Below are 576,716 nucleotides of genomic sequence, written 5' to 3' on the forward strand. Positions count from 1 at the left end.
AAAGTGTGTAATCGTATGGCAACCACAGGTATCAAGATATAGAGCATTTTCATCACTCCAAAATGGGTTCTGGTGCCCCTTTTGCCCTCCCTTCCCCCACCGCTATGCTCTGATAAGCACTGATTTGATTTTTTTGTCCCTGCAGCTTTGGCATTTCCAGAATGTGAGGTGAATGGAATTGCACTGCACATATCCCTGTGTGCCTGGCTTCCTGTTCCTGCCTCAGCGTCTGACCCCCTTCCAGAACCCTAGACTTTGCTTCCTGGACCTAGTGTAGGCCTAGAACAGGCAGGACCGGTTTTTGAAGGTGTCTTAGTCGCTTCGGGCTGCTATAACAAAAAAATACCACAGACTGGCTGGCTTATAAACAACAGCAATTTATTTATCCTAGTTCTGGGGTCAGGGAAATCCAGGTCAAGGCTCCAGCATGGTTGCCTACTGCTCAGGGCCCTTATCCTGGTTCACAGCCAGCACCTTCTCCCTGTGTCCTCACCGGATTGAAGAGGCAAGGGAATCTCTCTGGGTCTCTTTTATTAGGACACCAGTGTCACTCATGAGGGCTCCACCCTCATGATCTAAGCACCTCCCAAAGGCCCCACCTCCTAATACCATCACATTGGGCATTAGGAATTTGGGTGGGCGGGTGGGGGGGGGGACACACAAACGTTCTGACCATAGCAAAGGAGATAACAGGTTGACTAAAGAACCAAGGGCAGGAGTTCAGAACAAGAGGTTAGGATTTGAGTGTTAGACCCTCCCTCTGAGACCTAGGGTCCCCAGGGGCTGCCTCCTTGCTACAAAAGCCAATTTCTCTCCCTCTCTTTTTTTTTTAGAATGGGGGGAAAGGAGGAAAGAGAATCCCAAGCAGCCTCCATGCCCAGCACGGAGCCCAACCCAGGGCTTAAGCTCACAACCCCGAGATCATGACCTGAGCCGAAATCAAGAGTCTGATGCTTAACCTCTTGAGCCACGCAGGCGCCCCTGCAAAATCCTATCTCAGAGGAGAAAAGTTGTCCAGACCTAGGCACCCAGGCCACACATTGCCAGAACGTAACACTTTGGGGTCCAGAGAGTTAGCGGATGGGTAAACATGCTTCAGAGTTTGTTTCTTTGCGTTGTCTCCTTTTGTCCCTGTTTGTTTTTGTAGGTGTCTGCCTTTCATGGTAGAAGCTTCCCTCAAATGTCTGGTACCAGAAAGCCAGGTGCATGGCTGGGGCTTCACCGAGCTCCCCTCAAGGGTGAGGTTGCGGTTCCCAAAGTGTCCTATGCTGATGTCCACTTCATTCCTCCCAGTAGGCAGGCTCTCCTCTGTGCTTGGGTCCCCAGGGCACCAAGGTCTCAGCTTCTCTACTGAGTTATGAGTCGTGATCAGCTGTTCATGGTGCAAACACTGGGGGCCTTGTCTCTGCTTGGTCTCTTCTTTCACCCTCTTTGTCCTTGTGGGTTCACAACGTTTTTATTCTTTTGTGATCCTTTTAGAGGAGTTTGGGGAGGAAAGCATTTTAAAGCTGGCAGCCCAGGGGCGCCTGGGTGGCTCAGTCGTTAAGCGTCTGCCTTCGGCTCAGGTCATGATCCCAGGGTCCTGGGGTCGAGCCCCTCATCGGGCTCTCTGCTCCGCGGGAAGCCTGCTTCTCCCTCTCCCACTCCCCCCTGCTTGTGTTCCCTCTCTCGCTGTGTCTCTCTCTGTCAAATAAATAAATAAAATCTTAAAAAAAAAAAAAGTGAAGGATTGAGAGTAGAGGAGACACCCCCCTTCTATTGGCCCTGGGAATATCCTGTATGCGGAATAGATAATCCCCAGAAAAAAGAACAGCCAGCCACTTCTCGACCCATGAAACAACTTTCAGGACACATTTTCACACTTTGCTCTCCGGTGAGAAGCAGCGTTAGGACTCACCCCTAAAATGTCATTCCCTGGATGTTTGGAGTGGGGGATGAGTAGGCAACCACCGGAAGTCAGTCAGTCGCACCTGTTTTTCTCAGTGTCTCCCAAACACTGAGATCTGGGCTGCCCTAATTTGACTCCAGGCACACCTGAAGCAGAGATCTGAGTCACTTCGGAGGCAGAGGCAGGGACTGTGGGTCCCAAGGCAGTGGTGGGGGAGAAGCAAGAGCAGAACTCCACTCCTTCATTTTGTGTTTCCAGTCCCAAACAGCTCTTCCCTCCCCAGGACCCCAAGAGATTTTTCACACCTTTCACTCTCTCGGGGAGAAGCTGGCAGCTGTGTTTGACGTGACCCAGCATCGTATTCAGCATCCCAAATTACAAGTGTCTGTTTACTTGCCTGTTTCCACTCAGTGACTGAGCGTATTTGTCTGAGTAGCCCAAGCACTTGGCACATGGTAAGAAAGACCAATTTTCTTTTAAGATTGTATTTATTTATTTGAAAGAGAGAGAGGGAGAGGGAGAAGCACACTCCCCTTTGAGCAAGGAGCCCGACATGGGACTCGATCCCATGATGCTGAAATCATGACCTGAGCCCAAGGCAGATGCTTAACTGACTGAGCCACCCAGGTGTCCCTATTTCTATAAATATGAGGCTTTAGAGTAAGTCTTAGAACAACAGTCTCATTTCCTCAGACGTTTTTGGGCCCAGATTCACACGGAGCTGTTTGGCCCCACCTTTCCAGAATGGAAAGAATGATAGTTATCTGTTTCCGGGCATCCCCAAATCATGCGCCACGGAAAGTTTGGGTCTCTACCTCCTCCCCTTACATTCTGTGGTTTGGGCCACCTGAGAGAGCCTGCTCTCTCAGATGTCCTATTTACTTTGTGGTATGTCTTTAGGCACAAGCCCTTAATTTCATGAAAATTTTCTATGTTAAAAAAAAATTTCTATGGGGCGCCTGGGTGGCTCAGTTGGTTAAGCGACTGCCTTCGGCTCAGGTCATGATCCTGGAGTCCCGGGATCGAGTCCCGCATTGGGCTCCCTGCTCAGCGGGGAGTCTGCTTCTCCCTCTGATCCTCCTCCCTCTCATGCTCTCTGTCTCTCATTCTCTCTCTCTCTCAAATAAATAAATAAATAAAATCTTAAAAAAAAAAAATTTCTATGTAAGAAGACCTCTTTGAGGCCATGCTTGCCTCAAAGGAGCTTGGAGTCTCGCTGTGCTGTTCTGGCCTGAAATACAAGTGGGGAGGACAGAGTTGAAAGCAAAGCGAGTGAATCATTTTGGGCACCAGCAGTCAGTCTGCAGGCCCGCAGCCCCTTAGAGGAAATCATCAGCACGTTACCAGAAGCCAGAGCAGCCTCAATTTGCGTTAAAGAGTAGACAGCAGACGTGTTAGCAGCTCCAGGAAGGCTGAGGCCCAGACACACTACGGGGCACACCCTGCAGAATCTTCCAGCCCCCATTTGTGCCCCTTCAACCTCTGGCTTATCTCTGGAGGTCTCTGTTTTTCCAAGCTCCTCTAGTCATGCCCTTGGATGGCTCCATGCCCCCTCCCTTCTCAAGGTCATGGCTGGTGCGGGGACTGGAGCCATATTGTTCCACTAAACCTTGCCAAGCTGCTTCCAGGAAAAGCTCAGGGGAGGCGGGGGAGGGGTAGGTTTACCTAAAAGGCCACGAGAACTTCTGAATTAAAGCATGGGCTGCTAAAGAGATCAGGCTTCCTCAGCTTCGAAAGGAATTTACGTTCAGGTCTGATGCTGGGAAAAGCCACTTTCACGGGTGTGGGTGGTGCTGAGGGGCTGCTTCCCAGGAAGTCAAGGGGAAGCTGGAGGTGCTGGAGGCTGCCAGCTGATCTGCAAGGTGAGAGGTGGTGAACTTGGTCTGCTGGGCATGGTGGGGAGATGGCGTTCTCCTTCTCCTCCCCAGGGATTTGCACATTCCCTTTGCTGAATGCTTCGGCCAGTTTCTTCCGCTCTGAGCAGAGCCACTTGGTCCCAGAGCTTACCCACACCCACCCTCTTCCAGCAGGAAGTTCACACCCATCCCTACAGCAGGCTGATGCATGCCTGGCTCTGCTAAGCTTGCCTTTTCTTCAGGCTCCTTTGGATGCCACCTCTTGACATGGAGCCTAGATCCTTGTTCTAGTGCCAGGAGCAGGAGGGAAGGGTGCAGCTCTGGGACCACTCAAGGAGCTGCTAAATAACACCTGATTATACAAATAATCCGTTGGTGTGCATGGAAAACCATGTGGAAAGGTGGGATTGTGTGTTTAGGATGCTGGCAAATGGCCTTAAATGCCTCATAATTATGGGGAAATTCCTGAAATTCTAAAATGCAACCACTAAACCAAATTGCAATATATGCAGCAAAGAGTAAATATCCTTAACATGCAATGAGCTCTTGGGGCGCCTGGGTGACTCAGTCATTGAGCATCTGCCTTTGGCTTGGGTTGTGGCCCCAGGGTCCTGGGATCGAGCCCCGCATCGGGCTCCCTGCTCAGCAGGAGGCCTGCTTCTCCCTCTCCCACTCCCCCTACTTGTGTTCCCTCTCTCACTGTGTCTCTCTCTGTCAAATGAAGACAGTCTTTAAAAAAAACAAACATACAATGAGCTCTTACAAACCAATAAGACAGCAGAACAAAAATTTTTTTAATTGAGGATATGAGGGGCGCCTGGGTGCCTCAGTCAGTTGAACGTCCGACTCTTCATTTTGGCTCAGGTCATGATCTCGGGGTCGTGGGATCGACCCCTGCATTGGGCTCCTCACTCAGCAGGGAGTCTGCTGGAGATTCTCTCTCTCCTTTCCCCTTTGACTCTTCCCCCCACCCCCTCCAGCTCTCTCTCTAAAATAAATAAATAAATAAAATAAATCTTTTTTAAAAATTGAGGATATGAACAGAGTTCACAGAAGGAAAAAAAAAGGCGCCAAATCTTACTCATGAAATAAATGTGAATTTATTTATTTGAATAGATAATATCTGCCCATGGTGAAAATTTAAGCAGTTCAAAAGATATTACACAGTGAAAAGGATGTATCCCTTCTCAATTCCCTTCTTAGAACCAACCATCGTCAGCAATTTCTTCTGTATCCTTCTAGAATTATATTATGTGTATACAGAATCATTAAAGTATAAAAGTCCCCACCGTAAGAGACTCTTAATCTCAGGAAACAAACTGAGGGTTGCTGGAGTGGAGGGGGGCAGGAGGGGTGGGGGGCTGGGTGATGGACAGTGGGGAGGGTATGTACTATGGTGAGCGCTGTGAATCGTGTTAAGACTGATGAATCACAGACCTGTGCCCCTGAAACAAATAATACATTATATGTTAATAACAAAATTTTTTTAAAATCCCCTTGTTCAGATAAGTGGGAACACATTTACTCACTTCTATTCACATTTAGTTTTTGTGGTTTTTTTTTTTTTTTAAGATTTTTTATTTATTTGACAGAGGCAGACACAGCGAGCAGGAGAACACGAGCAGGGAGAGTGGGGGCAGGGAGCCCAATGCGGGACTCGATCCCAGGACCCTGGGACCATGACCTGAGCCAAAGCAGACGCTTAACCACTGAGCCACCCAGGCGCCCCTAGTTTGTTTTTAGTGTATTGCTATTATTAACAATACAGCAGGACCATCTGTGTTCATGCTTTTTTGTCTACATTTGTGAGAATATCAATTAGATTCCTAGAAGTGGAATTGCATTTAAAGTGTATGTGCTTTTAAAATGTTCATAGCTAGGGGCGCCTGGGTGGCTCAGTCAGCTAAGCGTTGGACTCTTGATTTCTGGCTCAGGTCATTATCTCAGGGTCTGGAGATTGAGCCCGGAATTGGGCTCCACCCTCAGCATGGAGTCTGCTTGAGATTCTCTCTCTCCCTCTCCCTCTGCTCCTCCCCCCACCGTTGGAGCTCAATCTTTCTCTAAAAAAAATCTGTTATCGGGGCGCCTGGGTGGCTCAGTTGGTTAAGCGACTGCCTTCGGCTCAGGTCATGATCTCAGGGTCCTGGGATCGAGCCCTGCATCGGGCTCCCTGCTCAGCGGGGAGTCTGCTTCTCCCTCTGCCTGCAGCTTCCCCTGCTTGTGCTCTCGATTTCTCTGTCAAATAAATAAATAAAATCTTAAAAATAAATAAATAAAAAAAAATAAAAAAATAATAATAAAAAAATAAAAAAATCTGTTATCAATAGTTACTTCTAGTTGGTGGGAATTCAGGTAATTCAAGTCATTTTACTTTCTTCTTTTTGCCATTCTAGATTATCTATTTTTTTTTAATGATGAACATGTGTTGTTCCCTTAATAAGATAACAAATGTGGGCGCCTGGGTGGCTCAGTCGTTAAGCGTCTGCCTTCGGCTCAGGTCATGATCTCAGGGTCCTGGGACCGAGCCCCACATCGGGCTCCCTGCTCAGCGGGAAGCCTGCTTCTCCCTCTCCCACTCCCCCTGCTTGTGTTCCTGCTCTGGCTATCTCTCTCTCTGTCAAATAAATAAATAAAATCTTTTTAAAAAATTAAAAAAATGTGTGTCATAAATGGTTATTAAAAGCCTTACACATTCACTTATTTTTTTGGCCCAGAAGTCATAAAGAAAAAGATTGCCAGATTTGTTTTCTTTTTTCTTTTTAAGATTTATTTATTATTTTAGAGAGAGAGAGAGCACAGGGGGAGGGGCAAAGGAAGAAGGAGAGAGAGAATCTGGAGATTCCCTGCTGAGCACAGAGCTTGAGGCAGGGCCCCATCCACATGACCCTGAGATCATGACCTGAGCTAAAATCACAAGTGGGATGCTCAACCAACTGAGCCACCCAGGCACCCCACCAGATTCCTTTTCTCTTTTTTTCTTTTTTTTTTTTTATTTATTTGACAGAGAGAGACACAGCAAGAGAGGGAACACAAGCAGGGGGAGTGGGAGAGGGAGAAGCAGGCTCCCTGCAGAGCAGGGAGCCCGATGCGGGACTCGATCCCAGGACCCTGGGATCATGACCTGAGCTGAAGGCAGACGCTTAACGACTGAGCCACCCAGGCGCCCATCCTTTTCTTTTTTTTTAAATTTAATTTAATTTTTATTTATTTGAGAGAGAGAATGAGATAGAGAGATCATGAGGGTCAGAAGGAGAAGCAGACTCCCTGCTGAGCAGGGAGCCCGATGCGGGACTCGATCCAGGGACTCCAGGATCATGACCTGAGCCGAAGGCAGTTACTTAACCGAGCCACCCAGGCGCCCCCAGATTCCTTTTCAAATTCAAAACTTCTGGGGGCACCTGGCTGGCTTGGTCAGTGGAGAATGCGACTCTTGATCTCAGGGTTCTGAGTTCAAACCCCATGTTGTGTGTAGAGATTTCTTAAAAAAAAAAAAAAAAGAAAGGTGAGGGGATGGGATAGATGGGTGAAGGATTTTTTTTTTTTTATTCCAAATTACTTTTTTTTTAAATTTTTTTATTCTTATGTTAATCCCCTTACATTACAACATTAGTTTTAGATGAAGTGTTCCATGATTCATTGTTTGTGCACAACACCCAGTGCTCCATGCAGAATGTGCCCTCCTAAATACCCACCACCAGGCTAACCCATCCTCCCACCCCCCTCCCCTCTAGAACCCTGTTTGTTTTTCAGAGTCCATCGTCTCTCATGGTTCGTCTACCCCTCCGATTTCCCCCGCTTCATTCTTCCCCTCCCGCTACCTTCTTCTTCTTCTTCTTTTTTTTTTTCTTAACATATATTGCATTATTTGTTTCAGAGGTACAGATCTGAGATTCAACAGTCTTGCACAATTCACAGCGCTTACCAGAGCACATACACTCCCCAGTGTCTATCACCCAGTCCCCCCATCCCTCCCACCCCACCCCCCACTCCAACAACACTCAGTTTGTTTCCTGCGATTAAGAATTCCTCATATCAGTGAGATCATATGATACATGTCTTTCTCTGTTTGACTTATTTCACTCAACATAATACCCTCCAGTTCCATCCACGTCGTTGCAAATGGCAAGATCTCATTCCTTTTGATGGCTGCATAATATTCCATTGTATATATATACACCACATCTTCTTTATCCATTCATCTGTCGATGGACATGGGTGAAGGATTTTAAGGAGGGCACTTTTTGTGATGAGCACTGGGTGTTGTATGTAAGTGATGAATCAATGAATTCTACTCTAGAAACCGATATCGCACTGTATGTTACCTGAGTAAAATTTAAATTAAAATAAAAAAGCTTAAAAAATCCAAAACTCGGGCGCTTGGGTGGCTCAGTTGGTTAAGCGACTGCCTTCGGCTCAGGTCATGAGGAGTCCCTGGATCGAGTCCCGCATCGGGCTCCCTGCTTGGCAGGGGGTCTGCTTCTCCCTCTGACCCTCCCCCCTCTCATGTGCTCTCTCTCATTCTCTCTCTCTCTCAAATAAATAAAATCTTTAAAAAAAAAAAAAAATCCACACCTTGTTTTTACAAAACACCATAAGCAAAGGGTGAAATAATAGTATGAAAGACCCTGTTTACCACAATTATAATAGTTAGATTATTACTTTTTAAAATATCTAAAGAGGTCCTACAAATTAATGGTAAGAATGGGCAAAGATGTGAACAGATAATTCACAGTAAAAATTAATGTCAAAAAAACATATAAAATGTGTCTACAGTAGTCTCCCCCTTATCTGTGGGGAATACATCCCAAGATCCCCAAGTGGATGTCCGAAACTGGAGGTAATACTGAACCCTACATATACCATGTTTTTTCCTAAATGTATATACCTATGATAAAGTTTAATTTATAAATTAGGCACAGTAAGAGCTTAACAATAATAAAATAGGACAATTATAACAATATACTGTAATAAAAATTAGGTGAATGAGGGGTACCTGGGTGGCTCAGTTGGTTAAGCGTCTGCCTTCGACTCAGGTTATGATCCTGTGATCCTGGGATCGAGCCCCGTGGCGGGCTCCCTGCTCAGCAGGGGGTCTGCTTCTCTCTCCCTCTGCGGCTTTCTCGCTCTTTCTCTATCTTAAATAAATAAAGAAAATCTTTAAAGAAAATTAATACTGGAATCAAGCACCATCAGCAGTGCTAGTCAGAGAGGCAGGGGAGAGGTCGTGGCTTGAACATTGTTTCTATTGGAAAACACTGGGTTAAACATCAAACCAGTTCTTCAAAACAAGACTTCTTAGAGCTTTTAACCTGGTAGTGCACATTGTAAGTCTCCACGAGGGAGACAACAACCTCCCGAGCTCTTGTGACCACAGCATCCTTTTCACAGTGGTTGTGGTTTGGAGGACAAAGCTTGGGAAACACTAAAACCAGAATTTTCTGAAGGTAAAAATATTCCTTAAGAGGAGTCCTGGTAGGTGTTTGGTGGTCAGAAGAGTAGATGCTAGAATCAATTATAGGGGTTGGGTGAGACCTACTGGCTGGAGAGCGAAATTTACCACTCAACTTCTGAGGGCCCCCCATCCCCCAAGATTAAAATACATTCCCCTTTACACTCCTGAAGCAGCCAATGTTAAACAGGAGTCCACCTTTCCGCATGTTTATGCACACATACACATTATTCTCTAGAGCATTTTTCACTTACTTGAATGTTATTCCATGTCAGTTCCTACCTCCTGCATTCTTTATTGCATTATTATAATGTAACCACTCTCCTTTCATGGGCAATTAGGTCATTTCCAATTTTGTTTGTGCAATAAATAGCATTATAAGCACTAGGCAAGTGTTTGCATTGTTTTAAGCACTTTAACATGTAATCCTCCTAACTATTCTGAGATGGGTGTAATTAACACTATTTTTATAGATGAGGATAGATTAGTTGCCCAAGGTTACAAGCCAGTAGGTGGTGGAGCGATTTGAACTCAAGTAGTCTTGTCTCCAGAGCCACACTCTGAATCAGTCCACTGTAACATCTTTATACACACCGAGGGCATATAATCTTTTAAATTATGCAAAATTCACTGTGCTGTTCTTTTATTTCATTTCACCAAGAACTGGCAAAAACTATCTTGGAGTGGAATCGGGATAGACTGGCACCTGCGACCTACTGCCTTCAGTATCTGAAGCAAGTTTTTAGCACCTTTTATTTAAATTGTAAGTAATCTCTACACCCAACATGAGGCTCAAACTTAAAACTCCCAAGATCAAGAGTCACTCACATGCTCTACTGACTGAACCAGCCAGGGGCCCCTCTTTTAGCACACGTTTGCACACAGGTACGAGCACTCTTTCAGGAAGAATGTATTAACAGAAACCCTTCTTTTATTGGATCCCTAAGTAGAAGGGAAACATTTCCTTAAAAGGCAGGTGGGGTACTTGCACCCACAGACTGTAGCAGAATATAGGTCTCTTGCTTCCCATGGACTTTTTGGCATCTAGACTAACACTGCAAGTGAGAACTGTATCTCTAGCAGTTAGATGAGGAACTAACTCTAGGTGGACAAAGAACATTAAGTTGAATAGGTGATAAAAATGAGTTATCTTGGATGCAGATACATGAACAGATCTTTATCACCTCTCCCATCCCTTCCTAGAACATCCCAAAAGCAAAACTCCACTCCCAGTCACATTTCCCCCCGCATCGCTGGTACCTAACCGGTAGTCAAGAGAAGTGAACAGGAGCCACAAACTACAATTGGCCTCAGTTTTGTTCAGTGTAGAGCAAGGTTTGAGGCCACGAGTGATGAACTCATTTCCCGAACTCAACTGATAGCAAGGTTGTTGAAGACCAACACACAGAGAGCATTTTCCTTGGTCAAATTTCAATTTGTATGCAGCGAGCATTTGCTAAACCCATGAATTCGTAGGGAACCCCTATAGAAGAGATCCTGAGAAAACTAAACAATATAAGCTGAAATCTTTGAGATTCACAAGACTACATAGAGCTGCGAGCCTGTCAAGACAGCGCAGATTTGGGAGAAATAATACAACTGTGCAAGTCCTATTGCACAAACCACTAGATTTTTATTCAGTGAAAAAAAATTTTTTAAAGATTTGACAGAGAGAGCAGAGAGGGAACACAGCAAGGGGCAGTGGGAGAGGGAGAAGCAGGCTTCCTGCTGAGCAGGGAGCCCGATGTGGGGGGCTCGATCCCAGGACCCTGGGACCATGACCTGAGCCAAAGGCAGACACTTAACAACTGAGCCATCCAGGCGCCCCTCAGTGAAATTATTCTCGAGGTTTTCAAATCAAGGGTTTTATTAAGTGTAAAGCAAAATGTGGGAAAGACCAAGACTGATCTTTGAAACCCAGCTTCACTTGTAGCAAAAGGCCTGTTCTTATTCTGCTGAATATTCAGCAAATAGCCTGCTTGAAAGCACTAGTTTGAGGACATGCTGAAAAGGAATCTAATAAAACATAGTGATCTTGAGGTATCTAACCCATAGTTGGCAGGACACTTGGATTTGAGTTCCTGGCTTAACTAGAGTTAGGCAAGTCAACTGTAAAACATCAGGAATGGAAAAGGACGTCACTTTCCAATAGTGAAATCCTTCCCATCTAAAAGTAAATGTTCCCTTGTATCTAAGGAAGGATTTTTCATCACCACCTCCAAAGGTTTAATATAGCTGTTTTTGCCCTTTCTGGCCCAAGCATTTTATTACCACTCTAAGGTGTTGAGACAGTCACTGAAACAGTCCATTAAATAGTATTTCCGGGGGCGCCTGGGTGGCTCAGTTGGTTAAGCGACTGCCTTCGGCTCAGGTCATGATCCTGGAGTCCCGGGATCGAGTCCCGCATCGGGCTCCCTGCTCGGCAGGGAGCCTGCTTCTCCCTCTGACCCTTCCCCCTCTCATGTGCTCTCTGTCTCTCTCATTCTCTCTGTCTCAAATAAATAAATAAAATCTTTAAAAAAAAAAAAAAATAGTATTTCCGGGCGCCTGGGTGGCTCAGTTGTTAAGCATCTGCCTTCAGCTCAGGTCATGATCCCAGGGTCCTGGGATCGAGTCCCGCATCGGGCTCCCTGCTTGGCAGGAAGCCTGCTTCTCCCTCTCCCACTCCCCCTGCTTGTGTTTCTGCTCTCGCTGTTAAATAAATAAATAAAATCTTAAAAAAAAAAAAAAAAGTATTTCCAGTGTCTAACTTAAAAAGAAACCCTTAGTTCAGTACTCCAACTTAGTATTTTACATTCAAGTTTAGGTGTATTTCTAGGGCAGAAATAAGCTACCACTAAGGCAGAGTTCCCAAAATTATGCAGGAAACCAGTCATGTATACCTGGACTATCTACACATAATGTACAGCGGCTTATGACACACCTCTGGGTGATTTAAGATGTTCTTACTCCCATGGGTGCCTGGGTGGCTCAGTCAGTTAAGCATCTGCCTTTGGCTGGGGTCATGATCCCAGAGCCCTGGGATCGAGTCCCACGTCAGGCTTCCGGCTTCTCCCTCTGCCTCTCCCCCTGCTATGCTCTTATCAATCTTAAAAAAGAATGTTCTAACAGCATACTTGAAATCTCAAGTTTTTATTTTCCTACTAGGGTTAACTTGGGAAAACCCAAGAGGGCTTCCAACTTCTCCCCCTTACATTGCACTCACTGCAACTCCCAATTTTGTCCAAAGTTGAAAATCCCATTTGCTATTTACAGAAGTTACAGTCCAGGAATTGTGAAGGGCTAAGAGGTAAAAAGACATCGTTAATAAAGGGTACCCTCCCATCCAAGTGGATTCTTACTCCTTCAAACTTTAGTATTGGAAACATACACCTAGAATTTATTGGTATGGAAGTTTAAGAACGGCTTGCTGTCTGGCTCACACAAAAATAGATTTTTATCAAGTCTCAGATATCTCGTGCTGTTTTATCATTCTCCTTAACAAAAATGTAAAGCTAAATCAGTAGGACCAATGGGGGGGGCGGGGCAGAGAAGTACCTAGCATACTGTTTAGTGTAATGTGCAACTTGATCTCAACAGTCTTGAGTTCAAGCCCCAAGTTGGGCAGAGCTTACTTTCAGGAACCACCTTCATTTGCTGCCTTAAGACCAAAGTCAGCAAGTTGCCTTGGATCAGGATACTCTCAAACCTTTGAGTTCCTTCAAACCTGTTGACTAGGACTCCACTTCATTCTTGGCTCAGAGTTCACGTACTGGAGAAAAATATTTGGGTCTCACAACCCATGGTCAGAACTTGAGTGTAATACACTAGACAGCAAGATAGCAGTCAACCAATAATCACAGCACTTGGCAGCCCAACCCAGCAGCCTCAACCAAAATTTCCTTTCTATGTTTACCTTAGTTTACCACTATTTGAGGGGAAGGTATGGAAGTTTGCTTTACCTCAGTTAAGCCTCCGTATTCAGTAATTTTTAATTGTGCAATACCTCTGAAATGGTTTCCTATTACATCAGAATCATTAACTCATAAATGACCTTGAATGAAGGGCAAATTTTCCAGAATTTGACATACCTTTTTCTTAACCAAAATAACTTATGTTGATGAAACGGACATTCTGAATGTTAAGTCCCTTCCTTGAACACCGGTTTTAACCAGTAAGAGTCCCCATGCCACTACATTAATTTCACGACAGACACCAAATATGCTACCATGCAACGAAACTTTTATTAACATTTTGAACAGCTATTGAGAAAACCAGTGATTCAGCGGTTACTGAAACTGGTAATTTCTAAACTTAAATTGGGGCAAATGGCTATAGTGCAGAGCAATGCCATCACTGGGCACTATGAATTCAAGACTGAAGAATTAACAGCCACCCCTCAGACGGAGAACCAGGTGGAGAGTTGACTCTTTCTGGATGTTGTAATCAGAAAGAGTGCGGCCATCTTCCAGCTGCTTGCCTGCAAAGATGAGCCTCTGCTGGTCAGGGGGGATGCCCTCTTTATCTTGGATCTTGGCCTTCACGTTTTCGATGGTGTCACTGGGCTCCACCTCCAGAGTGATGGTCTTGCCGGTCAGGGTCTTCACGAAGATCTGCATGCCACCCCTCAGGCGCAGGACCAGATGCAGGGTCGACTCTTTCTGGATGTTGTAATCAGAAAGAGTGCGGCCATCTTCCAGCTGCTTGCCTGCAAAGATGAGCCTCTGCTGGTCAGGGGGGATGCCCTCTTTATCTTGGATCTTGGCCTTCACGTTTTCGATGGTGTCACTGGGCTCCACCTCCAGAGTGATGGTCTTGCCGGTCAGGGTCTTCACGAAGATCTGCATGCCACCCCTCAGGCGCAGGACCAGGTGCAGGGTCGACTCTTTCTGGATGTTGTAATCAGAAAGAGTGCGGCCATCTTCCAGCTGCTTGCCTGCAAAAATGAGCCTCTGCTGGTCAGGGGGGATGCCCTCTTTATCTTGGATCTTGGCCTTCACATTTTCGATGGTGTCACTGGGCTCCACCTCCAGGGTGATGGTCTTGCCGGTCAGGGTCTTCACGAAGATCTGCATGCCACCCCTCAGGCGCAGGACCAGGTGCAGGGTCGACTCTTTCTGGATGTTGTAATCAGAAAGAGTGCGGCCATCTTCCAGCTGCTTGCCTGCAAAGATGAGCCTCTGCTGGTCAGGGGGGATGCCCTCTTTATCTTGGATCTTGGCCTTCACATTTTCGATGGTGTCACTGGGCTCCACCTCCAGGGTGATGGTCTTGCCGGTCAAGGTCTTCACGAAGATCTGCATTTTGACCTAGATTTTTCAAAAGACAATGTTAGTATACCATCTCAAGATCTTTATATTACCAGGGTGCCTGGGTGGCTCAGTGGGTTAAGCCTATGACTCTTGATGTCTGCTCAGGTCATGATCTCAGAGTCGTGGGATGGACACCCCGAGTCAGGCTCTGCGCAGAGCATGGAGCCTGCTTGGGATTCTCGCTCTCCCTCTCCCCCCCCCACTTCTAAAATAAATGAATTCTTGGGGCGCCTGGGTGGCTCAGGTCGTGATCCTGGAGTCCCGGGATCGAGTCCCGCGTCGGGCTCCCTGCTTCTCCCTCTGACCCTCTTCCCTCTCGTGCTCTCATTCTCTCTCTCTCTCAAATAAAATCTTTAAAAAAATAAAATAAAATAAATGAATCCTTAAAAAAATACCTACAGATATAACCAATTCTCCGAAGCTAACAATTTCATCTTCCAAGTGCTTTAACCACATTAACGTCGTTCACAACCCCCCCTTCTTAAATTAGCCTCTCAATACAATTTTTAGTCAAGGCTTCAACTTAAAAACGGGGAGGCCCAAAAGGGAGAAGAAACCTCAAAAGTTAATATCCAGAGCCCTAACTACTCTAGACCCTTCGCTAAATCGTCTCCCCCCCCACCCCCGGAATCTTCCCGGAACCTGAGGAAGATACGTTAAGATTAAGGGGGGGAAAAAAAAAAAAGCCCACGAAACTCCGTGATGAAAATTGCCGTTTGAACAAAAATGAGGTGGGACGCTTTCACCGCGTTGGGATTCAAAAATCCCGACAGTTTTAGGAATCACACTAGACTACCTCCTTTCCGCCTTCCCCCGCTGAGGCAGATGCGATGGACTCTCCATTGGTTAAGCGTCGGTTAGTGTCCGTCGGCGCGCGCGCCAACCGCCCCCGCTCCCTCCACGTAAACAAGGCCCACTCTTCCGGAAAGGCCCGGCGCCGCAGCGCAGCGTCACCTCGCCCTCCCCTCCCCCAACCCCTTTCCCTGAGGCGCCCCTGCCGACCCCCGAATCCGCCCGCCTGGGCTCACTTAGAGCCCCGCTCCACTCCTCCTCCGCCTCGAAAGCTGCCAGCCGGTACCTGTTAGCGAATGCAAGGACACCAGACGCAATCACGCCGAGTCACCCGGACGCCAAGACGCCGACACCCGACAATGCCAGCCGCTCCTGAACGCTCGCGGCTCCGCGGGGCTGAAATTTATGCGGCGTCTGTTGCGTCACTCATCACTGCCTACGTAGCCGCCGTGTCCGTACGCTGCTGAAAGTAGTTCCCTCGGCCCCACCTCCCGCGGCCCAGTTCGGCCCTGCCACTGAGCCCCAAGTTCCTCAGAGCCGAAGAAAGAACCCTAAAAAATCAGCTCCCCTCTCTTCCAGGCGACTCGTCTCCTCCCTTAGGAAAAAGTAGGAAAATTATCTGGCGGATGGATTTGAGTTAAGGGGTCCTCCCTCGAAAGCTCTCGAAACTTCCTTGCGGCGCCGGCGCTGATTGGTGAAGCGTGTGAAGGCGAGGCCGGCGCTGATTGGTGGGAGACGCGGCCCCTCCGTTGTTGCTGGGCTCCCAGCTGGGGTGGTTTAGCGCCGACGTTGCTAAGTAACTCAGTGCGCGTGCGCCACAGAGGCGCGCGTTTGCTGAAGAGGGGTGCTTCCGGCCGGAGGGGGAGGAGGGGTACTTTGCTCCCGCCTTCGAAGTCCCAACCACCCCTTAAGTGTTAGGTTTTTCCGACGTCCGGTGAGGAAAAACGGTCCTCCGCGGCGACTTTCCCGGGAAGGCCGTCCCGGTTCCGGTTCGGAGGGCGCGGCGCGGCCCGCTGCCGTTTTTTGTCAATGTCTGCAGTGGAAGCATAACCTCCCCCCACCCCCATCTTAATGCGAACCGTACTGGCTGGTTTTATTTGTGCACTAGCTTATAGCAGGGTGAAGAGCTTTAATGACACTTTTTTAAAGAGTCAGAGTGCTTTTGTCCTTCTCGATTCCCACAAGGGCTCCGAGGAGTCCGTAAGCTAGACGCTGGTGGCGGGACCGTGTGTGTGGGGGGGGCGGGGGTGCTCGGCCTTCCCCGGCGGAGGCCCAGAGAGGCGAGGCTCGGGCTCCCGGTGACAACGGTGGCGGGCTGAGGTCTGGCTCCGGCGAAACCTGCAGTCTCTTTCCCGCCTTGCGGTTTCACCGAACTCTGGTTGGGGAAAAAGAGAGCTGCGGATGGGGCAGCCGAAAACCTGCTTCGGGGGACGAGGAATTCGTGTACCAGAAAATAGTGTTTCTCCCATACACGTGTTTGTCGCTCGAGCGACAGTAGAGGAGGAGCTTCCCAGCTGCGACCCCTCTGGCTGGTTTCCCTACGCCCTGGGTGTGGCCCCGTGTCCCGCAAGGAGATAACCGGAGGAACGTGAGTAAGGCAGGGGCGTTGGGATCTCGGTGACACGTGGCCGGAGTCTGAGTCACTGAGCCGGGGGTGTAAACAAACATGCAGAGGGCTGTTGGTGGCGGGATACCAACCTTCCTAAGTATGGAGTAGTCTGAGGATGTGCACGTTAATGCCAATCGGCTACACGCCACTTAGAAAAAAGGTCGTTAGGGCGCCTGGGTGGCTCAGTTGGTTAAGCGACTGCCTTCGGCTCAGGTCATGATCCTGGAGTCACGGGATCGAGTCCCGCATCGGGCTCCCTGCTCGGCGGGGAGTCTGCTTCTCCCTCTGACCCTCCCCCCTCTCATGTGCTTTCTCTCTCTCAAATAAATAAATAAAATCTTAAAAAAAAAAAAAAAGAAAAAGAAAGAAAAAAGGTCGTTAGTCCTTAAAATACAGCATTTCTAAGCATCATATGCCAGAACGATGTCAGTGACTTTACAGTATAGATAGGTCTGTGATGCGTTAACAACAGCTTAAGTTAAATGAGCTAAAACTTGGTAAGATCGATTTACTTGAATAACAGAGGGATAAAAATAAGTTTCTTTAAGATCATTTTGGATTCTCCCTCTCCCACTCCCTCTGCTTGTGTTCCCTCTCTCGCTGTCTCTCTCTCTGTCAAATAAATAAAATCTTAAAAAAAAAAAAAAAGATCATTTTGGACTTGGAGGTCGCTGACGGAAGGTTTCTTTTTCACAAAGTACGAATTTTCATTTTTGTTAAACTAACAATGAGTCTGAGTTTGTGTGTCACCAGTTAGCTGCTTCTCCTGAGTCATAGAGGTTGAGTGGTAGAATAATCTAGAATGGAGATCTCCTGACGGACAGGATGACTTCACTCGGGGCTTCTAGCAATTGCCAGAACCAAGTTAGTCATACAGCTTCCTGGTTTAATGGTTTCCCAAAGTGGGACGTTTGGTAAGCTCAACAAAGCGAAATGTTTTCAGGAGGAAGACAAGCGCTGTCCTTGTAAAATAAGGTCAATTTTTTATGGTCTGTTTATCAAGTGAACATTTTAGTAATAAGGTCATTTCTGGTAGCAAATTGTAAAAGATAATTTGTAAACAAATTAGAGAATAGGATGACAAAATCCTTCTCCAAAGACCGGGGAATTTGATAATTTAGCACAATACTTGGCATTGTGTTCAATATTTGTTTGTTCAGTGAATGAATTGCAATTTTACCTTTTGTTCAATTGGGGGGAAAAAAACCACCCCAATTTCGTGACAGCGTCAGGCACCAAAATACAGAGCAAAAAGCCAGCATTTATTCTCCATAGGCAAATGTTTTTTGCCTAGGCAGTTCTTTGAAAAAGGAAAAAACAAAGAAGCTAAGTAATTTCACTTGGCTAGATGTCTTTTAATAAAAATCTGTGAGAAAACTGTGCTTCCAATGATAAATTCACAGTTGTTTTCTGGACATTATCATCTGATATGTAAAATACTGAGTTAATCAGTGGTTTGTCATTTATCTCGATAGAATTATGAGACTCCTGATTCATTACCAGCAAGTTAGAAACTTTGATATTGGATGTCCAAATGAGCACAGGGAAAAATTTCTGTATTGTCTTTACACTGGGCCTTAAAATTATGAAATCTGTCCAATAAAACATAGCTACTTTAAAATGTTTATTATGGGGGCGCCTGGGTGGCTCAGTCGTTAAGCGTCTGCCTTCGGCTCAGGTCATGATCCCAGGGTCCTGGGATCGAGTCCCACATCGGACTCCCTGCTCAGCGGGAGGCCTGCTTCTCCCTCTCCCGCTCCCCCTGCTTGTGTTCCTGCTCTAGCTATCTCTCTCTCTGTCAAATTAAAAAAATAAATAAATAAATAAAATGTTTATTATGGAATATTACATAAATGAAAATTGGAGATAATACAACCAGCACCATATAACCAGCACCCAACTTTATTAAATCGAACATTTTGTTATTTTGCTTCAGCTTTAAAAAAAAATACTATAAAATTTATCATCTTTCCATTTTTAAGTGTACAGTTAAGTGGTATTAATTATATTTCACATTATTATGTTATAGAGCTCTAGAATTTTTTCATCTTTTTCTTTTTTTTTTGAAAGATTTCATTCATTTATTTGACAGAGGGAAAGAGAGAGAGCACAAGCAGGGGGAGCAGCAGAGGGAGAAGGAGAAGCAGGCTGAAGGGAGCTCGAAATGAGGCTCGATCCCAGGACCCTGGGATCATGACCCGAGCCAAAGGCAGACGCTCAACTGACTGAGCCACCCAGGCGCCCCTAGAATTTTTTCATCTTGTAAAACTGAAACCCTATACCCACTTAACTACCACTGCCCATTTCTACCCACCCCCAGGCCCTGGGACCCACTATTCTTCCTTCTGTTTCTATGATTCTGACTACTTTAGATACCTCATAAAAGTGGATTCATACAGTGTTTGTTTTTATTTGGTGACTGGCTTATTTCATTTAGTATAATGTCTTCAGGCTTCATCCATACATGTGACAAATTTCTTTGTTTTTTAAGGTTAATAGTCCATTGTATGAATATACCATATTGTATTTATCTGTCTATGGATATTTGGGTCTCTTCCACCTCTTGGCTATTGTGAATAATGTTGCAGTGAATATGGGTGTGCAAATATCTCTCTGAGATCCTGTTTTCAGTTCCTTTGAATATGTCCTCAGAAGGGGGATTGCTGGATTATATGGTAATTCTGTTTTTAATTTTTTGAGGAACCTCCATACTGTTTTCCATAATGGCTACACAATTTTACATAGCCATCAGCCATGTACAAGAGTTCTAGTTTCTCTATATCCTACCAATACTTGGTACTAATGGGTGTGAGGTGATATGTTACTGTGGTTTTGATTTGCACTTCCCTAACATTTTTTATTTTTAAATAAATATAGATTCACAAGTTGCCAAAATAGTACAGAGAAGTCTTTTTTTTTTAAAGATTTTATTTATTTATTTGATAGAGACACAGAGAGAGAGGGAACACAAGCAGGGGGAATGGGAGAGGGAGAAGCAGGCTTCCTGCAAAGCAGGGAGCCCGATGCGGGGCTCGATCCCAGGACCCTGGGATCATGACCTGAGCTGAAGGCAGATGCTTAACGACTGAGCCACCCAGGCGCCCCCAGAGAAGTCTTATTATACCCTTCATCCAATTTTCCCCAATGCTGATGATGTGGAAATGTTGGGGTTCGGAGCACACGTCAAGAAAGAATTCTTGAGACATCTTCAGTGCAAAAAGGTGGTTTTATTAAAGCACAGGGACAGGACCCAGGGGCAGAAAGAGCTGAGCTGCACTGGGGTTCTGACAGGTGACTGATTATATACTTTCAAGTTGGGAGGGGGTTAGGGAAGCTTAAGTCTCTGAGGAATTTTGGAAGCAAGGTTTCCAGGACCTTGAGGGGGCTAGCTGTTGTTAGGAAAAGGTCATTTATTACCGTTTAATGCAACCTTAGTCAAGAGACACTTCCGGTGTATATCAGTGGGCCATATGCTTGGGGGATGATTGCTAACATGTGTCTCCAGGGGTAGAGATCAGGGAAGTTTCCAAAGGAATTTCTGTATGTTTAAAGTAGACTTATAGGACCCTGGGGGGTCTGGCTAAGATTGCCTTTTGCCCTTAGCAAAGGGTCAACATCAAGGCAGCTGAGCTCCCGGAGGAAGCTCACTTTACCTGTTTCAAGGACTTGTCAAGGGGCTGCAAGTAGTAAGGAAATTTAATTTTTTTTTGGCTTTGTTTCCCGTATCAGCACCTTACATAACTATAGTACAGTACCAAAAGCAGGAAAATAACAGCGGTACAATCTGCAGACCTTATTCAGATTTCAGCAGTTTTACATTCACTTTAGTGTCTGTGCAGTTTTATCACTTGGATAGATTCATGTAACCATCACCAGGATCAAGACACAGAACTGTTTCATCACAAGGATCCCTCCTGCTACTTCTTTACGGTCACAAGCTTCTTCCACCCCTTACCACCAAGCCCAGGCAACCACTAATCTGTTCTGCATCTTTACTTTCCTTCCCATATGTTCCTCTGTTTTGTTTCTTAAATTCCACATACGAGTGAAATCATATGGTATTTCTTTCTCTATTTCACTTAGCATAATATTCTCTAGCTCCAACCACGTCATTGCAAATGGCAAGATTTCATACTTTTTGGTGGCTGATTAGTATTCCTTGTACGTGTATATACCACATCTTTGTCCGTTCATCAGTTATAGACATTTGGGTTCTTTCGGTAGTTTGGCTGTTGTTGATAATGTTCAGCATCTTTGTAATGTTGTTACTTTGAGAATGATGGAATCACTCAGTATGTAACTTTTTTTTTTAGATTTTTTAAGATTTTATTTATTTGAGAGAGCAGGAGCAGGGAGAGGGGCAGAGGAGAGGGAGAGGGAGAAGCAGGCTCCCCGCTGAGCAGGGAGCCCGATGTGGGGCTCAGTCCCAGGACCCTGAGATTGTGACCTGAGCCAAAGGCAGACACTTAACCAAATGAGCCACCCAGGTGCCCCTATAACTTTTTAAAAATTTTTTTATTTATTTTTCTTTTTTTTCTTCTTTTTTTTTAGGTTATACATTTTATTTTATTTTATTTTTTAAAGATTTATTTATTTATTTTAGAGAAGTGGGGAGGGGCAGGAGGAGAGGCAGAAAGAGTCTTTTTTTTTTTTTTAAGGTTTTATTTATTTATTTGAGAAAGAGAATGAGATAGAGCATGAGAGGGGGGAGGGTCAGAGGGAGAAGCAGACTCCCTGCTGAGCAGGGAGCCCGATGCGGAACTTGATCCCGGGACTCCAGGATCATGACCTGAGCCAAAGGCAGTCGCTTAACCAACTGAGCCACCCAGGCGCCCTATTTTATTTTATTTTAGATTTTATTTATTTATTTGACAGAGACACAATGAGAGAGGGAACACAAGCAGGGGAAGTGGGAGAGGGAGAAGCAGGCTTCCCGTGGAGCAGGGAGCCCAATGCGGGGCTTGATCCCAGGACCCTGGGATCATGACCTGAGCCGAAGGCAGATGCTTAATGACTGAGCCACCCAGGTGCCCCATAACTTTTTTTTTTTTAAGATTTATTTATTTTATTTGAGAGAGAGAGAGTGGGGAGAGGGGCAGAGGAGGAGGAAGAGAAAGTCTTAAGCAGACTCGGTACTCAGCTAGGATAGGAGCCCAGTGTGGGGCTGGACCTTACAATCCTGAGATCACAACCTGAGTTGGATGTTAACTGACTGCACCACCCAGGTGCCCCCCCCCCGACACCTTTTGAAGATAATACTGTACATTTATGTTTCCATATATATTACATGCTGCTATAAACTGAATGTGTCCCTCCAACATTCATATATTGAATCTTAATCCCCAGCATGATGGTATTTGGAAGTGGGGCCTTTGGAAGGTAATTAGGTCATGAGAGCAGAACCCTGTAGAATGGGATTAGTGCTCTTATGAAAGAGACTCCAACAAGCCACTGGGCTGGTGCAGTTGGTAGAGCATGTGACTCTTTTTTTTTTTTTTAAAGATTTTATTTATTTGACAGAGAGAGACACAGCGAGAGCAGGAACACAAGCAGTGGGAGTGGGAGAGGGAGAAGAAGGCTCAGTCTATTGTATTCTTCTATAGCAGCCTGAACAGACTAAGACATGTTTTTAGATTTTATGTAAATATCATACTCTACATATCATCATGCAACTTCCTTTTTTTTCTCTTTTAATAATTGTTTTTGAGATTTAGCTGTGTTGGTAAATGTAGGCAGTAGATCTAATTTAACTACTTTGGCTGCTCTGTAGTATTCTGCTATATGAAGATACCACAATTTAACTTTAGGGTGTTTGTTCCTAGTTTTTCACTGTTACAAAGCTGCTAAAAGCATTTTTTTTAGATTTTTTTTATTTGAGAGAGAGAGACAGAGATAGTGAGAGAGCACAAGTGGGGAGGAGAGGGAGAAGCAGGCTCCCCACAGAGAAGGGAGCCCGATGCGGGACTCAATCCCAGGATCCTGGGATCATGACCTGAGCCGAAGGCAGACGCTTAACCGACTGAGCCACCCAGGCACCCTGCTAAAAGCATTTTTAAGTACACAGTTCAGTGGCATTAAGTACATATATTCACACGGTTGTGTGAACATCACCACCACTCATCTCCAGAACGCTTTTCGTCTTGCAAAACTGAAACTCTATACCCATTAAACAGTAACTCCTCATTCTTCCCTCAGGCCCTGGCAACCACCATTCTACCTTTGTTCCCATGAATTTGACTTAGGTACCTCCTATAAGTGGAATCATATTGTATTTGTCTTTTGGTGACTGGCTTGTTTCATTTGGCATAATGTCCTCAAGTTGCATAGGGGCACGTGGGTGGCTCAGTCGTTAAGCTTCTGCCTTCAGCTCAGGTCATGATCCCAGGGTCCTGGGATCGAGCCCCGCATCGGGCTCCCTGCTTGGCGGGAAGCCTGCTTCTCCCTCTCCCACTCCCCCTGCTTGTATTCCCTCTCTCGCTGTGTCTCTCTGTCAAATAAATAAATAATCTTATAAAAATAAAAAAAAAAAAACACAAAAGTTGCATAATATTCCACTGTGTGTATTCATAACATATTGTTTATCCATTCATCTGTCCATGGGCACTTGGATTATTTCTAATCTTTGGCTATTGTGAGTAGTGCTACCATGAACATGGGTATACGAATATCTGAGTTCTGGCTTTCAAATCTTTTGGGCATATATCCAGAAGTGTAATTGCTTGATCATATGGTAGTTCTATTTTTAGTTTTTTGAGGAACCACCATACTGTTTTCCATAACAGCTGTACCATTTTATATTCCTACCAACAATAAAAGCATTTGTATGTATATATTATATCCTTGTATTCATGGGTGAGGATGTCTCTAGGCAGTCAGTATACACAGGAATAAAATGGTGGGATGTGATCTTAAACTTTACTAAGTTTTGCCAAATTGCTCTCCAAAGTGATCATACAAACTTACAATCTTATCAGCAGTGTAGGAGTTCTATATACTTAGCAGCACTTAGTATTCAGACTTTTCAAGTGGGATTTGACTATAGGGAAAGAGTTTCTGAGGCAGGTTTGACAGTTTGGTAGATTTGGTCATCACAAGTCCATTGGCTTAAGGTTCTAAAGAGCTACATGGGAAGAACCGTAAGAGGCAGTGAAGTGACTTGTAAGTCATTGGAGGGATGTGAGGGTATCAGTGAATATTGGGTTAGCTTGTACAAATTGCCTTTACAATTTTTGGTAATTTGTTTCTAATTTTAGAATTTGGCAATTAGGGTGCCTGAGTGGCTCAGTCGGTTAAGCGTCTGCCTTTAGCTCAGGTCATGATCTCAGAGTCCTGGAATCAAGCCCCTTGGCACACTCCCCCTCTCCTTCTGCCCCTCCCCCTCCCCCAGTTCATGCTCTCTCTCAAATAAAATCTTAAAAAAAAAGAATTTGACAATTATGTCAAAAAAGAATTATCAATTATTATCAACACAACTCTTTTAGGAACATAAGGCAGTGTACTGAAGCAAACAGAGCATGAGATTTGGAATCAAACACAACCCTGTCGTATTCCCAACTTGGTTTTACACCAGTCCTATGACTGTGTATTTTACTTAACATTTTTAACCTTCAGTTTCCCTACCTGTAAAGAAAACATGTGGACCAGGTGTCCTCCTACCTTGTCAAATCGAGTCTTAAGTCTAGGTAGATCACTTGGCACTTAATAGATGCTGAGCAAATGCCACTTACATCCCTTTTTCCTTGTCTTTTGTTTAATTTCCTTTGCTCTTTACAGAAGTGGCCTTGAAAGACTGGTATTTTCTTTTTTCCAGTGCCTTTCTAGGGCGATTCTCAAACCTTGACAATAGACCAAGAAATGGTAGCTTGCTGTATCAGTTTCCCAACCTGTTAGAAAACTGTACTAGGAGGGCGCATGGGTGGCTCAATCAACGGTTAAGCATCTGACTTCTCTGACTTCCACTCAGGTTATGATCGCAGGGTCCTGGGATGGAGCCCTGCTCAGCAGGGAGTCTGCTTCCCCTCTCCCTCTCCTGGGGTGTGCGCTCTCACTCAAATGAAAAAATCTGTGTGTGTGTGTGTGTGGTTTTATACCTTTATTTGACAATCAGTGATTAGTTCTCATCCACATTAACTGTCCGTAGATTTCTGAAAGTGGTGACAGGTACATAGGTAACCAATGTGTAGAACTTATTTGGTGACTCTTCATCCTCGTTATGTTTTCTGGACAACCACACACGGATACGGTATGGAACATTCTTTATTCCTTTGTCCCAGACAGCTTTGTTGAGCATGGGGTCAACGCACACATCTGGAGTTCCCATCTCCTTCATGGCAAATTTCTGGATCTCTTTGAGTATCCAAGGGCACGCTTCTTGAAACTCATTCCATGGATGTGCTTGTGAGTGATGATGGTGTATTCTCTGGTCACTACCTCGTTGATGGCAGAAGGGCCCTTCTTCTTCCCACCACTCTTCTTCGCGGGAGCCATTCTGCCGGGCCCTGGTTAGAAAGGACTCAAATGAAAAAAATCTTAAAAAAAAAAAAAAGAGAGAGAGAGAGAAAACTATATTAGGTATCTAAAATCGACTAGGCAATAGTAGCTATTGTTTGCTTGGATAAATAAATAAATTTTGTACCATTCCCTTAGACTTTTTTTTTTTTAAGATTTTATTTATTTATTTGACAGAGAGAGACACAGCAAGAGAGGGAACACAAGCAGGGGGAGTGGGAGAGGGAGAAGCAGGCTTCCCGCGGAGCAGGGAGCCCAACGCAGGGTTCGATCCCAGGACCCTGGGATCATGACCTGAGCCGAAGGCAGACGCTTAACAACTGAGCCACCCAGGCATCCCAATGCTAGCTATTAAAAAAACAAAAACAAAAACAAAAACGGGGGACGTACATACAGACTTCTGTGGAGGCACAGAGAGGAAGGAGCAATTTAGTGTCTGGAGGAGGGTAGGAGAGGAACCCAAAGGTTTCAATGGAGGTATTATTTAGAAACCCAATCACTAGGAGTAGGATGATCGGGAAGGAGCAGGTGAAAAATGAGAAGGCCTGGCGTGTTGAGGAAATAGTGGGGTAGCTGTGCCTGTCTGGGATTTAGGGTGCCTACATGTGGGTCTGTGGTTTGGGAAATGAGGCTGGAGAAGCAGGCAGAGCTCAACTGTCCAGCAACCTCTATACCTTCCGCCATACTGGCCATCCAAACTTTTTCCCACTTCTGGACCTTTGTACTTGATGTTTCCCTTGCCTAGAACCTTTCCTGTGGCCATTTCTTTGTCATAATTTAAGCAGTATGAATGTCTCCCCCTCAGAAGGGCCACCTCTGCCATCCACCCCTGCTCCCAGAACTCAATCACAGCACCCTGGTTACTTAATAACAATTTCATATTTATTACCCAATTCATAATTATATTATTGCTCACATGTTTTTTTTTTTTTTTTAACTCTGTTTGTCTCCCTCCCAGCATATAAATTCCATGAGGGTACAGGCCACATCTCTCCAGTTTGTCACCATACCTCCACACATAGCCAGCTAGCATAGAGCCTGATACATAATCAGTGCGCAGGAAATATTTGTTGAAAGAATGAGTGACTAATGACTTGCCTTATTATGCCAAGGACTTTAGATCCTTTGGGTAGGTGTTTTGTATGGGAATGACATGATCAGATTTCTGCTGTAGAATGATAGCCTGGTGACATCATAGCAGGTGAATAGAAGGAAGATGAGCTCAGAGACCAGACTCCAGAGATGGTAGCAGCTGTCCAAGCAGGAAATGATGAGCATCCATATGTAGACCAAGTCAACAAAATCCAGCATCCCTAAAGGAAACAGGAGGAAAGAACTGATAAAATCAAATAAAAACTGAGCATTGTTTAGTTGCACTTGATCCTTGTTTCAGAAAAGGTCCAAGGTGACTGACTTAAATGTACATAACAAAAGTAAAAGATGAGAGAATGTGGGAACTTCCAACAAAAAGAGAAGAAAGAAGAGAAAATGAAGTTAGGAATAAGATGAGTGTAGAACATGCCGGCGTTAAAGTCTGTTCTTTTGCTAGAGGTAGGCCATAGGTTTAGTGTTTTGTTGTTGGTTTTTTTTCCCCCAGACAGTATGGAGAGAGACAATCACATAAGTTCATGCAATTAGAAAAATTGTAGTATATCCATACAATGGAATACTACTCAGAAATAAAAAGAAATGAACCACTGAGATACATAACAAGATAATTCTAGAAAATGCAAACTAATCTATCAAGAGAGAAGGCAGGGCGCCTGGGTGGCTCAGTCGGTTAAGCCACTGCCTTCGGCTCAGGTCATGATCCCAGGGTCCTGGGATCGAGCCCCACATCAGGTTCCCTGGGGAGCCTGCTTCTCCCTCTCCCACTCTCCCTGCTTGTGTTCCCTCTCTCACTGTGTCTCTCTCTGTCAAATAAATAAATAAAATCTTTAAAAAAAATAAAATAAAATACGATGTGTGTATCTTTAAAATTAAAAAAAGAGAGAAAGCAGATCAATGGTCACTTGGGGATGGAGGCAGGAAGAAGGAATGAGGTGGGATGGGTTATCAAAGGCAGGAGAAACTCGGGGGGGCGGGGCGGGTGAGGGAAATGTTTACTATCTTGATTTTGGTGCTTGTCTCATGGTTATAAAGCATATATCCAAACTTACCGATTTATATAGTTTAAATATGTGCAATTTATCGTGCATCATTTATACCTCAGTAAAGCTATAAAAAAGTTAAATTAAGCAAACATCTGGCAAAGCAATCCCTGAGATAGCTCAGGTAAATCCTTGATGAGCATGAAGATGTCTCAGGAAGTGAAAGACTTGAGTCCAGCAATAAAAATGTTAAAAAATGATTCTTGAAAGATAAATGTTAGAGTCTCCTTTTATAAAATATAAAGATGTATTTACCCAGTTTAAGACTTATTAAATGATGTTAATGTACCAGACATTAGTGTCACCCTAATAGATCCTCTCTGTTTGAATTTATTTGACCCCAAAAGGAAGCTAAAGAACCGGTTCCTTAATTACGTTGGAATTAAGAACTGCCCTTTGAACCAAACAGGTCTGTTGTCAGAGGACATACCAGAAGACGTGAATAGTGACGAACGTATGATGACCAAGGGTCACCCTAAGTAATGAATGCCTGACGCAGGACGTGCTCCTTTACTATGTTTTCTTAATCCCGTGAGACGTGTAAGATATGCTCTCTTGCTATGCTGTGTGCGTGCTGAGAGGGAGAACCTCCTGTATGCAGATTTAATTATCACTGTGGTACTTTCTGGAGACTCTTATCTATACCACCTCTAGAAAAGGGTATATATAGCAGATTAAAAAAAAATAGCTAATCAAAATCAAAGTAATTTACACATTTCTGAGGTGGAAGACGTGTGTGTGTGTTTCTGCATCTTAGAGCACACGGAACTGCTTACCGTAAAATGAAAATGATTACAATTTTGTTGATTGTTGTGCCAGCCCCAGTGCTTAGCATCGTATCGTATCCCTTAATCTTACCGACAAAATAACTTTCCAAAGTAAATGGCTGTGATTATGCCCTTTTTTAAATACTCGGGGGAAAAAATAGGTAAGTGGCCTCTAGTCACATGGCTAAGAAGTGGCAGAAGTGAGATTTCAACCCAGGTTTGCCTGACTCCAGAGCCCTCTTAATCTCTGTGCTGTCTCCAGTCCTCCTTTATGGTTATTAGACATAGGCTACAAATTCAGGGCTAAGCTACCTACGCGGCCAAAGCAAAGAGGAAAACACGATTAGGCATGTATCACACTGTCCAGACAAATTGATTTGTTCAAGAGAAACAGAACTTGTTCTGAGACAAATGTCTCGTATAGGTTCTTAGAAAGAATATACTCTGGGACGAATGGATAAAGCTCTCTGTTGCATCCCTCCAGTGGAGAGAATCCAGAATTTTGCTACACTAAGATGGTTAAGTTCTGGGGTTCTATCTAATGTCGAGCATGTTGAGTAGAGTTAACAATACTCTATTGCACCCTTGAGAGTTGCTGAGAGTAGTAATCATTGTAAGTCATCACATTGTACACCTTAAATTTATGCAGTGTTACTTGTCGATTATATCTCAGCTGGAAAGAAAAAAAGAATTTTACTACAGTGATTACCTATGCTGGCCCTTGATAGAGACTTGTGCCCCACTGATCTGTGAGGGTCCAACCCAGTTGGGGCAAAGTCTCAGATGGTGTGGCTTGGAACAAATGAAACATTATATCTGGACGGAGCTGGGCCACATATGCCCTGTGGTCAATCCACCATCAATGCTGTGTCAGAAGCAGTCTTTGTAAGGATGGGACAGCAAAGAATCGCCCCAGGAATCATCCAGATTTCCTCGTATTTAAGGTTGTCTTCGATCATACTCCCCACAGATATTCACCCAACCAGTCATCTGTGACCCCGGCATACAGCACAGTTAAACGACTTGGTGTCTGTCCTCAAGTAGCTCACCATCCAGTTAAATAGAAAACATGTAGATGACTCCAATATCATATGAGAAACACTGTAATAGAGGAGCTTATAAGAAACAGGGGTGACATAAAGGATGTACCAGCCACAGCTGGTAGGAATGGGGGAAGTTCTCCTTGGGCAGCCCCTTGAGTGGGATTCACCAGGATGTCAAGGTCAAGTTCGAACCTCCTAGCTGAGGCACACAGCCCCAGTGCAGGCTGATATCCATATAGGTAGCCACAGGCTTTGAGGTCTTATTGTTTATTGGGAGGCGTCTCTGATCTCACCATTGTTGGACTCCCTGGCCATACTGGAGATGGTTTTTCTGATGCCTCTTCTGCATTCAGGCCTCCCAGCTCCAAGGCGAGCACAGTAAAATCAGAGTGGTCATGGTCCTTTGTTGGAGAATCCAGGAATTCCAATTCCATCACTCATGGCCTGTCACTCCTCTGCTACCTATTATACCATCATGGCCTACAGGCCCCTTACAATGATTACTACTCTCAGCAACTCTCAAGGGTGCAATAGAGTATTGTTAACTCTAGTCAACATGCTCGACATTAGATAGAACCCCAGAACTTAACCATCTTAGTGTAGCAAAATTCTGGATTCTCTCCACTGGAGGGATGCAACAGAGAGCTTTATCCATTCGTCCCAAAGTATATTCTTTCTAAGAACCTATACGAGACATTTGTCTCAGAACAAGTTCTGTTTCTCTTGAGCAAGTATACGACCAGTAAACTCGGGATCCCTCATCATGGCCTACAGGCCCCTCACGGTCAATGCTGCATACCTCCCTCTCCACTTCAACTGCTTCCACATCCCCTTCAGTCACATCAACCCTGCCATGACAACCTTCCTTCCATCTGGCGGACCCGCCAAGTTCATGCTCATTGCTATTCCTTGTGTTGGACTGCGCTTCCCTTTTTCTCACCTACTTGGAGAGGAAGAAATTTTCCTCCCTCCAAGCCTCTAGCTGGACTAAGAATTAAATTTACCCGACACAGATTAACAGGGGAAAATCAAATTTAGTTTTGTGCATACAGGGAATCCACACAGACATGAAATTCCCAAGACTGTCAGGCAAAATGAGGTACATCCGTCCATCATCCTGAGCTCAGGAGTGGAGTGGGAGTCTGGGGGTGCAGAGAAGAGGAAGGCCATTAGCAGGAAGGTGAGAGGAGAAGTTTTGGAAGACAAAGTTGGCCCTACGCAGATAAGTCTCTTAGGTAAAAAGCAATCTGTTTAATAGCTCTTTCCCTGGTACAGGCCCTTTATCTAAATTCTTTTCAGGCATTTGTGGGTGGGGTGGGGGGAGGTCAAAGTTTCTTCCTGAGACTTTTGGGCCTTGATTGTTTTCAACTCAAAATAATGGACATGCCATTGTGACCATCTTGGGAGTTGCCTGCCCTTGGCCCACAGCACTCTGTCCACAGTACTGGGGACATAAAAATCCTTGGTTCCTGATTGAATGAATTAATGTGGAGTCCATAGGACTCTGAGGGAAGCCTCAAGGAATATAAAAAGGGCCGGTCATTAAGGGGACCAGTGGGGGTTCAGGCCCCAGAATGCCCCCAAGAAACCACAAGACTAAGAGGCGAGAAGGTGATTCCAGAAGAAAAGGGAACTGACCTTTTTTTCTTCAATAATAAAACCAAATTTAAATTTTAGACATGTACTGAAGTGAGAACTGAAAACAGGAATGGTTAAGGCCCAGTAAACCATACTCATTAGCCCCTAAACAAGCTGGAATAAGAATAAAGAAAGAAAAATCTATTAATTTGCCCAAATGTTTACGAACTGAAGTATTCAATGTTGTTAAGATGACAGTTCTCCCCAAATTTATCTATAGATCCAATGAAATCCCAGCAGGCTTTTAAAAGTTAGGAATTGATAAGTTGATTCTAAAGTTTATATGGAAACTGAAAGGACCTAGAATAGCCAAAAATGAACAGAATTGGAGTACTTACCTGACTCGAAACTTACTATAAACACACAGTTAATCAAGACTGTGTTGTTGGCATAAGGGTAGACATAATAGATTAATGTAACAGAATGAAGTCCAGAAATAGATCTTTCCATTTAAAAAAAAAATAGTTTATTACTTTTTTTTTTTTTAGTAGTCCCTACACCCAATATGGGGCTTGAACTCATGACCCCAAGATCAAGAGTTGCAAGCTCTTCAGACTGAGCCAGCCAGGCACCCCGAATCTTTGCATTTATTAACAACTGATTTTCACCAAAAGCACCAAGGAAATTTAATGGAGAAAGCGTGAGGCACCCTGATCCAGCAGAGGTTGGTGGTGCAGGCCCTGAAAGAATTCCCTCATGGTAGAACAAAGGAGGTCAAGTTTACTGAATACTCAGCAAGGGAGCAGTGGGCCAGGCAGCAGAGAGACTCTGCCACGAGGTGGTAGTGAGGGGCTATAGTTATAGGGTGGAGTGAGGGAATATGGGACTGTCTAGAATTTTCCCATTATTGGTAACTGGGCCTGGTTCTAAGTAGCCCACTGGTCAGTTAGGGCCTATGACTTCATGAACCTGTTTGCATTCAGCTTGGCAGTCACTGTGGGCCCTTCTTCCCTCGCTTATGTTTCCATTGCTCAAGACTGTTGCCCAAAAGCAGCCTCTACAGAAACGATTGTTGGGATCCCTAGGTGGCTCAGTGGGTTAAGCATCTGACTTCGGTCAGGTCGAGCCCTGTGTCGATCCCTGCATCGGACTCCCCCACTCAGTAGGGAATCGGCTTGTCCTTCTGCCCCTCCCCCAGCTCATGCTCTCTCTCAAATAAATAAATAAAATCTTTTTTTTTTTTTTAAAGATTTTATTTATTTATTTATTTGTCAGAGAGAGTGAGAGAAACTGAGTGCACAAGCAAGGGGAGCTGCAGGCAGAGGGAGAAGCAGGCCTGATGCTGGACTGGATCCCAGGATCTTGGGATCATGACCTGAGCCAAAGGCAGACGCCTAACCGACTGAGCCACCCAGGCATCACATAAATAAAATGTTCAAAAAAAAAAAAAAAAGGATTGTTTTAAATGAATAGTGTTGGAGCAATTGGATATCCATAAGGAAACAGACCTTGGCCTCACACCAGAATTAACTCAAGACAGATCATAGACCTAAATGTAACAAAAAACTTTAAATCTTCTGGAAGAAAACAAAAAAGTTTTGTGACCCTGGGTTAAGTAAATTTCTTATAATACCACAAATGTAATCCATAAGGTATTGATGAATCGGAATTAATTAAATCAATCTGGCCATCCAAATATGGATAACATATTTGGACTCTAAAATCATTGGGTGGGGCACCTGGGTGGCTCAGTGGGTTAAGTGTCTGCCTTCGGCTCAGGTCATGATCTCAGAGCCTGGGATCGAGCCCCACATTGGGCTCCCTGCTCAGCAAGGAGTCTGCTTCTCCCTCTCCCTCTGCCACCCCCCAACTCATGTTCACTCTCAAATAAAATAAATAAAATATTTAAAAAATGAAATAAAAAAAGAAAGAAGAAAAATTTAAAAAAATAAAATCATTTGGTGTTTAAATACTATTCTTCTTGGGAAGTCTTTAGGGATTAGGACAACTTGGATAGAGTTTTTATTAAAATGGATAAGCACTAGCCAAATACTTCTAACGCTTTATTTTTATTCTTTTTTTTTTTTTTAATATTTTATTTATTTGAGAGAGAGAGCACAAGATGGGGGAGAGGCAGAAGGAGAAGCAGACTCCCTACTGAGCAGGGAGCCTGACACAAAGCTTGATCCCAGGACCCTGAGATTGTGACCTGAGCTGAAAGCAGGTCATGAGCTGAGCTGAAGGCAGACACTTAACCGACTGAGCCACCCAGGTGCCCCTGTTTTCTTTTATTTAATTAAAGATTTTATAGGGGTGCCTGGGTGGCTCAGTCGTTAAGTGTCTGCCTTCGGCTCGGGTCATGATCCCAGGGTCCTGGGATCGAGCCCCGCATCGGGCTCCCTGCTCAGCGGGGAGCCTGCTTCTCCCTCTCCCACTCCCCCTGCTTGTGTTCCCTCTCTCTCTGTGTCTCTCTCTGTCAAATAAATGCAATCTTTAAAAAAAAAATTTTTTTATATTTAAAGAATGTGTTGGGGGGAGGGGCAGAGGGAGAGAGAATCTTAAGCAGACTCTGCTCTAAGCTCAGAGCCCTACACGGGGCTTGATTTCAGGACCCTGAGACCATGACCCCAGTGGAAACCAAGAGTCAGACACTTACCCAACTGAGTCACTCAGGTGCCCCATCATTTTATTTTTATTTATTTACTTAAGAGAGAGATCACGAGCAGGGGGGAAGGGCAGAGGGAGAAGCAGACCCCGCTGAGCAGGGAGCCTGATGGGGGACTCCAATCCAGGACCCTGGGATCATAACCTGAGCTGAAGGCAGATGCTTAACCAACTGAGCCACCCAGCCCCCTTTTAAAAAAAATTTTTATTTAAATTCAAGTTGGTTAACATATATTGTAGTATTGGTTTCAGGAGTAGAATTTAGTGATTCATCACTAAATATAACACCCAGTGCTCATCCCTCTTTAATACCCATCAGCCATTTAGTTCATCCCCCCCACCCACCTCCCCGCCAGCAACCTTCAGTTTGTTCCCTATAGTTAAGAGTCTCTTATTACTCATTTATTTTTTAAATCATGTTTTAAAGATTTTTAAAAAAGATTTTTCATCTATTTATTTGACAAAGCGCAGAGAGAGAGCATGAGCAGGGAGAGGGGCAGAGAGAGGGAGAAGCAGGCTCCCCACTGAGCAGGGAGCCAGACGTGGGGCTCAGTCCCAGGACTCTGGGATCATGACCTGAGCCGAAGGCAGAAGCCTAACTGACTGAGCCACCCAGGCGCCCCATGCCCACTTTTTGATTGAACTCTCCTGGTAGTAAGAACACGTGCAGTATGCACCTCTAATATGTGTGTGTTTATTGATAAATTATATATGAACTACTGAACTGATATATTACATTATAAAACACTGGGATTTTTAAGTCATTTGGGTTCCCACTTCTGATAAAAAGAAAACCAAGGTCCCAAATGGGGACACTAATGCTAGGCCATGTCACCAAACTGGATCTTAATACCCAACCCAACTAGTCTCAACCTCCTCCAGCAACGTAGTCTTAACTAGAAGTCAGGAATTTTATGGTTAGTACCAATGAGGTAATCTTGTCACATGTCAGTCTTTCCACCCCCGCCCACCCCAGCAAAGGAAGATGAAGGTAATCCACCTAATAAGACCCCTGCCTTTCCCCCTAAGGGAAGGTGAACCTGCCTGAAATAATCCTTTCTTTTCTTTGACTAATAGTCTCTTCCATTTTGTATAGCTCCTGGGAGCTCCCCTCCACTTGCTAGATGGGATGCTGCCAAATTCATAAATCGATTAATAAAGCCAGTTAGGTCTTTAAAATGTATTGGGTTGAATTTTTGTTATTTAACACTTCAATTATTACAGAAGAAAAACTGTCTTAAACCTGGCATGTGGGGTGATGTTAATTCACAACCCCCTCTGGGGAGGCAGTAGCATTGCTGATAAAATATTTAAGCAATTTTATGATAGATTATAATGAAATTAAGATTTCTTCTGAGAAACTAAATACCCATCTACTAAGTTGACTGTCAGCCATCAGTCAAGAGTCTAAAGATAACTGATTGATTGACTGATTGATTGATTTAAAAGTAGGTTCCATGCCCAACGTGGGGCTTGAACTCACTGAGATCAAGAGTCACATGTTCTATGACTGAGCCAGCCAGGCGCCCCCAAGAGTCTAAAGATCTTTAATGAGGGGCGCCTGGGTGGCTCAGTCGTTGAGAGTCTGCCTTCGGCTCAGGTCATGATCCCAGGGTCCTGGGATCGAGCCCCCACATCGGGGGGAAGCCTGCCTCTCCCTCTCCCACTTCCCCTGCTTGTGTTCCCTCTCTCGCTGTGTCTCTCTCTGTCAAATAAATAAATTATTTAAAAAAAAAAGGTCTTTAATGAGACATTTCTTTTGTATACAATCTAATGATGATTACTATGATGTGATTTATCACAAGAAATTGGTCTTAGTCCCCATTCCTATCACAGAGCTCCTAAAACCCTTGGAATATTCTAAGTGGTTAGAGTGATAAAGATGTCTTTTGTTATTCATAACAAGCTTCTTTCAACCAACTCAGTTTATGTTAATGAGGTTGATGTAGGAAAGGACGTTAGGGTTCGAAGCCAACGGCCAAGAATTCTTAAGACGTCATTGGTGCAAAAAGGTGGTTTTATTAAAGCACAGGGACAGGACCTGTGGGCAGAAAGAGTCGCACGGGGGTCATGAGGAGTGGCCCATGATATACACCTTCAAGTTGGGAGGGGGTTAGGGATAGCGTAAATCTCTAAAGAATTTTGGAAGCAAGGTTTCCAGGACCTTGAGGGGGCTAGCTGTTGTTGGGAAAAGGTCCTTTATTACGGACTAATAAAACCTTAGTCATGAGACCCTTCAGATGTATATCGGTGGGCCATATGCTTGGGGGATGATTGCCAACATGTATCTTGGGGGGTTACAGATAAAGGAAATTTCTAGGGGAAGTTTTATACGTTAGAGTAGACTTACAGGATCCTGGTTGGGGGGGTGGGGGTTGGGCTAGGATTTTGCCTTTTGCCCTTAGCAAAGTATTAACAGCGAGACAGTTGAGTCCCTAGAGGAATGCCACTCTGCCTGTTTCAAGGACTTGTCAGTGGACTCTAGGTGCTAAGGAAATGTAATAGTTTTTCTTTTGCCTTTGTTTCCCACATCAAGGTGACTTTTGGAAAACCCCTAAATTGGGGGGCTGATTGCACGGAAACCAACCATGTTGGAAAGTTGCAAATTTTAGCCCTACTTCCCCATCCCCGGGGGAGGGGAGAGGGACAGGAGGTTGAATTAATCATCAATGGCCAATGATTTCATCGATCATACCTATGGAATGAAGGTTCTATAAAAATCCCAAAAGTCATGGGGTTTGGAGACCTTCCAGTTGGTGAACACGCGGAGGTGGGAGAGTGGTGTACCCACAGGGAGCATGGATCTCTGCACCTTTATCTACCTTGCCCAATGCGTCTCTTCCATTTGGCTGTTCCTAAGTTAGGTCCTTTATAACAAACTGGTAATCTAGTAAGTATACTTTTTTTTTTTTAAAGTATACTGTTTTTCTGAGTTCTGAGAGCCTATCTAAGAAGTTAACCAAACCCCAGGAGGGGCTAGTGGGAACTTCTGATTATAGCCAGCAGATCAATACAGGTGACAACCGGGACTTGCAGTTGGCACCTGACATGGGAGTGGGGAGGGGACTGTCTTGTGGGCTGAGCTCTATTTTTTCTTAAGATTTTATTTATTTATTTGACAGAGAGAGCGAGAGAGCACAGCAGGGGGAGGAGTAGAAGGAGAGGGAGAAGCAGGCTCCCCACCAAGCAGGCAGGGAGCTCGATGCGGGGCCCCATTCCAGGACCCCAGGGCCATGACCCGAGCCAAAGGCAGATGCCCAGCCATCCGAGCCACCCAGGTGCCCCATCTTTTTTTTTTTTTTTTAATATTTTATTTATTGGGCGCCTGGGTGGCTCAGTTGGTTAAGCGACTGCCTTCGGCTCAGGTCATGATCCTGGAGTCCCGGGATCGAGTCCCACATCAGGCTCCCTGCTCAGCAGGGAGTCTGCTTCTCCCTCTGACCCTTCTCCCTCTCATGCTCTCTGTCTCTCTCTCATTGTCTCTCTCGCAAACAAATAAAATCTTTAAAAAAATTTTTTTAAATATATTTTATTTATTTATTTGACACAGAGAGCACAAATAAGGGGAGCAGCAGACAGAGGGAGAGGGAGAAACTGGACCCCTGTGGAGCAGGGAGCCCACTGTGGGGCTCAATACCAGGACCCTAAGATCATGACCTGAGCTGAAGGCAGCTGCTTAACAGACTGAGCCACCCAGGCGCCCTGTTGTGGCCTGAGCTCTTAACCTGTGGGATAACCCCAGATAGATGGTATCGGAATTGAATTAAATTGTAGGACACCCAGCTGGTGTCAGAGAATTTCTTGGTATGGGAACCCCCGCCCCATCTGGTGTCACAAGTACCCAAGTATCGAAAGTAAAGGAGAAACACAGAGAAATGTTTTCCTTTAAATTACCTAGTGTTTTTTCTCCCTTTAGGTGTTTCTACCAAGAGAGAAATCTTTGACTTGGTCTGTCAGAAGCCTTTCTTATTACAGTAAGATTATAATGAAACCTTGGAGCGTGTTCATAATTAAATGGTCTGAGGAGATTTGTAAACGCTTTATATCCTAGAGAAGCCTTTGTGCATGTGCATAAGGAGATATGAACCAGAATGTTTATATCAGCATTGTTTATAGTAGCAAAAACTAAACATATATATCTACCAAAAATGAAATGGACACTGTGGGGGCGCCTGGGTGGCTCAGTCGTTAAGTGGCTGCCTTCGGCTCAGGTCATGATCCCAGAGATCAAGCCCTGCGTTGGGCTCCCTGTTCAGCCGGGAGTTGGCTTGCCCCTCTCCTTCTGCCTTGCTCATGCTCTCTCTCTTAGTCTGTCTCCCAAATAAATAAATAAATAAAATCTAAAAAAAAAAAAAAAAAAAGGACATCATGAAATATTCATACAATGGGATACTATGCAACAATGAACACATCAGTTCTAACTATACGCATCAACATGGACGAATCACAGAACAATAGTCTCAGAAGAATGCATATTGTGGGGCGCCTGGGTGGCTCAGTTGGTTAAGCTACTGCCTTCGGCTCAGGTCATGATCCTGGAGTCCCGGGATCGAGTCCCGCATTGGGCTCCCTGCTCAGCAGGGAGTCTGCTTCTCCCTCTGACCCTCCCCCCTCTCATGTGCTCTCTCTCTCTCAAATAAATAAATAAAATCTTTAAAAAAAATGCATATTGTATCATTTCATTTTCTTTTCTATAGAGTTCAAAACTAGGCAAGACTAAATATCATATATATTTTTAATTTTTAATTTTTTTTCTTTTTTGGAGAGAGAGCGAAGGTGAGCAGGGAGAGGGGCAGAGGGGGAGCGGATTAAGCAGGCTTCTCACTGGCCTGTCGTGGGGCTCGATCTTGTGACCCTGAGATCATGACCTGAGCCGAAATCAAGAGTTGGACACGTAACTGATTGAGCCACCCAGGTGCCCCAAGACTAAATATCATATTATTTAGATATACATATATGTGTTAAAGATTAGCGAGTTTGAGCCTCATGTTGGGTGTAGAGATTAAAAAAAAAATTAGCACAAAAGTTGGGAGGGTAGTTACCTCTTAGGGGGCCAGGAGGGGACAGCAGAGAAATTGATAAAGCTCCATTCCTTAAGCTAGTTGGACATTCTTTTTTTTTTTTTTTTTTTTTTTAGAGAGCGAGTGACAGAGAAACAGCATGAGAGGGGAGAGGGTCAGAGGGAGAAGCAGGCTCCCCGCTGAGCCGGGAGCCCGATGTGGGACTCGATCCCAGGACTCCGGGATCATGACCTGAGCCGAAGGCAGACGCTTAACCATCTGAGCCACCCAGGCGCCCTGGACATTCTTTTTATTACTATTATCCAAACACTACATATACATTATGTACATTCATTAGCATAACAGTAAAGAGTTTTAAAAATCACTCTTACTACAGTGAGGGGGTAGAGCGGGAGGAGGGGGAAGCGGAGAGTTCCTTTGGGAGGCTTTTGCAATGGCTGGGACTTCAGGGAGTGCAATGGGCTTGGGAAGAAGTTTAGGGCAACCAAGGCCATTGCCCTTCCCTTTGGCGTGAGCTCTACCTGCTGGTTTGTGCTGCTTGCCCTCACACTCAGTTTATCAGAAAAACGTGGACAATGGTAGTGCCTGCCTTGTTGTGAGGATTATTAGACAAGGTTAGACCAGATGTGCAAAGCGCCTCTCAGTGAAGCCGGGGTGCAGGGGTGCAGGAGTATCTGGCTCCGGGGGTCCCAAAGAGACCAGGTTCCCCCACTCTCTGCTCACAAAATCCAAAGGCAGAGAGTCGAGTGGTGGGGAAACGAGAAAGGGACTTATTTCAGTGAGGTCAACACCTCCAAGGCAGCGGACTAGCCCCTCAAACACCGTCTCCAAAGTGCTGAAAATACTTTCAGGTTTATATGGGAAAATGTGGGGTGCAGGTGGGCAGTGAAAGTCAAATCCTGGATCACTGTCTTGGAGTCAATGGTGGTAGGGGTCTTGCTGGCTCAGGAAAGTCCTTATGATAGTTTTCGGTTCCCATGGGGGGGGCGGTGAGGGGATGCTTTGCCCCCAGGGTCTTCCTCCTGAGCCAAGAGCCAAGCTGGAAAGAAGCACCCAACTAGCAAGTCAGAGGTCAAAATGGAGGCAGCTGAAATCCCTGTTCATGAGCACAGTGCCTGGTATTCAGTAAGCACTCAGGACCACGACATAGGGCTACTCAGGAAGCAGGGATCTTTTCCTTTTAAAGATTTATTTGTCAGGGCGCCTGGGTGGCTCAGTCGGTTAAGCGACTGCCTTCAGCTCAGGTCATGATCCCAGGGTCCTGGGATCGAGTCCCGCATGGGGCTCCCTGCTCAGCAGGAAGCCTGCTTCTCCCTCTCCCACTCCCCCTGCTTGTGTTCCCTCTCTCGCTGTGTCTCTCTCTGTCAAATAAATAAATAAAATCTTTAAAAAAAAAAAAAAAGATTTTATTTGTCAGAGAGAGAGAACACAAGTTGGGGGGTGGCAGGCACAGGGAGAAGCAGGCTCCCCGCTGACCAGGGAGCCCGATGTGGGACTCGATTCCAGGCCCCTGGGATCATGACCTGAGCCGAAGGCAGACACTTAACCAACTGAGCCACCCAGGCGCCCCGAGGGGATCTTTTTCTAACTCACTGAGAACCATCAGTCAGTCAGTTTACCAAATCCTTGTGTCTGCCCAGAAGAGACTTCTTTTTCTAGTCGGCACAAAGTTAGCGGTCCCCCCGGGAAATGCTCAGGAATCGGAATTTACCACCAGCAGGTTGGTAGGAGGGGTGTAGGTATTGAGATAAATATCAGCAGGGAAAGAAAGGTCTGTCACACGAACTGAGAAATTTGGGCCCTCCTCCTAGGGGTTGAGAGAGGACAGAATGGGCAGTCCACCTTAATCTCTGCCAAATGCTTTTCCTACTTGCGGGGAGCTGGCATTTCTGCTGGCCTCTGAAGCCTGGGGGTACAAGATGATGCCCTCAAGAGCATTCACCCCGGGAGGCCGGGTGGCTCAGTCAGTTGAGCGTCTGCCTTCGGCTCAGGTCATGATCCCGGGGTCCTGGGATCGAGCCCCGCATCGGGCTCCCTGCTCTGCGCGAAGCCTGCTTCTCCCTCTCCCACTCCCCCTGCTTGTAGTCCCTCTCTCGCTGTGTCTCTCTCGATCAAATAAATAAATAAAATCTTAAAAAAAAAAAAAAAAGCATTCACCCCTTGTGGCAAGCTCCTACCTGATCAGTACCACACAGGGACTCCTGCTCCCTGGTGGCCAGTAGGGATTCTGTACCCTCCCAGGAGCTAAAGGATACATAACTCCGCGGGCTGGGGAGAGTACCAGGCGCTGCTCAAAGCACAAGCAGATCATATCTGAAAAGCACACTTGCATACGAGGGGCGCCATTATTTACTTTCTTACGCTTCTATATACTTCTAGCAATTCTCTCCCAAATCATGGGAACTCATGCTTCAGAAAAAAGCGAATCAAACACATGATACTATTTTCAGATTCCGTTTATTTATTTATTTATTTTTATTTTTAAAAGATTTTTATTTATTTATTAATGAGAGAGAGAGCAGGAGGAGGGGAGGGGCAGAGGGAGAGGGAGAAGCAGACTCCCTGCTGAGCAGGGAGCCTGACACGGGGCTCGATCCCAGGACCCCGAGATCATGACCTGAGCCAAAGGCAGACGCTTAACTGACTGAGCCACCCAGGCGCCTCCAGATTTTGTTGTTGTTGTTGTTTTTAAATGCTGTACAAATTTGCCCGGGTTATTTGTGTTTTCCCCTTGGAGCCGAGTGTTGTATGTGTCCTTCTGTGGAGGACACATAACATACTAACATACTGGATCTATTTCTCCACATCCTGAGTCACCAGAGACTTCATCATGTTTGTTTTAGAGGGCCTAAGCTAGAACCCCAAATGAGCACTTAACACAACTTTTAAAAGTTCTGGTAAAATGGTGCCTGGGTGGCTCAGTCGGTTAAGCATCTGCCTTCAGCTCAGGTCATGATCCCAGGGTCCTGGGATCGTGTCCTGCATCGGGCTCCTTGCTCAGCGGGGAGCCTGCATCTCCCTCTGCCTGCCTCTCCAACTCTCTCTCTGACAAATAAATAAATAAAATCTTAAAAAAAAAAAAAACATGGCAAAATTATCATTTTAGGGCACCTACCTGAGTGGCTCAGTCGGTTAAGCGGCTGCCTTCAGCTCAGGTCATGATCCCAGGGTCCTGGGATCGAGCCCCGCATCAGGCTCTCTGTTCAGCGGGGAGCCTGCTTGTCCCTCTCTCTCTGCCCCTGCTTGTGTTCCTGCTCTCGCTGTCTCTGTCGAATAAATAAAATCTTTAAAAAAAAAAAAAAAAAGAAAGAAAAAAAATTATCATTTTAACTATTTTTGAGTGTCCAGTTCAGTGACATTAAGTACACTGACATTGTTGCTAAGCCATCACCACCATCTGACTCCAGAGCCCCTTCCATCTTCCCCAGCCGAAAGTCTGAACTCATTAAACTCCTCATTTCCTAGCAACCACCATTCTGCCTTCTGACTCTATGGTCAAGAGTTGCATGTTCTATCCACTGAGCCAACCAGCCTCCCTACCTTCTGACTCTATGAATTGGACTAGTCTAGGCACAAAAATGCCCACTTCTGAGTTTCACACATGTGCTTTTGTATTGTGAATCTGTTCTCATATTATGTATCCACCATGGGAAAATTCTGAGTTCTTCACTTTATATTTTTACTTGTGCTTTAAAACTCAAGGACGGTTTATTTTTTTATTGCGCTAAAATATACATAAGATTTACCATTTTAACTTTTTTTTTTAAGATTTTATTTATTTACTTTTGCAAGAGAGAGTACGAGTCGGGGTGAGGAGGGAGGGGCAGAGAGAGAAGCAGACTCCCCGCTGAACAGGGAGCCCCATGCGGGGCTCGATCCCAGGACCCTGAGGTCATGACCTGAGCCGAAGGCAGATGCTTAACAGACTGAGCCACCCAGGCGCCCCCATTTTAACTCTTTTCAAGTGCCTAATTCCGCAGCAGAAGTACAGTGTTGTGTAACTGTCTGCACTGTTCATTACCAGAAGTTTTCCATCATCCAGAGCACAACATTCTGTCCCCATTACACAGTAAGTCCCCATCTCGCATACCCCCCAGCCCCTGGTAACCTCTATTCTACCTTCTGTTTCTATGAATTTGAATCCAGGAAGAACTTTAAGGTCATTTCTGTTCTGTTCTTACTTTAAGTAAGCTCTACGCTCAACGTGGGGCTTGAACTCACAACCCTGAGATCCAGAGTCACGTGCTCTACCTACCGACTGAGCCAGCCAGGTGCCCCAATGTCATTTCTCGGAGGGAAAGTTGCTCATGTTAGGTTGGCCATAGGAGTGGATAGGTTTCCCATTGTCTACATATGACAATGGGAATCAATATTAAATAAAAGTTATGATTTAGCAAGTTTTTTTCATTTGGCAAATCTTAAAACCTGCACAACCTCACAGACGCTACTAAAGGGTTCAGTCGCCAGAGCTGATGAAAATACTTTCCAATTAAGAGCCTAAGTGGGGTGCCTGACTGGCTCAGTGGGTAGAGCATGTGACATGATTTCCGCGTCGTGAGTTCAAACCCTGCATTGGGCCTCGAGCGTACTTAAAAAAAAAAAAGAGAGAGCCTAAGAGAGCATATAAAATCCTGTGATAAGTCTTTCAGTTAATTGTTTCTGTGGTTGTACTTCATTTCTAATGTATAAATGTGTACTTCGTTGTTTTTTTTTTCTTTATCAGGCTTGATAAACCTTGATTGTGTTTATCTTATTGACACCCAGACAATAATAATAATAATAATAACAATAATAATAATAATAATAATAAAGATACACATGGTTCACACATCTTGGCAAAATTCCTGAACTTCATGGGTAAGAGGAGAAGTATAAAAGTTTTCGCACTGAAGGAAGAGGCTATTTTTAAAGATTTTATGTATTCATTTGACAGAGAGAGACACAGTGAGAGAGGGAACACAAGCAGGGGGAGTGGGAGAGGGAGAAGCAGGCTTCCTGCCAAGCAGGGAGCCTGATGTGGGGCTCGATCCCAGGACCCTGGGATCATGACCTGAGCCGAAGGCAGACACTTAACAACTGAGCCACCCAGGCGCCCACAGGAAGAGGCTATTTTTAAAAAGGAAAGCAGGGGCGCCTGGGGGCTCAGTTCGCTAAGCACCAGACTCTTGATTTGGGCTCAGATCATGATCTCAGGGTCGTGATCTCAGGGTCCTGAGATAGAGCCTCGGGTGGGGATCCAAGCTGGGCGTGGTGCCTGCTTAGGATTCTCTCTCTCTCTCTCTCTCTCAGGGTGCCTGGTTGGTTCAGTCAGTTGAGTGTCTGACTTTGGCTCAGGTCATGATCTCGGGGTCCTGGGATTGAGCCCCGCATTGGGCTCCCCACTCAGCGGGGAGTCTGCTTCTCCCTCTCCCTCTGCCTCCCCGCCTCTCGTTCTCTCTCTTTCTCAAAAAAAAAAGGAAAGCAAATAAAACTAGCATGAGAAGTCTCATTTGCTGCACAGGACATAATAACTACAAACGGAAGAGAAACTGCAACTCAGAGCCAAGAATCCTATTCCCATACAAAATGTCATTCATCTTTTGGGACAAAAGAAAGACAATCTTAGATACTCAAGGGATCAATATATTGCCCATGGACACTAGCTGAGAAAATACTCAAAGTTCTCTAACCAATTGATAATTATATTAGAAAAGAGATCTCAATATTGGGCAGATGAAGAGTATAGTACTTATGAATAATTAATTTTGTAATAAATATCGTTATCTTCCCTTTTTGATTTATATTTTTCTTTATTTTTTCCTTTAAAACATTTATTATTATTATTTCTTTAATGGATAATTTATTCATCCAACAAACATTTTGAGTGCCAGACTTGGTAGCAACTCTTAGTGCTGATGCTGTGGTTATGATATTAAAGAGATAAGGAAAAATGGTATAAATGTTAGGTAAGGATTTTTCACATAGATGATACACTTAAGGGGAGTTGAGCATGAGAGTCGATGTGAAAGTGAGGAAGTAAAATTGCAATTTCTTTTTTTTTTTTTAAAGATTTTATTTATTTATTTGAGAGAGAGAGAATGAGAGACAGAGAGCACGAGAGGGAAGAGGGTCAGAGGGAGAAGCAGACCCCCGCTGAGCAGGGAGCCCGATGCGGGACTCGATCCCGGGACTCCAGGATCATGACCTGAGCCGAAAGCAGTCGCTTAACCAACTGAGCCACCCAGGCGCCCCTAAAATTGCAATTTCTAAACTTTTTTTTTTTTTAAGATTTTATTTATTTGACAGAGAGAGACACAGCGAGAGCAGGAACACAAGCAGGGGGAGTGGGAGAGGGAGAAGCAGGCTTCCCGCTGAGCAGAGAGCCCGATGTGGGGCTCGATCCTAGGACCCTGGGATCATGACCTGAGCCAAAGGCAGACGCTCAACAACTGAGCCACCCAGGCGCCCCGACAATTTCTAAACTTTTAAAAAAGATTTGTTTATTAAAGTAATTCCTACATGCAATGTGGGGCTCAAATTCACTACCTGGAGAGATCAAGAGTTGCATGCTCTACCGACTGAGCCAGCCAAGGGCCCCTAAACTCTTAACCTAGATGAAGAGGTAGGGGTATGAGTGGGTAAAATGTTTTGGGAGCTATGTTCATTAATAAATTTGAAATATTACTAGAGGAATACAGGTTTCATCATAATTACTACGTAAGGAGAGGGAAACACCAGCATTATTCAGACAAACATTAGGACTGTCAGATTAAGAGGAGGGCAAACAGGGAAAGAAAAGAAACTTTTCCAAGCCAATACAAATAAAAAGAATCAAGACAAGGTAAGATAAGGTTTAAAATGAATGTAAATTAATGGATAGAATAAAGCACAAAGATTCCAGCTTAGTAAGTGTAAATAAGCTCAATTCTCCTATTTAAAAAACCAAAGACAACAGATTGAGTTGTTACAAACCCACCTGTTAATGATTTGCATTTAAAAGTGTTAAAAAGGGGACGCCTGGATGGCTCAGTCGATTAAACATTGCCTTCGGCTCAGGTCAGGATCGCAGGGTTAAGGGATCGAGCATCGAGCATTGGGCATTGGGCTCCCTGCTTAGTGGAGAGCCTACTTCTCCCTCTCCCTCTCTTGCTCTCCCTGCTTGTTCTCTCTCTTTGAAAACAAAGGCATGGACAGATATAGATCATAAAAATACAAATAAGAAGAGGTACCTGGGTGGCTCAGTTGGTTAAGCAACTGACTTTGGCTCAGGTCCTGATCTCAGGGTCCTTGGATGGAGCCCCGTCTTAGGCTCTCTGTACTCAGTGGGGAGTCTGCTTGTCCCTCTGCCCCTCCCCTGCTTGTGCGCATTCTCTCAAATAAATAAAATCTTTAAAAAAACTACAAACAGGGCGCCTGGGTGGCTCAGTCGTTAAGCGTCTGCCTTCGGCTCAGGTCATGATCCCAGGGTCCTGGGATCGAGTCCCACATCGGGCTCCCTGCTCAGCGGGAAGCCTGCGTCTCCCCCTCCCACTCCCCCTGCTTGTGTTCCTGCTCTCGCTATCTCTCTCTCTGTCAAATAAATAAATAAAATCTTAAAAAAAAAAAAAAACTACAAACAAAAAGAAAGCAGGAATGAGATACTGTCATCAGATAAAATTTAAATTAAGACCAGATACATTAAAAAGTGCAAAAAGGCTATTAATAAAAACACATGATACTGTACATGTATGTGTAATGTAACAAAATATACATTTTCCATACTTGTAAGTAAAATTAATAATGATACATAATCTGTAAAGACAACCTAAGAGTCATAGATGTTTATGCACCAGACACGGATAAATGAATAAATAATATTCATTTTCACAATTTAACTGAATTTCATTTAATTTGGCAAAAAAAGCAAATCATGGAGGAATTGTTTGTAAGCTTGATTTAACACAAAGAGCACTTTCTAATCTACAGAGAATATACACTCTTTATGTCCATAGATATCAATTATGTACCTGGCCATAAAGAAAATGATGATAAATTTTAAAAACCCAGGAGATTCTATAAATTCAGAAAACTTTAATTATAGCCCAATATAAATAGAAATCAACCACAGAATGGTTTTCTAAAATTTTGCTTGGGAATTAAGAAACAATTTCTCAGGTCTAAGAGGAAATCAAAATTATTAAGACAAATACATGAATTTAGCAAAGTCCGTGGATACAAGGTCAGTATACCCAAAACCCAATTGTTTCTATATATTAGCAACAAACAACTGGAGAATGAAATTTTCAAAGACCATTTATAATAGTATCAAAATAGGAATAAATTTAGCAAAAGATTATTAAATTTACTACAAAACATTGTTGACAGGAATTAAATAAGTATCTTTACTCTCATAAATGGAGAGATATATTTATGGATTGGAAGACATTATTGTTAAGAAGTCAGTTCTTGGGGCGCCTGGGTGGCTCAGTCGTTAAGCGTCTGCCTTCGGCTCAGGTCCTGATCCCAGGACCCTGGGATCGAGCCCCACATCGGGCTCCCTGCTCCGCGGGGAAGCCTGCTTCTCCCTCTCCTACTCCCCCTGCTTGTGTTCCCTCTCTCGCTGTCTCTCTCTGTCAAATAAATAAATAAAATCTTAAAAAAAAAAAAAAAGAAGTCAGTTCTTTCCATGTTGGTCTATAGATTCAATGCAACTTCAACCCCAAATCCTAGCAGGCTTTTCTTTACTTTTTTTTTTAAGATTTTAGTTTATGTATTTCTCTCTCTTTTTAAGATTTTTATTTATTTGAGAGAGAGAGCACAAGCAGGAAGGAGGGGCAGAGGGAGAGGGAGAAGCAGACTCCCTGCTGAGCAGGAAGCCCAATGTGGGTCTCGATCCCAGGACCCTGGGACCATGATCTTAGCAGAAGGCAGACGCTTAACCAACTGAGCCACCCAGGTGCCCCTTTTCTTTTTTTGATATAAAAATACATATATGTGTGTGTATATATATACACACACACATACGTACAATACCCTGGTAGTTCTACCTTGTACACTAGCTCTCTCACTTTTGGAGCTCTGGGCTGCCAAGAATAAAAAATCTGAATTCTCTGAGGCTACCATATTATGAGGAAGTCCATGCCATATGGAGAGGCAATGTGCTCGAGGTGATAGCCCAATTGGTCTTCCAGCCATCAGCCAGCATGAACTGCCAGCCATGTGAGTGACGCTATCTTTGATGTCCATTCTGGTTGAGCCATCAGACTTGACCCCAGTGGACATCTCAGTGGGATTGCATGAGAGACCCTGAGCCAGAACTATCTGGCCAAGTCCTTCCACAACTCCTGTATCATGAGATCTTGAGAAAAAATAGAATGGTTGTTTAAGAAAAATTATAGCGGGGTGCCTGACTGGCTCAGTTGGAAGAGCGTCTGACTTGAGCTCAGGGTTGTGAGTGTGAGCCCCACATTGGGTGTAGAGATTATCAAAAAAATTTTTAAAAAATCACAGTAGCCTTATTATAATACCCCCAAACTGGAAACACTCTAAATGTCCTTCAACAACAGAAAGAATAAATAAAAGATTGTATATTCATAGACTGGAATATTATACCCCAAAGAAAATGAATGAACCATGGGTACATGGATGAAACTCACAGATATAACACTGAGTAAAAGAAGTCATACACATGAGTACATATTGTTGTGAATTCATTTACATGAAGTTCAAAATCATGGGGATGAAGTAAGAGTAGTAAGTAAGAGTAGTGATTTTCCTTAGGGAGGATTGACTGAGAAGGAGGACAGAGAACTGTTTTAAGATGCTGGGAATATTTCATATTTGGATCTGGGTGGCAGTTACAAGCTGCGCATGTATGTAAAAACACTTCAGGAGATGTAAGACTTAGCTCAATTTAAAAATAAAAAACATGAATAGGACTTTGTTTGTTTGTTTATTTTTAAAGTAAACTCTGTGCCCAAGATGGGGCTTGAACTCATGACCCTATGATCAAGAATCACATGCTCTACCAACTAAGCCAGGCAGGCGCCCCAGGATTTTATTTTAAAGACATCATAATTGGGGCACCTGGGTGGCTCAGTCATTGAGCATCTGCCTTTGGCTCAGGTCATGATCCCAGGGTCCTGGGATCGAGCCTCGCATCGGGGTCCCTGCTCAGCGGGAAGCCTGCTTCTCCCTCTCCCACTCTCCCTGCTTGTGTTCCCTCTCTCGCTGTGTCTCTCTCTGTCAAATAAATAAAATCTTAAAAAAAAAATTAAAGGAACGAAGTTAGGAATATTTGAGGAACTGGGAGATTTTCATAGGAGTATGGTTGATAGCATAGAGTATCAAGCAGACTTTTTTGTAAAAATTAACAGCTGATTCTTTTTTTTAAAGATTTTATTTATTTATTTATTTGAGAGAGTGAGAGAGAACACGAACCTGGGTGAGAGGCAGAGGGAGAAGCAGACTGCCCGCTGAGCAGGGAGCCTGATGCGGGGCTCCATCTCCCGACTCTGGGCTCATGACCAGAGCTGGAGGCAGATGCTCAACTGACTGAGCCACCCAGCCGCCCCAACAGCTGATTCTATACTGTATATAGAAATGCACAGGACTTAGAAAGGCTAAGACAATCTCAAAGAAGAGCAAATCTGGAGGGCTTACTCTGATTTCAAGAAGAGTGGTCTTGGTGTAAGGTAAGGTAAATAGATCAACAACTGGATATCTATATGGAAATAAGATGAATCTGGCCTCTGCCTCACACTATATACAAAAATTAATTCAAGATGGGTCATACACTTAAGTATAAAAGCTTCTAAATGAAAGGATAGGAGAAAATCTTCATGACTTTTGGGGTAGGAGTTTTTTTTTTTAAACGTGACACGAAAAACACTAACCATAAAATAAAAACATCTCCACTCACCAAAAGATATTAAAGTGAAAAGGAAAGCCACAACTGGGAGTGTATATTCTAAATATATATATATATATGTATGGCAAAGAACTCCTATCCAGACATAAAGAACTCCTATATATCAAACAGCCCAGGTTATAAAATGGGCTAATTCTCAGAGGAGTGTCTGTCAACAGGCACTTTACAAAAGAAGATATCCAAATGGTCAAAAAGCACATGATAAGGTCCTTCACATCTCCACAGGTCAAGACCATGCAAAGAATACCACAAGGAGATATCACTGTACACATAGCAGAAGGGCTACCTTAAAAACACTGACAAGGGGTGCCTAGGTGGCTCAGTCGGCTAAGCGTCTGCCTTCGGCTCTGGTCATGGTCCCAGGGTCCTGGGATCGAGCCCCACATCGAGCCCCTGCTCCCCGGGAAGCCGGCTTCTCCCTCTCCCACTCCTCCTGCTTGTGTTCCCTCTCTCACTGTGTCTCTCTCTGTCAAATAAATAAAATCTTAAAAAAAAAAATTTTTTTTTTAAATTTATTCATGAGAGGCGGAGGGAGAAGCAGGCTCCTCCTGGAGCAGAGAGCCCGAGGAGGGGCTTGATCCCAGGGCCCCGGGATCATGACTTGAGCCAAAGGCAGACACTTAACCGACTGAGCCACCCAGGCGCCCCCAAACAAGCTGTTTTTAAATGACATTCAATAATAGGTAAAACTAACCTATGTGATAGAAGTGAGGATAGTGATCCCCTGTTTTCTCTGGAGCACTGAGAATGCTCTATCTTTGAACTGGTAGTGGTTACATAAGCGTTGCTTTCAAAATATGTGCATTTTGGGACGCCTGGGTGGCTCAGGTCCTGATCTCTGGGTCCTGGGATAGAGCCCGGAGTTGGGCTCCCGGCTCAGCAGGGAGTCTGCTTCTGCCTCTGCCCCTCCGCCCTGCTGTGCGCTCTTTCTCTCAAATAAATTTTTTAAAATGTGCATTTTGCTTTACGTAAACTATCTACACCTTCAATAAAGAAAACAGGAAAAACAAACTACATATTGTCTGGAAATTTTTAAGAAAAAGCACTTCATAGAGACACTAATGGACATAGCTTTAGCCACACTCAGAGGAAGATCTATAGTCATCAATACTGTGATTACCAAAAAATACTAAAAACAAAGAAACTACTAAATTCAATATTGAACTAATAAGATAAAAATAGTGTTAATAAAGAGGAAAGTTGAAATTACGGAAGTAGAAAGTAAAACGGTAGAAAAGTAAGTAAAAGAAAATGTCATTTCTTTGAAGGTACAAATAAAATAGAGCAACGAATAGGTTTAGAAAATACCTGGGTTCCATCAGTAGTTGTTGTGATTTTTGTCTTGCAACTTCGGTGCTGTGTTCCCATAACAATGGAACTTGGTGCGGTTCATTCATTTATTGCATTTTAAAGAATCTGTTGGACATCGGAATCCTCAAGACACGGTTTTACGATCCGGTAAGAGAGACCCAGAGGTACAGCAGGTTTCAGCCGCTATTTGCCCGGCTGACAGCAGGTGCCTGGCCATTTAGGCACGTTAGTTCATTTCAGTGCACGATGGCTCCCGCAAGGTAGGCACTGCCCTCATCTTGGAGACGAAGTTACCCCAGCCTGGCCGCCCGGGTGCGGGTGTGAAATCAGGGCTGACCCTGGACTCCCCAGGTCAGGAAGGTCGGAAGAAGCCCTCGGATTCAGAGGCGACGGAGGCGCCTCCGCAGGTGCCAATGGGCTCCGGGTGTCGGGAGCGGAGGCCTGTGGGACGGAGCGGGCAGGTGCAGGCCCCGAGGCGCGCGGGCGAGCTGGGTCTGTGATGTGCAGCCCGGCGGCGGCCAGGTGCAGCGGGCCGGGTCGCGGCCGCGGGTGCAGCGCCCCCTGGGCGGGCGGCGGGGCTGGCGGGCGGGGGCGCGCGCGGGGCGGCGCGGGGGCGCGCGCGGGCGGCGGGGACGCGCGGGCGCTGAGGCCTGCGCGCCCGGCTGCGGGAGCCATGCGGCGGGCGAGGAGCGGCGCGGCCGCCAAGCCACGCGGGCAGAAGGGGCCCGGAGCCTCCGTGGCCCCCGCGGCCGCCCCCTCGGCCCCCAGCGCCAGCCGCGCCCGGCGCTCCACCGGTCAGGCCGGGGGCGACAGCCCGGCGGCGGCCAGGCAGCCGTCGGCGAAGCGGCGGCCGAGGCAGCCGTCGCCGCGGGCCCGGGAGGTGGGCCCGGGGCAGCCGCCGCCGGAGCTGCCGCCGCCGCCGCCGCCGCCGCCCCCCCGCCACCCCGGCTGCCACTCTGCCCGACCTGGGCGACCAGCGGGAGCGCTGGGAGACGTTCCAGAAGCGACAGAGGCTCACCTTCGAGGGCGCCGCCAAGCTGCTGCTGGACACCTTGTGAGTGCGGCCGGGCCGGGCGCGGGAGTCGGCGCCACGCGGACCCCCTCGGGGCGGGAGCGGCTGTCGCGCGGGCCGCGGCGGCTTTTCCGCCCTCCGTCTTTCCAGCACCGTGACCGACGCGTGGCCCCGTGGTGGCCCCGGGCGCGTCCCTCATTCGCACGGCCGCTTGCCTTGGCTGGGTGCGGGCTTGCGGCCCTGGACCGGACGGGGCGCTGCGCCCCGGGAGCGTGTGGAGAGCCGCGCCGCGTCCTGGGACACAAAGGGTCTTTCCCGGGGACAGCCATCGTGCTCGGGACGCTGTGTCTCGTCTTGGCGCGCCGAGGGCGCGGGGGCCTTTCCCAGCGAGAAGAAGATAAACCCCACGACTTCGCGCCTACCTGACTCGCTTTTTATATTTGCGCACGTGTTTTTTGGGAGCGTGGGTGCGAGAGAGAGGTGGCGAGGGGGGAGAAAAGCTTGGATAGTTTTGAACCCACCGGGAGGCGAGATCCCGTTATTGTTCCAGGCGCTCCCTGGGAGCGAGCGGAGTGCGGGGGAGGGGGTATTGATCCCCGGGAGAAGCGCGCGCAAAGAGATGCTCGGTATTCTGAACAGCGGCGCGGGTACCCAAGGCGGGGGGCGGGGGGCGGGGGGAGAGGGAGGCCTTGCGCTCTCCGCCGACTTGATGCTCCTGCGTGGCTCGCTCTCCTTCGCGCTCCCCCAGCTTCGCTCCTGCAGGAGAAGAACCTCCATCCAGGTCCTTAGATGGCCAGGGGAGGATTTCAGAGTGTCCGGGATGTTCGAAATGAGCTATTAACTCTGGCAAGGACTGCCTTGTTGTCTCCAAATGTGACAGCATCTAGATCTCTGTCCTGTACAACAGTTGTGCTACAGAGAAATATTTTTAGTACCCCGATAATCTATCTCTGCGTCCATTATTTTGTGAATTACAAAGAGCGATCGAAAGCACAGAAGAAAACAAGGATAACCTAACACTTGCATAACAACCTGAGGGTTACTCCTTTTCTTGAACAAGAATGTTCTTTTGTCCTTAATCCTGAAGCAATTCTCTTAGTTAGGGTGAGTCTTCTCAGAGATAAAATACTTGGTTTTCTGTGCGCCTCACTTTCTGACTTATCATCTTGGATTATGGGCTGAACATTTTTTTATATTCATCATTAAACATTTTTGAGCCCCTGTGGTGAGCCACCAGTTGCTAAGGGGATATAAAGATTCTCAGAAATGTAAAACTCAAATTTGAAGTAAATTTTTACTTTAAAACAAACTCGATAAATGGTCAAGAAAAAAGATTTTTAAACGTTGATAGAAGACACGATTTTTTTTTTCCCATTAGATTGGTGTGAGTACGTACGTTTATTTAAATAACCCAAACTCACTCACTTAACTTACATGCAAAAAGAATGCATAACTCTGCACTGTTTTTGTTAAAATGTTACCATATAGAAAGTCTGGCGAACCATGAGAGATGATGGACTCTGAAAAACAAACTGAGGGTTCTAGAGGGGAGGGGGGTGGGAGGATGGGTTAGCCTGGTAATGGGTATTGAGGAGGGCACATTCTGCATGGAGCACCGGGTGTTATGCACAAACAATGAATCATGGAACACTACACCTAAAACTAATGATGTAATGTACGGGATTAACATAAGAATAAAAAAAAAAAGAAAAGTCTGGAGGAGTATATAGCAAATAGTTAACTGTGGATCCCTCCAGGTGTTAAGATTACCAGAGGCGTTCGTTTTTAACATTATCAAGTGTAGTGTTTTAATTTTTTTTTTTACAATGAGCATTATTTGTGTATGCAGAAAAGATTTTAAATACATCAAGTTAACCGATTCAACTTGGAAAGAAACAGGGAAAAGCATTCGGTCTTATGAATCAAAAAAATGCAAATTAAAACTGCCGCAAGCTATTTTTCCGGTAATCATTGCTTGAGCGGGTGGGGTGAAATATTTTCTCATTACTGAGAAGCATTCAGCCCTTTTGGAGCGCAATTTGACATTTTCCAAACTTAATAATGTTCAACCAAGGGCCTGGCTTATATACGTTTTGAGAGGACTAAAATAGTATGTAATGTGTAAGCAGAGCTCTGTAAAGAGTCCTGCCTATGCAAAATCCTGGAGGGGAATATAGCAAAATTCCAAGAGCCTTTCTCAGAAGAAGGCTTTTCCAAACCACCAGCCTCAGGTCTCCTCGTCGGACTTCTTCATAGCTGCCTGCTTTTATCACAGCCCCTTAAATATTGTTTGGGTAATTTGTTTGATGACTGCATGTGGTTGGTAGGCCTGGAACACGTCCGCTGTATCTTGTTTACTGCTCGCTCTCTCCCCTGTGCCTAGCTCACAAAAAATCTTAGTAGGTATCTGACATATAAATAATGTTTGAGTGTGGGATTAGGATCCTCCACCCAACTGCCATTTCCCATATTTTCGGAATGTTTTATTTTGCAGCTTCACGGAATGTAAGAAATAGAAAAAAGAGAGGTCAGAGGAAAGAAGGCACTGAATCTTTTCTTTTCTTTCTTTCTTTTATTTATTTAATTGCCAGTATGTCCTCCTCAAAAGCAGAGATACATGGGGCTGTCGTGTAGAGAAGACTTTTGTCCCATCTTGCTTCCTTCTTCCAACAACGAGGGAGAGAAAAAGCGGGAGCTAGGGCGCCGAGGTCCTGCCCGACTATTCAGAAATCCTTATCTTTCTGATTTTTTGTGCTTTCATTCAGTGAATACCAGGGCCTGGTGAAGCACACGGGCGGTTGCCATTGTGGAGCAGTTCGCTTCGAAGTCTGGGCCTCAGCCGATTTGCACATCTTCGACTGCAAGTGAGTGTTTTCTCTTCCCAAGTTGCTTGGAAGGACCTAAGAGTTCAAACGCAGCACTTCGAGCAGCATGTGGGGAGTCAGGCTGCCTATGAAACAGCCCCAGCCGGGAGCTGATAATTGTTGGCCTCACCTGACGGCGTGACGGCGGCTTACGAGTTCGTTCTATTTTTTTTTTTTCCTTTTATATGTGCTAGGTGTTTTCAATAATAAGATTTTTTTTTTTTTTAAACATGGGGGGGCGCTAAAAATAACTGGGCCTGCTCTGTGCATGTGTGTGTGTGTGTGTGAGAGAGAGAGAGAGAGCTCACTCCTACAGCAGAGCCCCAGGGGACACAGAGTAGGGTCCTCCAGCTTCTGCCCCTCAGTGTCACCCCTCAGACCGTACCATTGGTGGGGTGATGGGGAGTGGTGATCTCTGGACATAGGTCAGCCCGGGGGACTGAATGAAAAGCCTTGGTTGGGCAGAGTCCTCATAGGAGTCCAGAGCTGGGCACAGGTGGAGGGGAAATGAGCAGAGGGTGTATACCCCGGGAAGCTTACCATGTTCCAGGCCTTCTGGCTCTGTTCTAGATGAGGCAGATGGTTCTGCCAGGATCTGAGGACGGTCGCCTTTTAGCACCTTCCCAGGCGTTGTGATAGAACAAGGACAGTGACATCTGAACCAATAGCACATACCTCCTTGTTCGACAGGATCCAGTCCTGTTAGAGAATTCTGCATGAAATCAGGAATTTTTGTCAAGACGGACTGAAAAGGGGATTTAGATTTCATCCGGAAGGTGATAATTCGGAGGACCCATTTGACTCAGAGCTAGGCTTTCTGTGATGGACAGAGGAGGGAAGCGGGAAACGGAGGCCTCCTTGTCCGTTTTTGGTGTCGGGGTATCCCAGAGAAGTAGATTGGAGCTACGCCTGATATTTGTTTTGCAAACGTCTCTAGAATCCAACATTTCCCTTCACTGTAATAATCGGGGTGGGGGGAGGATGGGCAGCAGGGATGTGGTTGTGATGGGCCTGGCTTTCCGAGGGGTACGTGGCTTTGACTGCCGAGCAGAGGCCTGTCCATCTGCCTGGGCTCCCCCTTCCCTGAATGGCGCCGAAAGGGGCTTCCCTTCTGGGGTCAGCCGGCTCTTAGGACATGCTGGGTTGGGCCCCGTTGGGCCCCCAGAGGGTACAGATGCTTGTTTATAACCTGAGAATTCCTCTGTGTTTTTGTAGCTGCAGCATCTGCAAGAAGAAGCAGAATAGACACTTCATTGTCCCGGCTTCTCGCTTCAAGCTCCTGAAGGTTAGTGCTAAGAGCAGGCGTGAGGAGCCCCTGGCTTACAGCAGGTGCCCCGGGGAGGGTCAGGTGGAAGGGAGCAGAGCAGGACCTCTTCTGGGAGCTCCATTGTCCTTGTCATCCTGGGTTTCACGTGTATTTCTGAAAGGTTATGTTATTTTTCCCCTTTATATTTTGGATGCATACTTGATATTACTGTGAAAACATTAAAAATAGAACCAAAAAGTAAACGATCACTCAAATCCTATCAACCAAAAGTAACCACTGATATATATAGGTGTATATCCTTGTGCATTATTTTCTACCTGGGTAAATACAGCTAAATAATATTAACAATGACATTGTATATGTCGTTATCAAAATAGGATTTTACCTTTTGTTCTGGTCTATGATCGACTTTTATCATTTCCCAATGAAGAATATATATCTTCAACAAATTTTTTTAATGGTGAATTCAAAATTTTATTTTATTTTTTTTTTAAAGATTTTATTTATTTATTTGAGAGAGAGAGAATGAGAGAGAGAACACATGAGAGGGGATAGGGTCAGAGGACGAAGCAGACTCCCTGCCGAGCAGGGAGCCCGATGCGGGACTCGATCCCAGGACTCCAGGATCATGACCTGAGCCGAAGGCAGTCGCTTAACCAGCTGAGCCACCCGGGCGCCCCAATTCAAAATTTTATTGAGGTACAGCTGACATGTAACATTATTAGTCTTAGGGGTATGTCAGAATGACTCATTATTTGTATATATTGCAAAATGATCAGCACAATTAAGTAATTAATGTCTGACAACATACGTAATTAAAAAATAATTTTTTTCTTCTGATGAGGACTTTTAAGATTTCTTCTCTTAGCAGCTTTCAAATATGCAACAACTGTGTTCTTAACTATAGTCACCATGCCCATTTTATTTTATTTTTTATTTTTTAAAGATTTTATTTATTTATTTGACAGAGTTAGCGAGAGCAGGAACACAAGCCGGGGGAGTGGGAGAGGGAGAAGCAGGCTTCCCACTGAGCAGAGAGCCCCATGTGGAGCTCGATCCCAGGACCCCGGGATCACGACCTGAGCCAAAGGCAGACGCCCAACAACTGAGCCATCCAGGCGCCCCCGTTTTATTTTATTTTTAAAGATTTTATTTATTTATTTGAGAGAGAGAGCACAAGTAGGGGGGAGGGGCAGAGGGAGAGGGAGAAGCAGGCTCCCCACTGAGCAAGGAGCCCGATGCAGGACTCTATCCCAGGACCCTGGGATCATGACCTGAGCCGAAGGCAGACACTCAACTGACTGAGCCACCTAGGCGCCCCTCCATGCCCATTTTAGAACTGAAAGTTTGTACCTTTTGACCTCCTTCACCCATTTTGCCCACCTCTTCCCTGGCTCTGACATTAAAATGGTGAATTTAATGACATGTGAATTATACCCCAATTTTAAAAATCAAGTGCATGTCTAATACTAATAATGAATACTAAGAAACTGAAATTAAAACCATCATACCATTTCAAGTAATGGAAAGAAAATTAAATAGGTAGGTGTTCAACTAGCAAAACATGTCCCTGATCTATGTACTGAATATTACAGGAAGCCGATGAAGTTACTAAAGAAGAACTTAATAAGTGGATAGACATCATATGTCTTTGCGCTGGGAACCTCAACATAGTATTGATGTTCATTCTCCCCACAGTGTTTATAGATTTAATGTGATGTCTATCAAGATCCCAGGAAGGCTTTTGCAGACATATACAAGATTGCTATACATTTTTTTTAAAGATTTGTTTATTTATTTGAGAGAAAGAGAGAGAGCATGAGCAGGGAAGGGGCAGAGGGAGAGGGAGAGAGAATCTCAAGCAGACTCTCTGCTGAGCATGGAGACCAAAGAGGGGCTCGATCCCACAACCCCGAGATCATGACCTGAGCTGAAACCAAGAGTCAGTTGCTTAACTGACTGAGCCGCCCAGGTACCCCAAGATTACTGTAAAATTCACATGGAAATACACAGGCCCTAAAATAGCTAAAATAATGTCCACAGGGAACAATGAAGTGGGAAAAAGTAACTCCACTCAATATGAAAGCTTCTTCTATGCACACAGTCATCGAGGGAGTGTTAACATGGTCAGATAGAGATGTAGATCCATAGAATCTCTTCTATCAAGAGGCCCAGAAGTGGACTCACTCCAGTTTGCTCAAATTATTAAAGTTTCAAAGCCACTGTTTCCTTGTTGATTTTCTGTCTGGGTGATCTACCCATCGATGGAATTGGGAGTTAGGGCCCCCTACTGTTACCTATTACTGTCCATTTCCTTAGGTCTGTTAATAGTTGCCTGATGGATCTAGGTGCTCCCATGTTGGGTGCATTGATATTTACAACCGTTATGTCGTCCTGTTGGATTGTTCCCTCTGTCATTACGTAGTGTCCTTTGTCTCTTGTTAGGGTCTTTGTTTTCAGATCTCTTTGGTCTGATGACAGTGTTGCTACCCCCGCTTTCTTTTTGCCTCCATTTGCATGGTCAGTGTTTTCCCATTCCTTTACTTTCCATCTACATTTATCTTGAGGTCTGAAGTGAGTTTCTTGTAGGCAGTATATTGATGGGTCTTGCTGATTTAAAAAATTGTAACTTTATTATTTCGGGGAGTTTTCTTGTGCTTGGTACACATTTTTGAAAGGTACAAAAGTAAGTCTTCCCTCCATTGCCCCTCGGTCCCTGAATCTCTTCCTCCCCCACAATCCTTTCCTAATTTACTTATGCTGTTATTCCTGTACTTGCAACACTTTTTTTTCCCACAGGATATTTTGTTATGTGAATGTACCAGAAGCAGTTTCCTATGTTTAAACTTCTAGGTCGGGTGCCATTTTTTTTTTTTTTTCCCCAATTATAAACAACACTGTGGTGAACCTCCCTGTGCATAAATCTCTGGTAATTTAGAAGTTGTTTCTTTCGGATCAATTTTCTTAGAAATAAAATCGCTGGTCAAAGAATGCAAGCTTTTGGGGCACCTGGGGAACTCGGTCAGTGAAGCATCTGCCTTCGGCGTGGGTCATGATCCCAGGGTCCTGAGCCCCGTGTCCAGCTCCCTGCTCAGCGGGGAGCCTGCTTCTCCCTCTCCCTCTGGTGCTCCCCCTGCTTGTGCTCTCTAGCCACTCTCTCTCTGTCAAATAAATAAATAAAATCTTTAAAAAAAAAAAAAGAATACAAGCTTTTTAGTAAGGCTTTTGGCAAGATGGCTGGGTGGCTCAGTCGGTTAAGTGTCTGCCTTCAGCTTGGGTCGTGATCCTGGAGTCCTGGGATCAAGTTCCTCGTCCGGCTTCCTGCTTGGCGGGGAGCCTGCTTCTCCCTCTCCCTCTGCTGCTCCCCCTGCTTGTGCTTTCTCATTCTCTCTCTCTGACAAATAAATAAAATCTAAAAAAAAAAAAGAAAGAAAAGACTTTTGGCCTAGTGTCGCTAATATGGGGTGGGCTAGGGCTTTCATTCCATCCTTGGTTCCCCTCGCCCCCCACTGTGGTCTGACAGACTTCACTGTTCTTTGGTGTAATGGTGTGTTTCCACGTCTGTCTCCTCTGTAAAATCGTTGGGGTCTCCGAGCGTCATCTTTAGTCACATCTGACCAGCTCCTGGCCTTGCAGGCTTGGCGTTGAATAGGCACTCCGTGTCTGGGAGGAACCACTAACTGAGTGAAGGAATGCGTGAGTCCTGGCCTTTCCTAGTGAGTGAGATTTAATCCCGGACACTTGGGGCCACTTTGTCTCCTTTTCTTGATCCTTCGTGTGGGTGCCTGGTGGACGAGGGGGACCCTTGGGTAGCACACTGCTCCCTGTTTTCCCCGTACACCCAGAGAATGCCAGTTGTTCTCCTCGGAAGCGTGCTGGAGGCTATGGCCCCAGTTCAGCTTCGCCCCTGAGCGTCCGTGATGGATGGTTCCTGAAGGCGCCACCAGGTACAGCCATAAGGCCTTGGGTCTCGGAATTGGTACTTTCCCCCCTTTATTTCCTCCTTGGGCCTGCTTATCAGTGCATTTCCTGGTGCCCTAGAGCACCATACTTGGCCCCAGCCTGTTGAAGGAGTGATTTGATGTTTTGTTGGTTTTTGTTTTGTTTTTTTAAATTTTATTTATTTATTAGAGAGAGAGCAGAATGAAAAAGAGAGCACGGGGGGGCGGGGTAGGGGTAGAGGGAGAAGCAGCCTCCCCAGAAGCGGACCTGAGCTGGAGGCTTAACTCAGCCCCCCAGGCGCCCTGACACAGCTTTTATCCTTTGTGCAGCATGCAGCCCGCAGAGGGTTTGGAGCAAGCAGGGTAGCGACAGGCCTGCTTCAGTGCTTTCAGAGCTGGCTTTGGCCGCCGGGTGGGGAGCGGACTGTGTGGGGAGGCAGCCGCTGTGACGGGGAGGCAGCCAGGAGGTTGCAGGGGTGGCGAGGCGGGAGGCGATGGGAACGCGGGCTCGGGTGGCGGTCACGGAGATGGAAACAAAGCAGATATTTGAGATTCATTTCGGAGTAGTGGCTCTCAGACTTCAGCGAGTGCGTGATCACGTGGAGGGCACGTTCGGGAGCTGGCTGGGCCCCACTCCGATTCTCTGGGTCTGGGAGCGGGACCCAAGGATCGACCTTTCCCACGAGGTCGCCGGTGACGGTGATGCTTCTGGTCCCGGGGCCACGCGCTGAGAACCCCCGTTTCAGAGGCGGGGTGAGCATCGGGGGCTCTTTCTCGGAAAAGCTGAGGTGTCGTCAGCAGTCACAGGGACAGAGATGGGCCGGGGGCCGCTGGGTGCGTACGTCTGGCGCTGAGAGCGGGCCGATCCGCTGCTTCTGCTCCCGGAGTGGCGGCTCCTGGGCGCGGAGAGCTGAGGCTGCGCGCGGCCGGTGACGGGAGGGGGCCGAGGCCAGAGCCCTGGGGCTCGCCGACGTTCACAGGGGGTTGAACAGAGAGAGGGGCCTGCGAAGGAGGAACGTCGGTCGAGCGTGCTGTCCTCAGAGACCCCTGTTTCCAAATGGAAGGACTGGTACCGAGAGGTCAGGTTAAGAGGAACCAGTTCCCAATCTAGTGGTCAAGAAAAGCAACCATTAGACCGGCCAGCAGGGCGGTCATTGGCGGTTTCCGCTGGGGCAAGAAAATAGAAGTCGCCAGAAAGGTAGAGTATATGGCAGTGTGATGGTGACAGGCCGTGGGTGGCGGAGTCAGGTTGGCAGGTGCCTGGAATACTGTGCGGATGAGGGTCTGAATGTCGCCGAGTGACCTCCAGTAACGAACAAGGTGAAGTGTGAGGCAGCCCCTCCCTGCCCACTGCCCCCCATCATTTCTTGGGGGAAAGTGTCCGATCGGATGACTCTGGGTGGTTTAGGACCACTTAGCAATTGTTCTTTGCTGCTTCTCTGGGTGGTGGCATGACGACTCAGAGCTGTTTTTACGGGAGGCACAGAGCTCGGAGGGTCTTTCTGTCCTGCGGTGCTGGGTGGCAGGCTGCGCGGAAAGGATGGGAAGGTCTAACTCTGGTGAGAACCTCCACCCCTGACCCTCCGGCCACACAGTTTCTCTCCTTGGAAACCACTGTTTCTTGGCTATTTCTTTATAAATATATGTGTAAAGAAACATATACATATGAATGTGTGTGTGTGTGTGTGAGTGTGTGTATATATATATATATATGTACAGACCAAGGTACATCCATCTTTAAAAAATAGAAATGGTAAAAAAAAAAATAGAAATGATAATATACTGTACAAATTATTTTATACCTTGCTTTTTCACTTAACGTTTAACCTTGGAGGTTGTTCCATATTAGTATTTGGAAGTAGAACTGTCTTTTCTTTTTTTTTTTAAGATTTTATTTAGGGCGCCTGGGTCGCTCAGTCTGTTGGGCGTCTGCCTCCCGCTCATGTCATGATCTCAGGGTCCTGGGATCGAGGCCTCCGTCGGGCTGCCTGCTCAGCAGGGAGCCTGCTTCTCCCCCTGCTTGTGCTCTCTCTCTCTCTCTCTCTGACAAATAAATAAATAAGTAAATAAAATCTTAAAAAAAAAGATTTTATTTATTTTTAGAGAGAGCAAGTTGGGGGAGGGCAGAGGCAGAGGAAGAGAGAGAGAGAATCTTGAGCAGACTCCGCACTGAGAGTGGAGCCCGACACGGGGCTTGATCTCATGACCCTGAGTCATGACCTGAGCTGAAACCAAGAGTTGGGCGCTCAACCGACTGAGCCACCCAGGTGCCCCTTTAGCCTTGTTTTAAACAGTGCTAGAATATCTGTGTACGTGTCATTGGACACATATGGAATTTTGATTGTAGGATAAACTCCTAGAAGTGGAATTGCTGTGTTAAAGGATGTGTACATTTTTAAACGTTGGTAGATGTTGCCAGATTTTACCAATTTCTATTCCCGTGACTGATATGTGAGTGCGTGCGTTTGTCCACATACTCGGTACCAAGTTAACCAACTTTTTTTTATTCATACCCACCTGACAGTGAAAAAAAAACAAACCTCATTGCCATTTCTGAGTGTGCATATCATTTCATAGGTGAAGGAGTGATTTATTTTCCTTCTTCTCTGTCATTTTGCCCAGTTTCCCATTTATATTCTCCATTAAGGAAATTAGCCCTGTGACTATGACGTCTGGCAAATATTCTTTTCCTGGTTTGTCCTTTGTACGTGAATTCAAATACAGTCAACAGTTGTCTCCAGATCTCGAGCAGTGCTGTTCGGGGACATGGAGAGCCTGTCGCTAAGGTGACCTGTCTCCCCTCTGAGGCCTAGGAGGCAGGTGTTTTCATTTTCACTCCCTGACGTGGACAGGACGCGCTGTGTTGTGGTGGAGCTGGGACAGCTCAAGGCTGAGTCATCCTGTGTGCACTTGACTAAGAGAAGCTGCGAGCCGCCCGGCTCCGGCCTGACGTGGCTCTGGGCAGTGTAGGCGGGTCCCTGTCCTTCAGACGCCTCTATCTCTGTGGGAGGTTGGACATGTCCTCATAACCCTGAGAGCTCTACAGAAGGGGATCCCCTCCCCATGGAGCCTTTTAAAAGATGTAATTTTTTTGATGACCGGAAAAAAAACCAAAAAACACTCTTTGTAAAAGGAGAACATCTCTTTCGCCCGTTCCCCCCGTAGGGAGCCGAGAGCATAACCACATACACGTTCAACACGCACAAAGCTCAGCACACCTTCTGTAAGAGGTGCGGCGTCCAGAGTTTCTATACTCCGCGCTCCAACCCCGGAGGCTTCGGTGAGTGAAGGGGGCCGGCTGCCCGTGCAGGGGGGACACGGGGACACCTGCGGCTGCCCCGGGTTCATACGCCGATTGCTAGGCCGGGCGCTGGCCTCTCTGGCTTGCCTCTTGCTTGGCAGGGCCTGTGCACGTGGAGGTCTTAGAAGAACTGGGCTGTTCAGCAACGTTCTTTCCCAGTGATGGGAGAGAAGATTGCCTCTGGTCACCCATCCAGATCCTGCCTTCATTTGCTGGTTGCTGGGGGCTGACGCTGAGGGATAGAGGGAGGAGAGGAGATGGGCCTTGGGGGGGCTGGCGGGGTGGTAAGGGAGGGAATTTTCACCCCGAGGATGGTTCAGGGAGTGAAGGAGGCAAGAGTGAGGAGTGTTGATAATGCCGTTAGGAAAGATTCTGTTTGAAAAAAAGGTTTTTCAGTTTGTTTAAAATATAAACAATGAAAGTCCCCAAGCCCCTCCTCTTCAGGTCCAACCTGGATCTGAGGGGGGAATGACACCAATTGCGGTGTGGAAAGTAGCAGTCAAGGAATCTTGTTTCCTTTTTTTTTTTTTTTTTTAAGATTTTATTTATTTGTCAGAGAGAGAGCACAAGCAGGGGGAGCAGAAGACAGAGGGAGAAGCAGGGAACCCGATGCGGGGCTCGATCCCAGGACCCTGGGATCATGACCTGAGCCGAAGGCAGACGCTTAACCGACTGAGCCACCCAGGCATCTCTAAAAAAAAATTTTTTTAAAGCAATCTCTACAACCAATGTGGGGCTCGAACTCACAACCCTGAGATCAAGAGTCGTGTGGTCCATGGACTGAGCCAGCCGTGCGCCCCCTCCCCACCCCACTTCTTTAGCAGCTACTGTGTGTTCTTCATGTACCACTTGGAGAGGCCTGCCTGCCTGCCTGCCTTAAGAATCAAGAAAGGCTTTTGGAAAGTAGAAAATCCTATAAAGGTGGGCAGGTGTTTAATACTTAGAAAGTTCTATTAAAACCCTGGACAAGGCCGGTGAATTCTTCAGGCTGCCAGTCAGAGGTTGTTCTAGGCTTGGATCTTGGTACTTTGTGCTCTCAGCTTGGTACTGAGTGCTATCCAGCCCTGGCATCCCTGGCTTAGGAAGTCTGACCCCCACCCGCCGGGAAGGAAAGGGAGCCGGGAAGCTGACGTTGTGGGGTCGTAAGCTTTAACAGTGGATCGCCACCGCTGCTTGCAGGTGTGGGTTTGTCCGCCAGCCAGCCCAGGCCCCGCTCTCGTTCACACCTGGGACCTTCCTTTTTCTGTGTCACCTCCCCCCAGGAATCGCCCCACATTGCCTGGATGAGGGCACCGTGCGGAGCGTGGTCATTGAGGAGTTCAATGGGACCGATTGGGAAAAGGCCATGAAGGAGCACAAGACCATCAAGAACATGTCTAAGGAGTGAGCTCCTGCTTCTCGCTTCCCGAAAAGGAGGAACGATGGGAGCCAGCAGCCATGCAGGGCCCACCGCGCGCTGGCGGGGCCCGTGAGTGTGCTGACCCAGGCCGCTGGTCCCGTTGGCCCGCGGCCACCCCGATCTCCGCAGTTGGCTCAGCCACCAGCTTCTTTAGGCAGCTCTTTGTCCTTTCAGCCCAGATTTTGATGTAGGCTAGTCGACATCCTTTCTCTTCTCAACTTTTGTGTGATCTTTTAGAAAAATAAATATTTTTAACATGAAAGCAGTCACTGTGGTTTGTCATTTTCTCTGCACTTTGATTTTGGTTCTGAGGCCAGGCATTTAATCGCAGGTATTTATCGACCGCTGTTAAAATGTGTGCGACCAAACTGGCGGGGAGAGATGAGAAGACAAATGAATAGTCATGAAACACTTGTAAGACTGGGCAAGATCGAAAGCCACATGAGTTGTAAACATAAGAGCCCTAGGAGTTCAGAGGAGAGAGAGGGCTGGTTAGGAAAGAACTGGGAGACTATCACTGGAGTCTTTTTTTTTTGAAGGTGAATCAGCTTCTGATTTTTTTTTTTTAATTGGGGTCAAATACCCATAGCATGAAATTGACCATCTTAACCGTCTTTTTTTTTTTTTTTTAAGATTTTTATTTATTTATTTGACAGAGAGAGAGGACATGAGCTGGTGGAGGGGCAAAGGGAGAGGGAGAAGCAGACTCCCCACTGTGCAAGGAGCCTGACGCAGGCCTCGATCCCAGGACCCTGAGTTCATGACCTGAGCCGGAGGCAGTCGCCCAACCGACTGAGCCACCCAGGCGCCCCCTGTCTTAATCATCTTTAAGTGTCCAGTTAAGCAGTGTTGAGTACAACCAACTTGAGTGTTGTGCAACCAACTTCCAGAACTCTCCATCTTGCAAAACTGAATCTCTATACCCACTGAACAACAACTTGGAGTCTCTATTTTTAAATGAAGCGAGGGCGCCTGGGTGGCTCAGTTGGTTGAGCGACTGCCTTCGGCTCAGGTCATGATCCTGGAGTCCCTGGATTGAGTCCCGCATCGGGCTCCCTGCTCGGCAGGGAGTCTCCTTCTCCCTCTGACCCTCCCCCCTCCCATGTGCTCTCTCTCTCGCTCTCTCAAATAAACAAAGAAATCTTTAAAAAATAAAAAAATAAAATAAAAAAAATAAATGAAGCGAGACTTAGGAAGGTCGAATGGAAAAGTGTGTGAACAGAGGTCGGGGCCCCGAGTAAAGCCAGACTGGACGGGAAGCTTCCGATGGGAGGAAGTAATAGAAGAGATCAGAAAAATGTGTCAGAAGCCGGACTGTGGACGGTCTTGGATATTAAGCTCAGGAATTTGGCCTTTATTTTCCAGGCATTAGGGAAGCTCTGAACAACTTTGAACAGGAGAGGAACACTTGGCCCGCTACGGAGTCTTTTGACTGGTTCCCCTGCCCCCCCACCCACCTTGCTTCCCATTGCTGCTTATTTTAATCAGGTCAACTTTCCCAAAGCATTCCTTTCTCTACCAAACACTGAGTATATACATAACGGCACATGCTTAATAAACATTCGCTCTTTGTTTAGGGAGACTGATGAATCATGCACTGACTTTGTGACGTAGACTAGCCAAGGAGAAGGAACAGGGAGAGAGATAACAGATGGACTGGGTTCTGTGTGATCATCACCTCTTCCAAGTCGGCTGACAGCATGTTTACTTTAAGGCTAGAAAGAGCCGGTGAGAAATTATACAGGGAAAACACGAGTACCCGATCTACCTTTCCTATTGCGAGATTGCTTGAAAACATACTTTTGTGTATCTTTCAGAAACCTCAGTGGAGTCATCCTGTGCCTTTTCTGCAGCTTGCATTTTTTTAAAGTTTTTTTTTAAGATTTTGTTTATTTATTTGACAGAAAGAGACACAGCGAGAGCAGGAACACAAGCAGGGGGAGCGGGAGAGGGAGAAGCAGGCTCCCCGCTGAGCAGGGAACCCGACGCGGGGCTCGATCCCAGGACCCCGGGATCATGACCTGAGCCGAAGGCAGACGCTTAATGGCTGAGCCACCCAGGAGCCCTACAACTGTATATTTAACAGAAAAGCAGGAAGCACTAAAATTTGGTTAAAATACAAACAAGATTTGCACTCTGTCGTATTTACTTTGCATTTACTAGGCTAGCATGTCAGACGAGCATCACCAGGTTCACAGAGCGATGGCAAGTGTATTGTAGAGTATCCGTAGAATGAACTAGAACACTTTAATGTGTTTATGGAACATTCTAAATCCTTTATTGTCATTTTAACCGTCTTCACAGCATCTTCACCAGGAATAGATTCCATCAAGAAACCACGTTCTTGGCTCATCCTTAAGAAGCAGCCCCTGATCCGTTAAAGTTTTATGAGATTGCAGCCATTCGGTCCCATGGTCAGGCTCCACTTCTGCTTCTAGTTCTCTTGCTGTTTCCACCACATCTCCAGTGACTTCCTCCACTGAAGTCTGGAACCCCTCAAAGTCATCCATACGGTTGGAATCAACTTCTTCCAAACTCCCGTTCATGTTGATTCCCAGGAATCACAAATATTCCTAATGGCACCTAGAATGATGAATCCTTTCCAGAAGGTCTTCAATTTACTTTGTCCAGATCCATCAGATGAATCACTATCTATGGCAGCTACAGTCTTATGAAGTGTATTTCTTAAATAAAAAGACTTGAATGTTGAAATGACTCCTTGATCCATGGGCTGCAGAGTGGATGTTGTGTTAGCAGGACTGAACATGACATAAATCTCACCGTCCATCTCCATCGGAGCTCTTGGGTGACCAGGTGCATTGTCAACAAGCAGTAATATTTTGAAATCTTTTTTTTTCTGAGCAGGAGGTATGAACATTTGGCTTAAAATACTCAGTAAATCATGTTGTAAACAGATGTGTTGTCATCTAGGCTTTGTTCCATTTGTAGAGCACGGGCAGAGTAGATTTAGCATAATTCCTAAGGGTCCTAGGATTCTCAGAATGGTCAATGAGCATTGGCTTCAACATAAAGTCACCAGCTGCATGAGCCCCTAGCAAGAGAGTCAGCCTGACCTTTGAAGGTTTGAAGCAAGGCGTTGACTTCTGTCCAGCTACAGAAGTTCTAGATGGTGTCTTCATCCAATAGAAAGCTGTTTCATCAGCACTGAAGATCTGTTGTTGAGTGTAGCTTCCTTCATTAGTTATGTTAGCTCGATCTTCTGGAGAACTTGCTGCAGCTTCTACATCAACACTTGCTGCTTCCCTTGCCCTTTGATGGTAGGAAGACGGCTTCCTTCCTCAGTCCTCCTGAACCAACCTCTGCTTGCTTCAGACTCTTCTGCAGCTTCCTCACCTCTCAGCCTTCACAGAATTGAAGGGAGTCAGGGCCTTGCTCTGCGTTAGGCTTTGGCTTAAGGGAATGTTGGGGCTGGTTTGACCTTCTCTCCAGACCACTAAACCTTTCTCCACATCAAAGCCTGCTTTGTTATCATTCATGTGTTCACTGGAGTGGCACTTTTCCTTTCCTTCAAGAACTTTTCCTTTGCATTCACAACTTGGCTCACTGGGCCAAGAGGCCTCGCTTTCAGCCCTGTCTCAGCTTCTGAGAGGTCTTCCTCACTAAGCTCAATCATTTCTAGCTTTTGATTTCAAGTGAGAGACATAGGACTCTTCTTTTCTCTTGAACATTCACAGGCCGCTGTAGGGTTATTACTTGGCCTAATTTTAATATTGTTGTGTGTTAGGGACTAGAAAGGCCCAAAGGGAGGGTGAGAGATGGAGGAATGGCCAGTCAGTAAGCAGTCAGAACATAGAAACCGATATTAAGTTCACCATCTTATAGGGCGCAGTTTGTGGTTGTCCCCAAATAATTACAGTGGTAACATCAGAGATCACTGATTACACATCACCATAACAGATATCACAGAAATGAATCTTTAAAAAAATCTATTATAGTGGTGCCAGGGTGACTCAGTTGGTTAAAGCGTCTGATTCTTGGTTTCGGCTCAGGTCATGATCTCAGGGTCGTGGGATTGAGCCCCGTGTAGGTCTCCATGCTCAGCACGGAGTCGGCTTGAGATTTCTTTCCTCCTGCCCCTCCCCCCCCCACTCTCTCTCAAATAAAGAAATAAATCTTTTTTAAAAATCTGTTATAATTACCTGTCTAATTTTTCTGTGGTTATTGGGTCTGTTCTCTTTTACTTTTTCAATACATTTTAGTCATATAAAATTCCATGAATAAGGTGCCCTACCATTGGACATAATCCAACTGTTGTCCCCTGCCTAAATCCCTATTCTCAACCATGGGCCAGCCAACGTGTACTGCAGGGTGAGTTTGGAAGGGGATTTGGAGGTGACCGCCTCTTAGGGACTTGCTCAGTTGGAGAGCATTTTTTACTTCGCAAGGGACAAGCGTGAGGCTTTCCAGTGGAAGGAAACAGCCACCATCAGTCTGTCCTGGGGTCCAAACCCTACACAGAGCCTGGCTCATCTCCCTTCCCTCCCACCCCTGCCTTGCAGTTGGCTCTGAGCCTCCTGCTGAGTGGGTGCCCCTCCCTCCCTCCTAGGAACCCGGATGATGTGGTGCTGCGTGGCCTGATGCTGAGTCCCTGGAAGATTAAAAAGTACTGGTTTTCATTAATCTTGCAGTGATGCAACCCTGCATTTTATGGAATTGAAATGCTTGGACCCTATCTATGACATTATGGTAGAGTTCAGCGGTAGTCCAAAATTTATGAGGAAGTCATCCATTTCCTGCAGATTTTCAATTTTGTTGCATGGACTTGCATTAACATCTCTTATAATTTTTTCCATCTTTTCCATTTTTTGTGAATACAGTAGCCATTCTGTTCCTAATAATAGCACTTGCATTTTCCCTTTTTCTGGATTGGCTTTGCCAGGTGTTGGCTTATTTGGTTTTTCAAAGAAAACTTACTTACCTTTCCACTAGCTTTTTATTTATTTTTCTCTTTCATCTGTATTAAATCCCTCCTGCTACTTTTGCTTGGTTTATATTACTGATTTCCTTAAATTGAATCACGTAGTTCGCTAATTTCAATCTTCTTAAAAAACAAAAGAGTACTACTTACCTGAATATAGGTCCCATACAAAGTGTAATTTTTATTACCTTCTAGATAATTTGTAATTTTCTCTTTGATCTGGAGGTCATTTTGGAGGATGTTTCTTGGTTTCTAAGTAGAGTTTTTGGGTCATTTTACAAACTTAAAAAAAAAAGATTTTATTTATTTCAGCGGCAGAGAGCAAGCATGAATGGGGGGTGGGGGGGATGGAGAAGCAGACTCCCTGTTGAGCAGAGCCTGATGTCGGGCTGGATCCCAGGTCGCTGAGATCATGACCTGAGCCCAAGGCAGTCGCTTAACTGACTGAGCCACCCAGGCACCCCTCATTTTATAAACTTATTGAAATCTATTTGATTATGATAAAAAATGTGCAAAATCTACTTGGGGAAATTTATTAGAGATTTCTCAGGGGCCGATCAATAATTGAATTTTGTAAATGTTTTATACCTAAGAAGTGAATGCTGACTTTAAGTTCCTTATATTATCCACATGCTGTGGCTTTACTTTTTGCCAACTTGATTTGTCAACATTCTGAAAAAATATTAAAGCCTTCCATTATGGGGCGTCTGGGTGGCTCAGTTGGTTAAGCGACTGCCTTCGGCTCAGGTCATGATCCTGGAGTCCCTGGATCGAGTCCCACATCGGGCTCCCTGCTCGGCGGGGAGTCTGCTTCTCCCTCTGACCCTCCCCCTCTCTCATTCTCTCTCTCAAATAAATAAATAAAATCTTTAAAAAAAAAATAAAGCCTTCCATTATTATTGTGTTTTGTTTTGTTTTTTAAATAAAGAACCTGGGGGCGCCTGGGTGGCTCAGTCGTTAAGTGTCTGCCTTTGGCTCAGGTCATGATCCCAGGATCCTGGGATCGAGCCCCGCATCTGGCTCCCTGCTCTGCGGGAAGCTTGCTTCTCCCTCTCCCACTCCCCCTGCTTGTGTTCCCTCTCTTGCTGTGTCTCTCACTGTCAAATAAATAAATAAAAATCTTTAAAAAAAGAAAGAAAGAAAGAACCTGTGGGGGGAGGCACCTGGGTGGCTCAGTCAGTTAAGCGTCTGCCTTTGGCTCAGGTCATGATCTCAGGGGTCCTGGGATTGAGACCCGTGGAGGACTCCCTGCTGGGCGGAGAGCCTGGTTCTCCCTCTCCCTCTGCCCCTTACCTCCCCACTTTTGTTCTCTCTCTCAAATAAAGAAATAAAGTCTTATTTTATTTTTTAAAAGATCTTATTTATTTAACTGAGAGAGAGCAAGCACAAGCAGGGGGAACGGCAGGCAGAGGGAGAAGCAGGCTCCCCGCTGAGCAAGGAGCCGAATATGGGACTTGATCCCAGGACCCCGGGATCATGACCTGAGTGGAAGGCAGACGCTTAACTGACTGAGCCATCCAGGCACCCTAAATAAAATCAAGTAAAGAACTTGGATTTCTGAGAGTTTGTTGCAAGTATCTGGCTGCTATGATATTTGGTGCATCTCTTCTCACGGAGTGACTCTGGTACCCATCTAAAATATCCCCCATTGTTCAAGGTTTAATGCTTTTAGATGCTTGGATGTGTGTTGTCACTCTCTCGTGTGCCTTTGCTTGGTATATGGTAAGTGACTCATCCTTTTATTTTTAGCCACTTTGTCACTTCTAGATGCCAGATTTTGTTTTCTAACTCAGTTTTGGTACAGAAATTAGCCCATTCAATTTTTTTTTTTTGAAGGAACTGATACCTGATTTGATTCTTTTTATATCATTTCCATTGTATTTGTTACACTTTATGCTTTGTTTCCTGTCTTCCTTTTTTTTTTCCTCCTTACTTTTGCAGGCTTCTAAGTTTCTCTTCCTCTTTTCTCCTTAGTTAATTGGGATTCTGCATTGTTCAGCGCTGCAGGTGGTGACCTTTCCCGTCCTGCAAACCCAGACGGAGTCCCCGGACTTGTCTATGTCAAGATGCTTCTCCGAGCTTTCCCTTGAACCCAGGGGAGACCTTTGCAATATTTTTATCCCCTCCCCGCACTTGAAATCTAGGATTTTACAGCACACGTGAGCATCTTTTTATTTTAATTTATTTTTTAAGGTTTTATTTATTTATTTGAGAGAGAGAGAGAGCACCTGCGGAGATGGGGGTGTGGGGTGGGGGAGAGGGGCAGAGGCAGAGGGAGAACAGGGAGCCTGGCGGGGCTCCCTCCCAGGACCCTGAGATCAATGGACTGAGCCACCCAGGCGCCCCCGTGTGTTTCTTTTTAAAAAAGTCACAGCTGGCTAGAATATGGTGAGCCCTTCTGATGCACTGACTCAAGTCTCAGATTATGTAAATTCTCCTTTATTATCCCCCATCTGTAACTATTTCTCCTTCTGCAACTCCCATTATTCACATGTTAGGTCTCCTGGATTTTCTTTCTTTTTTTTTTTTTTCTTCAAGATTTCATTTCTTTATTTGACAGAGAGAGAGAGAACAAGTAGGGGGAGCAGCAGAGGGAGAGGGAGAAGCAGGCTCCCCACTGAGCCGGTAGCTCCATGCAGGGCTCGATCCCAGGACCCCAGGATCGTGACCTGAGCCAAAGGGAGACGCTTAACCGACTGAGCCACCCAGGTGCCCCGGATTTTCTTTTTTTTTTTCTTTTTTTCCCCTTAGATGTATTTTTCAAGTTCCTTTTCCATCATGATTTCCATTTCCGAGCTAAATGCACTCTGGGTTCTGAGATATGTCTTCTACCTGATGTTCCAGATTACTAATTTGGCCACTCCTGAGAAAAAGAATTTTTTGTCTGGACCAGGACCTGAGCTTTCATTGTTGTTTTTGATGAAGTCTCCCATTAACCGCTCCTGTGGAGAGGGCTGCCCACTGTGCAGGTGGGACTTCCTTTCCCTGGGAGCCCTCTTGGGAGAGGGTTCCCCTTTCGGACTGGGTCTGCTCACCCTTGGTCTGGAGCAGTGAGCGGTGGGAGACCAGGCGGTTTCTGTTCTTCTGGGCCAGGGCGGAGAACTGGCAAACCATGGGCCCTCTCTTCAGCCCCCGTGAGAGGCCCGCAGGTCTCTCTGACACGGGGTGACCCTCCCCCAGCCGCAGGGAACAGGAGCAGCTCGCCCACCCCGAGCCAGCCGGCCTCCCAGGACTCTGGACGAGTAGAGACAGCCGCTTGTGTGTGTTTGTGTGTGTGTGTGTGTGTGTGTGTGTGTCTGGACAGGTAGAGACAGCCGCTTCCCAGGGAATTCTTAGTTGAGATCGTGTGTGTGTGTGTGTGTGTGTGTGTGTGTGTGTGTGTGTGTGTGTGTGGCGCGCGCGGTTGGCCCCTTCCTTCCCTCCCCTTTGCCTGCCTCCCTCCCTTTCCCCCCTCCCCCCGCTTCCTTCCTCCTTTTCTTGCCTTGCTCCTTGAAGAAACCACCAACATCTGATCTTTGCTCTAGGCTTCAGGGCTGTGGTACAGTTTGGCAGGTTGTTAACTATACAAGTGTGTGGCTCAGGGGGCGGAGTTGGCAGTCCGAGCTCTTCTCACCAGGCTGTGCTCTGGTGCGGGCATATGTCTGCCTGGGGGAAGGGCAGCTTTCTGACAATTTGCACAGAGGCGTTCTTGCCAAGTGTCCCCAGGGCTATGCTGCCCACGGAGGGCACCTTTCCCTAACCTGAGCGAAGTTTTGAGGGGCATCCTTCCTTCCCGTGCTGCTGTCCAGTGCTCTTTCCAGGCACCACGGAGAACCTAGCTCTGTTCCCATTGGGAACCCTGAGGGGAGCCTGCAGCTTCAGGAGCCCCAGGCTCTGCAAGGCCCCCGAGGGTGTTGGGATGGAGAGAGCCAGGGAGGGGGAGCTTGCCCTCCAGCAACGGGGACCCGAAATCCAGCCCCGGGCACCAGGAAATAAAAATGTTAGTTTGTTTTCATTTCCACCTAGATTTTTACTAATTTATTTACAAAGACATAGCCGGCCTGTGCAGTAAAACAAAAAGCAGAAAATAACTCCAATCCCACCACTCAGAAGTAACGACTATTGATGATTCTACAGAGCTTTCTAACCTCTAAGATTTGAAAGTATTTATGAATAGGGAATATATGTGCATGGTATAAAATTCAAAAGGGACCAAAAAAGGTCTCCTTTCCCCTGCTCCCACCCAATTTCCCTTTTCAGACAAGCAGTTACCAGAAATATCCCATTTATTTACACGAAATTGGATGTGTAGACATATATATTTTTCCCCACAAATGGTCGCATTTCCTTTTTTTTTTTTTTAAAGATTTTATTTATTTACTTAACAGAGAGAGAGCACAAGCAGGGGGAGTGGCAGGCAGAGGGAGAGGGAGAAGCAGGCTCCCCGAGGAGCAGGGGGAGCCCAGAGCAGGGGGGGCCTGATGTGGGACTCTATCCCAGGACCCTGAGATCATGACCTGAGCTGAAGTCAGATGCTTAACTGACTGAGCCACCCCTACGCCCTTGGCTGTACACATTTTTTTTTTAAAGATTTTATTTATTTATTTGAGACAGAGAGAATGAGAGACAGAGAGCATGAGAGGGAGGAGGGTCAGAGGGAGAAGCAGACTCCCTGCTGAGCAGGGAGCCCGATGCGGGACTCGATCCAGGGACTCCGGGATCATGACCTGAGCCGAAGGCTGTCGCTTAACCAACTGAGCCACCCAGGCGCCCTGTACACATTTTTTTTTAGCTTTACATTATATCAAAAGTGTTTAGGGGCACCTGGGTGGCTCAGTCGTTAAGCATCTGCCTTCAGTCAGGTCATGGTCCCAGAGGTGCTGGGATCGAGCCCCGCATTGGGCTCCCTGCTCGGTGGGAAGCCTGCTTCTCTCTCTCCCGCTCCCCCTGCTTGTGTTCCCTCTCTCGCTGTCTCTCTCTCTGTCAAATAAATAAATATCTTTTTTTTAAAAAGTACTTAATCACATCAAAACTATTCATAAACAACAATAAAATCCTTTAAAATTATAAATGTTCACTTTAGAAAGATGACCTTACTAATTAGTAATTACCTCTTTAAAAAAAATAATAAAAGCAAGCTCTACACCCAATGTGGGGCTTGAACTCAAGATACCCCAAGATCAAGAGTCCCATGCTCTACCAACCGAGCTAGCCAGACACCCCAGTAATTACCTTTTGGATATATATCTCTGTATATCTATTGCTCTCTCTATACACTTTTATGTGTGTGTAGACACACACAAATTTATTTGTGTGTGTATGTTTAACTAAAATGAGATTGTACCATTCCTAACCTGCTTTCTAAAATTTAATATATCATAAACACTCTTCCTTGTTACTAAATATGATTGCATCCCTGGATTTTTCGAATTGTGTTATTATAAATAATACTGTGATAATGTCTGTATATATAATTATAATTTTAATTTTTAAAGTATTTCCTTAGGTCACAGGGTTTGGGTATTTTATAAGCTCTTAATACAGATTGCGACTTGCAGTCTGGAGAGGCTGGTCCAGTGCCTGTCTTCTCAGGAACAGGACGGGAGGCAGCTTGTCCCCGCCCCCCCCCCCGCCCCCCCGCCCCAGCAGCAGCGGCAGGTTTTTTCTCACAGTTTCTATAGAAGCCATTAGGAGCTATTGACAGATTTTCAGTAGACAGATAACATAACCAGACTTGCATTTCGACTCTAGCTTCAGGGCCTGATAGCTCGGTCAGTCCCATTTGGCCCCTAGGAGGCATTCGAGAGAGCAGGTCTCTAACCTGTTGCTATAGAGTCCCACGGCGGGCTCCTTGCTCAGCGGGGAGTCCGATTCTCCCTCTCCCCCGCTTGTGTCCCCTCTCTCGCTGTGTCTCTCTCTGTCGAATAAATAAATAAAATCTTAAAAAAAAACAATAACCTGTTGCTATAGAGACAGCAATGCAGGCCTTCCTCCAGCGGGCGGAGAGGATACTCCCTGGACAACACATACCAGGGTCCCTTTTGTGTCGGGACTTCAACTTCTGAGAGTCCCTCTGCGTTAGGCCTGCGTATTCCGTAGATCTCAGAACACCAGTAGCTCATCCTTCCTGAGCCCTGACTGTGCGCCAGGCCCTTCACTGGGCGCCCACCAGGCTTCATCTCCTCTCAGGTTGGTACCATGGCTATGCTCCATTTTGCGCACGAGAAAATTGAGTCAGAGAAAGTTTAAACACCTGGTCCGCGCTACGTGGCTGGTAAATCTGGCCTCATACCAGTATGCGAAGCCTGTGCCTTGACCATTGAGCTTGCCTGCCTCAGGCCACTTCCCTGGGCTGTTAGCTGGACCATGGGAGTAGCTTCCAAGCCAGACCCCTCAGACTGCTTTTGTCTGTAGCACAATTTTAAGACATCAGTTTTTTGAGTGTTAAAAGAAAACAAAAACAAACCCCAAAACCCCCCACACAAGACTTCCAGATTTCCCTTCCTATTTCCTGCTTCCCTCAAAGGACTGGGAGCTGAGACATTTGATTGTAAGCTCCTTCGGGGCAGGGCCCACATCATAATAGTCTCAGTAGGAAATGCTGGGCATCGTGGTCGGACTTTGGGAGCCCCAGTCAACTTAACGACTAGTGAGGTTAAATAGAGAAGCCTCCCCTGGATTCAAATCTGATACAGAGGCCACAGTGTGAATCAAAGGAATCATGGCTGAACTCATTCAGTATATAGACCATTCGTGCGTGCGCGTGGTGAGCCAGCTTTGGAAACAACGTAAAAATACAGCATCGTGGCACCTGTGGAGTGATCTCAGAGCACTTGTAGGAGCATTTATAATCAGAGCAGGCTCTGTGCTAGGTGTCGGACATACACTGTGCCATTATGGAGCCCGTTTTTCCGCCCTTGAGAACCTGGCAGGGAAGCTGTTATTGTCCTGGGGTTGGTTTGGGTTGGGCTGCTGTGGGGTGTCTTTCCCCGGAGGAAGAAGCCGACGTTGGGACAACCCAGTGGCCCGCACGGCCGCGGATCCGCAGAGCTCGGGAAGGAAGGCCTCCCGCGCACACCGGGCTCTCCTTTGGTTCAGGCTGCTCAGCCGGCTCAAGGCCGGGCCCCAGATTCCCGGGCTTGGCTTCTCCCTGGGGATTCCTTGGCCCGGAAGACTCGTGCAGGCTTCAGAGGAAGTGCAGGGAGTTGATTCTCATGTACCTGGAGCAGAGCACGTAGAGGCGGCGGAACCAGAGCAGCTGGCTTCGGTGGCAGGACATGGCTCTCTAGGAGAAGCAGACAGGGCCAGTCACCGAGCCGCTGCGCTTCTTTCCTCCCTGAACTTCTGCCTCCCGCGAGCACAGATGCCGCACCTCCTCCCGCGTCTCCCTGTGACGCCAGAACCTCTGCGGAAGGGCCTCCCAGCCCTGCCTCCCCTGGCCCGTCTCCGGCCCCCAGCCCGGTGACAGAATCATGGGACGCTAACGCCGACCCCGACCCGCGGTCAGTCTCCGGGCACGACGCCGATTTAGACCGCACAGCTGGCGCCTGAAGCCGGAGCCGCGCGAACGGCCCCGAGCGCACGTTCCCGATCCCTTCGCTTCGCTCCGGCGCGCAGATCTGCGCCCCGCTTTTCCATGGCTTTGCGGCGGAATGCCCGGCACGACACGTAATTGTAAATACTCGGCAGCGCAAAACGTGCGGGGCCGGTTTATGGGACGCGAGCTACGAGCTACGATACTGCGCTCTGAATTAGGTAAGCTGGGAGGAAGAGGAAGAGGAGGAGAAGAAAGAAGAAGACCTAGAGACCCGTTCACACCAAAGAGTACGCATGGGTGTGGGGTTCTCCTTGCCAAGATGTTTACTGTCTTGTTATCCAGACCTAGCGCAGTTCAGTTTTTTGTTTTTGTTTTTTTTTTTTAAAGATTTTATTTATTTATTTGAGACAGAGAGAATGAGAGAGCACATGAGAGGGGGGAGGGTCAGAGGGAGAAGCAGGCTCCCCGCCGAGCAGGGAGCCCGATGCGGGACTCGATCCCGGGACTCCAGGATCATGACCTGAGCCGAAGGCAGTCGCTTAACCAACTGAGCCACCCAGGCGCTCCGCAGTTCAGTTTTTAAACCATCGATCGGAGCGACTGATGTAACTGGATGTAACATCTATAAATGGTTCCTGCCCGACTTTCTCTAAGTACCAAAAGTAAACTGCGTCTCTGAGCTATTATCATTGGAGACCTTTATGTAAAGAACTCATTTTATTTTAAGATTTTATTCATTTATTTGTCAGAGAGAGCGAACACACAAGCAGGGGGATTGGCGGAGGGAGAGGGAGAAGCAGGCTCCATGCTGAGCAAGGCAGCTTGACGCGGGACTCGATCCCAGGACCCGGGGATCACCATACAAGCCAAAGTCAGACGCCCAATCCACCGAGCCACCCAGGCGTCCCCAAAATGTTTATTGTAGAAAAACATTGAGAGAAGGGATGCACTTTGTAGTCCAGACACACTTGACTTGTCTATTTAACAGCTACCAAGTCACATGAGTTTCCCACATCATCCTGCCCCAACTGGCCTAATTTTTATGTCCCCTAACGTTTCAATGGCTTTTCAGCACCCATTCAATAAAATAGGCACTTACCGTCAATTTGGTTTTTTACAAACTGTTTTTCTATTACCTTTCCGAGGGAATACAAAATACCAAAATTGTTTCTATCCCTTCCCCCCTTTTTGGAGCATTTCCACTACATTTTCTTCAAAGATATGATTTTGTGGGTTATCCAGTACTGTATCATTCATCTGCTGAATATTAGTTCCTTTTTTGACTATCAAAAATTATACTAATGAACATTCTTGCTCATAAATCTCTGAACACAGGATCAGGATGCCTGGGTGGCTCAGTCGTTAAGGGTTTGCCTTCGGCTCAGTCATGATCTCAGTGTCCTGGGATCAAGTCCCGCATCGGGCTCCCTGCTCAGTGGGGATGGGGAGTCTGTTTCCTCCCTCTCCCTCTGTCCCTCCCCCCACTCGTGCTCTCTCTCTCAAATAAAAATAAAATCCTTTAAAAAAATAAAAAAATGAAAATGACAACAAAAGGTTAAAAATAAAGGTATTAAAAAGCCCCATATTGGCTGTGGAGCCGACTTAAAGAAAAAAAAAAAAATAGCAAAGGTATTTAAAAAAGATAAGCCGGGGTGCCTGGGTGGCTCAGTCGTTCAGCGTCTGCCTTCGGCTCAGGTCATGATCCCAGGGTCCTGGGATCGAGCCCCGTGTTGGGCTCCCTGCTCAGCGGGAAGCCTGCTTCTCCCTCTCCCACTCCCCCTGCTTGTGTTCCCTCTCTCGCTGTGTCTCTCTCTGTCAAATAAATAAATAAAATCTTAATAAAAAAAAAAGATGAGCCAAGCAGATCCAATCCAAAGAAAGCTGTTACAGCAATGTTAAGATTAAAATAGAATTTAAGACAAAACCATTAATAATGAGAGACATAGGATAATAAAAGGAATAGTCTACTAAGAAGATATAACAACCTTGATCTTTTGTGCACCCAACACAAATAAAGCAAACACAAAGAAATGGACAAATGCAGACTCACAGTAGGAGACCTCAACATACTTGCATCATAAAGTAATAGATCAAAAAGTTTAAAAAGTAGTTAGAATACACAAGTTGTGACTGAAATATGTACTAAGCTCAATCTGCTGGCTATATCTAGAATCTGAAATGCAACCCATAGAGTACACACATTCTTTTTAGATAAACATGTTAACATTTACAAAAACCGATTATAAAGTAGGTCATTCCCTAAGGAATTCTCAATAAGTTTTTAAAAACCAGTATTCCACAAGCCACATGTAATGACCAGAAAGCAATTCAATTCTAAATCAACAATAAAAAGGCTATAGGATGACTCTTGTTCTGGTAGCTACGTTCTATAAAGTACTGCAAACACCTGAATTAGTCAATACTACATCATTGTTCCTAGGGGAAATAAAGGTTTTGGTTCCTGAGAGCCTCTGGTCACAACATTTTCATCAACCGATCAGTACATAACCTTGTTTTATGTGTGTTTCTGTTTAAAGACACCTTATTTAATATTATGTTATCAATTCATTCACCGAATTCACAGCCACCAGGGCTATAACTCATGCATGACTGAAGCTTATCTAACACACACACTTTCTCTGTAAGCGGTATCACAGCTTTCATGCCCTTAGAATCACTAGACAGCACTTGAATGGCATACTTAGAGGACATTTTAAACAGTAAAATCACAACAAAAAGCACAGAAATGAGAACAATGTGGCACCAGGACCATGGTCATGGAGTTGCCAGATGACTCTGGTTTGGGCGGCACCATACTGTGGAGAGGATACTTGTTTGCAGTATGAGAGCTGAAACAAGAAGGCAGAGGGTCACCTTGTTCAACCGCAGTTGGGAACCTGTATCTGTGCATTGGTGGCAATTTAAAACTTTTCACTGCCCTGCAAATACAATGTCCACGAGTGACTGCAAAAGCACCGTATTAGGGGCGCCTGGGTGGCTCAGTTGGTTAAGCGACTGCCTTCGGCTCAGGTCATGATCCTGGAGTCCCGGGATCGAGTCCCACATCGGGCTCCCTGCTCGGCAGGGAGTCTGCTTCTCCCCCTGACCCTCTTCCCTCTCATGCTCTCTCTATCTCATTCTCTCTCTCTTTCAAATAAATAAATAAAAAATCTTTAAAAAAAAAAAAAAGGCACCGTATTAATTTTGGGGTTACAAGTAAATTTTAGCACGTAGGCGCATTTGCAAATATGGAACCTGTGGATAATGAGGATTGACCCTATATATGCACACATACGCATTTGTAAACTCTAAAATACACCCTTAAAAGCCTCATGTATTAAAGAGGAACTCACCATGGAAACTATAGATTACTTCTAACTGAGTGACAGAAGTATGTATCAGAACTCATCAGATGCAGCTAAAGGAATACTTCAAGGGAAATTAATAGTATTAAAGTGTATTCTTTAAAAATGGTTGAAAACGGAAAAAAAGCTGACCTTGTCAGTCCAAGAAATTAAAAAAAAAATAATGGTGTAAAACCTGAATAAAGTAAAAGGACAAAAATAAAGAACAGAAATTAACGAACTATCAAATAAAACAAAGGAGAATTCATGTTTCTGGTCAGTGTTGCATTCTCAGCATCTAGCAAAGTGCCTCTTAGTGAGTATATATGTTTACTGCAGACAGTTCAGAAAATAAAGCTAAGCAAAATAGTAATAATAATAATAATAATAATAATAATAATAATAATTATCCTGAGTTCTCTTAGTTTTACTCATTGCTACTCTTCTCTCCCTGATAGACTTAAGTCAACTGGGGGTCACACCTGGAGACAGATTGGAGCAATTCTCCTTAATTGCCTGCTCCCTAACTCCATAGTTTTCGGAATCTCCTGCCCTACTGACAGCTAAGAGTTTTCACTATGAGGGCTTCACTGGGCCTGACATTTCTTCAATAGGCAAATGAGCCTCTGGTGGTCTTTTTGGCTCTTTATAGAGGTTCCTGGCAGGTCTGAGTTCCTCTATGTACATCCATGCAGGGGAATGCAGGCACCAATTACAATTCTAATGCATAATGACATAGAAGAAAATGGTCATAATGTTGTCAGAACAGGTTTTAAATGGTAGGCACTGTGGGATCCCATTAAAAATATATATATATTAACCATGATTATCTCTGAGTGGTGGCATTTGGGGTAGTTTTTATTGATTATCTTTATTTTCTTCTTGATGCTTTTACATAAAGTATTTCTAGATGTTCTACAATGAGCATATATTTTTACATTTAAAAAAGCACGTGTTATGTTTATGATCAGAAAAAAGGGAGAAAGTCCTTGATAATCTATGACTGCCAAGGTCTAGCTGGATAGTCCTAACACTCAGATGCTGAGCCACTGTGGAAGGTCTTCGCTTAGGGGTCGGGAGGAACCAGGGACACAGATGGGAGGGAAGGTGTCTGGGATTTCACAGTCCTCACTCACCTTGGCCCGTGCCACTTCTTTGCTGGTGAGCACGAAGAGGACATCCCGGGTATGAAGCAGAGAAAAGGGCAGGTCCAGAAGGGAGATGTACTTGCGCAACACATTCACTGACTGAAGCGTGAGCACAGAACACCCTGGTTGGGAGGAGCGGAGATGGGAGGAGTGAAGAGTCTTGTTGCTTCCAGGCAGATTTTCCCTGAGCACCCTACCCCTCCCTCGGGGCTCAGGGCAGGGCAAGACCATAGCCACGGAGTTGCCAGATGACTCAGTAGCACCAAAGGTGCTCTTTGCCCATCATGCTCACAGATAGGAAGAGTGAAAGGACCCCAGAACACCTGGCCGGCTGCCCTCTATGCAAGCCCTAGCAAGACAAGGTTGGTTGCTAGAGGTTGGAAACTGGCTACTTCAAGGGCAAGGGAAAGGTGATTAAGACCAGAAATTTCTGGATTGGGAGGCAAGAGACCTAGTTCCTGCTCTGACGCTCGAGACCTGACAGACTTCAGCTCTCTGAGACTCCGTTTTCTCATCTGCAAAGTGGTGTTGATGGTGTGGGAGCCTGTCTCACAGGGTTGGTACCAGCCCACTCAGGAAGAGTACACTCCACTGTGTTTTCATTTGCTTCACCTTCATATCACTCCGGAGGGATGTCTGTTATTCCCATTGACAGACCAGAAACTGGCCTAGAGAGGTTAAGCATCAGTGTCATGCAGTAAATGGCCAAGGCGGGGGGGGGGGGGGGGGGGGCGGCAAACACCTTTCTAACTCAAGCAGGTTAACCCATCAAGCACCCATCAGCTGTTTATAGCCTGGTTAAGTAATGAGGGGCTGGGGCGTGAGTTTATATGGACAGACTGAAAGAACACTGGAGGTGAAAAAGACTCACCTAGGGAGAAAGCCAGACAGATGAGTGGGCAAGGCCTGGTGTCATGGTTAATTTCATGTGTCAACTTGACTGTGTCACAGGGTACCCAGATGATTATTTCTGGGTGTGCCTGGGAGGGTATTTTTGGATGAGACTAGCATTTAAATCAGTGAACTCAGGAAAGTAGATTGCCCTCCCCAGTATGGGTGGGCATGGTCCAATCAATTGAGGGCCTGAATAGAAGACTAGGTGGAAGAAGGGAGAATTTGTTCTTTTCTGCTTGACTCTTGAGCTGAGACGCTGGTCATCTCCTGTCCTTGGACTGGGATTTACACCACTGGCTCTCCTGCTTCTCAGGCCTTTGGACCCAGACTGACTTACACCACTAGCTTTCCTGGGTCCCTACTTTGCAGATGGCAGATTGTGGGACTTCTCATCTTCTGTACTTGTGTGAGCCAAGTTTATAAGTCTCTTTTAAATATGTATCTCCTATTGGTTCTGTGTTCCTAACACATCTGGCCTCCCCTCACACCCAGAGGCTGCCTGGCTGACAGGGCACTTCCCAATGGATACAACCTGGTATTAGGCCTGAGGACCCACAAGGACAGACACAGTGAGCTGGGTCAGGAAGAGTGTGGCCCAGCCTTCCCAGCCCCCCACCTAGGGAGGCTTGACCTAGGGCAGTTCTCCATATATTTACAAATTTCACCCAATAAGTTTCTTAGAGGGATAGTAATTTGCAGACTTTTGCAAAACAGACAACTTACCTTTAGGTAATTTCCCTTCTGAGTGCAGGGTCCTGGAGGAGGAAAGGACAGGATTGAGAGGGAGCAAGAATTCCTTTGCAGATAACAGGAAGAGCCTTCAGAGTATAGGGGTCAAGGGCAGGCCTCTCCAAGATGGGCCACAATGGCATGTAGATTACCTTGAGTTAAAAGCAATCAAAACCCAGCAAATTCAGGAAAACTACTTTACATCCCCCGCCCCTGGCCACCTAAACTTACATTGGAAAGGGGGCCTGTACCAGGAAGAGAACTAGTCATAGAGATTCCTTTTTACCTAAGAAACTTATCTGCACAACAGGGCCACCTTTGTTTTCCAAACATCTCTCACCTTCCTGCTAATGGTACTCCTCTCCTTGTACGCCAGACTCCCGTCCCTCTCCTGAGCTCAGGATGCCATATAAGCCTCATGTTGCCTGACAGTCGTTGGAATTTCATGTTTGTATGGGCTCATGTTTGTATGGATTTTGTAGGACAAAATTAAATTTGATTTTCTGCTGTTAATCTCTCCTGGAAATTTAATTCTTAGTCTAGCTAGAAGAACCTTGGACAGAGGAAAATTTCTTCCTCCCCAACAGTAGTAAGGACTGCCACACCCTATGATCCCTCTGTAGGTTTCTAGGTAGTTTCTTTTGCATCAATCACCATATAGGTTTCTGGGATTCCATACCTCTGGCTACAGCTGAAGGGACAAGTGTGGGCACCTTCCCCAAGGTCAGCCAATCTGGGGGATGACCAATAGTTATGAAGTGCCTGGTCCAAGCTTTGCCCATTAGAGATGAAGGTAACTATGATGGACTCTTCAGAGTTTCTCTCTTTTGAAATTGTAATATGAGTGTGACAGGAAACTATTTTATTTTTTTTTAATTTATTTTATTTTTATTATTATTATTTTTTTAAAGATTTTATTTATTTATTTGACAGAGAGAGACACAGCGAGACAGGGAACACAAGCAGGGGGAGTGGGAGAGGGAGAGGCAGGCTTCCCGAGGAGCCGGGAGCCTGACGTGGGGCCCGATCCCAGGACTCTGGGATTATGACCTGAGCTGAAGGCAGACACTTAACGACTGAGCCACCCAGGCACCCCTAGGAGACTATTTTAAAATATTAATTGATATTTCTTCCCTGATAGTTCTTTCTTTTTGACCTCCCCTGCTCCCACCTTCTCACAGTGAAGGCCATTCTGTACTCCCTGCCTTAAAGGAAGGTGAGGCCAATCCAACAAAGAACTCCAAATCTCTTGCCTGTTTTTGTTTGGAAGCGCAGAGATGGGGAAAGATGGGATAAGTGGTCCAACCCCACCACCAACACACAGACAACATACTCATATGAAATGGATTCCAGTTCTACTTCCGCCATTGTTCAGCCCAGCAGTACTGGGAAAACCACTTCACTTCCTCAGTTAAATGAGGTGGTTGGACTTAATGATAGGTGAGATCATTTCCAACTTTATATATTTCACTGCTCTAGTCTGAGAATGTTGGGCATGTTTAGAAGAAAGTCAGAAAGCAAGTCCTTTACTTCAGGTTGCCCCTTCCCTTCCCCTAGGCCAGGTCCACCACTCCTTCATTCATGGCACCCAGAAGAAGTACTTCTCTAGAGGGCAGGAAGCATGGTATATATTTGTACGATCCTGAGTAAGTCCCTCAATATATTTGAGGAGCATTTTTTTGTGTTTTTTACCAAAAAATACAGATGCCTATCGGTAAAATAGGGTGGCTATGAAGAACAAAAGTTATCCTATTACATATGTATATCTTCCTTCTCCAAAGAAAGATTTGATATAGTGTACAAAATGTACAATGGAAGATAACATAAGAAATTAGAATAAAAGGAGGAAAGGGATGCCTGGGTGGCTCAGTTGGTTAAGTGTCTGCCTTCGGCTTAGGTCATGATCCCAGGGTCCTCGGGTCAAGTCCTGTGTTGGGCTCCATGCTCAGCGGGGAGCCTGCTTCTCCTGCCTGCCGTTCCCCCTGCTTGTGCTCTCTCTCTCTCTTTCTCTCTCTGACAAATACATAAATAAAATCTTCTTTAAAAAGGAGGAAAAGGAAGATGAAGCCAAGAGGCACACTGATTCACCAGAACTCAGTCCTTCAAATCTCCCACATGTGCTACATGGGGTTGCGAATTTGGCCCGAAAGCTCTCTGTGGCCAAAGCAAAGAGAAATAAAATGTTACCCCATTTTTCCATGTGGAAGAAGCCCTCAGGAGTTGAGGAGACAAAACAGTAATATTAAGACGACTGAGGAGGGATTTCTCACACGGAGGGCCTGGTGAGATGTAGTGAGCAATGTGGCCAACACTGGCTCCCTGTACCTCAGTGGTCAGTTCCACGAGGCTCAGACAGTGAGGGGGGAAGTGCTTTAGAAACCACCCACCCTGAGCAAACGAACAGACCCTCTCCCCCCTCCAACACGCAGAGGGTCCTACCTCACGGCCGCATACAGAGCAACGTGATTGCAGTGACCACTGACTCCCCCTGCATCGAAAGTCACCACCTGAAGAGAAACAGGGTGGTCACTCATGACTGAATGCTTTCTCTGCCTCAATTTCAAAGTAGCCGTCCCCGTTCCCCTGGCCAGAAATGTCTCCAATTCTGTGTACATCTGAACTCACTTCGGAGTGTATCAGTGGGATATAACCATTGAGTTGGCCAGGTGTGTGGAGACTGTGTGGGTTTTACTGTTTACTCTTGTTCGGGGCCCCGTGAAGCACAATGGAATTCTGCCATGATAGAAACCTGGGTTTAGGGTATCTTTGTTTCTTATCTGCCTGGCCATTTATTAGCACACTTCATTTTCCTGGCTGGCTGTGGTGTGAACTCTGTTCTTGTAGATGCTGCCTGATTTATTTGACCTCTTTTCCTTGTGCTGTACTGAGGGCACAAAGACTTTGAGAGGCAATGTCCACCATGCCCTGGGGTTAAAATCACAGAAGTCTATTTACTCACGGACTGCCTCTGTATCATCTACTTATTAATGATAAGCTTAGTCTAGGTTCCAACATTTCATTTCTGCACAGATGGATTAAGAAAAAGACCAAATAAGTTTGAATAATAATCCTGTTAGCTTAAATAATAAAAGAAGTATAACAAAGAGAACAGGGACTCAGAAAAAGGAACAGGAGTGGTTGGTTAGGGGTAATGGAAAGAGGCAAGCTGTCCCCAAGGAAAGTGGGCGGCCGTGCCGCATGGACTAAAGGGACCAGGACTGGGATTGGTATAGGCTGAGAAGGGCTTCCCTATTGGTCTTTCTATTTTAAATCATAAAATGCTGACTTCACATATAGAGAACTCTCTCTTACAGTGAGAGCAGCAAACCTCTATTGGGCACAGGGTGGGGGGGTGGGGGCTGTAGATTAGAAGAAAATTTAAAGTCCTGTCAATGGATAAGCACCTAAAAATAAGCACAAAATAAAAACATATTTATGACACGAGACTAATGGAAATATAAAACACCGATATTAAGGAATTGTGAATGTTTTGGTGTGACAATGGCATTATAGTTATGTTAATAAAGGACTTGTTGTCAACTAGAAATGCATGCTAGAATATTTAAATATGAAATATGATGCCAAAGATTTGCTTCGAAATAATACAGGAGGTGGGGGAGATGAACAGCTGTTTAAATGAAACTAATATTGACTGTGAGTTAATAATTACAGGAGCCGAGTGATAAGAATATGGAAGTTCATTAAACTTCTCTCTACAGTTGCAGGCTTGAAATTCTCCCTAATGGAAAATTAACAAAACAAACAAAAAGAGTTAAAGGCTTAAAAAAAGCAAATCACGGACATGCGTCATTATACATTTGTCAAAGCCCATAGAATGAACAGCACCAAAAGTGGACCCTCATGTAAAGTATGGACTCGGGGGTGGTGATGTGTCAGTGTTGGTTTATCGACTGTAAAAAATTATGGGGGACAGGGAGTTTCTGTGTACTTTCCGCTCAACTTTGCTATGAACCTAAAACTGCTCTAAAGAATACAGTCTACCGGGGTGCCTGGGTGGCTCAGTCGTTAAGCGTCTGCCTTCGGCTCAGGTCATGATCCCGGGGTCCTGGGATCGAGCCCCGCGTCGGGCTCCCTGCTCAGCGGGAAGCCTGCTCCTCCCTCTTCCACTCCCCCTGCTTGTGTTCCCTCTCTCGCTATGTCTCTCTCTGTCAAATAAATAAATAAAAATCTTTAAAAAAAAAAAAAAGAATATAGTCTACCAAAAAACGTAAACCATGGGGCTCCTGGCTGGCTCAGTCGGTAGAGCATGTGACTTAATTTCAGGGTCGTGAGTTCAAGCCCCACGTTGGGCATGGAGCCTACTTAAAAAAACAAAACAAAACAAAACCAAAACGTAAAAACCGTGCACTCAAGTACCCTGTTCTGATCCCAATGTTCCATGCAACACAGTGTTGACTCAAGTCTACTCTTATCTCAGACCCTACTTAACCCCAGCCGTTGGGCAAGTCACAGAACTTGACCGCTAGAAGTTATTTCAAGGTTCAATGTGTGGGTCGTCTCATTTGCGAGATCAGCAAAGTAATACCTGCTCTGCTTTCCTCACCGGGTTGAGGTGAAGACACAAGAACGCCATGGGGAAATGCTTATGAATGTGTACCTACAACAGGAAGGGCTAGTGCATCTCAACTCCAAGCCTGCTCTCATTAGGAGAGCGTGACAGCAGGGCTAATCATTACCCCGGGTGTGCTGGAGAGCATTTCCTAGGTTAGGGGGGATTTGGGGCCCGGTGGAGTTTTGTTCAATTGCTTTTGAAATTCTCCTAGGTCTCCATTTCTTCCTCATCCTGCATCTTCCTAGAGGCTCCCTCTTTCTTTCCGTCGCAAGGAGGGCTGAGCGGAATTGTATCCAGCTCCCCGGACTTTTGCAGATTTGTACGTGACAACAGTGACCCCTGTAGCTCTTTACAGAACTCCCGCCACCTCCCCCCCGCCCCCCGCTCCGCCATGCCCCAAAGTCGTGGAAATCCTTGTTCAAATGAAATCTTACCCAGACCCCAGGAGGTAATGGGTGGGGCTGCTCTGGTTTTTCTAAGATGGTGGTTCTCAACTGGAGGCAATGTTGCCCCAGGGACATCTGGCCATGTCTGGAGATAGATTTGTTGGGATGACTGAGGGGTGTTGCCACTGGGTAGAGAGGGGGGCTGTCAGTGGGGAGATGCCCTGGATGCTGCTAAGCATCGTACAAGGCACAGGACCGTCCCCCACAGCAAACAATGATGGGGGCCCTAATGTCATGGTGCCCTAAGGGAGCAAGGACTCTGTGTTTGGTTCAGGGCTATATCACCAGTTCACAGCAAGTAGTGAATATCACATAGCAGGTGCTCAATAAATATTTGCTGAATGAAAAGTCGAGATAGGGGTCAGGCCCTGGACCCAGACTGCTTGCCACCGAAAGGCACAACCAAACCCCTAGGCTGCTTTCTGTAGAGGGCAGCATCATAATGCTTTTCAAAGCCATGTCCTGGCAACTCAGCAAACATGGAGGGGCTGGGACCAGAGAGCATTCTGTTTCCTTCCATCGCACGGTGCTAACGACTACAGAGCCAGATTTCAGCTGGGGCAGAGGAGAGCTTTTGGTATCATCCCAGCACAGCCCAGGTGAGAATCTCTCTCCCCATGTCTTAGCTTGGTGCTCCTCCCTTCCGTCTCTGCTTCCCTATTGGTCTTCTCTCATTGCGCAGCCAATACTTCCGGTCTGGAGGGGGCACCTGGGCCCTCAGATCCTGCCACCGGGTGACTTCTTCCCTGCCTACTACTCAGCCCTCGCCCCTGACCCGGCAGAGCCTGTGGGATTATGCAAAAGGGCATTTCACTGCATCGTGGGGGCCGAGCATGATTATGGCCACTTACGTCCATATTGGCAATGGTGTTGGTGTGGCCCTTATACTCCGACTGTTGCATTAAGTGCAGGCTGGGGAAATTATTCCTCACTGCACCGTGATAGCTTGAGAGTTTCCTTATTAAGAGCAAGGTGAGTTAAAGAGCTGTTTTAAAATGGTTTCCTTGGGCGCCTGGGTGGCTCAGTTAGTTAAGCGACTGCCTTCGGCTCAGGTCATGATCCTGGAGTCCCGGGATCGAGTCCCGCGTCGGGCCCCCTGCTCGGCGGGGAGTCTGCTTCTCCCTCTGACCCTCCCCCCCCTCATGTGCTCTCTCTCTCTCAAATAAATAAATAAAATCTTTTAAAAAAATTAAAAAAAAAAAAATAAAATGGTTTCCTTGTGTATGGGAAATTAAATCAATTCAGGATCATCCTGATGATAAAGGGCCCTCACTAATTGGAATGAACGTGAGCGCCTCAGACAAGAGGAAAGAGCTCCAGGCAGCCAGGTGGCAGCTAACCGTCTGGGCAGTCTGGGGACAAGCATGGTCTGGGGCCTGTTCTCATTCTTGGGGATATAAAAATGTCATGGCAGTCCTTGCCTTCATGGACCCTCCAGTCTAGTTCATAAGACATGGTCTGTACTTCAAAGAATAAGCAGCAACTCTTGGGATACACACCAAATTCTGTAGGATTCCCAAAGAGGGCTGAAGAAATCACAGAAGGCTTCTTGGAGAAGGAGGTCTTGAGATGGGGCTTGGATCACAAATCGCTTTTCTGAGGCAGAAACTTGGGAGACTCTTCTGAGAGCAAGAATGGCACGCAGAGCTGTCTGTGCCCTGAGACCCCTCTCTGGATGCTCAGAGCTGTGGTCAGCTGTAACATGGTCTAAAATATTGAAACCTGGCCCCTTGGCAAGGACCAATCCTGTTCACCAGTGTGCCGTACTTAAGGGCCAGACTGAAAGGGGCCAAGTTCAGAAAGACAGGAGTTTATCTCACAAGTGAAGTGACTGGGATAACCAGCAGTTGTATGCACTGAAGTAGGGGAGGAGAGAGAGTATCTGAGGGCCGGTCCTGGGGAAGCTACTCCTACGGGAAAACGGGGTCCCCAGGGGTGTGACAGCACACTTCATGGACATTACTGTGTTATTTCAGCCCAGCCCCCGAGACCAGCTGTCTCCCCATCTGGGCTGTGGAGCCCTGATGAGTTCTGCCTGTGTGGGCTGGGGTGGGATGGACAAGAGAAGCAGGCAAACCCAGTCAGCAGGGCTGGGCCTTTGACTCCAAAGCCCATGGACCCTTCCCTCTGGCTTTCACACTCAGATCCTCTTGGAAGGTAAAGCCAGGAGGTATGAGGCTGCAAGCTGTTGGTGGCCATTTTTTCCAGTCAGGAAAAAGAATGAAGCCAGAGCCCAGAGCAAGATGGAGAACAGCCCCACCAGGAGCGGGGCCCACCTGCATCTCCACCTTTATGTGAATCCGAGGGAGACCCTTAGGTGTCCCTTTTGGCCTGTGTGGGCTAAGTTTCAGTTGTGTTTCTGCCTTCGGCTCAGGTCACGATCCCAAGGTCCTGGGGGCTTGAGCCCCCTCATCTGGCTCCCCGCTCAGCAGGGAGCCTGGTTCTCCCTCTCCCTCTCCCACTCTCTCTGCTTGTGTTCCCTCTCCCGCTGTCTCTCTCTGTGAAATAAATAAAATCTTTAAAAATAAATAAATAAATAAAAATATGTGAACACCAAAAAAAGAAAAGAAAAGAAAGGAAGGAAGGAAGGAAGGAAACAGCTACATGAAATACGCCAAAAAAAAAAAAAGAAAAAATCCAGGAACAGTCTGACCAATATGTCACCGAAAATCTGCTGTTAGGAAAGGTCTAATAGGGGCAACCGGGCTGGCTCAGTCGGTAAGCATGTGACTCTTGATCTCAGAGATGTAATTTCAAGCTCCACATTGGCTGTAGAGATTACTTAAAAAAAAAAAAAATAAAATCTTTAAAAAAAAAGGTCTAATAAATCATTTCACTCAGTGAATTTAGCACTGTTTCTGTGCCAGCAGAATTCATCAAAACATAAACCAAAAGCTTAGGGCTTTAAGTGGTAGAATTTTAGGCATTAACCCATGAAGGAGTATTATTATCATTTTAGAGGTGGACAGTAAGCCTTCTCAGCTGCCTTAATATTGACCACTGGCAAGGCCCGGTCCAGAGGGTCCCAGTAGAGCTGAGATGGGGGCTCCCACCCTGGCTCACCTCTGCAAGTAAATATGAATCTCCGCCATTGCTCTATCTGTGACTAAAATGTTCTCCCAGCAGTGCATGTGAATATATCCTTGTGTTTTCTGGAGTGAGAAATTGAGGCTTAAAATCCTAGCTTCACCCCTTGCTGACCTCGGGCAAGCTTCTCAGCTTCTGGAAACCCGAGTTTCCTCAATGTCAAATGAAAATTATAGTAACATCTGCCTCTTAAATTTGAAATGGTCCCCTAAATATGAAAATGCTTGGTAAAAGGTGAAGTTCTGTATAAATAGGAGTATAGTTCGGGCTCCTGGGGCCCTGAGTTTTTAGATGGCAGGACAGAGGCTGGGGTTGGGGATGGTTAAAGAGGACAGTTTGGGAAAAAAACCCTGCCTCCACCTGAGCCTGACAGTTTGGTTACACAGTCTCACAAAAGGTGTGTTTGGTCCTCTGTGGGTTTATTTTTAAATTTTATCTATCTTCTATCTCTCTCTCTCTCTCTCTCTCTCTCTCTATCTACCTATGTATGTATCTATCTATCAGAGAGGGAGAGAGAGAGTGCACACAAGCAAGGGAAGCAGCAGAGGGAGGGGGAGAAGCAGGCTCCCCATTGAGCAAGGAGCCCAATGTGGGACTCAAACCCAGGACCCTGGGATCATGACCTGAGCCAAAGGTGGATGCTTAACCGGTTGAACCACCCAGGTGTCCCTTTTTTATTTTTATTTTTTAAAAGATTTTATTTATTTATTTGAGAGTGAGTGAGTGACAGAGAGCATGAGTTGGGTGGAGGGGCAGAAGGAGAGGGAGAAGCAGGCTCCCTGCCTAGTAGGGAGCCCAACGTGGGACTTGATCCCAGGACTCTGGGATCATGACCTGAGCTGAAGGCAGACGCTTAACCGACTGAGCCACCCAGGCACCCCCCTCTGTAGGTTTAAAAGAGAGTCTAGGGGAGGGCAGCCACAGGTAAAGGTGTGACCAGGATCCCCAGCTTTGCATTCAGGGAGGGTGTCTGCTTACCAGGTTGATGCCATTCGCATCTATGTGCTGGAGAAGGATGCTAGCCACACGCTCTGTGTCCCACTGCACATCTGGGTCATCTGGGAAGTCCCTGGAAGGAAGAAACACCTTTTCTAATCAGGTGTGAACTTCTCCCTAAGCTCTGGTAGGTGTGTGTCAGACCCATGATAGGAATTGTATGGGGTGGGGGGCACCCTTAAGGTCCAGATTTCAGTTAAAGAGGTAAGACTTAGAACCGTGACACAACTAGAAACCAGTGCACACCTCCACACAACACACTTTTGGGGCTTTGTGCTCGCTCCTGAGGGGAGGAGACCGACACCAAAGAGACAAGGCTTTGATCTGAAGCTGGGGAGACGTATGGGTTAGGGACAAATGTGGACACACCGCAGGATGATATGTATCTTTACAAGAATAATAGCAATAGCGATTTAATAAAAAGTACAAAGCTGTGTTGCTTCATTTAACCTCATGAACATTTGGTGAAGGAGCCTCTACAGACGATGTTAGGTAGCCTGCTTGCAAGGCTATTGGAGGTGGATTTGAACCCGGGCTTTCTGACTGCAGAGTCAAGATGTTCTAGGCCTAGGGAGCCAGCAACATCCTCCCTCCAACGGGGCTGCAGCACAGTGGGGCTGGTCTCAGGAGCAGAGATCTGCACCTTATCTGTGTCTCCACTTGGCCACGCCTTAGACCTATCTAGACCTCTTACGTCTCTTCTTTGTGCATTGATCTATGGCAGCACCTAATATGCGGCCAAAGCCTCAATTTGACCTCAATTTGAGGATATTATTGATAGTCTTTTTATTTGTTTATTTATTTATTGAATTTTTAAAATGTAATCTCTGACCCCCAAAGTGGGGCTCAAACCCATGACCCCGAGATCAAGAGTTGCACGCTCCACTGACTGAGCCAGCCAGGCGCCCCTATTCATAGTCTTAAAAATAGATACCCACCTCTCTCTCTCTCTCTTTTTAAAAGATTTTATTTATTTATTTGACAGAGAATGAGAGAGAGAGAGAGAGAGAGAGCACGAGCAGGGTGAGGGGCAGAGGGAGAAGCAGGCTCCCGCTGAGCAGGGGGCTCGACACAGGGCTTGATCCCAGGACCTTGGGATCATGACCTGAGCCAAAGGCAGATGCTTAACCAACTGAGACACCCAGGCGTCCCTACAGTTATAGTTTTTTACAGGGAAAGGATACAGATTAAATCAGCCAAAGGAAGAGAAGCATAGGGCAGAGTCTGAGAGGGTTCTGAATGTGAACGGTCTATTGTCCTCTCCCTGGGGAGTCAGGACGTGTTATTCTGCCAGCAGTGATGTGTGACAACATGCAGGGAGTACTGCCAACCAACTGGGGAATCTCACTGCAGCTTTGGTGTGCAGAGTTTTTATTGAGGCTCCATTGCTTAGGCATGATTGATTGACTGTCCATGTGGTTGACCTCAGCCTCCAGGTGGGCTGACCCTGTATGGCCCAAAGCCCTGGCCCGAAAACCCCAAAGATACTGCTCTTAGGTTTGACACAGATTACTTCGCAGAAGCCAAGGGCAAAAGCCAGATCTCTCTTTGGGCAAAGCCAAATTCTTTACTATCAACCTTCCTTACATTTAGGAATCGTACTGAACTTTTCTTTTCTTTTTTTTTTAAATGTTTTATTTATTTATTCATGAAAGTCAGAGAGAGAGAGAGAGAGAGGCAGAGGCAGAGGGAGAAGCAGGCTCCCCGCCTAGCAGGGAGCCTGATGTGGGACTCGATCCCAGAACCCTGGGATCATGACCTGAGCCGAAGGCAGACGCCTAACCATCTGAGCCACCCAGGCGCCCCCGTACTGAACTTTTCTATCAACTGTGGCCTGGACCACCCCTCTTAGCATCTGATTAGATACAGCATTTCTATTATTTTCTATTGCTTTGTGTGTCTCCCTGACCTAATGTCAAAATATGAGAAGAGACCTGTGTCTCGCTCTTCTATTTCTCATGTGGGACTGGGTACAATCCAAATCAAAGAACAATTTATTTAAATAAACAATAAGTAAATGAGCTTCGGCCATGGGCAAGGAACTGGTTGACAGAAGTAGCCTCTGTTTGGCTGAGCCAAAGGCGGCGATACCAGCCTTGGGGGTTGGAACACACGAGTGAGAGGTTTGGAAGATAGCAACTTTACAAAACAGATTAGGCACCAAAAAATGTATGAATTGTGTATAGGAGCAAGGCATCCCGGTAGGATCACCTCCCCTCCAGACAGGGACATATACAATTGGACCCTGGGAACCTTCAAACAGATGGAAAAATGACTCTTTCAGACCAACTATCCGAGTTGTTCTTTGCCCAAAATTCAACCCTCATCAACTCAAGTCTCGAGTCCAACTAATAACATTCGCAGTTCCTTTCTTCTCTGATAGATGAACAATTCCCTTAGATAAACACGCTGGCAGAATGTAAACAGAAGTAAGTCAGCCGTTAGACCCTTCCTTGAAGAGACAGTTGGTGAACGACCTTTGCTCCATTTTTCTTTGTCCCGTCCGTTATTATTGTGGGATTAAGAGTCTCAGGCTCTACCGACTGAGCCAGGCAGGTGCCCCTATACATACCCAATATTCCCTTCGGATAAAATTATAGAAATGTAATTTCTGAGTCAAAGGTGAAGTGAACATGAATAGATTTCTCTCTCTTAAGAACCTGCTATGGGGGCGCCTGGGTGGCTCAGTCGTTAAGCGTCTGCCTTCAGCTCAGGTCATGATCCCAGGGTCCTGGGATCGAGCCCCGCATCGGGCTCCCTGCTCCGCGGGAAACCTGCTTCTCCCTCTCCCACTCCCCCTGCTTGTGTTCCCTCTCTCGCTGTGTCTCTGTCAAGTACATAAATAAAAAATCTTTAAAAAAAAAAAAAAAGAACCTGCTATGAAGAGTACGTGGTTAACTCACAAGAAGTCCAGTGTTAAGGGAGTGTTTTGTTTTGTTTTTAAGTAATCTTTACAGCCAACATGGCACTTGAACTCATGACCCTGAAATCAAGAGTCTCATGCTCCACTGACTGAGTCAGCCAGGAGCCCCAGCGGAGGGTTTTTAAAAAGGAGAGGGAGAGATCTGTGCATTTTATAGGCAGAAAGGAAAGACTCATAACTATAACTCATAGCAAGAACTCCATTCTTCCTAAAAATCTCAGGTGCTTTTATACCTACTTTCTTATCCCTGTGAACCCCCTAAAAGTTGGGTTCATTTACTTCCTTTTACGGTTGGAAGGAGTGGGTCAGGAGAGAACCATCGAGTTCCACATGCAGATATATAAGTGCTCAGGGGACTGGCTGACCGGGAATGTCACAGAATACATCTATCATCAAGACTTTCACCTTGAAAATCCGGTTATGTAATTCAAGGCCAATATGAAAACAGAAGTCAAGCCTCAAACAAGAGTCAATCTTTACGCTGGGGATTGCTCTTCCTAACTGTCGCAAATGTGAACCTGTGACAGATTGCTTGGCAAAACACAGGTATTCTATTTTTTTTTTTCTTCCAAAGATTCTACTTACTTATTTGTCAGAGAGAGAGCTAGAGAGCAGCCGGCAGAAGGAGAAGCAGGCTCTTGCCTGATGCAGGACTCATGACCTGAGCGGAAGGCAGATATTTAACTGATGGAGCCACCCAGGTGCCCAAAACACAGCTATTCTAAATAGCAGCTTCTTTGCTGCTTCTTCCTTCCCCCAAATCCAGACCTGTCCAGCTCCACCAGGAATGGTAATAAAGTTATGGTGCTTAGAACTCCCAGGAACTTCCTTTAATTATTAGCAAAATCCTTTGGGGTTTCTCCTGAGAACTTAATGAGTCTGGAAATCTCTCAGAGGCTGGCGCGCTTGGGGAAGTTTGCTGAGACGTGAAGCTGAGTAACTCTGGCAGAAACAGAGGGATATGGTGAACTGACACCAAGTTTCTGGCCAGGGTTCGCCCGAGGACAGCCGAGATGACAACTCTGAGGAACGGATGAGGAGGAAAACCAGGATTGCCCTTCGTTGGGATGCCTCTCTCCCCCTTCGGGAGAACTGCAGTCTGTCAAGCCCTCTCAGCTCAGAAGTGGTAAAGCTGAGGAACCGAACTGGCCCTCAAGTCGCATTTTGGTCCCTAGACTTTCTAATTTAGGGACCACTCTTTCCATCTACATCTCACACCAGTCAGGTGGTGCTTCCCCCACTAAGAAGCCAGCAATGAGGATCTGGGAATAAAGATGGAACTTTCAGGGTTGTTCATAGAGAAGTCTGAGGACTGCATAAAACATGAAAAAGGTCTGATTGTTGGAAGAAAACAGGCACTTTGAAAGCCAGACATGTAAGCTGCCAACATATATTCTTCTGATTTTTCAGAAAGAATCCAAGAGGGGCACCTGGGTGGCTCAGTCGTTAAGCTTTTGCCTTCGGCTCAGGTCGTGATCTCAGAGTCCTGGGATGGAGACCCGTTGGGCTCCCTGCTCGTTGGGAAACCTGCTTCTCCCTCTCCCACTCCCCCTGCTTGTGTTCCCTCTCTTGCTGTCTCTCTCTCTCTCTGTCAAATAAATAAATAAAATCTTTAAGAAAACCAAAAAAAAGAAAGAATCCAAGAAATGTGAAATGAAAGCAGGACCTCTGGGTGCAGGACAGCAGTTCCTGTATTCTGTGACATTCCCGGTCAGTCCTGTACCGGGACGCTGTTCTATCCTGTTCAACCCTGTTGGCAAGAGTTTCAGTTGCTGCATCTCAGTGAGAAGGCAGTTTGGCCACACGTGATTACCTATGCCCTTTGACCTTATCTTTCTAGATATTCTTCCAAGGAAATAATTGAAGAAGCCTAAAAGATCACTTTCACTGCAATTATGGGGGAAAGAGTCTGCAGTTCTGTGGTTCTGCCACCAGGGAGCAGTTTCTCCAACTTCCTGAAGTGTGGCTCATGAAAAATGCTAAAGATAACACAGAGTTTTGGGGCAGGTTCAAAGCAAAAGCAGAGAAAGCGTAGATACACCCAAGGTAAGGAATGTTAATGCGAAACAGAAAAAAAAAACCAAAAACCAACCCTCAAGTTATTAAACTTTAATTTTGCTCCTGACTTCTCAGTCTGAAAGAATGAGACTCCTATGAAAGAGGAAAAGAAATGTATTTAGAGGAACTGAGTTTTGAAAATACAACGTATCGGTGAGGAACTCTATATAAAGGGCTCTGAAAGTGTTCGGGTCTCCAGATATCCAGCCTAGGTCCCCAGGAAGCAGAGCCTAGGACGAAGGCCTAAGCAGGGACTTGACTGGGGATTGTGTGATTCCCGGGAGTAGGAGTGAGTGACAGACGGAGGGAGGCAGCGACAGTGGGACAGCCAACACAAGGATGGCCTTACGTATGGACCTTGGCCGTGGGTTCCCGCAGGGCTGTCTGAAAAGTTGTATGAAAAGCATCTTAGCACTGTCCGTCCAGGAGGAAAAAGGCAGAAGTATTTATCTCCATAGGCGCTAACTCTCCAGTACTTTAGGGCTGAGCCTAGTGGGGGTGAGGTTTGGGCTGCTGTGGGATGACAAGGGATTTGCAGGGGGAAGGCAAGGGCAGGGCAGGGCAGGAGGGCAGGAAGCCGGCCTGGGTAGCTTGCTCAGGGCACGGCCATCTGTCAAGGATTGCTGGAGCACATGAAGCACCCCATGGAGATGAAGAGCCTCTGTGGGGCTCAGAAGGCCCCGGAGGAGAACGAGATCTGTGTTTGGGATGCTATCACACGCAACAGAGAAAGCCAGTCTTTTGCCAATCTTTCGGCCTCACAACCCCTTCCTTGGAGTGTGTTTAGCAAACACAGCGTTATGACCGCTGGAAAATGCCACAAACTTAGCCCTGCCCTAGACCTCAGTGTTCAGTAAACAAGCCGGGCCTCTCAGCCTATGCGGGTTCAGAAAAATAATGTTTGTTTTCCTCCTGGCCGAATAGCCTCAAACTCTGACCTTTCCTACACATTCTAATGACTCACCCTGGCTGGCACTCCTTACAGCCATGTCAAGAGAGTCATGGAAAGGCTCTGAGAATCTGTGGGCTGTCAGTTCCTGCAGTCAGAAGGCTCTGGCAAGGAGAGCCTCAGCCTTCCCTCCTGGCTCCAGGCTGGGAAAACCCGAGGGCCCAGGTCTTCCCTCCCCCGCAAGACCCAGCCTTGCTACCCAGAGTCCCTGCTGCTGGAACTCCACCAGGGTTGGGTAATAGCTTATCTCTCTGAAAACCGAGCCCCACTTTTGCACACTGCACTCTGAACTTGAACACAGATGGAGGTGCTTCACACACCCTTATTTGGTCTTGCGGCTGGTATGGGGCCGGGAGCTGGAAGGATCAGCCCGCCCCTCCCCCCCCCCACCCCCGCCACCTCCGGCACATTTCTAAACTCAATTACTTCCTTTGTCATGCAAACTGAGCAAAGGTCATTCAAGTTCAATGGCTCGCGCTGAGGCCCAGGAAGAGCCTGGAAGATTACCTGGGGCCCGTGCTGTCCCAGGAGGCCTCGGGCTGCAAATATCGCCCCCAATGGGCTGTTCTGGGAGGTCTCCTGTCCTGAGGCCAAGCTGGAGGGGGGCTGCTGGGAGGCAAGAAGAGGCCGCGGGAGTGCAAAGGAATTGCAACTATGCTGAAGGGAGGTTGGAGGGGTGACATTCTTTTTTTTTTTAAGATTTTATTTATTTATTTATTTGAGAGACAGAGGATGAGAGACAGAGAGCATGAGAGGGAGGAGGGTCAGAGGGAGAAGCAGACTCTCCGCTGAGCAGGGAGCCTGATGCGGGACTCGATCCTGGAACTCCAGGATCATGACCTGAGCCCAAGGCAGTCGCTTAACCAACTGAGCGACCCAGGCGCCCCGGAGGGGTGACATTCTAAAAGCTGGGCCAGGCAGCTTCTGGGGTGTCTCAGGATCACCAATGACTAGCCTAAGATAAACAGAGGAAAACAAACACAGGGGGAAATGAGACCAAGGAGACAGGAAAAGTCTGAGAAAAAGAGACTGAAAAAAGGGGTAAAAAAAAAAAAAATCAGTCCATTTTTATTAAGTGTGAGCTGACAAGGGCCCCCATCCTTAAGCAGTTGGAGCCCTGACAAAGACCAAATGTCCCCAAAGACCTTAGTCCACAAAAGGCTTAAAGCCCCAGACCAACCCATCACATGCAGTTTTCCTTTCTCAGAGGACACAAAAGGGATTCCCAGATCATGACTGTTAGGTATTGTACTGAAAGTGGTTACACTACCCCTGGGCTCACATGCCCCTCATATTACCGCCACAAATAAAGTAAGCAAATCTTGTAAAGCTCTTGTGAGACATGTCTGTCGAGAAATTGCCCATTTGTTGTCTAATGTGGCTACGGAAAGCCAGAGAAGAACCTGCTCACTGAACTCACTTCAGAGGGGTCACAGAGTTCGGCTTGCCCCTTCCAGCCCCCAAAGAAGTGGTTTAAGAGGCAAATACCAGTATCCAAACCCCTCCTTTCCTCTTCCCCAACCCCTGCCAAAGAAGAGAGTGGTGGTGGGAATTGGGTTTGTAAGTATTCTTGGATATATGAAGGCAGAGGACTCTCCTAAGCAGAAGGCTGTGTGGTATTATTTTGAATAGAGAAGAAAGAGGAAGTAGGAAAGAGGAAATTTCTGCCTCATTGCTGTTTTTAAAAGAATCAAAATTAGAGTCACCTCAGAGAAAGGGTTCATCTGTGATTTTGGCCAGCTTCTCGAACACTGTCATAGGCCAGGAAACAAGACAAGACAGAAAAAGCCAGAGGGCAGGGCCTTGGATCCCTCTGGGCCACCCAGGCCCTTGCTTGTAATAAGGACCCACTGGAATCCCAAAGAGGGCAACTGGGGAGCCCTGGGAAAACTTTGAAGGCAGAAATGGTACATTATCATTTAGGTTCCACTGAGCCTTCAGGCACGGTACATAAAGGATGACAGAAGGAGGCAAGTGGGCAGATCAGATAAGCATTCAAATAATGAAATCCAAGACGTAAAAAGCACTATAAGAAAAGTCAAACAGTATCCCTGAAACAAATAATACATTATATGTTAATTAAAAAAAAAAAAGCAAACAAATTGCTGTGGGGGCTCAGAGAGGGAAAATAAAAGGTTCTATGGTAAGGATCAAAAATAGTTTCATGAAGGGGCATCTGGTTGGCTCGGTTGTTGAGTGGCTGATTCTTGGTTTCAGCTCAGGTCACGATCTCAGGGTCCTGGGATGGAGCCAAATCCCAGACAGAGAAAAAACGTGTGAGCTGAGGTGTGCAGGATAAATGCAGGGCTCAGATTTGAGAATAGGAAGTTTCGTTTAGCAGGGGGAATCCTAGGGTCCCTGTCACCTTACGGAAGACTGGCGTATAGGGAGAAGTTACGGAGAAGTTTCGGTAGCAAGTGGCCAGATCTGGTATGCGTTAGGAAATTCACCAGGAAACACTGAGGAATAACTTGGGGGAGCGGAGGATGGCTAGGTGACTACAATCTCAGTCCAGTCCAAAGGAAGTGGTCATGGGAATGAAAAAGAGCAAAGAGCCAACGGCTTTTACCGAATAAGACTTTGCCAGATTTAGCAGCTAATTAGATGGTACGAACAAAGAAGAAAGTCACATCAAAGATGACTCCGGTTTCAAACCATGAGGTACTCCAGTTTTAGAAACACTGCATTACAGTCAAATGCTGTCATTTCATTTAGCGATCACCTGGTGTAACCATCCAAAGTGCCCGAATGGGCTTTGAGATTGGTGGTGCTCGGTTATAAAACTCACCCAAGGGATGCTTACTTGTTTGGCTTGTTTTAAGATCAACGAAATTCAGAGAGCACATTAAAAAAGAAAATTCTCATAAAGAAGTTGTGACCAGGGAGAAACTATCCTGGGTTTTGCAACAGCCCTTGCTTAAAAAACTCTTGGGTAGGGGCGCCTGGGTGGCTCAGTTGGTTGGGCGACTGCCTTCGGCTCAGGTCATGATCCTGGAGTCCCGGGATCGAGTCCCACGTCGGGCTCCCTGCTCAGCAGGGAGTCTGCCTCTCTCTCTGACCCTCCCCCCTCTCATGCTCTCTATCTCATTCTCTCTCTCAAATAAATAAATAAAAATCTTAAACAAACAAACAAACAAAAAAAACTCTTGGGTAGGGATGGGGTGGGAAGGACAGGGTGTGTAAGATGAAGACAGTTCAGTAAAAGAGAAGTTAGGAGAGAGATTTAGTGAGGGAGCAGAGCAGCTAACTGGACCAGAGCTGCCAAGAACTCGAGCAAGATGAGTCTGAAGAAAAGGCCATTGGATTTTACCCCTTGAGAAATCATTAGTGGGTTTCTGAAAGCAGCGCTAGTGAAGTGTGTGTGTGTGTGGGGGGCAGACGCTAAACTACAAGGGCAGAGGACAGAGGGTGGTGGGAAAGTAGGACCAGAAACTTCTTTCATGAAGTTTGAGAGTGATAAGACAGTGAGTGAGAGAAAGGAAGCCTAGGAGAAAGGCAGTCTGGAGAAGGGTGTTTTACGATCTCGAGGATGTTTGAAGTTGGAGGCAAAGAAATCACCAGGGCTGGTAGAGGGGCAAAATGACAGAGAAAGGACAAAAGGAGGTATGAGTAAGAGAACGGGGCAGTTTATGGCTGCAGAAGAGGGATCGATCAAACAGGGAGCAAAAGTTATTGGTTTTAACTGGGTTAGGCAGTTGTCACCTCATCCGGTGGCTGTGAGGGTTAAATGAGATATTTGAAAACACTTAGAACAGAGTTTGGCACGCAGTAAGTGTTCAATAAGTATTTGTGATTCAGCTGATTTTTTTTTAAGTTTATTTATTTTTAGTAAACTCTGTACCCAATGCGGGGCTCGAACCCACAACCCCAAGGCTAAGAGTCTCGTGCTCTTCTGACTGAGCCAGCCAGGAGCCCCTGAGCTGATTCTTGACTGGAAGATAATGCAGTGCTGTGGAATGAGATGAGCATTGGGGTAGGAGACGTCACGAAGTGGTCAGTCAAGAGAAGACCGCTCTGCGTGATTAGATCACAGAACACAGATGAGAGCAAAGCCAGGCCACAGTGGGTGTTGAATACTCTGCTAAAGTAATCAGACTCTTGGTGAACACAGCAGGGGCCTTTAAAAGTTTTTGGGAGATTCGAACTATGTTTTAAGAAGGCGTACTCTGGGTCAGGCTAAATGAGGGAAAAGTCACTACAGAAGTCCAAAAAGGAGATGACAAGGGCCTGAACTAAGATGGTGGGAATAAAAAGATGGAGAGAAATAGGAGATGAGAGGCAGAGTTGGGGGCTACATGACTAGAGGGTGGAGGGAGGAAGGCACCCACCATGGTGACTTCTTTGGGGAGGCCGGTGGTGCCAGCAGATGAGAGCACTCTGAAGAAGATCCACAAAGAAGGTGCTAGCAAGGAGAGGAGCCAGCAGAGGAGATGGAGAAGGAGCAGCCGGGGGTTGCCTGTCTGATTTGCTCTGGATAGTTCATAAACATGTACCAAGCACCACCAGCACGCCGAGGACAAGGCTAGGCGCTGGTGACTGAGCACAGGACAGTTTCTAAAAGCAGTTTTCACGAGCAATGTCCTGGTGGCCATCCAGGCTCATGATGAGGCACGTAAAGGGTGTTTTTCCCTTCTCTGTGAGAATTTTAGCAGTTTTGAGGAGCATACTCTGCTACAGCCTGTAGTGAGTTAAATGGCTGACCAAGAGCAACTGAACCATGGAGGGTCTCTGAAGTAAGGACTCCACAGCCGTGACTGACCTGCGGGGTGTCCTAAGGCCCACCGGACAGCCTAGGAGGTGACCTCTGACATAAGGCTTGAAGCTTCATCAGTGGATTCTGATGGCACTGATGTGGATTCCTACTCTAATTCAACAGTACTAATAATAATCGTTATCTTCATAATGGTTCTCTAAGAGCTTCAGTATCATCAGTGATTTTTTTTTTTAAAGATTTTTTTTATTTATTTATCTCAGAGAGAATGGGAGACAGACAGCATGAGAGGGGGAGGATCAGAGGGAGAAGCAGACTCCCCGCCGAGCAGGGAGCCCGATGCGGGACTCGATCCCGGGACTCCAGGATCATGACCTGAGCCAAAGGCAGTTGCTTAACCAACTGAGCCACCCAGGCGCCCTCATCAGTGATTTATAATTTTTACAAAATCTCATCGTTCCATTGTTTAAGATAGAGTAATAATATCTCTTCTAAGAATGGTTAAGTCTTGAGTGAAAGATCTTGCTCCTCACACATAGTTTCCAAGGTAGGCATTATGTACTATTCAACGTTGGTGGGCCCATAATGGGGCTGAGTCCCAGGACCAACGTGGGCAACTTGCTCAGCTTCCTGCTAAGGGTAAACATCAGGATATCTGCAGAAGCTGCAATTTGCATTGACCCTTTGAACAACTAAATGAGCACTCTGGATTCCCTAAGATTGCTCTTAGTAAGAGTGGTAGTTTGAGGAAGAATACCTTCCTCCCAAATGGTATTACTGATCCATTAACCAGAGAATGGAAGAATTAGGGACTTGGGTAGCCGTGTGAACAGTCCTGTTAGCCTTAGAAAGAGTTAGTCTAGGGGCACCTGGGTGGTGCAGTCAGTTAAGTGTCTGATCTTGGTTTTGGCTTGTGATCCCAGGGTCGTAAGATCGAACCCTGAGTTGGGCTCCACGCTCAGTGCAGTCTGCTTGAGATTCCCTCTCCCTCTCCTGCTCGTGCTCTCTCTCTATAAAATAAATAAATCTTAAAAAAAAAGTCAGTCTAGGGCCTTTTTTGAAACTAACACTGACTCAGTATGTTTGGGAGGTAAAATGGTTCTGTTTTCAAGCTGTCTAGGTAAGGGTATTTAGGCTACATAGAAATAGATATTTTCCATAATAGTTTCAACTGTCAGGTGAAACAAAACCCAGGCCAATTATCTTCTCTAATTCAGCATTCTACTCTGCCAACTCCTTCCTAAACTTGGGCTTTTCTAGAGTTGTAAAGAATAACAATATGGATTCTATCTCTTTCCTGCACTCTCTGAGAGCCTGGTGATTGGGGGCTCAGAGGAATCCAAGCCAAGGGACCCTTTGCAGTTCCCCTCACACCCAGAACAAGGGAGGCTTTTCAGGGGACTGTGGGCAGGCAAGGCTGAGGAGAATTTGAGGTATGTGACATTTCCCAGGAAGACCCTATTGGCTATTGGTCAGATGGCTTCTCAAGGGAAAATTCTCCTAGAAAAGAAGTGGTGTCCAGATCAGGGCAGTCCACCACTACAGTACAGTCTTGGCCCACTGGTCGACCCCATCTTATCGGTGCTCTGTGGACACCTGTTCCTTCCTCCTTCTGATCATTATCAGCATTTCTGAGAATGAGTGTCTAAAGGTTTTCAGGGCTCTAGTTCACCTGTGGTTTGCTCACTTCTTATCACACAGAAGGTGTAACAATGGGCATCACCATTGGTGTACCTGAACACCAGCTGTTTCTTCTGAACTTGACCTAGGCTTTATCTCCCTCTTGCCACTGAAAATTCTGTTATGGATCCCCTTTTTCCTCTCCCTTCTCCTTTGGCCAATCTTATAAAAATTCGCCAATATCAGCATCCAAATCCTTTGAAAGTTAGTATTTCTTAGCCGCTGGGCAAAGAACTAAACATTAAATATTGCAGTAGGAAATATACACAGCTACTAGGCTGAGGATTTATAAGGAAAGCATGCAAGAAAGAATCCAAATCACTTCAAGATTATTCCCATTTGGGTTGATTCTATTTGCTGTAGTAACTTGGAAGTATATATAAGGACACACTTGCTATGCTGGCCTGGAGATAGTCTTATTATGAATGTTCTATTTGGCTTTGTAGATAGCAATATACACATTCTCAGGGATGGATGGCATTCATTTTTAATAACCGCTGGTACCCAGTCTCTGAAATATAAAAGCAGTTGATATGCTTTCAGAGCAATTAAAAAATACTCAGACTTTTCTTGGGCAAGGTGGAATGCTCCTAGAATTAGCATCTATGACATGTCAAAATTTAGCTTGCAAAGTGAGTTCAAAATAACCAGGGTTCTGCAGCAATGTTTTCCAGCTGAGGTCTACAAATCCCTGGGAGTCTGTGGCTAAATTCTCAGGGGTCCATGAGTTCTTACAAAAATGTATTTTTGCTTAGATAACAATCTAAACAATTTTTGTGCTTATTTCATTGACAACAAAGCAGATGTGTTCATGTGATTTTAGCACATGTGTTTACACGTGTGAGAATTCTCAAAGCTTTTTTTCTTTTAAAGAGGACTCAAGAGGCACCTGGGTGATTCAGTTGATTAGGCATCTGACTCTTGGTTTCAGCTTGAGTTGTGATCTTGGGGTCATGGGATTGAGCCCCGTGTCCAGTCCCGCACTTGGCACAGTCTGCTTGGGTTTCTCTCTCCTTCTCCCTCTGCCCCTCCCCCTTGTGTGCTCTCTCTCTCTCTCTCTCTCAAATAAATAAATAAATAAATCTTAAAAAAAAAAAAGAGGACCCAATACTGTACATAAGGTAAACATGAACAGAAAATTAGGAGGAAAAAAAAAAAAGACCCATACATCACTCAAAGGTTAACAAACTCTGCTCCCAAGTATTGGGGATTGAAAACCAGCCCATGTTCTCTAGGCGATCATGGTTAATCTATCTGTACCAACCTCTCCCTCCCCAGCCTCAAAGGACCCTTGGTCCCTCTCACGTGCGGCATTAATATGGACTCAGGTGGGCACCATTCGGTAGGGCCAATTCCAGGAGAAAGTAGGAACTAGAATTACCGATGTCAAGGCATATTTTGGACTTGTTTTCCAAGGTGAATCTTAAGCATCTGTGTGCACATCAAGCACCAGTCTTTCCCTCAATGATGTCCATGTGCTGGGCTCTGCCTTGATTTGCCTGAATGTTTCTCTACTGAGAGCAGAGCCAGCCCTCTTGGTCAGGACCCCATGAGGGTCTGGTGAGAGCACATGTGAAAGCCTAGCGACTTGCCCCAGCCTCCTGTCCTAGATGCAGGCTGTGGTCTAGCTCCAAATAAGAAGGTTGACTCACGGGGCGCCTGGGTGGCTTAGACGGTTAAGCATCTGCCTTCGGCTCAGGTCATGATCTCAGGGTCCTGGGATCGAGGCCCGCATCGGGCTCCCTGCTCCAGCAGGGAGTCTGCTTCTCCCTCTCTCTCTGCTGTTCCCCCTGCTTGTGCTCTCTCTCTCTGTCAAAAATAAATAAAATCTTAAAAAAAAAAAAAAAAAAAAGAAGTTCGACTCAGAATCACCCCAAGGCTACCTGCCTGACTTTGAGCATCCCTGTTAGCTAGAAACTCTTGCTGCAGTGTCTTACCCACTAGATTGGGTCTCCTTGGAAATAGACACTAGTCTGGTTCAAGCCTGCATTCACCCTATCCTCCGGCTACTATAATCTGATGACTGACCCATTGGCTTGTGCTATTGAAGTCTCCACCTGTGGTAGACATATCTGTCTGACATAACAATCTGGAGGGGAGAAAGTTGGAATGGGACTGAACTTACGCAGACGAGGAATAAGTTTATAAAATGTACAGAAAATCCTCTATTGGGAAGTGTAGTAAAATAAAACAGAAATGTAACTGAAAATTTAAAGGTTAGGGGATCTATATGAATGTGTTAAAGGATGCTGAGCGGGCGCCTGGGTGGCTCAGTTGGTTGTTTAAAAACCAGGGTTTGCTGCTCAGGACCCCTGAGAATTTAGCCACAGACTCCCAGGGATTTGTAGACCTCAGCTGGAAAACATTGCTGCAGAACCCTTTTTTTAAAAAGATTTTATTTATTTATTTGAGAGAGAGAGAATGAGAGAGAGAGCACACCTGAGAGGGGGGAGGGTCAGAGGGAGAAGCAGACTCCCCGCTGAGCAGGGAGCCCGATGTGGGACTCGATCCCGGGACTCCAGGATCATGACCCGAGCCGAAGGCAGTCGCTTAACCAACTGAGCCACCCAGGCGCCCAAATAAATAAAATCTTTAAAAAAAAAAAAAGGATGCTGAGCCTGAGACCACCCTAAGTGGGTCTCATTGGTCTCTTGGGCAAAAGATCTCTTTATTATATATGCATAAATCTAGTCCTTTGATGCCAGCAAGTCTAATCTTATGTCTTACAGAGAGGTCCTAAACACTGGCAGAATTGGCGTGTGAAACGTGTCAAAATTTAGCTTCTAAACATGCGTTTAGAACATGAACAGCTGTCCTGCAGCCGGGTTTTCCAGCTGAGGCCTGCAAGAGAACTCTTCGCCTTCCTCATTTCTTGGCCCCACATCTGAACTGCTTGTTCTGACCAATTTCTTACACTATGTTCCAACCTCCTCACTTCTGGCCTCGCTCCTGATTTCCTATTTCTGGCCTTGTCCTTACTTTCAGACCTGACACCTGACACTGTTTTTCTGGTGAGAACACTGGTTCCCAACTCACGGAGGAGCCCTCATCATGGCTCTGACACCCCTGCCCCCACGAGTTTCCAACGGCTCCGTCTTGTGCCAGGACAAAGGGAAAATTCAGGCCTTCAAAAAATGTTCCTTTTGGGCGCCTGGGTGGCTCAGATGGTTAAGTGTCTGCCTTCGGCTCAGGTCATGGTCCCAGGATCCTGGGATTGAGTCCCACATTGGGCTCCCAGCTCAGCGGGGAGCCTGCTTCTCCCTCTGACCCTCTCCCCTCTCATGCTGTTTCTCTCTCGCTCGCTCTCTAAAAAATAAATAAAAAATTAAAAAAAAAAATGTTCCTTTCCCCCCCTCTTTAGGCAGAGTGACATTTTTGGGGTCCGGTCTAATGGGGATGGTAGAAAGATGAGTCATTTAGCGAAGGTGATTCATGTGCTCAGTCACCTAAGTCCACACATCTGGGAGCCTCTCTAGCCTCCCCTCTCCCTTATTCTTTGGCAGCCAACTGGTCTCCAAATTCTTTCTTTCTTTTTTTTTTTTTAAAGAATTGGTCTCCAAATTCTAGAAACACTACCTCTACCACAGCACTAAAAACCATCTCCTCCTCTCTGTCTCCTCTGCTGGTGCTTTATTTCTGACTCATGTTTCTCACCCAGTTATGCCAACTGGTCCCACTGCACCAAGTCTGGATTCCCCACCCCCAAGCCATCTCTGAAATGTTGTCAGCGAGTTTTCTAAAATGCAAATCAGGGGCCCCTGGCTGATGTGGTTGGTGGAGCAGGTTGTGGGTTTGAGCCCCATGTTGGGTTGAGTGTAGGGATTACTTAAGAATAAAATCTTTAGGGCACCTGGGTGGCTCAGTTGGTTAAGCGACTGCCTTCAGCTCAGGTCATGATCCTGGAGTCCTGGGATCGAGTCCCACATCGGGCTCCCTGCTCAGCAGGGAGTCTGCTTCTCCCTCTGACCCTCCCCGCTCTCATGCTCTCTCTATCTCATTGTCTCTCTCAAAAAAAAAAAAAAAAAAAGAACAAAATCTTAAAAAAAATTTTTTTTTTAAAGTGCAAATCAGGGGCACCTGGGTGGCTCAGTTGGTTAAGCATCTGCCTTCGGCTTAGGTCATGATCTTGAGGTCCTGGGATCGAGCCCTGTGTCAGGCTCCCCGCTCAGCAGGGAGTCTGCTTCTCCGTCTCCCTCTGCCCCTCCACACCGTTTGTGCTCTCTCTCTCTTTCTCTCTCAAATAAATAAATAAAATCTTAAAAAAAAAAATGAAGTGCAAATCAGATCAAGTCATTGCCCATTTTAGTACTTTTTGAAGCTCCTTGTAGTTTTCGTCGCTGAAATTCCTTAATCTTGACCAAATCCGAGATCTCTGATGATCTGCATCTGCCCAGATGTCACTTCAGTTTTCATCCCACCCCCAGGCATGGTGTAAGCTAGCTACCTGGAAGACCATACTCTGTATGGAGTCCATGCGGCTGATACCCCCATCCCTTCAAGACGCGGATCATAGGTAACCAGTCTAGGCATCTTTCCTGACTCCTGCTTTGGAGTCCACAACCCTTGTGGGCTGCCCTCCTGTCATTAGTAAGTTTGTCCACCTTCTCCACTAGCCTGTAAACTGCCTGAGGGCAAGGACTTGACTGTTCATTTTCAATTCCTGAGTCCTAGTATTTGAGAGATACCGTATGATCAAAAAAGGATTCTTAAATGAACAAATTAAATAAACACATTTCAAAGATCAATCAAGAAACAAGCAAACTGAAACCCGGGTGCCTCTCATGAGCTCTCCAAACCTGTTCTGTCCTGACTTTCATGTGAACTTGGCTCCATGGGGCACCCGTGGTCTATAAATAACCTCACTCGAAAGTGCAGAATGTGTATCAAACACTGAGAACGTAGGCTTCGGGAGAGTGCAGAAAATATGAAACCTCTGGCATTTAGGGACCAGGCAGATGAAACAGAGTGGCTGGGGGTGACTGATACAAAGTGGCCAAGGAAGTAAAGAGGTAGGAGGACAGTTAGGAACCAGTGCTGTTAGAGAAGCTGGAAAGTTTCCAGACGTGGGGAGGGCAGTCAGCATTGACTGGAGCTGCGAGGAGGTCCAGTTATCTTAGGACTGAAAAGTATCCCAGTGGTTTCACAATTAGGCAGTTACCAGGGACCCAGACCAAGAGCAGTTTCAATGACAGAGCGAGGGGGAGGAGGTTGGTGAACCATATTGTCCTGCACTGGGAAATGAGCAAGAGATGATGATGAGTATAGATAATACTGGATTATGAAGGAAGAGAGAGAAGTAGGGCAGCAGTAATGGGACAGGGGAGAATTAAGCGGAGGTGTTTTGGTTGTTTGAATGAGGAGAGAATTTTTTTTTTTTAAAGATTTTATTTATTCATTTGAGACACAGAGATACAGAGAGAGAGAGAGAGAGAGAGCATGAGCAGGGAGAGAGGCAGAGGGAGAGGGAGAAGCAGGCTCCCTGCTGAGCCAGGAGCCCGATGTGGGGCTCGATCCCAGGACCCTGGGATCATGATCTGAGCCGAAGGCAGACACCCAACCATCTGAGCCACCCAGGCGCCCCGAGGAGAGAATCTTGACCCGAGACAATGAAATAAGAACAAGTAAGAGGCAAAAGAAAATTTCCCCTAAAGCACACTATGGGTATAGTAACTCATGTGGCAGACAGGGGTCAGGATTACTGGTGAAATGTCAACCATGGGATGGTACAGAGCAGATGCCCACGTGGAGTCCTGGCAGCCAGACCTAGGAAACGGATCATTGGCAACTGTCCTTTCCAAATTCTGGTAATTGATTTCGCAGGTGAGGCAATGGAGTAACCAGCAATTTGATATTCCGAACTTGTTTCAGGCAAAGGGCTAGAGACAGGAGGGGACAAGCAGGCTCACAGGAGGGAAGCAGTGAAATCACAAATGGGATGAAATGGAATGGTGTTGGGTGGTCAATATCAGATGCCGGCTAAGATTTGAACTTCAGACAAACGATGAATGATCTTGCAATGTAATTATGTCCCATGTGGTATTTGGGACATGCCTACATTAAAACATTATAGTTTATCTACAATTCAAATTTCACTGGGCTTCCTGTACTATGTCTGCCACCCTGTTTAGGGCATACACCATTTTGCGGGGCAATTATTCTGTTTACTGAATCACAAAATGTTGGTTGTGAAAAAAGATTTTATTAAGAGAAGAACAAGGATCAGAGCACGGATATGCCTGCCCATGGTCACCTTGCTAGTCAGGAAGCAGAGCGGGGGGCCACATCATACGGTCCCCTGGGGCTGTCACAGAAAAGAAATTCCCAATTCTCTTTCTGAGACATCATGAAATTCTCTAAGGTATCTTATAATCCAATTTATTTTATTTTATTTATTTTTTTTAAATTTTTTTAAAAGATTTTATTTATTTATTTGAGACAGAATGAGAGAGAGAGAGCACATGAGAGGGGGAGGGTCAGAGGGAGAAGCAGGCTCCCCGCCGAGCAGGGGGCCCGATGCGGGACTCGATCCCGGGACTCCGGGATCATGACCTGAGCCGAAGGCAGTCGCTTAACCGACTGAGCCACCCAGGCGCCCCTATTTTACTATTTTTTAAGATTTTATTTATTTATTTGACAGAGAGAGCAAGAGAGCACAAGCAGGGGGAGTGGGAGAGGGAGAAGCAGGCTCCCCGCCAAGCAGGGAGCCCGATGAGGGGCTCAATCCCAGGACCCTGGGATCATGACCTGAGCCGAAGGCAGACGCTTAACCATCTGAGCCACCCAGGTGCCCCATAATCCAATTAATTTTAATATACTTTATTTAAAAGAAGGAATATGACATCTATTCTATGACTTTAGGAGCTATTGAGGAAAAAGTTGCATTGTTACCTTGAGCAATCATGTGTAACATATCCCAGTTAACAAAGAGGTTGAGAAATAATAGTTTACACTGGATGTGAGTCCAAGGGAGAGGTTATGTCTGTTTAAGTTTTCAAGGGTAGTAGCTAGCTTGGTTTAGGTAGGTGACCGATAATCATCCAATGCAAAAAATGCCACATAAATTCATCTCAGGTTCTAGCTAATCTAGCTAAATTTGAAATTGTGGGATCACAGAGGATCAGTCCAAGAAACCACCTGCAAAATAAGAACATGGGCAGGATGATGACAACTAGTGTAGGAATTAAATATGCTGTATGGGGGTGGGGGCGGTGCCTGGGTGGCTCAGTCAGCTGAGTGTCCAACTCTTGATCTCAGCTCAGGTCTTGATCTCAGGGTTATGAGTCCAAGCCTGGAATTGGGCTCCATGCTGGGCGTGGAGACTACTTAAAAAAAAAAAAAAAAAAAAGGTGAAAAAAAATACGCTGCATTGGGGAAGATGGAGACTGATGGCGGGGCTGGCGTCTGTTTATAGTCTTTTTTCCCACATGCTTCTATTCCTTTATTTTTTTGTGTGTATTATTATTTTTTTAATTGAGGTATAATTGACACATATGATTATAATCTTTTTTTTTAAAGATTTTATTTATTTATTTGAGAGAGAGAATGAGAGAGAGAGAGAGCGCGAGAGGGGGGAGGGTCAGAGAGAGCAGCAGACTCCCTGCTGAGCAGGGGGCCCGATGCGGGACTCGATCCTGGGACTCCAGGATCATGACCTGAGCCGAAGGCAGTCGCTTAACCAACTGAGCCACCCAGGCGCCCCATATGATTGTAATCTTAAGAGTACAGATTAGTGCTGAGGACAACTCTATTAGGACATGGATTCAGCTCTGTAATTTTGTAAAGGCTGATGAAATGCAGGATTACGAAGATAATCTTGGTTGAGTTCTTGAGAGATGCGGTACTCATCCTTTGAAACAAATCCTTGTTTAACCCCAGTCTAACCAAGATAGCTCCGGGGCCTGGAAGAGCAAACTAAGAGCTTTGGCCCTACTCAGAACACCCCATCCCCTGCACTCTGACCTGAAATCATTTCCCTAGATCCTATCTCCTGGCTCCTCCCCTCCTATCCCTTCCTGACTCCCTGGAGCACTGGGAGCTCGGAGTCCTGCATGTTTCTGGCTCCGTGAGTGCCTCTGGCCCTGGCATCTGACAGTCTCTGCCCTGACTTCTGCTTCTAAGGAATGCCATTCCAGCCCCACCTGGAGGCTGAGGGATTAAAAATGCCCACGTTTTCACCTATGTTGTTCACGCTCCCTACAGTAGCTCCACCACGCATGCTTTTTCAAGGGGGCTTAATAGGAGTCGAGAGACACCTTTTGAATCTTCTTCAGCTCAGCCAGGACCAATGAAAGACGTGCCTCTATGCCTTACCTTATAGATACAAGCCTTTCCTCTGAAAAATAGTGATTTCCAAAGCGAAGGAAGACTTTGTGAAAATACAGGAACTGCATTCTCTGTTAGGCAGAGGGAAGTCGAGATGCGGTGAGGGTCCCTATCCAAGGAGCTGCACCCAAGGACCGAGAACGAACTGTTGGTTGCTTCTGTGTCTTGTAAGAAGTAACTGAGGTCTGGGGCACCTGGGTGGCTCAGTCGTTAAGCGTCTGCCTTCGGCTCGGGTCATGATCCCAGGGTCCTGGGATCGAGTCCCATATCAGGCTCCTTGCTCGGCGGGAAGCCTGCTTCTCCCTCTCCCACTCCCCCTGCTTGTGTTCCCTCTCTCGCTGTCTCTCTCTCTGTCAAAAAATAAATTAAATCTTAAAAAAAAAAAAAAAAAGAAAAAGAAGTAACTGAGGTCAGAGCTAAGGCTCTATGATCTTGTGCACTGGGGAAGGGGATGGCATACTTTGGGCTACACACAGACGTGTCCCCCCAGAAATGCCTACTGACTAGAGACTCCAGTAATTTCTTCCTTGCTCTCACTGTCCTTTCTGCTCTCGTATTCTTATCAGAAAGCTTACTCCTTTGCCAGCACGCTGAGCAAAAAAGACCAAATAATCCCACTCTCCAGACTACTCCCCCCGAGGTTGTTCACTCCAATTGAATTGGAGTTGCAACTCAGAGAGGGGCCCAGAGGTTCTCAAACAGTACTGTGCCTTAGGATCGACCACCTGGAGAGTTTGTAAAAAAAAAAAAAATACAGATTCTTGATCTACCGCATGAGATCTAAGAGAATTACATTGGAGTCCAAATACGTGTGTTTTAACAAATGCCCAGGTAATTCTGCTGCACCTAGCTGGCAGATCCCTCCCGATGTTTTACAAAATACCACTCTAGTTAGTCTGTTTGGGTGGAGAGTGGCCATAGGCGAAGGCTTAAGCGGAAAGGAGAGATCCGGTGGCCCTGTGCATACCTTGGGAAGGTGAATTAACCTCTCAGTTTCTTCATCTATAAAATGGGAATAATAACTACCTCCCTCAGGGGCGCCTGGGTGGCTCAGTTGGTTAAGCGACTGTCTTTGGCTCAGGTCATGATCTCAGGGTCCTGGGATCGAGCCCCGCATTGGGGTCCCTGCTCGGTGGGAAGCATGCTTCTCCCTCTCCCACTCCCCCTGCTTGTGTTCCCTCTCTCGCTGTCTCTCTCTCTGTCAAATAAATAAATAAAATCTTAAAAAAAAAAAAAAAAACAACTACCTCCCTCAGAGGATTGAGAATTAAACAGGTGAATAAATTTCAAGCATAGAATAGTGTCGGACACAGATTGGGAATATGCCAGCTATTATTATTCCAGCTGCTGATAAAGTTTCACTAAAAGGGAAAAAGGAAGTGGTGAGAGAGAGGAAATGCCTTACTCTGTGCCTGGGCTACCATTCCTCCAGCAATCACGCCATGCAGGGTCGGGCCTTCGATACTCTGGGGTTTTCTATCTGTGATGCTCTCCCGCTGCTTCTTCACCAGCCTGCCTTGTACTCACTCGCGACTCGGCTCAGGTCGTGGAGAACAGCCATCATCTTCAGGAAGACTTGCCCCGAATCTCAGTGAGGCCAAGGGTCTCTGTTGAGCTCTTCCCGTACACTCCCCTTTGTGCTCTCTCTCTCTGCTCTTACTGTGGCATGATGAAAATTTATGTCCTCATCTCCTCACTAGCCTGGGAACAGAAGGGCTGAGTCTGTCGTGCTCACCAGGCTTGCCCCTGCTCTCTGCACAGGCCTGGTGTAGAGTAGCACCTGCCTCCACCGGGAGAGACTGGGACACTCTCTTCATCATGGCTGGTCTTACACAAGCCTTCTAGTGCCCCCAGTTGCACCCCCGGGGCTGGCTCTCAGTGAAGGTGCTGACTCTGAACTTAGTGGTCAAAGACTAATAGCCAAACTGGAAACCACAAATTCAGGTTCATTCCTAAGACCTAAGACCTAAGCCAAAGAATTCCGGTAATATGACAAGTTCCAAAAATAACTCAAAGATCTAAGAGATTCATGAACTTGGTTTCTACAACCTCCTTAAAAAAACACTTGCCAGGGATGGCTGGATGGCTCAGTCGGTTAAGTGTCTGCCATTGGCTCAGGTCATGATACCAGGTCTTGGGATCAAGTCCCGCGTCCAGCTCCTGAGTGGGGAGCCTGCTTCTCCCTCTGCCACTCCCCCTGCTGTGCTCTCTCGCTCTCTCTCTCAAATAAATGAAACAAAACAAAACAAAAACCACTTGCCAGTCTCCATACTAGGCCCTTCAGTTTCCCAATTTCGCCAACAAAAGCGCCCTGTGAGGTGAGTACCACCACGATTTGTAGCTACAAAGCCATGATTTCTGTCAGTTGCCCATCAGCACATAGCAGGAGAAATGAAGTAATGGAAGATCTTGGGTCTCATCATGGAGATGAACAGGGTCATGGAGGACGGCCCTGAGAGCTTCTCTAGAAAGAGATGCTCAGCCAGACTCTAACAAAATCATCTGTGCTCTCTTCATCTTGGTGTATTTTCCAAATATGCCTAATCCCTTTTCTTCAGGATAAGAAGGGAATCCCATTCCCATTCCTCAGGGTGAGTAGCAAGGAGAAGCTGTTCAGGGTCGGGATGATTCCCAACAGGATAGTCAGAACTTTTACTCTTCCTGAAGTATAGGGTCTGTGATGTTCTTCATGGCCTGGGGCAAAATCTTGGGGGCCCAAGCCCAGAAAATCTTTACTTGCTGGGCTAATTAAGCCCAGCTGTTCCTAAGAATACTTTCTTTTTTTTTTTTTAAGTTTTTATTTAAGTAATCTCTACACCCAATGTGGGGCTCAAGCTCACGACCCCAAGAGCAAGGGTTGCACACTGCTCTGACCTAGCCAGCCAGGCACCCCAAGAATACTTTCTTTATTCTTGATCCTATTTAGCTTATAGGGACTAGACGACCACTGTGGGCAGTCTAGAAGTCATCTTGTTGACATCTGAGGGAGCTTCCAGCCCTAAGTCATCTGTCCCAATCACCTGGTGATCAGGATTTGCTCACTACACACTCTTTTGCATCACCCAGCCCATTTATGAATATGACCCAAGGAGCACCCCTAAGGTAACCCGTAGTTACCTTACCACACAGTAGTACTCCCTAAGTGTCACTCCTATGTTAGCACTGTTCTCTTTATTCCTGGGTGTTCTTCTCCAAATTCCCTCTGTTACCTCATAATGATACAGCGTCCCTTCCCCCCTCATGCAGGAAAAAAATAAAGACCACCACAACTGTGCAGTGGGTTGGCTAATTCCTCAGGAAGGCCTTTGTCTTCCTAAAAGGACTGTCTCAGAAGTACTGTATCAAATGACCCAAAACAATATAAAACTACGTTTGTCTGTTCACATCGTCACATGAAAATAGTGAGACAGATTTTCATCAATTTTGGAAAGTATGTTTGGGGTGACTGGTGTGACTTCAAATGGAGGTTAGGTGGCATCTAGGTGGGATTCCTTCTGAGAGCATTCCAGGAGAGACATCTCAAAGAGATGGGCAGTTAACTTTCAGAGAAGCTGATCTGTCTCACGTATTATATTAAGACACTGTGGGCAGAAAAATGAAGAGTGGTTTTAAGTAGGAGTCTCAAATGAACATCCCAAGAAGCAGAAGCTCATACTGCAAGCACTAATATATAACTGGATAGCTTCTGACTCTACGTATTACTCCAGAGTGAGCAGCAGTAGGGATTTATTTATTTCACGATGGTTAATGATTCTTCTAGCAAGGCCAGGGGATATTTTTACTAGTTAAAGAAAGTATGATACAGGAATAGTATGCAATATTAAAAAACAATGTTTGTGTTTGTATGTAAATATATATTCGTAGAGTATTGAAGGTGTGGAAATTTACACATCAAAGAGTGAATCATAGTTTTCGCTGAGGAGAGAAGTGGATGGAGGGGGGGAAATGGAAGGGGACATTCATTTTTTCATCTGATACGTTTTTGTACCATTTGTTTTTATAATGAGCATGTGTTACTATTATTTTAATAATAGCTATATTGAGGGGCGCCTGGGTGGCTCAGTCGGTTAAGGGTCCTACTCTTGATTTCGGCTCAGGTCATGATCTCAGGGTGGTGAGATGGAGCCCCATGCTAGGCTCCAGCGTGGAGTCTGCTTGAGATTCTCTCTCTCTCTCTCCCTCTGCCCTTCCCCTCCCCCCAGCCCCACTCGCACTCGCTCTCTCTCTGTAAAAAAAATAATAAAATTTAAGAAAAATAAAAATTATAGCTTTATCAAAATATAAGTCATATACTATATAATTCACTCATTTAAAGTATTCATTTTTTAGTATATTTTGAGTTGTGCAGCCATCACAGAAATAAACATTTTCTTCAGCTCAGAAATAAACCCCATTATGAGTCTCCTTCCAGCCCCGCTAGTGACCACTGATCTACTTTCTGTCTCTGTGGATTTGCCAATTCTAGACATTTAAAACAAATGGAATCATACAATTATGTGGCTTTTTGTATCTGGCTTTTTTTCCTCACTAAGCATGTTTTTTAGGTTCATTCAGGCTGTAGCATGAATAAATACTCCATTCTTTTTTGTGGCTGAATAATATTCCATTGTATGGCGACACCACATTTTGTTTATTCATTCACCAGTGGATGGATATTGGGTTGTTTCTACCTTTGGGCTATTGTGAATCATGCTGCTATAAACATTCATGTATACTTTTTTTTTTCATGTATAAGTTGTTTTTTTTTAAAAGATTTTATTTATTTATTTGACAGAGAGAGATATAGCGAGAGAGGGAACACAAGCAGGGGGAGTGGGAGAGGGAGAAGCAGGCCTCCCGTGGAGCAGGGAGCCCGATGCGGGGCTCGATCCCAGGACCCTGAGATCATGACCTGAGCCGAAGGCAGACGCTCAATGACTGAGCCACCCAGGCACTCCTCGTGTATAAGTTTTTGCTTGAATATCTGTTTTCAATTCTTCTAGGCATTTTTGTAGGAGTAGAATTGCTGAGTAATGGTAATTCTATGCTTTATTTTTTGAGGAACTGCCAAACTATTTTTGGTAGTGGTTACGCCATTTCACATTCCCACCAGCCCTGTATGAGGGTTCCAATTTCTCTGCGTCCTTGTCAACAACTGGTATTTCTCTTTTTATTTTAAAAAATTATGGTCAATCCAGTGGGTATGCAGTGGTATCCCACAGTGGTTTTGATCTCTATTCCTGTAATGACTAATGATGTTGAGCATCTTTTCCCATGCTTTTGGCCATTTGCATATCTTCAGAGAATTGTCTATTAAGTCTTTAGCCCACTGTAATTTAATTAAATTTAATTAATTTATTTTTTAAAGTAGGTCCCATGCCCAACATGGGGCTTGAACTCACGACCCTGAGATTGAGAGTCATATGCTCTTCCAACTGAGACAGCCAGGAGGCCCCTCTTTTGCCCATTTTAAATTGGGCTATTCATTTATTGTTGTTGAGCTGTAGGAGTTCTTTATATATTATGTATTATATATGTTATAAATATATGTTATACATTATATAGTATTGACATATGTCATACAGCTGTGCCTATCTACGCGTCTATAGGTGGGTATTAATTCCTCATCAGATATATGATTTACAAATATTTTCTCCCATTCTGTAAGCTGTCTTTTTACTCTGTTGATAGTGAATTATTTATCTATTTATTTTTTGTAAGTAATTTCTACACCCAACATGGGGCTTGAACTCAAAAATTCTGAGATCAAGGGTCGCATGCTCTTCTGAAAAAGCCAGCCAGGCACCCCATGATAGTGTTCTCTAATGCACAAAAGGTTTTAATTTTGATGAGTTCAATTTGTCTATTTTTTCATTTGCTGCTTGTGTTTTTGGTGTCATATCAAAGACAGCTTTGCCTAACCAAAGCTCATTAAGATTTATTCCTGTAAATATATATATATATTTTTTTAATTTTTTAAAAAGATTTTATTTATTTATTTATTTGAGACAGAGAGAATGAGAGAGAGAGAGCACATGAGAGGGGGGAGGGTCAGAGGCAGAAGCAGGCTCCCTGCCGAGCGGGGAGCCCGATGCGGGACTCGATCCAGGGACTCCAGGATCATGACCTGAGCCTAAGGCAGTCGCTCAACCAACTGAGCCACCCAGGCGCCCTACATATTTTTTTTTTAAAGATTTTATTTATTTATTTGACATAGAGAACACAAGCAGGGGGAGTGGCAGGCAGGGGGAGAGGGAGAAGCAGGCTTCCCGCTGAGCAAGTAGCCCAAGGCAGAGCTCAATCCCAGGACCCTGGGATCATGACCTGAGCTGAAGGTAGATGCTTAACCAACTGAGCCACGCAGGTGCCCCTCCTATATTTTAAGAGTTTTATAGTTTTAGCTCTTATGTCTTTTTTTTTTTTTTTAAAGATTTTATTTATTTATTTGACAGAGAGAGAAATAGCGAGAGCAGGAACACAAGCAGGGGGAATGGGAGAGGGAGAAGCAGGCTTCCTGCCGAGCAGGGAGCCTGATGTGGGACTCGATCCCAGGACCCTGGGATCATGACCTGAGCCGAAGGCAGACGCTTAAAGACTGAGCCACCCAGGCGCCCTGTCTTTTTTTTTTTTTTTTAAGGTTTATTTATTTATTTTAGAGAGAGAGAGCATGAGCGGGAAGGGCAGAGGGAGAAGGAGGGAGAATCTCAAGCAGACAACGTGCTGAGCATGGAGTCTGACGCGGGGCTCGGTCTCAGGAACATAAGATCATGACCTGAGCCAAAACCAAGAATTGGGAGTTCAATTGACTGCACCACCCAGGTGTCCCAGCTCTTATGTCTTTTTTTTTTTTTTTTTTAAAGATTTTATTTGTTTGTCAGAGAGAGAGAGACAGAGCACAAGCAGGGGGAGCGGCAAGCAGAGGGAGAAGCAGGCTTCCTACTGAGCAGGGAGCCCGATGCGGGGCTCGATCCTACCACCCTGGGATCATGACCTGAGCCGAAGGCAGACGCTTAACCCACTGAGCCACCCAGGCATCCCTCTTATGTCTTTTTGAGATAATTTTTGTGTAAGGTATGAGGAAGGAGTCCACCTTTGTTTTTTCGCATGTGGATATCCAGTTGTCCAAGCACCATTTGTTAAAAGGAGTATTCTTTCTCTGCTTAATTGTCTTGGCTCTATTGTTGAGAATCAATTGACTATATATGTGAAGGCAGCATATATTATTAAAAGAAAGAAAGAGGGGTGCCTGGGTGGCTCAAAAGTGTCTGCCTTTGGCTCGGGTCATGATCCCACAGTCTTGGGATCAAGCCCCACGTAGGGCTTCCTGCTCAGTGGGGAGTCTGCTTCTCCCTCTCCCTCTGCCCCTATTCCCTTACCCCCCTGCCCTAACTCATGCTCTCTCTCTCTCCCTGGAAGGAAGGAAGAAGAAAGAAAGAAAGAAAGAAAAGAAAGAAAGGAAAGAAAGAAAAGAAAGGAAAGAAAGAAAAGAAAGAAAAGAAAGAAAAGAAAGAAAAGAAAGAAAGAAAGAAAGAAAGAGAAAAAGAGAATCCGAAAAGAGTAAAGTCCACAAATCCTTCAACTACAGAAATGGCCAGTTAAGCTGTATCTCAGCCTTAGTAGGTCTAACTAGCTATGACAGTTTTACAAAACTAGAAGACGTAGCACCACATCATCTTAGATTGCAACACATACAGGCAGCTGCAATTTTTCTTACCCCAAGCGTTCTCGAGAACATCCCACAAATGACTAAGAATTATTTCTTGGAACTTGGTGCTATGAGGAAATAATCTGAAAGACTGACCTAATAACCTTTCTTCTGGTCATTAACATTATTTGTCCATAAGACTTTCATTTTAGATAATTAATTGCCTCATATTTAAAATTTTTGGTTCCTAGTACCATTTTTGTAGAGGCTATAGACTGAGTACTTGTGTTCCCTCATATGTTGAAACTGATTCCCCCAATGTGATGGTGTTTGGAGATGGGGCCTTTGGGAGGTGATTAGGTCATGAGGGTGGAGCCCCCATGAATGGGATTGGTGCCCTTATAAAAGAGACCCCAGGGCGCCTGGGTGGCTCAGTCATTAAGCGTCTGCCTTCGGCTCAGGTCATGATCCCAGGGTCCTGGGATCGAGTCCCACATTGGGCTCCCTGCTCGGCAGGAAGCCTGCTTCTCCCTCTCCCACTCCCCCTGCTTGTGTTCCTGCTCTCGCTGTCTCTCTCTCTGTCAAATAAATAAATAAAAAAAAAAATCTAAAAAAAAAAAAAAAAAAAGAGACCCCAAAGAGCCCCTTTGCCCCTTCTGTCATGACAAGAGAGCATCTATGAGCCAGGAAGTGGGTCCTCACCAGACACCAAATCTGCTGGTGCCTTGATCTTGGACTCTGTAGCCTCCAGAAATGTAAGAAATAATTTTCTGTTGTTTATAAACCACCCAATTTATGGTATTTTTATTATGTCAACCCAAATGGACTATGACAGTAGAGGTAAGGGTGAGCAGGCTAAAGTTATTTTGGTTAATCAAGGAAGGTCTCTCTCTTTTTTTTTTTTTTTTACAAAGTTTACTGAGTGATAGTAAAGTTTATTGAGTGATAGTACAAAGCTCCCATAGAGAGAGGGGACCCAAGAGGGTTGCCCAAGGAAGGTCTACTTTTGAGTTTCTTCATATCCTTGTTCATCTTTCCAATGAGAGGCCTCTAGCTTGTCACAATGGACATATTCTGCTGGAGATATGTCATTAAATGTAAAAGTGCTTAGTAAAATTTTGGAAAGCACTTAAAAATATCTGGCATATTACTGAGTTATGCACATGAAACTCCATTTATAGAATATTGTTCTTCTATAATATCTAAACATATCTTGCTCTGCTCCTGGGGAAAATCTAGGAACCCTAGCCTCAGGAGCTTTTGGTAAAATGACCATCTCATTCATTTTACATATAACAAATGAAAAGCTCAGAGAGAGGAAATTATTTGCAAAGGACACAGCTGGTTTGCCCCAGAACTATAACCTGAACCCACATTTCAAGACTCCTGGAACAGAACTCTTTCCATAATACTATACTTTCCTCATTTTCTTCTTTCTGGTCTTGATTTCCTCCTATTCATCTTTCCTTCCACTGTCAGTGGTAATCTGTCTAAAATGGAAATGTGGACTTGTAGTTATGGTGCTGATGACATTCTCACTTCACTCTCCTCTGAAATTCAACTGTTTTTTTTAACTGTTTTGAAAGGAACAACAAAAATAAAAGTTACATAGCACCAACTTTGATGAAACAAGAAAACCACTGTATCAGAAAACCACACACCAGGAAGAATGAAGGGGGGGAAATCGGAGGGGGAGACGAACCATGAGAGATGATGGACTCTGAAAAACAAACTGAGGGTTCTAGAGGGGAGGGGGGTGGGAGGATGGGTTAGCCTGGTGATGGGTATTGAGGAGGGCACGTTCTGCATGGAGCACTGGGTGTTATGCACAAACAATGAATCATGGAACACTACATCTAAAACTAATGATGTAATGTATGGGGATTAACATAAGAATAAAAAAATAAAAAAGAAAAAAAAAAGAAAAAGAAAACCACACACCATGAAACATGACCTGCCTGATACTGTGAAATCTGTCCCAGAAAGAGGGGGCATGTAGCAGGCCAGCATATGCTGTGTGTTGGACTTTCAATGGGACTTGAAAATCCCCCAGAATCAAGCCTCACCATCCTTAGAGGCATCCAGTGATCTCTGATTAGCACCATGAAAACTAGAGAAAATAATGGTCATGGAGAAACAGACTTTGAAGGAGAATCATGTTGATAAATTATTTCTAGTGCTTACATCAAACCTCTTTGCCCTAGAAGAGTACCAAGAGGTGAATAAGAGAATACATAAAAACAAGAAAACAAATAAACAAACAAACAAAACCCAAAAAAACCCAACCCAGGGGTTGGCCTCCATAGTAAGGGAAAGACAAGGTTTGAAGAGTTAGTGTGGACAATAAGATTCAGCAGAAGCTTCAGATGGCCCCAGTTTGATACCTGAATCCTCCTCTGCCTCTCCAAAACTATTCTCCTGTAGGTATTGGCCCTACTCAAACATAGGAAAAAAACCCAAAACAACCAATGGGGGATATCCTCTATGCATGGCAACTTTAAAAACAATAGAAAGAAAGAAGGAGAGAAGAATGTAAGCAAAAAAGCAGCTGAAAAAACTATATAATTCCAAAATATCTTTCAGGGTCTCAACGAATTCCTAGCAGCATGATATTAGGGAAAAAAAAAAAGGGAAGAGGGGCTTAAAGAAGAAATTTAAGGGTTTCAAGAAGAGGTTTCTACATAACAGAAATGGAAGTTACTGTAGCTTGGCAAATAAGCAAGGAAAAAAATAAATACACAGCTATTCAAAATAAAGTGAGAGACATAATGGAAATGTTGAAGAGATCTCAAAACTGAAAGGGATATTGACATATAGATCACAGAGATGATAGTTATGGAAAACAAAGAAGATCCAACATACACAAATTAGTGTTTCTGAAGAAAAAGACAAAGCAAATGGAACAGACAGCTAACATGGAATCTACAGATTGAAAATCCTACCATACTCTAGGAAAATTTAACTTAGAACAATCAATACCAAAACATAACATGGTGTGGGGCGCCTGAGTGGCTCAGTCTGTTAAGCATCTGACTCTTGGTTTTGGCTCAGGTCATAATCTCAGGGTTGTGAGATTGAGCCCCGCCTCAGGTTCCATGCTCAGCACAGAGTTTGCTTGGGATTCTCTTCTTCTGCCCCTTCCCCCACTCACTTGCGTGCACGCTCTCCCTCTAAAATGAATAAATAAAAAATCTTTAAAAATTAAAAAAAAACAGGCGCCTGGGTGGCTCAATCGTTAAGTGTCTGCCTTCGGCTCAGGTCATGATCCCAGGGTCCTGGGATTGAGCCCCGCATCAGACTCCCTGCTTGGTGGGGAGTCTGCTTCTCCCTCTTCCACTCCCCGTGCTTGTGTTCCCTCTCCCGCTGTGTCTCTCTCTGTCAAATAAATAAAGGCTTTAAAAAAAAATTTAAAAAACATAACATGATGAAGTTCTGGAACTATAAGGATAAAGAATATCACTTGGTATTCAGGTAGAAGAAAATGGTCTACAAGGGGAAAAAAATCAGGTTGGTAGTAGACATCTCCAAAATACTCACTTCCAGAAAACAGTGAAACAGTATCTACAGGGCAAAAGGAAGTACAACCTGATAATTTTGTAGCCACCCAAGGTGTCCTTTAAGTATAAAGACAACAGATAGGTAGTCTTAAATATACAAAAAGATAGCATCTATGAACTGCTCTTCTAAAACATATTGGTGGATGAATCCCTGTCAAGTCAGACAAACCATGGTAAAACAGACTGATTGGACTAACACAGGATTAAGATGAAACAACTACAGGAATAGTGGTTTTTGAAAAGAATGTGTCATAAAACTTGATAAGGTGAAAGTAATAATATAATGGGAATTTGGGGAGAAGGATTTCTGGGGAAAAGTCCAAATATGCTCACTTCCTCCAGGCAGTTAGTAGAAGAAGTAGATACTTTGAAACATAGGTTAAAAACGCCACCACTGATAAAACCTCAAAATATTGCACTATCTTTTCTTCTTAATTTTGGACAGATATTTTTAGGAATTAATCCACTGTAATTGAATTAAATGGAACATTTATCTCAAGTTCACCTCAAGTTAAAGTTTTTCAATTTTACTTCCATTTTATTTCAAGTGACATTCAATTTCATGGCATCCATGGAATTATTTCCATTTTTCTAAAATTATAATACGTACTCATCTATCTTTCTGTCTGTAAATATGCATAGAAAGAAGGCTAGCTCTGAGTATACTGACAATGGCCATTTCCAAGTTAAGAGCATCTGGATGATTTTTACTTTCTTTTTATTTTTTACAAGTATGTATTATTAAAAATACATATGTACACAAATCTGACCATCTTATTCCTTTGTTCAATGTCTTTTAAAAAAATACTTATTTTTAATTTTTTAAAAAGATTTTATTTATTTGAGAGAGAGAGACAGAGAGAGTATGAACGGGAGGGTAGGGTGGGGGGAAGGACAGAGGGAGAGGGAGAAGCAGACTCCCCACTGAGCAGGAAACCCAATGCGGAGCTCAATCCCAGGGCCCTGGGATTATGACCTGAGCCAAAGGCAGATGCTTAACTGACTGAGCCACCCAGGTGCCCCTAATTTTCATTTTTTATTTTTTTTATTTTTATTATTATTATTTTTATTTTTTATTTTTTTTAAAGATTTTATTTATTTATTTGAGAGAGAATGAGATAGAGAAAGAGAGCATGAGAGGGGGGAGGGTGAGAGGGAGAAGCAGACTCCCCGCCGAGCAGGGAGCCCGATGCAGGACTCGATCTCCGGACTCCAGGATCATGACCTGAGCCGAAGGCAGTCGCTTAACCAACTGAGCCACCCAGTCGCCCTATTTTTATTATTATTTTTAAAAATTTTATTTATTTATTTGACAGAGAGAGACACAGTGAGAGAGGGAACACAAGCAGGGGGAGTGGGAGAGGGAGAAGCGGGCTTCCCGCGGACCAGGGAGTCCGATGTGGGGCTCGATCCCAGGACCCTGAGATCATGACCTGAGCCAAAGGCAGATCCTTAATGACTGAGCCACCCAGGAGCCCCTAATTTTCATTTTTTAAAGATTTATTTATTTATCTTAGAGAGCAAGCAAGCAGGGGTGGGGTCGGGAGGGCAGAGGGAGAGGGAGAGAGAAGCCCAAGCAGACTCCATGCTGATCATAGATCCCAACATGGGGTTCGATCCCAGGACTCTGAGGTCATGACTCCAGCCAAAACCAAGAGTCGGATGCTCAACCGCCTGCACCACCCTGGCACCCCTTAAATATTTTTTTTTAAGCAATCTCTATGCCCAGGGTGGGGCTTGAACCCACAACCCTAAGATCAAAAGTCACATGCTCCACCAACTGAGCCAGCCAGGTGCCTCTGTTTATGGTAGTTTTATTCATAATTGCCAAAACTTGGAAGCAACCAAGATGTCCCTCAGTAGGTGGATAGATAAACTATGGTACATTTAGACAACAGAATATTACTCAGCACTAAAAAGAAATGAAATGAATTATCAAGACATGAAAAGACAAGAAAGAACCTTAAATGCGTATCACTAAGTGAAAGAAGCCAGTGAAAAGGCTACATATGGTATGATTCCAACTATATAACATTCTGGAAAAGGCAAAACTATGGAGACAGTAAAAAGATCAGTGGTTGCCAGAGGTCGGGTGGTAAGGATGAATAGGCAGAACACAGAAGATTTTTAGGGCAGTGAAAATAATCTGTATTATAATGATAGGTACATGTCATTGTACATTTGTCCAAACATATCGAATGTAAACACCAAAAGTGAACCCTAGTGTAAACTGTGGACTTTGGGTGATTATGACTTGTCAATGTAGGTTCATCCATTGTAACAAATGTATCACTTTGGTGAGTGATTATATTGATAATGAAGGAGGCTGTGTATGTGTGGGGTCAGGGGGTGTATGGGAAATTTTTGTACCTTCTTCTCAGTACTGTTGTGAGCCTAAAACTGCTCTACAAAAATAAAATCTTAAAAAAAGTTTATTTTAAATATAAAGGCTGAAAAAGATACACTTGGAAATAATATATTTTAAAATAAATCTAATGAGGGCGCCTGGGTGGCTCAGTTGGTTAAGCGACTGCCTTTGGCTCAGGTCATGATCCTGGAGTCCCAGGATCGAGTCCCGCATCGGGCTCCCTGCTCGGCAGGGAGTCTGCTTCTCCCTCTGACCCTCCCCCCTCTCATCCTCTCTCTATCTCATTCTCTCTCAGATGAATAAATAAAAATTTAAAAAAAAGATAAAAAAAATAAATCTAATGAAACTTTTGGGTTATAACTAATGTATGCTCATTATCAAAACTATGGAAAAATACAGGAAAGTGTAAACAAAGTATACACTGCTTTTTTTTTTTTTTTTTAAAGATTGTATTTATTTGTCAGAGTGAGAGAGAGTGCACACAAGCAGGGGGAGTGGCAGGTAGAAGGAAAAGCAGGCTCCCCTCTGAGCAAGGAGCCTGATGTGGGATTCAATCCCAGGCCCCTGGGATCATGAGCTGAGCCAATGGCAGACGCTTAACGACTGAGCCACCCAGATGTCCCTATACACTGCTTTTTAAAACTGGATATTGTATTATGAACATCTTCTTGGGTTACTAAATATGCATTAGAAAATTATGGTTTAATGCTCTGAACCATGGCTATGTAACTGATCATACACTGCTACATTGAGATTGCTACCAATTTTTTAAAAAAGATTTTACTTATTTATTTGAGAGAGAGAGCAAGAGAGTGAGCGAGTGAGGGGTGGGGCAGAGGGAGAAGCCTGATTCTCCCAGGACCCTGAGATCACGACCTGAGCCAAAGGCAGACGCTTAATCGACGGAGCCACCCAGGCACTCCAGTTGCTACCAATTTATTGCTATTATAAATAGCGTTGTAATAAATATCCCAATATAGATTAACCTTGAATCCTATTTTAAAAAAAAGTTTCTTTATTTAAGTAATCTCCATACCCAACGTGGGGCTCGAACACATGACCTCATGTTCCTCCAACTGAGCCAGCCAGGCGCCCCACCTTGAATCCTATTTTTCTTAAAGATTTTATTTATTTATTTGAGAGAGAGAGAATGAGAACGAGCGGGGAGGGAGGGGCAGAGGGAGCAGGAGAAGTGGACTCCCTGCTGAGCAGGGAGCCTGATGCAGGGCTCTATCCCAGGGATCCCAGGACCCCGGGATCATGACCTAAGCCGAAGGCAGACACTTAACCAACTGAGCCACCCAGGTGCCCCTTGAATCCTGTTTTTATGGTATATTTGTAACCTCTAGACACAAAGGCAGGCTTTGTGAAGGCCGCCCCTCGCTGGTCCCACTTTACTTCTGTTGCATTGCTTCCCCCAGTCACATTACTTGAAGGCCCAGCCTCCCTTCAGTTCCTAGAATAATCTGCCTTTGAAGCAGGACTGAAACAGCTTTCGGTTTTCACATAATAGCTCCATATCGGCTAAGTCTACTTCAGTCTCCATCCTTGGTTTCTTTTCTAGGAAACATTGTTGTCCTTTGCGCCTTCTGGGAGGATGGGAGCCCCGACTTGCTCTTGCCAACTGGGCCTGGAACTGTGCCCTTGAGCCTCAGCCCGGTCACTTCTTTGTGTATCTGGAGAAAAGGACTGCAGGAGGCTTTATTTTAATCTCTTACAGTGAGAGGATGCTTGGTCAGATCTACTTTGGCAGCCAAGCATACGGCCTTTTTTTGCTTTTGTTTTTTTGTAGGGGAAAGACTCTTACTGGGTCTCAAGAGGAGAGGGGGTTTAATTACCAACATGACCCCAACAGTCCCAGACTTTGCTTTGTGGCTTCTCTTTCACTGTGTGATTTGTATGGATTTATTGGAAAACACAAAGACTTCCAGGAACTGCTAGTAAGCCAGACTCATTTATGTTTCCTAGTAGGTACTGGATTCTATTTCCCAGCTCAGCTAAAATTAGTCTGTAAAAAGTCTTGGGCTTGTTAATGCCAAACTGATGTGAAGACAAGCACTGGGAGAGATGAGATTTTTATTGTGCTGCAATCTTAGGACAAATGGAGCCAAATCTACAGGATGGCAAAATAAAGAGCTGTAGAAAAACCCTTCCAAACCAAAGTACTCATTTAGAACTTTCTAGAAAGTTAAAAATAACTACGCAAGGGGGCACCTGGGTGGCTCAGTTGTTAAGTGTCCGCCTTCGGCCCAGGTCATGATACCAGGGTCCTGGGATCGAGCCCTGCATTGGGCTCCCTGCTCCGCGGGAAGCCTGCTTCTCCCTCTCCCACTCCCCCTGCTTGTGTTCCCTCTCTCGCTGTGTCTCTCTCTGTCAAATAAATAAAATCTTAAAAAAAAAAAAAAAGAAAAAAAATAACTACGCAAGTCAGGGATCCAGACTGTTTTATTTAATTAAAGGAAGTGAAAACAATTTCCGTTAAGTCTCAGAGTCCCCATTGCTGGGTAAATGAAGAGAAAGTGAGGAGAGGGGGTCAGGATGTCCAGGCGTCACTCAGGTTCTTTTTTTTTTTTTTTTAAGATTTTATTTATTTATTTTAGAGACAGAGCACAAGAGGGGGGAGCGGGAGAGGGAGAAGCAGACTCCCCTGCAGGGAGCCCGACGCGGGACTCGATCCCGGGACTCCAGGATCATGACCTGAGCCGAAGGCAGTCGCCCAACCAACTGAGCCACCCAGGTGCCCCAATCACTCAGGTTCTTTGAAAGCACACATTTACATGCTGGCTACAGGAAGAAAGTTTATGGTAGGGGTGGAGTCATTCATTTATTCGACAAACATGTATTGAGCAACTACTATGTATTGACTTTTTTTTTTTTTCTTTTAAAGATTTATTTATTTATTTATTTGACAGAGAGAGAGAGAGAGAGAGATAGCGAGGGCAGGAACACCAGCAGAGGGAGTAGGAGAGGGAGAAGAAGGCTTCCCACTGAGCAGGGAGCCCGATGTGGGGCTCAATCCCAGGACCCTAGGATCATGACCTGAGCCGAAGGCAGACGCTCAACAACTGAGACACCCAGGTGCCCCTGTACTGAGGGTTTTGATAGAGGTTGGGGATACAGAGGGGCTTATGGTATAGAGTAAAAAATTAGGGTGTATGCTAGGATATAATAGGACAATGAGACTGTAACAAAAGTGCCCACGAAAATCTAGGCAAATCAGGGATGGTGCTACAGAGTCTAAAATAACCCTTGAGCTAAGGTTTGAAGGCAAAATAGGAGTTTGCTAGAGGGACCAGGCAAGGGGTTAGGGAGTAAGGCTGCTAGAGGGAAGGGCTAGCATATGCAAAGGTGTGGATGCACAAGAAGGCACGGTACATTTGAGACCCTGCCTAAATATGGCACTGGACATAGATGGGGGTACTGGGCAGTCCTACCTACTTTTGTCATGGGAATAGATGTGATGTGGGTATGAGCAGGTGGTGGCTGATAAGGCCGAGCGGGGAGATCAGGATCAGACCATGGAAAGCTTTGAGACCTTGCAAGTCTTGCTAAACAAGAGGTCCTTGGGCCCCAAAGCACTTTGACAGGCATGGGTTGTAATTGGGGGGATCTGCTTTGTTTTATTCCATCACGATCAGGCCTATCTTGAATCCCCACCCTTTCAGGTCAGAGCACTTTGGAGCCATGTAGCTGACCTTCCTCTCAGTCACCCTCCAGAATGAGGCCCATGAGAACACCACAGTGTTTATAAAAAGGTTTAAAAGCATCGTTATAGGGCGCCTGGGTGGCTCAGTTGGTTAAGCGACTGCCTTCGGCTCAGGTCATGATCCCGGAGTCCCGGGATCGAGTCCCGCATCGGGCTCCCTGCTCGGCAGGGAGCCTGCTTCTCCCTCTGACCCTCCTCCCTCTCATGCTCTCTGTCTCTCATTCTCTCTCTCTCAAATAAATAAAATCTTAAAAAAAAAAAAAATTAGGGCGCCTGGGTGGCTCAGTTGGTTAAGCGACTGCCTTCAGCTCAGGTCATGATCCTGGAGTCCGGGGATCGAGTCCCACACCGTGCTCCCTGCTCGGCGGGGAGTCTGCTTCTCCCTCTGACCCTCCCCGCTCCCATGTGCTCTCTCTCTCCTCTCATCCTCTCTCTCAAAAAAAAAAAAAAAAAAAAAATCTTTAAATAAAAAAAAAAGCATCGTTATATTTTCAAGGAACTCTAATCTATGCTTTTAATTTATCAAATCAAATCTTATCACAACGTACACAGAATCATTTCTAATTTAGCATTCACTTGTATGGATGGAAGCTGAGTAGAGAGGGAAGAATATTTTATTGGATATGTGGGGTAGTCTTTTTAAAAATATATATATAATTTAGAAATATAGGCTTTCTAAAAAAAAAAATCAAACTGTACAGAATTCTGTAGAATTAAAAAGTGAAAGTATCCCTCTTCCCTGCCCCTATTAAGTAGCAGCTATTATTAACAAGTCTGGTATATATCTTTTTTTTTTTTAAGATTTTATTTATTATTTATTTGACAGAGAGAGAGCACAAGCAGGAGGATTGGCAAGTGGAGGGAGAGGGAGAAGCAGGCCTCCCGCTGAGCAAGGAGCCCGATGTGGGGCTCGATCCCAGGACCCCGGGATCATGACCCGAGCCGAAGGCAGGTGCCCAACGACTGAGCCACCCAGGCGCCCCTATCTTTTTTTTATTTTAAAGATTTATTCATTTATTTTAGAGAGAGAGAGCATGAGAGTCAGGGGCAGAGGGAGAGGGAGAGAGAATCTCAAACAGACTCCATGCTGAGAATGGAGCCAGAAAGGCATGGATCTCAGGACCCTGCGATCACGACCTGAGCAGAAACCAAGAGTTGGAAGCTTAACCCACCTTGCCACCCAGGTGCCCCTAGTATGCATATTTTTAGAAATTATCTATGCATACAGAAATGTGTGTGTGTTTAGAGAGAGACAGACAGCACGAGCAATGGGAGAGGGGCAGAGAGAGAGGGAGAGAGAGAACCCTAAGCAGGTTCCACACCCAGTGCGGACCCTGACCCAGGGCTCAATCCCACAACCCTGTGATCATGACCTAAGCCGAAATCAAGAGTTGGTCGTTTAACCAACTGGGCCACCCAGGCGCCCCTGCATATATTTCTTGTTGTTTTGAAATATAAGACAAAATAATTCTATGGACTCTTCCAACATATTAAGAAGCACAAAAGCAACAAAAGACTAAATCTGTAGGTTGCATTTTCCAATTACATACAATTCCCCAGTACCCCAGAGAGGGTCTCTAATCTCCACTGTGGGCCTGAACTTCAGCATATGCACAGTGAGACAGCTTTGCACAAAAGCAGCAATGATCAATGTCATGCCAACACCTGCTAGTTAGCTCCGAAACCTTGAACTGTTCTTCTCTTTCTTCAACATCTACTAAGGTGTGTTGCCCGTTCCAGGCGTTTAATATGTATCTGTTAACAATATACAATTTAATATCATATGACTCAATAAATTAGCAGAATACCTATGGAGGTATTAAGAACTGGGTAAAGTCGCCAAAAGTATCCATTTAGTTGTCTAATGACTGAGATTATGCCTTCTTTTCTTGACAACTGAATATTTTTGCCTCTGTAAGTGATTAGGTGAGTGGTTTACTGGGGTGAGCTCTTCTGGCCAAATGTTTCCCTGAAACCAAGCAAGGAGGCTCAGAACAAGGGAAAAAAGAACTGAGCACACACAATGCCAATCAAATGTACTCTCCAAAACACACTGGTCACAAACAGGTGACCTACTTTCCTGCAAAAAGGCAGGAATCAATTCTGTCTTCCTTGCTGGTTTTGGGTTCTACCACTGCCATTTATTAAATGTGTTGACCTCGGAGAATTCTCTTAATCTCTCTTAGCTTCAGTTTCTTTGTGTGAAACAAATAAAGGATAATAAAACCCATCCTGTACAGTTAGCCAAAGCCTCAAATGAGATGGCCTTTGTGAAAGTATGTGTCAGGCATGGGGCAGATATAAGATAGGGTGGTTGAGACAGAGGCTCTGGATGCAGACTGCCTCAGTTTAAATACCAGCTCTAGCACTCACTAGCTGGATGACCTCAGGCAAATTATTCAACCTTTCACCAAACCACGGCTTCTTATCCACAGCATAGGAAAAATAATTGGATTATTTTGAGGAGTAAGTGAGATCATGTACTTAGCATGGTTTTGGGCACTGACAATAACGCTTACTACATATTGACCATTATCATGAGTGTAGGTCTTCCATACAACTTTCCTTTTCTCCTCCTCCCCCAATTCTTCTCTTCGACTCCTCTGAATAACCTAAAGTAGGATTCCAAAACTCTGCTTTTTCTGGGTTATGAAATGCGAGGCTGAAAGAATGAATAAAGATTGCAATTGCTAGGGACTGAATTGTATCCTCCCAAAATTCATGTGTCGAAGCCTTATCCTCTAATGTGACTGTATTTGGAGATTGGGTTTTTAGGAAGTAATTAAGGTTAAGTGAGGTCATAATCGTGGAGCCCTAATCCTGTAAGACTGGTAGCCTTGTAAGTAGAGAATGAGAGAGAAATTTCTTTCTCTCCTCTCCATGTAGGCATACAAAAGCAGTTAGCCATCTGCAAGCCAAGAAGGAAACCCTCTCCAGAAACTGATGCTGTTGGACCTTAATCTGGGACTTCCAGCCTCCAGAACTGTGAGATAATGAATTTCTATTGGTTAAGCCATGCAGGCTACGGTATTTGGTTATGGCAGCCTGAGCTAAGACACATGGTTTCCTTGAGTCTTCAAACTGGCTTCTCAAAGCGTTTACTTTTTTTTTTTTTTAAGATTTTATTTATTTATTTGACAGAGAGAGACACAGCGAGAGAGGGAACACAAGCAGGGGGAGTGGGAGAGGGAGAAGCAGGCCTCCCGCCGAGCAGGGAGCCTGCTGCGGGGCTCGATCCCAGGACCCTGGGATCATGACCTGAGCCGAAGGCAGACGCTTAACGACGGAGCCACCCAGGCGCCCCTCGAAGTGTTTACTTTTGACAAGTTGACTACCTCTCTACTGTAGCATTTCACAAGTAGGGGATGTTGCTGAAGCTGCGTGATTTCAGAATACATACAAAAATTAATAAATTAAGATAGATGGTGAGAATGATGACCTTAATAACCAAGCTAAGATCTTTGGTTTGAGGGCAGTCTTCACCACTCAGACCTGGCCCTGAAGAAACATCCTGCGTTGCTGGGCAAAGCAGACACTGCACAGGAGGATGTCCACGTGTGCAAACACGGTGCCAGGGCACAAGCCCATTCATATTATTACTAATCTTAATAATGAGAAAAGAAATCGCAACATATACCAACGGAGTAAAAGGGAAGTACGTCATCTTTGAAACAAACAAACAAACAAACAAACAAGTGATTTCTTTCACAGATTTACTCAAAATCACGTATCTTTCAAGGTTTACCGAGGAGGAAGTTTACAAACAGAGAGTAAGTAACTTCTGTAGATGATGGTTAATAACCTGATAAAGCTGGGGCAGTTAGGGTAGTCTGGCTCTAGATCTGTGCTCTTGAAAGCATTACAGAACCAATTGGCATAGACAGAGAAAAAATTCTCCCATGATGACCCCAGTAGTTTACCCTGAGCCAAATAAAATAGAGAATAAACTGAAACTTTTTTCTTTTTTTTAAGTTGATTTATTTTTTTAGTAATCTTCACACCCAATGTGGGGCTGGAACTCATAACTCTGAGATCAAGGGTTGCATGCTCTTCTGACTGAGCCAGCCAGGCACCCCTGAAATTTTTTTCTTATCTCTTTGTAGGGCACTGAAATGACAGGAGCCCCCAAATCTAACACAATGAAGGTGAGTTCCCAACAAAAATGCCTAACACAATGAAGAATATATATTTTTTAAGATTTTTATTTATTTATTTTAGAGGGAGAGAGAGAAAGAGCAGGGGGAAGGGCAGAGGGGAGGAGAGAGAAGAGAATCTCAAGCAGACTCTGTGCTGATCATGGAGTCCTACATGGGGCTCTGATCTCACCACCCTGAGATCAAGACCTAAGCCAAAACCAAGAGTCCGATGCTTAACCAACTGAGCCACCAGGCACCCCAAGAATATCTTTCATAACCGGCAGTCAACACAGTTAATACTAAAAATAGATGTGTTCTCAATCAAATCATTAATGCAGATCAAATTACCTGCTCTTACTAAAATTGTTTAACACAGTTTAAGAAATTCCACCCAAACTAATAAGAAGTGGTACATAAATAAGAGGCATTAATGGAAAAATGGAAGACTATATTAGTATTATTTGCAGATGATTTACCCATAACACTAAGAGAATCAAGTGAAATGTTGTTAGGTTCTTTAAAGAAGTTTCGTAAGTGTATGGATATAAAAGAAATATACATAAAAATCAGTAAATCCTCTCCACATCAGCAGTGAAGTCTTAAAAAATATATCAGAAAAAGTCTTATTCATAATAACAAAAAAATAAGATGAGCCACAATAACTTTAGTAAGAATGCTTTTGGTACCCAGATAAAAGAAACTACAAGAAGTCCTATCCTTTGTCTCAGTAATTCATCATCTAGGGATCTACCTAAGGAAAGGGTCAGAACTTCAAAGATTTATTATCAAATTTTAAAATACTTTAATATCGGGAACACTTAAATATTCAATAGCAGGAGAATGTTAATCAGGTTATAATACATCCTTGTGATCAAATCTTTAAGACCATTCTAAGGACTATTTAATGACTTGGGGAAATGCTAAAAATATTCTCTCATGAAAAAAAGAAGGATACAGAATTTTTTATAGCATCTGATGCTAATTTTGCTTAATATTGGGGTTCTTCTCTGAGTAGGGACTTCTCATTTGCTTCACAATTTTCTGAACTATCCCTATGCCCACTCCTCAGGTTATATGACACCAAATGCGTAATTCTCTTCCTCGTCATTTGTGGTTTTCTCTTCTTGCCTTGCCTGATCTCCATACTCTCTTATCGCCCCATTGATCCAAGGGCAACTGCATCCACTCCAATGGTTTTAATTTTTCTATATGCTAAGGATGTCTAATCTGTTCTTTCCCGTAACCCAATTCTCGCCTGTAAACTATGCCAGCTAATCTTTATCCACTTACATCTCTATGCCTGTAATTTCCATTATCCCAGATTTCTTCTGTTCTTGAAATCCTGCCACTTAAACCTCTTCAATAAGACTCGAATTCATCCCCTCATCTCCATCTTACCTGCTGCACTCTAAATTGAGACATTCTCCTTTTGCCAGGATAAATGCACGAGACTGATTGGCCTGTGTCCTAAACTCTTCAATCCATTCTATCATCAGAATCATCGGGGTGGGGGCGCCTGGGTGGCTCAGTCGTTAAGTGTCTGCCTTCGGCTCAGGTCATGATCCCGGGGTGCTGGGATCGAGCCCCACATCGGGCTCCCTGCTCGGCGGGAAGCCTGCTTCTCCCTCTCCTACTCCCCCTGCTTGTGTTCCCTCTCACTGTGTCTCTCTCTGTCAAATAAATAAAATCTTAAAAAAAAAAATCATCGGGGTGATCATTCTAAAACTTCATTTATTAATTATTTATTTATGGCAAAAGTGGTAGGGGGTAGAGAGGCAGAGGGAGAGTGAATCCTAAGCAGGCTCCATGCCCAGCGCAGAGCCCAACATAGGGCTTGATCTCATGACCCTGAGATCACGACCTGAACTGAAATCGAGTCCCTCAGTCAACTGACTGAGCCACCCAGGCGCCCCTAAAGTGATAATTCTAAAGCAAACAACTGATCATCTGTCTCCACTCTTGTTTCTGATTCTGTTGTGATGTCATGAAGGTTCAAACAGTAAGAGATACATGTCTGCCAGTGCTAATTTATTTACTGCTCATCTAAACTCTACTCCCCTCCACCCTTTTCTACTGTGGGAGGAAGCAGCTAATTAAAGCAGGTACTGAAATGAAAAAGGAAACCCAGGGAGAGTGACTCAGCTCATGGACAATGCGTGGAGACAATCTAAGCCTAACAATCCGTTGGATTTTTCTCAACAAAGTGGTCTTAATCAACTTAGAGCCATTTATAGTTTCTGCTCTTCCCCAGGCTCCACTGTGGATCTTCTAGAGGTGCTAGTAGTTTTCCAGGTATTACCCACAGAACCTGCTCTGTCTTTTTAGCCTGTTTTCCTTTTGTTTACGTCATCTGCTTAATATATCTTTTGTTCCTTGGTTTAGATTGGACACTTGAAATACATCTCCTTGCTCTGCGTCCTAAGCAGTCCTATAGCTAGGCCCCAGCCTAGGCCAGTCCCCTAGACCTTCACTAACCTAACCCAACAAAAACACAAGGCTAGGTGGGTTGTAAAGCATACAGGCTTTGTAAGACAGTGAGGCAAGGGCGCCTGGGTGGCTCAGATGGTTAAGCGTCTGCCTTCGGATCAGGTCATGATCCCAGAGTCCTGGGATCGAGTCCCACATCGGGCTCCCGGCTCAGTGGGGAGCCTGCTTCTCCCTCTGACCCTCTCCCCTCTCATGCTGTTTCTCTCTCGCTTGCTCTCTAAAAAATAAATAAAATCTTTAAAAAAAAAAAAAAAGACAGTGAGGCAAAATGAGCATTTTTTCCTATCTATAGCCATTCCCAGCATTCTTCTGCTGAAATAGAGCACTCTTAAACAAATAAATAAATAAATAAATAAATAAATAAATAAATAAAGCTGGTATCTAACAGCTACCATGGTTGGGATGTTGGTAGAGGGGGTGGTGGTGGTGATGATCCACGCAGGGCAGGAGACCTCAGAGAGTCTGTTGGCAACTCCTGGTTTTTCTCCACAATATAAAGAATATAGAGATGTGCCGAAGGAAAATACCCCCGTTCCTGGCAGGACACAGTTGTGTCTGCAGGGGACGCCTGCAACTGCTAATGCGGTCACCTTCTAACCATGAGGGGAGAGATGTTGACATGATGGAAACAGCTGCACAGAGATATGGAAAGGACTTGGGTTTTTTTTTTTTTTTTAAAGATTTTATTTATTTATTTGAGACAGAGAGAATGAGAGACAGAGAGCATGAGAGGGAGGAGGGTCAGAGGGAGAAGCAGACTCCCTGCCGAGCAGGGAGACCGATGCGGGACTCGATCCCGGGACTCCAGGATCATGACCTGAGCCGAAGGCAGTCGCTTAACCAACTGAGCCACCCAGGCGCCCAGGACTTGGGTTTTTGATGATGCTGTCGAGCCAACCTGGCGCCATCTTGCTTTCCGGGGGCTTCATATGCAGGAGGACACATTTACTGTTGAAGCTGCCTAAACGGATCCTAGCAGATTCAGACTCATTTGTAACTCATTAGATTCACCAAGCCTGCCTGGACTAGTAACTTCCTTCATCTAATAGTGTACTTGTTCTTTTTTTTTTTTTTTAAGATTTTATTTATTTATTTGGCACAGAGAGACACAGCGAGAGAGGGAACACAAGCAGGGGGAGTGGGAGAGGGAGAAGCAGGCTTCCCGCTGAGCAGGGAGCCTGACGCGGGACTCGATCCCAGCGTCCTGGGATCGTGACCTGAGCCGAAGGCAGACGCTCAACGACGGAGCCACCCAGGTGCTCCTAATAGTGTACTTGTTCTAATCTTGTAAGGGTAAACAACAAAATCCGACTGGGACTTTGTTGAAATAATGTAGAAAGTAGGAATAAACAAATGGTGGGTGAAGGCAGCTTCTACTGCACTTCTTTCCTGTCCTTAACTGTGTATCTAGAATCTAGATAACAGAAACCACATACCAGATAAGCAAGCTTCATCTTTCTTATAAATTTCCCTTGTTATGTCCCAGAATTAAGGTCAACTGTTAAGTAAAGTTACCAGTTCATCTTAGAAATTGGTTAGTGTTTACCTACTTAATGGTAAACTATCCAAATGGGACTCATTTCCTGGACAAACAGAATCTGAAAATTATGATATAACTAGATACGGGTTATAGTAAAGATATAACTTATAACTTCTTCTCTAGTACTCCTGGCCTGTAAAAATAGCAGAGCAAATTTTGTTTTGTAGGAATGAGTTGAAAACATCAGCAAAATTACTACTTTGGCCTTTTATACATTTTGGGGGTGATTGTTTATTTCTTCTTTGCTTATACTTCAAGGAACTTGTGTCTTCATCATGTTATAAGTTGTGTTATCCCCTTCTTGCACATTACCCAATAACAGAAACGGAAAACCTTAAAAAAAGGAAGTAAGCACAGTTTATTTTATAATAAATCCCAAAAGCAATGTTGCTGGTAAGGAACAGATATTTAAGCCCAAAAGATAGTAATACAAACTCCAGTTGCTGTTATGTAGACCTCTGATTTTTTTTTTTTTAAGATTTTATTTATTTATTTTACAGAGAGAGAGAGCACAAGCAGGGGGATTGGGAGAGGGAGAAGCAGGCTCCCCGCTGAGCAGGAATTCCTATGCGGGCTCGATCCCAGAACCCTGGGATCATGACCTAAGCCAAAGGCAGATGCTTAACCCACTGAGCCACCCAGGTGCCCCTGAGTTTTCTTTTTTTTTTTTTTAATTGAAGAGGCAGGTCAGTAACAATACATTAACATATATTTATATATGCCAGAAAATAATCAGAGAAAAGGTATGTGGTATGGTACTCAGAATTTTTTCTATTATAAAAATTTACAAACAAACAAAAAAGTTAAGAGAATAGTATAATCAACACTCATGTATCTTTCATCAATGTTCAAATTGTTAATATTTTACTATTTGGGCTTAATCTATATAGGTATGCATTTTTTTTTTTCTGAATCATTCTAAAGTAAATTACAGACATCATGATCAGTCATATTATATTTAGCCTTGGTTTCAATATCTGCTTTTCTTTTTTTAAAGATTTTATTTATTTATTTGACAGAGAGAGAGACAGTGAGAGCAGGAACACAAGCAGGGGCAGTGGGAGAGGGAGAAGCAGGCTTCCCGCTGAGCAGGGAGCCCGATGTGGGACTCGATCCCAGGACCCTGGGATCATGACCTGAGCTGAAGGCAGACGCTTAACGACTGAGCCACCCAGGTGCCCTCAATATCTGCTTTTCAAGCATTTTTTTCATTCATGTTTTATAAAATCCTTAAACAAGATTTAAAAAGAGAATAATTATGTTCATGTTGTTAGAAAGCAAGACTTACGGTGTAAGAGAAAAGAGATTTGATGTAAAAGCAAATGTATTAAACAAAACCCTTGAAATATTAACTCTACATTGTAAGCATTAGTATTCCTGATATCTTTTTCCTTAAAAAAATACATATTTACTAGCTCTGTCCACTATGAAGGTCAAGTAACAATAGGAAATAATAACACTGTAGCAATACACACTCCTAGTAACTCTAATTATGGTCTCTAAACACCACACCCTACCAAGAGAAACCAAAGCTCGTTAGAGGGATGGCTGATGCCAGGACTGGGGCAAGAAAGCATACAAGAAGGCACTGGGAAATCTCGTTGTCCTTGACAGCAAGCAAATCTTACACAACTAAAGAGACCATGCCAAAAGGACATAGGAGCTAACATTAAGAGGCTCAATAGCCAAAGACGAGACAATTGGAGAATCAAAGAATACGACCGAAACGGAAACCCTGAATACATAAAAACACATAGGTACCCGATGAAATAAAAAAGTGCCCTCCCCATCCAAGCCACAAACAATGGATTACTGCTGGAGGTATGTAGGGCATTGACTCCTTATTCTGAAAATGGCAATTAAAGAATTAAGCATTTAGGGGCGCCTGGGTGGCTCAGTTAAGCATCTGCCTTGGGCTCTGGTAATGACCCTGGTGGCCTGGGATCCAGCCCTGAGTCAGCCTCCCTGCTCAGCGGAGAGTCTGCTTCTCCCTCTGCCCCTCCCCCTGAGCATGCTCCCTCTCCTTCTCCCTCTTTCTCGAATAAATAAATAAAATCTTAAAAAAAGAAAGAATTAAGCATTTATCCAGTCTATTCAGATCAAATTATATACTAGGGTAACTAAATAGCCCCAGCTGATAAAATTTTGCTTTGCAGAAGAATTACAGCTAATACATTTAGAATGCAGGAGACATTTAGAAACTCAGCATTTGGCTATTTCTAGTTAAAACCAATGATTCAGGCAATCATGAAAGCATTACATGAAAGGTGGGTGTGGGTCTTTAAAATGAAAGGAGCAGCCGTTGCCGTGTGAATTCACTATCAATGGTAGAATCATTAGAAAGCAAGGCAATCGGATAGCATGTGGTCCCCTGAAATGATTCAATATGAAGTACACAGTACAATTTATAGCGGTATTCGCACCCCTGAAAGTTACAGCTAAGTTCTAGTTTGCAAGAAATATGAATGATAGAAGAACAACTTAATACCATGAGGAGGTAGGCAAGACAAATCCAGAATGCATGACATTCTATACAACAACTAAGTTTTTTCAACAAAGACAACGTGGGGGAGGGAGGGAGGAGCAATGAAGTGCAGGATGTGAACCAACTATAGGGTGTGGACTCGTTTAGGCCCCGACTTGAACAAACCAACTATAAAAACAGTTTTGAGCTACCTGGAGAAATGTCAGTATGGACTGGGTGTTGGAGGACACCAACATTAATTAATTACTAATTAAGTATTAACTTTGTTGGATGCGATGATAATGGCATTGTGACCATAGGAAAGAATGTCTATCTTCTTAAGAGACGTCTATCTAACCATGCAGGGGTGAAACAACCTGATGACTAGATTTTCTTTAGAAGTGCTTTGCACACACAAAATATGGGAAGTGGGGGTAGATGAAGCAAATATAAAAAAGGCTTGATAATTACTGGGCTTCGGTAACAGGCATCTGGGGGTTCATGACACAGTTCTTTATACTATTGTGTATTTTTTGAAATTTTTGTAACAGTGTTTTTAAAGATTAAAAGAGAAGTAGCTATCTTCAGAGACAGAATCTGAACAGAAGTTGAAAACATTTATTTGCATTACACTGTCATTTAAAAACAAATGTGGAACTATTTTAAGTAGACTTCTCAAATAAGATGGTCTTACCCACCCACATTAGTTTTTGGTGTCTTTTGAGTGTACCACTGTGGATTTATTGCCAAAGAAGTTCTACATTTTTGAAGGAAAAATTACCTGTTGTCAATAATCATTATACTGGAGGATGGAATCCCCAAAACATCACAGCTCTGCAAAAGTTCTTTCTTACGCACCTCCCCTTGATTGTAGTAATTTCCTGAAGATAACAAATACACAGTGGTAGATTTCTTTAATAGTGGAAATCTATCAGTTTACTCATTCTTTTTTTTTTTTTAAAGATTTTATTTATTTATTTATTTATTTATTTATTTATTTATTTATTTATTTATTTATTTGACAGAGAGAGACACAGCAAGAGAGGGAGCACAAGCAGGGGTAAGTGGGAGAGGGAGAAGCAGACTCCCCGCCAAGCACGGAGCCCGATGCGGGGCTCGATCCCAGCACCCTGGGATCACGACCTGAGCCGAAGGCAGACCCTTAATGGGGTGAGCCACCCAGGCGCCCCCAGTTTACTCATTATTATCTCATCTTGTTCCCTAAGGGACTTAAGCCACCTGAAAAATTTGTGGTTATGATGAAAGGCTGAAGGAAATATTACTCACTCCTGTGAGATGACTGACATCAGCCCAGTCTTTAGAATCATCACCATTTAAGCCTCCCCATCTCTGTATCTATCTGTCTGTCCCTCTGTCTGTCTGTCTGCATTTCCGTAGCATGCTACAAGCAGTACTGCATATTGCCAAGACCACTGGCTTTGGAGGTAAGCAGATTTAAGATTGCCTCTTCTATAACTGCCCAGACAGAATAAGTCAGGTACCTGGGCACACTATTAATTTGGGCTCTTTTAATTGATAGTCCTCAAAAATCTGTTGAACGTTTATTTAAAGAGGCTCTTACTCCTGAGTATTACAGGAAAATGTGTCCCTGGGGGATCTTGACCACATCGGTGCCCCAAATAGCTTATATATCCTTTCTTTTCCCAACACATATATTCTGTTTCCTAAGAACGGTTCTGCTAAGTACAGCTTCTCTGTATCCTTACAAATAATATACGGTGAAGATTTAGTACCACTTAAACTGCACTTATGAGCAACTGTCTAGCTAATGCACCCCTTAATTCAACTCTCCAGCAGATAATTGCATGTGTAATGTGTGCTAGTTACTTAACTTTCCCGAGCCACAGGTCTTCCACCTGTAAAGTGAAGATGATGACCATCTCCTACGGCTTTCCTGAGGATTACATGAAGCAATACATATCCACCCAGTTCAGTACACAGTGTTTTCTCTTTCCTCGACTTCTTTAACTTTACCTTCCCCCTCCTCTGCTTCATTTCTTCCTGAATTACAATCCATTTTCATTGTCTTGACCAAATGGCATCCCCTCTGGGAAGTCTCCCATTTCTTCTGGCAAGGAATCATTTCCAGTATTCTGCTCAGATGTATGAATGTTTCTCCATGATCAGATTATGAATTCCTAAATGTCATTGACCTTAAAAGTCACAGTCTCCTTCAACTTTGTATCATCCTGGTGTCCAGCACACTTCACCCACTCATGAAGTACTGAACCAAGAGGGGCTTCCTTTACTGGCCAGATAACCCAGACAAAAACCGTTCTGCAAGACCTTTCAACTTTGGTGGGAGTTACTCTAGTGCTAGTGGTGAACTGTTTGAGCCCAGAAAGGAGACAAGTCATTACATTGTATCCAACAAAGGGACTAACCCTAAAAAAGACTCCACAGATAATAGCTTAGTTTCGTATTGTTCTCATCACAATATTTTACTTTTTTTTTTTTTAAGTCAGATGGAAACTATAGTCAGTTTTATGATGGCTATTATATTTTAGGTTCCTCTCAAATCCATACACATACCCTCTCCTATTTCACCTCAAGGTTATTTGATCTTTGGTGAAAAAGAGTCTAATGGGGGGAGCCTGGGTGGCTCAGTCTAAGCGTCTGCCTTCGGCTCAGGTCATGATCCTGGGGTTCTGGGATCGAGCCCCACATCGGGCTCCCTGCTCCGCGGGAAGCCTGCTTCTCCCTCTCCCACTCCCCCTGCTTGTGTTCCCTCTCTTGCTGTGTCTCTCTCTGTCAAATAAATAAATAAAATCTTAAAAAAAAAAAAGTCTAATGAACACTTCCTAAGTCCAGAGGCTGTGCACATCAGACTCTGATTATGATTCTGAGGAACTACTTAGAATGGAGGCTAGTGAGTTTATGGAGCTGGTTTTATGACTTTGTGTTTGAATTAAGGAACTTAAAATAGTTTAGGGAGTTGAAGTCAGAGACCATTTTAAAAATTTTCCCTAAGCTTGGTGAACATGTAAGCACTTCAGCAGAATGTGTCTGAGATCCTTCAGCAGCCCTTAATGACATACTCTAGAACTGTGTCCAACTAGGGTAGGTGTACTCTGGGATGCACAAGATTATCTGTTGGGGTGAGAAAAAGCTTTAGAACTTTTCCTCTTAATTTGTATACCGTGTCCTTTATATGTCAACGTTTGTTAATGTTTTATAATGTTCACACCAGTTCAATGGGCCATGTACTTAATACAATTATAAATAAGTATATATATATATATATATATGTATATATACACACACACACACACACATATAATGGGAGTATATTTTCGAAAGTTTTTACCAATAGGAGGGGTGCCTGCATGGCTCAGTCTGACTCTTGATTTCAGCTCAGGTTGTGATCTCAGGGTTGTGAGATCAAGCCCTGCCACGGGCTTCATGCTGGGTGTGAAGCGTGCTTTTGGGATTCTCTCTCTACCCTCTCCCTCTGACCCAACCCCCTTAAAAAAAAAAACAAAACAAAACAGGGACCAGTGAAGTGGCCCAGAGATTAGTGACAGCAAGAGGTAACTACCAACCCTAGGATGGACAGATAAAAGGAGTAGGCAGTGTTACTAGAAGCCAAAGGCCTCAGTCCCCCAATGGAAGTTGAAACCAAAAGACCTAGACTCTCTTCCATTAGTATGAACCCAGTTGGAGAAATCATGATTTAAAAACGAAACTAGAATTAAAAATTGGTCAAATGACGGGACGCCTGGGTGGCTCAGTCGGTTAAGTGGCTGCCTTCGGCTCAGGTCATGATCCCAAGGTCCTGGGATTGAGCCCCGCATCGGGCTCTCTGATCAGCAGGGAGCCTGCTTCTCCCTCTCCCTCTGCCTGCTCTGCCTACTTGTGTTCTCTCTCTCAAATAAATAAAAAAATAAAAATTTAAAAAAATTGCTCAAATTACTTGAACAGACATTTCTCCAAAGACAGATGGGTAATAAGCACTTGAAAAGATGCTCAATATCATTAGCCATTAGGGAAATCAAGGCAAAACCACAACGAGGTAACATTTTACACCCACTAGGACGGCTACAGCAAAAACAAAAACAAAAAAAACAGGGGCACCTGCTTGGCTCAGTCAGTGGAGCGTGCGACTCTTGATCTCGGCGTTGTGAGTTCAAGCCCCCTGCCGGGTGTAGAGATTACTTAAAAATAAAATCTAGGGGCGCCTGGGTGGCTCAGTTGGTTGGGTCATGGTCCCAGGGTCCTGGGATTGAGCCCCGCATCGGGCTCCCTGCTCGGCGGGAAGCCTGCTTCTCCCTCTCCCACTCCCCCTGCTTGTGTTCCCTCTCTCGCTGTCTCTGTCAATTAAATAAATAAAATCTTTAAAAAAATAAATAAAATCTAAAAACAAAACAAAAAGCCATCACCATGACATGGGCTTTAACGATATAAAAAAAATCACACAAAAAATTACAGGTGTAGGTGAGGATGTGGGGAAATTGGAACCCTTGTGCATTGTTGGTGGGAACATAAAATGGTAAAGCTGCTGTGGAAAACAGTTTGGTTTGAGATGCCTCAAAAATTTAAACATAGAATTAACATATAACTCAGCAATTCTACTCCTATATATATACTCAAAAAACCCCTGAAAACAGGGACTCAAACAGATACTTGTATACCTGCGTTCCTAGCAGCATTATTCACAATAGCCAAAAAAGGGAAACAACCCAGGTATCCAGATAAGCAAAATGTCATATATATATAATGGGGTATTATTCAGTCTTAAAAAGGAATGAAATTTTGATATATGCTATAACATGGATGAACTTTGAAAACATTATGCTAATTAAAGTAAGGCAGACATAAGGGGCACCTGGGTGGCTCAGTTGGTTAAGCGTCTGCCTTTGGCTCAGGTCATGGTTCTGGAGTCCCAGGATCGAGCCCCATGTTGGGCTCCCTGCTCAGCAGAGATTCTGCCCCTCCCCTCACCCAGTTCGTGCTCTCTCTCTTGTTCACTCTCTCTCAAATAAATGAATAAAATCTTAAAAAAAAAGTAAGCCAGACATAAAAGGACAATTATTGCATGATTCTACTTATATGAAGTACCTAGGATAATCAAATTATTCTAGAGACACAGAGTACGACAGTGGCAGCCAGGGGCTGGGGAGAGGAAGAAATGGGGAGTTATTGCTTAATATGTGGAATTCTGCTTGGGAAGATGAAAAAGTTCTGGAAACAGATAGTGGTGATGGTTACACAATATTGTGAATGTACTTAATGCCACTCACTGAATACTTAAAAATGGCTAAAATGGTAAATTTTGTTATGTATATTTTTCCACAATAAAAAATTAGATTTGCACTGAATAAAAATCTTTCAATTATTAGCTATCACTGTAAAACAGAAATTACTTTTTTTAAAGATTTACTTATTTATTTTATTTTATTTTTAAATTTTATTTATTTATTTGAGAGAGAGAGCATGAGACGGGGGAGGGTCAGAGGGAGAAGCAGACTCCCTGCCGAGCAGGGAGCCCAACGTGGGACTCGATCCTGGGACTCCAGGATCATGACCTGAGCCGAAGGCAGTCGCTTAACCAACTGAGCCACCCAGGCGCCCCTACTTATTTATTTTAGAGAGGAAGAGCAAGAGCAGGAGGGGCAGAGGGAGAGGGAGAGGAAATCCCAAGCTGACTCTGCGCTGAACTCGGAGCCCGTCACGGAGTCCAATCTCGCAAGCCTGAGATCATGACCCTGAGATTAGGACCTGAGCTGAAGCCAAGAGCTGGAGTCTTAACCGACTGTGCCACCCAGGTGCCCCAGAAATTATGTCTTTAAAACTGGTAGAGGGGAGCCTGGGCTGGCTCAGGCTGTGGAGCAAGCAAGTCTTGATCTCGGGGTTGTGAGTTCAAGCCCCATGTTCAGTGTGGATTACTTAAAAATAAAATCTTAAAAAAACAAAACAAAATTGGTAGAACAAGTTTTTAAAAGCTCATTTAAAAAAAAACTGAGCATGTATCTATGCAGGCAAGATCAAGGAACACTGCCATTTGCTATTATCAACCAATATACTCATGCTTGTAAGTAGTGTATTTTTTTTTTAATTGAAATATAGCTGATACACGATGTTACTTAGTTTCAGGCAAAGTAAGTACTGTATTTCCTTATCATTCCTAGAAGGAGTGCATTAATAATGACTTTTTTACTAAGGGAAATATTACTTTTTGTTAGTTTTTCTGATCTGTGATTTACAGAGATTGTTATTAACAGGGCAAACATATGGGGAACTGTCTTTTTCTGAATATTCGGGCATATTTGTATCAGATGGAACGATAACTATGTACTGCCTGAGAACAGTGTCTAATTCACTGCAGGGAGCAGTTGTAACAAGTATTTCCAATACTAAGCTCTTCAGAATGTATTGTTTTGTTGATTATTCCCATTCTATAGTTCTGAGTTCTACTGCATTTTCCTTCTCTTTCACACTTGCGTCTTTCCTTTTCACTATTCATAGCAATCTTTGTCACTGTGGGACTTCTCTTTGGTCTCTGACTTGATCTTCTTCCCTGATGTTTACTAGCATTTCTTTTATGATTTCTCATAGTTTAAGCAAGTCCTTTATTTTTAGACTTAAAATTCTAACTTATTAAGTAAATAAAAGCTCTGAAAAGTGTGTAGCATTCTTTAGTTGGGTAAATACTCAGCAAGACATAAACATTTTTACAGACACTTATACACTGCTAGGTTCAGAATAGGGGTTGTATAGAAAGTTGCCTGGCATATAAATTCTAAGCTTAATTATAAAAAAGAAGGTAAGTAAATATATATTAAGAAATATATAAATGGGCGCCTGGCTGGCTCAGTTGGTTAAGCGACTGCCTTTGGCTCAGGTCATGATCCTGGAGTACCAGGATTGAGTCCCACATCGGGCTCCCCGCTCAGTGGGGAGTCTGCTTCTCCCTCTGACCCTCTCCCCTCTCATGCTCTCTCTCACTCTCTCTCTCAAATAAATAAAATCTTTAAAAAAAAAAAGAAATATATAAAATGCTCATAAACAGCTAACCTATCAGTTCACCCATCAGTATCAACAGTTATGAATAAGTATTGTTTTCAGTTAGTCCTTGGATGCCTATGTATTCTTTGGTTGACATAATCATATGGAAGTCCTATCAAACTAAACCTTAGGGAAAAGCACTTATTTTATTTATATATATGTATATTATGCATACAAATATGAAATTTTAATTTATTTTTATAAATTAGGACCGGAAATATATGTAACCTTTGTGTCATGTTCTGAAGTTTCCGTAACTCCCTTAAAGAAATAGAATTCAAGTTTTATTTTATTTTTTAAATTATTTTTTGTTTGATTTATTTTTATTATTATTATTTTTAAAGATTTTATTTATTTATTTGACAGAGAGAGACACAGTGAGAGAGGGAACACAAGCAGGGGGAGTGGGAGAGGGAGAAGCAGGCTTCCTGCTGAGCAGGGAGCCCGATGCAGGACTTGATCCCAGGACCCTGGGATCATGACCTGAGCCAAAGGCAGACACTTAACGCCTGAGCCACCCAGGCCCTCCCTTTTTGATTTTTATTGAGATGTAATCGATGTGTAACAGTTTCAGGTATACACAGAATTCATATTTTTATTTATTTTTTGTTTTTTATATTTTTAAAAGATTTCATTTATTTGAGAGAGAGTGAGAGAGAGCACGAGAGTGGGGTGAGGGGCAGAGAGAGAAGCAGACTCCCCACCGAGCAGGGAGTCTGATGCAGGGCTCGATCCCAGCACTCTGAGACCGTGACCTGAGCCGAAGGCAGATGCTCAACCGACTGAGCCACCCAGGTGCCCCAGAATTCATATTTTTAAATATTACAAATTTATTCTATTCTCAACAGCATACAGTTAATATTTAAGATCATACTTTTTTAGAAGTCCCAAATGTATCGGATCAGAAAGAAAAAAGTTAAATGAGACTAACTTCTTGAGGCTGGATTGAAATATAGCTCAATGAGGAAAATGGTGAAGAATTATTCATGGTTAAAAAGCAATATTAAAAATATCCCGCTAAGTTCTGTTTTAGGAAGTAAGGTGGATCAGATGTCTGGAGAGACCTTCTTAGCATAGAATATCTGAACATGTGAAATAAAAGGCAAACATGTTTTAGAATGCATGGCTGGGGGGCACCTGGGTGGCTCAGTTGGTTAAGCATCAGTCTTTGGCTCAGGTCATGATCCCAGAGTCCTGGGATCCACCCCCGCGTCAGGCTTCCTGCGCAACAGAGAGTCTGCTTCTCTCTCTCTCTCTCTCCCTCTGCCTCTCCCCACCGCTTGTTCTCTCTCTCAAATAAATAAATAAAATGTTAAAAAAAAAGAGAAGAATGTATGGCTGAATTAGCAGGAAAGTAAGGGCTCTCTTTGGAGGTCTTAAATAGGTAGCACAAATCCAGACAGGTAGAGGGCACCTGAAGCCAGGGCACCTGTGCCTGGTGGCCTAAAGTTGGGGGAGGAGCAGATAAAGGTTGGGCACAAATAAGGAGACCTCTACACGAAGATAGGACCTTCAAGAGGCACTATCTACAGCAGGGGAACAAGGAGAAAACCCACTCTAAACAGAGATGGTGGGGCTACATCTCTGTCTCAGGTTCCAGAGGGAGGGAAAATGAGGAAAATATCACCCCCTAAGAATTGTTAAGTACGCGCTTGTCTTCACTTGGTGTGGCACACTGTGTTTTCCAAAAACAGCTATAGCAATATTTCTAGTCCCACATGTACTTGGAGAACCTTGCTGCTCCCTATCAACAGGCGGAGTCTTTGTCTCTCCTTGAATCTGGATGTGACTTGGGACTGCCTTGCAGTCAAAGTGATCCTGCCTGATTTCCAAGGCTAGACCAAAAAAGGTAATGCGGCTACCCCTTAGTGCAGGCTCCCTCTCAGAATTCTTGCCCAGGAACCCAGCCACCAGCTTGTGAGGAAGCCACCAAGCTACAGGGACTTACCCCATGTGGATGTTCTGGCCAGCATCTTTAGCTAATTCAGGTGATTCTAGGTCCCAGCCTTTGGGGCTGCCAGCTGAGGTACTGAGCATTGTGGGGTAGAGACTACTGTGCTATTTGAAACCATGAGAGATAAGGAATCATTATTGCCTTAAGCCACTAAGTTTCGAGATAATTTGTCACCCCGCATTAGACAGCTAATGCCCTTGGGTTTGGGCCCTGAGCTTAAGCTAGCTCTATGGCCCGAAAAATCTCAGTCTAAAATTTTGAGTGATCTAAGGTGGGTCGTGCCCTTTGCTGCCTGGCTGAAGCAAATATAAGTCATTAAATTATTAGAAATATGGTTCCAAGAAGCATGGGCTTATGATAAAAAAAAAAAACCTGACCCGCAAAATACACTTGGAAACAAGTCACTTGGAAGGAGTTATTCAAAGAGCAGAATCAGACACAAAGACTACAAAAACTAGAATTATTAGAAGTAGATATAAGTATTTAATATATTTAAAGAAATTAGTATCAAACTATGAGAATGTAACGAGACTATACTATTTGCAAAGAGAACCTCTGAATATGAGAAACAGATTAAAGGAAAAATTACTAATCATCTCAATACATATGTAAGACTGTTATAAAACTATTTTATAGACATTAAAGCGGGCCAGTGTAAATGAGCAGACTATAAAATCATAGACGGGAAGACTATATTGAAAAAATCAACTTTCAAAAAAAAAGAAAAAAAGAAAATACATCAACTTCCCCTAAATTGATCAACAGAGTCAGTGAAAGTCCAATAAAAATGCCAGAAAAGTTTTTCCTTGAACACAACCAACCTTATTCTAAAATGTATTTGAGAGAAAAAAGGTCAAAAACAGCAAATACACCCTGAAGAACAACAGATCAGAGGGCTTATCATACCAGATAATAGTGTATAAAAGCTACAGTAATTATGGGGTGTTTGGCTGGGGCGTCTGGGTCGTTCAGTTGGTTAAGTGTCTAACTTTGGCTCAGGTCATGATCTCAGGGTCCTGGGATCCAGTCCCGTGTCGGGCTCCCCTCTTAGTGGGAGCCCCTCTCCCTCTGTCCTTCTCTCCACTTGTTCTCCCTCTCTCTCTCAAATAAAATCTTTTTTTAAATTTTAAATTTAAATTAAATTTATTTATTTGAGAGAGAAAGAGCACGGAGCGGAGGGGCAGAGGAAGAGGGAAAGAGTCTTAAGCAGACTCCATCCTGATCGCAGAGCCTGAGGCAGGGCTCTATCTCATGACCCTGAGATCATGACCTGAGCCAAAAGCAAGAGTCCGATGCTTAACTGACTGAGCCACCCAGGAGCCCCAATAAAATCTTAAAAAAAAAAAACAACCAAAAATGGGTGCTTGGCTGGTTCAGTCTTTGGAAAGTGTGACTCTTGATTTCAGGGTTATGAGTTTGAGCCTCACGCTGGTTGTACAGGTTACTTAAAAAAAAAAAAAAAATATATATATATATATTTTTTTTTTTAAGATTTCATTTATTTATTTGAGAGAGAGAGAGAACATAAGCAGGGGGAGCAGCAGAGGGAGAGGTCATGACTTGAGCTGAAGGCAGACACTTACCAACTGAGCCACCCAGGTGCCCCAAAAATAAAATCTTAAAAAGACCAAACAAAACCAAACCCAAAACAAAACCCTACAGTAATTAAGACAGCATGATATTGGCAGAGGGATGTCCAACTGACAAAGAGAATAGCATATGGATCACAGATACAGGGAAATCTCAGGTATGAGAGGTGGAGTACAGTCTCAGGGGAAAGGAGGGGCTGAATTGGTTTTCCCAACTCCAGTTTTTCCCTCTAAGCCATTCTCCACGTTGCCACCAGAATGAGCTTTCTAAAACACAGAACTGGTTGTGTTAATTCTCCACCGAATGTATTCAGTAACAGCCTATTATCTACTACAGCTTTCTCCCATGTGTACATTAATAGATACTTTGGTGGTTACATAAATTGGAAATTTGTTGGACGAAACAAAGTTAAATGGGCTATTTTACAAGACTTCTCAAAGATGCTGATATTCTAAGGGCTGTGAACCTCTAAATGGGGGATAGCACATCTGGCTAATATCCCCCACATTTAATTTAATAGCAGCTTGAGGAACTAGTGCGTCTTGGAACATATACTGGGAATGGAAATAGTTATTTCCTCAACTGACATAGTATACTAGACAATGCAACAGGCAGATTGGGTGTAATGGTTTAGAACAGGGTCCGGGAGTCTCTACATTATAGCTGGTCACTTTGGTCAAGTTATTTAACCTCCTTGTGATTCAGTTTCCGTATTTGTAAAACAGGCACACACACACAGTGTTGTATATATTTAATAATGACTATGATGGGATTGCTGAGAGGATTAAATGAGGAACTAATAACAAAACAGTACATTTCTTTCCCTGCCCCTTAAAACTGGCAATGTAGTTAGAATGAATTATTGATTTAAGTCCAAGACTTACTGATGCTTGTAACAATGTGGCCCATTGCCGATATACCTAGTCCTATTTTTAAAGGCCAGCTCGAAAGAAAACCTCTTTGGAGAAGTTTCCTTAATCTAAAACCCTGAGATGAGAATTCATGCTTTTCTCCACTTTGTGTCCATAGTATCTTCTCTATCAATGCCATTACAGTTTCTTGTTTTAAAGATTTTATGTATTTATTTGACAGAGAGAGACACAGTGAGAGAGGGCACACAAGCTGGGTGAGTGGGAGAGGGAGAAGCAGGGTTCCCACGGAGCAGGGAGCCTGATGCGGGGCTCGATCTCGGGACCCTGGGATCATGACCTGAGCCGAAGGTAGATGCTTAACGACTGAGCCACCCAGACACCCCGCCCTCATTGTATCACAAGCTATTAGCTTCCTGTTTTTCATGTTAAAATAAATTAGGAGTGTAGGTAATGTTTAATCTGTACTTTTTGAATGAGTTGGGGATTTGAAAAATAATTTAAAAAATAAAAGGAATTTAAAAATTACAAGACGGGGCCTGGGTGGCTTGGTTGGTTAAGCATCCAACTCTTGATTTCGGCTCAGGTCATGATCTCAGGGTCTTGAGGTGGAACCCCGCCATGGGCTCCGTGCTGGGCTTGGTGCCTGCTTAAGATTCTCTCTCTCCCTCTCACTGCACACCCCACCCCACGCTCTCCCTTATAAATCAATATCTAAAAAAGTTACAAGAGAGAACAATTTAAATGGCAAGTTCAATTTAGAGGAAACACTTGCAGGACAAAGATACTGTGTGTTTAATATGTACCAGGGGCATGCTTTATATTTTTTCATTTGAAAATATTTGAATTTCTGGTTTGAACCTGCTGAAAAACAAGGAGAAATTTACTGAAGTCACTGCACCTGTAATACTTGGTGAATAATATCCAGGTTTCTCTCCTAGATCTTGAAACAAATTTGTTAAAATTTGTCTCCCGCAGTTGTAATATAAAACACAAATACCATTAAAAGGAAACAGTGAGGCCATTACCTGTATCTATTTACAGTTAAAATCCTTAATAGCACAAACTGAGAAGAATAGTGCTTAGACCCATATTCTCAATAAATGAAAAATGGGTTAACCTCACTGGCAACAAAAGATTTTGAGGGGAAAAAGTGTTATACCAAGAAGTAATATAAAAAAAAAAAAATACTAGTCAGTGCTAGAGAGGGTGCTATATTGAGGGAGATACTCTCACTACCTGTCAGTGAGAATATAAATTGGTAGGTTTTGGGGAATTTGATTTGCTTGCAAAGCCTTAAAAACAGCCAGATTTAGAAATCAGTCCTAATGAAATAATATGAAATACATAAAGATGTTCACTGTTACCTGTAATAGTGATAAACTGGAAAAAAAAAAAAACCCTCTAAATATACATACAATAAAGGGATGACTAAATTAAGGTTTATCTCTACGAAACCATTTAAAAGGCTATTATCCTGAAACCAATGTTACACTATATGTTAATTAACCAGAATTTAAATAAAAACTTGAAACAAACAAAGGCTATTATTATCTAGTTCTTATTAACATGAGTAAATGCTTACCTTATGTTTCACAAGGACGTGATCCTAATCTAGCTTGTTTTCACTGTTTTATTCCTACGGTATAGTATAAGGACTAGCATATAATTTTTTAAATTACAAAGTGGTTTTTTTTTAATTAAAATTATGCTTTTTAGAGCAGTTTTAGGTTCACAGCAAAATTGAGTGGAAGATATGGAGATTTCACTTATACCCCTTGTCCCTACACATGCATAGCCTTTCTCATTATCAACATCCCCCATGAGAGTGGTACATGTTATAATGGATGAACCTACACTGACACAGTATAACCACCCAAAGTCCATAGTTTACATTAGGGTTCACTCTTGGTGGTGTACAGTTTGAGGGTTTGGACAAATGTACAAAGACATGTATCCCTTATTATAATATCATAGAGCATTTTCACTGCTGAAGAATCCTCTGTGCTCCTTCAATTCATCCTTCTTTCCCCCCAACCCCTGGCAACCACTGATCTTTTTACTGTCTTTATAGTTTTGCCTTTTCTAGAATGTCATATGGTTGGACTCATACAGTATGCAGCCTTTTCAGACTGGCTTCTTTCACTTAGTGATGTGCATTTAAGGTTCCTCCATGTTTTTTCATGGCTTGATAGTTCATCTCTTTTTAGCGTTGAATAATATTCTATCATCTGGATGTACCAACTTATTTATCTATTTACCAACTAAAGGGTGTTTTGGTTGCTCTCAAGTTTTGGCAATTATGAGTAAGGCTGCTATAAACATCTGGGGACAGGTTTTTGCATGGACATGTTTTCAACTCCTTTGGGTAAATACCAGGGAGGGTGATTGCTGGATGGTTTGGTAAGAGCATGTTTTGTTTTTATAAGAAACTGACAAACTAACAGTCTCCCAAAGTGGCTGAAGCATTTTGCATTCCCACCATCAGTGAGGAAGAGTTCTTGTTCCTTCACATCCTCACCAGCATTTGGTGTTGTCAATGCTGTGGATTTTGGTCATTCCAGTAATGTGCAGTGCACATAATTTTTTTTTTCTTTAAAAAGTGGCTTTTTATGGGGCGCCTGGGTGGCTCAGTTGGTTAAGCGACTTCCTTCGGCTCAGGTCATGATCCTGGAGTCCCGGGATCGAGTCCCGCATCGGGCTCCCTGCTCAGCAGGGAGTCTGCTTCTCCCTCTGACCTTCCTCCTTCTCATGCTCTCTGTCTCTCATTCTCTCTGTCTCAAATAAATAAATAAAATCTTAAAAAAAAGTGGCTTTTAATTAATTTTTAACCTATAATTTCTTTTATTTATTTATTTAAATTCAACTAATTAACATATGTACATAAATTTTTAATAAATATTTGGTAGGGGCGCCTGGGTGGTTCAATCGGTAAGAGTCTGCCTTCCGCGCGGTCATGATCTTGGGGTCCTGGGATAGAGTCCCTTGTAGGGCTCTCTGCTTAGAGGGGAGTCTGCTTCTCCCTCTCCCTCTGCCCCTCCCCACCGCTCGTTCTCTCTCTCAAATGAAATCTTTTTAAAAAATAAAAAACAAAAAAATATTTGGAAAATGACTGAAAACTAATGTTCAGTGAAAAATGTAAAATTATATAAAACGGGATTTCTGCAGAAAATCAGTGTAGAAAAAAAACTGTAATGACACACAACCAAGTGGGAAAAGAGTCATGGGCATTTGTTAAAAATAGCTTTATTGAGGTATAATTTTACATACCCACTGTCTATGTACAGTTCAATGATTTTTTTTTTTTTAAGATTTTTATTTATTTATTTATTTATTTGAGACAGAGAGCATGAGAGGGAGGAGGGTCAGAGGGAGAAGCAGACTCCCCGCCGAGCAGGGGGAGCCCGATGCGGGACTCGATCCCGGGACTCCAGGATCATGACCTGAGCCGAAGGCAGTCGCCCAACCGACTGAGCCACCCAGGCGCCCCAGTTCAATGACATTTACACAGTTGAGCAAATATCACCATAATCCAGTATCATGGTCAATTTTTGTTTTCTCAGCCCATCTTTTCTGTATGGTAAAGGAGGATTTACTCTTTGAAAGGCCTCTTCACGGAAGGTTGGTGGAACTGAATTCTAGAATTACCCATAAAATTATTTTCTCGTCTAATGACCTGAGCCTCTCCCTTCAATTTGACGTATGCAACTTCCTAGCAGAAAGTGGATTTTAAAAGCAGCAGGAAGGTCCTGTGCGACCTTCCGTAGTAAAATGTTAAGGGTTGAGCAGGTACGATGCAGCCTAGCTTGTTTGGACGTCCCCAACCCACCTGGGAAGTTAGCCGCTACAGCCCACAGGCTGGGGCCACCATCCTCCGTGAAGTGCCCAGAGAAGGGACCTTCGTTGCACTCACTCAGCTCCCTAAACTTGGCTTCCCTTCGGGAAGAAGCCGACTGAGACAGGTTAGCACCTGAATACCCATCACAGCCCCGGCTCCCAGCGCCCCGCCTCCAGCCTCCTACCTGCAGAGAAGCAGAGCAAGGACAGCCGGTGCCTCAGGCGGGCCAAGCCTAGCACAGTGGGAGCAAAGAACATGGCTTCATCGTCGGGGTGCGCGATCACCAGGAGGGTCCTGCTTCCATCTCCCGGGACGCCAGCCGGCTCCAGACTCTTCATTCTTGCCCAGGAGTCCCAAACCCACAGGAAGCCCCATGCTAGGATCGCCGCTGCCAGACACAGAAAACCCACGGCTTCCATCCGCTCTAAGTGGCACTGCGCTTGCGCAGGAGGAAGGCTGCCGCACACCCAGCCTCCGGCGGGAAAACTGCACTCGCGGAAACTGCGTTCCGAGTTTAAGTCCGTTTTGCCGACGAGAGGCTCTAAACGTTGGGTTCCTGTTGTGGTTTTACAAGGACGCCTCCCAACCGTTCTTTATCTAGTTCTCTCTACTTTATGCAATCTCTACGACGTCTTTTTGCCTTCTCGATTTCAGAGACGAACCCCTTGCCGTCCGGCTTTCTGCCCCTGTCCTTACAGTGCCATGGGTTTAAAAAGAAGCGTTTGGAAATACCTGCCCTCCCTCTCTTGAATTCCCTCCTCTCTTCAGTTCACCACTTTGTAACTCATTTATTAAAACCCTAGGCTTCCTCGTAATTATTTGTTAGCCCCTTATCCGGATGAACCGACTCTGTTTTTCCTTCTTCATGTTGGCTTGTGGAGCGGCGGCTCCTCTGAAGGAAAAGCACGCGGTTACGGGGAACCGTCCAGTGATTCCTCTAGAAGGGTAAGGCTGAGCGAGCGCACTTCGTAGTCGCCGAGAGCCACGGGCTGCTCCGACGGGTGACTTTAGATTAAGGAACGACATCACGGACAAATCAGCAGCGCCTGACATGTCAGTGAAGTCCCGCTGCGAATTACAGCCGCAGCCCTGCAAACTATCTTGGGTAGGTCGACGTGCAGCCCTCTGGCTCCCAGCGCTGGGGACCTGCCTTCGCTCCCCGCAGCCCGGGCCGGAGGAGGCGGCGGGCCCGGTGCCGCCGCGCCGCGGAGGGGTCGCAGGGCCCGAGGCCAGGCCCCGGGTCCTTCCCTTTCCCACGCCCCGGGGAAGGCCCCGAGCGCGCGGGAGCCGGCAGGCTCGCGGCGGGCGCCCCGGCCCGAGTGCGCGATGGCAGCGCGCTGGGTCCGGCCCGCCCCGGCTTGGCCCCGGCGCGTCTCCGCTCGAGGGGACCGCCGCCCGCCAGGCTGAGGGGAGAGCCGAGGGCACCAGGCGCGGGGCGACCCAGGAAGCTCGGCCGAGGTAGGCGCCGCGCTCGGCCAGCGGAGGGAGTCGATCTCCCAGCCCTCCGGAAGGAGGAGGAGCCGGCGCCGGAGCCGCCTTAGCGGCGGCCGCCGGAGCCGAGGGGGAGGGAGAGGGGTTGAGTCAAGATGGCGGCCAAGGTGGCGAAACAGCAGCAGCGGCGGCGGCGGCGGCGGCTGGAGTGAGCTCCCAGCTTGCCGCGCCGAGCGAGGGCCCGGGGTAGGGACGCGCGGCGGGGCCGCGTCCTGCTCCTCAGGCCCGGGGGCGCGCCGGCTACCAGCTCCGCCAGCTCCTGGTGAGTAGGCCCCGGCGCCCGCAGCCCCGGCCTCCGGGCCCCCCGCTCCCTCCGGGGCTTCCGAGGGCTCCCAGCGCCGGCCGCGGGAGCGGCCTCTCGGCCCGGCGAGGGGCGTCGCGGGCCCGGTAGGTCCGGTTCCGCCGCAGACGCCCGGCCTCTTCCCCTCGGCCGCCCGGGGCGGCTCGGGCGCGGCGGGGAGCTGGGGCTGGGCGAGGGGAAGAGGCTTATGGAGTTTGGAGGAAGAATGGGCTGCGGCCGGCCGGGTGTCCTGTGGGGAGGGGGCGTGCGGAGTCCGGCGGGCCGACCGAGGGAGACCGGGGGGGCCGGGGCAGCCCAGGTGGGGCCGGCACAGGTGGCGGGCCTGGGCTCACTCTGAGGCGGAGTTGGTGGCCGTCTTGGGAGCGTGGAAGGGCTTAGGGAGGGTGACAGCGATGGACAAGTGCGTGAAGAGCAAACTAGTTCACCTTCTAAGCAAACCACTTCGGGGTGTAATGGCGAAGGGTGGGTAGTGGCGGAGATGGCAAAGATCGGAACCCTCTACCTCCTGCCTTTTATTACGGGTGTTTTACTGGGTGAAGTCGGTGAATTCTCTTTTATAGAGGAAGGAGGATTCGAGAAACTGTAATTGAGAAACCGGCCTTAATGGAGAGCAGACTGAATTCTTCGATTGGACTGGATTAGGTGTAGTTATTAGAGGTGGACGTGGGAATAAGTGATTTTTGTGAAAAGTGTTTGCTCAGGAAGCGTCAGTTTTCTTTTACTGATGTTGCACGCCATGGCGCCACTTCAGCAGAGTTAACCTTGGAGAGCAGTGATATAGGTAATTCTAATCTTTGGGATTAGTGTATTCACCTGCATCAGATTTGCTTCCCTGATCATATCCTAATTAATATTGAAATCTGCGTTCCTTGTGTGCATCCTGGCGAGGCAATGATGAGAGACAGAACACTGAGCCAAGAGCAACAGGCCCGGGATTTTAAAATGCCTACAAATATTCATTCGTTCGTTCAACATATCTTGATCAATAACTGCTGCTAATAGGTCACATGGGATTGACCTTTCCATAACTGAAGAGCCGTTGGCATTATTTAATTTTTAATAGTTTAAAAAAACGTCTTAATGTACCCTTTCATAAAAATATTTATTGGAGGAACCAAGTGGCCTGGGCTCGGGAGCAGATAGAACAATTTTAGAATCTTATTTAGAAATGGGTAAAAATTACCAAAGAAATAAACACAAGTTGTTGGAGGAAGAAATAGTGTTTGTATTCGCTTATTCTGTTAGATCCGGTGGGAGCTTATTTATTTATTTTAGTATTTATAGTACACAGTTGCCTTGCCTTGCTTTAAGCACACCTGTCAACAGAAATCAAGGTTAACACACGTATGTATAAATCATATGCACATACTTACATACATACATAAGGATGGGATTACTTGCAATACCAAAATACTCTTTCCTTTTGCAAAAGGCTTACCATATGTTGAACTACTCCCCCAGAGAAAATACAATACAAAGAGTCCTGATTCTTCCTTTTACTAAGTGACATTTTGGAACATGATCAGCCTTTCTGTGCTTCCCTTTCCTCATCTATGATAGTAGGAAAATATCCATTCTCTTAGGGTTGGCTGCTGTGATCCTAAGAGAGTTAATAGTTATGAAATTGCTTTAAACAGATAGAAAGGGTTATGTTTCTGTGAGGTAGTAACAACTTCCTTTGCACTCCTGAAGTGCTTATCTGCACATCTCCCGTGGCATTCACACTTTCTACCTTGTATTTAGGTATTTAGGAACCAGTTTTATCTCCTCTTGAGATCAGGATAGGCCCTTCTCAGATTTTATCTTTACGTTTAAGGCACCAGGTATGATTTTATTTTCTGTGTAGGGTATTGACACTGCAAATGTTTGTTGAATGAATAAACATTGTATTCTAATTAGAAAAATGTATTCACATTACGACTTAACCTGAATAGGCCTGTTACGTACTATAGCTGTGATTCCCTCCATCGCCTCTGAGAAAGATATATTTTTAACTGAATGCCTTTTTGGATTTAATCAGACAGTAAAACTTAAGTATTCAGTGTGCTCACATAATTTTTTAAAAGAAAATGCTTGAAAATAACTTATGTTTCTTTGAATTTAATTGAGTAAAAGTTGGTTCCAAAGCTAGGTAAATATAGTCAAGTTTTTGTAAGCTTTTTTTTTTTTTTTTTTTTCTTTTTAATTTGGGAAGTGGTGAGATTTTCTTGCCATTACTGCAGTAGGAAGCAAAGCCTTTTGAATAGGCCAGGGATTGATGTAGGTAAATGTCAGGCTATTTGTTACTTAGTTTTTTTAGTGTGTTTTGTTACTCAGTTTTAATTGTATTTTGTGATTTGTCTTAATTGCAATTTCAGATTCTTACTGATGCCTGGGAACCATGGAGGTCTAGCCTATTTAGTTACTTCAGTTTCTTCTCTTCAGATGTTGCATTTTGCTAGAGTACCTTGCAAAGAAGTGGTAAAGCTTGATCAGAATTTTTTTTTCTTTTTTCTTTTTTTTTAAGATTTTATTTATTTATTTGCCAGAGAGAGAGACAGCGAGAGAGGGAACACAAGCAGGGGGAGTGGGAGAGGGAGAAGCAGGTTTCCTGCGGAGCAGGGAGCCCGATGCGGAGCTCGATCCCAGGACTCTGGGATCATGACCTGAGCCGAAGGCAGACGCTTAATGGCGGAGCCACCCAGGCGCCCCCACAATTTATTTTCTATGGACTTACTTGTTGATTAGAGATTCATATGTAGTTCATTCACTTGTTCAACTGGTGTGACATGCCTTTTATGTTCAGGGTACATTACTAAATGCTTGCAAAGGTGTAAAGTTGAGCAGATCAATTATGTGCACAAATAAGTCTCTAGGTTGCCTGATATTTTGTCTTTTTCAGGTTTGAGGATGCAAGAAGTACATTTAGATTGATGGTTAAGGAAACATTTCGGTTTTTTTTTCTGTCAGGACTTCTTAGTATTGAAAAGCTATGAAAAGCTTCTGTCATGTAGCAATAACTGTATGTAGGACATCTGTTTTTTATTTGGTATTCTTGTGGTGGTGGTTTTCCTTGAACATTTTTACTGTTCTTCTACTATTTTTTCTACCCCAGAAGCTTGTGTGGTCAAAATATTACTTGGATAGTCTTCAGATACAACATACTTTTTTGTTTGTTTGTTCTCTTTGCATTTGAGAGTGAGACCATAGAAAGCCATGTTAATGTTCCTGTGGAGTTCTTCAGTTCGATTCCTCCGTGGGCGCTACTGTTACTTTTACTTAAAAGTGATCGCAAAAAACAAAACAAAAAACAAAAACTAAATTGGTTAAAATAGAATGCTAATAATTTATAGAATTATAGGATCTAGAGTCATAGATGATCTAATCTTACTTTACTCGTGAATAAACTGAGGGTCACGGAAGTGAAGTGATTTGCCTAAATTGTTGCAATTGGCCAGTGGTAGAATCCATTCTTATGACATCCAGTGTGGGACTCATTCCATTACACCATCTCATCCATCAGATGATTCAGCGTGATGATTGACAATTAGAACAAAAATCGGGGTGGATGGGGAATGAGAGATTACTTATTCAGCTTAGGTATTGGGTTTATCTTAACTTTAAATTTCTGCAATGAAACTATAGTTTGAAAAAAATTAGTATTGATCTACATCAATAATATGATCACTGGGAATTATTTGGTTTGCTTAATTTTTAATCTGTGATGAATATCTTCTTTTTTTTAAACATATTGTTTAAAAGATTTTATTTATTTATTTGAGAGAGCGAGAATGAGAGAGAGAGAGAGAGAGAGCACATGAGAGGGGGGAGGGTCAAAGGGAGAAGCAGACTCCCTGCTGAGCAGGGAGCCCGATGCAGGACTCAATCCCGGGACTCCAGGATCATGACCTGAGCAAAAGACAGTCGCTTAACCAACTGAGCCACCCAGGCGCCCCTGTGATGAATATCTTCTTAAACAAAAATGTCTTTGAGGTTGTCTGGACCTAGTGATAGTTCATGGAATTTAAGTATTACAGTAATAGAAATTGTATTATGTCGACGGTTAGGAACTTCTGAGACCCAAACAGGTTAAATTACTTTATATATTAGCTGTTGCTTGCTTTTCCTTCTTCCTTCCTTCCTTTTTTTTTTTTTTTTAAGATTTTATTTATTTGGGATAGAGAGAGAGCGAGTACAAGCAGGAGGGTGGAGGGGCAGAGGGAGAGGGAGAAGCATGCTCCCCACCCAGCAGGGGGTCCGATGCAGGGGCTGGATCCCAGGACCCAGAGATCATGACCTGAGCTGAAGGCAGACGCTTAACCGACTGAGCCACCCAGACACCCCTTGCTTCATCTACTTTCAAACTTCTGGATCTTTTTTTTTTTTTTTTTTTTTAAAGTATGAGGGACTTCAGTTGTTAAATAAAAGCTTAGATAAATAGCATGAATGTGGACTGTATTCTTAATGCTATGTTGAAAAGCACACATGTAGTATTAGTTTTCTATGGTACTTATGCCATAAAATTTATTTTTATTTTTTTATTTTTAAAGATTTTATTTATTTATTTGATAGAGTGAGAGAGCACAAGCAGGGGGAACAGTAGAGGGAGAGGGAGAAGCAGGCTCCCCGCTGTGGGGCTCCATCCCGGGACCTGGGGATCATGACCTGAGCCAAAGGCAGATGCTTAACCATCTGAGCCACCCAGGCGCCCCTCCATAAAATTTATTTTAAAGAAAGAAGCATATTGTTCTTTTTCAACTGAAATCCTCACATGAGTACTGAAGCATGTCATATTTATTCCATTTGGGCTGTTAAATAATATGCCTGTTTAGCCTAATGTGCCTTACTTCTGAAATCTACCACATTTAAATTCTGCCTATTTTCTGAGGGTTTAATCATATATTACTTCAGCCAGGAAGTCTCCCTCCTACTCCCTCTTCTCCAAAGATGTGTATTTCTGATTTTGGAAGTTCTTAATGCTTTACTTATGCCTCTATTATAATATCATAGTTATTTATGTACATGTCCATTTAGTCCCTGCTAGACCATAAGCCTATTGTGGGCATGTCTGTATCTCATGTCTACCTCAACTCCCAGAATAACACCGTACCCAGAAAGTGTGTACTAGAAATTTGTTAAATGTATAAAAAACCTAACTGCTAGAGTTACTTGGTACCATTGTTGAAGAAGCTGATTGATACACGTGTGGGAACTTGATGAATAGTTTATGTAAATTTAAAAACAGGTAGAAATTTACCAGTGTCAGCGAGAGACAAAGTATAATCCGTGAATTATCAAAACATTAAAAAAATTTTTTTTTGTCAGTTTACTGGGATTTTAGGGAGAAAGAAAGGAAGGAAGGGATTGGTTCATCTGACTGTATTTTCAGATAATGTTAGAACAAGAATATGTTAATATATATATACAGGGAATTTTGGAGTAGTTTCAGTGGTTAGAAAAAATTGTGAATTAAGAATATGGAATAGTTTGTTTATAGGATTGTTTTTTTTATTTTTTAAAAAGATTTTATTTACTTATTTGAGAGAGAGAGCACAAGAAGGAGTAGGGTCAGAGGGAGAAGCAGACTCCCTGCCGAGCAGGGAGCCCGATGCAGGACTCTATCCCAGGACTCCGGGATCATGACCTGAGCCAAAGGCAGTCGCTTAACCAACTGAGCCACCCAGGTGCCCTTTTATAGGATTATTGAAGAATACCTTTGACAGGTTCCCTTTGAAAGAATAGTACTGTTTAGTTTTAATATCAAAAATTAAATCTTTAAGTATACTAGTCAAGAGCAAATGAAAAGTCAAGGTGACCAAAGTATTTTGATTCCTCCCACCCCGTGTCTATTTGAGGAATAAAACTTGGGCTGGGTTTTTTTGTTTTTGTTTGGTTATATATGAATAAACTGATACTAAGCCAGAATAAGTTGAGGTTATATTTTTCTAGGAAAATTTGACACTTAGTTTTGCTTTGAGGGTCACCTTTCTGGTTACAATTCGCCTCCCCCCCCCCCACTTTTATTTAACTGACAGACTCTTCTTGACTTTTTTGTTGTCCTGGACAGTTCAGAGTCAGAGTAATTTGTTTTAGGCAGTTCATTTCTTTGGCGATAGCATATAGATTTGTATAACTTGGAAATATTTGTTTTAAATTGTAATCATCATGTCTTTGAACTCCTGTTCAAAGACGTTTAACTTTGTGTTACTTTTGATTAGGTTCTTTTAATTCAGTTTTGAATTACAATAACTTTTATGTATTTGGAATGAAACCAAAACTTGTGCTTTCTAGGAGTTACAGCCTAAAATATACACAGTATAAATATACCAGATGTAGGGAGTATATAGTCCATTAACTCTATGTGTGTGTGGGTGTTTATGTGTTGAGGGGAAGAGGGAGGAAGGATGGGGAGGAGGGAACTGAACAGAGCAGGAGGGGAGGAGTGGAAGGAGGAGTTGCTGTATAGTCACACAAAACCATTTTAATGAGTGAAGGGGGATGTGTTTATTTTGGAATCTTTGTCTTTCATCTATTATAAGTAATATGTTGTTTTACAGAGGACAATATAGAAGTATATAAAGAAGTTGACAGTACCATTTCCTAGATATAATCTTCTAAGTGTTTGTTGCATATTCTTTCAGATTTTTTTTTTTTTGGTGTGTGTAATTTCCTGTATTACAGGATCATAATATATTGTTCTTTTATGTGCTACTGTTTCATGTTGGTATATTTAGAGCTATTTCTGTCATTAATGGCCACATAGTATTCTGTTTATGAAAATACCATGATTTGTTTAACCAGTTTATGGCTACTAGTGTTGTTTTTTTTTTTTTTTTTTGTCTTTTTGTTTTTTCAGAAAAACAGAGCTGAGGTGAATTATTTTTGTGTATTTTGTGTACTTGCGTAAGCAGTTTTATAGGATAGATTCCTGAACAGTGGAGGTTTGGAAAGATATTGATACAAGTGTATCAGTATGCCCCAAACCCTGGCCAGTACTGGATGTTACAAATTAAAACATTTTGACAATTTAAGAAGGCGGGGGGTGGGGGGGTGGAAGTGATTCTAATTGGCTTTTATCAATTACTACTGAGGTTGGAATTTTTTTATGAGGGGAGTTGTATTTCTTTAATAAATTGCCTGCTTTAGGTTATTTTTTGATGGAGTTTTTGGTCTTTTTCAGATTGATATGCTCTTTATATATTAAGGTATTCACTTTTTTCAGACATATGCACACTCCCCACCCCCAGCTATTCTTTTTTTTTTTTTTAAGATTTTATTTATTCATTTGAGACACAGAGAGAGAGAGAGAGAGCATGAGCAGGGAGAGAGGCAGAGGGGGAGGGAGAAGCAGACTCCTTGCTGAGCCAGGAGCCCGATGTGGGGCTCGATCCCAGGACCCTGGGATCATCACCTGAGCCAAAGGCAGACGCTTAACCATCTGAGCCACCCAGGTGCCCCACCCCCAGCTATTGTTTTGTGTGTTTGCTTTTGAGAGAGAAAGAGACAGAGACAGAGGTAGGGGGAGGGGCAGAGGGAGAGAGAATCTTAAGCAGGCTCCACGCTCAGCACACGGAGGCTCAGGCTTGATCTCATGATCCTGAGATCATGACCTGAGCCAAAATCAAGAGTCGGACACTTAACTGACTGAGCCACCCAGGCGCCCCTCTTTTGTGTTATTATGTAGTCAGATATACCCAGTCCTGCTCTGTGTTCTCTGTGTGACCTTGGGCACATTACCTAACCTCTCTAAGCCTTACTTTCCTTATTTTTTAAATTACTATTATTTTTTAAAAAAGATTTTATTTATTTGTCAGACAGAGAGCACAAGCAGGGGGAGCCACAGGCAGAGGGAGAAGCAGGCTCCCCGCTGAGCAAGGAGCCCAATGCAGGACTCAATCCCAGGACACTGGGATCATGACCTGAGCAGAAGGCAGATGTTTAACCGACTGAGCCACCCAGGCGCCCCAAGTTTGCTTATTTTTAGATTGGAGATAATGTAAAATAACATTTAGCACAGTGGCTGACACATAGTAAGTAAATAATAAATGTTAGCTGTCTTCATTAGTAGTCCGTATATGGCTGCTGGGTTTCATGCTCTACTTAGAAAGACTTCTTCACTCTAAAATTTAAAATATTCACCCATCTATTAAACTAAAAAAGTAACATGAGGAATATTATTGTATAGCATGCTACTGCTTGTTTTAAAGAGGAAAAATAATGTATACTTATTTGCTTGTATGTTATAGGATGTTTCTGAAATGAAACCCAAGAAACTGGTAATGTTGGTTGTTGTAAGAACTGAGTGACTGAGGCGTATAAATGAGAGGAAGACTTTTGACCATATGCCTTTTTGTATTTTTTAGACAAAGAACTCCCCAGATTTTAATTGAACTTTCATTTTTTTTCTTTTCTTTCCTATTTTTTCACTTCTAATTTTTTGGATCCATCTGGAATTTATTTCCAGTATAAGAAGTGAGGTAGAGATATATTTTGGGGGAATATATGTGTACATGTTTCTCCTCCAGATAGTTAGCCAGTTGTGTGAGCACCATTTAGTGAATAATTCATCTTTTGCCCCACTGATTAGATTTGCAACTTTTGTCATTTACTAAATATGTTTGGAACTGTTTCTAATTTATTATGTTCTTGATCTCATATCCCTTAAATTGCTGTTGTTTTATAATTTTATTATTTATTTACTTATTTTTTAAAAAAGATTTACTTATTTATTTCAGTGAGAGAGAGTGTGGAGGGTGCATGTGGGGGAGGGGCAGGCAGAGGAAGAGGGAGAGAGAACTCCGAGCGGACTCCCCGCTGAAAGTGGGGCCCGACATGGGGCTTGATCTCACATGACCTGAGGTGAAACCAAGTTGGATGCTTAACTGACTGTGTCATCCAGGCGCCCCTGTTTTATAATTTTAATGCTGATAGGGGTTGTCCCCTGTTCATTACTCTGTTTTTTTTTTTTTTCTTCAGACTTTGATAATTCTGGTCCATGTGTTGTCCCAGATGAACTTTAGAATTATTCTGTGGGGCTCAATAAGACATCTTGCTGAGATTTTTTTTTTTTTTTAGAAATTTTTTATTTATGTATTTGACAGAGAGAGACACAGCGAGAGAGGGAACACAAGCAGGGGGAGTGGGAGAGGGAGAAACAGGCCTCCCGCCGAGCAGGGAGCCTGATGCGGGGCTCGATCCCAGGACCCTGGGATCATGACCCGAGCCGAAGGCAGATGCCCAACGACTGAGCCACCCAGGCGCCCCTCTTGCTGAGATTTTTATGGGGAATACTGAATATTGATTAGAAATACCAAATTTATAGATTAATTTTGGAAGATTGACTTTATGTACTTCCTCTCCTTTAGTTCAAATAGACTTTTTTACGTTCTTCAGTAGGTTTTCAGACTTTTCAAATAAGGCCTATCCATTTCTTCCTTTCTTTTTAAGATTTTATTTATTTGACAGAGAGAGCACAAGCAGGGGGAGCAGTAGAGGGAGAGGGAGAAACAGGCTCTCCGCTGAGCAGGGAGCCCGATGCGGGGCTCTATTGCAGGACCCTGGGATCATGACCTGAGCCGAAGGCACATGCTTAACCGACTGAGTCACCCAGGCGCCCCTCTTACTCCTTTTGTTCAAAAAATATGGTAGGGAATCAAACAGATTTTATATTCTAGTGGGGGAGGACAGAGTATAATGAAGTAAAACAAATAAATCCATTTCAGGTTGAGATTAATTTATAAAGGAGAAAAAAAAAAGCTTATGTGGTTGAGAGTAACTGATGGGAACCCACGTTATAGGTGGTTGGGAAAGGCCTTTCTGAGGAGATGACATTTGACCTGAAATGCTAAGTTTGATGAGGAGTCAGCCACTTAAATGAGCCAGGAAGAGCATTCCAGGCAGAGAGTAAAGAAGGACAAAGGCCTGAGGCAAGGCAGGTCCTGGCGCAGGATGAAGGGACTGAAAGGAAGCTCATGTTGCTGGGGCCTACTGAGCAATCTGGAGAGGAAGCAGGCCAGATCAGGTGGGGGCCTTGTGGGCCATAGTGAGTAGTTGGGATTTTATTTGAAGTGCATGGTAGCCCCCTGGGGAGTCTTAAGGAGAAGAGTGACACGTTCTGATTTATGGTTTAAAAAGATCATACAGCTTTTTGAGTAGAGAGAAGTACTGACGTGGGAAGTCCAGTTAGGAGGTTTTTTGTAGCAAGAGGTGAGGGTGGGGGTAGTGGAAATGGAGAAGCATGGGAGGCTTGGGGTGGGTATGTGGAAGGAAGAACAGAACGTGCTATTGGAATGGGTGTTATTGAGAGCTAAGCACTGTTAGGTGCTGGGGAGGCCATGTGAGCAAAACAGAGATGGTCCCTGCCCTCACATGCATCTGGTGGCTTTGTTTTTTGTATATAATTCAGTAAATTTTAAGTCAGTTGCTTTTTTTCTACCTTATTGTGGTGTATGCCTTAGAAATAGTCTGTTCAGTAGCCTTGTTTTGTTTTGCTTCATAACCTTTAGCAGTCTCTGTTAGTGGGTCAAAGGGGAGACAGCACCATATGATCTTTAAGAGATCTGTCTGAGTTTAAAAAAATTACCTTGGGGAAGTTACTCAGGCTCTCAAAAGCCTTAATTAGGGATAATAATGGAACTAATGTTTTAGGTGAGCTCCTTGCAGGCCAAGCTCTTAGTATACTGCCTAGTGCATAACAAAGGCTCACTAAATGGTAACTTTAAAAATTATTCTTTGTAGTTATTGGCCTATCGATTAATTCTGCAGTATATTCATTTCTTATAGTTGCTGGAGTGAATATTGCTCAGAGAATTAGTTCAGTATTGTGCAGCTGTACCAGAGTTCTCAGTTGCGTTGTCTACTCTTGCTGTCTTGGGAAACTTCTCCTTTCTCACTTTATGTAGGGTGAAAGCAGCATTTCCCCCCCCCCCCAAGTTCAAGAGTTATTTATTGAATGCTTGTATTCTTAGATTAATCAAATAATTATGCCCTTATTAATGTGTTTCTTTCAGTGTCAGACTTGATTGAGGGTGAGATAGTTGAACCTGAAAGGCCTTTTTTCTTTAGCTCCCATTCATCTGTCTTCTAAGTGAGATGTTCAAAAGAGCCTGAAGTAAAATAAATACTTTGTTAATGGCATTCCCCCAGAGTAGCTCCTTTGTTTGTTGTTTGTTTGTTTGTTTGTTTAAGGGAAGAATGCTTTAGTTTTACAGGAGAAATTTTAGTCCTGAGTTCAACACCTCTCTGACCTCATACAAATTACAGAATCCACTTAGGTGATTTCTAGGGTCTCTGCTCGAGGCTGGCCTCTGAGATGGGCTCAGGAGGCCTGCCTTCTTTTTCCTTTTTTTTTTTAAAAAGATTTTATTTAATTGAGAGAGCGGGAGAGAAAGAACATGAATGGGGGCTGGGGGCAAAGGGAGAGGGAGAAACAGGCTCCCCGCTTGAGCAGGGAGCCTGACGTGGGGCTCCATCCCAGGACCCTGGGATCATGACCTGAACCGAAGGCAGACGCTTAACTGACAAAGCCACCCAGGTGCCCCAAGAGGTCCACTTTAAGTCATGGCCATTCTGGAGAGTCTTCGGTAGCTGGGATAACCCAGGGGGGTAGTCCTTAACCTCTCCTTGCTTAAAATACTTCAGGATTTGGACGAGAGCTGGGCTGCTTTATGAGAATTGGTGTGACCTGATCTGTCTCAGGTTAGTAACTAGTATTTTGTCATCTGCAGTATCACAGAAGACATTCTCCTATCCCATACTTTTAAAAGGTTTTATTCTTTGATCATTTAAAAGAAAATTGAATTGTGTATTTTGTAGGGTCCTTTTTCTGCTTTGGTAAAATATGGCCTTCTCCTCTGTTGTGACCCTGGGTGGATTCATTCTTGCTTATCTGAAGAGGTATTTGCAGTCCTGCCACAGTGAAGTATATTTTTAGCTATTTTTTTCCAAGATAGCTTAGGCCACCTTGAAAACCTGTCCAAGTACATTTTGATTATGCAAAGATTATAGGCCAAAAGCCAGGAGTTCCTGGTGAGAGGGAATTGGATTCTTTTTTTGGGGGGGGGATTATTTGAAATTTTGTTGCAAGAGAAGTTTCCTGTTGAGTAAATTGATGTGTATCTTTTTTACTTTAATATGGGAAGATTCAAAAAGGAATTTAAGTAGACCAATTTCATTTTACTATATTTTATTGCCTGTTTACAAAACATAGGAAGCTAGTTTGGGGGTTATTCATAAAATTCCGATGAAATGTGGGGCGCCTGGGTGGCTTACTCAGTTAGGCGTATGACTCCTGATTTCGGCTCACGGCATGATCTTGGTTGTGCGTTTGAGCGCTGCATCAGACCCTGAGCTGAACATGGAACCTGCTTAAGATTCTCTCTCTCCCTCTCCCTCTCCCCCCTCCCTCTTAAAAAAAAATTTTTCAGTTGAAATGTGCGCTTCTCACTTATAATAATGGCATCTAGTTTTAGTATATTCTCATACTGCATTACTGTTATATATGTTTATGTTATGAGGGGGTTGTGCATAAAATTTTGACTGTAAAAATTCATGAGTCAGGAATGTAACTAACCCTAAGGTAATGAGTTTGGTGCTAAGGACTGAACTTAAAATTTGAAACTGCCACTTGAGGGCTTTTCCTCTTCAGCCTTAACTTTATTTCATTGTATTTTATTTTTTAAATTTGATTATGTTATGTTAGTCACCATACATCACATCATTGGTTTTTGACGTGGTGATCCATGATCCATTGTTTTCGTATAACACCCAGTGCTCCATGCAGTACGTGCCCTCCTTAATACCCATCACTGGGCTAACCCATCCCCACTCCCCCCTCCCCTCTAAAAGCCTGTTTGTTTCTCAGAGTCCGTAGTCTCTCATGGTTCATCTCTCCCTCCAATTCCGCCCGCCCCATTTTCCCCTTCCTTCTCCTAATGTCCTCCATGTTATTCCTTATGTTCCACAAATAAGTGAAACCTCTGCTTGGCTTATTTCACTTAGCATAATCTCCTCCAGTCCCATCCATGTTGATGTAAAAGTTGGGTATTCATCCTTTCTTTTCTTTTTTTTTTTTTTAAAGATTATTTATTTGAGAGAGAGAATGAGATAGAGAGAGAGCATGAGATGGGGGAGGGTCAGAGGGAGAAGCAGACTCCCTGCTGAGCAGGGAGCCCGATGCGGGACTCGATCCTGGGACTCCAGGATCATGACCTGAGCCGAAGGCAGTCGCTTAACCAACTGAGCCACCCAGGCGCCCGGTATTCATCCTTTCTGATGGCTGAGTAATATTCCATTGTATATATGGACCACATCTTCTTTATCCATTCATCTGTTGAAGGGCATCTCGGCTCTTTCCACAGTGTCAGCCTTAACTTTAAACTGGATTCTTGTGAATGAGGTATTTTGGTGAGCTCTGACTGGAGTGAGGGTGGAAGGCAGGACTTGATGGGGGGCGGGGTGGTGGGAGGACTGAAAAGGTAGCTTGTGAAGGTCCCCATTCCCACTGAATGGGAGTATTTCTCCTCTGTGGATTTTAATACATTTGGCTTCCATGTAAGATGTTTAAGGAAAGAGTTTGGTTAAAAAACAAAAACAACTATTGCTCTCAACTATTGCTTTGTGTCTCATGAGTAAGTTTGGAGGAAGGAAGTCATAGTGGTCTCCAAGCTGCCCCTCTTGTGGCCAGTAGGGCCTGCTTTGACCCATAAATCTGTGTGCCAGTGAGGGCTAATCTCTGATTTTGCTGATGTTTTCTTGCCACCTGTGTTGGGCTGATAGTACCTGACTCTATTTTATTTTTGAGATAGTCAAATTAAACTTCACTAAAATCACATCACAAAATTAGGATATGAAGAATTCCTGACAAAAGAGGAACATGGATAAATCATATTTGAGTGGCATTGAATACAGGTATTGAACTCAGGATTCATCATTGCTGAAAACTAAAAAAAACACAAACATAAACAACACCAATATTACATGGATGTCTCATCATGTAGACCACTGTTGGAAAAAATTTGGATGACCTTGACCTAAGATCTTTCCTTATGCCTTTCCATTCCATTTATAGCTTTATTTACTTAAGATGTCTGAATTGGGAGGAGAACTCAGAGATAGATCATGTAAGCATTTGTTTTTCTTGAGATTTTATTTTTTTATTTTTATTTTTTAAAGATTTTATTTATTTGACAGAAAGAGAGAGTGAGAGCAGGAACACAAGCAGGGGGAGTGGGAGAAGGAGAAGCAGGCCTCCCACCAAGCAGGGAGCCCTATGTGGAGCTCGATCCCAGGACCCTGGGATCATGACCTCAGCCGAAGGTAGACGCTTAACGACTGAGCCACCCAGGTGCCCCGAGATTTTATTTTTAAGTAATCTCTACACGCAGAGTGGGGCTCGAACTTAGAATCCTGAGATATTAAGGGTTGCAAGTTCCACTGACCGAGCCAGCCAGGCGCCCCATATCATGTAGACATTTCTTAGGGGTGCAGAGCATAATTACTTGGAAAACATTTATAAAATATTTCTGAACACTCATTGTGAAATACTCTACAGCAATAGAAAGAATGAAAAGCTCTTTATAGCCTCATGAGAATGATTGCTATATTGAGAAAGATATATTAAGTAATAAAAGCAGGCTATAGAACAGTATATCTCTACTGTGCTACCATTTATGTAGGGAGAGAAGTGTGTGTGTGAGTGTGTGTAGGATATTTCTAAAGGATACTTTAGTAACTTTGGTTGCCTTCTGGAAGGACAACTGGGTAGGAACTGGGGGACCAGGGTGAGAAGATTTTTCTCTTTGTCTTCTGTGGGTACTCTTACAAACTCTAAAATCATACATATAATACCTATTTCCAAAAACAAAACAAATACCACCACCACCAAGAACCTCATATGTTAGAGCACGGGCAGGTGTATAGGAGGGGAATGCTGACCGGGTAGTTTTAATGTGTGGCCTGTTGCATTGCTGCAATCAATACTTCTGTATGTAAGTATGGTATGTGAGTTTCTTTAGAGTATGTACCAAAATTGCTGGGTTGTAATAGGATGGCATTTCAGATCACCGGGGAAAGATAGACGTGTTCAATGAGGGTTTTGTTGGAATAATTAGCTATCAGTAAAGAAAATACAACTAGATTCCCTACCTTACCATTTTTTAGAAAAAAAATATTTAGGTGATTAAGGAGCTAAATATATATGTATATACCTTGAAGGAGTATAAGAGGGGAATGTAGAGAGTATTTTTTTTTTTTTACTTTGGGGTAGAAAAGGTCTTCAGAAATGTGAAATTATGAATTCTGGATGAAAGTATTTGTAACATAAAGGTAGAAAAGGGATTAATATTCAGAATACAGAGGGAGATATTTCAGTTTCAAGACATGTACCAGCAAAACCACACGCTGATCTCCCCCTGCCCATCATCTCTAAGGGCTTCTGTGTTTCCTCTTCAAGGATTGCTCTTGTCTCTTCAAGGGTAGCTAGCTCTTCCTTCTCATCTTTCAAGCTTTGGCTCAAAAGTCATCTTAGAATATAATTTGTTATCCAAACTGGGACAGTTTTGAGAAGGAAATGGAGCATAATTAATAACTGCACCGGGACGATAGCTGTAAATTGGGTCTGTTTCAGGAAATCAGGGCATAGGGTCATCTTAGCTGAGATTGGCTTTCTATGATTACCCCATCAGACATGTCTTCCTTATTCCTTCTCTCCCATCCTGTTTTATTTATGGCACTTCAAGTCATCATATTATCTCGTGATTATTTATTGTCTGTGTCACTTCACAACAGGATGGCATATCTCAGTCACCATTCTATGCCAGCGTTTAGAACCATGTTGGTACGTAGTAGCGTACTCCTCAGTAGATATTTGTTGGATATATGACACTTCTGCCTTTGGTCTTAAAATCTTGTGAAGATATGATAGACACACTTGAAAACTTGGATAGAAATGTGATACACAAATCATACTTTTATAAAACAAAGTGTTCTCACATGTAGACTTTTTGTGGCATACTCTACATAAAATTTCCCATTAGCTAAACTTTTTAAAGAACAATTTTCTAAGCTGATGTATTGGATGTTTAGGACAGTTCCTTGAGGAACATTCTCAGGCATTCATCTGGGTATCTCTGTATTGAATAATCAAATGAATCCTAGAAGTGGAATCGCTGTGGTAGAGGATATGTGTATTTTCACGGCTCATGGTGTATATTGCCATCCTTCTTTAGAGAGCGATTCATACCCATTTTACATAGACACCAATAGTCTGTAAATGAGTGCTTTTTTTCCTCCAAACCTTCACCGTTACTAGGTATTATTTTTAATGTTTTGCCAATTTGTCTGGGAAAATGATTTTGTTTTATTTTTCTGTGATTATTGATGAAGTTGATGTCATTAATTTTATTTCCTTTGCTAATCCCATATTTCTGTCATATTTTATATTTCTGTTGTGATCATTTTTTCCTTATTGATTTGTAAGAAATAAATATATTTGTTATATCAAAATTTTGCTATTTTACTTTTTCTAGTTTTTTTTTTTTTTAAGATTTTATTTATTTTTCAACAGAGAGACAGTGAGAGAGGGAACACAAGCAGGGGGAGTGGGAGAGGGAGAAGCAGGCTTCCCGCTGAGCAGGGAACCCGATGTGGGGCTCGATCCCAGGACCCTAGGATCATGACCTGAGCTGAAGGCAGACGCTTAATGACTGAGCCACCCAGGTGCCCTCTTTTTTTTTTTTTTTTTTTTAAAGTAAGCTCTACATCCGATGTGGGGCTTGAACTCATGACCCTGATGAGATCAAGAGTCACATGCTATATTGACTGAGCCACCCAGGCCCCCCTACTTTTTCTAGTTTGTAGTTTGCTGTTTTGAGGTGTCTTTGCTGTATAGAAACAATATGTAAATTATTATTTATATGTATTTATATATATTTATTTTATAAGTTCAAGATATGAGTCTTATTGTGTGTGTTTTTGGGGTTGTGCTTAGGATGTCCTTCTCTGTTCTTAGTTTATATATGTATTTCTTTTTTTTTTCTTTTTAAGATTTTATTTATTTGTCGAGAGAGAGCGAGAGCGCACACAAACAGGGGGGAATGGCAGGCAGAGGGAGAAGCAGGCTCCCCACTGAGCAAGGAGCCTCATGTGGGACTCGATTCCAGGACCCTGAGATCATGACCTGAGCCGAAGGCAGACGCTTAACCAACTGAGCCACCAGGCGTCCCTATATATGTATTTCTTTTAGGCTTTTTGAAACTATTGTAAATGTTACCTGTTCTTTTAAAGGACCTCAGATGGGAAATCACTTTGAGAATATTAGTATCCTTACTTTTTTTTTTTTTTTTTGCTTTATCCTGAGAGTCCAGGAACAAATTTAAAGGGAAAAAAAGCAAATAGTAATTTCTGTAATGTGAGCTCTCCAGGGGAAAATTTAGGCAGAAACCAAAGACTTATTGGATGTAGTCTCTAATACTGTATCTCAGCAAAAAGATGTCTTTGCTTATAAGATAATGTTATTTACGTCTAAGATTAAAGAAAAAGTGGGGCACCTGGGTGGCTCAGTCGGTTAAGTGTCTGCCTTCAGCTCAGGTCATGATCCCAAGGTCCTGGGATCGTGCCCCGCGTCGGGCTCCCTGCTGGGTGGGAAGCCTGCTTCTCCCTCTCCCTCTGCCTGCCACTGCCTCTGCTTGTGCTCTCTCTGTCACTCTCTCTCTCTCTGTGTGTCAAATAAATAAAGTCTTTAAAAAAAAAAAAGAAAAGAAAAAGTGCTGCTAATTAGACCATAAAATGCCATTGATTGTAGGATACATATTGACTTTAGAGTTTTTAAGATATGGACACATGTAGGTATTAGAATCCATGAAATGTGGCATATGTTAACTTGGACTGCTGCACGATCATTTTTATTTTTATTTTATTTTTTATTTTTTAAAGATTTTATTTATTTATTTATTTGAGAGAGAGAGAGTGCCGTGCATGAGCAGGGGGAGGGACAGACGGAGAGGGAGAAGCAGACTCCCCAGTGAGCAGAGAGCCCAGCACAGGGTTTGATCCCAGGACCCTGGGGTCATGACCTGAGCCGAAGGCAGATGCTTAACTGACTGAGCCACCCAGGTGCCCCTCATTTTAAAAAAAATTTAAGTTTTTTTAAGTTAAAAAAAATTTTTTTTTTTTTAGTAATCTCCATACCCAATGTGGGGCTCAAACTCAAAACCCTGAGATGAAGAGTCACATGCTCTTCTGACTGAGCCAGCCAGGCGCCCCTGCACAGTCATTTTAAATCTTGTGGTTGCTTTGTATAGTTTGTTTTTGGGTTGGCAATTTTTTAAAAACAGCTTTATTAAGATGTAATTCATGTACCATGCAATTCATCCATTTAAAGTATATGATTCAGGGGCGCCTGGGTGGCTCAGTCGTTGAGCGTCTGCCTTCGGCTCAGGTCATGATCCCAGGGTCCTAGGATTGAGCCCCGCATCGGGCTCTGCTCCACGGGAAGGCTGCTTCTCCCTCTCCCACTCCCCCTGCTTTTGTTCTCTCTCTCACTGTGTCTTTCTCTGTCAAACAAATAAAATCTTAAAAAAAAAAAAATATGATTCGGTGGTTTTTAGTATATTTAGAGATAAGTTCAAACATCACTACAGTCAATTTTAGAACATTTTTATCACCTCAAAAAGAAATTCCAATACAATGGGATATTATTATTCAGTCCTAAAAAGGTGGGTAATTTTGATATATGCTACCACATGGATAAAGCTTGGAGATGCTGTGCTAAGTGAAATGATCCAATCAGAGAAGGACAGATACTGTTTGATCCCACTTCTGTGAGGTCCTCAGAGTCGTCTAATTCATGGAGACAGAAGCTAGAATGGTGGTTCCCGGGGACTGAGGGGAGGAGGAGTGGGAGTGTTTGATGGATATGGAATTTTAGTTGGAAGATGAACAAGTTCTGAAGATGAATGGTGGTGATAGTTGTACCACAATGTGAATATACGTGATGCTACACAATTACACACTTAAAAATGGCTAAAATGGTAAATTTCATGTATATTCTACTGCAGTAGTCCGCATCCTACCGTCCCTAAGCAGCCATTAATCTACTTTCTGTCGTGTAGATTTGCCTCTTCTGTACTTGCAGATGAAAGGAATCACACAAAGTGTGGACTTTTATGATTGGCTTCTTGTACTTTTGCGTAACGTTTTCAGGGTTTGTCCAAGTTATAGTGTGTATCAGTACTTCATTCTTTTTTGGTGGAATAATGTTCCTTGTATGGATATACCTGATTTCATTTATCTATTTATTACTTGATGGACATGACATTTGGGTTTTTTCCAAGTTTATATGGTTATTTTAGGATTTAACTTGAACTCTGACGATTCTAAGAAATAAAAACCTACTCCATCTATCTTAAGTAAAGGAGGACTTACTGTAAGACTATGTAGGTAGTTTAACAAGTATCCAAGGTCAAGGAAAGGAGTTCAGCAGCTTCTCTTGGGACTGACGCTGGAGGAAAGACTCAGGAGCCAAGGCAGTTGCTGCTTTGTCTCCCGGGCCTGCAAGGTCTCTTGGCTCCCCTTGTCTCTGCATGTCTACTCTATTCTGTGTCTGGACTGGCATTCTCTGCTCCCTCTGTAACCTCTCTGGCACATGCTTTGGCTCACCTTGACTCCTACTCTGGCTACTTTGCAACTCAGTTCCCTGTAACTGAGGTTCTCAATTCCACATTCCTGGCAAGGGATCTAAGTGGTACATCCCTTGTGCACTAGGGGAGTTTACTTGATATAAACATGGTGTCAAAGCTTCACCTTAACTAGGGGCAGATTCTCCAGAAGGAGTGTGTGCGTGGAGCTGGGTGTGACTGGCCTTTCTGGGTCACTAATGCTAGTCAACCTAAAGATGACTTAATTCTCTAGGCCAGTGGTCATCAAACTTTTTGGTCTCAAGAATCCTTTATACTCTTAAAGTTATTTAGGACTCCAAAGAGCATTTGCTTATGTGGGTTCTGTATGTTGAAATTTACCATATTAGATATTACAGTGGACATTTTAAAGATACTAATTCATGTAAGAATAATATAAATGTACCATATGCTAATATAAATAACATTTTTTTATGATAAGTAACTGTTTTCCGGAATAAAACAAAACTTGATGAGAAGAGTGGCATTGTTTTACATTTTTGCAAACCTCTTCAATATCTGGCTTAAAGAAAGATAGCTTTAGTCTCAAATCTGTTTCTGCATTCAGTCTTGCAATATACTGTTTTGATTGAAGTTTATGAAGAAAAGCTAATCTCATACAGATATATGTATTTGGAAAAGAGAGGGGTATTTTAATAGCCTTTTTAGATAATTGTAGATATTCTTTGATACCACACCCAATCCGGACAAGTGGCAGTTTTTTAAAGGTTAATTGCTGTGTAAGATCTGAAACCATATCAATGAACTTTTCATATTCTATCACATTAAACATTTATTGGGTTGTCTTGTACTTTATTTGTAGTAAAATGTCTTCTACTTTAAATAAATATTACACTCATGAATAATTTTGTAACATTCTGTATTGGTCATTTGGAAAATATTGATTCATTGAATTATACAGATATTTCAAATGTTGACATATTTCATCATGTAATATCAAAAACTCACACTTGTTAATATCACGACCAGTCTTGCCAGAAAAGTCTTTAAATGTGGGGAAGCTGTCAGGCTCATGGAAGCAGATAAAAGTTTTTCCAAAATTCTAATTTTCACAAATACTGGCAGTTGTTTTCCTTGAAGTGATAAGCTCACTTTGTTCTTCTTGAACGCTTTCTCATCCTGAATGTCTTCTTAGGCTGTTATTTTGGGGGCAGAATTATTTAATGAAGATAATATTTCCTCTGCACAAATGCTTACCTTATAGATACTCTTGAATCTTTTTAACAATTGACTTTTTACAACCCCCAAACTTACAACTATAGATTATTTCTTTCTGCAATAGATCACATTTGATTCTCAGACATTTATCCACAAAAAGGACATTTGTTGAGCATTTGCCGTGTGCCAGGTCCCATGCTGAGATTGTCTATACACCTTTTTACTTTCTGTAGCTACTGCTACTATTGTTTGTGATATATTAAAGAACGTTTTTTAAGTCTACAAGAAAAGACCTGTTAATGTTTTTCAAACTCCAATTACTTGTATTAAGTAAATACATGAGAGAAAGCTTTTACTGGTAATTGTGGTTTTATTTATGTAGCTGTAGTTATAATTTATTAGAAGTACACCTGGTGCTTTAGTTCTTATCAATTCTATTTTTCCCATCCTGTTTAGGTGGTTTCCTAGAAACATGATTGTTTGTTGGACTTGATCTCACAGCCTGGTGAGGACTTCTTTACTGATAATGTCAAGTTCAGGTTATCCTCCCAACCAAGGAGCATTCAGCACAGAACAAAGTCGTTATCCTCCCCACTCTGTTCAGTACACCTTTCCCAGCACGCGTCACCAGCAGGTAAGGAACAAATACTATGCAGTTGCATAAGTTGTGTTTGTGTGTGTTTTACTTTTCCTATTTAATACATTTGTTGGTCAGAAACCAAATGTAATTGTTACATCTATACATTTTAAATGTCAAGAGCCATTCTCAAAGATGGGGAGCCAAAGGTGGGGGATTAATTATCTTTGTCTTAGTATGGCATTATGCCAGATTTCAAAAACATGTCTGTTTTTGTTTGTAGGAGTTGTTGATAGGAAAATACCAGTTGTCTAGGGTTTCCTGTTAAGGTTAAGACCTATGTTTATTGCTCCCAAGTTCTGGTTGAGTATTAAGCTGGCCAGATAACTTGGCCTCTCTTGAGTGATGGCCAGGATAGGGCCTATACCTTCTTGAGAGGTTGATGGCAGGAAGATGAAAGAGTTTGTTTGCTGATTTACCTTGTGAAAAAACATGAAGTGAAATTATTAGCTCAGCGAGCTAGGGACAGGAGTGTAAGAGGTTTGAAGAAAAAAGGGAAGAGGAGGATAAAATGGTCATCTCAGAGAAAAAGAAAGCAAATTCACCAGCAAAATATTATTCAGTACTACCAAAGACTCCTTTGAGTGTGGTCATGATTATGGAGTGAGAATGGACATTGTTACCTTGTTCCTATTTTGGGAAGCATTCACTTTTCAATATTAAGTGTGTTAGTTGAATGTTTTTGTAGCTGCCCTTTTTCGGTTAAAGAAGTTGCTTTCTATTGCTAGATTGAGAATTTTTATCATAATTGGGTGTTGGATTTTGGTTGCGTTGTCCTCTCTCTACCCATGTTCTTTGTCTGAATATTAATTTTCTAGATTATTGTTGCGTCTTTGTTTTTCCTTTTTTTAAATTTACTTTTTTAGTTTATATATAATAAAATTTTATTATATGTGTACATTCTGACAGTTCATACACTCATAAAACCACCACCAAAATGAAGATGTAGAGTATTTCTAGCACCCCATCCCTTGTACTCCGTCCAGGTCAGTCCTCCTCCCCTACTTTCCACAAACCTCAGCTCCCAGGAAACCACTGTCCTGCTTTTTGTCTTACCATATTGTACTTGCTTTGAGTTTTATATGAACTCTTTTATTTGTGGCTTCTTTTGCTTCCGATAATATCTTTGAGATTTATTCATGTTCTGGTGCATCTTAGTAATTAATTTCTTTTTATTGCTGGGTATGGATATACCACAACTTATCTAGTTACCTATTCCAGTTTTTGGCTATTATAAATAAAAATTATTTAGAAAGCATGTACCTATGTGTTTGTTTTATCTAATTATATAAAGAAGTATTGCCTTATTTTCTTAATTGTATTGTTGGAGAGCATCTGTTTTTAATTTTTATCAAGTCCAGTTTATTAATGTTTGTCTTTTATATTTCTTGCTTTTTGTGCATATTTAAGAAGTTTTTGCCAAACTCCAGGTCACTAAGACTTTCTTCTATGTTTTCTTCTCTAAGTTTTATAATTCTAGGTTTTACATTTATATCTATCACCTATTTTGAATTAAATTTTGTTTGTGATGTGAGGTAATGATTGAGGTTATTGCTTTGCATACAGTTTTCCAATAGTTCTAGAAACCATTTGTTAAAAAGATTCTTCTTTCCCCACTGAATTGCTTTGGCAATTTTTCACTGAAAATCAGTTGACCATATATGTGCAAGTCTGTTTCTCTATACTGTTCTATTGATGTATTTCGTGTATCTTCACCTCCCATCTATGTGGTTTTCCGTGTAAACAAACATGTAGTTTTTAGTAAAGAACTTCACCCTGTCTTGATTATTACAGCTTTATAATAAGTTGAAATTGAGTAGTGTGCTTCTTTTCTGAATTGCTGTTTTGATATTCTAGTTGTTAACATTTGTATATACATTTTAGAATCAGCTTGTCAATTTCTACAAAAAAGCTTGCCTTTTTTGTTTTTTTAAGATTTATTTATTTGGGGCGGGGGAAAGGGGCAGAGGGAGATGGAGAGAGAGTCATAAGCAGACTCTATGCTCAGCGCAGAGCCGGATACAGGGCTCAATCTCATGACCCTGAGATTACAACCTGAGCTGAAACCAAGAGTCAGATGCTTAATTGACTGCGCCACCCAGGTGCCCCTTGCTGGGATTTTGATTGGATTTGTATTGAGTCTAGAGATAAATTTGGGAGAGAATTGACGTCTTAACATAACAACTTTAATTTTTCTGGTCCATGAACATGGTATAACTCCATTTATTTTGGTGTTCATTGATTTTTCTCAATAATGTTTTGTAGTTTTTAGTGCACAGGTCATGTACATATTTTGTCACATTTGTTCCTAAACATTTCATATATTTTTAAAAGATTTTATTTATTTGAGAGCAAGCGGGGAGGAGGGCCAGAGGGAGAGAGAGAAGCAGACTTCCTCCTGAGCAGGGAGCCCGACGCAGGGCTCTATCCCAGGACCCCGAGATCATGACCTGAGCCGAAGGCAGACACTTAACTGACTGAGCCACCCAGGTGCCCCAATATTTCATATTTTTGATGCAATTGTAAATGTATTGCTTTTCGAATTTCAGTTTTCAGTTCATTGCTACTAAGTCTATTCATCTTGTATCCTGCAACCTTACTTGTTACTTTTGGTTGCTTTTTTATAGATTCCACAAGATTTTCTATTTAGATGATCCTGTAATCTGAGAATAAAGATAGTTTTGCCTGTACCTTTCCAAACTGGATATCTTTTCTCTTTTCTTCCTTATTGTAATGGCTTTAATTGTTAGTAAAATGTTGAGGAGGTGAGAGTAGGTAGACACCCTTGACTTATTTCTCTCTTTTTTTTTTTTTTTAAAGATTTTATTTCTTTATTTGACACAGAGAGACACAGCGAGAGAGGGAACACAAGCAGCGGGGGACACAAGCAGGGGGAGTGGGAGAAGGAGAAGCAGGCTTCCCGCCGAGCAGGGAGCCCAGTGCGGGGCTTGATCCCAGGACCCTGGGATCATGACCTGAGGTGAAGGCAGATGCTTAACGACTGAGCCACCCAGGCGCCCTGACTTATTTCTCTCCTTAAGAGGAGGGCATTCAGTCTTTGACCGTTAGGAATGTTGTTAGCAGCTGATGACTCACTTGTCATAGGAAGCACTGAGTAATGTCTAGATTTGTCAAATCAATATGTTGTACACTTGAAACTAATGTAACATTGTATACTGATTATGCTTCAATTAAAAAAAAAGAATGTTGTTAGCTTGAGAGGTGTTCCTTCCTCCTGTATTTTCTTAAAGAGTTTGTGTAGGATTAGTGTTTTTTCTTCCTTAGAAGTTTGATAGAATTTTTCAGTGAAGTCATCAGGGCCTAGAATTTTCTTTGTGTGAAGAATTTAAATTATGAATTCAATTTCTTTATAATTCAGATTCTTCATTTTTTTCTTGAGTCACTTTGGGTAAGTTTTGTTCACTATATTATATAAGTTGTCATACTATTCCCTTTATCTTCTCAGTGTCTTTGAGATCTGTTGTGATATCATTCCTCAGGTTGATAATAAGTGTTTTCCCTTCCTTTTTTTCTTTATTAGTCTAGCCGAGAAGTTTATCAATTTAATTGATTCTTTTCTGAGAATAACTAACTTTGGTTTCATCCATTTTCACTATTTTTTTCTATTTTATTGATTTCTGCTCCTTATTATTTTGTTCCTTCTCTAATTGCCCACATATATAACATTTCTGGAATCTTTCACTGCTTTGTGTATATTCAGGCTTCCTTTTGATACTATTTTCTTTTTGCCTGAAGAACATCGTTTCTCTTAGTGCAGGTCTTTTGGCAGTATACTTTCAGCTTTTATTTATCTGAAAAAGTTTATTTCAGCTTGATTTTTTTTTTTTAAAGATTTATTTGAGAGAGAGAGAATGAGAGACAGAGAGCATGAGAGGGAGGAGGGTCAGAGGGAGAAGCAGACTCCCCGCTGAGCAGGGAGCCTGATGCAGAACTCGATCCCAGGACTCCAGGATCATGACCTGAGCTGAAGGCAGTCGCTTAACCAACTGAGCCACCCAGGCGCCCCTTGATTTTTTTTTTAAAAGATTTTATTTCTTTATTTGAGAGAGAATGAGAGAGAGAGCATGAGAGCAGGGGAGGGTCAGAGGGAGAAGCAGACTCACTGCTGAGCAGGGAGCCTGATGCAGGACTCGATCCCGGGACACCAGGATCATGACCTGAGCTGAAGGCAGACGCTTAATGACTGAGCCACCCAGGCGTTCCTCACCTTGATTTCCCCCCCCCCTCAGCTTGATTATTAAAGAATAATTTTACTTGATACAAAATTCTAAGCTTACAGTTATTTTCTTTCAGCACTTTAAAAGCTGCTGTTTGTTGTATTCTGGCTTGTATGGTTTCTGACCAGAAGACTTTTTTTTTTTTTTAAAGATTTTATTTATTTGACAGAGAGAGAGAGAGAGACAGCTAGAGAGGGAACACAGGCAGGGGGAGTGGGAGAGGGAGAAGCAGGCTTCCCGCTGAGCAGGGAGCCCGATGCGGGGCTTGATCCCAGGACCCTGGAATCATGACCTGAGCCGAAGGCAGGCGCTTAGCCGACTGAGCCACCCAGGCGCCCCAGAAGACTTTTTTTTTTTTTTAAGATTTTTTTTTTAAATCTATTTGACAGAGATACAGTGAGAGAGGGAACACAGGCAGGGGGAGTGGGAGAGGGAGAAGCAGGCTTCCCGCTGAGCAGGGAGCCCGATGGAGACTAGATCCCGGGACCCTGGGATCATGACCTGAGCCAAAGGTGGACGCTTAACGACTGAGCCACCCAGGCGCCCCTGACCAGAAGTCTTTGATCATTCTTATCTCTATTTATATATAAGTATCTTTTCCCCTCTTTGGTTACTTTTAAGTTTTCTTTCTTTATGACTGGTTTTCAGCAATCTGATTATGATGTGCCTTTGCCGTACTTTTGGAATGTATGTATTATTGTCTTAGGCATTCACTGAACTTCATGCTTCTGTGGGTTTATAATTTCAGCCATTATTTCTTCAGGTATGTTTTTCTGTCTACTCTCCCCCTAGGTTTTTTTGGGGGTTTTTTTTGTTTGTTTTGTTTTGTTTTTCTGAAACATCAGTTACTCATTTCGTATTCTGCTGGTCACTGGACCTCTATTCATTTTATTTTTTCTGTTTTTTTTCTTCTGCAGTTTCCAACCTATTGTTAATTTTATCCAGTGGAAAAAAAAATTTTTTTTAAAGATTTTATTTATTTATTTGACAGAGACAGAGACAGTGAGAGCAGGAACACAAGCAGGGGGAGTGGGAGAGGGAGAAGCAGGCTTCCCTCTGAGCAGGGAGCCCGATGCGGAGCTGGATCCCAGGCCCCTGGGATCATGACCTGAGCCGAAGGCAGACGCTTAACGACTGAGCCACCCAGGCGCCCTCCAGTGAAATTTTTATTACAGGGCACCTGGGTGGCTCAGTTGGCTAAGTGTCTGCCTTCAGCTCAGGTCATGATCCCAGGGTCCTAGGATTGAGCCCCGCATCGGGCTCCCTGCTCAGCAGGGAGTCTGCTTCTCCTTATGCCCCTCCCCCCCTCCGCTCGTGATCTCTGTTTCTCTCCCTATAATAAATAAATACTTTTTTAAAAAATCTTAAAAAAATTTTTTATTACAGACATTGGATTTTTTTTTTTTGAGTGGAATATGAACACTGAATTTTACACATTTTAGTACTGCCTTTTGTTGTATTCCTTTAAAGAAAGTTGGATTCCTTCTGGTAGGCAGTTAAATTACTTCTGAGGTTTATTTTTAAACTCTTGAAGGGCAAATCTAGAGTAGTCTTTATTCTAAGTCTTATTTGTCCACCACTTCTAAACTTGTCTCTTCTGGGGTATTTAGTGATTATTTCATGTATTCATTGAGGTTTCTTCACACTGGCTGGAGGAAATTTGAATGAGTTCTGACCCTGTGTAAGCTCTGGGAATTGTTTGTTTTATAGTTCCTCCAAACTGTTCTTTCTAAGAACAACCGGAGATATTTAGGACTGGGCTGTACTCTCCCCTGTGCATTTGCAGATCGGAATTGAGCCAAAGACCTAGGAGAACCCAAATTCACATTTCAGGAAATCTTTCTCTATGTAATTCCCTCTTCTCAGAAAGTCTCCAGAAATGCTATCCATATGGCTTTATCAGACTAGTATGATTGCTTCTTCAGTGAACAAGATTACAGGGCACTGTTTGGATTCCCTTCCCAGGGATGCAATGTGGAAATTGCCTCCAGGCAGAAAGCCTGCAGTACAGTAGGACTCACCCAGTTTGTGTGATTTTTCTCAGAGATTGAGTCCTGTGCGGCCCATTTTCCAGTGTCTGAAGATAGTTATAGTTAACTATATTTTGCCCAATTATTTGGCCATCTACTGTGGGAATGTAATTTTGGACAGTTATGTGCTCACAGCTGGAACCTGCAGTGCACTATTGGTTTTATTTCACTCCTGACTCTTAATTTGTCTTGCTGGATACATCCATCCTTTAGAGAGTTTTTCAGAGAGTCTGTGGTTGGTAAATTTTCTGAGTTCTTGAATTCAGAAAAGTTTGTAGTCCTAAAATTTGAGATGGTTTGGTTATTGAATTTGTGGGTTCAAAGTTGTTTTTCTCTGAACTTAGAATATGTGATTTGTCTCTTTCCTTTTTTTTTTTTTTTAAAGAGTTTATTTATTTATTTGACAGAGCGAGACACCAAGAGAGGGAACACAAGCAGGGGGAGTGGGAGAGGGAGAAGCAGGCTTCCCGCTGAGCAAGGAGCCCGATGTGGGGCTCAATCCCAGGACCCTGGGATCATGACCTGAGCCGAAGGCAGACGCTTAACGACTGAGCCACCCAGGCGCCCCTGTCTGTTTCCTTCTGTATAGTGTTGCTGATGAGAAGACTTTTTATTATGATCCTTATTACTTTGTAATGGAAACCTATTTTCTATTTTTTATGACACCTAGTCAAGTTTTCTCTTTATCCTTGCTTGTCTGAAATTTTTGTTGTGTCCATCCAGTATGATGGATTAATTTTTAAACTATGCCCAGCTTTTCTCTTAGGCCCTTTTAAGTCCAAGGACTTTATCTTTTTTAACTTCTGATAAATGCTGTTTTTCTATTATTTCTTAGAATATTGCCTCTTATCTCTGGGTATTGGAGGTTGGGACTTTTTACTCTAGCTGCCATTTTTAACTTTTCTTCTCTAATTTCTAGAGCTGTGTACTTTGCTGTGTCCCAAGAGAACGCCTCTGTTCTGTCTTTGCTTTTGTTTGCTCTTCACCTGTTCTGTTCTATTGCTTAATTTCACCAATCAACTTTTTAATTTCTTTGATTGCTATTTGGTCCCTTTTTTGAGGATATCATTTATACTTTTGTGTCTTTTTTACTTTTGCTTAGTCCTTTATCTATTTCTTTGGATGTAAATTATATTTTGAGTGAGTTGTGGTGCTTTTTTTAAAGTGGCTCTGACTTCGGGCACCTGGGTGGCTCAGTTGGTTAAGTGTCTGCCTTCGGCTCAGGTCATGATCCCAGAATCCTGGGATCAAGCCCCATGTGTTGGGTTCCCTGCTTAGTGGGGAGCCTTGCTTCTCCCTCTGTGCCACCCCCTGACCCCGCTCATGCTCTCTCTCTCAAATAAATAAATAAAATCTTAAGAAAAAGGTGGCTCTGACTTTTCTTTAGTGTTTCTTGATTATGTTTCCAACTTTGTATCTTTTTTCTTAGACTATGTAAAAATTGTGTTTTACTATTATCTGCTTATAGCAGAGGGCTCTGGACCTCTTATCTATTCCATGTTTCAGTCTGTACTGCTCAGTTTTATGTTTATGATTAAAAAAATTTTTTTGTTGACATGTAATTCATATAGAACTCACCATTTTAAAGTGTATAATGTAATAGCTTTTATTTTTTATTTTTTAAAGATTTTATTTATTTATTTGACAGAGAGAGAGACAGCGAGAGAGGGAACACAAGCAGGGGGAGTGGGAGAGGGAGAAGCAGGCTTCCCATAGAGCAGGGACCCGGATTTGGGGCTCGATCCCAGGACTCTGGGATCATGACCTGAGCCGAAGGCAGACGCTTAACGACTGAGCCACCCAGGCACCCCAATATAATAGCTTTTAGTATGTTCACAGTGTTGGGCATCCATTACCATTATCTAATTCCAGAACTTTTTTTTTTTTTAAGATTTTATTTACTTGAGAGACAGAGTGAGCGAGAGAGAGAGAGCACACAAGCAGGTGCCGAGGGAGAGGGAGAAGGAGACTCCCCTGTTGAGCAGGGAGCCCAACGAAGGGGCTTGATCCCAGGACCCTGGGATCATGTCCTGAGCTAAAGGCAGACGCTTAACTGAGCCACCCAGGCACCCCTTCCAGAACTTTTCTGTCACCCAAAATGAAACTCATACCTCATACTAGTTAATCCCAATTCCCCTCTTCCCTCCATCCCCTGGCAACCACTAATCTGCTTTCTGTCTCTGTTGATTTGTTACTTATAGACATTTTATATAACTGGAATCATCAAATATATGGCCTTTTATGTCTATTTTTAGTTAGCATTATGTTTTCTAGGTTCATCTGGGTTGTACTATATTTCATTCCTTGATATGGTTGAATAACATCCCACTGTATAGATACACCACATTTTATTTATCCATCATGAGTCACTGGGCATTTGGATTCTTTCTACTTTTTGGCTATTGTGAATACACTGCTTTGAAAATTTGTGTACCAAGTTTTGTGTGTGGACATACGCTTTTAATTACCTTGTGTATACATGTAGGAGAAGAATTCCTATGTTATTTGGCAGTTTTAGGTATAAGTATCTGTTTATGATTGTTAGCATTAATAGGTCTCTTTTGAAAAGAAGCTTTTGTCTTTTCAACAAAAAGTCAAAAGTAGGAAAACAAACATTAAAAACATCCACCTGGGGATGCCTGGGTGGCTCAGTCGGTTAAGCCTCTGCCTTCAGCTCAGGTCATGATCTCAGGGTCCTGGGATTGAGTCCCACATCGGGCTCCTTGCTTAGCAGGGAACCTCCTTCTCCCTCTGCTTGCAACTCTCCCTGCTTGTGCGCTCTCTCTCTGTCTGACAAAAAAACAAAAACAAAAACAAAAACAAAACACCCCTCCTGGAATGATGGAGAAACTATTACTTTTAACTAGCAGGTTGAGTCTCTGGGCTTCTGTCTTTTCATTTGTAAATGTACATGGATTTAACTCAGTGGCTTCTGTGGCCCTTCCAGCTCACCCATTTTGGAATTTAAGTTTGGACTGCTTTTTAGGATTTCATATTGAACACAAGAGTTTGAGATCTTCTTACTGCTTGAAAGTATAGATCGGGAGTTACTGTAATGCGTGTTATTAGGAGAATGAGTCAATGATAGACTGAACACCAAATTTCATTTTGAATTCTTTTGAACGATACGGAGTTAAAATGTTGATTATTTTAGGTTGATGGGGAAGAATCAGATCAGTGAAGGATGGAAATCATCATTGCTGTTTCCTTCCATACTTGGTGGCCCATCACTGCCTCTGTGCATTTATACTTGGTTTACTTTCATGGCACTTTTCACTTTTTGGCTAATAAGTAATTTATGATTCTTTTAATACTAGGAATTTGCAGTCCCTGATTATCGTTCTTCTCATCTCGAAGTCAGCCAGGCATCACAGCTCCTGCAGCAGCAGCAGCTTCGCAGACGGCCCTCCCTGCTTTCAGAATTTCACCCGGGTTCGGACAGGTAATGGCGCTCTTTTGTGTTCCCGTCTCGGACGGAATCTCTCAAGTGTGTGTGTACTTCACAAGTGTGCCAATGGGTTTAATGTGGTTTTTTAAAGAATTTTATAACCAAGCCATGATGGGTCATTTATCGTTTATATGTTGATCTTTTGGAGTAGTTCTCATAATAGTTAAAAAACCCTTTTAGAACTTGTTTCCAGAGTTCACAGTTGGTGCTGTGTGGTGGGAAGGGAGGTAGAGCTAGGCTGCGGTCCTGGTCAGCTTGTAGCCCTGGTCGCGTGTATAAGCCGCTCTTCTTAATTTAGGCTGCATATTAGAACCACCTTGGTTTTTAAAGATTTTTTTTTTTTTTTTTTTTTTATTTGAGAGAGAGCGAGAGAGCACATGAGACGGGGGGAGGGTCAGAGGGAGAAGCAGACTCCCTGCTGAGCAGGGAGCCCGATGCATGACTCGATCCCGGGACTCCAGGATCATGACCTGAGCCGAAGGCAGTCGCTTAACCAACTGAGCCACCCAGGCGCCCTAGAACCACCTTGGTTTTTAAACTTGATGCCCAAGCCCCGTCTCAGAAGAATTAAAGCAGTTCCTGGGATTGGGCCCAGGCATTCGTGTATGTCTAGAGTTTCCCAGGTCATTTTCATTTGCAGCTAGAGTTGGAAATTACTGATTCAGATTCTTTAAACTTTAGTTTTCTCACTTGTAATAATGAGAGTAGTAATGGCAGCGTCCTCAAAGGAGAGTATTTGTTGGCCCTGTTCATGGTAGACATTCATTTTCCCCGGTGTCCTTACCATCTCTGCTCTCTCCGTACCCCATCCTTGCTCTTAATCTAAAGTATGTTGAGCTGCTTTTATTAAATCTCCTTTCTGGCTTTCTTGTTTCAGCAATTTTATAAAGAACCTGATTTTCTATTTTAAAAATATGTTTACTATTTAGGTTTGAAGATGATAAAAGGATTGAGATTATTTGGCTGTGTTTAAAATTATTATAAAATACATTTCTTGGTGAAGGTTGTGGAGAGAATTCAGATCACCCTCCTCCACAATATCTAGCAAATATACAAAAATAGCTCTTCAGAAAGGCTAAAAATCACCCTGTATAAAGAAGGAAAGGTTGGGGTGCCTGAGTGGCTCAGTCGGTTAAGCGTCTGCCTTCGGCTCAGGTCATGATCCCTGGGTCCTGGGATCGAGCCCCGCATCTAGCTCTCTGCTCCGCGGGAAGCCTGCTTCTCCCTCTCCCACTCCCCGCCCCCGCTTGTGTTCCCTCTCTTGCTGTCGAATAAATAAATAAAAAATAAAATCTTTAAAAAAAAAAAAAAAAAGAAGGAGAGGCATATAGCCACTGCCATAAACTTGGAAAAGTGGCACTCAAGAGAGGACTTAGAAGAATCTTGCATGACTTGGCCTCCTAGTTCCTACTTCTACTCTCAAAGAAGCAGTGTTGAAGAAAGAAAGAGGGTCAGTAAAATCCTAGGGTTTCTCATAAATACTCCCGAATTTGAGAAAAACGTACATGGTGAAGGTTTAGTGGTGGTGAATTGTTTGCTTGGGAATTCCCATTGTGCCATCTTGCAGGAAAGGGCAGGCATGGTGTGTTTTTTTCCAAAGTGATGAGCCAAAGCCCTCAGGACTGTTTACATGTCTGGCTTGTAGAGGAAACCAGGATCCTCAACAAAGGCTATCATAGCCCCAGCCAAGTTTTCCCCTCCTTTGCCCCATTTCCCTGTTCCCTCGGGCTGTAGAAAAATATAGAAAGCCAAACCCAGTCCTCTATCTGTAGACAAATGCCAGGCAAAGGACCCCCCCCACCCCCACCCCGCCCCACCATTCTGTACCAGAGAAAATCTGGGTAGGGCTGCACATGTGTGGTACCTGAGCAGTAGGGTAATAATGCCACGAACATGGCAGAGATATGCCTGGAAAAGAAAATTAAAGAAAGCAATACAGAGTGTCAAAAACAAAGCCCCCTATGGGTAAGAAGATGAAAACTGAAGAACTTGCCCCCTAAGTGCTATGCGCTACAGGAGAACTTAAAATTAATAATAAAGTCTTTAAAAGGTACAAGGCAACCCAATTAGATAAAATGAAAGATTGGATGTTCCAGTGCTCCCAAGCTCACCATTATAAATTCGATATATAAAATAAGTAAGAACAAGGACTAAAACAGGTGTGGCTAAGGTTAGACCTTTGTCGTGCAAGAAAGTCCAGAGATAATCAGAGTGGATGCAGAAGAAAAGGATAGAAATTAAAGCAATTAGAAGTTGGTAAATATGGAAGGTAAATTAAAATCATCCAACATATCATAAGAACGTATGCTTCTAGGTGGAGAACCTGTAAAGGAAAGGAAATAATATTCATAATTTAAAAAGAATGCTTTTTTCCTGGTAAAGTGAAGGAAGAACTCTGTAGACGGATAGGGCATACCTTGCTCCGGGGATCACTTACACAGAATGATCAACACTAAGACAGATCCTGGTTCAGTTCTTGAAGTTCAAGGATAACTAAAATAATCAGGAATCCAGGAAGCAAAGGAAATCCTTGACAGGGAGGAAAGAGTCTGGCTTCAAGCTACTACAGTGTTAGAAGATAGTGTAGCAGTAGCTATAAAACGACACTGACATCTAAGAATATTATATGCTGCTTAATTTTAAGAATAAAAGCAACAGGCAGACAGTTTTAGACGTGGAAGCACTGGTCATCTAAAACTTCTTGAAGAATTTCTAGGTGATGGAATCCTGCCAAAGAATGGAAGCCGTGGTGAAAGGACTGTAGTAAAGCCACACACCCCTGTATGTAAAAAGTCTATGTGAGACACCTAGATGAACTATGGTTCCATCACTGAACGTCAATAGCAAATCTTGAGAAAGTAGAAAGTGATGTAACTACAGGATCTAGAGGTAATGTGGGTATTGGGAGACTGGTTAAAGATGCACTTGAAGAGTACGCCTGGAGTATGCCTCTAAAATGGAATTGTTAGGTTAATAAAAAAATTCCCATCTAATGCTTTTCATAGTTTTCCCCTTACCCTTTAGCAGTAATTTTTTAGGAACAGATTTCTTGTGGTAAAGGAGCATTTGCCTGAAGTACAGCAATTCCTTCTTTTTTTTAAAGATTTATTTGACAGAGAGAGAGCACAAGCAGGGGGAGCGGGAGAGGGAGAAGCAGGCTTCCCGCTGAGCAGGGAGCCCGATGTAGGACTGGATCCCAGGACCCTGGGACCATGACCTGAGCCGAAGGCAGATGCTTAACTGACTGAGCCACCCAGGCACTCCAGCAATTCCTTCTTTTAAGCTTTACTTCATTTTATTTTTTCTCTTAATAGCTGAATAAAAACAAACCAAATAATCTTCACTTAAAAAAATATTGTATGTGATTCTTTTGTTGCTTTATTTTTGCCTATATATCCATTCATCTGTATATAAGAATACAAATGATGACTGGGAATGGGATTCATCTAATTTTGGCATTGTTTCTGTGTGGTGGATTTGGGGTGATTTGCTACTTAGTTTTGTTCTGTATTCCTGGCATTTTTTGGTTAGCAAATCTATATCATTTTATAAACTGTGCTCTTAAAATATGAGTCATTTCTGGGTGAATATCATCAATCACATTTTCTAGATTCAGAAAAATTAGTCCACATAATTAGAATATTTGGATATTTAGATGAACAGATGCAGAACAGTTGAGGTAGTTTCAGATATTATAAAAGATTCACTGAAATTCAGATAATTGGCTTTCCTTTGAGCAGCAAGAGAAGCCAAATCATGCTTGTAAATTTGAAAATTTAGATGAAATAAATTTTGTTTCAGAGAATAGCCTTCCATAGCTAGGCATAACTAAAATCAGTTGATGTAATTCTAGATGATTTTTGTGGACCACTGTTTTGAAGAACTATGGACCTTATGACATATTCCCCTTAAATGAGGGTTATCTTTTCTTTAAAATTAAAATGAGGGTGCCTGGGTGGCTCAGTTGGTTAAGCGACTGCCTTCGGCTCAGGTCATGATCCTGGAGTCCCGGGATCGAGTCCCACATCGGGCTCCCTGCTCAGCAGGGAGTCTGCTTCTCCCTCTGACCCTCCTCCCTCTCGTGCTCTCTCTCATTCTCTCTCTCGCAAAAAACAAAAATTTAAAATTAAAATGAGGGGCGCCTGGGTGGCTCAGTCGTTAAGCGTCTGCCTTCGTCTCAGGTCATGATCCCAGGGTCCTGGGATTGAGCCTCACATCAGGCTCCCTGCTCTGTGGGAAGCCTGCTTCTCCCTCTCCCACTCCCCCTGCTTGTGTTCCCTCTCTCACTGTCTCTCTCTCTGTCAAATAAAATCTTTAAAAAAAAAAAATTAAATTAAAATGATAGGGTATAGGTATATTATAGTAAAAACCCAATTAATAACTTTAATTTGTTTTAAAGATATTTAAAGATGATATTAAGAGGTCATGGAAGTCAGTAAAATGTAAGAACTTCTAAGTTTAAAAGTCTATAGAGATTTTTTAGTATGAAAAGCTGATTTTTTTATACCTCATTTATCCATTCATCAATTGATAGATACTTGAGTTTTCACTTTTTTTTTTTTTTGAAGATTTTATTTATTTATTCTGACAGAGAGACAGTGAGCGAGGGAACACAAGTGGGGGGGTGGGGTGGGAAAGGGAGAAGCAGGCTTCCCGCCGAGCAGGGAGCCCTATGTGGGCTCGATCCCAGGACCTTGGGATCATGACCTGAGCTGAAGGCAGACGCTTAACGACTGAACCACCCAGGCCCCCCAAGTTTTCACTTTTTGACTGTTATGAATAATGCTGCTAGGAACATTCATGCACACATTTTTATGTGACCATAGATTTTCCTTTCTCTTGAGAATATGCCTACGAGTAGAATTGCTTTATCATATGATAGTTCTCTGTTTGTTTGCCATTGGAGAAATGACTAGACTGTTTCCAGAGTAGCAGTACCTTTCCACTAGTTTTAGTTTTTAAAAGGCAATATGTTCATTTAAAATGCAGTTTTCATGCTTAACTCCCCCAGGACTTCAATATAAAATTATATTTGTTTTTGAAATTTTAAATGGTTAAATTATACATTTATTTATCCATGAGTAGCTTTGTTCTTGTAAAAAGGATATGCAAGCTGAAATGGGAAATAGCCTGATTTTTTTCTTTTCTTTCTTTTTTTTAAAAGATTTTATTTATTTGAAAGAGAGAGAGTGCGTACATGAGTGGGGGATGGGGCAGAGGGACAGGGAGAAGCAGACTCCTTGCTGAGTGGGGAGCCTGACATGGGCTTGATGCCAGGACCCCGAGACCATGACCTGAACCGAAGGCAGACACTTAACTGACTGCCACAGGCGCCCTTAGCCTGATTTCTTGATGGAAAGAGAGCTTTCTATACTCAGTGTTTGTCTTAATTGTCCTGTGTCCTGGTAGCCTTGTGTTCTTCTCTAGCACTGGGTGTATTCTACCTTCTGGCTTCGGTAAATCTCATAGGCAGATTCACTAGAGGTAAAATATAATACTTGGAAGTTAACTTTTGTAGGTTGAGGGGAAAACTGAGGGCTGAAATCCTGCTTGGGCAGTTGGCCAGGCCCTGTGTACCAGTGCGTTGCATTTGCTTATAGACATTTCACACATAATTTTCTTGCAGGCCAGCATTGGCCCTGATTCTGAGTGTTGTGTTGAGGGGCTGGGGCTTTAGCCTAATGCTGGATGCTTGTTTCTGATAGATGACCTCTGGCTGCTCTGTGGGGGATGAATTTGAGATGGATAGACTAGAAGTGGAGAGAACATGTGAGAGACCTGAAAGAGAGAGAGAGCAGGCTTAAGGTAGGGCAGTGAAATGGAGTTTGAGACAAGACAGGTTGGAGTCAGGAGGTGAGGCCACCAAGTCATAGCAGTTGGCAAAGGCGAGGGAGGAGACCTGGATGAATCTTAGGTTTCTAGCTTGTCGGATGGCTGTTGGTTCGATTGCCGTGACACCGGGATAGAGATCAAGAAAAGAGCAACAAGGGAAAGACAGCTTGAGTTTGGTATGAGTTAAGTTTGAGGTTCCTGTGAAACATCCAGGTGGAGATGTATCTAACATGCTCAGGGGAGGATCCAGATCGGTACATGTGATCCAGGGAGGGCGGAAAATGAGAAGGGCTAGAGTTTAAAGATGAACCCAGAGGGTCCCCAACATCTAAAGATACCATGAGACGGAAGCCTCTGAAGAAGAGAGAGAGAAAGGAAAATGATTTTGAAATAGTGGTCTTCAAACAGGTTACTTGCATATTTCTCAAAAGAATTTTGAAAAGCTGTATTGTACATTTTTAAGTTGACATCTAAAGTTTTTTATATGTCTTAAAAGATGAATATAATTTGTCATATTGAAAATATTGGCATTTTAAAGCAAAACTGCTGTGATACATTTTTAAACGTATCTGGTAGAATCTAAATACCACAGTGATTTGATACCCTCATCCACTTAAAATGATACCATATATGAACAAACTTGTCTCTAATAGAACTTCTTATTTTGTTCCTTTTTCCCTTGGAACTCATATGTTCATTCTTCTTTTTTCACAAAATGTATCCTAATGTGATTCGTTTTGGTTATTCAGAGTCATTTATTGATCAACCTATCTTACAACAACAACAATATGTAAAAGTATCTGTTTCTAAAAGATGATCTATTAAAGAAACTTCTGGATTGAAATATTATTTCAAGATCAAAACAGCAGTCATTTAAGAAAACAAGAAACAAATTTATCAAATATAAGTAAAATTTCATGGAAATGCATCCATGCATTTTAATGAGATAGATGGGGCTGTTTTCAACATATTACCCATTGATAGAATAAAGGCAGCATATACTCTGTTCTGATTTTTTATTTTGATAAAGGTACCACGAAACCTTATCCACAAAAATAATGTCTTATGAGGTATATATCCTAAATCACATATTTATCTGAGACGAAAATGTTAGTAAACAAGTTAAGTTCTTCAATTTTGTTGATGGCAGACGTTTGGGAACTGTTGGCTTGCAAAAGGATTTGTTTCTTTGCAGCCCTGGAGGTACGTACACTTGGGGGCCAGTGCTTCCATGAAAGGTCCAAGAAGGGTGAGCCGGAAGCTTTCTATGTGTGCGCATCGAGAGAAGCGCAGTTGTGGGAGAAGCAGAGAGCTCCAGGTTTGTTATTCAGTAGTCAGTGTAGGTGAAGAGTGGATAAGGAAGCTCAAGATCTCTGGAAGTTGACGGTTTTAAAATGATCTGTGCTCGTGTTCCCTGTGGAGAACTGTCGCGTGTGCCAGCAGAAGACTGTTAGGTTAGACCACGACAAGCAGGGTGTTCCAGTGTCCTGGAACCCGAGAGGCAGGAGAGTTTCAGGAAGGAAGGAGTAAGTAAAGGACAGGTCAGCATATGTCTAAAAATATTCTTTTGCTTTCAGTTTCAGGAGGTCATTGCTGACTTTAGTGAGTGGTGACCTCTTGTAATAACCATGAAACAAGCGATGGGGACTTAAGTCAGAGTCCAGCGAGTTGAGTGAATGGAAAAGAGTAACTGGTGAAAAAGTATAAATCATCCTTTCAAGTAGTAGTAACCTTCTAATATAAAATTTTTGTGTTAGCCTTTCGGATCTCTCTTTAGTTCCTAGGCTAGTCTTTCTTAGTCATGATTCTAAGAATTAATTTGTGTGTGAACTTTTTATTGTGGGAAAATATATGTAACATAAATTTGCCATTTTACCCATTTTTAAATGTTCCAGTTTAGTGGCATTAAGTGCATCCATGTTGTGCAACCATCACCACTATTTCCAGAACTTTTTCATTACCCCAGAGAGAAACTCTGTTCCCATTAGGCAGTAATTCCCCGCCCCCCTCAGTCCCTGGTAACTTCTAATCTACTTTCTTTCTCAATGAATTATTTCATACAAATGGAGTCATACAATAATTGTCCTTTTGTGTCTGGGTTATTTCACTTAGCATAATGTTTTTAAGGTTTATCCATATTGTAGCATGTGTCAGAACTTTATTCCTTTTTGTGGCAGAATAATTGTCCGCTGGATGATCTATATACCACATTTTGTTTATCCCTTTGTCGGTGGACAAGGGTTGTTTCCTTTCGGCTACTGTGAATAATGCTGCTTCGAATTTTGTTGTACAAGTGTCTGTTTGAGTCCGTTTTCAGTATCTTTGTATCAGAGTCCCTGTTTTCAGTACTTTTTGATATATACCTCATACATCCAGGTGGAATTGCTGTGTCGTACGGTAATTCTTTGTATAGCTTTTTGAAGAACTGTAGAATTTTGTGGCTATATAGTTTTACATTCCCAGTGGTAGTGCATGAGGTTCCAATTTTTCCACGTCTTTGTAAACACTTGTAATCCCCCCCCTTTCTTAAAACAAGTTAAGCCTCTCTACTGGGTATTAAATGGTACCTCATTGTGGTTTTTGATTTGTGTTCCCATAATGATGAATGACGTTGACCATCTTTTCATGAGTTTGTTGGCCATTTGCATTTGTTTATCTTTGGAGAAATGTCTATCAAATCCTTTGCCCATTTTTCTTTTTCTTTTTTTTGGGGGGGGTTGTCTTTTTATTGTTCAGTGTGGGAAGGAGTTCTATATATTCTGAATATGAAAAGCTTTTCAAGGGGACACCTGGGTGGCTCAATCAGTTAAGTGTCTGCCTTGAGCTTAGGTCATGATCCTGGGATCTTGGCATCCAAGCCCTGAGTCAGGCTTCCCTGCTCAGTGGGGAGTCTCCCTCTCCCTCTGTTCCTCCCCCTGCTTGTGCTCTCTCTCTCTCAAATAAATGAATAAAATCTTTATAAAAAGCTTATCAAATACATGATTTGCAAATAACTTCTCCCATTTTCCAGGTTTTCTTTTCACTCTCTAGATAGTGTCCCTTGATGTACTAAAGTTTGAAATTTTGATGAACTCCAATTTATCCGTTTTTTTTTTTTTCTTTTGTTTCCTGGACTTTTGGTTTGATATCCAGGAATTCATTGCAAAATCCAAGGTCAGGAAGATTTCTCTCTGTTTTTTTTCAAGGAGTTGTAGAATTTTTGGTCTTACCTTTGAAATCTGTAATCTATTTTGAGTTAATTTTTGCAGGTGGTCTATCATAAGGGTCCATCCTCTTTCTTTTGCACGAGGATATGTAGTTTCCCCAGTACCATATCTTGAAGAGATGGTTCTTTCCCCCATTGAATCGTCTTGGCACACTTGTTAAAAGTCAACTAATGATAGATGTGGGAGTTTATTTCTTGGCTTTAAATTCTATTGCCTTGGTCTATATGTCTACCCTTACGTCAGTACCACACTCTTGATTACTGTAGCTTTGTAGTAAGTTGTGAAATTGCAAAGTAGGAGTTCTAACTTTATTTCTTTTCCAGGATTGTTTTGGCTATTGGGGGTCCTTTGAGATTCCATATGAATTTTATGGTGGGGTTTTCTATTTGTCAAAAAAAACACCACAGGGATTTTGATAGAGATTTCATTGAATATGTAGATAGCTTTGTGTAGTATTGTCATCTTAACAATACTAAGGCTTTTAGTACATGAGCATGAGATGTCTTAGTATTAATTTCAGTTTTCCTTAATTCAGCAATGTTTTGTGGTTTTCAGTGTATAAGTTTTGGGCCTTCTTGGTCAAATTTATTCCTAACTTTTGTTCTTTTGGATGCTATTATAAATGGAATTGTTTTCTTTTCTTTCTTTCTTTCTTTCTTTCTTTCTTTCTTTCTTTCTTTCTTTCTTTCTTTCTTTCTTTCTTTCTTTCTTTCTTTCTTTCCTTTCTTTCTTTCTTTCTTTTTGTTAAAGAGTTTATTTATTTATTTGCCAGAGAGAGACACAGCGAGAAAGGGAACACAAGCAGGGGGTAGTGGGAGAGGGAGAAGCAGGCTTCCCACGGAGCAGGGAGCCCGATGCCGGGCCCCCCATCCCGGGACCCTGGGATCACGACCTGAGCTGAAGGCAGATGCTTAATCATGACTGAGCCACCCAGGCATCCCTGGAATTGTTTTCTTAATTTCATTTTCGGATTGTTCATTGCTGGTATATAGAAATACAACTGATTTTTGCACGTTGAATTTATATCCTGTAGTTTTGCTTTATTCATTTATGAGCTCTAACTTTTTTTTGGTGGATTCTTGATATTTTTCTACATATGAGATCATGTCATCTCAATAGAAATACTTTATGTCTTCCTTTCAGATTTGGAGGCCTTTTATTTCTTTTTCTTGCTGAATGTTCTGACAAGAACTCCCAGTACTATATTGAATACAAGTGGCAAAAGCAGGTGGCGCCTGGGTGGCTTAGTCGTTAAGCATCTGCCTTCGGCTCAGGTCATGATCCCCGGGGTCATGGGATCGAGCCCCGTGTCGGGCTCCCTACTCAGCGGGAAGCCTGCTTCTCCTTCTCCCACTCCCCCTGCTTGTGTTCCTCTCTCGCTGTCTCTCTCTCTGGCAAATAAATAAATAAAATCTTAAAAAAAAAAAAAAAGTGGCCAAAGCAGCCATCCTTGTCTTCTTCCTAAGGCTTTCTACTGCACTATATTTTGTGACATCATTGTGAATTTTAAGAAGATAGTGGGATTTATGTCTTGAATGAGATTTCAGATTTTTTAAAAAATATTTATTTATTTGAGAGAGAGAGAGAGCACAAGCGGGGGTCGGCAGAGGGAGAGGGGGAAGCTGACTCCCTGCTGAGCAGGGATCCCGATGCTGAGCTTGATACCAGGACTGTGGGATCATGACCTGAGCTGAAGGCAGACGCTTAACTGACTCAGCCAACCAGGCACTCGCAGATTTTTGAAATATAATAATTTTATAGACCTCAGGGTTTGTTTCATCATCTCTTCTAAAAAGGAAACCTAGTGGTGGGATGCCTGGGTGTCTCAATCTGTTGGGCACCTGACTCTAGATTTCGTTCCAGGTCATGGTCTTAGGGTTGTGGGATTCAGTCCTACATTGGGCTCCATGCTGGGTGTGGAGCCTGCTTGGGATTCTCTCTCCCACTCTCTCTGTCCACCCTCCTTCTGTCCCCCTCTCTTAAAAAAAAAAAAGTTAAAGAAAATAGGAAACCCAGTGATAATCCTTTTCATTGAGAAATGTTTTGTGAGACATTTGTTTAAAGCTTGGCCACAAAGTAAAATGTTGCTTCTGTAAATACTTTGGTAGGAAAGGGAAAGTGAAATTAATGAATATCCGCACACAGTACTCACGTAAAGGAATCAGACAGATTCCTGACACTTAAGATGCTTAGGTACTTGCAGAAGCTAGGCAGAATGCGTATTTTGGGGGTCAAAATTTCGAAGCAATGTTACATTTCCACTCAAGAGACTCATCTTTAAGTCTTAGTACCTCACAACTCAAGTCATTTGTGTTTCCATGTACAGTTGCTGGGAGATTTGTTTTTTCCTGCTTGTTTTTATTATTGGTTCAAAATGGTGGCTCTTCTAGTCTAGATCATACTAAATTCAATTATTACGGCATAGGCTTAAAAATAGTGTTTTAGGGATATTTCTCAGCAACTCTAAAGTTTCTGCAAATTGAAATCTTTTGTTATGTCTTTCACTTTACTACTGCCACTCCCATCTCCCCTGAAGAAACTTTTTTTTTATTAGAATTAGAAGTTTAATAGCACTTTATGTACATTCTTCTTCTGGGCGGGGAGGAGGTTCACTTTAATAGTAAGCATAATTTTCCCATTTATTTCAAAGTCCAGCCAGGGATGTTAGCAGGAAGTTGTATATCATTTTATAATTTTCAAGTGTTTCTTTTCTTTTTATGTATTAGGCCTCAAGAAAGGAGAACCGGATATGAACAGTTTCACCCAGGGCCATCCCCCGTGGATCATGATTCCCTGGAATCCAAGCGACCACGTCTGGAGCAGGTTTCTGATCCCCATTTCCAGCGCATCAATGCTGCGGTCTTACCTGTAGTGCACACGCTGCCAGAAGGGTTGAGGTCTTCTGCAGATGCTAAGAAGGTAAATATTTGTTCTCTTCCCCTGCGGAGTTGTCGGTTGGTCTAATGTTTATTTAGCCATATCCAGGCACAGCGCCTAAAAGAAAGTCCGATTATGCCAGTCTCTAAAGGTTAGTGCTATGGGAAAGTAAGAATTTTGTTAAACAAAACTGAAAACCACACACTTAGTGCTCCAGACTTTTAAAGTCAGTACTTTTGACTTTCTGGTAAATGAAAACAATCTGAGGACTGCTGTAAAGGAAAATTGCTATTGAATAACTCTCAAGCATTTTGTACTGGCTCCCTGGGCTGTAAAATGTGGTCAGTTGTTCTCAAGACAACCACAGTTTTGTTCAATTTAAATTAAATTTAAAATAATCCCCTTAAATTCAGTTGCAATTATCGTGCTTATACTTTTTATAAAGAAAATAAATTTTTTTCTAATTTATGTAAAAAAGTTTCTTTAGAAAATTTGAAAATACAGAGGAAAAACATCTGTAGTTCTTTTTTTTTTAATTTAAATTTTAGTTAACATAAGGTGCGATATTGGTTTCTGCAGTAGAATTTACTGATGCATCACTTACATGCAACACTCGGTGCTCATCACAAGTGCCTTCCTTAATCCCCATCACCCATCTAGCCCATCCCCCACCCACCTTCCTTATCGACCCTCAGTTTGTTCCCTATCCTTAAGAATCCCTTACTGCTTGTTTCCCTCTCTCCTCTTTTTCTTTTCCCCCTTCCCATATGTTCATCTGTTTTCTTTCTTAGATTCCACATAGGAGTACAATCATATGGTATTTGTCTTTCTCTGACTGACTTTTTTCACTTAGCATAATGCCCTCTAGCTCCATCCACATTGTTGAAAATGGCAAGATTTCATTTTTTTTTTTGATGGCTGAGTAATATTCCATTGTATATACGTGCCACATTTTTTTTTTTTGAGATTTTTTTTTTTCTTAATTTATTCATTAGAGAGAGAGCACCAGCCAGAGCAGAGCAGGGGGGAGGGTCAGAGGGAGAGTGAGGAGCAGACTCCCTGCTGGGCAGAGAGCCTGACTCGGGGCTCGATCCCAGGACCCCAGGATCATGACCTGAGCCCACGGCAGATGCTTAACCGACTGAGCCACTGAGGCACACCCTGTGCCACATCTTTTTATCCATTCATCAGTTGATGCACATTCGGTTTCTCTCCATAGTTTGACCTGTAATTCTATTATGTTAGAGAGAACTACTTTTATTATGTAACTGTATTTTGTAACATTTCAAACAGTGTATATTGTGAATTTATGAGAAGGTTCTACTAAAATCAAACCTCTTGTGTTTGTTACTTGCCTTTTGTGAAATGCATGTTTGTGCATTATGCCCTTATTTTGTTACTGAGTTTATCTTTTTTTTTAACTGTGTATTTTGCTTATCATTAAATCTTCAGATTCGGAAGTTCCTGGCACTTAGTAGGTACTAAATAAATATTTGTTTTAGAAATAATAAACTAATTCTCTGATGCTCTTTTAACAGTATAGTGTTAACCCTTTTGCTATCCCTGCCCCCCCTCCCTTTTTGTTAGCAAATCTTTCTCCCATAATGTTTATTTACCTTCACAGCTAATGGCCCTTTTCAACCTGAGATCAGATAAACAAGTACCTACACATTTTCTTTGAGTTTTTAGGCAGTGATTTAAAAGATGATTTAAAAAGTGATTTAAAAGATAATGAATATGGGGGCACCTGAGTGGCTCAGTTGGTTGAGCATCCAACTCTTGATTTTGGCTCAAATCATGATCTCAGGGTTGTGAGATCAAGCCCCAAGTTGGGCTCCACACTGACTGTGGAGCCTGCTGAAGATTCTCTCTCTCCCTCTCCCTCTGCCCCCCTCCCTCTCTCTAAAAATAAACAAAGATAGTGAATATGGGGGTGCTTGGATGGCTCAGTTGGTTAAGTGTCAGACTCTTGATCTTAGCTCAGGTCTTGATCTCAGGGTTGGGAGTTCATGCTTCACATTGGGCTCTACACTGGATGTGGAGCCTACCTAAAAAAAGAGATAGTGAATATGTCTTCAGTTTATTTCCAAATAGTTCTGCCAAAAAAAAAAAAAAAAAAAAAGCTGGTGTGTGCATATGGAGAGAATGCAAAAATAGCAAAATGTTAACCAGTGAAGGATAAAGGGTAAATGCTTTTCCATTATACTGTTCTTTCAACTTTTACATAAATTTGAAAATTTGCAAAATAATAGGTTAGGTGGAGAAAAGCTCTTTTGTGATCAGCTAGAAATGAGCTCAACTTCTGGGATTTTTGAGGCCTGCCTTACTGTGTGAAATGTATATATTATAGTCTGTGGGGTTATAAGAAATGTTTTGCAGCATTAAAAAAAAAAGAAAAGAAAAGATACAGTGAATAAAAGTCTTCTTCCATGGCTGAATGAATTACTACAGATGTTATTTATAGCTGTAGGATTTTTTTTTAGCAGAAAGGGATCTTAAAGTCTCATTCATTAAAATGTGACATGTTGGATCATAGTACATCCTATTTCCATTTGATAGTAGACAAAACAGATGTGAAGAAAAATTAAGTGCTGTAGGTGATGCCTGCTGAGTTGGAATGAAAACCCACGATTCCTGCCTCCTGGTCCTACTTTTCTCCCCCACTAAGTTGTAAACCATGGCTTTTTTTTTTTTTTTTAAGAGGGATTTTGAAATAGGGATTTAGCATTTGTTGGTTTTTAATTTTTTTTAAATGTTGTTAAGCCCAGGTGTATCTTTTATAGAAATAGATAAGCCTGAAGGAGAAAGTAATTTACAGCCTCACCAGTTAGAGGTAGTTGTTAACTTTCTGATACTTTGTCTCTGGGTGGGTATCTTAATGTGCCCACTTTGTACATTGTATGTAACTTTATTTTTGCTAAAGTATGTCATGAGTTTCTTTTTGTGTCAGTTAAGTTTGCAACTGTATATTTGGGGGTTACTTAGTATTCCATATATGGATACAAAGTAATTTGTCATACATGTAGGTTAACTATTTGTTCATTAGAGCATGTTCTTCAGGCTGATTTTTTTGGTGTTCATTCTTATTTTTTTCCTTAAGAATTCTTATTAGTAGAATCAATTTCAGATCAGAGTCAACATATTTTGCAGGCTTTCATGGTTGTTTCCAGATTGCCCTGCCAGAGAGTAGGACCAATTTGTATTCCTGACAGCAGAGCATAGGGTGCCCAATTCTTGTGGAGCTTTGCTAATGCGACATAGTTGTTGCTTAAAAAAATAATTGTTAACTTGATAAATTTTTAACTGCATTTATTTGCTTTACAGTAAAATTTACATTTTTCATTTGTTTATTGGTTATTCATTTTTCCTGTTTTGTGAATTGTTTTTTCATATCTCTTCATTTTTCTGGCGGTATGCTTTTGATTTTATATTGAGTTGTAGAGTTCACATTTTGGAAATGATTTTTCTCATTTGCCTTTTAAACTTTTTTTTTAAAGATTTTATTTATTTATTTGACAGAGAGAGAGTTAGCGAGAGCAGGAACAGAAGCAGGGGGAGTGGGAGAGGGAGAAGCAGGCTTCCCGCTGAGCAGGGAGCCCGATGTGGGGCTCGATCCCAGGACCCTGGGGTCATGACCTGAGCCAAAGGCAGACGCTTAACGGCTGAGCCACCCAGGTGCCCCTGCCTTTTAAACTTCTTATTACTATCTTGGTAAATAGAAGATTGTGTTTATTTTATTTTATTTTGAAGACTGTGTTTATTTTAATCCATTAGTCTCTCTCTCTTTTTTTATATATCTTTTGCTGTTGGCTTTTTTGAGCCCAAGATAACACGAATACCCTTTTTTGTTTGAGGTTCCCTGAGATTTGCTAATAATTCTCATGTAAATGTTTGCTATAATTTGGCTTTTATTGTGATAATAAGATATGAGGTAGGAATCTAACCCTTTTCCCAAAATAGCTATCAGTATGTTCCAACACAAGATTATAAACTCTGAGGGTGAGCATCATGTCTATTTTGTTCAACCTTCTACTAGGTGCCTGTCACATAGTAGGCACTCAAAGAATTGTTTTTTTATTAAATATTTAACTAGAACAGAAGTCAGTGGAAAATACTGCTTTGTAATAGTAGTTCTTAGGGCATGCATCAGATCACCTGAGGAGCATTTCCAAAATCTGCAGAATCAAAATATAATCTGTTTTGCTATTATACATGTTCTATAATACAAATGAACTCATATGCATATGGTAGGAGAATGTTTTAATATAACATGGAAGTCTTGGTGGTTCATAAATGATTTTTTTTTCTGCACGTTAATGTTTCAAAGCTCTCAGGATCAAACAGTCTCATAATTAAAAGAAGTAGTCTTCATGATGTCTGAAGACCTTAAGAAGATTTGAAAATTAGTACATTCAAGAACTGTTCTGCTTTTCACTGTTAAGCTAACGAGTGGAGATTCAAGTGTCAAAAAGAAACCGTAAAGATATTAATCTCCTGTGTTTTTTGTTTTTAAAGTTGATAAAGATGGTTATACCCTGAATTGGATTTTTTATTTTGATGAAACATACTGTTTTCTATTGGAAGCAAATGACCTCAAGGATTTACACCTTAACAACAGAAGCATGGACCACTCAGTGTAAAGCCAGCAAAGGTTGACTATAGGCTGATTGCAAATGGTACTGGAGCTTCAAGTACATTATTACCTCCATTAGAATAGTTACTGTTTTTGTTAGTGCTCTGCTGACAAAGTTGTACAGGTTTTAAGTAATAGCCATAATCCCATTTTCCCCAGAAGTCTTATATTTAGCGTATACTATTACAGAGTATGAGATTTTTCAGGAATACACATATTTTAGCTGAAATCTCTGTTCCAAGGTGTTTTGGAACAACTATCCAGGTATAGTTATGTGCATTCTTGATTAGAACTACTGATTTCTCAGTTACTTAATCATTATTTAATACATTTAGAGCTCGATAGTCCTATGAACTGTGCTCATCCTAGGCTTCTTATAGCCTGAAGAAAATTAGAACCTTAATCTAAAATTCATGTGCTTTACAGTATTGGTTATAGCTTCACCTTAGACTGGAAATTAATAGACTGTGCGTGTGTGTGTGTGGACAGGGTGGTAGATTTTGGGTGGAGGGGTTTTCCTTCTGCTGTAGTTCTCTGCTGATTTGGAGGTGGAATGGATGACATATTTGGCTTAAGAGATCTTACGTGCCCCATAGTGTGGGCAGGCTTAGTTGCCCTTTATAAGGGTAGGCCTAGGTGTTAGTAGCAACAAAATTCCTCGGTCATTTCTGTATCTGATTATTGGCCCTTGGAAAGTCTGAAAACTTTTTGTTAGAACTCTTGGCCATATCATAGCTGCTAAGTTAGGTGGGCATGCAGATTTTACATGGAGTTTGTAGTTTTCCCAGCCTACAAGTTCAGACCTTTTGAAGAACCATTGTAAGGAAATGGTTAAGAAATTGGTATCTTCCTTTGTCATGATTGCATTATTATTTCCCCAGATATTGTCTACAGTCTCACTGTTGTTACACTAAAGGCTGTTTGGCCTCTTAGCCACCTCCTTCTACATAGGTTTTAGGATATTCAAAATAGTGAATGATACGTCTACACTATGAAAGTGTTATAGACGTCAATAGGGTGTGTTGTGTGTGTGCGTGTATGAAAATTGCTACTTTCGGATACCAGATAGAGAAATAGCACACATGGCTCTGCTGTGTTTTAAAATGGACTTTTTCAGTTAAGAGCATCTTCACACTAATATTGGCTATTAATGAGGAATAAATTATTGATTTTCTCCTCTAAAGGATCCAGCATTTGGAGGCAAACATGAAGCTCCATCCTCTCCAATCTCTGGGCAGCCATGTGGAGATGATCAAAATGCTTCACCTTCAAAACTTTCAAAGGAAGAGTTAATACAGAGTATGGATCGTGTAGATCGAGAAATTGCAAAAGTAGAACAGCAGATCCTTAAACTGAAAAAGAAACAAGTAAGTGTTTGATTTTACTGGTCTTTTATTGATATTCTAAGAATATCTGTTTGTCTTTCTAAAGAAGATAATGTTGAGTTTTCCATATTTTTCAACTTTAGGTACATGGAATCATGTCTTGTATATTCTTTGACTTAACTTTTTTTTTTTTTTAAAGATTTTATTTATTTATTTGAGAGAGAATGAGAGCGAGAGAGAGCACATGAGATGGGGGAGGGTCAGAGAGAGAAGCAGATTCCCCGCTGAGCAGGGAGCCCGATGCGGGACTCAATCCCGGGACTCCAGGATCATGACCTGAGCCGAAGGCAGTCGCTTAACCAACTGAGCCACCCAGGCGCCCCGTCTTACTTTTTTTTTTTTGCTATTAGTTTCCTTAGTTGCATCTACTCATTTCCCCTGCTACGTTGTCTGATTATAAATAGCAAATCTTGTTTGTCCATTCTGTTTTTGATCTTACTGGATGGGTTGTTCCTGGTTTGTTGCTATTTCATACAGTGGTGCTGTGTTTCTGGTTCATGTGTAAACCGATTTTCTAGGGCACATGCACAGGAATGGCATTGCTTGACTTGAGAGTATGCACATCTTCGAGTATATTAAATGATACCAGACTTGCTAAAATGGCAGTTCAGTTCCACATTCCCACTGCGGCCTTCCAAGTTCGTTTGTGCATATGCTTGTCTTCACCTGATCATTTGTTTCAACCGGATGTGAAATAGCTGTCACTGAAGTTTTATGTGGCGTTTCCTTTTTTAGGAGTGAGAGCTTATTTTCGTTTGTTTATGGGTTATGGTGTTCCTTACGTCATTGTTACTTTGTCATGTTCTTATTTTTTATTTCCTAGAGTCTCGTGTCAGTTACGTGTATGGCAGCTATCTCCTCATTTGTGGCTTGTCATTTTGCTTTCTGGGGATGGGAGGAGGGGGGTTGTTTTTTTTTTTTTTTGATGTTGAAATAAATTCACATACATAATGTTCATCCTTTTAAAGTATACAATTTTAGTGGCTTTTTTTTTTTTAAAGATTTTATTTATTTGAGAGAGAGAGAGTGAGAGACAGAGAGCATGAGAGGGAGGAGGGTCAGAGGGAGAAGCACACTCCCCGCCGAGCAGGGAGCCCGATGTGGGACTCGATCCCGGGACTCCAGGATCATGACCTGAGCCGAAGGCAGTCGCTTAACCGACTGAGCCACCCAGGTGCCCCAATTTTAGTGGCTTTTAACATAATATTCATAAAGTTGTGCCACTATCACCACTATATAATTCCAGAACATTTTAATCACTTCAAAAAGAAACCAAAAAATAAAAAAGAGAAACCACCTACCTGTTAGCAGTTACTCTCTAGTCCCCCTCTCCCTGGCCACTGCCAACCACTAATCTATTCTGTGTCTATATAGATTTTTATCTGGATATTTCAGGTAAATAGAATAATATGTGACCTTTTGTGTCTTCTTTCATTTAGCATGTTTTCAGGATTCACCCATGTTATATTTTGTATCAGTATTTCATTCCTTTTTATGGAATAAAATTATGAATAAAATTTCGCTTCATGGATATACTGTGTATTGTTCATTCATTCATCAGGTGATAGACATTTGGGTTGTGTTCACTTTTTGGCTGTTTTTGGCTGTTATGAATCATGCTGCTATGACATTCAAGTACTAGTTTTTGTGTGACCATATTTTTTTCAGTTCTCTTGGATACATACCCAGGAGTGAAATTGCTGGGTCGTATGGTAAATCTGTGTTTAAATTTTTGAGGAACCATGAGAATGTTTACGACAGCGACTGTACCATTTTATACTCCCACCAGCAGTGTATGAGGGGGGTTCCATTTTCTCTACTTCTTTGTCAACATGTTTGTTTGTTTGTTTTTTGATAGCCATCCTAGTAAATATAAAGTGGAATCTCATTGTGGTTTTGATTTTAATTTCCTTAATGATTAAGGTGAATGGCTTTTCATGTGCTTGTTGGCCTTTTGTATATTTTCTTTAGTGAAATATCCAGATTCTGGCCCCATTTTTTAGTTGGGTTATTTGTCTTTTAATGGTTGTGTTGTAAGAGTTCTTTATATATTCTGGACACTCAGACATGTGATTTGCAGATATTTTCGCTTATTCTGTGAGTTGTCTTTTCACTTTCCTGATAGTATCCATTGGTGTACAAAAGGGTTTCCCCCCCCCCTTACTTGATTCATGTAAGTATTTATTGAGCAGGTAGGGAGATACAAAGGTGAATAAAACATGGTCCAAGAGGTGAGTCAAATGCAAAGTAACAGAGAGCAAAGTATAAGGTTCCCTGGATCACAGCAGTCAGATGAAAGTGCTTTGGGAAGTCAGGATGGAGATTGCTTCCAGCCTGGAAGGGGGTGTGGGTGGGTGGCAAACCAGGAACGGGGATTGAAATTAAAATAGAAGACTTTCGTCTAGATTGTTGATTTTCAGTATGGACTATATTTGTCTCTCTTTTTCCTCTCCCCATCTTTGGGCTTAATTTACCAGGATCGTTCAGCGTGCTTTTTCTAGACTTGCTTGCATTTTTGCTTTAATGTCTTCTACAGAAATAGATCCTTTTGCTGTTTTAGGACGTTTTTCTTCTTCTTTTTTTAAAGGATTCGTGACCTTTTGATCTTAGAGTTAATGGTTTTGAGTCTTTTCCATTCTGGTTTGATTTTTTTTTTTAATGCCTCTTTGACTGGAATATTGAGTATAGATTTCTTCACTGGAGCTTTTTCCTCTGCTTCCTCATCCTCATCATTATCAGCCAGTTTCACTTTTTTTTTTCCTGTGGAACCTTGCTGTCTCTTACAGGGGCAGATCATTTTCCAGATATGCTGTGGAGTTTCACACCTTCATCTTCTGACTCTTCATCTTCCTCCACAGCTGCTAGGTGCTGTCCACACGTACAGGGCCTGAAGCATATTTAGATCACAGGTGGTGTTATTTCAAAGCCCCCTAGGGAAACCATTGGCTGTACAGATGTTCTCAGAGTTGCCAATGTTCGTTTAATTGGACTGCCTTTATAATTTATTGCCTCTGCTTTAACAATGTGCAACATCTTTTGCATCAGCCCCAAAACTGACCATTCTTAAAGGTAACTGGTGCTCATTTTCATCATTATCCACTTTAAAGTGATATCTTTGGCCCTTGTTGGCCTCATAACTGAAAAGATATTTCTGGGGCCACACGGGGCTTATGTCATTGTCCACTGAATCTTCTGTGGTGTGGGAATCTTGTGTGGGAGAGAGGGCAGCCGGAGATAAAAGACTCCCGTTATAGAGAACAGCCGTGTAGGACTGAATCACACCAGGGCCAAAAGTTTTTACTTGTGATGAAGCCTGGTTTATTTTTTCTTTCGTTACTTGAGATTTTGGTGTCATTTACAAGAAACCGTTGTATAATCTAAGGCCACAAGGATTTATTCCTGTGTTTTCTTCTGTAAATTTTATTGTTTCAACTCGTAGATTTAGGTCTTTGAGCCTAATTGTGTTTTTTTGATGAACAGAATTTGTTTAGGTCTTACATGAGACTACCCTGGAATCATTAAAACAATTGACTATATTGTCCTTTTAAAAGCTTCATAGTGGGATGCCTGGGTGGCTCAGTCGGTTAACCATCTGCCTTCAGCTCAGGTCATGATCTCAGGGTCCTGGGATTGAGTCCTGCATCAGGCTCTCTGCTCAGCAGGGAGTGAGCCTGCTTCTCCCTCTGCCTGCCGCTCCCCCTGCTTGTGTGTGCGTGTGCTCGCTCTCTCTCTCTCTCTGACAAATATATAAATAACATCTTATACAAAAAAATAAATAAAAGCTTCATAATTTTGGGATGCCTGGGTGGCTCAGTCGGCTGGGCATCCGACTCTTGATTTTGGCTCAGGTCATGATCTCAGGGTCATGGGATTGAGCCCCTCATCAGGCTCCGTGCTAAGCCTGGAGTCGGCTTGAGATTTTCCCTCTCCCTGCTTGTGCACATTCTGTCTAAATAAATAAATAAAATCTTAAAAAAAAGCTTCATAGTTTTGTTTCTTACATTATTCTTAATCCGCCAGAAATTGGCTTTTTTGTGTCTCTGCCTCAAGGTAGGGGTCACATTCATTTATTTTATCTATGGATAATTAATTGCAAAGTTCATCCTTTTCCAACTGTTCTACAATTTTAGCTCTAATATAATTCAAGTTTGCGTCTATATATCTGTTGATTTCTGGGCTTTGTGTTCTTATTTATTGCCCTCTTTGTGATGTTCATGCAGAAATACAATAATACTCTCCTAATTACTAGAGCTTTATAATACTTTTTTTCCAGTAAGGTAAGCCCCACTTCTGCAGGCATGTTTTAGCTATTTAAAACTTTTTACCATCTCATGTAACTTCTAGAATCACATTTTTTGTTTCTCTAAAACATCTTTCTGGAATTTTCATTGGAATCATATAGAATATAGATATCAATTTGGAAAGGATGAAATCCTTACGACATTGAGTCTTCTAATCTATGACTATGGTATATCTGTCCATTTATTTATGAGGTCTTTCATGTTTTTTTCTTTCTGTTCATAAATAATCTATATTCCTTGCATTTAATTAAACTGTAGCCACTTTATATTTTTGATGCTCTTGTTAATATCTTTTTAAAAATTACATTTTTCTGTTGCATTTGACTTTTTTATAGACCAGCAGTCTCCCTGAATTATCCTTTTAATGCTAATTTCTTATTTGTAGGTTGTTTTGGGCTTTTTGTGTAGGTAATGGTCATATCAGTAGTCTAAGAAAAAAGAGAGTTTTGTTTCTTTCTTTACAGTCCTTAAACCTTTTCCTTATTTTTCTGTTGCTTTATTGCTCTTGTTAGGACTGCAATAAAATGTTGAAAGTGGTTATTCTTGTTCTTTTCTGCTTTTAAAGGAATACCTTTACTTTTTACCACTAATTATGATGTCTGTTTTTGTAGACGTCCTTTATCAGTTTGGGAAATAACTCTTCCGAATGTGTGCTAAGAGTTTTTTTTTTTTTTTTTTTTTTTAAGATTTTTATTTATTTATTTGACAGAGAGCGACACAGCGAGAGAGGGAACACAAGCAGGGGGAGTGGGAGAGGGAGAAGCAGGCTTCCCGCGGAGCAGGGAGCCCAATGTGGGGCTCGATCCCAGGACCCTGGGACCATGACCTGAGCCAAAGGCAGACGCTTAACGACTGAGCCACCCAGGTGCCCCTGTGTGCCAAGAGTTTTAATCATGAATTTTATCAATGTTTTTCTGCCTAAGTTTGCTGATCATATAATTTTTGTTCTTTAATATGTTAATATAATAAATGACATTAATTATTTTTCTAGTGTTAAATCACCTGTGGATTTCCAGATTTAACCTTAGGGATGATGTATTACCTATTTTTTTTTTTTAAATAAATTGCTAGATTTGCTTTGTCAATATTTACTTTGGGATTTTTGTATCTTTTTATTTGTGAGAGAGATCAACCTGTAATTTTCTTTTCTTGTGCTGTTCTTGTCTGGTTTGGTAATACATCAAGCTAATGTCATAACATTTCTAAACTCTGTAATAGTTTGAGGAAGACTGTAATAATTTGTTCTGAGTATTTGTAGAACTTGGTAAAACCAGCTAGGTCTGGTGGGTAATTTGTGTGTGTGAAGATTTTTAAAATTCAACTTAAAAAAAATTAAGTTCTATTTCTTCTGGATATAATTTTTTCCTTCATTTTTGGAATAGGTTGTATGTTCCGTGTCACAAGTTCTTCTCATTTCCTTTCTTTGGTTTTATTCTGCTCTTTTATAACTTTTTAACATTAATTTATTTAGCCTTTTTCCCTTTTTTTCCTCTCTCCATGTACTAGTTTTAATAAGTTTTGATTTGTAATACTTTTTATTATCCGTTATGGTTTCTTTTGTGACCCCTGTATTAATTAAAAGTATTTTCAAATTTTTAGGTATATAATTTTTTCTTGATTACTTTTGGTTTTTGATTTCTTACTTTATTGTAGCCAGAGAGTGTGGTCTTTAGTACCTAGTCTTTTGAACTTTTTGGTAACTTGAATTTTGGCCCGGTATCATGATCAGTTTTTCTTCTTCTTTTTTTTTTTTTAAAGATTTTATTTATTTATTTGGCAGAGAGAGACACAGTGAGAGAGGGAACACAAGCAGGAGGAGTGGGAGAGGGAGAAGCAGGCTTCCCGCGGAGCAGGGAGCCTGATGCCAGGCTCGATCCCAAGATCCTGGGATCATGACCTGAGCCGAAGGCAGACGCTTAACGACTGAGCCACCCAGGTGCCCCATGATCAGTTTTTATAAAAATACTTTGGTCATACTTGAGAAGAATGTAAATTCTATACTTTAAAAAAATTATCTATGTTTTACCTCATTTTTGTCTGTAACTTCTCAAATTACCATGATGATTTTGGATTTGTTCCTAGTAGTTCCGAGTTTTTAAAACATTGAGGTAAAATTGACATACAGTATTATATTTTTTCAGGTATACAACATAATGATTTGATATTGGTATGTTTTGCAAAATGATCACCACACTAGTGTGTAGTTAACATCTGTCACGGTACATAATTAACAGAATTTTGTTTCCTTGTGCAAGATGAGAACTTTTAAGATCTACTCTGTTAGCAACACTCAAATATGCAGTACAGTATTATTTATAGTCTCCATGCTGTACATTATATCCCCGTGACTTTTTAATTTTGTAATTGGAAGTTTGTATCTTATGACTCTCTTTACCCATTCCCCCCCGCCCCCCCACTTCTAGTCTGTGGCAACCACCAATCTGTTCTATCTGTGAGCTTGGTTTTCTTTTAGATTATACATATAAATGAGACCATACAGTATTTGCCTTTCTCTGTCTGACTTATTTCACCTAGTGTAAGTGAAATACCTTAGGATTTATCCATGTTGTTACAAATGATAAGATTTCATTTTTTTTTCTTTATGGCTGAATAAGATTGTGTGTGTGTGTGTCTGTGTACACACATTTTCTTCATTCATCTCTTGATAGACACTTAGGTTGTTTCCATATCTTGGCTATTGTAAATAATGCTGCAGTGAACATGGGGGTGGGGGTTAGTATATCTTTTTGAGTTAGTATTTTTGTTTCTTCAGATAAATATCCAGAAGTGCGATTGCTGCATCATGGGCTGGTTCTGTTTTTAAGTTTTTTGAGGAACCACCATACTGTTTTCCATATTAGCTGCATCAACTTACATTCCTATCAACAGTGCACAAGGGTTTCCTTTTTCCCACATTCTCACCAGCACTTGTTAACTCTTGTCTTTTTGATACTAGCCATATTGACAGGTATGAGGCGATACCTCATTGCTATTTTGATTTGCATTTCCCTGATGATTGGTGACGTTGAGCGTCTTTTCATGTGTCTGTTGGCCATCTGGTTGTCTTCTTTGGAAAAATGTCTCTGCAGATTCTCTTCCCATTTTTTAAATCAGAGTGTTTTTTGCTGTTGGATTGTGTGAGTTCTTTGTATATTTTGGGTATTCATACCTTATCAGATACATGATTTGCAAATATTTTCTTCCAGTTCTCAATTTTTTTTTTTTTTAAGATTTTATTTATTTATTTGACAGAGAGAGACAGAGCAAGAGCAGAAACACAAGCAGGGGGAATGGGAGAGGGAGAAGCAGGCTTCCCACTGAGCAGGGAGCCTGATGCGGGGCTCGATCCCAGGACCCCGGGATCATGACCTGAGCCGAAGGCAGATGCTTAACAACTGAGCCACCCAGGCACCCCAGTTCTCAGTTTTTATCTTGGGTATTTTTAGGCTCTTATTTTAGGTGTTTACCAGTTTATAGTTGTCATTTTCCTGGTTAGTGAAACCTTCTATTATAAGGTAATGACATTCTCTCTCTTGTAATGCTTTTTACCATAAAATTTGTTCTGCACGATATTGATGTAATTACATCATCATTCTTTTGGTTGCTATTGATTAGTATATCTTTTTTCTTCCTCTTTTTCTCTCTCTTTCTTCTCCCTTTCTCTCTCCTTCCTTCCTTTCTCCCTCCCTCCCTCCCTCTTCCTCCCTCCCTTCCCCTTCCTTCTTTCCTTCCTTCCTTCCTTCCTTCTTTTTTTGAGAGGGATGCAGGGCAGAGGGAGAAAGAGAATCTCCCAAGCAGGCTCCACATGCAGCATGGATTCCAACGCGGGGCTTGATATCATGACCCTGAGATCGTGACCTGAGGTGAAATCAAGAGTTGGATGGTTAACTGACTGAACCACCCAGGCACCCCAAAATGTTGGGATTTTTTTTTTTTTTTTTTAAAGTAGCCTCCATGCCCAGCATGGAGCCCAGTGAAGGGCTTGAACTCAACCCTGAGATCAAGAGTCAGATGCTTAACTAACTGAGCCACCCGGGCCCCCCCTTTCCCTTTACTTTTTGTGCTTTTATATTTAAGGTATATCTCTTATATAGGTATATAGCTGGATTTTGTTTTTTATCCAATCTGACAGTCTGTCTTTCCACAGGATAATTCAGTTCTTTTAACCTGATTATGATGATTGGTGATATCTCAATTATTTTTAACTGTTTTATACTATTTGTCCTATCTTTTTTATGCTGAACTTGGTATTCTTGTTTGTTTTTTCTAGTCCTTATCTTGGATTGATTATTTGTTTTACTACATTTTCTTCTACCCCACTACTTTGGATTTTATCCCCAGTTTTTTTTTGTTTATTGTGCCCCCCCCTGCCAATTTATCAGCCTATTTAACTTGAAGCCAAAAACTAATTAATATCTTAACCATCTTCTTGAGAAGTATGAGGGCATGGAACTTCTTGATTTCTTTCTCTTTTCTCCCAACTTTTATGCTACTTTTGTCATACATTTTAGTTCTTCCTTGTTTTATTTCAACCACCAAAGACATTATTTTATACAGTCAGTGTTCATTTAGGTGTATGCACATATTTGTCATTCGCATTTGCTCATCATTCCTTCTTGCAACACAGATCTTCCATTTGGGGGTACATGCTTCTGCTTGAAGAACATCCTTCAGAATTTCCTTTAGTGAGGATCTGTTCATTGGCAGATTAAATATTTGTGTAGTTGTTGTGACTTAAATGTCTTTTATTTATGCCTGTTTATTGAGAGATACTTTTGTTATGTGCTTCTTTTTGTCCCAGCACACTGTCTTGGCTTCCACTGTTAAGACATCAGCCCTTAGTCTAGTTTGTATTGTTCTATGGATGGTCTGAATTTTCTCTCTGGCGGACTTCAATATCTTTGTGTGCTGTTGTTTTTAGTATGAGTTATTAGGGATGTGTTTTTGTTTTTAAATATGTCCAGCTTAAGACTCATTGGGCTTTTTTTTTAATTTAAATTCAGTTAATTAACATATAATGTATTATTTGTTTCAGGGGTACAGGTCTGTGATTCATCAGTCTTATATAATACCCAGTGCTCATTACAACACATTGGGCTTCTTGAATGTGTTAGAGTTTTTAATCAGTTCTGGAAAATTCTAATTTTTTTCCCCCCCACAACATCTTTTTCTATAGTTTCTTTTTATCTCCTGAAATTCTTATAAGATGTAGCATCTTACACTCTTGTCTTCCTGTCTCTTCATTGTTTTTTCTTTCCCAGTTGTTGCTTCTTGGGGCTTCATTTGGTCAGTTTCTTCATTTCTGTTTTTCAGTTTGCATTTCTCTTTTCAGTTATATCTAATCTGTCAAATATATCTTCAATTTCGGGGCGCCTGGGTGGCTCAATCATTAAGCGTCTGCCTTCGGCTCAGGTCATGATCCCAGGGTCCTGGGATGAGCCCCGCATCCGGCTCCCTGCTCGGCGGGAGGCCTGCTTCTCTCTCTCCCACTCCCCCTGGTTGTGTTCCCTTTCTCGCTGTGTCTCTCTCTGTCAAATAAATAAATAAAAATCTTAAAAAAAAAAATATATATATATATATATATATCTTCAATTTCAGTTGTTTTTATTGCTTTAATTTCTGTTAGGCCAATTTTTAAATCTCATCATGTAAAAAATATTACCTTGCTTTAAAAAAATGTTCAGCCATCTTTTATTTATTGAGTCATATTAAATTTATAATAATATGCCTGACAATTCTTTTAAGTATCAGTGGGTCTGATTCTGCTGAGTTGGTCAGGTCTGGTCTGTCTTCTTTAGATTCTTCACTTGTGAAATAGCAGGACTACTGCTAATAATACCCGCTAAATTAAATGGTGGTTGTATGATATGTGGCACATAGTAAATGCTCAGTAATGTGTAATCCATTATAATAATTAAAAATAATGAAATATGTTGTATGACCATTATGAGGTTTATAGGAGCTACAAATTTTATTGAGGACTATAAAGGACAACTTGAGGAAATAAAGAACTATACCACAGATGCATAGAAACACAGTATTAATAATTTTAATAATGTGAACATCATTAATATATATATAATTGTATGTGTTTTATACAGTTTCAATAAAAATTCTAAATCTTTTTAAATTTGCAAAATTATTGTAAAGTTCATGTAAAAGAACAAATAAGTGAGGAAAGTTTGTATCTTTTTTTTTTATTTTCATCTTTCTGTTACAATGGTTTTGTCTGGTACTAAGAACAAAATGTGATTTCTGGAAACTTGTTTATTCCTTTCTCCATACCTACTTAACAGGGATCCTAAAAGAAGGCCCTCTGAGCAAAGGAAAGAAAGGGAATGGTTGAAGAACTCAGTTCCATAAAAATGACTTCACAACTCCAAATATCTGTCTTTTGCTTATACAGATAGCAGCCTGCAAAAGTACTTTGAATTCCAAGGTGGATGTGGTCCTTGAAGCTTGTCTCTTGGAGGAATTTTCTCCTTAGGTTGGCTGTGATCTGACTTACTTGACTAGGAGTCTTGACCAGCAGTCTTAGAAGTACAGATTATTTTTTTCCTAGAGGCTTTAGTAGATATAACATCTTTACCCCGGGTCTCTGCTGTTACCTTAGGCAGTAAAATTCACAAGGCTGTGTGTTGAGCATTTACTAGGTATCAAGCCCTGGCTTAAGTGCTGAAAAATAAAAAGCTGTGAACCAAGCAAGGTCCCTTCTTGGTTCAGTAATAATTGTAGGTAATATTTACTGAACTTTTATAGTTGTAATGTGCTTGATACATATTGAGTTATTTAATCTTCTCAGAAATCTATGTGGTAGATAGAATTGATATTCCTACCTTATATTATGAGTGGTTTATATACTTGTTCAGGATCTTAGGATCCTACCACTTGTAAAGGGTGACCCTAAGGCTCAAACCCAAGCAGAAGAATGCAGATTGCTCTTTGTTTTGTAATTGTACACAAAGTTGTAGTTTTGCTAGTGCCTCTTGACTGTAAAATATAAAGGTTGGCTGGGGGGCTGAACATGGTGCTGTTCTGAGTTAAGGATTAGTCTGCAAGTGCCCTACAGATCTCTTCCTACCAGACATTAGCGCATACTGAATCTGTAACATACGAAGTGTTTTTCCTGTGCCACAAAAGGTCATTGTGATGGAGGTCTATGGGGTAGCTTCCTATGTTTAGCTTCTCTTATGATTTTGTTTTTAAATTGATCAGAATTAAAATATAAAAGGATTCTCTAATGATTATGTTATTTAGTTCTTAGTCAAAATAAGTCTGATTGGATTTGTTAGAACCCTTGGGTCCATTAGGCCCTAGTAGATTAGAAGATTACCCCATAGAATTGCTCAGTAGCATGTGTTATCTCTGGCGATTAATTACTGGGAGGGGTGACTGCATCAGATGCCTGAATTTTTCTTTCTGGGTCTCTTAGCAACAGCTTGAAGAAGAAGCAGCTAAACCTCCTGAGCCTGAGAAGCCTGTGTCCCCTCCTCCCGTGGAGCAGAAACACCGCAGTATTGTCCAAATTATTTATGATGAGAATCGGGTAAGCTCATGCCATTTCTTACAGCACAGGCCTTTAAAAGCACTTGGCTATGCCTTTTTTAATTATCAGTATGTTAAGTGGTAATGTTAATTGTGTTGAGACCTGAGTTCTGTCATAATTTTTAATGTTCTTAAACTTTGACTAAAGCTTGATTTTTTTTTTTTCCCTTGGAGATTGAAGAAAAGTTGATGGAAGTGTCTTATATTAATATTTTATATATTATATTACATAATATTATTTAATGAGAATATAATTTTATCAACTGACTCTCCTATCATACAAAGTTGGCAAGCAGATTTGTAGCACATAATACAAAACAAGCCATTCTGTAGTTTTTCACTTTATAAAGGACATTTGATGCCAAATACTGATACTATCCTATGAGAGATGGGTCATCGGATGTGGAAATGACTTGCATTGTTAGCTTTAGATAGCTGGGCTGTAGTTTGAATCTTAGTTAATAAAGTGTGAGGCCATTGACCTTTAGGTAGACTTTGCTTTTTTGCTTTATTAAAACAATTTCTTCTTTCATACTAGTAATTAAAAGTACTCATTGGTTTAGGAAAGCCGGGCCTCAATTCTGTGAATAATTTTGTGATGTCAAAGGTTTTTGGTTTTTGGCTGGAATCTAGCCCAGGAACTAGCAGTTAAAGGGAAATGGATTTCACCTTAATATAAAGAAACTTTCCAACAGAGCTGCTTAACATTGGGCTTCTAGAAGTTCCTAGTCTAAAAAAGAATATGCTTTAAGTATTGTGGGAGAGAATAGGCCTGTTAGCTAAAGATGATCATAAGGTAGAGGTTGAGATTGTTGTTTTAACTGGTTTTCTTTGTAGTGAGTGGAGTCATCAGAATCAGTACATCATACCCAGGCAACCTATAACTTTATAATAGCCCAGTTCCTAAAGGAAATTGGCCTTAAGAAAGGCAACTATGAATTAATTATTATATACACATTTATAGGAATGATCTTATACCAGATACACATGTATGTGTATATATATATAGGTAGGTAACTGAAAGTCATCAGATACATAATAGGATAATGAAAAGTGTCAGAGGCAGGTAAAAATATGGGCAATTAATGTTATTTTCTTGGCTGGGTTCAAAATTAGTTCAGTTTATTGAATGGACAGAGCAGTCTCCTCGAGGATCTGTTTGAAGATCTATCCAGTGAGAATAAACTGTATATAAAGCCAGTGACGAGGACGGCCTCGTGGCTTTCCTGGAGGGTCAGTGACTCTGGTCAAGCAAGAATGTGGCCCAAGGTTGACAGGTGCTCCCTTGTTTCAGGAAAGCCAGGAGCATGTTGTTTTATGTTGAGTCTCCTGCTTTAAAAAAAATACTCTGTAGAATAATAAAATACTTTTGTGGGCTGATGGGCTTCATGGCCAGTTTAGGACCTTGGAGATAAAATAAATAGGGATTAGAGCTAACAGTGGAGAAGAATCTTATAAAGTAAAATTTGACTTCTTAGTGTGAGTCAGTTTTAAAAGACATTGAATTCAGCGATATTAATTGATTGAATTTCTTAATTAAGCATTGTCATTACTTGTGAATTTCTGATTGACTAGGATGTGAGGACTGAAAACTATTGAACAAGATCTGATGGAGAGTTTAATTTGTGTTCAATTTTTGTAGATATATGTTTTCATTAATTAGTGTAGTAAGCATTTCTCGGGGCCCAGCGACAAAACTGAACACTTCTCTCAGACCTCTTCTTTCTCTTTTAGTATATATATATATTCCATTTTGTGATGCATTCTGTGAAGAATAGAAGAACAACCAAACTTATTAGACTTACAATAAAGACTATTTTTAACTCACAGTAACTGCAGAAATCCTCTTTTTACACATCTCCTCTTTTTGATTGCCCTGCTCGGAGTCGCCCACAGTGCTGTAGATCTGCAGCAGGGGTTCCTGGAGGGGGCTTGTGAGAGCACCACTGGGCCCAGGGCACAGGCCGTCTCACTACTGCCTCCCCGCGCTGCCTTCTGTCAGGCCTTCGCGGCCTTCTGAGCTTTCTTTAATGAATGACCTTATCTGTTTTGGCACCAGAGGAAAGGAGAGATGGGTGAGGGCAAGAGGACATTTCTCTCTTGTTCCTTGTTTGGCAGCCATCTACACGGTTGGGAATTAAGCCAAATGTGGCTTCTGAGATAGGAGCCATTATCTTGTATTAGGCATCTTTCGTTTCTTTAGAGAGTTAGTGGGAGGAAGAAAGCTGCCCAAAAGTGACTGTTAATTTTAAAGTTGGCTTCCTGAGAGAAAAATTGTCTTGCATCATATTTAAACTTTAGACTGAGATTCACTTAGTCTCTAAACAGACTCATCTCCTGGACTATTTTTAACAGTTCAGTTTGCTGTTATCCTTCCCCGTTGTCAGTTCCAAAAATATTTATAAATGCTCTAATTTCAGAATTCTAATACATATAGAAGAGGGTGTGCATGGAGGGTGGTTTTCAAAGATATCTTGTTTATTTTTTGATTGCATGATTTGAAAGTTAAAGTGACAACAGAAGAAAGAAAGGGATTGACAGTAGAAAGTGTACTAAGTGCCAGCAAGCTCTAGTCACCTAGGCCAGTGTCCTGGGCAATCTCTGTTTCCCTCTCTGCCATGCTCTAAGAGTTAGTTAATCAATGAAGAGCATCAGTCCTGCCTCCTAAATAGTGGTCTCGTCAGTTGCTTCTCTCTTCCTCCTTTGGCAATAGCTTATATGAGCCGTCATCACTCACATAAATAGCGAGTGTCCTTCCTTCAGTCATATAACTTTACTCCCTTGTCTCTCAGGGTTATTTGTAGACAGTTCCACTTAGCCTGCCTGTTCTTGGTATAGACTCTAATACAGAGTGCCTCGAGAAAGCAAATTTAAGAGGTGTGTGGCTGGCTCAGTCCGTGGAGTGTGCAGGTCTTGATCTCGGGGTTGTGTGTAGAGATTACTAAAAATAAACTAAAAAAAGAAAAAAGAAAAAGGAAAGCAAATTAAAAAACTGGTGAGCAGTGGGTCTGGTGGAAGTTAGTTGCAGGTGCTAGATATTTCCAAATTTATTATCTATGATGATGTTATTTATGTGTTATTTAATATATGTCTGTAGCTAATCTGAATTTTAGGATCATTACGTTTTGACTTCTTGGGTTAGTCGTTTGTTCTCAGCGGGAAACTTTCTTTGATTGTTGTAACTTGGAGGAGAGATGGAGTGCTACTGGCATCTAGTGGGATGCTGCTAAATATCCCACAATGCATAGGGCAGTCCCTGGAACACATACGTGGGCCCAAAATGATAATAGTGCTAAGGTTGGCAAATCCTGCCTTTAAACTCTCTGTAGAAATAGGATCTGCCCTGCAAATTCAATGGATATTTATAGTTTTATATTTGACTTTTTTGCTGTATTTATTTCTCATCTTAACAACCTTCTTAGTTTCTTGGAGTTTGGAAAGTGCTTTTTACAGTATTTTGTACTTCTTATGCTTCCTAGTTCTTTTCACACAATACATACTAAATAAATATTTGACGGATTGATTTTGATTGATAAATGAAATGAAAAGGAGAATATTTATTTTAAAGGAACATTTTTCTTTACACTCGGGGAATACTGATTAATATCCAGTCCCATTTGTGTGTCACATCAGAAGCCCTGGAGAGTTTCCCAGCAGCAAATGCATTGAGGTGGGCATCTGCCCAGCAGCCGGGGAACCATTGTTACTAACGGGAATGTGTTGAGAGGAAGAGGGACTTGAGAACCACTGACACATTTGGTAGTCCTATAATTCTAGTTTAAACATTTTTAGCTTCGAATTTGTTATATTTCGTCTATTAAAGGACGATTTCTGTTAGCACATTCGTCTAGATTAATTTACTTTTGAAAATGGACCGTAAAAATTATTTAATTCAGCATTTATTTACTATTGAACACTTGAGAAATTCAAACTAGCGGTTTCCTCTGTTCAGTTATTACCTAGGTTTTCTTGTAACTAGAATATAGGCTCATTATAAGCTTTTCTTCCAAGAGATCAGTTTGGCTTACAACAGTAAAGACTGGCAACTTTATGGTATTTTATGTTTTAAAATTTTTATTAAAGACATTATGTCTTGAAGTATTGAGGGATTCATTTCTAATAGTGAATCTGTGTTCCCTCTCCCTAGAATCTTGATACCTGTTTGCTGTTAAGAACTTCACAATTCTTTAGTTATTATTATTATTATTTTTTAAGATTTTATTTACTTAGAGAGAGAGTGAGAGAGAGCACAAGAGTGGGCTGAGGGGCAGAGGGAGAAGCAGACTTCCCACTGAGCAGGGAGCCTCACATGGGGCTTGATCCCAGGACTCCGGGATCATGACCTGAGCCAAAGACAGCTGCTTAACCAGCTGAGCCACCCAGGCGCCCCTATTATTACTTTCAGTACAAATGTGAAGCTTTGACTTAATTTGATGAGGAAGTTATGAAAACAAAAGAGAGTATTTCAAGAGTATTTGGAAATAAGGAAAGTTCTACTACAGAGTAGTTTTTAGGTAAATATTATTAAATTGGTAGTGATTTTGCACTTAGGTAATATAATTTTTAATTATACAATATAATAATGTCTTTATCTGTAGAAAAAAGCAGAAGAAGCTCATAAAATATTTGAAGGTCTTGGCCCAAAAGTTGAACTGGTAAGTAAGAAATTGCTTTTTTCATGTCTAGTGTTTTTTTGTTTTTTTTGTTTTTTTTTGTAGTCCTTTTGCTTGGGATAAGATGGAATACAATCTTTGTATTTTGGAATGAGATCTGGGCTGGACGTTTGTGGTAAACTTTAAAATAGTGGCGCGCAAACTTGGTTACCTTTGCAGAAGTATCGCCCTGAGTGTGTTTTTGCCTGAGCAGGCCATTTAATCATACGAGGTAGAAGCAGGACGAGTAAGAACAGAAATAGCTCTTTGGACCATATGTTCTTCCTTTGCCTTTGAAATTAAAAATCCATGAGTAAATGTATTTCTTACGGGATACGGTGGATTTATAAACATTTTTACGGGGGTGGCATTAATAGGAGATGGGGTAAAGAGAATTATTCAGGGAACCTGGAAGTCTGGAGGTTCTGGTAGGGCAGGTATTGTGAAGATCCATGAGTACTAGGTTTTCATGAAAATATAAACTGTTGCTTCATATTTTCATAGACATGTGTACAATGTTGTATATGTAAATATTTGATTTATTTTATAGCCACTCTATAACCAGCCATCGGATACCAAGGTTTATCATGAGAACATCAAGACGTAAGTATTTATCATCTTTGGAGTTCTTCAGTTAAAGACCATATATTCTATAAAGAGATCGTTTTTATGTTATCTGCTGACATTATTATAATATAGTGTAGGTGTGTTTTAGATTTGTGTAATTTGCTGTCGTTTTACTATATGTTATCTTCCTCTGGCTTCTTGGGGGTTGGGGTAACAGCTTTGAGTTTCCGAGGCCAAAAAAATGAAATAAATTATTGCATAAAACTAGCTGGTTTTATGATCTGCTAGTAAAAAAGGTGAATACTTAACATTGAAATGGCTTACCTTGAGGCTTGAATTTTTTGCCTCCTGTTTTGTCTTTTTTTCAGTGGAGTACCTGCAAGGCGCATGATGAAGTAAGATAATGAAGCTTTTTCATTTAAGACTAGTGATGACACCGTCCCCCACCAAGCCACATCTGCCATTGCAAAGTAGAAGTGCCACGGATCATTTTATCATTATTCAAAATCCTATTCTAGGGAAATCCCTTCCATGACTCTTGCTAATGACGGTATTTGTAGACCCTTCTGCCATTTAATGTCCTGGTGCCTTGGAAGCGCTCAGTCACCTCACGTGGGTGAGGAGACTGCTCCAGAATGTAGTTTGCTTAGCCTTGCTCATCCTAGATACCAGGCCTTTATGGATGCAGATTTTGGAATAAGAAAATAAGTGAAAAGAAAATCTAATTTCTTGATCTGATTGAAGTAAGAGAGGAGGCTAGATAGGTATCTTTTTTTTTTTTTAATTATCATACTTTAAGAGAATTTAGGTGAATTATTCGTAGTTTGTAACAAAAATGTAATATTTCTACTTTATGTTTTATTAAGGATAATCAGAACATTTTAATTATTTACTAGTATAGTTGCTAATGAGCACATTGCTATTTATATATCAGATATATTTTTTTCTTTTAAAAAATTTCTGACTGAGAGTATGTGCAATAGTTGACTACTTTGCAGAATTGGTGGCAAATATAATTTGCATGGTAGTATGCATGAACAAAATTGAAATTTGAATAATTTTAACTTTTGTTAAATAAGTGGTTTATAATAAAAGTCATATACTTAGAATTTTTCTGTGAGATGCTACTATGGTCTTGACAACCCTTAGAAGTAGGCTTAGACAAAACTCATAAAATATACCTTGTTCTGGAACTGTTTAGCTGTTTTAGCATTTTTAAAAAGGAGAATAGCAGATAAAATCTAGTTGGCTACTTTTAATGATTTTTTTCCCCCCCACAAAGCTTCAGTTATGTTTGTGTTCTGTCTTTTTCCCCTAATATTAGCGGGAGAGCAGCTCTGTCTGATTTATTTTATGCTGTCTACATTGCCCGACTGCAGTGCTTAGCACACTGTTCTGGGATGGCTTACTGACTGGCTGACTTCTTAAATCCTAGGAAACATTTTAAATGATATTTATTGATTATCATTTGCTTTTGAGTAACACGTAATTAAAATTAGAGCAAACTGAATATATGGTACCGCTTCCACTGTATGTCACCTTGTGAAGTAACCATTTACTCCGCTGCATGCATCCATATGAATCGTGTAGTAGCTCTTTTCTCATCACCGTCATTTGCTTTGTATGAAATAGCAAATCTACCTTTTGATAATTCTTTTCATGTCTTGGGTACTGTCCCACGTAGTCAGCTCCTGACTGCCCACAGAGCCGGTGTCCCTGTTAGTCCTGAGGGGCTGATAATCCAAAAAATTACTTCTACTTGCCTTGGCTTTGTATTTATATTTGCATAATCAGCTTGAAATCCTTTCTGGAAGTAGGTGGGGTATAAATATTTATATTTGAGCCTGCATGTCATTGTTTTTGAAGGTCACAATGCTTCAAATTTAAAAAGTGTAACTGTTTCATTAAGATGTAAGAGAAGTCTTCCTGTCTTGTCACATTGCCCTCTGTGACTTCTTAGTGTGGTTTGTGTCATTTCTGTGACGGAAGGAAACCTTCTGTGTAAAAGCACAAGTCCCCTCTCTCTGTGTTGGTGTACGTTCTCATAGAAAGGAGGTCAGCACCATACCTGAGGTAGGGAGGTAACTTTAAAAGCCTTTCCTTCTCTTCTACCTCCCCTCCTCCAAGAGTGCACAGAGATGTTTATATCACCAGAGTTCTTGAGAAGAATCAGTGACTGTGTAATTATAACTTGAAACTATTTGCCTTATATTTGGACGTAATACTTTAAAATGAACTATTTGTATAAAATCTTGCTGGAGAGTGGAAGGAATTTTAGTCAGTTCTAATTATTGCAAAAGTCTTATTTTGCAGGGTGAAAAAAATTAAGATTAACTTTGATTACATCAGATATTCCTAAGTGATCTTTGCTTGTTTTTCAGTGTCTCTGAAAAAAAAAAAAAAAAAAAAAAAAGTGAATGCATTATTAAATTGTGCTTTTTCTTAATGTCATACAACCATATTTTTCTCTTCTAGAAACCAGGTGATGAGGAAAAAACTCATTTTATTTTTTAAAAGAAGAAATCATGCAAGAAAACAAAGGGTGAGGTCCTATCCTTTAACTGAAATTTGTACAACTTTCCCATTCATGCTCATTTAGGCATTTACTTTCCCTTTATTAGTGAGAATGGCTTTTGATTATGTTTGAGAAAAGGCTGCCGATTTAGAAAGTAACTAACTATAGGGATGACTTAAATATAAATCCAATTCTAGCAGCGAATGACATTTAATATCATTATCAAAATAATTTCTTTGGTCATCTGTGTATAGCATTTTCATCTAGCCAAAATAAAGAAAATGGTGAGTAGTTAAAAAAGAATATGAAAGAGAAATAGGATGATCAACATTTAGTCTCTCAAACCCTCAGACCAATGTGGGTAAGTTACAGTCATGCTGAGTAGACATTACTGCTCTTTCTTTATTAGGAACCGGGTCAGCTAAAGTTCAGCTTTTTGAAATTCACATTCTTTTTCATATTTATTATATGACTTGCATCCAGAAGTTTTGTGGTTCTAATGTTCATGGAAATGAAACTACAGAAAATATAATGCCCGTATACTTCTTTTCACGATATGTTCAGACTAAATTTAGACAGACTGTTGATTCATTTAAAGTCAGTTGCTTACCAGATAAATGATGTTCTTTAATTCACATAAAAAATGAGCCGTGTACCTTATATTTAATGACATGACAGTTAAATGAATTTTAAAGCTCAAGAGTCAGTGGCTTTTACTTGATACATAACTTCCAATGTAATTTGCCAGTCTGGGTCCTTCAGATACTATCTTTAAATTAATGTTTTTTGTTTTTGTTTTTGCCAAAAACATACAAATATTAAATAAGAAACTACTAAAGCATTTTTTTTTCCTATCCAGTAATTTTGTTGTAATTGTGGTCATTTAATGTCTGGTGATGCAAACATAGAAGCATAGACTTTGTTTTCATGCTTCACAGAGTCTTTAGTTATAACATTTATGTGTTCACTGATTTAATAAATATTTATTGGCTGTTTACTCTGTCCATGTATTATTCTACAAAGGTGAGCAAGATAGCCATATGGTTTTAACCCTTGAAGCATACAATGTAATTGGGGGCAGATGAGTCACAGGCAGTTAGAGTATCGTAATCACACTGTGGAAAGGGACATACAGATACATACAGTCATCTGTGGGAGCATACAGGAGGGACAGCTAATGCCCCATGGATGAATCATAAAGGGAAGTTTGCAGGACAACGAGAAACTCTGGAAGTCTGCGCAGGCATAGGGAGCCGCTGAAATGAAGGTCTGGGAGGTGGAGGGAGGGTGGCAGGTTGCTGGGAGCGCAGCAGAAATGAGGCTGCTGAGGCAAGAGGGCCGGGTCCGCCTACAGGACTTTGGGTTCGATCCTGAGGGCATCTTTTAAGTGTTTGAACTGAGAAGTGAAACGTTCAGGTTTGTATTTTAAGAATGTGCTTCTGGCTCCACCATTAAGAAGGCCTGGGAGACAGTTCGGAGGCTCTTACTTTGATGTAGGTAAGGGATGATGTTGGCCTGGACTGAGGAGCTAGCTAGAGATGGAGAAAGTGAAGGACACAGAAGACACCTGGGAGTTGAAAAGAATGGGAAGTGTCTGGGGGTGGCACAGATCGTGAGGAGGATAATATTCTCCTCTCTGTTGCCACTTTCTTGAAGGGACCAATGTTAATGGTTTTTCGTGGGTCCTTCTACACCTTTTTCTATCCTTGTGTTGTTGACACGTTCACAGTTCTATGCTCATAATGGAGGCTTCTTGCCTCTCTGTTTAAAAATGAGATCATACATTACTCATTTCTCTAAAAGGATTGATTCTTGGTTCCGTGTAGTTCACTGCATTTCTTTTTATCATAAAGTACAACCAATTTCTGCCTTTTCCAGACTGTCAAAAATGTTTATTAGATAGCATTATTTATAATAACAAAAACCTTCAAGTAATCAAAGCCTCCAGGAGTAGAGGAACGGTTAAAGCATGAGTGTTTTCTCTGACAGATTGTTAGGAAAACACCAAAATGTCAGTATATTTGCCATTGGGTGATTGGGATTTTGAACTATTCACATGTTTCTATTACTAATTTTCCTTTTTTTTTTTTTTTTTTTTTAATATTTATTTGACAGAGATAGAGAGAGAGTACAAGCAGGCAGAGAGGCGGGCAGAGGGAGAGGGAGAAGCAGGCTCTCCGCTGAGCAGGGAGCCTGATGCGGGGCTCGATCCCAGCACCCTGGGATCATGACATGGGCCGAAGGCAACCGCTTAACCGACTGAGCCACCCAGGCGCCCCTCCATTTTTTTTTTTTTTTTTTTTTTTTGACAATGAAGACATATATTTTTATCAGGAAAATAGTAAAAGTAGCTGGTCAGCTACTAGTGCTAGCTCATTAATTAATTAATCTATGTTAGTCTTAATGTTAACTAAAAAAACTAGCCAAAATATGCTTTATATGCTGATCTTTGTAGGAAACAGAGCTCTTTTCTCTCTCTCATCTTTCAGATCAAGAACAGCTTTTCATTCACAGTTGAGTCCTAGGCCAAATGTACTGCTGACTAGCCTTAAGAAGTAACATTTACTTTAAAGTATTAGGTTTGTCAGAATGGTAGAGTTTAGTTTAATTATTAATTTGCTGCGGGTATTTAATAGGAACAAAAAATCTGCCAACGTTATGATCAGCTCATGGAGGCATGGGAGAAAAAAGTGGACAGAATAGAAAATAACCCCCGGAGGAAAGCTAAAGAAAGCAAAACAAGGGAATACTATGAAAAGCAGTTTCCAGAAATTCGAAAACAAAGAGAACAACAAGAAAGATTTCAGCGGTAAGTCGTTTGATGTTTAATGGCTGTGCTTGTCTCCTGGCTAATGGCTATGCTCTTTTCTCTCTGACAGAGTCCCACTCCTGCTCTCTCACGGTGTTAGTGTTACCTGAATCTGATCTTAAGAAAGTTCATAAAGAACCTTTCATTTTGAATATAAAACTTCATTATCAGCTAGCAAAGATTATGTCTTGGTGAATTTAATATTAATTTTTTATACTTAACGCTGTTCAATCTAAGTTTAAATGAGTATTTTGAAATTAATTATTCTGTTCTTGAAAATACCTATTCCTTTAGAAATGACAGTTAAAAAGAATAGACTTGACTATTTCTTAGTTCTTCATTACCTGCCAACATGACTAAACAGTATTAAACAGATGGCTAATTAAGAAGTTCTTTGATATTGGTAGTTTCTGATTTGGTTTTACTTTAGGGAGCAAGTATTTTGTAAAAGTAAAAGCTTTAGATTTCTTCTCCACTATCTCTTATAAGATTATATGTAAGCTTTAATTCTTTAATCACGATTAAGTCTTTATGAGGGAGATGGTTGTTGTTTTTTTCCCCTCTGTAAAAAATATTTAATGTATTTTTCTAAGTCAGCTGTCCTCTACTCTGGAAGGGAAAGACTGCTATTTGAAATGGAAATGTCTCCAATACCTGTGGTTTTCCAGAAGTTTCCCATAAGTTGTTCTACCGTTTGAACTTGGACATGTAACCTTTAAATTTTAATCTCAACATTTTATTTTTATTTTTTAAAAAAGATTTTATTTATTTATTTGACAGAGAGCGAGACAGCGAGAGCAGGAACACAAGCAGGGGGAGTGGGAGAGGGAGAAGCAGCTTCCCGCCGAGCTGGGAGCCCGATGTGGGTTTGATCCCAGGACCCTGGGATCATGACCTGAGCTGAAGGCAGATGCTTAACAACTGAGCCACCCAGGAGCCCTTAATCTCAATGTTTTAATCATTCTTCTATAGAATTCTAATCTTCGGGCATATTACTTAAAAGTAGTGGCTCAATAGCGTTTGTTTTCTGACTTCTAGTTGGTTAAGAAAGTCCCATTCAGAGGAGTAATGTATATAAAAGTAACTTAATTGGTGTCTTCTTTATAAATGGCCTTTAACTATATTTATAATTTCTTATATTTAGAGTTGGGCAGAGGGGAGCTGGTCTTTCAGCCACCATTGCTAGGAGCGAGCATGAGATTTCTGAAATTATTGATGGACTCTCTGAGCAGGAGGTAAGGAAATTAATTGACTTAGTTTTTTTTTTTTTTTTTTTAAGATTTTATTTATTTGACAGAGAGAGACACAGCGAGAAGAGGGAACACAAGCAGGGGGAGTGGGAGAGGGAGAAGCAGGGAGCCCGATGCGGGGCTCGATCCCAGGACCCTGGGATCATGACATCAGCTGAAGGCAGACGCTTAACGACTGAGCCATCCAGGCACCCCTTGACTTAGTTTTTTAATTCATTTATTATTTAGGCATTTTAGCCTCATACCCCAGGAACTAAGGGCTTATTTGTACATAAATGAGGGAACATTTATAGAGTTTGGACTGTTCCAAAGACTGGCCAACCACTGAAGGTTTTACACCACGCAATCCCATGATCAGATTGGCATCTTACACGGATGGCTTTGGCAGCAGGGAGGCCTAAAAGAGATGTGAGGAGGCTGTTAACATGAAAACAAGAGCCTGAATCAGAGATGTGTAGGAGCAGACTGACCGGAGAGATTTCATCTGAGGTGGACCTGAAGTGCTAGTGGGTACCCCAAAGTGTGCTTTCTAGCCCCAGCCTGGGAGACAGAGATGATATGGCATCAGTAAATCCATGCTGAATAAAAATAAATTCCAGTCCCTAACATGAGTCTTCTGAGTTGTGTTCAAACTATCTCTAAAGGTTGGTCCAAAAGCCACCTCCTATTTAGTTCTGGTTTTGATTTTATATACTTGTTTTTTAAAAACCTCATCTCTGAAAAAATAAAAAATAAAAACCTCATCTCTGGTGTCAACTATACTTCAATTAAAAAAAAAAACAAAACACAACACAACACCAGAAAATCTCATCTCTGAATTCTGAAGGTCTTGCTTATTTGAATGTGGTGGTCTCCTTAAGTAATGATCAAAGAAATTACTAAATTGCTATATATTTTAAAACTTCTCTGAGAAACAAACTGAGGGTTCTAGAGGGGAAGGGGGTGGGGGGATGGGTTAGCCTGGTGATGGGTACTAAAGAGGGCACGTTCTGCATGGAGCACTGGGTGTTATGCGCAAACAATGAATCATGGAACACTACATCAAAAACTAATGATGTAATGTATGGTGAGTAACATAACATAATAAAAAAAAAAACAAACTTGTGTTCATAATCCCTGCAGTGATGACTAAATCTATGTTAATTTTTTTTGCTTGCTTTTTGACTGATTCCATTAGGGCACATCTGTAAGCATCCAAAACTAGGACCAGTTGAGGTGACTCAAGCTCATGTGTCTTCCCCAAATCATGCTTTGGTGTTCAGATTGACTGAGACTACCCCATAAAATTTGACACTTTGTAAGGACTTGACTGTAAGGCAGTATCCACTTCTATGAGTAGGAAAAAACCTAGCTTTGTGTTGAGGTCAATACCTGTAGTTTTGGTGAGTTTTTTCATAGAAATTTGTGCTCATGAACTTACTAAATTGAACTTCGGGAAAAACCGACTGTATAGATGTAACGAAGTTTTAGTTGAAATTTTACGGATAATAGTCTTCAATTTTCAGTGGAAAGATTGCATAAGATTAGCAAGAAGTATTTCACACGTGAGTTTAATTTAAAATCACTGTCCTTAAGATTTGGGTGCCTGTTTTTTCCCCCTATTCATTGGTCTCCAAAATGACATTAAGATTTATTCTCTAAAATGATGTTAAGACTTTTAAAAATGAGACTGTATTAATATAATTAAATGTTTCATAAGATTATTACTTCAGTGAACTTGGCATTTCTTTGTGTCCTTTAGGTCTAAAATGTTACTATCTGAAGTATCTATTTCTTTTAAGTAAAGAACTCTTCTCGAATTGTAGGAGTGGGATATAAAAACATAATGTGTATACCCTCTGCCTACGATTCATTTAATGAATATTTATTAGATATATGAGTAATTACCACATGCTACTGACACATGAAACTACGCATGTGGTTCTTCCGGCGTATATTAGGGTAGCTGGTCTATGGCCCTCTTTAAATTTTATTCTTTGTAAATGATGTTTACTTTCTTTTGCAGAATAATGAGAAACAAATGCGGCAGCTCTCTGTGATCCCGCCTATGATGTTTGATGCAGAACAGAGACGGGTCAAGTTCATCAACATGAACGGGCTCATGGAGGACCCTATGAAGGTTTATAAAGATAGGCAGTTTATGAATGTTTGGACTGACCACGAGAAGGAGATCTTTAAGGACAAGTAATTTAAACTTTAAATTATTTTCTCATAGAAGCTTACATAAATTCGTGAAAAGTATTTGGCATTCACTTGTAAATTGAACCGTTTCCCCAAAACCTTGGCCCCTTTTTGGCATTTGGATGGATACTGTGGAAAGTAGAGAATATAGATTTGCTATGACCTTCCCATAAGCTTATAGATAGGAGGATCGGTCACAGATGAGAACTGGGGTTATGGAGTCATGTTAAGCGTGGTACCCAAACTTGGGTGGTGTCTCATTCACTTGGGGGTGCATTTTAAAAGTACAGGTTTCTGTGCTCTACCATAGGCCAGTCCCATCAGTTCCTGGTGGATGGTGCCCAGGAATCTATGCCCTTAAAAGACTCCAGCGATTCTGTGGTTGTTTCTCAGGTTGGCAGTTAGGGGTCACCGGGAAGTAGTCTGTACTAATAGTTCTGTTCCCGAGGTACCCCCCTCCCCCTTTTAAGTCATTAAAATGTTTGTGTGTATGTGTGTATGTGTTTGTTTGTTTTCCCTTTTTTTACTCAGGTTTATCCAGCATCCAAAAAACTTTGGACTAATTGCATCCTACTTGGAAAGGAAGGTAAGAAATGGTTTGCATTGAGAATGTTTATAGGTTTGTGATGTTCGTTACTTTGAAGTTTTTGTGCTCTAATACACAGAGGTAGTTAAATAGAACTGATTTTTATAGAGGGCTTGATACAGGAAAGATTCTTAGGTGACTAATGTAGTGATATTTATAATTACGTAACAGATCATAAGCACAGAACACAGTCTAATTTTCATGATTAACAAAAAACGACTTGATACTGTATTTCCCTAAAAACACATAGATTACAATGCTTTTTGAACCTTACTGAATTTCTGATTAAAATATCAGAGTCCTGATTTTCCCTCATTTTTTTTTTACACAATGGATTGGATGTAGTGTTTTTAAGCAACATATTTAAAAAAGAGACATTTTGAATATTTACATATATGCAACAAGAAAGAGAATTTAGTTACTGCTTAATAAGGAAGTGCTTGGATGTTTCTGATAGTTCCTGGTATCTTTTACGTAACTTGGATTAAGATCACTATAATTGTCCATTAAAATAGTCGATATAATGTATATATTTTTACAGCCTAGATATCCCTTAAAATGCTAGCTGTGTGTTGCTCTTCAATTTATACCTTGAGAATACCAGAGATTTCCCTTGAAAGTGTTGCTTGATTTTTAAAAAATGTTATTTCTTTGGCTTCTAAAAAATAATTTTTTTTCCTTATAGAGTGTTCCTGATTGTGTTTTATATTACTACTTAACCAAGAAAAATGAGAATTATAAAGCCCTAGTAAGAAGGAATTATGGAAAACGCAGAGGAAGAAACCAGGTATGTTTCATTACTGTGTTTCAGGGTGGAGATATGGAGAAAAAAAATGGTATAACCAGGGCCTTGTATTTAATCATGTGTATTTTAGGAATTGACATTTCATTAAATAATGAGGATGTTATGAACATGTTATTATTTCAAAACTAATATATATTTAATGTGTAACATCATCTGTTGTGAATGTACTGTAAGTTTATGGTATGATAAAATCAATGAGAAAAGTTCTGTACTTCCATGTTATCTAAATTGTGCCTGTCAGCATTAACAGTGATAACGTACAGAATGGGACCCATGACACCTCATTTCATTCACTGTCTTAACAGTCCTTTTGTCTGAGGAGGGGGCAGGTAGAACACGTAAGAAATATAGAGAAATGTAGTGTGGTAATGAGCATAGAGGCTGATTTACCCAAATACTGGGGCCTGATTTTGTTTCAGAGTAACTTCATTTCTGGAGTTTAGTTTTTACTCAGTAAAAGCACTTGATCTTAAAAGACAGTTTTTAATACAGTGCAGCGTACGTTTTCACAGTTGCAATTCAGTACATTAACAACTGTTTTCCCCCCAATAACCGATCAGCAGCTGTCACAGCTCACGGGTGCTTTACCAGTGTGGTTGCGGGGTCGATGTGAGCGCCGTTGCTGTCCACGCCCAGATTCATCCTGGGATTTGGAATCGCGTGCGTGAACTTGCACAGCTGCTCACTGCCCACCAGCCTTCCTAGATCTCTCCTCAGTTCCCCGCACAGCCACCCTGCTCACCAGATACACGCTGACCCAGGCTTCATTATGGGTAGCTGTGACCTGTTTGTGTTTCCGGGGTCATTGTTTCCTACAGAATACTACTGCCTCACGGGATGTGATTCCGTATTCTTCAGAAATGGTGTTTCTTGGTCAAAGTACGGGCAGTGTTTCACGAGCCAACTGCGTGAAATGCTGCTAGAGGTGGAGAAAGCTGAGGTGCCCTGGGCGTGCATTTTCAGGGGATTGTGAGGGGGCCAGAAATAAGATCGCAGTGAGTGGAAGGTGGATGTGGAAGGTGCGCGAGGGGCGGGAGTACAGATGTGCCCTTGTCCGTAAGGTGTGCTTACCAAGGGGAACAGAGAGGTGGGCGGAGCGCCGACGAGGATCCGGAGGGAGGAAGAGAGCGCGCTTGTACGGTGATGGGGCTGCTCCTGTAGACACAGAGCGAGGGATGCTTGTGGAGCTCCAGGAAGAGTTCCTGCCTGATGGGGAGCAAATCAGATGTTGTCAGTGAGGCGGCAAACACTGCTCCATCGGGTGCCTGGGTGGCTCAGTCGGTTAAGCGACTGCCTTCGGCTCAGGTCGTGATCCTCGAGTCCCAGGATCGAGTCCCGCATCGGGCTCCCTGCTCGGCAGCGAGTCTGCTTCTCCCTCTGACCCTCCTCCCTCTCATGCTCTCTGTCTCTCATTCTCTCTGTCTCAAATAAATAAATAAAATCTTAAAAAACAAACAAACAAACAAAAAACAAAAAAACTGTTCCATCAAAGGTGCCAGGTCTTCCCATGGAGAAGGTGGAATCAAGCTCTTCTAGCTAGAGATGCTAGAGCCTGTCTGCGTTTTCAACAAGTTTCAGCTACAGATTTTTAACAATAGCTTTGTTCCTTATTAAACTAGTATTTATAACTTTAATGGAACTTAATTTTTAGAAATTACATGTTTTATATTTATAAATTGTTTAAAATTTTCAGTTCCCGATAATGTAAGGGAATAATTTGCTATTTGTCATATCTTACATTTGCAGGATTAGCAGTCTGTTGCTTGTGATAATAGAGGAGAAAGCTCTAGCAGGAAATTCTGTGTGACAGGGAATGTCTCTGTTACTCTGAAACATTGGTTTTCTGTCCTAAAGTTATCTGGTACACCATCTCACTGTCCTGTGTGGCACACTCGTTCTTGTTAAGTTCCATCCATATTAGAGTTTTCTTCTGCACATTCTTGTTCTACGTGCTCACACCTCTAGCATGTCCCAGAGTGCATTTAACAGAACTGAGATTGTCCATATGTGCTCTCACCTTGACCTGAACCTTCGTATGTTTGCCCCCAAGTTGGCTCAGGTTGGGGTTGGTCAGCCTTTCCATCAGTCTAGTCCTTCCCACAGTAGCTTTTAAGTTATTACCTTGAAGATTTTTTTCTCTAGTTGTATATTTCTCTGATTGTTTCACTGGGAATTTGGGAGAGGAGGGGATTGAATGATGGAAATACAGCACCATCTCAGACCGGAAGAATCTTATCTCTGTTTCTTAATTGCTTGTGTACTTCATTCTGTTTGTGTCAAAATAGGTGGACGGGTTTTTCTGAAATTAGGTGGTGTCGGTTTAAGGGCTCATTTATATAGAACTGAATGACATTAGAACTGATACCAAACCAGAGGAGGAGCCATTGGACTTTTGAGCAGAATACTATCAGATTTTAGTTGTGACAGGATCATTCTGCCTGCTCTGTTGAGACTAGATTGTAAGGGAGACCAGTTAGGAGGTTACGTTAATCCTCCCAGTGGCTTGGACTAGACTCTAGTGGGGGAGGTGCAGAAAACCTGTCCATTTCTGGATGTATTTTTGAAGGTAAGGTAAACAGGTTTTGCTGATGGATTGATTGTGGGGGATTCAAGGACAGTTATCAAAGATAACCCAAGTTTTGGCTAATGGGATTGCCATTTACTGTGTAGGCATGACTGAGGGGGTGGCAGATTGAGGGGGGGAAGTTGGGACATGCTGAATTTCAGGTACATATGTTCAAGTGGAGATATAAAGGGGGCAGTTAGATGTAGAAGTCTGGAGTTTAGGAAACAGATCTGGGTCGGGTATGTAGAATTTGCTGTATAGAAAAAAGTTTAGAAAGTTTTTTTTTTTTTTTTTTTTTTTAAGAACTAGTTACAAGTAAAGAATTTCTAAATTGGTGTGTCTTGATTTTACCCTGGTAGATAATAGAGATCCAACTAATTTGAAAATCACTTTATTGCTCTATTATCCAATCAAGTTTGAATCAGTAGGAATTACCTTAGGTAATTCCAAAGCAATCAGGGGAAATTTATTTCAAGACGCTGTAGAGTTCTGCTGAAGTTTTTTTTTTTTTTTTTTTTAAAGATTTTATTTATTTGACAGAGACACAGTTAGAGAAGGAACACAAGGAGGGGCAGAGGGAGAAGCGGGCTTCCTGCTGAGCAGGGAGCCCGATGCGGGGCTCGATCCCAGGACCCTGGGATCATGACCTGAGCCGAAGGCAGACGCTCAACGTCTGAGCCACCCAGGCGCCCCTGAAGTTTTTTTTTAAAGATTTTATTTATTTATTTGAGAGAGAGAGAATGAGAGAGAGAGAACACCTGAGAGGGGAGGGGATAGGGTCAGAGGACGAAGCAGACTCCCTGCCGAGCAGGAAGCCCGATGCGGGACTCGATCCAGGGACTCCAGGATCATGACCTGAGCCGAAGGCAGTCGCTCAACCAACTGAGCCACCCAGGCACCCAGAGTTCTGCTGAAGTTTATGCCTGATCCTTTCCGTTTTTATTTGATTGCTTCACCCATCCTCCCCTCCCGACCTCTTACCCATAGGAAGTCATTGTTATTTCAGCACATGAATGTATAGTGTGTGCTGTTTGTGGAGAGAGATTCCAAGCTTGTGAGGTTTGATTTTTAACCTGCTATTGCTATAGGGAACCTTGCATATTATTTCCTCTGAAAAGGAGTTTAACCTTAGAATCATAGAGAAATGAGACAGATAATCATATTTTTGTTAGACTTGTGTTCAAAGATTACTGTTGGCAAAAGTAACTCAAAATTCTGTTGGATACTGTTGAAACCATTTCATTGTTCAACTTACTAGCATCCCATGACAAGAGTGAGTGTGGTTCTTTGTAAGTTTTAGTTGAAGCAATGAATATGTATTGAAGATCAGAAGCCAAAAGCCACTCCTCAGTGTTACTATATGGGATCTAGAATTATATGTAACATGCCAAGTAATTTGATTCTATGTGTAACATTTTTGTTAGAGGTAAATTCTTACCTTCCAGCATAAACTCCCATCTAATAAGTCTGTCACTATGCAGCTAGAAATAATGTGGACTGTGGTACTTGCTAGTGACCTACAATAAAGCAAGTCATTGTTTAGAAGCCACATTCTTCATTTCCAAATACTTGATTACCTTTCACAAGGATTTGTACTCTTCCTTCATTCTGACAACATCTTCCTCTTTAAATATGTCAGCATGTTTTTTATTCCCCAGAGGTATTGAGAAAGCATATACTTATGTAAATGTAGTAATGTTTGAAGTTGGGAAAGTTTCTGACTGAATTGTTAGATAATAGACTGTTTTAGGCATGTTTAGAAAGTTGGTTATAACAGAAAGAGCTTTAGACCCAAAAATGCTCTGCCTCTTTCTATCCATGTAAGCCCAGATGTGTCCCTTCACTTGCTGAGCCTTGGTTTCCACATCTGTGAGCATGGAAGCAGTAATATTACCTTGCAGGGTTAACGTGAGAACTGGTTGTGTGTGTGAGGTCCCTGGAGTGTCGTATCTGGGACAAAGGGCGCGCCCAATAAATAGTAGAACTATTGCCTTTGTCACCTTCACAATGATGTGTTGTGATTGACAGTTTTCACTCTTCGGGAAACTAGTCTCAGATTCAGTTGGTTTAAAGGTTAGTTCTTAAATATATTTTGATAGGATATTTTCTGTTTACTGCCTGAGATATTTAAAAAACTCAATGGCTAGGGGCACATGGGTGGCTTAGCCAGTTAAGTGTCTGCTTTCAGTTCAGGTCATGATCCCGGGGTCCTGGGATCGAGCCCTGCATCGGGCTTCCTGCTCCATGGGGAGCCTGCTTCTCCCTCTGCCTCTGCTGCCCCCCCCCCCCCGCTTGTGTTCTATCTCTGTCTCTCTCTCTCTGTCAAATAAATAAATAAAACCTTTAAAAACAAACAACTAAATGGCTAAAGTAGGACCTCATTCTTTTTGTCTCTTGTTTTTATTATTTTTTTATTTTTAAAGATTTTATTTATTTATTTGAGAGAGAGAGAGTGAGAGAGAACATGAGAGGGGAGAGGGTCAGAGGGAGAAGCAGACTCCCCACCGAGCGGGGAGCCCGATGTGGGACTCGATCCTGGGACTCCAGGATCAGGACCTGAGCTGAAGGCAGTTGCTTAACCAACTGAGCCACCCAGGCGCCCTCTTGTATGTTTTTAGTTCATTAGATGCTTGCTCTTAAATTTAGTCATTTTATTTCTTGGCAATTTCATCATCTACCGAGTGGGAATTCAGTTATCTGTTTTCTAAAGACTCGAGCATGTTAACAAATACATATAGAATATATATAAGTGTTAGATATTCAGTCAGATATAGTAGAAATAAATCTCAGCATAAACTGTCTTTGGATCTTGCTATAGAGGACTGTTGAAATTTCCTTGTTCTTCATTTATCGTTACAAAATACATAAAATGGGGTGCCTGGGTGGTTCAATTGGTTGGGCATCAGCCTTCAGCTGGGGTCGTGATCCCAGGGTCCTGGGATGGAGTCCCACATTGGGCTCCCTGCTTAGCCGGAGCCTGCTTCTCCCTCTGCCGCTCCCCCTGCTTGTGCTCTCTCTGTCAAATAAATAAATAAGAATCTTAAAAAAAAAAAAAGAAAGAAATACATAAAACATTTCATTTTTCTCATTTGGATTTTTATTTTGTTTTCTAATGTAGTCTCACATTTATAGTGCATAGTTTGTTGTTCGGCAGACATGTTTTATGTTATGAGATCCTCCCTAACAGAATGAAACTTTTTTTTTTTGAAGATTTTATTTATTTATTTGACAGAGGAGAGACACAGTGAGAGAGGGAACACAAGCAGGAGGAGTGGGAGAGGGAGAAGCAGGCTTCCCGCCGAGCAGGGAGCCCGATGTGGGGCTCGATCCCAGGACCCTGGGACCATGACCTGAGCCGAAGGCAGATGCTTAACAACTGAGCCACCCAGGTGCCCCAGAATGAAACTTTTTTTAATTGACTAAGAAGTACTAGGCTTAAGGAGGGAGAAACCTGGACAGGAAGCTGTTGGGGTGCATCTATTAGGGGATCTTTGGATGACTTTCCTTTTGAAACTGTGGACTTCTACTCCAGCCAACGTACTGCAGGGTGTCAGGGCTGTAACTTATAACCTCCATCCCAGACCGTGGGGATTGGCACTTCCCTTTACAGATTTGCCTGAAACACAGGCAGTTGCGATCACTTCTTGGGAACATCGGAGGTTATTCCTTACGCTCTTTTTTTTTTTTTTTTAAAGATTTTATTTATTTGACAGAGAGAGACACAGCGAGAAAGGGACACAAGCAGGGGGAGTGGGAGAGAGAGAAGCAGGCTTCCCGGGGAGCAGGGAGCCCGATGTGGGGCTCATCCCAGGACCCCGGGATCATGACCTGAGCCGAAGGCAGACGCTTGACGACTGAGCCACCCAGGCGCCCTCCTTACGCTCTTTACTGCCCGTGGCAGGCGTTGCAATGGCTCTCCATGCACATCACCCGAAGGTGGATGCTGGTTGCACACTCTGGCCTGGCCCTGGCTCTCCCTCCCCACCCACTGCTGCCTGGTCAGTGTGGATCCTACTTTGAGGGGGGTGGAGGGCGTGCTCTGCAGCTGTCACACACTTGTAGAGACTGTCTAGCAACCCTGCCAGTTTCTTGGGATCGTGTCCACACCTTCTGCAGAGTTGGGGGCTGTACTTCAAAAGACATCCTGCCCTCATCTTCCCATTGCCTGATTGAAGCAGGTGTTACCTTGCCTCTCAGTCCCTGGCACTAGGGAAGGGGGAGAAAAGTCAGCTGTTGGCTGGATGTCAGACAGCTGGGAATGTGTGGGATTGCTTAGTTTCTTCAGAACACTGGTTGGCATTAGAAGAGAAAAGTGTCAGGGAAACGAGTTATATGTGTCATCCAAGTCCAAGAGAACAGTGAAACTCTTAACTTCTCTTCTGCCAAGTTGATACCTCCCTGTCATTTCTTAGGGCTATAAACCATTTTTGGGTTTTCCAGCCTACTTGCTAGGCAAAGGGCATAAGAGTTTATCGTTAGTGTGCCATCTTGCTTATTCAGATGACTAATGGATGCTACATTTTTGGCAAGAGGGTGGTTTGAGGATATTAGCATTTGAAACCAGTCTTGTGACCAGTGTGGTGTCCTAGGGAGTCCGTCAAAGGTGAGTAAAACATTCTCAGTTGTAAAGCAGACCGAGTCACGGTTGGGAAGTGTACATTTGAAAGTCTTCCTGATTTTTAAGTTTGTCTAGTAATAATAAATACTCAAAGGAAACTGGCAATTACCAGGGTGAGAAATTGGGGAAGCCAGATAAAGCAAGTGAGGGAACCATGTTACTGAAATGATTTAGTGAGGGGTCAGAGTGGAAGAGTAGATACAGCTCTTCCTGATGGACTGTGAAATTTCGTAGAATAAAGGGACCAAGGATCATGATGGCGACAAATAGCAGGATCAACAACAATGAAAATGTTGGATAGGTGGGGCATGAGTGGTTGTTGTCCAGGAGATTTTCTGATTTCAGGATCTTGGAGGCGGAGCATTGCCTGCCAGTGACTTCACCTTTGGGGAGTTTAATGAGCATGACCTCAGAGTATTCCAACTGTAGGATATTATGTTGACAGAAAAGGCACTGATACATATTTTAGAGTTGGAAGAATAATGGCAGGGCATGATGAGCCATGTGATAAGATCATTTATTTGTTCTTAGGAGTATCTGAGAAGTCAATCCGTAACACCAGAAGAGGGAAAAAAAAAAAAGGCATCATAGGTAGATTTTGTGAAATTTGAAAAAAGGAAGTATTTTTAAAAATACTGCAGTTCAGCAATATTCAGCACTTGGGAGCAAGAAGGATACAGATTTCTTTTTTATTTCCTTGTGGATTTGAAGAAGGCATAATATAGGACCTCTTGGAGAGGCCAGTAAGGTCTTTGTTATCTTAGGAAAAAAGCCAGATTTAGCGAGTAGGTGAAGACTTTGAGATGGTATTAAGAATTAAGGGAACTTTTATGTCAAGTTAATGAGTGCTTCATGTTGTCTGGTGACAGAACAGGTAAGAGGACAGGCAGTAAGTAGGAGACAAGATTGACATTGGCCTGGATCAGAGATTGAGGTGGGAGGACAAAACTTTTCAGATAAGCAGAATAAAGGAACTTGGTTCTGGCTGTATCCGGTACATGCAGAGGCTTCTAAGGTCCGGATGTCTCCTAGGAACTTGGGATACTTAGATGATTAAGACTGGGTCCTTGTCCTTGAGGAGATTGTAACGCAGGGAGCCAGACAGACCTGATAATCAGGTACGCGCCACCCCGTGGTAAGTGCCGCAAGCAGATATGGCCCGCGCAGGTGGCAAGGTAGGGAGACAGAACCAGGAGCTTCTCTGTGGAAATCAAGAAATGCCTCACAGGATGTAGCCTTTTGAACTGAATTTCAGAGGATATGTAGGAGTTTACTAGGCAAGGAGGGATAGATAGGGTGTTCCAGGCAAAGACATGAAATGCTGGGTATTTTTAGGTGAGTCCAGAGCAGCAACCAGTGTAGGAAGGGTGGGGGTTTGGAAGAGGCACACATGAGACGGGGCTGTGTCCTGTAATGCCGAGTGGCAGTTCTACCTACTTAGGTTAGGTGGTCTTGATTTCTGCATTAAATAAAAATAATATTAACACAAATTTAATTTCACTTTTCTTTTAGAATCACAATTTTAGCAAAGATAAAAGGGTCTATAATTGTGTTCTCTTCTTGTCTTTGTTCGTATTTTTAATTATAGAGTTGTAATTATAGCTTAGAAATATTTGAGTGTTTTACTTCTTTTTACTCTATTATTTCCTTACTATTTTTCCAGATTACTTTAGTCTTGATGATGACCATAGTTGTCTACTATTCCTTTAAGTGAATGTTCCCGCAGAAGAGTAAAAGCATAAAAGTGTTTCTTGTAGTATCCGTCCATAGTGATGAAAAAGTTGGAAGCATATTAGGTATCTAATACTAGGGGTAAATTATATATTATCAAATTTTAAGGTAGAATTGAAGTGCTTGAGTGACAGATTAGACGTGGGAGTTACAGAAACAGAACCAACTCCGATTTCAGATTTCTAAGTGGAATCTTAACACTTTGACCTCTCTGATGGGTCCAGACCCTAGGAGCATTCCACGTGCACCTTTAAGCAACACCTATGGAATTTATTAAAGAGTATTAGACTAATTTTTAATACGTTACCCCTAATTACATTGTAAGTGATCAATAAGGTAATTGTGTATTAATTTTTTTGCAAAGGTGTTTATTGTAATTTGTCATCACAGTTTGAGGAGCTGTTTCTTTTAATGTTGAATTTGACAAATGATGGTTCATTCTAGCAGCAAATTGCCCGACCCTCACAAGAAGAAAAAGTAGAAGAAAAAGAAGAAGATAAAGCAGAAAAAACAGAAAAAAAAGAAGAGGAAAAGAAAGATGAAGAAGAAAAAGATGAAAAGGAGGACTCTAAGTGAGTTGAATGATTAGATATTCATCTTAATCATGAACCTATTGACTGTCTTGAAGGTATAAAATTTTAGATAAAAGAATGAATGGGATGTGTGCTTTGATCATCTCATGTGCTTTGACATAATTAAAGAACAGGATATTCTGGTAAATACAACTTTTGGCTTAATGGACTTGTTTGCCAGACATGAGATGTTACTTTTCAGAAGGGATGAGCTATAATAATATACACTCATCACTTGAGATATATTGAATATTAACTTAATTTTTGACTTGGAAGGTACCTCAGGATCTTTTTTTTTTTTTTTTTAAGATTTTATTTATTTGACAGAGACAGTGAGAGAGGGAACACAAGCAGGGGGAGTGGGAGAGGGAGAAGCAGGCTTCCTGCTGATCAGGGAGCCCGATGTGGATTGGCTGTTACATGACCCTGGGATCACGACCTGAGCTGAAGGCAGCCACTTAATGACTGAGCCACCTAGGCGCCCCAGGATCTTTTTTTTTTGCACTTTTGATACTTTACACTCATGTAAAAATGCTGATAAATGGTTTTCTATAATACATTATATTACAGTTTCATGGGTTTTATTTATTGTATAAAGTGGGGTTCCTGGTTTGTTTGTGGTTCTGTTGTTGTTTGCCTGGTTATAAAAGTAATTCTTGTTCACTATAGAAAATGAGGAAAAGGGAGCCAAATATTAACAAAATCAGCCTGTGATTCTGCTGCTCAGAGACAGCTCTTGTTGATGCCTTAATGCACATATTGTGGTGGGGTGGTGGGGGGTGCTTAGCAGCTCACTTGGTGGTTTTTCCACCAGGGATTGGCTCTCTTGAGGCATTATTTACAAAGAATAAAATTCACCAATTTAGGTGTGTATTGAATATATGTTGACAAATATATGCCCTGGTGTAACTCTTGCCCCAGTTGTGACATGGAGTGTTTCCATCACTCCAGAAAGTTCCATATGCTCCTTTGCCGTAGGTTTTCCCACACTCCCCTGCCATCCCCAGCCTCTGGCGACTACTCATCTGTTTTGCCTTTTCTAGAATTTCATATACATGGATTTATGCAGTATATAGTCTTCTTTTTTTTTTTCTTATATTTATTTTTTTTTATTCTTATGTTAATCCCCATACATTACATCATTAGTTCTAGATGAAGTGTTCCATGATTCATTGTTTGTGCATAACACCCAGTGCTCCATGCAGAATGTGCCCTCCTCAATACCCACCACCAGACTAACCCATCCTCCCACCCCCCTCCCCTCTAGAACCCTCAGTTTGTTTTTCAGAGTCCATCGTCTCTCATGGTTCGTCCACCCCTCCGATTTCCCCCGCTTCATTCTTCCCCTCCCACTACCTTCTTCTTCTTCTTTTTTTTTTCTTAACATGTATTGCATTATTTGTTTCAGAGGTACAGATCTGAGATTCAACAGTCTTGCACAATTCACAGCGCTTACCAGAGCACATACCCTCCCCAGTGTCTATCACCCAGTCACCCCATCCCTCCCACCCCACCCCCCACTCCAACAACACTCAGTTTGTTTCCTGCGATTAAGAATTCCTCATATCAGTGAGGTCATATGATACATGTCTTTCTCTGTTTGACTTATTTCACTCAACATAATACCCTCCAGTTCCATCCACATCGTTGCAAATGGCAAGATCTCATTCCTTTTGATGGCTGCATAATATTCCATTGTATATATATACCACATCTTCTTTATCCATTCATCTGTCGATGGACATCTTGGCTCTTTCCACAGTTTGGCTATTGTGGACATTGCTGCTATAAACATCGGGGTGCACGTACCCCTTCGGATCCCTACTTTTGTATCTTTGGGGTAAATACCCAGTAGTGCAATTGCTGAATCATATGGTAGCTCTATTTTCAACTTTTGCAGTATATAGTCTTCTGTGCATGGCTTCTTTTACTTAGCATAATGACCTTGAGATCCATGCTGGTTGTTGCACGTATCAGTAGTTTGTTCTTTTTAATATTTATTGTGTTATTTCTGTAATCCCTTAGAAATACTGAAGGTTTATCAGGATTTGTGGCAACTACAGCCTGAATCACTTGGTATGGTTGTTAAAGAGTTGGATCCTCATGCCATTGCCATTCTAATGTTGTACTTGAGGAAGTAACTATTAAAAACAATTTTTTTTTTTTTTAAGTTTGGGTAAAACATTTATACTCCCATGTGGTCAGTGGTTCTGCTCTTATGAAACTGCCATATCTTGGTTTTTTCTTTTTTCCTAAAATCTCTCTTAACAAGCATTCATTTATTAGTGTTGTGAGCTAGCTCTTATGGAGGATGCAAAAGTACATAAGATATGTACTATTGGTGGTTTATGATCTAGTAGAGGAAAGCTGGGCAAGATGCAAGTACTATTTATGAAAAAGAAGAAAGCCTGGGAGAAATGAGCAGAACCAGTAAAGGATGTTGGGAGACTGAAAAGAGGTTCAGGGTTACTTCTGTCTGGATAGTTTAGAGGACTTTATGCAGGAGCTAGTGGTTAATGTGGAAAGAACAGAGGGATTCACGCGAAGAGATGTGCTGCTATGAGAAATGGCAACATTATAATGGTTTTATTAGACTGGAACAGAGGGTGGCTGAAGAAGAAAAGTGGAGGGTGGATTGGGGTTAAGTTAAGTAAAACCTTAATAAAGCTAAACAGTCTCTGTGTTGTGAGTTGTAGGTAGCGGTTTCAATGGATGGAATGGTTTGTTTCCTCTTTAAATTGTTTTAAAGATTTATTTATGTTTTTGGGGAGTGTGCATGCACAAGCATGTATGAGTAGGGGGAGGGGCAGAAGGAGAGGGAGGGAATCTCAAGGAGACCCTGCTGAGCATGGAGCCTAATGTCGGGCTTGATCTCAGAACCCTGAGATCATGACCTGAGTTGAAATCAAGAGTCAGAAGCTTAACTGATAGAGCCACCCAGGTGCCCCTGGATGGAATGGTTTCTTACCAAAGCTATTCTACTAGAATACTGACCCACGAGCAGCAGAGAATGGATGGATTGGAGATGCAAGTCAGGGAGGCTGTTACAGAAGAGTGGTTTGGGGTACCGAAGCCCTGACCAAGGACAGTGGTAGTAGAAATCGAGATGGTGGAATTAGTGGGAGGACTGTTACCGAGATGAAATAACCAAACCTTGGCGTGAGATCGCATATAGGAGGTAAAGGAAAAGGGGAAAAGCTAAAGATGATGCCAGATCCGTAAACGTGAATGAATATGATCATGGCGGAACTGTTAATGGTGCGTGATGTGAACTGTTCCATGGAGGGAAGCAAGAGGCAGAGCACTGACAAGCATGGTTTTGGACATGTTGACTTAGTATTGATGGGAAATCCAGGTGTATTGATAGGGATTTCCAGCAGGTATTTGGGAAGACAAGTCTGGATCTTAGAAGATTTTGGAGATGGGAGGTGTGAGTCTAAAGATACAGACTGGGAGTCATCCCGTTGGAATGGATGCGAATGGGGTAACCTCACAGAGCTTTAAGGCTAGGGTGAGCCTTGGGAAATGCAATGTGAAAGGGTGAGAGGAAGAAGGCAGTCCCCAGAGGGAGAGCCAGAATAGCAGTAGGGCTATCAGGAAAGCATGAAATCCTAAAAGTTGAGAAGGATGTAAAAAGAATTGTCCTTAGGATCAGTTGCAGCAGGAAGATCCGTGCAACAAGAATTGAGAAAAGGTCATCTGAACTTGCAGTTTTTGAGTCATTGGTGACTTTTTTTCCCCCATTGGTGACTTTTTTCCCCCCATTGGTGACTTTTGACAAAACGTCTTTAAGATGAGACTGTAGTGGTAGCCATACTGCTAAGGGAATAAAGAACTGGAGAAAGAGGCCTGCATGGTAACTTCAAGGGCAGTTCAGGACCGAAGGGGGAAAATTCTTGAAGAATTTTTTTATTGGGGTAAGCTTGGTAAGCTACAACAGATCTTTGCTTGAAGTACATAAAATTTGAAAAAAATCAACACCTCCCATTAAGCAAGAGCAGTTGAGTCTTTGAGTATTGCCACCTATCCATTCATTTGCAGAAATGTACATTAGGGGCCTTGTTTTTAAATCTAACAATCCTGGGAGATGTGTAGTACAGAGAATAGGCTTCTAGTGTTACATGCAGTACTGTAGCTGCTAATAGTAATGACCCTTTATTTATTGATCAAGTTTTTCCTAAGTGGCTGAGGTAGGTTTAGTCTTAACAACAGCAAACTACATATGATGCTTACTATGTTCCAGGCACAGTTCTGAGCATTTTATATAGATTAACTCTTTTAATCATTGCAACAGCTCTATGAAACATACTATTATTATTCTCACTTATAGATGAGAAAAACAGAGGCCGTGGAGGGGAGGTCCCAGGTCACATGGCTAGTAAATCACACAGCTCTGGTACCAACCTGGGCAGCCTGGCTCTAGACCGTTCTCCGTTATAACCTCTGGGCCACACCGGCCTGTTTGCACGTAATTAATATTGGAGATGGTTGAGAATACTGAGCCTGGTTTAATGAAGCAGTATTGTAGATGATTACTACGGAAAGGGTGTCTGTTTTAGCCTCTTCATTTCACAGAGGAGAAAACTTAGCTTGGAGCCAAGGCAAGAAATCCCAGACTCCCGCCTTTTGGTGTACCCCGCTGCCTCTGGATTGCAGGTCTGGCGGCTTTTCTGCTGCCATCCTTTACTTCCTCATAGGGTGTTCTCATGCGTAATGAGGTGATTTGAAACGTGTTTGAATTTTTTTGAGTCCATTAAGGAATAAAACAGACCTTTGTGAAATATCTTAATTTGAGCCAGTCAAAACCCTTCAAAATTGGGGCATGACAGCATTTTTCATAAATTTCGTTTTCAGTAACTGAGAGACTGGGTAGTCTTATTTAATTTCTATTAAAAAAAAAAATTCCAAGCCTCAACCTTCTTAGATGCACGCATACTTCCAAATCACACAAACTTTTCGTCTGCTTCTGTTTCCAGAGAAAATGCCAAGGAAAAGGACAAGACGGAAGGTACAGCAGAAGAAACGGAGGAGAGAGAGCAGGCCACACCCCGGGGACGAAAGACCGCCAACAGTCAGGGCCGCAGAAAGGGCCGCATCACCCGGTCCATGACCAATGAAGCGGCGGCGGCCAGCGCTGCGGCCGCCGCGGCCACTGAGGAGCCCCCGCCGCCTCTGCCACCCCCACCAGAACCCAGTGAGTGTGCAAGATGGGAGCGAACAGGCCAGGATTTTGTGCGGGGTTCTCTTGCAGTGCCAGGGTAGAGCAGGAGGGTCCTCCGATATCAACGGCCTACAAATAATCTGGAAGGCTGCCCTTTACTTTTTTTTTTGTTGTTGAGGTTTTATTGTAATCACCCGGTGCTCATCATGAGAAGTACACGCCTTAATCCCCATCACCCTTTTCACTCATATCTACACCTCCCCTTCCCCCCTGCCCTGCAGCTCCCCTCTGGTGAGCTAGTTTGTTCTCTATAGTTCAGAGTCTGTTTCTTGGTTTATTTCTCTCTCCCTTCCCCACCTCCCCTTTGCTTATTTGCTTTGTTTCTGAAATTCCATATATGAGTGAGATCATATGGTATTTATCTTTCTCTGACTTACTGCACTCAGTATTATGCTCTCTAGCTCCATCCATGTCATTGCAAATGGCAAGATTTCCTTTCTTTTTAGTGGCAGAATAATATTCCATGGTGTGTGTATGTGTATGTGTGTGTATCCACACACCACATCTTCTTTATCCATTCATCAGTTAATAAACAGTTGGGCTGCTTCTATATCTTGGCTATTGTAAGTAATGCTCCTATAAACATAGGGATGCGTGTATCACTTTGAATTAGTGTTTTTGTATTCTTTGGGTAAGTACCCAATAGTGTGATTGCTGGATCATATGGCAATTTTTGTTTTTTGGGTTTTTTTTTTAAGATTTTATTTATTCATTTGGGAGAGAGAGAGAGAGACAGAGCACAAGCAGGGAGAGAGGCAGAGGGAGAGGGAGAAGCAGACTCCCAGCTGAGCTGGGAGACCAACATGGGGCTCAGTCCCAGGACCCAGAGATCATGACCTGAGCTGAAGGCAGACGCCCAACCATCTGAGCCACCCAGGCGCCCCGGGTGGAAGTTGTATTTTTAATTTTGAGGAACCTCCAGACTGTTTTCCACAGTGGCTGCACCAGTTTGCATACCCACCAACAGTACAAGAGGGCTCCTTTTTCTCCACATCCTTGCTATCACCTGTTGTTTTTTGTGCTGTTGATTTTAGCCATTCTGATAGGTGTGAGGTGATATTTCATTGTGGTTTTGATTTGCATTTCCCTGATGATGAGTGATGCTGAGCATCTTTTCTTGGGTCTTTTGGCCATCTGGATGTCTTTGGAGAAATGTCCGTTCGCATCTTCTGCCCATTTTTTAATTGGGTTATTTGTTCTGTGGGTGTTGAATTTTATAAGTTCTTTATATATTTTGGATACTAACCCTTTATCAGATACATTATTTGGAAATATCTTCTCCCATTTTGTAGGTTGCCTTTTAGTTTTGTTGTTTCCTTTGCTGTGCAGAAGCTTTTTATTTTATTTTATTTTTTTATTTTTAAATTTTATTTAATTTTTTTTTAGAGAGGGAGGGGTAGGGAAAGAGACGGAATCCCAACCAGGCTCCACACCCAGCACAGAACCTGACGTGGGGCTCTGTCTCACGACCCTGAGATTATGACTGAGCCAAAGTCAAGAGCCGGACGCTTAACTGACTGAGCCACACAGGCCTCCCAGAAGCTTTTTATTTTGATGTAGTCCCAATAGTTGATTTTTGCTTTTGTTTCCCTTGCTTCAGGGGACCTATCTAGAAAAAAGTTGCTACAGCCAGCGTCAGAGAAATTACTGCCTGTGTTCTTTTCTAGGATTTTTATGGTTTCAGGTCTCACATTTAGGTCTTTAATCCATTTTGAATTTATTTTTGTGTATGGTATAAGAAAGTGGCCAAGTTTCATTCTTTTGTATGTTGCTGTCTGGTTTTCCCAGCACCATTTGTTGAAGAGATTTTCTCCCATTAGGTATTCTTCCCTGCTTTATCAAAAGATTAGTTGATGGTATGATTGTGGGTTTGTTTCTGGGTTTTCTCTTCTGTTCCATTGATCTGTGTGTCTGTATTTGTGCCAGTACCATACTGTCTTGATGACGACAGCTTTGTAATATGACTTGAAGTCCAGAATTGTGATGCCTCCAGCTTTGCTTTGCTTTTTCAAGATTGCTTTGGTGATTCGGGGTCTTTTGTGGCTCCATACAAATTTTAGGACTATTTGTTCTAGTTCTATGAAAACTGCTGTTGGCATTTTGACAGGGATTGCATTAAATGTGTAGATTGCTCTAGGTAGCATTGACATCTTCACAATATTTGTTCTCCCAATCCACTAGCATGGAATGTCTTTCCATTTCTTTGTGTTGTCTTGAATTTCTTTTATCGGTGTTTTATAGTTTTCAGAGTACAGGCATTTCACCTCTTTGGGTAGGTTTATTCCTGGGTATCTTATTATTTTGGGTGCAATTGTAAATGGGATTGTATTCTTATTTTCTCTTTCTGCTGCTTCATTATTCATGTGTAGAAATGCAACAGATTTTCTTACATTGATTTTGTATCCTGTGACTTTACTGAATTTGTTTATCAGTTCTAGCAGTCTTTTAGGTTTTCTGTATGTAGTAACATGTCATCTGCAAGTAGTGAAAGTTTTACTTCTTCGTGGCCTTTACGTTTTTTAAACTTTAATATCAATGTCTTTTGAAAAAGATCTGCCCCAATCTTGCTATCTTAATATAGCTGTTTTTCTTTTTACTTAGTTGTAATCTTAGTGTGCATGCTTTTTCTGATGTTTTAACTTGACATATTATAAATATTATGTAGTCTAAGTGATTTCATTTTTGCTTTTCGATGGCTGTGAAGTGTTGGCATCATGTTCCCTGAGGCCCGATTTCTTGAACCATTCCCTGTTGCTGAACGATTAGGCTGTCCCCTGCCCCCTCATCTTTAAACTAATAGAGATAGCACTGTAAAGAAAAAACAGATCTTGAGTCACGTAACATTTTCTTTCTGTTAAATTATTTTTTATAGGAATAAATTCTTGGGTCCAAGCATTTTTCTCTCCTTTACTAAGTACAGTCTCATTAGTTTATAAAGGGATCATGTTAATGCTTACCATCATTGGTTCAGTGGTACCAATTTTACCATAACATGAAGCATAAAGAAACCAGGTTCTGGGGATGGCAAGGAAGGATGCAAGGAAAAGAACTAGATAAACACATGGGGGCAGATCATGATGGACCTCGTTTGAGTTATATCCTGCTTTGCTTACAAAGTGGGAGCTCATAGGGGTTTTTATTTTTTTTTATTTTATTATTATTATTTTAAAAGATTTTATTTATTTATTTGAGAGAGAGAGAATGAGAGACAGAGAGCACGAGAGGGAAGAGGGCAGAGGGAGAAGCAGACTCCCCGCTGAGCAGGGAGCCCGATGCGGGACTCGATCCCGGGACTCCAGGATCATGACCTGAGCCGAAGGCAGTCGCTTAACCAACTGAGCCACCCAGGCGCCCTCATAGGGGTTTTTAAATAGAGGAATGTTGTACATAGATTGATGTTTTAGAAAGCTAACTAGTGACAGTTGTGGAGGTCAGGTTGGAGAGAGTAAGGGGCTGGAGGCAGAGGAACCAGCCAGAGGGGTGTCACTATGCACGCAGTGGCCCAGGCAAGAAGTGGATGATTTGGGAGATTAGAACTGACACACATCATTGGATGTGAGTAGTATATGGGACGAAGGATTGAAAAATTGGTCTGAGGAGGCTGTTAATAATTCGAGTGACTGGATGGATGATGGTACTATTAATTGAGAAGGGGAATATGGCAGGAGCTCATTTCATGCCTGATAGTCTTGCTTTCCTTTCTAATGTAGAAGGGAGAATGTGCAGTTTGTGATCCATCTGTGTTTACTAGGTGTCATAGGGCCTCCAGGAGTGAGGACGAGATGGGGGATTCAGAGAGCAGGAGAGAACTGTGCCTGGACAGGAAGGGGGACTGTTGTTTCTTCCTTTGACACTTCTGGAGAGGAGGGATGGGGCTCGAATAGTGGGAAGGCAGTGGGTGAGGTGGGACTTCATAGAAAATAAAACAAACACGTAGACGTGGGTGGAACTTCAAAGAACATTGAGAAAGATCCTAACGGAGGAGCCTTGACTATACCCCTTTAGTTGGTGGGGAGAGCCTGCCACCATCCTGTGTCCATAGTTTCCTTCACCTAATGCTTCAGACAGGCTTTATGTCAGACAGGGAGGTCGTGCCATCTCATCTGTGAATGAGCTTAAGTTTTCTCTGCCTTACTGGGTTCTCTCTCTTTATTTCAGTTTCCACAGAGCCTGTAGAAACCTCTCGATGGACAGAAGAAGAAATGGAAGTTGCTAAAAAAGGTAAGTTATAGTTCTTTAGGTTCCTCAGGGTTAATAATAAGTCAGATGGAATGAATTTTTTTTAATTGAAAAAAGAAGAAAGTTCTTCTGCGATGGTAAATAGAATTTAGAGGTAGACTCGAGTTCTTTATGATGGGGTGGTGCCCTCTCAGGTACCCTGCTGTGCCTTGCTCAAGAGGCCCAATTTTGAGGGATTTAAGATTCTCTGCACGGTTTTATTTTTTTTTATTTTTATTTTTTTAAAGATTTTATTCATTTATTTGACAGAGAGAGAGAGTGCACAAGCAGGGGGAGTGACAGGCAGAGGGAGAAGCAGGCTCCCCGCAGAGCAGGGGGAGCCCGATGCGGGACTCGATCCCAGGACCCTGGGACCATGACCTGAGCCAAAGGCAGTCGCTTAACCAACTGAGCCACCCAGGCGCCCTGCACAGTTTATTTTGAATGTCATTTTGTTAGAGAGCAAGTGGACTATTCTCACTTTTCCAGCATAGCTGTGATTCAGTGTTTTGGAGGGTATTTTAATATAAAGAGTCTATATTTTCTATTATTTAAAAGTTGGATTTAATAGGGTGGTACATATCTCCTCAGTTTGTATTTGTAAGGCATTTGGTTATAAACTAGTAAGAAACTGCACTGCGATTCAGAGGACAGGGCATGAACTTTGGAGGCGGACAAAGGTTTGAATTTTGTCTCTCCCACTCATTGCCTTGATCTTATTCTGGAACATTAGGAATCTTGTGTTTTTCTGTTGTTGCTTGTTAAGATAGTGTAATTTGAAATGGAAGTAAAATTTCTAGAATAATTGGTTTATAAATGAACAATAGTTTGTGTTTTAAATAAAATAATTTTGAGAAAGATTAGCCAACTCTTTTTGGAGTTAAGTATTTATCTTATAGTTCTAAAGAGAAATTATTGTAAATAAGTTGATCTCTTAGTGACACATTTCATATTTATTTTCTATTTAATAGGTAATGAATGATACATTTAAGAGTTATATAAACCAACTTTACCAAAAATATAGCAGTTTAATGTGTTCTGTGCTCAAAATATTTTTATTTGATGTTTATTTGCCATGATTAGCAAATTCATCACTTGTCATGATTACTTGTATGACTTTTTAGAAGATTCACATTTTTGGGCGCCTGGGTGGCTCAGTTGTTAAGCGTCTGCCTTCGGCTCAGGTCATGATCCCAGGCTCCTGGGATCGAGCCTCACATCTGGCTCCCTGCTCTGCAGGAAGTCTGTTTCTCTCTCTCCCACTCCTCCTGCTTGTGTTCCCTCTCTCACTGTGTCTCTCTCTGTCAAATAAATAAATAAAATCTTTAAAAAAAAAAAAGATTCACATTTTTTTAAAAAGATTGACATTTATTCTCATCTGTTATCAGAATGTCATAGTGGAGTAAGTAGATATTAGCTACATCATAGAGCAATCTTTTTCAGGTAGACACACCTCCATAGGACTCTTCTCAGCTCTGTTCATGTATCAGAAGGATTTGGAAGTAATCTTCCAGTTGTCATTATTAAGGAAGCTACTTGTGTTAACCTTGAAAAACTCATGTTTTTCTATAAATTGTTAAATTTGTACTGAAAATTCATGCTTGGATACATCTGTATAGCTCTCTGCGTATATGTGCATTTATATACTCATATTCCTTGCACATAGGTATGTGTATGTACATACATTATTTAGTTGAAAAGTGTCAGGTTGCATAGATTTCTCTGATGCATTGTATTACCACAGGTTTGTTGTTGTTGCTGTTTTTAAAGCTCGTTAATTTTTTTGAGGGCATTTCTTGATTGTGAATGGATTGAAGACATGCTGATTATAAATATAGTCATATATATCTTTATTTTGTGTTAATTATAAGATTACCTTATTAACTTTATATTGATATACTGTTTCCAAAGACTTAGCAGTATCTAATCACTCAGTTTATAAGTGTTTGAGTTGTTACTGTGTGTCTGACATTGTCCTAGCTCTCTGGGAGATACATAACAAGGGTAAAGTTGAGCCTTTCCATTAATGACCATGTTTTAAATTTGGGTGGCAGAATAGAGCTGTCAGTGAATTTCATGTCAATACATATCTAAGTATGTATTAAAATATATCAATAAATAATTGAAATCACATTTTTAGTGTTAATGATTTTGAAGACTGTAATTAAGTTGATTTTATTATTTCTCTTGTTTGCTTTATCAGGTGATTGTTCAATTAATCTTTGGTCTGTTTTTCAAATATAGGTCTTGTAGAACATGGTCGTAACTGGGCAGCAATTGCCAAAATGGTGGGGACTAAAAGTGAAGCGCAATGCAAAAACTTCTATTTTAACTATAAAAGGCGACATAATCTTGATAACCTATTGCAGCAGCATAAACAGAAAGTGAGTATATCAGCGGTAGTGAATATCTGCTTATTTATTCATTTATTTTTAACTGATTTGGTTTTTAACCAGTAGTTACTTGTTTTGTTTTGTTTTTGAGCTTCAGATACTGGCTTTGAGGAAAAGTTTTTTGTATCCTGTATTTTTATTTATTACCTCTACCTGTGAGGGATATGCTAGTTTCGCGGCACAAGTTGACTTTTTCTCTGATGACTGCCCAAGGAACAAAATTCCTGTTCGTAGTAATGGCAGTTCAGTACTTTTGAATTACCATAGATGGGATTTGAAAAATATAAACATGTTGGAGTTTGAATTGAAAAGTTTAGTTGGAGTTCTGTTGACCTTGTTGAATGAATCAATATGGCATATTAAAACCATTTTCTCAGAAAGAAAGAGTCCCTGAGATAAATAGTAAAATCAGAAAGATAAATTATTGAAAATTCCTTAACGAGGAAGTTCCAATGCTCTCAAAGTCTACAGAGCTCTTTGAGGATTCCATGAGGCTAGAACTGTTTTTGTAAAAATACTAAGATGTAACTTACTTTTTCCACTGCGTTAGATTTGCATGGATGGTGTCAAAGGAGTTGTGAGAGAAAATGCTTGTGCCTTAGCATGAATCATGGCAGGGCACCACTGTGCTAAATACTCAGTGTATTCTTCATCTCCAGGCATTTGCAATTTAACAACAAATATGCCAATTTCACTTGTCCTTGGCGAAGCAGTAAAAATTAGCTTTATTAAATCTTGACCCTTGAGTCCATGTGTGTGATGAAATGAGAAGTGTGCATAAAGCCCTTCTGCTCCATACCAGAGTATGCTGGTTCTGTCGAGGGAAAGGACTTTTGCAATTGTTTGAGTTCCAAGCTGAACTAGCCTCCCTTTTTTTATGGAGTTTCAGTTTTAATTGGAAAAATGACAGAAAGACTATGGTTTTTCAGACTTGGATCCTTGGCAGACATTTTCTTGAAAATGAGTGAGACTGTCTTTCAAAGAAAGCAAGCAGAAGTATTTGTTGCCACTTTTAAACTTCGAGCTTTTAAGCAAAAATGGAAACTTTGTCTTCCTCACCATAAGCTTAATATCTTCCTAATACTCAAAGACTTTTCTGATGAGATCAGTGGCAGTAATAACTAATATGATATTTTGACATACAGTGAAATGTATGCAGATTTGAAAAATCTGTGTAACTCCATAATTTCCAGATGACCAATTTGTGATGTCACAGTGGATGTCATGTATGGATAAAAGATGTACAGAATACTTTTTATTTTATTTTATTTTGTTTTTAGACTTTATTTATTTATTTGACAGAGAGAGAGAGAGTGAGAGCAGGAACACAAGCAGGGGGAGTGGGAGAGGGAGAAGCAGGCTTCCCATGGAGCAGGGGCTCGATGCGGGGCTCGATCCCAGGACCCTGGGATCATGACCTGAGCTGAAGGCAGATGCTTAACGACTGAGCCACCCAGGTGCCCCCCAAAACTACTTTTTTACTAAATTATTCATTTGTTTTGGAATGTAGTTATTTTGTGTTTTTTATGTTGACATGTAATGGGTTTATTGTTATTTTTAAATTAATTTATTTTAAATATTTTTGCTTTAATTCAAATATAGTAAGTATCATTATATATATCTCATGAAAAGAACCTCCTTTGGGTCTTGAATACTTTTTAAGAGTGCTGTATCCTTAGACCAAAAAATTTTGAGACTCACTGAAGAATGATAGAATGGGTAATAAAAGGGTAGATATTTAAATTTGTTAGGGTTTGGACTTTTAAGAAATATGAGTATATGAAGTATAACATTGACTGATTTTGTTTTTCTTTTTTTTCAAGATTTTATTTATTTATTTGAGAGAGAGAGAATGAGAGACAGAGAGCATGAGAGGGAGGAGGGTCAGAGGGAGAAGCAGACTCCCTGCCGAGCAGGGAGCCCGATGCGGGACTCGATCCCAGGACTCCAGGATCATGACCTGAGCCGAAGGCAGTTGCTTAACCAACTGAGCCACCCAGGCGCCCAACATTGACTGATTTTAAAAGTTATATACAAAAGACCTCTTAACGTTAAAAATGAAGATGTAAAGGTTAAAAATGTGTTGTTTTGAGAAATTGGCTCCTGTGACTGTGGACACTTGCATCTGACGGTGCAGGATGGCAGGCTGGAGACTTAGGGAAGAGTTGCAGCTGGAGTCCAAAGGCGATCTGCTGGCAGACTCCCTTCTTGCTGGGGGCGGGGGGGGGGGGGAGGGGGAGAGCAGGGAGCCATCAGTCTTGGTTCTATTAAGGCCATCAGTTGATTGGGTGAAGGCCCCCTCCTCCCTCCACATTCCGGAGGGTCATCTGCTTTGCTCAGAAGTCCACTGGTTGAATTGTTAATCTCATCTAAAAAACACCTGCAGAGAAACATCCAGGATAATGTTTGACCAAATGTCTGGGTGCTGTGGCCCAGCCAAGATGACACATCAAATTAACCATCACCAGTGTCTTTAAAACTTCTTGTTAGGGACAGCAGGCTTCCGGGTTTTGTTTTTGTTTTGTTTTGTTTTGTTTTTTTGAGTGTTTTATCATTTTCAAAAAGGTTTCAAGAAAACATGACAAATGTCTAATATCTATTAAAACGCAGTGCAAGATATATAGGTGTTAAATTTCCATAGGTTTGACTTATTACATTAAATATTAGTGAGTGCTATCATATAGTGAAGAAAATGCTTGGAGAAGTAGTAGATGATTGCATGTGAACAGAGGAATGTTGCATGGTGGTGGTGAAACATTGTCTTTTGTATATTCATCAGTGGAAATACCAAACAGCATGGGTGGATATTGGCAAGGGAGGGATACAGCCTCGACACTGGAGAAATCCCTATATGAGCTATTATCTAACTCCTAAAAATTTTGCAGCCTTCATGCAGTCTTCCTAAAGCTTTTTAAAGAGTGTGGCCAGAGGATTCTCCCCTTGCATTCCTGTGAGGAACATAGTGATGAATTTTTTTTAGCTTCAGAATTACACCTAGTTCTACGACGGACACTGGGATGTGATTTTTTTTTCTCTTGACTTAGTTACTGCTTTAGGTTGCATCCTAACACAGAATTTTAACAGTTGGGATAGCAATAATTTATTTTCCTCTGTGAGGAGTGTCCCCGGGAGAGGCTTGTAACTAAAGTCTGCTGAGTACAGGCTCGGTAAGAGGCGGAGAACAGAGCAGATGCCAGGGCTGGGATCTTCGCGTCTACAAAGACAGGAGACCTTAAGTTTCATGGTTAGTAACACGAGATTAAAAATATAATAAATAGCTGATGTCTGACACTTAAATATATGCACATATGCTCTTACAGATCTGTGATCCCAGTAGAAGTGAGCAGTTTTATGTAAACACATTATTTTTGGAAGGAAAAATCCTGTTAAAGGAAAAGGCAGTTTGTCCTCATTAATAGTAGAAGAAATTCAGTAACACCAATGATGGTTGGTGACACCAGTGATCAGTTGTTGCTTATGAAATCACATAATTCTTAATGTTAGGGAAGGGAGGTTATTGCAGCATTATTAGTGCAGAACATTAAAATTGACTGAATACCTTAAAATAGGAGAATTTTAAATATCTATTGGTACAGAGTGTTTTTATGGAATCATTAATAATTTTGAGGAATTTATAATGTAAAGGTATGTTCAGTTCATGATTAAGGTTAAAAAAAAGTAGGATAGGTAACTACATTGGGCAATCCTAGTTTTATTTACATGTACTATACATCAACATGTATACGCATATAAAAGACTGAAAGGAAATGTATCAGTATAGTTAGAATCTCTAGCTGGTGCAGTTATGAACCATTATTGTTTTTTCTTAACAATTTTCTGTGTCCTCCACAGTCCAACGAATATCTTATTTTTAATAGAAAACAAATGCACGTTATTTTTATTAGAAAAATACATTATTTGGAGAGGAAGAATAGCAGGAGTTTTGTGATTTTTGGCTCTTTGTACATGTATGGTGACAAATAGTTTGAAAAATGGTCCAAATGTAACTTTTGATCAGTTTGATGAGAGCAGTCCATCCACACAAAAGGCCAGTTAGTGGTTCCCTAGAGGCAACCGAATATTCACCAGAACAGTTGTCAGACAGGCAGCCTTCTTGTTTAGTATGTGTGTATCAGTGTTTTGTGTTACTTCAGATATGAGAATGTTCCTTTGTTTTCTTTTAGCTATTTAAATCGTAAGTAATTTAATTCAACACTCTTTTACTCCTTTAGACTTCACGAAAGCCCCGTGAAGAGCGAGACGTGTCCCAGTGTGAAAGTGTAGCTTCCACTGTTTCTGCTCAGGAGGATGAAGATATTGAAGCTTCTAATGAAGAAGAAAATCCAGAAGACAGTGAAGGTATCTTAAAATCTTAAATTTAGTTGTGACTTCCACTAGTTCAAATATGTAATTACTAGCTTAGTCATTTTATTTAAGAATTGCTTCATTAAGGAAACAGTACATTCACTGTTTTCATAGAGACCTTAAACTTGAGCACAATGTATTTATTCATTCAGTCAACAAATACGTATGTAGCACCTGTGATGGTCCAGTTGGTACGACTAGAAGATCTTTAAAATGGCAGTTCAGGGGCGCCTGGGTGGCTCGGTCAGTTAAGCGGCTGACTCTTGATTTCGGTTCAGATCATGATATCAGGGTTGTGAGATCGAGCCCCACGTCGAGCCCTGCACTGAGCATGGAGCCTGCTTAAGATTCTCTCTTTCCTTCTGCCCTTCCCCCCCCGCCCCCCACTGCTCGCTCACTCTCAAATAAATAAAATTTTAAAATCAAATAAAATGGCAGTCCGGCATCAGCAAGCTGTCTGCATCAATATCACTGCCACCTTTATGTGTCCAGTTAGTATCATTGATTACATTTCTCTCTTTATTGCAATGAGTTTGATTTATTTCAGTTTTTACAATGACTTACACATGTCACATTTATGTTTTCATATAAAAAGAATTAATGACGCTAGAAGCCCGGTAGAAAAGAATGTCAACCCAAGAAACTTAAGAACAGAAATAAAATCCTTTTTGTCACTTGAACAAATTAATGACCATTTTCCGAAAAAGTAAATATTTTCTTGAGTTTTTGCTGATTAAACGTTCCTAACTTATTTCAATTGCATTACTATTAAAGTTTCTGTAGATTTCTTTTGTGAATTGACTGCTTATGAAGTGGGAATTTTCAGTGATTTTAGTAGCTCTTTATATATAATATCTTACACATGTTCATGCTTTGTATACACATATTTTCTCCATCTCATTCACTTTTTATTTTTAAATTACCAGAGTTTAAATTTTGTATGTAATTAGAGCTGCTTAAGTACGTTCCTTTGAAGGCGCTCAGATTTTAAGCTTAGGAAGTTCTATATCTTCCAGGAGTTTCAGAAATATTAGATTTCGTTTTATTTTTTTCTGCAAGTTGTTGATGGCTTTGAAACTTAAATTTTGTTTTGAATGGGTTTTGGCTTTGAACATTAAGTAGCTTTTTTTCTGTGAGGTTTTGTGGAAAATGAGGCCCGTGTGGCAGGAATGAAGAGAATACTGGAGCAGAAGAGTTTTGGTAAGACTCGGCTTTTAAAAAGCTCCCTCTGGTGTTGTTGAGACTGGTCTGAGGTGGAAGATAGGAAGAGTTGCTTCTGGACTAAAGGGGCAGTCGAGCAATTGAACACAAGTGGATGGACTCAAGGGATATTTTTAGAGAGAAAAACAATGATATTTATCTTTGTAGGATATGGGGATAAATGAGAGGAGAATTAAAAGATTACTCCTTAAAAGGTTTCTGGTTTAATTAGACAGTAAACACTAGAAAAGAACCTGATTTGGATGTGTTGAGTCCACAGACTTAGTGTAGTGCAGGAAATACTGAATTTGTGATTCCTTTGAAATATCTAGGTAAAGATGTCAAAGATTAAAACGGTATTTATAAAGTGAAACCAAGGATGTGGGGAAAGACCCGGGTTACAGTGTTAAATTAAAAGTCCATGTAATGTTACTCTAGAATTTTCCTGTCTAGTGTCTGGTACTCACTAGATACATGTGGCTATTGAGCTGAAATGTGGCTAGTCCAAATTGAGATGGGCTGAACATGTAAAATGTAATCAGATTTTTAAGACTTAATACCAAAAAAGGTAAAAATGTTATTACTAGTTTTCTATATTACTATTAATATTTTCTATATTTCCACATGGTTACATGTTAAAAAGATAGTATTTCATACCTACTGGGTGAAATAAAATATGTTGTTAATTTATCTCTTTTTACTTTTTTAATGTGGCCACCGGAAAAATTAAAATTTTAAGCAAATGTAACTCATATTATGTTCCTGTTGGATGGTGCTGTTCTAGACTGTCAGGCTTCCTGGGTCAAAGGAAAAGAACAGCCACAGGCTGGTAGAAGTAATCCAAATACCATTTATGGGAATGGTTCTTGTTTAGTTTGGTTTTCATCTGTCTTCATTTTTCAAATTTCATATAAATTTTATTTATTTACTTATTTATTTATATTTATTTATTTATTAAAAAAATATTCTTAAGAGTTCTTAGTTACTCAGTTACTCTCTACACCCAGTGTGGGGCTCGAGCTCACACGACCCTGAGATAAAGAGTTGTACACGCCACCGACTGAGCCAGCCAGGTGCCCCTCATATAAATTATTTTAGATATTAAAAGCTTTTACGCTTTCCATTTCAGAAGGTGAGGACCATTTGACCTCTCCCTTTCATGCTCTGGGAACAAACACTCTAGCTTCCCAGTGGCCATAAGACTTCACTGAGGCCATCCAAGGAGTATCATTCATCCCAAACAACTACTTTCAAGCATGGCTTCTAGTCACCACCTGAAACATGTTCATTATCAGATTTTTATGCCGTATCATTATCTTTAAGGTGCTGAAAATAGTTCTGATACAGAAAGTGCTCCTTCTCCTTCACCAGTTGAAGCTGTCAAGCCCAGCGAAGATAGCACTGACAATGCGACTTCTCGAGGAAACACCGCGCCTGGGGCTGAGCTTGAACCCAGCACAGAACCTGTACCCTGTGCGTCTCCCTCCTCAGCAGTGCCAAGTGCAAAACCAGTTGAAAGTGAAAGTGCGGAGACGCAGGCGAACGACAGCATCACGGTGGAGGCAGAGCCAATGGACGTCGAACGGCAGGAGCATGGTGCTGAAGTGACTTCTGTCCTTGACCTCCCCACGGCTGCCAAATCAGACTCTGTAGACGTTGAGATGGGGGCGCCAGAAAACAATCCATCCAGAGTCGAAGGTGATACCAAAGAAGGAGACCTGGAGAGACCCAGCACGAAGACAGAGCCTAGAGATGAGGACATGGTGGTGGCCCAGCAGATAGGCGCCCAGAGGCCCGAGCCCCAGTCGGACAATGACTCTAGCGCCACCTGCAGTGCGGACGAAGACGTGGACGGAGAGCCCGAGAGGCAGAGGTGAGACTCGCTCCTCCGATCCTCTCCTGTTCTTTGCTCTGTTGGAGGCTGACTGAGTCACAGGACGGTGCTGGCTGCAGGGATTATTCCTGTACGAATATCGGCAGCTTAGAGGTAGTCCGCATGCTTTTAATATTGGGTTATGATGTTGTTCATCTGTTTCAGTAACCAAGAACAGTTGTGTGATCATGAGTTTCCAATGAAAAAGATAATAATGTTTTTCTACACTGCTTGTTACATGCATTCTGTGTGTAGCTAAGAAGGGGATTTCATCTAACAAAACTTGTGATATGAGCCATGGACGGCTGCCGTTCCTGGTGTTGGAAGCGGTAGGATGTGGTGGTGCAGGCAGAGGCAAGGGGCATTGACTTGTTTGCTCCAAGACCATACGGCTTCAGAGCAGGGCCTGCTGTACCTGTGTGTTAGATAATAGAAAAGGTTGACGGTAGAAACATGTTAAGTGTTCTGAAAATATTTGAGAAAGCATAATTTAAATACAAGACAGTGGTAATTATCATGATCACTTTGTATATCAGTTAAAAGTTTAGATTATTCATATTTGTAATTTCAAATATATATAATACAGATTAATACAGAACTACTTTTAATCATTAATAATATAAAAATCTATCCTATCTTTATGGTTTTCATAAAAATTACGGTAAAGATTACAGTAAAATTACAGGAATAGATACTGCTTTATTTAATATATGTACTTGCCTTGGGATTTTCTTTTCCTTGAAAGAAACAGAATCACCTAGAATCACAGTAGAACATTTGATTGGCACACATTCTAGAAATGAATTTGACTAAAACATCATTTAATCAGAAACCAAATTCAACTCTTTCTTCTTTTTCTCCAACTGCCCATTTTTTAATAAGAAAGAGGCTAATAAGCCACTCAGCAGAGAGCCAAATTCTGTTCATCTAAGATGAGGATTATCTGTGTTTTCCACTATTAGTTTTGGTAACTATATTTACAAGTGAAGGAAAAATTAGGATGGTAGTAATCTTAAAGGAGGAACATCCTAAGAGCTGAACATGACAGTAGTCTTGAAATTCAGAAATTCCTTGTAAATATATGGTGACCTTCGAATAACACTCTACTTCAGTTCCAAACTATCATAATAACACTTCCAATTTTCTACAACTTTAATACCATCTTTATTCTTCATGTTAAGTGTTATTTTCTTTTATACATTCTAATTTTCTTATCAATTTGTACTTTTTAAAATGTTCATCTGCCCCCAATAACATTGGAAAGTCTGATACAGCCTGAAAGGTACGGCACTAGCGTATGATCTCCCCAGTTCACATATTGGGTGTTGTAAGCTCCAGCGTACATACTGAAACTGAGTGAAGCAGGCGGAGCGTGGGGTGGTGGGGGCTGTGGGGGACAGAGCAGCACGTGTGTTGGAAAGGGCAGCTACTACAAGTTCAGCATGTGGTTTCCACATGGGCATGCTGCTTCTGTGTGGCTCTTTCCACTCTTGATGAGAAACCAGGAGTCTGGAATTTGGGGTGAAATTCTCAATTTTAGTATGGTAGTGGGCAGATGTTTGAAAAAATACCCTATGATCCTGGCAAAACATCCTGTAACAGGTAACTAGTTTGTAATCTATGTTAGTGGTAGACTAGGACCTAATATTATAATGGAATATATTCGGACTGGATGGTTAGATGCAGATGATTAAACTCAGATAAATTTCAACCTATAAATCAATATTAGGTTTCTTTACTTAGAAAATTAGCATTGTAGATTCCCCTTTTCCTTACTGTTCAAATATCTTCTAAGGCTGTGTTGTGTGTGTGTACATACATATTGACTTAGAAGGAATTATGATTAGGGGTGCCTGGGTGGCACAGTTGGTTAAGCAACGGACTCTTGGTTTTGGCTCATGAAGTGATCCCAGGGTCGTGTGATCAGGCCCCATGTTGGGTCCTGCACCCAGCACAGTCAGCTTGAGATTTTCTCTCCCCCTCCCTCTGCTCCTCCCCCTGCATGCACTCTTTCTCTCTAAAATAAATAAATCTTAAAAAAAAAAAAAAAAGGAATTATGATTGTACATTTAAAGTCTTACATAAGAATATATTAATTTATCTTTTTTTTATTGCCAATTGCAGAATGTTTCCTATGGACTCAAAGCCTTCATTGTTGAACCCCCCTGGATCTATACTGGTCTCATCCCCAATAAAACCAAATCCACTGGACCTGCCACAGCTTCAGCACAGAGCTGCTGTTATCCCGCCAATGGTAAGTTTTCAAAGTGAGTAAGAGAAGTAAAGTTGAGAAAGACCTTTAGAGACATTTCTTCTCTTCTTTAATCAGTACTTGATTTTTAAAAAAATTATGGTAAAAAACACACAACATAAAATTTATCATCTTAACTGTTTTTAAGTATATGGTTCAGTAGCATTACATATATTCATGCTGTTGTGAAATAGATCTCCAGAACTTTTTCATCTTGCAAAAGTGAAACTCTCTTCCCATTAAACCGTAACTCTCTCTTTCCCCTCCCCCAGCTCCTGACAACCACCATTCTACTTTCTGTCTCTCTGAATTTGGCTAGATACCTCATATAAGTGGAATCATACGGTATTTGTCTTTTTGTGACTGGCATGTTTCACTCAGCATAAAGTCCTCAAGGTGCATCCAGGTTGTAGTCATAATCTTCCTTTCTAAGACTGAGAATATCCCATTGTATGTATATACCACATTTTGTTTAGCCATTCTGTCGCTCTATTTGCTTTTTCAAATGGATTCATTGTGATGGTTGGTTGAAATGGTGATTTCCATTTCGGAAAGAAAAAACACCAAAGGAGTGTAATCCTCTAGCCATAAATATTCGTAAGCTTTGTTTTTGTTTTGTTTTCCTGGAAGACAGTAGTAGAATAAATATATAACTAGGTTTTAAATATCTAGAATGAATTCTAGAGATTATGGCTAACTTCAGGATACAATTCCAAATCTAGTTTTATTTACATTTTACTTCAGTAATCTCTGCAAGTTTGACTCTCTTTTGACACTGAATTCCAAACTAGGTTATCGCTCCTTTACTTAGTAATGTTTTAGCTGTTGCTTTACTTCAGGGGATAAAAATTTGTTCTTTCTCACATGATAATTGATAAAAGTTAAGTGTGTGCTTATGATGGACTCACACACAAAAAATCATTAAACATTTGTTCGTTCATTGATTTACTCAGATGGACTTCTATTGAGTGCCCAGTTCAAGACAACATTGTTAATGCTGTATGGAATATTTATATATCATAATCTCTGACTTCAAGAAACATAGAGATTGCTCTTGATAAGAAGACAGAAAAAAACTTAAAATGAATTATAAAAATGTGATGCTCTGTTAAGTTAAAAAATGTAGTATGGTCATTTCAGAGGAAGGAGAGCTTCCTTCTTAATAAGACAACTAAGGAAGACTCCACATAGGAAATAATATTTTTTGGACCAAAACAGTTCATTTGGCTTTATGGCAACAGGAGGAAGTGCCATGTTTACATAAAAGCCAAAGCACGAGGGCAAGAAAATTATGTGTATGTTTTGGGCTCAGTGAAAAATTCTACTTACAGTAGCAGAAAAGAACTATGGAAGTCTTTATTTAGATAATAGGTTCTGAAAAACTCAGATCTCTACTCTTTCCCAAAATTTTTTGTATTCATGAAGTAATGGACTGTGTTAGGGGCTGTTTATTTAGTATTGAACCAAATAGGTTGGGTTCTTTCCTTCCTGAGTGAGAGAGACAGAAAATAAACAGAAAAACCAGCCATATTATTGTGAATTGTGCTATTGTAAGTGCTGTGTACCCTGAAAGAAAGAAACAGGGCTGCTGTAAGGAGGAAAATGGGAAGGGACGGTTAGGGATGGCCTGTCTGAAGACGGAACATTTAACACCCATCCTGTTGTGTGAGTTGGTTGTGGGAGGTAAGGCGGATCAGTCAAGGATGTCTGCCAGGTTTCTGGCTTAAGCTGTTAAGGTTCCGTTTCCTAAAAGGGAGGTCACTGAAGGAGAAGCACTGAATGTAGGAAATGAAGAGTTCCTGTTAAATCCAAGTTTTGAGGTGCTTTGAGATACCCAAGTGGAGTTGTTAAGCAGCCATTCTGTGAGTATGGGACTTGGAGCAAACGTCTTAGAAATAGAAATTGAAGAACCATTAACATATAGATGACATTTAAATGCACAGAAGTGGGTGTGATTATCTAGAGAGAACCTTGAGAGGAGGGCTAGGAGCCAGGGCTGAGCCACCAGGGGTTTGACCATTTGGAAGTTAAAAGCAGACAGCAGTGTTTTAGTTTCTGATTTTGATCTCTCTTCTGTGATTTATATCGTGTTCAGTTCTGAAAGTAAATGTTCAGCACTTTAAGCCTTTTATTAAAACTTGAAGAGTACTTTGATCAAAAAGTGGCAAAATCACATCAACCAGTACGTTACAGAAATAAGCATTATTTGTAACAAAGGGTCATTGTTATGTTGGTCATTGGCGTATCTAGATTTTTATCTTCCTGTAGGTTTCCTGTACCCCATGTAATATACCAATTGGAACCCCAGTGAGCGGGTATGCCCTCTACCAGCGACACATTAAAGCAATGCATGAGTCCGCACTCCTGGAAGAACAGCGGCAGAGGCAAGAACAGATAGATCTGGAATGCAGAAGTTCTGCAAGCCCCTGTGGCACCACCAAGAGTCCAGACAGAGAGTGGGAAGGTAGGTAGAGCTGTCCCCGCAAAGAACTTCTCTGACGGGAAACAGAACTATTCTCCAAAGTAGTGTCCTTTGTGCTTTGCAGTTTATTTGCATGTCAAGTGATTAATTGCTCTTGTCCCTCTTGTCCGCAACACAAAATTCCTTTAAACTGACCTCAGTTAAACTTTTGAGGAATGTTACTAGTATTGACTACTCACAGGCGGCAGTAGCATGTGTAATGGTTTTTGTTAATACGAGTTTTCTGATATTTATCTCTCTGCTGGAGGACTGTAAAAGCCATGCTTTCTGCTCCATTCATCTGACTTTTCGGAGTGAGAATTGTTATCCTGTCCTCCAAGCAAATCTCATGTGACAACAGGGTAATACTCATTCTCTAATATGATGGGAGACAACTTGGCGTATAGCGTCAGTCGTAGCCTGACGCAGCCCTCACCCCAGCCTTCACCACTTGTGTGGCCAGGGACAAGTCCCGTAACTTTTCTGACTTTAGTTCTGTCATCTGTAAATTGCAAGTTATAGATCGATCCATCCATCCATCTGTCTGTCTGTATTTCTTTCTTACTGAGATCACAACCCATAAGAAAGAATCAGCATTCAGTATCCTCTTGTAACACGTGGCTCAGCGTTATTCTTTACATAATATTATATGTAATACAGATACAATTTATAATAATAATTAGTGTACCAATATGTACATAGTATAATAGATACCACAAAGGGGCTGTTACCATTGTTATTTCAAGTGACAAATTCGAGTTGTATGTGCTTTTTTTTTTTTAAGATTTTTTTTATTTTTAAGTAATCTCTACACCCAACATGGGGCCTGACCCCACAACCCTGAGATCAAGACTCCCCCACTCCACCTACTGAGCCAGCCAGGCACCCCTATGCATGTTCTTTTTAGTTGTGTATGATACACTCAGTTTCTTTTAAAAGCGGGGGGGCGGGCACGATTTCTAAATTGTAATAAATTCTTCTGGCATGATTAGGAAATGGCACATGTGTTCTGGTTGATGGTTGACTTATGCTATGATATGCTTAGAATATAAGACTGTTAAGGTCTTCGTTACTGTGGTTTAGATTTTTTGGTAATGATTCAAAAGACTTTGCAGTACTTTACATAGATAAGTAAGAACAGCTAACTGTAGAATGTCATGCATTTCAAGGACTATTTAATATAAAATAGGAACTGTGGTACTTAACGAATCTTGACCACCCCCCCCAGTTACACCCAGTTATACCAGTAATGAGTTATTATATGGCACACTGAACTATGTTAGAGTTTTAAACATAAAATTGCTGGTGTTTTAAGTATAAATCTTACCCTAGTAAAAACATGAACCAGAGTAGTTAATACCCAGCAAGGCTGGGGGTATAGTAGGTGCTAAATGAATATTTCTTTCTTTTTTTTTTTTAAAGATTTTATTTATTTATTTGTCAGAGAGAGGGAGAGAGCGTGCACAAGCAGGGGGTGCGGCAGGCAGAGGAAAAGGGAGAGGGAGAAGCAGACCTCCCCAAGCAGGGAGCCCAATGTGGGACTTGATCCCAGGAACTCGGGATCATGACCTGAGCCAAAGGCAGATGCTCAACCGACTGAGCCACCCAGGCGTCCCAATGAATATTTCTTGAATGAAGGTAAAAACGTTGATGATTTGGGAGCTTTTAGTATTTAGTATTTAGAATCCTCAGTTGCTAACTCAGTAATTGACGCAGCTTGTACTCAGTAATTACATGTTGAAGGAATGAATTAAATGGAGTATAAATGGACTTAGCAGAAGCACTTGTCTTTTGAGCAGTCCAGCTATGAGAAAATCTATCATGATGAGAATGATAAATTTTAGAGTAATTTAAAAGTCTTTTGATGTATTCCTTACATAAATGATTTAGAATAAATGTTGGGAGAAGAATTAAAACCTAGAAAAAATCTTTTCTTTTTTCTTTAAGATTTTATTCACTTATTTGACAGAGAGAGTTAGTGAGAGCAGGAACACAAGCAGGGGGATTGGGAGAGGGAGAAGCAGGCTTCCCGCCGAGCAGGGAGCCTGATGCGGGGCTCAATCCCAGGACCCTGGGATCATGACCTGAGCCGAAGGCAGATGCTTAACGACTGAGCCACCTAGGTGCCCCAAGGACCTCAATATCTTTTCTTGATCTACTTTACGATCTTGATCTAAATTACTTTGGAAGCTGGAGAGACTGAATCAGACTAGAGCCCAAATTCTGAGCCTCTAAACAATGAACTACATTTCTCTGTGGTCAGTCACATTAATCCATGTAGTTTAGATGAAAGTGGTATCCTAATTTTAATCATAATGCAGTGGTCTTAAAACCATACTGTAATTATATTTTTTATTAATGTGATACTGAGGTGTTTATTAATACATCAGTTTGGTTCAAGGTGACTCCAGAAACTGGGGTGGTTGATTACATTTTATCTCAAGGTTATGTTTTATTTTAGCTCATCTATAATGTGTAGTTATTTAAGGAAGTGCCTGAAGACTCTCCTGAATTTATAGCTATCCATAGTTCAGTATAAAGGATAAGTTCCCTTATACTTACACATCTCCCTTGTATAATCATATACTTGCATTTAAATTGCTTGTATGCAGAATGTTTGATACAAATGTTTTCAATGCATCGCCATAGAAGAGTTTATAGAATGTTAAATATAGTGAGAATGTGGATTTACCTATGAACCGTCACCAAACTGGTACAGTTTACTTGAATTAGGACCATGGTTTTGACTTTTCCCTTCATGGTCTCATTTAGAAAGTAACAGGCAGCATGTGTTTGATTGTATTCATCGTAATGTTAGTGAGTGGCAGAAATAATTATTGTAGGTGTACCCTTTTTAAGTGGTGTAAGCCTTTACATCTGTAGAAACACTTGGGAAAAACCTGAGAGAACAGTTGTTTTCACTTTCCAGGAGCATTTACACAAGGTAACCCCTACTTCAGCATGAAGCCTTTTTTTCTGGAGTGAGGAAACTCAAACATACACATGTGGAGAGTTAGAATTGAACTTGAAATGCAGGTTTAACAGAATCAGTTCAGTCCAATTAAGAGTTAATCCTTCTCTGCAACTGAATCTAGTCTGTTTATTTTGTTGTTTATTTATTTTTTCAGCTCTGAGTACATGAAGATTTAAATACCTGTATTTAGAACCATCTAAATTTCCACTTTAACACTACCTTGACAAGATAGTTTCCACATTATTAGAAACTTACTGGAAATGGTAAAACAGTCACACAGTATTTATAATAATAACTTTACCATGTTAAATTCTCTAGAAAGGAAGACATGATTTTCTTTTGGTTTATTTTATAAATCTGCACAGCATTGGGACATTTAATCTAATTCGTTATATCAATGTGTCTAAGAAGGGAAGAGTACCATCATCTTGATGGATACCCCACAGGCATCTGAAATTCAATGCCCAGTGCTTTAGGGAGACATTATTGCCACATGGTTTCGAGCTCAGAGTCAGGCTTACACTGCTGGTAGGGTGACCTTGGCTGGGCAATACGGTGTGATTCTTTTGAGGTTCAGTTTCCTCATCTGTGAAATGGTGTTAATCATCCCGTGGGGCATGAGGGCTCAGTGAGATAATTCATGTAATTCACAGTGCTCTGCACAGAGTACATCATTATTAGCTGGTATTACTAGAATTGTTTCTGGTTTTTAAAAATACCTGAGTAAGCTAGAGAACTATTTATGCCTTGTGCTAATGAGTCTTTACCCAATTACAAACCTTCCACTTAATAGTGAGATGCTAGAGACCTTCTCTTGGGATAGAAACTATCAGGTGCCAGCTATTACTTACTGTAGTGCAGTAAAGAAAAAACGAAACAGAAATAGAAAGTAGCTCTTTGAAGGGAGAAGGTAAATCATTGTTCACAGGAGAAGATTATCCACCTAGAAAGCCTACAAGAACCAACTGAAAAGTGATTAGAACAAAAAGGAAAGTTCATTAAGTTTCTCAGAAAAAAAAAGGGTCTCCAGAAATCCCCATCTTTCTTTCCTATAGATCTGCAGTAATCATTTATACAAGTAAACTCATGCATATGAAAAAGATGGCTTTCCTAGCAACAAAATGTAAAATACCTACAAATAATTTTTAACAAGGAATTTATAAATAAGACCTATACAAAAAAGTCTGGATTACTCGGTTAGAAAGCTCATTATTATAGAGCATCAGGTGTCTTGTATTCATAAATTTAATGCAAGTCTAATGAAAATTCCAGTGACATCTTGTTTGGAGAATGATTTTAAATTTTGATTTATCTGGAAGAATAAATGGATAAGACTAGGTAAGCAAAAGAATAAGAAAATGAATGGGAATTTGCTCTGGCAGACATTAAAATAACCCACATTTAAGTGGTTTGGGTTACATATGATTTTCCTTCTCCTCTTTGTGCTTTTCTGATTTTCCAAAATTACAATGTCAATTTTATTTTAAAAAGGAAAAAAATTATAAGAGACAGGGAACACAAGCAGGGGGAGTGGGAGAGGGAGAAGCAGGCTTCCCGCAGGAAGCCCGAAGTGGGGCTCCATCCCAGGACCCTAGGATCATGACCTGAGCTGAAGGCAGACGCTTAATGACTGGCCACCCAAAAGCCCCTGGAGTAATTTTTATAGCATTCTGGTAGTAAAATTCATAGTTTTATAAGTGTGTGTAGGTTTTTTTGGATTAGTTTGATCTGTGTCTTCTAAGAAAGACTTCTTCCGTTTCTTAATTATGTTTATTTCTCTAAATATTAAGTGGTGTGTTTCAGCAGGCTAAATATAAAGGGCGGAAATTCTCAGAGATATGACTAACTCAAGCAAGGCTTGAATTTACCACATGGCTGGATAATCTGATGTTTGCCTGTTGTGATCTTTACTGCATGTGAAAACACTTGGTTTTCCTAAGAAGAAGAAAGATGTTCTTTTCCTTTAAAGGGAAACATCATAATTGAATTTTTGAGGGTTTTATTAGGTCATAGTGATGGTGCATACACAGAAGATTTAGATGTATAGGGTTTTTAAACATCTCTGTGGGTGGACTCCCCACCCCCCCAGAATCTTAGATTTTAATATTAGTGTATATAGTCGGATCTGCCCCTGGATGGTGTGGGCTTGGTCCTTTCACACTTACTATTTTAATTTGGGGTTCTTCCCTTATCTTGATAACTTTAACTTTCATAGGAAAATCAGTCGCCTATATGCCTTATGCTGAGGTCAGACGTGCTCTAGAACAGGAAGCACAGATGCACAGTACTGCAGCAAGGTCAGCCTCACCGTGTAGGCTCTCTCCGAGAGAAGTCAGTAAAGCCGCTCCACAGCCTGATATGAGTGCAGCCCGCAATAGTGTCCCGCCAGGTAAATATTGTTCCTCTGCGCAGTGGCTGCTGGCCATCTCCCAACAGATGCTAGACTCGGGTGGTCTGAGCTCGTGAACAAACTGCCTTTCCCAGACGTGTCCTTCCTGTTTCAGAATTATTTTCTTGTTTCTGTGCATCTATCGTCTGTTGTATTCAGTTGAGCTTCACTGGGCCACTGGGAAATTCGTGTTCACACGTGTATACTGTGACACTGACTGGCTTTTAAGAGTACATGTACTTTGAAAAAATCTTTAGGTCCCCTCCCCGACCGCAAGAAATTCAGGTCTGTGAGAGCCAGGAGCAGTAAACATTTCTCCAAGTAGGCAAAATGTAGAGAGGGTGTCCAGCTGGTGGTTGGCCATGTCTGTGCGTTCTCCAGAGTTGGAGTATCAGCTGCGTCCTAAGAAGCAGGTCCAAAGAGTGATGGAGAGAGAGAAAAGATTGGGAAAGGTTGTCATTTGCCTATGCTAAGCAGAGATAGTTTGAAATGAACATCAACTTAAAAGCTCTGGTTTCACAGGGAGTTGAATATTTCAGCCTCATAAATACCACGTGTGACCTGAATATGTATATGGATTTAATTCAAGTGAAAGAGAAATTCAAAATAGAAATGTTCCTCCTCAGCCTCATCTTGCACTTAAAATTCAGTGTGTGATATGAAAATTCGGGAATGACTGAGATAGGTAGAGTGTTGCAAACTATGAAATTGCCGATTTTAAATCATTTTTTTCCTCCCCTTCAAAGTCCTGCAGCCTGCTCCGCATCAAGTGATAACTAATCTCCCTGAAGCGGTTCGGCTTCCAACAACTCGACCCACCAGGCCACCTCCTCCTCTCATCCCATCATCCAAAACCACAGTGGCTTCAGAAAAACCATCTTTTATCCTGGGAGGCTCCATCTCACAGGTAAAATGCCTTCCCTGCCCAGGAAATTTCTGTTGAGTATTGCTTTGGTAAAAGTTCTCCCCTTTCTGTCCCTAATTTGTCAGAGTCTTAATAAATACAAGTTTGTCTGTATGTGAAGAGACGGTGACCAGAAAATATGGCAGTCATCGTACTCTGTGCCACACACAGGAAGTTTGTGTGAGTTGGGTGCCCAAAGTGAGTGGCCGCGGCACACCGTCTGGTTTGACTTAGGAAAGGCACTTTTGTGCCCTGTGGTTTAGTGTAGCGAAGATGGAAGAGGAATCTTTTCAAGTACCAAAATATGTGTGGACTATTGTGAAGGCTCTAAGTATTACATTGTACATGATTGATAAGCCCCAGTTCATTCTGACTTTGAGAGAGCTTGTTTGGAGGTTCTAGCAGGGGAGCGCAGCTACTCGTATACCCTTGACCGAAGAACGGTCCTCCTCTATCGGGGAAGGTCGTCCTCTTCGACCGAGCGCGCAGCTTCGGGAGGGACGCACATGGAGCGGTGAGGGAGGAAGGGGACACCCGCCTAGCCAGCCAGATCAGCCGAATCAACCCTGGCGATCAATGGGGTGACAGATGTCGCAGCCAGATCGCCCTCACATCCCATTCTGACTTTGGCCACTATATCTTCCCCCCCCGCCCCTGGTGCATTATTGTATACATACATATATATATACGTATATATATTTTTTAATATGGCCTTATCTTAATGGTTGAAAAGTTTTGACCAATGTGCACGATCAGCAGCAGCCACTCTCCTGTCAGGTTATAGAACCATTTCATCACCTCCGAAGGTTTTCTTAGCCCCTTGTGCCTGAAGCAACCACTGGTTTGCTTCCTATTAGCACAGATTAGTTTTGCCTTTTCTAGAACTTCATATAAATGAACTCATACAGTGTGTACCCTTCTGTGTCCGCCTTCTTTAACTTAACATAATGGTTTTAGGGATTCATCCTGAGCTATTTCTAGTTTTTGGCTGTGGTGAATAAAGCTGATGTGTACATTCTTGTACTGGCTCTTTATAGACATTTGTTTTCATTTCTCTTGTGTAATCAATCCCCTGAGGGAGGAATTGCTAGATATATGTGTGTTTTACTTTATAATATCCCAGAGTGGGTCTACTGCTACCCGCAATGTGTAAGCCTTCATTTTGCTTCATTTGCTTTTGGCCATCTTTTTTATTTTAGTCATATTTCATTGTGGCATTTAGTTTGCATTTCCCTGGCAGCAGATGATGCTGAGCACTTTTTTGTATGCTTATTGGTCATTTATACGTCTGATTGCGAAGTGACTGTCTTATTAGCTGTTTTTATTGGGGTTTTTTTGGTTAGTAGATTGTAGAAGTTCTTTATTATGGATGAAAGGTCTCTGTTATATATTAAAATATTTTCTTTTTTTTATGGCTTGTGTGTTTTGTTACTGCTGTGTTTTGATGAGCAGAAATTTTAAATTTTGATGAAGTCCTTATACAAATTTTTTTTTCTCCTATGGTTAATTCTTTTTCTCTAAGAAATCTTTGTTTCATGCTTGTGGAAATATTCTTGCGTTTTCTTCTGAAAGCTTTATAGTTTGGGCTTTTACATTTAGGTTTGTGATCCACGTGAAATTAATTTTTATGTGCAACGTGAGATCAGGATCAGCATTCAGTTATCCTTTTGGATTTGCAGTTCCAGGAACACCGGTTAAAAAGTCTTTTCTTTCTCCAATATGATCTCTTTAGTGCCTTTGTCAGAAATGATTTGGCTCTATGTTTGGTCTATTTCTGGACTTTCTGTTCTGTTCAGTTGATCTACTTGCCCACACTTTTATTAGCATCACAGTTGTGATTATTGTAGCTTTATGGTAAGTCTTGAAATCATGTGGGTAGGGGTCCTTTAAGGGCTTTTATTTTTCAGGATTGCTTTGGCTCTTCTATGACTTTGGCATTTCCATATAAATTATAAATGTCAGTTTCTAACGAAAATTCTCCTGGGATTATGGTAAAGGATTGCATTAAATTTATAGATTATTTTGGGTTAGAAATGAAGATCTTAAGAATGTTGAATCTTCGGGTGCCTGGGTGGCTCAGTGGTTAAGCATCTACCTTCGGCTTAGGTCGTGGTCCTGGAGTCCTGTGTTCGAGTCCCGCATTGGGCTCCCTGCTCATTGGGGAGCCTGCTTCTCCCTCCCCCACTCCCCCTGCTGTGCTCTCTGTCTTTCTCTCTCTGTCAAATAAATAAATAAAATCTTTTTTTTTTTTTTTAAAGATTTTATTTATTTATTCATGAGAGAGAGAGAGAGAGAAGCAGGCTCCCAAGGAGCAGGGAGCCCGATGCGGGACTCGATCCCAGGACTCTGGGATCATGACCTGAGCCGAAGGCAGACGCTTAACCATCTGAGCCACCCAGGCGCCCCTTAAATAAATAAAATCTTAAAAAAAAAAAAAAAGGAATGTTGAGTCTTCTAATCCATGAACATGTTTATATTTCCATTAATTTATGTCTTTAATTTCTCAACAGTATTTCAAAGTTTTCACTGTAGAGGTTTTGTTAGATTTATTTTCAGTTAATTTGATGATTTGTAATGTATTTTATGTTTTTATAAATATTTTTTAAAATTTCATTTTCCAGTTCTACAGGTATATAGAAAAAGTTGATTTTTTAAATCTTTATCTCCTGCAACATTACTTATTTGCTTCTTATTTGTTTTGTTGGTTGTTTTTTTTTTGTTTTTTTTTTTGGAGGGAGAGTGAATTTCTTAGGATTTTCTATGTGAGCGTGTCATATGCAAATCAAGATAGTTTTACTTCTTCCTTTCCAGTCCTAGTGCCTTTTCTTTTTCTTTTTCTTTTCTTTTTTTTTTTTTTAAGATTTTATTTATTTGACAGAGACAGGGCGAGAGAGGGAACACAAGCAGGGGGAGGGGGAGAAGGAGAAGCAGGCTTCCCGCAGAGCAGGGAGCCTGATGCGGGGCTCGATCCCAGGACCCTGGGATCATGACCTGAGCCGAAGGCAGACGCTTAACGACTGAGCCACCCAGGCGCCCCCCTAGTGCCTTTTCTTTTTCTTGTTTTATTGAACTGACTAGGGTAGAACTTTTAGTACAATTTTTTTTTTAAAGATTTATTTATTTATTTATTTGAGAGAGAGCAGGGAGGAAGTGGGGAGAGGGAGAGCAAATCTTAAGTAGGCTCCCTGCTGACGGAGGAGCTAGGAGCCTGATATGGGGCTCAGTCAGCCCAGTGTGGGGCTTGATCCCACAACCCTGAGATCATGACCTGAGCTGAAATCAAGAGTCAGATGTTTAATCGACTGAGTCACTCAGGGGCCCCATAGTACAGATTTTAAAAGAAGTGGTGTGGGCGCCTGGGTGGCTCAGATGGTTACGCGTCTGCCTTCGGCTCAGGTCATGATCTCAGGGTCCTGGGATCGAGTCCCGCATCGGGCTCCCTGCTCCTTGGGAGCCTGCTTCTCCCTCTGCCTCTCTCTGTCTCTAATGAATAAATAAATAAAATCTTAAAAAAAAAAAAAAAAAGTGGTGAAGAGGATATGCTTTCCTTGTTGCCCATTTTAGGAGGGAGGCATTCAGTATTTAACTGGTAGGTATGTTAACTATAAACTTTTTTTTAAGATTTTATTTTTATTTATTTGACAGAGAGAGAGACAGCCAGAGAGTGAACACAAGCAGGGGCATTGGGAGAGGGAGAAGCAGGCTCCCTGCTGAGCAAGCAGCCCGATGTGGGGCTCGATCCCAGGACCCTGGGATCATGACCTGAGCTGAAGGCAGACGCTTAACGACTGAGACACCCAGGCGCCCCAACTATAGACTTTTCATAGGTGTCTTTTCTAAAGATTGAAGAGACTTCCTTATATTCTTTTTTGCTGAGAGTTTGTTTTTTTGTTTTCCTCTAATTTTTGTACTTTTCAACTTCAGAATTTCTTCACAGTTCTTTTCTTTTTTTTTTTTTTTCTTTTCTTTTTGTTGATATTCTTTGGGGAAACATCGTTTTCATACTTTCCTTTGTTGATTTTCAAGGCTACCAGTGAGCTTGGTGGGGAGCATATGGGAGAGGAAATAGAGCAAGTTCAAATGCCACAAAGCTCACTCTTCTTACCTAGATATTGCCAGTCTTCTTGAATAAATGCATCCAGATTTCCACAAGCCTTTGGTTAATTTCCAAATTGAAAGGTTGATTCTTACAATTTTTGCTGGTTTTCTGGTTGCCTTTATGGAAGAGCGTTTTCAGAAGTCCTTACTCTGCTGTTTTCACTGATGTCCCTATCCTGTAACAATTTTAAGAGGAATAAATATTGTTAATAATAGTAGCTTACATTTTGAGTGTACTGTTAAGTGCTTTATTTATGTAATTTGTTAACAATAAATAATAGTTATATGAAATTTATGGTGATTTCAGAAGACATATCTTGCTCCCTTTAAAAATATTTTTAATGTGGGGCGCCTGGGTGGCTCAGTAATGTTCAGCATCTGCCTTCGGCTCAGGTCATGATCCCAGGGTCCTGGGATCCAGCCCCACATCTGGCTCCCTGCTTAGCGGGGAGCCTGCTTCTCCCTCTCCCTCTGCTGCTCCCCCTGCTTGTGTTCCCTCTCTCGCTGTGTCTCTCTGTCAAATAAATAAATAAAATCTTTAAAAAAAATTTTTTTAAATATTTTTAATATAAGCAATCTATATAAAGATTTTCTTGCTTTGCAAGTACTTGTTCTTAATTTTGGGCAGTGGGGATGTAAATTCTTATAAACAGAAACATGAACATTAAATTTATTGTTGACCTTGTGAGAAGACAATGTTATTTTAGTCCTTTAAAATTATTTTTAGGGAACACCGGGCACTTATTTGACTTCTCATAATCAGACTTCCTACACTCAAGAAGCAGCTAAGCCCTCAGTCGGCTCTATCTCTCTCGGACTGCCGCGGCAACAGGAATCTGCCAAATCAGGTCAGTGAGTAAATACTCAAAACATTCCTGCGCTTGCAGCATCACGGGCAGTAATTCAGCCTTGATCTCTCTTTATTTCTCTCGCTTTGGTCCATAGCTACTGTGCCCTACATCAAGCAGGAAGAATTTTCTCCCCGAAGCCAAAACTCACAGCCTGAAGGTTTATTGGTCAGGGCACAGCACGAAGGAGTGGTCAGAGGTAAAATACGCTGTTTGGCAGAAATATTAAACTTTTGTTCCCAATAAATGTATTAAAGTAAGTCACTAATACGTTTTAATGTTGGGTTTTTAAGTTAGAGCCTTTACATTCTAAATTTTTCCTTCTGAATAAAAATAATTAAAAACTTTGAAATTCCATATTTCAGCAATCCTTTTTAATAATTACAATATTATTTTAAAAGTAGATTTCAGTAAAACACCACTATTCTTTTTGTACTGCTGTTTCCTTCTCTTACCCCTCTTCTAAGTGGGGGCTGAGTTTTGTGTGTTTGCAGTGGTAGAAGGTGTAATATGCTAATCATTTTGGTTTCATTCAGGTACTACAGGAGCCATTCAAGAAGGAAGTATAACTCGGGGAACGCCAGCCAGCAAAATTTCCGTGGAAGGCATCCCGTCCCTGCGGGGCTCGATCACTCAGGTTAGTTGTGATCATTCCTGATACACTGGACAGTAGCTAATGAGAAAACTGGAAGTCAAGTCTCAAGAGCTCTAGCTGTTCCAGCAGTGTAGTTCTGGGGTTAAGTTGCTCATTGTTCTGGATTATGGGACTGGGTCTCAATGGTAATAAACCCAGATCCGTAAACTGTCTGCAGAAAGACATTAATGTGATCATTTTGACCACCAGCTATATTATTTAGTCTGTGGGTCATTTGAAAAGGTTAATGATTTGCAAATTGGCGGAAGAAACAAGTTCTGATTGATGCAGCTCCTAATGTCTTCCTGGCAAAGCTTTTACCATGTGTTCAGCTCAAATAGAAACGGAGAAGAAAATCAATATAAATTATTTGCTCACTTTTGCCCCTTGTGAAAAAGAAGGTCTGCAGTCCTGGCATGTAAGGCACCTGGCTAGGGTCTCGTGCTAAACTGGGAGATACAGGCGACGTTGATAGAAGTGCCAGAAGTCAAGTATCTTCTTCCAATTTCAGGCTCAGTATATTGCCAGTTTTGATTAAGACAAGGTCTTTCTTTTCCTCAGATGTTAATTTCATTTGGAAGTGTAACAGCCTGTAGCCTCTTTATTATTGTCGATCTGGGAAAGGAAAATTCTCTTTTGGGAAATCATTGTAAACAGAATCCTGTGCTTTTGCACATTGAACCGGTCACAAGTTTCCTGTTTTCTTCTTCTTCCTTGTCTTTTGTCCTTGTCCCCTAGGCCAATGGCTAAAGTGTGGCTCCCAGGCCAGCAGCATTGGGCATGTAACTGGTCAGGCCCCACCCCAGAATTTCCTGACGTCTCCTCTGTGGGGGCGGGGCCCAGCCATCTGTGTTTTCCCGCCCTCCAGTGATTCTGCTGCGTGCCCATTTGAGAACCCTGCCCTGGGACCTCGCTGATCAAGTGTAGTCTGTGTCCCAGAGCATCGGCATCGCTTGGGAGCTTGTTAGATTCATGCAGAAATTTTAGTTCCCACTTCAGACCTATGAATCAGGGTCTCCATTTTAACAAGACCTGGTATAAGGAGTATATGGCTTAGAGACCTAGAAGGTTACATATGAACTCTTCACATCTCTCCATCTACATTTGACCAAAGTATACATCCTGAAACTAGTTTTCAAAATAAGCAGACACTTTAATAGTAGAGGCAAAAGAGAAATAAATGCCTTATGCATATTATCTTTTCTTGTTCATTTTCACTCTACTAACCAGATTGTGGGTAGGAAGACAGAATGAACTGGATGAAGTGAGGCTACGCTTTTTCTGTTTATTTTCAAACCAGTCTGTCTATGTGAAGTGAGTACTTCCAAAGTGGGTGTTAAGGATTCCCAGATGTTTACTGCCGAGCCCATTTGAATAAACATTTTGTTTTTGTCATTCTTCCTGCTCTAAGTGTGTGGTTTCAGATTGTCCTCACGAGAGTTTTGGGGGCGCCAAATGTGTGAGTGGGCTAAATCTGGGCCTGCCATGCCCATTTCAACCCAAGCAGCTCACTCTTACAAAGTGTTCGACCCAGTAGGTTCCATGAATGATTCCTCTGGAAGGAAGGGTTTACTGCTTAAAGGAAAGGTCAAAAAGAACCGTGCCCATAGGTAACCCAGAAGAGGACTAATTAATGATGATGAAGATTCAGAGGATGTGACCTAAACTGAATCCATAGCACAGGATGGAGGCATCTGAGTTTTCTCGGTCCTGTCTCCCCTTCCCCCACTGGTGACCAGAGGTCGAATACAGCAGACAGTTTGGGAACTGCAAGTTCTTTTTTCCTCTTATCACAATGTGAGAGAAGGTTGCAGTGTTCTAAATTTAAAACTTAGTTTATCGTCTTATTTTTATTAGACATTTTGAAAAAACATAGACCAGATTTTTTTTTTTTCCCTGAGAGTTAAGATGTTTGACTTCAGGGTGGGCAAGAAAGTTGATTTGACTCCTACACCTGTCTAGATTTTAAGTTTTGTGGGGCAGGGTTCAAGGATTAAGGTACAGTATTTCTTTATGCTTATAAAAACTTAATGTCTGGTTTCCTCTCATGTCTTTGTCCTTTCTTCTTTGAAGATATGGATGGATCTGACTCTCCGTGTGGTGGGTTAAGTTTTCTGAGTATCTCGTGTCTCCTCTAAACCTGAGTGTTTGTGTTTGATTTGATGGCAGGGTACCCCAGCCCTGTCACAGGCTGGCATACCAACTGAGGCGTTGGTGAAGGGATCCATTTCTAGAATGCCCATTGAGGAGAGCAGTCCTGAGAAAGGCAGAGAGGAAGCCGCATCCAAAGGTCATGTTATTTATGAAGGCAAAAGTGGACACATCTTATCCTATGATAGTAAGTATGATGTCTGTTCTCTGAAGCCAGTACTGTGATGGGGGCTAGAAACGTGGGCTCTGGCTCCCCACATACGTATTTGGGGGAGTTTGTTCTCCCTTCTCATGGAGGTTTTGTGAAAATTTAACTGAGACGGTCAATGAAAAATGATAAACAGTGCAGAGCCCAGAGTATGTAGTTCTGTAAGTGGTAGCTAACCTCAACTATGGCAAGTCGATTTAGCCTAAGAAAATAATCTTTAGGGCGCCTGGGTGGCTCAGTTGGTTAAGCGACTGCCTTCAGCTCAGGTCATGATCCTGGAGTCCTGGGATCGAGTCCCGCATCGGGCTCCCTGCTCAGCGGGGGGTCTGCTTCTCCCTCTGACTCTCCCCCTCTCATACTCTCTCTCTCTCAAATAAATAAATAAATCTTAAAAAAAAAAATAATAATCTTTAACTTTAGTAGAATCACTTTTATTTTATTTTGTTTTATTTTATTTTATTTTTAAGATTTTATTTGAGAGAGAGAGCAAACAAGAGAGTGACCACGAGTTGGGGAGGGGCAGAGGCAGAGGGAGAAGCAGACTCCCTGCTGAGCAGGGAGCCCAATGCGGGGCTGGATCCCAGGACCCTGGGATCATGACCTGAGCCAAAGGCAGACGCTTAACTGACTGAGCCACCCAGGCACCCCAGGTGAATTAGGGAGTAGATAATAATCTGATAATCCTGGAAAGAGTATTGAATTTAAATTCTTAATTTAAATTATTTTAATGTCTATGTGTGTAAGCATTTTCTTTAGTTGTATTCTTAGGTTATATTTTCTCATTAATGTTACAAGAATGACTCAGTTATGGTAAAGAAAAAAAAAAGCCAAGTGAGGGACTGGATTTGAGTTCCTGTTTGCAACTGTTTTGTGATTTAAGTAGTCATTAGTCATGTTTCATCTTTCTCTTTGAATACAAAGATGTAAGGTATGTGAGCACACAGTGTCTGATCAGAACATATGGTAACTTTCTTATTTCCTTCCTCCTTTCTTGTTTTAACATTTCTGGCATATGCTGATTTACATTTTGCTTCTGGAGGAAGAAATTAACGTACAATGCCTAAGCCAGAAATGTAGATGTCATCCTTAACACTTGTTCTCTTTCCACATCCAGTCACTGAGTTGTTTCTGTTCTCTTTTCTGAATTCTCTGGAATCCATCCATTTCTCTGTATTCCCCACTGCCACCATCGTCTTTCATCCGGATAACCGGGCAGCTGCCCCTGATCTCCCCACCTTAGTCATAACCCGTATTCAGAAGTGTAACACATCACTTCCTGCTTGACTCTTCATTGCTTTAAGATCAGTGTAAGCCCCTTACCTTGGCTTGCTCCGCCCTCCACGATCTGCTCCTGTCCCGCTGTTCCCTTCCCACATTTCCCTTGGCTCCCTCGCACTGCCTTCCTGTGCACTCAGCCTCCAGCTGCGCTCAGCACACTGGCCATGCACTGAGCTCAGGTTCTTTGTCCCACGCTCTGTCTCGCCTTGGCGTCGGTGTGCCTGTCCCACCTCCTCCTCCCTTACCTGTGGCTGAAACATCTCCGCCTTGTCCTTCAGTTCTCAGTCTACATTACTTCTTTTAATAAAAGTGTTAGGTTCTCGGGCGCCTGGGTGGCTCAGTTGGTTGGGCGACTGCCTTCGGCTCAGGTCATGATCCTGGAGTCCCTGGATCGAGTCCCGCATCGGGCTCCCTGCTCGGCAGGGAGTCTGCTTTGTCCTCTGACCCTATCCCCTCTCATGTGTTCTCTCTCTCTCATTCTCTCTCTCTCTCAAATAAATAAATAAAATCTTTAAAAAAAAAAAAAAAGTGTTAGGTTCTCCATCTGGCGTTCTCGAAGTACATCGTACCTCTCTTTCCGTAGTACTGACTATACTCTGCAGCAGTTCCCTAGTACTTAGTCGGTATCCGCCACGATTGGGTAAGTTTCATGAAGGAAGGCACTTAATTTGTTAACCTTATCTGCAAGCCTAACTCCTTTATGCCTGGCACTCAAATAATTTGAATTAATGAAAAAAATTTCATAAGTATCAATTACACAGTAGTATGTTATAGGTTGACTGGCTCTTACATTATTATTTTTTGTAAGATAGACTATGAAACTTAAGATAACTGATTGACTGTAGAGTAGGCTTTGGGCGCTGTCTGAGCAATTCTTGTTTTTGTGTTCTGCAGATATTAAAAATGCCCGAGAAGGGACGAGGAGTCCAAGAACAGCTCATGAAATCAGTTTAAAAAGAAGCTATGAATCAGTGGAAGGAAATATAAAGCAAGGGTTGTCAATGAGGGAGTCTCCTGTTTCAGCACCGTTGGAGGGTAAAATGTTTCCAGAACTTTATTTAGATACATTTAATTTTGTACAGCAAATTTCCATAGTTGGGTTAGGTTGTATTCAGTCTCTGTCATTTCTACGTGAAATTTATATTCATATTACTGTATAAATGAAACATATTAATAATATATAATATAGTAAAATATATAATTAACACTATATTAATATGAGCTTATTGATATGTTTAAATTTATATTCATATCTACATATAAATCAAGTACATGACAGTGGTAGGAAGTAAAAATTAAACATAATCAGTCATATCATAGGTAACTAGTAGAATGCTCATAAAATTTGTAGACTATTCCGGTTAGGGTTAAGTGAGTAGAAAAATGTAAAATTCATTTTGAGAACTTTGTTTTTGTCTTGAGGCAGTTAAAGCAGGGCTGCACTGTTTCCTGATGAATTTTGCTGTGCGAGTTTCATCCTCTGTAAATGAAGGGATTGTAGTTACAGTGTGAAGATTCGAGACAGGTGTCCAAGCTTGTGCTGACCACGATAAGCATTCACTGCATCATACCTGTGGTTTTATTTTGTTAATGACTCACTTTGTTTAAGCCTTAACCTGGCTCAACTGTTTAATGTTAATCTAGGTGAAATACTAAAAACAGGGTAAGGATTCCTCAACCTTAGAAGTCCTGCGTAATTTTCTAAGAGCTGGATTTTCTCTGTATTAAAAAAAAAAAAATCCCACTTTCCTTTACTTTAGGGTAATTGCGTGTGGTTATTTCCAATCCTTGATTCAAATTTATTGTGATGTGACACAAAACATTTTAAGAGGTTATTTACAGCTCTTTCATTATGACTTGCATGCTTTCGTTTATGTATTTTATCTGTTTTTGAAGTACCGCACCCATCCTTCGTGTTTTCCCTTTCTCAGAGGTGTGTTTCAGAGCTAAACGGTGATTCTCAACCCCTCTTGTGTCTCCTCACCTTGAGAAAGAAGCATTGAATTTTAGATGTAGTTTTGAAAGTGTCTTTCCTTTTTGATTTATAATAGCTGTGTTCTGTGGCTATTTTCTCTTTAGAAGAGTGTTTAAAAACGAACAATGATGTCATGTTGGTTACTTCCAACTTTTATTTTTTCCATGATATTCTTCTGAATAGTTCACAAATTTAAGATGATATCTCTTTCTCCATAGGGCTTTTATCAAAAAGTACATACTCTAAGGTCAGTATAAAGTATATGTGAATTGGCATACACATTATATTTAATATTTGAATTGCTTTCTTGTTTTGAAAGGGCTGATATGCCGAGCATTACCCAGGGGGAGCCCTCATTCTGACCTCAAAGAAAGGACTGTGCTGTCTGGTTCCATAATGCAGGGTAAACTTTGTTTTGGCTTTTATTCATGACTGCCTCATTGGCAGAGTAGTTTGACATTAATTTGCAGTGCATGAAGCCTGCTTTTCAAGTGTTTTCCCTTTTGAAATATTAAATATTTAAGTCTTGATTTTAACTCTTCTGTTTCTGAGCTACATAGTTTATATGAAGATGATAGTTGCCTAATCTTAGAATATAGAGACATCTTCGTTATGTTAAGAACCATTCTCTGATTGTGATGAACAGACTTAATTATATTAAGTCTTGAACCACCTGAAAAAATGACGACTTATGAATATTTATTTAAAGATGTGTTGTAAACAGAAAATTGATTAAAAACTGCAAGATGACAAGGTATTAATTTTTCTAAATTGCGGAGAAATATATGTATCAGGATTTACTATTTTAACAATTTTTAAATGTACAGCTCAGTCACATTGTTCTGCAACCGTTGGCATTACTTTAATAAGCATGTTTTCTTGAATTCTTTCTCGAAGGCACACCAAGAGCAACAACAGACAGCTTTGAAGATGGTCTTAAATATCCCAAACAGATTAAAAGGGAGAGTCCTCCCATACGAGCATTTGAAGGCGCCATTACCAAAGGAAAACCATATGACGGCATTACCACCATCAAAGAAATGGGGCGTTCCATTCATGAGATTCCACGGCAAGATATTTTAACTCAGGAAAGCCGAAAAACTCCAGAAGTGGTCCAGAGCACAAGGCCAATAATCGAAGGTTCCATCTCCCAGGTAACTACATCAGGGTGCTTTTTGTCAACCGTTCCACTCCAGACTGTGATATTCATGGAGCATTTTAAGAAGCATGACTTAATAATTAGTAGTTCTTACGATGTCAGATCTTTTGCAAGTAAATGTGAAAGTTTTAGGTATGCTTTAGTATTCGTTTTTCTCGTGTCTGTATTGTGGAATGTATATTTCGAGAAAGTGCGCAGCTCTGGATTTGTGAGCGTGTGATTGACACACCCACACAGATAGTAAAGATTACTGAAGCAAATTACTGTTGCCGTGAGCCGAGCGGACCTGAGATGGAAAAATCTTCAGATGCCTCGGGCTACCTATAATGTTTGTTTCTTTTCTTTTAGGGCACACCAATAAAGTTTGACAGCAACTCAGGTCAATCTGCCATCAAACACAACGTCAAATCCTTAATCACGGGGCCTAACAAACTACCCCGTGGAATTCCTCCACTGGAAATCGTACCAGAGAACATAAAAGTGGTAGAACGGGGAAAATATGAGGATGTGAAAGCAGGCGAGCCAGTGCGTTCCCGACACACATCAGTGGTAAGCTCTGGCCCCTCCGTCCTTAGGTCAACACTTCACGAAGCTCCCAAAGCGCAGCTGAGCCCGGGGATTTATGACGACAGTAGTGCACGGCGGACCCCTGTGAGTTACCAAAACACCATGTCCAGAGGCTCGCCTATGATGAGCAGAACTTCTGATGGTATGTTACTCTTCTGAACTTGTTTGCTCGTTTTGATTGCACTTTCCCACCTCCGGTAAAAAGTCGGTGTCAAATGGTTAGCTTTGGATTGCCACAGGATCTGCAGGTTGTGCTTGATACGGGGCCTGTATGGAAGGCTACCAAATGAAAAGTAGGGATAATCGTAGGTAAAAGATCTATTTTATTTATTTATTTATTTTTAAAGATTTATTTATTTATTTGAGAGAGAGAAAGAGAGCGTACATGAGTGGGGGAGGGTCAGAGGGAGAAGCAGGCTCCTCGCTGAGCAGGGAGCCCGATGCGGGACTTGATCCCGGGACTCCGGGATCATGACCTGAGCTGAAGGCAGTCGCTTAACCAACTGAGCCACCCAGGCGCCCAAAGATCTATTTTATTTTATTATTATTATTTTTTTAAAGATTTTATTTATTTATTTGAGAGAGAGAATGAGAGAGAGAGCACATGAGAGGGGGGAGGGCCAGAGGGAGAAGCAGACTCCCTGCCGAGCAGGGAGCCCGATGCGGGACTCGATCCTGGGACTCCAGGATCATGACCTGAGCCCGAAGGCAGTCGCTTAACCAACTGAGCCACCCAGGCGCCCGGTAAAAGATCTATTTTAATCAAGTGCCGAGGGTGCTGGAGTCCAGAAGTGCTCTAGAATAAGTACGTTCTGAGAGTGGCTTTTCAGCTACTCCTTCAAGGTGTTCTGGAAGTCGGCGTTGACCGTTGTTTAGCGGCGGTCTGTTGTGGTGGTTGAAAGTTCACGTTGTGGAGCAAGGCTGCCTGAACTTGAATTAAGGTTCTTCTCACTGCATGACCTTGGACGAGTTACTTCACTTTGGTAGGCCCTTAGTTTCCTCGTCAGTAAAAGTATTAAGGCTTCCCTCACTGGACTGTTGGGAAGGTCACATGAGGTCATGTGTTTGAAGAACTTGGGAAGGAGAGAATGCGAACTATTGTTATTGCCGTTGCTGTTGTTGTTGGTATCGTGCCCCGCCTCCCCGGGCTTTCTGCTGCTGGCAGGTGCGTGAGTAAGGTCCGAGACGTTGAGTTTTACCAGGTGGTCCCTGAAACCGCCTGCGGCCCATACGAACGTCCCCACTCGTCCTCTCCAGCGTTATTGCAGTACGTGTTTATTGCAGGCTCACGTGCAAGGTCCTGGCTGGACACTGCGAGAGCTGGGAAGGTGAAGGGTGTTTTGTGTGGTGGGAGAGGAGCAGCCTGGAGGGAAGAGAGAAGGGAAGTGTTGGCCGGGGAGGTGGGGTGGCGAATGCAGAGCCCCGGGCTCGGGTTCTGAAGGCGAATTGCTGCTGCAGGGAAAGGCACTCTGTGTTCGAGCACACTGGGCCTCGGAAGGCGATGCAGCAGACCCGCATGTGGCTTGGTTTTGTCCGGCAGATTTGTGTAATCACGGCCAAGTTGATGTTATCAAACTATTCATAATGAGGAGGTGGTGCACACCACTCAGTGTATTAATGCCCCTGAATCGTACCCTTTAAAATGGTACCTTTTATGTTCTGTGTGTTGTACTACAATTGTTAAAACAGTGGAGGGTGATGGCCAGTAAGTGTTGGGATATGCTGTTCATTGGGGGGATGATCTAATAACTTCTGAATCACATCATTTAAAAAAGAGAGCCTGGGGTAGGGAGGTGGTTGATATGGGCGAGCTCATGAGAAAGGCTTTGTGGAAGTCCAGGGCAAGGAAAAATAGCGTAACGTAGAGACTGGCGGGCAGCAAGGAGGGGGCGGCACAGGCAGAGAGAGGGAGTTGTGACTTGACTACGTGGGGGATCGAGAAGAATTTGGAATGTTCAAGTCGTACAGAAAACAAAATCATTTATAATGGGATTTAAAGAGGAGTGTTGAACTTCATGTTTAATCTTAACGTTAGGTGCTAAAATGCTGGTGCTATGATCCACAAGGTGATAATCTCTCAATCTCAGAAGCTTCTGCTAGTTCTTCACAGTTGCGTATTTTACAAGATTGAATATTAAATGTTTGGTGGAAGCAGATAAAAATATAAATACAGTCTGTATTTGGTTGGGTGAGAAATGGATAAATACAGTTGACCCTTGAACAACACTGGTTTGAACTGTGCAGGTCCAGTTAATGAGGATTTTTTTTTTTTTAATAAATACAGTACAGTGCTATAAATGTATTTTTCTCTTACAGTTTTTTTTTTTTCCCAAAGATTTTATTAATTTATTTGACAGAGAGAGACAGCCAGAGAGGGAACACAAGCAGGGGGGGAGTGGGAGAGGGAGAAGCAGGCTTCCTGCTGAGCAGGGAGCCCGATGCGGGGCTCGATCCCAGGACCCTGGGATCATGACCTGAGCCGAAGGCGCCGCTTAACCGACTGAGCCACCCAGGCACCCCCTTTTTTTTTTTAAGATTTATTTTTTTTTTTTAGAGAGAGAGGGAGAGAGAGCGCGTGCACATGAGTGGGGGAAGGGACAGAGGGAGAGAAAGAGATAAGCAGACTCCTCGCTGAGTGCAGAGCCCAGAGCAGGGCTCGATCTTAAAACCCTGAGATCATGACCTGAGCTAAAATCAAGAGTTGGATGCTCAACCGGCTGAGCCACCCAGGTGTCCCTCTCTTAAAATTTTCTTAACATTTTGTCTCTAGCTTACTTTATTGTAAGAATACAGGATATAATACATACAACATACAAAATATGTGCTAATTGGCTGTTTATGTTCTCAGTAAGCCTTCCTGGTTAATAGTAGGCTATTAGTTTGGGGCGAGCCAAAAGTTAAGCATGGAGTTTTGACTGTGTGGAGGGTCGACGCCCCTAAACCCTGCGTTGTTCAAGGGTCAGCTGTATAATCTTACCTCCCAAGTTTTCTTAAGTTGTGGTGTTGGCTTTTTTTTTTTTTTCCAGTTACGATTTCCTCTAGCAAGTCTACTAATCATGAAAGAAAATCAACCCTGACCCCTACCCAGAGGGAAAGTATACCAGCGAAGTCTCCAGTACCTGGGGTGGACCCTGTAGTAAGCCACAGCCCTTTTGATCCCCACCATAGGGGCAGCACCACAGGAGAGGTTTATCGGAGCCATCTTCCCACACATTTGGATCCAGCCATGCCGTTTCACAGGGCTCTGGATCCCGGTAAGCACAGGGCGTAGTGATGATTTATGGCAAAGAAATAATATACCTGTATGACCTTTCAAACTCTATTTATTAAAGTATAATATGCAGACTGTTACATATATCATTAGCGTGCAGCTCATTGAATTCTTACACACTGCACACCCCCATGTTACCAATTCTGAATCAAGAAACAAAATATTACCAGCACCCTTACAGAACTGAGGAAAAAAAAATAGATTAAACATTTAAACTTACAATGTCGATATTCATTTACCAGTGTTCTGATGTAAGGTCAGGGTCTACTGATGAAATCTCTCCTTTGTCTTTGTTACATAAGTGATACTCACATTTCCTTCCAGCCTTCCTTTTTTAAGTGAAGCTAGAATTTAAAGCCACTTCAAAGCAATTTAAATACAGAATCCTTCCAGATTTTTTTTCTCAGTCTTTCAAAATTGTCTCGTCCATACCTGATTCAACTTCTGTATTGAGTCTTTCCAAAGCAGTCAACTTAGTTTCCAGAGAAACCATTCTTTTCATTCTTTTCTCAACAGCCTCCAGATTACTTCATTAAGTTACATAATTACAGTAGTAGGTACAACTGGAGGGAACTTTCGAACAGACAGACCCCTCTGACTGTGGGTAGACATACTTGTTGGAGGTGCAGGAGTCTGTAGGTTTTCTGGAGAGCAGTCTGCAGTGGGCATGGGGCAGCGGGTTCTGCAAAGGGAAAGGAGTCCTGTCAGCACGTCGGTGGTGACTTGACCCATCCGTGTGCCAGCTTCCCCCTGTCCTCCCCGTCTTCGTCCCTGCTCCTCTTGCCTGCTGAGCCCTACTCAGATGGGTGTTTTCTGCTCGTACCTCTTCTCCAGCCTAACTTGCTTGTTTGTTACATCCTTCAAGTTGAAATTGGGACACAGGACACCCGTGTTTTACCATGGTCCTTAGGGAGGAGATATGCCAAGATTTCTAAGGGTTATTTACATTGTAGAAGCAAGGTACCTGTGGAAAATATTTTATCTTTTGGAGGTCATATCAATGGCACCAAATTGTTGGTCACTGGAGAACGTTAGGTTTCAGAGGAGTCTACACGTAGTTCTTCAGGGACTGTCTCCCAAAACTGAGGCAGAAGTTCCCACAGAGTCTACTGACAGACTCACCCTGCTGGAAGTTCTGGATGAAGAAAGGGGAAGAAAACATTCCAGAAAACTTGTCATTTGTTTTTTTAGGGAAAACATGTATTTAAAATAGTTCACTCAAGTTTTCAGGCAAAATTGAATGTGTATATTTTAATGTAGTGCTTCTCATAGTCCTTCATTTTATAGCAGTTTTATATGCTTGTTATTTTTGAGCTTGGGCTGAATTTAAGTGTTTTGAGCAGAGAGACGTTACCTTCTCCTTTTTACCATACATACCTACCCCTTCCTAGCAACTCATGTCATGCTGTAACCCAGGTTGTCAAACTATGGCGAGGGGGCCAAATCCTGCTGCTGCCTATTTGCGTAAATAAAGTTTTATTAGCACACAGGCACACGTTTGTGGGTGTTGTGTCTGTGGCAGCTTTCATGCTATAGCGGCAGAGTTGAGTGGGTGAAGCAGACCGTATGGTCCACAAAGCGTAAGATATTTACCAGCTGGCCTTTTACAGAATAAGTGTGCTAATCTCTGCTCTGAACACATGCACTAATGAAAGGCTTATAGACTAATCATTTTCAGCCCCAGGAGAGCGGTTATTTGTCACAAAGTGTGTTCCCATGTATTTCCGTTTGGTTGTGTTGAATGGTCAGTACTACAAAAATAATTTGATTTTCAAACGCAGCCCTTGGAGACTTAGGTGAAATTATAATTAAGTTACGTGGCAAAGATCGAAAGTGCAACTGCTTGAGAAGTTTCTTAGCTCCTGTTCTACCAGTGAAAACGTTCATACTCTCACTGTGTCTAGTTTCTCCCCCCTTTTCCATTACATCTGACATCAGAATGCGTGTATTCATGTCGCTCATGTGTCAGGGTCTAACATGCATCTCCCTTACTCCCTGTAACGTCCCACCCACACGAAAGCCGCATAGTAGCTCGACAGCAGGAGCCCCACCGCTTTCTGTGGGTGGCGTTTAGTGAATGAATTTCCCCTGGACTGAACTAAATGCCTTTCTCTCGTTCTCGCCACCAGCAGCTGCTGCTTACCTGTTTCAGAGACAGCTCTCCCCAACCCCAGCGTACCCCAGTCAGTACCAGCTTTATGCAATGGAGAACACCAGACAGACAATCCTCAACGATTACATTACCTCACAGCAGATGCAAGTGAATCTGCGCCCGGATGTGGCCAGAGGCCTTTCCCCACGGGAGCAGCAGCTGGGCCTCCCGTACCCAGCCACAAGGGGTGCGTGTCTTGGCATTTGGGTTTCCTAGGATGTGTTAGGTGAACCGAGTATCAGTGAGTATTTGCTGAGGGAACGATGGAATGGAAGAAAAGGCAGCCCTGTCCTTGCCTCTGTAGCTTTTAGCCCTCGGAGGTAAAGTAATGCGTCAAGATGGGGTGTTTTGGTGAACACTGACATAGCTAAACTATCTGAAATCATTGTCTTATCAGTTTGCCATCTCTCTCGGTAATCTGTCCGTGCTTTTACGTGACTCATATGGGGCACAGGATTTCATAGCCTTGTGTAGATTTAAAGAAGGTCTTACAAAGTCATGATGATCTTAACCATTTTTATTTATATTGTATGCAAAGTATCATTGAGTTACAGAGAAAAAGGATTTTAAAAAGCCTTGTACAGTTCTGTATCTTTAGAGAAACTGACATTTAACATCATTTTATTGTCTTTGCCTTGCGAGCAGGAATCATTGACCTGACCAACATGCCTCCAGCGATTTTAGTGCCTCATCCCGGGGGCACAAGTACGCCTCCCATGGACAGAATCACTTATATTCCTGGCACACAGATCACTTTCCCGCCCAGGCCATACAACTCTGCGTCTATGTCTCCAGGTGAGAGACCAGTCACGCCCATCTCTGCTATGACCAGTGTGTCTAAGTGTTGACAGCATAGTCTTTGAAGGCGTTTTGGGCTTTCCCCCCATCTGTCTGTAGGGTTTTTTTGGTTTGGGTTTTTTTTTTTTTTTTTTTTTAAAGATTTATTTATTTATTTGAGAGAGAGAGAGCGAGCAGGGGGAGGAGCAGAGGGAGAGGGAGAGACTCTGCTGGGGGGGGGGAGCCTGACACAGGGCTCGAGCCAACCACCCTGAGATCACGACCTGAGCTGAAATCAAGAGTACGATACTCAGCCGACTGAACCCCCCCCCAGGCGCCCCTGCTTTGCTGTTTTTCACTTAATATTTAGTAAGAGTTTTTCTATGCCATCTGTCACCAGATAGGCCAGAAATATCCCAAAAGCTTGTGTTAGGTGTCACTTGTCATCCAAGACTCTACATCTCAAGTTGGGAGCGTTTTGAAAAATTTTTCAGTCACTTAAAAATGTAAAAGTTGGTTGTACCTGGCGGGTTGATGTTCTTGTCTTTAAGTTGCAGATTTCTGTGTTTTACAGGACACTCGACGCACCTTGCAGCGGCCGCGAGTGCTGAGCGGGAGCGCGAGCGGGAGCGGGAGAAAGAGCGGGAGCGGATCGCTGCAGCCGCGTCCTCAGACCTCTACCTTCGGCCAGGTGAGCGGCGTGCCGTTGTTCGTGCCGTAGACTCTCCTTGGTAATCGGTACGACGGGGCGTCGGGCTTCCTGTTGCGGGGGCTGCTGAGCTGATCTTAAACACAGGAATCAGGAGACAGAAAGTAATCTCAGGCCTTAAGTGAAGCGCAGGTGAAGGTGCGGTATGCAAACTCTGAACAGGAAGCCGAGGTTTTCACCAGGAAGGCATCATTTTGATTTGGCCCCAGCAGTTGGCTACCATTGGGCCTGAAGATACTGGGTGCAGAGCTCAGTGAGGCTGAAAGCAGCCCGAGCAAAGGCTCCCGGCCACAAAGACGCAACATGCTGCGGGGCTGGCGTTTGAGGAAGACGGCCATACAGGGAGAAGGCCGGGTAACACTGGGAATGACAGGTGCTGCCCTGTGGCAGGAGGAGGGCCTGAAGGTGGGTTAGAACCCTGGAGGGGGCGTGGGCTGGCGCCAGGAGCCACAGCGAGGCCATGCAGCTGGGCAGGGCCGGGAAGAACACTGTCACCGTGCGCAGAGGACTGGACAGTAGCTTGATGAGGGGGGGTGTAGGGGGGTGCGCGGGAAACAAGCCGCTCTGCACGGAAGACAGAGCAGGATTAGGGAAAGGAGAGAGGGAGGGAGGGAGTTTCACCGTGGGACATACTTTGAAGCGTCTCTGGAACATTTGTTCTGACCCATGGTAGATTTGTCATTTTGCGTTCTGTTCCGTCAGTGAGAGGAAAGTGCTTCCTGTGTCCATGTTGCCGGACAGACAGATCTGGCCCTTAGGAGAAAAGATAGGCTGCACACGGGGACCTAGGAGTCCCCTGCAAGGGTCGTGACTCTGGCTGGGGTGAGATTGCCCAGTGGCCGGCGTGTGGGGAGGGTGGGTCTGTCCGTAGGCGGTCCTGGCAGGGGTGTTAGAGGTGCAGGCAGAGGGGACCAGAGACTTGGTCAGAGAGGTGCGTACAGAACCGAAGGGCGCAGGGCAGGTAGGCTGTCACACTCATGCTCATGGGGGACAGACCTCGACATCAAAGTGGTGGCATAGAGCAGGGGCCCGAGGCTGGTCTTCGTATTCGACCCAGGAACGTCATTCCTGAGGATTGATGTTGAATGCATCAGTGGTTGCAAAGCCTGAAGACACTGAGCTGTAACCTACTGTCTGTATATAGTAAAAAATCACTAAGTGACCACAGGAGATGTTTTAGTGAGTTGTGAGGTAGCAGCCTAATACTGATTATATGTTGACTGCATAACAACATGGCCATTGATTTAATTAAAGAAAGCATAACTTGGGTAGGAACTATATATTTTTTTGAGTTTTTTTTTTAATTTTATGATGTTATGTTAATCACCATACATTATATCCTTAGGGTAGGAACTATATTTTAAAAATGCTCATGATCACATTAATGAATAACATGCAAATTCAAGATGATATAATACCATTTTCCTCCATCAGACATTTAAAAAGCTGATAAATATTCTGTGTTGCTGTGTCCAAAGAAACATGGACGCTCACACATGGTCAGCGGCAGTGTAAACAGGGATAGTCTTTGCGGGGATACAAAAACTTAAATAGCAGTGCCTCTTCTAGGAGTCTAGAAATGCTTATATCAGCTGTTGTGTGGTGGGAAGGGGGAAGATGGCTGAGAAGCTTGCGCTAGGTGGTCCGTGCTGTGAGAGTAGGGGCGTATGTGAAAGCGGCCAGCTCTTCTGAGGACAAAGGACAGAGGAGGCAGAGAAGAGAGGGATTAGAGAGGGAGTTTGAGATCTTCCCAGTGAGTAGTGTTGACCAAGTCCAAGCGGTGGCTTTGTCACGGGAGAGCTGAGGTCAGTAAACAAGACCATCTCAGCTGTTGGGAAGCTGTTCGAGGCGCTGAGTCTTGGGGGAGGGCAGCGTGAGTGACGTGTCCAAAGAGAGCTCGCTGAGAGGAGCCCTTCGCTGGGCAGGGCAGAGGCGGAGCGGAGCAGGGAGAGCCGTGGCGGGACGAAGCTGCTCAGACCCGGGCTGGCGGCGGTGTGTGGTGTCCATCATGGTACTTAGATGGCTGCACCGAATGGGATTCTGGAAATGATCAGCACGCCAGCATCTGAGGAAAAATCTGAGAGATGAACTTACCTGATTTGTGTGAGGGCAGCTGACCCTTGTACAACTCAGGGGTTAGGGGCGCTCACCCCCCCTCCCACCCGTGCACTAGAAAATCCAGCCATAACTTTGACTCCCCAGAACTTAGCTGCTGACAACTTCCTATTGACTGGAAGCCTTACCGGTAACAGAAACAGCTAACTGACACATATTTTGTATGTTCTGTGTATCCCGTACTGTATTCTTACAGTAAAGTAAGCTAGAGAAAAAATGAGAAAATCGTAAGGAAAATACATCTACAGCAGTGTGGTGTAGTTTTTCACACCGAAAACCCACGTGTAGGTGGAGCCGTGCTCTTCAAACCCCTGTTGTTAAAGGGTCAACCCTACGTGATTGTTGGCGTTACTTTTGTTTCTCTCCGAATCAAGGTAGAAACTTGTCACATAAACGGAAGTGACAGTAAATGATAGTTGACGTTTTTGTTGTGAGTTACCGATATGGTTTTATTACATCTTTATTGAGAAGCTCTTAGAGAACATACTTCTAGAAAGGCCAAAAAGCAGGGTATCCGGTTTCTTACCTTTTTTCTGTTTAGGAATATTAGGAAATGAACAGGCCCTGAATGTCGCTGTCTCTAGCTTCTTCCTTATGGCTTGTCTTTTCTTCTTCTTTTTTGTTTTTTTTTTTGGGTTTTTTTTTTTTTTTGGCCTTCGCAGGCTCCGAACAGCCGGGCCGACCGGGCAGTCATGGATACGTCCGCTCCCCGTCCCCTTCAGTAAGAGCCCAGGAGACCATGTTGCAGCAGAGACCCAGCGTGTTCCAAGGAACCAACGGAACCAGTGTAATCACACCTTTGGATCCAAGTGCTCAGCTCCGAATCATGTGAGTCCCTTGTGCGCATTTTGACCGAACGCGGCGGTCTCTGGCACATACCGCACGCTTGCGAACGTGTGACCGCGATGGTTGGGGATGTACGCTTCGTTGTTGCCGCTTGTCCTCCCGCCGCCCCAGCACGTCCCCAGTGGAGCCCGCCCTTCACGGACTCGTGTGTGGTTTGCTTTCGTTCGCAGGCCTCTGCCCGCTGGGGGCCCGTCGATAAGCCAGGGCCTGCCGGCCTCCCGCTACAGCACCGCTGCGGACGCCCTGGCTGCCCTTGTGGACGCCGCAGCCTCTGCGCCCCAGATGGAGGTTTCCAAAACCAAAGAGAGTAAGCATGAAGCTTCCAGGTTAGAAGAAAATTTGAGAAGCAGGTCAGCAGCAGTTAGTGAACAGCAGCAGCTAGAGCAGAAACCCCTGGAGGTGGAGAAGAGATCTGTTCAGTGTCTGTACACCTCTGCAGCCTTTCCAAGTGGCAAGCCCCAGCCTCATTCTTCAGTAGTTTATTCTGAGGCTGGGAAAGATAAAGGGCCTCCTCCAAAATCCAGATATGAGGAAGAGCTAAGGACCCGAGGGAAGACTACCATTACTGCAGCTAACTTCATAGACGTGATCATCACCCGGCAAATTGCCTCGGACAAGGATGCAAGGGAACGTGGCTCTCAAAGTTCAGACTCTTCTAGTAGCTGTATGTATCTCAATCTGAGTTTTGCAATGTGATATCTGAGTAAAGAATTACTTTATTCTTTAGGTAAAGCAGAACAATATGATACAAAGAAAATCCTGATCTGAGAGTAAATGTAATGGAAAGGTTCTGTGGGTTAGTAGTGCAAAAATGTCTCTTCTGCTGTTTGTCATGATTATTTCAACTTCAGAGTTTCTTAAGTATGCCTGTCGAAGTATTTTCCATGAAAACACTGTGTCCCTTTAGAGGTAAAACTGCAAAGTAGACAGGGCAGAGCTCGTGATCATTTTTGGGCATCTGAAAGGTCAGAGAGGCTACCAAGGCCTCTTAAGAAGCATTTTCTAGGATGAAGTTCAGTATTTAGGTTGATACCCCGAAGTCTCTTATATCCTTTTTCTAACACAAATTTTTAAAAAGCAAGACCACTGAATTACTGGTCATTGGTATTTACATTATACCTTTTTTGCAAGCTGGATCTTTAAAATTTTTTTCATGTATGTACTGGTCACTTTTATTCCTTCTTTATGCATATGCTCCTATTCTGTGCTCATTTTCTGAAATTGTTTTCATGCGTTAATTTTTTTTTAAACTGTTTTTAAATTCTGTTTTAATTCCAGTATAGTTAACATAGAGTGTTGTTATTAGCTTCAGGTGTGTAACATAGTGACTCAACACTTCTGTACATGACTCGGTGCGCGTCATGATAAGTGTACCCTTCATCCCGGTCACCGATTTCCCCCAGCTCCCCTCTGGTGACCACAGGTTTGCCCTCTCTCGTTGCAAGCTGGATTTTGATCAGCTGGATTTTGATCAGGTCATTTTGACATGTACCCTGTTGAATCCATAAGAGTCCACAAATCTACAGTAAAATGCTGGAAGAGTTACTTCAAATTTATTTTTAACGACTGCCTAAATTCTGTATGGAATTCCGGAAGGAAGGATCGGGTATTTAAGCAACTATCTGCTAATCCTTGAAGTAATTTAACCATACGTGGGCATCTCTCAGTGGTTTTTGTTAATGAAATTGAGGAGAGTTGGAGAGTTCTTATGCTTCAGCATGCAATGCGTAATTCTTTTTACCCCCGTGCCTACTTATAATCTGTTTGGGTAAATATCTACCCCATGGCTGAACTTTTTGGAAAGAAGGGGGCAGATTGGTAGTCTGCTGTGTAGACAGAAAACTTCTGTTCACCTGGGAGTATGAACATCTGCAAAATAGGTATTACACATGCTGAAACTTGCTAGCTGAGGAGGATCTGTCGTTGCAGGAGCAGGCCTGGAGGGAGGTCACCAGCACACCTGGTGACCCATCCAGCCTGTGGCTTATTGGACGCTGGGGCGCACGGCTCTAGTCACTGGCTAGCACTCCCTTTCAGTTGGCATCACAAACCAGACCTTGCTCTAGGAGTCTGACCTTCAGAAGGTCTGAAAATAGAAGGTTTGTCGTCTTTTCTGAGTGGGATTATTTTTTTTTATCACTGGGTAAACGACTTGCGTGGAGTCCACAGGCTATTGTTACTCAGTGTGGTTTTCAGTTTTTCCCAGAGCCCCTCTCCCACCTGAAGGTGAACACAGTTTAGCCTCAGACTTTCCAGTGACTGTATATTGGATGTGGTGACCAGATTTAGGGCGCTGGGGACATAAACAGTGATGAATTCCCATGGATACCGAAGTCTCCAAGTAGTCTAAATTACTTCGGAAATAGTTATTTTAGTTCCTGAAAGATCATTTCCATCCCAATTACCAGGTTTCTGTCCTGAGTGTACCAGAACCCAGCTAATTGCAACTTGCATGGCCTGGTAAAGGGGTAGGAAGAAAGGGCTGTTCAGTTGGGTACTGGAGGATCTCAGTGGGAGCCTGGTAATAGAGCTTATGCTGAGCTTCTATACCTGTGTCCAGGGCCCACTGACTGATCACACTTGTTGATCCAGCCAGTCATACACGGACCCCTTTGGGCCTCGGACAGTTTTCTCAGATTCTGCAGCCTGTAGATGCAGAGTGCACTCTAAAGTCAGAAGGTTCCAGAGCAGGGGGTTCCATGTGTCTGTCGCCTTGCTCTGAGGACACGGCAGGACTGTGAACAGCGGCTACCCCCCCTCACCCCCCCCACCCCCCCATTGCATCAACCCTCTGTCAGTTTTCCTGGGAACTTCCACTTAGAGGGGCCTTCTCTGATGTGGGTATCCTTTCCCAGGGGGGTGAATTTTCTTCTTTTCAGACATTCCCTACCATTTCTGTGTATTTTTACAGTGTAACAGTGCTGAGAAATCATTTGGAGTAATACTTTTTGTCTGCAGTAATCCAGTGATTTGTGAAAATTATTATATAATGTTACTTCATCAGTAGCTTTAAAATCATCATGATAATGAAGCAGCCGTGTAGCCTGAAAGTTTTTCTAAGAGCCGACTGTCCCCCAGAATTTTAATCATTGGAAATGGTCAACTGTGGAGATCTACTGTCTGATTTGTTCAGCCTCCTCTGAGAAGTGTCTTTCCTGGTGGTGATGTTCGCCGCAGATCTGTTCCCTAGCTGCCTCACCTCAAGGTCCTAGAAGCCACACAATTTCATAAAACCCTGTTCCCTACAGAGACTAGGAGCCCGAGGAAGCCTTTGCGGACCATTGATACCAGTGCATTGAGCTGGTTGGTTTTTATCATCGAACGTTTCTGAGAATAAAAAACAAAAATAATGTGAATAGGTTTGAAGAATTTGGACTTTTGAAACTTCTCACAGGATTAGTTTTAAAATCAGATTCTTTACTTTTCTTAAAGTATCTTCTCATCGGTATGAAGCACCCGGCGATGCTATTGAGGTGATCAGCCCTGCTAGTTCACCTGCGCCGCCCCAGGAGAAACTGCAGGCCTATCAGCCAGAGGTGGTGAAGGCAAATCAAGCAGAAAGTATGTATTTTTTAGCCACCAGGTTGACCTGTTTTCATATCTGCACCTGGCATTTGCTTCTGATCATCTATCTGTCTGGACCGTGTTAAGAAAGAACTGGTTTGGTTTTGTTTTAGAGTAATCTCTATAGGAGTCTGCTTTAGAGACATTTAAAGCTGTACTGATAGAAAGTTGGTTTTAAGCTTTTATTGATCACTCCTTTGTTTACATTTAATGATACAGGAAATCGTTGATATCGTTTGCTCGCTTACGCTTTCACAGTTCATTCTATACTAGTCCTGATTTCTGTCAGCCAGCCAGTGTTTTTCCTTTCAAAATTAAGATAATGAATTCTGCTTAGAGAAAGGTATCACATCCCTCGCATGTGCCCCTCTGAGTCGTGTTCAGTCTTTGATGATGAGTGAAAGGCCGGGGCATCCCTGAGTAAGACATTCATCTGTCCTCCGCTAGGTGAAGCCACCAGACAGTACGAAGGACCATTACATCACTACCGACCCCAGCAGGAACCACTGTCTCCACAACAGCAATTGCCCGCCTCCTCACAGGCCGACGGCGTGGGGCAGGTGCCCAGGACCCACCGCCTGATCACACTTGCTGATCACATCTGTGTAAGTTATTCGTTAATTTTTCTTCTTTTGATCAACGCAGAAGGCACATTTCACAGAGAATCACAAAAAAGATGTCCAGGTTTTTTATGCTACAGTTTTTGGCAAGTACTCAATGGGTTTAACCAACTCCTTCTTTTTTCATTCACAGCAAATTATCACACAAGATTTTGCTAGAAATCAAGTTTCCTCACAGCCTCCCCAGCAGCCTCCCACTTCTACATTCCAAAATTCACCATCTGCTTTGGTGTCCACACCTGTGAGGACTAAAACATCAAATCGTTATAGCCCAGAATCCCAGTCTCAGTCTGTCCACCATCAAAGACCAGGGTCAAGGGTCTCTCCAGAAAATCTTGTGGACAAATCCAGGGGAAGGTATGGTTTTTATTTCAAACTCTATGTACATTTCCCAACAGTAAAACAATGTTGTTTTACTGTTATTCTCCACAGATCCCCCCACAGATAGGGGATTCATTACTTACACCTAAAATGTATTTACCTTCATTCCTTGGGAAATACAAATGAGGGTTTTCCTTCTATATTCTTGAAATGTTCACTGTCTGGGCAATTGGTACGATCTCTTTTTAATGTCTATTCAAAAGTCAAGTCTTTCCATTGAAGGGAGGTGATAGATACTGTTTCAAGTTTGATAAATCAAGAAAAGTATAAGATTTTTTAGAGTTTTAGAGGTAACCACCAAAGAACTCAAAGAAAAATGGTCAAAAATGGCCACCTGTAAAAATTGGATGGGGCTGATTGGGAAAAAAGGTGACAGGGCATATAGCCATATATAATTATACTCACAGGTCACAGGTGGCTCTTAAATGTGTAATCACTAAGCCAAAAATTTGTTTTGGTCTAAACACTATGTGTCTCTCACATTGTACTTACCAACATGGTAGCCAGAGGAAGACCATTAAATTGCAGAGAACCGCTCAGCCCTGCAAGGGCGTAACTTGAGCCTGTCTGGACTCCCCTGACAAGCACTCAGGGTTCAGTTTGGTACTCCAGTCCTTTCTCTCTTAACTTAATGGGGAAAGACCTGGTAAGCAGTGAAAGGCTGGAGGGCTCGCTGGAGTAGCCGGCCAAGGGCAGGATGGCGGGGTGTGGTGCCGAAACACACGGTGGCCTTGACCTCCTGGCGGAGCACTGCCTGTCCTGGGTGCTTGGCGTGCGTGCACAGATAAAAGCAGAGGCAACAGACTTTTTGGTAACTGGGTATATAGTGAAAACCTGAGGCCATCTTTTTCTGATACAAATTAGCAACTTTTATTCCTTCTCTTGAATGTAAGTAATGAGTGAACCAGTTTCTGTTTCAGGTAATTCGTAGGTGGGCCCTAGGAGCACACTCTAATGCTTTCTGTGTTACAGTATTAGGCCTGGAAAATCCCCGGAGAGGAGTCACGTCCCTTCCGAGTCCTACGAGCCCATCTCCCCGCCCCAGGTCCCAGTTGTGCATGAGAAACAGGACAGCATGCTGCTACTGTCTCAGAGAGGAGCGGAGCCTGCGGAGCAGAGGTGAGCGGCCAGCTGTGTGTCCCGGCCGGCAGCTCCCGAGAGAGAAAGAATGTGAGAGTGTGAGCGAGTGTATGCGTGTGAGCGTGAGTGTGTATGTATGAGGGAGTGTGTGAGCGTGAGTGTGTGATGTGCTTCCGGTTTACCCTAAGTCAGTGCCTCTTCTTCCTCTGCTTGTATGTTACCATAGGAGACTGGAAGGATCCTGTAGTCTCTGTTTTCCCAGTGATCTAATGCTAGTGGATTTTACTTTATTTTTTTAAAAATTTTATTTATTTGACAGAGAGAGACACAGCGAGAGAGGGAACAAGCAGGGGGAGTGGGAGAGGGAGAAGCAGGCTTCCCGCTGAGCAGGGAGCCCGATGCGGGGCTCGATCCCAGGACCCTGGGATCATGACCTGAGCCGAAGGCAGACGCTTAACAACCGAGCCACCCAGGTGCCCCTAATGCTAGTGGATTTTAATGAAACAGTGATACTTGAATGATTTCTTCTTGAAATTAAGCCTTTCTAGATCTGTTTTTTAAAAAAACCTTTTTTTTTTCTTGTGGTCACCCACTGATCCAGCCACTCTGTGGACTGTACATGGAAGTAACTGCCTCACATATGTTTTCTTACCTGTTTCTTACCCGACGCCTGTGAATTCTTAGATTTTTATTCCTCTCTGCATTAGCTGCCTTTGATTTGGCCCCAACCCAGTCCACTTCCCCTAGAGCACTTTGTCCAAAACTCAGACTCAAGCTCCAAGTCATTAGGTTGGCATTTGAGTTCCTCTATGAGCAGGTTCTTGCCACGTCTCATTTCTGCCACACCACCCTTCCTCTCTTCTCTTTGTCCACTACCAGCTGCTTCCTGTCCCCAGAACGCCTTTCAGTCCCCGCGCGTGTGGTTTTCTTAGTGTACGGCACCCGCGATGTTCTGCACGGTGAATCCAGGATTTGCCCGTGGTCAGATAGAGAGGGTCCAGCTGTAAAGCAAGGCCTCACTGCACAGCTAGTGCATTTCTTACAATGTGTTCTGGGTTATTTACGTATTGTACATATTCACGGCCGGGCAAATAGATGTTGGTACCTTTCAGTGAAATGAAGAAAAATCCATCTTTGGAAAGGAGAGGATGTTAAATTTAATTACGTGTTTACATATTTTCCCTTAAGTTTGTGAGGTTTTTGAGGACAGGGCCACATCTTATTTTTCTTTCGCATATTTGTCTCTCTTGACATATAGTAGGGATTCTTAAGTTTGAATGAATCCACATGACCAGATTAGGTTATCAACAGCCTTCCACACGTTCTTGGCTATCATCTCTGGCTCTAGCTAGACCACTGGTGGTCTTGAGCTGTTAAAGGAAACTTGCTTGTTTAAAATGTGTTAGTACAGGAAGCTGTGAATGGACTGTGCAATCTTTTACATGAAGCTCAGCTCATCTGGTGGGAGGCTTGAAATGATTCTGATGGAGGCAGTTTTATTTCTACATTGTAGCTCTTCTGTTGAAGTCCACAAGGTTTGATTGCTTAGGTATGAGCTCTTGCTATTTTATAGGCAAGTAGTGCTATTAGTTTGAATTTACTGTACTTCAGAGTAGGTCTGCTAATAGAACAGTTCTCGGCCTATGTGGTAGCTGTAAATATACCGGTGTCTGTGGTTAGGCAGATGGCAGCGGGGGGGTGCTGTTTCTGAGTTTTCCTGTTAACCTCATTTGCTGCTTACTCAGTCTTTGTTAAGAATCTCTGTCCTGGATTATCTCCATTCCTGTCCTGATTTTTTGCAAGTGCTAACGTATTTGTGTCCTGAAATACGATGTAGGGTTGTCACCACAAACGCGAGTTGGGGAAGTGGTAGTTTTCCCAAATACTCTACGGAAGTCCCCAGGGTTAGGGGCCCATGACGAAACAGAACTAATAATAGACATGACTGTGTCCCCACAGGAATGATTCCCGCTCACCAGGGAGTATAAGCTACTTGCCTTCGTTCTTCACCAAGCTTGAAAACACGTCACCCATGGTTAAATCAAAGAAGCAGGAGATTTTTCGTAAGTTGAACTCCTCTGGTGGAGGTGACTCTGATATGGGTAAGTGGGATTTCTTTCATGAATCCCAAAATAAAACCTGCATTAATGATGATCTCTCCGGTGTTGCCTCTCATGCAATCCTTGAGTTTGCAGGCTCTTATAGGCGTCTGTCCAACCACGTTTGAGCTTAAAGTTCCTTCTCAGATGTCTGCCCGTGCATGAAGATGGCCTGCTAGAGAGCAAGAACGTGCTGCTTTCTGAAGCTGCCCACTTTCTCTCTGAACACGTGTGGGGCCTGGGAAACTTCTTCTGTGGGGCTGGATCAGCTCTTCGCAGTTTTTTTACCCACTGGTCTTAGTTTTATCCATTTGGGCCTTCTCTACATGACCTGTCCTCCACCATTTGAAGACAAGTCATGTCCTTCAAGTCTTATCTCTGGAAACATCCCGTTTCATCCGCTGTTCATCCCATGCTGGTTCCCATCTCAAATGCTCTCCACAAAAAGCCACCTTATTTAGCTCTTTCAGTAGGTTGTGAGTAGTGTGGTATGATCTCCGCACAATGCATCACTTAATATTAAGGGAGTCTAAGACTGTATTGGGGTTTTTGGCAACCAGTACATAGTGAGGTTATTGTGCACTTAATACCAGTGTAAATACAAGGTCTCTTTCAGTGTGTTGCTCTTGACCCAGACCTTTCCCTTGCTGTACCTTTGTGGTTACTAGCTCCAAGTACAGGCCAAGGCAGTCTGTGCTCATGCTGTTTGGTTACTCTTTCTACCCTAGCACGGTCTTTCTGGATCTCAGTTCAGTCATTCAGCATTCACCTGCAAATGTGATCAATCCGCCATGAATCATAATGGTAGCAAACAGCTGTAGATTCAGAGAGAGAGAGAGAGAGAGACAACCCTCGGCACTTGTAAGCACGTATAAACTCATTCCATCCTCACAACAGCCCTGCGCGCTACCGTGCGTGCGGGCTCCACGCTTCCAGTGTGCTTCGCGGGCTCCTAGCGGTTCTGTACCCACAGCCTCGCCACCCGCATCGCTGGTAGAGCCTCGGTAGGATTGAGCTCTGTGCCATGCAGACCTTCCCTCTGGGGCGATACGCACACATTCACTGGAAGCTTCCTCGTGCTCTCTTCCTCGGCACTCACTCGCTTGGTCCCACTTCTCCATTTTTTCGTCAAGTATATCCCGTGATGCAGCGAGAGCTGGTGGATCCGGGTAGTCCACAGTCTGCTTTGTTTCTGTCATCTGCGACTCCTCATCTCCTGACCCTGTCACAAGCAGCTGCGGGCTGTGAACCCCAAACGGCCAGGTGGATGTGCGTCTGGATCTGACCCTTTGTGATCAATAAAGGTTGAACATCAGAGAGAAAAAGGGATGAGCCCAGTGTCAGTTATTGTTTGTAAACTTTCTCTTTCGAAGGGACAACGAATCACGTAAAAGAGAAACATTTTCGAATACCGGCCGGCATTGCTCTTACAGATGATCCTTTGTAAAAAAATTATGACATTTTCCCGTCTGATCACTGGTTTCATCTGTTATTTACAGCGCCTCAAATGTCACCAACAAAAATCTGGCACGCTCACCCTTAGGTTCTCTCCGACCCCGGAGAGGAGTCTGCCTGAGCACGGAGACGTACAGAGTTTAGAATCGTGCCACCTTCATGTCGCTTGCCCTCTTCCTCTCTAGCCTTGGTCTTGCCATTTAGTGGGGGAAAAATTCTTGACCGGAAAACGCCCCGTGACTCGAAGCAGCCTACCTTCTAGTTTTGTCTTCTGTTTCCACTGTCCTCAGGCAGTAGCTCTCTCGTTCATTCATTCATTCATTCATTCGGCGGTTGTTTATTGAGCCGGGTCCTGTGCTGGGTGCTTGTAGAATGACATATGGTCTCTACTCTGAAAATGTGTAATGAAACAATACCTCACTTTGACACAAGATAAACCTGATGAACGTCTTAAGGCAAGTACTAACAAAACTGCTGGAGGATTGTTTTGATTGCCAGAACGGTTTTCCATTGTGGAAAGGGACAGTTAAGGCCCCAGGGCACACTCAGTCGTCCCTGGGAAATGGGACTGAGAAATCCAAGCCATTAGCAACCAAGACCACTTTGTTTCAAGTCTCTCAATTCAGCGTGCCCGCTGAGGACATCAGTGACTTCATTCTTCAAAAACCATTAATGGTTTAAAACTTACTTTAGTTGACCTCCCATGAGCCATTTTCCTCTTTCAGAAATACTCTCTTCTCTTGCTCTTCTCCCGTGTTTTTCCTCTACTTCTCTGGCCATGTGTTATGTTTCTTCAGCAGCTCAGTCTTGCTTTGCCTGGCCCTTGGGTGCTGGTTTGCCCAGGGCTGTGCTCATGCGATAAAATCCCTGAATCATGTCATCCACTCTGGGAGTTTAAATTGTGTGCTGAGAGCTCCCAAACTCCTAGCTGGACTTCAACTTTTTCTACTAAGTTTTACTTATGTACCTTTACAGACTTCATGTCTTCTCGAATATCTGGCTCCTGAAATGTGTAACGCTGAGTTAACATTCTTCCTCTCCACACAGAGAAGCCTGTTGCCCCTCCTCCCCTGCCACGCTCACCTCCACCGTGGCTCAGCTGTCACTCTCTGGGCCTCGTCCCCCTGTACCTCTTCCTGTCGAGTCTGCCCCCCAAATAGCTCACACATGCCGCTCTTCCTTGCTCATTTCTTAGCAGTTACCGTGTTCTCTCACAAGTTTGCCCATCTCTTTAAACCAGGGGTCCTCATACTTTGGTATCTATCACACTCCCTGGAATGCAGGCCCCAGGACTCGAGCACTGTTACTGAGGCTCCCCAGGGGATTCTCTTCTGATGGCATCAGGGAGAACCACACTGAACTGTGAGCTCCAGAGGTCAAGGAAGGAGTGCATTTTAAGCGCAGGATCTTTGTATTCTCGTTGGCTGAAAAAAGTGAAATTGTCTTTATCTGACCATTCTGATCAGTAAGAAGGTGATTTTTATTATGATTCAACTACATAACTGTTCAATAAATATTTGTCGAATGAATGAATGAGCCCTATTCCACACTCTAAGAGGACAGCGAGACTGTATCTGTCACTTTGTATTTTTTCAGGTTCGGTTTCTTTAAGTGTCAGCTGACCCATGAGTAGGGAGACGGTCCTTATTTTGTAAGTTCTTCCTGGAGATTTCTCTCCTCCTCCTGTTGCCAGTGTAAAGCTTCCCTGATCAAGAAAATTAGTTACGAGGCGCATGTACCAAGCCCTTCTCCAGAGCCCGGTCTCCTCTCCAGGGAAGGGTCCTTCCTGCTGCAGATGCGTCCCCAGTGCCACATCCTTCCCTGGGACCTCTTGTTTAGCTGCCCACCTGCTCCCCACAGTCTTCTCTCTTTCGGCTTCTCAGCATCAAGTCGGAGGTTGGGATGAAAACACCGTTTGTGTTCCAAGATTCCTCCCATTTCTGTGCTTTATACGTAGTTCCCAGGCTGTCCGCCTGGCGTCAAAATGTGCCAATGACAGACAGATGGCAGGCTTGGCGGGAGTCTCTGCATCATCCCGGGAGCGTGAGAGTAGTCCGCAGTAACCCATAGTCGGGAAACAACTCATGGTCATTGCCGTGCTCTTCCCTCCGGGGTCTGAGGCTGGCTGCCGTTGGCCGGGGTCAGCGTAGGCCCAGGTCTGTTCCCCAGCAAACTGGCCGCTGCCTCTTGTTTCTCCAGCAGCACAGGGTCTCTTTCCCGCCCCTGGGGAGATCACTCCTGTTCTCATCTTCCTACTTCATCCAGATTTTTACTGCCAGAGTTTCTTTTTTTAAAAAATAATTATTTCTTTCACTTTATTTTCACTTAACTGGTGAAAAACCAGGTTGCGATAATGGAAAATAAAAAGATGAATTTCATTGGAGGGTTTTGAGACTGTCTCTCTTTCAGCGTGCGTGGTTATCCTGCCTCCACTAACTTGAACGTTTGTTTAAATACAGCAGCCGCTCAGCCGGGAACGGAGATCTTTAATCTGCCAGCGGTGACTGCCTCAGGTGAGCGTCCCAGCACAGTGTGTGCGCGCTGCCAGCAAATTCGGATTCGGTCCCGGCGGCACACCAGGCCGCTGCTCCCGGACGCGACAGGGAGAAGATCGTGTCAGCCAGGGAGGACATAGTCAGCAGCAATGAAAAGGGAGTTGAGATTCCATAAGTACTTGCTGGAAAGAGAAATGAACAGAGAGACTCAAAACCATTAAAGAACAGTGTAGAAACTAGGGAGCTGAAAAGAGAAGAAAACTGTTGAATAGTAACTTTAATAAAAGTGAGTGACGGATTCCTTCAGGACAGAGGAAACAAATACCCTCGAGTCCTTATCGGTGGACGGAGGTGGCCTGTGTGTGGGACCTCAGTGGTGCTTTAGGCCACGTGCCGTGTGTTCCGTGGGCCGACAGCCTCTGCGGGGGCTGTTCCTTTCTGTTTCTTGGTCTGCCTTTCAGAAATAAGCAGAAAATGTGGTGCTTGTCTCTTTCAGGCTCAGTTAGCTCTAGAGGTCATTCTTTCGCTGATCCTGCCAGTAATCTTGGTCTGGAAGACATTATCAGGAAGGCTCTCATGGGAAGCTTTGATGACAAAGTGGAGGAGCACGGAGTTGTCATGTCCCAGCCTGTGGGTGTGGTGCCTGGCGGCACCAACACCTCCGTTGTGACCGGTGGTGAGACACGGAGAGAGGAAGGGGACCCGTCACCTCATTCAGGTAAAGTTTTCACTTTCGTGCTCTTCTGCTGCCTTTCCCAAGAAAAAGCCAAGTTGTAATGCTTCACCAGAAGATGTCACCTCTCAGGGTCTTAGTTACTTACAGAAAGGTGGTTTTTTTTTTTTTTTTTTTTAATCCTGCTCAGACCTTTTAGTAACATGAACAGAAACTTTCAAAGGATGGAAGTTTTTACACAGAACATGTTCACTGTTCAGTGTTGGGTATTTTTGTTTGTATCTAATCCTTATCTGGATCGGACACATTTTAATTGTAATACAAATGCAGTTTCATATTCTGCTTTTGAGTTAAAAAAAAAATAGTGATAGGCTCAGCATAAAAGAATTTTAAGCCATAAAATAAAGAGTAAGGAAAAAGAAAAAAAAAACCTTCAGATCACATCATTCAGAAAAAGCTAGTGTTCTTTTCTGAGAAGAATCATTCTAGAAGTGTCTCTGTACAGACACATAGAAGGACAGGTAGACATTAGAATGAGATCATTCACACATCCTGGTAGAAGCAAGCACACAGAAAACAGTGACTGTAAGCTTCCTTTAAACACTTTTTTCTTCATCTTCTAAGAACTAATATCTCTTGTGCTTAAAAATTTCCCTGCAGGTCCGAAGTATTTCCAGTTTAGGGTTTTTTTCCCCTGTTATCATTAAGCAAAATATCTCACCAAGGTTAAGATCAAAGAGATCAGAGGTGTTGGTTTTTTGTTTTTTTTTACCTACATATATTAATTCTAGGACAGTATGGATTCACGTCCTGCTCTGAAAGAGGAGCGTGGTCTTCCCCCTCCTGCTCTTAGCTCCTGATTTGTACTGATTCGAGTGTGCGTGTACTTGAAGGTTGTAACATTGTGATTGTGGTTGTATAATCCTCCCGTTGTGGCATTTGGTCTGGTTCTCACACCCCTTTTCCTCGCAGAGGGTGCTGTACTCGCAGGCTGTTCACACTCAAAAATGTCTTCTTGCTGCCTTTATATTTGAAATGACAGCATGGCACTTTTCTCAGCACATCCCATAGGCACGATTGCATTTCTTTCTGGGCATCAGTTGTGTAGAAATCAGGTCAGATGCCCTCCTGTTTAGCAGGTGACAATTTATCTGCCTGAAGAATCCTCTTTTCCTCAGTTTCAATGTTAACTAATACGTTAGTGTTCATTCTGTGTCAGATTTTCCTGATCATAGCGAGGCTATTTGCATCTGCAGGTTGATTTCTGCGCTCATGGATATGTTCTATTTTCTTTCGTTGGGCTTTCCATTTCAAAGACACAATTACATTTTTGCTGGCTAGTCTTCGTCCTCTATAGCTGGTACTGTCTAAGGATTTTTAGTCATCTTGATCTCTTCCTATTGCTTTTACTGTATCTCATTTTCCCTTTGTACTATGACCCTTTTCATTGTGTGTGTTCTGATCCTTGCTGTATTTTGTTTCCTAAGCTTTCCACCTCATCCTTTTTGGTTACTATCTGTACTTTGAGCTCCTTTTCCCTTCATCCTAGGATATTCTCTTCCTTACCATCAAGGACTTGCACTTCTTCTCTTTGCAGATAGTTCAAGGGTTCTGTAGAAGGCTTTCTACCTACCTTTTTCTGTCCGCCGCAGGACTTGGGGTGAAGCTGTTCTGCTGGGGCTGAGGAAACTGCTCCTCACCTGGGCTCTGATCTCTTCAGAGATCTTTTTAATGTTTTATTCTAGAGGGGGGCATCCCACTCCTGTGAACTTCTAGAAACAGAGCCTGAAAACAGAAAGGGCCACCAGCGCTTGCCAAGCTTCTGCTGGGGCACAGCAGTGCCATGAAGGAGCTTCTGTTCTACATTTTTTTTTTTCTTTTGACATAAGATTTTCTTGGGGTTGTATGAACTCCTGGCTTCTCTCTAAATTGGTGGGCCAGGAGGTAGTGAGGATTTAAGATTTTTGTCAACTTGCCTTAATTTCCTTAGCCGTTTCTGTGCTCTGAGGCCAGGAAAGAAATGACGTTCCAGAAATTTTGTTTCCTTGGTTACATGTTTTTAAGTTTATGGCACGAGGACATACCCTTTTTGCTTTAGTTGCTACAAGAAAATTCTGGCTTTTAAATATTAATTTTTTAACTTCATAGGGTACTAGGATCTGGATTCTTCATGCTACCTACCATTCTGCTTCTTTCTCTTAGCATTATATAATCATCAGCATTTTGGTAGGTTTTTAAGTTGAGAACATAATTTCTTTGTGTCAATAGTTAATTTATTTCACTTTTAGGAGGAGTTTGCAAACCAAAGCTGATCAGCAAGTCAAACAGCAGGAAATCTAAATCTCCTATCCCTGGGCAAGGCTACTTAGGAACTGAGAGGCCCTCTTCCGTCTCCTCTGTACATTCAGAAGGGGATTACCACAGGCAGACGCCAGGGTGGGCCTGGGAAGACAGGCCCTCTTCAACAGGTGAGGAACTTACTGCTAGAAAAGGAGTCTTCAGGTGATTCTTATCCGAGCCTTGGTCGGTACTTCTTGTAAAATCGGAAACCTTGGTAACCTCACCACTCCGTCAGTAGGCTCCACTTTCCAGAACAGAAACTGAATGCATAGAATCTTAAAAATTTAAAGAATGCAATGTGTGATTACAGGAACAGAGGAAGAGCGCAGGGTGAGGGAGCCCAGCCTTTCAGTTCCTCCCTGAACCGCACCTGGGTGCAGGGGGCCACTGCCACGCGCCGCCTGGAGCCTCTCATATAGACATTCTTAGAGAAGGTTCTTAGGGGAATACTGAGAAATCAAAGTAAGAAAGGGGAATAGTGTAAAAAGCCATCCTCTCTCTCTCATAGGCTAGGTTTATACAGACTGATGAAAAACAGTATTCTAGGATATTTATTAATGTTTCCCATTTTGTGCTTGCTTGTAAGCTTTTTTTTTCAAACCTAACAACCACAATAATGATAGTCCTGAAAGGGAACGAACTTTACTTTCTTTTGTTGTTTAAAAAATAAAACTGGGGTATATGGTGTAGATTTAAGGGTTTCACAGAATTACAAGCCATCTTTTTTTAGAAGTTAAATACACGTCAGTGGAAAAAATCTGAAATGTGCTCTCCCCCTTAATTTAGGAGTATATAAATTTCATGTGGATATTATATCAGCATAACTGAAGGCCTTTGCTTGACGAAATTCTCACCTCAAATGCAAAGTGCGTACTAGTTTGAGAACTTCTCACCTACACCAATGATTGTTCTCCCATCACTCAGGGAAGCAGCTAATTCGTGAAACTAATGACTTGATAAAATGGTTCATTTTCCATTTTTAGAGTTTCTTAAGCTGTAAAAGGCTTTCCGGGGACAATGGAACAGTCGAGGTAGTGGCCGAAGGTAGCAGTGCCCTTGTTAGGATCACATACCCCTCTTCCAGATCTTGTACCTGGTGAGCTCCAGCAGATGGCCCGCGTCCCACCGCCCCCGGACCTTCGTCCTCGGAGCACTGTTCTCCTGCCTTTAGCTCTAAGAGTCCAGAAGTTCTCGGGGCAGACTCTTAGGGCTTAAAGTGCAGTAGTTCTCCCGGGGATTCTCCACAGAAACACCCGTTCTAGACTTCACACAAAACTCAGCCCTGAGCTTTCTTTCCTGTCTGGGCTCAGCAACACTAAGCTTGTGCTTGTACTCGGGTCACGCATCCTTTCTAGATTCTCACCGCTGGGGGCCTCGTCATAGGCTACACTCCAGGTCGTGAAACCTCGGCCCTTGCACACGGTTTCATTCCACTCCTGGTGTCACAAGACCGTGCCGGTAGAATAATCGCGTCTTCCTCCGTCCTGGGAAGTTGCGTGGGACCGTAGCTGTGCTCATGACAGTGAAAACACTTTTTCTTTCGTCAGGCTCAACTCAGTTTCCATATAACCCTCTGACTATGCGGATGCTCAGCAGTACGCCACCAACGCCGATCGCATGCGCCCCCTCTTCCGTGAACCAGGCGGCCCCGCACCAACAGAACAGGATCTGGGAGCGGGAGCCAGCGCCACTGCTCTCTGCGCAGTACGAGACGCTGTCCGACAGCGACGACTGAACCGCCCCGAGGGGCGCGGGCGGGCAGCTCTCGTTGCGGGTGGTTTTCTTTTTAACGGCGGGTCAAAAACCCGTCCTCCTCTGACTTGTGCCCAGAGACTTTGAGAGCCTGGACCACGGGTGATGAAGAAATGATGGAAATTTATTTGGAGAATCAAATGGGGGGAGGGGTGGGGGGCTGCGTTTGCTCCAGGCAGTTGGTGCAGTCTAATAGTGGAGGGTTGAAATGTAGAGTTTTTAAAAAGTGGACAATTCCTGTTCTTACATCTGTTTGTAAAGAAAACCATAATGTCTGTCTTTAAATCACTCTTCTGTAAATAGATGACCTTTTTTGCAGTGTTTCCCCTTGCTGTAGTATCTGGTGTACTTATGTTCAAATCAGCGCATCAACTTTGGGGGTAATTTTAAGAAAACAAACTCCGCACCTATCTTTTTAACCCTTGCCTTCTAAACGACCTCATACAGCCCAGTTACATAATGTTGGCTGTCACGGGCATTGTACTTTTATCCAGTTTTGTTTCTTCTAAATTCAGATTTCCGGTGATGTTTGAGATCTTGTGGAAATGTTTAGATTTTTAACACAGACCCTAGCATAAAATCTGTACATTACGTTATTAGGGTCAAAGGTAAGAGAAACTAAATTCTGCCATACTGTAAATTTCCAGTGCAGGCTTTAATTTTTTTCAATTAGTAGCACTGAAAAAATATTACTGCATGGGTATGTTATAGTTCAGTTTTTAAAGTTGAAAAAAAAAAAAGGCTTATTTGAGGCGTCCTTCACTGTTATGCACACTGGTGACTTAGCCACGCCCCTAGGTATTCTTTTCCTTCTGCATCTGATGCAGCCCAACAGAGCTTTTGTTTTGAAATAAATTTGACTACCCTGTCCATAGCCACATAGATCATGTGTGATTTAAGGCTCTTGATGTCTCAGGTTTCAAAGGAAAAACTGTATCTTGTCTTTAGGTGGCTCGGTATTGGCCGAGTTCGAAGGTAACAATCTGTGCAGAATGTTCGTCTGCTCAGTTCGCTGTGTTCTGTATCCCGAGGCCTCACAGCGAACGTGCGGTTTGGTTCCTGCCCGTCTGCCACGTGCCAGGGCTCCATTTGATTCCTTGTGGGCGAGAGTTTATTGCTGACTCTTTTCACTTCACTGAATCTCAAGGAGCAAATACTTTAAAAGAGTGAATTTTAAACTAATTATGGTACTGGAGGGTCCGTTTCATCCTTCATAACTGCTTGTTGAATTGGGAGATTTTCCTCCCATACAACTTAAGCATAGCATCGAAGCATCCTTCTGTAGCAGGAGGGCAGGGACCGTTTCGGAAAGATGCCACTGAAGATGAGAAAGGGGAGAGACGGAGGGCTCTCCCGATGATACAACTTAGCACTTTATGGACTAAGTAGATCTAAACTTTTTAACAAAAGTCCTCAAGCCTCTAGAGAAAGCAGGTATCCAATAACCACTGACTGAGCGCCTCCTTTGTAATGCGCGGTTCACAGGTGTGCCTGAGGCCCTCACGTGGCCCTTCGCCCTGGGGGTCTGATCCCTGTTTTGGTAATGAGGGCACTGGCTCAGGACCTTGCCCACACAGTTCAGTAAGCTACAAAGGCCACGAGTCCACGTGTGTCTGAAGTTCAAGCCTTCACTCCTGTTGCTATTCCACTCCCGGAGACTTCAGGTCCTCACGATAAACTGTAGAGCAGGGTGAGTGATCCGATTCCTTCTACTTGGAAAGTTGGTGCTGCTCTATTATACACACACAGTAAATGTTCTACGTAACAGTTACTATCTTAGATACCGTTAATAACTTAGTGTCAACAGACCCAAACGAGATGATGATAATGCTATTTTTCTAGGACCCTGAAGGTCCAAATCAGAACGGTTTTTGCGAACATGTCGGCTGAGAGCCTAACTTTTTACTTTCGCAGTTCCACTTGAGGACCCCTCACGCCCTGCTCCTCACAGTGTCCTGCCACGCGTGGACAAGAGCTAACGCAGGACCATTTCTTAGTGCAGAACATGGAAAGGACAGAACTCACACGTGGCTTACCTACGGAGCAACCCGTCTGGGAGGGTGGCCGTCCACCGAGGCAGGACCGGAACGGCACCGAGAGGGACCGAGGACTGGCGGCTGGCGGCTGTAAACCCAGGCATGATGCTCTGCGGGCTGAGATTTCAGTGTTCCAAAGCTGCCTCCTTACGCATGAGTGTTTAGCACCCCACAACTAGATGAAGGTCTTCCCGATGCTGTGCGAAGCAGTATTCTGACAGCCAGGTTTCCAGTGCATGTTCACGATTGGAAGTTTCCTAATGCTTTAATTTTGGTATGCTAGTTCCATTTTTAAGATATTTATGCCCTGAAAACTCTGGTGACATAGTTCAGACAAACTACACTATTTCTAACAACTCACTTTTGAATTCATACCAGTCAGGCCAAGGGGTTGGTCCTCCTGCTTTGCTACCTTGTTTTTACAACTGTGCAAATGAACTTTCTTGGAAATATCCACATGAAGAGACAGTCTTTCTGAGAACACCTACAGTTTTTCCAGCACTGGGATGGGACCATGAGCTGAAATCATTGTGGAGGATCGAAAAATCTTAAATAAAACCTGGAGTGACAAACCTAACTTTCAGTAACCCCTGCAATTGTGAAAAGGTAAAAACATTCTCAGTGCAGACGGTGAGTAGCTGACAATAATTTTTCAAAAATCGACCAACCAATAAATTAAGACTGGGTTGCACTGAAAATCTGATTTATATTCTATTTCTCATTAGACCTGAATAAAGGAGCTAGCTGGGTGGTAAGAGATGAGCTTAGAGAGCAGGAAGAAATTTACATCTGCAAAATATAAAATTCTAGTTTTAGTCTAATCCCCGAGGATTTGGACCTCAAGGTTTCTAGTATTTTGTTTTCTTCTTGACTCTAATAAGTTATTTCTTGTGAGAAATTCAAAGATTACGGAATACATACAGTGTTGTTGTAGAGTCTCTAGTTTATTATGAAAGGATTCTTCCAGTATGTACACAGGAAACAAAAATATCTGTTTATCATTCCCACTCACACCCCCACCCCCAAAGGCTTACCAACAGTAGTGTTCCTTCATGGCACCTACAAAAACTGCCTTTCCCCCAGGCAAATGGCTCTTTGCAAGACTTCGGAGGTAAAAGCATCCTTCTGCCCAGCTCGTACGTTTATACTTTATGCACTCTGAGGCAGTGTGATAAGGCTCTTTCAACACAGTAGTCTAGTCATTTAAGGTCATCTGACCAAATACGTTCTCCTACAGCTAAAAGAGAACCTCATCGGTCCCCTACTTTACAGACGAGGATACTGAGACCCAAACACAAAAAGCCAGGACTAGGATCCAGATAAGTGATCCTTCTGCTGTACCAGCAAGTACATGTCAGAATCACTGGGGAGACTTCCCATATTGTACTGGTAAGGCCCTACCCTGAGACCGAAGGTTTGGGGGTGCAGCCTGGTGGTCAGGGACCGAGGCTGCAAAGGAAGTGGAGTGCTCTAACAGCTTCGACAAGAGTTCGTATCATTCCTTTTTCCCCTTTTTCGAGGTCGTATGTAACCAGATATAAAAACATACAGTTCACTTTTACTTATAATTAAATGGGTATATTTTCAAGGGCCTAATTCCTACTTTAAAACGTCATGCTGGACGCTGGTGCAAACCAAGACAATACTTTTGCTCCACTATGCATTACATCCCACACTGGGCTTCATGAAAGAGAGAAGAAAAAGAACTCACCATAATCCCCCTTTGCCATGAGACATGTAGCTCTGATCTGCCAGATAGATAGCGATAAAATGAAAAAGAGGGTAGCGAATCAATGGATCAAAATCTTAGGCTAGAGATGCCTGGCTGACTCACCACACACCCACCCAAGGGAAACCTGGCCCATCTCCATCCACAGTTCCACCGAGACCAGCACGGACGGCATCTCACCAGTAGGTTACGACTGAAAGCATCACTTGACATCTGTCCTTAAGAATCAAAATCGGCCAGGGGTGAAAGCTGTTTTTCCTTTAAAAACACAAAGTGGCAGTGTATACAACTTGTCCTTCACCATAGCTACGTTGACAGAACTTGAATATCAAGGAGAAAGGATCTAAGCCATTGATTTGGGCGTCACTGAGACCGGACTAATCGCTGTTGCTGAAAATGCCCTACAACAAAAAGGGATTTAGCGCTTCATCAAATTAAGTTAAAGGTCTACTTTTTCTTGACAGCTCGGCCAACTCTTCCCTGATGTGCTGTATAGAAACCTCATCTCTTTTCAGCTCTGCTTGCTTCAGCGCTTCCTGGTAGATCTCTTTTGCTTGTGCATATCGCTCTAAAATAACCCAGAGAGAGGGAGAATAAAGAGAAATGCAGGTTTTCCGAGTGATTCTGCCAGACTCCGCAGGGTGAGCACTCGTGCCCGCACGCAGCTAACCCGCTGTGTGCTCCCAGAGCCACGGGGGGGGGGGGGGGATGGGGGGATGGGGGGGATGGGGGGGTGGCGGCACAGCCCACCTCTCCTCCAGGTCCCGCCTCCCTCAGCCTGGGCTCGCCAGGCAAGTACCAGCCACCGAACACAGTGATGCTTCATCCAAACACACGTCCTTGCTGGGGACCTTCAGGCAGCTGCTTCGTGCCGGAGCTTCCCGCCTGCCCCTTGCCCTCCCTAAAATCTTCTCACAGATCCCTACCTGCAGGGGCCCCCTTCCCTCAAGCCGGGGCAGTCCGGCTTCCGGGGCGCCCTACCTCGGTGCATCAGGATGGCAGCGAGGTTACTGAGCAGCATGTGCAGCTCGGGGTGCTCGATCTGCCGGGCCAGGTCGGACGCCCTCTGCACGTAAACGCAGGCCTCGTCGAAGCGGCCCTGCGCGTCCAGGGTGGTCGCCAGGTCACTCATCAGCACAATGGTCTGTACGCAAGAGAAACCAGGGCCAGTTTAAAAAGAAAACAAACACAACAGCTATACGGACTGAACAACCTGGAGTTTGGTGAACTGAACATACGCTTAAGATTTCATGGTTCCTAGCATTCCACAGGTGAAGGGCATCAGCCTTTAACAAGCCCCGGACGTTTATCATTCACACTGTACAGCACACAGCATCCGTTCACCTCGGGAAAATGATACAAATCTGGAAACTTGGGAACAGGATGAATATCACCTATTAATCGAATGACCAAATTAGAAGCACACGCACACAAATAAAACAGCAAGCAGCAGCTGTAACGATCTCATTTAAGGTTCAGCAATCCTGAGAAGCCAGCCTCCAGCGCCTTCTCAGGATGTCATTCCTATGGGTAACTCTAAGACTCATCGAGAAGAAATATGTAGATTATTGGCTTTAGGGAGATTCCCTTTAAGGGTTTGGAATCTTAAAAGTCTTAAGTCAGCATTTTAAAATTTTGACACTAAGAACGGCAGACCCACCTCATCCCCTGAAGTCACAGCTTCAAGCCTCAGTTCTAGCTCTTGTGATGGGAATTCCAGATTTGTCTTCTTACTCCTCAGTGACTAAATCCCTCTCCTGAGGATAATTCATAGCCCAGGACCGTGCCCCGCCCTTCGACCCCAGCCTTGGGACATGTTCCGTCTGGTTAAAATTTCTGTGTCCTACGCTGGGGATACCAAGCATCTCAGAGAAAAGCAATCCAGTTCCCACCCCTAAAAATTTAATGTGATAGAGGAGAAACACCAAGATTTCAGTTCAACACGTTTTCTGCTGTAATAGAGTTCTGCACAGTGTGATTAAATTCTCTGTCAGTGGTTTTGACTTTTCAGCGCAGTCCCTCTCTCCCTCCCTTCCCCACTTCCCCTGGCACTTTACCTGTGGGGCAAGGGAGGCAAGAACCTTTACGTATACCCTGTTCCTAAGGGTTCTTACTGAGATTCAGGATTCCAAAACGCTGTGGCCGTGTACCCGGAGGGCCGAGAAGCACCCGGTGCCTGGTGCGACCTCCTGTTCGGAAAGGCTGCTCTGCAGTGTAAACCAGTGTGCACGCAGAATGCTCTGGACAGACCCAGTAACTGATGCGAGGTCTCAAACCCTTTCTTTTTTTAATTTTTGTTTGTTTGTTTGTTTTGAAAGTCCTCTCTACCTACGCCCAATGTGGGACTCAAAACTCTCGATCTCAAGATCAAGAGCCGCACACGGTACTGAGCCTGCAGGCGGCCCTCCGAGTCTTTCTGAGTCTTTCCGAAGCACGTAGCTGGGGGTGGGAGAGGGGGTGGGAGAGCGGCGGGGGGAAGAGGAAGGGGCCGGGGCGCGCGGACGGGAAACAGCTGGGACCATCCGCTGAGCATCTGTCCCCAGGGAGTGTGGCATCTCACACCCGGAAATTCTGAAAGCTTTGTCTTATAGCTCCTCTCTCTGCTCTCCTCCCTTACCTGTGGGTGTCTTTCTCCTAGCATTTCTTCAGAAATCTGCAAAGCTTTTTCGTACATCCTCTGTGCCTGTGACGGCTGCTTGGAGAACAGAAGGTAGCGAGCATAGGTGTCTAAGCACATGCCAAGGAGGAGGTGGGTGCTGGCTTTCTCTTCCACTAAGAAGGAAAGAAGAGCAGTGCTGGCATATAATATAAGCACAACAGAGAAAGTGAGGCAGAGAACCGGCCAAGCTTCCGCAACCTCTTGCTTGTTACCAAGGCCCACACGTATTTTCACAGTCCAGGACCCACGGAATGTGTCCTGTCATTAAGAAGTACCTCTGACCTTCCACTCTGTCACACAAAGGCGACAATGCAGGTGATTAACATCGGAACTGTTCCCCGACCCAATTTCAGTGTGTGCGGTGGGGGAGGGGGGCGTGCCCACACCAGGAGCCATTCTCAGACACCAGCAGGGTGTGTGTGAATTCACAGATCGCATCCGATGCCCCAGGCTGAGGGTCAGTCCTACCGGACACCGCCCCCCGCCCCCCCATCAGACACCAGTCACATGCCCCGGGCTTCTGACAGCAGCCGGCGACACGCTGCAGCTTCCAGTGCGACCCCCTCCGACTGAGGATGCCAACTGCAAGTCCAGGTTCTGACAACGGGCTACACACCTGAGCTTCCCGGGCCTCCCTCCTTCCGTTACATTAATTTGCTAGATCAGCTCACAGAACTCAGAACATTTTACTCCCTGGGTTACTGTTCATTACAAAAGGACATAAGTCAGGAACAGCCAGATGGAAGAGACGCATAGCACAAGGTATGTGGGAAGGGGCGCGAAGCTTCTCTGCCCTCTCCGAGAGCACCAACTGTCCCAGCACCTCCACGTGTTCATCAACCAGAATCTCTGAGCTCTGCCCGGGTTTTTATGGAGGCTCCATTACATAGTGGCCGTTGGCGACTGATGAATCCTACGGCCCCTAGGCCCCTCCCCCACCCCCCCAAGGTCGGGGTAGGACTGAATGGTCAACCCTCTAATTACAGGGCCGGATCTCTGGACAACTAACCCTCCTTAGGAGATGGCCCAGAATCTCCTAATTAACATAACAAAAGACACCTTAATCGCTCCCAACACAAGAAATTCCACGGGTTTGGGGAGCTCTGAGCCAGGAACTGGACAAAGACCAATTAAATGACAAACTTTTCCTCACATTTTTCTTTTAAAGATTTTATTTTTTTAAAATAACCTCTACACCCAACGTGGGGCCTGAACTCACAAGCCTGAGATCAGGAGTTGCACACTCTTAGCGACTGAGCCAGCCAGGTGCCCCACTTTTCCCCACATTTTAAGTAAGACCTTGAGCATCAAGGTATGGAGCATTATTTTTAGGTCAAAACTGTTATTTAGTAGAAATAGGTAAAGATAAATTCCAAGAATGAGTTAACAACAAAGAAAGTATAGGGCAAATGAAAGAGTTTTCAGGTACAAAAAAGGCAATGCTTGGTAAGAAATCAGAAAACGCTCAGAATCCTGAACTAGAAAGTCACAAGCCAATTGAAAGAACAGTTAATCCATTTTTTGAAGCAGAAGAAGAAAGGCTGCAATAATACAGCAGCTCTGGGAAAATTACAGGATTGACGACACAATGTCCGAAAAGGAACAAACTTCGAACACCTCACGCCACACGAACGAGCACACAGACCTCGAGCGCAGACGCGAGTGGCAAGGCACACGGAGACCCAGGAGAGCGGGGACAAGCGACGCAGGCAGGGGGAGGACCTGGACTGCAGGGCAACTCCGCAAGCAAACCATGACCCACACGACCCATGATGTTCAGTTGGGTTTACCAGCAAATTCACATGGAACACCGTTCCTGCCCTATCCTCAAAGTTTCAGAAAACGTACAAAAGGCAGACAGAATTGAAAGACGACTATGGAACCAAATAACAGGATGACCAATGATTGAAGAGAGAGTTTAAAAATAGGCCAATGCACTTGGGGTGGACGAAGGCAGCTGTTGACAGGTTATCAGAGGCTAAAAAAACCTTTTTTTTTTTTTTTTAATTTTTTATTTATTTGACAGAGCCACAGTGAGAGAGGGAACACAAGCAGGGGGAGTGGGAGAGGGAGAAGCAGGCCCCCCGCCGAGCAGGGAGCCCGATGACCTGAGCCGAAGGCAGACGCTTAATGACTGAGCCACCCAGGTGCCCCGGGATAGTTTTAAATAGATCGCCTTACAAATATACTTCCAAAAAACATCAGAAAAATTATTTGCATAAATATTAAATAAAAGTATATACAAACATATGGATAAATACAGAAAAGCAAAGAGAGGATGGCACCAACCACCCATGTAAAGATCCCATATTTCTCTGCCAGGAGGAAACACTGAAACCAAATATCTAACCATGAGCAAAAGCTTATATGATCAAGGGGCAGTTTAAAATTAACTGTACTGCAAGATAATCTAATGAAAAAAGGCCGCTGAAAATGAGAGGAATGAGACAAATCTCTATGTTCTCTTCAAGTACAAACAAAAGTCCAGAAGATAAGTAATTTATAACAATCAGAAGACTTTGAACTAAAACACATGTTCTTCGATGACATTTAAAGACAAACCTGTTTGCCATACCCCCAAAATATCACAAAACAATGTATAATTATTCCAATTCTGGAAATTCTATGCTTCCAAAATGACTGCCAACTCCTATTTCTGGGATTTCTATTAATTCTCTTTAAATATTTCTATGTTTGTAAAAAGTCCTTTTTATATTTTACAATTAGAAAGTATGATAAAGTGATAGGTAATTCCAGTAGAAAATCATCACTACTGTTATCAGCAATGGAACTTAACCACAATGGAAAAAAAGGTTGTAAAGATTTTTAGAAATAATTAAAAGGTATGATTTTAGCTGTAATATTTTTTCACTGTTAAGAAAAATGCATTTCAAATTCATATCGCACTCTATAATATGAAAAATGAAAATAATTTTGGAGAATCTACTTCTCTAAAAAACAAGACTAGGGAAGAAATAAAAAGGCTCCATAATAAAACCTTTACCATGGGTGCCTGGGTGGCTCAGTCGTTAAGCGTCTGCCTTCGGCTCAGGTCATGATCCCAGGGTCCTGGGATCGAGTCCCACATCGGGCTCCCTGCTCGGCAGGAAGCCTGCTTCTCCCTCTCCCACTCCCCCTGCTTGTGTTCCTGCTCTCGCTATTTCTCTGTGTCAAATAAATAAATAAAATCTTTAAAAATAAATAAATAAAATAAAAAATAAATAAAACCTTTACCATACTGCCAAATTAAGAGAAAACTTCACAGCTTTAATAAAGTACCAGAAGAGTTCCTTTTCTAAGCAGTAACATTTAAAATACAGTTTCTTGAAATATTACTATAAAAACTGCTAGAAATTAGACAAGAACAAATCAGATAGCCCATAACAGCTGAGAAATACACTGGGATTGCTCAGACAGAGCCTCTCCCAAAGATTATCTGAATCTGAGAAGGAGATCATATTTATTTCTTCAAACTTATATAAGTAATTCTTTTTCACATATTATTTCTAACCAGAGAAAAAGAGAAGCTACCTCAAATCTGTCCATGAAACAAGATACAGCACAGAAATTTTTACTCAAAATATTAGCAAATGGCATTGTCAAATGCACCAGGGAAATAACCAAGAGAAATGACCACACGAGAACGGAGCAGTGTATTTAATGTATCAATATTATCAAATGCAGACTTACATAAACGCAGACCAAAAAGGAATGTGAGAAGATACTGGTTCTGAACAGAGTGGTTCCAGTAATGATGACTGATCAATTCTATCCTTTTACATGCACAGCTGAGCTCCGGAGAGAAGGAAATCCCAAGGGCCAAACAATAGGAGTAAGCTAAAAACCCAGAGCAGAAAGCGTGGGACTTGACACCACAAAGCCCAGTTGTGTGAGGGTGGCCTGAGTGTCTCTGTAACCCAGAACTGAGTTCTTCCAACTTCTGTCAATCAGAGAATCAGATGTGAAGCCCCTTGCATAAAACCAGAATGACCGTCGTAGGCATCGTGTGCCCCCTCCCCAGACCCTGCCCTCACCGGGGAGGGGACCACGAGGAACTTGCATGGGCCAGCCTGGGATCCAGATGGGAAAAGGACAACCATGGCAATCTCTAATCACAGCCTGAGCCGCATGGAGCTCGATGTCTACATTTAAGCATTCATTTCGGCTTGGACCTGAGTGCCTGGAATAAAACATTCCCGGAGTCTCATCTTCCAGTTAAAACCCTGCTGCAGATGAATTTATCATCCAAATGTAGTTAAGCATGGAAATTCACAATAAATGAGAATCAGCAGACAATAAAAAAGGAGGCTCACCCCCAAGAATTTTAGATAACTGACTAATCCAAGACTATAAACGAAGTAGGTTTTGAATAATTACTTATATGGCCGGTATGATCCACCTCAGAGCCTTGCGTGTGTTCTTCCTTTGCCTAGAATTTTCTTTAGAGACTGCCGCTTGGCTTATCCCCTCCCATTCTTCAGGTTTCTTACCAACGAGGCCCTCCCTGACCCCTCTATATGACAGCATACAGCCCCACACATTCCCTGCACACACAGTCCCTCAGACACATGTCTCCGTAGCGCTTAATCATCTTTGGATATACTATCACTGGCTGGATAGTGTTTATGATGAGTTTTTCCTCCACCAGAAACTGAGCTCCATGAAGCAGCAACTGCCTCATATTTACAGCTGTCTCTCCATGCCTAGTAACATGTACGGTACAGGACAGGCATTCAAAAAATATTTCTTGGGAGGACTGATTGAATGGATGAAAAAATAAAAAGAAGAAAACAGAAAGGTACTGCACTAAAGATGGAAAAGAAAGAATTAAACCAAGAATTAATTTTAATTATAGAATTCAACAACACTGGTGCTCCATGAATCTATGAAAACTCAAAACACAGATGTTATCACAGATCAGTGAGAAACAGATGATAATAAAATAGTCCTGAGCTATAACCCTGTCCGTGAAGGAGGAAAAATTCTATCACTACTTCACATCATATTAAAAATTCTAGGTAAACATCAAAAACTAATGATGTAATGTATGGTGATTAACATAATAATAATAAAAAAAATTCTAGGTAAAGACTAAATGTGAAAAAGCCTATAGTTAGAGGAGACTATCTTTCTGACCTTAGAAGAAAGAAGTATTTTATTCAACAAGACACAAAAGGCACAAACTATAAAGGAAAATATCATAAGACTCTATTACATTCAAATTTTAATCTCTGTATGTGAAATGCCCTCAAGTGAAAAGACAAGTAACAAAGAGATATGTAACCTACAAAATATTTTGATCAAATACATAAAGAACTCCTAGAAATCATTAAGAAAAAGACAACCCTTCAGAAGAAAATAAGCAAAGGATATAAAGAGACAATTTTCAGAGCAGGAAATCCGCATGGTCAATAAATGTATGAAAAGATGTTCTGTATCTCACTAGCAATCAGAAAAAACATTGAAGCCCCAATGAAATTCCATTTCACACCCACCAGATCATCAAAAAATAAAGTCCAGCAACAACAAAGATACAGAGCAACAACACAAACACATTGCTAGTGAAAATGTTAACTGGTAAAACCACACAGATAAGCAACTTGGTAATACCTCGGGCACGCACCCCGCCAATTCCACGCTTAGGTACATTCCCTGGGGAGTAGCTTGCGCATGCGTGCGTGTGCGTGCGTGTACAGAGACACGGGTCCAAGAAGGTTCAAGGAGCTATTATTTTCCATAGTAAAACAGGAGGAACCTTCATGTCCGTCTACAGGAGACCCGTAGGCCATTCATCCAGTAGGATCCTAGACCGCAGTTGCAGGGAATGGAGCAATCAGGGCCACCCAAGCCTGTATCACTCTTTACCCCTCACCTCCTACCACAGTGAACCAATCAGAGGGAGTCACCCCCTCTAGACAAATGCAATCCCGCAGACATGTGGTTTGGCAAGGAGACAGGCCTTTGTGACAGGAAAACTGACGCTTTAAGTAACAACACGGATAAATCTCAGTAAGATAATGTTGCATGAAAAACTGCAGAAACAAATGTATAATATGACACCATTAATATAAAGTTTTAAAACATACTAGGGTGCCTGGTGGCTCAGTTGGTGAGGCATCTGCCTTCGGCTCGGATCATGATCCCAGGGTCCTGGGATTGAGCCCTGCATTGGGCTCCCTGCTCAGCGGGGAGTCGGCTTCTCCCTCTCCCTCTGCCCCCACCACGCTTGTGCGTGCTCTAATAAATAAAATCTTTAAAAAAAAAAAAAAGGTTAAAAACATACTAGCCCCATTGTATATTGCTTACTGATATATACAAGTGTAATAAACAGACCTAGGAATGATAAAGATAAAAAACAAATTAAAAAAAACAAAACAAAAACAAAACCACCAAATTCAGAATAGTATTTATACCGAGTGGGAGTACACCAGGGCTTAAACTTAGAAAAAAGAACTCTGAAGCACAGATGGTAAATACTTAGATTTGACAAAGCTGAGGGGAAGGTACACAGGTATCTGTTAAAGTGGCTACACTTCATTTTTGCTTGAAATCTTTAAAAAAAAAACTCAGAAGGCACAGAACTAACTTTTCTGAATGGTAAGACAGCAGTATGGATTATACACTAGAGAAATTCCCAAAATATAGTCAAGGAAACTGAGGGAGAGGATAAATACAGGATAGGGGAGAGAGGTGGATATTCAGGTAACGGACACGCCTGAGTAGAAGACCACACCTAGTTCATAAAGATGTATTCAGAAGCTCACGAGAACTGCATCTTAGAAAAGAGACTAAGCCCCCTAACCTCATGCTGACAAGACTTCCAACTCCTACAAAGCAACCCAGCACGAGAAAACAGGCTATCTCCAACAGAAGGCAAATGAGCTGGCTGCAAAATTCTCTGCAATAAATCCCAGCAAGTCTAAAATTCCAGATGGTAGAGAAAAAACAAGTAGGAAAAGCAGAAGAACGTTTCATTGTACTCATCTCATTTGACAGAAGCAACTGAAAACCCTATGGATGCCTTCTCTCCAAACTGTAAGTGGAAGTTTAGTGAGAGGGACGCCTGGGTGGCTCAGTCAGTTAAGCATCTGCCTTTGGCTCAGGTCATGATCCCAGGGTGGTGGGATCGAGCCCCGCATTGGGCTCCCTGCTCCACGGGGAGTCTGCTTCTCCCTCTGCCTGCCACTCCCCCTTCTTGTGCTCTGACAAAGAAAATCTTAAAAAAAAAAGGGGGGTGGGACTCAGAACAAAAAAAGTTAACAAAAATGGGAAGCACTTTTAAAAAATATTTATTTGAGAGAGCAAGGGCACTTAAAAATCAACAAGAAGAGTGCATGAGCAGTGGGGAGGGGCAGAGGGAGAGGGAGAAGCTGACTCCCCACTGAGCAGGGAGCCCAACGCGGGACTCGATCCCAGGATCCTGAGATCCTGACCTGAGCTGAAGGCAGACGCTTAACCAACTGCGCCACCGAGGTGCCCTAGAAAGCAAAGTTTTTTAAATGCAAAAAATTAGACCAAATATCGTTCTCAATACTAATTTTAAATAGGCTTTGAGATTTTGTACAAGACAATGATATTCAGATTAGGTTTAATAAGAATCCAAACATAGACTTCTACAAAAGACACACTGAGAACAAAATGACTTAAAAAAAGTTTAACAGTAAGATACAGTCAATGTAAAACTAAAATTTGTGACCAATACATTAAGTAGGAAAAAAAATCATTTTTCTAATGAAGGGACAACTCACAATGAGGATATATATCTAGGACTGTTTAAACAGCATATAAACATGTCTGAAGAAAAAAAATCACAAAGCCAAAATATCTTGTCTAGAATTAGACAAAATCAGCCAGGATATAGGACTTGAACAATACTTTAAACCAACTAGAGCTATCCAACATATATAGAACATTCTACCCAACAACAAAGGAATACACATTCTTCTCAAATGTACATGCAACAGTCTCCAGGACAAACCATATACTATACCATAAAACAAGTTTCAATAAATTTAAAAAGACTGAAATCAGGGCACCTGGGTGGCTTAGTCAGTTGGACGTCTGCCTTCGGCTCAGGTCATGATCCCAGGACCCTGGGATCCACCCTGCATCGGGCTCCCTGATCATCGGGGAGCCTGCTTCTCCCTCTCCCTCTGCTCACCCCCTCTCCTGTGCTCAGGCTTTCAAATAAATTTAAAAAATCTTCAAAAATAAATAAAAAACAAAAGGCCTGAAATCATATAAAGCATGTTTTCTGATCACAGTGGGATAAGCTTAAAAATCAACAACAGAAGGAAATATTGGTAATTCATAATTATGTGAAAATTGATGAACACACTCCAATATATCCCAAGGATCAAAGAAGAAATCACAAGAAAAATTAGAAAATACTTTGAGATAAATGAAAATGAAAATGCAACATACCAAAATTTATAGGATGCAGCTAAAGCAGTGGAGGGAAATTTATAGTTGTAAATGCCCACATCTGAAAAGAAAGATTTGAACCATCAACCTGATCTTCCACCTAAGAAACCAGAAAAGGAGAAAAACAAACCCAAACCAAGCAGGAGAGAAAAACCAAGGAGAAACAACAGTCAGGAAGGTCCTACATAAATTGAGAGTGGTAAACACAACATGATCAAGCCAAGGCATTTAATAAATTAATGAAGGCATCACATTCCAGCAAAGTTTTACAGAGTACTTAGTGAGTGCCAGTCACTGTCCTGGAGCGTTTTAACTCCCCAGACAACTCTACCAAGTAGACATAGGTTCTACTCTTATTCCTGTTTTATGAATGAGGAAACCAAGCAGAGAGAAGTGATGTAACTTGTCTGCAGTCACACTGTGAAGAAATGGAAGACCCAGAACTCAAACTCAGGCTCCGGACTTCAAACATTCATGACACCAGATATGCGACCAAAAATAGTTCCACTTTCCGTAAGTGCTTTGATTATTTAAAATACGAAAATGAATGAAACTTTCAGCGCAAGGAAAGGAGAAAGGAGTCAATGGGAAAAAAAAAAAATCTCTTGAAGAGATTTTAAATCCATGAAATTAGGAAAGAAATAGGATCTCATAACAGAATGCTGTCAGTTATGCTTTAAAAACACAATTCCATAAAGTTTCTTCTAGGAAAATACAGATCTCCAAACATCTGTCACCCATGCATTCACTTATTCAAGATATTTCTATTTTTTTGATTTTTTTAAAGTAGGCTCCACACCTAACGTGGGACTTGAACCCTCAACCCCAAGATCAAAAATCGCATGCCCCGCCGACCGAGCCAGCCAGGCACCCTAATCAAGATACTTACTAACACTGTGTTCTTGGTACTGTCCTACATACTGAAATCAAATCAAGAAAGTGGAAGAAATTTAAATATATGAATATTGATCAAGGAAAGAAGAAAAAAAATTGCCAGAGAATCACCTCTAAAGGAGATCTGGCCCATATGGTTTTCCAACTCTCCCTCTCCTTGGGGGCCTCCCTCTTCCCTGAGACACAGCAATATTGAAATCAGGCCAATTAATAATCCTATCACGGCTCCTAAGTGTTCAAATGAAAGGAAGAGTCACATGTCTCTCATTTTAAATCAAAAGCTATAAATAATTGGGCATCTCAGAAGCTGAGACAGGCTGAGGGTGAGGCCTCTTGTACCAAAGAGTCAGCCAAGTTGTGAATGCAAAGCAAAAGTTCTAGAAGGAAAGGAAAAGTGCTATTCCACTGAACACACGAACGATAAGAAAGTCAAACAGCCTTATTGCTGATGTGGAGAAAGGTTTAGTGGTCTGGACAGAAGGTCAAATCAAACCAGCCCCAACATTCCCTTCAGCCAAAGCCTAATGCAGAGCAAGGCCCTAACTCCCTTCAATTCTGTGAAGGCTGAGAGGTGAGGAAGCTGCAGGAGAAAAGTCTGAAGCTAGCAGAGGTTGGTTCAGGAGGTTTAAGGAAAGAAGCCGTCTCCATAACACAAATGTGCAGGGTGAAGCAGCAAGTGCTGATGTAGAAGCTGCAGCAAGTTCTCCAGAAGATTCTAGATCTTCATTAAGATATAAATACGCTACACTAAACAACTACACTACACCATATAACAGATTTTCAGCATAGATGAACCAGCTTTCTACTGGACGAAGATGCCATCCAGGACTTTGATAGCTGTAGAGGAGAAGTCAATGCCTGGTTTCAAAGCTTCAAAGGACAGGCTGACTCTCTTGCTAGGGGGCTAATGAAGCTGGTGATTTTATGTTGAAGCCAATGCTCACTGACCACTCCCAAAATCCTAGGGCCCTTAAGAATTATGTTAAATCTACTCCGCCTGTGCTCTATCAATGGAATATCAAAGCCAGATGACAGCACATCTGTTTACAACATAATTTATTGGATATTTTATGTCTACCGTTGAGACCTACTGCTCAGAAAAAAAGATTCCTTTCAAAATATTACTGCTCGTTGACAATGCACCTGGTCATCCAAGAGCTCCGATGGAGATGGACGGTGAGATTTATGTCGTGTTCAGTCCTGCTAACACAACATCCACTCTGCAGCCTGTGGATCAAGGAGTCATTTCAACTTTCGAGTCTTTTTACTTAAGAAGTACATTTCACAAGGCTCTAGCTGCCTGATTGTTCTGATGGGTCTGGGCAAAGTAAACTGAAAACCTTCTGGAAAGGATTCACCATTCTGGATGCCATTAAGAACATTCATCATTCACGGGGAGAGGTCAGAAGAGGTCAGAGGAGGAAGTTGATTCCAACCCTATGGATGACTTTGAGGGGTTCCAGACTTCAGTGGAGGAAGTCACTGAAGATGTGGTGGAAACAGCAAGAGAACCAGAAGCAGAAGTGGACCCCGAGGGGCACATGGGTGGTGTAGTCGGTTAAGGCCTCTGACTCTTGATTTCCGCTCAGGTGGTGATCTCAGGATCATGAGATCCTGACTCAGTCAGGAGTCTGCTTGAGATGCTCTTCCTTTGCCCCTCCCCCCATGTGCGTGCTCTGTCTCTAATAAATAAATATTTTATTTTATTTTTTAAGATTTTTTTTTTTTAATTTATTTATTTGAGACAGAGAGAATGAGAGGGAGGAGGGTCAGAGGGAGAAGCAGGCTCCCCGCCGAGCAGGGAGCCTGATGCGGGACTCGATCCCGGGACTCCAGGATCATGACCTGAGCCGAAGGCAGTTGCTTAACGAACTGAGCCACCCAGGCGCCCTAAATAAATATTAAAAAAAAATCTTATAGGGGCGCTTGGGTGGTTCATTCGGTTAAGCGTCAGCCTTTGGCTCAGGTCATGATCCCGGGGTCCTGGGATTGAGCCCCACGTTGGGCTCCCTGCTCAGTGGGGAGTCTGCTTCTCCCTCTCCCTCTGACCTTCCCCTGTGCTCGTGCTCTCTCTCAAATAAATAAAAAAATCTTTTAAATAAATAAAATCTTATTTAAAAGAAAAAAGTAGAGCCTGAACATGGGACTGAATGGCTGCAATCTCATGATACAACCTGAATGGACGAGGAGCTGCTTCTCATGGATGAGCAAAGGAAGTGGTTTCTGAAGACGGAATCTCTTCCTGGTAAAGACGTTGTGAGGATTGTTGAAATGCCAACAAAGGATTTAGAATACCACGTGAACCTAGCTGATAAAGCAGCGGCAGGGTTTGAGAGGATGGATTCCAATTTGGAAAGAAGTTCTATGGTGGATGAAACGCTATCAAACAGCACCTCTTGCTACAGAGAAATCGTCTGTCAAAGGAAGAGTCAATCAATGCAGCAAACTTCACTGCTGCCTTATCTTAAGAAATTGCCGCCGTCACCCCAACCTTCAGCGACCACCCACCCACCCTGATCAGTCAGCAGCCGTGAACGCTGAGGCAAGACCCTCCACCAACAAAAAGACAATGACTTCCTGAAAATTCAGATGATGGGTAAGAGTTTCCAGCAATAAAGTATTTTTCAATTAGGGTACGTGCATTTTGTAACCATAATGCTACTCCACACCGTAAACATCAGTTTTATCTGCACTAGGAAACAACCTCATCTGACCCACTGTATGACCACATGCCCTTCGCTGTAGCCGTCTGGAACCGAACCCGACACCACTGCGCATGTCTGTGTCGCAAAGCCAGTGTAGCGAGTGACTTTCCTAGCAGAGCTGCTGTCCCAGCATCCACTCTTCTGTCACAGGACTCAAGCAGAGTGGAATCCCGTCCTCTGCTAGGAATGGATCCCGGTCGATTTCAGAGAATCGGGCTACTCCGTCAGAGGACTGTGTCAGAAACGCCATGTAACCAAATTCCAGCCAGTGAGAAGGAGGGATGAATCCACCTGGGAACTTGTAGCAAGGATTACCCTGATTCTAAGAGAAATGCCAAAGAAGTTTCCTTTTCCTCCGCGCGTTGCCATTTCTGGATGAGATTCCTGGAACCTAATACTGTTACTTTTCAGCCACCAAGGGAGCATGTAGAGAAAGCCAAAGCACACAGAGAATGACAAGGGACGGGAAGAATCCCCCCTTCAGGATTTCAATGAGCTGTGGGTCAAGTAACTCAGCAGTCTGCCCCTTTCCACCGAAGCGCCAGTTACATGACATAGTATGTGCCCTTACTGCTTATTGTAATTTAATTGAGATTTTTTGCTATTTGCAGTGAAATGCTAACTTATCAGATGGCAATCTCCCCAAATTCATTTAATAACATAATGCAAATTTATAAATTCAAAGCACTGTAGGGATTTGACAAAATGATGGAAAATTCAGGTAAAAACCGAGTGAAAATAAAACGGGAGAAAATTTTACACAAGAAGCACGCGTGAAATCTGTTTATATGTAACTCAAATGTATGCTACCATATAATTCAAACAACATATACCGTTGTAAGAGCCATCAGATGAATGAACTGAATGGAAAGCCCCAAAAGAAACGCAAGCGTATATAATTTAAATAAGCACGTTAACGCGGACAGATTATCATCTTTTTTTTTCTTTTTTTAAAGATTTTATTTATTTGAGAGAGAGAATGAGAGAGAGAGAGCATGAGAGGGGGGAGGGTCAGAGGGAGGAGCAGACTCCCCGCTGAGCAGGGAGCCCGATGCGGGACTCCATCCTAGGACTCCAGGATCATGACCTGAGCCGAAGGCAATCGCTTAACCAACTAAGCCACTCAGGCGCCCCCAGATTATCATCTTTAAGAAAGCAGTTACAAACATCACACCAAGATTAACTGCAGGTGTGTTACAAAGTTATGTTAACACAGTTTAGAAACAAAGAAAAAGAAAATTTAAAAGAAAGATGGCTGAATATTTATCTGATTTCAAAGTTGAAAAATACCTTTCTAAGCATTAAGCTCCAGAAGAGCAGGGACTTCTGCCTCACTTCCCTCTATTCGAATCCTAGAATACCTGGCATAGAATAGCTGTTCTAAATAATTCTAGATAGTTATTTAAAATTAATAAAAGCAAGGAAATACATATAAATGAATTCAGATCTAACTCCAAAAAGATTAAAGGCAAGTGCAAGTCATACTGTGTGATTCATTTATGTAAATTTTTTTTTAAGATTGGTTTATTTATTTTAGGGAGTGCATGTGCGTGCGCAGCAGGGAAGGGGTTACAGGGAGAGGGAGACAGAATCTCCAGCAGACTCCCTGCTGAGCATGGAGCCTGATGTGGAGCTCGATCCCAGGACCCTGAGATCATGACCTGAGCTGAAACCAAGAATCAGACGCTTAAATGACTGGGCCACCCAGGCTCCCCATTTATATAAATTTTAAAAAAGAAACCTGTACAAACTACCTAAGCTTCAGCAGACCAGTATCTCTGGGGTGGGAAGGGGAATGGGACTGGGGCAAGACACACAGAAGCTGCAAAGGTATTGTTAGTGTTGGGTCACTGCCTATTCTCATTGTTCCTTAAACTATACAAATGTCAGTTTCACACTTACTTTTAATTAAAATAAACAAAAAAACCCAAAACCCCAAACTTTATAGACATGAGTAAGGGAAAAGAAAAAACCTGACAGGACAGAGTTAATATTCTTACAGAACAGCACCAATAAATGATCATCCTCTTTGCTTATCAAAGAAATGCTAGTTAATGGATCCCTGCTGTATCACCAATCTGGCAAAGGTTATAAAAATCAGTGAGTTTTGGGGGGAAGGGGCACACCGCCTTATCACAATAATGAAAACCAACAATGGTTAACCCTCAAGTAGCTACTCTGTACTAGGCACTGTTCTAAGTGCTTTATCGATATTAACTCATGAGAGAGTATCACTCTTAGTCACATTCTGAAGATCAAAAGCACACAGGGATTACTTAATTCGACCAAAGTCACAAAACAAATAAATTCACAGAACCAGAAAATGTAAATTAATACAGTCCTTTCGAGGGCAATTTTGCGATATTCATCAACAACCTTAAAATGTGCTGCTTTTGACCTGGAATTTCAGTGCTGAGACACTATTTTAAAGAAACAGATCTGGACACCACCTGTCGTCACAGAAGACTTCACTTCCATGCAGACATACCGTTCCGGACTGAACACATGCATTTATCTCTACTCTCTCCCAAATCATCACTAAAATCAGAGTTAAAGGATAAAAAACATTTAAAGTTACAAGAAAAAAACAAAACAAAACAACAGAAGAATCAAGGGAGAAGACAAAGATCAAAAAAACTGTGGGAGATGACAAGCAGAGGACAAAAGGCAGTAAGTGACTAAGCCCATGACAGGAAGATGACTGGACGCTGCAGACAGCCGACAGGCTCCCCAGAGCCCCAGAGCAGCTTAGGAACTCAGAAGAGCAAGTACTACGGTTAACAGAAGAATCGGTCATACACATAAAAAACAAGCAACAAAAACACCTCTGACTTTAGAGGAAACAAAAAGTGGTACACAAAAGCAAACGCAATCACGTGATCATGTTACTTGGCTTGACAACTAACACTATTGATATATTTGCAATAATGCAGACACGACCAAAGCTGCACTGAATCTTCACTTTTCTCTAAGTTAATAGATTCTAAAAATAATAAGTCAAGAAATAATTTTGTTATTTAGAAATATGAAGGAAAATACCAGAAGAAATTGGTTAAGAGTCGAAAATGACTCCAGGAAGACATGTGGCAAAGAAATGCTATTTTTAAGTTAATTCTTATAATATTCCTTGATTTCTTATACTATATAGATAATATAAGAAAGTAGTTTAAAAAATAATTTGTTCCAAGAAATTACAGAATATTCAGAAAAACACAAATAAGACATAAATCCCCTATAAATCTACCAACCTGAGATAATCCTTGTCTATATTTTGGTATCATGCAGCCCTGCTCTACACCTATATTTAATCTACATATTCTAGAAAATTAGTCTCCTCTTAACTACACTGTTTAGTAATCTGCTGTTTTCACTTAAATTTTTATGGGCATTTCCTCAGTAAATACATATATATTTACAACATGAGGAACAAAATGAGTACCCTAGACCAAGTTTTTACGTGAGCTGAAGTAAACACTTTTGGGATAGAGTTAGTCATGTCAATTAAAAGCATATGAATTCAATAATGGATTTACTGTTTAAAATGGAATGGGGGGGTTGCCGGGATGGCACAGTTGGTTAAGTGACTGACTCTTGGTTTCAGCTCAGGTCGTGATCTCAGGGTCATGGGATCAGGCCCCACGTCCGGCTCCACGCTCCTCTTGGAGTCTGCTTGCGATTCTCTCTCTTCATCTGCCCCTTGCCCCTGCTCATGTGTGTGTGTACACACTCTCTCTCTCAAACAAATAAGTCTTAAAAAATAAAAATAAAACTGAGTGGGAATAGATTTCTTTAGAAAAAATAAGGTTAAGGATAATGTAACACATTTTCTATATCTATATCGTGTAACTAGTAAAACATAAAAACAATGTTTACATTAGAAATTAGTTTGCTTTCTCCAACAAGAGTTCCTTCGCCTGGAAAAAATATTTTCACAACATATTACTAAATTAAAAAAAAAAAAAAGCATACACAGTATAATCCCTAATTTTTTTTTTTTTTTAAAGATTTTATTTATTTATTTGACAGAGAGAGACACAGCGAGAGCGGGAACACAAACAGGGGGAGTGGGAGAGGGAGAAGCAGGCTTCCCGCCGAGCAGGAAGCCCAATGTGGGGCTCGATCCCAGGACCCTGAGATCATGACCTGAGCCGAAGGCAGACGCTTAACGACTGAGCCACCCAGGTGCCCCCCTTATTTCTTAAAATGTAAACAGCACAGGGGGAAAACAAACCTGCAAAGACATACACCAAAATATCAACAGTAGCTCTTTCTTAGTACTACTATGGATGATCTTTATTATTTTCTTCCTAATGCTTTTCTAAATTTCCTTAATTGCACTGATATTGCTTTTGGAGTCAGAAACTTCTAAAAAACGATGCTATAAGTGAAAGACAGAGAGCAAGGGTGTGAACAGTTCAAACGTGACCAATTTGGTAGCTAGACTTGTTTTTACATCTTTTGTCAATTCCCTGAACACACTTCCATACCATCCTGAAACTCTCCTTGCTGCTGCCTGGTCTTCTGTTCTTACAGTCACCAGTTCCCGAGCCTCCACTGTGCACCAGGCACTGCTCTAGTACCAGTGATTCAGCAGGGAATAAAACAGATGAAATCTCTCCTTCTTTGACAGGGAAGACAGATACTAAGACACTTGGAACCAAAATACACTTTTAGTGGCCACACAAACATGAAAATACAACAGACACACATATGCTCCTACTTTCAAGTGTGAGGAAGAAAAAGTAAAGGACAGGTGGGAAGAGATCACTGTTTTAGTCAGGGCGGGCCTCCCGAGGAGGGAGCCCAGAACCGAATGAAGACAGCTGGCCATGCAAAGATACAGGAGAAGAGCTAGGTAGGGGGAGCAAGTGAAAAGGCCTTGAGATGGCCTCGAGCTTGTACAGAACAGCAGGGAAAAGACCAGTGTGGTCAAAGTGGAATGAGCAAGGGTGAGGGCACTGGGTGATGCATAAGTAGGCAGGGGTCAAATCATGTAGGGCCTTACAAGTCCAAAGGGGTCCTGAAATTTATTCTAAAGGTGATGCAAAGGCACTGAGTTTTAAAAGACCACTCTGCCTGCTACATGGATAACAGATTGTGTGAGGGAATGCAAGGAAGCAGGAAAACCTTTGAGGAGACTTTACAGGTGTTCAGGCAAGAAACAATAATGGCCTGGACCAAAGTAGTAGGGTGAGAGGATGAGACATGGTCTGACATGGATATACCTTGATGGGGAATCCAATATAACTTGATGACTTACCATCAGGAATGAGGAATCATAGGTGATTCGTAGGTTCTTGGCTAAAGCAACCAAGTGAATGGTGGTACTATTTACTGACTGGGCTGACTGGTAGAGAAGCAAGTATGTAAGTGGCAGAAATCAAGAGACCTGAGGCGCCTGGGTGTCTCAGTCAGTTAAGTGTCTGACTCTTGGTTTCGGCTCAGGTCATGATCTCAGTCAGGGTCGTGAGATCGAGCCCCGCATTGGGCTCCGTGCTCAGCTTGGAGTCTGCTTGGGATTCTCTCTCTCCCTCTGCCCCTCCCCCCACACTCTCGCTCGCTCTCCAAAATAAATAAATAAACTCTTTAAAAAAAAAAAATTCAAGAGACCCATTTCAGACATATTAAGTGTGAAATGACCACTGGACATTCAGGCCAAGATGTCGAGCAGACAATTTTACCCAGTACATGTCTGTAATCCATGTGTAAGTTGGGGATGAAGAGGTGTAACTGATATTTAAAGATATGGGACTAAATGCTATCTCCTAGGGTGTGAGCCCCAAAGTCTGCTAACTTTAGAGGTGGCTAAGGGGAAGGGGAGTGACCAGTGAGGTGTCCCAGAAGCCAAGTGAATAAAGTGTTTCCAGTACCAGGGTCAGAGCTGCTAGGAAGTAGAGCAGATAAGATAAGGACTGAGAACTCGTGACCTTGATAAAGGGGGCTTCAGCAGAGTGCTGGAAGAGAAAAACCGGTTTATGTTCAAGAGAGAACTGGAAGAGGGGCACCTGGGTGGCACATTTGGTTAAGTGTCTGACTCTTGGTTTCAGCTTAGGGCATGATCTCAGGATCGAGATCAAGCCCCGTGGTAGGCTCTGCGCTCAGCACGGAGTCTACTTGAGACTCTCTCTCCCTCTCCCTCTGCCCCCCCCGCCCTGGCTCTCTCTCTCTAAAATAAATAAAAATAAATCCTAAAAAAAGAGAGAGAGAGAGAACTGGAAGACAACAGGTAACTCTTTCAAGTCATATGTATTGCTTTAGGGACAAGAGTTGACCACTGTTTCTCTAGCATCTTGCTAGCTCTCGGCACAGAGTACATGTGAAGCAAGCATTACCAAATAAATGCTGAATCTAAAAATGCCCAGTATTTCAAACCATATTAAGAAACCTGAATGGTTGAGAGCTAGAGAGCATCCTGACCATCCCATTCTGTTCCTAACATCATTCTTTATGTTCTTCCCTCCATAAAGAGGATGAACTACAAAAACTTGAGTTTCCCCGGGGCACCTGGGTGGCTCAGTCGGTTAGGCATCTGCCTTCGGTCATGATCCCGGGGTCCTGGGATCGAGCCCCACATCGAGCTCCCTGCTCAGCAGAAGTCTGCTTCTCCCTCTTCCTCTGCCCCTCCTTCCTGCTTGTGCTCTAACTCGCTCTCTCGCTCTCAAATGAATAAATAAAAAAATTTTTTAAATGACCCTGAGTTTCTCTTCACCTTTTATAACTTGGTACATATCCAGGACCAAAAGGTAATTAAGTAGCATTGTGACTGGTAGCTGAACCAAGAGAAAAGAAAAAGGCCTTCCCTTTCTGCTCCCCAATTTTCCAGAGATTATACATAATAAAGTCAACAAATTATAAACATGTCACCAAACGGTTAAAAAAGCAAACAGTGGTCAAGTTATTCAAACAAAACATCTTATTCCAAACCTTCTGCTGAGATCTTAAAAACAGCCACTTAATTCCCCAAATGGGTAACTGGCCCTCCCCCAATTCAGGTACCTCGCCATCTACTGCAGTGTTAAGAGTGAAGCTCTGAGGCAAAAAGGCAATGTCCAGAAAACAGTCAGGTTTCCCTACCTGACAAAATGTCTTCTGCTAATTCCTTTTGTCTTTCAATTTTTTCCTCTAGAGTTGAAATGCAGAATTCATAGCCAGCAAGAGCAAATTCCTGTCTGTAAAGCAAAGATCAGCAATCGGCTGTTCACCTTTTTACAAACTCCTTGTTTATTCGCATTTTCCGGGCTTGGGTGTGAGCATTAGCAACACAGGGAGTGTACGACGGGAAGAGGGAATGCTGCTTAAAGTTTCTAAGGAGTCTCAATCTGCCATTTTGCAGAAGTTTTTAGTCACCCATGTAACCTAGCTTAAGACAAAAAAAGCTAAGAATGCTGCTATAATCTTAGTAAAGGACAGAACCAGTGGCTTCCACCATCTCCCAGCAACGGTTTCCAGTGAGTCAGTTTCTCCATTTGGGAAAGCCTTACACCCACTCAAAGCAATACTGATATGAACGGAGGCTCAGGCCACCTGCACCAAGGATGCTGACTACAGATCTCATGCAATTTCTGGAGAGGTTTACTAGCTTTGTTTATTAGCTTTCCGACCTGTTAGGTCTTCAGCGGGGAAGCTTCTTTTACATACATGGAATTCCTGGCTATGGCACTAGAAGGCACTGAGCCTGAATCTAGCCCGGGACCCTCGACCAATTGGAGAGGACATGCAAACATCAGGCAGACGGACTCTGGAGAGAAAAAGTGTCAACTGCTGGTTTCTAGAAAGACATGCACGGACACAGCAGAAATTCCTTCTCCATCCAGAAGCTCAGCCCTGGTTCTTGTCTTCCGTGGTGGCTCTGGTTTCTTAGCAGAAATGGCACTACCAAGCTCGCCCCTTCTCCTCTAGTGCTTTGCCGGGGAGAAGAGATGACCCCACTGCTGTACTCTGTTCCCAGAACAGAAGCTTCTCCAGACCAAACTTTGGCAGGAGGGACCCTATCCAGCCGGGACTTGGAGCAGGAGGAGGCTGCCCACTTGATGTTTCTAGTCAGAGCAAAATGTCTAGAAACAATTCCCTTGCTAATATTAGCCTTCCTAAGCCCCAAGCCTAGTTATATATATTCTGGTCTCATGTTTCTCTTAATAAAACTACACGAAAAAACTACTTTTGACAAGCATACAGAGTAACTAACAGGCTACTTATCAGGGGCTACTACTTTCACTTGTACGAGACCATGAATTCATCTTACTCTCCACTGTGATTAGCTTCGGGCTTCTTTTTATCCCACTTCATAGCCCATCGGCCTCCAGTTCTGTTTGTGACTCCTCCAAGAGAGACTGATCCTAGCTGCAATGCTCCCCAGCACGGGCCAACCTCAAAGTGCCTCAAAAGACTTGAAATCAAAGGCCCGCAGAAGTTCCAGCCCATCTAGTGTCCAAGCAAATGCAGGGAGCGAGCAGGTTCTGTTGATAAGGAAGGAGCTGGGACCAGTGCCAGGGACCCTGGGCTCAATGAGCACTCGTTATAGCATTAGGTTTGATGTCATTCCAAACCTCTGGTACCCAGCTACTGCAGCAACTAAAAACCTAAGGAGAAGTTAGTCTTAGGTCCTCCCTAAACGCACTCCAACATATATAACTCTCTAGGAGTTCTTTGCTTACATCCTAGGTGTTTCTTCTTTGAACTCCACCTAGAGAGAATGGAAGGCACGAGGCCTCACTTATCGGTGTTCCTGGGACCATTTGCACACATCCGATTTATCTTCTAAAGCCTTTCCTGTGTAGCAGGAAGATTCTTCTTTACAAGATTTCAGACTCATCTAATACTTTTAAATTAACACCAATTTCCTATCTTACTTATCCAGAGCTCGCTCACTCCTCTATTCTGAGGTATTTCCCCTTCTTAAACCTCGCTACCTGATCACCTTTACATGCTTTAAAAACACTGCCTACTGGACTAGCCACTGAGACACTCCCATACCAACTCCTTCATCACTCAACTACGTATCTACCTTCCTGGTTTGTTGATGCTTATATCCCAAAATGGTTCTTTTAAAGTATACTACCCCAACGGCTTTTACATTGCTCCCTCCTCTTCCAGGCAGAGCTAAACTAGTTCTAACTGTAACTTCCCTTCCCAGTTCAAACAGGAACAGAAAAGCTGATTAGCTTCAGGGCAGCCAGAGGGGTGAGGGCTGTCTGCCCCACTCAGCAGGCTACTGGAAACAGCTGGGCAAAACTAGAAGACTCAAGACCTCAAAGATGGGGTGCGGGGAACACTGTGAGTGAGACCCCGGTTTGAGACGCAGATGATTGGAAGCCAAATGAAAATTACATAACATCCTAGGGTTAAAGTTCTCTGCCCACAGCCCAACTCCCTGGCTTCTGCCACACCTGGATTCTGACTCTACTTACCTATTTTGAGCAGCATAGATACTGGCCAGTTTTAGGGAGATTTCAATTATTGCATTGTCTTCCTGTTGGGAGAAAGGAAATGAAGATAATTCACAACATGTTAAATTTCCTCATGGATTATTTCTGATCAACATCTAGAGAGACTTTGGTCTAAAAGCCATAGTCTTTACCCTTCTGGAGGGATTAGGCAATTGGATCCCTCAGCAACCATGCTTTTGCCCCAGGGGAAGACTGGTAGTTGTTATACAGGTCTGAGGAAAAAAAAATAATCCACCTTTTTTCACCAAAGCACATGGTGGGGACTGAGCGGAGTTTTCAGGAAGCAAAACTATTTTGAAAACTGCTCCAGCTAGCCCAATCCTAGGCAATGTCCTTACCTGTTGCATGCCCCCTCCAAGCAGGTAACTCATTGTTGCTTTAAAAAGTTTTTCTGCCTAAAAGCATAAGGAAAAGATTTTTCTTTTACTTGGGACCTTGGATTCTAAGTACTAGTCTGATGCATCATCCCCTTGTAAAACACAACACACACCCCTATATACACAGAGCAAAATATCCTTGTGATGGGAAAACAGACAAAAATACCAGGACCCCACCTCTTCTGGGCACCTTAAAAACTACTCTGTAATGAGTAGAAACCAACTTCAACTAAACCTACTGTGGCAGAGACTGCAAACTATCCCCTAATTATTCACTCTCCTGTCCTTTTAGTTACAACATCTCCTCAGTTTTTAACAGATCAGCCTCCTTTGCACTTCGGTATGGTCATACGATGAGGTTTTGGCCAAGGGATGCAGGCAGAAGGAACGCGAACAATTTTTAAATTCTATTTTATAAGGAAGCTGCCTGCCTGCCCTTTCCCTCCTCTGCATCCTTCCTGGAGGCTGGGAGTGAGCTAGCTCACCAATGCAGACGAGAACACATCTTAGAAGGAACTCAGGCCTGTGGACCACTTCATGGAACAGAGGTATCTACCATTCTTCAGTGCATAGCTAACTCTGGAATAATGCATTAAAAGAAATACACCTTCTTGTTTGAGTCACTCTATTTTGGGGTCTCTTTGTTACAGCAGCTGAGCTTGTACCCTTACTAATAAGAGTTCTCTGGAAGCTAGTCCTTCACAAATTCAAAATACCACAAAGTGGTTTTACTTACTTACATTTTCAAGTTGACCCCGTATAAATGCTAAGTTGGCCATCTGAAAGGAAATTACAAATTGTTTTTCAGTTTAGAGCACTGCATTCTACTTACTTCAAAACCCTTAAGCTAATGACCTTCTTTTACTTTTACCCTCTAAACTAAAAAAAAAAAAAAAAAAACAGTTCAAAGAGAAAGGTATTTAATTTGCTAAAATCAAAGCACAGCAATAGTGTATGTAAATAGTTGCACAATCTTTGCTGATGACAAACCAAATCTAGATCCAATCATCACTGAAAAAAACAAATACTAATGACATTTATTTTTGGTGTGAGATTTAGACTTCATATAAGTGAAGAGTAATAAAATGTTAGTACCCAAGGGTAATAAAAATTGAAACCAAAAGAAAACGTAGTAAAAACAAAAACGAAAGAGCTTTACAACATCCTGAAAGTCAGGAGCATAAATCAGGAGAGCGAACAACCCTTCTCTTGCATCCACCCTTCATCATCAGTGGCTCAGATTGGTTAGAAGAGTTACCAAATCATAAGTGTAAGTGATGGCCTTCCTGTTATCACTCTGATAGGCAAGACGAAGAGCGTCATGTAAAATTAGCTCAGCCTCTTCTGGCTCATCTTTCATGATGCTCAACTGAAAAGAGAAAACAAAGAAAGGAATAGAGAACGAAATGTAAAGAAAGCAGATGTATGTGCTACCAGACTGAAGGGATATGGCCATACATCCCAAAACACAGAAGACAGCTATCCATTCATTTGTCAAATATTTATTGAATTCCAACTATGCACCAGACTTTATGTCTACAATGGTGACAAGGAGGTCAGCTTCCCTTGCAGCTATGTGCAGCCACATGGCAAAGTTCTGGCCAACAGATACAGACACCAGGAATGTAAGCAATTTTTGCATCCTATTTTATAAGGAAGCTGCTTGCCCTACATCCTCTTCTTCCCTTCCTACAGGCTGGAAATAACCCTGTAGGACAAATAAGCTTAAAAACAGCTGATATAAACTATTGAAGAAAAGTAACGGGAAGGAACAATAAGGGGTCCCCTCTAAATGGGAATCAGAGAACCCTTCCCGAGGAAGTGACAGTTAAACTGAGGTAGGAAGGATGAGAAAGAGTCAACCAGGAATTATGGGGAATAATGACCCAGAGAGTAGGGGATGAACAGAGGCCCTATAGGCCGAAGAGAACAGTCTTCAAGAACCATTCAAGAAATGAAAGGAAACACATGTGAAGGGGAGACAGCGAGCCAGAGGATTACTGCTAAATGGGTGGGCAAGGCAGGGTGGTGTAGGTTATGTAGGGTCTTGCAGGCCATGGTAAGGGGTTTGGATTTTATAATAAATATAGTGGGAAGTCATTCAAAGTTTTTAGGCAAAGAGAATACAATCTAATTTACATTTTTTAACTCAAATATTCTTTTAAGATTTATTTATTTTTAGAGAGAGAGAGTGTGCATGAGGGGGGTCCTCAAGCAGACTCCCCATCGAGCAGGGAGCCGGAAGTGGGGCTCAAACTCACAATCCTGAGATCATGACCTGAGCTGAAATCAAGTCGGAGGCTTAACCAACTGAGCCACCCAGGCGCCCCCCAATTTACATTTAAAAAAAAAAAAATGAATTCAGGCTGCTGCATGAAGAGTGGGGCAACAGGGCAGGCAAGACTACCAGACGGCAGGCTGTGGCAATGTGGCCAGGAGGACAGCAGAGGACAAAGAAAAGGGCAGATTTCAGAAACACTTTGGATTTGCTGGCAACAGGGGCTGTTGCTGGTCTGGAAGTGTACTGAGAGGCAGTGGTAAGGTACCCTCAGGTTTTAAGAATGACTAGGTTGCCAGGCTGAAAAGCTGGGTGGACAGTAGCAAAGAGAAGATGGTGGAGGAACGTGCTGGGGAGGCCTCTGCGATCAACAGTCAGGTCTGAGGGGCAGGTGAGGCCTCAGAGTGGGGAGGGCATGTTAGTGGCACACGGCAGCACGAGAATATAAATCTGGATGTCGTGAGCCCCGAGGCGGTAGCGAGCCCAATGGCAGGGACGAGATAACCTGAGGAGGACAAAACAGAAAAGACTGTGCACAAAAGGAAGACTTTAGAAAGAACAGAACCAACACTCAAGTGCATTTTCTGGGCGCTCCATACGTGCCCAATTCTCGATGCCAGCCCCTTCGGCGTGGCTGGCTCCCTGATAAAAACAACTACATTTCCGCTAATTTTGCTTGGATGAAAGAGCGATGCCCGTGGTGCCACCTCCATCTGCACTGGGGACTGCAGCGGTTTGACTGCAGGCTCTGGAGTCTGACAAGCCTGGATGGATGCCAACACCGCCCCCCCCCACCCCCCACCATGACCCATCGAATTCCGGGCAATTCTATCCCCGGAGCCCCGGTCCAGTCTTCGGGAAACTGGAGCGAGCACTGCGCACCCCGGGGGCCAACGACCAGGCCTCGATCGAAAAGGCCGCCTCACCTTGGCTCGCTTCAGCAGCTGGATGATCTCGGCCTCGGCCTCGTCCGCCGCGCCCTCGGCGGCGGCCCCGCCCGCTCCCTGCCGCTCCTCCTCCTGCTCCTCTGCCGCAGCGGGCCTCGAGAACCAGGCGAGCGCTGCGGGAAGGGGCTCTGAGGTCACCGGGCCCGGCCCGCGCCCCGCTCCCCGCCCGGCCGGCCCCGCCCGGCCCGCGCCCCTCACCTGCCAGCAGCGGCAGCAGGCCCGGGCCTCCGCCGCGCGGCGCGACTCGGGATGCCGGCACCCCCACCTCAGGCGCCCGGCCTCCTGCCGGCCCCGGGAGCAGGCGCACCGAGCAGGCCCGGCACCGCCGCCCCGCGGCCCGCAGAAGGCCTCGGCCCAGGCTCGGGCTCAGGAGCCGGTACATGCTCGCGCGGCGTCCTCGGCGCACTGCAGGCCCGGCCGGGTCCCAGGACGCCCCGCCCCCAGCGCCGAGCGCCCACCGGATTGGTCGGGCCGCGAGGTGGGAGGAGGCGTCGTCGTGGCCGCCCGCATGCGCGTGACGCGCGCCGACGTCACTTCGCCTCGCCCCGCCCCCGGCCGGCGGCGGGAATTCTCCCTAGAGCCGTCGGAGCGTCGCACCTGCGGGGCTTTCGGGGGAGGCTGAAGGCCTGGGACGCCATGGCCTTCGCCTTGCCCGGAGTCACGTTGCCCGCTGTCGTCGAGGAGCTCCTGAGCGAGATGGCCGCGGCGGTGCAGGAGAACGCGCGAAGTACGGGCCGGAGGGCGTGCGTAGCTGCGCTGTGGGCGGTGGACCTGGCCCGGCCGGGCAGGGAGGCGAGAGGCGGAGCCTGAGGGGCGCCGGGTTGGGGGCGCTGCCCCCGCGCTCTTCGTCCTGGCTTCTCCAAGCTTTTATCCCCTGTGGTTCTATTCCCAAACCCCAGTTCTTAAGAAAAAAAAAAAAAGGAAAGAAAAGAAAAGAAGGAAAAGGAAAGCCCGATTTGTTTAGGGAGCAGCGCGGTGGTTCCCTGCAGGCCGGCGGGGCAGCAGGGACAGAAGTGCTGGGCGCTGCCACGAAACCCCTGAGAAGGGACCTGGGCCAGGAGGGCAGAAGGCACGGGAGCTTGCGCGCACGTACGGGGAGGTGAAGTTCTTAATTATTATTAAGCTTGCTTGCAGTCTTTTTCTTCCCCCTCAAAATCCTAACTCTAACATTAATCCTCGTGCACGCTGTGTGCATCAGATAAATATTTTGGAACCCGAAAACCAAATGCATACGCAGTGACTGGAGTAAATAGGGATATCGTGAAAGTAACTGTTACTTCTCTGACCAGCAGAGGATGCTCTGTGACTGTGTTTACCAAAAATCACCCAGGTGATCTCAAGATGTGCTCAGGGCATTAAAGATGATAGTTCTAATCAGAATGCATTGACCAATTGGAACTACTCAACCAGTGTAAAAAACGGCCTCTTAATAGCAGTGCACAGCTCAAAACTGCCGCTTTTTCACTTGGACGGCTTTTGTTTTAAAAGGACTGCACTTTGAAAGGGTTTATCTTGAGTTACTGTATTTATCCATACTGACGTAAGCATGGTAGGTATGTTTAAAAGATTAGGCCAGGCAGGTATTCAAATATGTTGGGATCCCCAAAAGGATGGGGGGAAAAAAAAATCTGTTCGCTCAAACACTGGTTGCCAAAAGTGGGCTCTGTCTGAATTAATCCATATACTGTGACCACTGCCATTGATTCGTGTTTATTTCCAGCAGAACCGTTTCCTGCTATTTTAAAATATGTGTTCTACATAGTAATGCACTATTCCTGATCTCTGTGCTTCAGTGATAATATTTTTAGATCAAGATTCTGAGTTTACACTTGTGATGATGATGTGATATCTCATCACAGCTGGGCCACGTAGGAAGCTGTGGTTGCTTCTCCTCTCCTGCATAACTTTTTGTTTTCCCTGGAATTACAACTGTTGTGGTTGTGTTTTTTTAGTTTTCTATGTATGTATCCCTAATTCAACCTCAAACTCTTCACCAGTGTTCTAAATCTCTACTCCATATGTTCAGATGAGTGAGATGTTGTCTCAGTTTCATTCTTCCGTGGAAATCTCTCCTAGAGCCTAGACTTGCTCTAATACGGACTCACTGCTCTCCTAGCTATTTCCTGAGATCTTCCTTCACCATTATTATCTTAGGAATTCCCTTTGCCTGTGTTGAGCGGTATGTTTATCTATAATTTCCTTTTTCTGGGTTTACTATCTTATTTTATAGAGCACATTCTCCAGTAGCTTCCTGAAGAAGAGTATATGAGGTATACTTTTTGAAGCTTTACATGTCTAAAAAGTTTTTTCTAACCTCACCGTTAAATGATAGCTTGGCTAGGTAGTGAATTATACGTTGGAAATAGTATTTCTTCAGACATCCGGAAGCCTTATTCCACTACCATCTATCTCCTTAAACTTACTTTAAAAGACTCTATTATTGGGCGCCTGGGTGGCTCAGTTGGTTAAGCGACTGCCTTCGGCTCAGGTCATGATCCTGGAGTCCCGGGATCGAGTCCCACATCGGGCTCCCTGCTCAGCAGGGAGTCTGCTTCTCCCTCTGACCCTCTTCCCTCTCGTGCTCTCTGTCTCTCATTCTCTCTCTCGCAAATAAATAAATAAAATGTTAAAAAAAAAAAAAAGACTCTATTATTTTAACCCCCCCTGCTTCATCCCCATCTCCAAAGCAATCTGGTGCCATCAGTTTCTGAGGGTTGTAGGGGTAAGAGGGTACTGGATTTTGGAGTACAAATGAGGTTATTGCTTGGCTCTCTCCATTGCTAGCTTAGGATTCAGTTTCCTCAGGTCTTGTAAATTATTTTCCAGTGTATCTTAGCTGTTGTTTCTCCCTGTCCTTTCATCCTGGGGAATTTATGCTTTTTAAAATAATCCTTTTATTATTGTTTAGTGGAGTATTTGGAAGGAGTAAAATCAGATGCATAGACTTAATTTACCATCTTACACAAAAATCTTCTTGGTTAAAGTCTTCTAAAGATTTTTTCTATGGCAAAAATCTTTAAAAAAAGATTTTGTCTATGGCCACTGGTTTAACATGATTAACTTTCTTCCCATTTGTGTTTTACAGTTCCTGATGAGCATCTGTCATCGTAAGTATATATCCTGTTGTAATCGGGTTTTTTTTTTTTTAACCATTAATGTATCTTTTTTAAAGATTTTATTTATTTAGAGAGCTGGGGGAGGGGCAGAGAGAGAGGGAAAGAGAGAATCCCAAGTAGACTCCATACTGGGTGTAGAGCCTGACACAGGACTGGATCCCACCACCCTGAGATCATGACCTGAGCCAAAACCAGGAGTTGGGATGCTTAACCGACTGAGCCACCCAGGCACCTCAACCATTAATGTGTTTTAAAAGCCAGATCCTTTCAACAGCTCTTGGTTTTTAAAAATACTCTTACTAAACTAAGAACAGTGTTTTCTTGACATGATTGTTAAAAATCTGTCCAAAGCCAATACCATTCTTGACAGTACAAGGTATTCTTGTGTTGTCCTATTTGCCACTTTTGTTTAACATTGTTCTAGTGGGGCGCGCCTGGGTGGCTCAGTCAGCTAAGCGTCTGCCTTCAGCTTGGGGCCTTGATCTCAGGGTCCTGGCTCCCTGCTCACTGGGGAGTCTGCTTCTCCCTCTGCCTCTACTCATGCTCTCTCAAATAAATAAATAAATAAATAAATAAAATCTTTAAAAAAAAATGTTCTTGGAAAAAAGAGAAAACATGAAAAGCATCAACAATCATACCACCCAGTGATAATCACTGTTACAGTTTGGTTTATTGCCTTCTTTTTTTTTTTTAATTAAATATTTTATCTTGAGATATTGTGGGTTTTCTTAAAAGTTTTTTAACATGATTGAGAGTTTCTAAATACCTAATTATGTGCCCAGCCTTTCTCACTTATCATAAGAATTTTCCCACATACCAGATTTTTTTCTGATCTATCATTTAAAGGTGGATAGCCTTTATTACTAATACAGAAAGTACAAATAAGTACCCGTCAGGTGGTAAACATGAAAATCTCTGATAATATTGGTATTGGTTAGGATATGGGGAAAACAGAACTCTCATACAGTGCTGGTGGGACTGTGGTTTCCACTGTGGAAGGCTATTAACAATGCCTATTAAAGTTGAAAAATGTACACATCCTAAGGCTCAGCAATTCTACGTATGTAACCAGGAAGAATTCTCATGTGCATTAAGGGACATGTACGGGGATAAGTGAGTATTCTTTATAATGTAAAATAGAGACAATCAGACCACCTATCAGGGTACCTAAAAAATAAAATGTATGTACATCTTATGTATGTATGTAATAAAATGTTAGTCAAAAAATAAATTAAAAAATACATATATCAACATGCATCATTTTCAAAAGCACATTAAATAGAAAAAACCAAGTTGCCAAAAAAACCTACAATGTATCTTTTTAGGTTCTAAAACTTAGGAAACAAGAGCAGATGTATGTATGTATATGCGTGTGTATGCGTGTGTGCTGTGTATACATGTTCAGTGTACTTTGTCTAATATAAAAACATTAACAGGAAGGAGACCAAATGCATGCAGTTGCCTCAGGGATGAAAGGAAGTTGGGAAGAACAGGAAGCACTATGATATGTAAAGAGGGCTTTTTCTGGAAACATGTTAACATTCTGGCGGGGGGGGGAGTTGATTACATGGGGTTTTGCTATATTATCTTTTTTTCCAAATTAAAATGAATTTTTAAAAAAAGTGCCAGTGGTGATCCTCTGGGTTAAGTTCCTGAGGTGACTGAAAGCAGGCAGTCTGATCTGAAGCCTCTCTGTTTCCCAGGCTGAAGTTCATCTTCGGCTCATCCGCCATCCAGGCCTTGGACCTCGTGGACCGACAGTCCATCACCTTAATCTCATCGCCCAGTGGGAGGCGTGTTTACCAGGTAGAAATCTAGAGGTGGGGATGATCTCAACAAGGAACCCCCTTAGGACAAAATGTTTTCGTGAGTCCCAATATTTCCTGGGCTACTGAAAAGTAAATGACCCAACTTCATAAAATCAGTGTGTTAGTAATTAAAATAAGTCCAATAAGACCTCTTAACCCTACCTAGTAGCAATGTATAGAACCAGCAATGATGTGGAGAGGCTGTTTTCTCAAGTCTAATGGCGTATAGTTGATTTTTGCTTCCCTGTGTTTGATAACAAGCACTTTCCCCCCCAAAACTGTGTTGACACTTTCACCTTGTTCATTATCTCTTGCCTACAAACAAAAGCCAAAATGCATTTTGAGGTCCTTCTGCAAGCTCAGATTCATCCATCAGAAGTGATCTTTCAAAACTGTTGTCAGGAAGTATTTGTTAAGGGTCAGACTATGCTGAAGGCAGGTTGTCTACTTGGACTTTAGTTTTGCCTTCTAGAATTTAAGATACGTAGATCTGTAAAGTAATAGCCTCTTATCAGACTCTGAAAGATTCAAATTTCCGTGTGTTGATAATTCCCACAAAAGCCCAACCAGGTATTTATCTTGCAGGAAACTGAGATGCAGAAACGTAAACTCACATCTGGCAGTTAGGATTTCTAACTCCTGTCCCACACTGCCTCTCTATAAACAGTGGGCCACACTGCAACCCATTCCCACTCCCCCGCACCCCAATGTAGCTATATGAGACAAGGGTAAGTGCCATGGGATTGAGGGAGGGGAATCTTGTGAATGAAATAAAAATACTGGCAATGTTCTCCCAAAATTTTGAGTCTGGGGGCACCTGGGTGGCTCAGTCGGTAGAGGGCATGACTCCTGATCTCGAGGCCCAAGTTGGATGTAGAGATTACTTGAAAATAAAATCTTAAAAAATAGTAAGATTTCCTTAAAAAATGTGTGTATGTGTGTATCTGTCTTGGAAGGAGTAAAGAAGCCATCAGCTCTAGTATGTAATCTAGGTCTTGCTGAAGACCAGGAAGGGGGAAGTTTTTCAGCATTTGAATTCTGGTTTATTTATGATGAACATCTCAGAGCTGAGACCATGTCAATTAATTTCTAGTGAGGGAGCAAAGCCTACTATTGTATTTACTTAAAAGAAGCTACCTATTAGAATTTTGTCAGGGCACACTTACAGATTAATAATCAAAGCTATTAAATGATGTTGTACCTGACGAGGTATTTCCATTTTACTTCTTAGTGTTTTTATTTGGCGTTTCTATGTAGCTAAAATACCCGGAACAAGACGGGCCTTTGAGTTTTTCCCACATCTTTTAGTTTCAGATTTTTTGTCTCCATTCCAGTGTTAGCATGACACTTGACATGTACGAACAGACTTCACACTGCCCTCCAATTCTAAGATCTAGTCATTAGTTAAAATCTTAAAAGATTTTGTTTGAAATATTTCAATTCTTGTTGACTTTTTGTTTCTCCCAAGATTGCCACTTGTTTAACTTTCATGATTCCCATCCTGTATTATATTACATTGCTTTATTCGTCATAAAAATGCAAACTTCCTAGTACTGTGACTTCCAACTTGGACTTTGAATTAAATGAGGCTGTAGAAATCTTACATACACCCTCAGATTAACCTTACTGGTCTCACTGTATACCACTGTAGTCCAAATTTGGCTTAAGTCAGAGGTTCTCTGAGATGGTAAAAGTTGAGTCAGACACTGTCTGATACTCCACTGGTCATCTTTCCATAGGTCAGCCTTCTGATACTGTTACTGTCTTCCAGGGACAGTGGTGATTACTCCAAAGTCATCACTGTGCTGTCGTCACCCGAGTCGCTTTTCTGTAAACTTTCTGGGTTCACCTAGAAAGAGGGATGCATCAGTCAGGAGAGGCTAAGCCATGCTGTGGCAGCAATGACCCCCGAATGTCAAAGACTTACAGAGTTTTATGTCTCATTCATGCTTCACATCCATCCAGAGTCGATTACCACTCTACTCCAGGACATCTTCATTCAGGGATCCCAGCTGGCGTAGCAGCCTTTCTCTGGAATATTGTGGATCTCACAGCAGAGAGAAAAGAGGATGTGGTCTGTACCGATTTGTAATGTTTCTGCTCGGCTACTCACATTTTCCTGGCTAAAGCAGCTCACATAGCCAGCCAGTAGTTAATAGGGCAGGAATGTATAATCTTCTTTCAGAGGCACCGAGCACAGGCAATAAATAATACAGTTGAGCACTGGGACGGCTCCTGGGAGGCTGGCAGCAACCATAAAATAAAACTGTGCTTGCGAGTGGATGACCATCCAGGTGGGTCACTCTCCTTAGTACCCAACCGGAACCACAGACTTCCTCCGAGGGAGGCTCATCCGAGTCTACTCATGGGGCTGCGTTTCCTCTTTCCCAGATGTTTCTTTTTTAAAAGCTCTCTCCTGGGGATAAACATTGCAGACTGTGAGTGGGAGAAGTGGGGGCAGTTCCTGGGGGGCGGGGGGGGGGGGGGAGTCATTTTTCCACTGAAGGCTGAAGCCACTGACTTAGAGGATCCCTGAGGTCAATTTCCAGTGGTAATCATTTCTAACTCAGATTTTTGCCTGATTATTGGGTTCATTAGTCATCCGATGGCTGGATAAGGAAGAAGCAAATTCACAATTTACTATCTCTTGACAGTATTTACTGCCTCAGGCGGTTGAACATTGTACTTTTAGTCTTGTCCAGCCCCTGACAGGATCAGGCAAGGGAGCCTCTGTAGAAACTCTTCCCCCTCCCTAAGTCACCTGGCATTGATTCAGCGTAGTCCAGAGTCTTCTCATGGATTGGGGACCCACAAAAAGAAGGAACCGGAGAACGATTCAAGTCAGTGTAGAATTCCAGAGGCTTATGCCTGCTTAAATTTAAATCTAGAGAGAAGAGGTAGAGGAAAGGAAGAAATCTTAACGTTTTATTCATTGGTAATGGTTTGGAGACCCAAGAATCGTTCACGTCACTGCTGGGTATTGGGTTTTTCCCAGGATTAAGTGGAAGACCGTGTGCTTTCAGACTGTTGTCAGTTTGACAAACAAGCACAATGCTGGAACACTGCTCTTTTGTTGCGGCCTTCCCTGTTGCTTCATTTTTTTTTTTTTATGATTTTATTTATTTGACAGAGAGACAGCGAGAGAGGGAACACGAACAGGGGGAGTGGGAGAGGGAGAAGCAGGCTTGCCGCCGAGCAGGGAACCCAATGCGGGGCTCGATCCCAGGACCCTGGGATCATGACCTGAGCCGAAGGCAGACGCTTAAGACTGAGCCACCCAGGCGCCCCTGTTGCTTCATTCTTTGTTGGGGAGAAAGACAGAAGAATCTCAGGAGTGCTGACTTTTTTTTTTTTTTAAGTCTGGCCTTTTCATTTCAGTTGCCATCTCAGAGCCTGAAACTAATTTGAAAGCCCTGTGGCAAATTCCTAAGTGGCAGGTCATGGTAAAATGCCCCTCAAGATGTTTCTACTTCCTTGGATACTGATTTTACACTCCTCGTTTGGAAATTAAAGCCAGGAATGAAGCCCCAGACATTTTTGGTTTGGGGTGCTTGGCGGTAGAGAGACGTCAACAAGTGATTTCTCCGACAAGTTTGTCCATTCATGCCACAGACACATCAGAATTTCCCTGTACGCCTGTCTCCTTTTTGTCCCCCAACTACCAACAAGGCGATTTGTTCCTGGACTAGGCCTCTTAACCAGCCCCTCAAGTATCTATATCCTCCTTCCATCCTGCTGGATGAATAGGCAGCTCTAGGCGTGCCTCATTCAGAGACCTGCACCCTGTGCAGCTGAGTCATCCCTCAGCAAGATTCTTTGCTTTATTTATTCTCCCTGCTCTCAAATGTTTTTTAAGAGCCCTTTCCTTCTTCTGAAGACCCGTCTTCCTACCTCACTGCTTGACTCTTTACCTGTGTTCACACTTTAAGTGTGTGGTGGAAGCTTTAGAAATGCACACACCCATTGTGAAACACCAAAGTTTAAGAAACCCCACGATAAGTGTGTCCGAGGAGACCTTTCCCCTCCACCTCTTTCTAGGCAGCCCATGGAGTGGGCTCTCTAAATTGCTAGGGGGAGGATGGTTTAGCTAGTCTGAAAGTCCAGTTTCCTTGAATGAAGCCCTCGAGGACAGAGCCCCGAGGAGGAGGGGAGAGTCTGCACTTTTGGGTCACATGTTACTGCAGTTCTTCCCAGTGCGATTTGCAGGGCAACCCTGAATCCTCGGATGGATAAATTCAAGGGAAGGAGGCTGTTTTCCAGCACGCCTTTCGAAGTCTGATCTCATCTCTCCTTTTCTTTCTAGGTACTGGGAAGTTCTGGTAAAACATACACATGCCTGGCTTCTTGTCATTACTGTTCCTGTCCTGCCTTTGCCTTCTCGGTGCTGCGGAAGAGTGACAGCCTCCTGGTGAGGACAAGGGAGGCTCTTCCCACTCCAGTCAGATTAGCAAATTCTTGGCCCTTACCGCGTGGCGTAAGCATTATACAAAATGGGAATTTTTACTGTATGTCGAAACAAATAGTTTACTGTCCTTGATTGCAGTTAGTCATCTCTTTTGGGTTTACCCTCCCAAGATGCAGTGTCATTTTTAGATCTATATCCATTACCCGATTTTTTATTTATTTTTTATTTTATTTAAAAGGTCACTGATGAAGCCTTATGGAGGGCAACAAAGTAATCTCGAAATGATTTTTCGAGTTGGCTCTGGGGAATTAGAGGGCCCAATAAAAATATGAGCTAAACTGATTGTTGGCAACTTTGCGGATCCCCTAACTCCAGCTATGAGGTGTTTCTTCCCACTGCCCGTAAGACAGCCTGGCATTAGCCATGCCAGCCTTGAACGTGGGGCAGGAGAGCACAGGGAGACTTTTGCCCATTTCACGGGTGCCCAGAGCATCAAGCAGGAGCAAGCCATACTCCCATAACTCCTTATTTCAGACGAGAAAGCACTACCCACCCGAGAGCAGGTAGCTATTTTATAAGACTTGCCAAGGAAAATTACAGTACCCGCTCCATTCTTCCTCTCATACTGTTAACTTGGTAAACATCTTGGGAACGGGGGTGGCTGGTTGGATATCTCGTTGTTAAAAGACCACCTTCACAGCTGACGTGTCATGAGTGTGTTTTACCTGTGAAATGACAGGATTAAACTTCGGGCCCCTTCAGTATCTAAAGCTGAGCATGTTCTGGGACAGAAGGTCCAGCATGTCCCCAGAGGTGTGTACGGGCCTCTATGGGAGGGTTCTGCAACCCACCCGTGGGACAGCACGGTGGTTAAGGGAGCAGCCCGCAGACTCAGCGCGTGGGTAAAATGGGGACAAGACCTGTCCTCGTGGGGTAGCTGACAGATTTCAGTGAGATCATCTGTGAGAAGCACTGAGCAACATGGTAGGTCAAGGAATGTCCGCCATCGCTGTGAAGGGTGTTCTGAAGGCTGGAGGAAAGCAGAGCTGAAGACGAAAATGAGGGGCCTGTCTTGGTTTGCACGGTGGGTTATAAACCCTGTGTCAGCTGGGTCTAAATGGCTTCCCAAAACAGGCAAAGTAAAACTTTCTTCATCCCCTCGGATTTCTAGAAAGAATACATCGTGTCATCTTCAACTGCGGTTTTTAGGCAGTGAGTCCATAACGTGTGCGCCCCACTCCTTTCCTAGTAAATGTAGCAAGAGGTCTTGGTCAGCTTCAGCCCTGCCCATCTCTAACGGGTTTGTGTTTTGTGTTCCAGTGCAAGCATCTCTTGGCGGTTTATCTTAGTCAGGTAATGAGAACCTGTCGGCAGCTGAAGGTCTCTGACAAGCAACTGACTGACATATTATTGGTGAAGAAGAAACAAGAAGCGCAAAAGGTATAGACTGAGCATCGTTCTCTTTCAAGATAGAGAAGTCCCACCCAGAAAAACATTTAACCTACCAAGGTTCACCTGGAGGAGAGGTGAAATAGATCTTCTGGAGACTTCTCGTCAACTATCCCTTTTCCCTCCAGGACAAGAGACTATGAGTTGCAAGCCAGGATGTGCGTATACTTTGAAGGTCTACAGTTTCTCCTGAAAAATCTGAGCCAGCCTCTGAGCCCCATGGGTCAGTTTCCTGGATGAATCAAGCATTTGACCCAAAGCCTAGTACCGTGTCCTGTGCGCTGTTAGATTTTTTTTTTAAAGATTTTATTTATTTATTTGAAAGAGAGAGCACAAGCAGGGTGGAGGGGCAGAAGGAGAAGCAGACTCCCTGCCGAGCAGGGAGCCTGACGTGGGACTTGACCTCAGGACCCCGGGATCACGACCTGAGCTGAAGGCAGACACTTAACCCACTGAGCCACCCAGGTGCCCAGTTAGATTCTTAAGTTACTGAAGTACTAGTAATTTTTAAGAGGTTGGAATAGTAGACGAAACTGGTCAGATGAAGTTTAGATGAGTAAGTGTGACTTCCTTTCCTGGGATCCAGGAGGTTCCCTGCAGCAACAGAAGATCAGCGAGCGCAGAGATGTGGCTGAAGAGCATCCAGCATAGAAAGACCTCGGGGTTCTTGCCTCAGTGAGCTGCAGCCAGTCTGTGGAGCTGGTGCCAGGAAAGCTCACACAGCCTGCAGCGTTAGAAAGGTGGTGTCGAAAACAAGGAAAGAGCGGTGGTCATGCCCTGCGTGCACTGCGGGGCTTTATAACAAGCCAAAGGAAGGAAAATGAGCCTGCGTGCAGCCCAGGAGAACTTCTTAGTAAGTATAGCTGCTCCCAGCCAGAGTAGGAGCCTGGAGGGCCAGGAATGCTCTGGCGCCACCGGGGCTCATAAATCTGCAGTGTCCTCACGGGGATACTGCAGAAGGCAATGCAGCAGCGAACAAACAGATGAAACAGATTTTACAGCCCGGGCAACGCCCAGCCCCGGGCCCCTGGAAACCTGCGGCCCAGCGCGTGAACACGGTTCAGGGCGCCGGTGGCACCGTGGTCCCTGCTGGGCAGAGCCTTTTGTTGCCACAGATAAAACCTGTTAAGACTCGACTCCTTGGGAAACTTGAGCTGGGTATAAACTTCTCTTTTTAAGCAATCTTCAGAATAAAGAACAGAATGTGGATGCAGCACCCTAAGCTTGTGAAGTTTTATTTTTATTTCACCTAATAGATGTACATGGTTGTACAATTTTTACTTATTCAGATTTTCACACTTGGGCCCCAGCAGCGTGGCCAGACTTCAGCATGGTAGAGGACTACACTTGACTATCTGACTGTCGGAGGGGCAGATGCAGTCTGGCAGAGAGGGATTCCATCTCTCTGGTTTCTTCCACTAGTACATGGAAAAGAATGTTACCAAAGAAGGATATTCTACTTACAAACTTACAAGAGTAGCATTTCCCCAAATAAATATAGCAGTTTGTTGACTGAAGAATTACACTTAATTTTCCTGGTCACCTTCCTAGGAACAAGTATCTATTTTTAGTACGTTCAACTTTTATTCTTTCACTGCCTCTAAGTTAAAAACAAAACATTTGTATTATAATAGTTCACAGTGTTTCACAGTAAAATAGTTTCATTTTCTACCATGAAAAGAGGCAGACTCTTAAAAAAACCAAACAGTCTTTTACAATCCATTCAGGCCATCGCCATCATCCACACAGAGCAGCCAGAAAGAGCCAGAAAGACTTTGTGAACCTTTGGAGCTGACTAATAACGTGTGCATATTAGCTGGGTATGTGGTCACTCGAGAGGGAGCCCACGCGCTGACACGACGTAGCTGTAACAACGGCAATCAGCCAGTCCCGTCCCGTCCCTGTGCTGATTGTGAACGTGTGCCTTCTTGAAGAGGCCGGGCCCTCGGTCATAGGCCCACATCAAGGGCAGGCTGTGCCCCTGCCTGCCCGTTCCCGCTCTTGAGGACACCTGTCTGGCAGAGGACATACCTGGAGATGATTTTGTGAAAAGTATAGCGGAAGTCTTGGTTCCGATAGGCATAGACAACGGGATTGACCACCGAGTTGGCATGTGACAGGAGAATGGCCGTGTTCATTGCCCACTTGGGCTTATTCTTTGCCCGGGCTGGCTGAAAGAGACTGACACAGTTGATGGCATGTAGTGGCAGCCAGCAGAGAGCAAAAATGCCAACGATCATGGCCAGGGACTTGGCGGCGTGGATCTCCCGCTGGATGATGGTCCTGGAGTGGTCCATCAGCTCCATGTGCTGAAGCTGCCTACAGGCCACCATGAAGATCTTGATGTAGATCACCAGCATAATGAGCAGCGGGGGCAGGACGCACCCAAAGAAGTTGAAATACACCATGTAGCTCATGGGGACCACGTTCTCAAACAGACACTTCACGAGGCAACAGCTTCTGTTGGTGGCTCCATCCCAGGGTTCCGTGCAGTTGGTGGCACTGTCCTTACCGTTCCAGCCCAGGAACGGGGTCAGTCCGATGCCAAAGGCGAGGACCCAGAGGGCAGCAATGACTCTTCTCGCTCGAGTCCCAGTGACCAAACTCTTATACCTGTCCAAAAGAACATCATCTGTTACCGTCAGCGTGCAGAACTCTGTAACCGGAGTCCGAGACCCCACCTCTGCTTTGGTTCCGTGGCCTTTACCCCAACAATCTTTAGGGTTCACCCTCAGGGGGTACCATGGCCTTTTACCCTCAACGTGAAGACATGCAAATAGGTAGGAACACCTTTGCTCCAACAAGCTCAGTAAGAGTTTCATTCTTGACTTACTAGCGCAGCTCTGTTGAGTGACAAATCATGGTCAGTGAGAACAAGGGGAGAAGTCTTAGAGGGTGCTTTCTAATTATCCACATCCCGATCTGTGAGTCTAGGTCTTCTGTAAGGCACTGTTCTAGGTGGTGCGCCTCACCAGTGAACAGAACACCCAAGATCCCTGCTTTGAAAGAACTTACACTGTAGTAGGGGGAGACCGATGATCCTAAACAACAAACATGTTAGTAAATTATATGGTGTGTTAACAGGAGAGGTGTAGTATGAAAAAAGAAAAAGCGGAGTAAGGAAGATCAGGACTGGCAGGGACTGGAGTTTTCAAGAGGTCAAAGGAGGTTTGACCACTGATTCGGTGAGACTTGAACAAAAGCCTGAGGAAGTGAGGCTTGGAGCTCCCAGGACCCCAGCAGCACTAGCTGGCGGCTCTGGGCAAGAATCCTTCTGGCCTCCCACAAATACATGAGAGGTCTGTCTCAGACCGTAAGAACAGTCACCTCTGGAAACTGCTGGAGAACAAGACTTCTGGCAACATCCCTCTCTCTGCTAGCAGCAAAGCTGACAAAAACAGGGAAATACTGTAGCAAATATTAAATTAGTAGTTCTAAAACTTGAAATCTTATTTAAAACTGCTAGAAATCATAACGCACAATTTAGACATTTTGCCATAAACTAGCCCATATATGGTTTACGTAGCAAAGCTATCAGGCTTGCTATTCACAGTTGGTCCATAATATGTATTCAATGTCAGGTATTGAGGAAATGAGAAAAAAATCCTAACCTCTGGGAAGAAAACTGGGAAATAACTGGATACACATTACCTTAAGACCTGTCTCTGGAAAGTGTCCAGTTTCCCCGGCCTGCAGTAGAAAGCCTGTCCTCAGCCCGCCCCACCTACCCCGTGCTGGGCAACCCCCCCGCCCCCGGCCACCTCATGCTGCTTTCGACATGGGATAAAACACCTGTTCCTGTTTCAAGGGTCACCTCCGTTCCTGATCACCTCTCAGGCTGAGGTGGCCACTCCCACTCTCTGGCCCCAGACACACACCTGGCATAGAGCTTATTTATCTAATATGTGTGTTTTCCCCTCGACTAGAATGTCAACCTCTTAAGGACTGGCACTTTGTCCCTTCTGTGTTGGTGTCCCAGGGCCCGGCACATATATAGTAGGTTCTTAATGATATGGCCATTATGAATGCATTCCTTATTTGTTACCTGATTTGTTATCAAACGGCTTTAAAAGAAGATTCTACTTATTAGGAATACCTAATGCTACAGGTCTGGAGGCAGGGGAACTGGTACAGTTTGCTGAGGAAGTTAACAGAGATCTTGCCTCGTAAGTGACAGTGATCCCTAATCTTTCCTCCTCCCTCTGAGGGCAACTCTCTGCAATGGGCAGCACGATCGTGGGGCCTTTACTACAAATGACCTGCTGGGCTCCGTTGCTCACTGAATTTTCCTTGGCCAATAAATCCATCTATTTCTAGGGGCGCCTGGTGGCTCAGTCATTAAGCGACTGCCTTCGGCTCAGGTCATGATCCTGGAGTCCCGGGATCGAGTCCCGCATCAGGCTCTCCACTCAGCGAGGAGTCTGCTTCTCCCTCTGACCCTCTCCCCTCTCATGCACTCTCTCTCTGTCATTCTCTCTCTCAAATGAATAAAATCTTAAAAAAAAAAAAGAATCCATCTATTTCTAAATCCTTTCTGCTTCCCTCCTCATTCAGGAATCTACAGCCATTCCTTAAAAAAAAAAAAAGTTATTCCTGTCCATTACCCCACCAGAGAATGCAGTCGCTCCCTGCAGAATAACCAGGCAGCCTCCCTACAAGCCAGGCACTTAGAATCACAGGAATTTAGATCTATGAGGCCACTTCCTCAGAAGCCTGCCCTTTCTCTTTTGTTGTTCACAGGATTCAACTGTATTTAATTGAGTACAGTTGAATACAGGCCAGTCCAGGGCCGGGATGAACTGTATTTGGGGTAAGCAAATTCTCTGGTACGGAGTGGATACATGAGGTGGTTTCGGCCAATGAGACAAAAGGAAGTCTGCTAGGGTACTTCCAGGAAAGATTTTACTTTTTTTTTTTTTTTTTAAGATTTTATTTATTTATTTGACAGCGAGAGAGGGAACACAAGCAGGGGGGAGTGGGAGAGGGAGAAGCAGGCCCCCCGCTGAGCAGGGAGCCCGATGTAGGGCTCGATCCCAGGACCCCGGGATCATGACCTGAGCCGAAGGCAGACGCTTAACAACTGAGCCACCCAGGCACCCCGAAAGATTTTACTTCTTGATAAAAGGAGAGAGACCCATGAGGAGGGCTCTTCCCCCTCGCCCATCCCTTTTTGCTTTTGATGCTCTGATGGGAGGCCGTGATGCCTAAAGCTGCAGCAACCATCTTGTGACCATGAGGGGCTAGCCTGGAGACAAAGCAACGGCAAAGAAGAAGGAAGGAAAGAGCCCGGGTCTTTCACGACCTCTCTGAACCACTGCACCAACCCTAGAACCATCATGGCTCCACATTCGAGTTCAAGAAATCATTAAATGTCTTGATTGCTTAAGCCACTGTTAACCAGCAGCCAAAAGCATACAAACTGGAAGGGACTTTTCTCTCTTCTAATCAAAACTCTCTTATTTCACAAATGAGGGAACAGAGATACAAAGTCTTTGAGTAACAAAAGCAATAAAAGAACCAGAGACCAAAGCTAGGTCAGGACTCTCAACCTGTGTTCCTTGTACCACATTATGCTGGGGCTTATTTTACTTGACTTTTTTTTTTTTTTTAAAGCAACATTAGACACTGTACATGGAGGGATCACAGGGGGTAGCTTCCCACCAGAGCTCAGAACAACAACCGGAATCCACCTACATCTGAACTCAAAACTGCTGGATCCTGCATGTGTGAAAAACTACTTTTATGCTCAACTGACTTAAAGCAGGTGAGTCCATCAGGGGAGCAGCTGCTCATCACTTTGTGAACCCCCCCCAAATACAGCTTTTTTCCCCGTTGGTTCATTATTTCATTCAGAGCTCTTCCTTCGGACCAGGCCCTCTGTTAATCACTGGAAACATAATCACAGCCCTCCTGGGTTGTAAAGCAAACGAGAGAGAAAGTAAACAAGTTGGGCGCCTGGGTGGCTCCGTCGTTAAGCATCTGCCTTCGGCTCAGGTCATGATCCCAGGGTCCTGGGATCGAGTCCTGCATCGGACTCCCTGCTCAGCGGGAAGCCTGCTTCTCCCTCTCCCACTCCCCCTGCTTGTGTTCCCTCTCTTGCTGTCTCTCTCCCTCTGTTGAAAAATAAATAAAACCTTAAAAGAAAAAAAAAGAAACAAGTAAACACACAAACGTGTCATTACAAATCAGAATGAGTTTAGCCACACCAAAATGAATAGGATGCAGGTAAGAGAAAAACAGGAAGACTTTGGACAGAGGATGCTGGAAAGGCCTCTTAAGCAAAGCTAGGTTCAGAAGGAGTAAAAAATTACAAGAGTGAGGGCTCCTGGGTGGCTCAGTCGTTAAGCGTCTGCCTTCGGCTCAGGTCATGATCCCAGGGTCCTGGGATCGAGCCCTACATCGGGCTCCCTGCTCCGCAGGAAGCCTGCTTCTCCCTCTCCCCCTTCCCCTGCTTGTGTTCCCTTTCTCGCTGTGTCTCTGTCAAATAAATAAAATCTTAAAAAAAAAAATTAGAAGAGTGGAGAGGAGAGCATTCTAGTCAGAACAGCATGATAAGGCTTTCAGACAGGAAAGGATTGTACTTCCCTAAAGAAGCAAAAGGAACTGAGTGACCTAAGACGAGGCAGGGGCCAGCTCATAGGCCATGGGAAGGAATCTAAATTTTGATATTCCAAGTGCAGTGGGAAACTGTTGAAGACTTATTTTAAGCAAGGGAATGGTGCCGATTTATGTTTTGTAAAGCCCACGGTATGGAGACTGAATTTTAGGGAAGAAGAAAAGCAGATCAATTAGGAAACTCTTTTGGTGGTGCATTCAAGAGAAACTGTTGACGTGGACCAGGGTGACAGCAAAGATGGTGCCGACAGATCTGCCCTTTGGAGGGAGAACCAACAGGTCCTGAAAACGGGTTGGATGTAGGAAGATGAAAAATTGCGGATGGGGGCGCCTGGGTGGCTCAGTCGTTAAGCGTCTGCCTTCGGCTCAGGTCATGATCCCAGGGTCCTGGGATCGAGCTCCGCATCGGGCTCCCTGCTCCGCAGGAAGCCTGCTTCTCCCTCTCCCACTCCCCCTGCTTGTGTTTCCTCTCTCGCTGTGTCTCTCTGTCAAATAAATAAATAAAATCTTTAAAAAAAAAAAATTGCGGATGATTCCTAGGACTTTTCCCCTCCCATGCACTAATGTTTTTTAATTCGTTACACGGAAACAGTATCAAGGGGATTAAGGGCAAGAGAATGCTGAATGTTAGTATCCTGATGAAAACGATCCCGAGAGAGAGAGAAGACGTACAAAAAAGGCCAGACTATTAAAGCGGCTGAGAATCTGAGGAGGTTGGAGGATGTGGGTCCAGGGCTCGTGTGGAGGGACACGCCGCTGTGGCAGAAGGAAGGAGGAGGACAAGGCCAGGGCAGGAGGGGGAGGGCCCGGTGGCTAGAAGACCTTTGAGAGCTGTGGTCACCTCAGCCACGGAAGAAAAGCCATCCCCCGAGGGAGCGGGGAGGCCGAGGTGTCTCAGCGAGGGCAAGAGGAACTTGCTAGAACTATGTGGTGGGATGCCTGCCTCTGTGGTTCTGACAGCGCGGCAGCCCCTGTTGAGGATGAGGTGCAGGCCGACCCGTGGAAGTGCGAGGCCGAGGAAGAGTGAGAAAGACAGGAGCGCAGACCAGGGTGCGGACGCTTGGGCTGGGTGGCAGGTGCGGCGGGCGCGCACAAGGGCGGCAGGGGGTGGGGGCTGCGTGTCCGGACAACGGGAACATCAAAGGTGCGTGTCTTTTGCGGGAGGGAACGGGACACGACTAGGGAAAGGAGGGTGGAGAGAACCAAGAGGAAGCGCTAAAATACTCGGCTAAAGAGGAGACTAAATCCGCATCTCCATTTTCATCTTTAATGTGCCAAGAGTACTTGACACTTTAAAGGAGAAAAAAAAGAAAAGTTCATCATTCCTTTCTTCATCTAAAACAAGGTTTCCTCCCTCATTTCCTCCTAACTGGTAGATCGTTTCCCACTCTGGCAGCCTTTGAACCACATGATCGAAGTCCTGGGGCCCCGCGCCTGCAGACCCGCTCCCCCCAGCCGTGACACTGGGCCCGCGCCGCCGACGCACCTCCTCCAGGCGGCCTTCCCGTCGCGCTCAGACCGTGCCTCTCAGGTCACAGCTGGGCTCGCTCCAGTCTACAGACGTGGAAACCGAGGCTCAGAGGGCTTACGTTATTGGCCTGCTGCCCCGAACTGCAGTCAGGACACAAACTCCATCTAACGTGACTCCAGTTTGGCCACAAGTAGTCCTTTCCCTGCTCGGGACCGGATGGCTCCTCTCCCCAGTCCCGGCTCCCGCCTCCGCCGGTCACTGAGCCACAGGCCCACCTCGGGGGCAGCCGCTTCGCTTTCCTCCCCGCACACATCTGCCCTTGCCGGAGCTGCTCGCTGGCGCCAGGGACCTCCCCTCCGGAGCTGGCCACGAGGGAATGGAGGGCTTGAAGCAAGAGGCCCCCACCACTTTCTTGGTAAGCAGTCCTTAAAAGGCAGCGCAGAGACTTCCTTTACTCTGCTGGAGGAACAGCCAGACCCACGGGAGAAGCATGGGCTGCAAAGACAAAAACGTTTACGCGGGCACTCCAGCTCCGTAATGGCACACGGTGTCCCCGAGACCCATGCCCGGGCCCAGGCCCCGATGGGAGATAGTCGGGGATGCTGGAGAAAGCAGGCAGGTGTCCCCGCACCAAGCAGGATGCTACCAGGGATGACCCCTGGGCTCCCTGGCGTCTCACGAAGGCTCTAGTAACCTCCTGCCCTGTCCTCTCACCTCCTCCTTGCAGCCGTTGTGGCCCCGTCCCCTTCCAGAATGCCTGTCTCCTTCCCTGGCCCCACCTCCGGCCTGCGGATTCCGTGCTTTCCTCCCTCTACACCAGCGGCTCCCACAACATCCTCCTGCGCGCGCACGCGCGTGTGTCCCCAAAACATTCCCGAAAGGCAGGGGTCAAGTTTTTCCCCTCCATCTGCCCCTATGCCAGTCTCTGCCCGGCTGGGGGGGGGGGGGGGGCACCGAGCATGACAGTGAGGCTGAGGAAGCCGGACATAGGTCCCCAATGTAGGAGGTGTCAATAAAATGTAGAGATGACTAAAGGAAGCATAAGCAGCTTTATTATCCCAAACAAGCCCAAGCAATCCTCTCCCACACAAAAGGGGTGTTCTGGGAAAGTCCTGGCTCTGCTGCTCTCTGCTGGACACGGGGCTGGGCTGTGACCCACCCGTTCTCCCTCGAAGGGGCTCATTAGCTAAGGAGATTGACAGAAAAACGGTCACAAGGAGGGACTCAACAAAGGGAACAGTGTGGACACTGAGGTTACATAAGGCAAAGCGGAATCGCCAAGTTCCGCACAACAAGGGCTGGCCTATTTCTGGGGCAGGGTCTCCTCCCTCCCGGGCTCTGCCACCCTCCGCTCAGGCCAGGCCGCCTTCTTGGCCTTAGAAATCAGGATTCCCAGCTCCCGGGTGCTCTGAGATCAACATATGCCCTTGGGTGGCTGCCCTGGTGGAGGGGAGGGGGGGAGGGAGGGCTGCACTCTGGCGGCGGAGAAATGGGGACAAAAGCGGCTGCAGAACCCACCCCCATGGCTGCCGGGGCTTTTAACAGAGAGAGAAGGTGTTCAAAGCACTTTATGGACGCACAGCTCTAGGGAGATGTGTGTGGAGTCCTGTCGCATTGTATTCCTAATACAAACATTTCTGCTTTAGAGCATGTGAATATACACTTTAGGAAAACTTCATGTTCCCTAAAAGTGCCCACAAATGATAACAGGATGTATATCGAAATTGGGTTAGGACAGACCCCCTCAAAACCTATAAAATGTCATAACCAGAACACTAACGACTCGGAGCACCCGAGCAAGCAGCTCGGCGGGGCTGGAGGCTGCCACAGTGAATATTAAAAATGCACTCAAAAAATCTAGTGGAAATTCTGGCAAAACCTGAATTAGAGCAAGGCTGGGAAGTGCCAGGACGAGGCTGATGAAAGAGCTGTCCAGAGCCAGGGGGCTGTAATTAAGCAGCGCACGGTGGGCCAGGCTGGGAGACGGCTTTCGAAAGAAGCCAGCCCAGATGGGTTTTTTCTTCCTCCCTGTTCCCCTTTGGGCTCCTGCGCCACAGCCGTTGAACAGAGGGCTTTTTCCTTTCCTGCTGATAGCTACTCCCACGATCCCAAGCCCTTCCACCGGGGCCAAACCATGGATGAACCAAAGCAGTCTGCAGGGGACCAGCATTCTCCCCCTCTCCACCCATGACACGTGCACGAGCTCACATTACAGAAGTTCACAGGGAAGCAGACCAGTGTGTCCTGAGGTGCTGCGCCGTGCTCCCCAGGGACCCCCCGATCCCCACGGCGCCCCTTCCCCAAACCTCCCACATAACCATATTTTGTGTCTCCTTCCACCGAAGCACGCGCTCCTTAATGGCAAGACTCCATCTCGCTCACTGCTGAATCCAAAGCACCAACCGTGGGCTGGGCACACAAGTGCTGAACGGGAGCCTGAATTTACAAGAGAACAGGACTCTGGTCTTAATCACACAGACATGTTTAACGGCCACTCGGTAGCTCTAAGCGAAACAAGGCAGGGGGCATGGGAACGTGTCTGGCTTGAGCTTCAGCCTATAGTTCACAAGAAGCGATCTGCAGAAAAGGGACGTCTTTGTGCTGAGTAGCTGCTTCAGCTTTCTCATGGAACCAAACGAAAAGGGTTTGTGAATGGGTGTCATGGGGGCGCCTGGGTGGCTCAGTCGTTAAGCGTCTGCCTTCGGCTCAGGTCATGATCCCGGGGTCCTGGGACCGAGCCCCGCATCGGGCTCCCTGCTCGGCGGGAGGCCTGCTTCTCCATCTCCCACTCCCCCTGCTTGTGTTCCCTTTCTCGCTGTGTCTCTGTCAAATAAATAAAATTTTGTAAAAAAAAAAGTTTTTTTTAAATAAAAAAAAGTTGTCATGGACAGAAAAACAGAGAATCTGAATGGCACTGTCTCTATTAAAGAAAGAGAATACACAGCCACAAAGCTTCCCAAGAAGGACACTTAAGACCAGGATGACTTAAAAAAAAAAAAAAAAAGACCAGGATGACTTCACTAATGAATTCTATCAAACTTTTGAGAAACACATAAAATCATTCGTTCGCAAAAAGAGTAGACACCATTTGGTTCTACGTACATGTATTTCAGGTCTGGGAGCGGGAAGGTCTCTCGGTGACCATTTGTGGTAAATGCACAGAGGGCTCTCTGCCTTGTCCCCACCGTCTGTGACGGTCCTAGCTCTAGTGTGGGGGGCAGCCCGACATAAGGACAGCACCTGCCTACGTGCCCGGTGACAGCTGTGGTCACCAGAGCCTACCTTCAGGCCAAGTGCTTCCAAGGAGGCCAGGACCCTCAGCTACTCCGGCTCCTGGCGGCGGGGGTTCTCATCTACTCTAACAGGTTCGGACTTGGCTGAATCCCAGCGGCCGACCTGGCAGGGGCCTGAGCTGGGCCCACTGCTGCATGTACAGATAGCTGGACAGGATGCCACTTGTCCTTTGCAGTCACCCGAGAACGATGGAGGAAGAATGCAGGTGGCTGAAAAGAAAGCCGTCAGCACTCCCCACCAGCCTCCTACGGCTAGGAGACAGTCCACCGTGGTCTGACGGTGATTCAACCCACTGAGATTGAAGATGGGGACCAGGACCGGGTCTCCCAGAGTTCACCTTGGAGGCTGTTTTTTTGGTGAGTCTCACATTTTGGTTTTCATGTATCGGGGGGGACTCGGGGACAGCCCGCGGTTTGCTGGGCTCCAGACTCTGATTTTCTTTTTTTTTTTTTTTAAGATTTTGTTTATTTATTTGAGAGAGAGAATGAGATAGAGAGAGCATGAGAGGGGGGAGGGTCAGAGGGAGAAGGAGACTCCATGCTGAGCAGGGAGCCCGACGCGGGGCTCGATCCCAGGACCCCGGGATCATGACCTGAGCCGAAGGCAGTGGCTTAACCAACTGAGCCACCCAGGCGCCCCCAGACTCTGATTTTCAAATGAAGTAAGAGGCGCTAAGAGAAAGGACCCCTGCCTGAAACCAAACCAGAGAATAAAAAGATACCTTGTCTTCTCCCCCATAAAGTACCTCCCACACTGTGCCATCAGGAGGCACGTAATATCGATATGTCCCATTACTGATGATGTTAGCTTGGATCACCTGGTTACCATGGTTTCTGCCAGGTTTCTGCACTGTAACGATTTTTCCCTTTGGATTTAGCAGATCTCTTGGAAAAGGTACTTTGAGACTACATATCTTGCTCCTCATCAGACTTTGACCAATGAGTTTTAGCACCTATTGATGATTCTTGCCTGAACGAGTTATTACTATGGTAGTTGCCAAATGATGATTCGCTTACCTCAAGCATTCCTACTCATTAATGAGATGGCATCCTCCTGTAAGCAAGAGTTCTTCCGACTCATTATTTAAAAAAGGGAAACTCTCCTAGTTCTTTCACTGTGAGGGCCTAGCAGAAAGGACGCTCCGGGGGTAATGAACACACTGACCCAAATCTTGGTTTCTAAATACCATTCTCCACTGAAAGGAAACGGCGCTCCTTGGAGAAATGGCTGATTCCAAAGCCGAAAACACAATGTGAGCTTGCAAAACCTTCCCGTGACAGAAAGTAAGGAAGTGCTCAAAAAACTGATGGGAACGCTTCTCGAAGTGAACTTGAGTGGGCTCCACTGGCTCATTTTGGGCATCAAAATGAGAAACACACACAGATTAGAACACATTGAATGAAAATAAAACCCCATAAGTCCATTCTGATACTTAAAAAAATAATTTTTAAGGAGGAGCAGGGAGAAGCTAAAACTCTTTTTTATGAAGAACGCCAACTGATCAAGATGGAAGGAATGAAAAGAAAGAAAACTGCCGTTTTACATGGTAATAACTGACTCAGGCAAGAGTCATCGGTGGGGAAAACATACCCTTCCAGTGCCTGAGCTCTGGCAGACACAGCTGTAACCAAGTGATCAGAGTAAGACCCCAACAATGGGACACATAGAGATGGCACGCCTTCTCGCGTGATGGATCCAAACGGACATAACATCAGGTAGAGAGTATTTGTCCAGGGAGAGAGCTGGGACCTTATCCTAAGGCACTGGGAGTATTAGGTAAAGGAAGGAGGGGCCATCAGGTTTTTGTTTTAGAAAGACCGCTGTCTTGTAACGAATGGGCTAGGAGGGCAAGCTCGGATGCGGAGAGACCAGATGTGAGACTAGATGGGACCAAAGAGAAGTGACTGGGGAAGGATATAAGAAACCCAAATTGGAAAAAAAAAAAAAAAAAAAGTAACTGAGAGGACCTGTTCTGTAACATCTTTCAATAAAGCTTTAAAGTTCTCTATGTTAAATAAATAAATAAACAAATAAATAAATAAAGCAGCTGAGGTTTATCCAGATGGTGTTTTTTCTGTAGACCTACATCGTTGGGAACGCCTCATACAGAACACGTGTGGTTTCCTTTATTCACAGAACTATGTGTTAGATCCGTGGAAAAGAACTACAGGACATGATCGTCTAAAACTATGAAAGACCTAACAGTCACATTTTTTAAACCTCAGGCATTGGCCAATTCCTACAATCTGCAATTCTAGGGTGTGACAGTCTAGGGGGTGTCTGAAGTTGAGAAGCAGGCAGATCCATCTACTCTGACCCTAAACGTGGCCCTAAAGTAAAGAAAGTGGATCCCAAAGATTACAGGTGGGGAATTTCTGAAATATGTCCATATTCAAGTAGAGATCAAAGACGCCCAAGTGAAAGAATTGTGGACTGACAGTGACAACCATGGATTGAACAAAAATTTTATTTATTTATTTAGAGAGCGAGCATGCATGTGCAAGCAGGGGGAGGGGCAGAGGGAGAGAGAGAGAGAGAGAGAGAGAGAACCTCAAGAAGGTTCCACGCTTAGGGCAGAGCCTGACCCGAGCCAAAATCAAGAGTCAGACACTTAACCCACTGAGCCACCCAGGTGCCCCAAAAGTTCTTTTCAAAAGGACTATTTTAAAGATTATGATTCTGACTTTGGAGGAACTTAGGTGATTGGCAGTGGAAAGAATCATATATAAAATTCCTTAAATAAAAATTTATTGACTTAAAAATATTTTTTATAGGAAATCTTTTCCTTTAGTTTTTTTTTAATATTTTATTTATTTATCTGAGAGAGAGAAAGCACGCATGAGCAGGGGGAGGGGCAGAGGGAGAAGCAGACTCTTCACTGAGCTGGGAGCCCAGGACTCTGGGATCATGACCTGAGCCGAAGGCAGATGCTTAACCGACTGAGCCACCCGGGTGCCCACCCCTCCAAAACTTTTTTAATTAAAAAAAAAAAAAAAAGCAGATTTGACAGTGGTATTGAAATCAGCATTGGAAATCGAGAGGTCATCTACAGAAAGCCGCTCTGGGACGTCTGTGGGTGGTAGGATTGCAGCAAAACAATCAGTAAACCAAGAAGGTGAGGCTCAGAGAGGGGCGAGGAACCTGAGTACGTTCAGTGAGGGAAAGAGCCTGCAGAGGAAAGAGGCTGCCATGCAAGAGGCTGGGGAAATGAACAATGCTGGAGCCCCACAAAACTGGAGGAGGTGGCCCCAGAGCCAGCGTGGAAGGACCACCCGGCCCAAACTCCCCAAGCTGCAAGCTCAACCACCTACTGTATCACTTGGCCATAACCTGTGCGCTTCCCCGAAGGCCCCATGTGTGGGAGGACGGGGTCACTCTGGACTCCTCCCTTCCCTGTCATGCCCAACATCCAACCAAGTCAGCAAGTTCTCTGGAACCTGTTCCCAAAGATCCCGTCTTCTAGCCCCAAGATTCTCAGTGTGTGGAGTCAGTAGAGATCCATGCGCAATCACATAGGCTGACCACATAGTTCACACCCTGAGTCCACCCTGCCTGGCCCGACCCGCCACGTCTCTGGTCCTTGTTCGCGGACTATGGTCGGAGGGCCCATACTTGGTCCTTAGGATTCTTTCCTGTCCTGGTCTCTTGGCGATGAGGCTTCACCTGTGACCCCTCTCTGCCTCAAACTCTGCCAGACCTCTTGGCTGGCTTCAGACATCAACCATCCCCAGTGCAGAAGTCCCGAGCTTATGCATCTCGACTATCTCTAGGCTCCGCCTCCATTTACACGGCCCCTGCCCTGGTCACGCTTTCTTCCTTCACACCTACAGGACAGCTGGGCAACTTTACCCAATCTTGTCGCCTCCCATCCATCCCCCTTGCTGTCCGCCAGAGTGCCCGTTCTATAATGCAAACCTGACCACATCAAACTCCTGATGAAATTCCTACACTGGCCTTCCAGGTCCCACTTAGTTATCACTTCTCAGAAAAATCCCATTTAAATGACAGTAGAGAAACAGAGAAGGAAAATAACTCATAACCATCCTAAAAGTAGAAGTGGAGGGTAATAGCAGCAAACCAGAGATTTTAAGGAGTTTCCAGAAACCAGAGGGCACGCAGGATCATCAGGATGGGGAAGGGCCCTACATCAGAAACAGGGAGGGCCAGGAAGAGAAGCTCCAGTCCAGTAGCCAGCAGGTGCCAGAATGGGATTTAGAGGAGAAATGGAAATCAAGGGAAAGACCGCCTGTGCACCAGCTTTGTGGGCTGTCTCACTCTTCTGTTCATTGTCCCCCCATCTCCCATGGAGCATGGACCCCCTTCACCCCCCACCCTCTCCCCAAGCTGCAGCATGAGACCTCGCGATGGAAGAGGGGATGGGAGGAAGTTCTGATTACATACACTTTGTGCCACGTGAAGGAGTCTGAACCATGCGAATCCAAAAAAGGTTTTTTTCAAAACCGACTCAAAAATTGTTAACCTCAAATCAAAAGTAAAAATATGAATGCTAACATTCAAAAAAACTATAGAGAAACTAGGGAGGGAAAGTCAAGGAATTCTTCCAGAGGAGAATAAAAAGCTAAAGTGCTGGAAACTCATATATAAGAGAACTTTTAGGAGACAAAGATCAGGGGTGCCCAGGTGGCCCGGTCGGTTAAGCGTCTGCCTTCGACTCATGAGGGTCATGATCCCAGGGTTCTGGGATCGAGCCCCACATTGGGCTCCCTGCTCAGCATGGAGTCTGCTTCTCCCTCTCCCTCTGCCGCTCCCCCTGCTTGTGCTCTCTCTCTCTGTCAAATAAATAAATCTTTAAAAAAAAAAAAAAAAGAGGGGCGCCTGGGTGGCTTGGTCGTTAAGCGTCTGCCTTCAGCTCAGGTCATGATTTCAGGGTCCTGGGATTGAGCCCCGCATCAGGCTCCCTGCTCAGCATGGAGTCTGCTTCTCCTTCTCCCTCTGCCGGTCCCCCTGCTTGTGCTCTCTCTGTCAAATAAATACATAAATAAATAAATCTTAAAAAAAAGAGAGACAAAGATCAGTCAAGGAGGGGAAGTCTCCACCCATCGATTACAACTCCCAGAAGGAAAGAACAGAGAAAGGGGAGATAAGAATATGATCAAGAATGTTCTATAGTTTTCTCAGTACAGATCCTTTGCCTCTTTGGTTGAGTTTGTTGAGGAAGACACAAAGAAATGGAAAAACGGGGGCACCTGGGTGGCTCAGTCATTGGGCGTCTGCCTTCATCTCAGGTCATGATCCCAGCGTCCTGGGGTCGAGCCCCACATCGGGCTCCCTGCTTGGCGGGAAACCTGCTTCTCCCTCTCCCACTCTCCCTGCTTGTGTTCCCTCTCGCACTGTGTCTCTATCTGTCAAATAATTAAATAAAATCTTTAAAAAAAAAATGGGCAGAAGACATTAACAGACATTTCTGCAAAGAAGACATTTAATGCCCAACAGACACATGAAAAAATGCTCAACATCGCTCAGCATCAGGGAAATACAAATCAAAAACCTCAATGAGATACCACCTCACACCAGTCAGAATGGCTAAAATTAACAAGTCAGGAAACGACAGATGTTGGCGGGGATGCAGAGAAAGGGGAACCCTCCTACACTGTTGGTGGGAATGCAAGCTGGTGCAGCCACTCTGGAAAACAGTATGGAGGTTCCTCAAAAAGTTGAAAATAGAGCTACCATATGATCCAGCAATTGCACTACTGGGTATTTACCCCAAAGATACAAAAGTAGGGATCCGAAAGGGTACGTGCACCCCGATGTTTATAGCAGCAATGTCCACAATAGCCAAACTGTGGAAAGAGCCAAGATGTCCATAGACAGATGAATGGATAAAGAAGATGTGGTGTATACACACACACACACACACACACACACACACACACACACACACACAATGGAATATTATGCAGCCATCAAAAGGAATGAGATCTTGCCATTTGCAACGACGTGGATGGAACTGGAGGGTATTATGCTGAGCGAAATAAGTCAATCAGAGAAAGACATGTATCATATGACCTCACTGAGGAGGAATTCTTAATCTCAGGAAACAAACTGAGGGTTGCTGGAGTGGGGGGTGGGGTGGGAGGGATGGGGTGACTGGGTGATAGACACTGGGGAGGGTATGTGCTCTGGTAAGCGCTGTGAATTGTGCAAGACTGTTGAATCTCAGATCTGTACCTCTGAAACAAATAATGCAATATATGTTAAGGAAAAAAAAAAAAGATAGGAGGGGAAGAATGAAGCGGGGGAAATCGGAGGGGTTGACGAACCATGAGAGACGATGGACTCTCAAAAACGAACTGAGGGTTCTAGAGGGGAGGGGGGTGGGAGGATGGGTTAGCCTGGTGATGGGTATTGAGGAGGGCACATTCTGCATGGAGCACTGGGTGTTATGGACAAACAAGGAATCATGGAACACTACATCTAAAACTAATGATGTAATGTATGGGGATTAACATAACAATAAAAAATTAAAAAAAAAAAAAGAACAAGCCCCTCCTGGGAGTCAAAGAGCTCATGCCCGGGGCAGAAAGAGACCATAACCCACGACCAGGTAAAGACCTACTTTAGGGCCAAGTCAGTGATAAATGAAGGCAGGGGCCGGGAGAAGGCTCTTCAGACTGGCCTGGGGAAAAGAGCCTGGGCCCCCGTGAGGCTGTGGTGGGCGAGGCGGGGAGGGGACAAGGTGGGTGGGCAGAGGCCAGGTCGTGGTGCCACATTGGCATTTTACTCCTAGGCGCCACGGCCCGGAGTTAAGCAGGGGAACGAGGCGATCTGATTTAAGACTCAAATCCTCGTCTCTGGCAGCATTCTGGAGAATGGCTACGGGGGAGCCGGGGCAGATGAGGCGGGGATCCCAGGAGCTGGCCCAGGGGCCGCTGGGAGGACATGTGTGGTGAGGTCCAAGAAGGGACCGTCAGATTCGACCCACAGGAGGTAAACTGAGCGGAAGACTCGCTGGAGAAGCTCAGGGCGGAGGGCCACAAAGGACTCCACTGGGGGTGGGGGCGGGAGTGGATTTCAGGGCATCCTGAAAGGGCCCCAAGCCTGATGGCTCGAAACTATTTATCCCCTCAAAGTGCTCGAGGCTAAAGCCTGCAAGCCAGGCGGCAGGGCCGTGCTCCCCGCCAGAGGCTCTAGGGCCCGAGCCTCTAGGGCCCGAGCCGGCCCAGGCTTCTCCCCGCTTCTGCTGGCTGCCCCCAGCATCCCTCCGGGCCCCGCCTCCATGTTCACGTGGCCTTGTCCTCCCTCTCCGCAGGTCTGTTTCCTAAAGATGTGATGGCATTTAGGGGCCACCAGATAGATAATCCAAGACAAAGTCCTTGTCTCAAGATACAGAGAAAGTACCATTCATTCCTTTCCCACGTAAGGGAAACGTCCACAGGTTCTGGGGGGTTAGAACATGCACTCAGGGGGGCCACCATTCGACTCACGACAATGGGAATGGTCTGGAAGAGAAAGAGAACACGGATGCGGAAGAAGGGAGGACTCACGGAGGAGTGTCCCTGGGAAGGTGGGAGGGGTATGAGCCAGAGCTGAAATTCTTTCTTAGCTTTATTTTGACAACACTAAAGGTGAATCTTCTCCTATGAGATTTGTAGCTCAATTTAAAAAAAGACAAAAAACACTTTGTAAAAAACACTCAGAATCCCCTGCCAACTCCTACCGTACGGTTGAGTCCGCTAAGGGAGGCTCAGCGGAGGCTGCACTGTCACCCGAGGCGCGGTCCTGCTAAGGCGTCTTCAGGAACCACCTCAGACTGGCCGTGGCACCGAGGAAAGCCCTCCAGGTGGCAAAGGGAACGGGGAGGCTGACACGCCCCCTTCCCTTTGGTGGCCAAGAGATGAATCACATAGTCACCGCGCACCCCCACAGCTCAGCGCGGGGGTTGGGGCCCCAATGGGAACAGGATTAGATTAGGGAGGAAATGCTCTGGCCATGAATTGGCCTGAGGGTGAAGTGTGGGTGGGGGGTGGGGAGAGCAGCTGAAGGCAGACACACCCCACCCCACCCCCCCACCCCCGCCCGCCCCCGCCCTGGGCCTGCAGGGGGGAAGCACTCCGGGCTCTGCTGTGTGCCCCACGACCGCACCAGTCCAAGTGGACCCTCCACTGGGGCCAACCTCAGAACCACGTGGACTTGAACTAGAGGAAGCGGCCTTTCTTCTGTGTGTGGGCGCCCCTCACTCTGAAGGCCCGGGACAGTGCCTGGCGTGAGCAGACACGGCTCCTTTTCAAGTCCAGCCAAAATTGTCATGTTTGTGCCCAGCATGACCTTGGGGCTCCCCTTTCCCTCTGCACTGTGATCTCCCTGATGCCACTAAAACACTAGCCTTGGCAACTGGGTGGCAGGTGGGGCCTGCGGTCTCTGCGGCCTTGGGCTGTGCTCACGGCTGGCTGACCACTCGGGCCTCGAACCCAGAGCCGTGGGGCACGGATGCTGTTGGAGCCCGCCACACCTGTGACCTGGGGGGGACCAAGGCCAAGTCCAAGGGCCTGCCAATTACCCGGTTAAAGATACTGACACTGGAATCTCCTCCCCATACCCCACCCCAGAGATTCTGACCCAGCAGGGCCCTGTAATCCTGCATCTTAGCCTGCCCATAGGGGGCCATAGCCCCCAGCAGCAGGAAGTGCTAGCAGCTGAGGGATCTTCCCCCAGGAGGGCTCAGGAGCCCTGAGAACCTGTACCCTCTCCAACCGGTGAGGGTGGGGGTTGGTGCCAGGGACAGGTCAGATGCCAGAACCTTCCCGGGGCGGGGAGAAGAGGCTGCCAGCACACCCTTCTTCCACACCTCTGAACTCTCGTGGGCAGACCAAGAGGCCAGGAAGGGGATGAGCTCTGCGGCGCCTCCCAACTGACCATTCCTCCCACCCTACTCCTGCATCTCCCCCCCACTGCCCTTGGCAAATGCAAAGGAGAAGTTAAGGGCCTGTGATTCACACTGCTTTCCCCTTAACACACTCACACCCATTTTTTTTTCAAGACCCCGCCCAACACAAACCAGGACAAGAACCAACAGATTTCAACTTAAATGGAACTTCCTGCTCCGTGGGGCACAAGGGATTCTTCCAGTAACTCCTGGTGGTGGTGGTGGGGGGGGGGTCTCTCTGGGCCTTTGCCTGGAGCAAAGCCAAGGGGCATCTGTTTAATGGGCAACTCAGGCTGGGAGCTTGGGACTGCCTGCCTGCCGGATGCAAACAGTCCCAAAGGCCATCCAGTCACCAGCATGAAGACCAAGAGGCAGGAAGAGGACCCCTAAGAGGCTATACCATGCTGCCCCAAGCCTTGGAAATCTCGGGGCTTGGTCACCTAGTGGAATGCACAAGGCCTCCTGGTCCAATGCCAAGGGCAGCAGCAGGTGGAAAGGCCTGGACACACAGATCAGGCCCACAGCCCGGCAGGAGGTTCCTGTTCCCACTGGGAGCAAGGACACAACCCACAACTCCCAGGTTCAGCATGTCTGCCTGCTCAAAAGGCTTCTAGGCGCCTTCTCCCGGCCAATTCCCTCAAACACATTTCCCTTACAACCACCAATCGACTGCAGACAGATTCTGCTTCCAGAAACGGCAGTATGCTTTCTACCTGCATCCTCAACACCGATCCCACACACAGCCCTGTAAGACAGCCTGATAATGGCACAGTGGAATACGGTGCCAACTCTGAGTTCAAGTCCTGGCGCCGACACTCATTCCAGATGCATCATCCTGAGCAAGACTCTAATCTCCCTGAGCCACCCACCCCCCTTATCTACAAGATACAGGTACCAATACCTACCCTCTGAATTACAGCAAGAATGAAAGGATAAACGGGTAATATAAACTGCCTCTCAGACTTGGCACACAGTTGGCACTCAATAAATTCCTTCCCTTCCTTCCTGCTCCTGTGACTCAGTTTCCCTTCCCAGCTCCAAACCCAAAGAGATCCATCCGAAGCTCACCCAACTCAGAAATGCCAAAAGGGCCCAGGCAGGGAAGGCAGTAAATAGTATCAATCGGCCCTGAGGTTCCCTGATACTCTTGCTTTCAAGTGCTCAACTCTGAATTCCATCATCAGCTACCACTGGGGTTGCACCCTCAGGGCTGGCTGGCTCCATCCCCTGAAACCTACATTTTTCTCACTGGGCAGAAGAGACCACCCATAAATTCTCCCGTTTTCTGAAAACCTGTTGGCTCATCCCCAGCCTGCTGGGACAGGGCAGTGGAGGGTAAACAAGGTTACACCACGAGCATGGGGCTCAGAGGCTGTGCGTACTGGCCAACGGGGCAGCACTTTGACTCTTAAAAAGTATATGGAGGGGATTTGGGTCACCATTCAGCAGGCAGGCACAGATGTTCCTAACGTTCCGAGCGTTAACTGGGTCCTCCTCCCACCCCCTACCCCTGGGCCGGCCTGGCCTTAGTTTTGTGGCAGGTACATTCTGAAGTTGGGTCTTGAGTAGTGTCCATTCTGACAATGCGAAGTCCCAGTGTCCAAAGCTGCCCTGGGACCTCCCCAGCCTCCTGGACCCCCAGCACTCGGGGGGGCGCGTCCGGCCGCTGCTCTGGACCCGGGCGTCGGCCGCGGGCGGCGGGTGGGAGGAAACAGTTTGGGAACCTCGCTCTGGGTCGGCCGCGGGTGACGGGTGGAAGGAAACAGTTTTCGCCACAGAGGAGGCGATGGCATGACCAAACCTCCCGCGCCCGGACCTCCCCCCGCCCGCTTGGGGTGGCGCTTTCCCCGAAGTTTCCACCGCGGGCCGGCGACCAGGGACCGCACTCCCCAGAACTCCTAGAGCTGTCCCTACGCAGATCGCCTTAAAAACACGTGCGCAACCGGGGGAGCAGAGGCCTCCCGGATCCGGCCCCGGGCACCGAGCGGGTCTGGGCAGCCCGGGCGCACGTGTCTCTGGGAATGGCCGGCGTCCTCCAGGCTGGGAACCGGAGCTCGGGGCGCCCCGCGTGCGCGCGCCGGCCAGCAACCCTGGGCCCGGAGAGGGCGCTCCTTTGCGGGGCTTCGACGCGGCCCCGGGGCGGGGGCGCCGCGCGCCTCACCTGAGCGGGACGTGGATGGCCAGGTACCTGTCGACGGCCACGGCCAAGAGGCTGAAGATGGAACTCTGCGTGAGCACCAGCACGAAGCAGGCGAGGAAGAGGCAGCTGTGGAAGTCGGTGCAGAAGCCCAGGCTGATGGTGATGGCAAAGGGGATGGCGAACAGCCCCACGGCCACGTCGGCCGCCGCCAGGGACACCAGGAAGTAGTTGGTGGGCGTCTGCAGCGCGCTCGACGTGCCCACCGCCGCGCACACCAGTACGTTGCCCGCCACCGACAGCGCGGCGATGGCCAGCTCCAGCGCCACGTACAGCGCGTCCTCCGCCTCCAGCGGCATGGCCGGGCCGACCCAGCCCCTGCGTCGCCTACCCGGGCCGCGCTGGGCGCGCGGTTGCCGCGTGGGCCCCGCCGGGCACGGCCTGAGCGCCCGCACCGCGCGTCCGCCACTCGCGTCTGACCGGCCAGGCTCGCGCGCTCCGGCCCGGGATTCCGGGGGCGGGGCCGCGGGGAGGCGGCGACGCCCATTGGCCGGCGCGCCCGCCCGTCTCGGACCCTTCCCCGCCCCCGGCGGAGCACCGCCCCTTCTCCCAGGCCGTGGACCCCTTATGCGCCCGCGCGGGGCCACGCGGGGCCACACGGGGCTCCACAGCGCACGCCGGGGCGCGGGCTGCGGCCCCCAAAGCGTCGTATGGTGGCGCTCTCCGGCGAAGTCAAGTTCCCCAACTTTCCCTTAGGCTCCAACTCGGTGGGTGTGTCCCGAGCGGTCGCACTGTCGGCCAACCAACGCGGCGCGGCGCACGCAGAGGAGGGGCCGCCGGGGGGATTGGGACCCGACTCTCCCCCGGGCGCCCGCCAGTCCCCCCACCCACGCCCCCCAGCCGCTCCACCGCCGGGCGCGGCGCGTTGAGGACCTTGAAGCCCTTTGGGCCTCCCCCACCCGAACCCTGGGCACCCCACTGGTCAGGCAGGGCTCGCCTTGCAAAGTGGACGACATGCCGCAGGGAGGGGACGAGGGGCCTGAACTCGAACGTTCCCACCTGATGTGTCCCTGCGGGTCGCGACACCCCGACGGCAAGGATGGCTCTAGAACGGTGCGGCTCTGCGCCGCCCCTCCCCTACGCCCGCCAGGCTCCCCAGCCTCACCTGCTCCTCTGCCCTCCCGGCCGCTGCACAGGCCGCTCCAGCTCTGTCTTCTACCTTGCGACCTGCTCCACGTCCTTTGTCTACCCCACCCCCATGCCAGTGTTCCCCAGGCCCTCTCTTTGTCCTTCACGCCCACCCTGGCTAAGCTCGGGCTCCCAAGTTGTCACCCATGCGCCTTACACCCTTACCTTCCAAGCCTACCCAGCAGCACTAAGTGTCCCCTGAGTGCCAGGCCTGAGCATCCCACTGCAGAATATTGAACTCCGTCAGTAGAGCTCGAGATCCCCCAAATCCAGCAAGTCCAAAATCAAGTTCCTCTTCATCTCTGCCCCAAACCTGTGCCCTCTCCTGCTTCTGGGACTCAGTTATCGACCTTACCACCCACCTTCACCCACTCTAGGAAGTGTGCCGACACCCTCCTCCATCCTTCCCGACATCCAAATCGGTAGTGTTACCAATTCTGCTTCCAGAGCTTTGCTTCTCTTCTCCCCAAAGCCCTGTCCCAAGCGGTTTCCTCCTCACAGGCGGCTCCCATCATCCCGCCCTCACCTCGGCCCTGGATCCCACCAACACCATCATTCTAGAGCACAGCTGGCCATGCCATTCCCTGACCCCAGATCCTTTGCTAGCAGTCACCAGACAAGGTAGTTAAAAAGATTGTCAGGAAATGGAAAAGATGCTTGCAAAATAATCATAAGCAAGTCACCTCCATAAGTCACTTCCTGGAGTTGACTGCTAAAGGGAGGAGGAATTCTTTTGGGGGTGATGAAAATATTCTAAATGTGGTGATGGTTGCACAGCTCTGTGAATATACTGAAAAACCACCAAACTATACACTTCAAGTGTGTGGATTGTATGGTATATGAATTATATCTCAATGCAGCTGTAGGAACAACAAAACCCCTCAGCCTCCAACAGTCATGACCAGTACTATCTGCCTCTGTATAAGAAAGGCAACACATTTTCCAAAAATATTCACAACAGATGTCCTAGATGGGCGAGGTTATTATTTTTTTTTTTAAGATTTTATTTATTTATTTGACAGAGAGAGAGAGAGACCGAGAGAGAGAGAGAGCACAAGCAGGGGGAGCAGCAGGCAGAGGGAGAGGGAGAAGCAGGCTCCCCACTGAGCAGGGAGCCCGATGTGGGGCTCGATCCCAGGACCCTGGGATCATGACCTGAGCTGAAGGCAGACGCTTAACAGACTGAGCCACCCAGGCGCCCCAATGGGCAAGGTACCGAATTGGTAATGAAAGGGATTTTTTTTCTCTGTTTTCTAGGGGGTTTTGTTACTTCTATAATGGAAAAAAACAAAACAAAACCAAAAAACCTTGATTTTATGTTAAAATACTACATGATGCACAAATGCCATGCCCTGGCTGAGATCCGATACCACCTTCTCCACCACCCCCATTCCCATAGACACAAACTACTGTTATCACATAGACGGTAAACTGGAACCTTGGAGAGATCAAGGGACTTACTTATCCAAGTAGGGGCACAGGTGGCTTTTGCAGAGTGGACACAACTTGGCAGTGGGGAGGCATCCAGGTGGGGAGCCGTGCCGGGCAGAGGTGGGGGCAAGGGGCTCGCTCAGGGACAGCCACACTCAGGAGAGTAGAGAAAGGAAGACGGCCTGAGCACGGAAGGCTTCAGCGGCGAGGAAGGAGGGTTGGGTTGTTCTCCCAGAGGTATGGAGCACCAGCCCCAGGAGGCCTTGGAGCAGAGCGATGATGGATCAGAGAATTATCTGGCAGCAGAAGCTGAAGAGTTGGCAAAGGAAGAGGAGACAGCAGGACAGAGGCCAGCTGGTTGCTGTGAGTGCTTCCCGTACACTCTGCAGCCTCCAGGCCCTGGGCTCAGCTCCACCATTTTCTGGGCCTGGAATCCCCATTTCCCTTTTTTAGAGCCCAACCTCCTTCAGGAAACTTTCCCCAAATCACCCGAGCAGGAAGGGTGCCCCCCGTGCAAGGCTGTGTCCTAGGCGCGCCCGCTTTGCAACCTGCTGTGTTCCACGTGACTGGTGTCCACCTGCGGACACCCACCAGCAGAGCCTCTCTCCTCTCTGTCCTCTCCCCACCGGGCCCCCACCAGGCACAGAGCCCTTCACTGTACAACCACTCTCTCCTCTTCACCAAGTTTCCGGGAAATGTATTGAATGATCCTGACTCCCTTGACCCCCAGTCTGGAACTCACACGGGATTTGAACTGGACTCATGGGGTCCCCTTGAGGGTGACAGTAACGGCAAAGTCAACTGTTCAGAAAACAGAAGAAAAGGTGGAGTGTGAGGGAGTCATGAGGTTTAGCCTCTAAAGCAACCAGGGTGAACAGAGCCCATGTCTCAGGCGCAGAGAACCCAGGTTTGATTCCCAACTCTGAGGTTGACCTTGGGCAAGCTAATTAATCTAAGCTACAGTTTCTTAAGCATAAGATGGAATAATAATACTTACCTCACAGGGGTTGGACTATAAAGGGGGCAGGAGGAACCATGGGCCATGTGGCCACCTGTAGCATCTAGACTCCTTGAAAACTACTGCAGTGATGGGAGCATTTGGATAAACTAGGAGTAGAGTCCTAGCTACCCAAGTGGGTCTTTAATTGGTCAAAGTGGAAGGGTACATTTTGTGAACCAAATGACCCTCTGTGAACTTCCAGATGGCTGACACCCATTCTCCTATCTCCCACTCCTGATCCATCTTGCCTGAACTGCCAGAAGAGAATCAGGTGGCATCCAGATGGCCCCAGAGTAGGTGCAGTACCTAGAGATGTTGTCAAAAACCCAGACTCTCTCTGCCTTTTTGTTTCATCTTAGGTTTATTGCCTCATGGTCACAAAAAGGTTGCCACTGCTGCAAGCATCATTTGCTCACACAACCCCACTGAAAGCCATGAGGGAGCTAACTTCCCTGTTGTTTATCACGGGGCAAAGTCTTGGTTCACACACTACTCTAAAACTCTCATGAGCACAGGAAATCCATGGGGGGCGGGGAGTGTAGAGAGATAAATTTACTGATGTTAGGAATGAAAAAGAGACATTACTACCAACTATACAAAAATAAAGAGGAGTGTATAGTAATACCATAAACAGTTGTATACCAACAAATAAGATAACCTACATGAAATAGACAAATCCCGGGCGCCTGGGTGGCTCAGTTGGTTAAGCAACTGCCTTCGGCTCAGGTCATGATCCTGGAGTCCCAGGATCGAGTCCCGCATCGGGCTCCCTGCTCAGCAGGGAGTCTGCTTCTCCCTCTGACCCTCCCCCCATCTCATGCTCTCTCTCTCTATCTCATTCTCTCTCTCAAATAAATAAATAAAATCTTTAAAAAAAAAAAAAAATAGACAAATCCCTAGAAAAATGCAAACTACCAAAACTGACTCAACTGACTTTAATTTAGAAATTTAAAATATGAATAAATCTATAACAAGTAAAGAGACTGAATTGGTAATGAAAAAAACTTTCCACAAAGAAAAGTCCAGGCACAGATGGCTTCACTGGCAAATGTTATGAAACATTTAAAGACAAATGATACAAATCCTGCAAACTTTTATAAAGGAATTTCACAAAAAGGGGTGGGAACACATCCTATCTCATTCTATGTGGCCAGTATTATCCTGATACTACCCCAGAGAAAGGCATAACAAGAAAACTAGAAACCAATTGTCCTTATGAATATAGATACAAAAATTCTCAAGCCACAACTAAATCCAGCAACATAGCAAAGATTATACACCATGAACAAGTGGGATGTATCCAAGGAATGCAAGGTTGATTTAACATACTAAATCAATCTGTGTAATACACCTTATTAATAAAGTAAAGAACAAAAATCAAGTGATCATATTGATAGATACAGAAAAAGCAAATCTAACACATTTCATGATAAAAAACAATCAACAAAATAAAAAAATAAAAATAGAAGGAAACTTCTTCAATCTACTAAAAGCCATCTAGGGGCACCCGGGTGGCTCAGCTGGCTGAGTGGCCGACTCGAGGTATTGGCTCAGGTTATGATCTCAGCATTGTGAGATTGAGCCTTGTGTTGGCTCTGCACTCAGCTGGGAGTCTGCTTGAGAGTCTCTCTCTCCCTCTTCTCTGCCCCCACCCCCACTCTCACTCCCATGCCCTCTCTTTCAACAAATAAATAAATAAACAAAATAATAAAAGCCATCTATGGAAAACTCATAGCCAATAGCATATTTAATGGTAAAAGACTGAAAGATTTCCCTCTAAGATCAGGAGTAAGACCAGGATGTTCATTCCTGCCACTTCTATTCAACATTGCATTGGCAGTTCTAGCCAGCACAGTGAAGCAAAAAGAAAAATTAAAAAAGGAATAAGGGACGGGGGAGCAGCTGGCTGGCTCAGTCAGTAGATCATGTGACTCTTGATCTCAGGTGGTTGGGTATAGAGCTTACTTAAAAAATAAATAAATAGGAATATGAGGCACCCAGATTGGAAAGGAAGAAGTAAAACTATCTCAATTCACAAATGCCATTATCTTGAATACTGAAACTCTAAGGGACCCCCACACACACACACAAAAAACCCTATTAGAACTAATAAATGAGTTTAGCAACATTGTAGTATACAAGGTTGCTATCTTGTTCAAAATATAAAATCAACTATATTTTTATTCGATAGCAATGAACAATCCCAAAAATGAAATTAAGAACACAATTCCACTGGGGCGCCTGCGTAGCTCAGTCAGTTAAGTGTCTGACTCTTGGTTTCGGCTCAGGTCATGATCTCATGGGTCGTGAGATTGAGCCTCTGGTCAGGCTCCATGCTCAGTGGAGTGTCTGCTGGAAGATTCTCCCCCTCTGTCTCCCCCCCTGCTTCTGCTCTCGCTCTCTCTAAAAATACATAAATAAATCTTAAAAAAAAGAACACAATTCCATTTACAATAGCATAAAAAAGAATAAAATTCTTAGGAATAAATTTAACTGAAGAAGTGTAAGACTTGTACAATGAAAACTATAAAAATCACTGAAAGAAATTAAAGAACACCCAAAATAAATGGAAAGACATCCCATGTTCGTGGATTGGAAGACTTAAAATCTGATTAAGATGGCACTACTACTCAAACTGATCTGTATGTTCAATACAATCTCTTTCAAAATACTTGCTGATTTCCTTGCAAAAACTGACAGGCTAATCCTAAAATTTATATGGAAATGCAAGGGACCTGAAATAACCAAAACAATCTTGGAAAAAAAAAAAAAGGCAAAGTTGGAGAACTGACACTTTCTGATTTCAAAACTTACTGCAAAACCACAGTAATCAAGACCATGCGGTACTGGCATGAAGGCAGACATAGAGATTGCTGGGACAGAATTGAGAGTCCAGAAATAAACCCTTACATTTACGGTCAGTTTTTAATTTTTTTTTTTTTTTTTTTTTTTTTTTTAGGATTTTATTTACTTATTTGTCAGAGAGAGAGAGAGCACAAGCAGAGGGAGAAGCAGGCTTCCCGCTGAGCAGGGAGCCCGACGCGGGACTCGATCCCGGGACTCCAGGATCATGACCTGAGCCGAAGGCAGTCGCTTAACCAACTGAGCCACCCAGGCGCCCCATACGGTCAGTTTATATTCAGCAAAGGTCCCATGGCAATTCAACGGAGGAAAGAAAGGCCTTTTCGACAAATGGTGCTGGGACAACTGGATAGCCACATGCAAAAGAATGAAGTTGGACCCTTACTTCATACCTTACACAAAAATTAACTCAGATTGGGTCAAAAGGCTAAACATAAGAGCAAAATCTATAAAGTTCTTAGAAGAAAACACAGATGTACATCTTGTGACCGTGGATTAGGCAACAATTTCTTGGATAGGACACCCAAAGCCCAAGCAACCAAACAAAAAAATAGATAAACAGGACTTCATCAAAATTTAAAACTTTTGTACATCAAAGGGCATTATGAAGACAGTGGAAAGACAGACCACAAATTGGGAGAAAATATTTGCAAATCATGTACCTGATTTGCAAGAGTCTAGGACTTTTACAACTCAACGACAGAAAGACAAATAATCCCATTTTTTAAACAGGCAAAGAATTTGAATGGACATTTCTCCAAAGAAGATACCTAAAGACAAGTCCCATCGCTACGCACAGAGGTGAAGCTGCTGAGGCTGAGTGACTGGATGCCTTGCCTAGAGCCACCGCTCACAGCTGGTGAGTGACAGAGCTGTCTCTTAAACCAGGTCTGTGTGCCTTCTAGCTGCCGTCCTGGCAATGCCCACATTTGCCCCACGCAGAGCCAGATCTCCCTGCAGATCCTTAGTAAGGAAAAGGGCACTGAAGTTTTTCTTAGACATGTGGTTTCTTTCCGATACCAGTGGACTTTAAGGATATCAGGTCTCCAGTTACACAGAAAGGGTGCTGGGCAGGACTTCTGGAATACGACAAAGGTGCTCCCGGGATGACTTCCGGCTCAGGCACTTAGGAAGGGTACGCGGTTGAAGCAATAGGCTCCAGGGGGAAAATGTCTGGTGAGATAACATGAAAATTGAATCTGGACACCCGACCTCCCTCCTCTTTTCCTTCCTGACGGTGTGGCCCCAAGATTGTGCAGAATTCTGCTCATTCTCCTCTGGGTCCAGCACCAGGGTAACTGGGTACACCTCCAGCCTAGTCGCCTCTCCTTCAACGGGTGGAGGACAAGGAATGAGGCTGACAGTCACCATCCTGGCCGCAGGCAGGCCGACCGCGTCTCTCTCCTGCCACCTGTGAGCCTCCTGCCTCTTCAATCTCTTTTCTGGGAAGCTTGTTCTATTTTTCCACCAAATGCTTAAGCTGCAAGCCTGTATCCTGTCTCTGGGGACTTCTGCAATTCCTTTATCTGAAATGAGGCACTTGTTTCTGTAGCTGACTTCAGAGACCTCAGGTGGAAAATGGCATTTTTTTCACCAGTGTGGTTTGCAAAACACATCATGTGAGGAGGCTGAAAGAGTCCTCAGGAAATTTTAGAATCCATTAATCGGCGCTTCGCTGCATATTTGAGCTATTCATTCTCCATTTATAACTGTTAGTTACTTCACTGCTCCCAGGAGAAGGGTGGGCATTACCTCAAGCCAAGTGCTCAGCACAGTCACTACCAAGAATTAAGAGCTCGTTGCAACGTTGCTCTTTAGCTCCGCAGCAATATACCCCCTTTCCGCGTTGCCGGCAGAACCCCAGCGTGGCAGTATCAGCCACACCTCAGAGGATGCGCCACGACTGGTCTAAGCCAATCAGATGATCCCTCTCCCCTCTGCCAGCGATTGGGCTAAGGGATGGTCACATGACTAATTCTGGCCAATAGGATGCAAGGGGAAGTAGGCAGTGCGGTTTGGACCGCCTCATTCCCTTCCTGCTTCGGACGTTGGTGTGTGTTTCTAGAGCTGTGGCAGCCACCTTGCAAACGTGAGGTAACAAATCCGATGTGAAAACCAACACACTGAAGGTTGATGGGAGAGAGATGGAGGAAAGAACATGGGTCCCCGATCACCTCTTTGAACATCCCAACTGACCCCAAGAACAGCTCTCTCTGGACTTCTTGCTCTTATAACACTATAAAATGTCCCTGAGGAATGAACCCCCGTTGGCCCATGTTTTTCAGGGACTCGCAGCAAAGCATCCTGGAATTCAGAGCTGCACAGATGTTTTGGGTGAAGGGAATCTTAGTTCTTGGCTCTTGGAAGAGAAGGAAGGGTGGGACAGCAGAGCCCCGACTCCGGGGCACAGCCAGCTCTGCGGGTGGGTCAGGGATCATCGCTTCATCTCTTTGCACCTTCGTTTCCTCAATCATGAGATAACAAGGTGACATCCAATGACCTCTAAGGTTTCTTGCCTCTCCCACCTCCTGGTAATCAGAGTCCAGCACGGAAAGCTGCAGGAAGCACAACAGAACACCGTGGCGGGGGGCGGGGGGTAGATGCTCCAGCCTCCGCTGGGCTCCCGCTCTGTTCTTCCTGACAGCTCGGATTTGGGGGAAGAAGAGAAGATAATGGAAGGAGAATTGCCACCCCTTCAGAGTAAAGGTCGTGCAGGGTGGGAAAGTAAAACTGGCCTTCTAGAGGCTCAGGATAAATCTGGTGGTGCTGGCCACAGCCAAGTCGGCTCGGTCTGTTGTTAATGTCTTGGTTTTATGTATGACAAAAATGGCATGAGCTCTCAGTACAGAGGTAAACTTACAGAAATGTTTCAGATGGTGAAAGGGCCCTTCCCATCCTCCCGAATCCTACCCTTCCACGGTTGGGTCTTGAGTATTGTTCAGATATTTTTGTGTGCTGATACATAGTGCCATGTATTATGGAATCAGAGATACCACGGATGACAGAGCCTGCTACCAACGTGGAAAGGACATGCAATCTGGGATTAGTGAAATGGAGCATTTGCACTTACACACACAGAGGTTTTTGAAAAGCAAAAGTAGACCTACACTTTAAAAAGCCTGTTTTCAACAACTCTATCTTGTGGACATCCTTCTGGGAACAATGTGCCCTTGATCTTCTGGTACCTGTTATTCCATATTGATTGATTGATTGATTTGAGAGAGAGGGCGTGAGCATGAGCAGGGAGAGGGGCAGAGGGAGAGGGAGAAGCAAGTTGCCCGCCGAGCAAGGAGCCAGATGCAGGACTCGATCCCAAGACCCCGGGATCATGACCTGAGCTGAAGGCAGATGCTTAACCGACTGAGCCACCCAGGTACCCCACACAATGTATTTTTTTAACCACTCTTCTGTTCATGGATATTCCTCAGTTTGCTCGCATAATTTTTGCTGTTACCCTTGTCTGTAGCTCTTCTTGAGCAGAAGTGGGGTAAATTTCCAGAATTGGGAACTCTGTGTAAAAAGGGTCATATAAGGCATCTGGGTGGCTCAGTCAGTAAAGCATCGGACTCTTGGTGTTGGCTCACGTCCTGATCTCAGGGTCATGAGATCGAGTCCAGCGTTGGGCTCTGTGCTCAGTGCAGGGTCTGCCTCAGATTCTCTCTCCCTCTCACTCACTCTTTCTCTCTCTCAAATAAATTAATAAAATCTTTTTTTAAAAAGTTCATATAATTGGGACGCCTGGGTGGCTCAGTCAGTTAAGCGTCTGCCTTCGGCTCAGGTCATGATCCCAGGGTCCTGGGATCGAGTCCTGCATCGGGCTCCCTGCTCTGCGGGGAGCCTGCTTCTCCCTCTGCCTCTGTCTCTCTGTCTCTCATGAATAAATAAATTAAATCTTAAAAAAAAAAAAGTTCATATAATTAACATTTTTATGTTAACACTTAACATATTAACACTGCCACATCACTGTCCAGAAAGATACTACTCATTTATCCTTTGCCAATGGTGTATGAGAGTATCCATTTCTGCATAATTTTGCCCAAATCAAACATTATCAATATTTTTTATTTCTTCCAGTCTGATAAGTAAATGGATATATCATCACTGATTTATTTTACATTTCTTCGTTTTCTAGTGATGTCGTTTCCTTTCATTTTTACCAATACTTTGCACTTTTTTCTAAGAACTGCCTGCAGATCTGTTTTTTCAACTGGATAGTTTGTCTTACCCATTTTCCATTTATGGCTTCTGGGTTTTGTGTCTTACTCAGAGAGTAATACTCTAATTTGCGCTTTTTTTTTTCCCTCTCCCTTACACCAGCTGCAAGGTGTCCACCCCCCACCCTACTGTGGTGACGGGTCCTCTTCTGTCTTCTCCCTATGGGTGGAAACACCTCCTTGCTCAGATCCCATGTCCCCAGTCCTAAGGACTTAGGCCTTTCTGGACTCTTCTGACTTAGAATCTATCTTTCCCCCCTCCTCCGTTCGTGGTACTAACCTCTTTAAAAAGTATTGCATCTTGGGTGCCTGGGTGGCTCAGTTGGTTAAGCGACTGCCTTCGGCTCAGGTCATGATCCTGGAGTCCCAGGATCAAGTCCTGCATCGGGCTCACTGCTTGGCAGGGAGTCTGCTTCTCCCTCTGACCCTCTGCCCTCTCATGTGCTCTCTCTCATTCTCTCTCTCTCAAATAAATAAAATCTTAAAAAAAAAAAAAGTATTGCATCTTTAGGGCATGTTTTGATATCTGGGAGGGCGTGTCCTCCATTATTCTTAATCAGAATGTTCTCGACCCTATCCTCTGTGAGCTCAGACTCCTTTGTCAGGTTCCTAACAGGCGCTGTCAGGCCGGCCCATGCTGAACACTCCAGGTGAATATTATGGAGTTCAGCAGACTCTATTTTCCCTAAATGAAAAAATCTGGACATTTTAATGATAGTTTTGAGATTTGGCACTTGAGATTGAGGTCAGGAAAATAACCATAGTGCTGGAGCCTGCTGTTTGTGAGCATTTGGGCTTGCTGCTGAGCACCAAGCTAAGCTCACTGCCCATGGGGCCCTGCTCCACCCGATGCAAATCACCACCCTTGGGAATTCAGATGCCTCTGTGTGAGATCCGAGTGTGGCAACTGAGTAAGCAGAAGTCCTTCCTGACAGGCACCGATGAGCAGCCCCCCACCCAGGGTCACCCAGGGGGGCGCGCATCCCCTGCCCTCATTCCTCCTCCTGGGCCAGAGCCCCTCACAGAGCCCTGGGGACAGGAGACCAATTCTGATCTCGTGCGTGGTCTAGTGCTATGGAATAGCCTTGGTTTCCCGAAACTGACTTTTTAAATAAAGCATTTTTACCATTTCTTTCTTTAAAAATATTTTTTATTTATTCATCAGAGAGAGAGAGAGAGCACAAGCAGGGGGGAGGAGCAGAGGGAGAGGGAGAAGCAGGCTTCCCGCTGAGCAGGGAGCCCAATGCGGGGCTCGATCCCAGGACCCCGGGATCATGACCTGAGCCGAAGGCAGACGCTTAACGACTGAGCCACCCAGGTGCCCCCCATTTGAACCATTTCTAAGCGTACAGCTCAGTGGCATTAAATACGTTTGCAATGTTGTGCAACCATCACCATCATCCATCTCCGGAACTTCTTCATCTTCCCCAACTGATACTGTCCCCATCGAACACGAATTCCCCATCTGCCTCCCTCCAGCCCTGGCAACCGCCCTTCGACTTTGTGTCTCGAGGAATCTGACGACTCCCGGTGTCATATAAGTGGAATCAAACAGTACTTGTCCTCTTGTGACTGGCTTATTTCACTTTGCATAATGTCCTCCGGGTTCATCCATGTTGGAACATGTGTTGGGATCTCTTTCCTTTTTAGGGCTGAGTAATATTCCACGGTGTGGCTAGACCTCCCTTCTGCCTTCTGGCTGTAGTGAATAATGCTGCCAGAGGGGGGCAGACACCGCGGCGGCTTTGAGGCAGGATGGAAGGAGGGGGGCACAATGTTTCTTGGTCACCCCCACAAGAGAAGCAGCCCCTCAACCAGATCAGGCCCCCGGGTGTTGGGCAGCACGTTGAGTATCTTCTTTGATGATGGATGTTACAGCCCCGGCTCCTCTTGGGATCCACCGCAGGGCTCCTGGGCTTGCCTGGGGGTTCCACTCCACTGACTCCTCTAGAAAGTGCTCCTGACTCTCCAGATTTGGGGTAGCTTTCCATCTCATGTTCCACACTGTTGTGATCTCCACATGGCTCAAAACATTCTGTCAACGGGCCCGAACGTCCCCCACTTTCTGACCCTCAGATTTTTCCCAGGCCCCTGGGAACTCATGGTGTCACCAGAAATGCCCCAAATCCTTGACCTCTTCTCTGAACGTCCCTGTCCCCCTCTCACTCTGAGGCACTGGCTCCCCCATCCACCTGCTGTCCTGTGGCTCTCTGGAGGGGGGTGCGAATTTCCTCCCCTTTCTCCTGCATCCCAGAGCACCCGAGCTGACCCAGTTCCCCTCCTCCCTCGCCAGGAATATTCCTCCCCTCTTCTTCCCTAAGAAGGAAGCATTTCTCTTGGAAAAGCAGGCTTCAGACCTCAGCACCCTCTACCCTTTCTTACTGCAGCCATTTGCTTACCTTCCGGCCACTGCGTCCACTTCCCAGATGGGCTTTGGCCCCCCACGTCGCCCCCCCTCCACTGTCTCTCTCTGACCAGAGGCTCTCCTCCTCCTCCTTTGTGGCTTTAACAGTGTCTTTGCAGGGATCCTCTTGCTTCTGCTTCCCAGCTTCCTGGTCAGCCGTCTTAGTGTCCCAGCCACCTGAGCCCCGCGAGCCACCTCCATCGCGAGCGTCACTGCAGGGAGCTGACCCGGCTGCAGAATCTCTGTTCCCACCACCGCGTGCGCGCTTCCAGGCCTCTCCTCTGCCAAGGCCCCCTCCACCTGCCCTCCTGGCACCAGCCGTGGAACCACCACGCGTGTCCCCCCAGCTTGGCTGCAGCCCACTGCCCGGGCCTCCCGCGGGACCTCCCCGCCTGCCCTGCGCCCATGCACGGCCTTGCCCCCCCTTGGGCCCCCGCTGCGCGAGAAGCCGCCGCTCCCGCGCGGCTCCCCGTTCCCCCTGCGCCCCCACCTTCTCCCTAGCAACCGGACGTACTGTCTCCTTCTGCCCTTTAAGAAAAAACGGAAAAGGGAAAACCCTCCCCGACCCCACCGCCCTTCCAGCCTTCTCTCTGTTCCCCTCCAAAGCGGGGTCTCCGCTGGTCCCCGCGTCCTTCCCGCTCCCCCTCCGTCTGGCAGGGGCACCAGCAGTGTCGGTCACATGGCCACTTCCTCCTAGAAGCTCTGCCTTCGGAGATGCCAGCCCCCCCCCCCCCCCGCACCCAGACCCTCTGGGCCTCTCCCCCCTGCCACCCCAGCAGCTCCCCAGCGAATCCTCCGGCCCCTCCAGCTGTCGTGCATCCGAGGACTTCAGAAACCACCTAACCACGGTTTTCCTTTTTCCCCTGGGCTCCGGACCCGCGATAGTTCCCTGTCGACCCCACTTTTCCATCCAACTGCCTCCCGATTTCTCCCGAGCCTCCTCCAGGTCAGCAGGCGGTGCCAGGGGTGGTCAAGCGCTGAGTTCCCGCCTCCGCGGGTCATCCCCGCTTCCTCTCTTTTCTCTCACTCCCTGCGTTCCATTCAAGTACATTTGCTCTGCTTGAAACCTATTGGGAGCCTCCCTGCTTCTGCTATCATCGTGCATAAGCTCCCTCCCCTCTCACCTGAACTGCTGCAGGGACCTCCTGGCCAGGTTTATTTTATTCTTTTCTTTTTTTTACACTTTTGTTCAAAGCCCTCCAATTACTTCTGATAAGGCCTGGGAGGTGCTTACATATCACTTCCAGCCAGCCATCTCACACATTTTGCTGCTCACACGGGCCTTCCTGCTATGTCCGCAACACACACACACACACTCACACACACACGCACACACATACAGAGCTCTGCCCTGCCCCCAGCCCAACACAGCTAGCACGTTCCTGCCACAGGACCTTTGCACATGCTCTTCCCCCAGCCCATCAAGCTCTTCCCACCATTTTCATATGGCTCCTTCTCCCCTTTTCAGGTATCTGTTCAAATGTTGTCACCCACTCAAAGAGGCTTTCTCCACCCAAGCTTCCTAGAAGAGCACCTGCCCCCAGGGGCATGCTAGATTTTTCTCCCTCTGCCCTGCTTTCCTTCCTGGCTTATCAATACCCGTCATCTTGTATATTCCTCTGTTTCTCATCTGCCTCCCCTACCAAAGGGTGACTCCAAAAGGACCCCAGCTGAGTCTGCCTTATTCACTATTGTATCCCCAGCACCTGGCATTCTGCCTGGTACAGAGGAACCCTGGGGAACATTTGCAGATGAATCCAGGGTTGCTCAGAAATGTGAGGCTGAAAAGCACTGAAGTAAAGAAAACAAACACCCGGCTCTTGCTTATTCAGAGACAAATGCAACTGGCTATCTCAAACGATAAGATAGTGAGTTCTCGCCTCCCACGATTTACCTGCAAATCTATCTGGTTTTTATACTTCTGCAAAGGAGGTTACAAGGGATATGGTTTGAAGTGTTGTTGAGGTCGGGAGCTGACGGCCAAGAGAGAATTCTTGAGACGTCTTTGGTGCAAAAAGGTGGTTTTATTAAAGCACGGGGACAGGACCCTGTGGGCAAAAAGAACTGCACTGGGGGTGTGAGGAGTGACTGACTATACACTTTGGAGCTGGGGGAGGTGAGGACAAAGGGAGGTTTCCAAAAGGACTTTCAGATGCTGAAGAAGACTCACAGGATCCTGGAAGCCTGGCTATCATCGAGCTAAGGTTGTTTTTCCCTCTAGCAAGGCATTAACATGAAGACATTTGGGGTGGGGGCTGGGGGCTCAGTCAGTTAAGCGTCTGACTCTTGATTTCCGCTCAGGTCAGGATCTCAGTGTCAGGAGATCGAGCTCCGTGTCAGGCTCAGGGCTCAGCAGGGAGTCTGCTTGAGATTCTCTCTCCCTCTGCCCCTCTCCCTGCCCCCTCCTTTCTCTCTCTCTCTCTGTCTCAATCAATCAATCAATCAATCTTAAAGAAAAAAAGATAGTTGGGAGTTTCCTGGAGGAATGTTATATATTCTGCCTATCTCAAGTATTTGTCAATGGGCTGCAGGTTACAAGGAAATGTAATTTTATCTACATTCCCTTCTGCCTTTGTTCCCCACATCACTATGGACGGGAGGGTGATTGATGTTAGGGCTCCAGGAACCTGAGTCTATGGGTTTCTAGAAGGTAGGCTATTGATAAGATTGCTTTTTTTCTTGTAAATCACTAGGACATTTGTAAACTGAGGGAGACTCCTGTCCTGCGGGACTGTGATCTCTATCCGTTAACCACTTGTTTTGTTTTTCCCTTCTCTTAGTTCTAGGGCAGCCTGCAGTGCCTGGGGAATGTCACACGTATCCCACGGGATGGGGGGGGATGTTGGGGTCTTAGCTTGTGCTTTGCCCTTAGCCTGCCTTCTGCTCCCTCATCACAATGACTAAATCAGGTCATTGATTGAAAAAATGAAAAGTTAAAGCATTTTTAAAAACAGAGAGGGGCACCTGGGTGGCTCAGTCGGTTAAGCGTCTGCCTTTGGCTCAGGTCATGATCTCGGGGTCCTGGGTTCGAGCCCCACGTTGGGCTCCCTGCTCAGCGGGGAGCCTTCTTCTCCCTCTGCCCCTCCACCCTGCTTGTACTCTCTCTCAAAAATAAAAAATAAGATAAAATCTTAAAAAAAAACAAACAGAGAAATAGAACATGGTCAAATGCCAACACCAGCAGCCTGGTGAGTGTCATAGCAACACCCATGGGGACGTGGGCGGGGGGAGGCATAGGATTTAAATTCTCACATAACATGAAATAGAGCATGCTCAAAAGTGATAAAGTGAATACAGAGCAGTGTACGGTACTATTGATAAATATGAAGGTAAATATCAAAAGAGATTTTGAAAAGACTGGAAAATAGCTAATGATAGTCCAGGGGAAACTCTGGAGCAGGACTGCTTACATAAGTACTATGACTTTCTAACTATGAGCTCGTATTATTATTGAAAAAAGTAAATATACCTACTAAAACACAGATAATTTCATGCCCAACATGTATACCTTGATAAATCCCAAATGCACCCAAGATGTAAAATACAGCAATGAAGGGGAGCCTGGGTGGCTCATCTTTTTTTTAAAGATTTTATTTATTTATTTGAGAGAGAGAGAGAGCGAGAGAGGGAGAGCATGAGGGGGGAGGGTAAGAGGGAGAAGCAGACTCTGCTGAGCAGGGAGCCCGATGTGAGGCTCGATCCCGGGACTTTGGGATCATGCCCTGAGCTGAAGGCAGACGCCCAACCTACTGAGTCACCCAGGCGCCCCTCAATAAATAAATAAAATCTTTTTTTTTTTTAAAGATTTTATTTATTTATTTGACAGAGAGAGACACAGCGAGAGAGGGAGCACAGGCAGGGGGAGTGGGAGAGGGAGAAGCAGGCTTCCCGCCGAGCAGGGAGCCCGACACGGGGCTCGATCCCAGGACCCTGGGATCATGACCTGAGCCGAAGGCAGACGCTTAACGACTGAGCCACCCAGGCGCCCCATCTTTTTTTTTTTTTTAAATAAATAAAATCTTAAAAAAAAAAAGTACAGCCACGAAAATTCTGGAGGAAAACCTGGGAGCACTCCTTTATAACCCTGGGCCAGGGAAGAACTTCCAAGCTTTGACTTAAAACCCAAAGGCACAAAAGAAAAGATAAAAATGTAAAAAACTCAGCATGGCAAAAACAAACCACCAAAAGCAAAGACAACTAACCAGCTGGGGGAAATTATTTGCCTCTCTAATCACAAACATCATCTCTTTAACATACGAAAAGCTCCAAGGTAAGATTTCTAAACACTCAGGGAGACATAGGGGCAAAGGATAAGAGAAGACAATTCACAGAGAAAGAAACACAAATAGGATTTTCAAGCACAACCAGCCTCATTCATAATAAAATGCAAATTAAAATTAAATTCTGATACCACTTCTCATCTATCAGATGGGCAAAAATCCAAAGATCTCATAACATGTTCTGTGGGCCAAGCGTTAAAGAGACACCTCCTCCGTTCCTGATGGGAGAAGCCAGCCCAGTCCCTACAGAGGCAATTTGGCAGTTTCTATCCAAAGCACAAATGCATGTACCCTTTGACCGAGCAATTACATATTTGAAACTTATGCAGATGAACCTATCTGTACACGTGTATATGAATAATCACAGCATTGTTGTAATCAATTGCAAGAGACTGGAGACAGCCCTGATGTTCATCACTTGTGCGGGGGAGGGGGGGATTGTCCCAGTTTGCTTAGGAGAGTTTACACCTTTGCTTCTATATAATTAATAATAGAGACCTCCTCTTTCAAAAGTGTCTCGGTTTGGAGGGTAGATCATAGGGCCACTCCTTTGGGGACTAGGTAAATTGTCCAGTACAATGGAGTACCCCCAGCAGAAACAGAGTGAGAAATTCTCTCTATGTACTGATAGGGAAATGTCTCCAGATACATTGGTAGGGGAAAAGAAAAAGCGAGATACAGAACAATGTACACAGTAGGCACTTTTTGGGTTAAAAGCAGGGGTGGGCGTGGGGTGGGGAGATATAATAATATTCCCATTTGCTTGTACGTGCATGACATTCCGGAAAGGAACACGAAATAACTGATAACATGGTTATCGGTACGTATTCGTACGGAGAGGGGAGGAGAGACTGAGTAGTTGGGGGATTTTTCACTGTTCATCTTTTCATAATTTTTAATTTTTGAGCCCAGTAAAACTAAGTTTTTGAACCAATTCAAAGACTTAATCTTTAAGATGCAAAAGAATATACATGGTCACAGATTCTTCCAGGGGCCCACACAAGGTTGATTCTTCCCTTCCTTTTAGTAACAGAGCCCCAATTTTTAGCCAGCCTTATTACCGTTTGCCTAAAAGACTACATTTCCCAGCCTCCTTTGCAACTAGGTATAGCCATGGGACTAAATTCTGCCTGATGAAATAAATATAAGTGTTACACAGGTTTTCTAGAAAGACTTCAAAGGGACAGGGCAAGTCTTCCTTAATCCTGCCACCTGGAACACAGTTGTGATGGCTGGAACTCTGACAGCCAAATTAGGTTCCTGAGGACAAATGCCATCCACTCCGGGATGTCAGAATGGAAAGGAACCTGGGTCGCTGATCATTTTATGACTCTAACATACCATCTTTGGCTTTTTATCTTGTCTGCCATAATATTTTTCAGGTCTCTATCCCTGCAGCTTAACTTAATCCTAACTGATACATCAGTGAGCCAGCGCACCGACAAAATCCTGAGAGGCTGCTCATTTTGGTAAAGCATATTTCCTATGATGCCAAGAGATTTTTATTTTCTTTGTGCTTTTTGATGTTTTCTGTACCGAACACCTATTTTCATAACAACTGTCACTGGAAACTACTAACATCTGCACAACTCTAGGAAATGGATCTTCCAGATTCTGGCTTTGCGGCAGGAGGACTTTCCATTTCAAAGGAGATGGTGATGATGAGGGGTAACGTGTGTCAAAGCCGCTCACAAGGGGTCCCTTTCTAGCAGCAGAGACCCCACTGCCTCTCTGCTATTGCAGGACACGCTCAGGGCGTGCAAGGTGAGGGCGAACCACCTGTTGCTTTAACTCTTGAACAGGACCTAGAAGACACTCGATGCCAGGTCTGATCCAGATTTGCCAAATCCCCTGGTTCTACTTGCCTGCTCTCTGCTGGGAAACAAGTTTCCATTGTCTCGAAGACTGTAGGAAGCAAGGGGAGAATCCTCCGTGGCCCCGTGGACATGGACGATGACATTCTTGTGGATTCCTGACTGACTCCGTCTGGGAATAGAAGGCCAGCACACATTCTTGGAGTCCAGCGTTGGCTTCCCATATTGCCGTGAACGAACGGTTCCAGAGAGCGAACCTTTCCAGAAACGTGTTGAGAGGGGTTCTGAGGCCAGTTACGACCACACCACCTGATTTTCTGTTCCCAGATGCCTGCCGTTAGGCAATCTGTGATTCAGCCTCTTGGCCTGGTGCTTCTCCAGCTGGGCTCCCGTGCTCTGAGGGGTCAGGCCTGTCTGTGGGTTCTCAGCACCATGGGGCATACCTCCACGATGAGATGATGAACCTTCCCGGCGAGTTAAATGCACTCAAAGATCTTTATGGGGCAAGGCACCATTTTTATATTCGGCTACTGTGGATGAGGTTATGAAGGGAATGTGGAATTCTAAACATTTTTAAGACTTCGAATGAAACGTGTAAGCCTTCAAAATAAAAGACCCCAAAAGAGTCTTACAGGGCACAGCCTTGAACTCGGCTCTGAGACCCCCAAGGGGCTGTTTGGGTGTGCCTGGGGCTATGGGAAGAGGCCTAAAGCCCTGGCTTAAAGGATTTCAAGCTCAGACTCAATGAAAATATCCTGGCACTGGAAAACAGCTGATCTTGTCTAAACAAATTTACCCAATCCCTCCATGAAGAAAGGGTTTTACAAAAGGTGGCTGGAGACACTGGGTCTTAACCTTCCCGTATGTCCAACTAGCTGCCCGAACCTCCTCCTGGCTCCCACCCCCAGCCCACGAAGACCTGCCTTCCCTCCCAACCCCCACTTACCCCTGCCATACCGGGTGGCCCCTTACCGACCTCCTGACCCTCCGTCCCCCCAGTGTGTCTGCCATGGGGCTCCCAGGCCCCCACTTCATGCTGCAGAGGTGGTCCTAAGACACAGCAGCAGGCCAAAGAGACAGGTGCCTGCCCTGGGACAGCTTGTGGTCCATGGGGGGCGGTGACAGACATGAACCCCCAAACGACACCTGTGGCCGGATTCGCCGTACATCCGACAGCAGCCCTGGAGGAAAAGGGAAGCTGCACTGAGAGGTAGGATGGTGCATTTTCCTTCCCGGGGAGGACGAGGAGCAGGTGAGAAGGCCCCGAAATGCATGTGTTCATAGCTACCAGGTGGCTCCGCACCCGCGTGAGTAGCTCTAAGAACAGAGCAGAAACGAATCTTCCCACGGAAGGCCAGGAAGGGACACAGGGCAGGTGCCGGTGGCGGACTAGGGCCCCGTCTGGTTTGGCTCACTCAGGGTGGAAGATTCGTTTGGGTGGAGCTCTTCCCGGCAGCTTGGGGCACCCCTTCCCCTAGGTCTCAGCACTGCCCGGCCTCACGCTGCCCACGGAGCCAATAAAAATGCAAGTCCGCAGGGGCGCCTGGCTGGCTCTGTTGGGAGAGCAGGCGACTCCTGGTCTCAGGGTGGTGAGCTCAAGCCCCAAGTATGGAGTAGAGATCACTTTAAAAAAAGAAAATGTCAGGGCGCCTGGGTGGCTCAGTGGGTTAAGCATCTGCCTTCCGCTCGAGTCAGGATCCCGGGGTCCTGGGATCGAGTCCCACCTCGGGCTCCCTGCTCAGCAGGGAGTGTGCTTCCCCCACCCCCTTCCCTGGCTTGTGCTCTCTCTCGCTCATTCTCTCTCAAATAAATAAATATAATCTTTTTAAAAAAATAAAAAAAGCAAGACACCCAGCAGAGTTAGAATTTCAGGTCAACAACACGTATTTTAAACACATAAGTATGGCCTACGTCTTACAGGTGTACTTAACGCTAAAAAGTCATCCCTTATTTATCTGAGATGCAAACTTCACAGGGCGTCCTGTATTTTATCTGGTGACCCTTGTCAGCCTATAGACCAGGCCGCCCCAGCCCCTCACAGGGGCCTGGCAGGAGAATCTGTTGGTGGGGGAACAGAAGCAGCCTTGCAAGGCTCGAACTCCCCACCTGCGGACAGGGTTAAGCTAAGACTTTTAAGGGGCCCGAAGCGGCGGGAAGGAAGGTGACCCGCCTAGAGGAGACTGAAGAGGAGGAATCCCAGGGGATGGGGGTGGGGGGAGGCATGGGGGACGTGGTGGTGGGAGACAAGAGTTGCGCTGGGGCTGAGGCCAGACCCTTGGCCTGGGTAATGGGGGCACAGGGAGCCCTACTGCCCAGGAATGGAGGGTAGCAGATGATGGCGACAGTAACAGTGTCCTTGCCCATCTGGACACACAGATCTCCCTCCTTCTTTCCTGGACTCAAGGACAAGCAGTCACCAAGACTCAGACAGGCAGGACTCCGTGCAGGAGCTCCAGGGTGCTGGACAGCCGCCAGAGCCCACCCACATCCTCAAGTGCCGCCTTCTTTCCAATTCCTGTGGAAAAGAGCAAAGCCATCCCCAAATAAGGGCACACCCCTGTCGGCACCAGCCTCTGGGGACGGTCCCTCTAGAAAAGGAGATCCTGCTATAAGCCGCCAGTGTGGGCCAGGCAAGGCAGGCGGCCCCCGGGCCCCAGTGCAGAGCCACTGCTCAGGGCAGGCCCCTCCAACTGCCACCCAGCTAGGGGACCCCTTGTCAGCAGGAGCCATTTCACGCCTGGCACCCCAGTACCTCTCGTAAGGCACCTCACTTTCATCGTCTGTGGTGTTTGGTTTGGCCCGGCCGGCAGGCCCCCCCGGCGGGGCGCAGGGGCCGAGGGCCCTAGTGGGCCTCAGGCAAAGCCAGTGTCAGCATTTCGGCCCCGCCAGGTGCAGCTGCAGGAAGCAGGTGGCCTGGCCCCTCTGGGTGCCTCTCCAAGTGACCCCTACCTCCTGGGCAGTTGTGAGGACAGAAGGGACGTTGCCGTACAAGTTTAAACCTTGCCCAGTGGACGCGGCTCTCACTCACACTTACCTGCTTCCAGGTGGGCTGCTCTGAGGGAACCCTGAGGACACATCCCTTGAGGATCCGAAGGTGCCGCAAGGTATCACTGTCCCCACCAGGAAGGCCCCCTTGAGGACCATTCATGCAATGACGTTGGCATGTTGTGGTGCCCACTCAGTGACCCCCCAATAATCCAGGCTCACAGAATTCCAATTTTGCTCAGGTGTGTGGCACCCTGTGTCAGGGAGGGTGATCTCCACTCCCAGGACCAGTCATGGGAGACCCCTCCGTTCCCTTTTGCCAGTGGCGGATTGGGCAGGGGCGGGAGACACCATTTTGGCCAATGGGATACAACCTGAGGGGGCTGGGGGTGGGTTCTGGGAAAGGCTTTTGACCTGTCTTCGAATGCAGATGTTCCTGAACATAAACGTGGTGATCCTTGTTTAGTCCGCCATCAAAAAAATATATGCGTAAACTCCCTTTGGCTAAGATGCATTTGAGGTCTCGATGCAGGAACTGATTTCTAAACTTCATGGGACAGGAAATATTTCGTTGCTTTTCAAATAATAAATCATAGCAGGTGGACTAAATGGCATCATCCTGAGGAGCAGTGCTCCCCAGGATGCTCCTCCTTCCCCACGGCAGGTGGAAGATGGCAGAAGATCAAATGAGAGTTGGAAGTGCAGGCTTTGGGGCCAACCACTTGGGTTCAATTTCTCACTTTGCCTTCTCCGAGCTGAGTTATCTCAGGCAAATTGTTTAACCTTCTGTGCCTGTTTCCTCTTGGCAAGATGGCCTAGTATTTCCTTCATTCAGCGGTGTCCCAAGCTCTTTGGATCAGCGTGCCAGCACCCAGCCATCCCACTCACCACCGCATTTGGAGGGAGATAGCTCTCGTCTGCAAGAGGTTTGGCTTGTTCTTAAGCGGGTCCCACAGGACGCCCGGCCTCCGCTGATTAGCCAGGGACAGGCACCTGAACAAGGGCAGCTAACTACTGGTGGGTTAGTGACCCGTGGAAGGATCCGGTGTGAAAACCAGGGCCCAAAAGGCAGGATGAGGAGGCCCAGTGGTAGGCCAATCTGATTCTCCAGCTTGGTAATTATAACTAGGAAATACAGAAAGATTTCACTGGTTATTAATGGGAGGACACACAAGATGGTGGTGGGGAGAAAAATGGCCACGAAGCTTGTGTTGCTTTGTTATAGCAGCAATCGGAGACTAATACGATGGTGTAGCAGAGGTACGTTAGGAGCTCATCACCAGAGAACGGATTTGACCCCAGCCTTAAGGGGGGTGGGAGGGGGGGACACAAAATAAGTGCTTCCTTGGGGCCGGAAAGGCCTGAATTTAAGAGAGGCCTCTCTTTAAGGAGTTAGGATCTGAAGTCAGCATAGAAGTCGGAAATCTCAGGGGCGCCTGGCTGGCTCAGTCAGAAGAGCATGTGACTCTTGATCTCGGGGTCGTGAGTTTGAGCCCCATGTTGGGTGTAGAGGTTACTAAAAAATAAAAAATAAATTTAAAAAAGGTTGAAAATCTCTTTTTGTCCAAGTTACCCTTGAGAAGATCTTGAACATGGACAAAATCTCTCTCGAATGAGCCCAACATGGTCAAGTTTTCCCCTGGGGATGGGATGAGCGTCGGCCGAAGGAGCTGGCTTGCAGTTAGGGGCCACACTGTATCCAAAACAAACAAGCAGGCAAGCGAAGACAGCTTAGAACAGGGAAGTTACGCTCTGTCCTGAGTCACCCCCACAAGGGGAGGCTCACAGGACCCCAGACCATCAAAGGGAAAGACACCCAACCCCTGCCTCACGCTTGCTCTGGGCCACCACACAATCACTGATGGGAACGACAGGTGGCAATAGTCACACTTTTTTTTTTAACCTTATTTTGTCCCCCATATGTGAGTTGGAAATGCCTCTCCAGGACTAAGCGGGACCCATCTTCCTCCGCCACGAGCCTCCCCGCGTCTGGGATGGCCCGCCCTAGGACTGTTCCTGGCAACTGGTCCTCGAGGTCCAAGGGGGTCTGAGACTCTGCCTTCGTCCTGCCCTTGACGTGTCCTCTCAGGCAAGGTTCCTTCTCTGGCCGGATGTGTCTTCTAGGACAAGGCTTTTCAAAAAGGTGGCCATGCCTTGTGAGGTTGTGTGTAGCAGTAAGGACAGCTGTGTGGCTAACTTTTCCCATGTTCCATTTTCGGTTTTGCTCCGTTTTTCTGATACAAGGGTAATGACACATTTAAGGAGTGGTATAAATAGTAACCCAGATGGACAAGTGGGAGCGGCCACGGGCTCTGTGGCCAACCCTTGCGAGATGTCCAGGCCAGATCTTTTTATGGCTTATTTTTTATAATCTAGAACAATCTCACTGAGGTTTTGGTACGGCAGGTGGGTTAAGTTAGATTGCATTCATTTAAAGAGTTGGGGAGGTGAGATTCTGCTTGGAAATGTGTTGTGTCACTTTAGTTGTTATAGCAGCGAATGGATGCGACGCTAGCGAAGAAAGAAGGGAAAAATGACGAAGTCTTCGATCAGGTTTCAAGTTTCTCCCCAGGGTCTTTCTATCTGTAGTTCTGGGATTTTTACCATCACGTTGGAAAATGCCGGAAAGGGCTGTTCGTGAGACCGGCCACGGCACTGAAACCCAGCTGGGTGCTGAGGCGTCTAGCCCCCGAAGCTCAAGGAGGAATTCCAAACTGAAGCGAGAGTTCGTGGTAGCTGGATGTTTCCACCAATGAATCAAAAACGACTTATCCTGCAATAATTATGCAGGAGGCTGAGGCATCATGAGCAAGTAAGTATGTGGCTCTGCCTTCAGGGAGCTGAGTGAAGGGGGACAGCCGGACAGCAGAAGCATCAGAAGCAGAGAAGGGGGCTGGCTGTGCCCCAGGGGGGCTCAAGGGGGGCAAGGCCCCCCGGCCTGCGGTTCCCAGTCCTCCACGGGCATAGAGGACCACTGGCCACCGACTGTGGGACATCAGATGCCACTCTGAGTCAGGCACTGTGGAGTCCCCCTTGCTCGTACCCGACTCCACACACGGGCTGTGTCAATGCACAGGACACGAGTTGGGGGTATGTGCTTCCTTCACAGAGGGGTCCAGGCCCACAGAATGGGAACCCTCCTGGTGGGCCCCAAATTCTGGGAGGGATCAGTTTGCAGGCGCTGAGACACCGGCCATCCGTCGAATGCGTGTGCGTGTGCGTGGTGCGGGCAGACTGAGTGAAGGTGGCTGTGGGTAATCAGCTGTTGGATCTGGTACCTTCTCCCATTGCCTGAGAGCCCACAGAGGAAAATGAGCCGTGGCTGCCGTTCTGGCTCGGTGCGTGGTAAGCCCTTATCAGAGACTGCAATTCTCAGAAGACGGGAGGGTCCCTCCGGAGACAAAGACCAGTGACAGTGGATCTTCCCCGGGAGGCGGGAGAAGTGAAGATTCTCGGGCCGAGAGCGGGCAGCCTCCCTTCTTCTCTCCTGTGGGTAGGGCCGGCCACCTAAGACACCAGGGAACCAGGGCCTCCCACGATGTCTCAAGAGCCATGGGCATGCACAGCACTCTAGGGTCTGAATGCACCGGGCATCCCGCGTCTGTTCAAGTTCACCTGAACTCTGTCTCCTCAACCTTGGCGCCCTCGCCACCTCTGGTTTCCAGGCCCGGTCTGGGCTCATCTGCACAGCTCTGTAGCACCCCGTGTCAACCCTGAACGGTCACTCGCCCAAGTGACCGCAGTCCCAGCAAGAGGGCTGTGAATGCGAGGAGGCGGAAAAGCCATCGGGACCCCAGTCCTTTCCGGAAACTTCCAGTAACGCCGCCGGCAAGAGCAGCTCAGTGGGCATCACGGCCTAACGAGGAATAAAAGACGAGAAGGTGCTAGTTGGAATGGAGGCTTAGGCATTCTGATAAAGGAGTAACAGTAAACGTCACTGGGAAAAATTCACAATCAGACCGAAACAAAATATATTTATTAGAAATATTACACAGTCATACATCATACACTTCTCCATGTTAATAGTTAAATACATCCATGTTGGCGTGTCACGTCCTGGATGTGCTCTTGTAGGAACGAGGCCACAGATGTATCAACTGCATCCAACTAATGTAGTTAAAATTAGGGAGCTACGGAGGATGTTCCAGACTTAGCCAAAGTCTAACCTGGGTCAAGAAAAGTGAAACACCCAGGGAGCTTGGGCAAAGGAGATATTAAAAATACTTTTTTAAAAAGGTAGCTAAGCTCTATATCTCTTACTGCATGTCCTTGGTGGCTCATCTCAAAATGGCACACAAGCTTGGGAATGGGAGAAGCTGCAGCTGGATTTGGCAAGTGGTTGTGCAGAGAAGGGCCCGAGTCCCCTCCTTCCACAGGCCAGTGGGACACCTGCCCTCCACCCCCCCATGGGGAAGTGGGAGAAGAAGCTTCAGAGAAATGGCCAGTGTTGTCTGGGGGAAGAGAATCCTGCAGATATTCGTCACCTCCAGATGGCTAATTGCTTTGGGATGCTTCGGATGGTCTCAACAAAAGCTCCAAAACAATAGCTGAATGAAGAACGAAAACCAGAGACTAACCTCATTTCTGAAGCAAGAAGGAATAGGACAAGAGAAGTGGGTGTTTGCCGGGTTCCTCAAAACAAGAACCCTGGGGAGCAGGGCCATGGTGCTAACCCTCAGCCAACAGAGCTCCTGTCCATGGAAGATCTCACAATGATGAAAACCATGGACCTCTCTCTAGGTCTTTAAAAAACTCCGTTCTTTTGGGCCTGGCATTTTGCATCTATCTTTTCTAGAAGAACAATGCATTAAAAAAAGGGGGGGGGGATCTGCAGAACCACTGCATGACTTTAAATGACTACTGGCTGAAGGGAGATGAGAACAAAAGTGGATATTGCAAGCCTCAGGACAGAAAACTGGAAATGGTACAATTGGCTGACGCGACCTTGTTTTCTCAATTGATCAATTTTCCACGTTCACCTTGTGCTTGGAGCGCTCTGGCTAAAAATGGATCTGAAAACCCCATCCTGTGGCCCAGCCCCAGGGCCCGGACAGCATCCCCCCGACCGCCAGGTCCCCTAAGTGCTGGAAGGCCTGGTCCTGCAGCCCAGCCACCTTCAGTCCCTCTCCCGGGACCCGGCAGGGAGGGCCAGACGGGCCCCTAACACCACTTGTGTTTCTATGAGCAGGACACATGCTTCCCCTTCTAGAAGCATGCCCACTGGCAAAGAAAATGGTAGCCAAGGAGCTTCTTTGAGTTATAAAAATAAATGGCACATGACCTTTCTTTTATAGGACATTTCTTTCCTTCTTTTTCCCCTAAAGGGAGCAGGCTCAGCGTAGGGCGAGGGGAAAGAGCACCACGACCACAGTGCATGACACTGCTTGGCCGAGAGCTGGATCATCTGACTCATTTACAGTAATCACTAAAAACAGGGTGCCAATAACGCTGAACACCCCCTCCAGGTATCCCAAGCACCTCAACTGCCTCTCCCACACAAACCCTGCAGTAAATCCAGATTAAACACATAGACCGACAGTTCAACCCAACTCCTCGGGATATTACCTTCCCCCACTGCAATGGAGAGCAAGGCAGAAGCTCCGGGGTAATGAAAACTCATCAGTTATGTCAACAAAGGACAGACACGTGAAGCAACACAACGGGAGTACTTTCCATTTGGATATGTGCATCAGGAAGGAGTAAATTAAATTTGTTCAGACTGCGCCTCTGACTCCCATGTGAAAACAAAGGAGCCACTGAGTGGGGGGGGTCACCTTTACCAAACTGCCCAGCCCCAAGCTGTGCTCACGGCCCCACCCTGGGGAGCGAGATCAAAAGCGGTCTCTCCTCTCAGGGGTTGTCAGGGGAACTCTGAAAATATACAGACTAGATCCCCGCTCCCGTTGTTCCAGATGCTCTGATTCAACGGATGGGGCAGGCCAGGGGTGTGTGCTTTGAACCAGCTCCCCGGAAGGTTCTGACCTGGAGCCACAAAGGAGAACCCTCAGCAGGCAATGGGTGGAGGCTTGAGAAGGAGGGATGGACCCTCCGCAGAGCCCAGCAGCCGCCTCTCCCGAGGTGGTCCGGAGGGAGGGGCTAACACATGCCTCTTCCGGGACAGGGCCTGGGCCGCCAAGCAGCCATCCCGTAACTGCCAGTGACAGAGGATAGCGCAGCCCTTTGGTGCTGACGAGTCACCTGACTGCCCAGGGGAGCCACACCTTCATGGGCTACGCAACGTGCATCCACGTGCCCACCACGAGCACCTGCCTGGGGTGCCCACTTGCACTTCTGAGCCCCCTCTCCCTCCGGGGCTGTTCTGGCGGGAGCTCTGCTGTCGGCCCTTACAAGAGAGCAGACGTGGAGCCATCTCTGCCCACCCCTCAGGGCTTGCTTTGGCCCTGCAAATGCGAAGGGCCTGATGGGGCACTAAAACCCAAGTCCAGAGTTGAAATAGTGTTCACATTTGCTGTCTGCCTGGTATCCCCAAACATACACACCTCTTCGGCCTGTGTGTGCAAACACACGAAGACCTGGGTGGGCAAGGGAGGACCGTTCTGCACCGGGCCGAATGTGTGTGGGCTTTCATGAAGGGCAATGGGAATGAAGGGGGGGGAGAGGGGATGACGACACACAAAGGGAGGGGGCGACAGTGGCTGACGTCTCCCTTTCAGCACGGAGGTTCTGAGCGTGAGCATGTGCAAGCACACAGATGCACACTTCTGTCTGCGGACCACCCCACGGGGGGACACCGCCCCCAGCGACCCAGGGGCTGCTTTGTATTCTCACACCTCTTCTCCTCCATCCAGAGATTCCAATCAGTGACAGCGAGATCTAAAAAGCGTGATCAAGTTCTAGGTGTCACAACTATTGTCTAGCACGCAAGCACGTTTCCGCAAAAAGAAGGGCTCGTGGGTTTCCAGGCGGTGCGAGACCGAAATGTTTGTCTTTTTGCATTTTGCTGTGTGTTTCTTTTTTGGAGGGGGTGGGCGGTGGCAAGGGCAGAGTTTTTCTAAAGGCAGGAGCCCGGGTTTTTAGTGAAAAGATGACTGCTTTGGAAGTGCTGTTGGTGGTGGATCCCGGCAGCTCACGGGTGAAGTTGCACTGCGTGACCTGAGATGTCCTACTGGGTTCTCGTGGAGGGAGCCTGGGCTGAAGGACAGAGGCCCATGCAGGGAGCAAAGCTTCCCCAGCTGACACTCCAAATGCATCTGGATTTAAAGCGGATGTGCGGCGGAACTCCGCTCCGTTTCTTGTTTGCGTGTTGGTCCCCCTGGATGGAGCGCTGTGGGCGGTGGTGGATGGAGCAGGGCCTGTGGAAAGTGACCAGGTGCTTCGAGGACCAGCTGCAGGCTGGGGTGGGCGGTGTCTCTCGGGCCCTTGGGCTTTACGTCTCAAAGTACTTGTAGATCTGGGCCACGTACTGCATCACGCTCTGCCAGTCGGGCCGGTCTGTGTACAGCATCTCACTGAGCTCCTGCAGGAGAAAAGAAGAGGTCACGCTGGGGACACCACAGACCGCCCCCGACCTTCCCACAAAGGGGCTTGGCTGCAGGTTGGGGCTGGTGTTGCCTAGAAACCCTCCTCCACCTGCTTGGACAGAAGGTGTAGGCAACACTGAAGTGCTGTTAAATGTGATTTAAGTTAAAAGTGTTTTATTCCTATTTAATCAAGAGATGCCATCCCTTAAAAAAAATTTTTTTTAAAGATTTTATTTATTTGAGAGAGGATAGTGAGAGAGAGCATGAGGCGGGGAGGGGCAGAGGGAGAGGGAGAAGCAGACTCCCCGCTGAGCAGGGAGCCCGACGTGGGACTGGGTCCCAGGACCCCAGGATCACAACCCAAGCTGAAGGGAGATGCCTAACTGACTGAGCCACCAGGGCATCCCGAGATACTGTCCCCTTTAAAAAACATTAGGCATGACTTCCTGCCCCTTTCATCTTTTTTTTTTTTTAAAGATTTTATTTATTTATTTGAGAGAGAGAGAATGAGAGAGAGCACATGAGAGGGGGGAGGGCCAGAAGGAGAAGCAGACTCCCTGCCGAGCAGGGAGCCTGATGTGGGACTCGATCCAGGGACTCCAGGATCATGACCTGAGCCGAAGGCAGTCGCTTAACCAACTGAGCCACCCAGGCACCCCCCCTTTCATCTTAATAACATGACAGCATTAAAAAAATTTTGTAAAGAGAAAGTCATCCATAACTCCATTATCATAGGATGATTTCCATTTTTCTAAGTTATATTGGAATGTGCACCTTTGTTCTCCCACACTTCCATCACGTGGATGTACTAGCGTGTGCTCTGTGCTTTTATTTTATTATTTTTTTTAGGGGGGTGGTGGGAGGGGCAGAAGGAGAGGGAGAGAGAGAATCTCAAGCAGGCTCGATCCCAGGAGCCTGAGATCATGACCTGAGCTGAAATCGAGTCGGACGCTCAAGCGGCTGAGCCGCCCAGGCGCCCCTATGGCTTTTCTTTTCTTTTTCTTTAAATTAATTTATTTATTTGTCAGAGAGAGAGAGAGCACAAGCAGGGGGAGTGCCAGGCAGAGGGAGAAGCAGACTCCCCACTGAGCAAGGGAGCCCGATGCGGGACTCGATCCCAGGACCCTGGGACCACGACCTGAGCTGAAGGCAGACGCCTAACCGACTGAGCCGCCCAGGTGTCCCCCGCATTGTGCTTTTTCACTTAACGTTCTCCATACACAACTTGACAAGTGAATGTACTGTGTCGCTGGCTGTCACGGCAGTTAAGGCTCACGGTCCAAGGAACGGCTGCCCCACAATCGACATGACATCTAATGCGACGTGTAGCCTGTGTTCACTTCTTCACGTTACAGACTTTACGGTAAGCATCTTTGTGGCGTGTTGTTGAATTCATGGCTTGAGATGAATTCTCACGAGTGGGATGACCACAAAAGCCCTGAACCAACTGAACATGCAACCACTGTCTTATCAGGATTAAGTGTTAGACCATTTAACGTTTGTTGTTGTTGTTGCTCTTTCTCCCCTAGTTTCGTAGGTGATCAGCAAGGAGACAGTGGAGACCAGAGCATGACAGGCAGGAGGGCTGGCTGCTCTCTATCAAGCAGCCAGTCAACTGTTCCCAAAATGTCTGCCGCAGAACATATTAAATAATTCACTTGGGGATTGAATTTGGATTCTTTTGTGTTCACGAGAAAACAGTAGGAAAGGACTCTGATGTAAAGCCAGGAGCAGGGATGTGGTGGAAAAGCAAGGTTGAACTTACTTAGCATATCTGTTCTTGGGTGGTGACAGAAATGTGACCTGTAACCGGCCATTTATTTTGTTTCTACGACACCTAAATATCTTTTACGAGTTTTGCTTTTTTTTTTTTTTTTAAAGATTTTTATTTATTTATTTTGAGACAGAGAGAATGAGAGACAGAGAGCATGAGAGGGAGGAGGGTCAGAGGGAGAAGCAGACTCCCTGCCGAGCAGGGAGCCCGATGCGGGACTCGATCCCGGGACTCCAGGATCGTGACCTGAGCCGAAGGCAGTTGCTTAACCAACTGAGCCACCCAGGCGCCCCACGAGTTTTGCTTCTTGATTGTGCTGAAAAAATGACCAGCTTAGCAATGGCAAGGATGTGTCTTCTGTCTCGGAGAGGACGCGGGAGTCCGATCAATATTCACAGCTCTACTCAGACTATCTCATCATGCCTGAATCTGACAACAGTAACATTAAAACCATTTTGGTCCATTGTCAACATCACACCCGAACATATCTGAAGAAATACTATAGCGTGTTTCAGGAGGAGGGAGCGTCTCCAAATCTGAGGCCGCATGACATTTATGTGTATTAGTGGCTGAAAACCTTTCAAGATAGAAAGAACCAGGCCCAGATGGTTTCACTGGAAAATTCTGCCAAATACTCAAGGAAGAAATAATACCAATTCTCCACACTCTCTTCCAGAAAACAGAAGAGGAGGCACACCTCCTCACTCATTCTGTGAAGCCAGCATCGCCCTAATACCAAAGCAGACAGAAACATGGCGAGAAAGCTCCCCACTTCCCACATGGACACAGACACAAAAATCCTTAACAAACATTAGCAAATTGAATCAGGATCAAGCGGGGTCCACGTCAGGAATGCCACACAGGCTCAACATCCATCAGTGTTACTCATATGAACAGACTTAATAAGAAAAATCATATGATCGTATCAACAGATGCAGAAAAAGCATTTACACACGTACCTGGAAGATATTTGTGGGTTCGGTTCCAGACCCGCCACAGTAAAGCAAACACAGCAAAAACGAGTCAAATGAATTTTTTGAGTTTCCGGTGCATGAAAGTTACGTTTTCACTATACGGCAGTCTAACATGTGTGCAATGATGTATGTCTAAAAAAGCCCAACAAGGTACATTTGACTCTCGCACAACACAAGCTTGAACCGTGCGGACTCACTCATGTGTGGGTTTTTTTTGATAAATAGAGTATGGTACTATATGTATATTTTCTCTTCCTTATGATTTTCTTAATAATATATTTTTCCTTGGGCGCCTGGGTGGCTGAGTCGGTTAAGCCTCTGCCTTCGGCTCAGGTCATGATCCCGGGGTTCTGGGATCGAGCTCCGCATCGGGCTCCCCGCTCAGCGGGGAGCCTGCTTCTCCCTCTGTCTCTGCCTCTCTCTCTCTCATGAATAATAAAAAAAAAATCTTAAAAAAATAAGAAAAACATATTTTTCCTCTACCTTACTTTACGAATATAGTATGTAATATACAAAACATAAAAAAAAATTTGTTAATCGATTGTTTACATTGTCAGTAAAGCTTCTGCTCAACAGTAGGATATTAGCAAAGTTTCTGGGGAGTCAAAAGTTATACAGAGATTTTCGACAGCCTGGGGGGGGTTGGTGCCCCCAGCCTTAATTAAAAAATATTTTAGGGCGCCTGGGTGGCTCAGTCGGTTAAGCAACTGCCTTCGGCTCAGGTCGTGATCCTGGAGTCCTGGGATCGAGTCCCGCATCGGGCTCCCTGCTCGGCAGGGAGTCTGCTTCGTCCTCTGACCCTATCCCCTCTCATGTGTTCTCTCTCTCTCATTCTCTCTCTCTCAAATAAATAAATAAAATCTTTAAAAAAAAATTTTATTGCTAAAAAAATGCTAACCATCATTTAAGCTTTCAGCAAGGTGTAATCACTGATGACACAGCACCATCACAAATAAAATAATAATAAATTTATTATAAATAATAATCCCAAGAATTTCCAAAATGTGACACAGAGACACAAAGTGAACACGTGCTGTTGGCAAAATGGAGGTGACAGACTTGCTGGATGCAGGATTGCCACACACAAAAAATGCAGTATCTGTGAAGCTCAATACAGTGAAACATGAGTGGGGTATGCCTGTTTACAAAATTCAACAACTATTCATGATAAAAACTCCCCCAAAGCTAGAAAAATAGAAGATAACATACAAAAACCAACAGCTGACCTCAAACTTAATGGTGAGGGACTGAACACTTTCCCACTAAGATCAGGAGAAAAGAACAAGGCAAGCATGTCTTCTCTCGCCTTTCCTACTCAACACTGTACCAGAAGTTCTAGTTAATGCAATAAGGCAAGAAAAAGAAACAAAAGGCATACAGACTGGAAAGGCAGAACTAAACCTGTCTTTATTTGCAGACAACATGATTGTCCATGTAAAAAACTCCAGTCCACCAAAAAACCCATTGGAACTAATATGCAAGTCTAGCAAGATCTCAGTCAATAGCTTTCCTATTATATGCCATCAATGAATAACTGAAATGGGAAACCAAACCAAACCATTTAAATGGCATTAAATTTTAAAAAAGGATATATATGCAAAAAACTTGTTTATAAAACACTATATGCAGAAAACTACAAAGCAATGATGGAAAAAATCAAGCCGCTCTAAATAAATGAAGAGTATTGTATGTTCATGGATAGGAAGACTGAGTATTGACAAAAATGTCAATTCTTCCCAATCTGATCTATGGATACAACACAATCCCAATCAAAATCCCAGCAAGCTTTTTTTTTGGGGGGGGGGGAGTAAATATTGACAAACTGATTCTATAATTTATAAAGCAAAGGTACTAGGACAACCAAAGAAATTCTAAAAAGAAGAATAAGGTTGGAAGACTTGATTTCATGATCTATCAAGTTGTATGAATCAGGATAGTGTGGTATTGACCAAGTGACAGACGCTCAGATCATGTTATATCTATTTTACCACAATAAGAATAATTGAAAAAAAAAAAAAGATAAGGCTTCCTGCCCTTGGGAGCTCATGGTCTTGGGGGGATGGAGATAAGTCCTATAATCAGATAAATTACAATGTAATGCTGCATGAGCTACGTAGTACTATGAGTAAATTGTGCATTAAGAGCCCAAAAGGTGGGCATGGCTGTCCTGGATGCAGGGTCATGGAGGAGGTAAGATGTGGGCTCTGGAGAAGGCCTGCCTGCTTGACTCTTGCCTGTGCTATTCACTAATGTGTGACCTTTTATGGAACTGCACCTGCCTCAGTGTCCCACCTACAGGAGCATCTGTCTCCACAGGATTCCTGAGAGGGCTCAATGAGTCAACACATGGAAAATGCCTGGGGGCGCCTGGTGGCTCAGTTGGTTAAGTGTCTGATTCCTAATTTCAGGTCAGGTCATGATCTCAGGGTTGCAAGATCGAGTCCCGCGTCGGGCTCTGCGCTTGGCACGGAGTCTGCTTCTCTCTCTTTCTCCCTCTCTCTCTTCCCCTCCCCCTGCTTGCATGTGCTTGCTCTCTCTAAATAAATAAATAAAATCTTAAAAAACAACAAAAAAAGAAAATGCTTGGCGCATAGTCAACACGAAAAAATATTTTTCATACTATTAAACTCAAATCAACTCTAAGTAGCCCTCATAAAGTTTGTACAGCAGAGCAACTCAGTTATGCCTAAGGAATCATTCTGATGCCCTCTTAAAATCCAGAGTTGTAAAGACCTCCCCGTCCTGATCTCTGTGTGTGGTGACTGTTTGGGTGGCTTACTCCGCAGGCAACACCCTCACAGACTATATGATTCAGCACGAGGGTGTTCCCTTCACCAGGACAGAAACACACCAACGCTCGGAGGACACACATTCTGGCTGTTCTTCCAGTAACGGCCATGATATTACCTGTCCTCTCTCACCAATTCTTTCTGTGAGGAGTTGCTCACACTTGTGATAGGATGGGCTAAACCTCTCTGTCACACTGTGGCCAAAAAGGAATGCATTCTAAAATTGGGAGAACATGTCAAGCTTTCACTTAAAAAATAATCTCATCCTTGCTAATATGCCACACCCAGAAACCTGTATTTACTTGGATCTGCACCTGTAAGTGAATTTTTTCCCCTCACTAATCTTCCAATAGACTTTGATCAAAGACCTGGGGTTATTACTGCTGCCAGTTCTGACTGTATATATTTTAGAAGTATCCTGTGTAATTAAGAACTATTTTTCAATCCACATCAAGGTACAGCAAAGCAAATTTCATAATGTAGGAAGTTTCTGTTTTGTTGGTGGCACAAGTTAGTTAAATTGCTCACAAACATCCCTAAATGCTTTTGAGATTAATTATTATGCTTGTCTCACAGTATCTCCTCACAGACATCTGTAAAAATGAAACTGCTGGCTCTGACAATTGGTTCAACAAGATGATCTCATTCCTAGCTTTCACTAACTCCTGCCTTATGTCAGATAAAATATAGGGAAAAAACGTTAAATTAAAAAAGAAGCAAATGTTAGCTGCAACACGACAAAGAAAAACATATTCTGTGTATACTATTGTCTACCAAGTTCTCATTTTTTTTCTTGGATTCCTTATGTTTAATTATCTGTTGTTACTTGTTAGCTGTTCAGTGTTTCAGAAGGGAAGATAAATCAGGCTCTTTTTACTCCATCTTGGCCAGACATGTGTGTCACCTCCTTTCTAAATTCTCTAGCCTCTTATTTATGTGACAGGGACATCTGTTTCTTTAAAAGTTTCATAGAATTTGGACTTACTGGGATTTTTTGCATGCATGACTACATTTTTAAACAATGAATTTGATTTCTTTAATGGATAAAGTTCTATTTCGTTTTGAGTGAGTTTTGGAGAAATACATTTAGTATTTGAAGAAATATATTTACATTTCTTTAGAAAATTGCTCATTCTGTTTTAAACATATTGGTGTAACACTGTTCATAGTACTGACGTTTCTATGACAGCTGGACTTTTGCTTTTTCATTTCTCAGATTCCCCACATCCTCTGAGGGTTACAGACCTGTGGCTCACTGTGACTTCCATTTGGATTTTCCCAATCACTGATGAGACTGAACATCTTTTTAAATGTTTATGAGCCACTCGTGGTTTGCCTATTCTAGCCTTTGATAATTTTCTACTAAGTTGTGTTTTTATTATTAGTTAGTAGAAATTATTTATAGATTATCTGTCTTCTCTTTACTTTTTATGCAGTTCTGTTATGATGTGTCTGGGTAGGTATTTTGCATGATTCATCTTGTTTGAGGTTCATTAAGAACCTATGGTCTTTCATCATTCTGGAAAAACTTCAGGCACCATTTCTTCAAATATTCTCTCTCCCATTCTTTCTTTCCTCTTCTTCTGGAATTCCCATTGGCCATGGGACTTAGAAATTGTCTGGTTTTATCTTCCATTCGCTTAAGCTCTGTAACAGACACTATCAGTTGGTTAATCTAATAGTTATTCCCAACCTGTCTATCCCTTGTAGGCTTCCTGCTAAAGAGAATGGAGAATATAAATTGCTTACTTTCTCAAATTCCCTCACAGCTGGGGTGACCATGTAACAAGAGTACTGCCAATGAACTGAGGGGCTCTGGGAAGCCTTTTGATTTCCTTGTCAAAGGGGGAAGATATGAGGCACTTGTTCTATCCTTTCCCCCTCCTTCCTGTCCAGCAGATGGGAATGATGTCTGGAGCACGGCAGCCATGTTCAACCACAGAGGACATGGGGACAAAGAGCCAACAGATTAAAGATGGTGGAGTGTAGATAAGACACACTCTGGAGTCCTTGATTACAATACTGAACAGTGAACCAATCCTGAAACTACTTCTGGACTTCTCATTAAAAAAAATAAAATTAACAGCTTTATGGTTGAAGCAACTATTATTAGTTGGGTTTTCCATTTCTTGAATTTGTCTTTTTTTAAAAAAGATTTATTTATTTATTTGAGAGAGAGCACACACATGTACATGAGTGTGTGTGTGTGTGGGGGGGTAAGGGCAGAGGGGGTCTCATGACCCTGAGATCTTGACCTGAGCCAAAATCAAGAGTTGAACACCCGACAGACTGAACCACGCAGGCATCCCCCCATTTCTTGAATTTGAATACATACTAATACAATCCCTCTATTATATTTTCCACTTTTTAAATGTCTGTTTCATGTTCTGGATAATCTCCTTAGTTCTATTTTCCAGCTCAGTAGTTCTCTCTTCTGCTATATCTAATCAGTTTTTCAATCCGAGGGGCTTTTTTAATTTCTAATTTTTATTTCTACTAGTTTCATTTGATTCTTTTTCCAAATCTTTTTTTTAATAGTACCACGGTCCTTATGATTTTTATTTCCTCTTTTACCTCTTTAATATGTTTAAACATAGTCTTTTGTAGTCTCTTATTATTTTATTATCCCACATTCTGGTAGCTGATCCTCTTGTTTGCTCTATCTGCTGATTAGCTCAACTAGATCATTTTCTTGAGTGTTTTGTAATTTTGGATTGTGAATGTATTTTCAGTGGCCATTGTACCACGAGCCCAGAAGATTTGTGCCTCAGATAGTATAAACTAGGGGCTTCTTACAGCACAGATATAAATTTGAACTCCAAACCTCATCTGGCCCAGTTTTCTTTTCTTGCAGATTTTCCTTTTTTTGGCCACACACACACACAATCTAAGGTGGAAACCAAGCTTCTGTATCACTTCCCTTGACTGGCGGGTAGAGCTGTTTATTTTCCCCTTCGCTAAGAAGAACATCATTTTGTGACCTTGGGTTTTGTGCAAGGGTCTCAGTACTAATGTTCTGTCTACGGGAGCTCAGCACCTTGCTCTTGTTCCTGTGTGGGCATTAAATAAAACCTATACCCATTAGGGAGCCTTTTACTATGAGCCCTCTACCAGCACTCCCAGGCCCACTTCTGAGGCTTGCCAGTCTTAGTTTATGCCTCGTGGCTCTGGTTTTCACTTCTCTTTGAATTTCTGACATCTGGCCATCTCCCATTCTTTCTTCTGACCACACCTATGTGTTGATATTTTTATAATTACATTTCATCCAGATTTCTAGGTGACTTGAACAACAGGGCTTTAATAATGCAGTCCACTGTGCTTCCAGATATGAAATTTATCCACAATGAAATCTTTGAAAAAACTCTAAATCATATGTGGCTAGACAACTGAATTAAAAAAAAAATTTTTTTTTTTGAAAGAGGCTCCACACCCAGTGCATAGCCCAATGCGGGGCTTGAACTCACAGCCCTGAGAATTGAGACCTGAGCTGAGATCAAGTCAGATGCTGAACCGACTGAGCCACCCAGGTGCCCCAGTAATATTTTCATATTTGGGATCATGAGAAACAGATCTTTAGCAAATGGATTTTAATGTGTTTTTTTTTTTAAAGATTTGACAGAGAGAGACACAGCGAGAGAGGGAACGCAAGCAGGGGAAGTGGGAGAGGGAGAGGCAGGCTTCCCGCGGAGCAGGGAGCCCAACGCGGGGCTCGATCCCAGGACCTGGAATCATGACCTGAGCTGAAGGCAGACGCCCAACGACTGAGCCACCCAGGTGCCCCCATAATTAGTTTTTGATATAGTGTTCAGTGATTCATTAGTTAAGTATAACACCCAGTGCTCATCACAGCACGTGCCCTCCTCAATACCCATCACCCTGTTACCCCCTCCCCCCACCCTCCTCCCCTCTGAAACCCCCAGATTGCTTCTCAGGGTCCATAATCTCTCATGGTTCATCTCCCTCTCTGATTTCTCCCCCTTTGGATTTCCCCCCCCTTTCCCCTATGGTCCTCCGTGCTAGTGCTTATGTTCCACATATGAGTGAAACCATATGATAATTGTCTTTCTGCTTGACTTACTTCACTTAACATAATCCCCTCCAGGTCCATCCATGTCGATGCAAATGGTGGGTATTCATCGTTTCTGATGGCTGAATAATATTCCATTGTGTATATAGACAACATCTTCTTTATCCATTCAACTGTTGCAGGGCATCTCAGCTCCTTCCACAGTTTGGCTGTCGTGGACATTGCTATGAACATTGGGGTGCAGATGCCCCTTCTTTTCACTACGTCTGTATCTTTGGGGTAAATACCTAGTAGTGCAATTGCTGGGTTGTAGGGTAGCTCTATTCTTTTTTTCTTTTTTTTAAAGATTTTATTTATTTGACAGAGAGAGACACAGTGAGAGATGGAACACAAGCAGGGGGAGTGGGAGAGGGAGAAGCAGGCTTCCCGCGGAGCAGGGAGCCCGATGCGGGACTCGATCCCAGGACCCGGGGACCATGACCTGAGCCGAAGGCAGATGCTTAACGACTGAGCCACCCAGGCGCCCCGTGGATTTTAATGCTTTGTAAGAAATTGTTCAGTAGATGCCATAAAGTTCTTTCTCCTATAAGTAGAATCAAGTATCACAAGGACATAAAACAGGATACTTACCAGGCTGGGTTTGATGCCTACACTTTCAGTTGCTTCAAATGCCAACAAGAGATTCCTTTTCTAGGTTAAAAGGACAGAGACTGGAATTATCAACTAAGAACACAGAGCTTTTGAAAAAAATAAAAATAAATATAAAAATATATAGTTTTTGCCAGGAAAGAACACCAAATGCCACTCCCATATAGATATTTATATCTTATAAAACACTTAAATTTTTTTTTTTTAAAGATTTTATTTATTTATTCATGAGAGACAGAGAGAGAGGCAGAGGGAGAAGCAGGCTCCCAAGGAGCAGGGAGCCCGATGCGGGACTCGATCCCAGGACCCTGGGATCATGACCTGAGCCGAAGGCAGACGCTTAACCATCTGAGCCACCCAGGCGCCCCCCTTGATGACTTTTTTTTTAAAGATTTTTTATTTATTTATTCATGAGAGACAGAGAGAGAGAGAGAGGCAGAGGGAGAAGCAGGCTCCCAAGGAGCAGGGAGCCCGATGTGGGACTCGATCATGGGATCATGACCTGAGCCGAAGGCAGACGCTTAACCATCTGAGCCACCCAGGCACCCAAAACACTTAAAATTTTAAGTCAAATATGCTAAACAGGGTTTCAGTCCAAGGAAGAAAATGACTGACAGGTTAAATAATTAAAATGACGTTACCGATTGATTCCGGACTATCAAAGATAAATATTTGTTAGCTCAGTTATTTTTTACTTTGCCACGATTTATGACATACACATTCTGTTGTGTATCAAGAGTTGTTTAATCACAGTGCTATATATACCATTTCCCCCTAGAATTCTAAAGGCACTGTTCCACATTTAGCCCGAATTTGCAGCTTCTTCTTGAGACGCTTTCTGGCTCCTCTGATGTTTCCTCACCTGGATGAACTTAAGGATCACTTAATCCTGCCTCCTCCCCTCCATAGTTCATTTGAGAGTCATTAGGATAACATCAAAATTTAGTTAGATTGGTATATTAAGTTTAATCAAGAAAGTCATGTTCCTGTAAGTAATATTCGCGTTTTATGTTCCCCAGTAGAATTTCACGATTTTATGCATTTGGATTTTACGCATTTGGATTTGATAAATAATGTTATCCCTTTTTCCATTTCCGCATGGCCTCCACCCTCTGTCCTTGGGTGCACATTTGCTTCCTGAAGCTGGGTGGGCCCCGCCCTGAGACTGAAGCAAACTCTCTGCCCTAGGTACTAGGTCACAGAAAAAGAGAAAGACGAGGCTGTGCACGTTTTCTCCCAGGCTGTGGTCGGGGCCTGGGAAAGCTGTTGATCTGTGGTCATCTTGCCCAAGCCACCAGCCCTCTTCCTCCAAATTAAGGGAAATTTATGGGCATGAAGTGGAAACCTTGTGCTTGTTTCCATAACACTGCTCTCTGTTCTGCTGAGACAGGAGCTCTAAGTTGGCTCCTGACTTCCTTTAATTGAGCCCAAACCTGCGGCAGACATCTCCTATCTTGTGCTTATTTTAAAGTCCCTTTTGATTAGTTTTGAGGGGGAATGGGGGACTGTCAGCCAGTTTTTCGGCTACCATTATTCCAGAAGTCATGGCATTTGATATGCAATGCCAGCTTGTTTTCTAAAATGCTACACCTGGGGCACCTGGCTGGCTTAGTTGGTGGAGCACACGACTCAATCTCAGGGTCGTGAGTTCAAGCCCCATACTGGGCATGGAGCGTACTTAAAAAAAAATAAATAGAAGGCTGCACCAATTTTCAATTCCAGCAATAGTGTGTAAGGGTCCATTTTCTCACACTTTTACCTGCATAGACTATTATGACCAAGCACTGTTGCCTAATTCTTTCATTGCAACGGTGTCAGGCCCCCGTGAGGCCAGGGGGTGGGGGGTGGAGAAAGCTGCCACTTACAGGGAGCAGGGGGGAGTGTGCCCAGGGCGGAACCGAGAGGTTCCCAGAGCCCTTCCAGCCCCAGGATAGCATTAGCCCCTGGTAGAGATCTTGGTGTTGGCCTCAGTAGCAGCGCATCTCACCTAAAACTGACAGCAGAAAGCATCCCACGTCCAGAAAATTTCTCCTCTCACGTTAAAATTTTGTTTCAGACACTGACACGAAAACACTCCATTCTATCACCTGAATCTGAGTAGCCTATGTGGAAGTTTCATGGGCTGACAGATAAATATGCTTTCTGTTGAAAAAAATGCCCAAACCTTCCACTGACTGTAACTCATGTCTCTTTCACCCTTCGAAGACGTCCTTGTTAGTTTTATCAGAAATTCCCTATTTAATACTGATGTCCAACCGACTTGGTTTCATTACATCCATCTGGGTAGATGGAACAGCTCATGATTTCTGAACTTCCCGGGCTATCATTAATCTCACAGACCCGCAGTCTTCCACAGTCTGACTTGGGTGCTCCCTGAAAACAGCATCCTAGATTAGAGGGAAGACATTCAACCCTACGTGTAGAGACCACGGGCCCCTGTACCACAAGGACAACGGGAAGTGAGTAAATGGTGGTGTCTGGGTGTTGCATGTTTCCAAATGTGTAGCCAGTGACCAGGGCAGCTGGGCTGTGAGGTGTGTGGAAACCATGGAGACCCATGGCAAGACACCACACTTTCATAAGGAAGCAGCGCTCATGATTCAAAGTGTGAAAGCAAACACTTTTAGGTTCGTTATTTTCCAACAGATCCAGAGTGATCTGAGGACGAAGAGCCTAGGTGTGTTTTGCATGAGAGCAGACAAACATTTCACACCTTCAGGAAGATTCCTGTTTTAGATAGGGTATGCATAAGTGCGGAGACTTCTATTTATGATAGTTTTAGTGAGGTCCTCCTCCGATGATTCTGAATTGTTTTATGCCCACTCTTGACTCAATTATCTTCATAATATCACATGGAAAAGACAGAGGCTGCAAAGTGAAGAGAAGGGACACGGAGGTCACTGCTAGAGGTGGGCTCTGTCTGCGAGGGGCTTGATGCACAGGCTGTGGGTACCCCACATGGCCCCAGCTTGTCTCCTCCTTTCTGGCTGCTCCACTCTGGTTCCCTTTGCTGGGTCACTCTCTCCCTAGACGACAAGCATTGGAGTCAAGGTTCCTTAGCCTTCTCTCTATGCCTCTGTGATATTGTGATTTATAGCAAGAAATATACATTTGGTCTTTGTCCACAGTTCCTGGCACAGGGCTCCTAAAACCCTTATCATTTCCCATATAAGAGCTATAGGGGCATCCTTTATTACGATCTTTGGTTTTTGTCCTCAGTTCCAGAAATGGCTTCAGAACAACAAAGTTGGAATAGATGTCTTCTGTTACTCGTAACAAACCTCTCTCTCTCTTTTTTTTTTTAAAGATTGCAACATCTCTCTCTTTTTTTTTAAAGACTTTATTTATTTATTTGAGAGAGAGAGAAGGAGAGACAGTGAGAGAGTACAAGTGGGAAGGAGAGGGAGAAGCAGGCTCCCTACTAAGCAGGGAGCCCGATGCGGGGCTCGATCCCAGGACTCTGGGATCATGACCTGAGCCGAAGGCAGACGCTCAACCAACTGAGCCCCCCAGGCGCCCCAACAAACCTCTTTCAACCGCACCTGAGTTTATGTTAAAGAGGTGTTTTTCAAAAAACCCCAGATAACCTAAGGATGCGGGCTGGCTGCTAGGGGAACCAGCCATGTGATTAGAAGGTTGGAACTTTCAGGCCCATATCCCCTGACCCCAACCTCGGGGAGGGGAGACAGACTGGAGACTGAATTCAATCACCAATAGCCAATGGTTTAATCAATCGTGCCTATGTAAGGAAGCCTCCATTAAGCTCAAAAGGATGGGGTTCAGAAAATGTGTGTTGGGAGGGTGGTGCACCCCAAGGTCCAAGGGGACAGAAGCTCTTTCGCTCGGGACCCTTTTGGACCTCACCCTAGGGGTCTCCTCATCTGGCTGGTCATTAGTGTCCTTCAATATCCTTTGTAATAAACTGGTAACCTAGTAAGTACTGTTTTCCTGAGTTCTGTGAGCCACTCTAGCAAATTAATTAAACCTAAGGAAGGGGCCATGGGAACCTCCGGTTTAGTCGGTCAGTCAGAAGCAAGGTGACAACTACATGGTCACCGGGGTCTGAAGTGAAGGGCACGGTCTTGTGGGACCGAGCCCTTAACCTGTGGGACCTGATGCTCATTCCAGGCGGACAGTGTCAGAACTGAGTCACACTTGAGAATACCCAGCTGGTATTGCAGAACTGCCCGGTATGGGCAAAACCCGCCATCTGTTTATAGAAGTATCAGAAGTGAAATGCTGGGAGCAGAGTGGATACAGACGAGTTTCTCTTCAGAGCTTCCCTTAGGACCTGGGACCGAGGTGATCTCCACTCTCGTGGCTTTAAATACCATCTATACCCGCCCTGTTGGAGGCAGTAGCTACAACTGACACATGGCTATTTAAATCAAAAGTAATTAAGATTAATAATTCAATTTTCCAATCATTGAAAGCCACATTCATTAACGGTCCAATGGACTAGTGGCTACCATGTTGGATAGCGCAAATGTAGAACTAGAACTTTTCCATCATTTTGATTCACTTAGGCAGCCCTTACCTACTCCCTGATGACTCCCGAATCTGCCTTCCAGCTCTGAACTCCCCTCTGAATTCCACATTTATTATCCAACCACCTGCCTGACATTGCATGCTGCATACTTTAGGAACATCTCCCACTTAACATGATTAAGAACAGAACAGCTTTTCTGGTTTTGTTTTCCAAATGTTTAATGCTCCTGTCCAGCCTGCTTCACGGACTACCAACGCACAAATTTTCCGATTTTTATATGTTCTGTGATGGTTAATTCTATGTATCGACGTGGCTAGGTCACGGTACCAAATGTTTGGCCAAACATTATTCCAGATGTTTCTGTGAAGGTATTTTTAAGATGAGATTAACATTTAAATCGGCAGACTCTGGGTAAAGCACATCACCCATCATAGCATTAGGCCTTAATAGAAAAAGCCTGATCTCCCTCGAAGAAGAGGGAATTCTGCCAGCAAACTGCCTTCAGATCCAAACCGTGGCATTCAACTTTCTTGCGCACACACACACACCCTATTACTTCTGTTTCTTTGGAGAACCCTGACTAACACTGCAGAAAATTAAATCACTCCGTTCAGTTATTATCACCATCAGTGCCATGACCATGCACTGGGCTTTATAATCAAAACAGAACTTTCCAGCATTTCTATTCCTTCCCCATCTTGGAAAATGACCTGTCAGGCTAGACATGCCTCTCCCTCCTTCCTCGTGTCCTCCCCCACAACCAACCAGTTACTAAGTCCAGCGGATTCTACATCTAAGACCTATTCTGAATCTATCTCCATCTTTCTATCCACGATGCTACGGCCCCCGCCACAGCTAATGGCTGGAGTCAGGGACGCTAAGCCCTCACGTTGATGACTGCAGGGGCCTCCCATCTGGTAGCGCCTCACCCATTCTTGTTCCTTTTCCAGTTCTTTTTCTCACATAACAGCGAGAAAGATCTTTCAGAAACACGAATCGTGTGTCTCCACCATTTAGAATCCTTCAATGACTTCCCACTGAGTTTAGAGCAAGAGGCAGATTTCTTTCCAGAGCCCTCTGTGGAAGGCCTGCAGGGTCTGGCCCCGTCTGGCCCCCAGGACCATCACAGGCCACTCATCCCCGCTCACTGCACTCTGGCCAGTGGGCCCTCCTCCACGTTCCCCGACCACACCCAGGTGTTTTCTTGGTCAGGCTGCTCCCTTGCTCTGGAAAGCTCCCCCTAGCTCTTTGTATTACTGGCTCCTGGTTCATTCTGAAGAGTATCGCCTCTCAGAGAAGCCTTCTCAGCCTTCCTGATCTAAATTAGGAAACCTGTTCACTCCCATAGCATGAGGTTTCTCTCATAGCTCTTCTGCAATTTATTTATTTATAACATTACCTGTTACAGGTTTACTCACTTATGGACCTGTCTCTCTACTTTAGAGGGCAAAGAACAGGTCTACTTTGTTCACTGTTGTCTTTATTACTCTGCACGATGCTTGGCAAGTAATACTTGTGGAGAGAATGAGCGCAGGGCCCCGAACAGCATTTTCCAAAGTACGCTCTGTGGAATATGATTTTGTAGGATGTTCTAGGTCAGGGTTTGGCAAACTATAGCCCTCAGACCAAATTGGGCCCACAGCCTCTTTGTGTAAATAAAGTTTTTTTGGAACATACATGCCCATCCGTTTTGTCTCGGGCCACTTGGGCACTATCATGGTAGATGAGTAGCTGTGACAGAGACCTGTGGACCCACAAAGTCCACTATTTGGCCCTTAACAGGAAAATTTGCCAACTCTTGTAGGTAATTGTATTAAAAAATTCTGTGGATCTGATATATGTAGGGTTAAACAGAGTCACACAAGGTTTCTTTCATGTTTCTTTCATGTTCCTGAAGTCTTTACTGTGCTAATGAGCACTGTGAATCTCTAAGAATGTGACATAATATATAGTTTCCCAAGCTTATCTGAGCAGCGAGATCCTTTTCTTGGTGCTTCTGGTTCTTTTAGAAAAGACTGAAAATGCTGGCCAAGGTCTTAAAGCCACGACGGTAAAATTTCATCAAGGCTTTCTCTCAAAAAATGGGTGACAGTCACAGTAAACTGGTCTTCACTCCATTTTTCCAGGCCACCAGGGCAACTGAGAAGTATTTACCGAGGGTGAGATCCTACAGCCTTGTCATACACTCAGTAGCTATGTCTGCCTGGTACCAATATCCTGATTTCCACTAGGAGTCTATAAACACCACCCCATCTGGATGTACAGTATTATAGGAATTCCCCTTGCATGTTCTAGAGGATAACCAGGGGTGACTGGGCAGGTGACTTACTTTCTCCTGACTGTTCAGCTCCTGATATGGGATGTGGGCAGGCAGGTAGGTATGAAGGAGAGCACAAAAGGCCAAGCCATCACTCCAGCTGCTGCTGAAATTGGTGATATCAATGTTCTGTAGGGGGGGAAAAGCAGCATTAATCTCCAAACTGTGCAAGGGCAGAGAATACGAACGAGACAATGGGAAGATGGGTATCCACCTCTGGGTTTGCAGGAAGGCCGGATGAGAAACCACCCAAGACTGCCGGGAGTCCATTTAATTTTGGTACCAGCAATGGCCCGGTGTCACCCAAATCCACTCACAGAATCGCATGAAAAAAAGCCTTAAGGGCTCCCAACCCTGGGGAATTTCTGCCTACGTGGTGGTACGTGAAAAGCTCCGAGACATCTTATTCTCAAATCCACCCACTCAATTAGCTTTCTTTTAGCTTTCTTTCTTTTTTAAAGATTTATTTGTTTGAGAGAGAGAGAATGAGAGAGAGAGCACATGAGAGGGGGGAGGGTCAGAGGGAGAAGCAGACTCCCCGCCGAGCAGGGAGCCTGATGCGGGACTCGATTCCGGGACTCCAGGACCATGACCTGAGCCGAAGGCAGTCGCTTAACCGACTGAGCCACCCAGGCGCTCTCAATTAGCTTTCTATGTCCCAGCATTTCCCAGATTTATCTGGTCAAGGAGGAATCCTCATCATGATCGTCATGACGTATGACCCCAATTAACAACAGGAAGACCAAGACAAACCAAGATCTTAAAAACCTAGATGGCCTCTAGCGATGAGGTAGGTCAAATGGCTCGTTTTATAGGAAAGACATGGAGGAGGTGGTGTCCACACGTCACACACGGTGTACCTGGATGACGGACACTCCGGCAGGCCAAGTCCCCACCCTGTGGCCCTTTCTAGCAAACCTCTTCTGTTTTCTAGCCAGAGTCCAGGGTGACCCAGGTGGACCCTAGAACGTCCCCCCCAAAGCGCTGCCTTTCAGAAATGTCGGATTCTCCAGCCTGCTTTGCAATTACGTCTACCTGGGGGAAGGATCTCTGGCTGAGAGCAACACACAACCATAATAATGCCTTTTCATTCTGGTTTTCATGACTCAAGCACAACCAGATTTTAAGAGCTGCTAAGCATCCGTGTTACATAAAAGTCTGAGAATGCCCCGTCTCCGTTTTCGGGCTGAATGTGCACGAGCTGGGCCTCCTGGTAAGCTGATCATTTGCATTCTTGGCTTCAAAAAGTCTCCCTGGAGACTCTGGAGCTACCTGATGGGGCCTGGATGCTGCTTCAGAAATGGGACACACTGTAATTTTGTATTTTCTCAAGAGGTCTGCATGTTAAAAAAGAAGAGGAAAGACACAGGCGGGGGCCATGCCCTGTCCAGTTCACTTGAAGTCTCAGGCACTAGAACAGGATGCTCATCGGCTCATCGGGCCCTGGGAAGTGGGCGCAAGGAGCGGGGCTGGGCCAGCCTTCGGAAAACCAGTGCTTGTCGACACAGAGTCCCCTTTCTTTGGCATGTAGAGGTCGTCTGAGACCCTGTCTCCCAACCCATCTGTCACGGTACCTGTGACCTGGCAGAAGGAAAGCCGGACTTTCTTTCCAGGGACCGCTTGCTGATGGTTATTGTTCATGCTCAGCACTAGGGCATCTGTGAAAACGGGACAAGCACGCACCACACCTGGCAGTGTTCGCTCCGAAAGGCAACGTCGATGTACAGCTCATTTCATCGTCAAAGGAAACTGAGGCCGGAAGCAGTGGTGTTTCCGTCAGAAAGGCCACATTTTAAATAGAAAGCCAAACATTCAATGAATGACCAGGATGTAAGTCCCTGAAATATGAGTGCCGGGACATATCAAGCTCCAAAAATGGGGGCAGTGAGGGTGGTAAAATTCACTGAGTGTCTACAATGTGCCTGGTGCTGGGCAGTTCCTTATTTAATTCTCAGAATGACAATACATCGTAAGTAGCGCTGTACCCATTTCACAGATGAGGAAGCCAAAGCAGGAAGAAATATCACAGAGGCCAGAGTTAGGGGCAAAGTGCAGTTCTGTCCGACAGCAAAGCACATCATGTTTGCTGTCCTTCCTTTCTTTTTTTTTTCTTTCTTTTCTTTCTTCCTCCTCCTCTGCCTTCCTTCACAAATTTACTTCACGCCTAAAGTTTTTAAGTTTTGAGAAATCTTTCATTTCCTAAAACGTGGGAACATTTTACCCACTTATCTCCTGTACCTTTTTTTTTAATGATACAAAATGCCATTTTCCTTCATTTGCACGATCTTCAGAAGCATTCTGAGAGGCCAGACAGACCCAAAGGGGTGACGAGGCCATCAGTCTCACAAAACCAAGAAAGTGCCCAGTATTTCAGCTAACTGAGTGTCACCTAGGAGCAGTTTTGGAGTTAAGGATTTTATTTATTTATTTGAGACTGAGAGCGAGAGAGCACAGAGGGAGAGGAAGAGGGAGAAGCAGGTTTGCCGCTGAGCAGAGATCCCGACGTGGGGCTCGATCCCAGGACACTGAAATCATGACCTGAGCTGAAGGCAGATGCTTAACTGACCGAGCCACCCAGGCGTCCCCACAGGAGCAGCTTCTGATCTATAAGTATAAATGAGCAACAGGTTGAGACTATAAAATCTGGTTGAAAAAAATCAGTCTAAACGACTCACAACGTCAGGAGAGTTCAGACAGCCCGGAAGCTTCTAGACAGACGGCAGCTCGCGGGCCTTTCCAGAAAACGTGAAGCACACTGTAAAGCAGACCCTGGCACTTCAGCAGCAAGACCACACCAACACTACACAAGAAATAGGAGCAGTGCCCTATCTTAAAAAAAAAAAAGGGGAATTATGGAAATTCCAAATCTAGGCAGGTTATCAAATCCAACATCCAGGTCAGGAAATGCTTCTTTCATGTAACCCACAGCCACCATGTTTAAGACTTGGAGTTCTTCTGACACTGGAAGAGATGGATGACAACCAGCTGTGATCTGCAGCATTATACTCATTCCAAGAACATGTAGCTATTGAGTAAAAACTTTACCCTTCTTAGGATAAAGTGGAACATCTCAATTCTAGTTCCCTGAATGTCATTTGAAATCCTAATTCCATTGGAACGACAAGAGTATCAACAACACCCAAGTCAACACAGCTGGTTGAACAACTGAAAACATGCGTACGTTTATGATACCTCAAGTAAGAGGATGCAAAGGACTATACACATCTCAGTGGTAGCTTTGTAGCGATGGTTAATACAAAAGCAGTTCATTTCTGCTCATTGAGGTATCTTTTTGGGAGCTGTATGATATAACTTAGTGCATGAGGAGTTAGCTGATGTGGGGTGCCACACTTTGAGGCAGGGTGTGTGGGTCCCAGCGAAATGGGCTAAGACACAGTATGGTTGTGGCCACCTGTGAGGGAGGACAAGGTAGCCACGGCAGAAAGGGGCTCATGTGGACTGGACCAATGCACTGGGTAACAGGCAGAAAGACAACAGTTTCTTGGGCATGGCTAGCTGGCCAATCCTAGGAACCCCAGGAAAAAAGCGAGGACTAATTCCAGGTCCTACCCCTAAAATGTGGGTGAAAACTTTTATTTTTGGTTAGGGATGATCAGGATTGGCTTGGCCTTGCATGGGGGGAGGTGGCTCTTGCTGAGCTTGTGGGTTATAGTCCTCAATGTGCACAGATGAACCTCTAACTTAGGACAAAAACAGAGGCTAATAATACAAACACCCCCAAGGGGTGTTAGTTAATATCTTCCTTCTCCCAATTATCATTCAGCTGAATTCTTAGGGGGTTCATCAAAAGAATAAGAGGAAAAACAGAAAATGATCAACAAGGCCTTCTACAAGGCATATCGTCAGTTATTTTCCTTGTTATTTACTCCTGAATAAAATCGAGTAGGATAATTGTTATCTTTAACTGGAAGTTAGTAATGGGCCAGGAGCAGACAGGATTCTGGGGGTGCTAGCAATGCTGTGTTTCTAGACCTGGATGTTAACTGCATGGGTACCTTCGTGTTGTGAAATTTCATGGAATGGTACACTGGCATGTTCTATCTCAGTAAGAAAGGGAGGGAGGGCGGGAAGAAGGAAAACAGAAAAGAAAGATGGGACTGATCCTCTTAAGGGACTGCACTGTGGCTGTTAAAAAAGAGAGCGAACTTTTTGGATTTTATGTCCTATAAGAGTTACCGAGGGGAAAAAGAGCAAAAAAGAAACTTCTTGCTGATTATTTCCCCAAGGGAAATGGTAATTACTCGTTGCAAATTATCTTTAACTTTCTCTGGGATATAAATACGTTAGAGATATTTCTGAGTGGAAAAGAAATCTGGGGAAAGGAAGTCTCACATATACACATATATGGTACATGGTATCAGATATATATATATATGGTAACATTCCAAGCACCTCCAAAACAGGTTAAGTTTCTATAGAAGAAAATTTTGTAAGATACGGAATTTTGTCTTCAGTGCAGCAAAAGTCATTTGAGAAAAGTGAATACGCTGAAGAGTATTTACATGAGAAGCTAAGCTAACTTCAGCGACTATCCAAGAATATTCCCTCGAGTGGCTGAGACTGTAGACAAATAAAGCTCTACAGGGGTGAATGTGGAGGTAGCACTCGTAAATAACATGGGGGGACAAAAGCAAAGCAAAACCCAGCAATCTACAGCACTTGCTTCTAGAAGGTTCATTCCATTTGCCTTTTGTTGCCTGGAAACACCAGGGCTTGGTGAAAACATCAAGGGCTGGAGAGAGAAGCTGCAGAGTGCACGCTGAAATGGGTCCCGTGCTCAATTCCGCGGAGGCTGCAGCTGGATTCTATAGTTGTCTGACCTCAATCCCACCACTTCATCTTTTCTGAGGCTCTCTAGCTTCCTCCATTAGATTTCTGTGAATGGGTTGACTCTGTGTACACTAAACTCAAAAGTCTAAAAAAAAGTTAAAAAGAGAGAAACCCCAAAGCTTCCGGGAAGAAGTCAGGAGACTGATAAGAAAATGTAGTCTGTTGGTCTAGGAAGACGGTAGAGTAGAATCCTCAGTGGACACACCAAGGCTGCAGACTACACCCAGAGCACCTCCCTCTGAAAATGACCCAAAAACCAACAGAACAGCTCTTCCCCAGCTAAAGATGGAAAGAAAAGCCACATGGAGAAGGGCAGGAGGGGCAGAGACATGGTCAGGAACCAACCCTCCAGTGCAGGGACCTACAAGTGGGGGGCATGTCACAGGCATGGAGATCCTCTCTGAGGAGTGAGGGGATCAAGGGCCACATCAGGTAGCCCCCCACCACCCTGGTAAGATGAACTCCCATAATGTCTGGCTTTAAACAGCAGTGGGACTTAAATCTGGGAGAGCCCAAGGGCTACAGGAAACTGAGACTTAATGAGGAACTCAAAGATAAAATTAAAAAAAAACAAACAAACCTGGAAACAAGTGAAAATGGAAACGAAATGGTTCAAAATTTTGGGGATGTGGCAAAAGCAGTTGTAATAGGGCAGTGTATAGCAATACGGGTCTACTCCAAGAAACAAGAAAAATTTCACATGAACAATCTAACCTTACGTCGAATTAGAAACTAGAAAAAGGAGAACAAACAAAGCCCAAAGTTGGTAGAAGGAAAGAAATAATAAAGATTAGAGAGGAAATAAATAAAATGGAGACATAGAAAAATAGAAAAGATCAATGAACTAAGAGCTAGTTCTTTGAAAAGATAAAACAAAATTGGTAAATCTTTAACGAGATGCATCAAGAAAAGAGAGGAATAAAATCAGAAATGAAAGAGAAATTACAACCAACCCCACAAAAACAAAGAATTAAAAAAAACTACTATGAAAAATTATATGCCAACAAAGGAGAAACAGATAAATTCCTAGAAACATACAATCTTCCAAAACTGAGTCAGAAAGAAATAGAAAGTCTGAACAGACTAATTATGAGTAATGAAACTGAATCAGTAATTAAAAAAAAAAAAAAAAAAACAACCAACTACCAACAAACAGAAGTCCAGGACAGGATGGCTTCACAGGTAAGTTCTTTGAGAGAGAGAGACACAGTGAGAGAGGGAATACAAGCAGGGGGAATGGGGGAGGGAGAAGCAGGCTTCCCGCGGAACAGGGAGCCCGATGCGGGGCTCGATCCCAGGACCTTGGGATCATGACCTGAGCCGAAGGCAGACGTTTAACGACTGAGCCACCCAGGTGCCCCAGTTCACAGGTAAGTTCTATGAACCATTTATTTTTATTTTTTTTAAAGATTTATTTATTTATTTGAGAGAGAGAGAGAGAGACCGTCAATGCCCACGAATTGGGGATGGGGCAGCGGGAGAGAGAGAGAATCTCAAGCAGACTATGGCTGAGCATGGAGCCGATGTGGGGCTCGATCTCACCACCATGAGATCCCTACCTGAGCCGAAGCCAAGAGTTGGATGCTTAACCTACTGCACCACCCAGTCGTCCCTCTATGAAACACTTAAGAGTTAATACCTATTCTTCCCAAACCATTCCAGAAATTTGAAGAGGAAGGAATGCTTCCAAATGCATTTCATGTGGCCAGTATTACCCTGATACCAAAACCAGACAAAGACACTACAGAAAAGAAAATTATAAGTCAATATCCCTGATAAACATAGATGCAAAAATCCTCAACAAAATATGAGCAAACCCAGAAAAAGACAAATACCATATGATTTCACGTGTATGTGGAATCTAAAAAGCAAAACAGGGCACCTGGGTGGCTGAGTGGGTTAAGCGTCAGACTCTTGGTTTTGGCTCAGGTCGTGATCTCAGGGTCATGAGATCAAGCCCTGTGTCAGGCTCCACACTCAGCATGGAGTCTGTCTGAGATTCTCTCTCTGCCTCTCCCTCTGCCCCTCCCCTACTCTCTCTCTCTTTAAAATAAATAAATAGATAAATGAATGAATGAATGAATAAAAATCTTAAAAAAAATAAAATAAAAAGCAAAACAAACAACAACAAAAAAATAGAAAGAGACTCCTAAATACAGAGAATGAGGTCATAATTGCCAGAGGAGAGAGTGTGGGGGGGATGGGCAAAATAGGTGACGGGGATTAGGAGGTACAAACTTCCAATTATAAAATAAGTAAGTGCCAGAAAGTACAGCATAGGGAATCCAGTCAATAATATTGTAATAACGGGCACCTGGGTGGCTCAGTTGGTTAAGCAACTGCCTTCGGCTCAGGTCATGATCCTGGAGTCCCGGGATCGAGTCCCGCATCGGGCTCCCTGCTCGGCAGGGAGTCTGCTTCTCCCTCTGACCCTCCTCCCTCTCATGCTCTCTGTCTCTCTCTCTGTCTCAAATAAATAAATAAATAAAATCTTTAAAAAAAAAAAATATTGTAATAACATTGTACGGTGACAGATGGTAACTACACCTAGCGTGGTGAGTACTGCGTAAGGTACAGAATTGTTGAAACACTATGTGCTATACCTGAAACTAATTGTATGTCAACTATTCAAAAATAAAAGTTAAAAAAACATATTACTAAACCATATTTAGCCTTAAATACCTTAAAAGGACCATTCACCACAATCAAGTGGGATTTATTAGTAGAAGGTTCAACATCTGCAAATCAATCAACATGATGTACCACCTTAATGAAATGAAGGGTAAAAATCATATGATCATCTCAACAGATGCAGAAAAATCAACATTCATTCACGATAAAAACTCTCAACAAAGTGGGCTTAGAGGGAACACACCTCAACAAAATAAAGGCCATATATGACAAATGCACAGCTAACTAAATGGTAAGAAGCTGAAAGCTTTTCCTCTAAGATCAGGAACAGAACAAGGATGTTCACTCTCACCATTTTCATTCAACAGGGTGCTAGAAGTCCTAGCCACAGCAATCAGACAAGAGAAAGACATAAAAGGCATCCAGATTGGTAAGGAAGAAGTAAAACTCACTCTTTGCAGATGACATGATACTAGAGATAGAAAACCTGAAAGACTTCATAAAAAAAAAAAAAGAAAAACTATTAGAACTGATAAATGAATTCTGTAAAGTCACAGGATACAAAATTAATATACAGAAATCTGTTGCATTTCTATACACTAATAATGAACTAGCAAAAAGTGAAATTAACAATCCCATTTATACTTGCATCAAAAAGAATAAAATAACTAGGAATAAATTTAACCAAGGAACTGAAAAACCTATATCCTAAAAACTATGACACTGATGAAAGTAACCGAAGATGACACAGATAAATGGAAATGAAAACCATGCTCACAGAGTGGAAGAATTAATATTGTTAAAATGTTCATACTCCGCACCCCCCCCCAAAAATCTACAGATTCAATGCAGTCCCTATTAATATACCAATAGTATTTTTCACAGAACTAGAACAAATGATCATAAAATTTGTATGGAACCACAAGAGACCCTGAACAGCCAAAGTAATCTTGAGAAGGAGGAACAAGGATGGAGGCATCACAATCCCAGGTTTCAAGATATTCTACAGAACTGTAGTAGTCAAAACAGTATGGTACTGCCACAAAAACAGACATATAGATCAATGGAACAGAATAAAGAGCCCAGAAATAAACCCATGCTTAGATGGTCGATTAATTTACAACAAAGGAGGTGAGAACATACAATGAGGAAGACAGTCTCTTCAATAAATGGTGCTGGGAAAACTGGACAACTACATGCAAAAGAATGAAACTGGACCACTTGCTTACACCACACACAACAATAAACTCAAAATGGATTAAAGACCTAAACGTGAGACTTGAAACCATATAACTCCTAAAAGAAACAAGGCAGTAAATTCTTCAACATCAGTCTTGGCAATATTTTTTTTTTGGATCTGTCTCCTTTGGCAAGGGCAACAAAAGTAAAAATAAACTACTGGGACTACATCAAGCTAAAAAGGTTTTGCACAGAGAAGGAAATCAACAAAACGAGAAGGCAACCTGCTGAATGGGAGAAGGTATTTGCAAATGACATATATGATAAGGGGTGAATATCCAAAGTATATAAAGAACTCATATAACTCAATAACAACAAAACAAAACAAAAACAAGCAATTCAATTAAAAAAGTGGGCAGAGAGGGTGCCTTGGGGGCTCAGTCAGTTAAGCGTCTGACTTCGGCCTGGGATCGAGTCCCGAATTGTTGGGCTCAGTGGGGAGCTTGCTTCTCCTTCTCCCTCTTCCCCTCCCCCACCCCCGTTTGTGCTTTCTCTCTCGCTCTCTCTCTCAAAAAACTAAATAAATAATTTAAAATTTTTTAAAAAAATGGGCAGAGGACATGAACAGGCATTTTTCTCAAAAAGGCATGAAAACATACAAATGGATGGCAGACACAGGAAAAGACGCTCAACATCACTCATCATCAGGGAAACGCATATCAAAAAAGAGATATCACCTCACACCAGTCAGAATGGCTAGTATAAAAGAGACAAGAAACAGTAAGCATTGGCGAGGATGTGCAGAAAAGGGAACACTCATGCACTGTTGGTGGGAATGTAAATGGGGAATGCGGCCACTATAAAAAACAGTAGGGAGGTCCCTCAAAAAATTTAGAATAGAAATACCATATGATCCAGTAATTCCACTTCTGGGTATTTGCCAAAGAAAATAAAAACACCAATCTGAAAATATGTATGCATTCCCATGCTTATTGCAGCATTATTTACAATAACCAAGATATGGAAGCGACCTACGTGTCCAATGATAGATGAATGGGTAAAGGAGATGTGATACACACACACGCACACACACACACACGTGTGCACATGCACACGAATATTACTCAGCCATAAAAAAGAATGAAATCTTGCTGTTTGTGACATGTAAGGACCTAGAGGGTGTTATGCTAAGTGAAGCAAGTCAGAGAAAGACACGTACCACGTGGAATATAAAAAACAAAACGTATGAACAAACAAACAAACAAGAAACCAGAAACAGACTAATAAATATAAAGAATAAACTGGTGGCTGGCCACTGGGGAAAGGGTGGGGAGATGGGCAAATAGGTAAAGAGGATTAAAAGGTACAAACTTCTGGGGCGCTTGGGTTGCTCAGTCGGTTGGGCATCTGCCTTCGGCTCAGGCCATGATCTCAGGGTCCTGGGATCGAGCCCCGAGTCGGGCTCCCTGCTCAGCGGGGAGTCTGCTTCTCCCTCTCCCTCTTGCTCCTCACCCTTACTCGTGCTCGCTCGCTCTCTTGCTTTCAAAAAAAATAAAGAAAATCCTTAAAAAAAAGAGGTACAAACTTCCAGTTATAAAATAAATACGTCACGGGGATGAAAAGTATAGCACAGGGAATACAGTCAATAATATTATAATAATTTTGTACGGTGATAGATGGTGACACACTTAAATGGTGAGCATTTAGTAATACATACAAACAATCTAAATGTTGAATCACTGTCATACATCTGAAACTAATATTGTATGCCAACTATAAGTCAGTTAAATACTAAAAAAGAAAATACAGTCTTCACTGCTGCAGGCACTAGATGTCTAGACACACCGAGACCTAAATATACCTCATTCCTGGGACTTCTCTGAGACTCTTTTTTGAGACGTTTTTATTGTCACAGCTGTAGAATCAGACCCAGTTTTTGTGTGTGTGTGGAGGGGAAGGGGGGTAATAATGTATAGATCATAGAGGACAAAAGAAGTTCATTTCTCACTAAGCTTCAGCATGTGCAGGAAGTGCCCTGGGAGGACCAAGCTTATTTTGAAGATTTGCTGAAAAACAATATAAAGCATATGCACACGTAAGTGGGTCCATGTGAAATCTCAATGGACGCAGCCTACACTTCCTTCTCTGTGCATGGGTTTGGGGTTTATTCCCTGTGTTGGGTAGATGTCTACACCCATCCGATTCTAGTATCTCTGTTTCCATCTCAGGCTATCTGGTAAACCTCCAGTAGTCTGGCCCCCCACATGGACAGCACAGCTAATGGTTGCGGACACAGGGTGACTCACATACAGACTGCCTGGACCCCTTCTCTGCACAGCTTTTTCCTTTCTGATGCCCCAGTGCCCTAGAATGCCACTGTCTCAGCTGCCATTGATGGCTGCCTCCCTCAGCCCCGTGGGTCTGCCACGCTCCGTTCCCAACTCCAGCTCGCTACACCATGACATGGAAGCCATTCCCAAGCAGAGGGCTGCCGACCACGGGTGTCTCCTCCTGAGTTTCCCTTCTGTCAGACATTAGGTGTCTGGAGATAAGCTCCAGATGGCTAAATTTAAAAACCAAAGTTAGACATTATTAGAATCTAGATAAATAGCTTTATACTCTTGAGGGAAAGAAAGCCATATAAGGCATAAAACACAAGAAGGATAAAAGGATGGAGAAAACGGATTACATAAAATTAAATTTCTGTATAACAAAATGAAAAACAATATGTATACATATATAACAAACTACTAATATCCGGAATATATTCTTATAATGAATAAGAGATAACAAGTCAGGGAAAAACTGGCAGAGGAATGAATCAGTAATGCACTGAAGAGGAAACAGAGTCAGAAACATTTGAAAAGGTGTTCAGTCTCACCAGAAAAAAAAATAGTGAACTATTTTCACTCATCAAGTTGGCAAAAGTTAAAAAGATTTTTAATTCACAGAGTTAATGAAGATGTGGGAAATGGGTATTCCTGTGGGGTTTTTTTTGTTTGTTTTTGTTTCTTTTTTTAGAGAGGGAGAGAGAGAACAAGAGAGAATGAGAGGGGGGAGGGGCAGAGGGAGAAGAAGAGAGACTCTTAAGCAGGTTCCATGCTCAGTGTGGAGCCTGATGCAGGGCTCGATCCCACGATCCTAAGATCATGACCTGAGCTGAAATCAAGAATCAGATGCTTAACTGACTGAGCCATCCAGGAACCCCAAAATGGGCATTCTTATATTGGCTGATGGGAATATAAATTGGCGCAGGCTTTTAGGAGGGCAACTGGAAACATATTTTTAAAAAATAAAAATGTGATTTGACCAAGTAATTTCACATGTAGGTATCTATTCTAGAGAAAATAGTCATGCATCTGCCCAAAGACACACCCACAAAAATGTTTGCTACAGCATTACTGTTCAGAACGGGGAAATGGAAATATCCTAGTTGTCTATCAATTAAGCTAAGCAAACTTGTTTTTGCTTTTCATAAACATTTTTCAAAACCATCTATAGTGCAACAAAATGTTGGTTTCCATTCTCTCCTTTGCAGCAGTTATGAAAGAAGTAAATAAAGTCAGATGTTCTGAGTTCAGAGATTAGCATGGTCCTTGAGCACGGATGACACACAAAATTGTGACGTGTTCCATACTGAAAAACAAACAAAAAACAATCTACACTCAGTTTTCTAATCTGTGGGCATTCCTGTGAAGCTCATGGGAAGACTCTGATGTTCTGGGTTTTTATGGGTCTGCTTTATGACATTTGTTCTAGATACTTGACGTTTCTCAGTAATTACTAGGTAAATGTAAATCTAGAGGTCTGGTCCTATACTTGTCTCCATTATCACTCACTTTGAGATAGTCTGGAAGGAACAGAGAATAACAAAGGGATAGAGTCAAAATCCAAAAAAGATTTCAACAGGCCAGGAACAGGAAACCAAATTAAGTGACATGACATTTTAACTTAATTCTTCATCTTCTTTTTTTGTTTTCCAATTTTTCTACAATGACCATGTATTACTTTTATAATTAGGAAAAATAATATATGTTATTAAAAATATTAATGACATCACTTACAGACAATATAGGCCAATGTCAATTCCAAGGTAATGAATGTGTAAGAGCCCTATTAATTATATGTTTTTAGGCTGAGGAGATCCTGAAAAAATAGGTTTTTTTGTTTTTTCCCCAAAAATGTTGAGGAAGAGGATTAAAGACTTGGCTGTAGATGAGGGATGGAAAATGCAATTAAGGGGGAGATGAACCATGAGAGACGATGGACTCTGAAAAACAAACTGAGGGTTCTAGAGGGGAAGAGGGGTGGGAGGATGGGTTAGCCTGGTGATGGGTATTAAAGAAGGCACGTTCTGCATGGAGCACTGGGTGTTATACGCAAACAATGAATCATGGAACACTACCTCAAAAACTAATGATGTAATGTATGGTGATTAACATAGCATAATAATTAAAAAAAAGATTAAAAAAAAAAAGAACTTGCTAGAAAGGCAGGCTAGAGACCTTAAGTTTTTTCTTCCTTATGTGACAGATTTAAGGCAGCTACAGATTCTCTGAAATCTTCCAGCTGAGAGGTGGAGTCTAAGTCTCCTCTTCTTGAATCTGGGCTGACCTTAATAATTTGCTTGAATGTGGAGGAAGTGACATTTGGGACTTGCAGGGTGGGTCATAAGAAGCCTTGAACTTCTACTGAGTGCTCTTGGAACACTCTCTGGGAGTTCTGAGGCTCCTGAAGTATGTGGAAACTCAGGCCAGCCAAGTACAGAGAGGCCTTCTGGAGAGAGACTGACCAACCCCCAACTGTTCCAGTCTCTAGCCATTGGAGGCCCCACACATGGAGGAACAGAGAGGGGTCAGGCCTAAACTGCAGACGTGTGAACAAAATGAACACTGTTGTATTGTAATCCACTAAGTTTTGGGAGTAGTTATATAGCTACAGAGAACTCAGAACATCTGACTTTATTTACTTCTTTCATAACTGCTGCAAAGGAGAGAATGGAAACCAACATTTTGTTCCTCAAGTAAGTCACTTTGGGGTTCCTTGGAACTTCTCTCCTCTTCTGATCCTATTCATCTTACTGCTTTCTTTCTTTCTTTTTTTTTTTTAAGATTTTATTTATTTGCGAGCGAGAGAATGAGAGACAGAGCATGAGAGAGAGGAGGGTCAGAGGGAGAAGCAGACTCCCTGCTGAGCAGGGAGCCCGATGTGGGACTCGATCCAGGGACTCCAGGATCATGACCTGAGCCGAAGGCAGTTGCTTAACCAACTGAGCCACCCAGGTGCCCTCATCTTACTGCTTTAATTGCTTATTTCGCGACTTAATTTTAGATGGCTAATCATCTCCCAAATCAAGTCTGAAAACTTCTGCTTGCCTCTTAAAGATTTAAAAAAATGTGACCCTACTCAATCTGGTCAACTAAATGTCTTTAATAATCTTAAACATGGGCCATGGGAACCAGGTCAGGTCTGTTTCCACTGTTTGTGTGATCCATTCTGGAATACCTATGATGGGTGAAAATGGGTTATGAAATAGGGCCTTATCTACTACAGCTTCATGGTATATTTCCAATCAGGTCGGGCAAACACACCTTCATTATGACTTTGTGGAAACTTTCTTGGGCGGTTCTTACTTGTTTATTCTTCTGGGTGAGTTTTTAACTATTTTACATTCAAGACCAAAGAAATCCTGTGGGAATTTACTTGGAATAGAATTATATTTAGAGGGATAATTGACTTTTTAAATGATTTCTTCCCATTCTTCATCCTCCCTATTGAAGGAATCGAGGGTTTGAGACCTGGACAAGAGGAGATCAAAGGAGCAAGTCTAGGAAGGACTGTGGTTTGCTTTACATGGTGAGGGCCAAATGAGTAAGTTACAAGGGACAACCCCTCACAGGAATATCCTCTGCCAAGGAAAATTTTCTAATGACAAAAAGGCTGCTGTGTCCTCGGAGATATGTAGGCAGATCTAGTACAACCTCTCTCTGGAGACAGAATCGAAAGGATGTTGACATGAGGGCAGTGGTTGGAACTACATCTTTCTTGCCTCCTCCTTTGCTTCCTGCTTTTTCCCTTAAGCAAACACTTGGCGAGTCCTTCTTGAAGTTCTCCGGCCTTGGCATGGGAACACTTGGTCTAGTTTCACTGCGAGCGCCCTGCTGCCTGATACTTCCTGAGCCATCTAGCTGGGTCCACACCTGGCCCTTCCACTGTCAGAGGAAGATGAAAGGCAGCGGCTCAGCATGGGGACTTGGGTTCTTCTACAACTTCTGTGAGCAGATCTTCTCTCTACCCCTCAACTTGGTTCCCAAATGATTCTCTGCCATGTTCTATCCCCAGGCCCAGATCATCATATTCCAGATCTTTGGAGAAACACGTTTCTGGAATCTTCTTCCCCTCTTTTCCTTCTGTTGAGTTGAGTACCTCATTGTTAATTTCACTCAGTGAATACCTCATTGTTAATTTCACTCGTCTTTTTGGCTTACTTTTTCTTAAAAAGGTAACGGTTACTTGCTAGTTCCATTCATCCCAGAATTGCCCACTTTTCAGGCTCAGTAATTTGTTAGGCCCCTAAAGCCCATCCTTCTCCTGGCTGAGAGCTTTCTCTAAATGCACCAGTCACCAAGGAAATGTTAAAAGACTTTCTTATGAACCATCTGCATTAATGGGTCAACTCTAGACTGGAAAAAGAGCCCAAACTATTGCTCTTAAGTCTATAATTACAGCCAGCAAATGTTCATGGAGGAGGGACAGACACACATAATGAAGTCTGGTCCCTGGTCCCGAATGGTTCGCTACATACAGTGGAGCAGGCAGGGCAAGACAAGAGGTGAGTCTGGGATGTGGAGGAGGCCTGACAGGAGGTGGTCTGGGCTATGGAAAATGAACAAGTCATGCACAGGATTCCCAGGGAGTTCTGGGAATACTGGGGACAAAAGTTTATTTTCTTTTCTTGAGCTGCTTATCGGACTGGATGAGCCTTGGCAAACCAAAATGTACATGACTCTAAAGAACAAATCCAAATTTTGGCCAGCCTGGATCTTCCTCTGTCACTAAAGCAGCTGCCTGATGACGACTTTAGGCAAATGAGTCGACTTTCTGGCTTCTAGATTGCTCATCTTTCAAACGAACCGGTTAGGTTGTATCAGTAGTTTTTAAATGATCGGCTATGGGACCTGCTCTTCCAATTAAAGTTTTCTGCAGAAGGTTTGGCCAAGGTAGAGTTTGAAAACAATAAGATTAAATGATCTCTTACCAGCTTCCTTTGCATCCATGTCTATCCTATTTTGCACTGTCCAATACAATAGTCACTAGCCACATATGGCCAAGTTAGTTAGAACTGAATAAAGTTTAGAATTCAGTTTCTCAGTCACATTGGCCACTTTTGGCTAGTGACTATTGTATTGGACAGTGCAGATCTAGAACATTCTCACCATCGCAGAAAGTTCTACTGGACAGCAGTGTGCTGCATTTACACAAACATGCACATACATTTCCCCTCTTTTTACGCAAATGGTGGCATGTTCTGCACACTTCTGTGCCCTGATTTTTTCCCACTTACTGAGATCTATAGTGATAGGTCCTTTCACTATAGGTGGAGAAACACTGATAGTGTAGAGACCAAGAGATTGGCTTCTTTTTTTTTTTTTTAAAGATTTTATTTATTTATTTGAGAGAGAGAATGAGATAGAGAGCATGAGAGGGGATAGGGTCAGAGGGAGAAGCAGACCCCCTGCCGAGCAGGGAGCCCGATGCGGGACTCGATCCAGGGACTCCAGGATCATGACCTGAGCCGAAGGCAGTCGCCCAACCAACTGAGCCACCCAGGCGTCCCTGGCTTCTGAAACCAGAAGCCCCATCACTTACTAGTTGACTGTGAGCAATTACTTAACTTCTTTGTGCCTTAGTTTCTGTATCCTTTTTCAAAAAAGATTTTATTTATTTATTTGACAGAGAAAGTGAGAGAGCGAGCACGAGTGGGCAGGGGAAAGACAGAAGAGGAGAGGGAGAAGAAGACTCCCTGCTGAGCAGGAAACCCAAAGCGGGGCTCGATCCCAGGACTCCTGGGATCATGACCTGAGCCAAAGGCAGACGCTTAACCGACTGAGCCACCCAGGTGCTCCTCTGGATCCTTAAAATGGATATGGAATACCTTATAGGATTGTAGTCAAGATTAATTGCACAAATAATATGAAAAGCCCTTATAAAAATGTCTGCTATATGATAATTCTTCAGTAAAGAGCTCACTTTTCATCACCATTAACCCTCCATTCTCTTCTCAAAAAGCTATATAGGGGTCTGTCGGATGGTACAACAGTCTCTTTAAGGTGGATACGATGTCTTATGTTCTTAGTTCTCTTTAAGTCTTTTGTTATTATACTACACACACACACAGAATAAATTATCATGCATTCTGCCGAGTTGCCCTCAGAGAGGTTCTCCCACCTTATACTCCTCCCAACTCACAACATGCGGGTGACTACCTCCCTCCACATTCATAAGAGTGCCCACAAAGTTTCATAGAGCAACATGATTTTATCCACACCCTGATGTTCTAGTACTCCAAATAGAGTATTTTTAGTAAGGAAAAACTTTTTTTTTTTTTAAGGGGAAAAGCACTTCTGTATTTTTGGATGTGCTTACTAAAAACATAAGACGTAGTAATGAAGCAATTTGTTCTAAGGAATTTTGTTCCATGACCAAGTTTAATTTATGCAAGACAATCTTCAACCCTATCTTCACCTCTCACTCCCAGAAAAGACTGAATTCAGTCTCTAAAACGATCAGCTTCTGGGGCTAGACTATTTCTTTCTCCCAGATGAACATTTCATGAATAAGAGAACGGAAAAAAAAAATACTCAGTGCAGATTCACTTGGGACTATTATTATCTAAATAGACTTACATGTTGTCCTGGGGGATCGAGAGGGATCAGTGGCAAACATCAAGGCCTGTCTCTCTTAATGATGGCAAGATAATGGCTTTTGGTGTTGGATGGTGCCGGCTAGATAACAGCTGCTGACACATTTGATCTAGGGAGGCCCTCTGGCAGGACAAAAGATCCACAGGGAGGAGAAAGGACAAAGGCACTTTATTTTATTTATTTATTTTTTGAAGATTTCATTTATTTATTTGACAGAGAGAGACACAGCGAGAGAGGGAACACAAGCAGGGGGAGTAGCAAAGGGAGAAGCAGGCTTTCTGCCGAGCAGGGAGCCCGATGCGGGGCTCGATCCCAGGACTCTGGGATCATGACCTGAGCCGAATGCAGACGCTCGACTGAGCCACTCAGGCGCCCCGACAAAGGCACTTTAAATCCACCTCAGTCCACAGCAGGAGGAAACATTCTTATAATAATTTATTTTGAAAATCACACTTTTACTTCCTGAAGCTGGCAGGACATCTACCATTTCTATACATATAAAAAAATGTGTGCATTGGCAATGTCTGAATACAGATGTTTCCTTCCAATGAGCCTGTAAAACCAGAAGACTCAGCTAACTTAAGTCAAGAGCCCTTAACTGGAACCCTAATGCTGTCTCTAAAAGCCCCCCCCCTCATTTTCTCCTGAATTTTGTAGGAATTCGGCAGGTTGGGGCGCCCTGGTGGCTCAGTGTGTTAAGCGTCTGCCTTCGGCTCAGGTCAGGATCTCGCGGCCCTGGGATCGAAGCCCCAAGGCGGGCTCCCTGCTCAGCGGGGAGCCTGCTTCTCCCACTGCCCCTCTCCCCCATTCAGTGTGTGCACACACACTTTCTCTCTCTCTCTCAAGTGAATAAATAAAATCTTAAAAAAAAAGAAAGGAATTCAGCAGGTTGGAACAGGCAGGACGTGGATCCCTCAGCCTGCAGGGTTGCCGAGCTGAGCCCTCCGCTTGGGATTCTGGGCTACCGTGTGCACCTTGCAGCCAGGTCTCTGAGCAGTGGCCTCAGGGGCATGGGTATCTCTGCTCACCCTCCCAAACCCACGCCCAGCCCCCACGCCAACCCTCCCCCGATCTGTTACCCTCCGCCTCTAGTTCTTCAACACAGACATTTTTGACTTACAGAGCTCTAGAGCCCAAATTCTTGGTGACCGAAACACTTTCCTCTTCCTCAGTGACAAGGAGGATTGACTGACCCTCCCAGTTTCCGGGAGGTAGTGGCGATACCGGGGGGATGGGGTGTGGACTACCTTCCATGCCTCTGAGAAAAGGGAGGAGAAACCAAACAGCTAAAATATTTGCGTTAGAAAAAAGCTGACCTCCCACACAGGCGACAGAAACGGGTCTAATTCGGGGCGCCTGGGTGGCTCAGTCGTTAAGCGTCTGCCTTCGGCTCAGGTTATGATCCCAGGGTCCTGGGATCGGGCCCCACATCGGGCTCCCTGCTCGGCGGGAAGCCTGCTTCTCCCTCTCCCACTCCCCCCGCTTGTGTTCCCTCTCTCGCTGTGTCTCTCTCTGTCAAATAAATAAAATCTTTAAAAAAAAAAAAAAAGGAAACGGGTCTAATTCAGTCATACGGAGCTGTTCAAGGTTTTGAAGACACCGTGGCAAGGGTCCCCACCAGAGCCGTGGCCGCAGCGTCCCTGCTGCGAGTTCACCCAGAGGAAGAACGATGGCTACAAAAGCAGAATGGGAGACACACGGATGAACTTGAGGACCTTACGTAAGGAGACATAAACCAGACACAGAAGAACGAAGGCTGGATGACTCCACTTCCTTGAGGTACCTCTAGGAGGCAAATGCATGGAGACAGGAAGTGGAACACAGCTTATCAGGGGCGGGGCGGGGGGGGGGGTTGGAATTAGTGCTTAATTGTATAGGGATTCCGTTGGGGGAAGATAAACAGTTCTGCGGATGGACCGATGGACCGGGTAACAGCTACACGACAATGTGGACGTGAATGTGCTAAAAGGCCACGGAGCTGTACACTTCAAAATGGTTAAAATGGTAAATTTCACAATCTATTTTACCCCAAGAAAAAGAAAAAGAGATCAAGGATGACGGGAACAACAGAGCAGAAGGGACAGATCCCTGCCCATCTTCCCACAAACACGGATAAAAGCAGCTAAGTGGATTTCATTTGACGACGATGGATCCTCCCTGTGTAATTAAGAGTCCTTTCAAGAATAATCTGTTCTACTTAGCAAATTGCTAGGTAACTTCCCCAGCGTGAGTGAGAAGTTTCCAGTGATTCCTTTAAACCACTGTTTGGTAGTTCTGCTTGGCTGTGCTATTGCTACTGTTTTGTCCTGGGGAACCCCAGAGCCTTGGGGGCTCCACCCCGCATCTTGCAGAGGCAGCTCATCCCCACCCAGTGCTTGTGTGAGCGGAAATCTGACATCGTCAGGCGGGGCCACATCTGACCATTCTGTCCTCAGCTTTCTTATGACCTTTCTTATCACCAGAACCCTCCCAGGTTGCTGTATGGCCTGCCTTCTCCCTGGTCTTCTGAGTCCCTCTAACTCTGGGCACAGCGCTGGCATTGGACAGCTCTCAGGGCTAGTCACCTGTCTGCCTGGACCCTCGCTCAGATTCCAGCTGTGACGTTGGACCCGGTGGGCCTCACTGACCCATTCCTCATTAATTCAACTGGCTTTTTCTAGCCCTGCATTGGAAAACTTTGATTTTGACGGGAAAAGGCCTATGTATTCTACTCAAATTTGATTAGCACTGATTTTAGCTTTAGTTTTCACACGATTATCAGAATACGCTACTCAGATCCTCAGGCCTTTTCCACCTTTTCAGCCCATATGCCTTATGACACTCATGGTTAGGTGACTGCAAATCAGGAAAAAGAAAACTAGTAAGAAAAGTATACTAAAAACATAAGATAATAAGAATGAGAGTAAATGCATACTAAAAAGCCACAAGAAAATGTGGATGGGCTGGGCGCCTGGGTGGCTCAGTTGGTTAAGCGACTGCCTTCGGCTCAGGTCATGATCCTGGAGTCCCTGGATCGAGTCCCACATCGGGCTCCCTGCTCAGCGGGGAGTCTGCTTCTCCCTCTGACCCTCCCCCCTCTCATGTGCTCGCTCTCTCTCATTCTCTCTCTCAAATAAATAAATAAAATCTTTAGAAAAAAAAAAAAAGAAAATGTGGATGGGCTGAATGTCTCTATTAGAAGAATTTTCAGATTATAGATAAAGCTAAACTGTAAGAAATATACTTAAAGAATGTGAATAAAAAAATAAAGGAATTATAAAAATATATCATGCAAATAAAAGCTAAGCAGAAATGGGAACAGTGTATTAGCATCATAAAATGAAAACGTTTAGGTCAGAAGTTTTTTTTTTTTTTTTAATTTTATTTATTTATTCATGAGAGACAGAGAGAGAGAGAGAGAGAGAGAGGCAGAGGGAGAAGCAGGCTCCCAAGGAGTAGAGAGCCCGATGCGGGACTCGATCCCAGGACCCTGGGATCATGTAGGTCAGAAGTTTTAACTGAAATAAAAGGTACGCATATTAAGAAGATACAAGAGCTATGAACCCTTAATATCTAACATAAAAACTCTTAGAAACCAAAGATTTTTTTTTAAAGATTTATTTATTTCTTTGACAGAGAGAGAGCGAGCGGTGGGGGGAGAGCCGGAGTCAGGGGGAGAGGGAGAAGCAGACAACTTGCTGAGCAGGGAACCCAACGCGGGGCTTGATCCCAGGACCCTGAGATCATGACCTGAGCTGAAGGCAGACGCTTAACGGACTGAGCCACCCAGGCGCCCTGAAACCAAAGATTTTGACAAAAACTATAACCAGAGTAAGAGATTTCAACACACCTCACTCAGAATTCCACAAATCAACTGGCCACACAGTGAAGGACACCCTCCAGCGCCCACAGAGGGCAGCTCGGGGCCCTTCACAAGGTTCCCTTGAGAACGAGTAGGGGGCCTGCTTTACATGTGTGGAACTAAAAGGTCCTTGCAGAGGACTTTGATCAAAGGAAAAGAGCATTCAGTCCCAAGGAAAATTTAAGCCTCCACTTCTGGGGAACATGAGAATTCCAACTTCTAAATGAGAGGTTTCCCAACTTCAAGCCAACAAAATTTCAGAACGCTCTGAGTTCTCATTTACAGAAGGAGTGTCAGAGTCTTGTATGGATCTGTCCTGTATCCCAGAGTATAATATGTTCCTTCTGGCTAAAAATTGTCACCAACCCTACTGGAGAAGGCAGAAAAATACCTATTGCATTTTTGGACCGTGTATAAATGATACAGGGTTTCATTGCTTGCTGACATCTTTTTTTTAAAAGATTTTATTTATTTATTTGACAGAGAGACACAGCGAGAGAGGGAACACAAGCAGGGGGAGTGGGAGAGGGAGAAGCAGGCTTCCCGCAGAGCAGGGAGCCCGACGTGGAGCTCGATCCCAGGACTCTGGGATCATGACCCAAGCCGAAGGCAGACGCTTTAATGACTGAGCCACCCAGGCGCCCCATTGTGCTTGCTGACATCTTAACAAAAAGCCAGGTCTTATTAACAAAGAAATTCATTTATACCCAAGCCAGGCAACAATAAGAAGCCAAATGTCCCTTTAGAGTATAAAGAATATGCTTCAACTGTTGCTATATGCAACTGATGAATCACTAAATTCTACCCCCGAAACTAGTAATACAGTATATGTTAGCTAAAGTGAATTTAAATTTAAAAAAACTATAAAAACAACAAAAATAAATTTTAAAAAATATGCTTCGTATAAAAGAATGACCATAATTAAGTAGCGATTTTCCCCCAGAAGTAATATACCACATTATATACCATGTACTAGACTAAGTTGGGATTTTGCCCCCAGGAATAAAAGAATGTTTCTCCCATGAGGAAATCTGCTACATAATGTAATACACGTTTATGTTAATTACATAAATGGGTTGAAAGAGAAAACACCTTATGTATTGCTCAATAAATGCCAAAAAGAATTTTGATAATAATTCTTACCTATTTCCGGATTAAAAAAAAAAATCTCGGTAAACTCAGAGCAGAACTAAACTTCCTTTAACTTGAGAGAGTATTTACTAGGAAACAACACAAAAATATATTCAAAGGTGTGATACTACTGTGAACTGAAAACGAGACAAGAATATCCAACATCAACAGTAGTATTCAACATTTTCTGGACTTTCATGAATGCAATAGAAAAAAGTACAAGAGGTATACATATTGGAAAGAAGCAAAAAATACTAATTATTTGCAACAGTTTGCCTCAACAACTCTAGAAAATCAACAAATAAAATCAAATAACGAAAAACGTCGAGATGGAAAAATTGTAATCCATCACGATGACAGCTCTGGTAGGAGCCCCTCCTGTGGTATAGCATACCGGACGGAACTTTCTCATTTTTCTGCACGTGAGCAGTGTTGTGGCAAAGAAGCAGACCGTAAGTCAGCGGATGACTAGGTCAGACATCTCCTAAATTCCTGTTTATGCCTGGATCTACCAAGTACTTGGACACAGAGTGCTAAGTAAATGATAAACAGATGGCCATCCACATAGAAAAAAAGCTATCATTCTATATAGTAAAATAAAAAACTGCAAAAAAAGAAAGATTTAAATATTTAAAAAGGATGATCTGGAACCCCTGTGATGGATAAAGGCTAATATTTTAATGCTTTATAAAGAGCTCTGAGACTTCGAGGTAAAGAAAGCAGACTGAACACACGGACTTACTTTCATTCCCTCTGGAAGCCCCACTAAGACCAAAGAAAAAAGAGATTGCTTTTTTTCCCCAAAGGTGTTCACTGGTGAGCAAAAAAGGAAAGAGGAAAGGAAATAAAATTCTGGCATCTAATAAGCAGACAGACCAGAGGTAATTAACGTTGACAGACCTAACAAAACTAAATCCCAAGCCAGCAGTGGGGAAGAGCAAATATCCCACCTGATTTTAGTGTAAAATTTCCCAAAGGCTCAGGAAATGGGTGGCGTGAGGCACTTTAGGAGGTAAGAAAGAAGGTGGTTAAAAACAGGACTGGCTTGGAAATCCGTCTACAAGGCCACTCGAGTCTACTGAAGCCTAGGGAGTAAAATGGGAGTCTCTGGACAGGGTGGTACTGGGCATCATTCTTACTTCTAGATTTAAAAGCAAATTCTCAGTAAACTCAAAACCAAAGCAAGCTTCCTTTAGTTAAGAGAGCATTTATCAGCAAACGCTTGTGAAAATTAATAAAGGGAACTCTCACTAAAATGGAGTAGGAGAGAGAGAATGGGAGGCTGGAAGGGGGAGCCTACTGCCCAATGTCAATTGCAGGAAAAGTTGTCAATTACAGACCTCAGAGGAATCCTCAGGGAAGAATTGCCCCTTACAGGCCCCAGCAGGGAAAGATGGACACAGCATCTCCTATAAGAAACAGACGATCCCTGCAATTCAGACAATGAGAAAGAAACTGTGGTCACCCTGAACTCTTGCTTTTTCTCCAACGGACTTTTGTTCAAAACAACTCCTCCAAACTTCCCCTTTCTTCTCCATAAAATAACATTCCTCTCTTGTTGGTTTTTTTTTGCACTCTACAGTGAAGACCACAGTCGCAAACCTCACACGCGAGCCAGGAGCCACCAGTCGGCTTTGGTGAGTCCCACACTTACATGAGAGCAACAGTCAAGGACCACTACTTTTCTGATAAAGTCTCTAGCACACAGAGAGAGATCAAGCAATACCCACAAAACAAAGAAACCTGGAGGAAAGTACTTAGACAGGGACAAGATTTGGGGATAAAAGCAACCTACTGTTCTGGGCAAGATTAACAGAAGACATCCCATGTGTGAAACAAAAACAGAAACGCTATAAAAAATTCAGGGTCCGAAAAAGAACTCCTCGAATGTACAAATCGGATTGCGGATAGGTACAATGGAGTATTATTCAGCCTTAGAAAGGACACACGCTACCACATGGATGAACCTTGAGGACGTTCTTCTGAGTGAAATAAGCCAGTCACAAAAGGACAAATACTGCATGGTTCCACTTATATGAGGTACCTAGAGCCATCAAAACCATAGAGATAGAAAGAAGGGTGGCTGCCGGTGCTGGGGGAGAGAGGATGGGGAGTTAACTGTGTAATGTGTACAGTTTCAGTTTGGGAAGATTTGAGATTGACTGCATAACAGTGTGACTATACCTAATACTGAACTTTCCGACACTTAAAAATGGTTAAGATGGTAAATTTTATTTTACGTATATTTTACCACAGTTAAAGATTTTATTTTTTTATTATTATTATTTTTTAAAGATTTTATTTATTTATTTGAGAGAGAGAGAGAATGAGAGAGACCACATGAGAGGGGGGAGGGTCAGAGGGAGAAGCAGACTCTCTGCTGAGCAGGGAGCCCGATGCGGGACTTGATCCCGGGACTCCAGGATCATGACCTGAGCTGAAGACAGTCGCTCAACCAACTGAGCCACCCAGGCGCCCCACAGTTAAAGATTTTAAAAGACAAATGAGGTGAGAAAATAGGATAGCAGAAATGAAACATTTAAGAGATGTTAGAACATTAAGTTAAGGAAGTCTCTCAGTAAACTGTGAAACAAAGAGATGGAAGAAAGGTGAAAAGAGATGATAATTAGGAGCCCAGGCTAGGAGGAATAACAGAAAGAGAAAACACAAAGGCAGAAATTAGCAAAAAAATAACTGAAGAAAATAAGAACATGAGTTATTTTATTGAAAGAGTACAAGCAGTACCCAGCATGATAGAAAAAAGGAAACAAAGATCCACATCAAGGCACATCACCCTGAAATGTTAGAAAGCTGAGGACAACCAGAAGCTCCTACAAACTTTTGGAGAGGAAAAAAAAAAAACGTCACATATGAAGGATTGGAATTATTTGTTCTTACTGCAACACCGAAAAGTAGAACACAATGGAGTGATGCCTACAAAAATATGAACAAAATTTTATGACCTAAAATTTTATAACCAATTAAACTATTATGTATCAGAGTCAAAGATAAAAGGTCATAGAAAAAAAAATTTTTTTTGCAAGGCCATAAAATTTTACCTTCCATGAACCCTTGCTCAAAAAGATACTGGAGGACCCAAAACAAGAAAGGGTGGGGGGGATAGGGCCCAGGACACAGAAGATCAAAAAAAGAGAGGGACACCTGGGTGGCTCAGTCAGTTAAACTTCTGACTCTTGATTTCAGCTCAGGTCATGACCTCAGGGTCATGAGATCGAGCCCCTCATTGGGCTTCACATTGGGCGTGGATCCTGCTTAAGATTCTCTCTCTCCCTCTCCCTCGGCCCCTTCCCAACTGCTCGAGTGCACATACACACGTGTTCTCTCTCTCTCTCTCTCTAAAAAAGAGAGAAGCAAAGATAGAATAGTGCAAAGAGGTCCCAATTTGAGAGCTGTGCACCAGGCACAGAGGACAAGCCATGTTGGAGGAGGTCAGAAGGCTCCAGGAGATTTCCTCAAGGTGAAACTAGTAGAATCTTTGACTTGTATGATGTAAGGGATATTTCACAAGCATTTGGAATGAATTAGTGATTATTACATAAAAAACTAAACAACAAAACAAAAAGATGAATATGGGAAAAACAAAAGGTTGTACAGGAAAGAAAAAGTGATAATGTTATGTACTATTATATGGCTTATCTACGAATAACATTTATATCCTCTAAATGTAAACTCCAAATATGCACAACTATATTGGGAGAATGGGAAGACAGGAAATATGGGGGGGGGGTGGTGAAAAAGAGATAAACCCTCATCTTTCATAGTAGGAGATCGAGATACAAAATCTAAAATAAAAAAAAACAAAAACAGCAGTATAAGCATGCTATTTAGCAATGTGGAGGTAAACTGCCAAAGAATCATCAGCTCAGTGGGATGATGAAAGCACCTGATCCTAAGAGGGGATAACAGAGCTCTACTGGGTTCCTAGGATCTTTTATAGATTGCTATGGACTGAATTGTGTCCCCCCCGCCCCCACAAAGTTGTATGTTGAAGCCCTAACCCCAGTGTGATGTTATTTGGCGGTGGGGCCTTTGGGAGGTGAAGGGCTTTAGGTAAGATTGGGGGGGTTCCTCTTGATGAGATTAGTGTCTTTTTAGTAAGCTCAGGGAGTACCCCCCACCATTATCACTTCCAGAGCCATGTGAAATAAATATTTGCTGCGTAAACCCTGCAAGTTTGTGGTATTCTGTTAGAGCAGCCTGAGCAGGCTAGAATTAGATTTTCCATCTGGGCACGTGTGACTTTGATAAAAATACAACAAAAGGAGCTCTTATATATTTTGAGGGGGAAAAAAAACATGAATAGGAAAGCAAGCAAAGCAACTGTACTAGTATTTTCACAGAAGATATATTTCATTTCATATATAAATGGCTAACAAACTGATGAAAGGTGCTCAACTGGGGCGCCTGGGTGGCTCAGTTGGTTAAGCAACTGCCTTTGGCTCAGGTCATGATCCTGGAGTCCCGGGATCGAGTTCCGCATCAGGCTCCCTGCTCAGCGAGGAGCCTGCTTCTCCCTCTGACCCTCCCCCCTCTCATGTACTCTCTCTCATTCTCGATCTCTCAAATAAATAAATAAATCTTAAAAAAAAAAAAAAAGAAAGGTGCTCAACTTGCATCCGTAATGAACAATTAAAAGGGATGCCATTTTCTCCTCTTGGACTGGGAAAGATGAGTATCTATACCCAGTAGTGGAGAAGGCAGGAGGAGACAGGCACACTGTTTAAGGGATGGAAGCTTGAGTAATGCTGCAGGAGAGCCATTTGATAATGCATCTCAAAATCCGAAGTGCAACGTACCCTTTCGTTAAAGAATGCTACTTCCTAGGAATTTAGTTTACAAAAATCTAGTGCAGGTCTAGAAAGGCATCATCAATGATGTTCATCACCGCGGCACCACTTTTATTTTATTGAGGTAAAATTCCACGTAACACAAAAGTCACCCCTGAAACCGCCTTGAAGTGTACAGTTTAGCGACTTCTAGAACGTTCACCATGTTTGGCAGCTGTTGCATTTCCATCACACTAACAGGAAACCCTATACCTGCTAAGGAGTCACTCCCTATACCCCCTGACTGCCAGCCCCTGGCAAACACTAACCTTTTCGGTTTCTGTGGATTTTCCTGTTCTGAGTATTTTGTATAAATGGAATCACATAAAGATGTAACATTTTGGGGCGCCTGGGTGGCTCAGTTGGTTAAGCGGCTGCCTTCGGCTCAGGTCATGATCCTGGAGTCCCGGGATCGAGTCCTGCGTCGGGCTCCCTACTCGGCAGGGAGCCTGCTTCTGACTCTGACCCTCCCCCCTCTCATGTGCTCTCTCTCTCTCATTCTTTCTGTCTCAAATAAATAAAATCTTTAAAAAAAAAAAAAAAGATGTAACATTTTGCATCTGCCTTCTTTCACTTAATACAATGTTTTCAGCGTACATGTGTGTTGCAGCATTTCATTCCACTTTTCTGCTGGGTAACAAACAGTCCACCGTATGGACATACACATTTTCTTTATCCATTCATCCACCCAGAGATTGTGCACTACAGCTCTTTCCACCTTTTGGCCACTGTGATGGTGCCTCTGCGAGCCTTCAGGTTTCAACACTTACTTTCAACGCTTCTGCGTACGTACGCAGGACTGGGTTTGCTACTTCATATGGTGAATCTAGGTTTGACTTACTAAGGAGGCCAAACTGTTTTCCACATTGCTTTACGTTCCCACCCGCAGTGTCGGGAGCGCTGCAATTTCTTCACATCTGTGACCTGACTTGTCACATTTTTCATTTCGGTTATAGTACTTTTTGGCTCCAGAACTTGTTTGGCCCCTTCTTTACATTTTCCATCTCTGTGTTGACAGTCTCATTTTTTTTTTTTTTAAAGATTTTATTTATTTATTTGAGACAGAGAGAATGAGAAACAGAGAGCATGAGAGGGAGGAGGGTCAGAGGGAGAAGCAGGCTCCTTGCTGAGCAGGGAGCCCGATGCGGGACTCAATCCCGGGACTCCAGGATCATGGCCTGAGCCGAAGGCAGTCGCTTAACTGACTGAGCCACCCAGGCACCCGACAGTCTCATTTTTGAGTGTTCTGGGCACATTTAAGACAGTTTCAAGTCTTCATCCAGTAGGCCCAGTGTCTGGGCCCCCTTAGGGACAGTTCCTGTTTTTTTTTTTTTTCCTTATGAATGGGCCAAACTTTCTTGTTTCTCTGCATATCTGTAATTTTTTTGTTGAAAACTGGCATTTTGAGTATTATTATTATTTTTTAAAGGTTTTATTTATTTTGAGAGAGAGAGAGAGCATGAGTGGTGGGGAGGGGGCAGAGGGAGAGGGAGAAGAAGCAGGCTCTCGGCTGAGCAGGGAGCCCGCTGTGGGACTGGATCCGAGGACCCCGAGATCATGACCTGAGCCAAAGTCAGATGCCCAACCGACTGAGCCACCCGGGCGCCCCAATACCTGTGATTTTAAGTGCTCTTGAAAAATGCTGCCTGAGGGGCGCCTGGGTGGCTCAGTTGGTTAAGCGACTGCCTTTGGCTCAGGTCATGATCCTGGAGTCCCTGGATCGAGTCCCGCATCGGGCTCCCTGCTCAGCAGGGGGCCTGCTTCTGACTCTGACCCTCCCCCCTCTCATGTGCTCTCTCTCTCTCATTCTCTCTGTCTCAAATAAATAAATAAAATCTTAAAAAAAAAAAAAAAAGAAAAAGAAAAATGCTGCCTGAGAAGCCACCTCTTCCCTAGCGAGGGCAGCAAAACAAAGGCAAGTCCTTGAGCCAATCCTTTAGGGAATCATCAGACACGTCAAAACACACCCCTAGAGGTCCCGGAGAACAAGGGCTGTGGTACTGCTAGCAAGTTGTGCAAGGAATGCTGGCCGCCATCCATAAGGCTATTGCTGAGCTGGGAAGCTGAGGATGGTATGGGGGGGAGGTTAAGATGGCACAGAGATCTCTCACAGAAGTTCTGTAGCTTCTCCCCTGCTTCGTTATGTGTTCCCCTGCTTGTCACAAGTTTTTGATTAGATTCCAGGGTTATGAAAAGGCTGGTTCTGACGGTTTTTGCCACCTCACTTGTTGCTTTTGTAGAGGGAGGGAGTCATGGATTTCCTTAGTCCCCCATTTCTCTGATGCCCTCATGGTACTATTTCTAAGGGTGGGTGATAAGACAGATGTTGTGGATTGCTTTAATCAACCATCTTCTAACCCCCTCTAGGAGTTAGAAAGTTGAAAAGTGTCATTTGTGAGACACCCTTGCAGCTCGCGTTCAGGATGTGATTTAGGATCTGTCAGTCACAGGCCCTTGCACGCAATGGACTCAGAACTGGGTCACCTGGAGGAAGAGGCATGGTCGGGGCATCCACTTTGCTGGTCCAGCCTACAGGAGAGGTGCTTTGATTCTGGAGCCGACAACTCTGGTAGCAGGTTCCTGATTGTGCATCTTCCTGATGACGAAGGCCGCCTCCTTGGCAGGCCAGTTCTGATATGTAGACGTTGGGAGCTTTTCTTTCTTTCTTCCTTCCTCCCTCCCTCCCTCCCTTTCTTTTTTAAGATTTATTTATTATTTTAGAGAGAGAGCGTGTGAGCAGGTGGGGGCAGGGACAGAGGGAGAGAGAGAGAGAGCATTTCCAGCAGACTCCCCACTGAGCACGGAGCCCAATGTGGGGCCTGATCTCACAACCCTATGAGATCAGGACCTGAGCTGAAACCAGGAGTCAGACACTTAACTGACTGAGCTACCCAGGCGCCCCATCTAGCGTATGTTTCTTTAATACTCCTAACAATTCTGGAAGCTGTCTCCCTTACTGAATAAATTCCTTTCTGTTTAAAGCAGCTGGAGTGGATTCAGAGGTCTATAACAAAGAGCCTGTGTGTGTGGCCACACAGTGTGTGGAAGAAATTCCAATGGAAAGTGGCAAGCACCTGGAAGGTCCATCAACAGGCCACTAGAAGGACGCCTGGGTGGCTCAGCCGATTACGTGTCTGCCTTCTGCTCAGGTCGTGATCCTGGGGCCCTGAGATCGAGCCCCGCATGGGGCTCCCTGCTCAGAGAAGCAGTCTGCTTCTCCCTTTCCCTCTGCTGCTCCCCGTTTGTGCTCTCTCTCAAATAAATAAATAAAATCTTTAAAAAAAAAAAAACAGGCCACTAGATAAAGTATTGCTTATGCCTACAATGAAAATCCATGCAGGAGCTACAAATAATAAAATAGCTGTAGGTGAACTCACAGAAGGATGAACACAATATATCAACTGCAACTGCAAACACATCCCCTAACAATGTATGATTCTATTTTTGTGAAGTTTAAAGACATGTATTTGTATATTATGTTCAAGGCAGTGGTTCTTAACCAGGGGTGATCTCTCCCCTCCCTCCCGTGGTGGGGGACATCTGTCAACGTTGGGAGACATTTTTGACTGTCTCAACCGGGAGAGTGTAATGGCATCTTGTGGGTGGAAGCTAAGGGTACAGTGAAAATCCTACAATGCACAGGACAGCCCCATGACAGAGAACTGTCTGGCCTCACATATCAACAGTACCAAGGCTGAGAAACCTTGATTTAAAGAAAAATATCAAACTGTTATTAAAAATGATACTTTTAGAGAGCAGGACTGAGCAACAGGGTAGGAATTATGTCACTGTTTGTACACAATATAACATTTCATTTCCCCCCCAAGAATTAGGATTTTTTTTTTAACTGAAAAGATACAAGTAAGGAATAAACCAAAGAACACCACTTATTTCTAATAATAAAAGGAACAAATGCTTAGTGTAAAGATTCAGAGAGCACCCAAAGAGAAGATCAGTTATGGTCCTTTTGTATGACTCTTTGTATAATCAGTTATGATCCTTTTGATCCTTAAGCCACAAAACCCAACAGGAACTAATTGAAGAAAAGCGGAAATCTGTTCTAAGGATTTTATTGTCTCACAGCAACTAAGGATATCCGAAAGGAGGCTGCTACTGAGCCCTGACAAGGGGCTGTCCGGAATCAGGAGACAGGAAGGTGTCCCATCTGTTTTATTACCTGGCCTTCTCCCCCTGCATTTTCTGTCCCTACAGAGGCTTTCCCCCACATCTTTCCTGGTCAGGGTGGCCCTGGGAGGGGTCTCCTGGACCACCTGCATCTCAGGCTCAGACTGGCAGGAGGAGTCACGACACTCACGTGTGGCCACACACACAGGCATTCCCGGATTTACTGCGATTCAAGGACTTATGGTCGTGAAAGGCTACAAAGCAAAATCAGCAAGGCGAAAAGCCACATGAGGTCAAGTCTAGAAGAGACCGGGGGAAAGCCTCTAAGAGTCCTCTTCCGGTAAACTTAATTCCCCAGCAATGACTTGTGACAATACGAATGCAGTGCTGTCTACCAAGGAAGCTCACTAGGGACTTGACCCTGCGTTTTTGCAGGGGGCTGGTCATGTAGGCGCCCCCTGCCTAGCACATTCCAAAACGCCACTCCCAGCAGGAAGGCAGGGGTTCAGCAGAAACCACAGTGGTTTCTGAGCCTCTCCTATCAGTGCTGGGAATGGTGAGAAGTCTCCCCAAATCCAAGTTACCAGTTCAGGGCCAACCTCATAAGCAGCCTTTGTAGGCACAGCCTATAGGCAGGCCTGTTCCGTTGGCAAAAACATGGAGCTCTGCATCCGAGTAATCTTGCTCTCAGTTCTGGTTCCAAACTCCTGGGGAGAGGGTAACTGGCCCGGCTTCGGCTGGGTGCCCTCCCTGTCACCAGTCAGCAGTGACTGGGGGGAGAAGGGGTCACAGCTGCTTCCTTTTGATCCCCGTCCATGAAGCTGGGACAAGTCCCTCCCCATCTGCTCCCCATCACGGGGATCTCTGCAACACTCTTTGATACTTTCGTTCACAAAATAATTTTTATTACTCACGATTTCCACTATCTAGGCAGACACACAACTGAGAGTAGGAAGGGGAGCATCTAGGCATCATGCTGGCCCCTGAGCTGAAACCCCTAGAAATATGGATTGCCGGGAGTTGAAAGTATGAATGTATTTCCCACAACCTGGGAAATAAGGCCCTTCATCTTTATTTTCCAAACAGATTCTACTGTTGCCTCAGGTTGTAAGACAATGCCTGGTGCCGTTTAAAACGTCTTCAACAAACCATTGTGTCTCACACACAGTTGCAGATGCAGAGACCCCGGCTGAGAAAAGGCCTCGTAAGAAGAGGTCAATGATGACATTCATCTTCCGTTGAGAATCTATCTTTATAATGAAGTCAGGAAAAGGACAATAAATAAATCAAAGCACTGTATGTTCTTTGAATTGTGCACGTAGCCCTCCAGAGACCTGTCCCACAAAAGAAAACAACCAAGAGAGCTCTACGTGGCCTGAGATTCCACAGGCTGCCTGCTACTGGTCGAGCATATGCTAGCACTTGTCTGTGGGAACTCAGAGACAGAAAAACAGAAGTTGCGCGCAACGTGGGTGTTCTTTCCCGATGCAAAATAAGATTTGTTTTGGACAACACAAAGACTGCTTTTTTTCTCTAAGAGAGAAGAATATATAGCTCCCAGCTCATGGGCTCAAAACAGGTTCAAAGAGGTCTGTCTGCCTCCCTGATACCACAGTTATCCCTTGCTAGCCCAAGTCTCGCAAAACAAATCTGAAACTGCAGAGACTCAGATAGGTTTTGAAGTCAGTCTCTCGCTCTCCTAACACTTGCTTCTTGCTATCTGAAATGCAAGAACCACATACGATTTGAGTAACAGAAGATACTTGAATATATCTGTATCTCAGGGAGGGGTCTGCCAACTTTTTCTGGCAAGGGCCAGATGGTAAATAATTTTGGTTTGTAGGTCATACAGCCAAAAAGGCTCTACTGTAATGACTCAACCCTGCAGTTGTAGCTCAAAAGACCTAAGGCAATATGTCTAGGGATGACTGTAACTGTGTTCCAATAGAACTTTACTTATAAGAACATGTGGTGGGCTCAATTTGGCCCCTAGGCCATCGTTGGCTGAACACTGATCTGAGTTGAGGCTTAAATCTACTGTTACAGGATCAGATCCACACTATTATTATTTCAAATGACAAAAGCTTTGCGAATACAGTGTTCACTTTTTAAAATTTTTTTAAAGATTTTATTTATTTATTTGAGACAGAGAGAATGAGAGAGAGACAGAGAGCACATGAGAGGGGGGAGGGTCAGAGGGAGAAGCAGACTCCCTGCTGAGCAGGGAGCCTGATGCGGGACTCGATCCTGGGACTCCAGGATCATGACCTGAGCCAAACGCAGTCACTCAACTAACGGAGCCACCCAGGCGCCCTTCCTACCGTTGTTTTAAAAAATAAGTAATATCTTCATTGAGATATAATTCACATACCATAAAGTTAACTTTTTGAAATGGACAATCCAGTAGCTTTTAGTAGATTCACAAGGTTGTGCAACTACTACCACTATCTAATCTCGGAACATTTTCATCAGCCCCAAAAGGAAGCCCATGCCCCTAGCCCCTGGCAACCACTAATCTGCTTTCTGACTCTGTGAATCTGACTACTCTGGACAATCCATATCCGTAGAATCATAGAATATGTGATTTTTTGGGCGCCTCGGTGGCTCAGTTGGTTAAGCAACTGCCTTCGGCTCAGGTCATGATCCTGGAGTCCTGGGATCAAGTCCCACATCGGGCTCTCTGCTCGGCAGGAAGCCTGCTTCTCCCTCTGACCCTCCCCCCTCTCATGCTCTCTCTATCTCATTCTCTCTCTCAAATAAATAAATAAAATCTTAAAAAAAAAAAAAGAATATGTGATTTTTTGCATCTGGCTTCTTTCTTTAAAAAGATGCAATTTTAGGGGCACCTGGGTGGCTCAGTCGGTTAAGCATCTGCCTTTGGCCCAGGTCATGATCTCGAAGGCCTGGGATTGAGCCCCATGTGGGGCTCTCTGCTCCGTGGGGAGTCTGCTTCTCCCTCTCCCTTTGCCCCTCCCCCCTGCTCCTGTGCTCTCTCTCTCTCAAATAAATACATAAAATCTTTTTTTTAAAAAAAGATGTAATTTTAAAAATAATTTTTTTTTGTTAAAAATTTACATGCTTATTGTAGAAAATGAAATACTACAGGAAAGCATGACTAAATTTCAGTATTTAGCTAGAGATAATCACTGCTAACGTTTGTATAACATTTATATAAATTTCTTTTTATAGAATTGGAATCATACTATACAGACTGTTTTAGAATCTGACTTTTGACTTAACATAGTGTGCACATTTTTTCCAGCACCTTTAAATATATTTGCCCAAAGCATGATTTTTAAAGGCTTTATAATATTCCATTGTACACATTATATCATAATTTATTTGATTCATATCTTGTCGGAAATTTGTATCACTTCCAGTTCTTGCAAAATGATTTTAAATAAATAAAACTATAATAAACTTGCTTGAAATTGTATTTTCACAGTCATCCATAATTATCTCCTTGAAATAAATAACTAGAAACATAATTTCTGTGTTAAAGGACACACTGATTTTGGGATTCCTGATACAATTGCTACATTTCCCTCCCAAAAGGTGGGATTCATCTACACTCCCACCAATGGTAGAACAGGATTCTCATTTTGCCCAGCTCATCACTTAAAAAAAATTTTTGATATGGTGAGCAAAGAAATGACATCTCCTTCTTTGATTTGTATTTCTTTGATTACAAGTGAGAATGAACAACGCTTTGCTTAAAATTTTTAAAATAATTTAAAATAATTAATAATTATTAAAATAATAAATTAATACTTTGTGGCTATTTAGGGCGCCTGGATGGCTCAGTTGGTTAAGCGTCTGCCTTTGGTTCAGGTCATGATCTTGGAGTCCTGGGATCGAGCCCTGCATCAGGCTCCCTGCTCAGTGGGGAGTCTGCTTCCCCCTCTGCCTCTCCCCCTGATCATGCTCTCTCTCTCGTATAAAAAAAATAAAAACTTAAAAAAAATAAGATTCTTTTTCACTCTGCCCCTCCCTCCCGCTCGCTCTAAAAAAAAATTAAAAAAAAATTTTTTTTGGCTCTTTATAACTATCATGCATAGTTAAGTGCTTAAAAATTTTTTTAATTTACATGGAGTTCGCCATATTGAGCTCAAGGCCCTGCAGCCATGAAGGGAAGGTATTCAAATCTCCGGGAAGACAAGATGATCACTAAGGCCCTTGGAGACCTGGCAGGGATGCAAGGGAACACCCAGGGCAAAGGTATGCATGACTTCAGGTGTCACCAGCTACTCTCCTCTGGGGCACGGCAAAGGCCAAGCTACCATCCCTCCTTTCATGCTTAAACTCCCGCCCAGAAGCCTTGAGCCCCATTTCCACTGGGAATGAACCCATGATCCATTCTCCAGTCTGGTCCCGACCCACCCTGTACCTTGCCCACCGTCATCATGCCCAGCCTGCCCTCCGTCCCGCCTTCTGCCCCAACTGCTTGCACTCACGGTTCCCTCTGCCTGGGATTCCTTCTACCTCATCTCAACGGGGCTGGCTCTTCCTGTCATTCTGGGCTGAGGGGACCCATCATCTTCGGACAGCCCTTCCCGATCTATGGTGCCCCCCGGTCACCCTGCACTGTCCTGCTCCACGTGGTCCTTGGGCCTGTTCCCCTGGCCCTTCTCTTCTCTTTCTTTATGGGCTGCCCCACTTTGCTGTCTGTCTAGACCTGGTTGCTGAGCACAGTATCCAGCAGGTGTTCAATATATATTTGCTGAGAATATGCACGTTTTTATAAACTCAGTTTGGTGACCCCCACACCCCAACCTTGGACTAAAACTAGTCTGATCATCCCTTGATCAATATTCACTGACTGACTGTCCCGGGTCATCGTCGGAGGTGTCCCACAATGTTCTCCCAGAAACTGCCAGGAACCTTCTCCTGTATGTCACACGGCTCTTCAGCCTAATGCCACACTGCTCCTCAGCCTGATGTCACACGGCTCCTCAGGCTGATGCCACATGGCTTCTAAGGTCCTTCTAAGGTGCTTGGCACCTCACTCCTCTGGTCTCAGGGCTCGTGAAGTAAAATGTGAAGCCCCTCCAACTTTGATCCAGCTTCCGTTAAAATTAAAAGATAAAATGTGAATCACAACGCTACGCGATGGGATGATTGGGGAATAAACAGTGTTGCTGACAACTAGATTTTCTTACTGAACTGCCTTACTTAAATTGTCTTAGTAAACATAAGGTAGAGATAACTAGAGGATATTTATATGCCAGTGACTAGAGAAGCATCGTGAAGAAAAACACTAGAAACCTGGGCAAAGGTCTTATTTGAGTTTAAACCCATGGAGCTCCTGTTACTGTCAGAAATGTTATTTCTTTCAGTTTCCTGAGAAGGCGGAAGGAGTTCCCTGGGCTATTCAACTATTCACCAAAAGCTTCTGGTTTAATCTCTCAGGAATTAATAAGCCTTTTACTAAGAAGCATACTTTGGCAACAAAGCTTTTGAGAGAGGTTACAAGATACTTATCAACGTACAGAATACTTTATCAGGAGGTTCACTTAAGCAAGAAATGAACTCGAGAGACTTGAGATAAATAACCCACTGCACGCTCTCTCTCTCTCTCTCTACATGTGTGGTGTGGATTTTTCTCGTTTGTCAGAAAATTTCAGAATCATTAGGTCTTATAGAGTTTGAAATAGCAATGCCTCTGGCAAATCCAAATCCAACTATGAAAGCTTGTTGTTCTCCATGGTGTCTGTGGGCCAAGGGGAACTTTCTAGCACTAAGGCTTTGGGAGTGCTGAGGTCCTACCAATACCCAGAAAACACTATGGTGGGCACCCCGCAGTTGTGAAGTCAACCAGTTTGGCGCTGGGGTGTCCTCTGTCATTTCTCTTCCTGTCCTGAAGCCCTCAGACCTCAGCGAGGCTAAGGATGGTCAGTGTGCTTGGCCTTCTGCCCTCCCTTCGCTGAGGGACCTGGCCTGGGACGCACTCTGATGAGTGGGTGGAATTCAGCTGTAAATCTCTGTAGAGTCCTTGTCCCTCCCAAGAAGGGTGATGAGGCACAGCCACCCCACATGTCTGCAGGTGGCCCCTTGGCTGTGTTTCTAGGACCCTGCCGTGCCCTGGTCACTGTGGTTAACACCGGTGATTCAGTCAAGGTCCCAGAGCAAATTTAAAAGGATGAGTTCTGCCAACACCCTGAGTGAACTTTAAGCTTAGAGAAGCTGGTTCTGGCCCAGGGCCTCCAGGGAAGAGCCCAGCTGAGCTCACCAGGGATTCTGACCCACAAAGTGGTGAGCTAATAATAAATGGGTGTCGTTTTGGCCGTTAACGTTGTACTAAATCACAGCAACAGAAAACTAAAAGGGTGGGGTGGCTGGGATCACAAGATAACAGAGAGAATCCCACAGTTTCTTCTTCAGGGTCAGATTATTTACTTTTCCTGGATGATAAACCGATGACGTCTTCTTCAGGACATTAGTGTTCCTGTGGTTCACGTCTGTTGGTGCTTCTGATTTTTTACAACACACAGGCTTTTGGCAAGTTGAGATCCGGAACTGAAAGGGTTTTCTTCAATGGAGGTGAGACTTTTAGATCCGAGGTTCTCAAGGCTGCCTGCACATCAGAAGGACCGAGGCCCAGGATCCCTGCTCGGGAGATTGTAATTCCTGAGATCGCTCAACTGATACCTGATCTCAAGCTACATCACGCCAGACTTCTGACCTCTAAGTCATTCTGATGTGCAGGCAGCCGTGAGAATGATCCCCGGGCAACAGCATTCTAAGACACCCCCATGCGCTCTACGCCCTGGTGTGTCCTCCTTGATCCCTTGATCATGTTATGTCACGTGGCAAAAGGATTTGACAGACGGAATTAAGCTTGCTAATGAACTGGCCCAAACAGGGAGAGCCTCTGGGTGGGCCTAACCTCATCACATGAGGCTTTATTTATTTATTTAAAAAAATTTTTTTTTAAGGATTTTATTTGAGAGAGAGAGAGAGAGCACAAGCAAGGGCAGCGGAAGGCAGAGAGAGAATCAGGCTCCCCACTGAGCAGGGAGCCTGCTGTGGGGCTCCATCTCAGGATTCTGAGATCATGACCTGAGCTGAAGGCAGCCGCTTAACCAACTGAGCCACCCGGGCGCCCCGAGGCCTTATTTAAAGCAGAATTTTCTCAAGCGAGAGGCAGAAGTCAGAGATCCAAAGCATCAACATGAGTGGGATATGATGGCCACTGGTGACTGAAGATGGAGGGGGCCACACGGAAAGAACCTGAGCGGCCTCCAGTTGCTGGGCGTGATCCTGGCTGACACCTGGCAAGAAAACGGGGGCCTCCGTCTTACAACCGCAGGGAACCTGTCACCAGCCTGAAAGACACCAGGTGGATTCTTCCTCAGAGCCTCCAGGTGAGAACATGGCTCAGCTGACACCTGATTTCAAGCTACACTGTGCTGGACTTCTGACCTCTAAGAACTGTGAGCTCACGAACAGGCGTTTGAAGTCACTGAGCCTGGGACTTCGTTACACAGCAAAAGAAAACTGTACCAGTGACTTCAAAAGCAATACAAATAACTGGCCATTTCTAGCCAAACTATTTTCAAATTATATTTCCTATAGGAGGGAACTTAAATATCACTTTACATATTTCTTCCTACTATAACACTACTCTAATGCTTTGACACCTGAAATCTGAGGCCATTAAAACCTTAAAACTCAGCCATTTAAAACATGCTAAAAGTTATGGATTCTAGCTTTGGAGAGATAGATGAGATGTAGGTAATCCCTACCTACGCCCTCCACCAAATAAATCACCGGTGTTAACCACAGTGACCAGGGCACGGCAGGGTCCTAGAAACACAGCCAAGGGGCCACCTGCAGATATGTGGGGTGGCTGCGCCTCATCACCCTTCTTGGGATGGACAAGGACTCTGCAGAGATTTACAGCTGAATTCCACCCACTCATCAGAGTGTGTCCCAGGCCAGGTCCCTCAGCGAAGGGAGGGCAGAAGGCCAAGCACGCTGACCATCCTTAGTCTCGCTGAGGTCTGAGGGCTTCAGGACAGGAAGAGAAATGACAGAGGACACCCCAGCGCCAAACTGGTTGACTTCACAACTGCGGGCGCCCCCCCATAGTGTTTTCTGGGTATTGGTAGGACTTCAGCACTCCCAACGCCTTAGTGCTAGACAGTCCTGGTTTCCTTGCTGGTTATCAGCCAGGGACCTCTCTCGGCTCCTGATGGGCCCCCTTCACCTTCAAGCCCACGAATGGTGCACTGAGTCCTTATGATGCTTCAGAGGAAATTCCGGCTTTTAAAGGGTTCATGTGTTAGCTCTACCCAGATCACCTCCCTTTTGCCATATGTAAGGAGGAGATTATTTAAGGGTGAGGGTTACTGGGGGTCATTCTTAGAATTCTGCCTATCACATCCACCATCTTGCCTCCCGGCTCCCTTGAGAACCCTTTCTGGTAATTACATGAGAGATGCAAATTTCTGTCATAACCCCAAAGAAGGAATTAAAGGCAAATTTAAAAAGGGAGACGTAGGGTTCCATGGGTCCGATCTAACCTTGGCTCGGGATATAGTTAACAGGCAGCCTGCAGACTGAGAGTAATTTGCAAGGCCTTCCTGGAAGCCTGACTTAAAAAAAAAAAAATCCAAGGAAATGTGAGTTGAGTAGAATGTCTAGAAAGGTCTCCTCTTTGCTGAGAGCCACTTCAAGCCCAGTGCGGGCCTCACTCTGGAGTGAGTGCGTGTTCGTGTTCCTGGATCTCAGTCCTGGGGCTACCTCAAGACACCCGAAGCTGAACCTGGGGCTCAGCAGTGGGTCTGACCCCCTGTTCTACGTTTTCAGAGCTGCCACCCCATGTTACTTAAATTCCAACTGATGCAGTTGCTAGAGTGATGATGTCCTCATTCCGACCTTCCAAGTTTAGTACCTGGCGTGGGATAAACCCTGATGAGAAGAGGCAAGTCTTCTTTCCCTTCCTCAGGGAAGCTGAGCCGCTGCTCGAATGTCACCTCCCTGACCTTCGTATGACAGTGGTGTTCACACACCCAGCACTCCTAAGCCTCCCACCCCGACTTTTCTCCACAGTACACTCTAATATAGTACGTATTTTACTTTTTAGATTTTTTTTTTTTTTTTTAATTCATGAGAGACAGAGTGAGAGAGAAAGGCAGAGGGAGAAGCAGGCTCCCAAGGAGCAGGCAGCCCGAAGCGGGACTCGATCCCAGGACCCTGGGATCATGACCTGAGCCGAAGGCAGACGCCCAACCATTTGAGCCACCCAGGCGCCCGTATTTTACTTTTTAATTTGAATCGTCTAGTCCCCGTGAAGATGGAAGCTCCACGAGAGCGGAGATTCTGCCTGCTTCGTTCACTGCTGATTTCCCAGAACCTAAAATATAACATGGCACCAAACAGGCCCCTCCATAAAAATTCACTGAATTAATATATGGAGAGTTTTTTTTTTTTAAAGATTCTTTTTTTTTTTTTTTAAGATTTTATTTATTTATTTGAGAGAGAGAGAATGAGAGAGAGCACATGAGAGGGGGGAGGGTCAGAGGGAGAAGCAGACTCCCTGCCGAGCAGGGAGCCCGATGCGGGACTCGATCCCGGGACTGGAGGATCACGACCTGAGCCGAAGGCAGACGCTTAACGACTGAGCCACCCAGGCGCCCCTATATGGAGAGTTTTGACAGAACCTATCATGCTATACTTTGGTGGGCTAAAAAGAAAGTTCTTTCAAGTGAAAATGCACATGGCTACCGGCCTTTTTTTTTTTTTTTTAACTGAGCTGTCTGAGTTTTCTACAATTTATTTTTGGCTTCCTGGGTCGGAAAGAACAAGCTTCAGAAGGCTTAGGAGGCGTCTCAGACAAACAGGTCTAGACAGAGGATATTTTGTGAGGAGTAAATAAATTAGACACATATGATTTATGTTTCCCTCTAAATTTACAGAGATTTAACAACGAATGAAAAATACCCTTCAGGCAGAATGAGTTTTGGGTTTCATCAAGTGTAAAATGCTTTGAAAACTAGTTCAAGATGTTCACAAAATAAAACAAAACAAAACAAAAAATCACTACAGCAGGAAATATAATTCTCGCTCTGATGATGGGAAATAGCTGATTGTGTAATCCCTCCCTGCAATCTAATTATAATAACACTACATGGCAAAGGGCCAATTCCTTCTGGAAATTTTAATTGTCTTTTCCTGTCCATCTTGCACTTCCCTTGATCCATTTCTGTAAGGTGGGGAAATGACAGCTCAGTCAAGTGTCCATGACCACGTGTGGCTCAGCCACGGCCAAGACCTTGTTCCTGGCCTTTCTGAGCTTCAGTTTTCTGTGACCACTCCTACTTCCCTTACCCTAAAGCCTCCCAGAATCAGCTTTCTCTCCCCAACTCCTTAAGCTTTTCCATTTCCTCAGCAGCGTGGGGAGTGTCTGACTCTTGATTTCAGCTCAGGTCATGCTTTCAGGGTGGTGGGATTGAGCCGAGGGATGCCCTCGTTGGGGTGGCCTGCCTTTATGGGGTGGTTTCGACGCTCAGAGTGGGCTGAAGCAGAGAGCGCACAGAGCAGCTAAAGGAGAAAACAATGCATCAGAAACAAAGCTCGTCTTCTGGGAGTCTCTCTTATGGGCCATTAACCCGATTAATTTTTTTCTTTTTTAGCAGGAACCGGGAAAAAAAAAAAGGTAATGTCAAAGACACAAAACACTTCTATTCTTGGGTAGAATCTGATTTTAAGACCCTTGACTCCTGCTATTACAAAGATAATCCCAGCCCCGCTGCTGCTCAAGTATCAGGGCTGCTCCTGGCCGAGGCCTTGTTTTCTTGCTCGGTTCTTTCTTTCTCTGTCCCCGCCCCCCCTCAAAGCTTATGGTTGGGGAAGGAGTGCTGGGGTGCCAGAATCTTCAGAATCTTTAGAAAAGTGGGGTAAACGTATGGGAATGCAGGGTCTGAGTGGGGAGAAGGGAGGAGATGGCAATTTTATTTTATTTTTAGTATTTAAAATTTATTTATTTATTTACTTATTTACTTAAGTAATCTCTGCACCCAGAGTGGGGCTCGAACTCATGACCCCATGATCAAGAGTCACATGCTCCCCTGACTGAGCCAGTCAGGCACACTGGAGATGGCAATTTTAAAGAGGATGGCTATTTAATGGGAAAGGGAACACAGTCCACCTTACAGAAGAAAACACCGGAGAACATTTTTGTGTCCTTGGAGCAGACAAAGATTTCTGAAACAGGACGCAAAAAGCACTAATCACCGGGAAAAGACGGATAAATGAGACTTTATTAAAATGAAAGACTTTGTTCCACAAAAAAGCGAAAATTCAAGCCACCCTGGGGGCAGATATTCGTAATACTTCTATCTGACAAAGGACTGGTACCCAGAATATACCAAGAGCTCCTGAAAGCAAGAGGGGAAAGACAGACAATCTGATTTTAAGATGGGCAACAGACAGGGAGGGCACATCCCCAAAGAGATTACCCAGATGTCCAGTTAGCATGTGGAAAAGTTCTCGGCCTCATCAGCCAGCAGAGAAGTGCAGATCCCAACCACAATGAGATACCACTACACACTTATCCCAAGACCGGGAGTACCAAGACTGGTGCTCTCAGTGAAAATGCAGAGAGATGATCTCTCCTCACTTGCTGGGGGGAGGTAAACTGTACAACTGTTTCAGAAATCTGTTTGGCACTATCTACCATACTTGAATATAGGCACACCCGATGGGCCAGTAATTCCATTTCTAGGTGTAGATCCAGAAAGAATGAGCACACCCGTGTTCCGAGAGACACGCCCAAGAACGTACCAGCACCACGTAACTAGAGCCCCGACCTGGAAATAACTCATCTGTCCGGCAAGAATGGAAGGGGTAAATAGATAATAGGTGTGATCACATAATAGGTTCCAAAGGGGTTAGAAAATGAACGAACTGGATAAGCCTTGATGACTTCACACCGTAGGAGAAAGCTGGATGCAGATAGGACAGTTTTTGATTGCATTTATGGAAAGTTCCAGTGCAGGCAAAACTAACAGAGCATTCCGGGATGCCTGCTTTTTGTGGAAAACCACGAGGAAAAGAATTGAGGACAACAGTTGTCTTTGGGAGTGGGAAGGGGGTAGGATCAAAAAGTCACACGGAAGGTTTGGGGAAATTGACAATGCTCTCTTTTTTTTTTTTAAAGATTTTATTTATTTATTTATTTATTTATTAGAGAGAGACTGAGAGAGAGAGAGAGCATGAGAGGGGGGAGGGTCGGGAGGGTCAGAGGGAGAAGCAGACTCCCCACCGAGCAGGGAGCCCGATGCGGGACTCGATCCAGGGACTCCAGGATCACGACCTGAGCCGAAGGCAGTCGCTTAACCAACTGAGCCACCAAGGCGCCCCGACAATGCTCTATTTCTGGATGGGCATAGGGACGGCCTGGGTTTTCACTTCATTACAATCCATAAAACTATAATTTATATTTGATGAATTTTTGTCTTTCTAGATGATACTTCATAATAACAAAGCTTACACTTCTATCAAGTACTACTTCCTCGTGTGACCTTCCCAGAAGATGACTACTGTCCTGATAAACTGATACTTTAAATGCAAACAGCTCTAAAGTAACAGGACACTTTTGAAGGGCCACCTACGTGGGGCCTTTGTGTCAATTAGGGAAAGGCACCCTCTTCGGGAAGGTGGTTCAGCAAAAGCTGCCTTCCCTGGACTGAAGCAGCCTGCTGGGCTCAATGCTTGCGGAGTTCATAGCTCCTCTGAGCCAAGAAAAAGCTGGTCCTTCCTGCAGGAGACGCGGACCTGCATTCGGGTACATGGTTTGTTGGGTGGACTGGCTTTCAGTCCCACTTGCCTCTTCGTCTGGGCACCACAGCAAACCCTACTACCACTGGCAGCCCTCCCTAGGAGAACAGAAGGACAACAATTATACGCCAACATACGCATGCACAGGACCAATACGGGCACAGGACTGTGGCTGCCCAGGGCTGGCTGGAGGTTGGCCGACGCTGTCGCTTACCGCGTAGCCTTCTGTCTTCTTCTGGCACCATTTCAGGAGAGCATTGCGCTTGGATCCACCATATTCCCGGGCCAAGGCAGCCAGCGGGTCTCTTCTTTCCACGCTGGTTAGGAAGACGAGCACGGAGGAAAGAGAAGATGCTAGTGTTTAGGACCCTCAAGTATATATGAAATAAATAACTAGATTAGAAAAGCAAAAGTCTGGGTCTATCCAGGGAGACTCAAGAGAAACAACCAAATCAGTCGTATCAGTGATACATTTCATTACGTTTCACGATATGAAATTTCAATGGTAATAATAATTTTCTTTTCCTTAAACTGGAAGGTTGACATCCAGCTGCACTGTTGTTCTTTATGCCTTACACATATTTTATTGTTATTATTTTGTATCATTCTGATACTTAATAAAAATACTTTTTTAAAAAAGATTTTACTTATTTGAGAGAGAGAGAGCGAGGACAAGTGGGGGGGGAGGGGCAGATGCAGAAGCAGGCTCCCAGGACCCTGGGATCACGACCCGAGCCAAAGGCAGCCGCTTAACCAACTGAGCCACCCAGGCGCCCCTTAATAAAAATACTTTAAAATATATATATTTTTTTAAGGTTTATTTATTTATTTGAGAGAGTGAGAATGAGAGAGAGTACATGAGAAGGGGGAGGGTCAGAGGGAGAAGCAGGCTCCTCGCTGAGCAGGGAGCCCGATGGGGGACTCGATCCCGGGACTCCAGGATCATGACCTGAGCCGAAGGCAGTTGCTTAACCGACTGAGCCACCCAGGCGCCCCACTTTAAAATATTTTTATTAAGGAGTAATGGGATGATTCCAGACCTCAGCAATCTGAATTAAGGTAGAGAGATTTTTAAGAAAACGTCATAACTGCATTAAAATTTTTCTTTTGTAATTTGATGGCTATTGTCCCTTGCACCTGGCATATTTGTCAGCTTAAGTCCATGAGAGTTTCTGTGGTCAGAGTCGCTGTTAACTATGAAGTTACAGTAACTTTGCCTGTGTTTGTTACTTCATCACTTAGAACTGAATTTCTAGGTCTGACAAACTAGGGAAGACTGAAATGAAGGTTTGGAAAAGAGTTTCTGTATCCGTGGATGCCCAAAACACTAACTGAACAGGTTTCTTTAAAAAATAAGGTTAAATAGATACGATGTGCTCTCCAAAGTAATAATAATAGGATGAGAACTTCCAAAACAAGTGATTTCTATCCTGTCATTTGTTTGTCCCAATGACGTGAATACAAAAATAAAATAACACATTAATCTCCACCAATTTAATCTTTCATGATGAAGGGTGTAATATAAATTGCATATTAATACACACATAGCCTTTTTGTACGCATTTCTGGCATAAAGAAAAGAGCAGTTTCAGGATAGCACTAATTCTGGTCCTTAAAACTAGTTTTGATCACTTAAATCTCCTGTGCATAAACAAGGCTAATATGTAGTATCTGGGGCTTTAAGTTAAATCTCTGAAAGATATGACTTCATCTATTTGGGTCCAAATATAAGCTACGCCCAAAGATATGACAAGAGCTGAACTTACTGAGACTTTCATAAAATCCTTTTACAATACTCATAATGGTAGTTAGAATGGTTGTTAAGTAGCTATTACTCCCAAAGTGGCTAGTTTTGTATATTCATCCATCTACCCATTCCAACGCACTGGCTGGATGCAATGCTGTGTGTGGAGCATGGCCCAGGGGGCTGGGGAAGAGATCAAAGTGTGAGTCGAAATACTTACTGTGTACTAAAGTACAGCCTAAATAAATGGGGACAAAGGCACACACACGATGCAACAGTGCATTAAATACCCGATTCAGCATAAGACATGGAAGGCAGAGAAAGGGGCTGTCGATGCCACCCGGGGGGGCTTGCTACCACCTCGTGGAAGGTTTGACTTTTTTTTTTTTAAGATTTTATTTATTTATTCGGAGAGAGAGATAGTGAGAAAAAGCACGAGTGGGGAGGAGGGGCAGAGGCAGAGGGAGAAGCAGACTCCCCACTGAGCAGGGAGCCCGATGCGGGACTCGATCCCAGGACCCTGGGATCGTGACCTGAGCTGAAGGCAGACGCTTAACCAACTGAGCCACCCGGGCACGGGAAGGTTTGACTTTGCAGGGGAAGCACTTAGGAATATGAAAGGACAGGAAGGAGACGATTCAGGCCAGGACCCTGCGAGTGGTGGCAAATGCTCATGTTAGCTGCAAAGGCTGAGAATAAAAGTGGCAGGTGAGCTGGGTGGGGCTAAGCCGCGCAGAACAGAGGGAGCAGAACAAGGAGCGTGGGTGGAAGGGTGCATGACAAGTCACAGGAGGTTTCTGAGAAGGTCTGCACGGGATGCGCTCTGTGTTTTCGAAGATGGACTCCACGTGGAGAAGCAGTGGGTGAGGGGAGGGTGGGAAGTGGCTGGAGGTGGCTTGTTGGGATCTGGGGGAGCAGGGGCACTGAAGAGGGAGGAAGTGGCAGAGGTGGAAGCCACGCCAGGCCTCTGATGGCCGCCCTGGCAGTCTCTGTCCCTTCTCGCCCCTACTCTACCTCTCACATCACTGCTAATGTGCTCTTTCGACGCTGACTTCAAAATGCCCCTCCAATCCTTCCTATATGCCACTGTTTCCTGGACCACTACTCAAAATCCAAATCCAAATCCTGCAAACTGGGCGCCTGGGTGGCTCAGCTGGTTAAGCGACTGCCTTCGGCTCAGGTCATGATCCTGGAGTCCCGGGATCGAGTCCCGCGTCGGGCTCCCTGCTCGGCAGGGAGTCTGCTTCTCCCTCTGACCCTCCCCCCTCTCATGTGCTCTCTCTCAAATAAATAAATAAAACCTTTAAAAAAAAAACCAAAACAAATCCTGCAAACTTACTGGTTCCCACTGCTTTACCAAAATGAGTACAAACCTCTAACCGTGGCAATGAAGACCATTCGCAAGGGGACTCCAACCCGCCTTTCCAGCCGTGATATCCTGAGCACCTACCCGCCTCCCCAGCAGATACCGGCAGCTGATGGTGTGTCTGCCAGGGCCCCTCCCCTCCTGAAGCCCCCAGGCTAGTCTAACCAAAGGAAACCACCCCCAGTCCCCTGAATGTTGTGCAGAGCTCCTCCGGGGACCCCTGCAGGCCCCCTGGCAGAAATGTTGCCTCCCCACCTCCAGACTTCTTGACCCAAGTAACAACCCCCGCAAGAGTCTGCGTGTATTTCTGTTTTTACAGCCCTTCTTTCGCTTTGCACAGTCCTGCTCTCCAGGGCCCTCCTCCCTCGTTGAAGGCAGGTACTGTGTCTGGTTTCACTCCGGAAATACACATTCAAGTAAATTGACCACAGGGGGTAAAACAGAAGGAAGACTACAAGGTCATCTGCCCAGTGACGTCTCACTGTGTAAAACGTGATACCTGAGTTTGCTCTGTGCTTTCAAGCCCCCGGTGGAGGCGCTCAGCAGCCTCGTGCTCCCGAAGCCCAGAGAAGGGGGTCTGCTCAGAGACTCCAGGGAGGGACTCTTCCGGAGGTAAGGGTCCGGTTTCAGGTCCTCACCCCTTCCCTTTAGGAGATCTGTGTGAAGAACAACATAATCACCTATTCCTGAAGACGAGAAATTTGAAGGGTCACCACACTTTCTTCTCAAGTACAAAAGAATTCTCATTTTCTTCCTAAGTACAAATATGTAATAAATATAGAGAGTTTCTGGATTAAGGAATAAAAATGCACATAGGGACATGGCCTTTTCTAGAAAGGATTCTCCAGGCAGGACCGATTACATAATTCATAGACACAAATGCCAAATTAGCCCCTCGTTCAAAAATTATTAAGAATTTCAAGATGGCACCTCCAGAGTCTTGAGCCAAAGCCCTTCTAAGCACCCTGCACAGGTCACACCCCCACAGAGCCAGCCCTGTTCCCAAGTAAAGCACTTTGTTTTAGTCGATGGGCATCTGAGAGAGACAGAGAGCTGGCAGGAAGATGCCCAATGGGATTTTCAAGTCAGAGGTGGCAGCAGACAGAAACCTGGGTACCAAGAACGGTAACGATTTTACAAGAAAAAAAAAAAAGCCACTCCAGTCATAGGGTCTGGCTTGCTAAAAATAAGCAAACATAAATTCTTTGAAGGCTCCTCTCTGCTGTTTTAGTAGGAGTCAAAACAGGTTAACGAAACAGGCTGAATCCTCCGGATGATAGTCCCTCAAGGACCACAAGAGCACAGAACGGGAGAAAATCTCCATAGCGTCTGGTTTGTATTGACAGAGGCAACGGGCGCTCAGAGGATGGGATGACTTGCTCAATGCCACACGACAGGCCTCTGTGACCAGGCTGAGCCCACGGTCACCTCCTATGACACCATAAGTAGTGATGGAAGAAAACAATACTTGTACGGCTAAGAGCCGCCAATTATGGGGCGTGAAGCGGGGAGTGAGGCTAATGAGCTTGGAAGAGGAGAGGAAAAACAGTGCTTACATCACTAAAGAGAACAACAAAAACAGTGCATTAATCCCATTTTGGCAGCTTCTGATGACCTCAATGCTGGCAAGGCTAGCCTGAAAGCAAAGCAGTTTTTACCGTGTAATCCTTTTTTAGTAATGTAAATAGAATCATCCCGGTAGACAGGTGCCCGGTGGGGGCAAAGGGGGAGGGGGTGCTGACAAGGAACTGTTTACTTCAGGGCAATAGCTACTGGGGGGTTTGAGCACCAGGATTTAGCTTGTCAATTAAAACAACAGCTTCTTTACACAAAAGGTAAAGTGGGAGGCTTAGAGAAGACACAAATATTATGACGAAAAGCTCACCTGGTACACTTCAACATGGTTAAGATGGTACGTTTTGTGTTATGCGTATTTTAGTCACAGTTACAAAAAAAAAGGGCTTGCCTAGGTACACATCACTGTGCACATAACCAAGTTATCCCCAATTTTCCACTACACAGCAAGTGTAGAGAACGCAAATCAGGTGGGTTTCCAATACCCTGTGTTGACCTCCCGTCCATTTCTAGGAAGGGGGCGCTCGGTTTGCACAGAAATACCATGACCTGCTCTGCTGGACTTACTCACCCCTTCTGGTTTTTTCTTGTTCTCCTGCCCTTAGACACCATTTCCTTCTTCCTCGGAGTCATTATGATGACTCCAAGTCCTATAAGAAACCTTTATCACTTCTTTATGAGGCTGCTGATCAGAGCAATCCCCCCGCCTCATTACCAAAAGGCAGCATGGTAGAAAGAATCAGAAGAAATCCTATCCTGGTCCCAGAGCCATTCAAAATCAGGGGGCGGGGAGGGGCGTTATAAATCACTTAATCTCTGTAGGGCTTGAATCTCTCACGTGTAAAATGCAAGGGATGGGCTGAGGTAGCCTTCAAATTCTCAGTATCAGTGTTTAAGACTAAAATCTTTTTATACCATGAAAAAGAAAACGAAATTCAGAAGTGGAAAAAAATAAGGTGGTGAGGTAAAAGACTTTCCAGTCAAAAAGTGAAACTTTTATCTCATAGAAACAACTATTTTAAGAATAAACCTGACTATGTCTGACCATGATCTAAAAGAAGAACAGTGGGAATTCCTTTTGATTCCGTGGCTGTGTTACAGAAATTTGGTCTGACACTTAAAAACAAGGGATTTCTATCGATGCAACCTGGATTTCTGGCTTTCTTCCAATAGGCACCAGTAAACAATTCGTTTACTGTTCATCTTTTGTGTTGCCTTATAACAAGGGCCACAGGGTCATATACATACACTTCTGAGGCATATTTTTGGGACAAGCTTACCATTCCACTCATGTCTCTCTGTTCTGACAGGTGAACTGATGGGAAAGGGAGGAGAAGCTAAGGTGAAGGTCAACCCTTCTGCTCACCCCACACCCGGCTGTGTTTGTTCAGCCCCTGGAGCGATCCTCTGAGGGAGACAGCACTATTTCTATTTCAGAGATGATGAAACCACAGCCCAGAGAGGTGGAATAATGGGGCCAAGATGCAAGCCCACCCCTGTGTGCCCCCCTCTGTAACTGCGGCTTCACACCGGTCACCAGAGCACAAGGCGCAGGAGTGACAAAGTGACACGGAGGACTGTGGATTCTAACCACCACGTCATCGTCAGGATCTGGATTTTAAAAATACCCGGAGTAACAACAGGAGGAGGGCTACACTCAAGGGCAAAGATATCACCAAAGAGGCATATTTTAGGAATTGTGGAAGCAAGGGACCTTCAGAATCAGGTAAGATTTTTTTTCTAAAAATAGTTACTTTTAAAGATGGTAAGATATTCTCTTGAGATTCCATAAAAAACAAACAAAAAACTTCCCCAAAGCTAGACATTTCTCCCGAACACATGCACACTGAGAAGTACAGTGGCAAGAAGTAGGATCTAACGTCCAGAACGCAAATACATAGAGTCTTAAATTGTTTGAAATAAATGCCATCAACTATTTTTCTAAGCTCGGTTTTGGGTAAAGAAGAAAAGTTGACCTCACAAAATAATGAGTCGAAAGTATTTGCTGCTTTTTAGTTTTAGTTTTTTTTTTAAGGACTGTATTTATTTCTTTGTCAGAGAGAGAGAGTAAGTACAAGCAGGGGAAGCGAGAGGCAGAGGGGGAAGCAGACTCCCTGCTGAGCAAGGGGCCGGACTCAGGACTCAGTCCCAGGACTCTGGGACCACGACCTGAGCCAAAGGCAGATGCTTAACCAACTGAGCCACCCAGGCATCCCCGAAGCATTTGCTGTTTAAGGTATTACCTGAGAGGGGAAGGTCTGGAAGATCCAAACGCTGAGTCCCACCTTTGCTGGCCGGCCGAACGCTGCTGTAGGTTGAATGTCTCTAAAAAACCAAAGGGCACACCAGCATTAGTGAGCTTGTAACACCAGCAACAGCGTAAACAAGGTGTGTGTGTGTGTGTGTGTGTGCGCGTCCAGGCAACAGCTCTCGAGCTCATCAGAATCACCAGGGGAAGCTTTTAAAACCACTTATTTATTTGAATAGGTAACAAATGCAGTTGACGCAATGCTCAAAAAGGCACAGAAAGGACATATAGTGAGAAGAGTCTCCCTCTGACTCCCATGACCTGGTTCTTCTCTTTGGGGGTAATCATTAGTAGTCAGCTTTGTGAGTACCTTCCTGGAAAATTCTACATATATCCCAGGGGGGGTGTGTAAAAATACTGATTTTTAATGGCCAAGAGGTATATATGGAAAGATGCTCAACTTCACTCATCATCGGGGAAATGCAAATTAAAAACTACAGTGAGGGGGCACCTGGGTGGCTCAGTCGTTAAGCGTCTGCCTTCGGCTCAGGTCATGATCCCGGGGTCCTGGGATCGAGCCCCGCATCGGGCTCTCTGCTTGGCCGGGAGCCTGCTTCTCCCTCTCCCACTCCCCCTGCTTGTGTTCCCTCTAGCTGTCTCTCTCTCTTTCTGTCAAATAAATAAAAAAATAAAATCTTAAAAAAAAAAAAAAACTACAGTGAGATACCACCTCGCACCTGTTAGGAGGGTCATTATCTAAAAAAAGGAGAGAGAGAGAGAGAGAGAGAGGGAAAACAAGTGTTGGCAAAAATGTGGAAAAATTGGCATTTTTGTGCACTGTTGGCGGGACTAGAAAATGTTGCATCCACTATGGAAAATAGTAGGCAGGTTCCTCAAAAAATTAAAAACAGAGCTCCTGTACGATCCAGCAGTCCCACTTCTGGGTATATACCCCAAACAACTGAAACAGAATCTAGAAGAGATTTTTACGAGCAGCATTAGGCACAAGAGCCAAGAAGTGGGCATAACCTACATGTCCATGGACCAATGAATCGGATAAGCAAGATGCGGTCTGTACACGCAATGGAATATTATTCAGCCTTAAAAAGAAGGAAATCCGGTCACACGGGCTACGATGTGAACAAACCCGGGAGGACGGAATCTGTTATGCTGGGAGGGACCGCGTCTGCGGCGGCGGGAGCCCAAAGCGGATGCTAAATTTTGACAGAAGCCATAGTTCTAGGCAAGCCCTTAGAGAAAGACTTGGCAGAAACAGAAGTCCCTTTCATGGGCCAACTTTGAGATGCTCTGGGAACCTTTCCTGGAAGCGCAGTGGAGACGAGTTCTCCCTGTATTCAATTCCTTTCTGCGGGGACGAGCTAGAGTGATTTCCGGTATTTGCAAGCTAATGCTGATATGCTCTCCTGCGGGAAGAGCCCCTTAAAAGTGGGTGAAAATCCATAGAAGGGATTTCACTGTATTGTTTTTGCAATCCAAAACAACCTACATGCCCATCAGTAGGCGGGTGGTTAAACAGATCACCACACATTCCACAGCCTTTAAGAAGAATGCGTTATTCTCCAAACACTGACATCTCAAGATGTCTCTGATATATTCTCTCATTCCTTCAACATTTGCCGAGCTTCTACTGTGATAGAACTGTGTGCCAGCCACTGTTCCAGACAAGAGACACAACAGCAAGCAAAAATAGATAAAAATCCCTGCCCTCTCTGTGCTGGGTGTGGAGCCTGCTTAAGATTCTCTCTCTCCCTCTCCCTCTACCCCCTACCCCCTGCTCACGTGCGCACACATGTACCCACTCCCTCTCAGTCTTAAAAAAAAAAAAATCCCTGCCCTCAGGGATTACATTCCAATGACAAAGTGAAATGAGTCAGTGTCTGAACAATGTGCAGTATAATCCAATTTATAAAACTTTGTCTTCCTCCCTACACACACACACACACACACATTTTTATACTGAAGAAAAACATCTAGAAGGATATACAACAAGCTGTAAACAGTGGTTATTTTGGGGCTAGGGAGCATGGGAGATTTTTTAACTCATTCTCTCTCTTTTTTTTTTTAAGATTTTATTTATTTATTTGAGAGAGAGAGAGATAGTGAGAAGAGAGCATGAGCAAGGAGGACATGGGGCTCGATCCCAAGACCCTGGGATCATGACCTGAGCCGAAGGCAGACGCTTAACCAACTGAGCCACCCAGGCGCCCCTAACTCACTCTCTTTTACGTTGATCAGGTCAGTGTAACATTAATCTAATGCTAACAGAGGTCAGAATGATGGCTACTTCAAGGGATTACCCACTGGGTGGTGGCATGAGGGGGCCTCCTGAGCTGATGAATGCTTTATCTTGCTGTTGGCTACACGGGTGTGTGTATACGGAAACATTTAAGCTGTACACATATAAGGGGCGTGTGCTTTACTTTATCCATGAATTATAGCCGGTGGTGTGTACCTGCTCGTAAAGGCCAGTTGTTAAATCTTCAGGAATTTGCAAGCTAGTTTTCAACATGCTCACTATTAAAATAAACTATATTAAAAGCAAAAGTAATAAATACTCAAAATGCTTCCTATTTATGATACTTCACACTATGATTGGGGTTATTTACACCCACTCTACCTGTGGTCTAGAAATACCATGTGATACATATCTCTTCTCAGCTCCATGTTCACTGACGTCAGGGGCCTAGCTTGATGCTGACAATGATGGGAATATTTGCACCATGGAAACTGGCCAACATCACAAACCCGGGCTCCCCCTGCACCACCCTGCCCCCCCCGGCAATGAGCCAGTTGTTAAACATTTTGTCAGCAACCTAGTGTGTATAGCTCAATGAAAATAAGTCAAAATGAAGCATGATCTGTTTCAGTTTCATTAAATAAACTTGATGATCATTATAAAATAAGTAATTGTTTTACTTGGTTTTACATATGAAGTAGCACAAAATGTCTTCCAGGGCAAAAAAGTAAAAACAAGAAAAATTTAAAAGATCCCAGACAACATACATGGCTACTAAGGACACCAAAAGAGGGTACTAGTGAATGACGCTGCCCTTGGTTTATCAGGAGCTGCTGAATGTTACTAATAACACTGAAAGTCGTGGTCTTAGAAAACGCCAAGAGGGGCGACTGGCTGGCTCAGTCCGTGGAGCATGTGACTCTTGATCTTGGGGTTCTGAGTGAACATGTTGGGTGCAGAGATTACTTAAAAATAAAATTAAAAAAAGAAAAAGAAAAAATACCAAGAGGTCAAGAAGCTCTGATCTAGAACCGTCTGAAGATGGCAAAGGTGACAGATTGCAACCAGTGAACCCTAAGAATTTATAAATCGTAAACATTTTCTCTCCCTGGGGTGCTTTAGAAAACCAAACCAAACCAAACCAAACCAAACACTTCTTTGAGAAAAATATCTAGTTCAATATCCACTTCTGGTAAAAATTATAATCTTCACTGAACTGAAAACTTAAAATGTATCTAATGGGGGACAAAATGTCATTAACAAATCGTATGAGACTTATGGTGTCTCTCTCACACCTTTATTTAGCCTCAAAATTGTAATTTTTTAATTTTTAATTTTTTTTAAAGATTTTATTTATTAGAGAGCAAGCGAGAGGAGAAACAGCATGAGAGGGAAGAGGGTCAGAGGGAGAAGCAGGCTCCCCGCTGAGCTGGGAGCCCGATGTGGGACTTGATCCCAGGACTCCGGGATCATGACCTGAGCTGAAGGCAGTCGCTTAGCCAACTGAGCCACACAGGTGCCCTAAAATTGTAATTTTTTAAAAGATTTTATTTATTTATTTATTTGAGAGAGAGAGAACACAAGCAGCGGGGGAGGGGCAGAGGGAGAGGAAGAAGCAGGCTCCCCGCCAAGCAGGGAGACCGACGTGGGACTTGATCCCAGGACCCCGGGATCATGACCTGAGCCGAAGGCAGACACTCAACCGACTGAGCCACCCAGGCACCCCACAAAATCATAATTTTTAACAGAAGTTTATTATTATTGTACGCGTATTAAAAATGATGTTCAACGTGCCTCAAAAAATAGACCAAGTGGTTTTCCCTTCCCCTCTGTTGCCTGAGCATTAGAGAGCATCACGGTTCCACATGGCCTGGACCACCACCCACATACCCAAGGCCCTCAAAACACCTGCATTGGGGAGACAGCAGCGGCGGGAGCGGTCCTCACTGGAATCCCACTCAGAGGACTTCTGGGGGCTTTATGGACAGAAATATTCTGTCCGGCTCCACCTGCCAAGAAAAGAGATGGGAACATTTCTATGTTGTTCCAGTTCCAAATAGCAAAGAGTAGCTCCTGATTTGTTACTACAAAAGTATCGACTCAATGGGGGTTGGTCTTAGAGGTGGGACACAACGGGGGACAAGAAAACACAGGTCAGGAGGCATCTATGGCAAGAAGGAACAGGAAAGTTCTTGCACAAACCATTATTGTTAACTCACTTCCCATCTTCACGGACTGAATGTAGTCACTGGGCCTTCGCATCTTTTAACATTCGTGGTCTCATCTTAATCTAACTGAGCTGCGAACTATTTTAGTGAAGATAACCAGGTACATCCTAGCATCAGCTTTGACTCCAGTCTCTCTATACGACAGGCTTAACTGTTGTGCTCGAGAGAAGAAATACATTGCTATTTTGGACAGATGCGTATTCAGTTTCTTTTATTTACTACGTTTTTGTGTGTATAGACAAGCATTTTTCTCATATATGTAGATAACAGTGAAGAAAGGTGAATGGTGAGCCAGAGAGACGTTTCTAGAAAAAGCTGGGAATGTTCAAGATCAGGAATGACAGGTCAGCACCCAAGGTGTTCACACCCAAGACCAGGCAGAGAAAAGTCTAACAGGGGAGGGGAGGAAGGCCGGGGGTCCAACGAGACCGCCAACTGCACAGGAAGAAGACAGTGAGGAGTCTGGCTCAGGAGTCTGGTGTAACACAATCTCCTCTTTCTCTCCACCTCTTCCGTTCCTTTTCTGCCTCTGTGTCCATTAAACTCAGGTTACTACCACTTCCCTCTTAGCGTTTCATGAGAATGAGCTGTGCCAACCAGAGGCTTCATTTCCTAGGAAACTGAGGAACACTGTGCAACTGAGTCTGTGCAGTTGGCTGTGGGCAGGTCTCTTGGACACATTGGCTCCGCGTGGAATGATCCAGACACAGCCCTTGTGGTTGCATCCATTCGGGGCCAGTGGGGAGTAGAGACAGGCTTGATACGTGGGACCACAGTCTGAATGTGACTTTTGCTCATGAGATGGAAGGATAAATACCTGGCCGTCCCAAGTCGAATGACTTGATGAGGGACTTAACGGTGGTCGCAGATTCTGAAGGTGTTGGAGACGTTCTGTTCACGTAGATGCCATGCCACCGGCCGGGAGCCTCGACCTCGGGCGGCTCCGACTCTTCGTTCACAGGTCTGCGTGGTAAAGAGCACATCCGGTTGAAAAGGTGGAGGATGGTCCCATGGGGGGGGGGGGCGCGGGGGAAGAGACACAGATGAAAACAGAACCAAAATGGAAAAGCAAATCTGGAAGGAGGATCCCAAGTTTCAAATCCTGTTTTCTGTATCAGGTCTGCCTCTCCAGGAAATAATATAGGTCTTGCTCTCAATTTTTATCCCAGACGTTTCCTTGGGAATGGCCAGTAATAGTATTTTTAGAGGCAGTGTGACTTGACATTAGCTCTAAACAAAAAGGATCTTAATTCGACTCTGTATATTACAAAAATAAATAAATAAATAAATAAATAAATAAATAAATAAATACAAATGTTATTTATCCTAAACGTGTAGCTATATTGTCCATGGTGGATACAATGGATTGGCTTCTCAGAGGGTATATCCCAACCCCCATTTGAGACACAGAGGTTGGGAAGATGTCATCTCAGGACTCCCCTGCACCTAGGAGCTCAGATTTAGATTCTACCCATCAGAAAGATGAGGACAAGACCTGGATCGGGACCCGAGTCAGGGGCAGGGAGGCAGGGCACAGGGCATTTCCTGTTGGTAACCGAGGGGGTAGCTTTCCAGCCAGGCAGCTGACATCCTGATTTTGAGGCTCCGCTGAGGCACTGCTCTTTTTATTATAGCAAACTGCCACCAGCTGTTTTGCAAGAAGATGACTAATTTATGAGAATGGCTCAAACAGAGTATCTCTCGCAGTGTATTTTAATAAGGTCAGTGGAAGTTTAAAATATTTATTTACTGATCTTTTGGGATCAGTTCTCATAAGCTTCAGTGGTTGGATTTACCTGTCCTTAGTTCTCGAAGCTTCCTTCTGTTTTGTGATCAATGTGAACAGAAAACGTTTAAGTGAAGCAGAACTTAACCACACCTTTGTCTCCACAGCCCCTTCTTTGGAGTAAAAAAAAAAAAAAAACCAAGACACTGATGACTTCTTTGAAAAAATATCAGGAATTTCAGAAAATTTTTTAATTGAATGAGTTGGTTTTTTTGTATTTTCCCCGGTGTGTTATGCAGTATAAAATCAGGTGTGGAAGATGCAGAAAGAGAATGAAATCAGGTTAGGTATAAGCAGGAAAAAAAAAAAAAATCTCCAATTTCCAAACCGGCCATTCCAAGGAAGGTCGGAAACAAAGTGGGCCACTTTCTCACCAGCCCATTTAAAGGACCAGCTACCAAGGGCTTTGCAGAAACTCAGGGCACCCTTCAAAGGGAGATCTTGTCTAAAAATTCGTTTTTGTCTCATTCCTTGATAATTTAATGAAAGCAATTCTACATCTGCTCAAGCGTTTCCTTCAATTACCTAAGTTTCTCTGTGATTCCGTATATCAAATAATAAACAGGAGTCCTTTGGACTCCGTAAGAACCCAGCAAGGTGATAAGAGCCAATTCCCAGTCCTCCTGCCTTCAGATACCCAAAGACCATATTTCAACGGATCAATCTGCTTGGCCAGAACAGGAAGTCAGTTTGAGAAAACTCTGCAAATTGTTTAAGATCAGAGAAGCTGCTGAACTAAACACCCCCCAGGTCGTAACAGGGATGTGCGTGTGAGTGTGTATGTGTGTGTGTGTGCAAGCGTGTGTGGGGTGGGGCGGGTAAGGGGATTCACAAAACAAAGCCTGAATTGAACAACCATAGAAAGCAGTTATTAAGAACGCTATTGGTTTTATTTAGTACAGTACTTTCATCATAAATAGATTTGAAATTCCTTTACACCAGCCTGTCGTACGATTGCCTGGGATCAACCAGTAACAACTCTGGCAAGAAATGAAGTATTACATTTTCTCTGGTCCAGGGAAAAATAAGACTCCGTATTCTATAAAGGATACTAAGAAATGTTAAGCATACAGCCAGGTGTACAGCAGCAAACTCATTAAATAAAGGAAAACCTTCAAGGTACCACTACTGGTTAAGGATCTGTTCTAGGTTAGCTATTGCCTCCTGAAGACAGATGTTAGACTCGAAGGTCAATCTGTAAAACAAAAACCACACGTATATAGAGTCAAGGTGAGCCTCGAAAATCCCCTAAATCACCCAGAAGTACAGCGTCCATGGTTTTGAAGGTACAACTGCACACAAACATACCAGCTTTCAATAAGCCTAGGGCGTTCAGTTTCCCTACAGCGTCGAACCAGACCCTCTTTCTTCTGGGGCATCTCAGACGACACATCCACCATGTGCTTGGGCGCCATGTTGAAAACACCCCAAGTAAGGCATGTTTCCATCTGCTCCCAGAATGTAAAGCCATGATAACAACGGATAATTTTCACACCAAAAAAAAAAAAAAATGTGTATAACTCCATAGTAAGTACCATGTGTCTTTAAAAAAACAAAGAAAATTATCTAATTTAATTAAAAAAAAAAAAAAACAACCCACGCCTGTAAGTTATCATCCCTTATTTTAGATGGAAAATTTGACAAGGTCACTTGGAGGGTAAACAGTGAATCTGGGACGCAACTCCAGCTCTGTTTGACCACGGCTTTCTCAGATTTTCTGTGAGGCCTGGGTGTCCTGTGAGGCATTCCAGGCATATCTAAAAAAATAATACTGATGGTATTTCTTCTTAAAAACTATTTTAACACATATTTTTAAAAATACTATCAGTATTTCATTGCTCTTATTTTTATGTAAAAATCTGCTCTTAGGAAGTAGCAACGCATAATTGAGAGTGACAGGCAGTTGGAAGCAAGGACCATGTCCCACACTCACTGTTGGTCTACCTTATCTATCTTTTGTTATAAGTTAAACATATATATGCACGTGTGTCTGCAGTTACCTTTTATTTTAAAAATGTTATCGAATCTCTCTAATTCACTGGTCTCCTTGTTTGGTTACAGAATGGTCTTCAAACGGTGTGGGTTTTCCCCAGCACCTACTTCATCATACAGGATACCTGGCGGTGGTGTCTATTTTGATCCAAGGATATGTGAGCTCTTGTACATACTCAACGTATTCAGAAGTCAACTACCTCTGGGAAATGTCACATTACAACGGCTACCTTCCCAACTGGCAGATCAGTATCCATAAAGAAGGTCAGTCATGTCGATCACGTGTTTGCAAGGGCTCTTTCTTGAAAAACTGAACAAAGCCCAGCTCCAGGCCCTTCCTGGTGATGGAGAGACTTCTCACCTAGGACTCCCCTCCACCCACCCTGCTTTCGGACCATAAGCCTAGCTACCTCAAGTTCTGTTCCTTGTACGTCCTGTCTCTGTGCCCTTGCTCAATGTATGCCCTTAACCTGGAACGCAATTTTCTCAAAATGTTTCTTACTGTTAGGCATGAAACAAATCTAAGAGAAGTCTGTAGCTCTCGAGTGAGAGAGAAATTAGTTAAGTATTCTGTCTCTCAGGTATCCGTGTTTTTCTGAACTCCGTTTTCGAATTTCATGTTCAAAATAAACATAAAACAAACAGGATAAGACAGCAGTTGGAACACAAGCATCTTCGTCTCCAAATCCCAGCAGTAAGAATCGTAAAAATCCGGCGTCAGCACTGGAAGCTACAGGAAGAGATCATCTACGTGGCTCAGACTTTGAGGAATTTCTGCTACACAGAGAATAAGTGGGGTGGGGGGTATGGAAAGTAAATACTAAGGCTTTATCCCCAATTCCCTTTCAAAGTAAATGAAGACGTGGGGAAACTCCAGTGAGGTCCCCTCTCTAGAGGGCCAGGGCTGGGAGGAGTGGGGGAAGCCCTGGGCACGCAGAGCATTCTTCCTGCAAGGGCTCAGTGACATTAAGATAGGACTGTCCGAGGAGGCCAGAGATGGTTTATCCCAGGTAAAAGGACAGTGGCAAAAAGGGGCAGATTAAGAAGAGCCATGGGACATCCCTAGAATAGACAATGGCCAAGCAAAACTAGGCCAGAATGCTGGATCCCACATTCCAGTTTCTCCAGGGAAGGAAATGTACACAGATGAATTTCACCCACTAGGAACCTATTCTTCCTCTGTATTCCATCTGAGCTTCTGTGCCTCTGATATGTAACATAAATTTACCTTAAAGAGCCTCCCTTCTGGTTTAAGATTTTAATAGCAGTCAGCGAAAGTGGGTACGGATCTAAGCAGAACTTATAGACATGGATCCTGGGCAAATGTCAGGTCCTGACACATTCACCCATTTAAGCAAGAATAAGGGATGGACAATTATCGGTTCTGTCCCAAGACGTGCCCTGACCTATGAATATATTCCATAATATAAAATGAAGAGAATAGCTGCATTCAAGAGACAGCAGACATTTATACATTTATGACAGGAAACAGAATCATACGCTTGATAGCAATCTGCCTTGAGAATACAATAAAATTCAAGAACAGAGAAAAATATATGAAATATAAGAAAGAAAATATATGAAAGGCCGAGTCTAAAAAATGGTATCAGCAATCTAATAATCCCATTGAAATATTTTAAAGCAGAACCAGCTCAAGAGAAAAAGAAATGAGGGCATACTGGGAAAGTCTCTCTGAATATAGAGGAAATAAATAACATAAACACGGGATTTCGATTTGGTGGGCAGAGGATGGTTCTGATCAAAAATGGTGCTGGCATGACTAGATGTCCATCTGGGAGAAGACCCATACCTCACATCAGACTAAACAAAGAAAGGCAAATCAAATATCTGACAAGAGAGAGAAATAGATAAAGAAAATGTGATAGCCTATCTTTCTGTAAGATGAGGGTAGGGGAAATCTTAAACAAAAACAAAAAACCCAGACACAGTAAAGGAAAATACTAACATACTGCGTAACAATATAAAAATTTCCATGAGAACGATGGTAAAGCCAAAAGACCCATAATATACTGGGATAAACACACATTCCTAATAAGATGCTGATTTATAAACGGATAAGAGAAAAACAATCAGCCCGCGAAAAAATAAGCAAAAGTGCTAAACGAGCAATTCTCAAAAGAGGAAAAGCAAATGGTTAACATAAAAATTTCCCCAGGAAAATGCAAATTTAAAGTACTAATGAGATAGCATTTTTTGCTTACCATATCGGCAAAAATTAAGATTAATAGTATCTGCATCTGCTAAGGCTGCGTATAGACAGGTACTCTCATCAAGAATAAAATGTCACAAGTCTTAGGTAAATAATCTGGCAAATCTATTAAAATCAAAACTGTATATCCTCCAAGGTAGCAATCATACTTTTAGGAACCCATCCTATGAAAATAAAAACACAACTATAAGGCTATGTGAATAAGGACTGCTATTATGCCATTATTGGGAAAGAAAAAGAAAAACTAGAAAATACAACCTTGATGTTCACCACTATGACAATGTTTGAATATTCTAGGGCACATCCGTCCCCTGGGACACCATGCAGCTATTAAAGTGAGTTAAATTCGGGGCGCCTGAGGGGGCTCAGTCAGTTAAGCGTCTGACTCTTGATCACGGCTCAGGTCTTGAGCTCAGGGTTGTGAATTCAGGCCCTGCATTGGGCTCCACGCTGGGCATGGAGCCTACTTAAAATAAAATAAAATGATAAAAAGATAAAAAATAAAATGAGTTAAACTCATAAATATCGACTTGGAAGGATGCCCATGATACATTGTTGATGTCTTTTATAAATTTTATAAAAAATATAAAAATGAACCCTATGTATTTGTATGAGTAGAGGGAGAGGTAAAGAAAAACAGACACAGGGGCGCCTGGGTGGCTCAGTTGGTTAAGCGACTGCCTTCGGCTCAGGTCATGATCCTGGAGTCCCGGGATCGAGTCCCGCATCGGGCTCCCTGCTCAGCAGGGAGTCTGCCTCTCCCTCTGACCCTCCTCCCTCTTATGCTCTCTGTCTCTCATTCTCTCTCTCGCAAATAAATAAAATCTTAAAAAAAAAAAGAAAAAGAAAAACAGACACACTGTGAACACTAACTACCTTAACAGGGTGGTACTAGAGAGGGAAAAGATGAATATTTTTCACTATACACCTCCATTTTGTTACCAGGATACCTAAATATGCATAACTAAGAAAAAATCCAATATATCAAATCACCAAGTGATCTATTCATTTTTACAGTTCAACAAGCTAAGCCTGGACTTCAAATTCCATGTACTAGATTGTTTGGGAAACACTGGCATTCTGCTTCAACAATTTAGGCAAAATTAGTTATTTTTGCTCCTTGCCCTCTTGTTCCAATAATGAAATCATTTTTAAAATTACATTCATAATTGGGCGCCTGGGTGGCTCAGTCGGTTGAGCGACTGCCTTCAGCTCAGGTCATGATCCTGGAGTCCCGGGATCGAGTCCCGCATCGGGCTCCCTGCTCGGCGGGGGGTCTGCTTCTCCCTCTGACCCTCCTCCCTCTCGTGCTCTCTGTCTCTCATTCTCTCTCTCGCAAATAAATAAATAAAATATTAAAAAAAAAATTACATTCATAATTAAAATCAGCCTGCTGTCTACAACTTGTATTGAAAGTCCAGCTTGCTTCTGGCTCAAATTCTAGTTACCAGACATGGCCTTCGAGTTCTGAAACCACCTGCGCTAGAAACCCGAGGACAAACGGACATGAAGGCCCTGCAAACATGTGGCCAGTGATTACAAATCAGGCAACAGACTCTTCCGAATAATAACGTATTTATTTAGCACTTCGTGAATGCTTAATGTATAAAAATATTCAACGGTACCCAGACTAAAGACAGCTCGAAATACGGGGTTGCCAAGCACAGCCGTGCATCTGAAGTTGAGGTCATTTTGTTTATATTGGAAAACACCTGGCAAGTGAATGTGGTATCATTCCCAAAAAATCTCAATCTGAGGTAAAAATCTCCCAGTAGATAAACTGGACGATGCCAGTGAGCGTCTAAGCTATTTTCAAGGAGGAGGCATCGACCTCTCTTCTGCGACCAGGCGAAATTTTTCTAGGGATTCTGGGCTCTCCAGCTGGACACGCCAAACTGTGCACCTGAGTGAAAGAGGCTTCTTGTTCCTCACGTCCTCCTCCCACCAGACAGGGGCTCCTGTCTCATCCTGGGGACATAGCGGAGACCCGCCCCCGTCTGGACGGCATGGTGGCTCCTTGAGTGAGGATGCTGGCTGCTGAATTAGGTGCAGATCTTCACAAACCCTGTACTTCCCAAGTTTAACATCCCACTCTGAATTCTGGATCACTCTGAATCATCCACTTCTGGATCAAAAGTCTTTCAATTTCCGGGTTAAGTTTTATTCCTGAGGCATTTGTTGTAGTTGTTCCTTAATTTTTAGTCAGATTCCCAAGGGCACTGCCACCACGTGAACGGACTGGTTCAACTACATCCCGTCTGATCAGCCAAGCATCGATTTGTGTTGAGCCCAACAGAGACTCTGGAAATCAAACCCCAACTGAGGGGTGGCTTGTTTCCGATGAGGTCATGAAGTCAGACCCCAGCCTGAAAGGGCTCGTGTGAGACTTGATATAAAGGAAGCAGAACTTGCTAGCTTCTTCAGAATGAGACAGGACACAGACGGCTTCCTATTTTGCCATAAGTAGTGTTAATTCCAAGATTATGAGACACCATGTTCAAGAGGAAGCACAGAAATAAACTCCAAAAAGTAAGACACAGGCATGGATCATGTGCACCAGCGACCCATGCTCTGCATTTGTTCTGTCCTCTGCTCTCTCTGCACACCCTAGTTGCATATAAAAAAGCTTCACAACATGCTTGTACTCTGTTTTTTTTTTTTTCCAGAACAACTTCATCTTATGCTCCAAATAAAAGACTGCCGGATCTTCTGAGAAAAAGAGAGAAGGAAGGAAAAAAAAAAAAGAGGGAAGGATCATCTTTGATCGTGCAATGAGTCGATTCCAAAATGTAGAAAACAGGTAAAGACACTTGATCGCCATGACTCTGTGTAAAACAGTGGCGGTTATAAGGAGACAATCTGGCTCTTTGTAAAGAGGTAATTTCTCCCCCACATTATTCCCCCTTTCATATAGCAATGGCTGTATTCTCCCATCATGGCAAGGGCTGGGCTGTCTTTCTTCCAGAAAATGCTCTGCTAGCTGATAGAGACCATGGAGCTGTGAAAACAGAAATGGAGGGGGGGGGAAGGCTCATAAAGGAGTTACTTGAGGCAACATGATCTCAGGCTACAAACAGAAGATTTAACAGGTGCTACTGACCCACAGGGAAGAGCTAGTATCTAGAATAGGACCAATGTGTTTTAATTCCTACTCCTCTAATTTTTTTTTTTTGGAAGTCAAAGGTCTTTGGACGGAGAAAACATGCCAAAGACTTCAGAACACCACTACTGGGCCCCTCTCCCTAGACCTCCTCTAACAGACAACGTGTCGGGGAAGTAGAGACGGCCAGGATGCACAAAATCGGGGGCCTCTGTAATTTACAGAGTGGCTCGAGCTTCCCTCTACTGTCTTACAGTCAAGGCCAAAAAAAAAAAACAACCCAGAAAAAAGGATTTCTTTCAGTACTGAGGCTTAGGAGTCCTAAAGGCCTCGGGGAAGCTTCATGTCCACGCTTTGCAAAGCAACTCTGTGAAGATGGGGGCCGGGGGGCAGGGCAGCAGACCCAGCTCGTCGCCATTCCGGGCCGTGTGTCCAATGCCGGCGACGCGGATGGCAGCTATGAAAGCGGAAGGCGTGGAAGGCTTGTGATGCCAACGTGTCAGGGGCCCCCGAGGCTCTGATCAGGAACTCCCCCCGAGGACTGGTCCCCTTCTGGCAGGGCTAGGGCGGCTGTATCAAAGTTATCTGCAACAAGAGAGCTGGAAAAGGTATCTCAGTGACCCCGAGCGTCTACACCACCAGCTCCCACACTCGGCCTTTCAGTGACGGCTCTAGAACCCACAGCTGTGACGCACAACAGTTGTAAGGACAAAGAGAGTGGCAAAGGCAGGCAGCTGACATTAGGGCAGGATACACCGTGCACACAGAGTTAGAGCCGATTCCAGAAGAGTCCGGCAGTGACGGGCCACCATGCTGCTCGCTTCAGAGGTGACGATGCAGGAGCCAGTGGAAGAAGCCAGACACGTTCTGAATCTCAGACCTTCTGCTTAGAAGTCCCTACTGCTAATTAGGCACCGACGTTTAGGTGTTTTGTTAACCATCTCTTTTTAAAGATGTTTTCCGTGGAAGTTTATTGGTGTCATAGGATGAACGGTAAAAATCGAGTAAGTCACCCTAAAAATAATGGCCTTTAGTGTTTCAGAGTAAGAGAAAAAAGGTACATGGTCTTTCCTGTTACTGTTCGAGAAGCCCATGTCATGCACTGCTGGTCAACAATGTCCTTCGTGTGGCCCCATCAAGTCACTGAGGGGAGCTGCATGTGTGTGTTCTCTGTATCTGGAGGCCAGGCCCCAGGTCTCAACTTTTCAGGAAAAAGGCTTGATGTTTTAATTTCGATGGAAGTTTGAATTGTAATGGCTTGCTCTTAATGGCTCAAGGGTGGAAGAAGCCAAAGTTGAAAAAGTTATTCAGTATCCTTTCATCCCTTAGTTTGTAAGTGTCCAGCAAAAACAGATCACTTCCAGGTGCCTAAAAACTACATTGGCTTGTTCAAATTCCTGGAAGAAAAAGAGGAGGTCCACAGCCCAGCTAAAATGTAGAGATGCCACTGTGTCCAGCAGGTTCCAAGGACCGCATTGGACAGATGGTACAGTTGGCATATGAGTTCCTCACTCCCCCACTGGAGAAAGGCCAGCTGACCAACTAGTCTCAGGGAACAGTGGAGTTTACAGGGATCTTCAATCACAACCCACTCTCATCTCCTTAGAGGAAGGGAGCAGCTGGGTCTGGGAAGGAAATCTTGCCAGTTGGTGGCAAAGACTAGAGCCCCGTTTCCCCATCTACTCTTCACATCCGTTATTCTGACTCCAAAATAAAAATCCTTTTGAAGACACAGTAAGACTGAAGATTGCTAACAAGCTGGTTCTTAGAGTTTTCTAAAATCCTACTTGCCTGACTATATCCCCTCAAATGCCTGTATATGCAAAGTGAGAATGCGAATCTGTTAATGCCATGTGAGGATCAAGGTGCTTTTCAAGTGCTCTTACCTTCTCTTGGTTGTACTTGGAGGACCTCATCAGAGCATTTTCTGCAAGTTCTTTGGCTGTGGCTGAGCCAAAAATGCCTTTGAGTTCTCATGAAATGACTGTCAAAGTCAAGTCCAGTTTCAGTCGAGAACCCATTCGGCCAGGATGGAAACACTACATCGCTTCAGGACCTTTGAGGGTGTGGGTTGGTTTCAAGTCTTGCTCGGGGGCAGGTTCAGGACGTGGCTGAGCCAGCAGTGAGTAACTTTCAGAGTCAACTCTTTAGAAGGGGCAGTCTGCAGAATCAGGGCGGAACACTGGGTCTGGCTGCTGTCTGAAACCCTGCCCAAGGCAATGACAGGCCCCAAACCCACTGACGCCTGTGGGGTTTCAGTCATATGCCATGTCCTGGGCTGGTGTCAGCCCTACAATTTTGAAATGTTTTGTGATAAGGGATTAAACTGCTGGATTTGGGTGGTAGGTTTGCAAATCACCAGAAAAGTCATAAGAGAAATGTACCGTGTTTGTAAAAAAAAAATAAGGTGACTCTATGTTTGACGGTGTAGAATATCGTATATGGATCCTAATCGTCAAGATTCGTGCGGAGATTTCCTACGGTATCAGAGTTCGAGTTGTATGATCTGGCCTGTATCGTAGACTCCAGGTAAGAAATGCAGCAGCTTGTATGATAACTACATGAACTCGAGACTCGTCTTTTATCATTTATCTTTACAATAACACATGTACGAAGCGATGCAAGTTATGATCTGGTTCCTCTTCCAAAGACACACATCATAAAAGCAAGACAAGTGGACAAATTAAACAGAAGCACAAAAGCAAACGAGGGGACTCATGATCCCTTCAACAGGGGACACTCTCAAGTCTAGTCTTGCGATTCCCCTTCCTCCTTAACTTAAAATTCACATGCTTTGGTGGACAGAGGGTATAGGTGTGACTATAAAACAACGATCTTGATTTTCAAGAGTGAGTCATGGAACTAGCTACACACATCTTAATCTGAATCCTTCTCTACAGCCTGTTTTTAAGCAGGCTCCATGCCCAACGTGGAGCCCAATGTGGGGTTTGAACTCACTATCCTGAGATCAAGACATGAGCTGGGATCAAGAGTCGGACGCCTAACTGAGCCACCCGGGCGCCCCTGCAGCCTGTTCCATATAAGACTCATAAATGAAGGAAGGAGGGACCGACTGAAGCGAGTTTGGTGAGAGAATCAACACAGAATTCTGAGAAGAAATCTACTTTTTCTAATGTCATGAAACTCACGATAATACATCAGACCCAGAGGCTCAGAATCTAGCCAATGAACAACCCTCTTGATCCTGGAAACTTGTAAAGAGGGCCAACTGCACAAATCAGCATTCAGAACTTACTAAATCTGATTTTAAAATACTATGTTTCATATTTGAAAGACATCTGAAAATTCAAAATAATTTCCTAATATCCAAGAATCTCAAAGTTAGGGAGAGTTATTCTGGACTAGCGACTGGGAACACTGCATTCGTTAAGGCCTGAAGTACTGTTTGTCATCTCGTCTGTGAACCCTTTAAATTTCAAATAATAATGAACTTTGAGCTCACTTTAGCAACACCTTCCTCTGAAACCTCGCTGTTAGGAAGAGCTTTCTGGAACAACACACCGTGTGATTTCCCTCCCTCGGCACAGAAAGGGAAAGTCATGTGTCAGCCAGATGTATGTTTTCCATGCTCATCCTTTTTAATAAAGTGGGCTCGTTCAAGGGCTTTTGGGGGCAGACCCCAGGCGTTGCCAAGGGAGAAGCATGTCCCTGGGCCATGAGGAGTGGGTCCTTGCTCTGGTGGCAAATCCCCCAGGAGTGAGTCCAGTCTTGCCCACGGCAGGAGAGGGACCCACGCAAGGTGTTGCCGTGGCCCGGGGAAGTGTATGCTCCCCTGCACTAATAAGCACCAAGAGGAAAGGAGCATCCTAGACGTACTTCTATTTTTTAAATGTAGGAGGACACTTGGCTAAAACTTTTGCACACAGGTGAGTGAAGAGTTTTCTCACTGCCTCAGGCCAGAGAAGGGCAGTGGCCCAGCCCTGAATGGACCATTCCTGGTTGTGTGGTGGTGGCAGCAGAGGTCTAGTGAGCTTAGAAGAGAAATAAAAGATTCTGCACAGAGAGACAGAGAAGCGCCACGTCTCTAGACGGCGAAGGCTCATGCACGGTGAGTAAGGGAGAAGCCAAGCAGGTGTGGGTGCCCGTAGACTCACAAACGCGGGGCTCTGTCGTGACCGACCTGCCGTGGCTCTGCATGTCCCCCAGCTCCTTCTGCAGCCTGGCGTTCTTCTCCTCTTCCTCCAGCAACCTCCTCTTCACGGTACGCAGCTCCTGCTGAGCCTCACACTTGATGTCGTTGGCCACCACCACCGCCGTCTGCAGGTCCGCCTGGAACCGCCTCCACTCCTCTGTCTCCTCCTGAAAATGCCAGAAGCCACGCCGGCGTCAGAGGCCAGCTGGGGCCGGTGTGTGGGCAGGGGCCCCAGGGGCCCCACGTCAGGCAGCCCTTAGTGAGTCCTGCTTCAGTGCCGTCCCACCACCGGGGAAAAGGCCCGGCCCGGCTGGGAAGGACGCTCTTGTGCTATCAGCGTTTATCCTGAAATTCAAAGACTGCTTTGATTTTGTTTCCTGCCAACACTACTCTGTGGTTCCAGGGCCCACGGGAAGGTATTGAGAAAGCAGGCTACAAGAGTCAACAGGGTCTTTTTCGAAGGGTTCCAAACCGAAGGCGGGGATGCGCTTAGTAAAACGACAGAGAAGGCTCCCTATCCCCTGCTGTAGCCAAATCTCACCTTTATCTGCTTAGTCAGAGTCTTCAGCTGCCTTTCCAGGTCTGACTTCTGTTCCTCCAGCTTCATCACATTGCCTGGAAATAAACAAGTCAGACAGGAGTTGGAAAAGGCGCCAGACTCCTGGGAGAAAGTAAGCGAGGTAGCGAGGGAGCAGCTCCAGATTTCAAATCCATCCCTTCTGCTATAAATTCCATCCTCAGCACCCTGAAACCTGGCAGCTAGAAACTGGAGGTTCTTCCAACACAGAAAATGGGATGGTTTGGGGAATAAGTGGTGTTGAGTTAGGTTATACTCTCAGATGGAACAGTCAGGCAGCACTATGGGAAGAGGTCTGAATAGCCACTCGTATTTATTAACACTCACTCCTGGCCCCCCTGGTGGTCGCATATTATGGTCCTGAATGTCCTTTATCGCTGTGAGGTAGAGGGCTTTTGTATAACAGAGAATATGACTGGTTATTACTATGGTGGCTTTTAGACCAGTTGCTAGAGTCGTGGTTTTTAATTGTAGTTAGACCAGAGAATCACCTGGGAAGCCTCTCAAAAGCAAACCTGTTCAAAGCCCCAGACTGTGACCCACAGAGCGGGAACACCCATGGGAAGACAGGATCTTGGGTGGGTGCATTTTAACAGCTCCAAAGGTGACCTGACTGCTCTCTCTAATTAAGAATATCCTCAGTCCCCTTCTCTCTGTGCCTCTGATTCTTCCATGTTGTTACCAGAGTCATTTCAATTTAAATCTGATCATGTCCATTACCTAGTTAAAATTCTTCAATCGTTCTTCATGATTCGTTCCAGGGCAGTAGCTGTCTATTGAGGATATGAATCAGAATTATCAGAGAAGCTTCAATGAGAATAAACGACACACGGTCGGGTCCCACCCCAACCATTCTAATCCAGCATGTGGGGCCTGAGAATCTGTGTTTGGGGTCAATGAGGCAGAATAAGAAATCACTCCTTCACTTCTTTTTACTTTTCTGTCCATTTCTCTCGAGGATCTTATAGGGAGGAGTGACTGGTCTCAGGCTGGATTTGTGTGTCCCTGGGCCTCCTAGTGAAAAGACATCTTAGTACTACCTTAACACCCTGGACAAAAGTTAAAAAGCTCCTCAAAAGACAGCCAGTCTATGTTATTTTCAATCTTGGATTATGTTAGGATACAACCATAGGGAATGGTGTGGACATCTGCTCTGGACATTAATTATAAGCTGGTTTTCTTGGTGGGGTTGTGCTTGACTTTTAAGGATTTGGGGACAACACAACCAAATTCTCATGAGCAATATATCAGAGACAAAGCAAAACTGGACTTCTCTTCTTTGACTTTATACGCTCTTCAAGTATGGTGCTGTTTGGAAATATACACTGTCAATGGTGGTGGGCTTTAGTTATCTTCTCAAGCATAATTACTGAGAACTGTCTAAATGATGCTGACACTGAATGCTGATGTTCTGTAATTCTGCTGTGTATCACATCCAGTGAAGGATGGAACTCTGGTGCTAACCAAGCAATCAAGGTGTAGAACACACAGTCAACTCTCATGATTTGTGGCAATTACATAAAGTCGCCATGCACGCCAAATTCGCAAATACTGAACTTTGCTCCTACGGGAAATACAGGGTTCGGTTCCTGCAAGCCTCTGATCACAACATTTTTATCAAAGGAGACATTACTTCTGTTATACAGAGTCGTTTGCCAGTGTCCTTGTAAAAAAAAAAAAAAACAAGCCCGTCCCATCAGTGCTGGAAACCTGCTTACCCACATAACCCTTTTCCTGCTAACACTCAGTAGGTATTTTAAAAATTCTTCAGCAGCCTCCTGATCGACAGAACCTGCCTCGCCTGCAAGTTTTTACCTTTTCTCATGCTGTGAGGCCTTCCAAGCTTCAAGAGCCAGCCAGCACCAGCTCAGAAGGGTCTAACGCTTTTCTGACCCTGGGAAACATGACTGTAAAAGTCTCTGGTTTTTAGTTGCACAATAATGTAGTCCGCTATTTTTTTTTTTAGCCAGACATCATCTTGTGAATCCGCAAATATAGCTGCACATCTTCGTCACATGCCACAGATTTTACTTCAGCATTTTCCAGAGTGGTGAATTTCTATCTTCCTTTCTCTGGAAGTTTTCGTTAACATTGAACTCACAGCCAACAGCACTAAAACTCGTGCTTGAACAAAGCTCATCTAACACTTATTTTCTCCATTAGGCACATCCCGGCTTTCCAGCCGTAGGGACCCCAGACGGCATTTCAGGACTTCATTTAGGGGCCACTTTATACAGTGAAATAGCCAAAAAAAAAAAAAAAAAAAAAGGCACAAAAATCATGGCACCAAATAACCACGAGAAAGATACTTGTTTGCAGTATGAGAGCTGAAACAAGAAGAAGGCAAAGGGTCACCTTGTTCGAGCTGAGCTGGGAATGCACTTGGGGAGACTAAAATTTTTTGCTGCGCTCTCTGTGCACGTCTGCAAATGATGTGAGAAGTGCCGTGTTGATTTTGGGGTTACAAATAAATTCTGGCAAGCAGGTGAATTCCCAGATATGGCTTCCGCAAATAATGAGGATGGGCGAACAAGTCGGGGAACTTTTCAGGCAACCAACTACGCTATTTTTAGCAATGGTGAGTGTCACGGAAAGCTCTGTGCATTAATTCCTTTGTGACAAAAGCAAAACACATTAGATGTGATAATTTGATAAAGCTTATTTGGACAAAGCAGGCAATGTTTAACTAATCCCTTTTAACGTCTTTCCCTATTCAAAGCAAACAATGAGTTCATAAAGAAGCCAAATACTGGAGCCTCTTTGGTGATGAAGTGGCCGATCTCTAGAAGTTACTTGATATCCTGGCTTAATGGGACACATGCTAGAACGGTTTTCTCCCTAGCCCATTGTTCAAATCCATCTGACCATCTGTCACCCGTCTTCCTACCTGTCAGATCCAAAAGACAATGCTCTGTCAATACCCAGTGAGCGTGGGCAGTGGTGTGGCTCATGCACAGTAGACCTAACACTCCAAAATGTGTTTGCTCTTTTTCACAATCACCCCGTGCTGCTGACTCATGTTCAACAATCTTTCTTCCACACCACCCACTTTTCCAGTTCTTTTCCAGTTAAAGAGGTTAATCACTCTGCCTTTCTTGACTGCCATTGTTCCTACAAGACTGCCGAATACGAGGAAGGAAGACTTTTCACAACCATTCTCACAGACCCTCCCAGGCATTCGGTTCACATCGTGCTCACTCCTGATCCACGTCTGACCAGGGCTCGAGTTCACTTACTCTCTAGCTCACTAATGAGCTGGTTGTTATGTAACTTGACAGCCCGATGCTGCTCCACCTGATCTTCCAATTCAAATATGGTTTCCTTCATGTCTTTAATCTCCGCATCACTCTCTGATGCTTTCTCTTGCAGTTTCAGGCTGGTTCGGCTCAGTTGTTCTGCTTGATGATCACATATCTCCTTCAAGTAAGAATAATCCTTTTCCACCTAAAATGAAAGGAAGGTTGCCTGGTCAGTTTACCAGGAAAGAGTTCCTCACCTATCAGCATCAGGCTCATCCATGCAACAGCGGAGGAAGCTCTTGGCATGTGCTATACCCTGGTATCATTTCTGTATTCTTAGCCTCGGAAATAGCCAAGGCTATAAATATACAGAGAAACGTGACTGTCTGCAAACGGCCAAATATGGTGGAGCCTGTGTCCCTCCCTACAGGCATGAAGGAAGCTGCAGGTGGTTAGGTGCCCTGCGGTCCTGTGACTGGGTGCAAGAGCGCTTCCCTGGGAGGCTCTGGTACTGCACCCGGAGCGCTGGCCCGGATGCGGGCGAGGCTCCCCTCCTCACATCTGCTGTGGAGCAGCGCCCTCTGCTGGGCAATCCAGGAACAATGCCCCCGAGACCCGACCGATCCCCTGCAAACGCCAAATGTCTTTAGCCGTAAGGTACTTCGGGTACAGTGTTTCTTTAGAGAAATGTGACATTCATGTGACGGAGAACACCAGCTGAAGGCACAGAACTGAAACATGGGCATGCACCAGACACAGAGAAGCGGCACAGGACAAGCACTCATTTCACCTTTTCAGTTCTGAATCATTAAACATTTTAAATACACAGAAGAGCACCCAGAGTGACAAGATAATAACCATGTGCCCAAACGGACTTCACAGTGATGAAATTTTGCCGCATTTGCTAAATATTTTTACTTTAGCAGGATTTAGTAAAGTCCCAACCTTCTCTCCCGCCCCAGAGAGTAATTCGCATTATCCGAAAAGTGGTGTGGTTGTTGCTTGAATGGTTTTTCACTTTTACTGCATATGAATGTGCCCGAGATAATACACAGTATTGCTGTGTTTAAAAATTTATTTTATCTTGGGCGCCTGGGTGGCTCAGTTGGTTAAGCAACTAACTGCCTTCGGCTCAGGTCATGATCTTGGAGTCCCGGGATCGAGTCCTGCATCGGGCTCCCTGCTCGGCGGGGAGTCTGCTTCTCCCTCTGACCCTCCTCCCTCTCATGTTCTCTGTCTCTCATTCTCTCTCTCAAATAAATAAATAAATAAAATCTTTAAAAAAAAATTTATTTTATCTTTTGTTTTATTTTTATTTTTAAGTAATTTAATCTCTGCACCCAACGTGGGCTCGAACTCACAACCCTGAGGTCAAGAGTCACATGCTCCACTGACTGAGTCAGCCAAGCGTCCCGTTTTAAAATTTTTATACAAATCATATTATACTATAATTATGCTTTTGCAGTATACTGTCGCTCTGTATTACATTATATGGTAAGATGCTTTTGTCCTGTACTATACTATACTTCTTATGCTTTTGTAAAACTTTTTTTTAAGATTTTATTTATTTGAGAGAGAGAATGAGATAGAGAGAGAGAGAACATGAGAGGGGGGAGGGTCAGAGGGAGAAGCAGACTCCCTGCTGAGCAGGGAGCCCGATGTGGGACTCGATCCCGGGATTCCAGGATCACGATGAGCCGAAGGTAGTCGCTTAACCAACTGAGCCACCCAGGCGCCCCTGTGAAACTTGTTTTTAACTGTGTTTTTGAGATGTAGCCACACTGATATCCACAATGTGTGGGCCAGGAGTGAAACTGGAGGGTGTAACCAGGGAACCAGAAAGGATGAGCACCCCGAGGTGGGGGGGTCTCCACGTGCAGCTGAGGCTGCTGGCCTCCCAAGGGCCCCGACCCAGCTTTACTTCCTTCGTGTTGGCTTGTCGTGATCACAAGCACCAAATGGTAAGCAGAGCGGTGGGGAGGGGCCCCTGGGATGGGTGCTGCGGACGGCTGGGGCCATTGAACTTGTAAGTCAGTATGTTGTTTTAAATCACACACCTCATTCTTCCTTCTTAATTTGGGACTCATTCTCTCAAGTTCAGCAATATATTCCAGAAAGCTCTCTTATGAAAACCAACAACAACAACAACAGAAACTCTTAAGTAACTTCATAATTTCTGCCTGCAGGAGCTTCCTGGGTAATAACAGGCAGCTATTGTTATATTCATTTTACAGATTAACAAATGGAGAGAGGGAGAAGTAAAGCCACTTGAAAAGAGTCCAGTTTATCAGGTAGCTACGGCCAGCACCTTGTACTGCCATGACCCTCTGGGGTTCTGGGTTGCCGTCCACGGGACTGGCCTTCCCACTGGCCAGTTTTTTCATTCAACGGCTACACTATCAGACAACCAGCAAAGTGATTTCCAATGTCTCCTCTTCAGAAAAGAAATCCCTCTCACGCATCCAAGGAAGACCTCTCATCTTCAAAAATCAACTTGCTCTAGACATGGGGTGTGCAGAATTGCATTACAAACAGAGTCAAATGAATTTCCCCGGGGAGCCCCAGTCCTTCCTGGAGAGGGATGGTTAGAGCCAGTCCCAGAGGCAGATGGCAGCAGAGACCACTCGGGACTCCCCCACCCTGCAGGGCTCAGCCCGGTCTCCAGCCTTCCAGGATGGGGGACACAGGGACAGGGAGGGCGGCTCCGAGAAGAGATGGGGTGAGAACCTTTCCCCTGGCTTGTCAGACACTGAAACTGAGGAAAAGGTTACCATCAAGGGTCCGCACTATTTCCAGACACTGGAAACTACTCGCGTCACTTCCAGGATTGGGCCAACCTTTCTGGCCTGAGAACTAGATGTTCTCTTCTGGCCACATTCCTGCTGTCCCCACCCCGCAAGCTCCCCCGGTGACCTCCTACTCCCCTCAAGATTCAGGTTGTAAATCAAACAAAAGGACATGTCCTGATGACTCAGGGTTTCACTGTGAATTTCTCTGTTGTGTTCTAATCAAGTAAAATTCTCCTCATTCGCTGAGACTTGAAAGGTGGTTTTCTTCCCACCAAAACTCTCTGGCCTTAAGACCACAGTGTGTCAGAGTCCTCAGGTCGGCCTCAGATGTTTTTCTGTCTCTTCACTGCCACGGAACCAGGAAGCAGCACAAATCAGTGATGAGGAGTAACAGTTCTGGGGGTCAGACCCCACTGTGAACCCTGGCCTTCATCAATTCATCAATTTAGCTAGTCGCCGAGCCATTCTCTGCCTCAGCTTCTTCAGATGCAAAAAATTAGACAACAACAGTATCTCTAGCATAAAATTATGACGATTAAATCAGATTAGATGATCTAAAGGCTTGAAGAGTCCTAGCACATATAAAGCCCTAAAATATTAGTTATTATTAAAATATGACCATAATTTTATTTTTTAACATATTCATAGCACTATAGCAGCCTCTCCCCTAATTCGGTGACAAGTGTCTCTAACATTCACTCATTTATTCAACAAGTATTTCCTGGATATCTAATATATGGAAGAAGTCACAATGTTAAAATTACACAGCTGATCCGTGAACAAGGGGAAGGGGGCGGTTAGGGGCACCAACCTCCCCGCCACAGTCAAAACTTTATGACTTTACTAAACCGGAACTTTTGACTCCACCAAAACTTAACCACTAATAGCCTTCTATTGGCTGGGAAGCCTTATCGATAACATAAACAGTGGGTTGACATATGTTTTGTATGTGATATGCATTATGTACTGTATTCTTAGAATAAAGGAAATGAGAGAAAAGAAAATGTTATTTAGAAAATCGTAAGGAGGGATGCCTGGGTGGCTCAGTCGGTTAAGCGTCTGCCTTTGGCTCAGGTCATGATCCCAGGGTCCTGGGATCGAGTCCCACATCGGGCTCCCTGCTCCGCAGGGATCCTGCTTCTCCCTCTGCCTCTGCCTCTCTCTCTCTCTCTGTCTCTCATGAATAAATAAATAAAATCTTAAAAAAAAAAAAAAGAAAAAAGAAAATCGTAAGGAAGAGAAAATACATTTACAGTACTGTACTTGCTGGAAAAAAAAAGCCGGGCGCCTGGGTGGCTCAGTTGGTTAAGCAACTGCCTTCGGCTCAGGTCATGATCCTGGAGTCCCGGGATCAAGTCCCGCATCGGGCTCCCTGCTTGGCAGGGAGTCTGCTTCTCCCTCTGACCCTCCCCCCTTTCATGTGCTCTCTGTCTCTCTCATTCTCTCTGTCTCAAATAAATAAATAAATAAAATCTTTAAAAGAAAAAAAAAAGCCCACATATACGAGGACCCATGCTGTACAAGGGTTAGCTGTACAGAATGTGAACGTGAATAAACTTGGAGTGATTGCTTTAGTAACTTCACCAGGAATAAGAATGTGTTACTTCTGCTGTGTTTGTTTGTACATCTAACTTGGTTCCTCCAAAACTCCTTTTGCTTAATTCTTGGCCCTGTTCCGAATATATACTGCTGATGGAGAGCCATATTTCATTCATGCTGACCAAAACTTGAACTTTTTTTTTTTTTTGTAATGCTGCCCTGCCAAGCAAGGTAGAGGAGAACGTGCTAATTCAGTTTACACTTTTGTCATGGAAAAAGAAAAATGGCGGGTGCCTGGGTGGCTCAGTTGGTTGGGCGGCTGCCTTCGGCTCAGGTCATGATCCTGAAGTCCTGGGATCGAGTCCCGCATCGGGCTCCCTGCTTGGTGGGGAGTCTGCTTCTCCCTCTCCCACTCCCCCCTCTCATGCTCACTCTCTCTCTCTCTCTCTCTCAAATAAATAAATAAAATCTTAAAAAAAAAAAAAAGAAAGAAAGAAAGAAAAAGAAAAATGGCTATAATAAACACTCAAAGAAGAGGGTAAAAATCTGCATTTCACTTTGGAACTTTCTAGATTTTCCAGATGAGTGCTCACAGAGGGGCTTCCCGAGTGCTCACCCAGGAGAGACAAATGCTGGGGCTTCGCAGACAAGTCCTAAGGTCAAGTGAAGGGAAGAATGGTGTTCAGGCATAACGTCAGGAAGGATATGAACATGTCTAAAGGGAAAAATGGGCCCCTCCAAAGGGAAGGGGGAATCAGCCCAGGAATTCCAGAAGGGAGAGCCCACACTTGGGTCCACGGGAGAAGCAGCGCCCCCTCTTCTGAGTTACATGGAGGCACAGGGGGTAGGAGCACAGATCCAGGGGGTCTGGTCCTATTGGCAAGACCACCCTTACTCAAACATCGGATGTCTCCTGGCCAAACCCTCAGGTTCAGCTCCCACCCCCCTGCACAAGGTTGCAAGAGCAGAGCCCTACAGGGCGGGGGGGGGAGGTTGGGGAGCCGAGGGAGCCGGCAGTCACGCGACATGTGACTGCTGTGTGTCCTGGGCCACATGATTGTCATGTCTGACCTAATAAAGGACAAAAGGGCATTCTGGCTCTACAGAGGCCACTTCCTAAGCTCCAGCTCCTGGTGCACAGCAGGCTTCAAACTCTGCACTACCAGGCCGGGGCCTGAGGCACAGTCCCTGAGCAACAGCCCCCCGTGAAGGCTTCCCAGTGCAGAGCCTGCAGGCCTTTCCCCAACCTGCCTGGACAAGTGTCTCCACTTGACTTCCTCGGGAGGACTGGAAAACAGGCTCTGTCACACAAATTTCTTTTCCTCTCCTTTCCTTTTTTTTTTTTTTTAAAGATTTTATTTATTCATTTGAGAGAGAGAGACTGAGAGAGAGAGAGAGCATGAAAGGGGGGAGGGTCGGAGGGAGAAGCAGACTCCCTGCCGAGCAGGGAGCCCGATGCGGGACTCGATCCAGGGACTCCAGGATCATGACCTGAGCCGAAGGCAGTCGCCCAACCAACTGAGCCACCCAGGCGCCCTCCTTTCCTTTTTTTTGAGAGAGAGAGAGCGCGCACGTGCAAGGCGGGGGTGGGAGAGGAGGGGCAGAGGATGAGGGAGAGAATCTTAAGCAGGCTCCACGCCCAGCTCGGAGCCTTAGATCCTGACCTGAGCCGAAACCAAGAGTCAGATGCTTAACCAACAGAGCCACCCAGGTGCCCCCACAAGTTTCTTATTGCCTTCTTCTCAGCATGAAGTCACAGGACTCTGCTCTGCCCAGAGAACTGATAAACTGTTGTCAGCCAAAGGCACTGGAGAGAATAGGGAAACAGTCTGAGGTGAAGACCACTGAAATGTCCGTGTCTTCAGCCTGAACAATTCAACCATAACCGACTCTCCCAAGAGTACCCAGTGCATGGTGCACGAAGGGGAAGTGATCCCTACGTTCTCCTGAACTCCACCACACAGATTCACCAATACTTCTGAGCTCCTCCAAGACGCCAGGGATGGGCAGGCGGCTTTCATACGAGTGAGCCTAGCCGATCTGCCGTAGGGACGATGACCTGACAGAGCTCAGGGCCCATCCTTGTCACATCTTTCTCTCAAATTCTGGTTTTGCCACTTGTGACCAGTGGCCCCCCCTAATTAGTTAGGCCTGGTGACCAATACTGGTCATGCAGGGATTACTGTACCCCTAGTTTTCCTTGACCACTCATAGCAAGTGTTTCTTTATAATCTCCTTTCTCTTCTGGAAAAGACACCTGAGTTTCTACAGTGAGAACTAAATCTCTAAAAGGATACCACCTATAGCTTTTGACCTTGGGGGAAAAAAATCAGTATTTTCTTTTAAAACTTCTGTGTTTCAAGCCTTGTGAAAACATTCTAACTTGAAATCAAGATCCCGGAACAACTGAAAATTTGAACGTCAGAAGAACATAAACCTGGATTGCATTATTGTCCAGAAAACCAAGAATCTCATGCAACAACACGCTCCTTGCCGCTGGCTGGGGCAGCCGTATGAGAGGCTTACAGGAGGCTGAACAATCAGGACTCTGGAAAGGAGACCCTTCCTCAAAGTCGTACGGAGGCACGTTCTATAATCATACAGGAAGCTGCCAGCAAAATTTGTGTTGGAGATCAGAGAAGCTGACAAGAATGGAGATACTAACTGAAGACAAAGAAAGGAGAGGAATAAAAAGCCTCCAAAATAATCACAATGATTGTAAATGTCCTACCAATTTTCCATTTACTGTGGGGAACAGATCCATCTTGTGCCCCCCCCCCCCAAAGAAGTAAATTTTAGGGCGCCTGGGTGGCTCAGTTGGTTAAGCGACTGCCTTCGGCTCAGGTCATGATCCTGGAGTCCCAGGATCGAGTCCCGCATCAGGCTCCCTGCTCGGCAGGGAGTCTGCTTCTCCCTCTGACCCTCCCCCCTCTCATGCTCTCTCTATCTCATTCTCTCTCTCAAATAAATAAATAAAATCTTTTAAAAAAAAAAAAAAGTAAATTTTAAGGCTTTTCAGAGGCTCTTCTCACAGTATCTGACTCATTTATGTAATTTAGCCAAACTGGAAACTTTTATGGACTTACTACATCTATCAGATCATAGGATGGTTTGGTACTGCTTTTCCTCTCTGTAAATATGTGATTTTGTTATTTCTCATAATATTCATATTTTGCCAAGAATTAGAGTGGATGAATGAAGAGTTCGGGTAGAAGTTGTTTATCACCAAGAAAACTGCTTGGTGATGAATAGGACACTCACCTTGACATCTGCTTAAGGCAGTTAAACGTGAAAGTTCTATGCAAAAATGTCTGGCGAGGCGATTGAGAACCGAAGAATTAGGATTTACCCCAGGAATGCAGAGATGATTTAACACTAGACTACCTTAGAAAATCTATTATTGTAATTTATCTCATTAACAAGTAGAGAAACCACCGTGATCACATAAAAACTACTCTAAGATCATGGCAGATGTGGAAGATCTACAGTAGATGTAGAAAATTTCAATCTCCAACCTTTTAAAAAAAAAGGCAAGCAAAATACTTGTATCACTCAATAAAAGGTACACAACAAGTGCTTACAACAGACATCCTTGATGAAATGTTGAAGGCACTCCTGTTAAACAAGGCCAAGGTCCCTGCACCACCACACTTCTATTCAGCACTGCGCAGCAGAGAGGGGCCTGCCCAAGGTCACAGACTGAACCATTAGCTAAGTCAGGAGGACCCAAACTTTCCACCTACCAAGCCACCACCTTCCCATCCTTCAGGATGGTTTTGTGCTGAAAGTGTTCCTGTTTCTTTGGGGCATGAGTCCCTTACATCTTATAACTTGAATTCATGGTTGCTGGTGGATTAGTTGATATCCTGTATTGGGGCTTCTACAGTAAGCTTCCAGGCAGCCTAGAAAGTCTGGGTTTTTACCTTTTCAAAGGTAACAGAAAAGGACAGGAAGGTTAGCACAGTTTACAACTCCACTCCAATTACAGATCGGTGGCCCTGTACACGTAAGACAGGGCAAACTTAGGGGCGCCTGGGTGGCTCAGTCGGTTAGGGGTCTGCCTTCGGCTCAGGTCATGATCCTCGGGTCTTGGGATCAGCCAGAGTCAAGCTCCCAGCTCAGTGGGGAATCTGCTTCTCCCTCTCCTTCTGCCCCTCCACCTGGCTCATGCTCTCTTAGATAAATAAATAAAATCATTAAAAAAAAGAAAAAAGAAACATGATTTTAGGGCCAGACAGTATTCTCTTATATAAATATTTCTTTTTTTTTTTTTTAAAGATTTTATTTATTTATTTGACAGAGAGAGACACAGTGAGAGAGGGAGCACAAGCAGGGGGAGTGGGAGAGGGAGAAGCAGGCTTCCCGCGGAGCAGGGAGCCCGATGCAGGGCTCGATCCCAGGACTCCGGGATCATGACCTGAGCCGAAGGCAGATGCTTAACGACTGAGCCACCCAGGCACCGTAAAATCATGTTTCAAAGAGTAAATGAGAAGAATATTCTCAGAAAATATTAAATTAAAAAAGAGTATGTACAAGAGAAGTCTAAAATTTTTTTTTTAAAGATTCACTTATTTATATTTGAGAGAGAGAGCACGTGTGCACCCGCAGGGGGAGTAACAGAAGAAGAGAGAGAGAGAATCCCCAGCAGACTCTCCACTGAATGGGGAGCCTTATGTGGGGCTCAGTCCCACGAACCTGAGACCATGACCTAAGTTGAAACCAAGAGTCAAACTCCCAACCGACTGAGCCACCCAGGCACCTCTAAAAATTTTTTTTAACTTGTGGGGCACACACACACATAAATCTGAAAGAAAACACCAAAATAGCGGTTATACTATTACTTGGTAGGGAAATTAGGGATGATTTTAATTCTCTGTTAGCAGTTACAGCCGAAAGCATGCTAACTGATCTGGGTAACTCTCTCTCATTCTGAGCCAGTAAGACTCAGCTTATTTGCTACCTCTTCCAACAAGCCCTCCTGCACTACCTTCCTTTGTCCCCTATAATTTTAGGTGCTCCTCCTTGGCACTGGACTCTGAGCTGTCCTCTATGATACTCTTTCTCCCTGCATCGTATTCACTCATTTGATTCACTATATCCCTGCTACACTTTGAACTGCCTATAGTCAGAAATTGGGGTGTTTCATTTTTGTATCCCCGATCTGTCTGGAATGCAACAGATCTTGAAGATGGAATGCTGGATTCGTGAATGAAATTGGCTGAGCTAAGGAATCTCTGCGCTCTGTGAATCTAAAGGTCAAAGAGGGGAAGGCTAAGAAGGATGAGGAAACACGGGCACAGAGGTACCTCCTTACCTTGGCCAGGAGGCTCGAGACATGTTTAATTTCACCATGGGCCTTCACTAATTCTTGCCTGAGCTCAGTGCAAGACAGTTCCAGCTGATCTTTCTCAGCTCGAGCAACTCTCAACATTTCTTGAACCTCACGACCCTCTGCCATGTGCCCCATGGGGCTGGTCTCCATAGCTTTCTGCTTCTCATTCTCCAAACGAGCCTTCATCGACCCATGTTCCATCTGCAGCCCTTCTAGCGTGGCTTTACACTCTTCCAGACTTTGGGCCATCACGCCGTTATTACGCCGTTCCAGGTCCAGAAACCCATTCAGTTTTTCGTTTTCTTCCTTCAGGTGTTTAATCATCTCTAAAGCGCCTTGGTTTTCTTCCTCAACCTTCCGTAAGCTACAGGTCAGCTGCTGCTCAATGTTGAGCAACTTCTCTCTTTCAAAGCGGCCCTGGTCAAGAATTTCTGCGCACTTCTGCTCCAGCTCAAGGATCTTTCCTTCTTGCGTGTTGGGCTCCTCATTCTTCACTCGCTCTTGTAAGAGATTTAGGAGTTTCTCGTTTTCCTGACTGAGCTGCTCGGCCCTCTCCCGATGCTGATGGAAGGACGTTTCTAAAATCGTCTTCTCGTCCACGAGTTTCTCATTTTCGGCTGTCAGTTCCTGCACCATTTGCTGCTGGTCTGACAATTCTTGCAAAGTGGCCTGCAGCTCCTCTGCAGTGCTGTGGTGGTTTTCCTCCATCTTCTGTATCTTCTCCGTGAGGGAAGCCAGGGAAAGTTCGCTCACGTTGTTAGGGGAACTGCCGGTGGTCGAACACTTGGAGCTCTTAAAGGGGTTGCTGGTAGAAGACAGGGGCCGGGAGGGGGTGTCTGCGGTGATGTGCTCGAAATCAGAGGCATCCGGGGACAGAGAAGCTTTGGTAACGTCGCTGCTTGAAGAGCCCGACGTCCGTAATGCATTTTCATGTATGTTGTTCCTGTACTCCTCGATTTCACCGGACAACTGATTTCCAGTCGGGCTCCCAAAGCTTGACTCCTGAGTTATGGATGTTGGGCAGCTGCTCTCACCAGTGTGACTCACGCCTCCCTCTGAATTGGGGGAGTGCTCCAGGTAAGTCAGTTTCTCCCTCAAGGCCCGGTTTTCCTCCTCGAGATCTGCAAGCTCTTTCTGAAAATTCTTGTTCTTCTCCTCAAGAGCTCTTATCAAAGGTTCTGAGTCACTGGGCAAGGCGGACGTTCCGTCTAGATTGGAGTCTGACGCCTCAGCTCCTTCGATGCTCTGAGTCCTTCTCTCCTTGCATTTCTTCAGTTCACTTCGAAGCCTGTTAATTTCACTATCTTTTGCTTTGGCTTCTGCCAGAAGTTCCCGAACTTGGGACTCGAGCACGGCCTTTTCCCCACCTTCATGCTCTTGTTTGGGTCTCGTGGAAGTGGTCCTCAGGTGCTTAGTAGGGGTGGGTGTGCTGGAAGAAGTTGGACTGGACACCGACTTCCTGGGGTTGGAGGGACCGCGTGGCACAGTTCTCTCTCTTGAGACAGTTACTGAAAGTTCTCGAGGAGCTGGAATGCCCGTCCGTTTGGTTGTCGTCACAGCCCCTAAGGACAGAAGGAACAGAAACCAATGAAACAAGGCAAGCACTTTTATAAATGAAACCCAAGTGACTTCAACTCACATGGGATAGTGAAGAGGGTGACTGTGCCCTTTACTCATATTGCCCCCTCCGCCACTCTGCGTAAGTATTTGGGTCTGATTGGAGTTTCTGTGCCTCCTCCCACAGCCCTATACTTTGGGGGAAGCTGGACTCCAAGCCTGAGCTCCTCCTCATAAGCCACAGTTGCTGGTTCAAGGCATGGACACACCCCTCAACCAAAGTCAATAGAACAGCAGGAGAGGGTTTCTGGGTGAGCTCCTAAAACACTACTGCACATGAGTAAGGGATCATATAAGTCTGGGAATGGCTGCAATCACAAGAGGAAGGTGAGAATGCAGAGTATAGAAAGAAGAAAACCAAATTTTTAGTAGCACTGTGGAGATACCCAATCAATCAACCTTGGAGCTTAGCCTAAAGCTGGCCGCCTGATGACATAAACCAATAAATACTCTTTATCCAAGTCACCTTAAATTGGGTTTTCTGTAACTTGCAGCTTAATGCATTTGAACCATAACCTTGGCAATTGAACAGCTTTCTGACAAAATGCAAGTTCATTCTGAATTTCTTAAAACATTTTTTAAAAAATTCACCAACATCTTGTGAATGAGCACGAATTTGACTAAGAAATCATAAGACACAAATAATACCAAGTTAAGACTAATCTAATCCAGTGACACACTGCTTTTATCATAGGTGGAAATGGTGTGCTTTTTTCTATTCAGAGAGACAAGAATAAATGGAGTGAGGACATATTACATGTATCTATGGCACAGTTTTAAACATTAAAGGGATTTACACAGTATGGAAATGACACAGAATTTAGAGTATTTATAATGGGAAATGTAAGGTAAAGAACTGTTCTCTATTTTGGTCTATACTACATTACAATATTAAAATAAATTCTGGGGGTGAAAACCCAGACACTGACCTCCTATATGCTCTAGAAATGAAACCCACCTCAGAGGTTAAAGGGTAAATGAAAATTTTGGACCTACTCTACAAACTCAAAGACCCTTTGATGAATCAAGGCCGACTGCTATGATTTATCTAACTCTGCACGTTGGGTTGAAGGTCCTCATAACAAAGGACCCTAGAATGAGTCCCCAATCCCTGGGGCTCCACAAGGTAGGAGGTGGTGGGGGGATGCCCCCACAGACTGGCAGCAGCCCCTGTCCACAGGACAGAAGCAGAGCCCAACGTGGCACAGGAGCCCTAAGCCCACTGCCAGGACCGCTACTAAGGAGCACCTGCAGATCTGAGCATCCTGAAATCAGAGGTGATGATGTGAAGGCCAATGGCATTCACTGCTGTGTCTAACAGTCGAGTGCTTTTTAAAACTTTGATAATAAAGGCTAAGCTGGGGGCGCCTGGGTGGCTCAGCTGGGTAGGCGGCCAACTTGATTTCGGCTCAGGTCATAATCTCGGGGTCCTGGGATCGAGCCCTGCCCCGTGTTGTTGGGCTCTGCGCTCAGCAGGGAGTCTGCTTCTCCCTCTCCCTCTGCCCCCCCAACCCCGCTCATGCTCTTTCAAATAAATAAATAAAATATTTTAAAAAGATAAAAGAAGTAAAAGCTAAGCTATCATACTAATATACAGAAAAACTATGGTTTCTAAAGTAACTTTCAAACTAAGTTACTGGAAAGCTAAGAGTACTATGATAAGCACTTAGTACTTTTAGGTGTCTGACTTGCATCCTTCTTAATGGAGAAAATACTCTGTGAAGAAAAGATTTATTTAATTATTCTTGCAAAATGAAGATAGCAATCACTCAGCAAGAAAACGTTTTAGTAACTCTGGTTCTCTAGAATGAAGTAATCCTGGCGAGGGCCCCTAAGGAAAACGGAAGATGAACTCAAGTTTTGCTGTAACCTTTGTCAGAACAGGCAGCCGGGAGGGTCCAGCACTGATCGTCACAGACCCACTGGCCATTCCTTTTACAGCCCTGAAACTAAGGCTCCTTTCAACTATTCGTCAGTTCTGAAGATGGGCAGGGCTCAAACGGAACAGCAGATCAACTCTGTCATCACTTCCAGCCCAAGGGGAACTCCTCCCTTCTGCTGCCAAATCTCAGTTTATTCCCCACATAGGTGTTACTACTTGCACCTTACCTAAACTACGAGGAATTTTTTTAATATCCAAATACATTTGTGAAATACATCCAGCTGTGTATTATGAGACACACAATCCAGTCGTATTTGTTACAACATCTGTTCTTTTTTCTTAATCCATTCTGACACCTCATTGGCACCAAAGGAAGTCACTAGTCTTAGTATTTTCCTAAGCTTTTTTTAAAAGGTTCTTCCCAGCTTTGTACACATCATTTCCAAAACTGTAATTACCAGAGGTTAAGTGTAGAGGGTTGCGAAAATTCACTGTCAGACCAGACTAAGATTGGTGCATGGCGGCTCACCCCCCATCCATGCGGATCTGCAGCACAGGCGTCCGCGTCATGGGCATAGCCAGCAAGTCCTATCGCTCAGAATGTAATCAGTCAGAAGGTTCTACTACTCAGAATCCACCTCAAGTACTGTGAGTGAGGAAGCCTCACTGTGGGGCAATACATCCTGGAACCCTGAAACAGGGCACACCACCTGACACATATACCATGGCAAGGGGGACACAGAGGTGGCCAGAAGCCTGGGGCTCATAGAACAGGGACGGCTCAGCTGCTACTCTTACTTCTTGGGTCTTTTCCCCATTCTCACACCAGACCATAACTTATTCCTACTGAGGCTAGCTGTCTAACTGCATGAAGTTAAAATAAAAGCAAGCTCCACCTCATAATTGGGAAGACTAATATGATTTTACAAACCATGTTTGATATGTTACATTTTAAAATGCCAAATGAGGGGCACCTGGTTGGCTCAGTCCATTAAGTGGCTGCCTTTGGCTCAGGTCATGATCTCGGGGTCCTGGGATCGTTGAGCTCCCTGCTCAGTGGGGAGCCTTCTCCCTCTCACTCTGCCCCTCCCCCTGCTTGTGCTCTCTCTCGCGCTCACTCTCTCTCAAATAAACAAAATCTTTAAAAGAAAAACTTATTTAAAATGTCCTCCCCCATTTCTTTTCTGGTAACCAACCAGTCAGTCCCTAAAACCTGCTAACTGGTTCTGGAAATGTTTCCATATTTTTCCTTTGTTTTCCTTTTGGTATGGATCCAGTCCAGGTCTTTAAGAATGTTCCGTCTAAATTTCTGAACTGTGCTCACAGGTCCTCCTGATGCCAGTCTCTCCCAGCTTGGAGACATAATGGACCAAAAGCCCTTAAACAACTTGCTCACTGTTCTGTTCCAGAATCTGTAAGCATTCCTGCCTGCTGCATCAGTGTTAAACTTCTTCCCTGGGCTTTCAGGGTCAGGCATAATAGGATCCGAATCAACATATCCAACCTTTTCACTTCGGGTTTTTTTTCTTCCCTCCAACATACCTATTTAACCCATTCAATGTCTCCAATACACCTATGGCTTATTGAAATAGCATTTCCTTTCCACTGGATCCTTCTGGTGGGCATTTAAACAAGATTAACTCTCTTCAATTAAAAAAAAAAAATCGGGGGGCACCTGACTGGCTCAGTTGGTAGAGCATGTGACTCTTGATCCTGCAGTTGTGAGTTTGAACCCACGTTGGCTGTAGAGATTGTTTAAAAATAAGATCTTTTAAAGAAAGAAATCTGGAGTCCACATCATCCTCCAGCTAATATCTGATTAGCTTCCCTTCCCCTGTCATTTACTCCTCTACCCACTGCCATTACTCAACCAAAACCCTGTCTGCTGAGGCCACTGACGACCTCCATGTGGGCCAACACAACAGACATCATCAATCCTCTCAGCAGAGCTGGTACAATTCCTTCCTTTCTGAAGCATGCTTCTGATGTCCCACTCTCCTAGTTTTTCTCTTAGCTCAGCAGCGGTCCTCTATCTGTCTCTCTCCTTTGCTGGCTCCTCCTTCTTTCTGCTTCTACTGGTCAGAAGCTTCAGACCTAGGTCCTGGGCCTTTTTTCTTCTCTTATTACAAATTATTTTCCTGGTGATTCTACTCCATCTCATGATCTTAAAATACCACCTATATACTGATGACTCCCTAATTAACTCTCTTACATGGACCTCCCATCTGAGCAACAGATCTGAATATCAAACTACTTACTTGATAAGCATAATCGAATTATAACAAAAGTTACCTCTAGTTTAGATCAAAGGCATAAGGGTAGACTAAGAAAGAGTGAACAGAATGTGCAAAAGGCCTGGAGTGCAGAGAGCCCTGGCAAGGAGGGGGCTGATGAGGAAGAAGGCTCATTTACAGAGGGTTCTCAAGGAAGGCCTCACTGACAGAGCTTGAGATTCAAGGTGATATACACCCATTAAAACAAGGCCATGATACTTGGAAGAAAGAAAAAGACAGCACAAGAAAAAGCTCTCAAATTTTTTAAATACTTTTTTTTTTTAATTAAAAGATTCAACAGAAGGAATGGAATGCAAAATCAAGGAACTCTCCCAATATGTAGGGAAAAAAATGAAAACAAGATGGAAATAGAAAAGATAAACACTCAGGGCCAATCCAAAAGATCAATCAATTAACAGAAGATCCAGAAATAGGAGCGTCTGGATGGCTCAGTTGGTTAAGCATCTGACTCTTGATTTCAGCTCAGGTCATGATCTCAGGGTTGTGATATCGAGCCCTGAGTCCTATTCTGCGCTCAGCTCAGAGTCTGCTTGAGATTCTCTCTCTGCCCCTCTCCCTGCATGCACACGTGCTCTCTATACAATCTTAAAAAAAAGAAAAAAGATCCAGAAATTTAGATGAGTAGAAACAGAGTGGAGGAAATTCCCAAAGAACTGACATGAGAGAATCCCCCAAAGATGAAGAACATGAGTCTTCAGAACTCCTGTCAGGCAAAACAAATTAAAAAAGACCCACAGATACAATACACCTTCTATCAATTTTCAGAAGACCAAGAATGCCTATAAGTTCGGGGAAGGGGTGTGAGCGTGAGACTGGCCATCATCATTCATTATAGCAATACTGAATTCTCAGAGGCAACAAAGCAAATGCCTTCAAAATTCTGAGGGAAAATGATTTTCAAACTAGAATTTTATACCCAAACTAACTATAAACCAATCACAGAGGTAGAAAATACATTTTAAAACATAAGAAAGTGAAAAAAAATTAAACAGTAACACTCTTTCTAAGTAAGTTATTTGAAGATGTGATCCAGGAAAACAAAGGGGTAAACCAAAGAAAAAGAGGATGAATGATGATCCTGGGAGAGCAGAGGTTCTAACAGAGCAAACCAGTCAAGGGAAGTCTCAAGATGATACCCACAGAGCAAGTCTGGAGAACAAATCCAAACCGGGTCAAGAGGATAAAGTGCCTCTGAAGGGAAGTTTCTTTGAAAGAACATCTGACTGGATGAAGAGTATGAAAAAAAACAAAAAACAAAACGAGGATATAATAAAAACAGTGAAAAAAACAGAAACTTCATAAAAACAGAAGTTGCATAAGAAAGGTCACAAAAACATGACTTTACTTTGCAGGAAATATATATATAGTCACAATTACATTGATACTATTTCAATTGACCTATACACAAAGTATGCAAGATGATTTTATAGAACATTGGAATATTATCCCAGCTAGCAAAAAAGTTAAAGTAGAGGGGCGCCTGGTGGGCTCAGTCGGTGACTCAGCACGTGACTCTTGCTCTCAGGGTTGTGAGTACGAGCCCCACAATGGGTGTAGAGATTACTTAAAAAAAGATTAAAAAGCTTTAAAAAAAAGTGAAAGTACCAATGAAAGAAACTGGGAGGTAGAAGACAGGTGGAAAGAGCTGGTAGAAATGGTAGTGACAATAATATCTAACCTCATCTTACAAAAGGAGAGTCAAAGATACTATATACAATTGACAAAACAAGACATAAAGATGGAAAATGTTACTGAAATAAAAGACGTAACCAAGAAAGGAACTTAAAAAAGTGATATTAAGACCCTAGGAGGAAGTGAAGTTATGAGTTAAATCCTCATCTGTCAGAGGAGGAGTCAACAAAATGTCTAAATTTGAAAAGCCAAAAAACAGCTATGTCAGGAGAATGATAAGACAAGCCACAGACTGGGAGAAAATACTTGCAAAATACATTAATGATAAAGGGCTGTTATCCAAAATATACAAAGAACTCAAGGATAAGAAAACGAACAACTTGATTAAAAATGGGCAAAATACCTGAACAGACACCTCGCCAAAAAAGATACACAGATGGCAAATAAGCATATGAAAAGATGTTCCATACCACCTGCGATTAGGGAACTGCAAATTAAAACAATGATGAGAGACCACTACCACCGACGAGAATGGCTAAAATCCAAAACGCTGACACCTCCAGCTGATGAGGATGTGGTGCAATACAAACTCTCATTCATTGCTGGTGGGAATGCAGAATGGTGCAGACACTGGGGAAGAAGGTTTGGCAGTTCTTTACAAAACTAAACACACTCTTGCCATGATTCAGCAATCGCATCCCTTGGTATTTACCCAAATGAGTTGAAAAGTCATGTCTACAAACAAACCGGCACAAAGCTCTTTACAGCAGCTCTATTGATAATTGCCCAAACATGGAAGCCACCAAGATGTCCTTCAGGAGGTGACTGGAGAAACCGTGGGGTTGTATGGGCACTCTGTGCTGTCCCAATTTTGCTGTGCCCAAAACTGCTCCAAAAGCCTATTTTTTTAAAAAAAATACGTGGTTTACGCAAGTACATGTGGTTAACTTTGAGATGTGGGACAACAAATGGGAAGGTGTAGGGCAATAGCAGTTTTGCTTTTCCTGAGAAGGGCCCTGTCCTAGTTCATTTTCTAACCTGTGCGTATACTACTTGGATAACGAGAATGGAGAAAAAGAAATGGGAAAGTTTGCAAATACGGCGCGGAAGTAGGTAATCAGCAGTCAGTTGGTTTTACGGCCAGCACTGTTCCTTTGGACTTAGAACAAGTGAGATAAAAGAAAAAAGTCTGAGGCAACACAGCGAACAGAGGCACAGCCATAAGGAACTAAATCTTGTTATCAAATCTCGGGCCCCACCTAGACTGTGGCCGAAAAGTCGTTTTTTCCTAGCTAGACTACCCTGTGGGGAGTTTCAGTGGAGGGTTTTCTAGACATTCATATATCTCATATTAAACTTAATGGAAACTCCTTTGCAAACCAAACAGGAAAAAAGCACAAAAGAATCCGACACAGACTAATGGACCAAATTACTTGCTCGTTTTGCTGCCTTTGCTAAAAACAAACAGCAGGGTCCACATTTAGAGATGGTTTTTGTAACAGCGTAAGAGTTTTTTGTCTTGTCTTCATTTTGCCCCCCCTCCCTTTTTTTTCTGAGAATGCCAAATTAATTTTGCTCGCATTCCACTTGCTCAGCAGCTTGGGTGAGAGTTTAAAACACTTGTAAATCTGCATCCTTCTCTTTCCCACATAGTCACACTGTTCCACGGCCACCATGAACGGTGCTCCAGATGGGAGAGGGCCTCTGAACAAAAGCCCCCTAACACTCAGAAGGGGCTCCGGGAGGACACAGTGACCACTCTGTGCTGGGTTAAAGGCAAAATAAGGCAGGAGACAAAGCAGCAGTGTTAACGAGAAGAGGTAATAGCATGCGCTGAACAGCTTCTTGCAGGCGGCCCACACAGCCGGGCGCTGGCATCTCCAGGAGAAAGCCAAAATGCAAAGCGGCTCTGGAAGGGCGGCTCCCAACATGCCATGTGAAAAGCGCAGAGCAGGCGGGGACGCCTCCTTTCCATTGAAACTGAAGTGGCCCGGGGAACGGTTGGTCCCACAACTCACTCTGCGTGCTGCGTTAGCCTCCTGGCCCATTGTTTGGGCCAAATGAAATCTTCATTCCCTAACTCAAGAGATTGGCACCTCTGCACAGGAGGTGCACCCCCAGGGTCCCTAGGCAGCAGACACTAAGGAGGAGGAGCTGAGGGCGGTGGGGCTTTAGTGAATTGGAAGATCTGCCTCTTTATGTTGCAGCCTTCCTTTCCGTAAAGATGAGAAAAGATCCACTTCCCAATTTATAAGTCTTTGGGGGCGGGTGGGGGTGGTGGAGCCCAATGCAGGGCTAGAACTCACGACCCTGAGAGCAAGCTTGGAGCTGAGATTGAGAGTTGGATGCTTAACCAACAGAGCCACCCAGATGCCCCTACCAATTTGTGAGTCTTTTTTTTTTTTTTAAGATTTTATTTATTTATTTGAGAGAGAGAATGAGAGAGAGAGAGAGCACATGAGAGTGGGGGGAGGGTCAGAGGGAGAGGCAGACTCCCTGCCAAGCAGGGAGCCCGATGCGGGACTCGATCCAGGGACTCCAGGATCATGACCTGAGCCGAAGGCAGTTGCTTAACCAACTGAGCCACCCAGGCGCCCCAATTTGTGAGTCTTGACCCATTCTAGATCACGGTTTAGCTCTGACTCCCTAAAATTATACACTTGGCTCAGTGATAGCTCCATGCCTAGCAATCAGTGAGAAACTTCCAAGTTACACCATTAAAAGACACCAAATTCACCTGAATTTGCAATTACAGAAATTAGAGAATTAGGTGGACCGGGTGTGCCGAAATAGGTTTATCTAAATTACCATCACTTCTTTCTGTTCTTTTTTCTTAAACCACGCATAGGTCAAAACATAGAACTTTGAGGAATTGACCACATTCTTTAAACTAGGAGTTCTCGATGCAGGAAATGGTGTAGTGCTCTGGCTTTGGAAGCATTTTCATACACATTAACTTGAGGCTCACAAAAATCATTTGGCAAAGTATTGTTATCTTCATTTTATGGATAAGGAAACTGAGAGTCCGAGAGGCTTCACAATTTGCCCACGGGTCTCACAATAAGTACGTCTTCTGATACCTAAGGAACCACAAAATCCTATTATTTCAGAACTGGAAGAAACAGAGAAATCATGTAGCCTAATCTTTCAAACCCAGTAGTAGTGAGAGCATCCAATCTCTGTTGCTATTTACCAAAGTCTCATGTGCCAGTTACCAAAGATTTTCAGGGAAAGAGAACCCAGCATTAGATAGCCCTTTCCATTGTGGGAGGCTCAAAGAGCTGGACAATCCTTCTTTATATGTGGCTGAATTTGATCTTCGTGAACATGGCACATGCTGGTTCCAGTTCTGAGACAATCTGGAACCACAAAGAACAAAATGACTGCTTCTTCCACATGACATCTGAAAATGTGAAGGCAGCCCTTTGTTTGTCCTTGGGTTTCTATTCTGTAAGCAGAGCATTCCTAATCCTTCCCACCAGGCCTCACGGGACCTGGGGTTATTCATCGGGTGGACTGCCTGGTGAGCCTCTGATTTAGCAACATCCCTCTGAAATGTTACCCAGAATCTCAAAAATGCTGCCGATGCGGTTACTACGAGCAAGGAATCTCCTGGTCACAAGAGAACACCCAACTCAAACCTGCAACAATCAAATGAGATGTTTCTGGCTCACGTAACTGGAACTGGAAATGGCTCACGTAACTGGGGGCAAGTCTGGCTTCGGGTCCAGCACAACTGAAATATGTTCTCGTGGCCCATCACTCTCCCTCCCCTGCTCCTGCGTTCAACAGGCCGCCTTCATCAGTGAGCTGCCTTGCCTCACGGCAGGGGGAGGCCTGGACAGTTCCAGGCCTCACATCTGCACCCCATCACACCAGGAAGAGAGCTAGGTCCCTGCCAGAGGCCCCAACAAATGTCTCCTCGCATCTCATTCGGCCTGGGTCTCTACCCCCCTCGATTCATGAAGGTCAAGGTGATAACGCTGATTCACTGAAAGCGGGGGAAATTGGGGGAATTCTCCAAGGAGAATTCCTGACAGGAATGCCTGTTAGCAGATGCTGGGAACAAACCTCAAACGAATCGTGCCCGTGACGTGGTCTGACCAACGCTGGGGTAGTTTCCCAGCAGTACAGCACGTGGGTGTAGTAATGCAACATATAGAAAATGGTACAGTACACCAGCTTAAAACAAATAAAAAAGGCTTCAGACCCCAGTGGGGGATATTAGGTGACAAATGAAAATTGTGTATACTGTTTAGCAAGTTACCACTGTTTCAGGACAAAGTTTCCCCATAACTTCATGGCTAGAAAGAATCATTTTATTTTGCAGGTCAGGATTTGAGGAGAGGCTTGGCCGGGCAGTTCTAACTTAGTTCGATGCTCTCAGGTGGTTGCAATCCTACGGTGGCTGGGGCTCAGTTACCTGAAGACTGGCTGGGCCGGACATGCCAGCTGACTCGCTCGTATGGCAGACAGGTCAACCAATGCTGTCACATGGGAGTGGAGCTGGTCCCTTGGTCGGAGCACTGTGGGGTGGGGGGCCTCTCCAGCAGGGTGGTCTTGGGGTAGCTGAACCTGTTATAGAATGGCTCGGGGCTCCGGGGGTATTTATACACGCAAGGGGGGGGGCGGTCACTGTATGGCCTCTTATAAGCCAGCCTCGGCAGTCACACACGGTCACTTCTGTCCTATTCCACCGGCTGAAGCATTCCGAGGCCTTCCCAGATTTAAGGCTCACATTCCTCGACGGAGTCAGTGGGAAAGTCACAGGGTGCAAAAGCGCATGGGGTGGGAGGCAGAGACTACAATTCATCATGCCTCACTAGGCTGATGACACAGTTCTCTCTCATAAAGCCATTAACTGTGTGCCTCTGTTTCCCAAACTGGTGTTCTCCTCGTTAAAATGTCGAGACATGGAAGCCAATGTTAATTCTGCCAACAATTTGCCAGTTCCAGAGAGACACTGAAGACAGTGGGAAAGTTCACTCTGGTAAATACAAGATTCTCAGTGTTTGACACTTTATTGGGCAAACTGGTCCTAGTCCCATTTCTTCAGTACAGTGAGAAGAAGTAAAGGCATGGGGCTCAGTGGATTAAGCATCCAACTCTTGATTTCAGCTCAGGTCATGATCTCAGGGTCGTGAGATTGAGCCCTGCATTGAGTGTGGAGCCTGCTAAAATTCTCTCTCTCCTTCTCCCTCTGCCCCTCCTCCCACCCCTGCTCCCTCTCTAAAAAAAAAAAAAAAAAAAAAATGTATATATATATATATATATATATAATGTTGTTCCTACAACATGTTCTTCAAAATCAAGCTCTAAGAGCGATGAAAATATGTTTGGTGTTTTACCACAAAAAGAATAAAATGAACCTTCCCTTATCCTTGACTTATTAATATTTTTAATTTAAAGAAAGAAAAACAGCCCTCTCCTATGTACAACTTATTCTGCACCAGATACCTTACATGTATTAGCTCATTTAAACCCTTCATAGCAGGAGCTGATTTTATATTACCTCGCAGGAAATGGAGGCATAGGTGGGTGCAGATACCTCATCCAAGGTTACACGGCTTGAGCTTGGGATTTGAACCCAGGAAACGCAGGTCTCCCAAGTTCATACTCTTAGTCACCAATCTCTCTCCTCTGCAAGTAGAAATAATAATGCTCTTTCCAAAACTGACATAATCCAAATTCCCTGCTTTCCTGAGATATGCATATGAAATATGAGATACGGAAAGAATGTGTTCTTCCATGCCGACACAGAGCGGGGCTTATTAGTCTTTTGTTTGGGGTCATAACATATGCATATATGACATAAAGCTGTAAACTTGCCTTTGTGAATTCTACTTTTTCACTAGAATATACGGCATTTATAGCCTTCCAGGACAGTGGAAATAGAGCTAACTTGTTCTCTGTAATTATACAGTAAGTACTTCATAGGAAGGATGAACTACAATTTATTCAACCAGTTCCTGCTGAGGAACATTCAGATTGTTCCCAGATTTGGGCCACTACAAAAAAGTACTGCAATTAACAAACTTTTTCTCCATTCACTACATACTCAAGTACTGGTGCTTTTATTTCTAGAGGACAGAATCCCCCAGACCGGGATTGCTTTGTCAATGGGAACACGTACTTTCAATCACAATAGCTACTGCTGGATTGTTTTCCGGAAAGATTACAACCGTCCACGCTGCCACCAACAACGCACAGGAATAACTGTGTCTTTACCCCCTGATCGGCTACTGGAAGTTACTATTCTTTTTGATGGGTGAAAAATGATTTCGTTTGACTTCCATTTCTCTGATGATAATCGATGTTCAATATCTTTGTTTCTCCTTCTTTTTCTTTCTTCTTCGTATCTTCTTTTTCCTTCTAATCTTCTTCTTTTTCCTTCTTTTTACCTTCTTTTTCCTTCTTATCTTCTTCTTACATTCTTTTTCCTTCTTCTTCTTCTTCCTTCTTCCTCCTCCTCCCCCTCCTCCTCCTTCTTCTTCTTGCATTGAATTGCTGATCATTCTATTGCCAATTGACCTGTACTACCACCTCTTTTGGTAGTTTATTCTTATCTGTTTATGGTCGTACCTCATAGATTCAGGATATTTTGCAATATTTCCCCCAGATTATTACCTATGTCCAAGCAGAGGCTGGATATACCTCAGTATTTCTTCTCTTTTCCTTTCTCAGTAACATAACTTTTCTGGGGGCACATGGTTTCAGAATAAGGACATTCTCCAGCCTCTTTTGCAGCTGGGGGCGGCTGGGTAACTAAGTTCTGACCTACTGGATCCAGTATCTTCTGAAAGCTCTCCTTACCAGGCAGTGCTCACCCCTTTCCTCCATTCTGCTGCCTGAAATGCACATGCCACATGTGGGACCCTGAGTTCAGGATCTCACCTAGCAGAGCCAGATGTCAGCAAGAACCAAAGCCCAGCACCTTCGAGCCCCAGGCCAGCCTGGACCACCAACCCAGTCTTTATCTGAGAGATGAACTTGGGTCTTGTTTAACAAAATACAAACTTCTTGACCAACTTGAGTAGGCCTTTGTTGCTATAGATAGTCAAATCCCTACTTTAATTTATATATTATTCATATATATTTAACATGTAATGAGTATGACATATTATACATAAAACATGTACTTTAATAAATTGCATATTTCTTTAATATGTTAATATAATTACATATAATACCTTATTGCCTTATATAATATATATTATATATTAAACTTCTATTTATATGTACATATTTAAAATCACATTATATAAAATATATTCATTTAGAAATACTGATCCCATACTCATATTTCTTTTTTTTTTTTTAAGATTTTATTTATTTATTTGAGAGAGAGAGAGATAGAGGGAGAGCACAGAGGGAGAGGGAGAAGTAGACTCCCCACCAAGCAGAAAGCCTGACACAGGGCTCGATCCCAGGACTCCGAGATCATGACCTGAGTCAAAGGCAGACGCCCAACTGACTGAGCTAGCCAGGCGCCCCCACCCATACTCATATTTCAAGAACATTTTTTTTTTTAAGATTTTATTTATTTGACAAAGAGAGACACAGCGAGAGAGGGAATACAAGCAGGGGGAGTGGGAGAGGGAGAAGCAGGCTTCCCAAGGAGCAGGGAGCCTGATGTGGGGCTCGATCCCAGGACCCCGGGATCACGACCTGAGCCAAAGGCAGACACTTAACGACTGAGCCACCCAGGGGCCCCTCAAGAACATTTTTATCCATATTCATCACATGCATGCTCTACAGCACAGTCTTCGTCATTACGAAAGCCACTTTTAAGCCTTCCATTTCAGGTTACCAGACAGCCATCTAAGTAAACTGTTTGAGACTTGGCATTTTTTGAATCCAGTGACTGCAATCATGCTATCACTGAAAATTTCATACCAAGTCTCAAATACATATTTACATGATATTATGTCAATTTCTTTTAAAAAAAAATTCTTCCTGTGAGTGAATACTGCTGACCTACAACACAACCACTTACTGTAACTGTCATATAATCTTTCAAAGCCTCAATTTAACAACACATAACACTTGCAACTCTGAGATTATACTCCACAGAATACATAGCAAATTTGTTTTAAATCTGCCTCCATTTTTCTAAACCAGCTCTGTCAGGTGGCCTCTATTAGGCTCTAAAATTAAAACTGAGGTTATTTTAGTCTGATTCCCCTGAATCTTACTTTGTTATTCAGAATCAAGTAATTAAGAACATGTCGCCTGGTTAAAAATGAAACGCTGTGAGTCCTGAATGTACGGAGCTTCCTTTTTTTTCCCCTAAGGAATAATTCTGGGGAGAAATTAGTCTCATATCCAGGCATATTAATTTGAGATAGATTAATAATTTTATAATATTAAATCTGCCCATTCTGGAATGGAGTGTAGCTTCTCCATTATTTCAAGTCTTATTTTAAGAACCACAACGAGATTTAATACCTTTCACCTTATGTCCTATAATATTCTAGTTAAAATTATTCCTAGATATTTTATGTTACCTGTGAACTGTATTTTTCAATTTCTACCATTAACTCGTTATTGCTAGTACAGAAAAAAGCTATTACTTTTTCTATATTTATCTTATACACAGTCACAAATTCCCTTATTCTTGGGCCTAATTTTTCTTTTTTTTTTTTAAAGATTTTTTTTTTTTTTTTTGACAGAAAGAGAGAAAGCAAGCACAAGTAGGGGGAGCAGCAGGCAGAGGGAGAGGGAGAAGCAGGCTACCCACTGAAAAGGGAGCCCAAATCAGGGTTTGATTCCAGGACCCCAAGATCATCACCTGAGCCGAAGGCAGATGCTTAACTGACTGAGCCACCCAGGTGCCCCTGGTCTAATTTTTCTTTTCAATATTTAAGCCAAAGATGTTTTTGCCTTATTACATTAATACCAAAACAATGTAAAATAATAATGACAATACTTCAAGTTTTATACTTTCTCCAGGAGTAATTTTGTGAATTTATATTTTGAGGGAATTTCACCCATTTCCTCCAGTTTTTTGAATATATTGTTATACATTGAATTCCTCATTTCCTTCGTATCTGTATCAATAGATCCTTACTCATTTTTAATATTTTTCCTCTTCTTTAATCAGAGATCACTTCCATTATTTATCTTTTCAAAGAACTAGTGTTTGGTTTGATTTCTCTTCTTTACAGTTTTATGTCTTCTACTTTATGCCTTTCAGCTTTTAACATTATTATTTCTCTTTCTTTAGTTTTTCTCCTAGTTTCATAGGTTGACTATTTCACTCATACGTTTTCAGTCTTTTTTCTCTTATGGTAAAAAAAGCATCTGTGATCATACATTTTGCGGCTCCATTCCAGGAGCCGCAAGCCTCCTCCCTTTGTGTATTTCTAGATTATTCATAATTTGTTTGACTTTCTCTTGGTGCACAGATTATTTAAACACGGAATCTCTGGGGGCGCCTGGTGGCTCAGTTGTTAAGCGTCTGCCTTCGGCTCAGGTCATGATCCCAGGGTCCTGGGATGGAGCCCCGCATCGGGCTCCCTGCTCAGCAGGAAGCCTGCTTGTCCCTCTCCTACTCCCCTTCCTTGTGTTCCCTCTCTCGCTGTGTCTCTGTCAAATAAATAAATAAAATCTTTAAAAAAAATAAAATAAAATAAACATGGTATCTCTGAATTCCAAAGTAGTTTTTTTTAAACAATTATCTTTTTATCATTACTTTCACTGGATTAAGGTGACAGATTATTGCACATTTAAAATCAGAATTTTTATATTTTGCTTTCTGTGACAAAGTACGCGATCAACTTCTGCAAACAATCCCTAGATCTAAAGAATGTATATTCCCTGTTCCATAAATGTGTTGAATCTTTTGTTTACAACCCCCATATTTTTCCTTCTTTTATTTGTTTGTTTTGGAGGTTGAAAACTGGCAGCCTGCAAGCTACAGATATGTTTTATTTGGCTGGTGAAGTGCTTTAAAATGTATGAATCTCAGTGCCTTTAGGCAAGGCATGCATTCTCCAGTTCACTGTGCAATTCCCATCATCTCTGCTGTCTTACACCCAATAATTCACATATTCATGCTGCCCATATGGTCCCCGTGGGCATCCACGTTAGCAATCTAGTTTCCCTGGCCTGTCAAATTAGAAAAGCCACATAATTAACATCTTCTGGTACAGTATGGTTTTTTAAAAATTAAACACTTCTTTTATTTCCAGGGTTTGTTCTATGTATTTTGTTGCTTGAAGATTAAAGACGGTTACATATTTTTGGTTTTTATCAGTATGTAATACCCCTCTTTGTCCTGTTCAATGCTTCTGTTCTTACGTTCTGCTTTGTGGGACACTAATATTGTTCCTAGTTGTTCTTTAATAGGTGAATTTAGCTTAAGAATATTTATTGTGGGGCTTTTCTTTGGCTTTCTTGTTTTTACTTCATTTTGTTTCGTGTTTATTAACTCTTCTTTCATCTCTTTTCCTCCCCTCACTTTTGTTGATTTGATATTGCTTCTCTTTATTCCTTTCTGACCTGCTTACCTGGCATTATCATCCTCAATCCCTCTTATTTTGGGGAATACTATGTATTTCTATTCTGTTTGTGGTTACTGGCCATTCTTAATAGTCCTAACCAAACCTTCATCAAAAGTAAATCACTATGCCCCCCAGTTCCTTACCAACAAAGATGAGATTAATTTTAGAGTAATTTGACATATGAAGGCCTTGAATGCCCCCACCTGCAATCGTGGGTTTTGCTGAGCTAGTCCAGAATTTTTAGTTCTGTGCCATTGTCTAGATTTTCCCTGAAAGTATGATCTTTCTTTTCAAGAATCCCACTTTACAGTTACATTATGAATTCTCGGCTACGTTGGCATCCTCGATTTATATCCACAATGTATCAGGCTGCAAGATTCACCACTCATCACTGTGTCTGATATTCTTGATCTTCCCCTGGCTTGAGGTTTCTGCTGATCCAATTACCAATATCTAATTGGTCATTTGAATATTTGCTCACATACGGTATAATAAATCCTTCATGTCTAAAAATAACCTTTTTTTACTCTGATTCATTAAGAGATATTTTGGCGGTAGAATTTGTAACTGGCATTCTCTCTGATGACCTAGCTTTTCCACCTTTCTTTCCTTAGTCTTTCGAAGGCAGGGTCCACCTCCCACTGAATAAGCTGAGAATTATCAGCTGTTTGCTTCTCGGCCCCTCTTTACAAGCTTAGGTGGCCCCTTGGTCCTGCCAATATTTTACACCTGCCCCACATTTTGACTCAGGAACCAATGCTGCAAAGCATGGACCAGGATGGGAAATGCATGCTGGCAGCTATGATGAGGATCAAGATCACGATCCTGGTCAGCAGTGGCCCAGGTGCTTGCGGAGGCCCCAGTACCAGCAGTTGTGGTGTGAGCGGCACCGTCTGCCGAGGCACAGAGCAGCAGCCTCCAGCCTGAGCCAATTCTGTGTGCAAGTTCAGGCACTGTTCCAGGCTGCACCATCTCCAACGTCTCACTCTCCAGCCCTCGGACAATTCCACAGCAACTCAATATCCATGAAGAACTGTTTTTTTTCTTCCTTCGTCATTCCAGATCAGCTTCTGCGGCCCGTGAGCAAGAACCCAGGCTGATACGGCTGGGTATAGAAGACTTACAGTTCCTTTGGGTCAAAAGTCCTGACTGACACTGTCCTAGCTGCTGGTGCCTGAGCATTCCAACACCATCCTAATTCCCCTCAAAACTGACCTATCTTCCTGTCTAGAAGTTGGTAGGATTTTCATCTTTATTGCTGCCATTTAGCAATTAAATTATGCCTTTTTCCAGACTTTTGTGAGTCCTTTTAATCTGAAGCCTGAAATTTTCTTCAGCTTAGGTTTTCTCCTTTTATTTGTTACATCTTCTCCATCCGTTCCTTCCCCCCTCCCTACACTGGTCTCTCAAACATCTTACCAATTTCATGATATCAGTATCTTTGTGTCTGACAAGATACTCTTCCCCAAAAAACAATTTCAGTTCTCAAGAGGGGCTGTTATCCTTTGTGTTTCATCTAGTCAAAGTTTCAAATCAGGAACAATAACTCTTTGAGTTACTACTTTTTTTCTGGTGGATGCTTTCTTCCGTCTCTTTGATTTGGCTTTGCTCGTTCTGAGTGTTCAGCTTGAGCTCTCTATCTCAAGTTATTAAATCCCCCTTCAAGGGGATCACACCTTTTCTTTGCTAAACCTGGGTTTGGCCTTCGGCACCCAGACGTATCAGGGCTTCTCAGGCAGTGGCAAATCCCCATGCAGAGGACATGGAAGTTTTCATTCGAGAGCCCAGCAGCACGTGGACTGGCACACTGGGACCCCGTCCGCCTAGCCACAGAGAACGTTTCTGTCTGATCTCACGTTTCTGAGGATACACACAGGAGAAGCACTCCTTGCCAACTGCTAGCTCCTCAGATGTGTGGGACCTGGGGCCCCCTCAAGGACTGAATGCAGGAAAAGGAAAGGGAGCTGTTAACACTGGCATACTGTGGCTTTTACTGTACTGAAAATCATTTCTGTCGTAAGCAGTGGCCAAAAGGCAGGACCAGGCCTAAGGAATGCCAGGGACAGGCAGGAGAGGGAATTACGCACTCTGCTCTTCTCTTTCAGCACCATTTCCGTAATCCGCTTCTCAAGCTTCAAATAGCCATTCCATGTGAGCAATTCCTAAATATTAATCTCTAGCTCTAAGATTTCCAAACATCTGTTTAATCTCTCCGTCATGATGCCCTGGCATGATTGTAGTTCAGATGGTTTGCATTTTACAAACCTTCCCTAAATATCTTGTAAGTGCCAAGCACAGTGGTAGAGGTATTGACGTAGGAATGTATGTAACAGCTACGTAAGGAGATGGCTGCAATACAGTAGGGCAAATAGAGTAGAAACAGAAAATGTGCAACCTGGGGAGCACAGAAGGACACTGGGCCCAGCCCAGAGGGTCAGGGAAGGTGGTCAAGGAAGGGATCACAACCAAGTTGTGTCTTGACGGTAGACCGGGAAGAGTGGTGAGGACAGGTAATTTCGACAGAACTAATGGACTCGTGAACAAAGACAGTGGAGCAGACAGATGAAGCCACAAACCAATAGACAACATGTAATCAAACAGGAGAACACACCAGCATTGCTAAAATTAGGGAGGGGCCAATCTTACTTCATAATCTTTAAAAGCATCACCCTGAGAGAGAACAGTTTAGAGGATAAAACTCAGAAAAAACTCCAGAAAGAGTGAGGGCAGGGCCACCAAGTAAAAGCAAATGAGAACTGTAAAGAACACATCTTACTGCTCTACACTCCTCCTATAGGAACAGAAGCATCTGGGGGTAGGAGGATGGATATTTAGTCAAAGGGAAAAATACGGACCATCTCCATTGACCAGCAACCACTTCCCCCACTACAAATCAAAAGCAGCTTAACAGAAGGTAACAGAACCATTCAGATGTTCCTTTGGGCTAAAATCAAAATTTCTAAAAGTGAATTCTTTAGGCTGCCTCTCTAATTCTCCTGAGCTTCCTGGTCTCAGTGTCTCTCAGGGTCTCTCTCAGTGTGTCTGTATGTCTGTCTCTCTCGCTCACTCATTGACAGCACCATTTTCCCAATCATTTGATCTTCATACATTGCCTTTAGTTCATTTCTCCCTTTACAGAGAGAAAGTTAAAATTTTTACTAGGGTGGGTTGCCTGGCTGGCTCAGTCAGCACAGCACACAACTCTTGATCTCAGGACCCTGAGTTCAAGCCCCATGTTGGGCATGGAGCCTACTTAAAAAAAACAAATAAATAAATTTACTAGAGAATATAAAAGATAATGAATGAAGACATCACATTCTGAGAAGGAAAGGCTTGGTACTGAAAAATGTGCAGATTTTCCCCTGAAGTAATGCAATTTCACCAAATTTCACACTAGATGTTTTCTGGAGCCAGATAAAGTGATTCAAATATTCATTTGAAAAAGTAAACAAGGAAAAATAGTAAAAAAAAAAAAAAAAAATTTACAATGAAGAGAACTTGATTTACCAGACACTAAAATATTACATGGCCACATGTAATTGATGAAGCAGAATATAGAGAACAGCAAATATAACCAAGAATATGTAAGTATATAACACAGATTAAAAAATAGCAAATTCAAATCAATGAGAAAAAGAAATCTTACTCAGTATATGTTATTGGAATAATTGCCAAATGTTTTAAATACACTTTAAGTCATAGACCAAAGAACATACCAAATGGATTAAATACATAAATATTAAAAAATGGAATATGAAACCCAAAAACATCTGACCTTTGGGTGGGAAAAAAATTTTTCTAAGCCTAGGAATAACATAAGAAATCACAATGGAGGGGCGCCTGGGTGGCTCAGATGGTTGAGCGTCTGCCTTCGGCTCAGGTCAGGATCCCAGGGTTCTGGGATTGAGTCCTGCATCAGGCTCCCTGATCCTTGGGAGACTGCTTCTCTCTCTCTCTCTCTCTCTCTCTCTCTGTCTCTCATGAATAAATAAATAAAATCTTAAAAAAAAAAAAAAGAAATCACAATGGAAAAAATAATTCTGCATCATTACAGTTTTAGGCTTCTATATTTCAAAGAAACGTAATAATCAAACAATATACTACTAAAAAGCCCTGCTGAAATGATCTGCAACAATATAAAAGAAAGGGATTGATAGTGTTAACATACCACAGAATAAATAAGAGTAACTTCAAAACCCCATTGGAACACTGAGAAAAGTTAGAAAAAGACAAATCCCAGGAAAAAATGACCAATATATACACAAAATTCAGTAGACATGCAAATTAAAACAATGAAGTCCTTTTTTTGCTTAACAAGTTAGGGAGAATTATTAAGGATCATAATAATGCTGGCAAGGCTGTCATGAGACCAACAGTTTCCTCACAGCTATATGTATTTTATAACACTTGTACAAAGAACACAGAAATACATATCACAAGGTTATAAATGATCTTATATTCTGGCCAAGTAAATATCTACTTAAGAATTTATTTATTTATTTTAAAGATTTTATTTATTTATTTGACAGAGAGAGAGATAGCGAGAGCAGGAACACAAGCAGGGGGAGTGGGAGAGGGAGAAGCAGGCTTCCCTCTGAGCAGGGAGCCCGATGCAGGGCTCAATCCCAGGACTTCGGGATCATGACCTGAGCTGAAGGCAGATGCTTAAAGACTGAGCCACCCAGGCATCCCTCTACTTAAGAATTTAGTCTAACTATAGAGTCAGAAACTTAAACACAGATTTATTTATTAGAATTATTTAAAATAGAGAAAAATACTGGATCCAACAATAGGAGGATTAAATAAATTACTGTACTAGATCCATTAAAAAAAAGTTTAATAAAAATGGCCTTCCCTTTTAAAATTAAAAAAAAAAGTATGGTACTAGAATATAATACTACCATAGTATAATAGAATATTAAAGAGATGTTAAAAATATTTAGGAGTAGGGCGCCTGGGTGGCTCAGTTGGTTAAGCGACTGCCTTCGGCTCAGGTCATGATCCTGGAGTCCTGGGATCGAGTCCCGCATCAGGCTCCCTGCTCGGTGGGGAGCCTGCTTCTCCCTCTGACCCTCCTCCCTCTCATGTGCTCTCTCTCTCTCATTCTCTCTGTCTCAAATAAATAAATAAAATCTTAAAAAAAAAAAAAATATTTAGGAGTATTTAATGGCATGAAGAAATCTTATATTACACTGTTAAAGAAGTCAAGAAAGGAAATGAAATATACAGTATGGTTTAACTCTGTGAAAGTATGTGTGTGTGTGTGTGTGTGTGTGTGTGTGTGTGTGTATAAAAGGCTCCATAACCACACCACACAGAAATGTCAAGAGTCGGGGCACCTGGGTGGCTCAGTCGGTTAAGCATCTGCCTTCAGCTCAGGTCATGATCCCAGGGTCCTGGGATCGAGTCCCACATTGGGCTCCCTGCTCAGTGAGGAGTCTGCTTCTCCCACTGCCTGCCACTCCCCCTGCTTGTCCTCTCACTCTCTCTCTCACGCTCTCTCTCTGGCAAATAAATAAATAAATAATCTTTAAAAAAAAAGAAATGTCAAGAGTCATTATCTCTGAATGGCAGAATTGTGAATGATTTTTATTTTCTGAATACATTTCTTTAGTTTCTTCATGTTCTATAAAATGAGATGTATTACTTACATAATCAGGTAAAATATTCATATTAAAAAAAAAAGAAAAACAACAACCAAACACCAAAACAGCTCCCCTGGTCGCCCTCTCTTCACGGGATACATTCCAGACCCATAATCATAGAACACTCTGGTTTCACCCTACACATTTCTTTGCCTACCACTCCTCCTTAATGTTCTAGCAACATCAAAGATCTAACTAGTCCTCTGAACCCTGGATTCTTTCACAACTCCATTTCTTGGCGATTGCTATTTCCTCTGCCTAAAAACCCTCCCCTACTCCCTAGCAAAGGCTTTTCTTCAATCTTTAAGACTGGGTTCAAATGTCCCTCTTCTGTGAAACCTTTCCCAATGTCCCCAGAAGAAATACTGCTTCCTGGTCTGAGTCCACACCTCTTTGCTTAGGGCATCACTGTGAGGTGAGTGTGCTATATAAAAAGGTTTATTACATAGCTTCTTCCCTGTGGTGGACTGACTGATGTCACCAAAGATGACCACATCCTAATCCCCGGAACTTGTGAATGCCTTACATGGCAAAGGGACTTTGCAGGTATGATTATGTTAAGGCTCTTGACTTGAGGAGGTTATCTTGGATTATCTGGTGGGCTCACTGTAATCACAAGGGTTTTTTTAGAGGGAGGCAGGCAGGTCAAAGGCAGGAAAGGGAGACGTGAGGATGGAACCAGAGGTTGTAACAACGAACTATGAAGATGGTGGAAGGTGGTAGGTGGTCTTGAAGTTGGAAAAGACAACGAAATAAATTTGCCCTGAAGTCTCCAGAAGGAACACAGCCTTGCCAACATCTTCTTTCTAGACTTCTAACCTCTAGAACTCTAAGAAAATAAATTTGTGTTGGTTTAAGCCAGTAAGTTTGTGGTAACTTGTTATAGCAGCAAGTGGAAACTAATACAATCCCTGAATATCCCAAAAGTGCCTTGGGGCAGGTGCAGGGGAGAAGGACAGTGGGCCCCAGAGGTGGGGAAGGAAGCCTTCTGTCAACATCTGGTGATAAACGAAACATTGTCTACCTCAAGGAAAATGACTGAAAAGAAGTAGTGAAATGAGAGGCAGGAGGAGGAAGAAAAAGAAGGGTTCACATTTACTGAGACATTAACATTTATTGTTAATTTTTTTGGTTCATATTTATTAACATTTTTGAAAACTCATTACCTTCCAGGCATTGTTCTAAGAATGTTATACTGTTCTAAGAACTCCTTTAAGGAAGTACTATTATTCCCATTGTACAGGAGGGAAACAAAGCAAGGGATTAAGAGACTAGCACCCCATCCCCCACAGCTAGTCAGTTGGAAAGCCAGGATAAGAATGCAGGCATTCTGGCTCCAGGGCCCATGCTGTTAAATATTAAGAAGAAAAAGCTGACACACTGACAGATTTGCAGGAATTTGCACCTGTACATAAGCCAAGGGGACTAAACTTAGTTTAAATCAGGCTGAATGTATTAAAGGAATATTCTCTATTCAATGTGCCATGTTCTGTGTGGTTCTGCTTTCTGCACTAATTCGCATCTGGATTCAAATCCAGACAGGAGGCAGAAGGGGAGGTTTAAAGGCTATGGGAATGCTGCTCTGGAGTGGATCCTTCATGCAACCCACCCTCCCACCCCTGTGCCACAGAGACCCTGAGCTGGCCACGGTGAGAGAAGCTCTAGGACCTGTGAAAAGCCCAGTGGTATTCTTTGGGGCCAGGAAGGCTGCTGGGAGAGAGGTGGGTGGCCAAAGGTGGGCAGCAGCATTAAACCCCAGGAGCAAATCAGTCATGGTTTCCAGATTACAAAGCAAGACCGGTGTGGTAAACACACCTTTACAAAGTCTCCTACCCACACTCAGTAAGATTTGGAAGGAAAACTTGGCATCGGGACAGATGGCTTTTATACGCAAACTACTGATGATCAGTAATACTGACCCACAGAAAATCCAGTCAATGAATTAGAAGACCAACTAAGGAAATCCACTCAGAATCCAGAGAAAAGGGATAAAGAGACGACTATGATTCTTTGGAAAATTAAGAGACAGGAAGGAAGATCAGAAAGATCTGCCGTAATAGGAAAGCTGGATGGCACAAAGAAAACAATGGGAGAAAACTAAGCTGAGGTAAAGAAAAGCGTTGAGAAACTCAAAGGGGATCGCCAAGCGCCAGGCGACATTAATGAAGAGAGGCCTGCAGTCTGAATCCAAAGCGCCCAGGCCAGCTCAGAGCAGGTGTTCTCTGACCGGAGGCTGGAGGTGAGGGGCTCTGCCGGCCTGCTGATGGGGTCAGAGGCAGGAGCCCAGCCAGGACGAATCCCGTTTGGGGGCTCAATCCTGCTCTCCACGCGAGTCCAGGCTGGAGGGGCTGTGCCCAAAGTGAAGGGGTCACATGGGAAACTTCACCCTGGAAGGAGCACTTCACTGACAGCTGGCCATGGGGTCCCCAGGCAAAGGGAGCAGAAGAGGGCAGGGGAGGCTCAAGGCCTTCAAGAGGCCCAGAAGACTGAACCGTTTCCCTGCTGCACTCACACTGACTTCTGACACCAAATGTGCAGGCTTCTCCAAACTCTCTGGACCCCGAGTGGTGTCCTCCAGCTCAATTCCAACACTAACCACCTGCAGTTCGCATAGACCCCACAGGTTAAGGACTTAGTCCCACGTCGGGTGCCAGTCCCAAGTCCCAGGCTGTCACCTGCACTTGTGACCAATCCATCGCCAAGTGGGGCTTTCCACAGGACCCACCTGAGGTTGGGTAATTTGCTCTAACGGCTCATAGAACTCAGGACACAGTTTACTTACTTGATGACCAGTTTACTACAAAGGAGACAACTCAGGAACAGCCAGACGGAAGAGATGCAAGGTGTGGGGTGAGCATGGGGACTCCATGCCCTCTTCAGGGGTGCTACCCTCCCATAACCTCGATGTGCTCCCCAGCCTGGAAGCTCTCCAAATCCCACCATTTAGAATTTTTATTGTGGTGCCATTATGTAGGCACGACTGATTAGATCACTGGCCATTGGTGGTTAGACTCAATCTCTAAACCCCCCGCCCCTCCCCAGGGGTCCCGGGGTAGGGCTGAAGGTTCCAGCCCTCTAACCATGTGGCTGGTTCCTCTGGCAACCAGCCCCAACCTCCAAGAGTCACCTCAATTAGCATAAACTCCAGCGTGGTTGGAAGGGGCTTATTATGAATAACAAAAGATGCTCCCTCTCACCCCTATCACTCAAAAATTCCAAGGGTTTTAGGAGCTTGGGGGCCTGATGTATATATTTTTTATTCTATCATAAGGCCTCTCTCACCCTCCACTCTGCAGGGCAAGCAGTGGCCTGGCCTCCCACCCGACACAGGCACAAAGCACGTGCTTGTGAGGCACTGGCTAGAGGTCAAGGGAAACGGGGCCTGGCGAGCGCAGCAGCCAGGAGTGAACCGGAGTGAGTCAGGCCTGTCCGTGTGCAGGCAGAACCTGTGGTCAGCCATGGAGCCAATTCCCTGAGAGTGAACTTTTTAAAGAAGAAAATAGTGGGTGGATTTTTCTTTTTTCTTTTTTTTTGCTTTCAGGGTATCAAAATGTCCCCGTCAGGGCAGAATTCACAAAGGAAATGAAAGACTGCTAGAAAAAGCAAGGAAACAGATTCTCCCCTGAAGCCTTCCCATGGCTGATGGGAGGGAAGTTACCAAGGTCTGACCACCTGGTCTCAATCCGGGATGACCTTGGAGGACCATCCTAGCTCCAGCTCCTTGGGACTGAGAAGGTGGTTCTGACTGTATCACATTTCAACTTCTCTCTCTGCTTAGCCCTGTTTCCTTCACCCCCTTCCTAGGGGCTGTTTCCGTGGGCACCCCCCTCCCCAAATTTTTTACACACAAATCTCTGTCTCAAGGCAGATTTCCTGGGAAGCAACCAGGTCTATCCTTTACAACCTCATTACACGTGTGTAGTATATGAATTTAATTATTTTCACTCATCTTAAAATAATCTTTATTTTAACTTAGTCTGATTTAGTTTTAATTAGACTTTTGTTTTGTTTTGTTTTAACCAAAGGTCAAAAATTCTCGTGCCTGTAGAGCTGGACAGGTAAGTACATGTCTGTGAAAGGCAAAGTAAAGAACCAAAGATAGTGGTAGGAAATGTGACATGAGGGGAGCTCAGGGCCCATGAAAATATTCTCACTCAAAAAACCTTGAGACGTTGCCTAAGACAAATGAGGTTGGCCAATGTGTGTCCTCTGGGCTATTCTTTTTACAAAGACGTACTCGGCGTATACTTGGCACTCAGCTTTGCTCATTCACCTCTCTGTCAGACGTTTCTCATCCTTGCGTATAATCCTGACAATTATATCCTGACAATGGCAGCCTGCTTACTATCTGATGAATCAAACCACTATAATTCCTGAAACATTCCTCTATGTTAGATGGCACTGGGAGGTGACCTAGCAATGTTTGTGATAGTATTTATTAGATAGGGGTGTTTAACTGAATGTCTCCCGTAATCTCTGGTGAGCCTAGATTAATTTTGCTAAATTTAGCTCTCAAGCACTGCTTCTGGTACATATACAATTAAGCATGGCATTTTTATACGTAAAAGTGACCACAGTGCTCTGGAGGATAATACAATCATCTCAATATTACGCAAATATCTTAAAAGTCTGAAGAGAAACTTTTTTGGGAATAATGGTCAAAGCTGACCATTTCACCTAATATGAAATAAAACAGAAACCTTTAGGTCAGTTAGCAGCCTGCATTCTTTTCATGCCAGGGCAAAGGCTAGACTTGGAGACTTGGATTTTAGCTATTGTTTCCCTTTGTTTAGCCGAGTATCTTACGCATCCTTATTTGGAAGTTTTCCTTTCTGGCCTGCAATTGGGGGAAAAAAAGTAGTATTCTGTAGGATTTCAAAATGCTTTCTAGTCTGACCGAAGTGTATGACAAAATCACACACTTCTAAAGGTGGAAAGGACATCGGAGATGTAGCTCAAGCCCTTTTACCGACATGAAAACCCATCAAGGTCAAAAAAGGAGAGATGAGCCTGAACATCTGTCTCTGAATCCACGGTTCTGTCTAATACTCTAACCTGTCACCTACAGAAAATGGAGTTTGTTTATTTCACGTAATCCATTTATAATCAAGCCTCACCAGAAGTCTCTCGCGGTATTGGTCCCTTCAAGGCTAATTGCACACAGTCTCATTTCTGAAATACTCAAATCTGACTCTTACAGCCTTGAGGGGTAGAGGAGATTAAAATTTCTCCAGGGTACACAATCACATTACATAAATCCCAGTCCACAGCACGCTCCCACACTCTGTCCTTCCTTTCTCCTCACTTCATCACACCTTCCCCTGCATGTCCTTCCCCTGCACCTCACCTTCCCTTACATGTCCCTCCCATGCACCTCACCTTCCCCTGCATGTCTCTCTCAACACATAGTGCCTCCCCTCTCTCACTTCCTCCCAGCCTGGCCCTGCAGCTGAAAAAAGCCTACATTTATCAACCTATCACAAACCCTGGCTAAGTCCAACAAAGCCCCCAGCCCAACAAAGCCCTGGGGGCCATTTAAGAGCCAGCAAATAAAACATCTTGTCCTCTGGGGGAGAAGGGAAGCCTACCAGGTGGGGAAAGGTCTACCTAAGGAGGTGACATCTGGGCGGAGGAGGCCTGAAAGGCTGAGAAGTAGGATGAAGGTATAACTTATCTTGAAAATGGCATTTTGAGAATAAAAGCAACCGACGTAAATGGACCCACAACAGGTGTTCACTGGGACTATCCTGGACAAATGGGACTTATGGTCAACCTACAGAGGAGTCAGTTGCCAAGTTCTATGAGAGGAGCATCCCTGTCCAAGGGCCAGGAGAAGAGCATGGTGTGGTTCACAGGAGGCCTGTGGGTCTTAGGGGAGGGCTAAGGCAAGGGGATGGTGCGTGACCACACAAATACACACTAGTGCCTGATCTAACTAAGACTTGGCTGCACAGCTGGAGATTCTCAGCTACCCGAGATGCTGTCATTAACCAGGAACAGGAAGCGGTCTCCAGAGAAGCTACAAGGTCTATGCCCTAAACGTCAGACCTTTTTATTATTAGGAGAAGCACTTCTGATTTAGACACAGTTCTGGCTGCTTTCATTCCTGGTTTCCAGACGCATGGGAACAGATGAGAGGCAGCAGATGATGAGTGAGGGAAGTGCAGAGTGCTGACAAGCATATGACCATGGCGCAGCCTGGCCACAGCCATTAAGGAGCCCCCAGGGCCCCCCCCGAGTCAAGGCTGGTAACAGAATTGACATTGACTGTGATGACCTGAGGAACGGGAAAATAGCAGACAAAAAGGAGAGGTCTGTAATACTTTAAGGACTATCTTGTATCTAAAATGGTTAGCACAAGGCTCTGGATACCAGAATTTATTATAAAGACAAGGACATTTTAATGTACAGTTTCCATTAAAATGTCATCATTGCTCCAATTACTGTTGTGTCTTGATTTTCATTCTTTCTTCTTCTAAGATTTTATTTATTTAAGAGAGAGTGTGAGCATGAATGGGGGGAGGTGCAGAGGGCGAAGCAGACTCCCCACTGAGCAGGGAGCCCCAGGCGGGGCTCGATCCCAGGACCCCGGGATCATGACCTGAGCCGAAGGCAGACTCTTAACTGACTGAGCTACCCAGGGACCCCCCTATTCTTTCTTCTTTCTTAATCACCTACAGTTACTGATTGAAAGTCCTTACCAAGGCATAAAGCACAAATGCAGAAGGTCAGGGAAGCTGTGAGGGGTACATGGACACACAAACACACCCACACGCAAACATAACCCCACCCCCACATACACACTTTGCTAACCTGCAAAAAGAAACTGTTCCACTTACATCTTTGGTCCAGCATATAACTGCAGGTTAACACTGGCCCGCTGTAATGTACTCAGATGGAAGGAAGGGCAGAAGAGACCAAAAGGTACCTATAGACACATAATTTTCATAATAGTGCTATGACCACTATGAATAGACTCTTTGTTTATCTGTCAATAAATCAGAAGGTTAGACTGCTGATAATTTACCCTTCCAAGATTTTTTTTAAAGTTTGGCTGCTGGTAGAGAGAAAAGCAGGACCAATTAGAGGGAGAAAATGAATTCTTTGGCAGATAAAACAAAGGGGATTTTCAAGGCCTCGGGAGGTTGTTGGCACTGGTTCTTCATCGTATATGGTTACAGGTCAAAATTTATGACCTTACCTTCCCAGGTTTATCATGACCCCTAATCTTAACACTTACCCATAATTAATTCAATTTGCAACATGCAGCTGGAAATGAGAGAGGGTAAAGAAGTGAAGGGGGAAAAGACTAATTTTTCCAAAAGCAGGGGTTAAAAACAAGGAATGGGGCAGAAGGATATTGGTAAGAGAGTATTTACGAATAGGTGGGAATTGTAAAAACGCAGAGGGCCATGGAGCTGGGGGCCTGTTGGGCCTCTGGGATGGGGGTGGTGCCCTGTGCCAGGCCCCCAGGGAGTGGCTGGCCCAAGGATTTCTGGGTTATCTTTGTAGTGGTGTGGAATGTGGAAAATCTCTTTCTGTGAAGCAAGCTTTTCTGAAGTTCATAACATGAAGTGATTTTTTTTTTTTTAATCTCGGTCTTAAATATTTGGCCAACCACATCAATTTTAAAATATAAAGACTACCTTCTCCTGAGAATTAAAAAATTTCCAGGAAATACAAGGGATGGCTGCCATTAATTCATTCAAACTGTGCTTTTTTGCTAGGGCCTCTGGGGAGAGTCTGGGGGGCCGTGGAGAGGGGTCAGACAAGCAAGTGTTCTCAGGTAGTTCCCACTCAGCTGGAGAAGATCAAGCTGTCACACGATGTTCACGTGGAGGGGGACACTGGGGGGCCTCGAAGGCTGAGTGGGAAGTGGGCGGGCACACTGGGGAGATGGCTGCTCATGAAGCACGGCAGCGAGAATATAGCCTCGACAATAGGCCGGTCGGGCTGGAGGATGGTCCCGGGGGCGTGCTCTGTCATTGGATGGCAAGACCTTCAGGAGGATACGCTGAAGCCTTCAAGATGCTCAGTGTTCTCAGGCTGCTTCCATGACACTACAACACAGGCTGGTTTCATCTGATTGTGGAGCCATATAAAAATTTTAAGAAAGTAAGGGCCCCTGGGTGGCTCAGTGGGCTAAGCGTAGGAGTCTTGATTTCGGCTCAGGTCATCATCTCATGGGTCGTCAGACTGAGCCCCATGTCAGGATCCCCGATCAGCGGGGAGTCTGCTTGAGGATTCTCTCCCTCTGCCCCTCTCCTCCGCTTGCACGCGTGCTCTTCTCTATCCATCTCTCTCAAAAATTTTAAGAAAGGAAAACAGAATTCAACAGCCTAAAAATCTCATACCTAAGGCACATTTGGGCGACATGCTCAACAGAGAAAACTCTAGTCTCCTCCACTCACAAAATACCTGTCTGACTTAGAAAGTTTAAAAATCTAAAATCATAGGGACGCCGGAGACTCCTTATCTCAGGGTCATAGTGAGCCCCTCCTGAGCCCCACGCTGGGTGTAGAACTTACTTTAAAAAAAAGCCTAGGGCGCCTGGGTGGCTCAGATGGTTAAGCGTCTGCCTTCGGCTCAGGTCATGATCCTAGGGTCCTGGGATCGAGTCCCGCAGCGGGCTCTCTGCTCCTTGGGAGCCTGCTTCTCCCTCTGCCTCTCTCTCTCTCTGTCTCTCATGAATAAATAAATAAAAATCTTTAAAAAAAAAAAAAAGCCTAAAAACATAAAATCATAGCATACTGAAGTTATCAGAAACTTCAGAGCTAACCTTGCACACACACCCTTTGTCACATATAAGGCAACAAGGAACCAGTAAAAACTTACGCTAATTCATCTTCCATGTTTAAAAAAAAAATCCAAGAGGGGTATTAAGAAAAACCGGATTTAAAATGTCATAGAAGGCGAAAATTTTCAAATCCATGACATCATTATGTCTAACAGGAAAAGTCGTAACGTCAAGGCGAGTGCCAAAAGGCATTTTACAAAATGCAGCAATGACTTCTGATTTTACAACCCGTAATATATGAAGGATAATACCCCCATGAACAGAGGATATCCGTGTCATCATCACTGGGGTCTAAATCTCTAAGAGTTTACAGTTTACCACGGAGGCCTTGTACATTCCTTATTTGTCCCCCAGATTTTATACACACTTTGTTCATACTGTGAATGTGACCTTCTAACAAACCACTGTTTCGGGTTATTACTAGCATAAAGCAAGCTACTGTTAAGACACACACACACACACACACACACACACACACACACACCCCTACGTATATACCTATGGCTTGTACATGCATATATGTATATGTGCGTTTCCAAGCTGTTTACTGAACTCTCATTAGTTTTAATAGTTTTTCATTTGACCTTCCCGGCTTTTCTTGCAAGAAAAATATTGTACCAGAAATAATGCTAATTTTGTCTCATATTCAATAATTATTATTTTTTTTTTTAGATTATATTGCTTTGGCTAGTCTATTTAGAAACAATGTCCTGTATGGGCACCGCTGTTATTTTCCTGACCTTTATAGGAATGTTTTCAGTTTCCTGTTAAGCACGGTGTGTGTGGCTTTCAGACCATTTTATTTATTATCTTAAGAAAGGATCCATTCATTCTTATTAAATGTTTTTTCTTTTTTAAGATTTTATTTATTTATTTGACAAAGAGAGAGACACAGCGAGAGAGGGGACACAAGCAGGGGGAGCGGGAGAGGGAGAAGCAGGCTTCCCGTGGAGCAGGGAGCCTGATGCGGGGCTCGATCCCAGGACCCTGGGACCATGACCTGAGCCGAAGGCAGACGCTTAACTGACTGAGCCACCCACATGCCCCATTCCTATTAAATGTTTCTGAGGTAGATGTTAAATTGTATTAAATACATTATTGACATAAAGTAAGATGAAAAATTTTTTTTCTCTTTCAATTTACTGTCGGTGTAAATTTATAGGATAGTGTTATTGCATTCTTGGAATGAACCAGTTTTTTACAGTGGTATAATATTTTTAAAATATATGGTTGGATTAAATTTGGCTTATATTTCAGCTAGGACTCGTACATCAACATCAGGAAGAACGTACTCGGCTTTCTTTGCTAGCTCTATCTTTGAAAGGCTTTGGTATCAGGAACAGCATTGGTAGTATTAGTACTACTTTTGTGAAAATAAATTGGAATGCTTTCCATCTTTTATGTACTTCAGAATATTTTCCAAGTTTCCATTATTTGAGTATCACCTTCACAATTCTATCTGTATTTGCATTTACTTGTCCTATTACAATAGATTTAATATTTTTCTGCATAAACTTAATACTGGCTCATGTTTTTAGCCCAACCTCATCCTAAGCAACAGAGATTTGATGTACCAGATATAATTTTCTAACACATTTTAAATTATTTACTAAAATGAGAAATAGTCATGTGTATATACCTTAAACCATTACCTCTACCCTCCATAATACCGTAATCTTTGGGAAACAATGCACTAGATAACTTTAGCATGGAAATTATATTTCTCATATTTGAGAAACTTTAACTATTAAACCATCCAGGTTCAGGATTATTTTTGCAGCTTTTCTTTTAAATTACTTTGTGATGTCTTCCAAGATTACTTTTCTGTCCAAGTGTTTCATTTCTTCATGAACTGATTTTAGTAGTTTCATTTTCAATTTCATCAAAATGTCGTAATTTTATTCTATTTTTTAAAATCTCCACATCTTTGATTATATACATTCTTACACTGCAAATTTGGGGCATTTCTGTTCTCTGTTTCTTCATTAGTCTAACTACAGTTCTATCTACTTCATTGTTTTAACAAAGAACACACTCTTAGGTTTTTCAATTCTAGTGGGGTTTTTTGTTCATTTATTCAACAAGTACTACGTGCCATGCAGGTATCGGGCACCATACTAAGTGCTGAGGGCAAGAGAAGGCTGAAACACACACAGTTATCATCTGCTTCATTAATTTCTGCCCTTTCAAAAAACACCCTGTTTCCCCAAATTTCTTTTCTTGTTCATTCTCTTTTCTTTTTATTTTTTTTTTAAAGATTTTATTTATTTGAGAGAGAGAGAGAGAGGAACAGCATGAGAGGGGAGAGGGTTAGAGGGAGAAGCAGGCTCCCTGCTGAGCCAGGAGCCCCATACAGGACTTGATCCCAAGGACCCCAGGATCATGACCTGAGCCGAAGGCAGTCCCTTAACCAACTGAGCCACCCAGGCACCCTCTTGTTTATTTTCTAATTTCTGAGTATAGTAATTGATTTATTTTCATTGTTTCTTTTCAGACATCAAAGAATTTCAGAGGAATGAATTTGCTTATTTGTAACTTTACAGAGCACTTCATAATCATTTTTTAATAAATTATAGTTCTCAGTTCTATTCAGGTCAAACTTTTCCAAATGGACTAAGTTTTTAAAATTTCAACTTTTTAAAAAAAAATTTTTATTGTTATGTTAACCACCATACATTATATCATTAGTTTTTGATGTAGTGTTCCATGATTCATTGTTTGTGCATAACACCCAGTGCTCCATGCAGAACGTGCCCTCTTTAATACCCATCACCAGGCTAACCCATCCTCCCACCCCCCTCCCCTCTAGAATCCTGTTTGTTTTTCAGAGTCCATCGTCTCTCATGGTTCGTCTCCCCCTCCAATTTACCCCCCTTCATTCTTCCCCTCCTGCTATCTTCTTTTTTTTTTTTCTTAACATATATTGTATTATTTGTTTCAGAGGTACAGATCTGTGATTCAACAGTCTTGCACAATTCACAGTGCTCACCATAGCACATACCCTTCCCAATGTCTATCACCCAGCCACCCCATCCCTCCCACCCGACCCCCCACTCCAGCAACCCTCAGTTTGTTTCCTGAGATTAAGAATTCCTCATATCAGTGAGGTCATATGATACATGTCTTTCTCTGACTGACTTATTTCGCTCAGCATTAACACCCTCCAGTTCCATCCACGTCGTTGCAAATGGCAAGATCTCACTCCTTTTGATGGCTGCATAATATTCCATTGTATATCAACTTTTATTATCTACAATTTTATTGCATTATGATCACAGAGTGGCCAGTAAAATTTCCCTTAAGAGACTGTAATAAGGTTTTCTTTCTGGTATAGAACAGATCAATGCTTTAACCATACCATGAACAATTTAGAAAAACTGTGTAAGACATATTGTTGAATTCTCTCATTTTTACTCGTGAGTTTTTTAATGCATTTCTAGTAAGTTTTGCTATAGTCACTTCCAAAGTTTGCTAGTGTGATGAATTTCGTAACGGCTACTTTTTCTTCTTGAATTGCACTTTTATCAATGTACAGGGTCCTGTCTGATTTAAGGTACTTTGTGGTGTGTGTGGGTGGGTGGGTGTGGAGGCAGGGGGAGGAAGGCCTTTAACTGATACTATTGTTTCCTCAGACTGATTCAGTAAGTCAAACAAAGCCATGAGAGAGATCCACAATTAAATCACATTTCTATTACTATCAAGAAAGATACCCCCTTGCAAATGGCAAGATTTCATTCCCACCATAACATAATAAAAAGAAAGAAAGAAAGAAAGAAAGATACCGCCTTAAGAACAGAAAGTGTAAGAAAAGCAGGTAGTGTTCTATCAAGTCAAAAGTCTTTGGAGTTAGATGAGAAATATTTATCTGTTATGCGCCACAAAAGTACAAACTCTAATCAAGTGATGTGGCCATTTGAATGAAGATCTCAGGCTCCCAATTATGAGCTGTAAGAATTAAGGAAAACATAACTTAAATCTAAGGTATGTGGGCATTATGACCACCTCCTTCTTCAAGTTTTGAAGTCATTGTTACAGAGAGATTACAAAGATCCTGAACCTAAAATACTACACCCATACAAACTATCAATAAGGATGAGGGCAAAATAATAGATATCCTCACATAAAGGTTGAGAAAATTTATCATGCATAGACTATCTTTGTATGTGCTCAAAGCAAATATGCTCCAACCACAACAAAATGGGCTCTAGTGGGTATGTGGAGTCCAGGGTATGAATCCTGTCCTTGTCCCTGCCCAAGGTCTCTGTTGCTTAAAAACCTCAGCAACCTGAGAAGGCAACCCCCAGAATCACATGGGATGAAATTCCTGTACTATTTATAACAAAATGCTTACGTAAACTACCTTTTAATCCTAGAATGATTTAGAATTAAGTAGAGAAGTATTTAAAAGAATTAAATGGGGGTGCCTGGGTGGTTCAGTTAAGCGTCTGCCTTTGGCTCAGGTCATGATCCCAGGGTCCTGGGATGGAGCCCCACATCTGACTCCCTGCTCAGCGGGGAGTCGGCTTCTCCCTCTGCCCCTCCCTCCACTCATGTTCTCTCAAATAAATAAAATCTTTAAAAAAAATAAATAAAAGAATTAAAAGAGTAGTAATTATGTAATTACATATATGTATAAGCAGTATTATGTATTAAGAAATACCTACTTTTTGGGATTCCATGTTTAACTTTAGGAGAATTGGACCTATTAAGAGTTCAGATCAGCCTCATGATTCCAATCTAAAAGGTGTAACTGAGTAATTAATTTGTGATTTTAATTTGAAAGTGTGCATCTACATATACCCACATAGGCAGAGAGAATGTGTGCTCTGAAATATACAAGCGGATTTAAGAATCACCATGTTTATAAATGTAATTATTAAATTTATAAGGTTTTGCAAAACTGGACTGGTTTGTCAGACCTAATAGGAACCTAAATATATTAAACTAATAAACACAATTTAAGATATTTTAAATTTATTACCAAGTTTGTAAATGGAACTGAATATTAATCAAATATCCCTTAAATGGTGACTATTAAATTTTTCTGGACTTATACATAGACTAACAAGATGCTGATCTTGAAAGCTTAATTATTCGCAACTCTAACTGACTTAATTTTTTTTTTTAACTGACTTAATTTTAAAAATCAAAGTATTGCCAGAATATACTTTTCTGCAGCATGTATATTTTGTTTTCTGTCTTAAGCTACAGGAGCGGGCTCTTTTTAAAAAAAATGCAGATTTTAACCCATTCACATTTATTACAGTAACAGATATATTTGATCTTATCTGGGTTTTTTCATGTATTATCACTCATATTTGATTTATACATCATTTTTAATCCTAAAAGAGCACATTTTCCAAAGTATGTCTCTCGGAACATTAGTTCCACTCTGAAATTCTTCTATGGTACAAAATACATCTGAGAAAACTGTATATTATATTCTCTTCTTAGTGAATATTGTAAAAACTCTGATGAATCCTTGAAATCTAAAACTAATGCCAACAGAAGCCATTAACTCATTTGCTCAAGCCTTGCAACCAACTCCACTCCCGTGCCCCAAGCCCCAAACTGCTTTGAATAAGATCAAACAGATGACAAAAAGTATTTTGGAAATAGAAAATATAGTTAATGGAATTTTAAAAGCCAACAGGAAGTCTGGAAGAAAAAAGTGAATACAGAGATTGACAGAATATATAACAGTTTGGCAACAATGGGTCACAGGAAATACTCCAGCCAAAGCAAAAGGAATGCAAAAACAGAGAAGGAGGATCTGAGAAGTAGTGGCCTAACGCAAGAGTGAGACAGGACCAGAAGGTAACCAAGTGCAAACTTAAACATGCTTATCGGACACTTTCTATTTGTGATGCTGCTCTAACCTTTCACCTGTTTTAACAACAACCTCATGAAGGAGGTTATATTTCTAACCCCTTTTCTAGATGAAAAAAAACTGAGGCTCAAAAAGCTTAAATCACTTGCCCAAAGTCTCAGAGCTGGAAGTGACAAAACTGGGATTTGCACAGTCTGGCTCCAGAGCCCAAAGTCTTAACCACCGTGCTTTTCATCTTCAAGAAGAAAACAAATTCTCTATAATAATGGAGGTAAAATTGAGAAGTTCCATAACAGGATTAAAGCATGTTAAAATCATTTTAAAAGTAAATAATTATAATACTTGTACTAACTCCTTTCCAAGCTACTTACTCCTGTTTTTCTTTTAAAGTAATATCATCTGGGGCGCCTGGGTGGCTCAGTTGGTTAAGCATCTGCCTTCGGCTCAGGTCATGATCCCAGGGTCCCGAGATTGAGCCCCACATGGGCATCCCTGTTCAGAAGGGAGTCTGCTTCTCTCTCTCCCTCTGCCCCTCTCCCCCACCTGTGCTCTCTCTCACACTCTCTGTCTCTCAAATAAAAATCTTAAAAAAAAAAGTAGTATCATCTGCCACAGATCACAAGTTAAGCAATGTAAGATTACATTTCCTCCTCTATAAACCTAAACGTACTACCTGGTTCTCCAGTAAATAATACATATTTATATAATACATATGGGATCCTAATATGTTAGTTTTCAACTTTTAGAATCAATCTATGGACAATGCACACAAGATTTAATAATACTAATTACAGAACAGAACATTCTAGTCACGTGAAAGGTTGAGAGGCAGACCAGGACAGGGTATGGAGGATAATGTGGAAAAGAAAGAAGAAATTTAGGGATGTTATATCCTCATTTACCTAGCTAAGGACACTGTTTAAGTTGGTTTTTCAAGAAATGCAGGTGGGAAGAAAGAAGGAAAAGGAGGGGGGGGAGGAGGAGAAGAAGGAGAAGAAGAAGAAGAAATAATAATACAGGTAGTAAACAACAGATTTCCTTAGAATTCTAAACATTTTTAAATTTTTTTTTATTTTTATTTTTTTTTTTTTTTTTAATTTGAGAGAGAGAGAAAGAGAGAGAGCACATGAGAGGGGGGAGGGTCAGAGGGAGAAGCAGACCCCCTGCTGAGCAAGGAGCCCGATGTGGGACTCGATCCCGGGACTCCAGGATCATGACCTGAGCCGAAGGCAGTCGCTTAACCAACTGAGCCACCCAGGCGCCCTCTAAACATTTTTTTAAATGAAAATTTCATACAGCAAAGTTGAGAGAATTTTACATTTTATATACACACCATCTATATTCCACCACTGGCATTTTACCATACTAACAAGAGCTTCAGAAAATTTAAGTATGACTGGCAGGTTTTGGGGGGTGGGGGGGAAGAGGACTATAGCAGCAAAAATGCACTAATTCCTCAACTTTCACAGTGAGGGTCAGTAGATAGCCTTGAAAGCTAGGAAGTCAGAAAAGAGTACAGGTAGAGTGTATTATGTAGAATCATGGCAATAACCACCATTTCTTTGAAATGCCCCCCAAAATAAGGTGGGATAACAAATGAAAGGATGAAGAGATGGACAGATATATAAAGCGAATGTAGCAAAATGTTAACTGTACAATCTAAGTGATGGATATATATGGGTGTTTACATGTCTTTCAATTTTTCCAATCAAATTTTTTCTTAATATTGACACACGTGTGGTTGTCTGGAAAGAAACTGCCAGTATTCACCAATATCTGTGCTGTCCTCTGCCTGGCACTTCACACAGACATTTTCTGGTTCCTGAGCAACCAGGTGGGGTCGTGTGACTGAGACAGGCCAGTGGAACCCGGGGGGAAAGGATGTGCGCCACTTCCAGGCCTGGCCCCTAAAATCTCCTGCAGTATCTTTCGTGTGCTCTTTCTTCTCCTGACTGTGGGCAGATCCAGCGCAAACTGGCACCTGGGCACTGAAGATGAATGTTGACCAGCTTCGGTCTCTAACAACCATATACTGCCCAGACTGCCCCCAACTCACACTAGACTGTGATGTGAGGGAGCAATCAACTTTTACTGTCTGAAGTGGCTATTCGGGTATTTGCCTTTAACCAGTTAGCATCAACTATAGCTAATATAAAGTGGGACCTGAGTGGGTATGAATAGACGCTTTTACTTTTGGTTTATATCATTTGTATTCATTGTTTAAACACATACATGCAGGGGCACCTGGCTGGTTCAGTTGGAAGAGCATGTGACTCTTGATCTCGGGGTCGTGAGTTCAAGCCCCATATTGGGCAGAGACAGTACTAAAAAAATAAATAAACTTAAAAAAATAACAAAATAAAAAATAAACACATACATGCAAATTTAAAATAAATAGTAAGCAAATATCAGCTAGTAGTAGTGAAACTGGGTAAAGCCTACTAAACTCACCTTTGACTAAGGCCTCCTTTAGTATATTAGGCACCTTTGTGTGAATATAAACAGGTAAAACTGCAAAATGGCACCCCTTCCTCTGAACTGATATAACCTTACCTGGGCCCCCTCATCCCTTTATACCGAGATGCCTTTGAACAGTGCACAACCTGTGCAACTATACGCAGCAGCCCTCTCTACAATGCAGGTCCTGACAACCTGGTTGGAAACTGAAGGACTGTTAACTGGGAACTTGTAGGAAGTTCTCATTCTAGCTGCCCTCACTTATGCAAATTTTCATGTCTCTTCCTTGATCCATTTCTCTTGCCCATCCTACAATACCACAATAAGTCATAATGACCCAACTCAGAGGGTCACCGACACCCCAAAAGAGGAAACTTGCTGCCACCATGGCCAACTCCAGGGCTAGAAAAGAAGCAGCAGTTGAGAGCCTGTCTTCTGCTTTGGGTGTGCCCTAGAGAGGACAAGGTGCTTCCACCTGGAAAAGATGAGGGGCATTCTAGCCCTTTTAAGCCTGGGGAAGGGAGGTCTAAGATGGAGATTTTACCTCATTTGCCCTTTCAATAGACCGTCCCTGCCCAAGCAACTGAGGTCCTGTGGCAGCAGCCATGAGATGTGCCACTTGGACCTCTATTAGAGAAAGGACTTAGTGTTCAGCTATAAGGACCACAGGCAGTGGACACCTCTGGCTCTTAGTGCCACCAGGATCCCAGGACTCAATCTGGCTTTTGAGCTGAAGGTATATTCTTCCTAGGCCGCCTCCAGCAGTGACTGACCACAGCAAGAGCACTGGGGACTGGCCATTTCTGCCCCATCAGGGACTCTAATGGGCAGTCTGTTCTGGAGCTCCCCCAATCAGCTGGCCAAGACCTTACCAGATCTGCACGGCTCTTTGAGGCTCTCCCTGCCCAAACCTGCTGCCTCCCTGCTTCCCTTCACACATGTTGGATCTGCAGCATGGTCTAAAACTCTTGCCTGGGTGGCTCAGTCGGTTAAGCGTCTGCCTTCAGCTCAGGTCATGATCTCAGGGTCCTGGGATCGAGTCCTGCATCGGGCTCCTTGCTCAGCGGGGAGTCTGCTTCTCCATCTGCCTGCCATTCCCCCCTGCTTGTGTGCGCGCACTCTCTCTCTCTCTGACAAATAAATAAATAAAATCTTTAAAAATAAATAAGTAAAACTCTCCTCAGCTCAGTTCTGGCTTCCCACTCCTTTTCGTGTTTGTCAGGTCTCTAATGAACTTCTTTCACTCCTCAGTCTGTTTAGTAATAATTCTTTTAAAGTAATCTCTATACCCAGCGTGGGGCTCAAACTCACAACCCCAAGATCAACAGCTGCATACTCCACCGACTGAGCCAGCTAGGGACCCCTCCTATTCTTTTTAAAGGTCTGCATCTCAAACGACAAAAGTGACACAAGAACTGCGTAAAAAAATCAGACTTGCTCTCCCCTTGTCCAGCCTTCCTGTTTCCCCCTTACCTCTACCACTCATCTCTGGGCCCCTTGCTCTGACAACCCATTAATCACTCGTTCTGATTCTAGTCCAATGCGCCACAACTACCAGTGGGAGGCTCCCACCTCGTCCTAGCCCTCATGGTAAAGCAGATTGAAGATACATTCATCTTTAACAAAACTCTAATTTCCAGAGGTTTTTTGGGGTTTTTGGGGATGCATTCTACAGCATTTCATCACAGCATTAAGAGACCAGTTAAAATTATACTCACACTTTCAGGCAACACTAACTAGTCCCTAAGATTTTCCAACTGTGATCTTTACGTGTAGCAAATCAGATCGATTTCCCATTGTGAAATTATATTCATTCTTGAAAAATGCAATGAAGTAAGTCCCTGGCATAAAAATGTCCTTTTCATCTCCTGTCCATTAGAATGCTTTAAGCAATGTCACTTTGGGGTGCCTGGGTGGCTCAGTCGGTTGAGTGTTGGCTCTTGATTTGGGCTCAGGTCATGATCTCATGGTCATGCAATCAAGCCCTGCATCAGGCTGTCCACTCAGAGGGGTGTGTGCTCATCCCTCTCCCTCTGCTCCTCCCCTCACTCGTGCTTTTTCTCTGTCTTCTCTCTCTCTCTAGTAAGATTTTATTCATTCACTTATTTGAGAGAGAGAGAGAGAAGCAGACTCCCCGCTGAGCAGGGAGCCCAACTTGGGGCTCGATCCCAGGACCCTGGGATCACAACCTGAGCCGAAAGCAGACGCTTAACTAACTGAGCCACCCAGGCACCCCTGAATAAATAAAATCTTTAAAAAAAAGGGCGCCTGGGTGGCTCAGTTGGTTGGGCGACTGCCTTCAGCTCAGGTCACGATCCTGGAGTCCCGGGATCGAGTCCCGCATCGGGCTCCCTGCTCAGCGGCGAGTCTGCCTCTCCCGCTCCCCCCTCTCGTGCTCACTCTCTCTCTCACTCTCTCTCTCAAATAAATAAATAAAATCTTTAAAAAAAATAAAAAAAAAAAAAATAAAAAAAAAAAAGCAACAACACTTAGAAGTTGGAACCCAGGGGTGCCTGGGTGGCTCAGATGTTAAGCCTCTGCCTTCGGCTCAGGTCATGAGTCCTGGGATGGAGCCCCACATCAGGCTCCCTGCTCGGCGGGAAGCCTGTTTCTCCCTCTCCCACTCTCCCTGCTTGTGTTCCCTCTCTTGCTGTTTCTCTCTCTGTCAAATAAATAAATAAAATCTTTAAAAAATAAAAATTAAAAAATTAAAAAAAAAGAAGTTGGAACCCAAATAACTCTTAAAAGCTCTAACAAGAGGGGCAGTCTCTTCGCAATTTTGACACAAAGAAAATGAGTTTTTACTCACACCTGGGCAGTTGTGTGCTAATGAGGTGTTTTTAAAATGTTACATATCCTTTACCTAATAGTTTATCATAGCGCTGTTTATGACGAAGGCATTATTTTGCAAATATTGGCTGTTCTGCCCAAAGAAGTTCAGATACCTGCTGTGTCATTTAGAGTTACTCCTACGTAATCTACACAGTAACCCTGTCTCTGTCTTCTTCATAATGTTCCCGTGGGGCAAAGTTTTCCATCCTGGTTCTTGTACCAGTCCAAGGCACCCCCACCTCTGCCCAGGCCCAAGGATACGGCCTAAGGCTACTTGGCCTCCCTGCCAAGACCCACAGCTGAGGCACTGGGAGGTGAGTCAAGAGCTAGGGACAGGGCGCCTGGGTGGCTCAGTCGGTTAAGCGACTGCCTTCGGCTCAGGTCATGATCCTAGAGTCCCGGGATCGAGTCCCGCATCGGGCTCCCTGCTCGGCGGGGAGCCTGCTTCTCCCTCTGACCCTCCCCTCTCTCATGTGCTCTCTCTCTCAAATAAATAAATAAATAAAATCTTTAAAAAAAAAGAAGAGCTAGGGACAGACGCTAGGAAGACCAAAGGTCTACTTACAGTGCTGCTCCTAATGCCAGGGATGTCACTTGCACAAGTCACTCCACCTCTCAAAGCCTCAACGTCCTCAGTCAAACCCCAATTAAAAAATCACACCCTTGAGAAATTTTTGAAGGGTTCTGACTCTGTCACAGGAACACATACATACTCGCCACCTGCCACTCCAGGATTCCAGCATTAAGTCGACCATCTCTCCCCAATCAGCCAAGATGCAATTTTTGAGGCTAAATTAAATTCCACTTCCTTCGTGTGACAGAATAGAAATGTTCTGGTTTTCTTTTTAAACACACCCCGTGGTTATCAGCATCTAAATCTGTGCCGGAGGCCACGATGATGAACCAGAAGATGAAAACTAGAGCCCAGCTGACTCTCCACCAGGCTCGCTTAATTTCTGAGGAAATAAAAATCGGAAAAGCCGGCGAAGTTTTTGGTATCCCAGAATAAGCACGGGCTATTCTGGGCAAGAAACAGTCACAATCAAGCCCTTGGTGTGAGGATGAGTAACAGATCTGCTGACGGGTTGCCACCTTCCACGGGACTCCAGAAAGTGTGCAATATGCAAATGATGCACCGCAAAATGGACAAGGAACCAGAACACGACTGCCAAGTCGCACTTTTCGTTGCAAATGCCCAGAAAGTCTGCAAGAACTGCCTACGCGCACGGTACTGGAGACCCTGTCTGGGCGGCAGACAGGAGGGGCAGGGCGGATTCCACCGGGAAATCGGCACGGAGCGCCCCCCGCCCCGACCCCTCTCTCCACGGGCCTGGCCTGCGTGCTCCCGGCCACGGAGACCCGCTCCCGCCCGCGCCACTCGCTGCGTCCGGGCGGACCCAGGGCTTCCAGGTACGTGCTTATAGCGAGTGGCATTTCCTTGTCGCGGCACAGACACAGGTAATTTCACCACCCCACTGGCGCATTCCAAAGGCAAGAATCACATCCCGGGAACTTCACCTTTCCACTCGCCCCTGGGCGCCCGCGGGGCAGCGCGGCGGCCGCTGGCCCGAAAGGCGGGTGGGGGAAGGGCGCCGGGCCGGGGAGGGGGCGCGGCGCGACCCCCGCCGACAGCACAGACCTGGTTCGGGATCTTCGGGCCGCCCCGAGTGGTTGCCCATGCTCGGCCGACTCCGGCAGCGGCCAGGTGGCCGGCCTCGGACAGGGTGTCCGCCGCGCTGCGGCTCGCGCCGGCTCCGGCTGGCGAGGCAGCTGCGTCCGGCGGGTCCGCTCCAGTCAAAGAAAGGGCCGGGCGCCTTCCAGTTCCCGGCGGCCGCCGGCGGAGCCGCTCCTCGCCCGCGCGGGCGGGCCCCGCCCACCTCATCTGCATACCGCCCGCTCGCAGCCCGCCCACCTCAGCTCCAGGCGGCCTGCCCGGCGAGGCCCGCCCATCTCATCTGCATAGTGCCCTCCCATCTCATCTACATATCGCTCGGGAGCATCCGAAGGGTTCCCTCCCACGCGTGGGAGGGCCGCACCGGCTGACCGACGTCAGGCCTCTAGGGGCCGACGCTGAGAACTGCAGCTGGACAAGGTAGGCTGGAAAAACCCCACCGCCGGGAGGCTGAAGCCAAGGGCCACGAGAAAGGCAAGATGCCGCGAGGGAGACATTAGATCGCATGTCAGGGCAGGAAAAACCTAGGGTTGGCGTGGTACAGGCGCTGGAGAGATTTCCTGGGTAAATGAACGAATGGACGCACAAGCAACTCTTGAGGAGGACGTGAAGAAGAATAACACTTAACAAAGACGTGCCGGTTATCCAAGATGAATACGACCGCGAATAATAAAAATGCATACCAATCCTTAGTGGTAACTGTTTTTGCTGCGTATCAGAAAGGACTAACTTATGGAAATTGCCCGGAACGACTTTCATAGTTAATCTGACAGTGAAAACAGCCAGAAATAACTAAATCCTGCAGTGAAAAATATTTAGGACGAATAAAATCATGAGTGGAATGGCTAGTTCTCTCTGCATTACATGAACGCTATGGCCCATTCTCAGTTCTCTTCTTACCTATCAACATCTCAAGTCACCGCTGATCATTCAACTCCTCAAAACGGGAGGAGGAGTTCAGACACCAGGACCCCACCTCTCTGGTCTCCTCTTCTCAATCCCCTTTGTTGGTTTCTCCTCATCTCCTTGATCTCTAGCACCTGGAGTGCCCCGAAGGCAAGAGATCTCTATCCACCTTGATCATCTCTTCTCTAACTTGGCTGTCCCCACCAACTTGTGGCTTTTAAATACCACCTCTGTATCTTGAGCCTGGTACCCTCTTCTGTATTCCAGACTCATTTAACTAACTACCTTATTGACACCTCCACTTAGGTGTCTTAAGAAGCATCTCCAATTTAACTATTTTCTTCCATAGCTGTCTCATATAGTCTCCAGCTCCATAAATGGATTACGTCAGAATTCTTATCATGAATGCCACCACGTCTCAGCACTTCTCACCACCTTCCACTGCTATCACCTGGTCCAAGCCACGGACCATCCTACCAGGATGATTGCAACTGCCTCCTAACCAGTCTCCCGTCTTCTGCCCCTGCGTCTTTATACTCTAATCTTCACATAACAGAGTGGTGCTTCTAAAACATAGGTCAAATCATACCAAACTTCCATTTACAATGCTCCAATAGCTTTCTGTCTCACTGGGAGGAAAAGCCAACTCCCTGACGCTGGCCTCCACGACCCTGAATAATCATCCCCTCCTTCCATCAGTGGACTCACCTTCTCCCTCTCACACTGCTTTTGCAACAGTGGCCTCCTCACTGTTCCTCAAATAAGCCAGTCATGCTCCCACCCAAGGGCCTTTGCCCCTGTGGCTCCCTCTGCCTGTAATACTCTTCCCCCACATTCCTACATTACATAGACCATATGTTTCATTCTCTTTCACTTCCTAGGTCTCTGGTCCAACGTCATTCCGTTAAGAGGGGCTTCTCTTGTCACACCACATTAAATAGTAAGCCAGACCCCCAATGTATACACTTCCCTGCTTCGTTGACCTCCAGGATGCATGTCACCTTTTAGCATGCTATATATTTACTTGTTTACTGGTTTATTGTCTCCCCACTAGATTGCAAACTTCCTAAGAACAGGGAATGAACGAATGAATTTATAGGCTGTATCATAAACCAATCAGCTCGTACACATTACTTCTTTTTAACATTGCCATGGGTTGGTTTCTCCAACAAAACTGATTTGTCAAAAAGAGGAGCCATAGTTCTATTTCTGTAAACTACACAACCCAGCACAGCACTGAGCACACAGAAACAAACGTACCAAGGAAAATAAATTGCACAGGATGATTTTAGAGCAGAAATGTATACGAAATCAAGTTCAGCCTCCCCACCCCCTTTTTTAAAGGTGAAGAATAAGCCCAGAAAAGATGGTTGACTACAAATATTTATGAGATGATAGACAAAGGCTACAATTGTGAACCCTGTAACAGTGACACAACTTCAATTTACAGAACAGTTACATCCTTATCCACAGAGTTTTGAAAACTGATGAGTCATTTTATTAATCCCATAAAATGTTAAGCAATTAACCTGTGTCTTTTTTTGACAGCTAAATAAGACACTAACACAAGATACCTCCTGGACTCTTATGGCTCTCTCTCTCTTTTTTTAAAGCTTTATTTATTTATTTTAGAGAGAGAGAAAGCAAGCACCCTGGCAGGGGAGGATGAGGGAGAGAATCTTCCAGCAGACACTCCACTGAGCATGGAGCCTGACCAGAGGCTCAATCTCACGACCCATGAGATCATGACCTGAACCGAAACCAAGAGTCAGACGCTTAACCGACTGAACCACCCAGGTGTCCCAGGCCTCTATGCTTTTATATCTGCTATATTCCCTCTGATTTGATACTCTGATATAGAATAATCTGGCTTCCTGGTAAGTACCTATTCATCTTTTAAATTCTTGCTCAAAGGGGTGCCTGGATAGGTTAAGTAGGTTAAGCATTTGCCTTCTGCTCAGGTCATGATCCTGGGGTCCTGGGATTGAGCCTAGCATGGGCTCCCTGCTCTGTGGGGAGTCTGCTTCTTCCTTTCCCTCTAGCCCTCCCCACTGCTCATGCTCTCTCTTTCAAATAAATAAAATCATATTTAAAAAAATATTTAAATTCTTGCTCAGGTAGGGGCACCTGTGTGGCTCAGTCATTTGAATGTTGGTCTCCTGATTTCAGCTCAGGTCATGATCTCAGGGTGGTGGGATCAAGCCCCACGTGGGGCCCCAAGCTGAGTGTGGAGCCAGCTTAAGATTCTCTTTCCCTCTCCCTCTCCCTCTGTCCCTCCACCCGGCTTTTGCTCTCTCTCTCCTAAATAAATTTAAAAAAATAAAATAAAATAAAATAAATAAATAAATAAATAAATAAATAAATAAATTCTTGTTCAGGCATCAGTCACTTCTGGTGAGCCTACCCATCCCAGCCAGAATTTAATACTCTCCCTCACGAAAATTCTGTATACCTTGTAAATGCTTGTATTTTCCCACAGAACCACATTTCAACCATTCTTCTTTATAAACTCTTTGTGCAGCAGTGATGCTGTCTTAATAACTTTTGCATTCCTTATATCTAATGTATAGTAAGTGAAGTAAATACTATATTTATTTACTCTGTCAGCTAAAAGCCTAACAAACAAAATAGCTCTGTGATGGTTACTTAAACTTCTGAAGGATTTTCTGATACCCAGAGAAATCCAATGTTATTGAAATGAGAAGGCTAAATTATATAAAAGTCCAGTCTGTCCAAATTAATCTATGATTTTAACAAAATGCAAATTAATCATGAACTCGATGTGTTTATTCCAAAATTCACCTGGATGAATAAAGACATTGGACAATACAAGAAGATTATAAGAGGAAGAATAAAGAGGAGAGATTTACCTTATTAGAATTTTTTTTAAATGCCATAAAATTACATAAGAAATATAGTATGGTTACCACAGAATGGAAAGGAAAAAAACCTCAGATTTAAAAGAATTTACTACAAAGTAGCACTTCAAATGAAGTGAGACCCATATCTCACCATTTATGCCAAAACTAAAGTCCAATTCAATATAAATTTAATTGTAAGATATGAAAATATAAAAGTCCTAGAAGTAAATGCAGATGAATGTTTTTATAATATTGAGGGGGAAGAAAGTCTTTATTATCCCACTTTTCATTTTGAAAAATTTCAAATTCATGGAAAAGTGTGGCGAGAACACTACGGTGAACACCCTCATATATTTACCACCTACAGTTACCAATTGTAAACATTCTACCATTTGCTTTTTATCTCCCTGCCCTTCCATTTTTCTTTACTGAATCATTTGAAAATAAAGTGCAGACATCATGACACTTCACCCCTAAACACTTCCACCATGATCTCCTAACTCATTCTCCTACCATAGCATTATCTCATCCAAGAAAAATAATATTTTCAAAATATCATACAGCATATATCCCATATAAAAATGTCCCCAAATGTCTCCAAAATCTATGTATTTTTAATCACCGGGATCCAATCAATGTTAAATACTGGGTAAACAAGGCACATCCTCAAACAACCTTGATCAATGAGTTTGAGATGCTGATAGAGGTTGCCCGATAAAACCATTTTAAAACGAAACTGGGGCGCCTCGGTGGCTCAATTGGTTGGCATCTGCCTTCGGCTCAGGTCATGATCTAAGGGTCCTGGCATGGAGCCCCGCATCGGGCTCCCCGCTCAGTGGGGAGCCTGCTTCTCTCTGTCCTTCTGCCCCTACCCTTGTTCATGATCTCTCTCTCAAGTAAATAAATAAAATCTTTTTTTAAAAGTAATTAATTAATTTTAAAAGGCAACAGTGCAACTCTAAATTCCTATATTTTATACAATGTGTGATTTCAAATGTAAAGGTATAACTAAGTTGATAAATTCTGTATTTTCCTTTTTTGCTTCTTCTTTTTTTTTTTTTTTTTTTAGTAGGCTCCATGCCCAGTCTGGGGTTTGAACTCATGTCCCTGAGATCAAGAGTCATGTGCTCTACTGACTGAGCCAGACAGGTGCCCCAAATTCTGTATTTTCTATTTCATCTATATTTGAAATGTTTATTTAAGGAAGAAAAAAAAAGGTTTTTAGAAATAGTCATTGAATATAAAGATCCCCTGATGTTTAGGCATACACAATAAAATAATATGTATGTGGGCCCAATTTTATTAAAAAATACTATATGATATTGTCCATATTTGTGCATATAGAAATATATTTGGACGTGTATACAACAAATTACTATAAATAACTCTATCTGAAGAAATAGAGTTATAGAGGACTTTCTTTTTCTATAGCAAGTATCGCTAATGCCTTAACAATAAACATATTTTCCTTTTATGATCAGAACACACAAAAAGAAAAAAATGTACATATCTGTCTTCTAGGAATGTATTCAAAAGAAATAATTGCAAATATATATAAACATCTAGCTTCCAAGATAATGATTCTTAATGTTTATTGAGAAATAATCCATGCCAGGGAGTATTCTAATGACTTTACATATTTTAACTTATTCAATTCCTTACCAAAATCCAACAAGATAAAACTGTTTTGTTTTTTTTTTTACCCAAATTAAAGATCAGAAAATGACCAAGAAGGTAAATAGGTTGGCCAGGGTTACTTAGCTTTGAAGTGGCAGAGTCAGGATTCGAACCTGGGTCAGGGGTTGCATACACATTGCCAGGTTTGGAGATTCACTAGGAGAACTGGCAGGACTCAGCATGTAGTTGGGCTCGTGGCTAGGACTTACTCCAGGGAGAGGAAACAAAGAAGGGAAAGGACCCAGGGGACAGGCCGAAGGAAACCAGCCAGATGCAAGCTTCCAAATAGTGGAGTCATACCAAGTAGCCTCAATTCCTCCAGCAACAGGTTGGGACAACACAAGTATGGTGGTATAGCAGAGCGAAGCTCACTAGAGAGTCAGCGGCCAGGTCTTTATTGGGGTCTGGGCCCATAGGCACCTAACAAAACTCCAGACTTTCAGAAGGAAAGCAGGTGTTCGGCATCATAAGCCACAGTGTTTGCAGGGACAGTTTCAGCCCAGTGAGCCAGGCCTATCAGTCGGGGTGCTGGAAACCATCCTGAAGTCCAAGTTCCCAGAAGCCAGCCGAGCATCAACCTTGCAAACAGCCTTTCTGAGGATAGCCATCCCAGGCCTGCTACGTTCACTTTTTTCTGCACAGTACCCCTTCCATTTAACTCCAGAATCTGTGCTCTGAACAACTATCCATTGCTTCCCTCCCGTTTGCAATAGCAAAAACCTTCAGTGCTGGGCACAGTGGCCTAGTTAAATAAATTATCATACAGCCACACAATGGCATCCTATGTGGTCTCTAAAACCATGTGCCAGATAGTATTAAGTGATAAAGCAGAACAATATATATGTTAGGAATATAATTCTTAATTTTTTGTACATAAACAAATAAAAATTATCTGGATGCAAACAAACATCTAGATAAGCAGGAAAGGGTTTGGAAAATTGTTCCTCAAATTTCTGGTTAAGGGTGACTCTTCTTGAGTGGGTATGATTTTTATGTCTTTTATGTCCTTTTTTTGACTGTCCATATATTTTTAATTTTGTTCTGATGTGCATGTACTGTTTTTTGCTTTGGTAATTTAAAAAGATCGCTTTAAAAAATCACATATATTCTTAAAATCATTTTAGGTAAAATTGCTTATATGTATACATATATATATATTTTAAAGATTTTGTTTATTTGACAGAGAGAGTGAGAGAGCACAAGTAGGGGGAACAGTAGAGGGAGGGGGAGAAGCAGGCTCCCTGCTTGGCAGGGAGCCCAATACAGGGCTCGAACCCAGGACCCTAAGATCATGACCTGAGCCAAAGGCAGGTCATGCTTAACCATCTGAGCCACCCAGGCACCCCAAAATTGCTTATATTATACCAAAAGATTCTTCAGTTTCTAGGAGAATTCTTTAAATAATTATTAACCTAGCACATATACTTATTTAATATATACTCATTTCTTCCCCATAATACTGTTAAGAACTGGGCTTGATCTGAGGGAGGTACCATAAGAGAGTTCATCTTTTTACTAAACACCAAAGTGCCCATCCACTATTTTGTAATAACATGACACCAAACTTTAATTTTAAACATTTATTACAAAAAAACACCAAATAATCAAAATTAGAAAGAAATATTATAATGATCCTCTATGTACCTAACAACCCAGTTTCAACAATTAGCAATTCATGCTCAATCTAGTTTCATCTACCATCATCCACTTCTCTCTCTATCTGCAGTTATTTTGAAACAAATCCCAGATATCCTAGTCTACTGGTAAATATTTCAGTATGTATTCCTACATATAAGGACTCTTTAAAAAAAAAACACACACACATCGCAATTCCATTACCCCAGCTGAAAAAATTAATAATTTCTTATCAAATAGCTAATCAGAGTTCGAATTTCCCCTCGTGCCTGGATTTTTTAAAAATCATGATTCATAGGGGCACCTGGGTGGCTGGGTCGGTTGGGTGTCTGACTTCGGCTCAGGTCATGATCCTGGAGTCCCAGGATTGAGCCCAGCATCAGGCTTCCTGCTCAGCAGGGAGTCTGCTCCTCCCCCCCCCCCACTTGTGTGCTCTCTCTCTCTCTCTCTCTCTTTCAAATAAATAAATAAATAAAATCTTAAAAATAATCATGATTCATACTACTACACACCTATCAGAATGGTGGAAGTCCAAAACACTGACCATATAAAAATGCTGGTGAGGATGTGGAGCAACAGGAATGCTCTGGGGCATCACTCTTGGGAATGCAAAATGGTACAGGATCCTGGGAAAACAGTTGAGCAGTTTCTTACAAAACTAAACATATCCTTACCACACAACCCATCATTCACGCTCCTGGGTATTGACCCACACGAGTTGGAAAGTTACGTTCACACGAAAACCTGTACGCAAATGTTGCTGGCAGCTTTATTCATAATTGCCAAAGCTTGAAAGCAATCAAGATGTTGAGTGGGTGAGTGGACGAACAAACTGTGGTCCATTCAGACAATGGAATATTATTCAGTGCTGAGAAAGAAATGAGCTACTAAACCACAGAAAGTCATGGAGGAACCTTAAACGCACATTGCAAGTAAAGGAAGCTTAATCTGGAAAGACTATATACTGTATGATTCCAACTATATACTGTATGATTCCAACTATATAACATTCTAGAAAAGGCAAGACTGTGGAGACAGTGAAAAGATCAGTGGTTTCTTTTTTTTTTTTTAAGATTTTATTTATTTATTTGAGAGAGAGAGAATGAGAGAGAGGGAGAGAGCATGAGAGGGAGGAGGGTCAGAGGGAGAAGCAGACTCCTTGCTGAGCAGGAAGCCCGATGTGGGACTCAATCCCGGGACTCCAGGATCATGACCTGAGCCGAAGGCAGTCGCCTAACCAACTGAGCCACCCAGGCGCCCCAGATCAGTGGTTTCTAGACGTTTTGAAGGAGAGAGGGAAGGATGACTTAGGTGGAGCACAGGGTATTTTTGAGGCAGTGAAACTACTCTGTGATACTCCGGTGGTAGGATACACATCATTATGCATTTGTCAAAACCTGTGGAATATACAACACAAAGAGTGAACCGTAATATAAACTTTGACTGTAGTTAATAATAATGGATCTATATTGGCTCATCAATTGTAACAAATGTACCACACTAATGCAAGTTATTAATGCCTTGGGGAAGGGGGTGGTGGTGGTGAGGGGTATACAGGAACTTTCTGTACTTTCCACTTATTTTTCTGTAAACCTAAAACTGCTTTAAAAAATAAAGTCTATTCCTTTGGGGAAAAAAGTCATGATCCAAATAATTACCTCAAACTCAAAGCAGCAACACTACCACACAGATATAACAGTCACTGGGCTATCAGGACTATCAGCCCTTTCCTACTTCTTTCTTGTTGAAGAACTCCCTGGATGTGACACTGATGGAGGATTACATTATTCTTAGCCCAGAAAAGAATCTTAATGACACAGTCCAAGCCAATCGTGGTGATTCCATTTTCCTTGCTAGCCACTGGGTTAGGGACGATATGTGGACCCGGTTCTGGCCAACAACACAAGGGGAGGTCTGCTGGTGGGAGGGTTGGGGAATGTTCTCTTGCCCTTAAAGGGATGTGCTGAAAGAGATGCTCTTCTTCCACTAGACACTGTCCTCTCAGCTCAAGATCACCAGAACTTCAGCAGCCATCTTGAGGTGGCCAGGGGAGCTAGCCAGAGGCCCACGCCAACACGCTCAGGATGGGGGATGGTAGACAGGAAAGACAGAAAGAACCTGGATTTGGGGCGCCTGGGTGGCTCAGTCGTTAAGCGTCTGCCTTCAGCTCAGGTCATGATCCCAGGGTCCTGGGATCGAGCCCCGCATCGGGCTCCCTGCTCCGCAGGGAAGCCTGCTTCTCCCTCTCCCACTCCCCCTGCTTGTGTTCCCTCTCTCGCTGTCTCTCTCTCTGTCAAATAAATAAATAAAATCTTTAAAAAAAAAAAAGAAAGAAAGAAAGAAAGAACCTGGATTCCTGACGGCCTTACTGTGCCCTCACATTCCACAACTTTTGAGTCACCTACTTCTTCTTTTGTTATACAACATAGTCTATACTTCCTTAGTGTGGAAGTCCAGCTGAATCTTATGATCTGACCTGGTAGCTCTTCTCTTTCTCCTCTTAAAAGTAAAACACTCAGGTTCAGGGAAATTAAGCTATCTTGCCCAAGGACATAGAGATTAAAAGTAAGGAGCTAGAATGTAATTCAGGCCTATTGTCTCCACAGCACTTTTTTGTTTTTTTCCAGTCTATACCTCTTTGCCTCCAGTAGATGCTGGGCACCGAATCTTCAGAGAGGCCAGTATTTCAGGATTCAGAAAAGCAAAAGGTTTCTTGCAATAAGTAACGATAAACTGTGAAAGAAAATCTTGGAAATCCTTCTTGAATTATAGAAAACACATTTTTGTCCTCAATACGGCTTAACTTAAATATGAATAACACCACTACAATCTAAATGAAATTATTGAGATATGATAATTAGCACTATAAAACCCTATATGCAAAAATTCCCATTGTCTGTACTTGTCTCGGCCACTGACTCATTAGTGACCATGTTCAGGCCACCCTCTGAGCGTATGAGAGCTTTATTATCTACCCACCACCTTCCCTGGGAGCTTGGCATAAATAATAAAAAAAAATAATCATCACCGGCCTTCAAGATTCTGAAGTTCAGGGGCGCCTGGGTGGCTCAGTTGGTTAAGCGACTGCCTTCGGCTCAGGTCATGATCCTGGAGTCCCGGGATCGAGTCCCGCATCGGGCTTCCTGCTCGGCAGGGAGTCTGCTTCTCCCTCTGACCCTCCCCCCTCTCATGCTCTCTCTCTCTCTCATTCTCTCTCTCAAATAAATAAATAAAATCTTTGGGGCGCCTGGGTGGCTCAGTTGGTTAAGCGACTGCCTTCGGCTCAGGTCGTGATCCTGGAGTCCCGGGATCGAGTCCCGCATCGGGCTCCCTGCTCGGCAGGGAGTCTGCTTCTCCCTCTGACCCTCCTCCCTCTCATGCTCTCTGTCTCTCATTCTCTCTCTCTCAAATAAATAAATAAAATCTTAAAAAAAAAAAGATTCTGAAGTTCACGTTATGTGTGAAAGGCCTAGGCTGAAGACCTACGTAATGTTTGCATAACCTAATGCTTCCCTTGGCCGCACAAGTCTAGGAGTAGAAATGGGGTCATGTTAACAGCATCAAATGGTATTTTTCTGGCTCTAGTCATTCACCACTCTAACTTGACCTTCATCCCTGCTGCAAAGTTCCCTCCATTTATTTCTGGGAGTCCCATGAGTGAGGCAGCTTCCAAGTTCTCAAAGCAAGAACTCGGTGCACCCACAGCATGAGCTCCTTATTGTTCTGTTGTCTACAGAGCTCTCTTGGGAAGTCCAACTGCTGCGACACCCACGTCCACCCTCCACTCAACTGCACAAGGAGGCTCCCCATCGCCACTGCTCCCCACTCTTGCTGTCCTAGTCACCGGAACTGCTCCGCAGGCCAGGCCTGCCAGCCACCCACTGCTGCTGGGGCCCATGGCTTCTGTGCCTCATGGGGTCACAGGATGCCCCTGCCACAAGCCTCCTCCCAAGGACACCCATGTCTGGCTCGGATTTCCGCTGCACCCAAAGCTGCCTCCTTGGCTAGGTGACTACATCAATAATTGTCTTTGTATCTGTGTCAATGCTGAGAGAGATGTTGGGGAAGATAATCACCATAGCTTAACCCTGCTTGCTTCTGAGAGTTGGCATTCTGGATCATGCTTTCACTTTCTTTGTGCTTTTCTACATTGTGTTTCAAGCTATCGAGGCTTCATAATTTCAATAAAAACAATGTCATTTTTCTTGCCAAAAACTCTTTGTTACCCAAAATAATAACGTAAGTTGCTTTATGTGCCCTATACTGAACATAACAGGAGACAAGATTTTCCTTGCCTTAGAGGAGCTTAGATTGCTTTATCTAATAAATAATATCTAGTATCTGTTTTATACGTGACACCATTCAAGCTTTCCATTTTCTAATGGGGGAGGAACCTCGACTTTTTTTTTTTTTCTTTAAAGTAATCTCTACAACCCAACGTGGGGCTTGAACTCATGACCAGGAGATCAAGCGTCACATGCTCTTCCAACTGAGCCAGCCAGGCGTCCCCAAACCTCAACTTTCTTAAATAAGCCAAGGGCCAAGTTGCTAAACAGAGACTAGGTTCATGCAAAGAAAACCAAGAGAAACATGAACATGGGGAGAGAGGCAAAGAGGGAGTAACAGAATTTCATAACTGTTATCAGAAGCAAAGTTCCTCAGGGAGATAACATGTATACCGGCCTCAGTCATCATTCCAGTGATAAAAGGTGGCGAGAAAAATCCAAGGAAGGATCTGCGAGACAGAAAGCCGATTAGTGGTTGCCTGGAGCCGGGGACCAAACAGGGATTGCCTGGGATGGCACGAGAGATCTTTCTGGGATGACAGACATGTTCTCCAACTCGGTTGTGGTGGACGGTTGTCACTCAGTCAATTTACTAAAAATCACTGGACCGCACATTTTAAATGAGTGGATTTTATGATATGTAAATTACACTTCAGTATAGCTGTTTTTGTTTTTGTTTTCTTTAAGTTGAGGGAGATAAATGGATGAGCCTTCAAGAGTCTATGTATTATTTCCGAACCAAAAAGAGTCCGGTCCTTACTCTGAATCAATTAGCATGACTGAAGCCTGAGGGATGCTTTGCTGCCAGGAATAGAGCCCAGAAAGACACAGGCTTTGAAGAAGAGATAAAGGGGAAAAAAGAGACATCACCCACACTCGGGATAGGCTTGCTTCCTGAACGTGCTGCCAGCAGGCCCAACAGCCGGAGTCCCACTCAAAGCAACAGAGCATTATTAGACAGGAGAGACAAACAGCACGAGGCGGCATACGGCGAGCATCTTACAGAAATACAAATGCGGTGCAACAGAGGACGCCTAAAAGAGAAAAGGCACATCCCGTCCTGAGATCAAGAAAGGCTCTGTGAAGCAGGTGCTCTCGGGAGCTGTTCCTTTCAGGATGAACAGCATTTCTGTCAATGTCCAGAGTGGCAGCAGGGGGCAGGGGGCAGGGGAGGGAGGTGCCTGGCATGGACATGTGCATCCCGGGGCCGCGTCTTTGTTCGCCAGGGTGAACAAAGGCCTGATTGTGAAAAAGTCCTGGATGTGTTCAGAGAATAAGCTACCCTGTGGCCTGGGACTGGAGCTCAAGGCAAAAGCAGGGGACCACAATAAGGCTGCGGGGGGAGGAGGGTCACGCCAAATCAAGGCAAGGGGTTTGCCTTGCCTCCTCCCCCAGGGGAGAATGCCCGAAGGTGTTGGAGCAGAGAAGTGGGGTGAGGAGAGCTGCGAGGTTGACTAGATGACTCCGGTGATACAAAACTTGCTCCTTCGCACACCGCCTACTACCGTTTCACAGATCACTGATTCGCCAAAATGACCAACCCTTTTGATAGGACATAACAAGGCCCCGGGCAAGGTGAACGCGGTTAGTCGGTCGGCCTGTCCCCCATACAGCAGCGTGCTTCCACTCCCAGTAGTTGGGTTGTCTGCCTCCAAAGGGTCAGATGTGTTTGTTCCAAACCCGTCCGTGCATGCCAGTCATCCTACTGGTTTTATTTACATCACTTACTTATTATGTAAACCAATAAAATATGAACAGAGAGAGAGAGAGACAATTCCACGTTGAGGGCAAGGAGGCTACCCAAGAGCCCGCGAGGATTTTATCGGTGTGACAGGGACATGGTCCCGCAGTTGGGGTGAGCCCAGATTCTGCTTGGGGACAGCAGTGAAGCGGAGTGCCACGAGGGTGGAACGCAAGGTGAAATCAAGGAGAGCAGACGCTCTCTTGCTGCTTTGTTAACTGCTGCAGCCCCAGAACCTAGAAAGATGCCTGGGACACGGTAGATACTCTATTTGTCAAAGCAATGAATGGATGGACACACATGCAGAACATCTATGAGACATTTTCAGCAAACAGTTGGGAGGGAGATTTCTGGAATGCGTGCAAGTTGGGGCAGAGGTGCAGGCTTGCGAGTCATCAAGGACCTTGTCTAACTCATAATCCTAGGGCCTGGAATGGTGTCTCCCACTTGGAAGGAGACAAGAGGAAATATCTAAGTGGAGGTCTTTGACCCTAATAGCAACTCCATTCAAGGCTGAAAGGACTTTAATGAAGATCCTAATCCTATCATCCTACAATATCTCCACTAGAGAGTTGCTTGTCAGAGAATGAATACCTCTTGTAGCAATAACAGGGAATTCTTGATTTCCTGGGCACGCTTCTTTGCTATTAGGACATTCTTCCATATATTAAGTCAAAACCTGGCCCAAATTTTATGGCTTGGAACCAAAAAGGAAAACTTTCATTCTAACCAAAAAAAAAAAAAAAAAAGAATTGGATAACAGCGCGCAAGTGACCGTAACTTTGGAAGGAAAAAAAAAACAACGCTGTCATCTCAGGAAAGCGAAGCTGAAGGAGTCCAGGCAAGAAGCCCGAGTCTAAGGCAGGTAGAATTTTTTATTTTAATTGCTGTAATTCCTAAGTAGGAAATTCTGTTAGGGAAGATGGTTGGAGGGGAAAATTCCATTTTATAGAAACATCTACATTTCAGGCTCTGCTCTTGGTTCCTCGTCGATACCATTTTATTTCCCGAGATGGGTATTGTGACGCAGACAAGAAAACAGACCCAGGGAGGCTAAGCAACTTGTCCACAGTCACATGTGATGCTTCTCCAAGGTGGTTTTCTGAGCCCCAGTTCATGGATACCAACTGAGCCTTCGGCTCATGTCATGATCCTGAGGTCCTGGGATCAAGTCCCACATCAGGCTCCCTGCTCAGTGGGGAGTCGGCTTCTCCCTTTCCCTCTGCAGCTCCCCCTGCTTGTGCTCTCTCTCTCTCTCAAATAAATAAATAAAATCTTAAAAAAAAAAAAAGAAAGTACAGTTATTCATGATATGCCTCGGCAAACATGAAGGCATGCCTAACCTGAAAAATAGGACACATAGCCTTGGATGAATACGAAGTTGACAGAAACCTATATATATCTATATAAATGGCCTGGAAAGCTGATCCTGAAAAGGAGCTGAGGTTGGTTGCCAATGGTGAGGACAGAAGCACCTAGGCTGCCCTTGCTGCCCTGCCTGAAATTCTGTCTTCTCTCATGCACGTACATCCCCCAAATGGTCTCTGCCCTGCAAACGGGAGGTCAAACCTTAGTGCGCGGAAACTGAAGTCTAAGAAAACCCCCTAAGGAGCTTAAATGCCCTGGCCCCAGGGGAAAATTACAACCCCAAATGCCGAGATAACTTGTGAATGAGGTCCATCAGTAGCCACTGAGAAATGACAAAACGGTGGTGGGGAGATGGAACGATCTTCGAGATACACCTGCTCAGAGAGGAAGCATGGGTGCAGAATGCTGTGTCCGTGTGTGCCACCGTTCGTGGGCAGACAGCAGGGTGGGGGATGTACGTTTGCTGCCGTACATAGCAGGTACCCCTGGAAGGGGACCAGAATGCCGAAGGCTACCACACCCCGGTGAGGGGCAAATCTCTTCACTGTGCCCTTCCCATTTTGAATTGTGTAGACTGTATCACCTGTTCTAAATAAAAATATAAACGAATAAATTAATTAATATTTCACCTGACAAGAAACTAGAGTTTGGTAGAACGGATGTGTAGAGGGATGGCTTGTAAGGGCCTAAAATTAAGGAGACCCAGAGACCACCAGGCGCCCGTATGGACTAACTAGGAAAACTCACTGAGAATAAGCCATACTGCTCTAGGATTCCTTCCACTTGCTTTTTCTTTGTCTCTTTTTCTTTATTATTATTATTATTTTTTTTAATTTTCAGGTAATCTCCGCACCCAACATGGGGCTCGAACTCACGACCCCGAGATCAAGCGTTGCGTGCTCTTTCGACGGAGGCAGCCAGGTGCCCCTCTGCTTGCTCTCATTTCAAAATCCACAGACTTGGCTACTGCCTAGGGCGGGAGTGGTGGTGGTGGTGGTGGATTACTCTGCTTACGGTCACACAGCTGTGGTGTGGCAGGAAGGTCCCACTGGACTCTTCTTAGAGTCTGGCTGTCACTCCATTGTGCCCAAGTCTTGTTTTCTGCTTCTCTGGCATCAGTCTCACATGTAGCTCCTAATAATTCCCTGCACATAGACTATCAAAGATATGTTGATTTAACGGATTATAAATCTCTTGGCTTAATGTTTCAAAACTAATTCCTACAGCATAAAACCACCACAACGGGGCTATCTTTTGGGACGGATCAAATAAGGATAAATATCCCATCCAACAGCATTAAGAAAATGGGGGCAACGTTCAGTTGGGGGGAAGTTACCAACTGTGCACATTCTATCTGTACTCTAATCGGCTTGGGAAAAATACTTTGCACAGTATGAAACTAACTTTTGATATGGAAATCAATCTGCAATCAGTATGCAAACAAAGACAATTCACCACCAAGTTCAGTCATCCAGACACACTTTTGGGGAGAAAGAATACAACACTGAAAATGTGCTGTGTGTCTGCAGCCAGGAAAAGCAGCATAAGAGAACAGAGCTGATCATGTTTTTCCATTGAACCACTTGAACATTTCAGAAGGTCATGGCCAAGTTCAAGGACTGCAACTTTAATGTTCCATGAATTCAGTGGAAAGACCTCCAGTTTCCCTTCCAACCAACGTGATGATCACACGGACCCAGAACAGTGGAACTTTCTTCTGGAACATAAAACTTGTCCCATGGTGGGACCCTATCTTTCCTTCCCTTTTCTGCTCTTCCATAAGGAAGCCTGGGGAATTGGTAGCAGGCCGCGCCCTTCCGACCATGAACCGGCTGGAACTAAAGGAACACCGCCCATGATCACTCTCTTAGAAGAATAAATTAACGCAGACATTTAGAAGAGGCAGCTGACCCCATAAAAGGGCTTTAGTCACAGTGCTCAAACAAAGGACAATCACAGGGGAGAATGTCCTCATCCTGCACTATAACCATATAGTCCCTGAGTTTTCACGATGATCCCTGCCGTACTTATTCAGTGCATCGTCTGCTTTTCAGTTAACAGACACTGATTGGTTATTAACATAAACATCCATCACTGATAACATAATATCCCCGTTCCTAGAGTTTACGGGTGTATTATTACTCTAACACGTAATCCAGTCTTCTCTCCTGGTGCGGGCATCGCTTGGTTTAAGTGAATTGAAACTTAACGGGAACGTGGTGGTTTTGATTAAATACTGACTAGAGAGTGTAAATTTATGAATTGTTTTAAGAGTAATAAAGGAGAAAATATTAACCTACTGAGTGGTAGTGGGGTGTCCAGCCATATTATATTTGCTTTACATCATGATTTTGATTTTATAATATTGAATCCCTTGTTCCCTTCAGATTCCTAAAGGAGACTTTTTTTTTTTATGTTTCAGCCCCAGAAAGAGTTGTATGTTTCATTAATAACTGGCTTCTTTTCATTTTGTCCCCATGAATCAGGTTTCCCTCTTTCTTCTGGCTGCTAAGAAACTTAGTACCAGCCTCACAGCCTCCCAGACAATCATGTCATCTGCACGCAGGGAGTTATGGTTTTTAACCAGTCAGTCCATTTCTTCTAAGTTGACAAATTCATGTGTGCAGTGATTTGTAGTATTCCTTTCGATCCTTCTCAGAATGCAGGGTTTGTAGTAATAATCTTATTTTGTTCCATCTTGATCATCTGTATTTTCTCTTTTTTTCTGTCAGTCTTGCTGGAGGTTTGTCAACTTTATCGATCATTTTAAGAACCAGCTCTTTGTGGGTGGGGCGCCTGGGTGGCTCAGTCCGTTAAGTGTCTGACTCTTGATTCTGATTTTGGCTCAGGTCTTGATCTCAGGGTCGTGAATTCAAGAGCTGTGTTGGGCTCCACAGTGGGTGTGGAGCCTACTTAAAAAAAAAAAAAGAACCAGTTCTTTGTCTCTTTAATTTTTCTCTATGGTTTTTCTGTTTCCAATTGTACTGATATTTTTCTCTTATCTGTCTATAAAATGAAGCAAATCTTACCCGTCTCACGGAGTTATGAGATTTAAATGAAATGACACGTAAAAGAACAGAGAGCAGAACCTGAAATATGGATATTTTAATGAAATGTGATTCACCCCCCCCCACACCCAAATATCTTCCTTAATAGAATCCCCTATTTAGGAATTATGGCAGTTAAAAAAAAAGAATCTATCAAATAAAGAAAGAAAGGAAGGAAGGAAGGAAGGAAGGAAGGAAGAAAGAAAGAAAGAAACAAAGAAAGAAACAAAGAAAGAAAGAATCTATCTGTCTGGAGTAGCTTGCTCAGGGTTTCAGGCTTTACTTTCCTGAGATATGTTTTTTTTCCCTCAGAATTATACTTGATTCAATGTTATGTCTAGATGTACATACACAGCTGACCATTGAATAACACGGTTATATGTCAGTACAGTGCGAGGTGCACCAACCCCCTGCACAGTTGAAAATCTGTGTATAATATGTGACTCCTCCCAAACTTAACAACTAGTGTTGGCCAGAAGCTTTACTGATAACATAAACAGTCAATCAACACATATTTTGTATGTTGTTATGTATTACATACTGCATTCTTGCAATGAAGTAAGCTAGAGAGAAGAAAATTGTAGGGGCACCTGGGTGGCTCAGTTGGTTAAGCATCCAACTCTTGGTTTCGGCTCATGTCATGATCTCAGGATCATGAGACTGAGCCCTGAGTCAGGGCTCCGCACTCAGCGCAGTCTGCTTGAGATTCTCTCTCTACCTCTCTTTCTGCCCCCTCCGTGCATGCACACGCTCTCTCTAAAATAAATAAATTTTTAAAAAGAAAATCATAAGAGAAAATACATTTATAGTACTTCACTGTATTTATAAAAAAAAAAAATCTTCATATAAGCAGATGGGCGCAGTTCAAACCTGTGTGCAAGAGTCAGCTGCATACAACCTTAAGATTCCCAAGAAATCTATGGGCGCCTGGGTGGCTCAGTTGGTTAAGCGACTGCCTTCAGCTCAGGTCGTGATCCTGGAGTCCCCAGATCGAGTCCCGCATCGGGCTCCTTGCTCAGCGGGGAGTCTGCTTCTCCCTCTAACCCTCCTCCCTCTCATGCTCTCTGTCTCTCATTCTCTCTCTCTCAAATAAATAAATAAAATCTTTAAAAATTAAAAAAAAAAGATTCCCAAGAAATCTAAATTAAAAAATCTAGAACTAGTGAGTTCAACAAGTTTGCAATATACAAGATAAACATACTAAAATCAATTGCACTTCATTATTCTAGCAATGAACACCAAAATTAAAAATACGGTCACATAACATTTACAATTGCTAAAAAAAAAAAAAAAAGAAAGAAAGAAGTGTAAATCTAATAAAATAGGTATAGGATTTTTATGCTGAAAACTATAAGATGCTGCTGAAATAAATCAAAGATCTAAATGGAGAGACATATCATGTTTGTGTTTTGAAAGACTCAACACAGTAAAGATGCCAGTTCCCAGAAGATTTCTTTGTAATGAGATTATTTTAAAATTTAAATGAGGGGCGCCTGGGTGGCTCAGTCGTTAAGCGTCTGCCTTCGGCTCATGTCATGATCCCAGGGTCCTGGGATTGAGCCCCGCATAGGGCTCCCCGCTCAGCGGGAAGCCTTCTTCTCCCTCTCCCACTCCCCCTGCTTGTGTTCCTGCTCTCGCTATCTCTCTCTCTGTCAAATAAATAAATAAAATCTTAAAAGAAAAATGAATAAAATAAAATTTAAATGAAAAGTAAAAGGAACTAAACTAGATAAAACAACTGTGGAAAAGAAGACTAATATCAAAGAATCAATGTACCTGATTTCAAGACTTTTTATATAGCTACAATAATCAAGACTATGAGATATGGGTAGAGGGATAGACACGTAGATCAATGGTACAAAACAGAAAACCCAGAAATAAATCCACACAAATATGCCCAACTATCTTTCAACAGAACTGCAAAAGCAATTCAGTGGAGGAAGGATACCCTTACGCTTTTCAACAAATGGTGTTAGAGCAACTGGACATCCAGAGCAAAAAAGTGAACTGTGACTTAAGTCTCATAATTTATAGAAAAATTAACTAAAATGGATCTCATCTTTAAATGCAAAATGTAAAACCATAACACCTTTAGGGAAAAAACATAGAAAATCTTCACGATTTGGAGCTAGGCAAAGGGTTCTTAAACTTAACATCAAAAGCCCAATTCATAAAAGAAAAAATGGTCAGTTCAACTTCATCAAAATGAAAGACTTTTGCTCTGTGAAAGACCCTGTTATGAGGATAAAAAGACAAAGTGGAGATTGGGAGAAGATATTTGCAAACCACATACACAACAAAGAACTAGATGTAGAATATATAATAAAGAACTCACAGGACCCAACAGAAAAAAAAATCAAGCACCCCAACTGGGAAATGAGTGAATGACATGAACAAAATATTTCACTGAAGATTTTTCTAATACGATAAGCACATGAAAAGATGTTCAATATCACCAGCCATCAGGGAAATGCAAATTAAAACTACAATAAGGGGCACCTGGTGGCTCAGTTGGTTAAGCGTCTGCCTTCGGTTCAGGTCGTGATCCCAGAGTCCTGGGATAGAGCCCTACATCGGGCTCCCTGCTCAGCAGGGAGTCTGCTTCTCCCTCTCCCTCTGTCTCTCACCCCTGCTTGTGTTCTCTCTCTCTCAAATAAATAAATGAAATCTTAAAAAAAAAAAAAAAACTACAATGAAATATCACTACACACCTATCCCAAGGGCTAAAATAAAAAAGTGACCGTACCTCCTGCTGGCAAAGATGTGAAAAAATTGGATCACTCATCCATCGCTGGTGGGGGTATAGAATGTTGCAGCCACTCTGGGGAACACATTTCGGCAGTTTATTAAAAAGCTAAACATGCAACCACCACACAAAGAAATTGCACTCCTGGGCATTTTTTCCCAGAGAAATGCTCCCACAAAATATTTACACAAAAACCTGAACATGCATGTTTATAAGAGTTTTATTCATGATAGCAAAAAATTAGGAACAACCCAGATTCATGGGTGAATCGTTAAACTGTGGTACAGCCATGCCATGAAATACTATGAAAAAATTAAAAAGGAACAAACTTTTGACTCACACAACAACCTGGATTAATGTCCAGAGAATTATTCTGAACGTAAATAGCCAGTCCCCAAAGCTTACAGACTGTATGATTCCATTTCTGTAATATTCTTGAAATAACAAAGTTGTAGAAATGAAACAGATTAGTGGTTGCCTGGGTTAAGAAGGGGGTGCGGAGGGGCGCCTGGGTGGCTCAGATGGTTAAGCGTCTGCCTTCGGCTCAGGTCATGATCCTGGAGTCCCAGGATCGAGTCCCGTATCGGGCTCCCTGCTCAGCAGGGAGTCTGCTTTTCCCTCTGACCCTCTCCCCTTTCATGCTCTCTCTCATTCTCTCTCTCTCTCTCTCAAATAAATATATAAAAGAAAATAAAGAAGGGGGTGGGGACTCGTTCAGGGAACTGAACCTGGCTCTAAAAGGACCACGGTAGCTTTGCACAGTGGCAGTATCCTAGCCAATGAGGTTTATCCGAGGCGCGATTATTGCTAATTGAAAAGGACTACGGTAAGGATTCTTGTGGTGATGGACATGTTCTATTGCAAAATTAAAAGTTTATTTTCAAAACATGAAATACAGGGGCGCCTGGGTGGCTCAGTCGGTTGAGCGTCTGCCTTGGGCTCGGTCACAATCTCAGGGTCCTGGGATGGAGCCCCACATCGCATCAGGCTCCTTGCCCAATGAGGAGTCTGCTTCTCCCTCTGCCCCTCCCCCAACTCATGCTCTCTCTCAAATAAATAAATAAAATCTTAAAAAAACCCTGCTTGTGAACTCTCTCTCTCTCTTTCTCTGTCAAATAAATAAAATCTTAAAAAAAAAACCCCATGAAATACATTTTCAACTTTATATTGACTTTAATTTACATTTTGCTGAAAATTTATATAAAAAGTACATACTTTGAGTGTCATTACATTTTCTTTTATTTTTGAGGAGGATTATAAATCATGAAGTGATAAAAATTAGAACATACTAACATGGAACACAGGGGGAAAAAAGCTGAGACGAAAAAAAAGAACAAACTTTGCCACATAAAATTCAATCATGCCTGATAAAAACAATGAAAATGAGCAAGAAAATTATTTTCATCAAATCCCCATCCTAACGGGTCATCTGAAATCCTGATACTTCATATTCCTTGCTGGGGTATTTCATTACTGATCAGAACATGAGGAATAAACAGAGGGAATGAATTTGTATTCTTGCCCCAGGCTTCTTGCCCAGCCCACTCTCGGTTCTTAGGAGGGGCCAGCACTCCTGGAGGTGGAAAAACTATTTATAATGATCCAAGCCCAGAAACTAACTCTATTTTACTTAGCAACACAAAGACAGTCTTTACACAATGTTACTGTGCACTGAATTTTCTAGGAATGCAACTAACCAGCAAATCGAGGCAAGACAGCTCTTTGCATTGCTCAATTTACCCTGAGTTGTCAGCATTATAGGGAGTCATTGGCGTCAACAGCGTGCGGGTGTTTGAACCCCAGACAGACGCTGAGCCCCGACCTGACTCAGACCTGTTTATTCGCACTCAGCCTCCAGCATTTACAGATTCAAACAACGTGATATTTTGTTAGAACTTCTTTTCCTTTTATTTCTCCTGTACCTTATAGGTAGGGCGTGATACTGATTTTTTTTTCAGTAATGTATATAGGTAAGTTATGCTATGAATGGATTTCATATCAGGATATTAAAGGCTGCGTTAGACAATATCGTTGATTAAAAAAAAGGGGGAAGCGGGCCCACCCGTTGGAACCTCTGCAAGGAGGATCTTCAGAAGGCGCTCTGGTGGTGCTTTCTCCTTGACTGAGTTTCACTCGTAAACTGTGCACGGGAAATAACCGGGGGCCCAGCTAACAACCGCAACAAAGCCATGACCCACTAACAGCAGGAGCGGTGGCGAAGCACAAGGGGAGGATAGCGCCACCTTCCGGCAGACACCAAAACAACAACGCAACACCAAAACAAAACAAAAGGAGAAAATGGCAAAACTTACTTCCGGCTCTAGTGCCTCCCCACTCTCACCCTGGCCAGTGCGAAACGTTTTTCCTTCTTCCTTCAACTGGGCATAAAAGATAGGACCTTACACCTCAGTGGTATCTTCTACAATGGAATCCCTTTTCGTTTCCAATTCTGGGCAAATACAGACTTCCCTCTGTAAAGGATGAACCTAGAAAAATCACTAGATGTATATGGAAAGTTTTGGAAGTTCATAAAAGGGAAACCACCTGAGAAACCCAGGTGAACATGCACCTGTGAAACGAAGTTATTGGAAGAAATAGGACATTTTAGAAAATCTCTAATTTGCATCCCCAGTGAAATTCGAGGAGCTTTTAATAGCTCCGAAGCTAGAGCAAGAAGCCGTGAAGAAGAAACAATTTGAGATCAGAGAAATTAGGCTAAAGATTAAAAACACAATCGCTGAAGTAAAGAAATGCAAAGCAAAGCATACTAGGTGGTAAATTTTAAGAAATCAGAAGATCGGGGCGTTTGGGTGGTGCAGTTGGTTAAGCCTCCGACTCTTGGTTTCAGCTCAGGTCATGGTATCAGGGTCTTAGGATCCAGCCCCACTTCAGGTTCCACACTCAGCACAGAGTCTGCTTGAAATTCTCTCTCCCTCTGCCCTTCCTGCTTGTGCGTGCTCTCTCTTTCTCTCTCTCAAATAAATAAATAAATCTTAGGGGAAAAAAAGAAATCAGAAGATGAATGAAAGCCATCAAAAGAATCAAAGAAAACGTATGATGTGGAAGACATACCCAGAAGACCAAACATACACATATGTGAATCTCCTGAGGGAGAGTCCACGGTGAAAAGAAAAGCAATAATCAAAGTAATAACAGACCACCAGGAGGACATTTAATCAATCTGTCACCAATCCTATTAACAACTCTGAGCAAAATAGGAAGGAGAGAAATGAACATGCAAACATCATCTCAAGCAAACTTCCTGCATCCTATTTAATGGCAAAGCCAGTCACAGAAAATGAGAACAAGGACATCACTAGCATTTAATACAACTAGGGTTGCCCACAAAATATGCAGAAATCAGAAATAAAAGACATAACTACTGGATGTCACTCACTATCAGGGAAATGCAAACCAAAACTACAATGAGATATCACCACACACCAGACAGAACGGCTGAAATCAACACCACAAGAAACAACAGGTGTTGTCGGGGATGTGGAGAAAAAGAAACCCTCTTGCACTATTGGTGGGAATGCAAGCTGGTGCAGCCACTGTGGAAAACAGTATGGAGGTTCTTCAAAAAGAACAGACTAGCTAGAGACTATAATGTTAAGTGAAATAAGTCAAAGAAAGACAAATGCCATGTGATTTCACTCATAAGTGGAATTTAAGAAGTGAAACAAACAAAGGGAGAAAAAAAAGAGAGAGAGAGAGAGGCAAACCAAGAAACAGACTCTTAAATTCAGAGAACAAACTGGTGGTCACCAGAGGGGAGGTGGGTGGGGGATGGATGAAATAGGTGATGGAGATTAAGAGCACACTTATGATGAGCACTGGGTGATGTATAGAGATGCTGACTTACTATATTGTATACCTGAAACTAATATAACACTGTATGTTATAATAAATTAAAAAAATTAAAATAAAAAACTTAACAACAAAAAAGTCACAATTACTGGAATGGAGGAGATAAAAAGCATTGTTATCTGCACCTGATATAATCGTTCACTTGGAAAACACAGGAGAATCAACGGGAAACCAGTCACTGAAGGAAACCACTAGCACCAATAAGGGAGGGAGTGAGTTACAAATTAAATATTAGGAAAGTATCTACTTAAAAAATACAATGTAACAACGCAATGCGTTGGCTCAGTCAGTTAAGCGTCCGACTCTTGCTTTCCGCTCAGGTCATGATCTCAAGGTCCTGGGATCGAGCCCCACATCGGGCTCCACGCTCAGTGGGGAGTCTGCTTGAGGGTTCTCTCTCTCCCTCTCCCTCTGTCCCC

The 576,716-nt window shown here is 43.9% G+C and overlaps 8 protein-coding genes, 2 non-coding genes and 2 pseudogenes across 71 annotated transcripts in view; 5 read left to right on the top strand and 7 right to left on the bottom strand.

Moving 5' to 3' along the window:
* Positions 1-13,397: 13,397 nt before the first annotated feature.
* UBB (ubiquitin B) lies at positions 13,398-15,957 on the bottom strand. The gene is made up of 2 exons (XM_045870639.3): positions 15,563-15,957; positions 13,398-14,481 (listed from the first exon to the last, which is right to left on the bottom strand). Exon 2 carries the CDS (start codon positions 14,473-14,475, stop codon positions 13,558-13,560), a length of 918 nt encoding a protein of 305 aa, XP_045726595.2. The 5' UTR covers positions 14,476-14,481; positions 15,563-15,957; the 3' UTR covers positions 13,398-13,557.
* An 8,676-nt stretch (positions 15,958-24,633) lies between these two features.
* LOC123840920 (large ribosomal subunit protein eL31-like) lies at positions 24,634-25,372 on the bottom strand (annotated as a pseudogene).
* A 1,178-nt stretch (positions 25,373-26,550) lies between these two features.
* Positions 26,551-157,538, bottom strand: PIGL (phosphatidylinositol glycan anchor biosynthesis class L). Of its 25 annotated transcripts, none has more exons than XR_010408537.1 (10): positions 156,258-157,538; positions 141,578-141,677; positions 92,254-92,344; positions 85,609-85,676; positions 83,164-83,195; positions 81,535-81,668; positions 76,738-76,802; positions 75,339-75,434; positions 55,232-55,915; positions 54,594-54,727 (listed from the first exon to the last, which is right to left on the bottom strand). XR_010408537.1 is itself a non-coding variant. In XM_064582693.1 (9 exons), exons 1-9 carry the CDS (start codon positions 156,490-156,492, stop codon positions 55,645-55,647), a joined length of 1,092 nt encoding a protein of 363 aa, XP_064438763.1. In that variant the 5' UTR covers positions 156,493-157,538; the 3' UTR covers positions 54,688-55,644. The 25 variants fall into 25 exon arrangements, 20 of the variants coding, with proteins under 20 accessions (XP_064438768.1, XP_064438772.1, XP_064438763.1 ...); XR_010408538.1 differs by lacking the exon at positions 54,594-54,727 and adding an exon at positions 56,016-56,165 and having other exon boundaries at positions 55,810-55,915; XR_010408539.1 differs by lacking the exon at positions 54,594-54,727 and adding an exon at positions 56,062-56,165 and having other exon boundaries at positions 55,901-55,915.
* CENPV (centromere protein V) lies at positions 51,455-64,864 on the top strand. The gene is given in 6 exon segments (XM_045889794.3): positions 51,455-51,748; positions 51,750-51,869; positions 54,593-54,691; positions 55,907-55,976; positions 63,065-63,179; positions 64,463-64,864. Coding segments are annotated over 6 exon segments (789 nt in total). The 5' UTR covers positions 51,455-51,488; the 3' UTR covers positions 64,588-64,864.
* Positions 157,539-157,651: 113 nt separating the features above from the next.
* NCOR1 (nuclear receptor corepressor 1) lies at positions 157,652-315,789 on the top strand. 18 transcript variants are annotated; one of them, XM_064582686.1, is made up of 49 exons: positions 157,654-157,826; positions 179,153-179,330; positions 188,919-189,043; positions 200,814-201,006; positions 206,782-206,964; positions 218,716-218,829; positions 223,427-223,483; positions 224,031-224,083; positions 224,416-224,442; positions 226,523-226,589; positions 229,199-229,371; positions 230,516-230,606; positions 232,627-232,805; positions 233,334-233,388; positions 234,074-234,175; positions 243,553-243,680; positions 248,657-248,874; positions 253,060-253,122; positions 255,364-255,503; positions 259,745-259,871; positions 261,015-261,077; positions 262,401-262,950; positions 265,075-265,204; positions 267,470-267,665; positions 272,852-273,025; positions 273,772-273,932; positions 278,755-278,875; positions 278,973-279,074; positions 279,412-279,512; positions 281,679-281,847; positions 284,041-284,181; positions 285,441-285,524; positions 286,019-286,275; positions 286,629-286,989; positions 289,874-290,101; positions 292,248-292,457; positions 292,916-293,065; positions 293,622-293,738; positions 296,534-296,699; positions 296,888-297,381; positions 300,150-300,278; positions 300,729-300,886; positions 301,035-301,258; positions 302,255-302,401; positions 304,322-304,464; positions 308,376-308,429; positions 308,908-309,129; positions 311,373-311,552; positions 315,091-315,789. In XM_064582686.1, exons 2-49 carry the CDS (start codon positions 179,223-179,225, stop codon positions 315,153-315,155), a joined length of 7,500 nt encoding a protein of 2,499 aa, XP_064438756.1. In that variant the 5' UTR covers positions 157,654-157,826; positions 179,153-179,222; the 3' UTR covers positions 315,156-315,789. The 18 variants fall into 18 exon arrangements, with proteins under 18 accessions (XP_064438762.1, XP_064438756.1, XP_064438753.1 ...); XM_064582683.1 differs by lacking the exon at positions 315,091-315,789 and adding an exon at positions 312,972-314,050 and having other exon boundaries at positions 304,322-304,425; XM_064582681.1 differs by lacking the exon at positions 315,091-315,789 and adding an exon at positions 312,972-314,050 and having other exon boundaries at positions 292,251-292,457.
* Positions 209,466-210,337, bottom strand: LOC123854667 (nucleophosmin-like; annotated as a pseudogene).
* A 947-nt stretch (positions 315,790-316,736) lies between the features above and the next one.
* TTC19 (tetratricopeptide repeat domain 19) lies at positions 316,737-345,109 on the bottom strand. Its single transcript, XM_064582719.1, has 10 exons — positions 344,870-345,109; positions 344,651-344,784; positions 342,705-342,815; positions 342,187-342,225; positions 341,408-341,464; positions 341,031-341,092; positions 338,698-338,792; positions 319,559-319,713; positions 317,923-318,085; positions 316,737-317,509 (listed from the first exon to the last, which is right to left on the bottom strand). The coding sequence occupies exons 1-10, from the start codon at positions 345,051-345,053 to the stop codon at positions 317,376-317,378; spliced, it is 1,134 nt and encodes a 377-aa protein (XP_064438789.1). The 5' UTR covers positions 345,054-345,109; the 3' UTR covers positions 316,737-317,375.
* On the top strand, positions 341,863-363,573 carry ZSWIM7 (zinc finger SWIM-type containing 7). 7 transcript variants are annotated; one of them, XR_010408545.1, is made up of 8 exons: positions 345,183-345,398; positions 347,757-347,778; positions 349,491-349,593; positions 353,899-354,069; positions 355,321-355,440; positions 355,578-356,302; positions 361,063-361,213; positions 363,441-363,573. XR_010408545.1 is itself a non-coding variant. In XM_064582722.1 (6 exons), exons 1-6 carry the CDS (start codon positions 341,934-341,936, stop codon positions 355,590-355,592), a joined length of 492 nt encoding a protein of 163 aa, XP_064438792.1. In that variant the 5' UTR covers positions 341,863-341,933; the 3' UTR covers positions 355,593-356,530. The 7 variants fall into 7 exon arrangements, 4 of the variants coding, with proteins under 4 accessions (XP_064438792.1, XP_064438790.1, XP_064438793.1 ...); XR_010408544.1 differs by lacking the exon at positions 363,441-363,573 and having other exon boundaries at positions 361,063-361,764; XR_010408546.1 differs by lacking the exons at positions 361,063-361,213; positions 363,441-363,573 and having other exon boundaries at positions 355,578-355,672; positions 356,036-356,530.
* ADORA2B (adenosine A2b receptor) lies at positions 351,665-378,327 on the bottom strand. Of its 2 annotated transcripts, XR_010408542.1 has the most exons (4): positions 377,878-378,327; positions 357,481-358,062; positions 352,357-352,479; positions 351,665-352,011 (listed from the first exon to the last, which is right to left on the bottom strand). XR_010408542.1 is itself a non-coding variant. In XM_045889776.2 (2 exons), the coding sequence occupies exons 1-2, from the start codon at positions 378,210-378,212 to the stop codon at positions 357,399-357,401; spliced, it is 999 nt and encodes a 332-aa protein (XP_045745732.1). In that variant the 5' UTR covers positions 378,213-378,327; the 3' UTR covers positions 356,671-357,398. The 2 variants fall into 2 exon arrangements, 1 of the variants encoding a protein (XP_045745732.1); XM_045889776.2 differs by lacking the exons at positions 351,665-352,011; positions 352,357-352,479 and having other exon boundaries at positions 356,671-358,062.
* Positions 368,876-369,006, top strand: LOC123854818 (small nucleolar RNA SNORA18). The gene has a single exon (XR_006793376.2). It is a non-coding gene; the product is annotated as a small nucleolar RNA SNORA18 (small nucleolar RNA).
* A 25,299-nt stretch (positions 378,328-403,626) lies between the features above and the next one.
* SPECC1 (sperm antigen with calponin homology and coiled-coil domains 1) overlaps positions 403,627-576,716 on the bottom strand; it is a 276,684-nt gene continuing 103,594 nt past the window's right edge. For 2 of the 14 annotated variants that reach the window (XM_064583453.1, XM_064583454.1), the window contains exons 4-15: positions 506,980-508,559; positions 497,335-497,542; positions 494,063-494,136; positions 493,510-493,688; positions 481,078-481,223; positions 479,941-480,041; positions 475,771-475,852; positions 472,452-472,608; positions 469,057-469,159; positions 424,543-424,659; positions 417,707-417,766; positions 403,632-407,508 (exon numbers count right to left, since the gene is read on the bottom strand). In XM_064583453.1, the coding sequence (XP_064439523.1) occupies positions 407,419-407,508; positions 417,707-417,766; positions 424,543-424,659; positions 469,057-469,159; positions 472,452-472,608; positions 475,771-475,852; positions 479,941-480,041; positions 481,078-481,223; positions 493,510-493,688; positions 494,063-494,136; positions 497,335-497,542; positions 506,980-508,559 (2,897 nt within the window). In that variant the 3' untranslated portion in view covers positions 403,632-407,418. The other 12 variants (XR_010408729.1, XM_064583451.1, XM_064583456.1 and 9 more) reach the window with 12 other exon arrangements.
* Positions 573,178-573,312, top strand: LOC123854850 (U4 spliceosomal RNA). The gene has a single exon (XR_006793401.1). It is a non-coding gene; the product is annotated as a U4 spliceosomal RNA (small nuclear RNA).

Source organism: Mirounga angustirostris, unplaced genomic scaffold (assembly GCF_029215605.1).
Source record: "Mirounga angustirostris isolate CCGP_5_RB_7025 unplaced genomic scaffold, mMirAng1.0.hap1 SCAF_17, whole genome shotgun sequence".
Taxonomy (NCBI): Eukaryota; Metazoa; Chordata; class Mammalia; order Carnivora; family Phocidae; genus Mirounga; species Mirounga angustirostris.

Coding starts and splice junctions, on each gene's coding strand:
- TTC19 (XM_064582719.1), bottom strand. CDS start 345,053: ATGTACCGGCTCCTGAGCCCGAGCCTGGGCCGAGGCCTTCTGCGGGCC. Junction 341,093..341,407: donor TTGGAGGGGGCATGCAACAG/GTAAGGACATTG, acceptor TTCTCCCAACAG/GAAGACAATGCAATAATTGA. Junction 338,793..341,030: donor ATCTATGCTGCTCAAAATAG/GTAAGTAGAGTC, acceptor TTTGCTTTACAG/ACAGGAATTTGCTCTTGCTG.
- UBB (XM_045870639.3), bottom strand. CDS start 14,475: ATGCAGATCTTCGTGAAGACCTTGACCGGCAAGACCATCACCCTGGAG.
- ZSWIM7 (XM_064582720.1), top strand. CDS start 345,308: ATGGCCTTCGCCTTGCCCGGAGTCACGTTGCCCGCTGTCGTCGAGGAG. Junction 345,399..347,756: donor GGTGCAGGAGAACGCGCGAA/GTACGGGCCGGA, acceptor TGTGTTTTACAG/TTCCTGATGAGCATCTGTCA. Junction 354,070..355,320: donor CTTGGCCCTTACCGCGTGGC/GTAAGCATTATA, acceptor TTTGTGTTCCAG/TGCAAGCATCTCTTGGCGGT.
- NCOR1 (XM_064582679.1), top strand. CDS start 179,223: ATGTCAAGTTCAGGTTATCCTCCCAACCAAGGAGCATTCAGCACAGAA. Junction 234,176..243,552: donor AACGCAGAGGAAGAAACCAG/GTATGTTTCATT, acceptor GGTTCATTCTAG/CAGCAAATTGCCCGACCCTC. Junction 273,933..278,754: donor TGGGAGGCTCCATCTCACAG/GTAAAATGCCTT, acceptor AATTATTTTTAG/GGAACACCGGGCACTTATTT.
- ADORA2B (XM_045889776.2), bottom strand. CDS start 378,212: ATGCCGCTGGAGGCGGAGGACGCGCTGTACGTGGCGCTGGAGCTGGCC. Junction 358,063..377,877: donor GCCATCCACGTCCCGCTCAG/GTGAGGCGCGCG, acceptor TCTTTTGGACAG/GTATAAGAGTTTGGTCACTG.
- PIGL (XM_064582693.1), bottom strand. CDS start 156,492: ATGGAAGCCGTGGGTTTTCTGTGTCTGGCAGCGGCGATCCTAGCATGG. Junction 141,678..156,257: donor CTTGCTCTGCTTCTCTGCAG/GTAGGAGGCTGG, acceptor TGTTATCTTCAG/GAAATTACTACAATCAAGGG. Junction 92,345..141,577: donor ATAATGATTATTGACAACAG/GTAATTTTTCCT, acceptor TCTTCCTTCCAG/GGACTTCCCAGATGACCCAG.